This window comes from Halichoerus grypus, chromosome 2 (genome assembly GCF_964656455.1).
Source record: "Halichoerus grypus chromosome 2, mHalGry1.hap1.1, whole genome shotgun sequence".
Lineage (NCBI taxonomy): Eukaryota > Metazoa > Chordata > Mammalia > Carnivora > Phocidae > Halichoerus > Halichoerus grypus.
Window position 1 is genome coordinate 154,926,507 of NC_135713.1, and position 576,716 is coordinate 155,503,222.

The 576,716-nt window shown below is 46.3% G+C and overlaps 2 protein-coding genes across 5 annotated transcripts in view; both read left to right on the forward strand.

Moving 5' to 3' along the window:
* The first annotated feature begins 66,611 nt into the window (after positions 1-66,611).
* Positions 66,612-337,418, forward strand: SHISA6 (shisa family member 6). Of its 4 annotated transcripts, XM_036105274.2 has the most exons (6): positions 66,612-67,255; positions 89,272-89,432; positions 193,672-193,767; positions 331,593-331,649; positions 335,379-335,531; positions 336,856-337,418. In XM_036105274.2, exons 1-6 carry the CDS (start codon positions 66,612-66,614, stop codon positions 337,404-337,406), a joined length of 1,662 nt encoding a protein of 553 aa, XP_035961167.2. In that variant the 3' UTR covers positions 337,407-337,418. The 4 variants fall into 4 exon arrangements, with proteins under 4 accessions (XP_035961167.2, XP_077922562.1, XP_077922563.1 ...); XM_078066436.1 differs by lacking the exon at positions 331,593-331,649; XM_078066437.1 differs by lacking the exon at positions 193,672-193,767.
* Positions 337,419-364,463: 27,045 nt separating this feature from the next.
* The window catches only part of DNAH9 (dynein axonemal heavy chain 9), a 338,319-nt gene continuing 126,066 nt past the window's right edge, over positions 364,464-576,716 (forward strand). The window contains 45 exon segments of the mRNA XM_078066359.1: positions 364,464-364,910; positions 372,742-372,938; positions 374,640-374,795; positions 375,843-375,973; positions 380,348-380,559; positions 382,120-382,353; positions 388,095-388,262; positions 389,662-389,778; positions 395,689-395,839; positions 398,449-398,563; positions 403,335-403,403; positions 405,012-405,138; positions 408,933-409,188; positions 410,688-410,929; positions 416,042-416,177; positions 419,669-419,865; positions 419,964-420,391; positions 437,526-437,748; positions 438,345-438,511; positions 445,763-446,633; positions 449,468-449,598; positions 449,943-450,069; positions 453,672-453,824; positions 455,214-455,339; positions 457,639-457,878; positions 458,197-458,357; positions 472,677-472,833; positions 479,634-479,738; positions 489,133-489,290; positions 491,975-492,113; positions 493,868-494,155; positions 510,316-510,526; positions 514,870-514,997; positions 516,443-516,551; positions 517,736-517,883; positions 522,660-522,834; positions 527,294-527,467; positions 527,922-528,129; positions 541,443-541,608; positions 543,753-543,855; positions 544,412-544,651; positions 553,281-553,442; positions 556,480-556,676; positions 565,251-565,413; positions 567,211-567,334. Of these exon segments, the coding sequence (XP_077922485.1) occupies positions 364,491-364,910; positions 372,742-372,938; positions 374,640-374,795; positions 375,843-375,973; positions 380,348-380,559; positions 382,120-382,353; positions 388,095-388,262; positions 389,662-389,778; positions 395,689-395,839; positions 398,449-398,563; positions 403,335-403,403; positions 405,012-405,138; positions 408,933-409,188; positions 410,688-410,929; positions 416,042-416,177; positions 419,669-419,865; positions 419,964-420,391; positions 437,526-437,748; positions 438,345-438,511; positions 445,763-446,633; positions 449,468-449,598; positions 449,943-450,069; positions 453,672-453,824; positions 455,214-455,339; positions 457,639-457,878; positions 458,197-458,357; positions 472,677-472,833; positions 479,634-479,738; positions 489,133-489,290; positions 491,975-492,113; positions 493,868-494,155; positions 510,316-510,526; positions 514,870-514,997; positions 516,443-516,551; positions 517,736-517,883; positions 522,660-522,834; positions 527,294-527,467; positions 527,922-528,129; positions 541,443-541,608; positions 543,753-543,855; positions 544,412-544,651; positions 553,281-553,442; positions 556,480-556,676; positions 565,251-565,413; positions 567,211-567,334 (8,710 nt within the window). The 5' untranslated portion in view covers positions 364,464-364,490.

The following is a 576,716-nucleotide window of genomic DNA, read 5'->3' on the forward strand; positions in this document are numbered from 1 at the left end:
ATTGTGTAAGCTAGTTTGGTGGTTTCTCAATAAGTTAAACACAAAATTACCATAGGACACAATAATTCCGCTTGAGTCTATACCCAGGACAATTGAACATGGGTGTGCAAATAAAAACATGTACACAAATGTTTACAGCAGAACTGGTCACAGTAGCCCAAATGTCCATCAATTGATAAATGGATAAATAGAATGTGGTATATCCATACAATGGAATATTATTCAGCCATTAAAGGCCTGATGTATGCTAGAACATAGATAGACATCAAAAACATTATTCTTACTGAAAGAAATCAGACACAAAAAGTCACATATTGAATGATTCTATTTGTATGAAATGTCTAGAATAAGAAATTCCACACAAACAAAAAGCAGATTAATATTTGCCAGGGGTTGAGAGGATGAGGGAATGGAGAGGGATTGCTTAATGGGGACAGGGCTCCCTTTTGGGGTGATGAAAATATTCTGGAGCTAATGGTGATAGTTATGCAATATTGTGATTTAACCAAATGTCTCTACTGATCAATTGTATGGTTTTTTTTTTTTAAGATTTATTTATTTTAGAGAGAAAGAGCATGCGAGCGGAGGGAGGGACAGAGGGAGAGAATCTTCAAGTAGATTCACCACTAAGCATGGAGCCGGACGGGGGCTCGATCTCATGACCCTGAGATCATGACGTGAGCCAAAATCAAGAGTCAGACACGTAACCGACTGTGCCACCCAGGTGCCCCATGTTATTTTTATTTATTTATTTTTTTACTGTACACACACACACACACAAACTAATGGGATGTATGCATTTCAAGAAATTTGGAAAAAATAGGTTAAAAGCATAACAAGTTTAATCTTAACAAAGTAGAAGAAAGAAAAATAAATATAAAAACAAATTGTTGAAACGGAAACTAGTCTACAAAAGAGGATCAATAAAGCTATAAATCTGAGGCAGTCAGGAGGGAGACTAATAAAATTGATACATGCCTAGGAAGACTAATCAGGAGAAAAAGAAAGAAGGCACAAATATCCAGTGTGAGGGATGATGAAATAGGACACATGACTAAAGATCATGCAGACATGAGAAAGCAAGTAAGAGAAAAATTGAACATCCTTATGCCAACACATTTTATGTTTTAGATGAAATGGATCTGGAATCACTACATTTATCAAAAGTGACATAAGAGGAAACAGAAAACATGAATAGCTTAATAAGTCTTAAGGAAAATGGAACCACAATTTAAATCGTTCCCACAGATACAATTCCAGGAGCAAACAGTTTCAGTGGCAAATGACAATTCTGTACAAGGATTGAAACAGACACTACTTCCCAGTTTGTTTTATGAGGTCAGATACCTCAACACAAATACCTGACAGGGTCGATATGAGAAAATAGTCATTTGTGAACAGGGAAGCAAAAATCCCAAAGAAAATGTCAGCAAGTTGAATCCAGCAATATACACAAAGGATAATCTATTATGAGTAGGTTGAGCTTATTTCAGGAATGCATGGTTTAATTAAGCATTCGAAAATCAATGTAATATACCACAACAACAGAATAAAGGAGAAAAATAACAGATGCAGAAAAGTCATTGACAAATTTAAACATCTGTTCATTAAATTAAAAAAAAAAAGCCTTAGCAAGCTAGGAATGGGAAAAAGCTTGCTTAAGCTGATAAAGGGTGTGTACACACACACACACACACACACACCCCTACAGTAAATTTGATCCTTTTCTTTAAAAGATTTTATTTATTTATTTATTTGAGATAGAGCGAGAGAGAGCACAAGCACGAGCAGGGGTGGGAGAGGGAGAAGCAGGCTCCCTGCTGAGCAAGCAGTCCGATGTGGAGCTTGATCCCAGGACCCTGAGATCATGACCTGAGCCAAAGGCAGACACTTAACCAACTGAGCCACAAATTTGATCCTTAATGAATTATTGTGAGTTTCCCTATGAGATTAGACATGATAATAATACTTGGTGTAAAATGAAAAACATTAACATATGTACACCATACATTAACATCAAAAGTATGAAATATCAAATACCAAGGACTCAATCTAATAAAAGTTGTATAAGACTTCATTGTACAAAATGTAAATGGATAAATTAAAGAAGAACCAAAGAAATGAAGGAATGTGCCATGCAAATTTGACACTTTGTATTTATAAGATATCAATTCTCACTGGATTGATTGACAAAGTCAATAGGATCTCAGGTTTGTTTTGTGTTGTGTGGTTTTTGGTGGAAAATTGGGAACTGATCCTAAACTTTATCTGGAAAAGCAAATGACAAGGATAGTTCAGACACTCTTAGAGGTGAATGGTGGGAGGCTGACTCAACTTGATATTAAGAATTATTTTAGGGGTGCCTGGGTGGCTTAGTCAATTAGGTGTCTGACTCTTGGTTTCAGCTCAGGTCATGATCTCCCCTGGGTTGTGATCTCAGGGTCATGAGATAGAGCCCAGCTGTGGGCTCTGTGCTCAGCGAAGAGTCTGCTTAAGATTATTTCACTCTGCCCTTCCCCCAATTCCTGCACTCACTCTCTCTCTCTAAAATAAATAAATAAATCCTTAAAAAAAAAAAAGAATTATTATAAGGCTATGGGTGTCTAGGTGACTCAGTCAGTTAAAGGCCTGACTCTTGATTTCAGCTCAGGTCAGGATCTCAGGGTCATGAGATCAAGCCCTGCCTTGGCTCCCCACTGGGTGTAGAGCCTGCTTAAGATTCTCTCTTTCCCTCTTCTTCTGCCCCACACCCCCCACTTGCACTCTCTCTCTCTCTAAAAAGAAAAAAAAAATATTATACAGCTAGATTAGTGAAGACAAGGACAGACAGATAGACCAATGGAATAAAAAAGAGCCTACAAACAGAATCATGCATGTACAGAGAGATGGCAGCTGACAAATGTACCACAGAGAAGGAAGGAAGGGTGGGCTTTTCAGCAAAGTGTGCTAGAACGATTGACTGTTCAAAGCAAAAATAAAATAAAGGAAACTTTTGGCGCTTACCTCCCACACCATACTCAAGTCCATTCCAGCTGGATTTAGAAGATGTTGTGTTCAAAGTAAAACACTGAAATGTCTAAGAATAATATCTTCACGATCTTGGAGTAGGTGACTTTTAAACATCACACACACACACACACACACACACACACACACACACACTGCTAAGTGAAAGGAAAGGTTAGCTCTACTCTCTAAAAAATTAAGAACTTCTGGGCATCAAAAGTTGCCATTAAAAAAAATGAATGAAAAGGCAATGCAAAGTCTGGAAGAATATATTTATTGCATGTAAAGCCAAGAGGGCTTGCTTGCAAAGTATAAAGAACTGTTATAAGTCAATAAGAAAAGGCAAACAGTCTAACAGAAAAATGGGCAAGGGGCTTGAACAGGTACTTAGGTACAAAAGATAATGCCCAAATGGCCGAAGAACAAGAAAGGTGCTCAATCTCATCAGAAATCATAGAAACGTGAATTAAAATGACCATGCAAAGCTACTGTATCCCCATGAGAATGAGGGCGAACATTTGAAAGGCTGATTTACCAAGTAGGTGAGGACAGGGAGCACCTAGTTTATAAACTTATAAGGAACAAAAATTGGTAAAACCACTTTGGAAAACCATTTAACATTGTCTGCTGAAGTCGAAGATTTGCATTCCCTAGAGCTCTGGAGAATGATTCCCTTCAGAGGGAGGGGTCAGTAGTGACTGGGCTTTGGCATGAGTGGGGCTTCTAGGGGACTAATGATGTTCTATTTAATGACCTGGCTGTTGGGTACCATGGGGGTTGGGTATCTGCTTTGTGATAAATTTTTGAGCTGTACATCTTTTCCTTTTGCACATTTTTCCCTGTGTGCTATATTTCACAATGTCCAAAGGGTTTACAAGAACAATCATTTCAATACAAACAATAAAATGGTGAAGGGCTGGAGAGTTTCAGACTGACAATAAAAAAATTGTTTTTCTTATAGCAGTTTTAATAATAAAAGTATTTCCAGAGGCCCTGGGTGGTTCAGTCAGTTGAGCATCAGACTCTTGGTTTCAGCTCAGCTCATGATCTCAGGGTGGTGAGATCGAGCCCCATGTCCAGCTCCATGCTCTGCGTGGAGTCTGCTTGAGATTCTCTCCCTCTCCCTCTGACCCTCCCCGGGCTCATGCACATGTGCGCTCCCTCTCTCTCTCTCTCAAATAAAATATATAAATAAGATCTTTGAAAAAGCTAATAAAAGTACTTCCATAGTTAAAAACCTATTTTTATTGCAAACTAAAAAAATAAATTTGTGGATAAAAATGAACCAAACTTAGGAAATGCCTCTGAGTTTGCTTCTCAGTCCACACACTCAAGGTTCTCTCATGAGCTCTACTATTTTTGCCTTTGATCTTTGCAATTTTGCACACAGGACAATTCAACCCCCTTTTCCCAGGGGCTCGGAAGAGTGTGTGGCCTGCACTCCCAGGCTGAGTGCCCCCTCTTGAGGCAGGACTCACGAGCTCACTCCAACCACGAGGAGCTGCTCTCATGGGCTTACATTCTAGAAGGAAAACACGGAGAGCACATATGTGCAGAATGTCAGATAGTGATCAATGCTATTGAGGAGAAGGGAGTCCTAAAAGCTACCGAACAAGGCAGGGGGCTCTGCAGCTCCAGCAGACAGTGGGCACCCTGCTGGACAGAGCAGTAGCTCTCTTGGGGGGGGGGATCCCTGCTAGCCTGAGCACTAGTACTGGGACTTCTGTTCAAGCTGTCATGTGGGCACAGACATCAACCAGAAGCTCAGGGCAGAAGAATTTAAGAGGGCGATCTGTGATCACCCTGGGGCCCTGGGCACCAACAGTGCGGCTTTGGGGAAGGTCACAGGGAACACATAGAGAGCGGGACTCAGCAACATGGGGTATCCAAATCACACGGATGCAACCTCATTCAGAGCCACAGGTTGGGACGCCTGGGGACAGAAGCAAGGAATTGAAGACGCCCTGATGGTGATTCCTTTCAAGTTGTTACCAGACGATGCAAGCCAGGAAAACCAACCCGGCCCCAGTGCTTGAGATCTCCAGAGTTTCTGTTCCCTCCCACCCCTAGGACACCTTCCCAAGAGTGCCCCCTGTAAGAAAAACCAGGGTGCCTCACAGCCTGCTCTGGCCACTAATTCATTTGGAAAGAAGCTGCTTGTCTCTTCGATCTGAACTGCAGTGGGGCACCCCTGTTTGGAGGGCTTGAACATGGGGTGCTCCCACTGGATCACACTGACAGGACCATGGGATGCTAGGTGAGGGAGCACCTCCACATCCCTGTTAACCAGTTTGGGGCTAATGACAATAAAAGGAAAACAGCTCAGTTGGCTGCTGGACAGGTAGTTCCCTGCTCCCCAGTTTTTCTGGAAAAAAAGAGGTGCTGGGTACATGTTGTTGGACAAAGGACGTGACTATTGCTGCTAAAACCACCAGAGCAAAGATGGTCAGTTCTGGTGACATTCCTTTTAGCCTCCCAGACACCCTGCCACCAAGACTCACCCACCAAACACCTTCCCCGTGTAGTCCAAACACCCTCCGCCTTCCCCTGCATCTCTCAGGTAGACGGGACTTGCTGAGATACTGGATCTCTCTCTCTGAGTCAAGGAGCCAGCTGCTAGCCTACACTGTGTGTCCGGCACCTGCAGTCAACACAGCCCTGGTTTCTGTTCTGAGTCCAGCTATTCAGCAGATGAAAGCTCATGAACGACTTGTCCATTCTGAACTCCATGATGCGGTTGCTTTCCTGGCTAGGAATGCTCAACTTCTTCCCAACCCCTATTGCTTTAAAAACGTGATTGTAACAAGCACTGCAAGATACTAAAGGAAATAGAAACAGAAAAGAAAATTCACCCAGAATTGCACGTCCTTTGTCTTTGTTTTCCAGTTTCTTCTTTCCACCCCACCTCCATAAACATAGAGTGTACAGTCATTATCATGGCAGGGAGAGTTTTGTTCTGCCATTTTTCACTTGAGAGCTGATCTTTTCTTTTCAAGTTCTTACAGTTTTTTCGAATTATAATTTTTTTTTTTTTAGTAGGCTCCATGCCAAGTGCAGAACCCGATGCAGGGCTCAAAATCACAACCCTGAGATCAAGACCTGAGCTGAGATCAAGAGTCGGACACTTAACCAACGGAGCCACCCAGGCACCCCTAATTATAATTTTAATGACCATCTAGTGTGCCATGAAGCTGACATTCTAGAAACCACCTGACATCTCCTTAATGAAACTGAGTCATCCTTCCCAGGTGCATTGCCAGACCCACATCTTTGAAAAGCCTTACACGGGCAGCCCAGGCTCAGAGAGCGTGCCCTCCTCTGAACTCACAAGCATTTTCTCTCTGTTCCTCGGCCTCCTAGCATGGGCTCCCTTGTATTTTTTTTTTTTTTTTTAACATTTCTGTGTGTAGACGTGTTGTCCCTCTTTCTAGATTCGGATAGCCGTGAAAACTAAACTAAGTCTTCTACACCTCCATATCTCCCACACTTCGCAGAGTACCTGACATTTTCTGCTCTTCCATAAAAGCGCATAATTTTTTAACAGTTTTTTAGAATTTTATTTATTTGAGACAGAGTGCACAGGGGAGGAGAAGAGGGAGAAGCAGACTTCCCGCTGAGCAAGGAGCCCAATACAGGGCTCCACCCCAGGACCCTGGGATCATGACCTGAGCCAAAAGCAAATGCTTCACCGACTGAGCCACCCAGGCACCCCCCATGAAAGTGCATTATTAACCATAGCGACAATGCTGTTGGTGGTGTGGTTCACTGCAGGCCACAGATACAAACGAACTCAGGGTAAGTTTAGCAGAAAAGAAGCTTATTAATATTAAACATACACCTAACTTAGGACCCAGGAATTCCACTCCTAGGTATGTATGTATCCTTGAGAAATAAAAGCATATGTTCACACACACACACACACACACACACACACAGACACACACATACACACACACAAAACCTACCTGTATAAGAATGTTCATATCGGTCTCATTCAGAATAACCCCAAACTGGAAGATAAACCATATTTCTATTGACAAGAGAACGGAGAAATGATTTCTAGTGTGTTCATATACTACTACTCAGCAGTAGAAAGGAGCAAGCTGTGGATAGATGAAACAACTTAGATGAATCTCCAGGACGCTCTGCTAAGTGAAGGAAGGAGGACATAGCAGAGTCCAAGAACAGGCAAAACTAATGAACGGTGATAGAAATGTGCTACCGTGTGATCTGATGAGCAGGGGAAGACCCCACATAAGAGCTTGCAAGCATTGGAGTTTTTTAACTGGATTATGGCACTATTCCTCTGACCCTAGGGAAATGGGCCAGCCTATCAATTGAGAAGCCCTGCTTACCATGGGGGGCCATCCCAGTGAGATCTCGCCCAAAAAGTAACCATGATTCTAGGTCTCTCTGGTACCCTAGGCACCCAGGGAGCCAGAGCGGGGAATGAAGCAGCAGAGTCAGGACTCTGAGACTGAAGCAAGCAGCTTCCATTACCCTCTGGTCTCTATAATCCCTACTGGCTTCTCTCTTCTGTTCCCTTGCTGGGCATGGCAGGATGGGGAGCTCAGGCATGCAGCACAGAGTAGAGCGTGGGCCTGGGCACACGCGCCCATCAGGAGATGATCCCAGGGTTTTGAGAGCAGAGGAAGAAGGGGGACATGGCTTTCCTCTTGGCTGACTTAATTCCCCACCCTGGTCCTGCCCTTCTTCAGCAAATGTGTCCGGTTGCCAGGGTTGAGCCTGGCACCCAGAAACCCAGACACAGCAGCCTTTACCTGAGTGTGGGGGTGTCCACCAGCTGGGAATGAGCAGCAGGTCTCACTGCCTGAATTTAGATCACCTGGATGAAAAGGGGACTGATTTAGAGATTTTGCAGGACGTAAACTTTTCCAGTACCTGGAAGTGGGTAGAAATGGAGGTCGAACAATACCTTTCTCCTTCATGTCGCACATGTAGACCTACCATTTCCCCTCATGGAAACCCTTCTGTTTGATGAGCCCTGGATTTTAGAGACAAGCAAGATTATCTAACGAAGGACGTGGGAAACTCAGGTTTGCCTTGCAGTGAGCTCACCGAGACTGGGGGTTCCCCTTCTCTCCCCACAGGGGAGAATTTGCACACTATCCCAACTTCCAAGTGTTCAGGCACTAGCCAGCTGGCATTTCCCAGCACCTTCGTGAATAGCTGGCCCAGCTAAGCCCAGATTTGTTTCCCAAGTCTGCAATGTTTATTCGCTGCCCCCAAAATCACTCTCAAGCTTGCCCTGCAAAATGAAAGAGCAGAAAGGAGGTGAGGTCACTTTCCTAGTACCAGACCCCGTGGTGCATTGGGCAGGTCTTGTACTGGTCTCAGTCCTGTTCGGGACAATAGGAGAATGGACAACCTACGGAGCTTCTGGCACGTTCACCCTTGACTCTTAGAACGTACCTAGTGACGCTTGCTGTCGTTCACTGAAAGCCACCGCAAATAGTTCTCCCACCGCGAGCCCAAAGGAGTCTCTCAAACATAGAAAGAGATGCAGACAATGAGTAACCAAAGTGAAGGACAGTTATTCATTAAGTTTCTGATGATCAGAAGGATTTGGGGGAGGGTTCTTCAGACCGTTCTGGCCAGTATCCATGTTATTTGATCCAATTCAATTCAGTATAGCTGAGTCATTATTGAACAAGGGATTCAGAGTCAGAGATATTTGGATCTCAATCCCACATTTGCCACCCACTAGTTGTGGAATCTGAAAGAAAGTTACTTAATCTCCACGATCTTCAGTTTGCTTGTTTGTAAACTGGAAAAGATCGCATCTATTTCTAAGAGGTACAAGGCAATCTAAATGAAATCACCTACGCAAGCATGTAGCGCAGTAACTGAGAAATAGTTCTCAAGAAATCGCAGTAACCTTTGTTAATAATAATGTTAACATGAACAAAGGCAGGGATAAAAGAGGAAATAGTGAATGCACGATTCTGGCTTCTGAAGGACGTCCTCAAACTGGTCAGATATCTCCAAACAGCTTCCCTCTTGAGGTTGGTCCTGGCATCAGAGAGCTGTGATTTACTATTCTCAGCAGCCCCGCAGAATCTGGCTGCTCCCATCATGGCATTAGGACCGGAATAAATATGGTAGTAAAAAAAAAAAAAAATTCAGGGATGGAGACAAAACCCAAAACTTTATCTATGAAATGACAAGGTTTAGGTCTCAAACTCTGATCTCCACTAATGGTAGAAAAAGTAATCTTACTGATTCAAGGCAATTCATTCATGGCTGTTAAAATTTAATCTCCTTTAGGTAAGTGCTCAGTTATTTTTAGTGTTTTCCCTCATCTTTCCAGGGACTTCAGTGCCTGGGAGTGGGTGGAGTTGGGTCACGTACCCTCTGCATGAACAGAGGTCATAGCTGAGGTGCACATGCGTTCCCAGGTGATATCTGCTGCTTCCCCTCTAGGACTCGCTACTGTAGCTGCTGGGCGGTCATCACTCCATCCCATGGCTCCTTCCGGTGTGCAGACCTCTCCATGTCAAGCATGCTTTGAACCTCCTGCCTTCTCTCCCCAAGCCTCTAAAAGTCCTTACTCCTTTCAGAGCAGGACTTAGCTTTTCTTCAAATTCCTCTTTTTTTTTAATCTATTGTTTATGGGTAAACTTTGTCCTCTTTCTCCAGGCTTCACTTCGTCATCTTTTAACCGAGCTTTCTAGAATTCAAAACATCTACTTTTCGTTTAAGCACCTGGTTCTCAGAATAAAGACCTATGGCATTCAAGTTCCTATCTCTGCTATCAATTTACCCCCAAATTAATTAAAAGTTCAAAAGCCTTGAATTTGACTTTTTGGTTCACTCTTTGGTATACTTTGGTCCCACCCTGTTGGGAAGTGTATATGAAAAGCCACTTCTTCAGTGATGAAGGGAAAGGTAGAAGGTAAAATGAATCAAACACAAGCACACACATTAATATTAAAATATTACTTACTACAAATCAAATTACTTCTGCTCACACTTTCTACCTATAGCCCAGAACTGGTTCAAGGCATGGCCCAGAATCTATCCCTTTGGTATCCCCACATAACTTGTGGATGCTCCGCCTCCACCAGTCAGGGACCAGATGAAAGTCAGAGTTTCTCAGGTGGTACATTGACTCAGCATATTTTGGACTTAGCTTCCGTAATTGCATGAGTGATGATTATAATCTCTTATAACAAATCTCAGTAAGTGATTCCTTATTTTATATAGATAAATTTATATCTCTAGATATAGATAAATTATATTTGTATATATATCTATACCTATATGTACATAAAAAGAGAAATTATTTATTGATTTGTTATATCTATATATCCTGTTGATTTCGATTTTGTTTCTCTGGAGAAAATAGACTAACACAAAGCACTTTGTCTGCAGCAGACTCTTACATTCAAGAGAAGTTGGGTAGAGAAATTCAAATAAAGGACACTTCAGAGTCCAAGGAAACCCCTCACTTGATAATCTGTTTTGAGTCTGGCAGACTGTATCCCCCAAACTCTCACCAGACACAGAAGGGAATAGGTCTGCTTTTAGCCAAGCACAACAGAGTAGCCTTACAATTTTGGAATCTTTCCTATACCTTTGTTCATATCTCCTGATCCTACCTTGGTAATGGGGGCTTTTATATTCCCATCCTAAGTATCCCTAGTGCATCCTTCCAGCTCAGAAACAAACATGGTGGACACCTCCCCTACACCCTACACCTTCTCTACTCACGCACATTCCAGATGTCCCAGCTCAAAGGTATCAGGGAGGAGAATTCTCTCTTACTTGAAGGCAGGTCAGATTTTTTATTCTATTCAGACCTTCAACTGATTGGATGAGACCCACCCACTTCAGGGATAGCAATGTTTTACTCAGTCTACTGATTTAAGTGTTTCTCCCATCCAAAAATACACTCACAGAAACATCCAGAATAATATTTGGTCAAATATCTGGACACTCCAGGACCCAGTCAAGTTGCCACAGAAACTTCATCATCACAGGTCCTTTCTCCCCAACTATGTTGTCAGCCCCAACACCTGCAGCCCCCTCTTTGACTCATAACCTTTAGGCTGATGCTTTTTCTCTAAATCAGAGAAATGGCTGTGTGTGGAGCCATGGCGCCATTTTGTGCCTCTCTTTGTCAATTTCCCTGCAGATAGCAGCCTGTCCTACTCAGCCTCACACTTCTCTCCATCCCTCTTCCATGGCATAGTCTTCTGGAACCTAGTCCACAAACTGCCCAGTCTAACTGGGAAAGCTTTCAAGCTTTCAGGAAGGAGAAATCTCTGAGCCCAGATTTGAAGACCAAGGTCCCCACTCCAGGTGTGGTATCCTTTCAGCCACATCAGCCCATAACCTCCAAGAGTTGAATCTAGCACAGTTTCCCAGCCCCAAGAGCAACAGAGACGAAAGCCAGATGCTGGACCCTCAGCAGGAGGCCCAGCAGGAGCTGCACTCAAAGCCTTGTGACAAAAAACCGATAGTTATGTTGGGAGCAATTACCAGAGCTTGGAAACATTAGCTCGGATAAAATTAGATTTGAGCCGAGAGATTGTTCCAAACACCAACTGAACCGCCTTTGATGTCCTGAATCCCATCAAATTACACATAGTTCTCTCTTCCTGGCTTTAAAGTCACTCTCTTCATCAGAGAAATCAAAAAGACCTGTTTTTTGTTAAAATCTTTAAAGCTCTTTCCCTGGGGGTGTTGTAACAGGCTGGTGGATGTGGCATCTGCTAGTTGTAACGAGTACCACACAGTGCTTGAGGTTGGGTGATTAGCTGACTTCTTGCTTGAATGTTGAAACAATAGTTGCCCCTTAGAGATGAAGAGACAGAGGGCCAGAGAGGCCCCAAGACCTGCCCCAGAACCCTAAAGCTTTTGTTTTAGCATCCAGGAGGAGGGCAGAAAGGCAGTGAGCAGGAGTAAGAAGAAAGTTCCCTGAGACCAGGGACACATCTGTCCTGTTTACTGCCTCAGCCCCAGCAGCAGCTCTGTGTCTGGTGCACATTTGGGGGAAGAAAGATGAGAGGCAGGAAGGAAGGGGATCTGGCTTTGGGGTCATGGGTTTTAGTTTCATGATCACTTCCTTACGCTGAAATTGTTTTCCTTGAAATTCTGGTTTTTGAGGGTTGGGGGGTTTTGTGGACTTTTGTTTTCATTTTGGGGGCTTTTGTTTTGTTTTGTTGCATCCAGGTTAAAGAGGCTGGGGTTGCCAGAGGTCTAACTTCTGGTAGGTGAAGCATTGTGATTGTCATGGAGTAATTTTGATTGATTCCCCAAGCTCACATAATTATAGCTAGGGGCAGAACGGAGACAAAGAAGTGTTAACTCCGTCAAAGTATACAGAGTTCCATAATGCTCTTCCCTGCCTCCCTATTGCTTTCAAGGCTTCTTTCTGCCCTGAGGGAAATCTACCTGGGCTATAGATTATTCATTCCCTCTGGGTCCTGATTTTCTTTTTTTTTTTTTAAGATTTTATTTATTTGAGAGGAAGAGAGAGAGCAACAGAGAGATCACAAGTAGAGGGTGGAGCAGAGGGAGAGGGAGAAGCAGACTCTCCACTGAGCAGGGAACCTGATGCAGGGCTTAATCCCAGGACTCTGGGATCATGACCTGAGCCGAAGGCAGATGCTTAACCGACTGAGCCACCCAGGTGCCCAGGGTCCAGATTTTCAAGGAGCAAATCCGACTAAAAGACCCTAGCTTGGTATCGTTCATGCATTCATGCATGGACACATCCACTCAGTCTTTCAAATTTATTTGTGCCACATACTTTGCTAGGCAGTTTTAAAAGGAATGGGACTCAGTCCCTGACCTCCGGTACTCACCATGAAGACAGGAAATAAGCCTGCCTACAACTAGGGTAGAAACTAATTTTTCTGGGGGGTAGGAGAAGAAAGACTTCAAAGAGAAAAGGATATTAGAAGTCATTATTAAAATAGGAATAGGATTTCAGTAGCTTCTGTTTTGAAGATGAGGGGCCGGGTGAGGAGAAATCACTCCAGGTAGAGATTGAAACCTCATCAATTAAAATAAAATCTAAAGTTCTCAACATGACCTGTAATGTGATCATGAGCTGATGCCTGCCTACTTGGCTAATCCCAAGTAGGGGTTATCACCTTTACCCTTCTTCAGTATCTGTCAGACACGTGGGCCTTCCTTTGGTAGGAGAATCCCTTAAGCTTGTTTCTGGCACAGGACATTGGTACCTGCTGTTCCCTCTGGTTAAAATGTTCTCCTTTAAGTTCTTCACGTGGCTGGCTGCCTGTGAGCCATGAAGTCTCAACTCAAATGCCTCCCATGAGGGAGGTTCTCTTAGAATCCCCATTTTGCAAATCAGTAAGCACTCCGTAACCGTGAAGTGACTTATCGGAGATCACCCAACTAACAGGTGAAGCTGCCCAGTAATTGAACCTAAAGCAACCGTGGCTTAGAGAGCCAGCTTGAGTCCACCCACTGCACCACACCACCTCTCCCACGTCTGAACTGATCTCGCTTACACCTTGTACATGTTTCCCTCTCCTTGCGCTAGAATATATGGTGCATGAGAGCAGTGGACCCATCTGCCTGGGTCCTGACTATATCTCCAGCATCTCGCACAGAGCCAGGCATAGAGGATACACTCAGAAAATATTTTTTTGAGTGAAGAAATGAGCAAAAGCTTGGAAGAGAGGAAGTGTTCATAAAGAAAGAAGATTAGGGGACATAGTAAGAAAGCTTATTTCTTTGTGACCTCTGGGAACAATGTCCCTATTTTTATCTTCCCACTCAAAGTAGTGATAGTTGTTGGAAATATAGGACAGGTAGGAGCAGGTATGGTGACCCCAGAGGGTAAGGATTTGGGGGAGATCAAAAGCTCACAGGGGCAGGGAATCTGTGCAATACACCCCCAGCTATGACATATAAATGACCCCCTGCTTGCAACCAAGGAAGGTAATGGGTGTCACTTCATGGAGGTCTTTTCCATAAAGCAGTAATCACTAAACAACAGGAAAATCACTCCCTAAGAGGTCTCCATGGTGTCAGTAACTCAGGAGTCCTCTCCAGCTGACCAGGTCGAGATGGCCAGAGCAGATGGTGGTAATGAGTTTGCAATGACCCAAGCCATGTCTGCAGTCTGCTGCCTGCCAGAGGCTCCCTCTTGGCCACAGATCACTGATCTCTCCCCAGTGAAGTGCCTTGGTGCTCACCAGACTATGTCACCTTGTCGGGTAGGCTTTCCAAAATGGCAGTGGTTCCAGCACCAGGATCGCTGCTTCCGACCAGGGCTGCTCAGGCATAGCCCAGACTCACTATCCTACCCAAGGCAGGAGCCTGGACTTGCACTTTGAGATTCTGACTCATACAGCAGTCTTCCAACAGCTCCCCATACTCTTTCCCCAGCCTGGGAAAGGGAGTCACACGCCCTAAAGGTGGACAGTTCTCCTAGCTGCCCAACGAGCAGACCCTCACAGCTTTGACTGCACTGACTTGGGTTTAAAAAATTATAGTGTGCTTTCACTATCTGTAATTGTAACTACCATAGATGGATTGTTTTTTCTGTGCTAGACACTTTTTGCAGCCCCCCACAGACATCCCCTCAGTGAATTTCAAGACAACTTTTTGTTATAGAAGTGACATCCTCCCCATTGCACAAACGAAAAACCAGGGGATAGAGAAAACAGTAAACTATTCCAGCTCTTACAGACAGCAACTGGCCTAGCCTGTATCTATCTGCCAAATTTCAAAGTTGGAGTTACTATTATGCTGTTATTGACATATCCGTGAGTTTCAACCTCTCCAAATACATCCTAACCTGAGAATGAAGGCACATATCATCACTACCTGTCAACACACCTACTGTGTTTGGGGGAAGGTTTCAAAATTTGGTTTCTTCTTTTAAAAAAGTAATTATGTTTCCTGACATGGAGACCTCAGGACCTAAAACCACAGATACAAAGACATCAGTTGCTTCTAGCCCTGGCCAGAGATGATTTAGGAACTAAGTGTTGGAAACGTGATCAGGACGAGGCGTGGTCCGTTGTCCAGATAGAGCATCGTCAAGTTTTAAATACATTGAATTTATTAAATTCAACAAAGATGTATTTATCCAGGCCATTCTAAACACACAATTCTTTTGCATTAGGTGATGCAAGGGAATAAAGGAATAAAACCAGATGTGAGCATTTTACTCCTGGGATGAGTAGGGGGTGAAATTTAGATTGGTCCAACTCTGCCCTACTTTAAGAATATAGGGTTTTGCTTCTAAACAATATCATTCCATTTATTTGTCTATGCCACTATCATCTCCATCTCAAAGAGCTTCCAAAAGTCCTGGGTCATTCAAGCAGGAAAGTCTCGATCCATGGTATCTTGATCTGGTCTGGAAGTGGGAAGAACAGTTCTGCATATTCTTCTAAATCTATGGGTCTTATATCCTGAATCCTGGCTTTAGACATCCAAAAGTCAAAAATTTGGTTCTGTTGTTCTGTCTCTGCCTTGACAGCGCTCCTTAAGGTATAGGGCACCCCAGTTCTACTCATCTGGGCTGGACGGAAATGCTTCAGTGTGTGCCTGCAATGGTCTTCTTAATATTTCCCTTCCTAATTAGGTACACGTACTATGAGTTACGGGCACAGATGGTGAACTGCGGGCTTCCCCCATAGGGGGGCTGGCTCATAAGCTCAAAGAATGGAGAGGCAGAGGATGGGTCCTTTTGGCAGGCAGCCTGGTTCTAAAGGAGAAGAGAGAAGCCTGAGCTAAGCATGCTGGTTTTCTTCTTCCAGACTCACCATTCTGATAGTTATTCCTCTTCCTCTTGTGCCAAAGACTGAGAGTGGAGAACTGCTCTGTGGTCCTCCCATGCTGTCCATCCCCATGCAATGGAGTAGGAATTCGCTCCTCTACAAACACATCCATGAACAGTAGGAATAGGTACCACCTCTCCCTCCTCTTTGGCAATGGAGTCATAAGGGCAACATGGCAGAACCACCCCAAAGTAGACCAGATCTCCTATTTTCATTCCCTAGACCACCACCATCTCAAGTCCCCCTTGTTCCAAGTAAAGGAAAACAAAACAAAATAGGAATTTAACTAGACAGACTCTCATGCTGGGTGCCTCTTTCCAACAATGTTGAAGACGTTTCTGGAGTAGACTAATAAACAGGTGTACACTACCAGAGACCTCCTAATCAATTAATCAACTCGTCAATTAAAACACCCTTAATGAGCACCTACTATCTGTCAGGAGGGTGCTGTGTTTAAGTGCCTTTGGTTGTGCTGGAATCCAGAGATGAGTCCTTGGAAACGAAGATTAAAATTTGAAGAATGCGAAACAGTAAGCAGGAAAGATGGTCACCTGTATAGTGTGGTGCTATAATAAAATCACTGCATTTATCGAATACCTACTGTGAGTCAGACACTGCATTTCAAGCTCTAAATGCATCATCTCATTTAATCAGAGAATAAGAATTATTCTCAGTTAGCAAATGACACAACTGAAGTTGAAGAGATTAATAATTTTTTTTCAGGGGTAAATAGTAAGCAAGAGCAGAAACCACTCAAAACCAAATCTATTTTATTGTCCAAACCAAATTCTTATTTCTCCTATAGGATGGAGCTCCTTCTGCAGGGGAAGAGATTCTCCATTGGTCAGCCACCTTAGGCTAATGTGTCACCATTAAAAACATATTGTTTCAGACTCTTAGCAAAACTGATGGTCACCAGAGGGGAAGCGGATGGGGGGATGGGGATTAAGGCATGCACTTGTCGTGATGAACTCTGGCTGATGCATGGAAGTGTTCAATCACTACATTATACACCTGAAACTAATATAACACTGTATGCTAACGGGGATTAAAATAAAAACTTAGGGGGCACCTGGGTGGCTCAGTTGGTTAAGTGTCTGTCTTCGGCTCATGTCATGATCCCAGGGTCCTGGGATCGAGCCCCACATTGGGCTCTCTGCTCAGCAGGGAGCCTGCTTCTCCCTCTCCCCACTGCTAGTGCTCTCTCTCGTTATCTCTCTCTCTCTCTCTCAAATGAATAGATAAAAAAATCTTAAAAAAAAAAGTCTTTAAAAACTTAAGAAAAAAAGACACACTGCTTCAGGTTAAAGCAGTATTTTTCACACCCACATAATTTTTGGCCATATCATATGTTTGGTATTTTTATTTAAATCAGCTTACATATTTGGCTTAACCAAAGGAATGAATCTTTACTACTTTAAATGGAAAACAGTATCACATATAAAATGAACTAAAATGAAGAAAACTGTGCCTATATAAGATAATGTTATTAGACATCATCGAGATATTACTTACTGGTTCAGGCTGTTAGGCTGGGCCCGTTGTCTCTTTGTGAAAAACCAAATCAAACCAAACCAAAAACAGGTGGGAGTAGCAATCATTAGAAATACATTACAAACAGCCTGGCACAACACTGAAATGTTCTCTTTGGGGTCCTGAGAGGGTTGGAGTCGACATGAAAGCGTTCTAACTTTTTCACAAGGTGACTCAATGTAATACAGTGCTTTGTGTGTTTACCGCCTTAAATCATCTCCAGGAGACCGATGGTAACATAGGCTTTGGAAATACTGAGCTAGAACATCATGTCCCTGGAAAGTCTTGTTAAAACTCATGTATCCCCTGGCCCAAAAGGGAATAGAGGACAAAATTAAAAGTTGACTGAAGAGAAGGGATGTAGAGATGATGGGAAAGAATAGTTGAAGGAAGAGGATAAGGAAAGATGAAACAGATGAATGAGTGATCCTGAGACTCTAAGAATTTCACCCAAGAATCACGTGATCACTTTGCTGGTCGAGCCCAGGGTATAATAATAACTTTCATAACTGATATTTGTTGACATACATGATGTATAGTGCTTGCTACGTGCCAGGCACGCCACTGAGGACTTCCAGGTGTTAGCTCATCGAATCAAGAACTAGAATGATCTCCATTTTGGAAAAAGAAAACTAAAGCACAGAGTTCAGGCAACTAGCCCACGATCACATGCTGGTTTGTCATGGAGCTGGCATTTGAACCTGAGAGTTGACAGAGCCCCAATATTTTGTTTGGTCCTGAGCCATCTCTTAATTTTCCTGAGATGGTTCTCTCAAGGTAAGACAAGTCAATGCATGGGGTACTGTGTCCATTTTATCACATGGGCCGACCATGAATTTAGACCACACAGACGACCAGTAAATAAGTAGTTGCAAAGTCCTTCCTTGTGGCATGAACCATGCCCTATCTATCATTCGGTCTTCTAGATCCACCACAGACCCTGACAACCACAGTTGGTATACCATAATAATGGCGTACTGTTTTTGGTTGGTGACCAGGACAAGCTATATGGCAGAATATAAGAGTCAGTTGAATGAAGACTGGAAGACGGTTTCTTACCCCAACTAAAGCCCTGGATAACTCAACTACAATTGCTGGACCTCCTTTTCCTCGTCCGTAACCTCCTCCCATGTGACTTTTTTTTTTTTTAAGATTTTATTTATTTATATGACAGAGAGAGAGAGACGGCGAGAGAGGGAACACAAGCAGGGGGAGTGGGAGAGGGAGAAGCAGGCTTCCCGCCGAGCAGGGAGCCCGACGCGGGGCTCGATCCCAGGACCCTGGGATCATGACCTGAGCCGAAGGCAGACGCTTAATGACTGAGCCACCCAGGTGCCCCTCCTCCCATGTGACTTGATTGTTGTGAGTGTGGTTTAGGGAACCAGTATAAAGCCTTTCTAAAGGGCAAAGAACTAGGTAGATACTTTTGCCTAAAATATGGTTTCTAGGGCAGAAGATTTAAACTAACAGTTCATTAAAAGAATATCCAGTGGTCAAAAAAAAATCTTTTTAGGTTTCTTGATTTCATTAATTATGGGGGAAATGCAAATTAAAGCCACCCCGAGACACTACCCCACAGCTGTTAGAATTGCTACCATTAAAAAAAAAAGAAGAAGAAGAAGACAGCGGCGCCTGGGTGGCTCAGTCGGTTAAGTGTCCGACTCTTGATTTCATCTCAGGTCTTGATCTCAAGGTTGTGGGTTCAAGACCCATGTTGGGCTCTACACTGGGTGTGGAGCCTACTTAAAAAAAAAAAAAAAGGCAGAAAACACCAAATCTCAGTGAGGATGGGGAGCCGATGGGACTCTCCTACACTGTTAGTTGGCATAAAAAGTGGTACAACCACTTTGGAAAATTCTTTGGCATTATCTACATATGCATATCCTATGACTGAGCGATTCCACTCCTATGCATACATGTAGTAGCACTTTTCATAATAGCCCATAATTGGGTAGGTACCAAATGCCTAACAGTAACAGAATGGATAAACAGTGGTACCTTCCCACAATGGAATATCAGCAGTGACAGTAAACAGACTACAGTTAGATGCAACAATGTAGATGTATCTCACAAACTTAATGTTGAAGGAAAGCCAGATGAAAATAGGAAAGAATATACAACATACAATTTTATTTATATAAAATTCAAAAACAGATGTAGGGCCAAGGACAGGCTGCCCCCAAATGTGCCACTTTGGCGTATTGATTATTTTAAATAAAAGTTACTTAAGGGACGCCTGGGTGGCTCAGTTGGTTAAGCGGCTGCCTTTGGCTTAGGTCATGATCCCAGGGTCCTGGGATCAAGCCCTGTGTTAGGCTCTCTGCTCAGCAAGGAGTCTGTGTCTCCCTTTCCCTCTTCCTGCTGCTCTCCATGCTTTTGCTCTCTCTCTCTGTCAAATAAATAAATAAAATCTTTTTTAAAAAGTTACTTAAAACAGCCAGTGCAAGGACATTCAGACCGTCCTCTCTTCCCCCGAATGCAGGAAATAAACTTCCCACGTAGAAGGTGCCCTCCCTGTGCCAGGAGGTAAAGAGAGGTGGGAACTGTAAAACAGAGAAAGTTCTAGAAACAAACCTTGTTACTTTTTTTCTCCTCTACAACCTCAGCCCCAATTCTGCTCAGAATTCCTTACTAATTAAAGCCCCTAAGCATCTGTTTTCTTTACCTTGTAAATTCCTCACAAATGTAGTGTCTCTTTGTCTAAAAAGTATAAAAACTGCCTCATTTTTTTACGTCTCAATTTCAAGATTGGGACTCTGTGCGTGTGCATGTAATGAAACTTTGGTTTTTCCTCCTGTTAACCCATCTCATGTAAACTTAATTTTTAGTCCAACTGGAAGACCTTGAAAGGTAGAGGAAGAATTTGTTCTCCCTTATACAGGTAAAACTAATCTAAGGTGTTAGAAACCAGGACAGTAGGGCACCAGGCAGACCTCCTGGGTGTTATTATTTCTTGACTCAAATGCTGGTTATATTGCTGATCGTTGTTGCAAAATTTAATTGATTTAGACAGTTGTGCACTTTTATGAATATTTATTATACTTTAGTTAACAGTTCATGCGGACACCTGGCCACACAGGGACACACATGTATATTCAAGCTTCATTCTCTTTTCTTTCCAAAAACTAAATGCCTTTTGGGTACAGCCCCTGAACAATCTCTAACTTACTCACAGAAATGTACTAAGAAGGCAAGAAACAAAAAAAAACAAAAACAAAAACAAAAAAACCAAAACAAGAAAAACAAAAATTTGTGGTGCTCCAAATTTGATGATCAATCTTGTTGCCAACACTGGAGGGGATTTTCTCTGGGCCTCAGGATCTTGTCCAGGATTGTAAACAATCTTGGCAGAGCATCCATGAGATGACATGGGTGAGTCTGTCTACATGAAAATAGATAGCAACCTATTTCTTCCTTTTCCAGTATCTGTACTCTGGACATGAAACTTGAGGTTTGCATCTAAGGGAAAACTGAGCTCTGGTTCTTGCTCCAACATGGGGGACCAGGAGGGGATGAGGTCTTCCTCCTGGTCATCGCAAACCTTGTTACAATATAAAGGGAGCTTGAAAGTATTTCTTTATTCAGTTTGGTTCCTAAATTAGGAATCTAGTTCTTTTCTCTCTGTTCAGGTGGATCTTGGAGCCCATGGGGGAAATTTGGCTCTGCAGAGCTTTCTTTCAGCAAGTACATTTATTCTTGGAAATGTCTTTCTCCAGGAAATATGTTTTCTTGGGCTATATTGTCCACCTCACAATTTTTGACAAGTTTGCTGATCATTTAAAAAGATATCTAGTTTTGTTTTGTTATGCCATTTGCTAGTACCAGTTAAATTAGTTATACATTTGGCACATCGCACCAGAATGAATAAGTAAAAAATCTCTATTTTTCACTATCAAAAAAAAAAAATTCTCCATAAAGCAACATGCTGGTATTTTTATTGCTGAGTGGAAATGTTCTGTTTATTTAAAACTTATATTGTGGTTGATATCTGTAATGTATAAAGTACTCCACTCTAAGTAAGAAAATAAGAAACAGCCCAAGACACAATGGCAGAAGGGTAAGAACAGCAATATACAGAATAAGTGGAAATGACCATAAACACAAAAGGATACACAGCCTCATCAGTCATGAAATAAATGCAAATTAAATCCTTACATTCTTCGGTTATTCGATTTTCAAATATTAAAGGTACTGAAAATACCTAATATTGTCCAAACAGGCAATTTCATACATTGTTGGTGAGAGTGGGACTGGAGTATTGCCCTTGAAGGAAGCATATGTTAGGATGTAAAATGTACCTTTTTCAACATTTTAAAAATGTGAGCCTTTGGACCCTATGGTTCCCATAGAAATACTTATGTAAGTGTGAAAAGACATAGGTAAAAGAATATTCCTTGCAGGTTTGTATGTAATAGAAAAATGGAAAGACACATAAATACAAAGCAATTGGAGACATTTTTAAACAACAGTGTTGCCATGTCATGTCGTTAAATGCAAAAAGAAGATAGGAGAATATAGAGTATAATTCGACTTTGTAAAAGATGAATAAATATACACACATACATATAAATATATGTACATGCTGTATACAATATATATAGTTCTTAGATTTTTACAGTGTTTATAAAACTGCTCCAATCTAGGAAAAGCAAAAAAGATTTTTTTAATACTACAGGAATATATACCAAATGCTAAAAATGTTACGTCTAAGTAATGGGAATCTGGATGTTTTAAATTTTTCTTCATTATGTACTTTCCAAAATTGCAATGACTATCTACTCCTTTTCATATCAGAAAAAAATAGATGGAATTTTAAATAATAAGTATATACAATTTAAACTACAGCATCTGATCAAAATCACGTCTTAAATATGGACAGCATAAAGCTTCACAGGACATACACCTAAACGTTAATGGTGATTAAGTGGGTGGTAGGATTATAGGAGACTTTTCCTTCCTTCTGCTCATTTGCGACCAACAGCAGAGTGATGTGAAGATCAATGGTTGGAATGACAGTGAGTTTATCATTATTGTAATTGATGTGCTCATTAGTACCTGAGAGTTCTCTCCCCTGGTTTCCGACACGCTTGTTATTTCCACACAGCAATGTTAATTATGGTGATATAACACTAGAATGAATGGCTAGGAGGAGTTCCAATGGCACTATGGAGACACAAGCTAACAGAACAAAAAGGGGTCCTTAGAGTTCATTCTGTCCTGCCTCCCACCTTAAAACAAGTAGATTTCCGAGCCATTTGGCACATACGGTGATCGGTGCTTTTCCTAAAGATGCCCAAGGAAAGACACAATTTGCACACTGACATTCCAACAGCTGCCTACCAATAATTCAGTCTCACAATGGTCAAGGAACCCACCACCACATTGTGTTTTTCTTCTGTTTTTTAAACAAAACTGATCCATGGTGGGTCGGTACTGTCTAGAATAAAGTCGAAAATTTCAAAGTTTACCCTTGGAAGGAAATACCTAAGTGAGGAGGTGTGGCTGGTCAAGGGCCCCAGTGCCGAGGCCCCTCATCGTTCAAGTACCTCTGGTTCTCATTCCCACTGCCATGCTGAGCCCCAAGAGCACATGGGTCCTTTCATAATGGCCCAAGTGGAAATAAATGCCTTTGTTTTTATCCCTTTCATCAAATTTTCCAAAACTCTTTTCAAAATACTAATATAGCCATATAAGCAATGAAAAAAGCAAAGGCCACAAGGATACACCAAACTCCTAACAGTGGTTACATCTACAAAGTTGGACTATATGTTACTATTTCAACTAATTCTTTTTTTCCTAGGTTTTTAAGAATAAGCCACATACAATGTTACTGTGCAGTGAATCTTTCACGATGTCTACACAATCCCTCTCCTCTCGGGAAAATTTCCTTCTACTGTATTGTTGATTATTGATTTTAATTAAATGGTATCATTTTCCACTTGAAGAAGAATATCTGTATGCTGAGTTTCCATTCTCTGCTCTCATCTATTCTTTTTTTGCTAATTGGAATGTCTTCCCATTTTCCTCTATTTTCTTGGGGGAACTTTTCCAACTTGTTCTCTGTGTCACTTACATGATTTTTTTCCCCTGCAGGATCAGTTCTATATATTTTTTCAACTGCTATTAAAATACTAGCTTCGTTGCCATATTCTTCCACCTTTTTTTTCATCTTACCCTGCTGTCTCTTTAACTCATTCTCCCTTTAAGGATATTTTTATTATGTGTCAGGGAAATAGTACTTCTTGGATTCTATTGAAAACGCCAAATCACTTCCTAATAATTTGTGATTTATTCTAGAATACAGAATTTTCAGATAGAGGTTCTTCTTTGTCTTTGGCTTGATATTACCTCCCTCTTCTTTGGCGGTATTTTTCACAAACCAGTACCTAAATATTTCTCAGTGCCTCGGTGCTGCATTCTGTCTGCCTGGAGGATGATTAAGACCCCTGCTCGGATCTATGGCTACAGCACAAGTACATGAATACAAAAAGACAGCCCCTGATTCCCACCCTGACTTGGATGAAATGAGCCAGTGGGGAGCAGAGTCGGCAATTGGATGCTGACAGACTGCAGTGAGGAGAGCTCTGGACCCTGGGAGATGAGAAGTATCCAGAGGGTGAAATAGGAGTGCATTTGGTGCAAACTTGATCTTCTCTGCAAATTTAGCTCTGGGCTAGCATTAGCCTTTTCCCTTCCTTCAAGATATCAGTGTCTCCCATAAATGCATCACGGGAAAGACTTTGGTGAGCTGTGAATAAGGGTGAGGAGGAAAAGATGGGGCTTTTGTGGTCCAATGTATTTAGGAAAGAGGATTAAATAAAGTATTAAAAAGAACACCACAGGCCCCCAAATGGCATCACTTAGGTTAAGGCCCCAAGTCAGTAAAGCAAGACTTAATACCTACCCAACTCAGTTTCAATCCCCAGGAAATGTAGTCTTAACCAGTCAGTCAGGAATTTTCTGGTCAGCACCAATGAGATAATCTGTCACGTGAGCCCTCTTTATCCTCCAAAGGGAGATGAGCTAATCCACCTGCTAAAACCCTTTTTCCCCAATTGAAGATGAGCTCACCTGAAATAATCCTTTTTTTTCTCTCTATCCTGCTTTTATTTTTTTTTAAGATTTATTTATCTATTTTTGAGATGGGGAGGAGGGGTACGAGAGAATCTTCAAGCAGACTCCCCGCTGAGCATGGAACCTGACATAGGGCTCAATCTCACCACCCTGGGATCATGACCTGTGCGGAAATCAAGAAACGACCACTTAACTGACTGAGCCACCCAGGCACCCCTTCCTGCCTTTAAAAACCTTTCCTTATCTGTAGCCCTGTGGAGCTCCCCTCTGCTTGCTAGGTGGGATGCTGCCCCATTCATAAACCAATTAATAAAGCCAATTAGATCTTTAAAATGTACTCGGTTGAATTTTTGTTATTTCAGAAAAGTTTAAGAGGTCTGTTTATTGTGTCAATGTCCAGACACTCAAAAATACTGAGTGCCTTGTGGACTTCTAGGAAGTGACTCTATTAGGGCAACATTTCCCGGACTTCATGGGCAATAGTAAGCATTTTGATGGAGTCTCTTATTGGACCGACATTTCCTGGAAGACAGTATTTCTCAGGCTAGTTACAATAGGCCAACTCCACTGGGCTCCCTAGAAAAACCTGGAAGTGTCTGAGGGGTGGGTAAAACAGGGGCCAGCTCTGTGTGGCAAACGCCATGTGGGGCTTGAGTGTTCCCTGCCCTCCACAGCAGTGGATGAGAATTAAGGGAAGGAACGCATCCAAAGCAAAAAGTCAATAGCAAGAAGCTCAGCCACATGCAAGGGCCTGAGTCCGTCTTCTTTTCACACAAATCCAGCAACACAGCTAAGAAGCAAAGTGTATTTACTGTCATGCCTGAGGAAGTTAAAGCACAAAGATACACTCTTGATCTGACATGGCTCATAGCTTCTCACAAAACTCAGAGTATTAGACTAGAAAGGAATGTGGTGCTCATTGACTGCAACACCCTTGACCGACAAGTGGGGAAACAGACTGAGGGGCAAAGCAGGTAGTTCTGGGTGACCCAAAAGAGGAGTGCTGAGTCTAGGACTCTCATCTCCAATGTTCCTTCCATGAAACCACGGGGCCTAGCATATAACTAAAAAATAGGAGTGTGGAAATTTAAGGCCAAATAGCTAAATAAGAGTACTTTATCCTAAGTATTGTTCTCAACATTCCAAACAATCATAAAATTCAACCTCTTTTCATCTTCCAATTTGGGCAGATAAAAAAATAATTAGTTCATTCATGCACTCATGCATTTATTCATTCATTCAACAAATGTCTATGGCGCGCCTGGGTGGCTCAGTCATTAAGCGTCTGCCTTTGGCTCAGGTCATGATCCCAGGGTCCTGGGATCGAGCCCACGTCGGGCTCCCTGCTCAGTGGGAGGCCTGCTTCTCCCTCTCCCACTCCCTCTGCTTGTGTTCCTGCTCTCACTGTCCCTCTCTCTCTGTCAAATAAATAAATAAAATATTTAAAAAAAAAATGTCTACGGAGCATCCACTATCTACCAGGACATGTGTTGGAGTATAACCGGGAAAATATTTGACATCATCCCAGCTTAGGTTTTGATGGGGGAGACAGACATTATCAAAATGATTACAGAAACAAATACCGGGTTGATTCTGACCAGAATCATAGACACCTGAAGAGTAATAATGACCAGAATAAGCAAACTTAATCCTGAGCCATAAATACAAAGAGTCACGAGGTCTAAAAATAGGAATTTTTTATGACACCCCCCCTCAAATCCCATTTGCTGGAGAGGTAGAGGCAGAAATTAAAGCACTAACATCGCCATCCTCCTGTCTTTGAAAAGCACCCTGGGGTAGACCCAACCCACAACTATGGCTCCCCACTAGCCTCCTATTCGGTAAACCCTGGGGAATCTCTCTTCCTTTAGCAACACTGCTTTGTGGTGGAGGTTACCTCCCCATGGGCTGCTCCGCTTTGCACTGAGTGACACTGGTCGAGCCCTTCGACCATGTAGAGTCCCAGTGTTTTCCTTTTTAAAAGCCCCCACTTGCAAAATTAAATGAGATTGCCAAGTTTTAAGCTTAGCACATAGTAGGAGGTCAATAGATATTAGTCCCTCCTTCCCACCGCCTTCCGCTTCCTTAAGTTAGGCTCCTTCCTACCTCTGTTGCTAAATGCCAGCCCCTAATTTATCTGGGTCTCAGTGTCATCATCTATGAAATGAAAGAGCAGGACATGGGGTGACGGCCGGGGTTCCTCTTAATTCAAACATTTTCGGGTTCCAGCATTTTAACAGCTGCACCAGGCAGAGAAGGAGCAGCTGGCGCTGGGATGATCTCTGTGATTTTGGTCGGCGGGGGTGAGTTCCAGGAAGCTCCCCAGCAATGACCATGACCTACCCGAGGGCAAGCCAATGAAATGAGGAGGAAAAGGCCACCGTTGCAGGGCGCATGCCTGCAAACAATCCCCAGGCAGTCGGAGACCCTCCGCTGGAAATCAGCAGGTCCTCTGCAGCTCTGCTTGCAACAGAAAAGCTGCTATTTGCAATAATGTCAGTAACTGAGGGCTGGGATTCAGAGGCTCCTGGCGTGAGCCACCACCAAACAACCAATTTTCACTTTGCAAGGCAGGAGGACCGTGCTCCGGCGCCGGCGGGGAGGGAGGTGTGGGTGTCTGCTGGGACAAGTCTGGGCAGGGAGTCCACAAGGGTTTCAGATGGCTGTGTCTGGCCTGCAGTTCCTGCCACTTGCAAGCTCTTCACACCACAAACACACAGCTTTTTCTTGTTCTTGAAGCCCTCAGGAGCCCACCCATCGTTCCTAGAGTTGGAGGAGAGGAAGGTGGGCAAGGAAAAAAAGAAAAGCAGGGAGATGAGGCTGTTTGGAGCTGATACACACAGAGTATCAGGTGGCCCCAGGAGTCCCGGGTGTTCTGCTCAGATCCGTCGCAAGCCAAACAGAGGTGCGTCCCAGGTGCGAACCTGGCAGTCACTTCCTCTTCTGAGCGCAACCTGCGCAGGTGTCAAGGGTCAAGGTCAGACGAAGTGATCCGGGTCCCGCCAGGGAGGAGGTGGCGAGCAGGGCGGGGCATGAGGAAAGGTGATGCAAGTTGCCACAGTAAAGAGGGAAACAGTACGGATTTGCAGAAGAGTATCCCTCGCAGAGCTAGAAGTGATCTCAGCAGTGACTCTGATGATAATCATCTCCAAAACCACTGAAGCTCTAATGAACTTGTTCAAGGTCACCTCTGCAGATGAGTCAGGAAGGCTCCCCCCTCGGTGCCCCACTCTCCAGGACCCAGGAGACCCCCTCCGGTGTGAGTTCCAAGCTCTGGGGAGCCAAGGAGTTGCACAAGAAAGCACTGTGAATCTGGCCAACGGGCCCTGAGATGCCTAGGGCAGTGCAAGGGACCCCTGCCCATTGGGGCTGCCTGGAAGAGGTGGGTCCTGAGCATGGACGCCAGGGGCTCTGAGCATGCACCCCCAGACCGGCACCCCAGTCACTGTACCATTGAGGGACTAAGCCTGGAGGGCCATGGGCTAACGCCTTTGTAAGGGCCAAAGGCAGGTCACCCCAAGATGCACCATGAAAATTATTTTGACTTAAAAAGCAATCAAAACCCCGAAGATTCAGGAAGAGTTCTTTACCTCCTCCCCCACAACTGCCTAAAAGAATTTAGATAGAGGACGGGCTCCAGGAGGAGACTTATCACCATAGACAGCTACCTTATGATACGAACAAGGGAGACAGGGAGGAACATGGCAAGGCCTGTTGGATCCAAGTCCTCTTTGTCCCATTTTTTTCTGAGTGGCTCAGCACACATTTATTTACCAAACATTTAACTCTTTTTCATCTCCCGTGAATTGCATTCCTTCCCTTTGAAGTCCCAGACTCCTACCCACTTCTTCTTAGTTGAGAATGACCTACACACCTCATTTTGCCTGCCTTTGGAATGTACATGTCTGTCTGGATTCCACATATGCACACAGTAAAATGTGATTTTTCTCCTGTTAATCTGTCTTTGTGACTTCCCTTTCTCACCTGGCTTTGCTTTTAGCTCTCCTAACAATCACTGTTACTAGCTCTGCACCTGCCCCTCCTGGCCCCTAGGGTGTGCGCTGGTGTCTGATCCTCTATCCCCATCCCTTTGTCTTCAAAACTGACCTGGCCCGTCTTTTCCCTATCTCTGATCTTCAGAACTCTTCCTGTCTGAGTCCCCTGACAACCAGCTTCAGCAAAAGGACACCCTGTCCGCAGCAAACAGTCAAGAATCCACTCCAGGTCATCCCTTAAGGGCTCATCTGCTATATTCAGATTATGTTTACAAAATCGAGAATGGTGGGGGTGGAGGGGGAGATTAGGTAATTGTGAGGGAGGAAAAATAATTTTTCCTCTATTCCTCTAGGTTCTTGGCTGAGATTTCCCCCCCCCCCCAATTAATAAAAGACTAACAGGAGAAAACAAACAGAAGTTTAATAACATGTAAAGCTCCTATAGGCATGGGAAAGATCCAGAAAAACTGAGTAACTCTTGGAAATGGCCCAAGCCAATCTTTAAATGTCAGCTAAAGACAAAAAAATGTCAGATGGTGGGGAGCCAGATCTGGAAGGCGATCAGGAAAAGCCCGGTAAACAAGGGAAAGATTGTTATGCAGATTTACGTCTTTGCCTTCCCCATTGATAAGAGTTTCCGGAGACTTAGTCATCCTTCTATTCCTGGAACAGAGAGGGAGACACCTTTACAAATGGAAATTTCCCTTATAAATGTAAATGTCTCTTACAAAACGGTAAATTAGACTCAGTTTTCAGAGCTTTTCCTACTCCTCTGCTGTTTCTTAAAAGTGACAATATTTTTTTTAAAGGTTTTATTATTTTTAAGTAATCTCTATACCCGACCTGGGGCTTGAACACACGACCTGGAGATCAAGAGTCGATTGCTGTACTGACTGAGCTAGCCAGGCGCTCCCAGAAATTATCTTTGAATTGATTATGAAGAGGAGTAGAATTTGCTACCCCAAAATATGTCTCTTTGGCATTAGTAGTATTTTAAGTATTAAAAGTATTGTCACTGGGGTGCCTGTTTTTTATTATTTTATTTTATTTTATTTTATTTATTTGACAGAGAGAGAGCACAAGTGGGGGGAGCCACAGAGGGAGAAGGAGAAGCAGGCTCCGACTGAGCAGGGAGCCCTATGTGGGGCTCGATCCCAGGACCCTGATATCATGACCTGAGCCGAAGGCAGACCCTTAACCGACCGAGCCACCCAGGTAGGTGCCCCATGGAAGGATTTTTAAATCATCCCCAGTGATTACAGAAAGCACAAGTACACCCCAAGAAAGTCTATGATATTGGAAAAGGATTTACAGGAAATCCGTAATTTAGGACGAGGAGAAGACTAGCAATTGCATTAGTAAGAGCATAATATTTAGTTCAGGTTTTTTCATTCTGCAATTTCTCCAAGACTAGTTCAAAAATTTTATGTAAATACAGTCATTTTTAATCTTTATATAATTATTATATTAATCACTCATTATTATAGATTTGGGAGCCCCAGCATTTTGGCTTAGTCTATCTCTACGTTTTCCATACTTGGGGGGAGCGTGACAGTGAATGGGCTTGTGCACATAAATTCAATGGTGGCAGCTCTTACGAGACATCAACCAGTCTGTAAGTAGAATTCTTAGACAGTGGGGCTGTGGACCTGAGCATCAGAAGCATCTGAGATGCTTGTTAAAAATATGCATTCCCGGGACCCCCTCAAGGTGTTCCCACCTGGGACTGAAACCTGGATATCAGAATCGCTTGGAGCAAGACCCAAGAATCAGGTTTAGGGTAAGAATCTGTGGCAAACTGTCTTCCAAAGCAACGGCAACAGAATATCTACGATCTCACATCCTCTCTTGCAATATAATCTTGCCTCCATACCATCAAGAGGTGAGGTCTGTGTCCCCCACCACCTTCCTTCAACCTGGATGGGCTAATGGCTGCTGTGACCAATAAAATATGGTGCAGATAACAAGTGACTCTGAAACTAGGTCATATAAAGTGATGCAGTTTCCAGCTTGTTCTCTGGAGCACTCACATCTAGAGTCCTAAGCCACTGTTTAAGATCAACCGTGCTGAGGCCGCCATGCTGGTTGGAAGCCACACCACTCGAAGAGACCCACACAGGTGTTTCCACTCCTCAAGACCTTCCAGTTCAGATGGTGGGGTGAAGAGTAATCCAGACGATTCCTTCCTAGAAGATACACCTCCCAAATCCAACGCTTTCCAGAGGACAGATGATGAATACTTGCACGGTAACTGACATCAGAGCGAGCTTTAAGGTCAAGACTGATCACTGTTTATTTACTCATTCATTCCATAAAATAGTTATTGATTGCTCACCATTGCAGATTGTTCTAAAATCCAGAGAAAGCAGAGAGGTCAAGAAGAATCCCCCCAGTGTCATGGAACACGCATTCTAAGGGTGGTGAGGCAGGGTGTGGCTGGGGGAGGCGGGAGCAGGGAGAGATAAAACACATAAATACATTAACAAGATCCGGAGATGTTAAATGTTGTGAAGACAGTAAAGCAAGGTGATGTGACGGGGACACCCTATTTTAGATTCCGTGGGTATTGAAGGTCTCCGACAGAAGTTGATTGAGGTGAGACCTGTATTAGTTTGCTGAGGCTGCAGAAGTAAAGCACCCCCAACGGAAAGTGTCACAACAACAGAAATTTACTGCCTCATGTTTCAGGGGGTCAGAGGTCTGAGACCAAGAAGGGCCACGAGACAGAATCCATGCCTCTCTCCTTGCTTCTGGTGGTTTGCTGCCAGTTGAATCTGTGACAAGACCTGGAGGATGAGGATGCTCTTGTACAATAACGCAAGCTGAGCGTCCCAGGCAGAGAGGAATGCAGAAGCAGAAGCAGAAACAAGCTTGGCGTTCAAGAACCAGACTAGCAATCGATGGCTGGCATGTAGAAAAGCAGGGTTGGCATCACCATCATCTGGAACATTCCTTTGCACATCTGCATCCGCTTTGCCATCACCAGAAGCCTGAAGCGTCCAGCCACCACATGCCATCATCAGGAATCCTGGTCATTCCAAATGGGACACGCGGCTCCTAACCCGGCTGTTCTCGCCATCCCCACCAGCACGGTTTGCTGGGTATTTATCTCTCTCTCATGCTATTTCAGCTTTGTGGATGGATCTTCCTGCCTTTAGACTCTCTCTCTCCACCCTCCCATTCATCCTTTGCAATACCAACAGAATCATGTTCTAAAACAAATCTGATCCAATCTTATCCATTCTTAAAAAACAAACAAAAAAAACCCCAACTCCATTGTCTCTTCATTATTTGCAAGATGAAGAACAAAATCTCCAGCACAGTGCAGAAGGTTATACAAATCCAGCTCGGCTCCAGCTGACATTTCCAGCCTTTCTGTAAGCTGGACTCACCCCTCGTTCCCCAGACCCACAGTGCACGTTCAGGACTCTGTGTGTTCATGCTTTCCCCTACTCTTCTGGCCTTTTTCTTTCTTTCTTTCTTTCTTTTTTTTAAGATTTTATTTATTTATTTGACAGAGAGAGACACAGCGAGAGAGGGAACACAAGCAGGGGGAGTGGGAGAGGGAGAAGCAGGCTTCCCGCGGAGCAGGGAGCCCGATGCGGGGCTCGATCCCAGGATCCTGGGATCATGACCTGAGCCGAAGGCAGACACTTAACAACTGAGCCACCCAGGCGCCCCTTCTGGCTTTTTTTCTTGATGAACACCTTATCTTTCAGGAGCCAGCTCTGTACCCACCTCTACTAAAAAAAATAGCTACTCTTCTTCACTCTTTCCTGAAAACCTCCCTGCCGTCCTGTGTCTGAGGTAGGATTAAATGCTCCTTTACCTTTATCCCCATAACACCTTGCTCTGCATTTATCATCTTGGCTTATGTATATTGGTTTGCATATCGTTCATTTGCCTTCCTTGCTGAGCCATGAGTTCTGTGAGGTCATGACAGTGCCCGGTAGAGTAGCTGTTCAATAAATGGTTTGTCAGACTGAAGTTAACTGAATGCTAGTAACGGATGAGATGCAAGCACCACCTTCTTGGTCACCGACATCCCCGGACCAGGATCAGTACTGATACTAACACCCCTCTCAATGTCCACGTCACCATCCATATGGTCTAGGCATGAATTCAAGTCCTGACACGGTCACAAACCTTAGGAATTGTCTTGGTACCATCTTCAACTCTCTGGGCCTCAGTTTCTTTATCTGTAAAACCAGACATTGGGACCAGATAAAATATTAGCCCCATCTCTCATGCTAGAGTCAGAGTTCACATACAAATCGTATGGCTTTTAGCGTTAACATCTCTTCGCTTGGTTTCGGCGACACAGGTGTGGGAGATGCTTCACTGATGCTCTCGTTTATTGGTTTTGTCTTATAGTTTATTTATTTATTTGGGGGCAATAACTCTTTTGACACTGATGTTCTCTTTTGCATGTTTAAGGCTTGCATGTTAGGAGAAGTGTGTAGTTTTGTAGCGAAGGATGTAGGTTTCTACAATTTTGTTTCTGCTTGTTTTGGGGGTTTTTGTTGTTGTTCTTGTTCTTGTTTGTTTGTTTTTTGTTTTACTTATAAGCTCTGGGGCCATGGTACTTTAAGGCAGTTTTTCTGAAAATTGACCACACAGGAAGCTGGGCCGAACTTCCCCCAGACTCCCTCCGATTAATCCCCTCTAATTCTCATTAGCATGTTCCCACCGCAAGCAGGGAGACATTCTTTGCAGCTCATTTAACACCTGCAAGTTTTGAGAGTTGGTACCCATAAAATGATCACTTGCTTTCTCAGAGATGATAAATTTGAACCTTTTTGAAGGTTGGACTTTTGTTATGATTTCTATTTATGTTCTTACATCAAGTCATATGTTAATGAATGCTCTCATCTTTTCAAATGTAAAGAGAGGCAGGAAAAAAAAATTCTGAATGAAACCGTTTTGGTGTATGAATGGCCACAGTCAAGAAAGCTTCGTGGCATTTGGAGGCGGTGTGGCTTTTGTCCCGCGCAGCCCCCAGCCCTAGCTTGGCAGAGGTGGGCCCAACGGGCAGGGCGCCGATGGGGAGCTGGGTGGTTTGGAGGTTCACGGGCCAGAGAGGGAGGCTCTCTGGTGCACCCCAGTGCGTGAGCAGGAAGTGCGGCAAGAAGGGACGAGCAGGGAAGTCGTCAGAGCTTTGAAGCAGAGTGTCTGCAGGGATGGATACTCCTCCTTCTCATAGAGGCAGGGGCTTATTCCTTCCCCCTTCAAAAAAAACAAAACTAAAAAAAAGGCCAAGCGAGCAGTGGGGAAAGAGGGCTCCAAGGGCATCCCGAGGAGCGATCTCCAGTCCCTGCAGGAAGGAACTGGGAGCCACCTGGGATGGGGCAGGGCGTGTGCCATGATTCGTGGGAGCATCTGACCATGTCCTAGGGAGTGATATGAGCAGAGTGATCGATGCCCTGTTCTCTGGAGGTTTCTAAAGCAGGAAGCTTGCAGGTGAAGCTTTCAGCCGGTGGGCAGTGGGGAGCCTAACAGGGGAGGGAAGGGTTGCTCCCCGTACCTCTAAGGCCCTCCAAGAGCGAGAAGAGACACTTAGTCATCCCAGAGCATCACTGGAGGACCACCTAAGTTAGAAGAGTAGGCAGATGGTGAGACCGTGCCCAGGGCTTGGCCGAGCAACGGTGACCATACCTGGCAGCAGCAAGGATGAGGGTGTGGACGGCTAGCAGGTCCGAAGGGGGATAAGGAGGATGTCACTTATATGAGGGGATACCTCGAAGTTGCCCATTATCCCAGGAACACTGAGCTCCCCTCTACACAGGTACCACTGCATTTCTGGAGACCTACAGAAACAGGATGGAATGAAGTGGACCACGTGAGTCCAGGATGCTCCACCAAGCTGACAGTTAGGGAAGGTCACTTCCGGTGTCTCTCTCATTTCTCTGTGCCCTCCTGGAGGAATGAAATGTGGAAATGTGGGGAAAAGAGAGCCCAGACAGAGAACGTGGCTTCCCACTGCACTGCCGCAAGGCCCCAAGGCTGATTGAGAGGAAAGAATTTATAATGGGATATTTGGTTAAAGCCTTAAACCAGATTGGACTTTTAATAACCAAAAGCAACCCGAAAGTTATACAGTCGGCCCTAGTTATGGCTGAAGGGATGGGAAGCCAGGTCAACCGAGTGTGGTTGGAAGCGCCAATGGAAAACATAAACCTGATTGATGTTCAGAGCTCCCCACGTTCCGACCAGTAGGCAAGCTGGTTTTCAGGTCACAATGAGGAATAAATGCGATAATTATTAAAGATGCACATAGCACTCACACACTTAGCAGAAGCAAACTTTCTAAAAATTCCCCTTAGTCTGACTTTTCTTTTCCCGCAGTTTCCCACATGGGACAGTTTTGCAAAAATATGTCCCCTGCTTTCTACATGCGGTCCCTTTCCTGCTGGAGGGCCTCCCTTGAGCATCAGTGCTTCCCAGCCTTCTCGGCCTGACCCACACACACCCCCACGAGCCCTGGACAGTAAGCAAAATCCTCCTGCTATAGGCTGAATTTCCAGGAACAGCGTTATGGGAAATTCAGAGAATGTCACCGTCTTAGTCTGTGAGGGGCTGCTAGAACAAAAATACAGTACACTGGGTGGCTTACACAACAAACATTTTTTTTTCTCACAGTTCTGAAAGCTAGGAAGTCCAAAATCAAAGTGCTGGCAGATTCGGGGTCTGGTGAGAGCCTGCTTCCTGGTTCTTAGAGGGCCGGCTTCTCACTATGCATCCTGTGGTGGAAAATCAGGAGAGAGCCCTTTGGGGTCTCTTTTATAAGGACACTAATCCCATCATGAGGCTCTATTCTCACGACTTTATCATCTCCCAAAGGTGCCACCTCCTAATCCATCACATTAGGGGTGTTAGCATTGAATGTCTGAATTTGAGGCAAGGGGACACAAACGTTCAGACCATAATAGTCACCCTTTATCTGTTTTTTTTTCCTCCCTCCCTTTCTTTCTTTTGTGACTTGCCCATTCATGATATTTACTCATTTTTCTATTTCTATCCCATTTTAAAAATCATCTTTTAAAAGTGCTCTCCATCCTAAGAATATTAGTCCTTTGTCATGTGCGCTACAAATATATTTTTTAAAGATTTTATTTATTTATTTGACAGAGAGAGACACAGCGAGAGAGGGAACACAAGCAGGGGGAGGGGCAGAGGCAGAGGGAAAAGCAGACTCTCCGCTGAGCAGAGAGCCTGTTTCGGGGCTCAATCCCAGGACCCTGAGATCATGACCTGAGCAGAAGGCAGATGCTTAACCGACTGAGCCACCCAGGCATCCCAATACAAATATTTTTTTCTGTTTTGCTACTTACATGTCAACCTCATTTTTGTTGTTGTAACTTTTAAAAGATTAATCAATCTTTTCTTTATAGTTTCTGAAAACTCCAGTCAAAAATATTCTCTGTTAATGCCTTTCTTGTTTCTTCTACTTCTGAATCATCCTCAGCTGCCCTGGCTCAGTGTATTCCATGCTAACCTTCCCCTTGCAGTTACTCTTCATTTTGTGATAGGATTTTGGGAAGCATTCCCTTCGCATATAGGGAATGCGGGTAACACACTTACAGGGTCATTAAGCTTTTTTTTTTTTTTTTGGTCCTTGCATTTTATTGGTAGCTTAGCTAGGTATCGAATTCTGACTCAAAATAGTTTCTCCTTAGAAGTTTGAATATATTGCTCCTTTACCTAAAACCCAGTATTGCCGACCAGAAACAAATGTCAGTATGCTCACCTTTCCCTATCAGTGACCTCTTTTTTCCTCTCTAGATGCTTTAAGGCCGTTCACTTTATCCTTTGAATTAGGGCATGTCAGCAGGATAGGTCTCTATGTGGGTTGTTTTCTCAATTACCCTTCTTTATACTCAGCAGGTATTAAATCTTAAGGGTCATGTCTAGTCTTAGGGAACTTTATTATCTTTAGTGTCCTTAACTATGCTTTACCTTCTTATGCTTAGTCTTCCTTCCAGGTCTACTAGATTACTGTCAAGTCTCCTAGATTTGCATTTGTGTTTCTTAACTTTTCATTTGCCTTTTATTTATCTTCTGGCTCCAGATTCGGAGAGATTTCTGATTTTATTGCCAGATCAAAAACTTAATCTTCATCTCTGTCCAATTTATCATTCAACCTGTCTAGTGAAATCTTCACTCTTGCAGTAATATCTTAATTTTGAAATTTCTTTCTTGTTCTCTGATTGGTACCTTTTCAAAAGAGACTGCTCTTAATTGGTGGTTACAATATCTGCCCAAACCCACAGGTAGAAATCAGAATGTTTTTAAACAGCCCATCTTCTCCTTGAATTATCTCTTTCTCCCCACTCTGAGATTATTTATTTTGTGTTTACTGATCCTTTGCTTTCTCTTTCATGCTTTTGAAGTTTTTTTAATGCCTCACAATCTTTGTTTGCAAGTGCCTTTTTTTTTTAGTGAAGAGCTACTTTCACCTGTGCAGATAATTGGTGTGCATTTCATCTGCAGTTGTCTATGTCTCTTTCTTAAATAGAAGAACCAAATGTGAACTTTCAGTCAGCAAACATAATTATAGGCAGACTCCCCTGTAACTCTGGGGGACTAGGAAGAAGGAAACAAGCTAGAGACTCTAACAAGGTCCCATGAGATTAGAGCCCATGAGTGCTTCTGGTTTGTTCTGTTTCTTTTGTAGTCCCCAACACCATCACCAGGAGCTCTCCCAGGGTAGATTAAAAATGGATGCAAATCATTTGTTTATTTCTCCCATTGAAAGGTGGAGTTCGATCCCTCCTTCCTTGAGTCTGTAGGAATCTATGAACATAGCCAAAGTGACACTATCCATTCTGGTCCTGGGCCAGCTTTCACTTCGTCTTTCTTCCTTCCTTTCTTTCTTTCTTTCTTTTTTTAAGATTTTATTTATTTATTTGAGAAAGAGAGAGCGAGCACGAGTGGGGTGGGGGGCAGAGGGAGAGGGAGAAGCAAACTCCCTGCTGAGCAGCGAGCCTGACGTGGGGCTCAATCCCAGGACCCTGGGATCATGACCTGAGCCAAAGGCAGACATTTAACCCACTGAGCCATTCAGGCGCCCCTCACTTCATATTTCTTAAAACACTTGCTCTGTAAAAAGTCCAATGACTTTGAGACTGTCATGCTGTGAGGAACCAAAGCTAGCCATATGGAGAGGCTATATGGAGAGATAGGTGCCTGGCCAGATCCCAGATATCTGAGCCACTTGGATAGCTTGCACCCAGGCATCATGAATGAGGAAACCTTCAGATGATTCCACCAGCCCCTTTCCCCATCTGCCTGTACTGACATGAGAGAGAGAACCATCAAGTTGAGCCCAATCAACTTGCAGAAAGATGAGAGGTGATAATACAGAATTTTTTTTTAAGTAAACTCTGCTGCCAACATGGGGCTCAAACTCACAACCCCAAGATCAAGAGTCACATGCTCTACCAACTGAGCCAGCCAGGCGGCCCAATGCATAATCATTTTTCACCCTTAAGTTTTGGAGTGGTTTGTTACAAAGCAATAACAATACATCACCCATTTCTTGTAGCAACAGATCAACTCCTTTATCTACAAAGCAGTTCTCAAGCTTTGGTCTGAGGATAAAAGCTGTAGTTGCCAGGAAGTCTTTTTAGGAGAAAAGGACCACTGATATAGTCTTAAAATGCAGTGCTTCAGTAAAACCCTTGACAGTGACCTCTAGATCCTTACATTGGGGGACTCTCACTTGGATCTTCTTCAGGCTCCTCTGAGGGGACCAGTGCTTAGCTCTGGTGCCTTGGCCTGTGGTTTCTTCTACTTTTTCTCCGTCAGATAAAACTACACTATATCCTCTAGATAGTCCTCAAAATTTAAAGGTTACTAAAGGTATCTATTTCTTTTCCCCTGCTCTGTTCTGACATACATGTGTAATTTCAGTGTAAATTTGGGAGAATATGGAGGTTGCATCATGTGGTCATGTTGCCATCTTGAATCAGAAACCTATTAAGTTCCTAAACAGAACTCAATGGTAAGAGGGCTCACCTCATATTTCAAATAGTTTTAGGAGTACTGGGTAAGTGAAGAATGTGCCATCTGCTAACGTCCCCAGAAAATAATTATGGGGGAAATTCATGCAAAAATGCACTTAAATGAATATTCCTAAGGGACAATGGTACATTTGCCCATGTGATGGAAGGCTGGTCTCACCCTTCACACACAGCAGCATAAGAAGCAACAGCAGAAAGGGGAAAGGGGGGAAAATGACAGGATTTTATGGCCAGTGTGAGAGCTTTAGAGGTAAGTCCTCAATATTTCTATGAATTTGAAGAGTTCGTATTTCATTTTAATTTTTTTAAAGATTTATTTATTTATTTTAGAGAGAGAGAGAGAGAGAGAGAAAGAGAGAACAGGGGGAGGGGCAGAGTGAAAGGGAGAGAATCTCAAGCAGATCCCTTGCTGAGCTCGGAGCCTGATGCAGTGCTCCATCTCACAACCCTGAGATCATGACCTGAGCTGAAATCAAGACTCAGATGCTTAACCAACTGAACCACCTAGGCACCCCTATTTTATTTACTTTTTTAAAGGTTTTATTTTTAAGTAATTTCTACAACCCAATGTGGGGCTTGAACTCACAACCCCAAGCTCAAGAGTCGTATGCTCCACCAACTGAGCCAGCTAAAAGAAGAGTATTGTATTTTATTACAGGTGCTTTTGGTGGGGGGAGAGAGAGCATCAGAAAAGTAATTGACTTTTGCTTGAATAGGTAGAAGAGATGAGATAAATCTTTCAAAGTAGAAAGATATTATTAGGCAAGTGTTGTCTCTGGGTTGTATGTTGGGGTTTAAAGGCACTGGTGAGGAGAGAAAGGATGTATTAGGGAACAGCCTGAGAGGACTTTTCTATGCAAAGTGGGAAGACTTTTATGACCTCTGGAGGCTTGTCCTGCTTGTCAGGACTTTCTTCAGAGATGCAAATGTAGGGGCCAAGGGCAGGTGGCCCCAAAATGTTCCACTTTGGCATATTGATTACTTTATTTTTTTAAGATTTTATTTTTAAGGAATCTTTACATCGACGTGGGGCTCAAACTCACCACCCCAAGATCAAGAGTCGCATGCTCTATAGACTGAGCCAGCCAGGTACCCTGGCATATTGATTATTTTCAATAAAAGTTACTTAAGGACCAACCTGTGCAGGAAGGAATCTCAAGCCCTCCTCCATCCCCCTGAAAGCAGGAAATAAATCTCCCAGGGGAAAGGCTCCCTCCCTGTACCAGGAGGTAAAGAGACCTCTCCTCATCCCCAGAGGTGGGACATTCAGAGCCCACCAGTGTCTATAAACAACCCTTGTTACTTTTTACTCATTTACTCCCCCAGCCCAAATTCTGGTTAGAATTCCTCACTAATTGAAGCTCCCAAAGTTGAGTTTCCTCTGTCCTGTCAAGTCCTCACGGATTTACTGTCTCTGTCTAAAAAGTATAAAAACTGCCCACCTTGGTCATTTATTTAGGTCTCAGTTCAATATTGGGCCTCTATGTGTGCACATGTACTAAAACTTTGTTTTTTTCCTCCTGTTAATCCATTTCATGTAAATTTATTTTTTTGTGTGTAAATTTTTTTTCTATGCCCAACGTGGGGCTTGAACTCACAGCACTGAGATTAAGAGTCCAGTAGCAGGCTCTACAGACTGAGACAGCCAGGTGCCCCTCCCCCCCCATGTAAATTTAAGTCTTAGTCCAGCTGGAAGACCTTGAAGGGTTGAGGAAGAATTTTTCCTTCCCTACAGAAATTACTCTTATTTGAGATTTTAGGGTCTTACTTGGCTTCTATTTCTATTTTTAAGCCATGAACCCTGTGGTCTCTAAAGCCCATGGGCTGACTTCTGAGGGAAAGGGATTGGGACCTGGAAGAAAAATTCCCAAGAATGAAAATCAGAGAACTGGACAATTCTGACAGGCCACCCTGAAATGTATAGGTTTTCTGGAAAGGTTACAAATTCAGTGCCTCATAGAGCTGATAAAATTAGAGTATTTATTGGTCCATTTATCTCTAAGCACAACTGGTCACAAAGGTGATGAAGCAGTAATGGAAGACCACAGACACTGGGCCCTAGCTTGTTCTCTCATCCAGAGCATCCAGCTGTGGCCCAAACCTTGAACATTCCATGAAGCAAAACCAACAGCTTGCAGTTCACCATACCCAATCTCCTTAGAAGGCCATGGATCACCATCACCATGATCATCACCATCATCAGTGTGGTTATTTTTATTACTATTATTTGGACAAGCTTCTAGGATGTTTGCCCCCTTAGCAACTCATCAGAGCATTTCTTTCAACTCACATGCATGCCTCTTCCTAAGAGCATTCTGATAAAAACAACATAACACTCCACATTGTTTTATTTTCAGTAACATTTTTGTGGCACGATTGGGCTGGCATCCCATACAAATGTGCCCTTGGCCTGTCTCTTACTCTGGCTGTGTTCTAGTCGGACTTTCAGATGAGAAGAATCATAAGAGATGAGTCAGAGAAGGCTTAAGAAGGATCAGACATAGCTCCACCTAAAACCCAACGGAGCTCAGGAGATAACATTGCCAAAAACTTTTAAGACTCCTTCTGTCTGGAATGGCTCACCATGATTTCCCCCTAAACACCTCTGTTTCCTGTAGCATTTATTTACAAATTCTAATGGGTTTAAGAATCACCTTGTAAACCAACTGAAAACTCAGATAACCAGGAATTCTGATTCACTGGCTTCGGAGTAAGGCCCAGAAATATCAGTTCTAATAAGGACCTCACCCTGGTAAATTCTGATGCAGGTGGAGTATTGACTTCAAACCAAAAAATAACAGGCATACATTATACAAAATAAACCTTATATGACCTGGAATGCTGGAAGTATTTATTTAAGATGAAGATGGGATCAAAAAGAGAATTGTGTACCTACATCCTATTCCAAATGAGGTGCAGAGGCAAGAACCCCAAAGGTAGGAAGGAATGGTATTTCCAAAGATGAGGGCAAAATAACCAATCACCGGTGGTCACAGATACCAAAATGAGTGATTTGGGGACTACTGGTTATGCTTTAAAATATTCCTTAGAGAAAATGCTCCTGTAGGAGGCACCTGAGAGCCAGGAGCAGAGAATGAGCATTTCAGGAAGAAGATTCACGGATTCATCGGTTCAGCCTAGAGAATGAATGAGCCACCGAATGGATTGCATCCTTAGGAGCAACATCGCAGAAAACGAAAATGGGAAAGGATCAGGCTGAAATTTGTTGTATCAGGCAGGTTTTATCTCAATTTCCAAGTCTGATCAATTGGTAATGGCTACCTGGAGCACTTGGTCAAGAGAGACCGTGAAGTCATTTCTAGGCTTAGCAGAAAAATGAGCATGGATTGATTAGTGGTGTCTGCCACCAGCAAGGAAAAGGAGAATCGGATGCATCCTGGCAATTTCTGTTTCAGCTGCAACTGTAAAGTTATCCAAGTTCCACTCTAGTGGAAGGGCTCCGTCATTCCTCGTAAGTACCATCTCTTTCCTGCTATTTCTAATCAAGGAAAGGGTTGCCATGCGAGCAATAGTAGAAATACATTATGAGATTATGTTTATCCGGCTAAAGACGGTCGCTGTCCTAGAACATCTCAAACACTTACCTGGTGGACACCCAGACCCGTTGTCCTTGCCCGTTCACCAGCATAGATTACCTTATCCAGGTCTCCCATACTCCTTGCTTTGCCTAACCTTCTGAGAGAGAGGAAAAGCCAATAAGCAGTTCTCTCCTGTTCCATTCAAGGCCTTAATTGCCAAGCACTGCCCCTCCTACCCCAGTGAACTCAAGATTTCCAACACACAAAAATGAGCAGTACTTCACCAAATGGCTGGTGTCCCTGCCTTCAAAGAGCAAACTCTTTTTAAGTACCTACTTAAAAAAAAAAGTCGGTGTGCTTATATATAATTGAGAAGCTAATTGCCAATCAACCATATCTATTCATTCAACTAAGCGCCTGTCAACACTTTAACTAATTTGAGCTACTGCATGTATATGAAAGAAAACTGCAGGAAAAATATTTCAAAGGAAATTTAGATTGACAGTCTTCTAGAATTCAGATTTTTTTTCTCTAGCTCAGATCCACCTTCCTCGACTGTTGTCAACGCGTCTTGGTTGTTTTTTCTAACCCCCACCCCTCCCAGATGCTTCTTTTTTCCTAATGGCTCCGAAGTTTGGTTTGTTCTAGGGAAGCTGATTTCAATCGGGTTCTAGAGATAGAGCACATGACCAGTTAGGGCACTTGTCCTGTTTGGCCACAGTGATTGGCTCCGTGTGGACATGTGATCTTAGCCAATCCAATTGGAATGATACTTAGGACTTTTGCTGGGAATAAAGATGGTGTCTCTTTCTTGCTGGAGCTCTATAGCCCTTGAAATTTCCAAAATCCATCTTAGAATAAAGAAAAGAGCCAGCCTTAGGAGAAAATAACTTTAAAGAAAATACTGTCGAAAGGGGAAAAAAAAAAAAAACAAAACCCAAAAAACCCTTGAGCTACTCTCCTGTGGATTTTTCAGGCAAACGAATCAGGATATTTTCTATATTGTAAACCCACTTTTATTTTATTTTTTTTTAAGATTTTTTTTTTTTTTTTTTGACAGAGAGAGACACAGCGAGAGAGGGAACACAGGCTGGCGGAGTGGGAGAGGGAGAAGCAGGCTTCCCGCGGAGCAGGGAGCCTGATGTGGGGCTCGATCCCAGGACCCTGGGATCATGACCTGAGCCGAAGGCAGACGCTTAACGACTGAGCCACCCAGGCGCCCCTGTAAACCCACTTTTAATTAGATTCTTTCTCTGTCCCTGGTAACACTAGCTGGTATACCCAGTTAATCTGAATTGGGTCAATCCATTTCACCGGTATTATCTTTGTTTCCTATGACTCAACTTCTCCTTTTCTCATTTTTCTTTTATGAATAAGATTTGGGAAGCTGGGTAATAAACAGCTGATAATGATTGGGATGAAAATCTCAGTCATGTTCCAGGGGATGCTTTGGAAAAGAATATGCATCTTCTGAATCAATACGATTTACATGATGCTAAGAGGAAGGGAAGGGAGAAATAGGCTGGTTTTGTTGTAGATTAAAATGCCTGTGTACTATGGGGAGGAATTAATTATGCAAAATAGTGAAATATGTACAGACAAATGCTAATTCGTCAACCTGTAAACTGAGCTTCCTAAATCTTCGTTTGCAATAAATTGAGTAATTTTCAAATATACTAGGCAAATGAGCTAAACCCTAGCGTGTTGCATGTATTTAATCCTGATGCCCACATGCATACTATTTTGCATAGGGTGTGAATACCCTGACCTCCAGGGCCAGGTTGTATTACATCTTCTGTGAATGCATCTGTGAACATTGTAGCTTTTTGTTTCTGCTGCTATCACCACAGCTTAGCAGGTCAAAGAATAAATGAAGGTAATGAAATAGAAACACAGATTTATGGAGAGAAGAGTCTACCCAACCAGCTTTCCAGGCAACACCGGAAGAAGGTGTGGTGACCTTCGATCTAATGCATCCTTCGGAATTTCTCTTGCCCATCGGAGCAGAAAACGTAGCAGGCTCTCTGAAGACAATTCAGGAAGGAGGAACTACAGACAAGCTTCTCCTCGGCAAGTAGCTTCAGAGTCTTGCACAAAAAGAAGACAGTTAAGAGAAGAGCGGTTAGAGTGGGCAGCAGTAAGCTGTTGGCTTGGGTTGCCCTTGCTCACTTTAGTAATGCGGTTAGCCTTGACTTCATGCTGTGGTCCGGACTCCGATGCCCGGCGGGGGTTTGGACTGAAGCATCTTGCATCCAGCCACTGAAGAGCGACAGAGCTACACAGCCACCCCTTGAGTTGGGCTAGCCTTGCAGGAAGGACAAAGAAGCTCTGGAAGTTTTAAAAGTGCTCCACTTGGGGCTGCCCTGGTTGCTTAGATACCCATTGGAAAAGTAGAAATGAATAGGAAATGTCTCATAAGCCTTGTTGGAGGAGGTCAGCGTGAGGGTGAGACTGCTGGTGGACCCCACAGCTGGACCCTGTCAATCTGAGGCTCCTCATCCCATCCTCTGTCCTTGGAATGTACGTTCCACCCACCCAGGAGCCACTTGAAGGACAGACACATCCTTGAGAGAGTAGGATGTCATTGAGACCATCTGGACTGCGTAGCTGATCAAACCCTGTTAAGCCCTCTATAGAAACTCTCAAGGTTCCCCCAGCAGGTAGGTGCAGAAATCTGCAAGTCTACTAGTCTTGCAGCCACCCACTTACCAATCTGAAGGGGTCTACCGTTTCTTTGGTCTCTGTTCGCCCTCTGGGGCCAGCGTGGTTTCGGATTTCATCCCAGGGAACTCCTGAAAGTGCAAACCAACACATGCACTTAATGAAGTGATCTCAGGTAGGATTAATTTCAGCATTAAGACATAACAGGAGATTAAAAAAACAACAACGGTAAGGCAGGGCACTTAGCTCATTTTTGTTTCCTAGCCAACACCGTTCCGGGGCAGGTCTGGTGAGGGCAGCCGGTGTCACTGGACAGTAGGTGTCCTAATTGCATTGCTTTAGGTGAAAAGACCTTTCTGCTCTTCCAAATGCTGCACTCCGATGTCACCATCACCACCTATCACCAGATTATCAGGGAGATAATTGTATATCAGTATACAGTATGATTTGCAAAAACTTTTTTTATGGCTGAGTGGTATTCCATTATATGAATGTACCATTATTATTTTTTAACTACTCCCCAGTGGAAGGGCAGGTAGTTTCCATTATTTTGCTAGTCAAACAAGGGCTGCTATAAATAGCCTCGTCTGTGTATCATTTTGCACGTAGACAAATATTTAAGTAGAATAAATTCCTAGAACTATAATTGCTGAGTCAAAGGGAATGCACATCTGTAATTTTGAGAGACTTCTAAAAAAAAAAAAAAAGGCATGACAGTGCGGTTTTCATTTTCATTTCTATTATAATTGAGGTTTCTATTTTTTTGGGTATTTGAGGGGTATCTTATCCTTTCCTATGAACATTTTTCTACTGAGTTATTGGTCTTTTTCTTATCGAATTTGAGGAGTTCTTTACGAATTGGGGACATTAGCTAATCATCTGCGATCGAATTATAAATGTTTTCCCACGTCATTTGTCTTTGACTTTGCTGAATGAGTATTTCTCCCATGTGCCCCTTTTATTGTTATTGTTGTTATTAAGTTGAATTTATTAATACTTCTTTTGTGAAATTCAGGCATAAAGTTCTACCTTATGGCAGCATAATGACATACACCCTTCATCCCATTCTCCTCAATGGTGACATCCTGCAAAATTATGGGACAATATTACAAACAGGTGATTGACATTGCTGTAATCTATCAGGCTTATTCTAATTTTATACATTTTACATGTACTTGGTGTGTGAGTGTATGTGTGTACATGTGTGCATGCGTGTGTATTTAGTTCTTGCATTTTGATGACATGCATAGGTTTATGTATCCATCACCACGGACACAGAACATTTCCCTTTGCCACAAAGATCTCTCATATTGCCTTTTATAACCCCCACCTCTCTCCCACCTTTACTGCCACAAAGCCCTGGCAACCATTGCTCTGTTCTCCATCTCTATAATGTTATTTCAAGAGTGTTAAATCAGTGGAATAAGGCAGTGTGCAAACTTTTAGGGACTGGCCTTTTTTTTTTTTTTTTTTTTTTTACTCAGTGTAATTCCCTTGAGATGCATCCCTACCTCTTGCACATTAGTAATTAACTCCTTTTAAAAAAATTATTTTAGGGGCGCCTGGGTTGCTCAGTCGGTTAAGCGGCTGCCTTCAGCTCAGGTCATGATCCCAGAGTCCTGGGATCGAGCCCCACGTCGGGCTCCCTACTCAGTGGAGAGCCTGCTTCTCCCTCTCTCTCTGCCTGCCTCTCTGCCTACTTGTGCTCTCTCTCTCTCTGTCAAATAAATAAATAAAATAAAATAAAAATGTTTCTTTTAAAAAAATATTTTATTTATTTTAGAGGGAGAGAGAGCGTGAGTGAGAGGGGCTAAGAGAGAGGGAGAGAGCAGACTCCCCTCTGAGCACAGAGCCCAATGTGGGGCTCGATCCCGGGACCCTGAGATCATGACCTGAGCTGAAACCAAAAGTCGGACACCTAACCGACTGAGCCACCCCACTCCTCATTAGCTCCTCTTTATTGTTGTCAATATTTCATGATATGGATGTACCACCACTTTCCTATTTATCAATGAAGGGCATTTGATTTTTTCAAATTTGGGGCTGTGGCGAGTACAGCCACCATGAACATTCATGGGCAGGTGTTTGCGTGAACATATGTCCTTGTTTCTCTGGGATAAATGCCAAGGTGTGCATTTGCTGGGTCATTGGTAATCACATGTTTACTTTTGTAAGCAACTGCTCAACTTTTTCAGCTGGGCTGTACTATGTTACAGTCCCCCCAGCAGCATACGAGTGATCAGGGTTCCCTGCATCCTCACCAGCATTTGGTGAGGTCATGATTCCTTATTTCAACCATTCTGATGTGAGTTTAGTGATATCTCACTGTGGTTTTAATTGCTTCCCTAGTGGCTAATGGTGCTGAGCTTATATGCCTTCTGTATATCCTCTTCAGTGAAATGCCTGCTTATGGTTTTGCCCATTTTCTGGTTGGATGTTTTTGCTTTTTACTATCGACTTTTGAGTCTCTTTATAAATTCTAGATACCACTCCTTTGTCAGACATATGATTTGCAAATATTTTCTTCCAGTCTGTAGCTCATCATTTCATTCTCATAACAGTGACTCTCACAGAATAGAAGTTAATTTTAGTAAGACCCAATGGATCAGGTTTGTTTTTTTTTAACTCAGAAAAAAAAAATCAAGAAATGTGACATGCATACTCCCCAAGTGTGGTGGTTGAAAAATGTACACTCTTTTTAAAGATTATTTATTTAGGGGCACCTGGGTGGCTCAGATGGGCGCCTGGGTGGCTCTGATGCCTTCGGCTCAGGTCATGATCCCAGGGTCCTGGGATCGAGCCCCACATCGGGCTCCTGGCTCAGCAGGGAGTCTGCTTCTCCCTCTCCCTTTGCTTCTCCCACTGCTCATGCTCTCTCTCTATATATATCTCTGTGTCTCAAATGAATAAATAAAATCTTAAAAAAAAAAGATTATTTATTTATTTGAGAGAGAGAGAGAGCACCAGTGGGAGGAGCAGGGGGAGAGGGAGAGAGAACCCCAAGCAGACTCTGAGCCAAGCCTGGAGCCTAATGCAGGGCTCAATCTCACAACCATTAGATCACGACCTGAGCCAAAACCAAGAGTCAGACCCCTAACTGACTGTGTCACCCAGGCACCCTGAAAAGTATACACTCTTTTTTTTTTTTTAAAGATTTTATTTATTTATTTTGACAGAGAGACACAGCGAGAGCAGGAACACAAGCAGGGGGAGTGGGAGAGGGAGAAGCAGGCTTCCCGCTGAGCAGGGAGCCGGATGCGGGGCTCCATCCCAGGACCCTGGGATCATGACCGGAGCCGAAGGCAGACACTTAATGACTGAGCCACCCAGGCACCCAAAAGTGTACACTCTTAATGCATTTTGTAGGAGAACTGAGAGCTATGGATGTGAGGACTGGAATTTTCTTCCTGTTTTACAGATTAAGGATACTGTACTTTGCCTTGACTTTGGGCTCAAGAACCTTCCCACTACCCTACAGTGAATGGATTTCTGTGTGTATTTCAGCAGAATGACATAATCAGGCACAATGTAAGTCTTCTGGTCATTTTTACCACTTAGGAGACATGTGAGACCTTCCCAATTCCCCAAGCCAACGAGCTCCCTTTGAGCTCACACATCACTTTATTTACTTATTTATTTTTAAGATTTTATTTATGGGGACGTCTGGGTGGCTCAGCCGGTTGGGTGTCGGACTCTTGATTTCCGCTCAGGTCGTGGTCACAGGCCCGGCTCACAGCTTACTTTCAACCTGCTTTTCTTTGTAATAGCAATCAATATTTTCCCACTAAAATTATTGACGGTGTGACGTGATAAGTAAGTACGGACTGAAGGCTCCCAGCTGACCTATCCCAGCTCCAGCAGCTATGGATACAAGAAGGGACCCTGTGCTGAGATGCACAAACTGAGCATATGAAATTCTGAAAACTGAAATGAAAGGCCTTGCAGAGATAGTCACAAGAAATGGCACCCTACACTAACAGAAGGGCCTTTATTGAAGAGAAAACGTCCTGTGGCATCAGGATGGCCTTGGGTCATTCATGCTGACTAGGGTCCCCAGTCTGGGGGCTGAGCCTGCCCGCTGTTCCCCAGGACAAGTGGGAGCCTTCAATCTGAGTCAGTACCCGTGTTGTTCCTACACTGGCCTGTGTTGGTGTCCCTTCATCTCTGCGCCTAGCGGTCCAGAAAGGCTCCGGAGGGGGCCGCCCCTTAGAGTGGAGTTCTTCCTGCCATCGTGCCCCGTGATTATCAAGTTAGCTCAGGCAGAAGCGTCCTGCCTACTTGGCACGGCCTCAGAGGGAGGCTGGGAGGGCGGGGAGCCATCCTGGCTTGTTTCCACTCGGCTCTCAGGAGCAGCTCTGCGGGAGCCTTGTTCAGAGGCAGGGGTGGGCTCCCTCTTTCCTGGTCCTACAATGCCGGGGGAGACCTGGAGGGCCCAGGCTACTGGCAGAGCTGCCCTATAAAGCTGGGTCACCCCGCAACCAGAACCCTCCCCCTGGGGAAGAGGCCATAAAAGACTGAGCTGCTCAAAATGCCTGTCCCGGGGAAGATGCAGGAGGAAAACACTGGGAGAAAGAGCCAGAGGTACCTGCACCTGTTTCTGGAAGAAGACATCGGTGAGGGGCGAAGTGGGCGTGCCCAGCGCACCCTGCAAGGCTGCAATGATCTGTGGCCTGGAAAACACAAAAGAAGGTCAGTGATGACTCCCTGCCCCCTTTGGTGATAAAGGGTAGGATCCAGGCACGCGGAGGCGCTTGCATGGGCCCCAAGGAACCCATAGCACTTTCCCGAGCGTGAGCCCGTCACCAGATGTCCTATGGGTGTTTGCTGCCGGTGGCCGTGGCTGAAGCTCCGGGGTCTTTCCTCTCTTAGCTGGGTCAGGGCCCAGGGCCCATCACTGCTGCCTTGACCTCCTCTCTGCTTCTGTGGATGCTGCATTCCTCCCTGTGTCTTTGCTACATCCTCAGTCTGGTCGCCCTCCCAAGGCCACCCACCGCTCAGGCTCTGCTGTGTGGGCACCTGAACCTCCTTCCAGTGGGCCTCATGGCACCCAAGGCAGTTTCCATACACCGTGGAGTGTGAGGGCGACTTCGGGGACCGAGCCAGACCTGCCTGCAGCCCAGCCAGTGCCCCCACCTTCCTAGCCATGCAGGGTGGCTCCGTGTGTCTTGATTCTATATGTCATAACTGTATACAGAGAGAGACATTCTAGAAGGGGAAATAAGCTTACTTGTTTCATAGTCTGGTCTGTCCCCATTCTCTGTTTCCTTTAGATTTTATTTTATTTTTAAAGTTTATGTATTTATTTTTTTAATCACCTCTACCCTCAACGTGGGGCTCGAACTCACGACCCAGAGATCAAGAGTCACAGGCTCTTCCAACTGAGCCAGCCAGGTGCCCCCTCTCATCTCTCTATCTCTCTGCTTTCAGGGCAGAAAGAGGGAGTCAATTAGGGAGCAGGTCATAGATGTTGAAGGTTTACAAAAGAGACAAGCATATTCATGTGTAAAAAATCTTGTCCCTATTACACAGGAAAAGGAGAGCTCCCTTCCCCCAATACACACACACACACTCCTCCCTCCCTATTCCATCCTACTGAACCCTTTGGGATTCTTCGAAACCAGGACAAAAGAGCTTGAATAGGGGATGCCAAGGAAAACCTCAAGTTTTTTCAAGGGGGCAGGGAGGGGGGCTTCTGTGTTCCTGGCCATGTTCTGTTTCTCGATCTGGGTATTGTGTAATACAAAGTGTAAAAGGACATCCATGGTGGGAAGTCTTCGGTCAAACCAAACCTCTCCTTTGAGAACATACAGCCTCTTGCCTGTGGCCATGGTCTGCTCAAAAGTTGGCTTTGCCAGCATGTCTCTGCTTTGTTCCAGTCCCACCTGGGCCTGAGAACCATGGTCCTCCAGTCTCCATCCCAGCTTGGATCCTTTCCCTGGTTTTGCATTCTCTCCCCTACTGCTTCTCTTGGTGATATTTGTTCCCTGCTCATTTCACTGGTGGGTCTCCTTGACCCAGTCCGGCCTGAATTGAGTGATGAGGAAATCTGTATGCTTCCCCCAGTCCCAGCCTCTGTCTTCAATTCTGATTCTTCCATTTTGACAGGAACCATCTTGGCTCATCCACATTCTAAGCATTGCCTGGAGTTTTATCACCAACCCAGGCTAAGTGACAGGTGGGAAAGGATGGGAGGAGAGAGGAGAGATAAGGTGGTGATTGTCAGGTGTACCGTTTTGAATTAGACAGTCCTGAATTTGAACATCTTTTTAAAAAACATACTTTTTCTCTGGGAAGACAGACAATAAGTCCCAAACAGCATTTGCCTCAGGATTTGGGAAGGTGGAGGTATAGGTGGGTATATGTGGTATGTTTGTAAAAGGGACTTTTCACTTCATCTATAATGTTTTAATTTTTTTTAAAGATTTTATTTATTTATTTGGAGGGAGAGAGAGAGAGAGAGAGAGAGAGAGAGAGCATGAGTTGGGGGAGGGGCAGAGGGAGAGAAAGAAGCAGACTCCCTGCTGAGCTGGGAGCCCAACATGGGACTCGATCCCAGGACCCCAAGATCATGACCTGAGCTGAAGACAGATGCCTAACCGACTGAGCCACCCAGGCACCCCATGTAATGTTTTAATTTTTTACAAGTAGAATGCATTCACATGTTATTTGAGAAATCAAAAGGCAATAAATAATAAGTGTGTCTAAAAACCAAAGGTAATTAAATAAAAGATTGATAAAAGCCACAGAGTATATGTACATAACATAATCCATAAATGTTGGTCTAGACACTAAAGATAATGCATGGTCTGATATTATCTGCTTATAGTCTAATATTATCTTTGCACTGGACCACGAGCCTTCTCATGTTCCCCTTTATACCTCTTGCACAGACCGTGGACACTGGAGTGCATTTGGCCCCCGAGAACTCTTTTTAGCCAGTCTTAAAGGAAACCATCTGGCTTTCTTAGGGGTGGTGATTTGAAGCATAACGGGGCAAGGAAGGAAGGACTGAGCTGAAGAGGGGAGTGGATGCTCCCTGTGATCTCTGTTCTTTCTGGAAATGAACAGCAGGGTGTTGAGGGTACTCAGTCCCGCCCCACTCCTTTGCTCCCCATAAGCTGGCCCTATGTCTGACTGCAGGGAACTCAACAAGCAAGAATCTTCTTCAAAACCTCTCAGTGTCATGGAGAGTAGGAATTGTTGCCAGTCATGGAGGAAATGTGTTCCCGGAGCCTTCGGGTTCCAACTCGTAGACTTGCCACGTCCTGGAAGTCTGCATGTGAATTGTGTCTTGCTCCAAAGTGTACCCAGATTGGGGGTGGGGAGCTGTCACCCCTCCTTTTTAACTGCTGTTCCTCTCCATTTGCTGGCACAGATGCCAACACAATTCTTGTTGCATTAATTTGGCCAGGAGAGTGAGAAATGGCAGCGGCATTAATTAAAAATAATATGCCACCCAAGAGATAGCTTGAGTACACTTCTTCTCTTAGTGTTTCTCTGTAGTCCCTTCTTCCGAACTTACAGCTGACACTACACAGGTTCCAGGGAGGGGGAAGATGTGATGTTCAGTAGAAATATGAATGAAAAGTGAGAGGTATTCGAGAAAGGGCTCCAAATGTGATGAAAATCTCCAATCTTAGAGGCATCCCTGAGGCAGATTTTGAAGGCACTAAAGGTGGCTCAGTCGGTTAAGCTTCTGACTCTTCTTGACTTTGACTCAGGTCATGATCTCAAGGTCGTGAGATCGAGCCCTGCGTTGGGCCCCATGCTTAGCATGGAGTCTGCTGGAGAATCTCTCTCTCCCTTTCCCCCTGCCCCTTTATGTGCCCTCTCTCTCTCTTTCTCTCTGTCAAATAAATAAATAAACCTTAAAAAAAATCTGAAGGCACTAAAAAAAATTAGTAAAGAATCAGGGAAAAAGTACTGGATGGTAAGGTGATGGTGGCAATGGAGGGACTGGAAGAATGTGGTGTAAATGGGTGTTTTTCAAACAAAGAGAAATAATGCCATTCTTCCATAAAAGGAATAAGGACTCTTTTAGGGAAATGGCTGAGTCTAGGGGTGGGGCGGGGAATGTACATTAGCCCTGAGGTCTCATAGTGCTGAAGAATAAGGAAGTGCTGGAAAACGAGACAACACAGCAACAAATACCCAACGGATATATGCCAAGTGAACATAAGACCAAACTGAATGAGCTCCCAGTGGACAAACCATTTGAGCACAAAATTCATAATGTACTATCAGATTATAACTTAAAGTATAAGTATCTGTGAGTCCATAGTGATGTAAAGAAATGATTGAGGGGCGCCTGGGTGGCTCAGTGGGTTAAGCATCTGCCTTTGGCTCAGGTCATGATCCCAGGGTCCTGGGATGGAGTCTGATGTTGGGCTCTCTGCTCAGTGGGGAGTCTGATGCTCTCTCCTCCCTCTGCCCCTCCCCCTGCTCATGATCCCGCTCTCTCTCAAATAAGTAAATAAAATCTTAAAAAAAAAAAAAAGAAAGAATTGAACATATAGATAAGTGGAGAAGAGACAAGTCTCATATACAGAAGAATTCCATATAATTTATGTGTCTATGAGCCCTTCCTGGAAGTGGAGAGTGACAGAGTAACTCCCTACTCCTTACCTGTGACCTGCACAGAGGGACTTCCTTCCAAAGAGTATAGTATGAAGAAAGAGAAAAAAAACCCCAGCTTCATAGTGGAGGAATCCGACAACACTCCCTCAGCAGGGGTGATCCAAGTTAACATCATTATTGTTAAAACTTACTAATAGCACATATCTTTGATATGATGACAATGGCACTTTACCTCACTGGTCTTCTTCCCCTCCTAACTCCAGTCTAACCATGAGAACAATCATCAGACAAACCCAAGTCGAAGGACATTCTACAAAATACCTGACCAGTACTCCTCAAACCTGTCAAGGTCATTAAAAACAAGGAAAGTCTAAGAAAGTGTCACAGTCCAGAGAAGCCTAAGGAGACATGAGGAGTAAATGGAACATAGTGTGTTGAGTAGGATCTTGGAACAGAGAAAGGACACTAGGGGAAAACTGAAGAAAGTAGAATAAAGTATGGGCTTTCGTTAATTATAACGTATTAATAGTGTTGTTTGGAACCATAAATGTCAACTATAATATGGAACTGGGTCCAGCCTGGTAAAAAAAAATCCTTACATTTGCCATCAGAATCCAAAGCCTTGCGACCACCTTGTCAGACTAAAAAAATTATGGTGGCCGCAAGCTGTGTTTTTAAAATTTAATGCTGTTCCAAATGCCTATAATTTCAGGTAGTCTCCTTTGGAAATGCAAGCAATATTTTCAGCTATCCAATTTATTTGTTCTGGGCTTGTTGACAGAGTTGCATGTCTGAGCCGTAGAGGGAAAGGAGCAAATTTGGGGAAGAATCCATGAAGTTGACATACGCATTATTCAAAATCAAATAGTCCTCATAAGCCTGTGTCTTCCATGCTGCATCCAACGGAGGATGGTTTTTCTTTTTCATAAGACTAAGATTTTCCTCTTAATGTTGAATTAATTAAGTTATTTTCAGTTCATTATGTTTGCCTTTAAGGAGACTTTCTAATAAACTCAGTTGTTATCAGTTAGAAGCCTCCTTCTGTTTCATGTTTTTGTCTCCTGTGTGGCCCTTTGTTTTCTAATCAAAATCACAACTTCTAAATTAAGTGAGGAAAGCATTTTGTTCTCTCAAACCTATTTGGTGCGTGAGCAAATCAGAAGCAAGCTAAGGCTGCCACCTCTTTATTTGTTGTGTTACCCAATTAAAAAGTGTTACTCTCTTGGTAATAAAGTGTAACTTTGTCCCTCTGGGTCCTCCCTCTGGCTCCTTCCAGATCTTCCAGTCTGGCTCCTTATTTAATTTTCTAGCTGGGCTCACTCTGGTCTCAGATTCCAGAATCATCCAGGGCTCTGCCTGGGTCAAAGCCCTTCTCCACTGGAGGGAAGATATGGAATCATTCCATCATTTACTCCAAGCTCACTGTGCACAGGAGCCAATGACAGTCCATGTCTTGCAGAGCTGTGTCAGAAATCTCCTAGAACAATCATTCTCCAAGGGCAGCTGTCCATACAAGGGCTGTGCCCTCAGCAATTTTTATATACCAATAAGGAGAAAAAGGTTGAGATAGAAATGGTGAAACCAGAGTATGTAAACGTGTCTGTTCGAATATCCAGATAATTGCTTTAATAAACTGGATAGCAGCCATAATGTGCACTTTTGCACAGAGCAAATAAGAAATTCAGAGAGACTAAAATATCATAGAGGACATGTGTGGTCTCAGAAACATCACGTCCCTTGCTGCCAAGGCTGGTTTGGTTTGACTTTTGATCCAGCCCTTATGTTTTTTTGTGTAACTGAGAGATTTGGCAGAATAAGAGAAATGAACACTTTTGTTGAACTTCTGAGTGTCCAAAATACTTTACCATTCATGATCTCATTTGATCCTCGCACCCTGTGTTGTTTGAAAGGTCAGAATTACCTTCTCTTTTTGACAGCAAAGGAAACCGTCCCCCAGGAGGTCACACACTAGTTGCTGAACTAGTAAAAAGTAGCCTCAGGACTGGAATTCAGGTCTCCTGAATTTAAGTTTTTGGCTTTTCGTCCTATAGTAATGTTCTCATTTTATTCTTCTAGGGTCTGAATTCACCTGTCTGATGAAATGTCTCCTAAAAATAGCACGTGCGTGCGGCGCATGCGCGCGCGCGCGCGCGCACACACACACACACACACACACACACACACAGACAGACACACTTTTGCTATCATTTCAACTCCCCGTCATCCCCAGGTTGCAAACCACCCTCCCCCACTATGTCGTCTCTATAAAGGTGATAGAGCAAAAATAAGGAAACTCTGAAATAGGACAATAAGCAACTTGAAGATGAGCATTAAGATCAATTTCCTAAGTTCCTTTGCCAAATTTCCTCTCTTCTTCCAGAATACATGATCTCTCAGAGGGAATGGCATATCCTGAAATTAAATGTGTTAAAAAGATACCCCCCGGGGGGGGGGGGTGGATAAACGCAAAAATGGGAACGCGCTGATGGAAAATAAAAACCTGAGAGGATGGGGAACTGCAGGAACAGGAGGAGGGTAAAATAAAAGGGAAGAAAAAATAATGTCCAATGAGATATTTGCCATCATGACGATGTGCCACCAGCGTAGTGTGCATATTTATGAAATCTGTCAGGGGTGGGGGGGGGATGATGGTGACCAGAAGAGGAAGTTGTGATGTATGTGAGGATTGAGTGCCGTCAACAAGACAGGTGAATGGAAGCCAACTGGGCACAGACTCTCGTCACACTTGGCCTGGTGGGACTTCTTCCACACATCAGTTGGGTCTCCAGCTATGTCCTGCTGCCAGCCCTGGAGAGCCCATGCATTAGAATCGATATCTGTTCATGCCAAAGGCTTATAAGCCACTTCTTTGCCAGGTTCCCTGTCACTGTGAATGGACCCAGGGACGATGTCTTGCCCTGCCTGTCATTTCCTGTGGACGTCCTTCTTCCCAACCGCTGGACGGATGCTGAATCATCACCTTTCTTGCTTGGAGATCTCCCAGGTCTGCTGGATTTAATGCCCCACCCTGCCTTGACCTCCTTCTCCACTGCAACCCGTCTGGGCTGCCTGCCTGGTTCTCAACGGATCTTCTGCTTCATTCCCCACATGTGATTTCACTGAGTTGGTACCCATTGCAAATGGCCTGAGCACAATGTCAACGATGTGTGTCTCAGGATTTTCCTGGTCCCAGTTTTTCTCTTTGATTTGCGACTGTCCAGTTGCCACACCAACACCACAATGACATTGCCCTTCAGCCTCTGGTGACTCCTCCTGGAGAAGGGGTTGGAGGGGGTTCATCTCCTCCCTCCAAGCTTGCGATTCTAGGAGATGGAGTTGGGCCTGGGGGTTGGGGAATGAATAGGAAGGTGGAATGAACGGGCACACTAGGTGTCGAGCTAAGATTTGCAAAATAAAATAAAAACCAGACCATCATGCAGAGGTTGAATAAGTGGTTCTCAGGCTCTCTGGTCAACTAGCTCCAGAAATTCCTTTGCCAAACATCTCTGGACCAGCCTTTCCTCCTTTCATTGGTACCTGGCTCCAGCAGGCCCTACCTTAGCACAGGGTATGTCTGCAGATGGGGTTATTCAGTGTCTTCTTCAAGGCTCATGATGTCGGAATGGATGTCTGTCCACTGGAAAGTAATTCCAGGATCAAGTTAGTAATTTTGAAAATTGATGGGAGTTAACAATAACAAAATTGGTCCTTTTCAGCCCAGTTACCTCTGTTATTTCAATGATGGCATTTGTCTATTCAGTGATTCACCCTGAGCTTGGCACCCAACCAACAGATGGTCTGTCCAGATAGTGTCTACATCCTGATGCAGGATCAAGAATTGCTGTTTATTCATTTGGCTGTATTAATGACCAATTTGTGCTCAGTCAATTAGATTAGATCAGTGAGTTAGATCCAATTAGTTTATTCAATTTTTTTTCCTTTAAAGGAAAAAGAAAGGCCACACCAACCATTTTTTAGTGTTTTTTTTTTTTTTTTTAAATCATGTGTACCTATTCTACTGAAGATACTATTGACTATGGCCTGTTCAACTTCATGAAAGTTGGACACAGAATTCAAGGTGACCCAAGTGACAAAAGACACAAAAGACACCATCTAAAAGGTAGGACACAGAAGGATAAGAAAAGAGTTTACACTGATACAGAATGCAGGTCGGTATGAATCTTATGTCAAGAAAATATCACATCTATGTGTAATGTGTTCAGTTTTATAGGGAAACATATTTTAGTAGGTGAATTCGTGGTGGTTTTGAATAAAATGTCAAAAAATTCCAACCAAACAGAAAATGTAATAGTGATGCGCAGAATTTGCACATGAATATCTGGGAATGGCTTTGTGGTGATTATCCTTGGCATTCGTTGGGCGCACTCTTCATCTCACATTTCTCTGGAAGAACTAACCCCGGTGTGCATTTCCTCTAGCTGTTAATCAGCGACATCTTTCAGGAAAAAAACACATAATAACTGATGACGTTGGTGTCCCTCACGGTCTCACCCCCTTCCTTTCATAAATATTTCATTTCAGGGCAATAAAGCTTCATAATTGGAGCGGCATTCTGAAACCGTGTCTACATAAAGTGATAGAACTGTGCTTGAACCATTCTGTAGCTTCTCATGGAGCGGTTAGGCAAATAGGATTTATATCCTTGTACTCATTCCAACTCTAGTTAATCCCTGTTGGCTATGTGGAGCTTTGTGTGTTGAAGGGCTTTCTGAGGCTCTGACGGGTCTCAGCGGGAAAGGGTTCTGTAATTGATTAGTGATGTCTGCTGTGGGCAGGGGAGTACAGAGTTAAAGCATGGGGCGTTGTTATAGCCTGTACTAGCCACAAGGAGTGACTGAATGTAATGCTCTGCAGCTAAAAGTGTCCGTTTGGGGTGAAAAGTATAAAAGTGCATGCACATTCACCTATCATTGCTAATAAGGTTGCAATAAACATGGACCAAACCACATTCTATGGTTCTAGATCATCATAATGGAGAGCAGTCCCTTAAGGGGGGGGGGGGGGATATTTCTCAAGAAGCTGTTAAGATATTGAGCTCACAGTTGGTGCACACACTAGACTCTTCAATTATGTTTCCAGAATATCTCCTGAGGTGCTCGGAATCTGCTAAGGCTTCCTCCTGGCGGTGTAGCTCACAACCTAACTGTAAGAATCTGTGTCCTAGGGAGCTGCTGGACATTCAGCTGGTGGGGACGTCAATTCTGAAGTCCTCTCAGAGAGGTACTTTTTCCTCCCAACCTCTGATGTCTTAATTAGCTCCAGCGGCCATGACAGAATATCAACAATTGGATGTATTAGAGAATAGTCCATTTCTCATGGTTTTAGAAACTGAAAATGCAAGGGACGCCTGGGTGGCTCAGTCAGTTAAGCATCCGACTTTTGATTTTGGCTCAGGACATGATCTCAGGGTCCTGGGATTGAGCCCCATTATCCAGCTCTGTGCTGAGTGTGGAACCTGCTTGAGATTCTCTCTCCACCCCGCTCCTTCCCCACCCCACCCCCCATGAGCACGTGCTCTCTCTCTCTACATAAATAAATAAAATATTTAAAAAAAGAAGAAGAAGAAAATGAAAATACGAGATCAAGGTGCCAGCAGGGTTGGTGTCTGGTGAGAGATCACTCTTGGGTTACAGATGGCTGCCTTCTTGCTGTGTCCTCACATGTCCTCTTCTTTTTAAAAAATATTTTATTTATTTTAGAGAGAGAGAGAGAGAGCACGAGTGGGGGGAGGGGCAGAGGGAGAGAGTGAATCTCAAGCAGACTCCACACTCAGTGTGGAGCCCAACGTGGGGCTCAATCTCATGCCCCTGAGATCATGACCTGAGCCAAAATCAAGAATCAAATGCTTAAACAACTGAGCCACCCGGGCACCCCTCTTCCTCTTCTTATAAGTGAATTAACTCCATTGGCGGGGGGTGGGGGGTGGGGAGGCCCTCACAACCTCATCTAAACCTGATTACCTCCCAAAGACCCCACCTCCAAATACCATCATGTTGGGGCTTAAACTTCAATGTATAAATTTTGGAGGGACACAAACTGTCAGTAGATAACACCTGGTTTGTGGTAGAAGGAAGGTATTCTATGAGTCCCCAAGTAGGGCTCCAGATGGCAGGTCAGAAAACACAATTTATTTGTTCATATTTTGACTAGCACCTAGCAGGGCTCATTAAATATTCATTGAAAGACTGAGAGACAGAATGAATGATAAAAAATGAATAAATGAAAGCAAAGATGAGTTGATCCTAGGCCAGGCTAGCCATAGAGGTAATAGGAGGTCATTCCTGCCCTCACATGTCTGGCTGATCAGATATAGGCTGAGGACATAAATGCTTGTGCGCCCATCCAGTTCTAAAATGCCACAATTCTAGAGTTCTAATTAGGCATGACCTGTCCTGCTTCTCTCATCCCCAGCCCCCAGTCCTCACCTGCCATGTGTGAGGTTATTCAGAGGAGGCCAAAACCACTTCTTCCAACTTAAGACTCCAGTCATGTTGATCAACTATGAGGTTAGCTGTTATCAGTTAAAATGCTTCTAGCTGCAGACAGACAACCAGTGAAAAAGAGCTTAATTAAAGTAGGGATATATTGGCTCACGTAACATAAAAGTGCAGGTGTAGGCAGGCTTCAGATGAAGCTAGATTCAAGATTCAAATGGTGCCAATAAGGCTGTTTCTTTCCATCTCTTGGCTCAGTCCAGTATCCTGCTGGCTCCTTTCTCTGGCTTCCTGTGGGGACCTCAGCAGCTCTGGGTTCTCCCTTCCCAAGGCAAGATAGTTGTCATGGTGCCATGTTTGCCCCCTCCCAGAGGGAAGAGTGATGATCTTCCTCAGTCCTGCCCACACAAGTCCTGTGGTTCATCTGACTGGATGGGCTTCCTCCACTGGCTTACTTTCTCTGAGTCTGCAGAATAAGGAGTTAAGATGTGCCATTAGGCTTAAATCTGGGTCATGTGCAATCCTGTACAGACTCCATGTAATGAGAGTAGTGGAGTGTAAATCTCTGAATAAAGATTTGAGACCCTGGCTCAAAAAAAGGGGGAAAGAATGTTGGGAGAATTAACACATCAGATGACAAGTTCCCCAATTGCTCAAAAAGCTGGAGTCATGGGTGCAGCTCCATAAAATTAACTAAACTATGTATGAAGTATTCCACATGGATGCCAAAAGTCATCCTAACCAGTACAGGTGTGAAGAAGACTCTAGTCAACTCGAAGCTCAGTATGAACCAATAAATTGATTTGCCAATCAGCAAAAATAACAACATGCAATGTACTCTGATTTTCAACTATTAGAACTATCTCTCATTGGAATGGATGGCCTTAGGAGATAGTTTCTAACTTATCACTGGATGTCCTAAAGCAAAAGCCATATGGTCACTTACAGGGATGCCACTGAGGGAACTTGGGTCTCATAGACTCATTCATTCATTCAACACATATTTCCTGAATGCTGATGGTGTGATCTCAGATCTCTTGCAGCAGAGGCTGAGACAAATGTTGACAGGCTTTTTTTAGGGGGAGGAAGCAGGATTGTGCAGATTTAATAAATTTAATAATGGCCCAGCAAAGCCTTGGTCATAGGGAGAATGGGTCTTTGGAGAAAATATGGCCCATCCGAGTTCCTGCATTGGGCTAAAATAGCTAGGCCTTTGTATTTGCAATTTGATTAGTCATTGGATGTGGGCCACTTGGGGGAAGGAAGCCTGTGTTCCTGGAGGAGAAGCCTGTGTCCCTAGAGGAGCTGACAGCTGGAGATGTGTCCTTCTGTGCCCACCACAGCCTACTGTGTGCCAAGCCCTGTTCCAGACATTGAGAATACAGCAGTCAACAGAATAGCAGCAACGTTCAAGCAAGAGTGGGCATTCTAGTGGCAGGTGAGAGGCGAGCTTTTATTTTACTTTTAAAATTTTTAAAAAGTTTTCTTTAACTAATTGCTATACCTAATGTGGGGCTTGAACTCACCACCTCAAGATCAAGAGTTGCACGCTCTTCTGACTGAGCCAGCCAGGCACCCCGAGAACTTTTAAAAAATAGCTAAATGAATGTATAGCAATTAGTGACAAATGCCATGATGATGCATCATGGGAGGGAGAAGGTAGTCACGATGGGAGAAGAAACGGCGGGTAGCAGTGTGGTGGTTGTACTGTTTTCATCAGGAGGGTCAGGGGAACTTCTCTAAGTGATGCTTGAGCAGAAACGTAGGGAGGTTGGAGAAAAAAATCCTGCATACATTGGGGCCTGAAGGGGCTCCAGGCAGTGAGCAAGTGGAAAGGCTTTGAGGAAGAGCAAGGACACCATTGCAGTTGGAGGGAGTGAGTAAGGAGAGAAGAGGAGGACAGGAGCTTTAAAGAATAGCAGGGGACCAGACCATGCAGGGCCACGAGGCCATGCTTATACTTGGGGGCCACAGTAAAGACTCACAATGGGAAGATACAACGGAGGTGGCTTGTTAGAAACACTCCCTCCACTTAGCTCCCCACTTTATAGAGGAGAAAACCAAATTCTATGGAAGCGGTAGGATTTGCTCAAAGTTGCATAGCTAGTTAGAAACTCTAGAGAAAGTCAGAATGGAGATGAAGAATACATGATATATCCATTAGGATGCATTGGGCTGCATGTCAGCGAGAAACTCTGGATTCAAAGAGGCTTCAATAAAAGGGAATTTAATTATTTCACATTACTGGAAGACCAGAGTTGTGAGAACCCCGGGCATAGATCCAAGAGTGGCTCAATAATGTTCCTTCCATCCTTCCATCCGTCCTCTTCAGTGTATAAATCAGGATGGGCTAGGATATGCTGCAGTAACAGACCCAATTCCAGTGGCTTTAAGGGGAAAAAAAGTGTATTTTTACTCCACGTCCATGGCCAGGCACCATTTTTATTAACTAGGGGTCCGTCCCTACTGTGATCATTTATAGGCTGACAAAGCCACTCCCACATAGCACATTGCTGATCACATTCCAGAAGAAAATGGGAACTCTACAGTGTCTTGAAGTGGTGATTAAATGCTCTGGTTCAGAAATAACATACATCATTTCTGCCTACGATTTGTCGACCCTCCTACTCACAAATGGGCCAGGAATTGCCATTCTACTACATGCCTAGAAGGCAGAGAGAGGCAGTAAGCAGCATTAATGACGATCGAAGTCAATACCAGCTTCGACTAAGGACGGATTCCCCCCCGACAGATCCCTGTGAGGTCAGAACATTCACAGAAACAACATTTAAAAAAGTAGAGGCATGACCACTAATTTTCAGAGCAAGGAAAATTTCCCCAGACTCTCCCAACACTTCCCTCACTTTGTATTGGCCAGAAATGGATCATGTGCTCATTCTTAACCAATCACTGGACCCAGGGGAATGGGATTCTGACGGTCGCCTTAGCCCAATTAGGATTTACCCTCCAAGAGCCAGAGAGATTGGGTCATGTTCTCTCGAGCCTATGATGGACTCTGAAAAACAAACTGAGGGTTCTAGAGGGGAGGGGGTGGGAGAATGGGTTAGCCTGGTGATGGGTATTAAAGAGGGCACGTTCTGCATGGAGCACTGGGTGTTATGCACAAACAACGAATCATGGAACACTACATCAAAAACTAATGATGTAATGTATGGTGATTAACATAACAATAAAAAAATTAAAAAAAAAAAAAGATAACTCTTCTCTAAGCACTTTTCAATAAGTTCAATCCACAAAGGAAGGACAGTTTCATCCTGTCAACAATTCAGGTATTGAAACTAGAAGGAGAAAGGAGAAAAATAGATGTTGGTAGACAAATGGGTATTGGTTGGTTGCCAACCAACCTGGTCAATGACAAAGGGCAAACCAGGAGGGCTAGAAGTGTCAATAAGAAATAGAATGTGGGGACGCCTGGCTGGCTCAGTCAGATGAGCATGCGATTCTTGATCTCCCTGTGGTGAGTTCAAGCCCCACGTTGGGTGCAGAGATTACTAAAAAATAAATAAATAAAACTTAAAAAAATAAATATATAATGCACCGCAGTAAGGATTGGAATGAATAACCTTGAAGGTCCTGTCCAACTCTGAGATACCATTATTTTCTGTGGGTTTGCTGATGTTACCCTCTGTGAGTACAAGTGTTCAGAACACATTTGTCGGGGGGACCATCTGAGAATCCAAAGCAATTTCTCTTACCCAGTACCACTGATCAAGTCTTGTTAGAGTCCCACATGAGGAAGACATGTTTCTACCCCTTGCTAGGAAGCTCTCAGATACGGAATCAGCAATTCTGGAGTAAGGAAGGGGAGGTGAAAGTTCAGAGGAGAGACGGCAGGAAATGATTTAGAAATGCACAGAGTTGGGTGCCTGGGTGGCTCAGTGGGTTGATTTCAGCTCGGGTCATGATCTCAGGGTCGAGCTTGAGATTCTCTCCCTCTCCCACTGCCCCTCCCCCTGTTCACATGCATGCGCTTTCCCTCTCCCTCTCTAAAATAAATAAATAAAATCTTTACAAAAAATTGCACATAGTATAAAGCTCAAGAATATGTTTTTATGATTTCCAGAAGTATATGCCTTATGTTAGGATTCCCAAAAGGATATGCTTTTCTTGTCTGTGCTCCTGAGCTTGAAGCCCTTGTGCTGAATAGTTCCACTCCGGGCTCTTAAAGGCATTTCAGCATGCCCATTGCTAATGCCATCTTGAACCAGCTCTTTTGACCATGCTAATCATTCTCCACTATGGGCACCGACTACCAATACTCTACTTAGGCCCTTTGTCAACTTTTACCTGGATCATCAGAAGAGCTTCCAAATTGCTCTTCTCCCATGCCATGTTGCTTACTCCAGTTGACTTAGAGAGCCAGAGAATGTGTAAATCTGACAGAGGCTTCCCCTTGAGTAAAACCCACCAATAGCTCTCCGTCAACCGCAGAATCGATTCAAGTTCTTTGGCAGGAGATACAATGCCCTTCTGCCAGCTTTATTTGGAAGACTCCCTCGGAGTCTCTGCTCAACTGCTGCACCTCTTGCTCACCCCCCCTCGCCACTTCGCAACTTTCCGGTTTTGCTAATGATGTTCCCTCTGCTGCCAGTGTCCTTCCCCTCTGTTTGCTGTATTAATTCTTAATTATTCATTCAAGAATCTGCTCATTAACTCGTGGAGAAAGCTGCCTTTGACCCCGACCTTGCCCCTCCAGGGCTAGGCTAGGAGCCGGACATCTGTGCTCCCAGAGCATTCTGTGCCCACCTTTATATGGGACGTGACCATGGACATGGTAAACATTTGTTTAGCTGTCTCCGGAGTGCTCTGCAAGCTTCCCTCCATGAGGAAGGGGACTGGCTTACTCATCTTTTATCCCAGCACTTACCAGTGCCTGGTGGACAGTAGGCGCTACACAGGTGTCTATTGAACAGAAGCATGAAGAAGAGAGTGGCAGGTGAGATGCAGTCGAGAGAATGCAAGGAAGTGCAGAGGAAGAGGGAGGGAAGGCATCCCAGGATCTGCCTCTGGTGTCTTGGAATCTGGGCTCCAGCTCCAGGTTATCCATGATGGAATTCCAAGCAGAGGCTCTCTGCCTTTCTGGCATGGGGGATCCTCGGTTTGGATCAGGCACAAGTGGGACTTAATGGACAACCTTCCCACAATCTCTCCTGCCCACACTCTGACAACTGCCCCTGCCTGCAACCTGAACACACTGGCACTGGCACAAAAGGCCAGGACACGCAGGCAGAATTTTGGCGGTGGCCCCTGCTTCTTGTTCTCATTTCCCCCATCTCCTCCATGGACGCATGCCAAAGATGATGATTAGAACTCCCTCTTGGGGTGGCCTCAAGGCTTAGAGTTAGACCCGGGAGGACTCCATTCCACAGATCCGATGAGCAAGCACACAGGAACACCTCCCTCTCTGCACGCCCCCCCCCCTTCACCTACAGCAGAGGGATTTCAAAGCTGAGTCTTACAGGCTCGGGCAGCTTTTCTAACTCTGCCCCAATGCTCTGGAAAAAGCCCAGGGAAGAGGCAATAAAAGGTGCCACCCAGCGCTGGGGTTGCCTTGCGCCTGTGTCCGTGTTGTTGGCGGAGTGGAGAGGAGAGTGCCCGAGGGGAAGAGAGTGCAGGCCCAGCTCACTGGCAGCCCTATAACCTCAGACAAGCCGCTTGACCCCTGGTCTCAGTTTAGGAACCTGTAGCAATGGGTTTGGCCTCCTCCCTCCGCTGCGAGCGTCGCCACTAGGGAGAGGCAAAGGCTTGCAGATGCCCCAAGTCCCCGCTCAGGCGGCGCACCGTCCGGGGCTCGGGTAAGGTGGGACCCTCGCCGAGGGCCGGACGGAGCAAAGGCAGCGGAGGTCTGGCCCAGCCGCGGGCCGGCTCCAGAGGGGGCACTCCCGCCCCGCTCCCGGCCCCCTCTCCGCCGCCGGGTTCGCCGTTTTCAAGAAGCGGAGTCTTGGGCTCTGGTGACGCTGAGCTTCAAGTGCCGCCGCGAGGGGGGAGCAGCGAAGAGGAGCCCCCCTCCCCCGGGCGCCCGGGCGTGTAAACGTGGGCGGCGGTGAGCGGCTGCCCTCCCCTCCCCTCCGCTCCCCTCCCCTCGCCTCCTCCCCTCCCCGCGCGGCGCTCCCGCGTGTGCGGGTGTGTGAGTGCGTGTGTCTCCCTCGCTCCCTCCCGCACGCGCTCCGGCACTAGTGCAGGCGGCCGGCCGGCGGCTCCCGGCTCGCTCGCTCCGGCCGCTGCGCTCCCCCCCCCCGCCCCCCGCCGCCGCCGCCGCCGCCGCCACCGCCGCCACCGCCGCCGCCTCTGCAGTCGCAGCCGGGCATGGTGAGTGAGTGAGGGCCGGCCGCCGCGCGCCCCCCGCCGCAGCCCGCTCCGTCCTGGGGACTCAGCCCGCGGCGGGAGCGCGCTGCGGGGTCGGTGGCCCGTGCGCCCTCGGTGGGTAGCCGGCGCACAGCGCCGCCGGGCCCCGTCTCGCCGCGGGCTCCGCGCCCCTCCGGCCCCGAGCCCCGCTCCTCGAGGGCTGCGCGCTCCCTCCCCGCCCGCTCCCCGCCCCGCCCCGCCCCGTGACCGGCTCCCCGTCTTGTCCCGCAGGACCCGCCCGGACGGGACCACGCCGCCGCCGCCGCCGCCGCCCGGAGCCGCGCTTCGGGTCCCGCCTGAGCCGCGCCGCCGCCGGCGGGGGATGGGGCTGCCCGGGAGGCGCGCCGAGCCCGCAGGGGGAGCGCGGAGCCGGCGCGCAGCGTGAGCGCCCGAGCAGCCCGCGCCGGGCCGGTCCGTGCGCACCGCGCGCCGCCGCCGCCGCCGCCGCCGCCCGCGCCTCGATGGCGCCATCGCCCCGGCGCCGCTGACCGCCCGCGCCGCCAGCCCGGCCCGCGCCGCCGCCCTCGGAGCCCGGCGGCCGGGGAGCGGCCTGCGGCGGAAGCCTGCCCGCGCCCTCCCGCCCGGCCCCGCCATGGCGCTGCGGCGCCTCCTGCTGCTGCCGCTGCTGCTGCTCTCGCTGGAGTCCCTGCACCTGCTGCCCGGCGTCCGCGCCGCCCGCGGCCGCGCCGCCAACCGGACCCTGAGCGCCGGCGCCGCTGCCGTCGGGGGCCGGCGGCCGGGGGGCGCCCTGGCCCGGGGCGGCCGCGAGCTGAACGGCACCGCCGCCCGGGCGCCCGGCGGCGCGGAGGCGGGGAGCCGGCGGGGGCAGCCGGCGGCGGCGGTGGCGGCGGCCAGCGCGGCCGTCACCTACGAGACGTGCTGGGGCTACTACGACGTGAGCGGCCAGTACGACAAGGAGTTCGAGTGCAACAACAGCGAGAGCGGTTACCTGTACTGCTGCGGCACCTGCTACTACCGCTTCTGCTGCAAGAAGCGCCACGAGAAGCTGGACCAGCGCCAGTGCACCAACTACCAGAGCCCGGTGTGGGTGCAGACGCCCAGCACCAAGGTGGTGTCGCCGGGGCCCGAGAACAAGTACGACCCGGAGAAGGACAAGACCAACTTCACCGTCTACATCACCTGCGGGGTCATCGCCTTCGTCATCGTGGCCGGTGTTTTTGCCAAGGTCTCCTATGACAAGGCCCACCGCCCTCCGCGGGAGATGAACATCCACAGGTGAGAGCGCGTGCGCGCGCGCGGCCGCCCGGTGCCGGTCCCCGGGCCCCCGGGCCCCCGGGCCCCCAGCCTCCCGCCGAGCCTCGCCCCTCTTAACGTGCGTCCCGGGTCCTCAGCACCACATCGCTCTAACTCTCTGAGACCAGTTTCTCCCTGGCTTCCTTGACATGCACATAAATCACAGCTTTCTTATTTCCACCATTTCTTCAGAGTCCAGAACGCATGCTTTGGTGGTAGGGGGATTACGGGGCAAAGTAAGGATCAGTGGAGTCCATGAAGTTTGAGCCTAGGAATTTTACAAATTCTATAACCCTGGATGGGAGGGGGTGCGAGGGTGGGGGTGGGGTCCGGGGTTCAGTTTTCAGGGCAAGTGGGCACTCTGGGGGGTAGGCTCCTCTTGCCTTTGGTTTTCTGAGTCTAACCAGCACATCCTCTTCGGTCTAGGATATTGAACAATGTTGGAACCTTCCAGGAGGGAGTAGCAAGTGATTTAGTATAAGCTGCGTGTTCCCTGTGTGGGACTGGGGGCGGTATGGAAGGGATGCCTCCCGGGTAAGAAGGCGTAAAGATTTCTCCATTCCATGTTGACCAAGGGCAGATGGTGTCTCTACACTGCCTCTTGCCCAAGCGGGATGCTTATTTTCCTGCCGAGACTGGAGGACTTGGTCTTTCAAACCCTGTTGGCAGAACGCTCTGAGTTAACATTCTTGCTGTGTTAAGCCCAGTGGGCAGCTTTTACTGCTTACATTGGGGGTGGGTGGGTGGGTGGTGGTGGGGTAGCCTCCTCCCAAAACTTATGCCAAGAGCTCAAAATATGGCAGTGCTTGGCCCCACCCTGACCGCCTCCCACCCCACCCACCCTGGCTCCCAGGGAGTCCTTAGGGAAGGCAGAGCCCAGAGAACAGGAAACCAGACTCTTCACAAGGCAGGGACCGATGCACCCAGGGGAGGCAAAGTTAGCTCAGCTTCCAGTCCCCTCGTGATGATGAATGGCTGGACTTGGTTCAGCAGAGTCTTTCAGGGAACAAATCCTGCCCCAGGACATGCCTCCATTTTTGGCACATGGTGTGAGCACTGTCCCGGTAACCAGGACCCCCTCCCCCCTGACCAGTCCTGCTTCTGAGTGTCAAGCAGGCCCCCACCCCGAACCACACAGCTTAAGCTCATTTCTATTCTTTCGGCCTGAAAGCCTTCTTCCCTTGCTGCTGTGGACATTAATCAGCCGGACCCTGATGAAGAGAAAGGCAGATAGAAATTTCTGGGCATGATTTTTTTTTTTTTTCTTCCTTTGAAGGTGTTGAGAAAAGATGATACTCTTTGGCAGGTTTTATTGAGTCAAACGCAGGACGTGTGGGTATTTCAATAGTGACATACATAGTTGGGTGTTAGAACTGGTTGCTTCCACAAGCAGACCCGTGTATAATCCACACTCATCACCCTAAGGTGCCACCGTCCCCCAGTCCCCCCATCTTTTTTTTTTTTAAGATTTTATTTATTTATTTGACACACAGACACAGCAAGAGAGAGAGCACAAGCAGGGGGAGAGGGAGAAGCAGGCTCCCCTCTGAGCAGGGAGCCCGATGTGGGGCTCGATCCCAGGACCTGGGATCATGACCTGAGTGGAAGGCAGACGCTTAACGACCGAGCCACCCAGGCGCCCCCCCAGTCCCCCATCTTATCTTTTAGGTAGTGAGTCTGTGCCTGGCTGGTCCCTGGCACGAGTGGAGGAATTGTGAGAAATGGGGTGCGGTCAGTCCATGTCTCCTTTGGGTCTGGTCTGGTGAAGGGTTCTCGCTCTTGGCTCACCTTGGAAAGCAGAGAAGGCATAGCCTACGGGAAGGCACCTTCCAGAAGCAGATGTACCTGGTCCTTATCGTTCCTCTACCTACCTCCAGGCCCCAGAGCCTTGTTTCTCTTCACCTTCTCCTGGCCTCCTGGCCTCTTGTCCCACCTTCCCCTGCTGGTTGATTCCCACCAACCTTTCTCTTGGTTTCTTTCTTCTCTGAGCCGCCCCCTACCCTGCCCTTGCCACCACCCTACTGAATGTATTCATCATCACCTGGGAGGATACTGATGATGGTCTTTGGACGCTGGCGCTGGCCTCTGTTCTACTGGTTTGTGACCCTGGACATGTCACTGTCCCTCTGGGTGTTTTCTCCCCTCCCCATCACCTCGCGCCCCCCCCAACCCCAGACTAGGGTGACTCGTTTGTGTACAGGTGTGTGGCTCAGGGCTGGTGATGGCGTCGGAGCAGTTTCTCTGGGGTCAGGGAAGGAAGGTAACTGTGGAAGGGAGCTGAGTCCAGCCTCAGACCATGATGTCGACGTGGGATGTTTCTCCCTCAAATTCACCTCCTGATTTTATTCAGTTCACAGATGCTCTGCTGGCAGCTGCAGTCTCGCCTGCTGGGTGCTTTGGAAACCAACATACCGGTGCCTGTTTGGTGGGGGACAGTGCCTGTCTCTGTGTTTGGGGGAAGGGGACAGAGCATGAGCCATCCCTCGAGGACACTCCATGAGTGACCTTGGGCAGGGGGTGGGGGGGCAGAGGTGGAACTCAGCGTGCAGTTCTGGGTGCCTCAGGCACAACAGCACCCCACCTCGACCTCTCCCCTCCCCGGGGCGGGTCAGGCTGAGCGTGCACATGGCAGGGAGCTGCTCCCCGACTCCTGGGCGCGCGCCTTCCCACGACGCATCTCAATTCGCTCACACTTCACAGGTCACCGCTTGCCATTCCGGTGGGGGGGAGGGGTTCCGTGCAGAGGGTCTCTTTGGGGACCGGAGTAGGGAAAAGGGAAGAGAGAACTAGTCCCACCTCATGAGTTTTCCTTAGGGAGAGTGGGGAGGAGGAAAGGATGCACCCTCGCCAGGGGTCAGTGGAAGAAGTGGGCTGTGTGTGTGGCGCCATATGCCTTGAAATAGTTCAGCAGAGACATTTTCTTTCTGGAAAGGCGAAGGATTTATTCCAGCGAGTGATCCTGTCTCCGAAGATGGGAGCTGGGCAGGCAGGGGCTGGGTCCGAGGGAGGAGAACCGCCTCATCGGAAGGGATGTTTGTGGGAGGGTTAGGAAGGGGTAGAGGGGAGGCTTCCGCCCTGAGATCAGCCATCTGCCTCCTCCTGGTGTCCCCAGGCTAGCCAGCCCTCCGCTTGCCCGTGGCACACATTCCTTAGAGCCCAGCTTCCTTTCAGGGCTCCGGCCCCCGCAGGGGAGAACAGATTTAGTCTTTTCCAGAAGTGATTAGACCTTCTTGCCATCTTGTTTCTGTGTGAGAAGTCGGTGTCTGTCGGGGAAACTCTCAGCTCTCTGGTGACGTGAACAGAGGATCAGTCACACTCGGCTGGACCCCAGGGAGGAGGAAGAGATGGACGGCCCGAGGGACCAAAGGTTGAGCTGTGCTCTGGATCTGGGGAGCCACTGGACTTGGGGTGCCCACCTTTCCCCGCCGGGGCTCCGTTTCCCACCCGGATCGCTACCTCACCTTCCCCTATTCACCTTCCCCGGCCTGAAGCTCAAGCTGATAACCTGCAGGCATGCCCCGAGTTTAATGCTTCCTGAGCCTGAGCCGTTTCTGCATTGCTTCCTGGGGCTGTTTATTCGCCAAGGGGCTGCGATGTTCTCCCCGGGGGGCAGGGGCTTCGGCCCAGGAAATGGGGCCCTAGGAGCTGTCTCACATTCAAACCTGTTCCCTCCTCCTTACCTGGAGGTGATTCATTAGTGTCCTGGAGATGAGACTCTCCAAGTGAGAAACTCTGGCTTTTTTTTTTTAGTGGCTACTTAGCAGCCGGGGCAGAAAGCTGTTAGGGTGCTTTGGATGTAGTTGGTGGAGGCAGGGCTGCCTTGGGTCCCCCCACTCTACAGGGATGGAGGGGATGGAGGAATTTGGGGTGGGGGTTCGTGCTCAGGGTTGCGGGCAGAAGAACCTGAGCCAGATGCGGCCGGGAAAGGGGAGAGGTGTCAGGAAGCGACCTGACAGCCATCGGGGGGGTCCTTTGTCTTTGGACTCCTCAGCTTGTTTCTAGAGGAATCAAGAGAACACTCTGTTCCACCTTTTCTCCCTCTAGAAATCCATGGCAAACCCAAAGAGGCCTGTTATGGGCTGCCTGACCACATCGCTGCAATAGCAGGACCCCTTTGCTGGCTGATTTCGCGAATTCTCTTCCTGGATTCGCAGGCTGTGAATTGTCACCGCATCCCCAAACACTCCCATTTCTTGGAGCACTGCGAGCTCACTATAATGAATTGATCTAAACAGAGAGTCAACTTGTTTTTTACTTCAAATAGAGCAGTTGGAAGGACAGGGAAAAAAAAAAAATCTTGCCTTGGACTGAAGGTCTGAGGCTTGCTTGTTTTCTGTTGCTTTGGAGGGAAGAAAAATGCATGCAGGGAAAGCAGGGAAATTGTAGAAGAATTTAAGGAGGCTTATGGAAGAGGGGTTAGGGAAGGACACCAGGAAGACAGGAAGAGGCAAAAATGGCTAAAGGAGGGAGGCAATGGGGTGAGAAGCGGATGCGGTGCCCGGGTCCTGGGCTACACGCAAATGCCTTCGATTCCACAGAGGAGCCCCACTTACCTGCTGGGGGGCGAGATACGTCTCAAGCCATATAACGTAAGCCTCTAAGGTGGGGATTACCTTGGACACATAAGGCTGGCAGAGTTCATTCTTGATTGAGCAGGTCAGCTGTGCAAACTGCTTTTCCAGAATCTGGCACGTTGACAGTTCTGTCTGGTCTGTTGCTTTACTGTCTTCTTGTCCTCTTGCACCCCGCCCGAGCCCAGAAGGCACACACATGTGTCTTCCTTCCCCACCCACAGCCGCACCCCAGGCTCTGAGCGTGTTCCTCGGGAGGAATCTGCTGCTAAGATAACAAGAGTTCGCCCACAGTTGCTAGATTGCCAAGACCCAGGTGGAGGAAAAGTCCAATTCACTGTTTTCAACCTATTTTAATGAGAGATCAGATTGATTTGGCAGTTGATTTCGATCCAGGGGTTCGGACAGCTGAAGAAGTGAGCTGATGGAAAGAGGTTAATTCACCAGCCCCGGGCAGACATGCCCACGGAGGATCCAGAGTAGAAGGGAGCTATACCAAAGGAGGCTTCGTCCTTCCCCCTGCACTGCCCGATTTCTCCAGGGCCTGGCAGCATCGATTGCCCTTAGATCTTAACATTTCTGGCTGCCTTTCCATAGTGAGTAGGAATCCCCCACTCCAGGCTGGAAGGGGCAGCCAGCCACTGGCCGTGGGATGTCACCCCTCCGCCCTGTGCGATGTGCTGCATAATCTGTCTTTAGGATTATGGCAAACTCAGGTGCATCTTGTCTTACAATCTTGGTTTTATCCCTTGACGGCGTCCATCCTGTAGAACCACAAAATTGCCTTCCAGACTTGCGGGTGACATGTCTCAGATTGTCCATGGGGAAGGGACTCTATTAGAGCCTGGGTTAAATTTGTTTTTTAAATATCTTCTGATGAGATGTTTTTTTCTCCCCCTCTTTTCTCTGTTTTGGGAAACTCCAGCCCATTATTTTTCCCTGAGTCACATTTCTGACCTCATGTTTCTAGTAGGTACTGCGGATGGGGAAGAGGGCTTGGTGCAAGGGTTTACCCATAAACCCTCAGAGGGTCTCCGTCCCTTGGCTTTGAGCAGGCTTATTTCACACCTGTTCAGGATAGATTGCTCCCCCTGTCGTTCTTCCTCTTCTTTTATCTTTAGAAGTAAAACCAAATCGTCCTGAAAAGGTAGAGTAATATAGTTATCCTTGAACAGCACAGGTTTGAACTGCATGGGTCCACTTACACACAGATTTTTTTTTTCAGTTTTATTCTGCATTTTTTTTTTTTTAACGTAGGCTCCACGCCTGACGTGGGGCTCGAACTCACGACCCTGAGATCAAGAGTGACATGCTCTCCGCACTGAGCCAGCCAGGCACCCTCAGATTTTTTTTTTTTTCCCCAAAGATACAGTGCAGAACTGTAAACGGGTTTTCTCTTAGGATTTTCTTAACATTTTCTTCTCTCCGGCTTAGTTTATTGTAAGAATACAGTATATGCTACACCGTAAGGTACAAAATATGGGTTGGCTGCCGTGTTATTGGGAAGGCTTCTAGTCAATGGTAGGCTATTAGTAGTTAAGTTTTTGGGGAGTCAAAAATTATCCTTGGATTTTCAACTGAATGGGGGGGGCGTTGTTGCCTCTAACCCCTGCCTTGCTCAAGAGCCAACCATACGTTTTATTATTTTGTCATCATTATAGAATTGTAGAATTTTTATTGCAGGCCAGTCATGTAGCCTAACTTCCTGATTTTATAGGTGAGGCGATGCCCGGGGAGGCCAGATCACAATGTCAGGGGTCCCTAGCTGGTGGGTGGCGAGCTAGACCCGGAAGCTGGGGGCGGGGCCTGCGTCCTGGGCCCGCCCACTTTCCTGCTCAGGTGCAGCTCAGCAGTGAGCGCCCATGATGGCTTCACTTTATGCACCTGTTTCTCAATCGCCACCAGAGAACTTCCAGATGTTTAGAGGTGTGAGTGAGGGCCTTCTCCCCTCTGTCGCTTCCCTACATTGCTTTGGTCCTTCCTCATTCAGTTTGATCATCCCCTAAAATGATTTCTCTCCGTCTTCCGGGGCCCCCTTGCAGTTTTCTCCAGGTCCTTTTGCAGAGGGCGATAACCTGATCAAAGCACCATCCTTCAAATAAGATCTGAGGGATGCAGAGCACTGAAGAAGGGGAATGCAATGAAAGCCAGAAAGTTGTGAACCATGGTAAGGGGCCACCGAGTAAAACTGTGGGCTGACCTCTGTAATTCAGAATGTGGGCGCTGAATGCTTTCTCTCTCTCCCAGAGATGGGGTTGGGGGGAACGCTGAGACCTACCAGGTTCAATGAGTTTTAGTTTTGCCAGAGACCACCACAGACCTCCAGGCGCCCTGTGGCCCAGTGTGGGGAGGATTTCACCTTTGTCCTCCAGGATGGCTCCCCGCATATATGACAGCTCTCTTAGCCACAGAGGTACGTTCATTGGTACCAGCCCTTGCCCCTTCTCAGTGCTGGGGCATGACCCCACAGGGACAGGGTGTATACAAGGTGAGGGGTCCAGAGAAGCTTCTAGAAGGATGCCTAATGAAGCTGGAGATTTAGGTCCAGCCGTTCTGTGAAATTCATCTCGATGGCATGAGGTTTGGGGCCCGTGTCCTGCAATGTGCCTAATTGTAACTTTGAAAGAACCAGGACGTGTGTATCCTAATGTGTCCTCCTTCCAAGCAGTCACCCTGGGAGGCCCCATGCTGCCTCTTCTCCAGAAAATGTTGCCACAGTTCCTCTCCTGGAAGTGTTCTCGGAGCCCATGGCATGTCATCTTGAGTCTCTGTAACGGCACAGATTTTTATCCTCTTAGGGCAGATCTGATTCTTGTAAGCAGTGATGAGTCACGGGGCTGAGGCCGATGAATGGGGTAGGTGATCGGCCAGTTATTCGCAGACATAAAGAGTGCCTCCAGTAATGAGACCTGCTCTCCTGGGAGCCACGGCCGCTGTCCCCAGAGGCCGAGCCCAGAAGAGGCGTTCCAGTAATGAACACTGGCCCTGCAAAGCCGAGCCGGGCTCACCACGTTGGCCACTTTGCAGAGACCACTCTGCACGCATAAGGGTATCACCAGCCCTCAGACAATCAGCTTCATGTCCTACCAGCGTGTCAGGGGCAGACAGGGGAGGCACTGGGAAAAGAAAGGAGTCGAATTTGCAGGAAGGAGTTCAAATAACTGCCCAGAAAGGGAGAACCAAAAAAAAAAAAAAAAAAAAGAATGTCCCACATTTCTTCACGAGATAAGTAGACAGATAGCTCAATTTAGATTCCTAATTTGATTCTGAGGGTAGAGGGACCCAGTTTCTTGGGGATGCGTGGGGCTGGGCTTGGGGTCAGAGCTGGAGGGTCTCTGCGCCCTCCCTTCTGTCCGTGTGGATGCCATCACCTCTGCGATCTGGCGTTCACGTGAGGTCCCCATTGGGGCCAGACAGCCATCGATGAGGTAGAAATGTTTACATGCGCAGGGAGGTGGGGCTGCCAGTGAGCATGGCCCGTAGATTCCCAACGAGCGTTTACTGCGCTCTCCTACCCCCCCGCCCCCAGAGTGCATGCGTGGGCTGGGGCACAGCCTCTGGCCCCGAAGACCCCCTAACGGGCACTCTTGGACCCTGGGAGGAGTCAGCCCTTCTCTGTGGCTGGAGAGCCTCCTTCCTCTGCTCAAAGGTCAGGATGGGGGGAAGTCTGTTTCCCGGAAGCTTACACAGCTCCGTCAGTTGTGCACCTGCAAAAAGCTGGCCTTGAGGAGGGCCAGAGGCCTCAGTGAGGGGGGGGGGGGCTCAAGGTCACGTGGATGAAACAGGGAGGGTGGTAGGGAGAGGCTCTCGAGAGCTCTCAGTCTCCAAGGCTTCCTCTGGGCCTGGAACCGTGCTATGCACTGGCCACAAACTGTCTCACTGCATCCTTCCTTCACCCTCTGGGGATCCGTGCCCATTGAATGGCCGAGGAAATCAACTCAGAGAGGCTTAGTAACTTGCCCAAGGTCACACAGCTAGAACATCGCCAGTCTCCGTCTCCTAGGGGGGCCAGCCGGTTCTCACCTTCCCAGATGTAAACGGGTCAGTGATGCTCAGATGCCTTGAGAAAGCAAAGAACCCTCTGCCTTGTGCCCTGGCACGGGTTATCGTGCTGAGAAATGGGGGCACCACTGCCCTACAGATCAGGGTACAGCAGAGCCGGGCTGGTGGCCTCGCTTACGTTACCTACAGGGCACGAGGCCACCAGGGCGGAGCAAAGGCCTGTTTTCTTTTTCCTTTTTTTTTTTTTTAAAGATTTTATTTATTTGACAGAGAGAGAGCACTACAGGGGGGAGCATCAGGCAGAGGGAGAGGGAAAAGCAGGCTTGTTTTCAAGAATGGATCCTGTTGGCTGAGGATGGTGAAGGCAATACGAAGAAAACGTGAAAAAACAAAAGCGAAGCAAAACACCCCGATTCCAGTGGAGGAACAACAACAGTGAAAACAACAAACCTTTACCGTATTGGCAGAACCCCCGGGGCGATTCTGCAGGAGTCCCAGCTCCAGAGAGTGATAGAGGCGCTAGGGAGAGGAAGTGATTTGGGGCCGAGAGGATGTGGACCTCGGGCCATTCCCAGTTTTAATTACTGAGACCTACAGCTCACAAACAGCTCCATTTATCACCACCCCCCCTCCCTGCCCCATTTATGACTTGTGGCACAGTGCACACAAGAGAGTTTCGGCCGGCTCACTGCTGATCACTGCTCTGGTCCTGTGCTTTCCCTGTTTAGTTCTCCCAGCTGTGTCTCCTAATTCCTCATGCTTTCCAGGTGTTTCTCTGTTTCTTATGATCTCAAATCCCCTGTCCTGAAAGGCACGCTCGAAGGAAGGCATCCCGGGGAAACTTCAGCGCCCCGGGCTTTACTCCCAAACTTCTGTTGTCCCGGTCAGTGGTGGTGGTCATGGCCATGGTGGTGGTCGGTGGTGGGGCTTGCACTCCCTGGCCTGTGCCGCCCAGGGCAGAGTCCCTGATTGAGGGGGGCACTCACCTGATTGAGATGGGGGTGTGGGAACAATTTCCCTAGCTCTCCCCAGGGAGGGGGAGTTCCTGGGCACCATTTCCAGTCCCCACCCCGGCTCAGACCCATACGGGTCAGAGGAACAGGAGAATCCTTGTTCCTCCTTGCCCAGGGCCACTGTCCCCACCTCGAGACCATGGAGGCCGAGTTTCAACCAGGCCCTGGGTGGCTACAACCTTGGCCCCGCTCCTCGGGTGTTTGGGAGAGAGGAGTCGCTGCTTTCTGCAGCCTTCCCAAACACTCATTATTCCTTGCGTTTTTGGCATTTGGTCTTGTGTACTGTTCCCATTAGCTCCGGCATTAAAGTCTCATTACTTAGGACATCTGTCCTCTGGACATATTCGTGGCTCCCTTAGCCAAATGTCCTCTTCTGGGAAGGATGCTTTCTGCTGTGTCCCCTCTTGGATCTTCCTTTGGTCTTGCTGGCCCAGGGAGGAAGGATTTGAACCCAAGAGGGCTTGCAGGGGAGTGGCTGTTCATTTTAAGTGGCGCCTGAGAGTGGGTTCCAGAGCCCACCCATCCCCTCCCTTTGAAGGTCTTGGGAATGCAGACCCTTGCCCTCATCCTTAGGGGTTGGGCGGGAATGGGCACTGGTCCCCACCTCTCAGGCACCAAGGCTGCTCTGGGCCCCGTGGAAGAATCAGGATTCCAGCTACCCAGTTGGACTAGCAGCTGGCCCTCTGTGACTTTTTTGACTGCATCCCGAGAAGTTTGCTTGAACTTTCCCAGGGGATGACCCCCCCACACCCAGAGGTGTGTGTGTGGGGCACTCTTGATATGACGGGAAATCACACAGCTTTTCCGTTCTCAGATAATCAGCAGGCAGCGTCTTGCCCACCTCTGGGCCAGCATCTTCTCCCCCAGCCTCAAGCATTCACAAAGACAATTGGATCTTTTAGCAGAGGATCTGTCAGCTTCTCTCTCCCTCCCTCTTTCAAGTCCCATCATTAAAATGTTTCTTCTCCATCCTTTTGGTGTCTTTGTCCGCTGTTGCTTGTTTCTCCCATCTGTCCTGCTTTTTTGATCCCTCTTCACTTCCGTTGGGTTGTGTCCCTTTGCTCTCTCTCCCTCCGGCTCTCCTTGAACTTGTGCTGCTGTAACTTCATTAAACTGCATCGATTCAGACTCTGCTAATTCCGCATGTATCCAAATCGGACCTGGGTGAGGTTGTTTTTCTTTCCTCTGTCTGATAAAAATCTGTGATGAACAGATTAATGGCTCAGACAAGACTGCAAAGATTGTGCAGGACACACAGACCACGCGGAAGGACAGATTTTTCAAGCAGGCTCTTCATAGGTGCTGGCATGCTAATTACCAATCATTCTTATCTATTCAATGAAGTAGCTCTCCAAAGATCAATTTTTTTTTTTTTTCTAGCCTAGTTTGTAATCCTGCAATGGCCCGGGAAGCAGTAAAAATGCATTTCCTTTAGAGTGTTTTAGAATTTCCATGCCCATTTCATTGATTGGGATTAGCCTGGTCCCGTTTCTGGTGAATTGGTGATGCTTGACCGTAGGCTGCTTCGAATTCCCTTTTTAATTCCCTCTGGGGGCTCCTGCTAATTGCCTCTCTTGTTTCTTTTCTTTTGTATTGCCCTGAGTTTTTAGAATCCAGAAACTCTCTCTCTTTCGGCTTTGGGAACTCTGCTATGGGTTCTGCTGCAACTCGTTCCCTCTTGCCACAGGATGAGACCCTGGACACCAGGGGTTAGGAACCTGGGGTTTCCTGGGAGCTGAGATAAGAGGCAGGCTAATCCCACCTTGGGTCAGTTTCTGTCGCCATGCCCTTGGGTGAGGCCCTTGGCCCCGACTTTAGTCTGTTAGCCTGGCTGTGGGATGGGGGCTATCAAGTTGTGGAGGTGTGCTCGTCTCTGGCCGCATTCTGATCTCAGCATCCTTGGGAGGTTGAGGCAAGCAGAGTATACATCCGTACCGTCAAATCCAACTGCCCTGGGAGAAAATGCATTTTCCTTACACACTCCCGTCAGGTAAGAATGCTGTCTGCAAATGGCCTCCAGTGACTTGTTTTTAGCATCTTAAACTCATAGAATCTCTTGGGTGAAAGGGACTTAGGAGGTGTTTTAGTCCTCCCATACATGTGCATCGAGACCTGGGCTCTCTCCATTCCTGGAGCTGTCCATTAGGTTGTTAGGACATAATTCTCGTTAATTCTTACCGGGAGCCAACATTGACTTCTTGGCATGAGGCATACCGAGTGGGGCAACCCAGAGGAAATGTATCCTTTCTTCTGGAAGACAAGAAGACTTCTTTCTCTATGAAGATAGCAGGGCATGCCCCCTTCAATCTCCCTTTTTCTTGGATAAACTCATCCCTAGTTATGAGTCTGTTCCTCACAGGACACGCATTCAAGTGTTTGTGCCTGTGTGAAGGAGGGTCACATAGAAATGGGCTTATAAATCTCTAACAGAACCCCCAAGTGACATTTCCAAGAGCAACATGCAGGTCTCAGTCATTCAGGCACCTCGTAAACATCTGAAGGTTCCTTTTGGGAAATTGGTTGGTCTCCAGGGCTAGGCACTTGTCCGTCTCCCCGACCATGATGTTGGGATGACACGTGTGTTTGCTTGTCTTGTTCACACCTGTATTTTACGCCTAGAGTAGTGCCTGGCACAAGGTGGGTGCTCAGGTAATGTGGGTGAACGAATAGATGGCTTAAGTAATTAAAATGGGGAGGGTATCGGGTGGTCTTTATGTGTACCCCACTCTTCTGATGGTTGCGTTGATGCGAAGATACTTGAGCTTGGAAATGCCAGTCATGTTTATGCTCTTTTTTAAATTTTTTTATTTTTTTAAAGATTTTACTTATTTATTTGACAGAGACACAGCGAGAGAGGGAACACAAGCGGGGGGAGTGGGAGAGGGAGAAGCAGGCTTCCTGCGGAGCAGGGAGCCCTATGCGGGGCTCGATCCCAGGACTCTGGGATCATGACCTGAGCCAAAGGCAGACGCCTAATGACTGAGCCACCCGGGCGCCCCTATGCTTTTTTTTTTTAAAGAAGGAAGGAAGGAAGGAAAAAGAAGGAAAAGGGAAGTAGGAAGAATGAAGGGAAAAAAAGACAAAACTCCAGCTGAATCCTTTGCAGCAAACGTTGCCCTGGCCAGTGTGATGCGTTTGCTCTTTTATGCCCTGCTGGAATCCTGATTTGTTTTGCTCATGATGTGAGTCTCCTTGCTTTTCGGTGGTACTTCATCTTGGAGCTTCCTCGTGGTCTAGCAGAAGCACAGTTTGTGACGGCCTCGCAGAGAGGAACAGATTGGCTGTCTGTTTGCACTTGGCTGTAGGAGGCCAGGTTCAGGGTTCAGGGAAGACTGCTGTGTGACCAGAGGCATGCCTGTCCTGAGGCCTGAGCGGAAAAGACGGAACGTGGGTGGTCCCTTCCAGGACGACCTGTGGCCAGAGCGTGCCAAGTGGCTCCCTGTTCACACCCAGAGTTTTGCTCATCTGGCGCCGTGGAGTCAGTCCCCCGGGATGCCCCTCTTCCACCCATACTTCTGCTGTGGTCCTGTGGGCTGAGCCTGTTGCAGACACGAGGAGGTTGTCTCTGGATTTATTTATTAATCAAATATTTACATAGCGCTTCCTGGTTGCCAGGTCCTGTCCTAAGTGCTTTACGAATATTAACTCATTTAATCTTCGTAATAACTCTTAAGAGGTAGACATTCTTTTTGGCCTTATTATTTCAGCTTTATTTTTTCAATGAGGAAACAGAACCACCGGGCACTTACGTAACTAACTGGTGATCGCCAGTGTACTAAGTGGTCAGCGTTCCCACCCAGGGACTCTTGCTCCAGCATCCCCACGAGGCTACCCCACCTTCATTTTGCCTCAGCCGTGGATTTCGGTCTGTGCACCGATGCCAAGAAAACAAAAGAAAAAAACCAGTGGCAGGTACATCTGTTAACTCCTGTGTCACCCGACTGCCCACGTGGCTCTGCTGACAAATTGTGGGGAGCATTTTTGTTTTCCCCAGTTCGAAGTGGTGGTCGTCCTTGGCCCATCGAGGTCTTTGATTCATTCTCAGACAATCCAGGTATTTCTGGAAAGTCTAGACTTGGTGTTGACGCTACCCAGTTTCCCACTCCCGGGTAAATTTTCACATGATTCATGAGGCCAGGAATGCAGTGTGTGGAGGGGATGCTCTGACGGGCGGACGGGGGTGCCCCAGAGGAGGCACGTCTACATTCCGCCTGGCTCGTGGCTGGCCGTCACGTGACAGACCCCCAACAGGTGCCCGTCGGGATGGAGCAACGTGCCCTGCTTGCCTGGAAAACAAAGCAGGCGGGCCGAGCCTTCCCTCCCTGGGTCCCGCGGTGTTCATTGGCCACGATGAATTCCGATTGTGCCCGGGGACAACTCAGACCCCCAGAACAGCTCAGTGCAGATGCACAAACATTGTTACCACAACAAAGGAGATCTCCACACCCATTTGGAGCCTCTCTGTATGAGGAGAGTGGTCTTGTGCACACACAAAGCCAGCAGCTGTGTTTTTCAAGTGGACTGTGAGAGAACCAGGAATAAGAACTAAATGAAGCCGTTCTCCTTGGTCCGTGTTTATTAAAAATATATTCACTTCGATTGTCCGGAGTGCGTATTTTGGAGAATTAAAGGCATGCCGACTGCCCAGTAAACAGGTAGGAGGATGAGGTTACAGAGGACGCTAGCTCTTCCCAGCATCATGCAAAAGCTCCGTTCTCTGGAACTCAGATAACCAGAATATTTGATTTAACTAGAATAGAATGTCCACATTCTATTTCTAGGACAAATACAAAAGTAGCCATCAGAGATTTACTTAAGGAGGAAAAAATTAAAAAAAAAAAAAAAAAAACAACCTTTCATGGTTCATCCTGCAGTTTTTACACGAATAGCTCCATTTTCCTAGAACAGTCTGCATTTTGCTTAGTGTTCTCCAAAGAGAGCTAAAGATTAGGCTGGTGGCCCTCTCATGGAAGAAACTTGCACTCTTAAAAAAAAAAAAAATTAATTATATTCAGTATATTCTACTTAATTAGGCAGGAATGCGTTGAGAAAATTCTTCAAGATCAAGAGTGTTCTCATTAGTCCTCAGGAGTAAGAACATTAACCAGAATAGCTTATCCATGGAATAGTCGATCTGTTTGGCCTTTTATCATACCTATCCAACAGCAGAAATGTCTTCCTACTCTTCCCGGAAAGCGTAAGGGCACAGTTAGGGGTCGAAGCGAGTCAGCTTGCCTTGCCCTTGGCAGAGAAAAGCTTACTGGACAGTAGGTGAACTTACTTTTTCCCCATCTGTGGCATTTATGTGGCTCGGAACTCCCGAGACAGAAACTCCACGAAGCCCAGGCACAGTGGCTTCTCACTGGGGCCTCGTGCAGAACAAGGGTCTTAGTGAGTATGCTGGTGTTCTGCTCAGGACTTGGTGGGACAAAACAGTTGCCTGCTCAAAACAATGTAAAAACGTTCCAAGCGGCTGATGTTGATGACTCACGAAGGTTGCTAGAAATGGGTAGCTGAGCGGGAGCTGCTTCTCTTTGGGCCAATTTTTCCAGTAACGATTGAGCACTCTCTAGAACCTTGTGTTCAGAGATCATTAGAGGGATGCATTAGGTGGAGAAACAAATGTGACGGAGTGGATGAATGGATAATCTGGTGGTGTAAAGGCGGCCCTCTGTCTCTTAACCTACCCGTTGGTGGAATCTGGATTTACCACCTCCTAGTTGTGTGCCCTCGGGCAGATTATAGCTAACCTTGCAAAAATCTTAGTACTTTCAGCAGTTAATTGTGGCTACTGATAGCATCTACCAAATCATGTCATTTTGAGGATTAGAGGTTACGGTGCATGTGAGAGTTTAGCATTGGTGTCTGGCACATAGTAATTGCTCGATCAATGATAGCGGTCCATTTCCTAAGTCTTTGAGTTCCTGCTGAATTTCCCAAGCAGGCAAGGTCATGAAGCAAAGGTATGAAGGTTTTATTTCTCTCTTGTCAAGGGGAATCACGTGCCCTTTTTAGAAAGATTCCATGTCTCTTGAATGCAGGTGGCAGCACATCAAAATGTTGACCGGGCTTGGTCCCTGGTACCCAGATAAGTCAACACTTTGGGACGTTCAAACACATTTCCGTTTCCTTGGGATTGCTGGCACTATTAACCAAGGTTTTCAAGCAGGTAAATCAGGGGTCTTGATCCAAATTGCTCCTTTACTGATCGTTTCTCCGTGCCTAAATGTTAGCTGGCATTTGCTAAATTGGCCGACCCAGCTGGAGAGACCAGAAGGACTCACTGGCGCAAGTGGACCCAGCACGGGTCAGTGAGATGAACATAATAAGCAGCGGTCCCGTGAGCAAAAGGACACGCAGACTCGGGTCACGCGCCCCGGATTTAAATTTCTCTTCCATCACGTTCCAGTCCTAGAATCCGTCCGAGCCTCAGTTCCTGGTTAAATATCGGGGCGGTACCACCTGCCAGCGTCACGCAGGGTTCGAGTGGGTGTCACGGCGGATCAGGCAGGCGAGCGTGTGTAGAACCTGGTTAGTGCGGCGCAGAGGTGAGGGGGTGTCTCAGAGATGAAGATGGTGAAGACACAGATGGGGGCTCCTGAGAACCCCTGAAGTTTCCTGGCCTGAATGCTCACAAACGACTGTTTTCCCTGCTCCGATTTGCTGCCCAGTTAATTTACTCTCCCCTGCTCGCCACGCATCCACAAAAGCCAAGGAATCCATGTGCCAAAGGGAGCAGCGAACCAAGGCCGTGATCCAGGCAATTCAGGCAAAAAGCATGCTTTTGTTAGACATATCCTGATAGGGCAGCAAATGTGGTGCTGGGGCAGGGGAGGTTGGGAGGAGAAGGACGATCAACAAGATTCTTCAAGTTTTTTTTTTTTTAATTTTAATTTTAATTTTGATTTTATTTATTTATTATTTATTTATTTATTTATTTATTTTATTATATTAAGTAAACTTTATGCCCAACATACGACCCTGAGATCAAGAGTCACATGCTCCACCAGCTGAGTCAGCCAGGCGCCCCAATTCTTCAGGTTCTTAAATGAGACGCTTGTGGGGGGCCGAGGGTTTCGGGTGGGGTTGGTCATTGGCTCGGAAACCCCCTCTGTCCTCGCTTGCCTGGCTCTGTCCTGCCCCCTCTGCCCCTCCGCAGTCTGAGCCCTCCCCCTCCCGGCCTCACTTTCCCTTTTGTTCCCTCCACCTACTTGTCCCTGCCTGGTTCTGTCCCCTTGTCTGTGTCCCCTTCTCTCGTGTCCAGTCTCTGCCTCCCCCTCTGCCTCCCCCCTGCCTCTCTGTGGCTCTGAGTCCCTGCCTTACTCCCTCCACCTGCCTGCTCTCCTTCCTTCTGCCCCACTCTCGGACCTGGAAGTGGCTGCCCACTCTCCCCATCCCACAAGCCCCGCCTCCCTGTTCCTCAGTGACCGATTTTCTTTCCCGTGGTTGGAAAATAGCTCAGGCCCTAACCCATTTCCTGGGGCGCATCCAGATTAATTAGGTGAGACTGGGATGGCACGTTTCAGAATTAGAATAATATTTATCAAGCACCCTGGGGAGAAGGGGATGGAAGATGGAGAGGAGCAGAGGAACGGGAACAAGGAAGGGAGGTCACGAGCTGAGGGGCTGAGGGAACAGGGTGTGAGGGGGGCTGCCAGAGGGCACCGCTCCTAAGGACACCGCCTGGAAATTAGGGCCACCTCTCCCCTTGCCAGAAGGTGGGGGGACCGGGAGCGTGTCCCTGGATACCATGCTCTTTATTAGGACCACACAGGGCAGGGACCTACCCTTAGAGAGCCTGCCTCTTCGGGAACAGCTTCACTAGTTGCATCCCTCCCCTTTGGCCACGCTGCCCAGCTCAGCCCAGCCAAGCGGGCATCTGGAAAGGATACAGTGCAAGTCACTCTCTTCACGAGGAGACGGCCTGGCTGTACCCCAGGTAAAACTCCTTCTCCAGTCGCAAGCCAGACCCAAGCACACCGCTCTCCACCGAGCCTGATGGTCTTCAGAAAAGTATCTTTCCTCCACCCCTGAGTCCTCAGAGCCCGCGTCCTGCAGGGCTTCTCAGGGGCTGGGAGTCAAGAGCCCCCCCATCCTTCGAGAGGGGAGCTCCGTTCGAAAATCTCATCTCTGCTGCATCCTCCTTGGCTGATGAGCCCCGGGGCAAATCTCCTCGGAAATTGCCACGGACACTGTCAGTGTGGACCAAAGCGGGGGATAGGAGCTGAAAGCCCCACAAAGGTGGGGACATGGCTGACCTTCACTCCTTCCTATGTTTATGTAACGTGGCCAGGCACGATACAACAAAGGCCCCGACAGACAGGCCCACTGCTTGGGGACCTTCCTTTCGGCATCTCTGGCCCAGCCCCGTGTCTGATCCTAGTACGGGCTGCTCAGTAGATATCTGTGGAGCTGGATTGCATTGAGCCTTAATCAAAGACTGGCTTTCCCTCGTGCCACACAGAGGTAGCTCAGGATTTCTTAAGCTCGCCACTGTTGACATTTTGGGCCAGATCATTCTTTATTGTGGGGGCTGGCCTGTTTAGCAGCACCCTTGGCCTCTGCTCACCAGAAGCCAACAGCACTTCCCTCCCCAGGCGTGACTGCCAAAAATGTCTCTGGACGTTGCCAACTGCCGTCCCCCCTTGGGGGTGGGGCGCAGAATCACCATAGAGAAGCACCCATGGAGACTGTCTTGGCCTCCCCAAAGCAGTGGACTTAACCACAAGACCCCATCCCCCTTCACAGTCCTCAGAGGGGTAGGAGTCTCTATAAAAACTTGAGAGGCAAGAAACAGAAAGAAAATTAATATATACTTTTTTTTTTTTGTAGTAGCAGCTTTATTGAAATGTAATGCACCTGCCATAAAATTCATCCTTACATTTTCGAGTGTACAATTTGGTGCTTTCTCTACATTCCACGAGTTGTCTAGCTATCCTTTGAGAACATGTTCGTCTCCCCCAGAAAAAACCCCATACCTATTAGCATTCACTCCCCACTTTCCCCTCCCGCAGTCCCCAGTCAACGGAAATCTACTTTCCGTCTCTATGGATCTGCCTAATCTGGACATTTTCTGTAAATAGAATCCCATAACACATGGTCTTTGGTGACTGGCTTCTTTCACTTAGCATGATGTTTTCAAGGCATTTATTAGTATATCGTTGCTTTTTCAGGCTGAATAAGGGGCGCCTGGGTGGCTCAGTCTGTGAAGCATCTGCCTTTGGCTCAGGTCATGATCCCGGGGTCCTGGGATCGAGTCCTGCATTGGGTTCCCTGCTCAGTGGGGAGTCTGCTTCTCCCTCTCACCCCTATTCATGCTTGCGCTCTCTCTCTCTCAAATAAATAAATAAAATCTAAAAAAAAAAAAAGGGAGAGTAAATAACCCACTGTGTGAGTATTCCACATTTTGTTTATCCACTCATCAGTCGATGGACATCTGGGCTCTTCCCACCTTCTGGTGATTATTGGTGATGCTGCTAGGAACCTTCATAAACAGATGTTGTGTAGACATGAGTTTTTATTTCTCTTGGGTCTCTACTTAGGAGTAGAATTGCTGGTCTGTAGGGTGACTGTATGTTTAACCTTTTGAGGGACTGCCCAACTCTTTACCAAAAGGCCTGCACCATTTTACCTTCCTAGCAGTAGTGAATGAAGACTCCCATTTCTCCACAGGCTTGCCACCACTTGGTATTATCCGACTTCTTGGTGATAGCTCTTTGAGTAGGTGTGAACGGATGTCTCATCGTGGTTTTGATTTCCATTTCCACGATGACTAATGATGCTGAGCTGCTTTTCATGTGCACCTTCTTTGGAGAAATGTCTTTTCTATCCTTCGTCCATTTTTAGATTGGGTTGTTTGTTGTCATTTATTGTTGAGTTGTGAGGGTTCTTTATGTATTCTGAATATAAGTCGCCTCTCAGACACACGATTTACAAATATTTTCTCCCATTCTTGATGGTTGTGTTGCATTTTCTGGATGATATCCTGGGATGCAGACAAGTTTTTAATTTTGGCAGAGTCCAGGATTTCTACTTTTTTCTTTGCTTGCTCGTGATTTCGGTGTCATATACATGAAACCCTGTGAAACCTGAGGTCACAAAGATGTACTTCTATACTTTCTTCAAAGAGTTTACAGTTTCAGCTCTAATAATTAGCTCCGTGATGCACTTTGAGTTAATTTTTGCATCTGGTGTGAATGAAGGGTCCAACTTCATTCTTTTGCATGTGGCTATCCACTTGTCCCAGCACCATTTGTAGTGGAAACTGCTCTTTCCCCGTTGAGTGATCTTGGAACCCTTGTTGAAAATCAATTGACCATAGACGTATGAGTTTATTTCTGGGCTCTCAGTTCTATTCCATTGGCCTACATTTCTGTTATAACTTTCAAGCTCCCTGTTTCCTTACCATGGGAACATGGTAGGAAAGTGTCTTTGATAACCAGAGGAACGAAGGAAATCAAGATAGCTTGCGTGGATTTGTGGTGACAAATAAAGAAAATATTTATAACATTTTGGAATTAGAAGGGATCTAATTGGAAGGGTCATGTTTGTTTAAACCCTTTGTCTTGCTGATGGGGGAGAAAAGATCAGATTTCCATTTAAGAGGTTAGCAGAGCTGCCCAAAGTCGAACAGCTCATTTGGGATTAGGACCCAAATCTCTCAACCTTTCAGGGCGGTGCGTGCTTCTCATTCCCACACCCTGAATCTCAGGTCCCTTACCCGGACCCCGGGTCTGCCTGAACCTCCTTCGCCAACCTCAGGAGCTCCTGTGTTCTCCCTCACTGCTTGGTCCACCCCAGTGTCTGTTCCTCCCTTTTCAGCCGGAGAGACGAGAATGCCAGCCAGGGTAAAGCGTTTGGAACATCTGAAATTGCTATATAAATGCCAGTAAATGATAAGATTGCCAGGTTGATGCTCTTCTCCTCGGAAGGTTCAGCATGTCAGAGTCAGCGTAATGGAAGGCAACAATTCACTCTCAGACACGCTTTTAGACTGCGAGGAGGCAGGGTGCCGGGCGCTGGAGTCCCGGTGTGAATGAAGCGGGGGGGGGGGGGCCAGGCTGGTGGGGGGGCAGGGAGGCCTGGGGGCGTGGCACCTTGCCCACATCTTAGGGACGACCTGAGTAGACGGAAGAGTCCCTGCCTAGCTTGTACAAAACAGGGGTGCACTCAGAACTGGGGACCTGGCCCTAAGGTGGCCTTCCTTCTCTGGGTGGCGGGGTCTCTTGTAGCTTGTCCACACTCGCCTTCGCCACTTCCGACTATCCCTGCCTGTCTCTGTCCTTTCCACGAACAGTGGTCACACACCCACAGGTCACACAGCATCCCCCACCGAGTGAGTCCTGTTTGAAACCCTTGCTTCAATTTATTAACTCAGAAACCACATACTGATTTCGCCCAAATTGTGAGCCCTTAGGTGGTGGGAACTGTGTCCTGTTTACCTTTGGCTCTGCGGTGACGCATGCACGCTGGGTCCTCGGTAAATGCACGTTTGGTGGTTGAAGGGACGTGTTGAGTGAATACAAGTAGCTCAGAGTTGGGGTAGCTGGGTCTCTTGCAGGGGGGCGTGGCGCTCCAGCCGTGGCAGCATCTCCGTGCACCCCTGTTTCTTCCTGTCCATGTTTGTGTATTTTGTTGCCTCCTCTAAGCTCCAGCTGCAGTCACGGTCCACACCGTCCATGTGGTCAGGTGTTTACTTTGTTATCTGTATGTCCTGTCTTTGCAGTTACATCACACCTTTCATTCATTCTTTGTTTTTTTTTTTGGTTTATTTATTTATTTATTTGAGAGAGAGAGAGAGAGAGAGAGAGAGAGTGAGCACAAGGTGGGGGGAGGGACAGAAGCAGACTCCCCGCTGAGCAGGGAGCCCCATGCGGGGCTCGATCCCAGGACCCTGGGATCATGACCTGAGCCAAAGGCAGACGCTTCACCAACTGAGCTGCCCAGGCAGAGAGCTGGGTCCCCAGTATACAGTACGTGCCACCCGGTGGGTGTTTCTCAAAGGGGCAATTGTGCCCGTGTTATGAGTAACCTGCTGCTGGAATCGAGGCTACAGATGTCCTGCGGGGGTGTCCTGCTGGCTGGCTCTGCACGCATCTGCCAAGCATAGGGGGGTGTTTGGGTAGCCAGTATTTTGAAAGGGCTCAGGTGACATACATTGAAGGCAGAAACCATAATCACTGCCCTTTAATGCCTGTACCCCCAGGCATGGCATCCTCTACCCTGCATCCTCCCCCACCCCCCACCCCGGGACCAGTACCCAACGTAGCTGTGGCGCCTGAGAACAAAATACCGTGTGTGCGTCTCCTCCGTAGCTCTGTCCATCAAAGGGCCCACGGAAGTAAGCCAGCTCCCTCTGTGGTTGTGTCCACCTGCTCAGTGAATCTCACTGTGTGATCTCCTCCTTGTTTAGGGCTCTGGCCGACATCTTAAGACAACAGGGACCAATCCCCATAGCACACTGTGAAAGAGAAACTATCTCGGCTATCAATACCTCTCCCAAAGAGAACACACCGGTCAGATCGTCCTCCAAGAACCACTACACCCCCGTGCGCACGGCCAAGCCGACTCCAGGTAAGTGAGCGCTGATCGCCTTGCCTTGCGTCTTTGCTGGGGTGGGGGTGGGGGCGCTGATGTGAGGTGTTGGTGATGCTTCACTCCAGTGGGGCAGGTGGTGCTCCACGGTGCTGGGGGAAGACTCTACTGGGCAGGCCGGGGCGTGTGGATGAGCCTGGGGACCGTCTCCTGGGGAGGGCCATTGGCTGTCCTGGCTGGAGGATAGCGGACGATTCAGGGCACGCGTGATTGAGTCAGTGGTTGGTGTACTCTCTTACCTGATAGGAGGCTTGTGGTGGACGTGGTGGAGTGTGGTCCCCCACTTGCCCACTGGATGGGATGGTTTAGGTTGCCCAGAACGCCAGATACGTAATGAGAAATTGCCATAGTCAGTCCCAACTATTGGAATGTACTTCCTGAGAGTAGGGGTTATGTCTGTATTATAGGGTGACCTTGTCCTGTGTTCTGTAGATTCCCCCAAATATATAATGAGTTGCCATGTTCTAGCAGTCATCACGATAACCCCACAAAGGAAACGAAGCAGGGTGTATTTTTCTTGCCGTATGGATCAATAAATGAAGCTCAGTGAAATTTAGCGACTTGGGCAAGATCACTGAGATGTTAATGGTCATAAAAACATCAGCAATATGGTAATATAACTCCCATTTATTTGGGTCTTGCTCTGCGCCAAGTGATATGCTGAGCATTTTACATGTATTTCCTTACTTATCTTTCACAGCAATCTTAAAAGGACTTATATTGTCCCCATTTCATAAGAGGAACAGGAAAGTTCAGCAATTTTTCCCAAGGACACATGGGGAGGAAGAAAGCCAGGCTCCAGACCCAGACATAGAGGTTGCAACAGTCAGGACTCAAAAATCCTAACATCCTAAACCAGTTGGGGACATGAACCCCAAGGGTCTGAGTGGATAGTCTCCTTCCAAGTGCAACTTGGATCTGAAAGCTTGACATCCGTCACCCTAACGCCTTTTGGAGGATGGGGCTATAGGGGTCTGAACTTTACCTGCTGGAAGGACGCACAGTCAGTCGCTTGGTGCCAGGAGGTATGGCCCAAATTCAAAAGTGTAGTGAACACGCTGCCGAGATCAAATTTCTTTTCCATTCATTCTTGAACTTGCTTCAATTTATTAAATCAGAAACCATGTACTTGCCTTTCAGGTAATCTACTGAAACCTTTTGAGGATCTGATAGAAGGGAAGGACATTCATCTTCAAAAACATGCACCTGTACATAAACACGTGTATTCATCCAACATTTTTAATATGATATAAGGGGATTTGCGAACCCTTCCAGAGTTAGAAATCCCTGATTTAAAAGTAAAGACGAGAGATCTAAGATGCACTTTTAGCCTTACTATTATAGATGCTTAAGATGTAAGCAATGGAAGGAATCTTGGCAAAAACATCCAGACCGTGAGTCATCTATCTAGCTGCACATCAGGATCACCTAGGAGCTCTTGAAAATGCTGATGCCTAGGCCCTACACATTAACCCGAATTTCCAGGGATGCTACTGGCATCATTGCTTGTGAAAACCTTCCCAAGGTGATTCTAACCCTCAGACAAGGTGAAGAACCATTGGTCCAGATGGATTCCTCATTTTATGAGTAAAGACCCTACAAGGCTATGCCGGTGGTTCTCAAACTTGGCTGCACGTTGGAATCACCCCGGGGAGCTTTCAGAACGAGGGATACCTGAGTCCTGCACCCAGAGGGTGTGATTTAATGGATGCGGGAGTGTGGCGCGAGCATGAGGCGGGGAGGTGGGTGCTGAAATCTTCCCAGCTGATTCCATTGTGGAGCAAAGTTTGAGGATCGCCGGGTGGTGGAAAATGGCCTAAAGGTACCATTCTAACCAATCCTTATTTTCGTCGATGGCTGTTTAATCCAACCTTGGTGTTACCATTAAGGTTGAGGAGGGTATTTTTGTTTTCCTGAAGACTCACGGTTTGAAGTCAGGCTTCCCTGGAACCTCATCTGCGATCTTGGAACTTCAGGTCACCCTGGTGTCCAGTGTGCTTCTGGGAGTTTACCCCGACCCCACTCTGCTCTGATTTCCTGTGTCTCATTCACCAGCCTGCTTGCTCCCAGCTGCTGAATCTAGGCTGATTAAGTGGACAGTCCCAATTGGCTCTTAAACACATTTCTGGGCAGGAAGCTTTATCATTTATTCTGGTCTTGGTGTATATCCTCTCTTGGTAATCCGAGAAGGAAAACTTACAGTTCTGTGATTCACTTCCATGCTTGTTTGGAGAAATCCCACCCTGTATTTCTCCACCGGGGACTCTTCACTTTGTCTTTCGAGAGGGGCCTGGTTTCCCTGGTCCAGAGAGTGCTCTCAGTAGCGGTGACACTTAAATTTAAAAGCAATTTCATAACCCTCAGACTCCTACAGCCTCTCCTGGGCTCAACGGCTTTTCCATACAGCTGCTGATATCCTTTGCCACAAAATGTTGCAATTGGAGCAGAAGTTTCAACAGAACTTTCCTTAAGTGTCCAAAGGGGAGATTCATTGTGATTTTTGTCACCCCTCGAACCAACGAACCACTGGTCGGAAGGGTACGGTGGCAGAAATACCGGGAGGCGTCATAGAATGAGTCGTTCTGCTACTCAAAGTGAGGTCCGTGGACCGCCCACATCAGCATTCCCAGGGGGTTCGTGAGAGATGCCGTGTCTCAGGCTCCAGCTCACCCTGCTGAAGGAGAACCTGCATTTTTTAAAAAAGATTTTATTTATTTATTTGAGAGAGAGAAAGAGCACAGAGGGAGAGTGAGAGGGAGAAGCAGGCTCCCCGCGGAGCAGGGAGCCCGATAATGGGGCTCGATCCCAGGACCCTGGGACCATGACCTGAGCCCAAGGCAGACGCTTCACCGACTGAACCACACAGGCACCCGAGAACCTGCATTTTAGTGAAATCACTTAGCAAGGGAAGTTAGAGAGGCGTTGGAAAAGCCTGGGCTTTGAAGTACAATCCCCTGTCTGTTTTCTGGCCCTGTGACTTACTCCGTATATGACCTTGGCAGGCCGCTTGGTCTGAGTGTCCTTGTCTGCCCTTGAGGCTAATAGTATCTGCTTCCCTGAGTTGTTTTACGGATATATAATGAGTTAAACCGACTAGAAGACTTAAAACTGGTCCTGACGCATAGCACACGCTCCCTGTGAGCTGTGACCGGACTATAGAAGTATATCCACGGCTCACGGCAAGTTAGTTAAAAAAAAAAAAAAAAAGAGGGAAAACCAAAGGCACTGGTATTCTTAGACAAGGCAGGGTCGGTGGGGTTGTGTCCGAGATGAAAGCCCCTGGACCCAGGCGTTCCTGTGCTTGGCCCCCACCCACAGGGCATCTTCTGAGGGCGAAAGTGGTTTGTCGGGTTTTGTAGGGCTCCATCCAGTTTTTGGATGCCCAAAGCACATGCCTGGTTAGATTAGGAAATGGGGTAAGTGCTGCCTTAATAATAATAATACAGAGAGAACATGAGTAGCAAAAGTACCATTTGTTGAGCACCTACTATGCGCTGGGTCCTCTGTTAAACACTTTATTTAAATTTTTATTTTATTTTATTTTATTTTAAATATTTCATTTTTAAGTAATCTCTACACCCAGTGTGGGGCTCGAGCTTAAAACTCAGAGATCAAGACTCGCGTGCTCTACCGACCGAGCCAACCGGGCGCCCCTAGGGTTTGATTTTAATTCCGGGAGACACTTTATTGTACAGGTGGACCCTATAAGTTTTCTTAGGTATAGGAGCTCCTATCCCCATGTTAGAAAATTCCTCTTTCCTTCTGGAAGAGCCCTTTAGCTAACGCTTCCAGAAGTCCCTTCTCGACTTTAAAGGGAGATGCGTGATGGACAGTGTGGTCCATGCACCGGCTGTCACTGCATCCCCATGGGAATTGGTTAGCAATGCAGAACCTTGGGCCCTTTCCCAGAAGTACTGAGTCAGAATCTGCTCTTTAACATGATCTTCAGATGATGCATAAGCGCATTCAGGTGGAAGAAGCTCCCTTTAGCGTAGGGAGCCTCAGCCCTGGCTGCACAATGGACTCGTGTACACAGTTCTGAAACTACTCATGCTTGGCCCTCACCCCCAAAGATTCTGCATTAATTGGTCAGGAGTGGTACCTGGACATTGCTATTTTTCAAGAGCTTCCCATGTGGTTGGTTCTCATGTTCAGTAAACTTTGAGAACCGGAGCTGAGAGGGAGACTGGCAAGTGAGGGAAACATCTTGAGGGCTGTGGAGCATGGGTGCACCTCAAGACCCAGCAGCTCGAGCCCGGCTGGCCCAGGTTAGCGGGCTGCAGAGACACGTCCTCCCCATGGCAGGCGGGGCAGAAGGAGTGGAGGACGCAGGTGCGCCGAGGGGGAGGGACCAGTCTGCAGCTCTGATGGGGTCACTGTGCAGCAGTGGGGTTAAGCAGAAATACCAGAATGGATCGGAGAGTCGGGTAGAGCCAGGCATCGGGAAATGCACCAGGATCTGGAGCCGCAGTCCCTAGAGGCTTGTAGGGGGCGGAGGGGGGGGGCGGGCTTGCTTGGTCTTCAAGGGTGGGTAAGAATGGAGACTTAGCATCTGCCTGGCCTGACTCAGCCCTAAAGAGCCTGGCCGGGGGCCACTGGGGGACAGCGGGGTACCTGTCCCTCCCAGTAGCAGGTGACATCACGTGTTGGGGGTCCAAACTTTTGATACCCAACTCCCCCCGTTATCAAGAGTGGCCTCAGCTGGAGGAAATAAATATTTATGTCCCGGCCACACACTACTGTGAGTTGTATAAATGAGCAATCAGTCATCCTGCCTCTTGTCAAAGCTGTGTGTTATAATGGCAGACGAAGGGAGCCAAGGGACGTGACTGTTTAAGCTTTGTGGAGACTGGGAATGAAGCATGGGCAGCTGACAGAGGGGCGCTTTGTCACAGCTCCGCGTGGCCGGACCCCTCGCTGCTCCTGCCACCTTCCGTGTCTCTTGCTGGAATCCAGACCCTGTCCCTCCTCATGTCCAGTCCATGCCTACCTTGGGCTCTTTCCCTCTTTTGATTTTTGGCCGGAAACTTTCCGTCACCAGATCTCGGTGCTGCGAAATCCGATGCTCTGACGGCACCACCTTGCCTAACTCCTCGTCCGCACCGGTCCCCTGCCTTACTTTCTTCCGAGCACGTATGCCGTCTAACTCACATCGTGCACTTGTTGGCCCTTTGGTTCACTGTCTTTGCCGCTATCAGAATGTAAGCTCCACAAAGCAGGGGTTTTGTCTTTGTCTTCACTGTAGTGTCTCTGGACCAGGGGCGTTGCCTGGAAGATCACGGGTTCTCCGTGACTGTGCAGGGAGTGAATGAATGAATGATGACACGGCTCCTTCCTAGGATGGACGTAGGGGCCAGCACGCAGGTACTGGTTACGCAGCTGCGTGCTACAGAGCTCCCGTAAAGGCTGTGTGTCCCTTCTGTGGCCCTCAGTGTAACGTCAGTGGGCAGTCGGTCACTTGGACAGCCTGGCAGTCTGGTCATCCGGCGTTAGGCTGAGCTGGAGGCCCTGGTTCCCAGTGCCCAGGCTTTTCATCAGCCCCCCCACCCCCCACCCCTGGCTCTCTCCTCCTGTCTGGGACTGACCCAGCTCTCCACGGCAGTGTGGCCAGAGGCTGGAAGCTTCCCCTCCCTGCCTCCCTGCCTCCCTGGCTGGGCACAGAGAGGCCCTGACCCAGGGGGCCCCCCACCCTTCTGCCCACTGACCCAAGAAAGACTCCTATGCAGAGGTCTTGGAAGCTCAGGCAGATCAGAGTCCCCGTTTGCAAGGATCGGTTTGGGGCTGTGGGCCATACACCTGAACTCTGAGAAACTTCTGGTCAACCTCAGCCCCTCGAGGGAAGTGGGATTCTTCTTTGTCTCATCCCCAGGGAGCCAGGAATGTCTTGTTCTAGAAGGGGTTGACATGATGGCCACAGATGACGTTGGAGCTCTCGGGACGGTGAGATCAGCTGACCCAGGGTGTTGGAGTTGGAGCTGGGCAGACCTGGGTGTGACTCCTCCCTACCCACTCACAGGCTCTAGGACCCCGGCTTGCGTCCTGCGTCTGTGAAGTGGGGTAACGGGCACCCTCCTTAGAGCAGAGGGCCGTTGATGTGTTGAATGGAATAGTCTGTATATTTCAAGGGCACTGGCGTGGCTCTGACCTTATGCTCAGGGGCCACCTTCATTTCAATCATCATTGTGACTGTCCTCGCTGTCACCAGCCATACCTTCTCCGTGTTCCTCTGCCTCTTCTTTTCTCCTTCTCCCTGGTAACTAGGCTTTCCTCTGTCCCCGCTCCTTCTCATGGTTCCCCTGATTGCATTGATCCATCTCTCACCTCGTGGGTCTTCAGCAGTGACCGCGTCTCAGCGGTTCCGTTAACACAGGCACTAACTCAGCCCACCATGGGCCTGCCGTTTCCTTCCGAGGATCTCCCTGTCCATTCCCTGCCACTGGTCTCTGTACTGTGGTCTTCCCAAATAGTTTACACGGAGCTTATCACGTCCCCGATGTTGTCCTGGGTCCTGGGGGTCCATGAATGGAGCCCTGTCGGTTCCCCACAGTTGACAAGCATGGAGACGAGCATGGCGCCATCCTTACAAGGACAACAGGGTGTGGGTGTAGAGAGGGGAGCGGGAAACCCAGGATCCCACAGAGGCTGGCATGCTTGAGTGGGTCTTGCAGGATGCCTAGCAGTTCCACAGGCCAGAAAGAGTGGGCAGTGTGCTGTGCAAACTAGTGCAGCCCGTCTTCCAGAATCATCAAGGGTGGGAAATAAAATCTGCAAGGAACATTCTGTGAGAAGGATGCTCTCAGGGGCTTGGCCCCGTGTGGGTATGAGGCCCCTCCACGTTGGCAAAGCTCCGTGGGTTCTTAGGGTCAGCTTTTCATGCTTTGCTGTTTGTTGCTTCCCTTGGGTTCAGGCAGGCAGCGACTCCCTATGTTGACTTTGGCATATCCACCCCTCTTTCTTAGCCAAAGGCTTTCATCTGGACTGAGCACACAGACGGCCGAGCCCAGTAAGCTCGCGTGGCAAGGAAGAGTCACCTTTCTCTTTGGGGGGATCTGCGTCTTACTCAGTCTTTTACATCGGTTGTGGGGGTTCCAATATTTTCCTTTCTTGCTTTCCTCCGGTGTGTGGGCGACATTGCAGCTGAGTGATTTCTGGGCAACGAGACCTCTGCATAGTCTATCTCAGAGCCATTCCCCATTCGCATTCTTGTTTTCATTCCATTTCCCAGGACACTGGATCCTTTCTGCGAAATTCCACCACTTAAGTCATCCGTGACTTCAGACAAGGATTAAAGGCAATCGGGGTGGTGGTTAAAGGCACAGACTACGGAGCCAGACTGGGTGAATCTAGACTGCCTCAGTTTCCCCGTCTGTGAAACAGGGCTGGTGATAGCATCTCCTTCCTAGGACGGTTGTGGGATTAAAGCAGTTTGAATGGATAGCATTTGGAGCAGCATCAGATAGAGGGAAACACTGTTTTCAGTCCTCAGGGGCTCCTATGTTGGTCACTTGGCCACCCGTGACTGTTGAGTGCTCAGAATTGAAATTGAAATAGAAAAATGTTTCAGAGCCTCCCAAATTTCAAATGGTTTTTTTTCTGGCAAAGAGCCTAAAATATCTCTGTAATTTTTGATGTTGAGTGCATGTTGAAATGGTAGTATTTTGCATATATTGGATTAAGTAGAATCTATTATACAATTAATTTCACTTGTTTCTTTTAATTTATTTTTTTAACGTGGCTACCAGAAAATGGAAAAATCACACTAATCCAAATGTTAGTGGCATCGAGAGTCTACTTGAGTTCAAGTTTCATTCACGAACAAAACAAACTCTTTGTACAGCTTACACTGTATTGGCGGAGACAGGAAGTATACCATAAATAACTTCAGGGCATGATGCTCAGACAGGATCAGACAGGTGATGTGTTCAAGGAACACTGGGGAGAGGGAGTCACTTTTTTAGAAAGATTTTATTTATTTATTTGTTTATTTAGAGCACACACGAGCCAGGGCGAAGGGCAGAGGGAGAGAAAGAATCCCAAGCAGAATCCCCGCTGAGCAGAGAGCCCGACACGGGGCTTGAACTCATGGCCCTGAGATCATGACCTGAGCGGAAACCAAGAGTCAGGAGCTCAGCCAACTGAGCCACCAGGCGTCCCGGAGGGAATTACTTTTGATAGTGTGGTCCTAAGCTGGTGGCATTTGATCTGGTAGCTGACTGACGAGCAGGAGCCGGCCACGGAGAGATCTGGAGGAAGAACATTCCAGGTAGAGGGCATAGCAAGTGCAAAGGCCCTGAGGCAGGTGCAGACCTGGCGTGTTTAAGGCACAGAAATCAGACACGGGTTTCGAGTGTGGCAGGGGTAGACGTGGGCCGGCCACGCAGGGTGTTAGAGGCCGTGGTAAGGAGTGTGGATTTTTTGCAAGTGTGATCTGATTTCTGTTTTAATACGATGATGCTGGTTGCCGCATCGTGGGAATGGGCTCTGTTGAGAAGCAGGAAAACAATGAGCATTTTTAATAGTGAGATGAGTTGATGAGAGAACTTTCTCAGACTTTCTTCTCCACGGGAAGAGGTCTAAGGGAGCAGGGTGATGCAGGATGATGGCCCGTGGGTTTCCGAATCAGACAACTGAAGCTCCAGATCCCACCCAAGCTTGGACGAGCCCATAGACCTTTGTCCAGGGTTCTCCAAGAGGGGTTGGCCAACTTTTTCTGCAAAGGGCCAGATTGTAAGTGCTTTAGGCTCTGCAGCCGGAAAGCCTCTGTGGCATCTGTTCAGGTCCACCAGTGTGGCGTGGAAGTAGCCGTAGTAATATGTCAATGATGGGCTCGGCCGTGTGCCCATAAACCATTATTTACAATAACAGGTGGTGGGCAGGATTTGGCCTGGGGGCTGTCGTTTGTCAACACTCGCTCTCCACCTTGCTCTGAAAGCCACGTCCACCTTCCATGTGGCACGTGAACAGGGACGTGTCCGGCACCAGGAGCCTGTGGCCAGCCAGAGCCCTGAGCCCATTCAGGCTTCCCGTGCATGCTCCACTCTGTGCTCTGTCTGGAATATTCTCTCTTTGTCTGCTCTCCCCCAGCCTTACCTCCCCCCCCTTACCTCCCAGGTGTCAGCTGAGCTCCCACCAACACAGGGATGCCCTGTGTGCCTGATGCCCCCGCACCCCGGGCTCCCTGTCATTGCAGAGCGTTGGGACTGGGCGGAGTGTTGACTCCAGTTCAGAGCGGAGCTCTGCCTCCTCCCTGGCTATAGGGCCTTGACCGATTTACTGTTGACACTGTTCGGGGGTCAACAACCAGAGCAAATTGCTGGTCACTCTGGAAACAGCTGTTTTTAGGCTGCATTGCCTCGAATCTGGATCCAGGGTGGATCCAGAGACAGGCCTGTTCTTCCCGTGGCTCGTGTGGGGACACCTGCTGTCCCGTGTCCTGTTGGAGACACCCGTGCCCAGCCTGTGCCCGGAGAGTGACGCGGAGCTTTGTAAAATGCTTTCTGGGCACTGACTTATGTAAATCCTGCAGCAGCCTGACAAAGCAGTCACGATGATCATGCCCACCTTGTCGAGAAGGCTCAGGGGCTCCAGAATCCTGTTCAAGGTCACACGGCCTGGAGGGGGCTGGTCTGGGCTCTGAGTGCAGGCGGTCTGACCCCGGAGCCCAGGCCCTAATGTCAGACTGGCCATAGGTACAGACCAGAGGTACAGACGGACAAGGAGACACGGGGGGCCCCTTGCAGCTGCTTGAAACCTGTCCTGTGACCAGGGAGGTCGATGTCGGCTCCTGCTTTTCACTGTGCCCAGACTTGGGGTTTGTGGAAGATGCTAGAAGAGGCCGCTGGTTGCTCAGCCTAAGGGCGCCTGTTTTCATGATGTGAGCCCCTCAGCTTCAAGACAGAGGCCACCTGGCCAGTGCTGAGCCACTCAACCCAGGATGCACTTAAGTAGGGCTGGGGGAGCCTCTGGGCGTTTTTAGCTTCAGGAGAGGCTCGCCCAGCAACTTGTAAGGTTCTTCCTTTCTGAGAATATACTAGGAGCGGTTGCCAGCGTCTATGGAGGGCTGACTGGGCTCACAGCCTCCTCCCGTGGGTCCTGTCCCTTCACCCCTGCTGGGGGCTGCAGGGGCAGGGTGTGGACCTGGCTCACTCTGTCCTACCCGGAGCTCACTTAGCGGCTACAATGCTTTGTCTTTTTCTTGGGATTCTGTGACCCCTGGGGTCAGAGCTCAGGCGAGCTCAGCGACTGAATCACTGTCCCATTCATTCTCTGTGCAAGCCTTGTCACAGAGGGGAAGTTCATTCCCACTGCAGGATTTAATGCCATTCAGAAAGTGAGTCCCAAGCCCCTGAGGGTGTATTCTGATCCTGAGAGTGGTGGGGAATGGCTCTTCCCGGCCCAGGATTGCCTTAAGAAGGGGTGTGCCCGGGAGCAGAGCCTTCCAGAAGCCAGAGGAGCTGCCCTCATCTGGGCTAGGTGGGCTGTGCCCGAGGTGCCCTGCCCATTCCGAGGGCCCCATCTTGCGTGGGAACCGCAGGGGCTTGGCCACCTTGGCCAGAATGGACCCCCCACCCGCACCCTTGCTGCCAGGGAAGCAGCCAGAGTGGAGGGCGGACAGAGACTGCTCTCACCATATGGCTGGGGGAGAAGGGAGAGTCACTGAGCTGGCCCACTAATTACCTACCGCGCCCAGGAAGCAGAAGGATTTAGAATGTGTGCTGGCTGTTACCAAAATGAGGTGCAGGGGAGAGGGAGAGCCAAGGCGCTGTGGACAGGGTTAGAATTCACAATTACCTTGGTGAGTTGGCAAAACGGAGGGACCAGCCCAGCACGCATGGTTCAGCGAGGACAAGAGCAAGAGGGCGCCGGACAGGGAAGGCAAATTGCCGCAGGCCTCGGGAGGGTGGCCACAGGTCCTCGGCCCTCAAGTTGGGAAAGATGAGGGCTCCCAGGGTGAGGGGAGCCCAGCCTCCACCTGAGTGGGTGGTAGGGGTATTTTTCTGTAGGGGGCTCCACGCCCATCGCCTACTGAGTACAGGATAGTGGGGGGACCAGAGATGGAGGAGGGGACGTTGAGCCGTCTGCATCTAGATGTTAGGCACCCGTTATGCACTGAGCGCTCCGTTAGGTCCTATGGAGACGAGATGAGGAGTAAGACACAGTCCTGGCCTCAGGGACTTAAATCCAGGAGCAGAAAGACAAGACTGTACAGTAAAAAGATAATTCCGGTGCACCACCAGAATTACAAGCCACATGCTCAGGAGGTTCAGACGGAGGCTGCTCTGGTCAGGGAGAGCGTCACCTAGGGCCTTGAAGGGTGGGTAGATTAATGGGCGAGGAGGGTAGAGGGGTAGCTTTTGGCTGGTCAACTGGGGCCAGAGCCTACAGGGCAGGAATGCTTAAGGAACCAGTGGTCTGCAAAGGCGAGTGATGACCCGTTCCTTTGGAAAGATTGGTCGTGGCTTTTCTGTAAACAGAGTCATGATGAAAGAACCAGGGAAAAGGCCAGAAGGAACTAAAACTCTGTGTCCTATTGGAGAAGGCTGCTCTGAGCCGGGGACTTTTTTTTTTCCTTCTTTAAACATAAGGGCTGTGTCCCTGAGGGGCAGGAGCTGTGTGGGTAGGAGTGGGGTGCCTGGTGTGGAGGTACCATATGGCTCCCCCATTAGTTGGGCTAATGATGGGGGATAGGGTTGGGGCAAAGCTGGACCCTGCAAGGGGGCTTGGAGAGGAGGCTTTGAGGGTCTGTAAGGTGAGAAGTGCACAGAGGAGGAGGCGCGAGGACCACAGACCATGAGCAGCACCTTGAGAAAAAGGAGAAGGGGAGGTCAGAGTGGGACTCAGGAGACTCTGATCCCTTCGTTCATGTAGGAATGGTTTTGATCCTTTAGTGGGAACCAGGCGCCGAGGCTATGGGAGTGAACCAAAGAAAGTGCCTAGTCTCAGGGCACTTACATTCAGTTATAGGAGGCATGAAATAAACCCATAAACATGCAGCATAAAATTGGGTCGTGATAAGTGCTTCAAAGGGAAATAGAGCAGGGAAGTAGAAAGTGGTGGGAAGTGGTAGGAAAAAGCCTGATTTGAAGAAGGGACCTAGATGACTGGTCATTATACTGAAGCAGAGACCCAAATGGCTGAGAGAATGATCCACGTGTAACTGTGTGCAGAGGGGAGATTGTGCCAGGAGTGTTGGGGAACAAGGGGAGCAGAGTGGCTAGTGTGGAGAGAGCCAGGGTAGAGACACGGTAGTGGATGAAGTCAAAGAGGTGGGGCGTTGTGGGCCACGGTAGAGTCTTGGGCTTCATTCTGGGTGTGATGGGAGCCCTTGTGGGGGTCGCAGCAGCGGAGTGATAAGCTCTGACTCATGTCTGAACGTCATCCCTCTGACTGCTATGTTGAGAATAGACCCTGGAAGGGCAAACATGGAGGAAAGGAGATGCAGGAGGAGGGGATGAGACAGAGGCTTCGACTGGGATGGGATGATGGTGATGGAGGATGTGAGAAAGATTCACATTCAGTGTTCATTTATTCTTAACTTCTTGTTTGGAAGAGTTTTAAAAACCAATGGAAACTTTTGAAATGATTAAACGATACAGTGAATACCTATATGACCTTCACCAGCAGTTAACATTTGCCTCCCTCTGTCTCTCTTCTCCTCCTCTTCCTCTTCCTTCTGTCACCATCACCATCGTCACCATCATCATTGTCACTGTCATTATCACCATTCTCATTACTATCACCATATCTTCATCACCATCATCATCATTACTGTCATCACTACCATCATCGTCATCACCACCACCATCACCACCATCATCATCACCACCTCATCATCACCCATCATCACCACCATCATCATCACCCATCATCATCATCACCATCATCATCACCACCACCATCACCACCATCATCATCACCATCATCATCACCATCATCATCACCACCACCATCACCATCACCATCATCACCATCATCACCACCACCATCACCACCATTATCATCACCATCATCACCAGCACCATCACCACTATCATCATCACCATCATCATCACCATCATCATCACCATCATCATCACCACCACCATCACCATCACCATCATCATCACCATCATCACCACCACCATCACCACCATTATCATCACCATCATCACCAGCACCATCACCACTATCATCATCACCATCATCATCACCATCATTACCACCTCATCATCACCATCATCATCACCACCATCACTATCATCACCATCATCATCATCATCATTACTGTCAACACTACCATCATCATCATCACCACCATCACCATCATCATCACCATCACCACCATCACCACCATCACCACCATTATCATCACCATCATCACCAGCACCATCACCACTATCATCATCACCATCATCATCACCATCATCATCACCATCATCATCACCACCACCATCACCATCACCATCATCATCACCATCATCACCACCACCATCACCACCATTATCATCACCATCATCACCAGCACCATCACCACTATCATCATCACCATCATCATCACCATCATCATCACCATCATTACCACCTCATCATCACCATCATCATCACCACCATCACTATCATCACCATCATCATCATCATCATTACTGTCAACACTACCATCATCATCATCACCACCATCACCATCATCATCACCATCACCACCATCACCATCATCATCACCATCATCATCACCATCATCATCACCATGATTCTCACCACTTCATCATCACCATCATCATCACCACCATCACTATCATCACCATCATCATCATCATCATTACTGTCAACACTACCATCATCATCACCACCATCACCATCACCACTATCACCATCATCATCACCATCACTATCATCAACATCATCATCACCACCACCATCATCATCACCATCATGATCATCATTACCATCATCACCACCTCATCATCACCAGCATCACTATCAACATCATCGTTACTGTCATCGTTACGATCATCATCATCATCACCACCATCATCACCATCATCATCATCACCACCACCTTCTTCATCACCACCACCATCACTATCAACATCATCATTACTGTTGACATCATTTTCATCATCATCATCATTACTGTCACCACCACCATCATCATCATCATCACCATCACCATTACTGTCACCATCATCTTCATCATCACTATCACTACCATCTCCAGCATCATCACTATCACCATATCACCATCATCATTATAGTTACCATTATCATTATCACCATCATCATCATCACTATCACCATGACCATCAGCAGCATCACTATGATCATCATCAGAACCGAATCATGATATCATGATTCTTCACTGTTAAGTATTCCATCATGTATCTTCTAAATTCAAGGATGTTTTCTTACATAACCATGAAACAATTATGTGATGTAGGGAATTCATCTTTGTTACAATACTGATATCTAGAAGAGAGTGCAGGATTTATTTGAAGTAGAATGACAGCATTTGCTGATGGATTATATGGTGGATATGAAGAGAAGGTAGGAGTCAGTGATGACATCAAGATTTTGGACAGAGAAAATTGTTGCTGAGAATGGCCAGGCCAGTGCAAAGACCTGGAATGAATTGCTGAGGGCTCTTACCCAAAAGAAGATTAGGAAGAATCTGAGTGTTGGCAGATGAGCTGAGCTGGTGGGCTGTCCAGTTCTCCAGTGGATGTTGCCGTAGCACTTCTAAGGGAAGTCAGAGAATCTGGGCTCTCTCCTCCTTTCTCACTGTCTCTCTTTCTCTTTCTGTTTCTCTCTCTGTCTCCATCTCTATCTCTCTCTTTCACACACACACACCCTACATGTACATATACACACATATACAGACTTCCTTCTCCCAGTGATCTGGACCTGAATTTAGCCATAGTTATATCTCACCATAACTAAGCAGAACCAATAATGACCCATTAGACTGTAAGTGTCTTGAGGACAGGGACATGTCTGCTTTACTTACTGTGTTCAGAGTGTACATCTTTTGGCACTCAGGTATTCAAAAACTATTTCTTGAATAAATGAATGACAGAGTGAATGTTCTTATTTAATACATTAGGCAGGGTGTGGCGATCATGAATATATGTGCTTGCAAGTGGCAGAATACCTAAAATAACAATTGTTGACACAAAAGAGAAGTTTCTTTCTCTGTCTTGTATAAAAGAAGTCAGTCCAGGGATGGAATGGCGCTACAGTGTAAGGGAACTCCTTTTATCTGTTTGCTTTGGTTTCTAAACATGTGGCTTCCATGTCATGGCCCAAAGTAGCTGCCCAAGCACATGCCATCGTGCCTGGGAGGAAGAAAGGACCAAGATCATACCGCATTTCTTTAAGGACACTTGCTTGAAGTTGCCATACCACTCCTACTTCCATCACGTTAGCCAATGTAGTGACCGTGTGACCAGTTAAGATATGGGAGTTCTTTTACTAGAGAAAAATGGCTCTTGGGGGACATTTAGTGTCACAGTGTGGCCTGGCATGGGACCGGGGCTGTGTGGTGCTTTCTACTACCAACCATCAGTATAGAAAGCCAGCAGATCTGGTGGATCACTGTCGTCACCATCTGTACTTCTCACTGTAAGGACAATTAGTTGTGTCCTTAAGGGGCCTGTGCCCAGGAGGGTCAGGCCACTGGGACACCTCTGGAGAAACATCTGAAAGCTCTGAAGGAGTCTCTGAAACAGAGACCACAGAACATTCCCCCATTTTGGGAAGCCTCTAGAGAGGTTGAAGAGTTCCCGACTCTGTCCCCAGCTGTGAGGTCCCCGGAATCCGAGGCTGTGTCCTGTTCAGCTTTGGGTCCTCGTGCTCCCACTGCTGGGAGCTCAGGGCCTCTCCTGCACCCTGTGCCCTAGCCCGTGCCTGCTGAATGAAGAGAAGGCAATCGATGGAGATTATTCAGGAGTTTCACAAGATACAACAAGGCCAGTTTTTCCGAAATAGAACGTCTGCGGAGGCTTTGCCAGAACTATCTAGAAAGTCTGTCAATGTGGACCTTGCCTGTGCCCAGCCACCCACCCTTGCCAGGAGGCTGGAACAGTCCCTTCTGGATGAAGACCCTCGGGTGGGTGGGGAAGACAGACAGCCGTTCTGGAAGCCCACACCTGCCCCTCCCTGCTCCTTGATTCTGATCGGTATTCAAGCTTCATTGTTCCCTTTGTGTGTGTTTAGCTTGGGGATTTATCACTGCGGCTTAGATCTGTGATGGAATAGATAAGCTTGCACTTTAATAAATGTGGCATTTCTTTTCCCTTAAGAATGAGATGAAAGGAAATGGGCCTCAGAGGAGGCCGGCCAGGGTGGGCAGGTAGAGCTGGGGCACCAAGAAGACAGGGCCAACCAAACGGCTTTGGGATGGGAGCGCCGGAGTGCAGTTTGGGGTCATTTTAGAGGGAGGTGGTCGGCATCACTGCCCTGTGTTTTCCATGGAAAGGAGCTAAAGCGCTGAAGTTTCAGGCTTGCTGTTGAATCCTCCCTCGGGTGAGCAGTTTGGGTCCCTGACTCCTCCTCCTGGGGCACCTGGGAAGACCCTTCCCGCAGTCCTTCGGAAACGACGTGGCGTGAGCTCAGAGGCTGGGGGACGCTGTGAGGCCTCTGTTTGCTTTTTCCTCCATGAGAATACTAATACCTACTTGTAGGAATCCTTGCGGAGATAAGAGACAATAAGTATAAAGCGGCCGGCAGAATCCCCCGCACATGGTAAAAAATGACAGCATTGGTATTGTTAGAATGGAGTTTGGATCAGTGTTGTGTAATAAACAGACTTTTCTTTCCATGGCTTCAGAACAGGGAGCTCTGTGGTTTCCTTTGGTCCATGTGAACCCACTTTCCTAAGACGCAATTGGAAAGGAATCCTATGGAGCAGATCATAGGATCATCCTTACTGTCACCTGCAGATGACAGGCGTGAAGCGCAGAAAGGCTGGCTGACTTGCTCAAGGTCAGTGCCAGGAGTGGTTATAGGAGCTTGTAAAGACACAGGCTCCCTCAGCCCTCCTGGTTGAGCAGGGTTTCCAGTCTACTTATAATTTTTCATTCACAGTCATAATGTTGCAGAGACTGAGAGCAGAGAGAGAGAGAGAGAGAGAGAGAGAAGACCAGCGCAATGACCTGTATTTTCAGTTTTCATTAGCAAGCTCGCATTTCATTAACGTGGCTTCTTAGATTTTCCTATAAGAAAAGCTCCCGGTGACTTTCAGAGCCATAAAGGTTTAGCTGAGGCTGGCCAGCAACCTCCGGCCTATGGGCTTGCGTGAGTCAGAAGGACCAGGTGGGCATTCTGAGCCCCATCGTTCTCTGAGAAGGAGCAAGATGTTTTCCTATATAAACCGTCTTCAATAGGAGCCACTGAAGAAACAAGCCTCGATAGCGTTTCTGTTTATGTTCTTGCCACATAAAGGTTCGCTTAAGTACCTTGCAGGTCTTTTTTTGGAAATTTCCCCTGGGATGTATGATTGCTGTGATTGAAATTTACTCCAAGTAGATTGAGATTCATTAATCCCCTTATTCATCCATTACTGATTGAGAACTGATCCTGTTCTGTGATGGGATGCCATGCCCATGGAGGGCTTACAGTCTGAGTAAGTAAGATGTGTGCCCAGGAAGGCTTACAGAGCAGTAGAAGAGTTAAAAATCTGCACAGAATTATGATTCAAGAAATGTTCACTTGTCATCTGTAGGAATAAGGCCTGTGTAGAGACAGGTTGAAGTACAGCATATGAGCCAGATTGAATTGAGAGGTACACATGAGTTGTGTGGGGGCATTCCTGTCGGTAGGAGCATACTGCAAGTTTATTCATTCTCTGAGGGTTTGCTGAATGCCTGCTGCGTACCAGGCACAGTGCCAAAGACTGAAACGATCTAAGGAGGCAGCATGGCAGGTGGGAGATACTGAATATGACCTAGAACGCTAGATAAGACTTGGGTGGTCAGAAAGCTGGGGAGAGATTGGCTAAAGTAGGAATGGGGTGGATTAAAGAACGCCATCAGGATAAAAAGAGTGGTTTTCATAGGACAGAGAATAGACCTTTTCTGAAGTAGCATGCTAATGGTGGGATGGGGGCAAATAGTAGGAGAACAGGTTAGAGGAGGGGGTTGGAAACAGAACGTGAGGTCTTGAATGCTAGGATTTGTTCCAGGGGAATGCCTGAAGGGAACACCATAAAGATAGTGGTGTTTACGTTCACATTTATACTCATACACTAAAACAGCTGACTGTTGAAATTTTTGACTTTTTGTGGCTAGTATATAAAAATATGATTAATTTTGTATAATGACCTTGTATCCTGCAAACTTGCAAATTCCCCTATTAGTTTTAGTAGGTTTTTCATAGACTCTTTAGGATTTTCTACATAAACATTAATGTCATCTGTAATATTGTTTTACTTCCTTTCACATTGTATGCATTTTATTTCTTTTTCTTGACTTATTGCACTGGCTAGGGTCTCCTGTATAATACTGAATGAAAGTGGGGAAATATTGTTCCTGATCTTAAGGAGAAAGCATTCAGTCTTTTACATTGTAACATGTGTTATAGTTTTTGGAGATGCCCTTTATCCAGTTGAGAAAGTTTCCTTTTATTGCTAATTCGTGGTGAGGGTTTTTTTTTTTTTTTTTTTTTTTAAGATTTTATTTATTTATTTGACAGAGAGAGGGAGAAAGAGCAAGCACAAGCAGGGGGAGCTGCAGGCAGAGGGAGAGGGAGACGCAGACTCCCCGCTGAGCAGGGAACCTGATGCAGGGCTTGATCCCAGGGTCCTGGGATCATGACCTGAGCCAAAGCCAGATGCTTAACTGATTGAGTCATCCAGGCGTCCCATTATGGAGAGTTTGTATCAGGGATGGATCTTGGATCCTGTCTATTTTTCTGTCTTTTTCTGTATCTATTGATCATATGGCTTTCCTTTTAGTCTGTTAATATGGTAAATTACATTGCTTGGTTTTCAAATGTTACATTAACCTTACATCCCTGGAATAAACCTTTCTTGGTCATGATTTTGTAATCATTTTATAGATTATCGGATTTGATTTGCGAAAATTTTGTAAAGAAGTTTTTGTGTCTGTGTTCGTGAAGGATATTAGTCTGTAGTTCTGTTTTCTTATCATTTTGGTTTCAATGGTATCAGTGCGGTTATGACCTCATAGAATGTATTGGGAAGTTTTCCCTCCATGTCAGGTTTGCGGAAGAATTTCACTGGTGAGGCCATCTGAGCTTGGAGTTTTGTTTATTTTTATAGGAAGATTTTTAAACTAAATGCTCAATTTCTTTAATGGATGGAGAGCTCCTCAGATTATTTCTTTTTTGAAACAACCAAGTGTCACTAAAAAACACTAAAACTTTGCTAAAGTTTCTGGTTCCAGGACAGCTAGCTGTCTCGACATGGTGTTACATGTAAAGAAGCAACAAATACTCAAATATAATTAAAAAACAATACAAATCTTTACTTGGTCTCTTGGAAGAAAAAAAGAAAACAATGGGATCTATGAAACATTTGTGGTATATAACAAATTTTTAAATTTTTAATTTTAAACTTTTAAAATTTTTAAAAATTAGAAGAAATTTAAAAATTACTGTTAAAGCAATTAAAAATTCTTTTAAAAACTTTTCCTCATCTTCCTTCCTCTCAATGCCTTATGTATCCACAGACGCTCCTTCTTCATGCACTTTCTTTTCTCACAAAACTCCCCCAAACTCAGCTCACTGGCCTCTGCAGGTCTCCCCACTCTTTTATTATGTAAATCAGCTTGCCCTTCTAGCTCTTTAAAATTCTCTTGTTCACCTGTTACCCAGATTTCAAACATCAGGGTACAGTTCTAGAGGCGAGAACCTGGAAGGTGGGGAAGGGGCAAGAGGGCAAATCATTTGGACTAAACATGTTTTCGTTTATTTGCTGTCACACCAGGTATCTGCCATTGTGATCTAGAGACATACATGACTGGGCATCTCCCCACCGCCCCAACCCAAGGGGCGCCCATGAAGCAGCAGGTGCAAGAAGATGCCTCCTCACTCAGACCCTGAGTTTGTAAACTGGAATTCAGATGGATGCACCCGCTCTGATTTCCCCCAAAAGCCACATTCCACATTCCAGTTTGTAGAGTGCAGAGTTGAACAGAGGTTTGCATTAAGCAACAATCCTGCTGTTTGTAAATGATTGGCTCCAGGACAGTTTAATTGACCGAACAGAGTGCCCAAATCATTGAACTTGGAGCAGAACATCTGGGTTTCTTTTTTCCCCCAAACTTCAGGGTTACTGAACTCTGTAGAGTGTCCCTACAAAAATATTAACTGTTACTGTCCTTTTAGACAATATATGTAATAAAACTCATTGCATATATATATATATATGCAACATATATTGATCTACAAAAGCAAATATATCTGAATGTCAATCAGTTTATCATCACATCGGTCTGCTGAGGAAGAACAATTATTTTCATTTCATAGGCGATTCTCCGTGTAGATTCAGAAGGTTTAACTAATGTGTCCGTCATCACACAGCCTATAGGCGTTAAAACCCAAACTTGAATTCAGTCTTCTGGTCAGACTTCTCTATCCTCTCCCTGTTTATAGTTCAGCCACTCGTTTGCTACCAAATTGAAATCAAGTAGATTGGAAGCCTCATGCTGAATAGACCCATGCATGTGCTTATTTTTCTGTTCTTTTGAAGAGAGAGTTAAGGAGAATAAGCCGGTTACATTAAAATGGCATCAGCAGATACCGTACAAGGCATAGAACCCCAGTGCCATGCTCTGGGGACTCAGGAAATGTTTGGTCGAATGCAGAGATGCCGTACGATATTGCAGATGCTAAACACCCAGGTTCTGTTGGAATAGGGAAGGAACATATAATGGAAATAAGGTGGTTTTGAATTTCAAGAACATAAAACTTTAGTGGCCAATAAGGAAATTCCAATTTTGTCCTGTGCTATGGGGAAGCTTCTCTCCTATTTCTGCTGGTATTAGGGAGGCATGGTGGAAATATCTGTATAATTCTGTAGCTTGGGTTTTATGGGTGGTTGGCACTCCTGGCATGATGGCTTTTTTTTTTTTTTTTTTTTTTGGTGGTGGTGGATTGTTGTTCTCCAGTGCCGTTCTAGCTGTCCCAAGCTTTCCTCACTCAGAAATTTTACTTTGGCACTGAAAAACCTTCATTAGAAAACTTGGACTCCCATATCACCACCTCAGAACTCCCCCCACCTTACCTAGCAGAGAGTGGGAGAAGTCATTTGTGTCATTTGGGATTGTGCTCCACTTCGAGTAACAGAAAATTGACCAAACGAGGCTGAAACAAATACAAGCTGATTTTCCTACCTAGCCAGGAGTCCAAAGGGAGATCATTCCTGGAGTTGGTTCAGCCGCCCAGCACTGCCTTCAGAGAACCAGACTTTTCCCACCTTCTGTCTTCACCTTTCTTACTGCCTCATGTTTGCAAGACGGCTGCCTCAGCTCCAGGCTTTGTATCTACGTTCCAGGCACCAGGGATGGGGAAAGGCAGAGCCTGCAACCTTTATTTAGCTGGACATGTTGCTGCCCTAAAGAATGTGTGTTTTGTTAGCAAGGAAGGAGAGGGACAGGGTGACTATTGGGTGGATAGCTCACAGTGTCTATCTTTTGGGTATACTTTCTTCAGGCTCAAAAGGGACTTCCTCATTGAGGAGAGGCTTCTGGTTATGTGCTCACTTTAACAAATCTCTCTATCATAAACTAATTTGGATGCCCCCTGGAGTCCATTCTGTTTTTTATGACTCCGTTCATGCTGTATTCTACTTTCTCAACACTTGACATTTTCACTGACATGGTCCCATATAAACTCAACCACAGGCCGGAGATACAAATATTATCATCTCCATCATTCGAGGGAAGAAACTGAGAGCAAAGAATGTTACAGATGTGTTCAACCCAGGTCCTCCTCGTCCAGGGTTCCATGCTGCTCTTCCTCTGTTATTTCTAACTAGAGTGAGGGTGGCTGAGGAGGTGCTAATTTAGGATTAACTTGTGGCCTGCCACTGAGCTCAGGATATCCCGAACATGCTGCCATTTTGCAGTCACGGGGCATTTTGCTCACATGAAATCAACAAGGAATAAAAGCCCTGAGAAGTACTCACCGAGTTTCCAGTTTCATCCACACGCATGCTCACACGCACACGTGCATCTTAGATATAAATCTTCGCAGATAAGGCTCCGCACGTCTTGGGGCGTCTGCTGGTTCCAGTGTGATCGGAGGCACTTCAGAGGTGTTGTTAGAAGTCTGCACTTTGGATTGGATTTGCACATCCCGTTTGGCGTGTCAGACGGATGGGGACAGCGTCACACATCCCACTGCCCCTCTCTGCACCCTTGCAGTTGGGAAAGCGTGTGTCTGGGAAGGGAGGAAGGGGGATCATTTCTTTGTGAGAAATAATGATGTTGACCCCTTTTAAAAAAGTGAATCTTTTTTAAAAACGCTGGGGAAATGCATGCAGTTTGTACAACCTTTCTTTCGCAGAACAAGTGCAGCTCGTGTGTCTGCCCCTGATTGCAACGGGTCTGGGCTTACTCTAAGAAACAACTGTGGCCCACGTGAGCATTAGGGTGCTGGGAAGTGGCTCTTTGGCACTCTGTAGAAGCTGGTGGCTGCAGTGACAGCAGTCGGAATGAGAGGGAGGGTGGTACGTATCGCCTCGTCCAGGGAGGCCAGACCCCATGGAGGAATGCAGCCCTGAGCTTGAGCTGCACCCCTCACTGTGTGCCTCCAGCAAGGGAGGCCCAGTTCTCTGGTAGTCAGCTCCCACCATACCTCCCCCCTCAACCTGCCCACCCCACACCTCACCAGACGAGACCTTGCTACTGACCAGGGTACAAGGGCGCCTGTGTGCATCCCTCTCCACTGAGGATTCAGTAACAGGTGGAAAGGGCACATGCCCCTGCATCCTGAATGTCCACAATTCTGTGCCTTTGCTGTTGCTGTTCTCTGTGCTAGGAATTCCCTTCTCCCCCTTGACCACCTATAGAATCCTTATCGTCTCGTACAATTTACAGAAAATGCCACTTCCTCCAGGAAGCCCTCTAGGATACATCTCCTCCCTTCATCCACATTAGAATTACTGCCTCCTGTCTCTTGTGTAGCTTTTGGCTTGTACCTTTAGTTGGCATTCCTGACATCCTGCCCTTTGTCACAGTTCTGTGTCTGGATGTCGCTGGAACATACCCAAGGGAAAGCATGGCTGTCACTGGGAAAGAAACATTGCATGGAAATCGGGGGTAATGTCCGTTTCCTTGCAAAGGAACCAGAACCCAGTCCGGGGACAGGCTCTTCCATTAGGTGAAGTGTCTATTCGAACCCCGTAAGACCCCAGGACATGTTGTCCAGAATATCATAATTCATTTACTTATTTAAATGACATGAATTGGAAATCTCTCAGATGCAGAACGCTGCAGCCGAGCCTTGGAAGCAGGATTCAGGAGAAAGAATTTCCTAGTGTTTATTAGAATGATGGAAAAAAAGAGGTGCTAGCCCGAATGCCTGATGCAAGTATTTTGGCATGAGTTTATTGATGTGAGGAAGGAAGCGTCTCATCCAGCAGACATAACTATTCTGTGCTCTCGATGGATATGGCTTACTATTGAAATTTCCCTCCTCTGAGATTTTAGTAATTTTTATCACTCAAGTAAAACATTTTTCATTTATAGAGAAATGTAAAAGTTCAGCAAATTAATGAGAAAATAAACTACTCATAATCGGACTCAGATTCACTGGTTTGCATTTGGGTCTCTAATTGCATACATACCTGAATTTTTAGAATGAGATTCTACTTTACACAGTGTTTCAAAACCTTTTCACTTACCTGTATGTCATACATATCTGTACATATTACTAAGTACGCCTGTACAATGTCATTTTTAACATCCTCCCTTATTTTAATCTGGAAAATCTGAAACATATGTAAAAGTAGAATTGTATATATAATGAAGCCCCACGTAGCATCACCCAGCTCCAGAAACCATCAACCCGCAGCTAATCCTATTCATCTATAGCCTCCACCCCAACACACACACACACACACACACACACACACACACACAAGTCTTCTCCAGGTTATTATGAAACAAACTCCACGTACAACATCATTTCATCTGTGACTATTTAAGGTTGAGTCTCTAAAAGAAAAAGACTTTTAGGGGCGCCTGGGTGGCTCAGTTGTTAAGCGTCTGCCTTTGGCTCAGTTCATGATCCCGGGGTCTTGGGATCGAGCCCCGCATCAGGCTCCCTGCTCGGTGGGAAGCCTGCTTCTCCCTCTCCCACTCCCCCTGCTTGTGTTCCCTCTCTCGCTGTGTCTCTGTCAAATAAATAAATATATCTTTAAAAAAAAAAAAAGACTCTTAGAAGACCACACATCCACAATAGCATTAGCTGACTTAAAGAAATTAGCAGCACTGCCCTAATATCACCAAATACCCGGCCGGTGGCAATCTGTTTATAGCTGCATAGGACCTCCCCATGGAGCCGCAGTGTGACATCCTCCATTGGTCCCCCGGCGGTGGCCAGAGAAGATAACACTCTGGTTAATACTCTGGTTTTCCACCATTGCAAATAATGTTGCAGTGAGTAACTTTGACGAAACTGGTGGTAGACCTGGGTAATGATTTTCCCAGGATAAATTGCTGAAGGCAGCGATGCCGATTCAGAGGTTGTGTAGGTTTTTATTTATTTTTTTAGATTTATTTATTTATTTTTAGAGAGAGAGAGAGCGAGCAGGGGGAGGGGCAGAGGGAGAGAGAGAGAATCTCAAGCAGACTGAGCTGAGCGAGGAGCCTGAAGCAGGGCTCGATCTCATGACCCTGAGATCATGCACGACCTGAGCTGAAACCAAGAGTCTGGTACTCAACCGACCGAGCCACCCAGGAGCCCTGGTTGCGTAGGTTTTTAGAGACTTTTATTCTAAAATGTTAAATTTCCTTCCACTTGGTTATCCTCATTTATACAATCCATGAGCAATCCAGGAGACTGTCTAATTATCCTTGCAGTTTTATTTTTATTCTTCTGTATAAATGTTAGAATTATTTTGTCAAAATAAAAATACAATGGAGCTAGTTTTTATTTTTGACTACATTTTTATATAATAGATTATTTTTAGATGACTTTGTATTATAATACCGAGATTTCCTGTCCAAGAATGAGCATTTGATGTCCTCCAGTAAATACATTAAGTTTTACTCATGCGAGTTCCCCACACTTCCTTTAAAATACCATGTATTTTATATAATTTTTCATAATTGTGAATAGGAGTGCTTTTCTCTTCTCTCTCTTCTCTCTCTTTATCCCGCCCAGACTAATTACTGCTGGTATAAAAGATTAATTTTTGTCCATTTATTCTGTAATTGTCAACCTTACTGAAAATTCTTATTAGTTTCAGAGGTTTTTTTTTTTTTTTTTCCAATTGATTTTTTTGGATTGCCTAGATCTGTAATCACATGATCTGGTAATAATGATAATTTTGACTCTTTCTTTGAAATATTCCCTTTTTTTTAAGGATTTATTTTATTTCTTAGAGAGAGAGAGTGGGCACGAGGGGGTTGGCAGAGGGAGCAGGAGAGAATTTTAAGCAGACTCCCCACGAGCCTGGCACAGGGCTCCATCTTAGGACCCTGAGATCATGACCTGAGCTGAAATCAAGAGTCCAATGCTCAACTGACTGAGCCACCCAGGTGCCCCTCTTTGAAATATTCTTACTGGGGCGCCTGGGTGGTGCAGTGGGTTAGGCATCCGACTCTTGGTTTTGGCTCAGCATGATCTCAGGGTGGTGAGATCGAGCCCCGAGTGTGGGGCTCTGTGCTCAGCATAGAGTAGGCTTGAGGATTTCTCTCCCTCTCCCTTTGCCCCTTCCTATTCATGCTTTCCCTCTCCCTGAAATAAATAAATTCTTTATTTCTAGTTCTTGTTGAACTCCACGGGCAACCCCTCCAAATACGGCTAAATGATGATGAGGTAGTTGGCATCCTCGCTTCACTTCTAACTTGAGTGGAAATGGCCATGTTCATAGTCATTTTTGCCTAACAGTGACTACCGGTCTGTAATTGCTCTCAGCTGAGGAGTTAAAGAATCTTGTAAAACATTTAACACAGAACGTTTCTTTCTCTCTTTTTTTTAAGATCTTGTTTTTTTTTTTTTTTTAAAGTAATCTCTACACCCGAAGTGGGGCTCGAACTCACAACCTCGAGATCAAGGCTTGTGTGTTCTATTGACTGAGCCAGCCCAGTGCCCTTAACACAGAACCTTTCAAATTGTAAACATTTGACAGACTTTTTGTTAAGACATTTTTATCATTTAAAGAGGTATATTTTAATTTCCTTTTATTAAGATTGATTTTAAAATTAAGAATGGATATTGAATTTTATCTACTGCCTTTTTGGGCATTTATTTAATTCCATACTTATATTTTTCCCTAATTTGTTAATATGATGATGTATTAACTTTGACAAATCCTTCATTCTCGGAATATAAAACCAGTTCAGTCAAACGTGCGTTATCCACTTAAAATAATGCTGGATTCTGTTTTTCAGCATTTTATTTGGAGTATGTGCATCAAATTTCAGGAGTTAAACTGTCTTCTCCCATTTTTCAGAGGTATCTTTTTAAGGTTTGAGATCAAGTTTATGCTCGCTTTGCAAAAGAAATTGGAAGTTTTTCTTTTTTAAAAAAAATTATTTATTTATTTTTAGAGAGAGAGAAAGAGAGAGTGTGCACGTGCAGAAGGAGAGAGAGAGAGGGAGAGAGAGAATCTCAAGCAGACTCCCTGCTGAGTGTGCAGCCCGATACGGGGCTCGATCTCATGACCCTGAGATCGTGACCTGAGCCAAAATCAAGAGCCGGACACTTAACCGACTGAGCCACCCAGGCGTGCCTGGAAGTTTTTCTTTCTATCCTTCCTCTTCTCCTCCACCCCTGACCAATATATTCTGTGCTGGGAAACTTTGAAGGGGTATACCTGTGAAGTTGCCCTGGGCAAGAAACTTAAAATATATTTTTAAAAATATATTTTTATATAATATATAATAATACATACTATTATGTAAAAATATATATAAATACCAATTTTAATATAAATATAAAATACATAAATATCAATGTATAAAATATATATTTATATATGATATATACAATATAAATATATAAAAAATATATTTTTAAATATATATATTTTTAAACGACATTTCCTGTTTCTTCCATGATTATTGCAAGTCTCAGGTTTTCCATTTGTTCTTGAATTCATATTGGCGATTCATACTTTCAAAGAAAATCATTCTGATTTTGTTGAGTTCATTGGCAGAGAGCTGCAAGCAGCCTCTTATTATTTAAAAATAGCTCTTCTGGATCAGCAATTATATACCTTTTTTCTTTTATATCACTGGGTGTTTGTGCTCTCTTGCTTCTGACTGGGGTCGCCAGAGATTTAATTAGTTGTTTCAGAGATTCCGTTGGTGTGCATGTTGGAGTTGGTCTCCAGATTCTTTAAGTGTTATTGTTGCCTCTTTAATATAAGAGACCTCAAAGGTGTAAATTCTTCTCTAAGCGTAGCTATAACTGAACCTTTGTCTGTGTTTTCATAGGTAATGTTTTCATTACTGGTATGTTCTAAATACCTGCGGTTACTGATTTCAATGACATTTTTACCCAAACAGGACTTCTACCCGAAAAGTAATCTTCAAGACTTTGAAGATGAAGACTTTGCTAAAGAACTTTGTTTCTTACATTTCAGTTGGGTTGCCTTTGGGTGTGTTTATATTTTGTCACCAACATCTAATTTCGTTGCATTTCAGATAGGGTGACCAATACTGTCTCCAAATTTGGAAATTTTCAAGTTTTTTTTTTTTTTTGTATCTAGGAGGCATATAATAGGACCGAGTTTTGTTAACCGTTATGTGGGCATTTAAAGGAGTATCTGTTTATCATTCTTAATGAATGTATAATAATGAAAAAGCCTATTAGTCATGTTATTCAGATCTTTTCTATCCTTGTTTATTTTTTGTTCACGTGATCAGAGTTGATAGAGATGTGTTCATTTCTTCTGCAACTGTGTTTTATTTCTTCTTGCATCATGCACATAGGAAATAGCTGGTTTTATGGGTCAAGGCAACTAAATATTGGCAATTTCCCATGGTTTATGATATCTAAAAAATCTATGTATATTTTTAACATTTGTTGTGTGAGAGCTTCTTAGGCTTCTGTGCCCACAGCTGGTTAAACCCTCTGATCTCTGATACCGTTTGCCTTGATTGATAACATTAATCTTGCCAGCCCTGATTCTGCATTTTTGCATTTTCTCCTTGTTATTTTTTTTTTTTTAGGTAATTTTATTTTAGGGACATGTCTTTGACACAGCTTATCTTAACATTTTGTTTTGTGTCTCTATGTGAGAGGCTTTTCTTATAACGGAGGTGTTAAGCCTACATGTATTTATTTGACAACCGATACACTGGGTTCTTAATAATTTTTTTTATGTCCTTCGTTTCCCATCTATTTTTAAAAAAATCCTTCCTTTCCGTTTCCCTTCATCCCCCCACCCCATTTTTGCCTCTTTTATTCTCCAGTGACTTGGAAAAATATCTAGCTTATTTTTATTCTCCTGGTGCCTCCCCTTCATTTCCTCCCTTCCTCTTCTTTCTTCGGTTTTTATTTGGAATAAGCTGGAGTGTAGAGTCACGTACATATTCATTCATTCCAGCGGGTCCTTCCTTCCTAAGGGACTCCTTGCACCATAGCAAGCAGGTGAGTTAGTGGCGGTCCGATCCCTGCTGTTGCCGAGTTATAGTTTGATGAGGGGGAGAGATGGTAATTTCGCGAGCAGGGAAATGATCAGAGGGACACCACCTGGGCACGTGGTTAGAGTAGAGCCACGTGCTAGAATGTTTCTAGTAGCTTCTTTATACTGGGGCGGGGGGAAGGGACACAGGTCAGCCCCCAGCAGCCGGACTCAGGAGGTAATATTTTATTTTGAGACCACTGTGGACGTGTTCTCTTTGAGACGTTGGGTTAGAGTTGCCCTGTGTGCAGTATGGGTCAGCGTCTGGACGGCTCCGGAGCAGTCTGCCTTGGAATATAAATGCATGAGTCATCTGCACCCGGGGAGTCATGGAAGTGATGGGGTAATGTCTTGTCGGGAGAGAATACTGAACTCTCGAGAAGAGAGAAGAGGGCCGATGACCAAGTCGGGAGGCACCCAGACGCTTTGGGGTCGGTTAGAAAGAATCCTGGACAGAATCCCGTGAGGGAGGCAAGAAAGAAAACCCAGAGAGGATGGTGTTCTAGAAGCTAGAGAGGAGAGTGTGCGCATCCTGTCCAAAGCCATGCAATCGTCCAATGAGAGGGGAACAGAAAGATGCACCCACTTGGGTGGGGGCGTGAGGGTCATCAGCATCCTCAGAAAGAGCTGTGTCAGTGGGGTTAGTCTGGATTTTTTGGGGGGGGTCAAAAAGGTGGGTGAGGGGCAGGGGGAGCTGTAGAGATGCACGTGCAGGAAGTTTCGCTTAGAAGGTTGAAGGAACGGTGCTGAGAGGATGTGGAGTCAGGCATGGGTCTTGTACGGATGGAAGTTGCCAGAACACGTGTGTGTGCCTGAAATGCTCAGTCCAATAGAAGATAGGAGAGTGAAGGGAAAAGGGAGGGCAGGCAGATGAGTGATGTCCTAGAGAAGCTGGGCATATTGATTAGTGTAGGGGTGTGTATTGACCCGTTTGGCTCGGCGTGTTTGGGATACCTCGGATAACAGTAGCCTAAATAAGACAAAAGGTGATTCTGTCCTTTTCAAGTAATGCTCCAAGATCAGCTTTCTCCGTGCACATGCACTCAGCTCAAAATTTAAGTTCCTCTTGCCATCAAAGAAGGAAGGGGCAGCTGTCGGGAGTCTGTCCCCAGCACCGTCCAGAGAGTCCAGCATTTCCTGTCCCCGTGAAATGGGAATGGAACCCCTCTGTAAAGCGGAGGGATTGGCCTTCAGGAAGAGGGCACAGTTCCTTTGCGGCAGCAGGAAGAAAGAGAAAAGACGGTGTGGGTGCTGGAGGGCTTGTGCATCTGACCGCTGGAGGATGAGAAAGTTCCCGTCTTTCGAGGTGAGGTCCTCTGCTGACAGGAGGGAATGTCAGAGAGTTTTAGAGAGAGAAGAATAATCATGTGTATGATGCAGGGCTGAATCCTTATCAGCCTCTGCTCTAAAATCCCAATTCACGTATCCATGGACATAAGATTTGGAGAACCCATGAGATGCTGAAGCCCAGAGAGCTTTAGCTGCTCCACGAAGACCCCACAGCAGTTGTGTGGGATCGTGGGGACTTGACCTCAGGTGGCCTCAGCCCAGCACCCACCAGCCTAACCCCAGTGCATACGGCCTCCAGCCTGGAGCCAGAGGTGTGGGATGGTCTCCGCACCTTGAGAGGTGTTGCTTGGCAACACCATCGAGTGCCCAGCTGAGATGTGGGACCGTGAGTTGACGGTAGCGGAACCTAGAAGCCCAATTGCACCGTTGTCTCTGGAGAGGTTCATCTGGGGAGTACGGGTAGGGAGAAGGAGAGCGATGGATCGAACCAACTTAGACTGTTCCAGGTAGGTGTGGCAGGGAGGACCCAGCAAGAGCCCCGAGAGTGTTTGAGATGCAGATGTTATAATGACAGACTCTGAAATCCAGCCTGGGCCAGTGGGCACGGGGTGATGACAGGCGGGTGGTGGCCGGCGGGAAGGCCTGGGGTCCATCCTGGTGAGGCTAAGGAGTGTGGCAGGGAGGAACAAGAGCTGCTGGGCCTCCCCAAAGGTGGTGCAGTGGGGTGTTCGCGTGGGGATAGATTCTGGCTCTGAGATAGGAGCCCCGGGGGTGGGTGGAAGGTTGAGAGAAGGCTCCATGAGAACCAAGAACACTGACAAATTGTCGGTGGGGAAACCATGTGCCAAGTTCACTGTTGGCAGCCAGGTCAAGGAGATGGAGCTCGTTGCTGATGTGGAGGGAGAGAGGGGGGAGCCCAGCTTCTCCTCCTGTTTAAGGCAGCTCTCTGAGGGCAGGTTGTTATTGATGGTAGGTTTGTCCACGGACAGCAGAAAAACAGTCAGCTACCGAATGCACTTTGCTTTGGGACCCCGTGTCCTCCTGTGACCTAGAAGAGGGGAATCTTTTCTAGCTCCCACGTTCCCTTTTGTAAATAGGGGAGCTCCTTGGCAGTAATGAGCCAGGAACGGGCACATTTCCTTGTGTCATTGTGACCTCTAGTGCTCATATTCCCTTGTCTGGACTTTGATGTTCTCCTCGATAAAATAAAGCAGTTGGGCCAGAATAATCATAGCTAATGTTTATTGAGAATTGCTGAGCGCCAGATGCTCTGCTAAGTGCTTTACATATATTACATTACATTTAATTGTCCGGACAGCTCCGTCTGAGGTGGCCACTGTGTTTCCAAAGAGTGAGCTGAGACGCAGAGCATAACAGGCTGTATTAGCTTCCTCTTGCTGTTGGGACGAATGACTACAGACTCAGTAGCTAAAAACAACACACATGGATCCTCTTACAGTTCTAAAGGCCAGGAGTCCAAAATAAGTCCCACTTGGTTAAAGCCAAGACATTGGCAGAGCCGGTTCCTTCTGAAGGCTCTGGGGGAGAATCCACTTCTTTGCCTTTTGCACCTGCTAGAAACTGTCTCCATTCCTTGGCTCATGGGCCCTGCCTCCCATCTTCAAAGGGCATCACTCCAACCTCTGCTTCTGCCGTCCCGTCCCCTTTGCTCTCTGACTCTGACCCTCCCGCCTCCCTCTGATGAGGACCCCCGGATCACCGTGGTCCCACTGCCACACTCCAGGTGATCTTGCCATCTCAAGATCCTTTGCTTAATCCCATCTGCAAAGTTGCTTTTGCCCTGTAGAGTGACCTATTCACACGTTTCGGGATTAGGATGTGGACATCTTTGAGGGGGGCATCATTCTGTCTAGCGCGCAAGCCCAAGCTGCTGCGGAGTCAGGAAGGGCCACGTGGCATGTGACCCACTGCTTTTGCTCTTGTGCACCTGGAACATCCGCATCGACTCTCCCTCCGAATCCGAATGCATCTTCAGGATCCTTCTCAACACTGTGTTCCAGGCAGCACCATCGATTCATCTGGATTGCTCCACGCGACAAAGCCTCAGGGCCATTCTCAGTTTGGGTCTTTGACGTCCAGGACGTCTGTGATCCTGGCGAGAGTTAGAGGATTGCCTGCGGCAGCCCGCGTGCCCCTTTGGGGAGAGAAGATCTTTTTTTGCAAGTTCAAGGCCATTCGTTTTAAGCCACCAACTGTGGGCGTAAACATTAAGCGAAGAGAAGACGGTTGTGGGAATAAGCAGTCGTCTTATTCTGATTCCTTGGCATGCTGGCCAGGAATCACAGCTCTTCCTGAAATGTTAGTGGAGAATTTCAGAGTTTGGGCAGTGGGGGAGGGAGGTGGGGCCCACAAGGAGAGCACAGCTCCGCCCTCCCGCCCCATCTGCCCCGGCTTCGAGAACATGCTGTCATTGCTGAGCCCTGCATGAGGAGGAGAGAGAAAATTCACAACATGTTCACCCGGGAGAGAAAACAAACAGCCTTCAATATCAGGCAGGGGAAACACTTTTAAAGGGTATTTGCAAGGCCCGAAGCCAAAGGAAGTCCCCAGCAGAGCCTCCTGGCGTGGCATCCTCAGCCTCATCGTGGGCCTTCCTGTTTCTGGGTGTCAGAGGCTCCCCCGCGTGCTCTGGGTTCTCCTCCTGAGAGCCCCATGTCGGTGGGATCCTGCCCCGGGTGCAGCTGGGCTCCTCACTGGTCCTCTTCCCCCGCGGCCTATAACGTGCTGGGGGGTTGGGTTGGGAACCCCGGACTCTCAGATGGAAGCCGAGCTGTTTATCGCTGGGGTGCACGGGAACCTCTGGGACCATTAACCACACATTCCCCAAGCATCAGATCGCCCAGGTGGGTGGAAAATTCCATCTCAATAAGAGGGAACGGTACACTGACCTTGATTTGTCTTCCCAGCTTCCCACTTCTTCCCGGGGGCCTCCAGGCTTTGCCACGACCTACTGCGCTAGTCCGCATGATCGCTGCAGTTTGGGTCAATATCTCCCCTAATCCACTGCTTTGCAGGGGTGCCGGCCAGAGGCCTGCGGTTTGCGGCTTTCCACCCTCAGGTCACACCGTGCATGAATTATCCTTTCTCCTCTTATGAGCCTCCTCGGTTGCCATCTCCCTGCTGGTCCCTCCCTGCCTCCAACAGCGAAGGGGCAGCTTCTAGTAACGTCCATGTTTGCTAGTTTCACTGTGGGTCTGGGGGGGCCTCCTTGGAAATGACATCTCACTGAGGGGTGTGGTCCCAGCAATCTAGGTGCTGGAAGTCAGGTCCCCAAGTCGAGGTCATGCCCGTAGAAGGAATGGGAGTGCAGGTTTGGCACTTGGGAGGAGAGGCATCCCCTAAGGGAAAGCTCCGAGCTGTAGGGGCGCCCGTCCCTCTGCAGGCACTTGGCCTTAGGGTCCTAGAGCTGAGCCTCAGGCCTGTGGTTGGAGCCTTCTGACAGTATTTGCCAGGCTCACTGTCCTGCCAGCTGAATTTAAGAAGTTGCGGGGAGTGAAATAGATGATAGAATGTTATGCTAGGAGTCACGTCCTGAGTTCATCCAGTGTAAACCCCTAATTTTACAGATGAGGAATTTGCCCAAGGGCCACCAGCTAGTGAGTGGCAGATGCATGGCCAGAATCCAGGGCCGAGGACAGGCAGGTCCTCCTCACTCAGCTCCCTTTTGCACATGGGTACGCTGGGCACCTGTCTCCCTTTGTACGCGACAGTGCCCCAAACAGATGAACGCATGCTTTTGAAAGGTGGTGGGTGGAGGGGGGATGGGGAGGCAGCCAGGAGGGAAGAAGGTGCCCGAGGAGCTAGCCTGAGTGGATTGGTGCCTCTCGCACCTCTGGGCTGGTCCAAGCCCTCTTTTGCATCCAGCAGGAATGATAACGCTCAAGTCCTAGAGCATATATACATGTGGTCCCTAACCCAGCCATTTTATGGATAGGGCCCAGGAGGCGGCCCCCAAGGGTCTGAGCTCTGGAGCCCAGCAGCCATACCCAGGGGCTGGAGGTTGCTATAGCAGCAGTACGGGGGAGGGGAGGAAACAGAAGCCAAGATTAATCCAGGTGGCCTGGAGGGGGAGGTTTGACATTAGAACTTCTTGATGACAGCTGGGAACTTTCCACACGCTCTGCTGGAGTTCAGTCCGAGGCTGGGGGCTCTGTCATTTCCGGGCAAGATGTCCTGCAGCAGGGGAAGTCTTCATGGGTTCGGGGGCCTCCGGGGAAGGAGGAGTGTGATGACTCTCCATGGGGCCGAGCAAGGCCTCACCCGGGTACAGTGGTGTGGTGTGTCTGTGTGATCGTGAGCGTGTGTGATGTTGTCTCTGTTTACCCCACTGGAAGGCAGTCAGAAAACTCCATCTGTTGGAGACCCTCGCAGGAAAGGGCCTTACCGGAGGCTGAGCCTGGGGGAAATCATCTCCAGGACGTGGAGGACAAAGGGGACCCAATCCATGTTGACCTTACGTGCCTCCCTGAGTCCCCTCTCCTCTTGCCTCAGACACCTGCGGAGCCGAAGGGGGGACATAAAGCTCCCCGGTGGGGCTGGCTCCTCAGAGGAGCATGCTGAGCCGGCCCCCGGGGCTCCGGGATACAAGTGGGGACAGGGAGAAGGGTTGAAGATGACAGATTCTCTTCCTCTGTCTGTTCCGATCAGTCAGGGGTCAGGGAGAGTGAAGTGGACGCAGGGAGTGGAGGGCAGGACGCCCAGAATGTCAGGAAGCTGCCTGATGGACCGGCCTTCCGCGGGGCCTGGGAAGTGCTTGCACTAAGTGACCCAGTGAATGCATTCCCCGGACCTTCTTATTTCTAGAAAGGAGGATGGAGAATGGAAAGCCCCCTTGAGCATGGGAGCACTTCCCTGGGAGCCCCTCGGGTGGTTTGCATTTTTCCTGGGGAGCGATGGGGTCCAGACAGGGCAGCAAAACTCCCAGCTGGTGACAGACCACTTTGCTCTGGGTTTTGGCCTCATGCTGATTTTTCCCAGCCTGCCCTGCAGATGTTGCCCTTGCCCCCTGCTATCCAGAGAAGGGTGCCGGGGCCCCTGTTTGAGCCTCCAGCTTGGGGTCTGTGTGAGGCAGGCAGGGGCGGGGCAGGGGTGGGGCAGGGGTGGGGCAGGGGGGCCCTATTCCCGGGAGGCTCCAGGGGAGCCAGCAGCGAGAAGCAAGGGGTGTGCGTGTGCTGGGGTGGCATTTTGGGCTGATCGGAGAGGAAGTGAGGAGGGGGTGCTCGCGCACAGGGGCGGGGCAGGGCGGGGGTGTCAGAGGAGATGACTCAAGCCGGGAGCCGAGACACAGCCCACAGTCAGTTCTGCCCTTTAGGACTGTGCTTCCTTGACGAGGCACAGGACAGAGTGTCAGCGAGGCGGGGAGGAGGGGTGAGAAGAGCTCAGAACAACTCAGGGAACCTTCCGGGCTCACTTCAGGGCTGAACGCCGGGGAGCCCAGCCCTGGACCCTTGACAGCTGCTTCCGGCTGGGGCCACGCTGGTCTCCTGGCCCTTGGCCGCTAGCAAGATACCCCCTCCTCCCTACCTGGCTGCCGGCTGACCAGTCGGTTGAAGATCAAAGGGAACCAGGAACAGGTGCAGTGATGGTCAAGTTCTCAGACCATGCGTGTGTGGACAGCCGTGTTCTTCAGCTTCTACCTGCTCCAGAGAGGCCCAGGCCTGGATGTCACCTCGGCCTGCAGAGGTGGGGCCTTCGAAGTTTTTCCATGTATGTCACATCTCCTGTCTGGTCACACAAAGCACTTGCCAGTGTACTACCCCTGGGCAAGTTAGTAATAGCTTTCGTGGTTTCGTCATATGAAAAACAGGGCTCCTAAGACCAGCCTCATTAGGGGTATATTGTTTGCATGGCGTAAGCAACTCTTTATAAAGCACTTAGTACATTGTCAACATTCAGGAACATTCGCTATTTTATGGACCTCCGACCAGCCCCATTAACTGTGAATTCATGTTCATATACGTGCCGTGAGCTAACCGCTGGTGCCCCTGGACCCCCTTGAATTCATGTTTGCGTTCAACAGGTGAGGGAACCAAGATGCAGTTGAGTTTAAATAAATGTCCAAGATCAACTGGCAACGCACAGGAAAAGGAAGAACAGACCTAAATGAAACAAAACAGAAAAAAAACCCCACAAGAACAGGTTCCACTCAGAAAAGGGAAGAAGGGGAGACCAGAGCTAGTCCATAGCAGTGATGGGATTCTGCTGGGTGGGAATCATGAAGACCCTCTGCCTTGGGAGTAGGGCAGGTTTCCAATGGAGACCCTGGTTCTGCTCTCAGGGAAGAACTCCCTTATTCACAGCCACATGCGCTGGGATGACTGTATTTACCCCCAGATGTCCCTGCCCTGGGTGGGTCTTCTTATCCATTCTCCTCTGTGTCTGCTCCTGAGAGTGAATTGGGCAATGTGCCCCCTGGAGGACAGAGAGCTTTGCTGCTTGCTTTCTTGTCCACGGTCAGGGCCTTGGTGGTTGTTCTATGCATAAAACAGTCAGGCTTTTCCAACACAGGTCCAGTGTTTTTTGGCAATGCAATTTCCATGGAAGATTTAGTAGACCTCTGGTCTACCTCCTTGCAGTCAGTCCCATGTTCCAGAAACCACATTCAAGTTATCTTTCCTAGCTCTAGTTCTTAGGTCTGCTTTATGTCTTTGCTTCTTTGGACCTATGTTATGTCTTTCCACTCAGTGGTGGCTGTCTTAAGGGCATCTGAGATGGTAGAGCTTGGTGGGAAGGGGAGGCTGCATTCGTAAGTCGATCTTTGCCAGAAGAATGCTTTAGCTTGACTGAGAAGACTTTAATAGCTCTTTGAAAGCAACTTTGAATTGATCGGTCCCTCTCCTGATGTTCAGGGTTGTAGAAGCAGATGGCTTTTCCAACCCTCTGCATCCCGACCCCCATTTCTGGATAATTTTTTAATTCCCTCTCTCTCTGTTTGCAAAATAACCATTAGGACAGTGCCATACACTTAGCAGTTTATTTTCTGTATCAGTTAGAATCTAAGCTGCTTTAAGGAAGAGTCCATAAAATGCAGCGGCTCCAACAAGTTAATTGTTGCTCACGTTGCTAAGTTTCTGAGCCATATGAAGGTTTGGGGACCCGGACTCCTTTCCTTTTGTTTCTCTACCTTCATGAAGTCATGGAGTTTACTTTGACTTGAGGAGGTGAATAAATACTCCAATTCTTAATATAACTTCGCCTCGTGCTACACACGCGGTGGAAAAATATTGGGGGCTTGGGGATATGGAGCGGCCAGAACTGTTTCTGAGATGGGGTTAGATGACCCTTAGGAATGCTGGTCCACGCCCTCAATTTGCAGATGAGAATAATTTAAGGAAAATATACAATTTTTTCATGTCAACCAGCAAATGAAAGGAGCGTCCTTGAAAAAGGACAGTTTTGTTTTCTGGTGCCTTCGAATCATCCAGCAGATGGAGCCATCTTGAAAGTCCATCTTGGGGTGGGGCAAGGACGCAAGCACAATGGAGCTAGGTATGCAGGTTATTAGAGTTTTATCACGGAAGTGGGTTGGGGCCCCCCCAAAAAGCCTCGTCCAAGCTCTAGTTTTACAGTTGAGAAACCAGAGGGAGGAGTCATCGGCCCTGAATTTCACCCAGGGGTCTGGCTTTTTCACAATTCCCGTTCAGGAGGATGACGGGGCAGAGATGCCAGATGAGGAAGACACAGCTAGAGGGACTGGTCTGCCCGAATTCCATCACTGTGATCCCTGCTGCCTGGGGACACACGTCTGCCTGTGCCTGGGCCCCGCCCTCGCTCCCCACCCCCTACAAGCACACCCCAGTGCAGCCAAATGACTCTTCCAGAAAATGGCGGGAGCAGGATTTTCTCCTCTCCACACCCAAGGCCACCTTGGGCACCCTCTCATCCTCCTTGTCCCTAAGGCCAACCATCTCAGGCTTCCCAAGTCTAATTTCCAGAGCATTTCATTAAATAACTCACTAACCCCCCTCCCCCCAGATACTATGCTTGCCTGTGGTTGCTAAGCCCCCTCATTTCACAAGCTGATCCCAAAAGCAATCAAGTTTGTCCAGCGTGATTTGTTCTTTCATAAAGAAACTCTGTGATCTTACAGCTGATCTTTGCCCCGGGCTCAGGCTGCAGCCATCCCTCGAGTTCTGTTTGGTAAGTGGCCACGGGGGGTGGGGGATGGGGGTAACAGCTGGAGTGGGGACCGGAAGGCCCAGTGACAAATGAGCTCAGGAAACATGAAGGCTGTCACTTCCATTCCTTGACATGATACTAAAGCTTCCAAAGATTGGTCCCTGCCAGTGAAGCACAAAGCATCCACGTGAGCATTCTTGAAGCAAGTGTTTGTTAGGCAGAATAAGATGCTGGTCGGTTCCAATTGCAAATCAGTTTCTGCAGTAACTTGAATTGATTCATTGGATTGTTTCTCACCCTGGTCTTGTGTCTCTTCCGCCTGGAACCCATGTTATTCATGGTCTGTCCATTTAGTTTCTTCTTTGGAGGCAAGAAGACACCTGCATGCCTGGGTGGATTCATTCCCTAGCGTCTCTTGTTTTTTTTGTTGTTGTTGTTACTGTTTTTGTTTGACCCTCACTCTTTGCCACCTTGATGTGTTAACTTCCGATGTTGGGTTTTGTCTCCCTTGTGAGTGACTGTTGGACTCTGGGAAGTGACCATGCTCTAGAGCATCATCAATAATTTGCAGAGTGGTTTGTCGATAACTTCAGTTCTTCATTAAATCAGGGGGATAGATGCTCCCCGAGCATCTGCGAGCATCTGCTGCGCCCTGGATTTGCGGGATGACTTCCTTAATTTGCTTTACCAGCCCTGCTTCTTTCTGTTCTAAAATTCTTCCCCTGCAGAGAGATGCCCGTGGTCGATCTTGGTTTTGGAGTTCCCGTCCCCATTTCCAAATGCAGAATGGAAATGGCAGGAAGAGGGATTCATTCATTTGCTCGTTCACTCAGACCTGGCAAGGCATCGTCCTCCTCTGCATGGCCAAAGCTGGGCTCCAGAATTCTCCAGCTTATGGGGAGGGGAGCAGGAGGAGGGAGATCCACGATCTTTCTGGCGTCAGACCCGAAGTAGCATAGAGTCCTCTCGTCACCCTCCTCACCCACCCTACAGGCGCCCTGAGCACACCTAACAGCACGGGAGGCTGGGAAAAGGGAAATGCAGTTTCCCTCTGACCACCTGTGTGTTGGGCTGTGTTTCTCACATGGACTGCGGTTGACAGTTAATAGTCAACAGTCCCATGGCTGGCTGTGTGCAAGATGTCTGTGCTGTCCTGAAGTGTCCTTGACTTGAAGAGAAATAGATATTCACGTTCATAATGGAATTTCACAAAACGACTCTGTGTGCCGGGCACCGTTTTAGGGCCGGGACTTACCGGTCTGCAGCCTCATCACGGCACTGCCGTTGGTTCAAGACAATGAACAATACATAGATTAATCAGGTGCATAATACAACTTCACATAACGGCAAACCCTATGCAGGAAAATAGTGCAGATAGGGGGGATGTAGGATGGCCAAAATTGCCACTTAGGATGGTCAAGAACAGAGGCAGGGAATGCAAAACCGTAAGACTGCATCACAGTCGGGTTTGAGGGATATCAGGGGCCCCTGAATGGTTGGAGCAGGAAGAGCCTGGGGTGAGGGGAAGAAAATGTCCCAAGAGGCATGAGAGCCCTTCATGAAGGGCCTTGCAGGCCAGAGGAAAGCTCTGGAGTTCATCCTAAGTGACCTGGGAAGCTCTGGGAGGGTCAAGAGTGAGGCAAAGACATGATCTAATTAATGCTTTATTAGGATCACTTCTGGCTGCTATGCGGAGAGGAATCTAAAAAGTATTTTCTTTGGGATCTTTGCATTTATGGGCCTGGGGTTTGGTCTGAGGGTTTCTTTTTTTTTTTTTTAAGATTTTATTTATTTATTTGTCAGAGAGAGAGCCCAAGCAGGGGGAGCAGAAGGCGGAGAGAGAATCAGGCTCCCTGCTGAGCAGGGAGCCCGATGCAGGACTTGATCCCAGGACCCTGGCATTATGACCTGAGCCGAAGGCAGACTCAACCCACTGAGCCACCCAGGCATTCCCAGTATGAGGGTGTCTCGTTAGAATGTAGCAATGTCAGGTTTTAGAGTTGTGGCTATACTAATAAGATGCATTGTAATATTATGTTACAAATCCACTGTGAAACAGTACTAGTCAAATGAATTGGGATGCTTACCTCTTTTTTTTTTTTTTCCTATTATAAGGATACTTTAAATAGCAGAACTCTGACACATTCCTTGAAGTTTCAAAACTTCATGTTTAGGGGACAGATTTAGAAAATTCCTTCATAGTCAGTAGCCTCCCTGATGAAGCGTGCCAATTTTAATGGCATTTTTTTTTTCATAGAACTAGGTGTCTTATACTTTTCATATTTTCTAAATTCATAATTGCCACCTTTATCTATTAATGTGCCCCTCTTGATTTCCTTGAGAAATCCTGGTCTCCCGATTCAAGAGCTTAATGTATTATCATGCCTTTTTTGTTTAATAATGAAATTATATGAAGCTATGAGTTTCCTTCTTATTACAGCTTTTGCCATATTCCATAATTTTTGCTATGCATTATTTTCATTGTCACGATTTTTAAATAGTCTGTAATTACAATTTGATTCCCTCTTGAATCCAAAACTTTTTGAGATCTTTTTTTTTTTTTTTTCCCCTGAAAATAGCATCTGCTGCTGTCCTGGAAATGCATACAGCTTATAAGTGGATAAATTAAGAAGCAAAACCTGCCCCCACTCCTCTGTCAGTCCTGAGGAATAGATACTTCCAACAGTTTGGCACGCATCCAAATAGACCTCGCTCAAGCACATATAAAATGATATACTGCAAGCATATATGATTTGTTAAAAAGAGATAATATGCATGTCCCCCAGATCCTTTATTTATTCAACAATAAGCCGTGGCAGTATCTGTAGATCTATCTGTCTCGGTCTTTTAAAATGGCTGTATTATATTATGGAATGCATTTTTATCATTCCCCTACTCATGGGCATCTTAGGAGGACTAGACTGTCTATTTTTTAAATGTCCTTTTTCCTCATGCACTCATGCCATAATACTAGACCAAAATTATGCCCGTTTTTTCCTTTTTATACATAAAGGCATGAGTATGCTTCTATGATGGCTGTCAAACAAACAAACAGGAACAACCCTCTGATTTATAGCATTTGCTGATTTCCACCCCCCTCATCCAAGGGGAATATGTCCCAAGACCCCCAGTGGATGCCTGAAATGGGAAAGTACCGACCTCTATATAGGCCATATTTTTTCCGATACATGCATACCTATGATAAAGTTTAATTGGATCAGTTCAGCACAGTAAGAGATTAGCAGCAGTGAGTCATAATAAAATCGAACACTTGTAACATGGACTCTGAAGCTATGTGAATGTGGCCTCTCTCTCTCTCAGTATCTTGTTGTAGTGTACGCACTCTTCTTGTGAGGATGTGAGATGGTAAGATGCCTACATGACGAGTGGGAGGGAGGTGGATTGTGTTGTGGCGTTAGGCTCCTATGACCTCCCGACCGTACGTTGGAAACAAGGTGATCTGCTTCCTGACCGCGGTTGACTGCGAGCAACTGAAACCGTGGATAATTGGGGGATAACTGTACTCCCAGAATGGCCAACTTCAAGATAGGGATGGTTCTCAGAAAACCCCTGAATATTTAACTATGGTTTCTTGTGAGCTGGGATAAGCCAGTTCAGGCTGATTCTAGCATACCACTGGGAGAAGCCAAAATGCCTCCAAAATCATTACGCTCACTCAGTGTGTGATAATGCACTTCTCCCTATAACTTCGATAACCCTGAATATTAAGATTCATTCTTGGGGCGCCTGGGTGGCTCAGTCGGTTGAGCGTCTGCCTTCAGCTCAGGTCATGATCCCAGGGTCCTGGGATGGAGCCCCGCGTCGGGCTCCCTGCTCAGTGGGGAGCCTGCTTCTGCCGGCCGCTCCCCCTGCTTGTGTGCTCTCTACCTCTCTGTCAAATAAGTAAATAAAATCTAAAAAAAAAAAAAAGATTCATTTTTTTTTCCAATTTGATAGATTAAAAATTGTATTTCACTTCTATCTAGTTAGCATTTCATGTGCTTAATGCCGCTTTATGTCTTCTATGATTGCTTATTCATGTGATTCACTTTTTTTTTTTTTTTAAACATTCAGCGACATTTTAATTGAGCATCTTCTACATACTATCCATCCCTCTGGCTGCTGGGGATACGGCAGTGAACAGGACCAATTCTGTTCTCTGCACTGGTCAAGTTTATGTTCTACGGAACAAGACAGATAAAATTATCACAAGTTGAAAATAAACTATGAAATTAACAACCGCGCAGCTAAGCTGGAAAACGAGGAGTACATCCTTTTTGCTATGACATTTGGGGAAGGCCTCTCTGGGGAGGCAGGATCTTAGCTGAGACCTAAATGTGTGAAGGAGCCAGCCAGGCAGACAGCATGAGTTGGAGACCAGAGATTAGAGGTGGCATTCATAAGCTTTCCAAGTAGCAGCAATAGTGTGTGCAAAATCCCGAGAATTTGGGAGAGTCAGGGAGAAGATTCTCGAGGCCAGGGCATAGAGATGAAGGAGGAGAGAGAGAAGGACCAGGCCAGGCCCTGGAAGGGGACTGGATTTTATTCTGAGTGAGCACTCAACTGCTGCTTTAGGTGGAGAATGGATGTAATCCTATTGAAATAAAAATATAAAAAATCCCTTTTGTGGGTATGGATTACTTGGTGACAGTAATGTTCTGGACCAGAATCATCACATTGCACCACTCCAGGGGGCACTGTCCAAACTGCTCTACGATAACAGGCAGCCCCGTGGATGGAAATGACTCGTTGTTTTCCCCTCATTGATGTTTAGCTACCTTCTGGGTAGTAGATACCCTTGGGTTACTATATGTATTGCAAATATTTTTTTCACAGTTGGTTGTAACCTATTGCATGATGCAAAGTATCAAAGGTTTAAATTTTCATGAGGTCTGATTTGTCCATCCTTTTTCTTTTATTGCCTCTGAGCTTCCTTGTTGCATTTAGGGAGATATTCCCTTTTGCAAATTTATAAGACACGCTTTCATATTCTTTCCATGTTTAGACTGGGAAAAAATCATAGATTTTAATTTTTTTAAAAGCTTTTATTTATTTATTTGAGGGGGGGTGCACGAGAGAGCACAAGGTGGGTGGGGAGGGGCAAAGGGAGAGGGAGAAGCAGGATCCCAGGACCCTGAGATCATGACCTGAGCCAAAGGCACGCACTCAACTGACTGAGCCACCAGGGCACCCCCAAATCAATAGATTTTAAAAGGAATCTGGAAATGACTTTGGTATATAAATAAGGTAGGAAACTTCTTTGTGTGTATTTTTTTCTGTGTATCTTTATGTCATTCCATGCTGCTTTTTAAATTGGGGCTCTATACTACATTTTGCTACCATGGAGGTATAAATTTCCCATCATTGTGTTCTGTTACAGAATGTTAGTGGTGGTTCGTGTGCATTCACTTGCCTTTGATAACTTCTGTAATTAGCTTGTCACGTTCTATTTTTAAAGAATGAGATTAAAAAAAAAAAACGTGGATTTCATGTCTTAATTTTGGGGAGAACTGACATTTTAGGTGTTTTTAGTTTTCCTGTCCAGTAATATGGTATGTCATTCTGGTTTTCCAGACGCTTCCTTCTTTGACTTTCTTTGGCAAAGTTTTCATAGTTTTTATCCTGGAGTTCTGATACTTACCTTGTGTTTTATTACAAGGCATGTCACCATTTTGGTTATTAAGTAAATGGGTTTATTTCTCACTGGCTTTTGCCAGGATGTAGGAAAGCTATTTTGCTATGCTTTTCTTCTGTCTGCTCACTGTATTGGATTTTCTCACTAAGTTTTAATAGCGGTTCAGTTCATTGCCTTAGATTTTCTAAGTGATCATGTCATTTACAAATAATGATAGTTACTCTGTTTCATTTCAATATTTGTTTCTCTTACTTTTTTCCTTTGGTACATTGATGATAACTTCTTTTTAAAAAGATAAATAATTATAGTGGTAACAGGCACTCCTTACAGAAATGCCTTTTGGGATTTGTCATTAAGTTAAACCTTTTGTTTTCAGGGTACTGAGAAATGACTGAAAAAAAATGACTTTTTCTGCACTTAGGATGACAGTCATATGGTTTTTCTTTTTTATAACGTCATAAATGATATAACTTAGTTTGATTTTCCACTGTTGAGCTTCCCTGTATTTCTGGAATAAATTCATCTTGGCCTTGATGCTTTATTGTATTATTACGCTAGGTTTAGTTTGCTAATGTCTTATTTAGATTTTTTTTTTTTTTTTGCATTGAAATTTACAAATGAGATTGGTTTGGAACTTTCATTTTTCCTAGTATCTTTGCTTGGTTTTGGTATGAGAAGCCAAGCAGAATTTGACACTTCTCTTGTCCTTATTACATTTAGACTCAAAGAACGACTGAAAAAATTTTTGGTCTTTTTCTCTGTTCTGATGTGGCTTAAATAACAAAGAAGTTATGTATCATTTAAAAGTTTGATCCAACTGGGTCATAAAATAATCTGGGCATGGTGATTTTGGAGGCAAGTGTCTCTGTTCATTGTCTTCTATTTTACTGGTGGATTTGTTTTTGTCATATCCTGAGCTAATTGTGTCTATTTTCATCCAATTTTTAAAAAAGTATTGGTATAAAGTTGAACAGAGTATGTGTAAAAATTAATTGTAAAGTTTTCCCAGTAGCTCTTATTACCTTTGCTTTGGCATCCCTAATGTTGTTTGGGTTTCTGTGGGCTTACTCTCCAAGTGAGACCAGATTTTGCAACATTTTGTTTCTTGGGCTTTTCAATAAATTAGGTTTTGGTTAATCGGGTCTGCCTTTTTGTGTTTGACTAATTTCTCCCAGCATTTGTATTAATTTCATCCTTCTCTCTTCTTTAGAAAGGCTTAATTTTACTCATTCTTAAGGTTTTCTTATAAATACATTTAAGGATATAAGTTTTTCCTTGAGTAAGAGTTTGGCCATATCTAATAGATTTTGAAATATTGCAGTTTTAAGTTTTTTTTTCCCTAAAGAACATATAATTTTCTGAATTTCCTTTTCCACACACATAAATATTTAGAAGAGATTTTATGTTTGTATTTTAAAATATTCCAGATAGCTATTGTTTTGGCCATTGTTAAATTGTTAACTTATTAATATTTAATTTTGACTTGAGGATGAGCCTCTTTTAGGATTTCAACTTTGCGAGGTTTATCAAGATTTTCTTTGTGGCTTAGTGACTGAATTTCTAAATACTTTATGGATACTTGGGAAAAATGCATTTTATGTTTGGCTATCCATCCACGTTTATAAGTTTCATTATGTGCATAATGTATATATCCTATGTATTTCTTTCTGTCTCATAGTTATAAAACTCTAGTGAATTACTTATATTTTCACCATGATCATGGTTTATTCAAACTTTTATTTCTTTGAATTTTGCCTTCAGTATTTCTCCACTGTATTTCCTTTTGTTAAAAAAATATCAGGATTGCTGTTATTTCTTTGGTCTGTAGTTTTTACCAAAACAAAGTATCTTTTTTTGTCTCTTTTGCTGCCTTTTTTTTTTTTTTGCTCCATATTATGTTATCTGATAGAATATTTCCAGCTCTGATTCCTTATTAATAATAAGTGCATAGTTTGTCTTTGTTCGGTCCTTTGTCTTCTGCCCTTCTCTATCATTTTGTTTATTGAATATATCTGTGTGTGTATATGTATACGTATATAATTTGTTCATTTGTTTGTGTTTACATCTTAAAAGTCCTTGAAACAAATAATAGAACAAGTTTCACAGCCACAGTGTAATTATTTAGATTTCCTCTATTGTTTACTGGTTTCTTTGCTGGCCTGTCTGCCTGCCTTCCTTGTTTTTTGGGTGTATTTTTTTTTTTTTTTTTTGGTGGTGGGGGGTGGAGCAAAGGGTGGAGTCTCCCTTTCTTTTAAAAAACAGGTTGAGTATTTGGGTGGCAAGCCTATGAGTGTGTGTATTTCTGAAAAATGGCTTTATTTCACTATTCTAGATTTTAATTAAATTTGGTTTTTTATTATGGAAAATTTCAAACATACACAGATGCACAGACAAAGGTATGAGAAACCCTTTGTCCATATCTCCCAGCTGTTCCTGCTGCCCTGCCCCCCACTCCGGCCTTGCACTCCCACACTGGATTCTTTTGAAGCAAGTCCCAGAGATCATATAATTTCATCCCTAAATAGTAAATATTTTAGTTCAGTGTTTTCCTTCTGAAAGGTAATAAGATAAAGACACTCTTTGGGAAACAAGCACGATGCTGCTATTATACTGAACATTTGACACTGCTTCCTTAACACATTCAAATTAGACTCAAATTATTTGAACTTCAGCACTTTGAAGTTATTGCTCCATTGTTTTCTCACACCTAGTTTTGCAGGTGAGAAGCAGAATACCCAGTTCTCTTTGTAAATTAACTTGACTTTTTGGAAACTGGCAATATTTGATGTTTAGCCTTGGGATTCACATATTTCACGCCTCTCCTTATTTCCTGAGCTCTGGGCACACTGGCTTTCTTATAGTTTCCTAACGTGCCATGCCACAGGGCCTTTGCACAGGCGGTTCCCTCTTCTTGCAATGCTGTTCTCCAAATACTCTATCCTGCCACTCCCAGCTTACATAAACCTCAGTGTCCTTCAGATGTGAGCATAATGAGCATGCTGCCTGGGTGTCTTCCGAACACTGCTGCAGTATCATTCACTTGTACTTCATCCTCTCAGAACAACAATTGTATATCTAATCTGTCCTTTTTTGGGGGGGGGGGGAACGATGTCTGTTTTTCCTACTACACCACAAGATAAGCTCCCTAAGGGTAGGGACATATCTATATTGGTTCCTCATTGCCTTTACAGTACCTAGCATAGTGCTTTGCACATAGTAGGTGCTCAATAAACATCTGTTAAAGACGTGAGTGTTTGAATTACTTCAATGAATGAATAATGAATGTCTTCCCAGGGTACTCATTGTATCTTTATTACCCAAATACTTTATTTTTGGATTTTTTTTTCATTCCAGCTTACTATTTCTCTGCTCCTGGAATTCTCATTAGATGGATACCAGATTTTACCCAAAGCATCTACAATGGCCTTTCACTTTTCTGTCACAATTTAAATTTGTACCTCTTGTCTCTAGTGTTTACTAATTTGTGCTTCAGCCTTGCATTAACTTTCCTGGGACTGGTGTTGGCTCTTTGTGAGGTTTTTGTTGTTGTTGTTAGGTTTAATTTTCCAAGAAATTTACTTCTTTTTCATGACAGTGTATGCTTATTATTTATTTTATTTTATTTTACTTAATTTTTTTTAGATAGAGTGAGCATGTACACATGAGCCGTTGGGGGGGGCGGGCGCAGAGGGAGAGGGAGAGAGAGAATCCCAAGCAGGCTCCATGCCTGGTGTGGAGCCTGACACGGGGCTTGATTTCACGACCCTGAGATCACAGCCCGAGCTGAAATCAAGAGACGGACGCTTAACCGACTGAGCCACCTGGGCGCCCCCAATGTATGCTTATTTTATTTGTACGATGTGCTCTCAGATGTCTCTGAGGGAACTAATGTCATTTATTTCGAAGTTGTTTTCTGTTTCTGAAGTTAGCTCTGTTTTTATGAGTTTTTCGGTTTGTTGAGCCCAGCACTTCTTCCTGCTACTGTTTTCCTTGAAAGGTTAGGAATTAAGGATTGGCACCTCCCTTTTAAAAATCAACACTCTAATCAACTAAGTAAGTCATGTGTGACTTATTCCCTTTTACAAAGTGAAGGAAAATGAATGGCATGATGGCTCTACGTTTATTCAAATTATTCTGTTTCTCCGTGCTTGAGGATATAAGGATTATTCGAAATGTACTCATCAATTTGAAACGAATTCATCAATTCGTTCAAGTATTCTATTAACTGTATATGCTACATCTGTAGGTATTGGGACAGAACTCTGAGTACGTTTCTGCTCTTTCCCTTATCAGGTCAGCTAAGGAGGGGAGAAATACAGGTCAATAGATGGGATCCAGTGCAACTTTGTTAAAGCAGTCATGATAACGGATTGCCTAAAAGCACAAGAAAGGAAGAGCTTCGGGGAAGTTCTGAAGTATCAGGGAAGGAGAAGAAGTAATTTCCTCTTTTACATCCCTAGTGCTAGAACATAGTCAATACTCGATACTAAAAAATTTTCATGAATTTTTTTTCTTGACGTATATTGACACACTGTGTGTCAAGTGTACAACGGGTGATTCCACATTTATATACACTACAAAGTGATCGCCACGATAAATCCAGCTCCTGCCACCATACAAAGTTGTTACATGTATTAACTCTATTCCCCATTAACTATGGATCCCTCAGTCGCGTTTCTTTTATAACCAGAATTTTCTACTTTCTAATCCTACTGCCCCCTTTTGCCCATCCCCCTGCCTCTCTCACTCCTGGCAGCCACCAGATTGTCGTCTATAGGTGTGAGTCTGTTTCTGTTTTGTTCGGTTGGTTCATTTGTTTTGTTTTTTAGATTCCAGGTGTTAAGTGCAATCATATGATATTTGTCTTATTTCTGATTTATTTCACTTAGTGTAGTACCCTGTAGGTTCATCCATGTGGCTTCACATGGCAAGATCTCATTTACTTTTATGGCTCATTTTCCAGTGTATGTGTATACCACATCGCCTTTGTCCATTCATCTATCCATGAACACTTAGGTGGCTTCTTTATCTTGGCTCTTGTAAGTGATGCGGCAGTGAATATAGGGTTGCATAGATCCTTTTGTCTTAATGGTTTCATTTCTTCAGATAAATACCTAGAAGTGAAATTGCTGGATCATATGATAGTTCTATTTAAAAGGTTTATTTATTCATTTTAGAGAGAGAGAACGGGAGCGGGAGAGAGAGAGAGAATCTGAAGCTGACTCCATGCTGAGTGCAGAGCCGACACAGGGCTCGATCTCACAACCCTGAGATCACGACCTGAGCCAAAACCAAGAGTCGGGTGCTTAACCGACTGCACCACCCAGGCACGCCATGATAGTTCAATTTTTAATTTCTTGAGGAAGCTCCATACTGTTTTCCGCAGTGGCTGCACTGTTTTGCATTCCCACCAACAGTGCACGAGAGCCCCCTTTTCTCCACGTCCTCCCCAACGTTTATTTCATTGCATTTTTCATACAGGAATGCACATCCAGAGAATGGAGAGAATTAATGTAGGACCAGAACAGAAATATTCTTCTTCTTAAATTAGTATTTTCAGTTACTTGTCTGGACACAGTGGGGAAAACAGTCCCAAACATTAGTTATACCGTGACTCTCTTTAGGTAAATTGCAGGTATCCTTGATGTTTAACAAGTAAGTGACAAATAAGCTGTTTCGGGGAAGTGTAGAAATGGTAAGTCTCTGGTCTATAATTCCCCAGTGTTTGTGAGGGTGGGAGTGGTGGGAGAGAAGTGGGAGAAGAAACAGAGGGGCAGGAAGAGGAGGAGGAGGAAGAGGAGAAGTGGGAGGGGGAGGAGGAGAAAAACAGGCAGGCGTAGGTACATCCATGAAGAAGAGCCCATATTTATTTGCACTTTAGCAGAAGTGGCCCCACACCTACACTGTCCTCTTGGGTGACATGCCCTGCCTTTCCAGAAACAGAAAGATGCAGGAAAAGTGAAGAGAGACTTTCTCCACTTGCCCACATGCCATTTCTGCATTTGCAAGGTGCCGACTGTTGGCGCGTTCTTTCTCCCCAGTCTTGTTTGTGGTTCTCATGTGGGAATAAACATTTATTAGTGTGAGATACTTTGTTCTGAGAACCAAGATTTTGTGAAAATGTATTATCTGAATATGATACAGAGTGGGAAATCAGACAGCAAAGATCATAAACAGATGCAGATTCAAGACGCTTTTTGTTCATGTCTACATTAAACAAAATAAAATGCCTGACTAATATTGCAGAAACGAATTGTTTCTCACAAAATAAGAGGTGTGGGGTATTTACTAAACAGCTCAGTGGAATACTGTCATTTTCTTTGACTTTTCCTCATGTCACAAGATGGCTGCCATAGCACCAGCATCACGTTTTCATTCAAGGCAGGGACAATGGAGATAAAGGCTGATTTTTATCTCCACATATCCTGTGTATCAGGAAAGCTAATGCAGTCCCAGGAAGTTTCATATCTTGCAGCCCAGTGCTAGACAATATGGCCACTCTTGGCTGCAAGTGAGGCCAGGAAAGAGAATGATTAGCTTTCCCAGCTTCTTTGGGAAAGGCAGGCAAATGAGAAAGAGGATGAGAATAAGTTCCAGGTTGACAACCAATAATATTGATCAAAGATTTGATATTTGCATGATAGATCTTTCTCCATCCTTTAACTTTTTCAACCTATGATTTTATATTTAAAGGACATCCAGGATAAGCACCATAAGGTAGGTCTTGTTTTTTTAGCTAGTCTGACAATTTCTGCCTCTTAATTGCAGTATTTAACCAACATATATTTAATGTAATTATCATTCTTGAGTTTAAATCTATGATCTTGTTATTTGTTCTCTGTCTGGTCCCTCTGGTTTTGGTCTTTTGTTCCCCCCTTCCTGTCTGTTTTTAAGTTTTTTTAGGTTCAATCAAGTTCTGTGGTTGTTTTGTTCTTTGCTTGGGTTCTGTTTCTTCTGTAGGTTTTTCAGCTACACATCTTTAAAAAAATTTTTGTGTGTGACTGCTCTAAGGATTACAGTATGTCTCCTTAACTCCTCAATGTCTACCACTACCATGAGTTAATATTATATCCTTCATGTATAATGTAAGATCTCTACAATAATAAACTCCTTTATGCTTCTTTCATCCTTTGTCTCTTTGGTGACATGAATTTTACTTTTATGTATATTCTCAAGTCTATTCTACATTTATTTTTACTTCAGTCAATTAAAGAATATAACAGAAGAAAGAAAAAATCATCTTTTTGCATTTATCTATTTACCATTTCTGGGGACGGTTCTTTCTACCTAGAGATGGAAATTTCTACTTAGCACCATTTTACTTTAGTAGAAAGAAATTTCTCTACAGTTTCTTGTAGAGTGGATCCACTGGTAATCACTCCTCTCAGCTTGCATTGATCTGAAAACGTCATTTTTTTTTTTTTTGCCATAACTAAAAAAAAATTACCTAGATTATCATCTTTCTCCTAAAATAATTTTTAAAATTCGAGTATCTTTAGAGTTGGAGAATAGTTGTGGAGATGGTGCCAGGAGTTTCTATATAGCCAGTCATGAATTGCCGGCATTAGTGATACATTTGTTACAATTAACAGATAGATACATTGTAATACTGAAGTCCATGTTGTATCAGATTTCCTTAGTTTTTACCTAATGTCCTTTTCCTGCTCCGGGATCCCATGTAGTTGTCAGATCTCCTTAGGCTGTGACCACTTCTGCCTCTGGTCACTGCCCCTGGCCGTTTTGAGAAGGTGAGGTTAGGTATTTTGTATCATGTCGCTCAAATGATATTTGTCAGGTGTTTTTCTTAGGACTAGACTGGGGTTGTGTGTGTCCAAGGGGAAGGCCACAGAAGTCAAGTGTCGTTTTCATGCAGCAAATCAAGGGTATATGCTATTCCTATGACTCCTGCTGTCGATGTGAATCTTGATTACCTGGCATTGTAGGTAACGTCTGTGTGACTTCTCCACTGTCGAGTTATTTTTCTCCATCTCTCTCCACTTCCCCACTGTATTTTGTGCAAGGAAGTCAATCTGTGCAGCCCACATTTAATAAATGGAATTGATGGGGCTCCTGGCTGGCTTGATTGGTTCAGCACACGACTCTCGATCTTGGGGTCGTGAGTTTGAGCCCCACATGGGGTGTGGAGATGACTTAAAAGTAAAATCTTAAAAAAAAAAAAAAGAAAGAAAGGGAATTTATGCTCCCCCTTTTGGGTATTTTGGGAGTTGAATATCTCCATGAACTATTTCAGAATCTTCTGCATGGGAGATTTGCCTCTTCTCCATTTATATCAGTATAGACTTATGGATATTTATTTTATACTTTGCGTGATAATCCAGGACTACTTTATTTTCTTGGTCCAATTGTTCCACCTTTTTGGTGGTCATTTTTATTTATTTATTTTATAATTTTGTTTATTATGTTATGTTAGTCACCATACATTACATCATTAGTTTTTGATGTAGTGATCCATGATTCATTGTTTGCGTATAACACCCAGTGCTCCATGCAATAGGTGCCCTCCTTAATACCCATCACCGGGCTCACCCCCCCACCCCCTCCCCTCTAAAACCCTCAGTTTGTTTCCCGGAGTCCATAGTCTCTCATGGTTCGTCTCCCCCTCTGATTCCCCCTCCTTCATTTTTTCCCTCCTTCTCCTAATGTCCTCCATGATATTTCTTATGATCCACACATGAGTGAAACCATATGATAATTGTCTTTCTCTGCTTGACTGACTTCACTTAGCATAATCCCCTCCAGTTCCATCCATGTCAATGTAAATGGTGAGTATTCATTCTTTCTGATGGCTGAGTAATATTCCATTGTATATATAGACCACATCTTCTTTAACCATTCGTCTGTTGAAGGGCATCTCGGCTCCTTCCACAGTTTGGCTATTGTGGACATTGCTGCTATGAACATGGGGGTGTGGGTGCCCCTTCTTTTCACCACATCTGTGTCTTAGTAGTGCAATTGCTGGGTCATAGGGTAGCTCTGTTTTTAACATTTTTAAAAGGTATTTACTGTTTGTAGGATTCTAGGTTGGTGTTATTTTTAAGTTTGAGCACTTTATTTTTTTAAAAGGTTTATTCATTTTAGAGAGAGAGCATGCGTTTGCCTGTGTGTGCTCACGGGGGAGGAGGGACAGAGGGAGAGGGAGAGAGAGTCTCAAGCAGACTCCATGCTGAACGCAGAGCCCAACACAGGGCTTAATCCCATGACCCTGAGATCATGACCTGAGCCAGAGTCAGAGTCACTGACTGAGCCACCCAGGTGCCCCAACTTTGAGCACTTTAAAGATGTTATTCCGGGGCACCTGGGTGGCTCAGTCATTAAGCATCTGCCTTTGGCTCAGGTCATGATCCCAGGGTCCTGGAATCGAACCCCGCATTGGGCTCCCTGCTCAATGGGAAGCCTGCTTCTCCCTCTCCCACTCCCTCTGCTTGTGTTCCCTCTCTCGCTGTGTCTTTCTCTGTCAAATAAGTAAATAAAAAATCTTTAAAAAAAATAAAGTTCAGGATCTTGGTGGGTATTTCCGTGGCCAGTTTCAATGAACTGGTATTTTTTCCAACTAGGAAAAAGGACCTATGTTGGAAAGGACCAAACTTTCCTAGTTGGAAAAAATACCCCTTTCCTGATGCTTCTCCTGTCTGGTAATTTTTAATCTGTATATTAGACATTCTGGATACTATGCTGTTGAGAGTTTGGTTTTTGCCCTCTTCCTTTAGGGAGTGTTGAGTTTTATTCTTGCAGGCATTTAATTTGCTTGTTCCTTTGGGAGCTTGTTGTAAATTTTCGTTCAGCTAGGTCTAAGAGAGGACAGGACTCTAGGACCATTTCCTTGGCGGTGATGTTTTTAGCTCATGTGGTGCACCACGGACTCTCGACTGGCCTAGCTGGAGCTCGAAAACTTCCCAGTCCTGGACAGCTTTTGGAATACCTGTCTAGCACACAGCACCCACACAACTGCCCCTCTGCCAGGCTTCGTGGCTTCTCACCCAGCCCAGGTGCGTCTTGGCATCTGACCAAAGTCTTCAGGTCACCTCTGTGCAGATGTAGAAACCTCTCTTGCTCCCTGGACTGTGGTACCCTCCCCTGCAGTCACCCAGCCACTTCAGTAGTCCTGGACTCTGCTCTCTGCTTCCCGGGCTCGGTGAAACCACTGAGCTCTGCTGGGCTTCCCCGCCCTGCTGCAATCCGGAACATGCTTAAAAATAGAAAGCTGGGGGATCGTGGGCCCCATCTTGTGTATTTCCCCAGGTCTCAAACTGCGGCATCATATTTTGTCCACTTTTCTAGTTGTTTACAGCAGGAAGGCTGGGCCGGTACCTGGGCTGCATCATAGTCCTCACTTTTGTTTTATGAGGTTCAATTGTAGTTTAAAACTTTGATCTCATATGTGTTTTTAAGATTTTCTCTGCTTTTTTACTCTTCCCCACCCCACCATTTCCACTGTTTCTGGGCACAGGCTTAGATTACGTTTAGGTTTTGGGTTTTCTTTCTTTTTTTTTTTTTTTTTTAAGATTTTTCTTTATTTAGAGAGAGTGAGTGTGAGCAGGGGGAGGGACAGAGAGAGATAGAGAATCTCAAGCAGACTCCGTGCTGAGCGCAGAGCCTGATGTGGGGCTCAATCTCACGACCCTGAGAACATCACTGGCGCCGAAACCAAGAGTCAGATGCTCAACCACTGAGCCACTCCATAAGTTTTTGGGTTTTCTTATTTGTTTTTGTTGGTTTGTTTGTTTTTTACAGTTTCCGGATCTCTTCTGAAACTTGCCATCATATCACTCATTATATTCAGTTTGTTCTGAAGGTTCTCTAACGCATTTTCAAGCTTCTTTTTTTGTTATAACAAAATCCAAGTCATTTCTGGAATGGCTTCCATTAACGGACCTTTCTCTTAAACGTTGGTCAAATATTCTTTGCATGTATGGTAATTTTTTTTACTACATCCTGGATCTTGTGCGTGATGCATTGTAGAGACTCTGAATTTTGTTATCACCTTCTGAAGAGTGTTGTATCTTATTCCAGCAGCTGGTTACCTTCTGGTGGATCATGAACTTGTGGAGGCTTGGTTCTGCATTTTGTTGGGTGCGTCTCTGCTGGTTTTGACCTTAATCTGAGCCTCGGGTTATGTCAAAAAGTATGAGATGTTTACCAAGTTTCTCTGACTTGATGAGACTTACAGTATAAATTCAATGTACCCTGAGATGGGCAGCAGGTGCAACTTTCCTTCCTCTAACTTTTAGAGCTTTTGTTGCCCTGCCAACCTCTTGCAAGCTTGCCTGCCCGTAGGGGTCAGCCAAGGATTTTTTTTTTTTTTTTACATTTTATTCTATTTATTTTAGAGAGAGATAGAGAGAGTGTGGGGGGCGGGGAGGGTCAGAGGGAGAGGGAGAGAGAGAATCCCAAGCAGACTCTTCGCTGAGCATGGAGCCTGACTTGGTGCTCAATCCCAGGACCCTGAGATCATGACCTGAGCCGAAATCAAGAGTTGGATGCTTCACCCACTGAGCCACACAGGCACCCTGAGGGTCAGCCAAGGATTTGAAAGGAGTTTTAAGGGCAGATTTTGGGGGGTCCCACCTTCTGCGGCTCCCTCATTTCCAGGCTCTCCCCCCTTCAATTTTTGGCTGTTCTGGGAGTCCCAAAGTCTGTCCTCCAACTCAGGCCAACGATACTTTGGCTCCTTGCTTGAATTGGAAGCATATTGTACCATGTGGGCTGGAGAGTTCCGACAGGACAAATGCAGTGTAAACATAAGCCTTTCCAGGCATGCTTTTCTTTCTTCAAGGGTCAACCCCCCCAACTGGTTTCTGCCTGCTTTTCATCTTTCTCTGGCACCTTCAAATAATCGGGTTTCCACTTTGCCCAGAAATTATAATTAACACAAGCCATATTGGAAGTGGAGCTCAGGACTTGAGACGTTGGAATCTAATTCCTTTTTAGTTATGCTAGAATCAGAAAGCTAACTTTTATTAATCAGGGTGCCCTATATCATTCTCTTCTTGGGGATACCAGCCCAGTGCATTTGATCCACTCAGGGAGAATTCACTGTATTTATAAATGGGTTGATCCAAATGTAAAATGGCAGGTTTCTACTAGAATGCCTTCCTCAAATATCTACCTGAAGAGTTTCAGCCTCCTAGTTAAAATACGGAGTTCCATCCATTCTTTACAGGGCAAATTGGGCCTGAGGGTATCAGTCGGGTGCTTCTTTTAATTTCGAGGCATTTCTTTCAATTTGGGGGGTACTATTCAGAGGTTTGAGGGAGAATGGGAGAAGGAGTTAGACCAGGAGAAGAGAGAGGATGACTCAATGACGTTTTTGAGAAAACATTTCCAGGTCAGGTTAACCAGTCCTCCCCAATCCTGTGCCTGCAGGAGCCAATGTGCCATGAGTCCTTCATCAAGAAATTCACAGATTATCTTGGAATTCCGTTCTGTGCCTTAATCTGTCACTGAGAGCAGGGTGAGTTCCGTAAAACTCACACGGTTCTAATTTTATCCAAACTTCATTAGCTTGCCTTAAAATAATCCCCAAGCCAGAGAATAATAGAAAGCTGGCACTCATCACATCCCGCCACGTTTATTTTACTAATGAGGAATCCAAGACTCTAGAAGGGATTGCTCAAGGTCATAATACTCATTAGTGGCTGAGCCGGAACTTGAACCTGTAGTCTTTGCTCTCCCTGGCCAGGCTGTCCTGTGCTGCCACATACCAGACCTCTTTATCCTGGCTGTCCAGTCCTCCCCGCCCCTCCCCTCCCCTCCCTTCCTCTCCCCTCTCCTTCCCCTCCCCTCCCTTCTCTCCCCTTCCTTCCCCTTCCCTCCCCTCCCTTCCTCTCCCCTCTTCTTCCCCTCCCTTCCCTCCCCTTCCTTCCCCTTCTCTCCCCTCCCTTCCTCTGCCCTCTCCTTCCCCTCCCTTCCCTCCCTTTCCCTTCTCTCCCCTCCCCTTCCCCTCCCCTTCCCCTCCCCTTCCTTTTTTCCCCTCCCTTCTCCCCTTCCCTCCCTTCCCCTCTCTCCCCTCCTCTCCCCTCCCCTTTCCCTTCCCCTCCCTTCCCTTCCTTTCCCTTCTCTCCCCTCCCTTCTCCTCCCCTCCCCTTCCCCTCCCCTCCCCTTCCTTTCTTCCCCTCCCCTCTCCCCTCCCCTCCCTTCCCCTCCCTCTCCTCCTCTCCCCTCCCCCTTCCCTTCCCCTCCCTTCCCTTTCCTTCCTTTCCCTTCTCTCCCCTCCCCTTCCCTTCCCCTCCCTTCCCCCTTCCCTCCCCTCCCCTTCCTTTCTTCCTCTGCCTTCTCCCCTTCTCTCCCTTTGCCTTCTCTCCCCTTCCCTTCCCGTCCCCTTCCTTTCTTCCCCTCCCTTCTCCCCTCCCTTCCCCTCCCCTCCCAGAGCCCTGGCAGGGCTTTACTTTCCCCATCCACAGTCCAATCCACAGTCCCAGTGTTACCTGGGCTTCATGAACTTAGTCTTTTTCGACAGCTTTGTTGAGATATAATTTACATACTACACAACGCACCCATTTTTCAGTAACTCTTTCCTGCTGCCTGAAATCTGGATCCCAGATCCGAGAATGAACATCACATAGAGAAGGAAGGCTGTTCCGAGCAAGACAGTCAGGGCACCCCTGACCCCCCCCCCCCCCCGCCCCAGGGTGTTACCACCAGGAGTAGATGCACTTCTATTTCCTGGAAGCCCCCAGTCCAAGAAGACCCACATTTCTAAGTTTTTGGCCCCAGATCTCTTGGAAACCTGTTCCCACCCATCTGTAGCTCTTCTCAGCTTAGGTGCTGGGTTTTTCATCTCCTCTCCCAGCCATGCAAGCGTGTCAGACTGGTACACGTCGGCTGTCAAGTCGGATGCCCAGACGCAGAGAGAGACTTCCCAATCCATTTCCTGAGCTCCGACGCTGTCGCTGACATCCTTCCTCTCTCCCAGAACGCAGCCCTTAGAAGGAACATTTTCTGTGAGTCGTCTTTGGCGCAAAGGGGAAAAGAAGAAACGCACATTACTCTGTTCGCCCCGCGTCTAGTCCTTGAATGCCACCCCCGTGTTGGGGCCTGTGTTGGGCATAGGGGTTGTGCGGTGACTCAGAGCAGACAGAGAGGCTCTGCCCTGGGTGGTGAGTGGGGAGTACGGGCAGGAGGACGCAGTCAGACCCTGACTGGGAACATGGACAGTGGAGGCCCAGCTGGCCGTCATCCTCCTCTCCTCCCTGACTCCCCATCCCCCACACTCCCCAGCTCGGGAGCTTCCACGAGCCTCTCAGAGTCGAGCCTGGGGAATCTGGAACCAGACTCAGGACATATGGGAGGTATGACTTGTAGGTTTACTTTGAAATCTCAAATGATTATCCTCTACCCCCAGCCCCATTATAGTTAGGTCTTCTGCAGTTTACAGATAAGGAAGCTGAAACTCAAAGAAGTGACTGGAATCACCCAGAGTCACGTGGGTAATAGTGCCCAGGCCAGATCCCAGGTGCCCTCCCCCGACCCTGTGGCTTCTGCCCCCAGATCTCCCCATTAACACCGTTTCCGCTCCAGGCAGCCAAGCAAACTGGCCAACCCAGTCACAGACCCCAAGTCCCAACTCCTAGCTCCAGGTCCTCACCCAGCAGGGTCTGAATGTCCCCGAGAATTGTGCTGTCTTTCTCAAATGGCAGCCTTGCCATCTCAGGATGGACATCAGGTCTCGATCCTATCAGCCTCGATCCAGGCCAGGATCCCCTTTAGGGGATATGCAGACTTAGGGGGCACATCAAGGCAGGCCAGGGAGTCGGGGACCCCGGGGGCCTGGGGGTCAGCTGATCCAGCAGGAAGGGCAGGGCGGCTTTGTCAGGTTGAGCGGCACGAGAGAGCTGTGGAAACAGGGCAAGTGCCAATACTTTTCTAGGACTGCATCAGATAAACTGGGACATCTGCAATATTTCCTAAGCAAACTAGGTTACCCTCCCTGCTGCTGCGGCCACCCGAGGGCATTGGGCAGCTGGGTGACCCAGAAATGGTCATCTCCTTGTCCGGCTCCATCTGGAATCCCAGCCCCCGCCCCCCCAATTCCATGCACTGACAAGACAGGCATGCTCGGTGGAAGCAAGTGTTACAACACATGGAGTGGAGTCCATATTAATTGCAGGACGCTTACCCCAAACAATAAGCGGGGGGCAGAGGCTTTTTTGACCGTCTTAAAAAAAAAAGAATTAGGAAGTGAAATGACGATACATCTTCCCTGTCTACTTTTATGTTTTATAGTCTGGAGAAGCAAAATAATGGTAGGAAAGTGTGCCATGTGAGAGGAGGCAGGGAGAAAAGCTTGACGTCAAGTCACATTGATGTGAGTCGCTAAACTTGGAAGAATTACTTCCTCTCAGGGCCTGACTCTGTCAGGGGTATAATGACAGGGTTGGCTTAGAAAACCTCCAGGGGTCTTTCCTGCTCTGAAGGGCCGTGGCGGGACATGGTCTCTAGTTAATGCCAAGAAACAATAAGGAGGGTAGTCTCTGAGAAGTCACCTCTCCACCACCCCGAAAGGCTTGGAGACATAGTGAGAGGAGCAGATCTGCACCTGCTCCCCTTCACGCCTCCATGCAGGGCATTCAGAGTCCGGGGTGCATTCACTCGGGTGCAGTCTAGCACTGGGGGGTGCAAGTGAGGAGTGCCGGTGAGTCTCCCAGCTGGTCGCCAACAGGGCAGTGTCGGGGTTGGGACCAGGCTCATTTACTCATTCATTCATGGCATCGTCTTTGGCCAGTGTCCCAGCCTGCTGAATCCTAGGCTGTCTGCCTCTCTTTGTTTATCTGGTCCCAGAGGGCTGTGTGCTCGGAGGGCCTTCCAGCAAGATCATGCATCCTCAGCAGAGAATGCAGGCAGACCTGAGCGACCTTTTCCCCGGGGCCACACTTTGCTCCCAACAGTCCAGAGCAGGGGCCCTCCACACGAACAGGAAGCAGCCCCCCACCTTCTTCCCGTGTCCACGGCAAGGTGGGACCCGAGGAAACCGTCTCAGAAAACGGGACCCTGAAATAACAAGGTGAAGAGCCCAAAAGACATCGTCCCGTAAAAGTAACAACTTTACTCCCTATTTCGCACACCAAAATCTCCATCTCTAGCCTCAACGTCCAACTGTGTCCTCGCCTTAGAGCTCTGTGGACATTTTGCCCCCGAGCCCCCTTGGACAGGAACAAGAGGAGCCCCAGGGTTGGAATGCACCTAGGAAGTGTAAGGGCATCATCTGACGGGGGTGGACATTCGCATAAATGATGTCGAGGGCAGATGAGTCTAAAAACCATGCGCCTGGGTGGCTCGGTCTGTTAAGCATCGCCTTCAGCTCAGGTCATGATCCCAGGACCCTGGGATCGGCCCTTAAAAACCATGTGTTTAAAACCTGGGGTGCAGGGTCAGAGACCAGAGTAAGTATTTTTTTTAAGATTTTATTTATTTGAGAGCAAGAGAGTGAGAGAGAGAGAGAGCATGAACAGGGGGAGGGGCAGAGGGAGAAGCAGACTCCCTGCTGAGCATCCCAGGCACCCCTTGATCCCAGGACCCCCAGATCACTACCTGAAGCCAAACCAAGAGTCAGACGCCCAGCGGACTGAGGCACCCAGGTGCCCCTTGAGGCAGTTTAGATCCTATAAGCTATATTATATATTCTGTAGATCCCAGAGGACCGGTTTGCATGTGGTGAGGTGATCAAGAGCTCAGATCTGGAGTTAGATGTGCTGCAAGGGTTCAAGGCTGGGTTCTGACATTGACTAGTAGCATAATCGCAGACCACTTCATTAGCCTCTCCATGCCTTGGTTTCTCCATCAGAAAGTGGGGGTGGTCATGGTATACTCACCTTATAGGATTTTCTTGAGGATCAGGTGAGTTCGTATGGATAAAATGCTTAGAACGGTGCCTGGTACTCAGTAACAAACACTCCATAAATAGTGTGTGTGTGCGTGTGTGTTTTGTAGAGTATAAAGCAGTCAACAAGAGTAATGTGGCAGAAATTTCAACAAAAATGACAAGTCACCAAGCATTCTCTCCCGGAGCTCATATTCTCGAGGACTCGGATAAGTAAATACAGAGTGGGTCAGGTGGGGATGAGTATGACGGAGGGCTGAGGAAGGGGTGATGGGTGACGAGTAGGGGTGCCCGCTAGAGTGTCACCCCGAAGGAGGCATATTGATATTTATAATGAAGAGCGCACTGGAGTGAGTCTCGGGCCACCTGGGGCCCAGTGTTCCCAGCAGAGAGAACGGTGATGGTCAAATGTGAATCTGCTGCTAATACTAATAGTAACAATAACAGTAATAATGATTAGGGAAAAAAAAAACAAAAAACCACAACCGTGCCTTAATAATAGTGCTCTGTGGATGTTGAGGACATGATGCAGACACACAAGCTCATCCTTCTGCTCTCGGCTCCTCTAGTCGGCATGTGTTTTAAAATTGCAGTGGCCCGTGTTCAAAGAGGGAATAAGGAAAGGATGGTAGGGCTTCTAGCTTTTCAGGCTGTCTGGCCAGTAGCCCCTGGTGCTTCCCATCGCGAGGTCTGGAAGACACACGGGCCACTGAGCACAGAGACCGTGAGTCACCCTGCCCTCAGATTCTCGGAAGGGTTTCCACTGATGATAGCGTTGTTGGACCTGGATTACAAATGTAGACTCTGGTGTCCCATCTGTGGGATGAAAATAGGTAGGATTCGCAATCGCAAATTATTTCGGTGATGGCTCACTGATGGAGAAATCACAAGTTTCCCGACGGACTGGGCATCCATCTTCTCTCCAAGTGACAGGTTTTGGCTCTTCCGTTCCTGGCTCTTCCCTGCAGGGTCCAGAACACAGGGAAGGGGCAGAGAGATGAGCAGTGGTGCGCACTGCATGTTGGGAGGTATGGTCTCCCCCAGAGCAAGAGGCTTTGGGTAGGGGTGCAGTTAGAAGAGCCTCGGGAGCGAACGTGCTGGTTATCACAGATTTTCATGCACTGTTGCTGCTCAGGAAGTGGTTGTGAACCCGTCAGTGGGGGCAGAAGGAAATTCCACAGTGGTCTAGCAGAGCCAGCCGTCCTTGTCTGGATTCTTCACGCGGGTCGGGTCAAGAAAGCCAGCTGAAAGCAGAGGACGTGAGAGAGGAATGTATTGGCTCATCACATGTCATGTCTCAGGGCCTCCTGGCTCAAGGTGCTCGAGTGATGTTTTCAGGTCTCAGTTGCTCTGTCTCTCTTTCTGTCTCCCACAGTCTCTGTTTGCCTTTTCCTTCATTCTTGGCCAGACTGTTGCCTTGGGTGGATTATGACCCCTAGCAACTCCCAAATGCATAATCCTTACAACTTCACATCCTGGAGGAGAGTGAAGATGCTCCTCATGTTTCCAGCAAAGGCTCCAGGATTCTGGTTGAAATCCCGGTTGGCCTGTCTTGGATTGGCCCGTATCTAAACTAGTTTCAGGGGGACGGGGGCCTCTGATTGGTGAGATTGGTCAGATTGGTCAGGGGGCTGCCTCTCTGGCCAGAGAAACCACCTGGACCATGCAGAACTTCCGTGGAAGGAGGCTGGGGTGGCTCCCTAAGGTGGGGGTTCTAGGCACATGAAAGCCTCACACGAGTTCCATCTGTGCTGGACAATGACCAGCCCTGGGAGAGGAGAACCAGGATCAGGAAAAATCTGGTCAAACATGGATGAAGCTAGAGTGTATTATGCTAAGTGAAGTCAGTCAGAGAAAGACAAGTACCATACGATTTCATTCACACGTGGAATTTAAGAGACAAAGCAAACGAGCAAAGGGAAAAAAAAGTAAGAGCGAGCAACAGAGAGAGACAAACCAAGAAACATTCTCTTAACTACAGAGAACACACTGATGGTCACCAGAGGGGAGGCGGGTGGGGGGATGGGGGAAACAGGTGATGGGGATTCAGGAGCGCACGTATCGTGATGAGCACAGGGTGATGTACGGAAGTGTCGAATCACTCTATTGTACCCTTGAAAGTAACATAACGTTGTATATTAACTATACTGGAATTAAAAATGAATGAGTGAATGAACGAACGAATGAATGAGAATGATAAAGAGAAAAAGGAAAATCTGTCAGTAATGAGGATCGAGAAGTTTTCTGAAAATTCTGTGGGTAATGCTAGAGATCAGAGAGAGAGGGAGAGGGAGAAAGAGAGAAATTATAGATAGGAAAAAAAAAAAAAAAACCCAAACAACAAAACAGAGAAGAAGGAATTAGCACCGTTCCTACAGCAATTTCACGACAGTTTTGAGAAGTAGGAATCGCAGATGCAAATACATCACCCTCCCTGGGTTTCCTCCCGGGGTCTGGTGAACAGGATGCTTCTCATTACAGACAAAAACGAAAGGAAAAAAAATAAAACCGTGCCCAGAGCACCTTGCCAGATTTCGGGAGTGTACAAACAAGGTTTAAACATTCAGTAAGCATCTAGTCATTTAAGATAACTTAAAAATTATTACATATCTAAAATAATGCCATTTGGGCTGGCGTGGTCTTCTGCCTGGCACCAAGGGGAAGACGTGCCCCAGGGTCCTGAGTTTGTGAGCCAGGAACTTTGTACCCAGACAAAACATCTTTCTTCTGTAGAGACAACATAAAGTCATCCTTGGATAGACTCTGTCTTGGAAAAGAGGAAGTCTGAGGCTCTAGCGAACCAAGGGGATCATGGAAGGTAGGAGCACAAGTTGGAAATTCTGCTTATAAGAGCTGGCCGGTGGTGCTGACGGAGGGGGTGACACGCTCCTGTCCAGAGGTCTGGAGGACAGACACCTGCGCAGGAACCCTCACTTGGGCAGGACGGGGGCGTCGGGATGAAGCTTCAAAGCGAGGGGATTCCTAATCCATGATCACCCCTCTTTATGCGGCCGACCCTCTAATTGAATTATCAGAAATTCCTTTGGAAGAGCTTCTTCCTCAGAAGAGTCCGGGCCAAAAAAAGTCAGCGTACTCTACAGCGCCAACTGCACGCTGGACCCCAGTTTTGGGCCTTTTGCCAAAACGCTTAAGGTACATTATTTCAGGTCAATTTCACCCCCGAATTCAGAAGCCCAATTAAGTGGCGTTTACAACTAAGCTTTATAAACACAAATGCTGAGGCTGCTTCTTTTGTTCTTGAGAGGCAGGTCTACGGGCCATGTCCTCCTCAGGTTCTCTATGAATTCCCGTGTCTAGTGACCACGTATTACTTCTTAAATGAGAACGAACAGTATATACGGTTACGACAGATGGCGTGTGTTGAACCAGATGCACTGATCAGAGCCCGCACAGCCTTTGGGGGCACTTCCTGATGTCTGCCCTTGTCTCCTTCCAGTTGTTTCTCATGTACGCAGACCTGCAGTCTCTGGTCAGCCCTGCACCCCTCCCCCCTGCCCTCTGAGCTCTGCGAGCATGCACCCCTGCCCTCAGTGGCTGCCTGCCCCCATCTGGTCTCTTTCATTCACAGCCACGCTACCAGCCTGGCCTCAGCCACATTCCCCTCCCCACCAAACTTCTGTTGATCTCCCAGCGCCCATCCATCTTACTTGCCTCCCCCCTTTCTCCCCTCTCTCCCCCGCTCTCTCCCCACCTTTCTCTCCCGCACATACTCGCCTACACACTTAAAACCACAAGACTTACGGATTCAATTACCCAAGCACCACGGTCCTCCCCCTTCTCTTGAAAAGTGAAGACAAGTGAACATCCTAATTGGAACATGACCCGTCTCTTTGGCACCAAGAGACAGAAGAGCTGGGGCTGGAAAAAAAAAATGGGGAGACAATGACACGTTTCCCACCCCCCCACCCCCCAGCTCCACCCCCAGCTGGCTGAGTCCTCTCTGGGCTTCCCCAGGGTCTGACACCAGTTCTCTGCCATGCCGGGCACCAGAGACTGGGGACAACTTGCTCTTTGTCCGTCCCTTTGGATTGGAATAAACATGCACTGTAATCATCGCTTAGCTCGGATCTCTGGACACCGCCCCCCCACCCCGCCAAAACTTTTGAAAAGCCTCCTTTGTTCTTGATCAGTTAAACACTGAACCCAGATCTAGCCCCTCCTGGCTCCCGTGGTGTGGGTTGGACATGGGCCACGTGGGATGAAAGCAGGGGAGACACAGGCCCGTCCTCTGTGGCCTTTGGTATACTCCCTTTTGTGTCGACCGGGCGCCACGGAATCACGGAATCACGGAATTCTGCTGGGAGCCCCCTCCTCTAGGTTCGGAGCACTTTAAACTAAAGCCGATAATTATGTACGCTCAGGGCTACGTGGCGCTTTCAGATCGGTGGTCAGCACGCTTGGATTGCTTTAGAGACAAATCGGGAATGAGTGAGCGGAGGGATTCGATGGAATGGCTCAGCATGTGACCTTCCGTGGGAAGCCTGTCCAAACCCTGGCTCTCAGCGTGCCACGGTGTTTTGGTTTCATTGTCTCTCAGATGGTGGCTGCAGCCAAGGCAGGGCCCAGGAGCATTCCCTCTGGCAAGATGGCAATCAGCAGGAGCTTGAGTGAACTCAAAAGGGGACGGCATGATCAGGGGCTGCTGGGAGCGCATCAGTAATGGTGCCCTCGTGGTGCTGCTTGAGGACTGGGGACAGGTCCTGCACTGTAAGGATTATCCATCCCTGCCCCATGCCGCGATGTTCAAGATGGCGGGATGGAGGGGTTCCCCTGCTGCGCCCACCGAGGGGACCCGGGAGTGCCAGAGGGTTGCAGAGCGTGGCCTTCTAAGAGCTATGTGTTCGTTCCATCCCTGACCGGGAGTGGCTAAGACTTCTATTCCTGAATGTTAGAGATGATAGAACATCTTTCGTTTTAATGAGGTGACTCTTGGTGGCCCCCTATGGAGCTCAGGAGGGGAGCTGGGCACCAGAACGACCAAGCCTTGATTAGAAGCTTAGAACTTTTGCTTCCTAGCACCTCTCCAACTCCCATGGAGGGGAGAGGGGCTGGAGATTGAGTCCAATCACCAGTGACCAGTGATTTCATCCGTCACAATTCTGTGAGGAGATCTCCATCAAAACAACGGGATTCAGAGAGCTTCTGGCTTGGCGAACACATCGAGGTGCTGGAGGGGTCGTGCGCCCAGATAGGGCATGGAAGCTGTGCACATCTTCACCCTCCCATACCTTGACCTATACGTGTCTTCACTTCAGCTGCGCCTAAGTAGTAGCCTTTATGAGAATCCGTGAGCTGTTCCAGCACATGATCCAACCAAGAGGGGGGTCATGGGAACCCCAATTGCCAGCCCACTGTCAGGAATACGGGAGGCCCAGGGCTTGTGACGGCTGCATCTGAAGGGGGGCCGTCTGGGGGCACTGAGCCCTTAGCCCGTGGGATCTGGTGCCACCTCCAGGTAGATGCTGTCAGAATTGAAGTGACTTACAGGACACCCCGCTGGGGTCCACAGAGAAGGGGAGAATTGCTTCATGTGCAAAACCCACACACTTGGTGGTGGAAGTGTTGCGAGTGAAAACAGCACGTGGAGAGTGCGTGAGCCTCAGCCCCGGGACCTGAGAATCGTTGTCTGCATCAGACTCCCAGGGCGGTCGGTCATCTTCCCGGCACTGAGCCACATGGGGAGCAGGGTCCCCTAACCTATTGGTGGCAACAACACAGCTTGTGAAGAACACCCATCCTGTGTCGCGGGTCCTTCGGTTTCTACTCTAGAGCCTCGCAAAGTGCCGACGGCATGGGGATGCCGACACGCAGGTGTGGGGTGAACAGGTGAACAGATACGTGGATGGATGAGAATGGTCCTTCTTCCTGCTCGACGACGGGGACTTGTGGCAGGAGCAGAGCAGGGGGGAGCCTCGGTGCCAGCGCATCTCAGCAGGGGGCCGGGACCTCCGAAGCCGGGGCGAGAGGTAATGAGGCTCCAGGGGCAGAGAATTCACCATCCCTTCCCCCACCGCCCCAGACTCCCCAAGCAGCTCCGCAGCAGAGGTCCTTGTGCCTGAGACCTAGAGTCTCCACACACTTCCCGCCCAAGGAGATGGAATCTTCCCGACAAATGCTCAGGTGCCTGAGCTTCCAGTGAGCGTAGAGGGAGAGCGGCAGACTCGGGTGCCCTCTCTGGCACCAGCACTCATTGATGGGGTGGGTGACTTGCGTGTGTCTTGGAACCTCTCTGAGCTTCATTTTTCCTTACTGGTAGAATGGGGGGGGGGTCGTCAGGATGGTGTTTACAACATGGCATCCCTTGGAAGTTCAAATGAGGTTTGCAGACGGCACCTTATAAAACCAGTGAGTGTTAGGAAAGGTTAGCTCCTTCCTTGAGTTTCTCCATTTTATGGCTCTAGTCTTTATGTACCTTTTCTGCCTAAATAAGCTTGATGTGGATGTGGGGGAAGCGAGGGGGACTGGGGAGCTTAAAGGGCAGCACGGTGAGGAGTGTATACGCTTGTCAGCAACATGGCCCAGAGTGGACGCTCTGCTGAGACCCCAAAACTGAGCTCGTGGGGCCCATCCTGCAGCTCCTCACCTCCCAGCCCATGATGTCCACACTCACTCCAATGAGGCTTCTGCACGTCACGCACCTGGGGCCCGAGGAGGCTGATGAAGAGGGGACAGGGAGATGTCGTGATGCCCCCTTCTGCCCTCCATTCCATCAGGGGTGAGACAGGAAGTGAGCCCGGGGCACAACCCTTCCCTGCCCCTCTCCGAGGGGCCTCCTGCAATTAAAGGCCTGACATTTGCCATCTGTCCTGTCCTTCCCCGGTCGCCCAGGGCGCTGGGATTCGGAGCTGGCACATTGTGATACTCTACAGTGTTCGTGTCACCTCTGATTTCTTCCAGAAAGTCATTAAGCAGATCTGTGTGGGAGCTGCTTCAGCATCAGAAAGCTTCCTCCAGGGCAGGCAGCGCAGAGGTAGTGAGAACACGCTAGGATTCCTCAAGTTCAAGTGGGGCCTGAGTCTGTGGGAGCTCAGATGAGAGATGTGTGAATTTGGACCAGGACGAGCCAAACTTAAACCCCACACGGACTCATTTACTCATTCCCCTTGGGCTTCCTCAACCTGAGACGGAGCCCCAAATCTTCCTTAGGACCCCAGAATCACAGAGAGTATCGGACTGTGTCTTGCTTTGGGTTTTCCCCGAGGTGGAGTCTGACCCAAGGACTTGGCTGCAGGTGGTTTATCTGGGGGGGGGGGGGGGCTGGGGGCGGAAGCGAGGGCATGGGCAGGAGGGAAAGCCGGTCTCGGGATGCATGCACCAGCTGGTTATCTGTGGGCAATTGGGATTCAGTCCCGGGGGACCCTCTGCGGCACCACGTGGAACGTGCCTCCCCACTGGGAGGTGGGGGACTGGGACCTGCTCCTGGCACCCTGGTGCATCAGTTCCCTGTACTTCCAGGTTGCACCCTTTTGTGCAAAACCCTGGGGCAGGAAGGCAGAGAGACGCCTGGCACCCTTGAGATGGGAGGTGGGCAATTTGCAGAGAACCGCCCATCTCAGCTGCTGTGCCGAGACCACGGGGCCTGGGGATGCAGTTTGGTGGGTTGTTAGCATCAGCCACTGGGAGCCAGACCTCCTTCCAGGAATCTGGCTTCTCCATCGAGGCACAAAGAGGCAGGGACTGGACCACTTTTGTCCTTCCAACACACACCTTTTCCTTTGAGCATTGGCTCATAGGTTCTCAGCTCTGGGCTGGCTTTGGTTGGGTGCAGCGAGGCAACCCTGGACTCCTCCTCACCCCATTCCTACCTGGCCCACCTGGCACCTGTCTATACTGCTGGTTCACCCGTCTTTCCCATCGGGTGTGAGTCCCTACAGGACGAGGGGCCATACCTGCTTCATCTTTGTCCCCTCAGCCCCTGGTAAACTACCTAGCCTATAATCATGGTGGGTCAGCCGCTGCTTTCTTCATTTGTGCCTTGGACAGTGCCCGTTTACACACATTACCATCGCTGCTGATTGAGCGGGGGGCAGGGGGGGCACAGGTTCTGAGCTTTGGGAAGTCTTAGAGGAGGAGTGATGGCTGGTGCAGGTCCCATCAGGGACCATTGCAGTGGTCCAAGAAGTAGTGATCAGGGTCTGCATCAGGGTGCGCTTGTAGGAACAGCATAGAAAGATAGATTTTTGGGGAAGAGTCTTCTGGACTCCCATCTGGTTTGGATAAGGTCTTCAGCGGTGTGGGGAGCACACGAAAACACGGTGTTCGGCAGCCGTACACAGACTAGGTGAGGGCTCGGCATCCCTCTGCTGTGAGGATACTGGGGTACCACTCTCTCTCCCTGCTCCTCCCAGCTACATAACGATTTGGACCTCTGGCCCCAAAGTGATGGGTCAGGGAGCATCTACTAATGGAAGGCAACCCAGAATCCGTATCCTAGAGCCATGGGCTGCCAAGCAAGTCCCCTTGGTACCAGAAGGCTTCTAACAGGAGGCTTATCTGCCTCTTAATTGGCCATCTTGTGATTCGTGGTTCAAGGTGACTTTGAATTATAACAGACAATACCAGTCTTGCTCCCTCACTAATTAGTACTGAAACTGCAAAGATGCATGAAAAAGATGTGCTGACTAAATTACCAAAAAGCTGGGAATAATCTAAATGTACAACGATAGGGATTATTGAATTAATTGAATGAGTTACATAAAAGTACAAACATCCATGTGTGTTACCTAGAATGCTATTTAAAATACTAAAAAAAAAAAAGACAACAAAACACATATAGATACCCAGATGATCACAGATAATAACAGATAATCACAGAAAAACACAGATAATCTAGATACCCAGCAATAGGGGATTTGCGTAAAAAGAAAATGGACAGGTGTGTGTGGTTCATCCAGACGGTGGAAAGCAGTGGGGCATGAAATTGCCCCCAGGTCCCATTAAATATGTTGTCAACATGTATGTGTTGACATGAAGATCTGTTTCCTAATATACTGAATGAAATAAGCAAATTAAAAATTAGTATATGTGCCATGATCGCATTGTTTTCACCGTAATTATTTAAATGTGAGTAAAAGATCTGAAATAGACATCCCCAAATATTTACTATAGTTATCTCAAAGCGATAAGATTGTGAGTTTTTCACCCCCTTGTTGGGGGTCTGTGATTTCTAATTTTTCTACAAAACTTTTTCCATTCATACGTATCATAATAATAAAGTTTTTGAGGGATAACTGTGAAAATTAGCAGCGCTCTGGAAAGTTAAACAGAATGAAATAGGATTATTCTGCTCAGCCTAAAGCAGGATAAAAAAAAGCATAAGGGCTGCCTTCACATGCTCCATCTAGAAGGGTTTTCTGCATGACTCTAACCTCTCCTCTTCCCTCCCTATAGAGGTTAAGGGTTCAGGTGTGAGCAGAGGCTGAAAGATCCAGCCAGTGGGAGCCCAGCCCAGGGAAGGATTTCCTTTTTTGGTATTCATTGGCCATGGAGAGAGAATAGTTCTGACCTGGGGGTGTGGATTTGCAACCTGGGCTCAAAGTTTGTTTTTTTTTTTATTTGAGAGAGAGAGAGTGCACTCGTGCATGGGTGGGAGGGGAGAGGGAGAGGAAGAGAGAGGATCTCCAGCAGACTCTGGGCTGAGCATGGAGCCCGATGTGGAGCTCAGTCCCACAACCCAGAGATCATGACCTGAGCTGAAATCAAGAGTTGATGCTTCACCAACTGCGCCACCCAGGTGCCCTGGTTTTGCAGGTTAAGAAGGTGGAGAAAGACATTTCGCTTGGAGCTCGGGTAGAGTAAGGTAAGGACAGAAAAGTATGAGAAATACTTCAAAAGGAGGGCCGGCAGTGAGACCCAGGGGAGGAACAAAGGGACGACCTGTTGAAAGCCAATTACTGTTTTAATTGTGTCAAGCTAATTAGGTAATGAAACCGGGTACCTGTGGTTTACCTTCTTGCACATTGCCGCCTCCACCATTTTAAAAGTTGAGAGCACGCGAGTGCTCAGGGATTGAATGTGCGTGGTACCGTGGGAGCTTGGGCACAAATGAGCTGAGCCTGGGTGGTGGTGTGGGGATTTGTGAAGTGTATCCGTTATCCATCACTGCGTAACAAACGAGTCCAAGACTTAGTGAATTAAAGCAACACTGTATTATTTCTTGCAGTTCTGAGGGTTGGCTGGATGGTTCTCCTCTGCCGCGCTTGCCCAGAGCTCACTCCTGTGGTTGCATTCGGCTGGTGGGGCGGGTGGGGGCTGGCTCGTCGAGGCCCTGGCTCTGTGCTCAGAGCCATCAGCCTGCTTGAGCATTTGAGCTTCTTCTTTCTCCCCTGTTTTGTAATCCTAGTGCCCTTCCCCGTAGAATGCACTGGTGATCTCATTTACAACCGGGTAAATATTTGGTTGTTGATTGATTATACACAGCTTCTTTCTGAAAATGGATTCGGTGCATCCTCTGGGGGTGGTATTATTGGGTCCCTGTGCCAACTGAGTCTAGGGTAAGGGGAGATGGATTTGAGAGGCAGCATGCTGAACCCCACACCTCACCCCATCCGGAGGTGAGAACTGCCTCACATGGATACAGGTTTCCAAGGGAGACAGTGGATTCCTGCCTGAGGACCAGCCAGTGACTGCTTTTCGTCTGCTAGTGTGGTTTTAAGTGTGGTTGGCCCTGAAGCCGTGGGTGCGGGTTAGGGAACTTCCACGGTCCACCCATGCCCCAAGGAATGTGGAACCCCACAAGGTGCAGGGTTCCCAGAGGAAACTGGGCTGTGTGGCAGGCAGTGGGCACCATCAGAGGGGCTGCTGAGCTCCTTGGCCTAAGGATGGGGAAGAGATCTGAGAGTCCTGGGCCACCCTGGGTGATGGGGAAGAGGTGGGGCAGCCCAGAGCTGCGAGACTCCTGCAGCCCACCCACTCTGCACCTCTCCCATCCTCCCCAGCGCCTCCCAGAGGCTGGTGTGCATCAGGATATCCTGTCTCTCTGGCTTTTTTTTTTCCCTAGGGAGAGAGCACAAGCAGGGGGCAGGATGGGCAGAGGGAGAGGAAGAGAGAGAATCCCAAGCCTTTTCCTCGCCCAGCGCGGAGCCCCAGGTGGGGCTCGATCTCACGACCCTGAGATCATGACCTGAGCCGAAATCAGGTGTAGGACGCTCTATCGACTGAGCCACCCCGGGTGCCCCTTCATCAAGCCTCCTGCGTGATCTCCCTGTTGATGTTCCTGTTGAAGTGAAGCAGGGGTGGGGAGGGAGGAGCTTTTTCCTTGCTGACCCCAGAGCCTCCAAGAGGTTCTGCAGCCCCTCCAGGGCCCAGAGAAGCAGAGGTGTCTACCAGGAAAGCGAGATCTAGGGAGCTGCAGCCTTAAGCTACATAAATATTAAATCACCTAAGGGCCCAAATTCTCTGAGACAGGCAGTCTGGGAGGGGGGTGGAGGGAGAAGAGGGAAGAGACTGAGACCAAGGGGATGGGAGAGGGGGAGGACAGAGGGAGGGAGGAAAGAAAGGAAGGGAGGGAGGAGGGGTAGAAACCCAGGCAGGAGGTACAGAGAGAAAGAAAGGACTTGGAGCCACTGGTTGGTGCCCAGGGTAGTATAAGGGGTGGGGGGGCGGTGAGGGAGAAAAAAGATACTCCCAAGAGCACAGATGATTTTTCCAAAACCTCCTTTCCCATCAGCAGAGCAGTAATACCTTTCTAGTAGTGAGTACAGGTTATGGAGTTGCCCCCAAATAAACAGCCAACCCCCCCACCCCACCACCCAGGCTCTAAGTCAGACCTGTGATCCGATAGGAGTTTTAATTTTTTTTCCCCCATGGGAACATTCACACTCGCACAGATATTTATCCGAGGGCTGCTCTGGGCAGGAGTGGGCCGTGCATACTGGCTGTGAGCATCACAGGCAAGGTCCTGGTTCTGGAATGTTCTACGTGTTGGGGGTGGGGGGAAGGGAGAGCAAGCCTCTGTCTGATGTTGGGTTTGAGGATGCACGTCACCCGTCTGCTATGTATTTTTCACGCTGGGTGAACTGCGCGTCTCTCCAGAAACAGAACCAGGGACAGTCGGGCTGGGTGAGACGTTTGGGGGCTTCTAGTCCGAGCCTCTCGCTTTACAGACCAGACAGCTGGGTGCAGCCCAAGACAGAGAGCAGGTGAACTGACTCCAGGTGCTGCTGGTTTGTGAAGCAAGCAGAACCCAGGCTGACAGCCGGAGCTCCCCATGCTCGTCCTGATGCCCGTCTTCCTCCTGGATCTCGTATGTGATGGCAACAGGGGGACAAATTCATAACTTAGGCAGGCTAGGAACTGAAAGCCGTGCATCATCCCAATGCAGGCGTCTGGAAGAGGGAGCGGGGAGCTCCCAGCTCCTGTTCTCAAGCCAGGGTAAGCTTCCTACTCAATGTCCTTGATCCTCTCTAAGAGGCGGGAGACGGATGTGATTGGTCCGACGGCTGGGGCATTTCTAGCCCATACTTAGGAGATCAGTGGCTTCGCCCGGGTGCCCCAGAAGGCAGAGCCTGGAACAAGGCCACCTGTGGGGACGTCGGTTTTGTGGCGTGATCCCAAGGGTGGAGGATTGAGAAAGTAAACAAGGGAGGAGAGGAGGCTAATCCAGGGGTTATTGAGCTGGTTTTAACAGCAGATAACAGGAACTCCATTCTGCTGAGAACATGGGCCCTGAAATTGTCTGCCTGAGATGCTGAGCTGGGAGCATTTATCTCCTGGATCCTGTACCCAGAGGCGGTTAAATCCCCTCACTCTGAATTTGCACGTGATGGGATGGCTGAGCAGCAGTGCAAGGGCCCTGGGGCAGAAGGCAAGAGGTGGTGGGAAGCAGTGAGGGGCACTCTCCAGACACATCTGCGTGCAGCCAGCCTGCTGCCGCCCTGACTTCCAGCCGAGCAAAGACGAGGGACAAGAGAACATGAGATGGGGCCCAAGAAATGATCGGTAGACTCGTGCATAAAAATGAAAGCACTTTCTTTGCCTTCCTGTACCAGGGACCTGCCCGGGCTTCTGTGAGATCCTGACAGATCCGGGTCACCTAGGCTTTTGGCTATCATTGTGGTTCTCAAACTTGAGGAACCCCCCCAGAGGGCATGTGAAAACAGGTGGTACCAGACCCCATCCCAGAGTGTCTCATTCCTAGACTCTGGTGGGCCTGAGAATTTGCATTTCTCCCATGTTCCCAGGTAATACTGGTGCCACTGGTCTGGGAACCACAGTGGGGAACCACTGTTGGGGGTAAGCCATGGTCTCAGCCCCGCTTAGGAAAGTAAAATTCTAAAATGGGGTTTCTGGGATAAGCCCAGTTAATAAGGCAGGATCTTTCTCTGTGCACCGTTGCCCGTCATGAGCCTCACATGGAGAAGAAAGGGAGGTGGGAGGAGGTAGGATTTTAGCAGCCCTAGCCACCATACCATCAACTGGGACTGCCCCCTATAACATAAAAAATGGTGCCCTTCATTGCATCCATTTTGGAATGGGTGCTGGCTTTGACTTTGCAGAATTGATGGGACCGGTAGATAGGGTAGCCGATGTTTTTTTTTTAAACAGCTTTATCGGGATATAGAATACATACCATACAATTTACTAATTAAATACACAGTTCAGCGGTTTTTTAATAAATTCAGGGTGGTGCAGTATCCCCACAATCAATTTTAGAATATTGTCCTTACCCCCAAAAGAAACCCCGTTGCCATTAGCAGGTCTCTCCAGTGCCCACCTTCTCCTCCACCCACTGGCCCCTGGACTTCTGTCCTTATAGATTTGCCCATTTTGGACATTTTATAGGAATGCATTCAAACAATAATGTGGTCCTCTGACTGGCTTCTTTCAGTTAGCATAATGTGTTCAAAGTTCATCCTTTTCATGGCTGATTAGGATATATGGCACTTTGTCTACTCATCAGCTGATGGGCATTTGCAGTGTTTCTGCTTCTGGGCTATTATGAATGATGCTGTTATGAACAGTCATGCACGGGTTTTTGCATGAATGTACGTTTTCCAATTCTCTTGTTTGTGTAAGTAGGAGTGGAATTACTGGGTCACATGGTCACTCTATGTGTGACATTTTTAGGAGCAGCTAGATTGCTGTCCGATGCGGTTGCATCACCAGCAGTGAGTGAGAGTTCCAGTTTCCCCACATTCTCATCAATACCTGCTATTCATCTTTTTGATTATAGTATCCTAGTGGGTGTGAAGTGATATCTGGTTGGGCTTTCCTAATAAGTAATGACATTAAGCATTGCTTCCTGTGCTTATTGGCCACTTGCGAATGTTATTTGGAGACACATCTATTTAAATCCTGTCTATTTTTTAATTGGTTTGCTGTTTTATTTTTTTAATCGAAAGAGTTTTTATGTAACTCTTCTATGTAAATGCGAGTCCCTTATCAGATGGAGGATTTGCAAGTATTTTCTCCCAATCTGTGGGTTGTCTTTTAACTTTTTCGAGGCTGTCCTTTGAAATAAAAATTTCCTAAATACGATGAAATATGTTTTATCTACTTTTTCTTCTGTCGCTTGTGTTTTTGGTATTGTATCTTAGAAGCTGATGCCTAATCCAAGCTCACTAAGATTTGCTTCTGTATTTTCTTCTAAGAGTTTTATAGTTTTAGATCTTATACTCAGGTTTGTGAGCCAACGCCATTCTTTTGTATATGGATATCCCGCTCTGCCAGGGCTGTCTGTGGCAGTCTGTTTTGTCCCTCACCCAATTTTCTTGGCCTCCTTGTTGAAAATCAATTAACTATAAATGTAAGGGTTTATTTCTGGACTCTCTTTTCTAATTCATTGATCTATAGGTCTATCTTAGGCCAGTGTCCTACTGTCTCATTTACTCTCGCTCTGTAGTAAGTTTTGAAATCAGAAGTCTGAGTCCTCCAACTTTGTTCTTTTATTCAAGATTGGGCTATTCTGGTTCCTTGCGTTTCCGTATGCATCTTAAAGAATCAACCTGTCAATTTCTGTTAAAAGCTAGTTGGAATTTTGATAGGGATTACATTGAAGCTGTAAGCCGATTTGGGAAATGTTGCCATCCTAACAATATTAAATTTTCCAGTCCATGAACATGAGATGTCTTTCCATTTAGTCAAGTGTTCTTCAGTTTCTTTCTATAATGTTTATAGTTTTCAGGGTAAAGGTCTTGCATTTCTTTGTTCTATTTGTTATTTTTGATGTTACTATAAATAGAATGGATGCCTTTATTTTACTTTCTGATTGAGGATTTAGTGGCTCAGGAATGTTAAAGTAACTTGCCCAAAGGTCGAAGTTGCTAGTGTATAGAAATACAATTGATTTTTGTATGTTGATTTTATATCCTGCAGTCTTGCTGAACTCATTTATTCTAGTAGTTTTTTTTAGTGGATTTCATACATATATATATAAAAGATCATGTCCTCTGGAAAGAGAGAGAGTTTCATTTCTTCCTTTCCAGTCTTGAGTGCCTTTTACTTCTTTTTCTTACCTAATTGTCATGGCTAGAACCTCTAGCACAATAGAAGTTGTGAGTGATATTATTCTCTTGTTCCCAATCCTAGCAGGGAAGGATTCAGTCCTTCACCATTACATAAAACAATAGCTGTGAGTTTTTCATAGATGGTCTTTATCAGGTGAGGATATTTCCTCTTATCTGTAGTTTTGTAAAGAGTTTTTATTATGAAAGAGCGTTGGATTTTGTCCAGTGCTTTTTCTGCATCTGAGATGATTGTGTTTTGTTTTTGTATTTGGTCCTTTTCTATTGATATGATGTATTCCATTAATTGATTTTCAGATGTTAAACCAACCTTGCATTTCTGAGATATATTCCACTTGGTTATTATGTACAATCCTTTTTACATGTTGCTGGATTTTATTAAGGGTTTTTGCATCTATATTCATAAATATCCAAGAAGTTTTGCCTCTCTGAAGTTGTTTTAAGATCTAAAGAACCATTTTAAATGAGCTCTCAGAGATTGCAAAGTGATTGCGTGAAGAATTAGTTTTACGTTGAAAATTTGGGTCTGTTTCAGAGTATTCAAAATACTAAAGTAGTAAAATACATCTGAGATAAAAATCATCTGGGACAAAGTGGTAAATCAGTATTTCTAGAGCTAGCTGAAGGAGACTGAAAAGAATTTCCTCAAATAATATACCATTCTAAGCTTGTCTTTTGTAATGTAGAATATTCTTTTTGTTATGATGAAATAATTGTCACTTGTGCTCATATGAGTTTGTCATTTGATGCAATGAGCAGAAATGTTTGAGTCTCAATGATACATTCGATATACTTATGATATATTTGTGAAAGACAGGATATATATCATTTGATATAATGAATTGATATATTCATTTGGTACTCAACAGTGTATTTGTGGCATAATCAATAGACTAATGATATTCTCATGAATACTTAACATGATATATATCATTTGTTAAAATGAATTATTTTTGGAGGACAAATGGCCTCTTTCCATTCATAAGTTTATAGACCACTGTATTGCATGTTTGTGGAAGTGAATCTTAAATCACTTCAATCAGACATATTCCACATGTATTATCTTAATAATATTCACAATAACTTTGTGAGATAGACCCTATTACTTCCATTTCATAGATAAAGGAGCAGTAGCTCAGGAATCTTAAGGGACCTTCCCAAAGGTCAACACGAGAGTAATTTGCAAGCTGGAACTCAAACCCAATCTGACTGTAAAGGAGAAAGGAGGGGGCAGGTGGTGAAGGAAATCAAAGCAACATGGGCAGGCAAGGCGAGATCTAGAACCTATCGGCAAAGATGGAAGTGGATTGAGGGAAGGGGCAGCTGGGCCCAGAGGTAAAAGTGGACACCCTCTCCTCGAGAGCACTGATTGGGTGGCAGCAAATGACACTCAGTGCTGCATCTGGCCCCGTGCCCTCATTCCCCACCACCCCCGCACCCCCACCCCAGCACCCCCACCCCGGCACCCCCCACCCCAGCATCCCCACCACCCCTCATCCAGGCCGCAGGGGACACGCAGTGCTGCATCTGGCCCAGTGCTCCCGGGGTTTCATCCTCCACCACCCATTATGCTCTTCTTCCATGAACTGACTTGACCTAGAAAGATCCATGGGGACCTATAAAACCAAAACACAGAGCTCACTTCTGAGAGTAAGCAGGATTTTTTTTTTTTTCAGACTAATTGGTGATCCATAATAGGATGTAAAATTCTGTTTTGTTTGCAGAATGCAGTAGCTCTGTAAAACACAATAGCATCATAAGAAATGTGTCCTCCTTTCCTCCACGTGTCGGGAGTACATATAGTGAAACAGCATTTAATTGGGCCCCATCATTTTGACATTTGTGACGGTCTGGACAGGAGCTAGGCTGAAGCTTAGCTTTGCTCCATTTATGGGACCAGAAAGGAACTTGTAAGTTATTTGTTTATATGAACAAGCACAGGGGTGTGATATCTCCTTAAGAGCTAATAAACAATTCTCAAGAAATTAATATAACCATGTACCTACAAGATCATGGATATGATAACTATAAATAATTTCTTGCCTATTATTAAAGCAGGCCTCAAAGACCTTCTTGACAATTCTTGGTTAGTTAATGACACTTATGCTAAAGTGTCATTCATGCTAAGTGCTCGTCTGTGCTAAAAACGATTGAATACTTACTTAATACCGATATTTAATTAAATAAATCTATAATCATATAATTTCCCTTAGAATATTCTGTGATCCCGATGGGCCTCCGCACTGTTGGTCTGAATGGGTGAGGGAAGGTTTATTCCTTGGATTCTGTTCGTACTCAGCAATGTCTGACCCAGCTTTTTTTTTTTTTTTTTTTGGCTTTTTCTCCCCTTTTATCCCTTTCAAGAAACAATTCCTTCGGGGGCCTCTATTTGGCAGTCTACCCAGTCTGCGCATTTTGACACTCGAGATCCTAAGTAGTAAAATAGAATATCTATTTCATGTTTGTATCAAGGTTGCTCATTTCCAGACCTCATAGTTACCTTATGAGGAACTTATTCTTTACACTGATGAAAAGAGTTGAACAAACATAGGAACAAACATCAGAACTGAAATCATGAGCCTTGACCATCCTTTGGCTCCTCCCACTCATCTGGCTTGCCTTTCCCCAGGGGCAGGCAAGCACAGGTGCACTTCTCTCCAAAGTAGCACCTACAGACTTGGAGATGTCATCAAGAAAGGGGTGCTGTACCAGTGGTACCAGACAAGCTGAAGGCCATGTGTGGTCTGGGGTCCTTTGGTTTAATTTTACGCCACTGGGGAAACACCGTCAGCTAGATGCTTTTGTTGACACCTTGCAAGGAAGGAGAAAATTTTGGCTGGCCTTGATAATTTTGCTAGGGGTACCACCCCATCAGTTCACCACCCCATCCCCCTCGCCACGTCTCTCCATCCTGGGTCATCCATAGAACCATGCCTCACCTCGTCATCCACCATTTTTTGTGCATATTGTGGCTCTTGTTGGGGTGGAAGAAAACCATTCATCAGCTTGCAGCTTAGACCAGTAGCCTGTCAGGGTGATGCCTCTAGAGTCCTTGACTTCAGAGTAAAATCCTTGGTTCAGAGACAAATCCTTTCCTCCTTGGTTTTGGAGTCAATACACCAGTATAAGATTATCTGGCATTGTTTCCTCTGCTTGGTTGGCACACAGTCCTTTGAAGAGGGCTTTTGTCCCCCATCTACATGGTAACAATAGAAGTTATTTCTGGTATGGATTTTACGGGTCAACACTCTGGAAATTGTAAATGCCAGTGGCTGTGTCTCCCTGGGCTTGAGTCCTGGAGCTGAGCAGCCTGGGGGGATGTTTAGGTCTAGAGGCAACTGCTTTATTTACAAAGATCCAGTGCTTTCCAGATGCCTCCACGGGCCTTGGCAGTGTCCTACCTGCCAGTCAACTTCAACTCTCTGCTAAATTTGATTACTGATGGCAGGGAAGGAATGGGACGAGGTAAAAAGAGAGTAAGAGGGAGTGATTATTCACATGAAAGGTTTCAAGTCAGTAGATTTGAAGTAGGCAAAAATGAAGCATGGAGAGTTAAAACCGACAAGAACGCAAGACGGTGCATGAACCCAGAGATCAGTCCCCTGCACTGCTCCTTCTTTTCAAAGATATAAACGGAGTCCTGCAAGACCCAAGAGGAGCCAACAGAAGAATGCCGAAACGTATTTTGCTCTTCTAACTCTTTCTTTGGCGTTTCCTTTGTTCCCCAACATGGGAATGAGTGGCCTACTGAAAACCACGGAAAACCATGTCCTTCTTTGTTTGATGACCGACTCACTGGCAGCTGAAAAGCTCTGTGTGACTCTGGTTCCCCCATATCAAGAAGGGAAAACAGGGAAGCCAGGGGGTGGCACAGAGGTGGGGGCTGCCACGATGAGACAGGAACACCAAGTTGGTGCCCTCCAGTTCGGCAAGGCCAAGGTCAGGGCACAGTGTGCTCAGAATTGGGAGAACCAGGAGCCACGTGGATCGAGTGAATAGGAACCGTTCACTTCTCCAAATGCCAGTGTTTATCAAAAGAGGAAACCTAACATCACTAGCAGATAATGAGAAACCTATGGAATTTGTTGTCCATAAAAATGGCTGGGACTGGTATGGGGGCGAAGCTCAGTCAGCATCACTCTTTAAAAAAGAGGCGACTCTGTCTGCAAAAGGAGCGGCCACAGGAACCACTGATGTTACTTGTTGCTGTGGACCCTGCCCACGCTCGGCGTCCTGCACTCTCTGGAACAACCCCAGGCACACAGTTCTTGCTTTGCCTTCATCTTGGGAACCTCGGCGCACTGATCTCTTGCTCACTCGGTCTCCCCACCTGCTTCACTGCTAAAAACCTCAAACTGTAGATGTCTACAGTTGGTCCAAACCCCACGTTGTTCTCATCTTGGAGTCTCTCACATAACACAGTCACTAATGTGATATTTCCATTTCTGAAATCGCTCCACTTTTGAGCACCAGTGACTACCTAATTACCACATGACATGGCTTTTCTTCAGTCCTTAATGTATTTATTCTTCTGTATTTGAAGCTGTTAACCATCTTTGTGTGGTGAGTTGTGTCCTCTTGATTTCCCAGTGACCATAAAATGGTCTCCATTTTATGTCTACCCTTCCAACAGCTCTCTCTCCTTGGGCTTCCTCTTCTCTGTCCCGTCATTTAAAATGACATTTCCACAAAGGTTCTTTTCTTGAACATTTGCCTGTTCTTCCTTCTCTCCCTTATTAATCTTATTCTGTTCTGCTGGGACTCACTCTCACCTCCAGGCAGATCCTTCTCAAATCCACTGCTGGCCCCTGGTCTGTCCCTACATTTCCAACTTCCTGCTGAATAATATCTCCATATAAAGGTTCCACCAAAAACTTAGTCATTTTTCGCTTCAGATTTTTAAACCCCACAAATTATTTTTAAACTTATGTCTCTTTTTGTCTTATTCTCCTTCCGCACAACCCCCAGTGGTGGTGGCACCATTCCAGGTTCAAAGAACTATGGATCATTGTTGATTCCTTGTCCTATATAGATCTTCAGTGTGCCTTTGTTCTGAAACCACGTGACACTGACTTATTCCTCTTCCTAAAATGCTTTCTTCATTCAGCAAGTATCCCATGAGCTACTAATATTATTAGGTCCTGTGTCAAGGGATGGGGATACAAAGAATAAACATGGTTCTTGGCTTCATGGAGCTCAAGGTCTAATGGAAATAGAGACGTACAGACAAAACAACTAATAAAATTTGATCCCTGCTGTGAGGGAGACCTGATTTAAAAATGATACAAGAGACAGAATTCTATCTGGTGGGAAGATCAGAGTAGGTTTCTCAGAGGAGGTGATGCTTGAGTTGAAACTTGAAGAAGGAGTAGGATTTTACTCAGTAGGTACTTTGACAACCTAGTGTCCTAGGAAAAAGAAACAGCATGTAACAATATGTAGAGGTATCCAAGATCATTGTTTTCAGAGACCTACACATGACTTTGGTCTTTGGATATTCAAAGATAAGCATGACAAGATGAAGGCAGGGTATTTTGTGTTCTGCTAAGGAGTTGGGCATTGAGCCTTTACTCAGTAGCAAACCATTAAGGAATCTTGAGCAAGGAATGACATGGCCAGATTTATATGCCATTAATTCCCTGTATGATGGTTGAATAAGGATAGGGTAGACTTAAAAACAGAAAAAAAGTAGGCATAGTATTTTAATGGCCTAGTAAGAGATGATTGACAGAGGAAATAGGGAGGAGGGGATAGGTTTGAGATATAAGAAGGAAGAATCGGGGGGCACCTGGCTGGCTCAGTCAGTGGAGCATGTGACTCTTGATCTCGGGGTTTTAAGTTCGAGCCCCACGTTGGGTATGGAGATTACTTTAAAAATAAAATCTTAAAAAAAAAAAAAAAAGAGGAAGGAAGAATCAGTAAGACTTAATGACTGATTTAGGTATCCGGTGAAGACCTTGGGTTGGTTTCTCCAGAATATGACCCTGGAAAGGGTCTTCACCACCTGTGACAGAACATTGGCTTTGTAGGCTTAAACCATTGTTGGGTCACTCCAACTGACCAGGTAGGCAAGTGTGTGGACTTAGGTGATCCATACGCCGAGTTCAATGCCGTCTGCCTCCAGCTGAAGGGAGAAACACGCGACAGGTCTACCCCCAGCCACGGGGACCCACACACCGTCATGGTGTACGCAGAGGGTACCATGATGAACACAAGGGAAAAACAGATGATTTGAGGAATGGAGGAAAGATCATTTATCTGTTCATAATTTAGACTTTAATGTCGCTTTGAAATGCAGGATGTCATTCCTGCCTTCTGGGACTAAATGCTGGAAGGAGACATCTGTTTATAGAGTTGTCCTGGGCCTGTTATATAAATTTATGTTTAAGTCATAATTTCAGGTGAATTCTGAGGAAGACAGGGAAAGGGGTATAGACCCCTGTGAATTTTCCTTTCGTGAGAGAACTCCCTACCTCAGGGTTCCTCAACATTATTGACATTTTGGACTGGCTACTTTTTTTGTTGTCACGAGGCTACTCTTGTGCATTGTCAGAATATTTGTCAACCTCTCTGGCCTCTCCCCAGGGCATCCCCCCCGCAAGTTGTGATGACCAAAAATGTCCCCAGACATTGACAAACATCACCCGAGGGGGCAAAATCTCCCAGGATAGAACCATGGCGCTATACGAAAGCCTCTCAAATTTTAAGGTGCATAGGAATTGCCTGGGGGCCTTGTTCAACTGTGGATACTGAGTCAGTAGGGCTGGGGTGGAGATTCTGCATTTCTAGCAAACTCCCAGGGGATGCCCATGCTGCTGCCCCAAGGGCAGGGCTTTGGACAGCGAGGTCTTCACCCCTGCCCACCTTTGCTGTTTCTGCCCCTCCTACCATCACCCAGGTGGAGCCTGGGTGGCAGCAGAGGCCCTACCAGGGCCCCTCCCTGTCATCTCAGCGAAGACCTCCACCAAGCAGGACCCTCCCCTACTCCGTCCCGTGCTCCACGTTCTCGATTGGAAGGGCAGAGGGCAGGTGGGGGTGGGCTGAAGAGACCCATCTCAACCGTATTGCTCACGCCTCTGATGTCACACCGGAAGCCTGGGGCATGGGGGAGACGGCCGAGGCCCGGAGTTGCTCACACATCAGCCAAGGCAGCTGTGCCTCGGTCCACGGGGCACAGTTCAGAGGGCACACCAGCTAATGGGACCAGATGGTCTTGTTTGCGGGCACGTGCCTCCCCCATCCTCACACAGTGATTTCCTCCTTTGTTCCTGCCCTCCGGAAACAGAACAGCCATTTTTAAATGAACGGGGGCTGAAGGCCCTCTTTCTTCCCAGTCTGTGTACCATTGAGCCTTCAGATGTGAATGTGTTGAATCATGGAACTTTCTTTAAAAGCGCTGGCAACCGGCTTTCTTTGGAAGCCAAGCCAGGGTTGTGATTGGGAGCAAAATGAAAAGATAGCCAACCCCCACTTGCACCCCCTGCAAAGGGATCCCTGGTCAGGGCATTACCTTCCATCAAATGCAAGGAATTACAGGAGATGTTGTGTGTTCTCAGCCCTTAACTATTAACACATTAGGGCAAAGCCCTTGGCAAACCTCCCCAGAGAGAAGCAGCACTTTATTCTGGAATTCTGGAATTTCCTGCACCGCAAAGCTTAGGGAGAGGGCAGAGCCCAGGGGCTGTTGTCTGGCCCTTCTGTTCTCAAGTCCCAAAGGAAAGAGATGGGTTTCAGTTTCTTATCCTGCGAAGTGGGTCTTACCAAATTAAAAATCCTTCGAAGCTGTAAGACCAACTGTATTCCCAACTCTTACGCTTCTCTTGGCTGATGTCTGCTATTCAATTCCAAAACAGACCCGTTGTTTTCAGCACTGAAGATGAGGTTGGTCACGTGCCCCCACCTCACCCCGACCCATTCCCTTTTGGGCTTCCTAAGCCAAGGGGAGCCTCCCGGGGACTATGGTTTCCACCCGACTGCCTTGCCTCAGTCCTCAGTGGGCCACACTCCACACAGCCTCACAGGGACATGTCTGTCTAAGGCTCGTGAAGACAGCTTCAAACCTGCATTTTGGTCCTGCGTGGCCTTTGAATTCCTGCGGAAACTCATGACCTTGACCAACACCTGGATTACGTCGGGTAATGGACTTGAAGCATTCCATCGCTAGGTGACCTTGGGTGATGGGCGCAGCCTCTCTGAATCTGGTTTCTCCCTGGTCACCTGGGTACAGCAGTGTTGTTGAGAAAGTTAGGGAAGGGGTAAGGGTCAGAGGGCGGGCTTCCTGTTTGCTGAGCGCCCCTTTGCCAGGCCTGAGCTCTGTCCACCGGGATTTCAGTCTGGAGGATGAGGGGAGCTCAGTCGGCCTTAGTTGATACTCCTCCCCCACTCTCATCCTTCCCAATCCTGTTCTTTCCCTGAATTTTCTTCAGGCAGAACACCCCGCCATCGAAGCACATCAGCACCTCCGAGCAAGACGCAAGGCACTGGGTTCATTCCTGTTGACCAAAGCAGTTTGACAGAACTCCAGCCATTCTCGGCTAGGGTGGGAGATTTTAGAGGCTACCTCCCTTTCGGGGCCCGGGAAGGAGGAGGCTCAGCCCAGCGGGGTCCACACACATAGGACTGGCTTCATGAGCAGACCCGCACGGATTCCCCATCTCTCCTGTTGCCATGAACTTGGCCCTCTGGGCGCTCAGAGATGCACATGCCCAGTCCGGGCAGGACCCATCACACGGGTTGGAAGCAGGCTGCCCAAACCCCAGCTCCACTGGGCGGTGGGAAGGTAGCTGCTTGCAGCTAGCCTTCTCTGGGCTCGCTTCCTTGGTCTCTGTCTCAACTTGCGCGAAGCTGGCTCCCAGAGCTGCCGTTCTGGCGAGGCAAACATCCTCCACAATTATTCTCTTCCCAGTCACTGCAAAATAGCTTCCTCTCCCCACTTCAGCTGGAACATCTTATTTAAAGTTCACACCCGAAGAGACGAGGGTGTTGATGGCTAATTTCCCCTAAATGAGAACCAGGAGGCCTCTTCCCTTGGCTGACAGCTGTGGGGTCCGTGTCCATCTGTCTGGTCCCCTCCAGCCCCGACACTGCCTCTGGGTGGAGGGAGGACCGCCACGGGCGAGCTGCCAACAGCAGAGCATCCTCCTGTTCCTTCCAGGAGTCCAGCGCACCAGCTGCCGACTCCCCTACCCAAACCCCCACGGTGTCCCCTGAAAGTGGACCAGCGAGGTCCCTGCTGGGCGAGTGGGGGACAGATAGTTTTCCTTTCCTTAAATGCCGTGCAGGGGAAGCAGTCTGCATGGTAGGTAGGGAAAGAGGGTCCTCCTTTGCTTTCCCAGGCTTTGGGAGTGAGGGCTGGAGATTGAGGCCGGGCTGGTGCAGGGTTCGGCCCCCATCGCTGGGCCGTGCCTTCCAAAGGGCGGTAGCAAGAAATGGAGGCTGACAGGTGGAGGCCTGCAGTAGTGAGGGGAGACTGTGTGTGCATTCTGCATTCTGCCTTATGGTTGCTCAATTTCACCGTAACTCCCTGCCATCAAAATGCGCTGGTTTCAAATACAGAATATTCCTAATTATCAAGGAAATAGCTGCCCATTAAGGAAAGCTTGGAAAACACAGAAGAGTGTAGAAAATGATTCATCATCCCAACAGGTTCCTCAGGAGCAACTGAGGTATCTCTCTTCTGCCCCATGTCTCCCCCGCCTGTCCCCCCTCCCCACCATTTATTTAAACGAAGATGTAACATGTTATATATTAATTATAAATCTGTTGCTCACTTAATGTCATTTCATGAGCATTTTTCACGGCACTGAAATATTTTTTCAAAAAGCAGCAGAGGATGACTCCGTGGCATCCAGCCTTGGAAGTAACATAATTTATTCAGCCATTTCCCTGTTGATCACATTTAGCTTGATTCTAGTTTTACGCTATTATAAATAATACTGTGATGATAATCATTGCACATAAATCTCTGCTGTGTGTGTAATTACTTCCCTTGGATGGATTGCTATTAAGTGGAATTATTAAGTCACAAGGTGTGCATGTTTGAAGACTCTTATTTTATATCATTATATTGCCCTAAAGAGATACCGTTCCATTTTATTTCTTCTCTCCGAATTGCCCATTTATGTCCGCAGCCTGCTTTTTTTTTCCCCTAAGGAGGTTCATCTCTTCTTTGTCAGAGCTTTTTTATACATGCTAAAAATATTAACTGTTTATTTTATTTTTTTAAAGATTTTCTATTTATCCATTTGAGAGAGAGATGGAGGGAGAGAGAGAGCACGAGCAGGGGGGAGGAGCAGAGGGAGAGAGAGAAGCAGGCTCCCCGCTGAGCAAGGAGCCTGACACAGGGCTCCATCCCAGGACCCTGGGATCATGACTTGAGCCGAAGGCAGACGCTTAACTGACTGAACCACCCAGGCGCCCCTATTAACTGTTTAAAAAAAAATGTTTAATTACGGTAAAATACGCACAACATAAAATTTACCATTTTAGCCATTTTGGAGTGTACAGTTTGGTAGGGTTATGATGTTCATATTGTGCACCTGTCACTGACATCCAACTCCAGAACTTACCCATCTTACAAAACTGAAACACTGTATTCATTAAGCAGTAATGAAGCATTTTCTTTATCCCCTCGTTCCTGGCAGCCACCACCTTACTTTCTGTCTCTATGAATCCAGTTGCTCTTAGATACTTCATATAAGTGGAATCATACAGTATTTGCCCCCCTAGTGCCTGGCTTATTTCACTCAGCATAAATGTGCTCGCGGTTTATCCATGCTGTACCACGTGTCAGAATTTCCAGCCCTTTTAATGCTGAATAATGTCCCATTGTACGAATATGTTACATTTTGCTTCTCTGTTCATCCGTCAATGGGCACCTGGGGGACCTGGGTTGCCTTTAGCTTTTGGCTATTGTGAATAACACTGTTATGAACAGGGGTGTACATTAATGGTAATTTTTCACATACAGAACTCTAAAAATCTTATAAAATCTGACCCGTTATTCCTTCCTTTTGTTACTGGCTTTTCCTTTTTTGCTCTCATGTTTAGACGTGTCTCGCTCGGCCGGGGTTGGGAAGATATTCACAAATCTCTTCTTCCACCGTCTTATTTCTTCATGTTAAATTCTAGACTATCCCTAGAATGTGTTTTGACACATGGTGTATGTTCTACTTGGAATATGTTTGTTTATGAGAAACACAGATCAAAAAAACCTCAAACGAAAGGAAGCGTATTCAACCGCACAGGGGCGTCTCGTGGCTGGGAACTGGGCAGAGAGCTTCTCTCTTTGGGGGCTTCTCTCTCTGCCAGAGCCTTCCTCCCTCTGGACCAGGATTTTCTGCTCATATATAGTTTGAGAATGCACCGATTTATGGACTACGTGTGGCTTTGGGGTGTCTTGACCGGGACTCCAGCTCTCACTCTGTATGACTTTACACGTCTAAATACTTTGGAGCATTTCCAACTCTTAGTTTAAATATTCTTGAGAGCAAACACTGTTTTGTTTTGTTTTGTTTTGTTTTCTGGCCCTGTTAGCCCTGGCCAGGAAATGGGAGATGGTCATGTGATAGAATAGAAACAAGGCTTCCCAGGTGCACCCTTTATCAGGAAATTCATGTAGGGCTTCTGATGGGGTGTATGGGATGGGCAGACATCCTAGTATGTCTGTATGAGGAGATATAGACATCAGTCTTATTTTTTCCAAATAGATAATCAATACCCTTTCTTTTGTCCGCCGATTTGGATGCCCTCTTTCTCATAACCTCGATTCTTAATGTTCACAAAGATCTTCCTCTTGGGTTTTCCATTCTGTTCCATTTAACTATTCTTAGGTTTGTACTGTACTGTTTTAATGATTGTAGCTTTATCTATTATATGATATCTGGTACAAGTTCTCTTTCATTTCAAAATGTCTTGCCTCTTCTCTTGCATTAATGTTTCCCAGGTAGACTTCAGACTCAATGCATCAGCTTTTTATTTTTCTATTTTTTATTTTTTCAGTGTGTCAGCTTTTTAGTTCCCACATGCACGATTCACATTCGAATTGTTTTAAAACCACAGGTACATTAGTGTGAGGATAATTTCCATTTTCAAAACACCTCATGTATGCACTATTTCTACTTATTTTTATTTTTTTATTTTTTAAAGATTTTTTTAAAAGATTTTATTTCTTTATTTTGGAGAGAGAGAGAGTGAGTGGGGGGCGGTGGGGAGCAGAGGGAGAGGGAGAAGCAGAGTCCTCGCTGAGCCTGACATGGGGCTCCATCCCATAGCTCTGAGATCATGACCTGAGCCGAAATCAAGAGTTGGCTTAACTGACTGAGCCATCCAGGCGCACCTCTACTTATTTTTAAATAAAAATGAGTTTCACTTAACTTAGAGGCTTTTTTTGTGTTCAGCTATCATGGCACCTAAAAACTGGATCTACCCGGACAGAGATGGGAAGTTCAAAGTTAATCTCATCCGGCACCCTGTTGAGTGAGTGAATAAATGAATATGTGTTCAAGTCCATGAACACAGATTGGCTTTTGACGCCCAGGGAGTGAAAAGCTGGGGTGATCGTATGGATAACTTAGCGAGAGGCATCCAGGTGGAAGCCAAAGCAGTGGGGGAGGTTTTGCTCCTCCTCTGGTGGGGTCCTGTCCTTCGGAGGTCTCATGACGACTCAGCACTTCCCCAGGGCGCACGTAAAGCAGGAAGTCCCATGACTCAGAACTTGAGAGTATTAGACACACTGGTTTTGTTTGCTGATTAATTTGCTCATTGATAAATTCAACAGGCAATTAAGGGGCACCCGCCACGTGCCAGGCGCTGTGTTGGCTTCAGGGAGGTGGTGGGGGTGGAACTTGGTCCTTGATATAGGCATGCTCACCACTAATAGTAGTGAATACTGAAGGTGGGATGGGAGCCGTGCCGGACAGAGTGCATACTCAGATGTGGGATCGGGTCACAGCCAGCCAGATTCAGGGGGACTTTGCTCCTCTCCATTTTATGGAGGAGAACAGACCACAAGCCACATGTGAAATCACCTGGGGAGCCTGCCAGATAGTGGCTTGAGCCCGGACTTTTGAACACGATATAATATTTCCACTTCTCACTACTGAGCTCAAATCCTTGACGCCCATGTCCAAATTCCTTGGGTCCAGTTCTCTTAAACATGACCTCTACTCCCCTTCCCACAGATGCTTCTGCTCATTCCGCTTTCTTGCGATATAATCTATCTTTATTTCTCATAGCATCTTGGTGCTGCTGCACGACCGCAGGCTTTGGGGTAAAATAATGTTTCCTTCGAATCCTACGTATTTATGTGACTAGCCATGCAGTTTTTAAATTATTTAAAATGAGGCGGATTTTATTTTTCTTACGTGCCATACGGGAGTAATGAATGCACCCTTTGTGTGGTTGTTTCAAAGATTCCATTAAATGAGATCTTATGTTAAAGCATGCCGCCAAGTGCCACATCAGAGGTGGTGACCATCTTTATTAATAGCTGGCCTTCCCTTTGGATCAGAGGGCTCCTAAACCTAGAGATTTATCACACTTCTTCTGGGTTTGGCCTGACTTCACCTTTCAGCAAAAATTATTCTTTTTACTTACCTTGCCCCTTTCGAGGGGGTTGTGGGCCTTCAGGTTCTTGTCAACTGTCGCACTGAGTTTATTAGCAGAATAAGTGTCTTCGGGCCAGCCACTGAGATGAATCTGCTCAGCCTCCTTCCTGGCAAGCCTGGCAGCTTTCTCTCCCTCATTGCTCACCAGGCGGCCAAAGCAAGCTCAGATGCTACAACTTTATTAGAGGCAGAGCTTAAGCCTCTGCTTTTGACGCCTCTCCTCTCCACAGTCTTTACAGCGAACCCCTTCTCCATCCCTCCTGTGTCGCTCGGGGCGGGGGGGGGGCGTACATTTCCCTCTCTTTGAAGGAAGCCTGCTGGGCTGTTCATTATCGCGGGGTCAGCTCTCCCAGAGTTACATCCTAAATCTCTGCGAGTGCTCTCACTTGCAGAAGAACAGCGGGGACGGGCAGTGGCATGGAAAGGAAAGAACATTAACTAGACTTGGAGGTAGGAGATGGGGGGCATCAGACTCACCTGTAAAAGTGAGTTTTACAGCTCACTTTCTCTTCCCAGATCTGTTGGCTCATTCTTCGAATGAGGGGTCTCTGCGTTGCCTTGCAGCTTGGATGGTCTTTGGGTTGTAAACTTAATTAAATAGAGGCAGTTAGGGCAGTAGAATACTAAGAATAGTTGCCTCCTCTTGGTGTTAGTATAATTGGGGTACGAATGAGAATCCATTTAGTGCAAGGGTTAAACACATGGGTGTTTAAAATGGAGGTCTAATGGAAATCCTAAAATATGGCATGTGTACCGATCTTCAAGATAGAAGTCAATGATTTTTTAAAAAAGATTTGATTCATTTATTTGAGAGACAAAGAAAGCGAGAGAGATCACAGAGGGAGAGGGAGAAGCAGACCCACCACTAAGCTGGGAGCCTGATGCGGAACTCAATCCCAGGACCCTGGGATCATGACCTGAGCTGAAGGCAGACGCTTAACTGACTGAGCCACCCAGGCGCCCCAAGTCAATGATTTCTCATGTGATTATCTGCCATCTCTCTACCCGCCCATCTCTCCCTGCCTCCTTGTCCACATAAAAACAACATTTCCATCACCCCATAAAATTCCCTGTGCCCCTTCCCAGTCTATATTTAACCTCCAGAGGTAACCACTATTCTGACTGCTGTCATCATGAAATGGCTTTGTCTCCTCCTTGGGAGTCTTCGTCAAAAGAATTTGGTCTTGGTCTTCATATACGTGGACTCCTCCTGCATGTACTCTCTTATGTCTGCCTATCTGTGAGAGTCATCAGTGTTGTTACACTTGTCACTGGCTCCTGCCTTGTGTAGTAATGGTTTTGCGAATATTCCACAGTGTATTATTCAAGCTCCATTGTTGGGCATTCTGAATATTTGATTTTTTTTATCACTCTTTTTAAGTAAAGCTGCAGTAGACATTCTTGCCTGTCTCTGATGGTGGACATATATTCTCCTCCTCTTGGGTAAATACCTACGTATGCACCTGTTGGGGTGCAGGGCAGGAATATTTTACCTTCAGAGGAAACTACCACAAAGTTCTTCAAGGTGCTTTATCATTTTCCATCCCCAGCAGCAGTATGTGTGAATTTTAGTTGCCCCACGTCCTCAGCAACATTTGGTGTGGCCAGTCTTTTGAACTTAAGCCACTCTGGTGGGCGTGTTATTGTGGTCAAAAACATCCATTTTTTTTAAAGAACATAGAAAACCTGTATTTTGAGCCCTAGGTCATCCCCCAATGAGATAGGCGAATAGGAGAAAGATCCCTCAACGCTCTGAGATTCCGTTTCTTCCCCTACAAAATGGTGAGAAATGGGCAGTGATCGGCATGGGAGGCTTGGGGTCAAGCAAGAGTGTTGTGTATAGCGTTCGGAGGGTCTGGAGGAGTTGAAGTGTGAGTGAGCCTGTTGAGGGAGAGAAAGCGGTGGTTGAGAAGGAGGAGGTTGATTTCAGGAGCTAAGTCCTGAAGGAGATGGAGGGATACAGATGCTCACACATCATTTCACCCACTGTACTAGCAAGGAAGACAGAGAGAGGGGATGGCTATGATCTCCTGGCAACGAGACAGTTCCTCTCTTACCGCTCCGATTTCTCCCTGGAGTATGAGGTAAGGGCAAGTGGGAGGGTATGGAGAGCAGGTGTGGGAGGTTCCAGGAACCAGGAGAAACCCATGAAGGACGTCCAGGAAGTGGAAGGGTGAACATTGCGGAGAAGGAGAGCAGAATTGCCAAAGCGTTGAGTGCCATCTGAGGATTGGGGTCATTCATTCTAAGAGATACTAGTAATGATAATAGCAAACAGAACACTTACCATATTCCAGGGACTATTCTAGACTCTTTATGTAATACTCTAAGTCTTAATTAACTCGATTATCACAAAACCCTCTTTTAGTACTGTTATTTAGTCTCATTTTACAGATGGGGAAATGAGGGTTCAGAAAGGTCAAGTCATTTGCCTGAAGTCCCCCAGGGACAAAATGGCGGCTGGTCAGCTCTCTTCACTGGTGGCTTTGCTGGGTGAACACCGTGCATGAGGATGGAGGCCGGGGCGGTTATAAAGATGGACCACAACACCTGAACGGGCTAAGGAGGGAAGAAGGCCCAGGATGGTGATGGATGGCCTATCCGTTGGAGTCTGGCAGGGAACAGATGGCCCTCTTCAAAGGGGTAATTTGAGAACAGTTTAGCAAAAGCGTCATTAAAAGGAAGGAGGTAGGGTTTAAGGAACCCATAAGGAGGGGAGGAACTTCTGCAGCCCGTCCACGGAGGGACCCCAGTATCCTCTCACCCTCCTCCTGCTCTTCTCTCCTGCGGCTGCTTCCCCCCGCCGGGCCAACACTACCTGGAGGTCCCTTAATGCAATTCACAGAGGTCAGAGGGAGGCCCTGCCACCTCCAGCCTTGGGGACCCACACAGGAGGAGGAGGGCCTGTGGGGAAGGTACTTAGCCAGGCAGTCCTGAGGAGGGTCCTACTCTGCCTCACCACCTCGATGAAGACCAATGGAGAAGACCAAGTTCTGAGAGCAGAGGGCGGGGTAGGGGCCCTGGACCTGCTCCAGCTCCCGTCCCCCTCCAAAATCTGGCAAGAGAGGAGACTGGAGACTGATCAGAGTATAGCAAGCTCCCAGTGAAGCACCCCCCTTCCCCACCGTGCCCATAACAATCATGGCTCCCCTGGGTCTTTCCCTGGGATCCAGAGCAGGCAGTCTTGCTTTGCCCACAGAAGGAAACATCTGGGCAGAGTCGCACATGTCATTAATGCCAAAACTCTGAGGCTACTCTACGCCCTGCGCCTGAAGTTCACTATTTTGTTTCTCATCTCCTATTTTGCTGAGCTGCAGTATTCAACATGGCAGATCAGTGTGAAAAAGCCCCGGATTTAAATATGAACCTTCTCTCATTGATAACTTCTCAGAGATATGTCATAGTTCACAAATTAAATTACCTTCCCATTAGGAGTGAAAGCCCAACAAAAGATGACAGCCCTTAAAATTCTTCCTTCTCCCATTTTTTTTAAATTCAGCTGTCTTAGAAGGGTCTCTCTTGGGTTTTGGGGGAGAGGTAGGGCCCTTGGAACAGCAGCTAGAAGCATGGCTTTCCTAGAAGTATGATAGAATGAAAGGAACCCCCAGTCTGTGCAGTGACAGAGAATTTAGTAAATTCTAAATTCTAAATTCTAAAACCTAAATTCTAAATTCACAGGCCAGCGACTCTGTGATTTTGTATAATCAGCCTCTCTGAGGCTGTTTGTTCATCTGCAAAATGGAGATAATATTTTCCTCAAATATTTCCCTGTAGATAATAAAAGGCGTTCATTGCCAGTTCTCTGCGTAAAGGCACACGGTAAACTTACCTAAGATGGTAGAGGTTTTCAGCATTATTTCTCGTTCATCCCCCCAGTTTGGATGTATTCATAGGAGGCTCAGTGGTTTTGGTTTTGTTTGTTTGTTTTGTTTTGTTTGCAGAGGAGGAGAGGGCAAGAAACAGAGAGGAAAGGAGGTCTCAGGCGCCCCCCCCACCTCGGGCTACCCCACTCTTTGCAAGGTGATAACAAGAGGGGATTTCCTTAATTGACCCTTGCCCTAATGTCCTCAGACTCGGGGGCCAAGGAAAGTCTTCCCTCGCTGTGGTGAGCACCTCCATCCTTGCTTCCACTCAGATTCTCTTCAGGACTCTTGGCCAGGGTCCTGCTCTCAGGAATGAGCCAGAACTGAAATGGGGATCGCAGTCAGTGACGGGGATTTGGTTAGACTCTGGGCATCTTTCCAGGGGGATTACAGCCAGCGCATCCGAGGAGAAAATAAATGGCGCGCTGGGGTCCCCTGAAATAGAAACCAACCTCTGCACCATTTCCTGGGGCACGGGGGAGGCTGTGGGCTGCCTGGTGCATTAGGGAAGGCTCTGATGTGGGAAGATGCAGAGTGTGGTCACAGCCAGCAGCCGGTGACCTTGGGCTGTCTGGGTTCCCTCCCCAGCTCCAGTTTCCTCGTCTGCAAATATCGAGGCTAGAGAAGGTGCCCTTGAGAAGTCCTTCAGTTGGAACATTCCCTGATTCTATCTCAATGGCCAGGGGGAGGGGGAGGAGGAGGGTTTAGCCCTCCCCAAATCTCTGAAGATTAATGTCACCATCAAGTAATCCTCTCTCTGGTCCCCTTGGTAAATAATTAGGATGCACCAGAGGTGTGGTTTTCAGACTTTTATTTTTGAGCCATGTAATGCTTTCTGAAACAAGAAATCTTACCCCAAAGCCTGTGTGAGATACAGGAGACCACAGCAAGAGCTCCCCTCTTGCAGTGGATAAAGTTGACCTCGAGTTTGCCCTTGGGCACAGCTGGAGACCTTTACAGAGGACATCTTTATATTTTTGTTTGTTTCTTCGTTTTGCTTTCAAACACAAAGTACCAGTTTTCTTAAATCCAAACCAACAAAACTGATGGTTCAGGGACATTAATTTGAATTGAAAAGGGTTAGTTTAGGAATGACTTTCTGGAGGATTGCCCCCCCCCCAGTGGGGTGGTTATCAAGATGTATTCTGGGTTATGCTCCCCACCCTACCCTGCTTGTGATCCTGATCTGTCTGACCAGAGCCTCTGCTTTCCTCGAGCAGAATGATAGGATGAAGAGCGCCATCTTGAAAGTAAAGAGTTGAGGGTTCGGTATCCAAAACCATCAACCTGTGTGGCCTTGAGAATGCCTCTACTCACCCTCTCTGGGTTTGTATTTCCTTCTTTGTCACAGGAGAGTGTTGGCTCAGTGTGGGATTGCTGACCTTCACGGCTGGGGACACATGACCTCAACCATCCCCAGGTTTCCCAGCTACTGAGCCTGCAGAGGGGAGACTCCAGAGGGCAGATCTGTGGCATTGGCAGAGTATTTGTCAACAGCCCTGCTAACTCCACAGACTCTGGAGGAGACGGTCCCCATGCGCTTGTGTGAGCAAACACTAGAGTTGACACATAAAATAAAGCATCCCCAGTAGCTGCTCTCTCGAGAGTTTTAGACTAGTAAATAGTCATTGTCAGTGCAATCTGCAATTAGACCTGGCCTGCCTGTTTACCTTGGTGGAGTGAGCTCAGAGCAGCCTCGTTCACGTAGCAGAAAGTGACTACACGGAGGAACTCAGGCCCTCCCGGCTCCCAGCCCCCTCCCCTTTGTGGAGACATGGGTGTGAGCTCTTGGAAACCGGAAGGAGTTTTGGGGTTTCTCTGGGAAAGAGCCCTCAGGCAAGATAGCAAAGTCCAAGCTCTGTCCAGCTTCTTCTGCTCTTAGCTCTCTCTGGCCCGAGGTCAGCTTGGGGCAGACGCAGAGTAAGAGGACCCCACGGAGTTCCCTGCATGAGAAAGAGGAAAGACTGTAGTCTTGATGTGAATAGCAGCTCCCATTTGTTGAGGCTTACTGGTGTAGAGTATTAGGCAAAACGATCTATACCCGGGATCTCATCTAATCCTCGCCACCCTCCTGCCAGGTGGTTATTAGAATCCGTGTTTGATAAATGCCTTGTCATTTACACAAGGAGAAGTGGCCCCTCTCACTTCCTGGCCCTTGTACTGCTTTTGATAAAATGACATTTATTAGAGTTTTTTTTTCCCCCACATAAAGAAGTACAAAGACAAAAACAAAGAATGGCCCATGATCCCACTCCCTAATCCCAGATGAACTCTGTAAATAGTACAAAAATAAAAAATAACCCATAGATGTGTGTAGAAAGTTCAGACAGTAGAGAAAGTAATAAAACTCCAAGGTGAACACCTCACTTCCTTCCTCCCAGGACCTCTCCCCAAAGGAAAGGACCTTTTAGTAGTTTGTGGACATAATTATTTGCAGGAAAAAAATATTGTTCATAGCAACCATCCTACTCGCAACGGGTCTCTACGTATCCTCTCTGTATTGTTTTCATTCTAGTTTGTTCACTGAAACATTGCTCCACACCTTGCTTTTTTCTTTCTTTTTTTTTTTAATTTGGTCTTGGAGATCTTCCCACATCTGCACATACGGTCTGACCTCATCTTTGTAACGGCTGCATGATACTCCACGACATTCATGGATTCTGGTTTTCTTAGCTGCCCATTGCCAGAAACTACTGCAGTCAATGTCTGGCCTGATTCTTAGATTATGGGAAGACTGGAAGGCATGTATGTAGGGCAGATTCCTAGCAGGGAGATGCCAGGTGAAAAGCTCGTCCTTCAAATAAGCACCACTAATTTCTACTCTCTTCAGCCACAATGAGAGAGCCCATCCTCCTTGCGCTGGGTGTCATGGAAGGCTTAAGTTTTGCCAAATTGATTAGTTTTTTTTAAAGATTTACTTATTTGAGAGAGAGAGAGAGAGAGAGAGAGAGAGAGAGAGTGTGGGGAGGGGGAGGGGCAGTGGCAGAGGGAGAGAAAGAGAGAATCTCAAGCAGACTCCCTGAGCGGGGAGCCCGACATGGGGCTCGATCTCACCACCCTGAGATCATGACCTGAGCCGAAACCAAGAGTCAGGGACGCTTAACCGACTGAGCCACCCAAGCACCCCAAAATCGATTCATTTTTTAGAAAGGTCCTTTATATTTTGACCTGCATTTCCTTAATTGTGACTCAAGGTTAATCGTATTTTTTACATATCCAATGGTCTTCCAAAAAAACCTTCTTTTCTTTTTTTTCCCCCCCGGGGGATGTAATTACCTATTCATATATCCCCTGTGCACTTTTTTTAGGGTTTTATTATTATTGGTATGAATGAGCGTTGTGGAGGTAAACAAAGGGAAAGGTCCTTTCTCACGTGTATTGAAAATATTTTCCTAGGGTTTACCATGTGTTTTGATTTCTGTCTCTGTCACATTTTTCCACTGAGAAGTTCAGCTGGAGAGTGGCTGCATAGCAGGGCCCTAGAACCGTTTCGGCTTTTCAGAGACCAGCTCCCTGTCTGTTCTGAGTGCATGCTGTGCATTTCAAGCAGGCTCTAAAGATGGAGAGCTGCTCCTCTGACCACGGAAGCTACTTTTGGTTTTATTTCATCGCCATAATGTACTTTTATCACCCCGTTTGCGTACCAGATTTTCCAGGGCAAATCCAGTACCACTGAAGTTTCTTTCTGTCAATAAAGCCAATTGGTTAAATGTTACAAATGTGTAATCTGATTTACCGATCTTTTCTTTTTGAATTTTGGGATTTGGGTACTGCTTGAAGATTATAAATAAATACGTCTGTGATCTATAGGTTTACTTCTTGCTTGATGGATTTCATCATCGGCCACCTTGCCCCTCCCCCAAGAAGAACTCGAGGGTATTTTAGTCTCTGAGTTCTTAAAACTGGAGACTCTTTGTTTCCTTTATTGTTGAGGGACAATTTGGTGGTGAATAAAATATTTGGGTTACAGTTTCTTAACTAAAAACTATCTACCCATCCATCCATCCATCTCTCTGTATCTATCCATTCATCCATCCATCCATCCATCCATCCCATCTCTCCATCCATCCATCCACCCATCCATCCATCCATCCATCATCTGTGCATTCATCTATCATCTAATAAAGAATTATTTAACAATTAATGATGTCCCCAACTACCCAGCATAGGAAATAAAACACAGAAGCACCTCATCTATTCTTTTTTCCTCAATTACATTTCACTCCCTACCTCTAGAAGTATCTGTTCTGAAGTATTTATCATTTCCCCGAATCTCTTTGTACTTGTATTAACACTACATTTGCACATATCCTGAAACAATTTAGAGTGTTGTATTGCCTGTTTTATAACTCTCTCTAGATGATGGCATCCTGTTTTTCCTCACTTTGCTTAGTATACTCAGCATTATAACGGGCCGTCCTCCATGTTGCTACTTAGATCTCTGGTTCATTCCATTTGAACTGTAGTATAGGATTATATCATATGAGGATAGCACCATTTATCACTTGTTCTCTTGGTAGGAATATAGAGCCCCCTCCATTTGTCTTTATTACAGACAATACTCATATGAACATGCTCGTGCATATCTCCTTATGCATATGTGTGAAGATTTATCTACCTGAAGGGGGAATTGCTGTTTCTACCGTACATCCATCTTCAAATCTCCAAAGCGGTTTTACCATTTTACACTCCCAGCGGAAGCATGCAAGGGTTCTCATTCCTACTTACCCTTGTCCGAAGTGTCAGGCTTTTTCACTCTTCCCAGTCTGCTGGGTATGAAATGATATCTCATTATGGCTTTAATTTGAATTTCCCTGATTACTTGTGAGATTGAACACCACTTTATGTGAATCGGCCCTTTGGGTCTTCTCTGCTATGATTTGCCTGTTCATCTCTTTGGCCTGTGTTTTCTGTTGTGTTCTTTTATCTTCTCATTAATTTGAAGTTCTTTATGGGTCTTGGATGTGAATGTAAATATATGTTTTCTAGCCTTTGACTTGCAGCTTCGTGACTGATTTTGACGGTTTAAAAATGCTCTCATGGTTTAAAAATGCTCACTTGTTTCCTCTTTAGTCTGTGCTTTTTGCTCCTCGTCTTAAAATCTTTCCCTACTTTGAGATCATGAATGGACTGCCCACTATTCTTTTCTCGCAGGTTTAAGGTTTGGTTTTTCACACTTAGGTCTTTAGTCCCCTTTGAACTGATTTTCGTGTGTATCTTTTTTTTTCTTTTTTGTATTTCTGTATGTGTATTTTCCCCAGGTGTTCTACCTCCATTAAATGAAAAGTCTGATATTTTTCTCCACCTGTGGAACTTTTTTCCTCTTCTCCTTTCTTTTCATTATTTTCGATGAGTTTTGGAGGAATGGAATCAAAACATCTCTACTCAAAAATATTAGCAAGTTTCGCATTATTCTCAGTGCCTTATATAAGGTCTCAAAATTCTTTAAAAGGTTGCTTCGCTCCCCCCGCCCCCACTTTTTAAAGTGTTTTATGAAGATGGCATTTTCCTTTATTTTAAAATTTTATTTATTTATTTGTTTGTTTATTTATTTTATATTTTTAAAAGGCATTTCACCAGATATCTAGATTTTGGTCCCTTCTAAGGCATGTGTTGCTTGATCTTGCCTTTTGTCTTTGGATCTAAAGACTAAAGTCTTCCCATCTGCTCAGGGAAAAAAAAAAAAATCTATTAACTTTTAATCATTGCTTCTGAATTATCCCTTCTGTGTCTCTTCTGCAAATACTGTTGGAAATTGATGGAAATGCCTTGACTCGTCCTCTCTGTCTCTTCTCTCCCATCGTTGCTATCTCTTTGTCCTCTTCCCCCCTGAGTGCTCATTGCATCTCTCGTTGGGATTTACTGTGCTGATTTCCTTCAGGATGCACACTCTGTTGGCTGTGTTTGCAACCCAGGCAAACCATCCTGGTCAATCTCTTTCCCTCCCTTGGCTGTTGATCTAACTTCACAGAGGCAAACCGCTCTTACGTCTTACCTGAAACCACCATTCAGATATTACCTCCTTTCCTCCTGTTTCTTGCAGCAGATCTCTTTTACAGAGAAACTTGCCCTGTAGTCACTCAGAGTCGCTGCCTTGCCAGGGCCACCAGCCTCGCAGAGGCTCCAGGAACTCAGCCTCAGACCTCTCTTTAGCTTTCAGTGCCTCCTGCCGGTTGCGGCGGGGGGGGGGGGGCGCGTTGAACTTGAACCTCAGTGCTGGCCCTGTGACTTCAGGCTTCTGGATGCTGGTGTCGGTGAGAGAGCAGTGGCAGAATCAAGGGTAGAGAATCCACCCAGGTGCTTCTTTGCACAGTTGGGGTTCAGCAGGTGGCGGCAGGTGCCCTTTGCAGCCTCAAACCACCCTTGTTCCTGGCCGTGGCCATGCGTGTGTCTGTACCAGGACCTGGGCATGCTTATGCTACTCAGCAAGAGTGCTCACAGAGCTCTCGCTTACCTCTGCTGGGAGCTCTGCTGGACGTATGGCTCTTTCCCTGGAAATGCTCTTTCTCTTGGGCGGAGTACTGCTCGGCTTCCTGCCTCAATGGCAAGTGGAAGGGCATAGACTTAGGGTGGTGGCTGCCAGATGGAGAAGGGCATGGTTCTTTGTGTTATGTCTAAAGAATTCTGTGATACCCCTTCATATCACACATCTCTCCAACTGCCGGACTGCATGCATCACCGGGGCAGAGAGGGGACATTGACTCCCTCTGTTCACCCCACTCACCTGCTCAGGGCTTTGGTTTTACTGATCGTTCTTCTCATCATGCTGCCCTTGCTCATGCAAAACCCTTTCTCTGGAGGGTAGAGAGAATGTGGATCCTTCTGGACCTTGACCTCCTAGCATTGGCCCTGGATCCAGCTCAAGAGGGACCTGTTGGTCGTTCCAGCACAGTGGTTCATAAAGTGTGGTCCCTGAGCCTGTGGCCTTCAGCGGCATCACCTGGGAACTTGTCATACATGGAACTTACCTCTGACCTAGTACATCAAGAATCCCGGGGCTGGGGCTCAGCCATCCAGTGAGTGCTCAAGTGTGAGGACCTCAGCTCCAACAGAAGCTGAAGCTCTCACCCTGTCTTCTCCCACTCAATGTCACGGGCAGCTTTCCCAACACAAGTGTCCTAAGAGATGCCTTTGAAAATTGTCAGTTCTCCCTAGACAGGTGGGTGCTCATTGACAGATCCCTAGACTCGGTGTTCACGCTTCCTTTTCATGTCATGTAACTCAGTATTTTCCAAGCCGATTTGACCATAACATTCTTTATTCCCGCCACCTGCTCTTGGTCTTGACCCCTCAGCATATTTTACCTTTACTCAACTCAGAGCCTCAGTGTTGAAGCTTGACCCACCTGGGCTCCAGCTTCTATGAACTTACTCATCACCAGGCAGACCACTCCCCAAGGTAGCGTTTCCACTGGGTTCAAGCACCAGAGAAGAGTCACAACTGTGCTATTGTGACCATTCAGACCGTGAGGTGAGGTACAAAGATGGCGGGGCTTGGGGATTTACCGCTGACTAGCTCCGTGAACTTGGGGAATGTGACCTTTTCACAAGGCTCTTGTGGGGAGTACATGGAGCCAGGTGTTCATGATGGAAGGGACACGCAGTTTGGAGTGCGAGGAACTGGAAGCTACCATTGGCTCAGTCATCTTCCTCTGGCTTCCATTTTTCCATCGGTAAATGGGGGCATCATAATAGAATAGACAACATGCGTATGCAGTCGTGATTAAAATTTTAAGATAATAGTCCTTTTGAAAAATCTCTGTTAAACTGCATTATGCTACAAATTTGCTACTATGATGTAAAAAAAAACCAAAAAAACCAAAACCAACCCTTAGGCTGTATGTTCAGAGGCTCTGTCTCTCTGCCTGGCGCATAGTAGGTGATCAGAAAACTGGCATTGCTTGTTAGACAAAGCAGAGCCCCAAGACACTGGGGCAACGTTCAGTCCCGAGGGACCTTGTTCCAGCTGACAGATAAGAATGATTTGTAAGTAACACAGGCACTGTTTATGCTCCATCTTCCTCGGTATTGATTTGTTTATCAAAAATTTTATTTATAAAAGAGCACAGAAATAAACCAGCCCCAGTTCTGCAGGATGCATCGCAGGTTCTGAATTAATGAGGTCCAAATTTATGACAGTTCTGAATTGTGACTTCCTTCTCCTGCCCAGCCATTGCTGGGGGTGGGGTGGGGAGAAAATGACCATGTTACAGGATAGGGGTCCCTCTCTCCCTGCAGCACACCCCTCCACACGCCCCTTCCCCCCTGAACCCTTCATCCCTGATGAAGATGCATTGCTCCAGGTGCTAGAGACGGTTTCTGGAGCTCTGACATGGCTTGGGATCTGGGCAGACGTCTCTTAGCTCTAATAATTCTATTCTGTCGAATTCTGGGTCGTGGCCACAGTATTTCGTAGCCAGAGAGCTCCTCGTGGAAGGCTGTGCGCCCTGAAGAATGAGTATCTCTTCCAGAGTGGAGGGCATGACAGAAATGGTGGCAAAATTCTCTCAAGTTCCTTGTGCGCTAGGACAGTGGTTCTCAGAGTTTGGTCCCTAGACCCGACAGCAAGAGCTTCACTGGGTGACTTGATAGAAATGCAAAATCTTGAGCCCTGGTCCCAGATCTCCTGAATCAGAAACTCCGAGAGTGGGTCCAGCAGTCCGTTTTAACACGCCCTCCTGGTTTTTCTGATGCACACTCAGGTTTGAGGACTCTTGATATGGGAGAAGGAGGAAGGAACCGGGAGGGAAGGAAGAGAGGACTCTGGAACCCAAAACTAACTAGATCGTGGGTGGTGCCAAGCACCCCCGAGGGTCCAACAAGTGTTCTTTGAACCCACCTGAATAAACTGAACCTAGGTTATCTCTCCATTTACCCTAGGGCAATGGTTCTCTTTCCTGGTGGCACATTAGAATCAGCTAGAGACCTTCTTAAAAATGTCATTGCCTAAGCCCAGACCCCGATCAACGGAATCAGAATCCCCGGAGTTATGTCTGGACATTTGCATTTTTAGAAGCTTCTAGATGGTTCCAGTATGCACCTGTGTTTGAGATCTACCAAGGCGGAGGGCGCCCTGTTAAGAAAAGATGTGATTTGGGTTGTCTTTACATTTACCATACTTTTTTTTTCATTAGCAATTTATTTTACTTATTTATATTATAAAAAAGACATACTTACTAAAGGAAAAAAAAAGCTTGGAAAATATGGAAGCACTGAAAGGAGAGAAGTAAGACGCAAGTTCTAATTATCTGAAGGCAGTTGGCAGTGTTTTTACTGGCAGTTGGATGTGTTTTCTTTCAATCTTGTTTTTTTTTTTTTTAATGCTCTGGTTTGACTTCTTTACAGTATTGTGATCATATATAATATAGCATTTTCTGTCCACTTTTTTTTTTTTTTAGAGAGGAAAAGAGAGGGGGTGGAGGGGCAGAGGGGGAGAGAGAGAGAGAGAATCTCAAGCAGTTTCCACGCCCAGCGCAGAGCCTTATGCGGAGCTCGATCTCACAACCTTGAGAATCATGACCTGAGCTGAAACCAAGAGTCGGCTGCGCCACCCAGGTGCCCCATTTTCTGTCCACTTTTTAACCTAACCTTACATCCTGCATAATTCTGCACACTGTCTTACTTCTAAGTAGTTTTTAATGAGCTCTTGTAGCAACACAACAACAAGACGGCTTTTCTCCATGTTCCTAGGTCTATGCCTCAGGATGGCATTTACGGAGTCCTTTTTTCTTTACCCTACCTGTATTTCAAGAGCATTGTGAAATCCCATTTCGAACATCAGAAGCAGAGTGTTACTCACTTTCTCTTTGAGTTTCTTCTTCCAGGGTCCTCGCCCATACTCACCTTTCCCCAGACCAGTCCCACGCACGGGTAGATGGCTACATTAGGCTGACAAGGAATAAGATCTTATTGCGGAAAGTCGAGAGAGAAAAGCAGTAAATATTTTCCCAGTGTTTGACAACCACCATTCTGCCCGCCTTCGTCGGCTGACGCTGCATCTCTCCTAAGCCGCGAGGCTGTAGCCCCGTAGGATGTGGTGGGACTTACCAACAGGCACATAGAGAGAGCATCCCCGGCCAGACTTAGCCCAGCCTCCATGCTCTGGAAAGAAAGAAAACAAATGAGTAAGGCAAGCTGGAAGAAGCTGGGACAACAGGCAGGATGGTGGGGGCAAACACACCGATGTTCTGGTGCGCTCAGTCAGAAATGCCAAAATCAAGCCACATGTACCCCTTTCCCCTCTGCTTTCTGTGTATCGTTTCCAGAACTTTCGTCTTTGTTGTGCAACTACATATATATATATATGCACGTATATATACGCACACATACATGTATATATACCTGATATATATACTTTTTATATATGTGGTATATATATTTGTAATATATATCATATGTGTTTATAAAATAATACATATATTTTTTTTCTTGACGGATTCTCCCTCCTGCCTTAGCTGCCTGGTTTGCCACCGACTTCCTCACTCCGGCCGGGTGAGTGGCAGCTGCCTCGCTCGCCTTATTGTTGCTGCTATGAGTCTTCCAGATAACTCTGCCCCGTCTTCTTGCAGGACATTATGGGAAGGATGCTTACCGAAGTGGAGGACCCGATCTCCATAACTTCATCTCCTCTGGATTTGTCACGTTAGGAAGAGGACACACGAAGGGTACAGTGGAAACCATTTTTTACTAAAACACACAGGTTGCCTAGGGGAGCCCCGCTCTGAAACGCGAAGATGATGTGGAGGCCAGAGGCTTGTCCGGGACAGGGAGAAGCAAGGGGTGGTACCACGCAGCTGGTCCTGGTGACATACGTGGCTTTTGACAGGTCACAGGTGGGACGTTAGAGGGCCATAGACTTGCCAGAGACATCGCTCCCGCCCCCCGCCTTCCACCCCGGCGAGGAGCGGGACCCAGAGGCCAGGGACCCTGTGGGAAGGACCACAGGCAACCTGGTAGGAAACTGCCAGTGGGCGGGGCACCATTTGCAAAGTGTGTGTTCTCCTCTCGGCTCTTACCCCTTTTCCGTTTGAAAGCCACATTTTATAAACTGATGCCAACGTTCTATACCGTGGGTTTTGGAACCAGCGTGCATGTTCGAGAGTTTCAGTGTCCCTAAGTATGTCTGTATAAACTCTCTGCGGTGTGAACCCAGAGGTAGAGGTTACGCAGACCTTGAAGCCTCAAGACGAACGTTTACGTGGCATTTCTGCTGAGCTGCTTTTTGCCCTACTGACAGCTTGCAGAGCATCTGTGCAGGGGTGGGGGGGGATATGGAATCCTCCATTCTGTCTTTTGTTTAAACAGAGTCCTCCTAGTGTTGTGAGCATTCTGTCATATCAAGAGTAACTGGATCCCTGACTCCTGACTACCTTCCTAACACCTGTGTATTGTTATAGATCAACTGTGAATTCTGTTGTAGGGATGCTCTATCCCTGTCTGCCTCTGAAATATGTGTCTGTTTTAAGTGTGAGCGACCAAGGAACTTTGCAATTTTTTCTTACATTCCATGCAACTACTTTTTAAATTCCCTGTGTGATGTTTGTTCATCCTATAGAGAAAAATATATATATACATATATATATCTGTATCTGTGTATGTATTTTCTGTTGTGTCTCTTTGTGTCTAAATAAAGTTTATTGAGGACACAGGTGGCTACTCGAAGTTGCAGAATCAAATTGGGACCAGAAGGGGAGCTGGGCTGCACGGTGAACCAGCGAAAGACACAATCTTAGTCGTACCCGTCTCAGCTCAAAGCTAGGACGGCCAGCCCCCACCCCCACGTCATCTGCTCTGCAACAAATTACACAGATCTAAGATGTTGCATTTTAAAACAATACCGAACAAATGTATTATCTGGCATAGCTTTGGCGGGCCAGGAATTCGGGAGCAGCTGAGCTAAATGCTTCTGGGTTGGGGTCTCTCATGAGGTTCCAGTCAACATTGTAGCAGGGGCTCCATCATCTGAAGGCTTGACTGGGGCGGAGGACCGGCTTCCAAGATCGTTCACGCACATCGTGCTGGCTGTTGGCGGGAAGCCTTCGTTCCCCTCCCTACTCCCCACGACGTTCTCTCCATGGGCTACTTGCGTGTCCTCACAGCGTGGTGGCTGGGCTTCCCCAGAGGGGGTGATCCAAGGAAAAGAAAGAAAGAAGCTCGATGTCTCTTATGACCAAGCCTGTTGGTGACACACTGTCATTTGCTCAATATCTTATTGGTGACACAAGTCAGCTTTATTCCAGATGGGAAGGAATTACACAAGGGTGGTAATGTCAGGTGCCAGGGATCCCTGGGGGCCATCTTGGAGGTTGACTACCCCACTCCTACAATCCATGGGGCAGAGCCACAGATCTGAATTTCTCAAACAGAACATGGCAGCTCTTACCAAGCCTTCTCAACGGCAGTTGTTGGTTTCCCACCAACCACTTGTTTGGAACAAGTTCCCCCTACACCTTCTTGCAGCTGAAACACCAAATAGCTCAATCTAAAGAACTCCGTATGTATATTGTAAATGTTGCCGCTTTGGGTTCATACATTCATTCAACAAATATTTCACGAGGCCTGCTCGGTGCTGAGCAATATTCAGAAGTAAACAAAATAGAATCTGCTTGTGTGAAACACCTATTCCACTGGGGGAAGCAGACAAAATAAATTCTTGACGGCGCGGGCAAGGGGAAAACCCCAGGCAGGTGTGAGGCAGGGAATGCTGCGGCAGGGAGCCAGTCTTGGAGGGAAAGGCAGCTTGGATGAGACCGTGGTAATTGGGCAGAGACCCGCATCCCAGGCAGAGGCGACAGGAAGGCGGCCCTGAGGTAGAAGCTTTCTTGTGGCGCCGAGAAGTAGGAAGGGGGCTGGTGCGAATAAAGCAGGGTAGAAAGGACGAGAATAAGAGGACTTGGGACCCGAGCCAGAGGGGAGCCAGATCGTGCATTTATCGGGTGGTGGACACCAGGCTGCTCCCAAAGGAACTAGATAGACCTCCATCAGAGCAACATAGAGGTGATTCTCTATTCCTACCTGTCCTTTGGGTCACCGTCATTCCGGGAGGCTCTGTCCTGCCGTGGGTGTAGGGCTTTGCCGTGGCTGCTGCTGATTTCCCTGATATTAGCATGTCCGCGTCTCATGCAGCCCTCCTGTGTGTGCATGGCCCGACCGCCTCCACCAGTCATCACCCCCACCATATCCTCTTTATCATTCCCTTCCTCTCACAGCCTCTGAAACCTCCTCTCTCCTCCAGGAATGTACCTTGTGTGGCTTTTCCTATTGAGATAATAACTAAAGTTTCATGAGCCAGGAGACTGGGGCTGGGGGGGAGCTTTGGAAATGGGGATCTCCTTCTAATATCAGAATTCTTTCTCCCTGCACAGCCTGGATCTCTAGGAAGGGGCCCAGCTCCATCCTCCCTTCCGTCAGAGCAACCCAAGTTCAGCTCTGAGTGGTACCAAGTTCAGCAAAGCGGCCCCATCGAATTACGCCATGGGCAGGGAACCCCCCAGGGGTGTCGAACATGGGGCCATTGTTCATCACATGTGTTTTGTGCCCTTCCTTTTCTTCTTCTATTTATTTCTTTCTGCTTCACCTCTGCTGCCTGTCGGGTACCTCTTCCTTTATTCCCATTTTCTCTTCTTCCTACATTGGCGATAGGCCTTCTGGTGGCCACCATGTGGCCCCACCGTGACGCTCAGAACTGACGGGGTAGCAAACGCCTCCTTTAGAAGGTCATACCATTGCCCTTCCAGCCTGCATCACTGAATTTCACATGTATTTCTAGCAGACTCTGATTATCTGAGAATCGTGTGTTGTTGGTCCCTATTCTGAATGGCGCTGGGAACCTTCTTTGGATACTTGGATGCCGCCAGCCCTGTCTGCCATTTCAAAGGCCCCCTCAGGCATCATGGGGAGAGAAGTGCACCCACCCTGGCTTCAGTGGTGGCTCATCCAAATTCAGAGAGTTGGGGGTGAGGATGCTTTAGAATGAGATCCACAGGTACACAGGTAATTAAACCTTCTGAGACCAAGCCTAAACAAGGGGATGTTTTTTGGTTAATGGGATTGCAGAAGTGAGACATTGGAAGGTTCAAAGCCACCAAAGCTCCCTGATCTATCTCTGTCCTGTTAGGAGACCCCATATTTTAGCTTAGGAGGCCACATAACCATTAGTCAGCCTCCAGGAGTAAATGGAAGTCAAGGCCAAGGAAGATGCTGATCAGAGTGACGACGCGTTTGGAACAAGTTCCCCCTACACCATTTTCTCTGTTCATTGGACAGGATTACTCAGACCCCCCACATAGGACCCCAGAACAGTCTTGAGGGAACCAGAGCATCCCCCAGGCTGCCACAATGGAAACCCAATGATAAAGGCTCCTATTTGCTGAGCATTTACTATGTACCAGCATTTCCACACATGCCGTCTTATTTTCACCATTATGATGACCCCGTGGGAGAGCTCTTGTCATCCCCATTTGGTGGGGGAAAAACTCAAAGTAGAGCAGTTGAGTAATTTGCACAAGTGAATGTCAGGCAGTCAGTACCGTTTCATTCCAAATCCAGGCCTGTTTCCAAAGCTCATGCTCCCAACCACACACATCCTGCCGGGGATGGAGGGAGGAGGACAGGGCCGGGGCCTCAATGGGCAGTGGCTCCTCGGGACGCACGCATGGGAAGCACTCCAGAGCCAGTGGCTGTTCTTACTAGAGGCACACATTTTTGCAGGACAGGAAGTCACACGAAAAGAAGATGGACCGGGAGTAAGACACCACCCCCAGATGAGCAGGGGCTTTCCTTCCAGAAAGGAAGCTCAGTCTACCCAGATACATTTTCAGGGTCCATCTAAAGGAACACACTTACAGAGACCCTATTCGACTTCAGCATTTTGGTTAACGTTTCAGTCGGGCTGGCTGTTTTTGAGTCGGTCAAGAGAGCTGGGAAGATTCTTTCCAGAATCTTCCATATGTCAGTAACATTAATTCCAGGGAGCTCCACTCGTGTATCCCAGGCCAGGCCAGGGAGAGTCCTTACGGGCAGCGAGTGGTGGTGACAGCAAAGCTCACATGGTTACTGTGGCTGTCTTCTGCACTCGGGCATTTTGCATAGTGAATGTGATGAACTGGTCCTTGCTTGTCTCCCCGTTGCTATTTCTGTTTCCCGGGCCCTTTCCACCATGCCAGGAGCCAGATAGAGGGGGTGTGTATGTGTGAGGGAGAGAGCAAGCGAGTGAGTTTGGAACAGAGAGCAATCTCTGCAGCCTTTGCTAAAAGGCAGGAGCTCCAAAGCAAGGGTAGCAGACACTGCTACTCCCCTGGTCATTGACTCCTTCAGGGAAACGTGTATGATGAGCACCTGCTGTGCACCAGACACTGTTCTAGGCCCTGAGGATACAGCAGACACACTTACAGGCCGGTGAGAAGCAATAGAAAGAAGTAAAAATACGAAGCATGTCAGATAGGTTCAAAGCTATGGAACAAAACAGGACAGGGAAAGGGAGGGAGTTGCAATTCATAAAAGAACACCCACAAGGCTGCAGAGAAAAAGCGACCTTTGGGCACAGACCGAAGGGGGTAAAGGATCGAAACTGCCTGGATTTGGGGGAGGGGTCTTCCCGGCCAAGCTGGGAGGAAGGAGCAGAAGGAGCCAGATTGTGTGGGGTCAGACAAGGGCTGGGGCTTGAGCGCACAGGGCCAGTGGGCCATTTATTAAAGATCTGGTTGCCATTCTGGGCAAGATGGAAGACAAAATGGTCTTGGTCTGACGCATTAGGAGGCTGGAAATTTGCGGGAGGAACAGGGTTTAGGCAGAGCTTGGGGGTGATTAAGTTGTAGATGCTTATTAATCAAAGCATCCATGCGGAAATGTCAAGTTCAGGAGAGAAGTCCAGGCTGGGGATAGAAACATGGGAGTTTTTGGCGGGTGGGCCCTGGAGACCGCATGAAATCAGCTAGGGAGGGTGTCGCTCCCCAGGTGAGCAAGGCTCCAGGAGGGAGCCACCAGGCACCCAACATGGAGAGGTTGGGGCGATGGGGAGGGACCTGGAAGCAAGCCAACCGGGGCAGTGTGGGACCTTGGAAATCAAGTGGAAAACAAAACAGGTGTTTCCAAGAGGGACAGTGATCAACTGTTTAAGCCACAGAGAGGTCCAGTGAGTGGAATCCTGAGCAGTGACCACCAGGTATGAGCTGGTAACATGGAGGTCATCGGTGAGCATTGCCAGAGCAGTTGGGAGTGGGGGGCGGGAGGCACAGGTGTATCTGATGGAGGCAAGAGAGGATGGATGATGTCTGGGCTGTGCTTCTATGTGATTGGGGCAGACTGGGTGATGAGAAGAGCAAGCTTCATTACTCTAGCCTCTCTGTTTGGGGATGTGTTTGAAATGTTCCGTGATAAAAAGCTATAAAAGATCTTTAAAATAAGGGAATGGGAGAAGCGGACTAGACTATAGGTACAGACTACCCTCTAGAGTTTTAACATGAAGCGGAGTAGGAACGAAGGCAGGAGATAGAAGAGTGTGATGTAAAGAGAGTTTTGTTTTGCTCTGTTTTAAGAGGGGAGAAGTGCCAGTGTATTTGCTCGCTGGTAGGAATGGTCCAGTAGAGAAGGGGAAATTGATGACGTGGGGCGGGGGATGGGTGGTGTTTCAGAAGTTGTGTCCTTGGTAGGCGAGAGCAGATGGGATCCACCATGGAGATGCTGGATCTCCACCAGGAGCAAAATCCACCAGAGAAATCCTCCGCAGATGGAAGGCAGAGTATATGGCCCCAGGTGCATGCAGGTGGGCATATGCCATCGGTGCTCAGCGATTTGGAGAAGCAAGGTCATCAGCTTGAGTGAGGGGGAGGGTGGTCCACCAACCCAGTTTTCCCCAAATGTTCCAGTTTTAGCACAGAAAAACCTGTGTCCTGAGAAGCCTCTCAGTCCCAGGCAAACGGGGACACTTGGTCACCCTAATGAGGACATATGAGCAGGCCCAGTTCTTGTGGCTTCAGAGTATCTTCCACACCCATCTCTAGGGCCCAGAGACTCAGACTGAGGATGCTGCTGCCTGGAGCTGGCCTCTGCACAACCAACCCCCTGGTGCTCAGAGTCCTCAGGACTTCCCCTGAGATCAGCTGGGAGATTGAGACAAGGCCAGAATGTAGGAAGCTGCCGCCCTGTAGGACCATTCCAGACCCTGCAGAAAGATCCTGAGTGGATGGATCTCCTCATTCTGTCTGAATGGCGCTTCCTGGGGACCAGGCTAGCTCTGTGCCCAGCCAGACTCCCCATAGGGTCTTAGGCAGAAGCTAAGGCAGGAGGGTACACCCTACCTACAGAAGAGCTAGGGGCATCGGAGGAGGGTGCTGAGATCAGAGATGGAAGTGACCATCCTGATGCTAGTTCAGGAGTCTCAGCAATGAGGGGCAGGGGCAGCGGTGGCACCCCAGCTGCTCAGGCCCCCAAATCTAAGGACGAGAAGCAAGTGATCCAGAGGGATGGGTCTGGGCCAGTGGCACCTGTCCCTTGAGCAGGGGACGAAGCCAGGGATGGGTCCTAACATGCAGAAAGTCTACAGGTGTTAGCCAGTGACGAGTCTGGGTAAATGTTCTACCGGGAATAAGACGCCAGGGCAGGGGAATGCGAGGACCAGAGCTTTGGGGTCAGTGTGGTGGCTAAGATAGAGCGTAAGAGGTGGCAAAGCTTTGGGTCACGACAGGGTCCAAGGGATAACGTGGGAGTGGGTCTGAATAAAGCGGAGGGGCCAGTCAAAATGGAGGTGAGGGTCCTGCTTCCTCAGGCCCCACACGACTGTAGACAGCCCACCCTGGGTGCTGTCACAGCTGCCTGTGGTACCCAGGGTTCGAAAGGAGGTCTTCAATTCTAGAGAAGAAAGAAGGGGTGGGCAGGGCACCGCCCCCACACCTGGGTTTGATCAGGAGCCTTCAGACCATCCTGTGGATTGTGGCAAGGGGACCCCTTAACCATTATGGTGAAATAAATCCATCTTCATTATTTTCCCACTCTGGGAGCCAGGGGAGTGAGTGGGCTTTCCCTAAGCCAAGGTGTTCCAAGGCTGGACTCCAGATAAAGCACAGAACTCCGAAGGCATCTGGTCTCCATGGCGACGGAGAGCCAGGAAGTACAGCAAGAGAGAGGGAAGGCTGGGTCTGGCTTGCCTTAGATTGGCCTCTGAGAAGGCCACGTGGGGCCACGTGGGAACATTCTTTCCTGGACTTCTCCATAGGCCAAGGTGGGCGGGAAAAAGTGGGAGCAGAGCAGGGAGGAGCTCTTGGGTTCTGAGCTGAGGGCACCACAGATCCCAGCCATCTGCAGATCATTCTGCTCTGCATCGTGGGGCAGCTCCCTTTGTTTACTCTCTTCCCACTCTTCCCATTCCTCTTCACTCTTGATTAATGGCTAATACCAAGAACCAGGCTTTGACTCCGTGTGCTCAGTCTTATTCGGTGGTATTTCACGTGCTGCAGGCAGCCACACACAGGCTGAACCCAAGCCTCCCACTTAAGAAAATACGTGGCATCTGTGTGATTCCCTATTTTGATAGAATGGCGTCAACCTCGCCCAGTGGTTAATTGGCTCAAGTTGACTGCGTCAAAAGCAAAGATGGGTCTGCATGACCGGTGAATTCCATGCTCACCTGGTGAATCCATTGTTCAGCATCACTGCTGTTCAAACAAGAAGAAACAAGGCAGAACGAAACCCAGTACCATACCTCAGGGAGTTTGGCCATCTTCATTAAAGGCAACTGTTCCACAAAACCCCCTTTCCTATGTGGGTCCTGCTAACAGGAACACCAGTGACCCCTCCCCATCCTCAGGAAGCAGAAAGGGCACTATGACCCTCCTCAGTCTTACTGAGGACTCTGTCTTCAGCTAGATTCCTTTGGGTAGCAGTTAAACCTTGCAGATGGAGCTTGAGGAGCATGGTGCTCACCAGAGCCAACTTCTTGAGCCATCCAAGGGTCCACTTCTAAGGTAGAACCACCCTCTTTGCCATTGGGAGACCCACTTGGAGGCACTAAGGATGTCCATCCACAAGTTGACCGTCCTCTTAGGTTCTCCTTGTTCTAAGGGCAGTGGTTGGGTTGAAACAGCACACACTGACAGGTGATGGGGCATCTAAGCCATCATCCAGCTCATGCTACCTCCGTAAATCATGGTGTTGAGAAAAAAAGTCCCCATTAATGCTTGCCTGTGGGCCTGCTACCATTGGCCCACATGGGCAGTGGGGCCAGTCTGCTGGGACAGTCCGCTGGGTTGGTGTGAAGAGGGGAGAGGTGACACAGGGCCAAGGGGGGTTCAGGATGCACTGGGAAATTGCCTTGGGAAATTCCATCTCACCTGTAGGGTCCTTGGGTGTTCTGCTCAGAAGAGGAGGGATCTAGATAGAGATGGATGTGCCGTAGCCTTCAGCAGCGAGACAAGACAGAGATGTCTTGTTGGTACATTGAAATTACTGAAGCATCTCTCCTTAGCAAATGCTAGCCCAGACTCCTTTTCTGCTCAGGCAGGAGGAGAGGCCCAAAGGAAGCCCAGAGCACCCCGAATTTCAGTGGGCCCTTGAAGTCCCCATTGGGAGAGGATAGAGGATCAAGTTCTTGGGTTTTCCCAGAGACCAGCGTGCTCAGCCAGAGGTCTAGCAGCTCTGGGCCACATTCTGCTTGCTTTCTACTTGCTTGCTAGCGCCAGATTGAACTTTTCTCTTGCCATGACCCATGGCCTCCGTTGGCCCCAGGGACAAGTCTGTGGCCAGTGCATCCTTTTCCTGGCACTGGTCCTGACACTGCCTGGTCATCCAACTTGGGCATCTCTCCTTCTCAGGAGCCAGCGCTTGGCATCGGCTTTCCCTCAATCTCTGCTGCTCACTGCCAAGAGTCTCAGGAACCCTGACAGTGAAGCTACAGGGCTGTCAGGTCCGGGAAGGTGCTGGGAGTGCCATCATCCCTACGCCAGTGGGAGTCTGTGGCCAGGATTCCACTGTGGCCCCAAAGTGGGACAGAATACTGATGATCTCAGTTCTCGGGGGCACCGCCGGTCTCTGGAACATAACCATAGAATTCTGTGACTCAGCTTCTGTGCGGATTATGGATGTGGCAGAATAATGACACGGCAGCCCTTCCTGCCTGGAGTCAGGGGCTCTGTCTCAGTCTTACTGACCTCCAGGTGGTGATGCAAACTTCCCTCCTTAAATACTGGTGGAAGGAGGAGTGTGGTGAGAAGAAGAGGGTCACTGGTGTCAGACAGGCTCGTTCACTCCCAGCTCCCCCACCTGCCAGCCGTGTGACCTTGACCTCTGTGACATTCATCTGTAAGATAAGGTAATAGTGCCACCTGCCTCACAGGGCTACGTGCAGATCCTATGAGATGACAGGCGCCAGAGCACTAAGCGTTCAAGCAATGGGAGCTCTTCATATTATCAGTGGCTTAAAATGCTGAAGAACCTTACTCCTCAGGGGATAATGCTAGGGCTAGAGCATTGGCATCTCCTAGGAGCTAGCTAGAAATACAGACTCCTGGGCTGCACCCCGAACCTACTGAGTCTGCATGTCAGCAAGATCTCCAGGTGGTTCCCATGCACATAAAAGCCTGAGCAGCACTACCCTCGAGGGGTTTCGGGTTTAAGCTCTGTCCTCTTGATGGTCTTCAAGGTCACTTCCATTTCGGAGACTCGTTTGCCGTGAAGTCTCTGCATATGGGAAGCCAGGGTGTCCTGCAGGAGGGGAGGGAGATATTTCCTCCTTAAGGGGAATACCTGAGCTCTGAATGGTGATGCAAAGACACATCCTAAGACTTGAGCAACCTGTCCCAGATATCGGAATCGTGGGGCTTTGTCCATCTCAGCAAAACTTAATTATGGGTTGAGCAAAGATGAGTACAATGGTGCCTGGCTTCCAGAAGTACTGTCCCTGCCAAACAAAAGGGAAATGCCATAAAATAGATCCCAAGGGGGCGGGGGTGAGGCGCGGGGATTTAAAGGAGGGAAACCTTTTCTCTGAGTGGAGGAGTCCTAAATGGGCCTCCTACAGGAGATGGGAGTTGGGATGGTCCTTGCAGGGCAGGAAGCATGTGACAAGCCAAGAGTGGGGCAGGGTGGGCATTGCAGTTGGGGGTGCCCCTTGGAACAAAGGCACGGAGATGGAAATGCCAGGGTGACATTGGACCCCTTTCGCGGGGTACAGGGAAGTGATGGGGGCCCTGGGACACCAGTGGAAGGCAGCTGGAAATGACCCTGGAAAGGTGGGTTGGAGGCAGTGTCCTAAATCCTGCCAAGACCGAGGCAGGGCAAAACACAGGCTGAGGTCAGAATTCCAGCCGGTTATCACTGCCTGTCTTCTGCTCTGTTCTACTCTTCCGCCTTTAAGAATAACACTAAGCAAGGGGCGCCTGGGAGGCTCAGTCGGTTAAGCATCCGACTCTTGATTTCAGCTCAGGTCATGATCTCAGGGTCATGAGATCGAGCCCCATGTCAGGCTCTGCGCTCAGCATGGAGTCTGCTGGGGATTCTCTTCTTCTGCCACCCCCCCAAATAAATAAAATCTTAAAAAAAAAAAATAAAACTAAGCAAAACCAGCACATACTAAGCAGGCCCCTGTGTGAGGCTGACTCCCTGGGCAGAGATGGACACGGCAAACTTAGGGTCAACTCCCTGCCTCTATTTTCCCCCACCAAGAGCGTCCTCCCTGTACATCAATCATGATGTAGTAGACTACAGAGCTGAAAGAATCAGGTGGGCCCATGGAGCCAATGCTCCATGGAGACTCTGCTACCCTCACACCCATGGGTTTTCTGACTTACAGTCTGGAAAGTCTCCCCGTGTCAGGCCTGTTTCCTTGAGCAAGCCAGAATATGGAAGTTTTGTAAGTCCCCTTGTTCTCTGATACTCTGGGGTAATCCCAGGAAGAAACACCTCCTGATGTGAACTACAGCGTGGAGTCAGGCAGGCAGTTTCCTCCCACAGGAGACCTTTGACTTGGAACACCCCCAAGTGTTCCAGAGTGGCCTGATCCCCTGCCTATGCTCCATGATACCTGCAGGAAGATCTGCAGGAGACGTGCGTCATGCTAGAGGGAGGTGATTTTTTTTTCCCCGAGGTTAACAGCAGATCGTTCATGGTTCGTACCTGAAGGCCCTTCCTCCAGCAATGCGTAAATGTGCAATTGGGTTCACGGGGGCCAGAGCTTATAAAGGATTCATTCCTTGAAGAAGATGGATGTCAGACGCTTGCTCTCATCATCTGCTTTCCAATGAATCCTTTCGCTTGTGCCCTGGGAGAGTCATTCTGGGGGAGCATAATGGTTTTCTGGTTTTTCGATAAGAGCACTTGAACGCAGATGCCCAAGCCCCGCATCCATTCAACAGAAATATGGATGCCAGTTGTGCCCCGATTGAGTCATGGCAGATTTGACAAAAACCTAACATTTGTGCAGATGAAGGCGGGGGGCCCTCAGCCAGCAGCACCCCTGGCTCCTTGGGGGCTCAAGTAGAATCCTGCATGCTGTCCTTGGGATCTCTCCTGCCTCACCGCTCACATCCAAGTGCATTTCCATTCCATTCTGCTCTGGTCTCCTGACCTTGCTCGCTGCTTAATCCCTTCTCTCTCTCTCTCTCTTTTTTTAATTTTACTTATTTATTTTGAGAGAGAGAGAGAGAGAGAGCAAGCTGGGGGAGGGGCAGAGGGAGAGGGAAAATCTCAAGCAGACTCTGCATGGAGTGCAGAGCCCACGTGAGGCTCCATCCCACAACAGTGAGATCACGACCTGAGCTGAAATCAAGAGTTGGATGCTTCACCAACTGAACCACCCAGGTGCCCCTGCTCCCTCCCTTCTTAACCCAGCATCCCGGTCCATGACTCCCTCTCTTCCCATTTAGACAACTCTCAAAGACCTCCCAGATAGAGTTCCATGCTTGCCCCCCACGTCCTGTCCTCTGCTGAGCAGCCAGAGTGATCTTATTCTAACCTAATTTAACCTGATTTAATCCTAAATATACCTAACCTAACCTGAAGCTTAGACCTCTTGTCGCGCTTTGCTTTATGAAACCTCAAAGGCTCTCTACTGGAGCCAGAGTCTTAAATATTCACCCTAACGCGTCAGAATGGCACTTGTGCATCATAAAAATACCGAGTTCAGGGGCACCTGGGTGGCTCAGTCGGTTGAATGTCTGACTCTTGGTTTCGGCTCAGGTCGTGATCTCAGGGTTGTGGGATCAAGCCCTGCATCTGGCTCCTCGCTGGGCGTGGAGCCTGCTTGAGATTCTCTCTCTCCCTCTTCCTCTGCCCATCCCCACTCTCTCCCTCTCTCAAAAAAAAAAAAAAAAAAGAATACTGAGTTCAAAACTCTTAAATGGCAATGGGTGTATCCTCTTCCTTCCTTCCTCTGTCCCTCTGTTGACAGCATGACTCAGGAGGAAAGCAAACATGTGGGCATGCAAGGCCAGCACTGTTTGGTCCTTGAGTACTGCTCTTCACTGCACTCCAGTCAAAATTGGGCTCCTGCCTGTTCTTCCCTCTCTAGGGCCTTTGCACAGACTGTTCCTTCTGTCTGGGAAGTTCTTCCCCTGTGGTCCTTATCAGACCAATCTACTCATGGTTCAGGTCTCGGCTTGAATCTCCCTTCTGTACGTCAGTCTTCTTGGCCATCGCATGGAACACAGACCTTCCATTATATTTTCTGATTTCACCCTATATGTTTCCTTCCCCATACTCTTCAAATGGTTATTTTTAATTTGTATGATTCCTTGCCTGATACCTGTCTTTGCCACTAACCACAAGAGGAGGCACCATGGCTAGAGATGTAATGTGTTCCCCACGGTTCACACAGGTAGTTGGTGTTCAGTGGATATTGTGAATGGATGGATGGATGGATGGATGGATGGACGGAGGAAGGCAGGAAGAAATGAATAGAATGGGATGGATGGATGGATATTGTGAATGGATGGATGGATGGATGGATGGATGGATATTGTGAATGGGTGGGTGGATGGATGGATGGATGGATGGATGGATGGATGGATGAATTGAAACAACACTAAACTGGAGTCGAGAGACCTGAGTTGTTGCCAGTGAATGTGATCCTGGGAAAATTCTTTCACCTCTCTGCATCTTTCTATCTGTAAACTTTTCTACAAGTATACCTTCTAGTCCTGATGTTCTGGGACTCGTGTGTGTGGGCTGAAACATAAGGTTGGCAGTTTCCCATGACCTGAGTCCTCTCCAGAGCTGTTCTCTATCCCTTTATACCTCTGTGAGAATTGATATCTCTTCATTTCTTGTATCATGGTAGTCTTTACAACTGCAATCATATGCATTTTATTTTCTTTTAAGATTTTATTTATTTATTTGAGAGAGACTGAGAGTGAGAAAGAGCACAGAGGGAGAGGAAGAAGCAGACTCCCCAGAGAGCTCAATTTGGGGCTGGATCCCAGGACCCTGGGATCATGACCTGAGCCACCCAGGCGTCCCTCATATGCATTTTTTTTTTTTAAGATTTTATTTATTTTTTTGACAGAGACATAGCGAGAGCAGGAACACAAGCAGGGGGAGTGGGAGAGGGAGAAGCAGGCTTCCGCAGAGCAGGGAGCCCGATGTGGGACTCGATTCCAGGACCCTGGGATCATGACCTGAGCCGAAGGCAGACGCTTAACGACTGAGCCACCCAGGCGCCCCCTCATATGCATTTTAAATACACATATACAAAAAAAAAAAAGAATACTATAATATAGTCACCATTTTTCTGTCTTTTTTTAAAAAACTTAATGCAGCTTGGATATCATTCAATACCCACACATATAGATCTAAATCAGTCTTCCCCCCTACGCCCACCAATGGCTGCTTAATAATCCATCCTATTATACCATCATTTATATAATCAGTATTAGGCTCACTGATTACTTTCTTTTTGTTGACTTTTTATCTTTTAAAAGTTTTTATTTAGAAATAATTTTAGACTTACACAAAAGCTTCAAAAATAGTGTAGAAATTCTTGTATACCCTCCAAATTTTCCAAATTTTAACATTTATTACATTTGCTTTATCATTCTCTCCCTCTCTCTCTCTATATATATATATATATAACATAATGTGTATATATTTAACATTAACATCATATGACACAGATATATAGCATCACATATATATATTTATATATATATGTTTTTCTAAAAATACATATATATAGGGTTTTTACATTTTTTTAAAAGATTTTATTTATTTATTTGAGGGAGAGAGTAGAAGACGAGCAGGGGGGTGGAGGGGTAGAGGCAGAGGGAGAAGCAGACTCCCTGCAGAGCAAGGAGACCAGTGGAACTTGATCTCAGGACCCTGAGATCACGACCTGAGCTGAAGACAGATGCTTAACTGACTAAGCCACCCAGGTACCCCTATATAGGTTTTTTAAAATATTTGGGAGTAAGTTGAAGATATGATGTCCCTCTACCCCTAAATACTTAAGTATGTAATTCCTAAAATCAGAAACATTCTCTGACATATCCACCGTATGATTATCAAAACAGAAGATTAACATTGATGGAATACCATCACCTATTCTACACCTTTTATTTCAATGCACCACTAACGTCCTTTACAACAAAAGAAAAACGTTTTTCCTGGTCCAGAATCAGATGTTATTAGGTTTATTTCTAAGTATTTGAACACCTTGGTCGCTGTTTGTAACTGGGTTTTCTCTACCATCATGACCTCTGACTGGTTACATTTGTGTACATGAAGGCCATTGACTTCTGTGGTTAATTATATATTCCACTGCCTTAGTGATTTATTGTATTATTTATTTTTATCATTAGCATTCCAGATACATGATCCTATCATATGCAGACAGAGGTAATATTGCTTCTCCTTTACCCTTATGCCTCTAATTGATTTATCTTCTCTGACTCTATTGGCTTAATACCACTAGTACAGTGTTGAATATTAGTGGAGATAGAAGATATCCTTGCTTTGTTTCAGTGTTCAAGAAAATGCTCTAAAGCTTTCCCATTAAGATACTATCTTCAGGACCAAGGTAGCTAGGGAGAAGATGGATGGATGGATGGATAGATTATTGATTCAGATTAATTCATGTTAAAAGTATCCCTCAATTCCTGGGGCACCTGGGTGGCTTGGTTGGTTGAGCGTCTGACTCTTGGTTTCAGCTCAGGTCATGACCTCGGGGTCCTGGGATTGAGTCCTGAGTCAGCCTCTACACTCAGCAGAGAGTCTGCTTGAGGATTCTCTCCCTCTGCCCCTCCCCCACTCATGCTTTCTCTAAAATAAATAAATAAATCTTTTTAAAAAAGTATCCCTCAGGGCGCCTGGGTGCCTCAGTTGGTTAAGCATCTGCCTTCGGCTCAGGTCACGATCCTGGGATCCTGGGATCGAGTCCCACATCAGGCTCCCTGCTCAGCAGGGAGTCGGCTTCTCCCTCTGCCTCCCCTTCTGCTCATGCTTGCTCTCTCTCTCTCTGAATTAAATAAAATCTTTTAAAAAAAAAAGGTATCCCTCAATTCCTCTTTTCTTGGGTTTCTTTTTTAAATCAGGAGTGGGTATTGAATTTTGTCAAAGGCTTTTTCATCATTTATGGAGATATCATTATGGATAATCTAAGATTCTTCCCCTAGATGTATTAATATGGTATATAATATTAATGGATTTCCTAATATTGACTCAATCTTGCATTCCTAGAATAAATCCCACTTTGGTCATGTATTATTTTCTTAATACGGTAGTGGATTCTGTTTGTTAATGTTTCATTTAGTATTTTTATATCAATATTCTTGAATGATATTGGTTTGTACTTTTCTTTCTTGTACTATCTTTATGTATCTTTTTAGTATCAACATTACTAAAGCAAATATCACTGGCTTTATTCAAGGAATTGGGAATTTTCTTTCCCTCTCAATGCTCTGGAGCTATGTGTACAGCGTTAGGACTGTGTGGTCTTTGAAGATTTGAAGTAATTATCCTATAAAACCATCAGGGCCTAGTGATTTTGAGGATAGCTTATTAGTAACTTTTCCTACAACGTATGTATTTTTTCCTATTTAATTTATTTTTAAATTTTGGGTATTTGAGTTGATTATTATGTGGGATTCTTTTGGTTTTTGGTTGTTGCTAGTAATTACCTTTGTAACTACTGTTCAATGCTTCTTAGTCCTGTGTGTTTAAATGTAACCTTTTCATCTAGTTTAAAGTTTTTTATTGATATTCTTTAACTTACACCTTTTGCCTATGAACAATCAGTATATTTATTCTACTTTCTTCTCCCAATTTCTACTTTGCCCCACATAGCATTTGTACATTAGTTATGTACCCTCTTACCCAGCTGGGTTTTAACCTTTTAGACTGACAGAGGTCAGACTCTCTCTCTTTCTCCCTCCTCATTACCATTATATTTCCTCTGAAGTTTGCCCAGTCATCTCTTGGTTGGATGAAGTTCATCTTCCAGTAGATTGCCTAATCAGGGCTCATGAATACAAAATTCCCTAAGTTCTTATTCCTTGAAGCTTGTTCTGTAGCCTTGATGCTTGAAAAAAAGTTTGGTCGTAGAATTCTAGGTTCCCACTTTCTTTACTTGACTTTTTGAAAATGCTGTTCTGTTGTTGACTTTGTAGGCTATCGCAGACTATTTTTTGAGAACTCTAATGACAGTTTGATTCTTCTGACTTTGTAAGTTATTTGATGTTTTTGCTTGAGAGCCTTGAGCATTTTTCTCTTTATCTTTGAAGTCTGTTAGTTTTACCTCTGTACCAGAGATGATCATTCTGAGAACATTTCCCAGATGCTTTTGGCTCTTTCAGTAGGTACCATCAGATCTTCTTTTAATTTAAAGGAAATCTTGCTGAATTATGTCTTTATATATTAGTTTTCTTGCCCAGTTTTGTCTCTCTTCTTTAGGGACCCTAATTATAAGTGTGCTGTGTTTCCTTCCTGTCTTTCTAATTCTCATTGCTTTCATTAGTTCATTTCATTGTCATGGCTGCATTTTTGCCTTTCCTCAGTGCCTTTGCTAGGCACTGTTCTCTCTTAGGCATCTTGCACTTCAGTCAATTTGTCTTTTTCTTCCATCTCTTTCCAGATTTCAGTAAATTCTCTTTCATTTTTTTTCTGTTTATTTTCAATGTTTGAATTTCACTTTCAAGGTATTTTTTATAATTACAAGTGTGTATTTAAGGCTGCTTAATTCATTTCAGAATGTTGTGTTCAGTGTCTTCTTTATGGTTACTTTTGTGTAGAGTTGGAAGAAAATTATCATCGGTAGAGGTGTTTGGATTCTTCGTTTGGGCTTTTCAAGATTTGTATGTATTTATTCATATTCTTCTCCCCTTTTTTGATATGGGGCAGTGTAGAAGATTCCTATTTTAATGGTAGCCTTTTCTATTAATGTAGAAAGTACATTTTCTCTAATTGGCATTATTATTATTGAGAGTTTTATCCTCTTCTGTATTACTGGATCCCATTCCCCATCCCTGGGCTTCTTTTCCCCTTCACCAGCCAATCTCCAAAGAGCCTCTCTCTCTTCCTTTTGACCTCCTTCTTGTCCGGAAACAATGCTATAGAGGACTGCCATGTTGATTTGCATGTAGTTAGTACTCTGACCTACCAGGATGCTTTTCAGTGTTTTCATACCTAGAGTGAACTTTTTTATTCCAACAGTAGTTTTAGATTATTCTTAGACCTGCTGCAGTCTCCCTTCTTCTCTCTTCCACATATCTTATTCCAGACTGTTTTTGTTCACCACTGGGCTTATAGCAGGAGTGGAAAGACAACTTTCTCAGATTTCTTATATTTTTTTAATTAAAAGTCATTTAAAATCTGGGCTTTTTCTGTTTTCTGGCTATGCTGAGCATGCAGCTAGAAAGAACAGGGCTGGAATTAAAGCCAGGGCTGTGTGATTGTAAAGCTTTTACTTATGTTATACAACAGAGAGATAGACAGGGGTCATGAAATATACAGGTGCATGGAGAAAGCTACACACGTGAGCAGTGTCTTACTTGATCAGCCACAGTGCACAGCCTCCTGTGTAATGTGGTAGTCACTTCCTTCTTTTGCTGCTATGGGGAACCCTACCTGGTGATTATTAATTCTACTGATTGCATATAGGACTAAATATTATGTCATTGACAACTCTGGAATTATGTCTCACCCCCTTCCTCATTTTACTAGAGTGGCAGATGCCGGAGAACAGGAATCAGAACTTTTTTTTTAAGATTTCTTTATTTGAGAGAGAGCATGAGTGCGCATGCATGTGCACATGAGTGAAGGGGAGGGGCAGAGAGAGAGGAAGAGAGAATCTCAAGCAGACTCCGCACTGAGCACAGAGCCACACACGGGGCTTGATCCTAGGACCCTGAGATCATGACCTGAGCTGAAACCAAAAGTTGAACGCCCAACTGACTGAGCCACCCAGGCAGCCCTGAATCAGAACTTCTATGGCAGTGTTGGGCCACATGGAAGGTGAGAGATTTTGGCCCATGATGACACAACGTTCAGGCAAAGAACTAGCTTAAACTCCACTGGCAAAGGTCCCTGATACAAAATAAATCTCCAGATCTACAGACTTCTCTTAGTTTCCATTCCTCCTTTTTTGGCTTTTCTCCAGAATTTGATACTACGGACTTCCCACTCTTACTTGAAAATCATCTCTCATGACAGTAGACTACAGCTTCTTTTGAATGTGACTTCTTTGACTCCTTTTCTATGTATGGTTCCCTTTCCTCACCCCACAAACCTGCATATTTTCCAAGCTCGGGGATAACCCTTCATTCTTCTCCTTCTTAAAACTTTCCCTTAGAGGATGTACTTATATGCATGACTCCTGGCATCATTCCTAGCCAAATATCCCAAGCCCCTTCTCTTTTGCCTCTATTCCCTTTTGGCTGAACTTCACTGATGAAAGCCTTTTAGCAGAGATGTGGCCCTAGAAGTGGGGAAGGGAGAGACCTTCCTGCATTTTCTGCCATCTCCTCAAAGTCAGCACTTCCTAAGGTGAACCTGCATCTTTCCTCCAAAACCAACTTCTATTTTTGATGAAATTTCATGGATGTCACTTTCTTTTCGTTGCCCAAACTGGCAGCCTGAGCATCACTTTTATTTGATTCTTTTTTTTTTTTAATGATTCATTTATTTATTTTAGAGACACAGAGAGAGTGCGTGCATGCAAGAGCAAACACACGAGTTGGGGGAGGGGCAGAGGGAGAGAATCTTCAAGCAGACTCCCCACTGAGCATGGAGCCCGACACAGGGCTCAATCTCACAACCCATGAGACCATGATCTAATTGTCTTTCTACTCAGTTAAAACCTTATATGAGTAGGCTGCCTGGTATACTTAATCTTTCACTGAACGTACAGAATTTATTTTGCCTCAACAAAACCTAAAATATTTGTTTTCCCACCTTTTTACTTGTTTTAAAGCCTACTCATCCTTAATGACTTCACACAAGGCTTGCTTTCCTCCATGCACTTCAACCTCCAAGGGATTTCCCCATGTCCAAGTCCAGGTGGCTCTTCTTAATCCTCCTAGAGATCTATAAACTGAAAAGACTTGTTTCTCCCCATACAGACCGATGAGGTAGAATATGGACAGGGAATCCACAGCAAGCGCTCCGGTTCAGAAAGGGGAAGAAAGGGGGCACTTGGCAGGCACTGGTCCTTAGCAGTTTTGAAACCTGTCTGAGCAGACATTGTGAGGGGCCCCTGATTTGGGCTGGGGATGTGCAAGTCATGTGGATGTGCCAGGCACTGGGATGTGCCAAGCACTGGGATGGAAGGAGAGCCAGGTCAGTGAGTAGATAGTATGGAGTGTGTCACTTCTGGGTGGAACTCTCAGGTGCTGAGGTAGGTCTCAGTAAGGGAAACACGTGGTGTCGATGGGAAGGTGTAAGTTCTTCCCGTGGGTCAAGGTCACACAAGTATTTGGAGTGCTGGTAGCTGCACCCTGTGGAGAGAATCGTGGTGCTCTGTCTCACAGCCTCCTGTCCTTGACCTCGGAGCCCTGAAACAGCTCCCTTGTGGAGAGGAAGGGTTGCAAGAGAACTTACCCCATGTGGCTTGGGGTCCAGAGAGGGAGCGCCCAAGAGCCCATGCTTCTGGGTGGGCATGCTAATGCAACTAAGGCTTCATAAAACACTGTACCTAAAATTCACACTCACCGGAATGCCTCAGTTAGAGAACAATCACTCCGAAGAGTCAGGTTTCATTGGAGAAAGTTCAGGAGCCGTCAGGGAACAGGATCGAGTCTGTGCAGGTGTCTCTACCCTTTATCTCTTCCTATGGACACAGATGCTTCCCAGGAGCCACTAGGATGCATAAAGTGCCAAGAATCTGATTGGATTACTTTTCACACAACTGGCAGGTTTGGGGGCTCGTTCTAGAAGTTTTGTAGGCCAGCACAATGAAACTGCTGGCCTTGGTACTGACGAGATGGATTCTCGGGAGAGAGGTTGGAGACTCAGTGACCTCCTGTCCACACCAGGCGGATCTGGAAATGCCCAGGCAGAGTGGGCTTGCCTGAGTCGAGACTGCCGTTCTGGTGGGTGTGGGCATGGAGTGAATGAGACAGGTGCTGGGGCTTAGCCAGCCTCTTCTCCATTTGGACTAATTGGTTTCTTTTTTGTTTTATGGAACTTGACAGCACTGGTTGTGGCTTTTCATGGTTGACTACCCCCGTAGTACCTAATTACAGAGGAGATTTTTAAAAGCAACAATGAACACATTTTTCTAAATATGTTCTCAGTCCATTCCCTCCCTGGGTAATTGGACTCAGAGAGAAAGGAGGGCGGGGCGGTATTCCCAGAGGCCTCCTGTCAATCAGTCCCAGGCAGATTCCCCCTGGGACCACTCAGGAGCACATTTACCCAGAAACCCCAAGGCGGGATGGCAGGGAGGGTGCCCGAGGCCCCGAGGCCACACCCCAGGCACATGAGCCTCTCACATCTGCTTTCTTCTTGAGGGCTGAGGCACCCCTCGAGAGCTAGGTAGGAAATTATACACTTGAGCCAAAGAAGCTAGGTGTTCTGTCAAAAGAAAAATAAAAATATCGAGCGGCTTCTAGGCAGATCAAAGCCAGACTCAGTCAAAAGCTCTTGGCACAGGTGATTCTGAGACTCTTTTCTTTGCTCTTTTAAATGAGAAGGGTAGTTGCACTAGGAACAGCATACTTACTCATCTGCCCGTTTGTTCATGTATTCGTTCCATGCATTTGACCCTGTGCTAGATGGGGGAAGGGTCTATCACCCAGAACCTGCCTGGACAAGGAGAGGCACCAGGGGATCTGGAGCAGGGTCCTGATCTGGCCCCCTGAAAAGCGGAAGGAGGATAGAGACAGTCCAGAGACTTTGTGCCTGTCTCCCAGCGCCCCGCTGGTTCAGACACCACCGTCCTTCTAGCGGAGGAAGAGGAAAGAAGATGCCTATGGTTAACTCACCCAGCTATTTCCTTATGTCTGGCTGGCCACCTCCATCTGCCCTCTCCCTGCTTAGAAAGTCCTGGAACTCTCTACCAATTACAGGCTGCAGGCCAGACGCTGAAGGAGGTCAGTGTGAGGCATGAATCACAGGGACTTCTCAACTGGAGAGATGTTCTCATAACAGCCGAAGATGCTCAAGGACACACGGTAATGCCCTGTTGCACTGGGCGCGCGTGCACACACACACACACACACACACACACACACAGGAGCACAAGGAGATTTTAACTCTTTGCCCCTCTCCTATCCTTTCTGGAGACTCGCATGGAAGTTGTGAGTCATATCATATCACCAGAATGACCTCACCTTTGGGCTCATGTTTTATCTCCTTCTGTTCCTAAGGCAATTAGAAAGGGCTGTGCAGGTCTCCCACAAAATCCTTGTGTCACATAATGCTCCCTTTCTCAGTGTGGAACCCCGCTTCTGGGAGAAGGGGGAAGCATTTCCCTCCCTCCCCAGCTTTCTGCATAGAGCAGAGCAATATTGCCCAAATCCCTCTGTCATGGGCCCTCTATCCAACTTGACCTGCGTGATAGGACAGTGGTTTTTAAAACTCCAGCTGCTTGGGTTCATCAAAACTTAAAAAAAAAAAAAATGTATGCAGATTCAAGATGTCCTGTGTCCTAATCGATAGATATACAAATCTGTAATTCTGATAAACTTCCAAGGGGATTCTGATGCATAGCTCTGATTGGCACATCTCAAACTCTCAAGTGCATTTGAATCACCCGAGGATGTTGTTAAGATGAGGATTTTGATCCGATAGACCTAGGGTGGGCCCGTGACTCAGCATTTCTGACATGTCCCTAGGGTTGCTGCTGGCCCAGGGACAAACTTGAGGTAACAAAGTTATAGAGTTAGGGTTCTCAACATGGAGTGCATGTAAGACTCCTCTGGGGAGCTTTTAAATATCCTGTTGCCCAGGCTGAACCGTGACCAACTAATTCATAGTTTCTGGGACTGGGACCCATACATTGGTAATTTCTAAATCTTCCCAGGTGATGCATTTACGCAGCCCTGGTTGAGAACCCCTGGTCCAGGAGCTGTTTCCTAGCAGAGTGGGTCTGTGTTCAGCTGCTTAGCTCCCATCCCAACCATGGACCTGCTACCTACTCTCCAAAATCCATTTTCCAACCAGCTGGGCACTGCATATTTTTTCCGGACAGCTAGACAATACATATTATCATCACAGAAGAGCTCGTCAAAACATATCCCTTTCTACAGATAACCAATGGCAATATTAGCAAAGACCGTGCATCCAGTACATTCTCTTTGCCCAGAAAATTAATTCTCAGTTGTTGGCGAATGCTTTCTTGGCTTCTCTCCCTCTCCTGGAGAAGTCGACGTTGTACAGTTACACAACCCCATAGCCACGTGGTGCATAGACATGCCACACGCATGGGATTAACCTCTTACATAATCCCTCCGTTTTTGACTTCCGCATCATTTTCGACCCCTTGGTCCTTCCTTAAGAACCCTAAGGACTGAGGATCTTGCTTCCCTACATCTTCCACCTTCTTCGGTATCATGTGTGTTTCTGAACTTTTGTACCCAGCGCTGCTCATGAGGCCTTTGCCCACCTTGTTGGCCTGGCTGGCTCCTACCTGTCTTTCAGCTCTTTCTTTCTGGGCTTTGGGAGGACTGCATCTTCCCAGACCAAGATAGGCACTGCAATTCTAGGAACCTCTCTGCTCTCCCAACAGTCCATGGGCGTGTCTGTTATAATCCTCAATATATGGTCCAGTATTTGCTGATTTCCTAATCTGCTTCTCCCACTAGACATGAGCTTCTTGAGAGTGGGAGTGGCATACCCACCTCTCAATCCACACCATCTTGCACAATGCACAGAAAATAGCAGAGGCTCAAACAGCATTTATTGAATAAACCAATAGTTCCTCTCCTCTTTCATTTTTTTTCTGTTTTTTTTTTTTTTTTTCCCTACTGGGTTGTATAAAAATGTACAGAAACCGATCTGCTTTAGCATGATTCTGACTGGCATATTTGCTCAAGCCAGTCCATACCCAACGAGAGTATAATTGGAATACCAAGTCCTTCCAAAACCCTGCCAATCATTCTGCTGTATAAATAGGCACAGGTGATTGGTTCTAATCAAAGTCATTAGGGTGGTTCTGGAATGATCCTGCTGCCATATGTAGATAATTATGGCAGAAGTCTAAATTTTGGATGCTAGCCAATCCAAATAGCATTAGCATGAAGAATTTGCATAGAACAAAAGGAGAAGGATGGCACAGTATTTGGACATAAATAATAATGACTGGTATTTATATAGCATTTTCTATGTGGCAGGCATCCTCTAAGTGGTTTCCATATATTAGCTCATTTACTCAACAGAACAGCCCTATGAGAGAAGTACTCAGTTGTATAGGTGGGTAAACTAAGGCCCCAGGAGAGTCGGTAACCTGGCCAAGATTATACAGCTAGTAAATGGTGGGTCTCTGTTGGGACCTGGTAGATTAACTTCATGTCTGTGCTCTTCCCTGCTACACTGTGCTAGAGAGTGAGCTCCTTCTAGAAGAGAACATCAATCGCATGTCTCAGTGTGACTCTGTCAGCATTCCCCATAGTTCATGTGTTAGTGAGTAAGAGACCTAACTTGATCCTCGGAAGCAGAACAGACCATCTTATTAGAGTAGCAGTCCTCAAATCTTAGGTATACCAGTTGACTTTCTTTCTCTCTCAAATACACACACACACATACATACAGCCGTACTCATCTGTCAGGAAGGAGAGATTCAGGAATCTTCAATGGACAGCTTATCTATAAACTGCAAATTAAAATTTTTTTTCAGAATAAGAACAGTGCTGTTGTTTTCCTAGAATTTTATTTCCTTTGGATATAAGACGGGCATGCCAGAATAAGGAGTTTGGCTGGTGGTTCCTGAGTCTAAAAGACTCCTATTAATGATACCTCTGTCTGTCCTTACTTGATGGTTCTTTTGGGGTCAGCCAGGAGTCTAAGGCCCCTCATGTACCCTCTGGGCTGTGTCCAGTCCCCTTCCCCCATGAAGAAAATTAGAGTGACTTGTCACACAGTCAGGGACCTTCCTGTGAAATGAATTGGCCCTCATTCCTGGAGTTTTTCACTTTTGTAAGAACCGTTTCATTGGTGACATCACATTTGAAAAAATAGGACTTGGAGTCAGTATTTTTGCATGGCCTTTTCTTCCAAGATGTTGTCTCCCGATGTCTATAAACAAATATGATGTGACGTGCTCAGACCAGGTAGACACACCGCCTCTCTCTATCTCTGAGGTCAGTGGGAGAATTTGGGAGCTGATATTTTTAACAGAGTTCTCCACAACAGACTGTTCCATGAAAGAAACACACCCAGCAACGTAAGGACTTTACAATAGCTTCCGTCTTCTCTGTCCCTTTTATGCCACATGGGAAACCATTAGAACTTAATTTTTTAAAAAAGGAAAGTAGTATCAGTATCTTTAAAGCAGTGGTTCTCAAAGTGTGGCCCCCCCAGACAAGCAGCGTCTGCATTACCTGGAAACTTGGTAGAATGCACATTCTTGAGTTCTAGTCTAGACTTCCTGAGTCAGGGACTCTGGGGTGGGAATTCACAAGGTGTGTTCTAATAAGCCCTCCAGGGAGAACCGCTGTCATAAAGAACTAAGATATATAATTAGATCATGCTTCTTAAGATATGATGTCACCCAAGTAGATGGATGCAAAGGGTACATTATTTAAGTATCATGCCCTCAGGGGATATCCCAGCCAACATGTTAGCTAGGAATGGAGCTCTGTACCAAGCATAAAGTCAAATTGTAAGGAGCTCGACATAAGCCACCGGGAAATTGAAGCCATTCATTTATTAGACCCCAGAGAAACACTTCACCAGTGTACAAACCATTATTTGCCCATTGATCAAGGCAGGTGGGATGTGGTTGGAGGCTGATGATTAATTCAGGTGATTCTTACTTGGAGGAGCTCAGCTGTCTTCCTTGCTATGATATTAAAACGGAAGATTCTGAAAGTTAATTCAACCAAGGACTTTAATCACCCAGGGTGATAGGATGCACTGAGAGACTCTAAAGATTGGGGCCTCGGTCAAATTCGAATGTTATTGCTTTTAACTGGGGCCATTGCAAGACTCACAGAGCAAATGGAACACGCACAGTGTGATCTTTAAAATTAGTTAACAAAGATCAAAACATTTAAAAAAAAGCTGGAGTGATTTTTCTGAGCATAAAAATGTATCCTTTCGGAAAGAATTAATTTGATAAAATTACTCATTAGACCCGTGTATCCTTGTGTCATTATAGCTGCAGTGTCTAAAATAACTTCAACTTTTTGAAGAAGCTGGTACAAAATCTGTAAGTTACATACCTAATTAGGTCAGGCAGTAACTAACTTGCCTTTCCGATACTGGTCTTAGGAGAATATTAGTTATGGTTACCCTCTGTTGGTTTGAGAAAGTTAGCATTTCTTGGGGTATCATCCCAACCATGTATGGATAACGTCATAAAGAATCAGAGTTACGCGCGCCCCCGGATGACACCACCACAGTTGACCTGGATAGACCAATGGTCGTGACCTAATGTGTTGCTTTTAATACACATATCTTTGGTCATTTTCCTTTCTCTGAGTCCAGGGCCACCAAGATGAAAGGTTTATATAATGTTGGAGAGAAGGGTAAGAAATCATAGGCTCACAGAATTCTTTGTGTTGGTGGAAGAGTTCAGCTCTCCTCATCTCCTTCTGTTGGCATAGCCACAGCTGTGGGTTAAGACCCAGGAGCCTTTTAATCTTCCAGAGGTTAAAGAACTCTCCTTGATTCTTAGACCTTCCTTTAAACCAGCCTTGACTCCCTGAAATTGCAGTCCATAGGGGCAGGCTCTAGCAAGGAGGACTAACTTAAGTCTGCTCTGACCTCGCCTTTGCAGCACAAATCCCCCCAGTCAGCACCGTCACTGAGTAGACTGGATGAGTTTACCCAGTTCCCTGAAGCAATATCAATTCTTGAACATCGCTTTGTGCCTGCAGGTTCTTCACCTCAGTCTTTTTCAGACTCCTAACAACTCTACAAATGAGGTACAAATGAGGAAAAGGAAGCTCAGAGAGACCGAGCACCTTGCCCAACATTGCACAGTTCCTAAGGGGCAGAGCTAACATTTGAGCTCAGGTCCAGTTAGCATTGGGATTAGGATAAGGTCTAACTCTAAAGTCCAACATCTCCTCTGGCCCTCTTTATGGAAGTGGGTCACCCCAACACACTGCCCTCCAATAACCCACTGATCATGTGGAAATGTCATAGGTAGATGCAAATCAGTCTTCCCTGGTGCCTCTATTAGGTCTGGGATGCCCCAAGCATGCACCATGCCAGTCTGGTTGGTTCTAGGGATAGTTTAAGAGGTAGTGATTGTCAAAGTAGGACCCTTGGACCTACTGCATCAGCACTACCTATGAACAGGTTGGAAATGCACCTTATCAGACCCTACCTGAGACCTACTGGTCAGAAACTCTGGGGGTGGGGCCTGGGGATCTGGGTTTTCGGCAAGTCATCCAGATGGTTCTCCTGCATAGGCAAGGTCTGAGAACCACTGGTCTCCCGTCCCCATCTTGGGGGAACAGCGCCAGTTTCCTCTTCGACCCTGTCAGGTGATTAGGATTTTCTTCTGGATACCTGAGGTTTTATTCACCACACACATGCCCCTAGGATCCCAATGGGTATGTTCAAGTGTCTCCAGGCTTTCTGGGATACAGGGACTTAAAAAAAATAGGAAGAAGCAGAAAAACTCTGCCTCTCCCTTCCATTTTCTCTAATGAATGCCCACCACTTTATGATTTCCCCTTTGCAAAGGGAATGTGGTTTTCTTGTAATTTCCTTTCCCCCCACAAGGATATTTAGAGAAGATAAGAAAAAGGCTGTCTCTGAATATGTGAGGCTGTTGCTTATAAACAGCAAGTTGTAGTGGAAAGATGAGCTTTGGAGACCTATGGAACTGTGGTTAAATATCATTTCTACTTTACTGGCTTTGAGACTTTGGGAAATAACCTGTTCCAATCTCTGAACTCTTTTTTCCCCCCATTTTTGATGTGAAGAAGATAATACCACTTAGGGCTGTTGTGGGAATCGTATGATGTAGGAGGAACCTAGCACAGCGCCTGACATCTTATAAATAAATAACAACCATTCTTATTATCGAGACTGAAATGGTCTTATTTTCTCAGGAGTAGAGGTATGGAAGCCTCTGGATAACCATGGTGTATGTTCCTCAGGGATCAAATTTATTTCTTGGTAAGCAATAGAAATATGGTATATTAAAACCAAGATTCTGTTGAAGCTCTTCTGCATGTTTTTGAGTTTTGAAGGGAAAGCATGTTTTGAAGAAAATCTAGACTTCCGAAAACTGGCTTTATTGCTTTATAGCTCATCCTTTCTGGCAGCACCACCCCTTTGCCCTCACAGGAGCAAATGTGGCATACCTCACAGGAACAATGTGGAAAGCACTAGAAAGGAGGACTTTGACCAGTGGGTGAAAACAGCAAGTAGGCAGATTACGGTAGAGCTGGATGTCACTTTTTAACAATTAAGGTGAGGGGCTCTGTGGTAATGGGGAGCCTGCCGGAGATGTCCTAAGTGGGGTTTATTGGAGGTCACGGTGGGACTTCGTTACTCCCACATCCTTCCCAACCATGAGAGCCTTCGGAGTAGGGTTCCCATCCACTTGGCTCCTCCCCTAACAGGTCCGCAGATAACAGTGGTGCCTATTTAAATGAGTGAAAGAATGAATAAGTGAATGAATGAATGAGCGGGTGCCCTTTGATTCTCTACCCCCAGGCCACTGTACCATTCTACACCTGCCATCACTGAGCACCCTAACTCCACTGGACTTTCAGTAACACTCCCCCTTCCGGTTGGGACTCGGTTGAGCGTCAAGTAACAGAAAACCAGCCTTGAACTAAGAGGAGCTTATTTACCTGACGAAACAAGGAGTCTGTTCTTTCCCTCGTGGTTGCTTGATGGCTGCAAAGTTCCAGCTATCACATCATCCTGGCATTTGAGGGCAGAAGAGCAAGGACAGGGGGAGAGTGTCACTTCTCCGCTGCTCTTGGCAGACCATCCCAAACTGGGACATTAGCAACGACTATTTATTTAACGCATGTCTACGTGGGGAGGCAGCTGGGGCAGGCTCAGCTGGGCAGGGGTTTTCTTTGGGGGGGTGTCCTCATGGGTCAGCAGGGTGGGTCAGCCTCTGGAGGGGGCACCCGGCCGCGTGCCTGTCATCCTCCCAACAGGCTCCCCTGGGTTAGAGGTGCCCGGCCACCCAGCAGCGTTTCCAGGAGAGGGCACAAGCATGCTAGGCCTCAAGACCAGTCCATCACTTTGCCTCATCTGTGGGCCAAAGCAAGTCACAAGGCCAGTTTAACATCAAGAGCTGGAAAAACAGATGCCGCCTCCTGATAGGAATGAGTGCAAAGCACAAAGCACAGAGATGTGCTTACACGGAGGGCCCGGAAAAGGGAGGCCATTCATCTAGGGCAGACTCATTGGCCGGACTTGAAATTGGCCAAGTGCCTTCCATCCTGCCTCTCCCCTTCCCCTCCCCCTTCTCTTTCTTTTCTCATAAGTTTTACCAGACCCTATAATAATGACAAGCAAGGGAAAAAGGGCGCTGGGAAAGAGTGCTGGGATAAAGCACTTTGCAGTACCCACCGTATCATTGAACCCCCATCCTTGACTTTGCTAATAAAGTTCCTCTTGGACCAGCCTCCTTATTAGACTGTCAGAAACCTCAGCCCCAGTGAATTCCTACTGATACACCCCTAGAAGCATTCATTTGGGCCCAGGCAGCCCTCAAAACGGGTTCCTGTTGAGGTGTTAAGGAAGGGGGAGTGATACAGACAACATGCCTCTTTTCTTCCCCCCACCCCTCCCTGCCACCGAAATGTCAGTCAGCGCTAATTCTTGCAAAGTATCTGTGAGTAGAGAAGGGCCACCCCGCTTCCCTGCCATGTTCCTAGCTCTCCCTAGAAACATACTCTGTGATAAGGCATGAAAGGGGACCTTCAAAAACCTGCATATAATAATAGGTCTCCCTAAGGATTTTTACTTGAAAGCCAAATGATTTGTAAATGGCATGTAGGTAAATAATCAGTCTGGATGCAGAAACTTGCTGGCTACACTGACGTTTCAGGGACTATACACACACACACACACACACACACACACACACACACACGCTTACACACTCTGAAGATAAAGAAGGTTATTACTCACAAAGGAAAAAAACTAATCAGCTCATGATCAGAAGTTCATAAAATAATAGCGTTTCTTGTGTACTTATTATGTGACTGGTCAGGTGCTAAGCATTGGCATACTCTTTTTTTTTTTATTATTTCCATTTTATTTATTTATTTATTTTAATTTTATTTTATTATGTTATGTTAATCACCATACATTACATCATTAGTTTTTGATGTCGTGTTCCATGATTCATTGTTTGTGCATAACACCCAGTGCTCCATGCAGAACGTGCCCTCCTCAATACCCATCACCAGGCTAACCCATCCTCCCACCCCCCTCCCCTCTAGAACCCTCAGTTTGTTTCTCAGAGTCCATCGTCTCTCATGGTTCGTCTCCCCCTCTGATTTCCCCCCCTTCATTTTTAAAGATTTTATTTATTTATTTATTTGACACAGAGAGAACACAAGCAGGGGGAGTGGCAGACAGAGAGAGAGGGAGAAGCAGGCTCCCCACTAAGCAAGCAGCCCAATGTGGGGCTCGATCCCAGGACCCTGGGATCATGACCTGAACCGAAGGCAGACGCTTCACCGACTGAGCCACCCAGGCTCCCTGCATTGGCATAGTCTGATTTAATTTTCAAACTGTCTAACGAAGTAGGAAATATCCCCGTGTTTACATATGATGAGTCTGAGGCACAGGTCCGTCAGATATGTTTTCCAAGATCACGCCTGGGGAATCAGGATTCAGTTTCATCTCTGTCTGACCACAAGCCCTTACTCCTAACCATGAGAACACACCGTGTTCTATTTATTTATAATCCATGGTGCAAAAGTAATTAGAGTAAGCCTAGAAAAGAATTCATGCTTCCTAAGTATCAGCTGACAGTCTTGACTAATGGAGCCTCTGCCTGCGTGAGAGCCAAACACTCAAAATTCAAACAAATGGGTAAGTTGCTCAGGGCTCCAGTGACCAAGGTATTGTTCAGCGAAGGAGAATCTATTACTTAAGATGGATGATTATCAATGATTGTAAAAGGTGTAAACAAGATCTTTATTAATGAAGCAGTTCCTTAGCGATGTCGTCTTTGCCTATCAATCTACATTTATAGGTCGGGAGCTTGTGGTGGGTTTTGCTATTGTTTATTGTTTGTTTTTTGTCTCTGTGCTGTAGGGTTCGGGTGTCATCCAACAGATTAGTGTTTCCCGAACTGGTTACACGGAATATTACCTTTATGATGTGTTTGTAGGTGTCCCATGAACAAAAAGGGTCCCACGGTCGAATAAATTTGTAAAATGTAGGGTTTGTTAACACTTAGGGTTTGTTACTTTACTACATGACTTTTGGACATTGCAGTCTGCATCATGGCCCCGCGAGGTGGGAGTAGACTCCGCTTTGTTGGCCATACATACTGGATGACTGGAAATACTGTTTGACTGTGGGTCAGTCTGATCTCATTTTGGTTGGTCGGAGTTCATAAATGAGAGCAGACCCGTAGAGCTCTCCAATCCCACTCCTGCGTACCATGTCTCGTGTGTTTTTCTTTTCTTCCTGTCCTTCTAGAAATTCTTTTCAAATCATTTTTTTCCCATCCTTCTAAAAGTTCTTTTCCGTTTGAATGAAAGTTACTTTGCTTTTAGAGATTGAGGACTTCCAGGAGCAACTGGCTGGCTCATTTGGAAGAGCATGTGACTCTTGCTCTTGGGGGTGTGAGTCCGAGCCCAACAGAGGGTAAAGAGATTACTTACATAAACAGAGATTTAGGACTTCCCATGTTTGTTTACCTAAAGAAACATAATTCATGTGTTAGCTTTTAAAGACCAAAGAACATTCATTTGGCTCTTTGTGTGTATTGGTTATGTACAAAAGTGTGATATATCCTTGCTTGGATATCACTTCATGTTTCTCGTGCCATATTTGAGAAAGAAAAACAAACTGGGGGACGAAACTACCATTTCTGGAGGGATTGTCTTGTGTAAGTCCTTCTGATGTCTGATTTAACCCTTTCACAAGCCCTGGAGGTAGGTCTTTGTGTCTTCACTTTGCAACTGCAAAATCTGCATCTCAGAGATACCAAACTATTTAAGCTTACACAGATAATAAGCATAAGACTTAGGAGGTGAACCCAAATCTATCTGACCCTAAAATGTGTATTCCACTTCTTATGCAAAAAACAAGCCGAAAGAATGAAAGTAAAATGATAGGAAAGCTACCACTTGGAAACAGATTTGATTGACAAAGAGATAGTAATAATAGTAACAATCATTTTACTCCCGTGGGACTGAAGAGGCTAAAAGAGATGATAACCAATATCTGTTCAACCAGAAAGAGTAAGAAACTCATCTAGTCTGTTCGCTAGATTAGAAAATTAAGGACTGGTCCTTAAAGCTCGACTAGAATTATTTTCAGAAAGATCAAACTATTAATTAAGAAAATAGATAATAAGAGGCACCTGGATGGCTCAGTCGGTTAAGCATCTGCCTTCAGCTCAGGTCATGATCCCAAGAGCAGGGAGTCTGCTTCTCCCTATGCCCCTCTCCTCTCCAGTGCTCCTCACTCTCTCAAATAAATAAATAAATAAAATATTTTTAAAAAAGAAAATAGGTGATAAAATTCTTACCTGTATTGGCAGGAAGAGAGGGCTTATTCGAAAAACATGAAGTAGATGGAACAAGTAATTGGCTACAATGTTGAGTAATTAGTGTCTGGAATTTTTGATTGCAAGATTATGTAAGATGATGGTGCTCATCACAACATGCCCTTTGGTACCATCTGATGACCAAGTAGATAGTCTGTTCAGTGAAATTGCATTGCAGATTCACATTGGGATGTTGACAAAACAGCTGAGACAGATTTCTCCTTTTATAGACGGGGGGCCACTTCGGAGACATCACCTTCGCTCATGTTAGGATTTAGCTAAGATACTTCATATCCTCTTTTATCAAAGTCACTGCCAGCATTTTGGTCATGGTAGGAATAGAACTTCTAGAAGCTGAGCTAGAGAGTGGGCCTTTGTGGAAGCAAAATAAAAGATCAGTAGCCAGGATGTATGTTCCCATCTGAATAAATTCAGCATTTATTATTTGATCAGGGATGAGATCTAGGACTTAGCTTGGTCATTTTTAAGGGAAAGGTGACAAGGGGAAAGACTCAAGAAACAAGCGTCAGCATGCTCTCCCTATCTTGTGAGGAGGGGTACAGATGGACTATAAACCACATATTCCCTCCTTAACCCTCCAACTTGAAAACAAGCAAATGCCTTCCAAATGTAGGAAAAGGACTGAATATGTCACCGGTATCTCAAAAAAAAAAAAAAAAAAAAGTGAAATGTGTTATGGTTCTTTATGCTCTGTGACAGTGCTTTTTTTTTTTCTTTTAAATCATTATGATATTTTTTAAAAATCTATGAATGTGTTGGTGTCCAGGTGATGATGATGATACATCATTTGTACCCTCTCTACTTGGCTGGGCTCTGCTCCCTCAATGTCATATCATGGTGGATATTTTATTAGTAACATTCTTGGGGTACCTGGGTGGCTCAGTTGGTTGAGCATTTGACTCTTGGTTTCGGCTCAGGTCATGATTTCAGGGTCATGAGATTGAGCCCCAGCTCGGGTTCCATGCTCAGCAGGGAGTCTGCTTAAGATTCTCTCCCTCCTCTCTCCTCCTCCTCTCTCTCTCCCAAATAATATAAATAAATCTTTATTAGTATCATTCTTTAGTTCTATCTTATTGTATGAGAGACTTCTCTGTTACACATTTTCCCCCACATCCCTTTCTCAGCTATCCCTTCTTATTTCTTTGTCCCCCCATCCTGCCCTGCAATACACACACACACACACACACACACACACACACACTCTCTCTCTCTCTCTCTCTCTCTCTCTCTCTCTCTCTTTGGCTTGATTCCTGTGGCTCCACCACCTAACAGCTATGTGATGCTTGGCAAGTCTCTTAACATCTTGGAAGCTATTTCCTTATATATCAAAGAGAAGTAATAACTTCTCTGCCCACGTCACATTGCAAACTGTAATGTGCTATCTAAATATAAGTTTTATTTGTGATTATTACTGCCCCGTGCCTACCTTTCCCACTAGAGCATACACATGTCCCTGGTTGAGGCTGTCAGTCATTTTGGGTGTTGAAAAGTCTGATGGAGAAAGAAGTGCCTCTCTCTCCCACCCCACCCACCTACTATTGCCATCACATTCTAGAGTTTATGATGGATTTGTTCTTTTCCCTTTTAACTACTTGAGTGGTGTTTATCTGGTCAGTGGAGAGCATTTCATTTCTATTTCATTTTCATCTGCTCAGCAGTTGCTACTAATTGGGGGGCTGCCTGTCTTTCCATTTCTCTGCTCACCTAGCTTTTCTTTCACCTTCCCGGGAGATGGGAGGCTGCCGGGAATGTCAAGGAATGCGATTAAGCCGCAAGGTTTAAGAAGGAGAGAGGACAGGAAAGGCAGGAGCTAAGAAAGACATACTGTTAGGACAATTTGGAAGGTATTGGGATAATTTCAGAGCAGATTCTCCATTGCTATCATGAATTCACTTAATAGATGTGATTAGATCACTATTATAGTTAGAGGACCTTGAGTGAACCATTAGGGATTTGGGGCAAGGTGGAGACATTTCTGTGTGGCTGTTGAAAACATCAGGCACACATTTCTTGAATTCTTCGAACACCGCCCAAGAGATTTCTTACTCCTATGCCAAAACCACCTGTAAAAATGAGTATCAAAATAGTAACCTATAAATGTAATTAAACAAAAGCATTGCTTTGGAGGGAGGGGGTATAGAGGAATGGAAACGACACGGGGCTGGAATTCAGGTGCGCCTTTATCTGACATTTCTACTGCCTTCCCCCTGGGTGACTTTAAACAGCAATAACAATCATCCAGCCAGCTTCAGAGTAGAACACACCTTCATGGTCATCATCTTGTGGTTCCACTGGTGACTTAAAACAAACACATGGAATCCAACTGGGCCCAGGTCCTGCCCCGTCAGGACAGTTCCAAGCAAACCATCGACCTTGTGATCTTCATTTGTTCCCATACATGTAATAGTGTTAATGAGGCATGCGCATACGGTTATTCCGAGGGTGAAATATGACCACGTGGCTAGAAGTGCTTTGCAAAATCCAAAGGGTTACGTAGCAGTTTGTGGGATTTTAGAAACGAAGGAGCAGGTTTTGGACCTTCTACTTGTAGAGTTTGGGCTGAAGGCAATGGAGACTAAGTCTGTAAGTTAAGCAGAAAAGGAGAGTATTTGGAGTGATATCACGTAATTCACAGGCTGAATAGCAAAGCTGAAGATCTGGACTCAAAAATGATCCAGGAATCACTGGAAAGTGGGGGGCCAGAGCTGCAGCTGTAACACGCCCCACTGGGAGAACATGATTGGGCATAGTTCTTGTCACAGCTGGACCCGTAACCACTGCCGCCAGCCCCAGAGGGGGTTGATATGGCCACCACCCAAATCAATTCTACATGGTCACTGCCCTTATGGCATCATAGTAGGAGGAGGCAAGATTCTGTCTCTTACCTCTCTTGGGATTTCTCCCCACATAGGAGCAGTGTTCGGAAGTCCATTTGGGGCATGTTTTTGTTAAATAACCTACTCAGAATCTACAGATGATTGCTGGCAGGGCTAAATCCCTTGTCTCTGCATTCCTCATCTCCTAGACCTTTTCACCATTTTACGTTTCCTCATATCAATGTGTTCAGTCTTTTAATGAATATCGAATCTCTACCCTATACCAGGCATTGTGGGGGGATTCCTCGAGCTCTCCAATTTTAAGATTTTATGATTAAATGTTTCCATGCAACATTTTCCTGGGGATAAAGCACTATGTTAAGAACATTGTTTTCACAATGAAGTTCTAGAGAGCCTCCAATTTAAAATGAAGATTACTATCAGAAGTATCCTGCAGATTCAGCAGAGAGGCATGGCTGGAAAAGATAATTTTCTCAACAAAAAGAAGGAGGAAATAACAGCACCAGGGGGATTTCTCAGGCTCCATCTGTGTCCACTGTTAAACTTTATTGTATAAACCGAAGGAGGGGCTGTACAAGTCAAGGACTTAGAGCCCATAGCATGAATCTGGAAGTTGGCTTGCCTGGATCTTATACTGCAAACTATTTCCGCACACCCTCTCCATTTTGCCTATGCCCAGAACCAAGGTAAAATATGGTCATGGGGTAGAAAGAATGGGAGCTTGGAGAGACTGTTCAAGGCTGATATCTATACAAAAACAATGGAAGGAATGCACCTTGTTCTCAAAGAGGCTCTCTGCCTTCCCCCAATTGTTGCTGATTGGATACAGAGGGCCCACAGATTCCATAAGATGACAAGTAAGTATCTCAGTCTGAGTTCCCTAGACAATGGAGCTTAGGGCATGTTCTTAGGTGTTAACAGTATTTGGAGGAGTCCAACTCCAGCGACGGGGGGCAGGAGGGATAAATGGGAGTGTGGAAAAAAACAGGAGTGACTCTGGAAAGGCAGGAAAGCAAATTTAAGGGGTTACATCACAGCTTTTAGAACAAGCACAGTGGATTGCTTGGTCTCTCCAGATGTCTTTAGAGAGGCCGCCTGAAACCACTGCATGTTTTAATAGTCCATCTTGAAGGAGGAAGGGAGAGGAATTTTTATACTAGCTCTGGTCTCTCTTTGGTCCAAGTTGTCCCATGCGGCATCAACTCTCCTGCATTTGGGGGTTGACCTCCTAGGCCCTCCAGTAGCCCCCTAGGAAACCAGATCTCTGGCACCTAGTAAAGCAGTATCCATGGCACAAGCCGCAATACTCAGGCGGAACCTGTGATGGAAGCAAGCCATTGTCACTGCCCATCTCTTCACCTGCAGCCTCACTGGGGACCAGCTGGACAGGACATTGCATGTGTCAAAGAGCTCCATTGTGTCTCATGCCTTGGTAGCAACAGAAAAGACCAGGAATTAGAGGCAAGAGGTATACACATCAAGGCACAAGATATGCCTCTGAGTGATACGAGGGATCTAGAGCAATCAGTACAGAGACCACAGTCAGCTAAGCCAGTGGCACACCACGAAGGAGGGCACAGAGATGGACATTCCTTTTGCATCTACGAGAATGCATTTGGGCCAGGAGATCTTCACAGAGGCTCACAAGTACCATCAATGGAAAGACATGGCCAAGGGTATCCAGAGAGGTCAATACACTGGGTTAAGATAACCTTACACTAGCATACTGAAAATTTTTGGATGAAATACAAATAAATTAAAATGCATGGCTGGATTCAAAAGAAGGGGAAATCCTGCTTCCAGGAAAAAAGAGGAAATTAAAACCATATTGGTAAATGTATGGACTGGTTTTGCAGCTTACTCTTAGAAGTTGGAAAAGAGTGCTTTTCTTATGCCAGTAACCTATGGGATTTAATTTTTTCCCCCCACATGGAAAAAGGACACAAAACCTTAGGCTTGAGCAAAATAGGAAGCATAGACTTCAAAGGACTGCATCCATATTACACCTAATATATATATACATCATCATCATCATCATCACAGGGCAGTAGCAAGGAAGATTTTCTCTCACTGTCTGCATCTGGTTGGGCAAAAAAGTTTCTTCTGAAAAATCAAAACCAGGACTGCATTTCATAGAGGTCTGAAGTCTGATTTTATATTGCTGGACAGTTATAGGGAACCACCAAGGTGAAACTACATCATAAAACAGAAAAACTGGGGCACCTGGGTGGCTCAGTTAGTTAAGTGTTCGACTCTTGATTTTGGCTCAGGTCGTGATCTCAGGGTGGTGAGATTGAGCCCTGTGTCGGGCTCCACACTCAGTGGGGAATCTGCTTGAGATTCTCTCTTTCCCTCTCCCTTGGCTCCACCCCCTGTACTCTCTCCAAAATAAATAAATAAATCTTTTAAAAAATAAAAATAAAACAGAAAAACTGATCCTGAGACAGTGATACCACTAGAGTGTTCAGTATAAGCAAAAACAGAAATGTAGGGGAAAGGCAAATTGTGAGATTTCTGAAGGAAAAGGAACATACCACAAGATATCAACTCACCATAGAGCCAAACTATCTGATAATTTAGACTTCTAGAACCTGAACAGGGCAATCTGGAAACGTATGTAAAAAAAAGTCCTTAAAATTATTGAAAATGTTTAAAAAAAGGATTTATTCTACTAATAAAAGATTAAGATCTTAGAAAAAGAACAGTTAACTTTGAAAAAAGAACCAAGTACAAAATTTCTAGATGTGGAAAAAGTCGCAGCTGAAATTAAAAACCAAGTGGCGAGGTTAAATAATAGATCAAATACCACCAAAGAGAGAATTAGTAGATCGGAAATAATTTCAAGAAATTATACAGAATGCTGAGCGGAGAGAAAAGGACACAAAGGGAGAATTAGGCTAAATAGTTTAAAATCCGTAAATCCCACATATAACTAATATGTTATATGTTCCAGAAGGAAAAGATACAGAGAAAATATGGGAGAAACAGTATTTGAATGGATAATGATAAAATGTTTTCCAACACTGATGAATGACTTGAATCCATGGATTTGAAAAACACAGTGACCTTCAAGCAAGTGAAATAATCAAAACCCCAAATCTCAGGTCGCATTTTAAAGCAGATAGACATTAACGACAGGTCCCTTACACAGAACAAACTTGAACTGGCAGAAGACTTCTCAATATTTATAATTATGCCAGGCAACACTGTGATGAAACAGTATCACCATTGGTTTGAGAGTCTATAACCAGCTGAACTGTCATTCAGGAGGTAAGACAAAATAAATGCATTTTTGCACAAATAAAGACTAAGGAATCTACCTCCATCAACATTAATAAACCTTACAGCGTAATACTAAGTGAGAAAAGCAAGCTCCAACAGGATATGCAGAATATTATCGACATAAAATTATGAATCCCAACACTGAAGTATCTACTATTCTTGTAATTATTCTTGTATTTAGAATACAAAGCAATGTGGAGGAATAACAGCCACATTTGAGATAGTAGTTACTGCTAGGTGGGATAGAAGTGAAGCAGGAGGGATGGGAAAGGCAGTGACACTTCAGTTACAACTTGAGTATCTTACCTCTTTATCAATAACAGAAAAATCTGGAGGAAAGAAGGCAAAGTATTAACACTTTAAAAATCTACATGGGGCACATGGTGTCTGTCATTTTACTTTTTTATGCATACTCTGTATGCTTGAACTATTTCAAAATAAAACTTTTTAAGGAAAGGAATCTATATCAAAAGAAAAGAATCTACATCCACTAGGAGAGAGAAGGAAGGAAAGGAGAAGTGGAGGAGGAAGAAAGAGGTGGCTCACCTTGGTAAGCTCTTGACAGCGATTGGAAACATACTCACCCTTGTAGATAGTGGGAGTCCATTGCGATCTAAGTGGGAAGAAGTGATGGGGCACCTGGGTGGCTTAGTCAGTTAAGCATCCAACTCTTGATTTTGGCTCAGGTCATGATCTCAGGGTCGTGCGATCGATCCCTGTGTTGGGCTCCGCACTCAGTGGAGAGTCTGCTTGGGATTCTCTCTCTTCCTCTCCCTCTTCCCCTCCCCTACCACTCGTGAGCTCATAAACTTGCACTCTCTGTCTCTAAAAAAAGAATAATAAATAAGTGGGAAGAGGTGAAAAAGAGAACTGGATATCAAATCTGAGTCCTGCCCTTGCTTCTGCTACTGAGCAACTATGTGGACACATGCACAGACATCCCCGCTCTGACTCTGTTTCCTCATCTTTTAATCAATGGGGTTGGAGCTGTCAATCAACAAGATCCTTTCCATTTCCAGCATTCTTTTGTTCTGTTTCCTTTGACTTTTCAGGTGGCCACATTTTAGGGCATAAAAATGGCTTTCACTAATGCAGCTGTATTAGTGAGGATTCCTTTGTCTTCAAGTGACAGAGAATTCAGTCCAAACTGGCTTAGGGACAGTGAAAAATTATTGGTTTGTGTAAGATGAAAAACTCAGGGCTAGGTCTAGCTTGAGGCACAGCTAGATTGGGAGCTCAAAAATACTATCGTGTGCCCCAGGTTTGTTTTTTTCTTTTAATCTTCATTGGCTTTCGTTACATTGGCTTCCTTCTCAGGCATCACGTGGTAGACCAGATGGTGGTTGTAGCCAGATGGTGACCGCAGCTCCAGCCCTTAAATCCTCTAAGTTTTCTGTTCTGCAAGAAAAGCAAAATCTCCTTCCCTGAAGTCCCAGTGAAACACTCATTGTGTCTTATTAGCTCTGATAGAGTTCTAAGCCCAACATGGAGCCAGTCATTGTAGACAGGGTCGGGAGCTATGTGCTGATCTACTTGAGGTGAACAAGCTCCCACTCTGGAACATGCACAGCTTCACCTCAGCCACACAGATGGGGAGTGGGGGAGGATATCAGTCCCCAGACAGAAACCAGGATGCGATTACCAGGAGGAAGACTGGCTATCAGATGGCAAAACCAAATGTCCACCACAGCCCACAAAATGACAGGAGTGATTTCCCAGTAAAGAGGGTCTTAAGAACGTTAAGTCTCATTGCATACAGAATGACAAAGGGCCAGAGAGAAATCTTAAAAGTGTGGACCATTCGAAGCACAAAACGGGGCTATGTGAGGACAAACACATCTTGGCTTTCAGACTCCAGTATTCATGAAGTAGGCAGAAAGGCTTCTTTTGCCCGAAAGATGGAGTCAAATGAGTTCTAAGTAGAATGACAGAATTAGAATGGTATCATGGGAAATAATGGGCCAGGAGACATTCCCCGATGGTAAAAAAGGAAGGTTTAAGAGGAGGTTATATGGATTTGTGGAAGATAGAGTGTGACATCTTACCAAGAGATGACTGGGGAGCTGTGCACAGGTTCGGAGAATGGCACTATGTAAGACGGGTAACATCTCTGCCCATGGTGCCTCTGTCAGAAGAAGAACATGTGGGACACCTGGGTGGCTCAGTCGGTTAAGCATCTGCCTTTGGCTCAGGTCATGATCCTTCCGTCTTGGGATCAAGTCCCTCGTCAGCCTCCCTGCTCAGCGGGGATTCTGCTTCTCCCCCTGCCCCTCCCCCCTGCTCCTGCTCTCTCTCTCTTTCTTGCTCTTTCAAATAATTTTTTTTAAAAAAGAAGAACATGGGATTCTGTAAATCATTTATCTTCATAGCACTGCAAGAAAAATGTTATATTTATTCTTGAACCCCTCTCCAAACTTAAACCTAAAGTAGATCCATCTTAATAATTTGAAATAAAAATAGGTATGTTTACACATAATGGATGCGCAGAAAACATTTGCCAGCTGTGATTTCCATAGAGTCCAATAATCCTGGAAATGGGAGAGAGTAACATGTGGGGAGGTGGGGAGGATTGGGGAAGCATTTCCCTATCCCTCCATCCTTATCTGTTGATCTAGATATCCCAGATCCTCCACCTTCATCTTTTCACCGGCTCCAGCTTCCTCTCCCACATTCCTTGTGTCCAGAAAACAACCACAAAAACCGCATGGCAGTCTCTCCTGTGTCAACCCTGTGGCAGCTACAAAGATTTTACCAGAAGCAGCTTGGCACTCTGCGTTATAAATTAGGAATGTGCTCACGAGCCCTGTGCAAAAAAAAAAAAAAAAGCCTTCTCTAAGGCTTCTTCTGGTTGCCTGTTGGTCAAAACACCCAGAAGAACCCCTCTCTCATTCGCTTTCTTCTGCCCATTCCCAGGACACCCTCAAGGCTACATGGACATGTCCCGTCCCACCCTAGGCCTCGCTGTTCAGAGTGAAGCATCTTCAAGTTGGTTAGCTAATTAGTTAAGACATCAATCATTTATTCCCCAAATATTTCTGAGCAACCTGTCTTTCATGAGTTGCATTACTAACCTTGCTGACGGGAATTCTTCTTCGAAAGGACTCCCTTCACATCAGAGGTGGGCGGTCCAAGGGCCAACAGGAGGGGAAGAGAATAGAGAACTCCAGCCCGCCCTATAAGTGAAGCAAAATAAAACCCCCATATGCGTGTCCTGACATCTGTCCGTGGCACTCTGTCTTAGGAGGGTGAGAGGAGCAGCACATTCATTTGAGCTGAACTGGGGCCATTCCTGGCCTGCCTGTTCCTCAGTTTACTGCCTTAGTTTGAGCGTAATCGCAGAGACCAGAGAGAATAAGTATAGCTGCTCACCAGATACAAATACTCCACCTGTCAAGTGAGGCACGACATCTGTAATTAATGGTAGCTAACCTCGATGGAGTACGTACCCATCTCCCAGCCACTACGCTGTGCTCTGTACATGTAATATTTTACTTTACCTTCAGAAAACCCCGAGTGCTATTTTATCCTCCTTTTACTCTTAGGAAAACTGAAGCATAGGGAGTTCCCAAAGGCACACAGTTAATAAGCGGTGGGACTGAGCTTGACGCCAGGTGATCTGGCTCCAGAATGGGATTTTATCCACCCCAGCAGCATGCTGTCCCCTGATGAAAGAACTGTAATAGGGGTGGGAAATGCGGATGTGTTTGGTCCTTTGAAACAGCTGAGGCAGAGTTAATCAGCCCTGAGGAAGTCTGGGGTCAAGGAAGGAACAGGTGTATTGTAAAACAGCCCACTCTGAGCATAGCCAGGTGGGATTTAATGAGAGAACTGTCCCTGCTTAAAAGAGGGGAGGCCAAGTGTGGGGACTGGGTGGTGGCAGCAAGATGTCTCTAGAAGGAAGGGATATATTCTACCCATTCACGGCTTCTCTACCTAGCAGAATGCTAGGATTTGTATCCGCTATCCATGGCTGTGTAACAAATGATCCCCAAACTTGGTGGCTTGAAACAGCACACATCAACTACCCTACAGTTGCTGTGGGTCAGGAATCCATGTGTGGCTGTCCCGTGTGCCTCTAGGTAATGGTTTCCACAAGAATGAAATCACAGGGTAGGCCAAAGCTACAGTCAGCTTGAGGCTCAACAGGTGGACGACCCAATTCTAAGTTCACTCAGCATTTGTTGGCTGGATTTGGTTCCTTGGGGACTGTTGTCCGAATGCCACCCTCCAGTCCTTGCCACATGGGCCCCTCCCAACAGCAAGACAACTTGCTTCATCAGAGCAGTCAAGAGAGAGGGTGACAAAAGTGACACCCATCACTTTTGCAAGTCCCTGGGTCTGGCCCACATTCAAGGGGGAGTTTGATCCCACAAGGGGATTGATAAAGAATCATGGGAAACATGTCAGAGGGCTGTACCCCACAGAGGTCCAAGCCTATCTGTCAAAGTTGAACTTTGCCCATCAAAATGCAAATATCCCTCATAGGAATTGGGGGAAAAAAAATCAATAAAATTAAGTTGTTATCTACATTTGCCCTTTAGGGTAAAGGTGATTATTAAATCATGTCCTTCAAGATAAGTTACCCGTGTTTAGGGATTTGAATAGGAAAAGGAGGGAAGGGGGCTAATAGTTATTGGTGCCCTATTGAATGAATCTGAGGCTCACAGACTTCTAGAATTTGCTTAAGATCATGCAGCGAGGAAGGGATGGGGTTACAATTGCAATCGGTTCTTCCTGTCTCTACAAGCTCATCTTCCCATTCATTGTGGTCATTAGTGCTGTTTGTCAAGTGCCTCCCATTCTGTCCACTCTGGGCCCAGCAGATGACCATACTTTCTACTCTTCTTGTGATTGGGCTGGGCCAGGAGACCAATTCTGGTCCATGTGTTGTGAGTAGACGTGTCTTACTTCCAGGCCTGAGTGTTTGATTGTAAGACCCCTCAGTGGCCTCTGTGGCACCAACAAAGTTTGAGTCCCTGACTGACTGATGTGCAGTCTCGCTCATGCCAAACTTTCACCAACCCACAATGGCCACCAACCCACAATGGCCACCAACCCACAATGGCCAATAGCATGAACAAGAAGTAAACTCGTGTCATCAGGAGTCACTGAGCTTTGGAGGGGGAGCGATTCGAACTCTCCTGGCTAATGTATCTCTGAAGGGAAGACAAAAGAGCAGAGAGGAAGGGGGTGTGGAGGCTGCCCTAAGAGGAGCTCTGGTTCTGGCTAGCTGGTGTGAGGGCATGGCAGGCACTCACCTTCACCTCAGTTACCTGGGCCCCACGGTGCATGCCTCCTGGCGGCCTTCTATTTCTGAACATAACTGGCTGGAGTCAGGACCAGAGGGACCGATGGCATGACTCACAGGCAGGGTAAGAACCCCGCCACCTCATTTGCTCTGGATGCTCCTTGCTTTGGAACAGCAAAGAGCACGAACAGAGCTGGAGCAGTGTTATCCCTTCCCGAGCCTGATATGACACACACAGCTCAGCAAGAGGCTTTTGAAAGAGGCTTAAGTGGAACAGCGTCCACTGAGGAGCCTTGGTGGCTGGAGCGGGCATTTGCTAAGCTGGTTTCCCCTCAGCCAGGCTGGGGACTGGTACACACAGGGTCGGGCGTCAAGGTTTGGGACAATTTGGGGAGGGTCCCAAGCACAGATGAGTATGCATCACAAACATCATGCTCCCGTGCGTTCTTCCACTGGGAGGTGGGATTGGCTTATGCTGCCTGGGTCTCTTAACTCAGCAGCTGGTTCCTCCGCCTGCGGGCGCCTCTCCTCTGCCCTCCGTACCACCGAGGAGGACTTGCAGCATCCACTTGCTGCTGCTCACATGCACAAATCCTGGGTGGACGCGGGTCCCTTGGTAGGCTGCTGTGTCCACACAGGTGACAGCAGAGACACGCCCCCTTTGTAGCTCTGTCCCATTAGCACACACCTCCCCGCCCCTCACTACATAGGGTTGCGTCGCTGCATCAGACTTTGCTCAAAGGTCAGAGTATATCAAGTGAGTCAGAGAAATAGTGCGTTCGATTATATACTGAATCTCGTTTTCTCTTGGTCCAAGGGAAAAGCAACCTTCCCAAGGGAGGGACATTATGGACAGCATGGGTTCCTAATTCTGCCTCTTGGTTTTCAAGTCTAAGATTGTTTCTGGAGTGGTTTCTTCTCCAAGCTTCCACCCTGTGAATTTGTGTCCATCCTTCAGGAAACCCCACTGTCGGGGTTGATCTCACCCAAGAGCTATTCTCTCTTCCCCTCCATGCAGCCTCCGGTTTCCTTAAGCCTAATCTATTCGGTCTACAAACACACCAGGGCTTGGGGCTGGGACTCTAGCACCACCTTCCAAGATGGATTTAGGTACTTTAAGTAAAACAAACAAACAACCAGAGTAGATCGTCCTTGGCCTCATCTGTGCTGCCAGATTCCGCCTATGATCCATTTGAAGAATTGCTTCTGTTGCCAAATACAGTGGAAACATCACCGACGGGTCCAGCCACTCTTGCCCCTCATTTGATAGATAGAACAAACTGGTTTGACATGCCTTGACACCCAGGGTGCTCTTCAGGAACTCTGGGGTCCTAAAAGCAGATTTGCTTGTAAGAAAGAACAAAATGACGCAGGTCTAAGTTCTTCCACGAGGATGGACGTTGAAAGGTCAGAGATGAGAGGATAAATAAAGGCTCAGTGGTGGTGAGGGGATGGTTCATTGAGAAGACACTAAAAGAATGGGAAGCTATGCTAGATTCCCATGACTTCTGTAAGCAGTGCCCCTGGGACCAGAGGCAGGGTGGATGCCTGCTCAGAGTCAGTGCAAAGGGAACCCTTAGGTAGACGCCCCAACCATCCAGTTATCTGTAAGTTCTGGTTTGCTGCCCCAATGTTCACGCTCAGCCTACCTCTCTGAGAGTCCTGTACAAAAGGCTAAAGTTGAATGAATCACAGGGCTGGATGCCACCTGAACCCTAGGGCCACCACATCTGAAAAACATATTATCTATGGACATGTACAGAGAACATTGTGTCTGTTACAGTGGTTTAGCTTCAAGCAAGGAAAACCAACCCTGCCTAACCTAACTAGAGAAGGGATTTATTGGAAGGAAGTCTGGTAGGAGGCATAAAAACAGAAATGTCCATCCACTGATGGATGGATAAATTAAATATATATATCCATACAATGAATAGTATTCAGCCACTAAAGGAGTGAAGGGCTGACTCATGTTACAATAGCAACAGAACTTAAAAACATGATGCAAAGTGAAAGAAGCCAGTTGCAAAAGACCACATGTTGTATGATTCCATTCATAAGAAATGTCCAGAAGAGGCCAATCTTTAGAGACAGAAAGTAGGGTAGTGCATGTGTACGGCTGGAGGGCTGGGGAGAAATGGAGAGTGATTACTAATAGGCACAGAGTTTCTTTTTGCAATGATGAAAATGTTCTAAAATTGATTGTGGTGATGGTTGCAGAATTCTGTGAATATACTAAAAATCAGGGAGTTGTATATTGCAAATGGGTGAGTTATATAGTATGTGAATTATATCTCAATAAGGCTGTAATATATATTTTTAAAAGATGATATTCAGAAAAGCTTTAAAAAAATAGAAAAGAGGAGGATGGAGATCCTGGCTGAGAAATACTCAGGACCCAAGACCCTCTAGAGGGTGCCTCCCACGGACTGAATGACCTTCAGCCACTCTTTGTCCTTATGTTCGCTGACTCCACTCAAGACACAAAGGCCCAGGAGAGCATCTTATTCACTTGCTTGGGGTTTGTCATCCAAAGAAGACTACATCAAATGGATTACATTGAATGGCTGGAAAGGAAATCAAGAGGCTGTAACCACAGAGGGAAAAATGGATGTGAGGCCAGAAGCAGGTACACACTCCCCTCAAGCATGTCCAGAGCCCAGTTTTGTATATCGTGAGAGATGCCTTGTTTTGGAACTCTTTTGTCCAGTCACCTGGGTCCAGACTTAGCCCAGCGCACATCTTCTTCCTCCCTAGTTTCCCCACAAGTATTTGCAGCCGTGTCTAATGCTAACGCAGGCTGAACTTGGCCTGAGCCCCACAGCCATCTGACCACCCCTTCCGCCATTCCTTTCCAGGTTAACAAGCATGGCAGTCCCATGTTGCTTAGCATAAGGCAGGGGGTGTCATGAGACTCAGACAAATCCATCTTCACTTTCTTCCATTGTGCCTTGTGTCACGTCTAGAGTTTTCCATTATGTAAAAGGGAAACTTACACACGATATGATTTTTCTGTAATGTTTAACTGGTACCTGGCCCCCACTTTCTCCCACATTTAAATTTCTTTCCAATCTAATACGTCACTCTTGTCTCTACTTATCTAGTATACTCCAGTAGTCTTTAACCTGAAATGCGAAGAAAGATTCGAGACAGAGGAGAGGGAAGGGAGAACTTATCATCACGTTTCTAAACCTCTTTCACAGATTTTAAAGATTGAAACAGTTAAAGGCTGTTGAAAGAGGGACTGCTATGGACTGAATGTTCGTGTCCCCCCCACCCAAATCCATACGTTGAAGCCCTGACCTCCAATATGATGGTACTTTTTAGTGAGGCTTTGGGGAGATGTTTAGGGTTAGATGAGGTCATGAGGGTGGGACCTTTGTCTTTTAGGGTTAGCGCCCTTTTAAGACACCAGAGAGCTCACTCTCTCTCTTTCTTGTGTGCACCAAGAAGAGGTCACGTGAGCACACAGCAAGATGGCAGCCAGCCAAGTGAAGAGACCTTAGGATATGAAACCTACCTTGCCAGAACCTTGATCTTAGGCTTCCCCTTGTGAGAAATAAATCCTTGTTATTCAAGCCACCGACTAATGCAGGCACTGAATGACACCTATGTGTTTATATATTCACATGGTTTCCTACAAGCTGCACAACTATATCAGTCTCTAATAAATGTTAAATGATAATTATTTGTAGATGGCTGACTCTACCACCACCCTGTTCTTCATCAGATGCCTGCTAGTCACTTTCATGGCATCTCTGTGTTTCTTCTTGGTTGCACTTCTATCAAGTACTTCCATGTACTTCTACTTCACTGTTTGTTTGATGTCTGTTTATCCTGCTGGACTGCAGGCCCCATGAGGGTGGGGCCTCCATCAGCCCCGCACAGAGCTTGTCACAGTAGACACTGAGAAATAGTTGTTGATTGTGAACGGAATGGATCCCGAGGCAGCTGAACGATACTGATTAATACCATCTTGGCTTAGTCATTCTGGTAAAGGATTCCATTTTAGACTTTGGAAGAGCCTAATGGAGTTGTAAGATTTGATTTTCAACTTAGTGATACCATCATTGGAAATCTGGCCTTTCCAACCATAAGGTCAAAGTCACAGATGGCCGCTCACATAATGAGCGCCACCCAACTAAAGCTAATGGTGCTGGGAGAAAACTCATTAGCCTCCTATGTATAACACATGTGTGGCTGCATAGTGGCTATCTTAGTTTATTCCCCTGAAACCAGAGCCTGGGAGAGGGTCTTGGCTTCAGAGAGGTTATTCCAAAGAAGCCATAGTGAGGGGCAGGGAGACAAGAGAAGGAAAGAGAAAGCTAATCTAGGGTTGCAGCATCAGAGTTCCTGCTACAGATGGCAAGGGCTTGATTAAGGTGCAATCTCTGGAAAGAACCCAGAATTGTCAACCTAAAGGATTGGGATGCTGGGTGACCTATCCACTGGCTCCTGTCTCTTGTTGGCCGAAAATTGCCTAGAACCATATAGTTACCATCCTTCCAGGCTGCCTTTGGGTGAAAAACTAAGGATTCCCAGGGGTTTAGAGAAGGCTTACAAGGCAGAAAGGGGAGAGAGACGCAGTGCAGTGCCATCTTGACGTGGGGTATGGGTCACCATGAGTCTAAACTTGCAGAAAACTGTCCCCCATAACTGTGCCTGAAACCAGAGGTAGAATATCATGAGTACCTGCTCCCCTGGCCAGCATCAGCTTAGCTTTTTTCTTTTGTGGTAACACATTTCTTTGTTCTACATCTCAAGTTCAAGTTGATGATAGGTTTGTTCCCTAATCCATGAGCACCCTTGGCATGGTGGGATAGATCTCTTCGGTAGCCAAATAGGTGGATTCCCCAAATGAGTCATTTTCTCCTGGCCCAAGGTTCATTCCAGTCTGTGTGCTGGCCTGTTGTTTTTAATGCTGGTGGGCCATGTATGTCTCTCACTCATTTTCTGATTCTGCAAGTGTCCTTAAGCCTCCAGGTCCTTGGGAGCAGGTGTAGTGGTGGATGTGGATTGCAAAGCAACCAACACGGCCTTGACAGTGTTGGCCTTGGCTCTGGGATATTGGGGCTGATACTGCTGACAGTGGGGCTGGTGATGATAAGATTAGAAAGAGCAATGAATGACTCTTGTCATTTGTTATGTGATGTCAGTTGTTATGGTGACGTTTGAACCTTGGCAGGTTGGGCCAGGGTGGATGAGTATTCCTGCCATACCTACTTGCGACCTTTTCTACTCTCCGTAAGAGCATCCCTGAATTGCCCAATCTCCAAGCTTGGTACGTGGTCTTTGTTTATTAGCTATTTCATTACTTAGTGATATGTTTCAACCTAAGCATTATTTTCACCAACTGTTTTGTCCCTCATCATTCTCTAAACATCAGAGAATGTTTAAAAACCTAGGGTGGGGATGCCTGGGTGGCTCAGTTAGTTAAGCATCTGCCTTCGGCTCAGGTCATGATCCCAGGATCCTGGGATCAGGTCCCACAGGGAGCCTGCTTCTCCCTCTGCCTGCAGTTCCCCCTACTTGTGCTCTCTCCCTCCCTCCCTCCCTCTCTCTCTCCAACAAATAAATAAATAAAATCTTCAAAAAAAATTGAAAAATAAAAATAAAAACCTAGGGTGTGGTGGGGTGCCTGGGTGGTTCAGTTGGTTGAGTGCCTGACTCTTGGTTTCGGCTCAGGTCATGATCTCAGAGTGGCGAGATCTAGCCCCGTGTCGGGCTCCATGCTCAGCGGGGAGTCTTCTTGCGATTTTCCCTCTCCCTGTGCCCCTCCCCCTGCTCATGCATGCACATGCTCGTGTTCTTTCTCTCTCTCTAAAATAAATAAATAAGTCTTTTTTTAAAAATTAAAAAAAAAAACAACCCTAGGGTATGCCATTAGTAACTATATTAGTCTGCTTGGGCTGCCATAACAAAATAGCACACGCTGGTGGTTTAACCAGAAATTAATTTTCTTACGATTCTGGAGTCTGAAAAGCCAAGATCAAGGCACCAGCAGGATAGGATGGGTGTCTGATTAGAGTTCTCTTCCTGGCTGGCAGTCCACAGTCTTCTTGCCCCACCCCCACATGGCCTGTCCTCTGTGGGTGTGCCCAAAGAGAGAAAGTGCTCTGGTGTCTCTTCCTCCTCCTATAAGGACCCCAGTCCAATGGGGTGTGTGCCCTGCCCTATGACCTCATTTAACCTTTATTACCTGCTTACAAGTAAGGCCCCTTCTCCAGATACAGTCACATGGTGGGGGGGGCAGTGTTAGAGCTTCCATAGATGAATTTTGCAGTGACATTATTCAGTCCTTAATCATAAGCATATGTAACAAACTCATTCTATTTTAAAGATGCTATTAATCTTGTTGGGAAACAATGGGCTATATTTGACTCACCTTCAGGGACCAAGCCGGGAATTGTCAAGTTAAAGGACGGGGATGCTCTGTTCCCCAGAAGCTAACCCTGAGCTGAGGATTCATGTACAGGTGACTTATTTAAGAACCTCCAAGGGGAGTCTGGTAAGGGAATGAAGGAAGCAGATATGCAAATTTGAGCTGAGTCCCAAGGACTGGTCTCATGGGGTCCCTGGGGTGTTCATTACACCTAGCGTAGTGCTGGCCTGGGGGCTGGGCTTTGCTACTCCCAGACCTGTCAATTGTTGGCTAAGGGCTTGGCCGGGAGACATAAATTTCCAGATATTTCCAGTTCTCTGCACCCAAGAAGATCCTTCCAAGAAGAAAGGCAAGTGTGTCCATTGGAGGCAGAAGCACGTTTTGCCTAGGGGACAGGTGCACAGAAGGGGTGGAGGGGACCCAAGGGGTCTAGGCGGACCACCAGCAGTGCCCAGCACAGAGCTTGGAGAAGAGTAAAGAACATCTCAGGATGTTGGAGGAGGTGGAGGAGCTCTCAGCCAGCGTTCTGGGCAGCACTTGGCCATGCCTGTCAGCTGTGCCTCAGACTGAAGTCACGAGGTTGTTTGCTTGCCTTTCTTATTCCCAAAGAGAACATAGGCCACACTAGGATTGAGCAGCGGGGAGCCACAGACTTCATGAGTACAAACTTCCAAAAGTAGAGGCCTCTTAGACCCCAGAAAATTAAAGAAAACTGTGCATGCTGGAGTCCCGCATATCCAAGTTGGATCCTGGATCGACAGCTTGCTAATTGTGTGGCCTTAGGCAAGAGACGCTGTCCCTCGGGTTAAGTCACCAGGTCCAGCTAATCCTGAATGTCATCTATAAGTTGGCAGTATGACATAAATAAAGCTGCTGGGAAATTATCCTGCACCTAGGAGCACTCAACAAACCTTAGTTCCTCCTACACTCCTCTTCCCTCCCTTCTGAGCAGTCGTTTGCCTGCTTCTGGAAACATCTGAAGGCAACTCTGCCTCCTTCTGTCTCTCTTTTGGTCTCAAGTTTTTAGCACTCTGGGGAGAGAGGGTTTTATGGTCTGAAGACAGCTTTTCCTTCCTCGTATTCTGGATCTTTACGGAGAAGAGAGATTCACCCTCTTTTGTGATTCAGACATCCTTGTACTTTGCTGGAAAGACAGGCAATCAGCGAGGTGGGGGATAGTGGGCGGGCGTGCATCCCAACTGAACAAGAGGCATCTGGAGGGCCCTCAGGGTGCTGCAGGGTGAATTCACTCATTCATTCACTCACTCATTCATTCATTCATTCCATATTTATCAAGTATCTGCTTAGTGCTAAGCGGGAAACAAGAAAGACCAAGACTGGGGACCTGCCCTACAAATGGTTCTCTCATTGAGGAGCCGTGGAAAAGGGGAAAGAGGTGCAGAGCTACAAGATGACTGGTGGGAACTCCAAGCTATGATTTGCTGCGTCATCATTTGCACTAAACTCTGGCCAACAGCTACTCCTGTCCAGTGACTTCTGTGGGGTTCTCTGGAAGAAGAAGAGAGATGGAAGAAGAATACAATTTGGAGCAAGGGAACCCACCAACCCTTGGTCCCTGCAATGGGAGGGAGGAGGCCTGGAGAGACAGGGCCACTCAGCAGGGAGGGAGAGAAAGGAGGAGACTCAGTGAAGTCCAGAGGTGAGCAGCAAAAAATGGGGAGAGGAGGAGAGCCCACCACCATCTTCCCACTGAGTTTCTACCTCTTCTGATGAATGAAGCCACTCCTCTCTCCCTAAGACCCTCCCTGGGTCCTCCGCTGGCAGGAGCCCAGACCAAAGGTTCTCCCGGCGCCTCCCCCAGGCTGCCTTCCCTGAAATAGCCCACGCTACCCCCAAGGGGCAGGGCTCCAAAGAGATCACAGTGATGGAAGGTGTGAGGGTCTCTCCTGTGGAAAAGGGATCAGAAGTCCTAAAAAATGGGTCTGCCTGGAACCATTGGAGACAGGAACGTATCTTGGACTCTAGCCTATGGTGCGAGACTACCTAAGCTGAGCTCGGGTGAAACGGCCACCTCCACCAAGAGTCAGGTGCTCACCCGTGGATGGGCCAGAGCATGAGCCTACAGAGAAGCCAGTAGGGGTCTTAAGAGGCACTTCTGATTTGAGCCTGCAGGAGCAGTAAAAAACAAAAAAAACAAAACAAAACCCCCAAACACCTAAACTAAAGTTACTCTCCAAAATTCTCCAGAGTGGGTGTGTATATGGTGGAGCGGTGAGGTGAGCAAAGTGTCACCATGGATTTGAATTTCAAAACCCAAAATATATTCACACCCGCTGTGCGTCTCTGTGTTAGACATTTTCACCTACATTAAGCGGACGTATATCCAGCACCATGCCCCTTGTTCATGCTACTTCTTTTGGGTGGACCATGAGCTGTGTCTGGCCCCTGATGAATGCCACGGGCCCGGCGCTGGGGAGCCACTGGCTAGAAACTTCCAAGGGAGCCTTCTGGGAGCCACGAGCAGGCCTGAGGATGGCTCACCTCTGCTGACCCAGAGAACGCTGGAGGCCTTCTGTTCCTAACAAGGACGGTGCCCAGAGTGGACCAGGGGCAAAGCCAGGTAGCAAAAACTTCAGCGCTGCCTCGCTCCCTGGGGGGGGGGGGCTTCCTTCCTCTGTCACCCCCTTTTCTGGGCATCGAGTGCCGTCTTCAGCACCATCATCACCCTTACAACCTTGGTACCAGGCTTCAGGGCTGCTCACCAACATTCTGGCATTGGAAGTTCAGAACACTGATGTCTTCATATGGCTATCCCTATTTTATAGCTAAAGAAACAGAGCGTCAGACTCCCGGTCACTTGGATGGTGCATGACCACGGGGCACCCAGCAAGGAGTCATCCTGCCTGGGGGCAGCTGGGACCTGATCCATGTGGATCTGCCCTCCAGCAAAGCCTCTCATGTTTCTGGCCTTTTCCTTGCCCACATGTCCCCTTTTTCCATCTGGAAACCTAGCTGTCCCTTTCTGTGACTGCACAAAAGCCTTGTTCCTGAGAGACTAGCAGAGGGAACACCGCCATGAAGAGTAGAGTTTCTGCGTCTTGAGTCCCCGTACCAGCTCAGCCTTCACTAGCTGTGTGACCTTAGCAAAAGTACTTAACCTCTCTGAGCCTTGTTTTCCTCACCTGCAAATGGGGCCAATAACAGTACCACTCTCAGAAGGCTGTCTCGAGGATTAAATAAAAAGAGACATAAAATGGTTAGCCCAGTGCCTGCCACACATCTGGGTTGCTGGCGATATCCGTGCTAAAAGATTCCAGGAATGGGAGCTTGCCTTTGGACGGAACCCTGCAACAGACAGAGCTCCCACCCCCACCCCGGGCGTTCTGGGAGGGAGCCCCTGGGACAGGAGTCTGCAGGGTGCTGTGGGTCCCAGGCTGCGCAGCAGTGCTGGGCTCGGATGAACCGAGTGTCCAATCTAATGATGTGTCACTGTCACCTGCAGCCTTCCTTTTAGCCGAACCGTTGCTCATTAGCACTTTCACCCACACTCAGGCAAGGAAGGGGGGGGGTGGAGGTAGGGCTAAATCTTTTCCATCCTGGCACTTCTTAGGGGGAAAAGAAAGCCGAGAACCAGCTCAAAGTCAGCTTGAAGTTGAAGGACCCGCGATGACGCTGAGCTCTGCACGCTCCCTGCCCCCACAGTCTTGGGTATTTGAGTGGAGTCTGCATTTGACAGCTTTGAAACATGTGCTTGGCCCAGCCCGAGAAGCCAGGAGTCTCGAAGGACACCCCGGGATTCGAAGAAGAGTTTCCTTTCTCTTGTAGCTGCCTGAGCCCTCAGGCAAGGGCTGCGCACATCTGCTAAGGATGGGCCTGTGGAATACAAAGAAAATGGGGCACATCACTTTGTCTTCAAGACGCTCGTAGTCTAGGGTGATGCTCAGACATAACAATTGCAATGTAATATTATTTGTGCTGAAACAGAAGCAATAGTAGGATAAAATTGTTCTGAGAACAGAGAGAAGACCTAGCGAGGTGGGTGGGGGATGGGAAGGTCAGGAAAGGTCATGGGATCCGAAACACTTGAACTGGAGTGGGGGGGGCACATTTGCCTTCTGTAAAGGGTCTGTGACATCTTACCATAAATGACAAGTGAAAACTAAAGCCAGGGAAATAGAAGAGGGGTCAAAAAGTCAAGATCAAGAAAGGAAGGAGAAAGTTGAGTTTTGTGTCTCTCTTTTTCTGTTACCGTATTTCATGAAAATGGCCAACAGGTGATAGAGCGCATGCGGAATGCCTTTGTGAGAGGTTATGGAAGGAGGAAATCCCAAGGAGACTGATGCTCCTCCAGAGCAGTCCAAATAGAGGTCTTCTGGAGATCATTCATTACCTGGGAGCCAGGAGGGATGGGCGCTGTGGATGCAGATGCTCTGGACCAAAACAAAGCAAAAATAACAACAATGACAAAAAAAAAAAAAAAATCTGAGCTCCAAATCTAAAGTCACCCAAAGAGACGCTTCTAGCTTCAGGTGTAGATCTGGGTGGAGCTTCTCCTCAAACAGCAGCAAAGTTTTACTTAACGATAGTTTATATTTCTCAGGAGAAATAACAGGAAGTCAGAAAACAGTTAACATAATGAAGGAAAATCAGTAAATGAGAAGCAGACGTGACCCTGAGCTTCCTGGCAACCACGGCAAAGAGGAAAAGAGGATCACTTCTTTAGATACATCTGGTTATTAGGAAGATAGAGCCTTCCCAGTTCCACAGCGGAGACCATGATTTTCTTGGTGTCCAGTTCTAAGTAACTTCATTGCAGGGTGCAGCTAAGTTATTAGAAGGCAGGGAGTGATAGTTTTATAGAAAATGCAGGTGGAGAGAGGTGGTTTTAAAAAAACTTAAAAAAATTTTTTTATTGTTATGTTAATCACCACACATTATATCATTAGTTTTTGGTGTAGTGTTCCATGATTCATTGTTTGTGCACAACACCCAGTGCTCCATGCAGAACGTGCCCTCTTTAATACCCATCACCGGGCTAACCCATTGTCCCACCCCCCTCCCCTCTAGAACCCTCAGTTTGTTTTTCAGAGTCCATCGTCTCATGGTTCGTCTCCCCCTCCGATCAGAGAAAGACATGTATCATATGACCTCACTGATATGAGGAATTAAAACAACTTTTTAAAAATGGTCTTTAATAAAGCTAAAGGCATAATGCTTTAAAAAAACTCAATGGAAGTATTTAGGAGAGGTTCAGCATAGTACTAAACAGTCCTGAAGAAAGAGCTGTAACTGCATTACTATACATACTCACACACATACCTTTGCAAAAACTCTTATTAATTTGATAGTAATGTGTTTTAGCGATGCAAGTATACTGGCATTCATCCCATATATTACATCCTAATTACACGACGGTGTTGCTTGCATATGGTTTTGCCCTCGGCCATGGGACATTTATTCTTGATAAAATTCAGTTACACTCAGCAAACAGTGATTGAGCCCCTACTGTGTGCTAGGCACAAGGCTAAGTGCTGGTGGTGCAGATATATGAAAGGCACTGTCCTTGACCTCAAAGAGCTCAAGGGATTGGGGAGCTGGTAACGATAGACAGACAAGGAGAGCTGTAGCAAGGTAAGCAGTGGAAATCAACAAGATCTCCCATCCACAACTAGACAAGAGATCGGACCAAGCTTCTTAAAAGAGACGACCTATGGGCTGAGACTCGAAAGGTGGGCAGGCTTTGGTCAAACTGAGGAATAGCAAGGGAGGGAGGATGTTGCATGCAGAGGGAAGAGTGCAGGCCAAAGCAGTGTGCTTGGATGGAACCATGCCTCAGCTGACTGTGGTGCTGGTCACACAAATCCGGGTGTGATAAAAATGCATAGAAAAATGCACACAGGTGCACCCTTCATCTACGGTGGGACCATTTTCAAAGACAAAGACTCGCAGCCTCGGGAGGTATGGAGACCGAACAGCCCTCCGTCTTTGCTGCTCATAGCTGCCCCAATTGGAGCATGTTCATGTTAATTACTGTGGCTTTGACCTTTAGAATATAACATTCCTAATCCAATTCCCCAACACTCCTCCCCAGAAAGGCTGCTGTCAGCAAAACACTCTTAGACAAATATTGAATGAAAAGGAATTGCAGTAGACAGGTAAAGATAAAATCCACACGTGGGCAGAAGTATGGGAGGAGATGGAGTTCCCTGGTGGGTCCAGCCCAGGAGACAGGCCACTGTTCTCCTTCTGTCTGGATGTCTCTGACCAGCTGCCTGATCCAGCTTGTCCTGACCCAGCTTCCATGGTGTGGCACTCAGGAAAGTTTTCATCCTGTGTTTCGCTTTGTGGTCTTGTGCAAATCACTTAGGTTCTGAGCTGCAGGTTCCTTGTCTGAAAACAAGAGTAATGTGTGCCTGCTCATGTCGCATAGTTGGGGGAGAAGACAGTGAGATCTGGCTTCTGGAATCTTCTTACTTTTTCCAGTCTGACCATCTGAAGAAGCAGGTGCAGTCTTGACGATGTGATCTTGCTCCTATGTAGGCTCCAGGAGTCTCATCTGAGTCCATCTTCTCTCCGACCAGGCACCATCTTGCTTCTTCCAAAGGAAGCAGGGCCATTGCTTTTGCCTTGATAACAATGAACTGTTTTCAGATATAAATAAAACCACAGGCGTGTAAAACAAATAATATGCCTTTAAGCACAGACACAAAAAAGTGGTGTCAAGGTGACATTCAGAACCAGGGTAACCTACGGCATTTACAGCTTTCTGAGGAGGAAGGCTAAGAAAGAAGGAGAAGGGCCTCTCAGTTAAGGGCAAAATCCTCCGAAATTTAGGGCTGGGCTAATTCACCCAATGCGGTGCAATTGTCTCGTTCCCAAAATACTCCGGGGAAAAGGGTGTAATCTGTGGGAATAATTGGCAGTTGAATATTTTCGCTTAACTGTTGCTGACCTCCGAGAAGACCCCCTACAGCTCCCCTGAACAGGCTGAATCCAACCTGGGAATAAAGCCACCTTCCTTGAGTTAACACAAATCTCTTAATGCCAGACTCATTAACAGCCCGCCCCACTCCAGCCTCTGCAGGGTTGGTTTTGTGTGGGGTTTTTTTTCCCCTCCAACTAAACCTTTCCAGAGAGGAGGCAGGCATTTCATATTTCTCCATACAGAATGCCCTGGCTGGTTTGACAGATTCCTCCTTGGTCCTCTACGATGGATTCCCCAGAGCTGCTTTGGCATTATCTCCTCCATGAATTTTCCTTCTTCCCATTTTCTTGCACTCCAAATCCACAGTGTTTCATGGCTGTCACGTTCTGTGGCTGATGGAAGTACCCTGTGGGGTGCGAGGGGGCGTTTTGGGAAGTTGAAGAGCTGATGAACCCAGCAGAAGGCTTATCAGACCTAAGAACAGCAGTGGGCAGTGAGCTTGGGCAGCTCTGCGTTTATGGTGACTGTCACTTTCTAATGACACTTCATACGCTCTGATGGGACTGTCTATTGTGTGTCCCCCGGGAGCTGGTGTGCTAGGGCATACAATGAAGATCTAATAACCGCCTCGTTTATAAGCTCCCTCGGAGCAGAAGGGGGGAAAAAAGAGCAAAAGGGAGAACTCATATTTATGGCATCCCTCCTAAGCAACAGGGACTTTGCCTACATTATTTAGTTCATGAAAGTACTCTTTGATCGTCCTATTAAAAAGCTAAGGAAAAGGAGGCTCCCAACTTTGAGCCAGCGTGCGTATGTCTTCATCTAAACACACTCTGCACACATCATGCCTTAGCTTTTGTCTGACCGTCTTGAAATCTGTGACCTGAGTGTCTATTTGGTGTCCCACCAGGCTTACTGTTTTGGGGGACACCATGCAACTATAAAAACAAGATTCCTTCTACTAAGGAGTTGACAGTCTCTTTGGAAAGAGAAAGGATATACAGGGAGGGAAGGGAAAGGCTAATATTACTGCCTGCTTCTTGAATGTCAGGCGCTGTTCCTATATTATTTTGTTCAGATTACTCAATGATCCTTTCTGGTAGGCATCGGCATCCCTATTTTTTTTTTTTTTTTCCCGCGAGAAAACAGAGGCTCGGTGGGTTAAGTCACTTCCCGAATGTTATATCGCTGATGATGTTAGTTCTTCTTATTAGTTAAACTGTGATGCTCTAGGATGGCAGAATTAATTTAATCAATCGCTAAAGCCCCCTTAGGCCACGTTTTGTGAAGATCAGGAAGACAGGAAGACAATGGTTGAGATTTCTTGGAGGGGTGGGGTTTGAGACCTCCTTAGAGATTAGGTGTGGGGTAGACCAGAGGGAGAAATGAACTGGACATTTCACGTATCAGAAAGGCATGAGGGGGGCTGCCTGGCCAGCTCGTCGGTAGAGCACACGACTCTTGATCGTGGGGTTGCGAGTTCGAGCCCCACATTGGGTGGAGAGATTACTTAAAAATAAAATCTTAAAAAAAAAAAAAAGAAAAAAGGCATGAGTAAAGCCCACATGTGTCACACACTAATCACCTTATGTATTCAAGGTCTCTAAAAGGACTCACAGAACAGTTTTATTACAGGGCAAAGATATATCAGAGCAATAGCAAGAGGAGGATATGCATTCAAGGGGGCTTGGGGGTCTCAGGTGCAGGCTGACGCACAGGACCCCCACCGCCCCCAGGTCTTGAAGCACCACCAGCACACATGCAAAGCATCTAGGTGCCAGGAAGCCCCAAGTCTGTTCATAGTGGGGATCTCTCTATAGTGACCTGGTCATATAGGCACATTGTACTATGAGACCAGCCTTAACCACTGAAACCACTCATCTACCCCCAGCCTCCACTGAAACCAGTTACCAGTTATAAATTCAATTATTATTACTAAACAATGCAGACAGACTAATGGATCCTGACGGGCCCATTGGATAGAGAACATCACTTACTTTTAGTGAACACATCCCACGGTGTTGGCTGAGGGTCAGTAGCTCTGGAGATAAGCATGCATTCAATCCAGGGCGGTGAGATTAACCCATGCAATTCGAGGTGGAAATGCCCATGGGCAGTAGAGGGGACATCCAGGAGATGGGCCAGGTGCAGCGCTGAGGTTGGGCAACCTGAGGCTAGTCTGGGATGTGCTGATTGTCGCCAGCAAGACCGGAAGTCCCTGAGGAGCAACGAGCTGGGTGAAAGCTGAGTTTCTTTGGGCTCCTGGCCTCCAAGGGGAGGCGAGACTGGACCCAAGTATGCGTTAGTGGGCTACGATAGCAATAATCCAGTCATATGGTCTTGAGTTAAGGTGGTAAGAAGTGGAGTATCGAGAAAAGGTGACAAATGGAGAAGTTTCCCTTACGGGATAGAACAGAGTCATCAAAAAATTTAGATGTAGGTGAGGAAAAGCATGACAGTGGCAGAAAGTGGGGTGTTTGGAAACGGTTGGGTGGAGAGAAGGATTATTTTAGTTTGATACAATGCAAGTTGAGTCTGAAATGTATACAAGGTGCTGAGGTGGACGATCTGCAGGAAGTTGTGGGAAAAGTTAGGAACCAAATGGAGACTTGGAAGACTCATTACAGTGATCAGAGTGAAGATGGTAGGGGTCTTGTAGGACGAGGGGATGGGAAGACCATAGAAGGGCAAACAGAATGGAAAGAAAGAGCGTCTTAGTCTCCTTGGGCTGATGTAACAAAGTAGTACACACTGTGGCTTAAACAACAGATTTATTGTGTCACGGTTCTAGGATTCTCCAGACCTAGTCCCTCCTGAGGCTCTGAGGGAGAATCTGATCCATGCCTGTCTCTTGGTTTCTGGTGATGGCCAGCAGTCCCATCCTTCCTTGGCTTGCGGATGCACCACTTCCTTCTCTGCCTCCATCCTCCCGTGGCCTTCTCCCTGGCTGTGATGTCATGAGCACCCCATCTCCAGGGGTGTTCGAGCTTTAGGAAGGACGCCCATCAGTGAGGAAGACTGTAGAAGAAATTTCTGGATTCTGTGGCAAGTTGGAAGGGCCCTTTAGCTCCAGCCCACGATCCGCCATCAGCGTCCTGCCCGCCCAACTGGCCCAGCTGTGCCTGACATGTGCAGTGGGGCCCAGCAATGCTTGCCTCTGAGCAGGAAGCAGGATCACACTACGTGGAGGACAAATCCCACCTCGAGGGATGGTCGGGGCCCCTCAAGCAGAGCCAGGCATGGTAGGTTGAGGTCGGGCCAGCTTGTAAGAGAGAGGGCAGCTGATGAGGTCTCCTGACCCGGAGGGCAGTCCTGGGGAGAACGGTACGCACATTCCATCACTGCATCTGTCCCGGAAGGCTTTGCCCTCCATGTGAACATTACCTCTCCTCCCTCCCCCTCCGCTCCCTCCCCCCTCCTCCTCTCCTCCTCCCTCTCCTCCTCCTCTTCTGTCTCCTGCTCCTCCTCCTTCCCTCCTCCTCTGTCTCCCCCTCCTTGTTCCTCTCTTCCTCTTCCTCTCCTCTCCTCCCTCCTTCTTCCTCCTCCTCCCTCTCCTCCCCCTCCTCCCCCTCCTCCCTCTTCCCCTCCTTGCCCCTCTCCTCCTCTTCCTCCTCTCCCCCTCCTCTCCATCCTCCTCCTCCCCCTCCTCCCTCTCCCCCTCTTTGTCCCTCTCCTCCTCTCCTCTCCTCCCTCCCCCTCCCCTCCTCTCCCCTCCTCTCCATCCTCCTCCTCCCCCTCCTCCCTCTCCCCCTCCTTGTTCCTCTCCTCCTCCTCTCTCCTCCCTCCCCCCTTCCTCTCCCCCTCCTCTCCACCCTCCTCCTCCCTCTCCTCCCTCTCCCCCTCCCCCTCCTCCCTCTCCCCCTCCTTGTCCCTCTGCCCCTCCTTGTCCCTCTCCTCTCCTCCCTTCCCCTCCCCTCCCTCCTCCTCCTCCCTCACCCTCTCCCCCTCTTCTTCTCCGCTTCCTCCCCACCCTCAGTCTGGCTCCAGGTCTCTGGGAAACACTCTGAATTTTCTCAGGACCAGAATACAGACTGGCATCCACATTCATTTCCTCCCCAGCCCTTCTCTTCCCTTCCTCTTGAGATGACTCACTAATCTACGCTAATCATTTTGGCAAGGGCCCAGAGACGCTGAGAGCCAGCCCCGAACAGGGGGAGACCTGCCCCGGGGGCAGCAGAGGATCTGCTGTAGACGCTCAGAGGTCATTTGCCAGGCTGACTCCCAGGAAGTGGCGGCCACAGAGCAGACACTCGGTGATGGGGAGCTGGGGCTCCAAGTGGAGGCAGCAGCTTCAGGGAGGCGGGGCTCTCGACTGTCCCCACCCCTCACTCCCCCTCCCCCCGTCCCTCCCCTCCCACAGACCCTCAGAGGGACCCTGCTCCCTTGCTGCCCAGCGAATCTGCCTTCAAGCTTAAGTCCAAGCTACCAAACCAGAAGGCTCGGCCTTGAGCTGTAGCATCCTTTTTCCCTTCCGCTACCACCATCCTCCCCACCTCCGAAAGTAGTACAGCCATGCACAGAATTTTTCACTTCTGCCCCCTTGCTTTTCTTCCTTTCCTATTCCAAAACATGTGTCAAGTTTATTTTTAAATGTACATGCATTAAAAATTGGCTTTTGGTGGAAGTCTTGCTGGAAAAGTACTCCACGATAAAGAGGGAGGGACGAGCGAGTCACACCACAGCCAGGACGACTCTCAGAGGCATTCTGCGGAGGGACGGGAGCTGGGCTCCAAAGGTCCAGACTTAACGATTCCACTCACAGAACATTCTGGAAAAGGTCAAACTGCAGGGACAGAGAGCAGATCAGTAGCTGCCAGGGCTTGAGTATTCAGATGGTACCTCGGTGTGTTTAGGCTGATTCGCCCACTGAAGCATATTTAGGCTATGAGCTTTTGTTTGGACAGAAGTTTTTATCTCTCTTGGATAAATACCTAAGAATGAGATTTCTGGGTCATCTGGTATATTTCTGTTTAATTTCGTAAGTCAAAGCAGTAACTTATATTGGCTGGTATAAACTAATAAACCAACCTGTTTTCCCCAGTGGTGGCCATCCATTCAATGTTTAAAGCCAAAACCTAGAAATCCGGGTTTACTCTTTGTCACTCTCTTCCCGTAACTCCCCACACTCACTTTCTCTGTGAGTCTTCCACTCCAAACTGTAGCCTCGAAGGGCCCCTGTCTGTCCATCTTTGCTGCCACCCCCTTGACAGAAGTCATTGTTATGTCTTACAAAACTGCCCGCTCCTCTCCCACATCCTCTCTGCCCTGTCCCCCTACCACCCATTCCCCAAGGAGCGGCCAAAGTGACCCTTTTAAGACATTTATCTGATCAGGTGACTCCCCAGCTCAAGCCCCCCCATCAGTGGCCCATTGCACTTGGCCTTCAGAGGTGCTGGCGATCTGGCCCCCTGCTTACATCTCCGTCATCTTCCCACTACCCCATGCACTCCTCCCTCTGCGGTGCTCAGTTGGCCTTCCCAGAGTTCCAGATGAGCCGAGTGCTCGCCCACCTCAGGGCCTGTGGACGTGCTGCCCCTGTGTGCAGTGCTCTTCTCGGGGACCCTGTGTGTATCATCAGCTCCTTTGCACCCTAGTTGAAATGATACCTTCTCAGAGGGCCTTTGTGTCCATCGTGGCACTTATCCAACGAATTGGTTATTTTTATATTAATTATAAAAATATTTCTATTTTTAAAATTTATTTCTATAATTAATTCTCTTAATTATATAAATATTTCCACTAAAAAAATAGTTCACCCGTTTGTGATCTGTGTCTTCCCGACTAATACAGGAGCCCCTTTAAAGCGGGATCTCATCCGGGCTGTCGCTAGCCCCTGGGACAGTTCCTGGCACATAGTGTTTTAAGACTATTCAGGGAGCACATACACGAATAAATACAAGGATGACAGCCTATACCAGTGACTTCACTAAAAAGTGAGGACGGGGGAGCTTGTGGAGATTCAATATGGGATGACAGCGTTCATAGGATTAGAACCAAATGAGTCCATGCATATAAAACCCCCTCGGCAGTGCCTGGCGCACCGTGAACGTGCCAAAACTCTCAGCTTAAAAAGTGGTAATGAGATGAGCAAGCTGGTGAGAAAGGAGCTTCCACCTTCTTAAGGAGACCGAATGTCTTCATTCCTTGGGCAAACACGCACCGAGTCTGCACGAAAGGAAGTGCATGCTCCAGCATAAGCATCGTGCCAAATGGCATTCCTCACGGGGAACAGAACACAGACCCCTTACAGCTTGCTCCAAGAACAGCCCAGAAGTCCTCGCCCCCACCCTCCACGGAAACCACGGGAGAGGGCTCCCATTCTGTTTTTAAGGGTGTACCCCCATGGCAGGGCATGGGGTCCTGTGTGTGTGTCTCCAACATGTACCACTTAATGGACCCTTCTAGCCACCAGAAGGTTCTTAGGAGTTCCTCTGACCTTAACACAATAAACATCATTTGAAGATATTCTGCAGATCCTCTGTTTCTTAGAGCTAACCCCGTTGTCTCCTTCTGAGCACGCAGCATTGCCTTTTGACAGGGAGATCCAAGCACAGAAGGGCATGTTGTCTCAGAAGTGCCTTCCCCCCACCCCGCACCCTGCCACTCACCTCCTCCAGATGCCACAGACTCTCCCAGCCTCTTCCCCACGTGCTAGCAATTTCAAACTGCCTTGGTCCAAAAACCCTTTGTAAATTTAAACCTATCACTTCACCTTTCCGGTGGTATTCTTTTTTTTTTTAATTACTATTATTTTTTAAAGATTTTATTTATTTATTTGAGAGAGAGAGTGTGACCCGCGCGCACACAGTCAGGGAGGGGCAGAGGGAGAGGGAGAAGCAGGCTCCCTTCTGAGCAGGGCTCAATCCCAGGACCCTGAGATCATGACTGGAGCTGAAGACAGATGCTTAACTGACTGAGCCCCCCAGGTGCTCCCCCAGTGATAGTCTTTACTACACGAGTCAGGAAGGTGTCATTGTGCATGCAGGAGGTATTTACTCAATGCACATTTTTAAAAAGCGGATGAGTAGGAGACAGAACCCTGGAAGGAGGAAAGAGAATACGTAAATGGCATCGTGGACCTCACCAGAACCCCTCCCCGAGTGTCATCACTCAGGGTCGCCCACAGTGGGCACCTGCTCACTGAGGCTGGGACCACCCAGAGGAGTCCCCCTGTTTCTGATTCACCTACAGGCACCAAAGGAGCCGACCGTGGTCCCGTGAGCACCCTCCTTCACAGACAGTAATGAGCAGAACTCAGTCTCGGCCTGGATTCTGCCACGAACTCAGACAAGACTCTCGCTCGCCCTTCTCTGGCCCCTGGCGTCCACGTCCTTAAAATGATGAGTGGACGAGAGAGCTGGTTTTCGCACATTTTATTTCGTCGCCACAGAGCCGTGTCCTCTGACAGAATTGTTCTGAGAAGCCAGTAAGCGAAGCGAATCGCCTTGAGGATGTACTGTGGGAAGTGGGTAAGGGCTGGAACTTTTGGCCATGCCATGTCCCTCACTTGTGGTTCACGACAGGAGGGGTCGGGGTGTGTCTTTATTTATTTATTTATTTATTTATTTATTTATTTATTATTATTATGTTATGTTAATCACCACGGGGTGTGTCTTTAACATCCTCTTCGGCGCTCTGTCTCTGTGATTTTATAAGCACCTGCCAAGCAGGAGAGCAGACCATGGAGAGTCGCAGACAAATGGAAATAATAAGACCCATAATCCCACTGTGTGGCCTGGCCCTTGAGCTGAGCACCGCTGTCGGATCTTTCTAGCGGACCCTCAGCTCCTACCAGTTGTCAGTCACCCACTTCTCTGCATCGAAGCTTCTAGCTCTCGTCCAGTTCTCCGCTGTGGCATATGTCCCCTCGGTGTTGGGCGATTCTTAGAAGAAATCAGTCCCCCTGTCAGTCCCAGCTCCCTCAAGGGCCTCTCTGCAGATCTCTGCCTAATTGAATATTCATGGTGACCACCTGAGTACTTATTATGCCAAAAAAGCTCCATAGGGCCCTGTCTTCTCGCCCTGTCTGCATGCAGTCTTTGTAATGCATGCAGCCCTCCCTGAGCTGTGGCACCTGTCTCTTTCCCTCCTCCCCCAGTGCGGTCCCTCCCCAGCGCTGTCCCTGTCACTCATCTCTCGGCCACGCCCCCCGAACCCCACCCCACCCCCCACCCCTGTGCTGCTAATCCCACTCAGCAACCCTGCCTTAGCCCCCTGGGGGGGTCTTCCAGAGGAGCCTTTTCTGAATTACCCCCGCACCGGTGCAGACCACGGTTACTGCCCAGGTACTAAGACTTAACAAGAGCAACATCCTCAGCGAGACAGCAAGACATTCATTGAGCGCATAGCATGTGTGAAGAAGTGTCATCAATTCTTCGCAAGTCTTGGGTTAGACCAGTGAGTATCTCCCGGGTCATACCAGAACTTTCTCGGGCGTTCAGCTGTCTCGTCTGTAAGATGGAGAAAGTGCGTGCCCGTGGGGTTGGTCCACAGGTGCAATGGTGAGAGGGAGTTGGCTTTGCTAAGCCCAGTAGTGGTTCCCCGCCTCCCCATCGCAGGTTCTTCTCTCTCCCTCCTCTGTCCGGGTATGAACGGCCCAGGGGTGAGCTCTGAACCCCACAGAAACAGATGCTGGAGGAGGAGCTGTTATTTCTGTGGCCGTGTGCTAACGAGGATGGATGAGGCTGTGTGCTGGAGAGATCTGTGCTCCCGGAGGATGCCACGCTGGGGATGCAGACGGTCATGGCGGCCAGGACGAGGAGCCCCTCTGCCAACCCTCAGACTGGGCTAGGTCCCCTTGTTTAGTTAAAACCACGTTTGTATCTTTTCTTTTGTTTTTAAGATTTATTTTTTAGAAAGAGAGAGGGAGAGAGGGAATCCTTAAGCAGACTCCCTGCAAAGCGTGGAGCCTGACGCGGGGCTCGATCCCATGACCCTGAGATCATGACCTGAGCTGAAGTCCGGAGTCGGACACCCAAACTGGCGCCCCCACCATTGTGTCCTTGTACCAACTGGGCATCCCCTAGTGAAACCACCCTGCTCTCCTGAGAAGCAGGATGGCACAACGCCGCTCCTCGATTTAGCCAGGCTCCATGCGGACCTACCACTTACCCTCTGGGTAGCCTTCGATGAGCCCCCCAACTTCTCTGAGCCCCGACATTCCACTTGACAGATGGGCATCATCCTGCCCACCTCATTGGGTTGTTGTGGGAATTCAGCAGGGTCACGGTGTAAAAGACACTGTGAATACACGACGAATCCCAAATGTTCATCTGTCACGAAGCCTTCCCCTGCCCTCCTACACGGAATTAATCTTGGATTCCTCTGGACTGCCTCCCGAATATTAACAATGTGTCCTCTTGACTGCCTTTCTCCCAGCCTGCCTGGGATTATGAGGGGGTTATGGGGATGTATCTATTTGCCTTTTAGACATAATCTCAAAGGGGGTGGGCGGGCAGGATGTGGATCTTACTCACCTTCGCATTCACCCCTGTGGGCAGCACAGTGCCCGGTGCACAGTAGACGCTCAGTAAATGCTTATTGAATGATAACATGAAGGTCCTCTTGGCCTGGACTTAACCTGTGTGTTATCTTTTCTGTGCCACTCAGGATGTGGGGGTAAGAGAAGGGGATTTCTCGTAGGGTCCACACTCTCTACTGTGGGTGACAGGCCCCAGTTGCATGAGCTGGGGATGTGAGTGGGACATAATGGGAACAGCAGAGTCTGGGTATGAAGCACAGAGCCCAGCTCCTTCCCTCTGTTGTCTCCCTGCCTGCCTTCAGCCACAGAACGCTTCGAGGGAACTGGACGGAGTCTTCAAAGCAATTGTTTCTTGTCTCTGAAATTGCTTTCTTGTCTTCTGGGCCAGTCCCCGAAATGGCTGCAGAGAGCCCCAGCTGTTTAATATCCAGCCTGCTGATGGGAGCGATTGCTCATCAGACCCCAGAACCCGGACGAGTTCAAGAGGGACCGCGGCCAGCCCCGGCCGTGTGGGTCTCAGACAAACGGCTGCCCGGTGCATTGGCCAACATTAAGCAACAAACATGATTAAAGGCCAGAAAATAGGACCCGGGAGGAGAGGATGAGCCATCTGTTTGATATATTGCAGAGAGGAACAAATAACAATGTGCAAGTCTGTGGACATTTTCTGCAAGAAGGATGGTGATGCCCGGCTCAGTCAGGCCCGAACAGGAAGCCAAGGGCTCCAGCTGCCGCACAAGGGATTTTGCCCAGACATATTAAGGAAGAACTCTTCCACTGCCTGGCAGTCGGGGCCCTTACGCGCCGGGACCACCTCCCAGAAGCAGCTTCTGTAATCTGATTTTCTCGGTCAAAACGATGGACCCAAGTCTAGTGGAGAAAGCCAACAACTCTTGCATCTGGGGCTGAGAGAGAGAGGGATGAGCTTTTGCATGTCTCCCTTAGCAGTGGATCCAGGACGCCAAGGTGTGTGAGCAAGAGGGGCCAGAGAGATGCACCCCCCACCCCCCGGACATTTAGTCTTGCATGAGACCAAGCCCCCAACCTTGACATGGGTCCTGCCATGGCCCGCAGAGAGCTGACGAGCCCCTGACTGTCTCTAAATCAGCCGATGGCTGACAGCTGTAATTAATGGATTTTCACTGGCATAAGAAGAGTGCTTGCAACATAGAGGGACTTCTTTTTTCAGCCTAGAGTTTTATCAATTAATTCATGAGTGACTAACGGTTTCCGTCTTCATCAGGAACTGTTAGTATATCCAGAAAGTGTGTGTCAAATCTGTTAACAGTAGAAATACTTATGAGACAGGAAAATCATCTTTTGATATATAGTTCAGTAGAAAACGCTCGTTTTAGAATTTACTTAGGGTTTGTTTTGTAGGTAGGAATAGGTAGTAAGACGTGTAGATATGGAAATGTTTGTGGTGATGGAAGAAGTTTTTATACTCACAGGTGTTTAGAAGCAGAAGGTACAGCATGCCATTCGAGGCCATAAAGGAAGCACCAGAGTCCATCAGCAGGCAGGGGCAGTGGGGGCAGGGGGCATGGTTGAGAGTCTTTATCATAGTTTCAGCAGGAAAGGTAAGGCAGGGTAAGCAGATTGAGGTTTGGCTGGTTTGAATAATCCCAGTGGGCTCTGACTCTCAGTTGCCTGGTTTCTGATCCTTGAGCAATGAAGGCAGGTGGATCTTGGTCTGGAGTATAGAAGACCCAAAGAAGAGATGGGAGGAGAGGGGCTCTGGATTGGTTCATTTGCATATGAAAGGCTTGCAAGTCATTCTACCCTGGAGAGGGGCAGTACCTCCCCCATGGTCAGCCCAGCCACAGATACCAGAACATCAAGAATATGGAAGATAAGAAAGTTTAGTTAACACAACTCGACATCCAAAAGTGAAAATAAGGACACAGTTAACAGTGGTGTGGATGTTGGTGGACAATTGGAAATTAATGAGCCTTAGGAAGATGCAAAAATATTCCAGGCAAAGCCATACTAAGGAGAAAAAAAAGACCAGCAAGTTCAGAGAAAAGGGGCAATGGGACAGGGAACAGAGACCAAAGCTTGCGCATTCCTCCCCTCCCTCCTTTTTTCTTGTTCCGCCCTGGTGGGGAGGGCAGAGTCCTTGTGAATCTCTGCTCTGCAAAGCATGCCCTGGAGGCTGAATGGCTTATCCAGTTCGGAGGCATGCTAAGGATGCCACCAGTATGGGGCTTCTCCCCACGACGGCCCAAGAGGTCTGTGTTCCAGGATCACAAATTCCAGTTTTGACCCAGCTGCCTACCAAGTGTGTGTTGCCACTGGGAATGGATCAGGAAACCACCGAGCCACGCCCCTGCCCCCAGCTCTACCACTCCTGAACCCAGAATGGAGTGGCTGCCAGCGGCTGCCAGTGAGTGATGTGGCTACCACCATTATCAAGGCCAATGGTCAGACAGCCCTCGATGGGAGCTTCCATTGACTTCCCACCTTCCAGAGATAATGAATAGGTCTCCATAATGGTTTGTCAACTACAACACCCGGCATCAATTTAGGAGCCAGCTCATTCATTTGACAAATGTTTGTTGAACACGGGCTGGGGGTAGGTATTGTTCTACATGCTGCGGACACAGCAGTGCATGTGGGATACCTGGGTCATGCCCTTGTTCAGTAGCGATACAGGATAAGTCAACAGAATGATTAGTGAATTACACGTTGTGTAAATGTCGTGACAGAATGAACAGGGATGTGTGGAGGAGAATAAGGTGGACCTCTTTGGAGAGATCAAGGTTGGCCTTTTCAAGGGGAAAGGAGATTGGGAGCCTGAAGGAGGCCCAGGAAGGGCCGTCTGCACAGGTAGAACAAGAAGTACAAAGGCTCCAAGGAGGGAGAACATGATTCATTCTAGGAACTGAACTCCAAGAAAGGACCTTCATCAAGGAATTTGGATTTTATCCCGAGGGGCGGCGGGAGGGTTTGAATCGGGGGCATAAGGTGAATTAAAGTGATGTTTTTTGAAAGATCACTTTGGCAGCTCTATGGGGACTGAATTTCAGGGAGGCGAGACGGGGCGCAGAACAATCCATCAACTAGGAGGCAGCTGGATGGTGAAATTGAGATTGAGTAGGGTGCCTTGGGCAGCAGGTGGAATCACGGGGTACTTCGGAGTGCCAGGACCAGCAGTGGAGTAGGGCCATGGAGGAGGGGAATGGGGGAAACATCACTGCAAACCTTCAGGCTTCCAGGTTCGGACCTGGCTGGTCGTGCCATTTTTGAGATGGGGAAAGAAGATGCCAGAGGTCAGTTGTTTTGATATCGTCCTTAGACTCATCATTACGATCACTATGAAAAATGCTTGTCCCCAGGGGCACCTGGGTGGTTCAGTCAGTTAGGCGTCTGCCTTTGGCTCAGGTCGTGATCTCAGGGTGCTGGGATCGAGTCCCCTATAGAGCATGGAGTCTACTTCTCCCTCTCCCTCTGCTCCTCCCTGCTGCTCACTCTCTCTCCTCCTCTCTCTCTCTCAAATAAATAAATAAAATCTTTAAAAAAAAAAAAATGCTTGTCCCCAGCTTAGGTCTCCGAAAGGGTGCTGTTAACATCAACAACTCCATTTGGCCTCTACGTATCACGTTCTCTCTGCCTGGGCATCAGCGTCCTGACTCTTGACTCAAGAGTGGGGTTTCTCAACCTCGGCACTATGAACATTTTGGGAAGGGTTAACTCTTGGTCGGGGAGCCCTGTCCTGTGGGTTGTAGGAGGGTTAGCAGCATGCCTGGCCCTCACCCACTAGAGGCCGGTAGCATCCTCTCCCCCACTTATGACCATCATAAATATCTCCAGACACGGTAGATGTCCCCTCCGGGACAAAGTGGATCCTGCTTCAGGGCTCCTGCCAGAAGCCTAGGAGCTGAGAAGAGGAGGTAAGAGCTCATCTAGGAAGGACAGGCTACCTGCTGGGGCTTGGGGAGTTCTCAGACTGGCCTGACTCTCGAACTGTGGTGTGTTCCACGGCTCCGGGGCCAATGGCGATCTGGAGTTGGAAAAAAGCCTCACTCAGCAGCATAAACACACACACCGAAATAAATACAAAGCACCCATGCCAGGCGCTGCCCCAGGGTTCTCTCATTTAATCCCTGTGACTGTTGGTCCTACCTACAGGAAAGCAGAGGCTTATGCAGGTTGAGTCGCATGCCTATGACAGTGAGGTCACTAAGTGGTGGAGGCAGGGTTTGAACTCACGTCTTCGGTGCCAGATCCTGTACTCTTTCCTTGGTACTACACTTGCCTTTCCTGCAGTCTGAGGTGCAACCTGCAGCATCTGTGCCTGAGGATGTCCTGGCTTCAGAAAGGGGGAGGACAGGAGCCATGACCCTCAGGCCACCAGTGACTCCCATGCTTCCACTTGGATCCTCAAGCCCAGGCCTATGGGGGACTCCTCTCTGAGAGTCCTATGTCACCCACTGGAGACAGCCTCTGGGTGCTGCACCTCACTGCCCACCACCACCTCCCCAGCCCCCCAGGACCCCCTCCCCCCAGCAGCCTCGCCAGTGCTCTCTGCTTAGGTCTCCCCACAAAAGCACAGCCACACCATTATTGCAAGACACCAACCTCCCAGCTAAACAAAGCAGGCTTTCTTCAGACTCCTTAATAAGATCAGAGTGGAATCTCCTGCCCAGATACACAGGCTGCCACCTCCCTGGGCATCCCAGGTCCCAGTGTCAGAGGTCCTATGTGGAGGCCCCTGGGTTCCATCCCCTGAAGGGATGCGGTGGGATGAGTGGGCTTCCTCTACTGCATAACAGTGATCTTCAACCCATCCAGCCTAAGAGCTGTGTCACAGTGGCGAGGGCTAGTCTTGAGTTCCTTGAGAATTGTCTGATACTATTTTCTATTCTTCATTGTTCCCAACAGACTCCCCTGCATGCATTCCGTAAATGTTTGCTAAATTAGTGGATGGATGGAAAGATTGGAAGGAGGGATGAATGTATGGGTAGGTGGATGGATGGATAGGTGGATGGATGGATAGATACATAGATGGATAGATGAATGAATGGATGGATAGATGGATGGATGGATGGATGGGTGGATGGAAGGGAGGAAGGAAGCTAGGAACAAAGGGAGGGAGGGAGGAGTAAGAGATCTTCAACTTTAGGTCAAGTACTCCACTAAAGCTCACTTTCCCATTCAGAAAATCTCATGATAATTCATGCAACCAAGTTTTTGACTTTTGAGGAAACACCAGTGGGGCAGTATATAGAGTTTTTGTTTGTTTGTTTGTTTTAGAAATTTATTTAGTAATCAGCATATTATACACTCGAGGTAGGGTGAAGAGTAAAACAGAGTGAATTCAGATGTTGTTCTTATAGAGCTGGCCATCGCCATATATCGTCACACCATATACCCATTATTTGAAAATCTGCCCTATGAAAAACCTAAACACAGAACACAATCGTTCCCTTTTCTCCAGGGATTTTTCAGGAGCGGTGTCCCGGCCACAGCAACCCACATGCACCTAGGTGTATAGCAAGCGTATAGCGAACGCTCAAGAAATAATAGCTGTTATTCTTCACTCCACTAAATGACTCCTTTAAATAGTGCCAACCCTTCATGAACCTTTTAAAAGGGTTTTATTTTTTTAAAAAAACAGCAGAGCATAAAGAAAACAAAACTGCCTCAAATCCCACCATTTACAATGGTTCCAGAAAGTTAGCCTGGTGATGGGTATTAAGGAGGACATGTACTGCATGGAGCACTGGGTGTTATGCACAAACAATGAATCATGGAACACTACATCAAAAACTAATGATGTAATGTATGGTGATTAACATAACAATAAAAAAACAATGGTTACAGAAAGGAGTAGGAATGGCGGCCTCTTCTCCAAGCCCACCCTCCATGACTTATGTGCCATTCACAGAATCTTTTCCAGCATTTTGCTGTGCTTTATCACACAGCTACATGTGTATATACACACGTACCTTTCTTTTTTTTAAAAGTAGGCTCTGGGGGCGCCTGGGTGGCTCAGTCGTTAAGCGTCTGCCTTCGGCTCAGGTCATGATCCCAGGGTCCTGGGATCGAGCCCCGCATCAGGCACCCTGCTCTGCGGGAAGCCTGCTTCTCCCTCTCCCACTCCCCCTGCTTGTGTTCCCTCTCTGGCTGTGTCTCTCTGTCAAATAAATAAAAAATCTTTAAAAATAAATAAATAAATAAATAAATAAATAAAAGTAGGCTCCATGCCCAGCATGGAGCCCAACACAGGGCTTGAACTCACGACCCTGAGATCAAGACCTGAGCTGAGATCAAGAGTTGAATGCTAAACCGATGGAGCCACCCAGCCACCCCTACACACCTATCTTTTTGTACAAAAGCAGGACCATGCTTTCTGTACTGGTCTGAAACTTACTTCCCTTGATCCTATGTCATGGGGAATGTTCTAGGTCAGCTCACTCAGATCTGTCGTGTTCTTGTTTTAATAGTTTTAATACTTCACGATACAAATGTGCCATCATTTATTTGACCAGCCTCCTGTTGATGGACATTTAGGTTGTAGCCTCGTGTATTTCCAGCGTGATATAATGGGGAAAATCTTCTGCTTGTACGTTCTGTAAATATGTGTCAGGCTCCTATAAGGCATTTGGGGAAAAGTGATTGAATTTAAGATTGTGCAGAGGGTTTTGTTTAAATTTATAATACACTAGAAGCCACGTGATCTATAGATTTTATGGGGTTTTCCTCCTATTTGGAGGAACTTTCATCATTAATATCATGATTAACCCAACCCCCACCCCCACCTGGGCCCTAGCCCATCATTCGAGAGAACATGTTTCTCACAGATTTGGGGGCCAGAAGGCAGGAGACTCCATTTCCTGTCCTGCCAGAGTGATCTTCTAGTCTTGTCACTCAGGAAAAGTGTGGCACCTCCCTGGTCATAGCGTGTTCCCTGGGGAAGGGAGCCAGAAGCTTGGGGAAGGCCCCATCCTGCCCTCAGGCGAAGCCAACAAATCAAGCTCACAAGGACCCACCTTGCTTGTTGCTCAGGTTGTCTGTTGGAAGGAATCAAAAAGCCATGGCTTGATGTTTTCTGCTTTTCTCACATACTTCCAGTTGTCCCTGTTACTCCCCAAAAAGACTAAACCCGTCAGACCATCTCTCATAGTCTTCAACCCCGTGGCCTCCAACTGTTCTAGCTTCATCTCCCACAGGAGCTGGCCCAACGGTCCGTCCATTCCCCATCCTCCCAACACTGCGCCCTTCCCTGCTAAAGCTTCGGTCCCTCTCCCACTAGAGGCCGACTCCTACAGGCATTCAGGGCTTACTTAGCACAGGAAGCCTGTACCATTGTGTCTGTCTTTTAAATTATTTTAATATTCATTATGTCTCGCATTCAGCCTTGCATTGCTGCTGTTCGCATTTATATATACATATAGAGAGCATATGTCCTATATTAGATTATCGGGTCCTGGAGGACAGGGATCAGGCCCCATAAAGCATTTTTTACTATCTACTGTCTCCTGTAAATAATAAACACCTATGCATATTTAAAACATTGCACTAAGTTAAGGACCTGATTTACAGCCACATTGCTCACTTTTCGAGGAGTGTTTTTTGGTTTCCCCAAATCAGGATCTAGTTGGCGGGCCTTCTGAATTGTGTAGAGAAGATAAGGGCAGGCAGTCTTCTCAGCCTCCAGGACGGGCAGTGCTGGTGTAGGGGTGGGGGGAAGGGAGGGTACCATCCTCAGCTAAAGGGAGGGAAGGGGCATTTTGGGGGGAGCCAGGAAGTCGACATATGGGAGGAAGCAGAAACCCATCCCTTGGACCTGGCCAGCAATTTCCTCAGCTTCCCTATTGAGATGTCCCAGCTGCCTGCCCCCAGGGAAACTGGAAACTTCTCTATAATGCTGGAGTCACACCCACCCTGGCTTCTCCAACTTCAGCCCCACTGCCCAGGCACCCCCCCAGAGCCAGCATGCTCTCTCTTCTCTGCCCAAGTCCTGGGCCACTTCTCTGACACTGAGCTTCACAGAGCCATGACCTTCCGAAGGCATCCAATGTCTCTGTAGTTCCCACAATCACTCATGGGCCGAGATCCCATGCAAACGCGGCTTCCCCACCTTCCCCTCTGAGAAAGCTTCCAAATGGTCCTCCTGTTTTATCACTCTCAACTCAATTGAGATCAATCAATTGAGCAGATCAATGGAGATTGAGACTCAATCTGCCAACACCCCAAACCCAGTGCTCAAAAACTCACCCTGAAGAAGGTTCTCAGGAAACGGAGTTCTGGGGAGCATGAGTGTCATTGAGTCAAGGATGCTGATTAGACCCCACAAGTCCTTAGAATCCCCCAGCCAGAGAGGTCCCAGTCCGAAGAGGTGGTCAGGGAAGAAATCTAAGGGTGTCAAACAGGCCGTGCAGGGTCAGGGAGCTTGATGAAGGGGGGAAGAGCCTCCCCTGCAAGATGCCCTCTGTGTTGGAGGCAGCTCTGTCTATAAAGGTCATTTAGGAGAGGCGGGCAACCCACACCCACAGCCCCAGACCCACCTGCCCCGAAGTGACCCACTCAGATATAGGCATGCCCAACGTGAGGTCCCCAAGGGTCTGTCGCCAATGGGGAGAGGGAGCTGGATGGCCCTGTGGTCACAGATAATCACATGGGCTCTCCAGACCTGCTCACTCGCCTGAGCATTTCAGCAGGACGTTGCCTTCCGGTGGGAGGTCAGGCAGCCCCGCGCTGGGGCTCAGTCCTTGGCAAGGGCATGTCTCGGGCAAAGGACAAACGCTTGGAAATGAGCAGCCTGAGGTTCCAATGCCACCTCTGCTTTGTCCTCGAGCTTTGTGCTTGGACAAGTCATTTTCCTGGATGTCAGCGCCCGGTCAATAAAATGGCAGGACTGCATGTAGGTCCCACCCGAAGCTCTAGGATTTCAGGAACTGCCTTTCTACTGGACAGCCCAGTCATCAGACCTGCCGACTGGGGATCCTGGTGGGGGGGTGGCTGATGGAGAGGACAGGAGTTGTGTGTTGTGCAGGACAGTTCTCATGCCCCTCAGTCCTAGCTTTTTCAGGGGTCCCCAGGTAGAATTCTCCATTTTCATCAGAACCCTGCCATCGCCTGCCCGCCCGCCCGCCTTCTTGGAAGGGTTCGCTTTTCCTGGCTCTCTATGGGAAAGTGTGATGTGAGTTCCCTTTGGCCGCTGTAACGAATTACCACAAACTCAGTGGCTTAAAACACCACAAATTATTTAATCTTATGGTTCTGGTGGTCCCAAGTCCACAATAGGTCTCCCTGGGCTAAAATCAAAAGGATCTGACAAGGCAACGGTCCTCTAGAGAGCAGGACACAATTTCTTTTTTTTTTCAAGATTTTATTTATTTATTTGAGAGAGAGAGCACATGCACAAGTGGGGGGAGGGGCAGGGGAGAAGCAGACTCCCCGCTGTGCAGGGAGCCTGACAAAGGACTCCATCCTAGGACTCCGGGATCATGGCCTGAGCCGAAAGCAGACGCTTCACCAACTGAGCCACCCAGGCATCCCAGGAAACAGTTTCTAAATGGATGTCAGACATCATTGATCCTAGGAACTTCCTGACCACTGACGCCCTCCACGGGGGTGCACTCATGGCCCCCATCTCCCCTGGGCTGGCCTCCTAAGGCTTGGCTTGTCTCTCCTCCTTCCTGCTGACCCTTGACTCCTTTATGCCAATTAGGCATTCACCCATCTCTCTCTCCTAAGCCAAGGTCTTTTTCTTTTCCATATCCCAAAGGTCACTAAATGCCTAATAAACAAAGGACCGTGTTTCTGGGTCTTCCTTCTCACCAATTTGGGCAATCTGACGGGGGGACCACTGCCTAGATGTATTTGCAAGCCATTCAGAGTTAGTTCCTGTGGGTACAAATGTATTTCCCTCCTAATTCATTCATTCATTGATTCATTCAGTGTTTGTTGAGCATCTAATATGTCCAGGTGCTGGTCTTGGCCTCAGGGTTGTAATGAACAAGTTGGGGATGGTCTCTGCCCTCAGATGATTGCACACACACACACGCACATGCACACACACAGGTGTTTGACTTCAAGTACAGACTACCCCTCCCCCAATCTGTGGATTTTAAAGATCGCTTCTAATTTTCATCACCTTGACCGTAGTATGGCAATGGTTCTCAAAGACTTCTCAGTTCCCCCTGTTATATGTTAGGTGGCAGGTGACTTTGTCCTCGCATCAGTGAAAAGCAGCTAAAGGAAGGTGGGCAGGAGAGGCCCCCCCGTCCCGTCCCCATGGTTGTGGGACCCAAATGGGATGCAAGTCTGAGCTTCCTGTGGGACCAGCCTGTTTCTGAGCGGGGGTGAGGGAGAGCCTGGGTGCTGTGTCCTAACTGGTCCTCACTTCTTGGGGGAGTGGGGATATGCGAGGGGTTGGGGGCCTCTTCTTGTAGCTCCTGTTGTTGTAAGAGGGAAATAGCGTCTGTGTTTCGAGAGCTTAGTTAGGCAGAATAGAAACGGTGTAAGTGCCTGAAAGCAGGGCTTGCTTTGGATAAGCCTCTATTCAGATAGCGGAGAGCTGAGTATTCACTTTTCCCACTAGACCTTTCCATGTGTGCAGCAAACCTCCTTGTTCCCGTTAGATACAGCTTCTAAAACCTTTAAAGCTTTCAAAAGCTCCTTGCTATTAGTGGTTGGTTTATTCTTTTCCCCAGAAGCTTATGGAAGCATAAAATTTTAAAGCTGGAAGGGACCTTGGAGAACAGATGCGTTATTTAATTTATATCTTTAATTCTCCCAGTTCAGCAACTCGGGGGAGAGGAGTTTACAACTCCCCGGTCTGCTCCCATTCACAGCCCGCTCGCTCCCCAGGCCAGCTGTCTCCTCGAAAGCTGTTTGTTGGTGTTCTTGCTTTCCTTTTTTTTTTTTTTTTTAAAGATTTTATTTATTCATGATAGAGAGAGAGAGAGAAACAGAGGGAGAAGCAGGCTCCCAAAGAGCAGGAGCCCGATGCGGGACTCGATCCCAGGACCCTGGGATCACGACCTGAGCCGAAGGCAGACGCTTAACCATTTGAGCCACCCAGGCACCCGGTGTTCTTGCTTTCCTAAAACACGTCCACATGGGCACTGTGGGTTCTCTCTCCTGCCCGTGGTTGGGATGCAGGGGAGCCTCTGTTCCGGTACCTTAGCTGGCTTACAGAGGGACAGAATGTGCAGACAGGACCCACATAAGTCAGGGATCCAATCGACCGGGGTGCAAGGTGCATGCAAACACATGCAAGAGAGTGGGTTACTGTGCCTGATTCTGGTAAGATGGTGAGAGCTCAGGAGGGCTGCAGGCTTGTTCTCATCTTAGGAGAGGGGAGCCCTGTTACCCCAGGGTCCTTCCCAGAGGAATGCCAGGATAGTGCCTGGATTTATCAGGCCAGTCCAAGCCTGATCCTCAAAAGACGAAGCGGGAAGCCCATCATTCCTCTTACAAGGAGAAGGGGCAGTGTGATGCCGGAGCTGCAACCACAGACTCCCCATCCCCTCCTTCCCTGAGGCTCCTGCCTGGAATGCTGGTCAGTGTCATGGGAAGAAGGCAGGGCGCCCCTGTGCCGGCCATGAAGGACCTCACTGATGTGCCTGGGTCCACTAAGGTCCGAACTTACATGGCCCCCAGCAACCCCGGGATCCCATCCTGAGCCTGCTCGGGTTTTAGGGCTGAGAGTGCATTTGACATTGGGAGCCAACCTTCTGGAGTCAGGGGCCAGGACTGGGGCTGGATGTCTGCCACTGCCCACCGTCCCCCCAACCAAGCCTTGATTCACGCTCATCATGGCCAGTATGTCCTTCCTTTCCAAACCTCCCTGAGCAGGAAAGGCTGTTCCTGAGACCCCGGTGAGCACTCTCTCCCGATGTCGATGTTATGGCTTCTGCCATCACTCTCTGGGCCCCGGTGCCCTCCCAAGGACAGAAGAAAGCTTCTGGCACGGGCAGAATGAGCCCCCTGTGGTAGGCAGAATAACGGTCGGGGATGTCCACATCCTAACCCTTGAAACCTGTGCATATGGTATTTACATGGCAAGGGGGATTTAAGATTGGTAAATTATCCTGGATTCTCCAGGCGGGTCTAATGTGATCCCAAGGGTCCTTACAATCAGGAGGCAGGAGGGAGCATGTCAGAGAGAGAGATCGGGAGATGCTGCATGGCTGACTTCGAAGGTGTTAGACGGGGCCCGAGCCAAAAACAGAGGCGGTTTCTTAGGGCCGGGGGACAGACTCTCCCCTAGAGCTCCGGAAGGAACACGGCCCCATAATTCCTTGATTTTAGTCCAGAGAGACCCATTTTAGACTTCTGACCTCCTGAACTGTAACGTAGTAAGTTGATGTTGTTTGAAGCCCCTGAGCTGGTGCTCGTTTGTTACAGCAGTGGTGTGCCCCCCCCAAGAAGGAGGAGACCAGCTCAGGCATTGAGGGTGTCCCACCACCCTTGGGTAAAGCTCGCCTGATCAAAGGGGCCTCACGGGAGGCGTCCTCAGAATCTCCGGAGTTCTGCCCTCCTCCTGTGTCCCTGATGACCCCAGCAGAGCTTGGGCTCCAGACTGAGCTGTTGCTTCTCCCTGACCTCAGCACTGGCCCTTGGTGCTGGTGCCCTCCTCCTGGGACTGCCATGCGGCTGACTGTGGGCAACGCCTCTGTGCGCCCAGCTGGGCCACCTCAGAGCACCTCTCTGTTCTCTGCTCAGAGTTCTGTGTTCCAAGCGGCCGATGATGAGCACCCAGCGAGTAGGAGGCTGGGGCGTCTCTTGGGAGGGTTCCTTGCAGACCTCAGTCCCCAGAGGCTCAGATGCCTCTTCACCCTCCCCTTACTTGGAAGCATGTTGCCCACAAGGGGACCCAGAGGCCACCTCCCACCCCCTGGGTTCGGCTTCTCCCCCACAAGGATTAGGACAAGGGCTCCTTAGGATCCAGCCACGATCCAGCCTCCCAGAGGAGCGGGCATCCCCACCTCAAGTTTCCACCAACAGCAGGAGAAACGAGATGAAAATGAGTAACAAGGCAGACGTGGGGGAGACAGTGATCCAATTCAGTAAGCGCTAAAGTCACAACTTGGCATTTGAGGAATGGGGGGAGGGGGTGAGGCAGAGCACAGTCATCTGTTTTGACAAAATGTGCATGTTACTTTATGCTCCTGTCTCCCAGCAGGAAGCAAGCAACACTGGGCTCCCGAAGAAAGGGTGATCGTGGTTAGAGGAACTAACAAGGGACAGCGCAGTCAGGGGCACCTGGGGGGCTCAGTCGGTGGGGCGTCTGCCTTCGGCTCAGGTCCTGGGATCGAGCCCCGCATCGGGCTCCCTGCTCGGTGGGGAGCATGCTTCTCCCTCTGCCTCTATCCCTCCCCCCACTTTTGCTCTCTCTCTCAAATAAATAAGTAAAATCTTTTTTTTTTTTTAAAGGGAGGATAGCGCAGTCCCGGGGGGCTAGCACTGGTGGGGGGGTATTGCAATCCCTGACCGAGAGAAGTTACAGGAGCTGGAGCCCACCCGCAGTGACCCACGTGGGCATGAGCTGGGAGAACAGATACCCCCAACTGACTGCACTGCCCCCCACCCCGTCTCCTGTTGGTGATGCCTGCTGACTAAGCCCCACAGAAATCGGAGGAGCAGGGGATCTGGGGTGCACAGAAAGGAGCCGGCGAGAGTAAACCCGGAGAGCTAGCCGAAGACACCAGCCTGCTTATGTTCCAGCACGCTGGTCCGCTTTCTGTTCTTTCACAAGATGGCCTTCCTGTCACCTTTCATGGCTCCACTCTGGGTCATCTCCTCGAGGGGGGACGCCTTCCCCGACCTCTGGATCTAAAGGAACGGCAGCTTCTGCATCATCCTGTTGGTTGGCCGCCACGCGTCCCTAGACTGGGGACTGGTGACTGTGTTTGACCCACTGAAATGAAAGTCTGGCCAGGGGACCTTTTCGTTTCTCTCTCTCAATCATACCCATAGCAATTAGCACTAAGCCTGGCAGTATCCTCAAACACTTGTTGAATGGATCGGCAGACTAACATTTATCAAATGAATGAGTGGGAACTGGAAATAATGAATAGGAGTTGTCCCAGGTGATGTGTCGCCATATTAGGCATGTCGGGAGAAGCGGAACTTGGCCAGGTTCACCCCAGAGTCCCAAGGCGTGGTCTACCAGGCGGTCCCCTGACTCTGCGGAGCATTGTCCCCATGGCCGTGTTTTCTCTCAGTGTGCTCCCCAGACGGGTTCCAAGAAGGAGCCAGACGCCCCCACGCTATTACTGACAAGACAGAAAAAACTGAAGCTTTGCTGGAAAGAAATGACAGCATCAGGGTCCCGTGCTGGAGGGGTCTGTGCTGTCCCTTGTTAGTTCCTCTAACCACGGTGTGTGCCAACTTACACCAGCTGAGCAGCCAAGTGAGGGGTACAGCACCCGGGATAGAACAGAAAAAGGGGCAAAAGGGGCCCCCGAGGAGAGTCTAACGTCACTACGTATGGGGCTGTTCCAAATGAGGTGACCATCTCATTTAAAGACGTCAGCGAGGCGACAGCGGTGAAGTCTATTAAAAATATGGAGTACCTAGAAAGATAAATGTAGCATTCAAGAATCAGAGATAAGAAATGATTTTTAAAATATTCAGAAACATGTCAGTATGGCATTTATTTTCACTGACGTAGAAGACGCCATACACTTAATAAAATATGAGATAAAACAGGAGATAATAAGCGGACAAGCTGGAACATTTTTTTAAGGCCTTGATCGGTTAAGGAAAGGAGACAAGGAGTAAATATGGCTGTTGGAAATGTCAAGGAGCAATGGATTCCATGAGAAACAGTCATGGGAATGTGAGGGGCAAGCCAGAGATGCCGTCCAGATGCTGAAGCAAAAAGGAACCATGGACAGAAGTGGCTGGAAGCAGGTGTTTGGAGCCTGAGTTCAGAGAATAAAAATCCACCTGTATGTAAAGGGAGTTCTTGAAGGAGAAAAAAGGGGATTTGTTTTCTTTTTTTTTTATAAAGGAATTCAATCACTTACAAAGATAAAATAGGGCAAAGTAAAAAAAAAATTCTCTGAATTTAGAAAGACAGGAATGAGTAAATGGGATGGGACTCCCCTGGCAAAATTAACTGAAAGTAACCAACACACAGACAAATACTGATGATTTTTTTCCCTCTTAGTTTCAAGGATAAAGATAGAATTCGGCAAGTGTCCAGGTAGGGGGAAAAAAAAAACAACAAGAAAAAGAGCTATCTACGAAGGACCACAAGTTAGATTTGTCACAGAGATCTCCATGACGCAGATGATGTGAATTCCAGAAGAGAGTTGCTAAAAAGCCAGACAAAGACAGAGACAGGGAGAGATGAGACAGAGAGAGACAGGGAGAGAAAGAGACTGAGAGAAGAGAGAGAGAGAAGGAAAGAGACAGAGAGACAGGGAAAGAGACAAAGACAGAAAGAAAGAGACAGGAGATGGATAGAGACAGAGAGAGACAGACAGAGGGAAAGGTTGTGATCCAAGAACACACCAGCCAGCCAAGGCGTTGTTTACTTGTCAAGACAATACAGAAGCTTCCTCAGATATGTAAAGATGCCAAACGTCTACCTGACAACCAAAAAAAAAAAAAAAAAAAAAGAGTCAAAGAGTTCCCAAGAGAAGACACAGCACTGGAGGACCCTGGAGACTCATCGCACATAAAACGTGATTGTCACTGCAGTTACAAAACAATGCAAATGTGATTCTTGAAAGAAAAAAAAGGACACTGTAAGGATAGTCATTGGTCAATATTCATCAGGGGGCCAAATGTTTGAAAGCCTAACAGGTAAATCTGGGAGGGAGAGGAGGAAATGTCAATATTTGGTAACATTTTCCTCCCATAGTTGTATAAGTCATTAGGTATGGTTTCATTATGGATTTTGATAATATAAAAAACACAGGCTTGACAATATTTGTAAAGTTGAAAGTGATTACTGTAGGGCAAAAATTAACATTGTAGGGGGGAAAACCAAAACATGGTCCCATAAAACTAATGCTAGGAAATAATAAGTCAAGGAAGCATAAAAAACAAAAAGAACCCCAAACAATAAAAATATGCAGAAGTAAGAATGATCAAATCAAATCTGAGATAAAGATAAATGGATTTAACTACTTTGTTAAAATACAGGCTTTCAAGAAATAATGGTTCAAAAAACAAAGCTTTGCTTTATGTTACCTACAAGAAATACACCTACCGCATAATTACATGTAAAAAATTTTTAAGTTAAGAGCTAGACAGAACAATACTGACACAAATAACTACAAAAATAAAAATTTTTTAAGGCAGTAGGGTGTAGAATTCTAAATCATTTCTAGAGTGGAGTGTTTTTTTATTGATGAAGTAAATAATACACATGGAGGGCTAATGGATCTATCTCTTTGTGCACATATTAACATCACATCAGGGGCGCCTGGGTGGCTCAGTTGGTTAAGTGTCCGACTCTTGATTTTGGCTCCGGTCATGATCTCAGGGTCGTGAGATAGAGCCCCGCGTTGGGCTCCTCGCTCAGCAGGGAGTCTGCTTGAGATTCTCTCTTTCCCTCTCCCTCTGTCCCTCCCCAACTCGTGCGTGTGTGCACTCACGCACTCTCTCTCAAAATAAGTAAATAAATAAATAAATAATGATATCACATCAAAATATATAAAGCCAAAGTTGGAATTGAAGAGAAACATTGACAGAAATAAAAAGGGGGAACATTTCTCAAATAAAGCCATAGTGATCTACATAAACATTAATAGTTCAATATTGACATCATTAACCTACAAAGAAGTCAATATATTTTCCTTTCTTATGACTATGGGATATTTACAAAATCGGACCGTATCTTGGCCTCTAAAGAAAATGTCAGTGAGTTGACTGAACAAAAATGAATGAGAACAAGGGAATTACTTATTTGTATTGGGATGTAGAAAGATGCAATTAGATAAATCTTTGGAAATTATCAGGGCATAACTGATAAAGATAACAACAAAAAATAAATTCATAAATTAGAAAGCAGAGTCAATTAGCAGAATTGACTCTAGAATTGTGGCTTAACCAAAATACATATAAAATATATGAAGTGAATGTCCATGTTAATGAGAACTGGCTAGAGAGAAAGATACAAGCCCACAAAACTAGGGATGCCTGGGTGGCTCAGTTGGTTAAGCATCTGCCTTCCGCTCAGATCATGATTCCAGGGCCCTGGGATGGAGCCCCGCATGGGGTTCCCTGCTCAGTGGGGAGTCTGCTTCTCCTTCTCCCTCTGCCCCTCCTGCTTGCTCTCTCTCAAATAAATAAATAAAATCTTTTTAAAAAAAAAATCACAAATACAAAAAAGAAGGGTGTGAAATAGGGTTAAGAAGCCACAGATACAGAAAATAAAATTTCTTATATCCACAGAGAGAGTAGCTTTCTAGGCAATCAGGTATTACCAAAATTGACTTTTTGAGAGTATTTAAAAGCCAGAATTGGTGAAAAATCACGAAAGAAATTGAAAAATTTGCCAGTGAATTGCCCCCCTCAAAGAAACTGAGCAGAGAGAAATTTGCAGGCAACGTTGGTGAATCCATTATGCTGCTGCTTTTCCAATCGGAAAAAAAAAGAGTTTGCTATTTTACCATCATCATACTATCAGCCTCTTCTCCATCAGGTACCTTAAAATTAGCATAGCTTTGGTCTCCCTCAATCGAACAAAAAGGACGGACCCTTTTTCCTGCTGTCCTTCTGTAAGTACAAGCACATAATTATCTCCCCTTCTCCACATTTTAATTTTTTTTTAAGATTTTATTTATTTATTCAAGAGCGAGGGTGCAGAAAGGGAGAGGGAGAAGCAGACTCCCCGCTGAGCAGAGTGCCCGACGCAGGACGCAGGACTCGATCCCAGGATCCTGAGACCATGTCCTGAGCCAAAGGCAGACGCTTAACCCACTGAGCCACCCAGGTGCCCCTCCCCTTCCCTACATTTTTAAACCTGAGATAGTGTTTTTATTATCAGGATAGTTTGGGCGGAAGGGAAAGGTGCTTGGAGGAGACTTGTTTTCACAGAGAGGCAGAGGTAGGAGCGGGGGAAGCTGTGGCCCAAGAGGGGAAGGGGCCCAGGGCTGCCACATGGGGGGGCGCACCTGCTGGGGAATGGGGAGGGGAGGGGTTCTCTCTTTCAAGAAGCCCAGAGCCGTGACACTGGGGAACGCTCTGCGTGTTCACAGGTACTGGGCACTCAGCAGCCAGGCCCTCAGAGGGCAAGGCCTCTCTCTCGCTAATGACCCACCGGTGCTGTGTTTGTCAGGCCCACAGCACGGGGTCCTAGAAAATACTCAGAATCTGTAGAAACACTGGTGGCTCAGAGCTTGGGTCCAAGCATGCAGCCTTGTGCACTGGGCAAGTCTTCCTCTGCCAGATGAGAAACAAGGGGAGTTTTCAGGCAATTATTATAGTAATCGTAATCATGACCTACAAGAACAAGGGGAATCAGGTTGGCCCCAGTCCTAGGGGAAGACCCGAGAGACAGGAAGAGGGAGACAGGCGGGAGAGAGACTTCTCCAGGGAGCAGATGCTTTGCCAGCACTTTTTTCTAAAACGCTCCTTCTAAATGACTCTGGATTTGTGTTTTTCATTCAGACTGGATGTGCTAAGGCATTTTCATTTTGTTCCAGCCCCCTCCCACCCTACCTTCCCAGCAAATTCCGTCCCAGCGCTGTTGATTTCTGTCTTGCGACCATTATGGAAATCTGGCTTCATTTCTCCTCCTAATTTATGATCTTGTTAACATGCCCGCATGCCAGATGGTCCTGTTCTTCAGGTTGCGAGTTAATGAGATAAACAAAAACTGCTGTAAGAAGCAAACAGGGGGAGGTTTTTTTTTTCCTCTCCCTTGAATGGGCCTCTCTTCATTCCTCTAAATGTGCTTTGGAGGTCTCTGCCATAGCTCCCTGTGATTCTAAGCGGGTGACCGGCGCTTGATGGCACTCAAGTGGTCACGGAGAGGTGAGCCAGTCCTTCCCCGTGGTGCTCCGTGCTCTGGGATTCTGTCCCAGGAAGAGACAGTGCCTTGGTATTACGCACCTCCTGAGTCTGCCATAGTGCTTGATTGAGCCTACCTGTCCTTTCTTCTGCTTTCTTTGCTCACCCCCAGCACAGCACTTAACACATTGTCCTGTGTTTGTTGATTCTTCCTTCTGTCTACTCCATTGTAAGCTCCCTGGGGCCAGAGACCACGCCTTTTCCCCCTGAACCCGGAATAATGCCTAGCCCAAGTCCAGACACCTAGTTGGTGGATATTCAACAAATATTATGAAACATCTCCTCTGTAAATATGCAAAGTACTGCTAAAGAGAAGAACAAGGAGGTGAATGGGTAAATACACACTACAAAGTGGCGCAAGCAGCAGAATCAATAAGATTGGCTGTCAGACACCAGTCCTGGGTGGAAGCTGGGCCATGTGATCTTTAAGGACCCAGGAGAGACAGCACCCAAGATGAGACCATAATCAGACAAACAGAGGTAGAATTTTCCATCATTCTTCATCTACTCTTCACTCTGGCATCTGGGTCCTGGGAGGATTCTGGAGGGGCCATCTCTTATACCCTGCTTGTCTTTATCAGCTGTCCTCAAAGCATTCTGGGAAGATAGCTATCCAACCCCAGATACAGAAGGGATGCAGGAGAGAGAGGCAGACTGCCATCGCTAAGTTAACACTAATAAACCAAGGCACTCAGCGCAATTGGTGTATAGCTAAGGGGTCAGCAAACTCGGCCTGCCCACCACATCCAGTACCATCTGCTTTTATAAATAAAGTTTTATTAGAACACAACCCCACCATTTGTTAACATACTGTCTATGGTTGCGTTCGAATCACAATGGCGAAGTTGGATCTTTGCAACAGAGAACATACAGCCTACACAGCCTAAAATATTTACTCTCTAGCCTCTTGCAGAAAAAGATTTCTGAGCCCAAATCTAGGGAAAACACAGGAAGGCCCGTGCGCACACGTGGATGGGCTTGCATAAGCACAGGTGGACCATCGTCTTGTCTTCCATCTGGAGGCATCAAGAGCCATGGCAGTAGATGAATGAATGAGTGATGAATGGAGCTTCTGGCTATAACAGGTTCTTTCTTCCTCTCTCGGGCATCCAGAGGATATGACAATCACTGGGCTGAGGAAAGCCTGTAAATTAGGGCAGAAAGTATAGATGTCCACTATTGTTTTTCACTGTTTATAAAACATACTTTCTCACTGGCTTATCACGATCAACCATAATCGGTTGCATATGGTGGGATTTGGTCGGGAGGACAGGGGCCAAGGGGAGAGCCAGTTGCAGTCTTGTCCGAATCCCACCTACCCGGCCAGGTACCCAGGAAATATGATCACAGCATAGAGAGCAGGAATGAAAAGCAGCCCCTGCACTAATTCACTCCTGAAATTAGGCTCGAGCCAGAACGGGCTGATAGAATTCCAAATAATAGGATTAGCCTCAGGCAGAGTGCATTAGTGCCCCCTGACTCTTTCTGAGACTGGAAACATTTCAATTTAGCACTTTGTTAATGCCAGGACCCTTTTGTAAATACCCTGTCTGGCCTGCCAGTCTCTTTTGAACTCCAGCTTGCAATGAAATTAGCTTGCATTGCCCTCTCCCAAGACCCTGGAGTCTAGTCTTAGGGATGTGACCCTTCTTGGATGCAAGACACTGGTGAAAACTTACCTTCAGGCCAACTCCCTTAAGGGCCATAAAATGCCTCTCAGTGAACAGAAGAAGCCCAACCAAATGTTTGCCCAAGTTGCTTTAGATTCAGAAGTTGTTCAGATCTCATTCAGACAATAGGGCAAAAGTCTATCATCAGATCGGTTTTTTGTTTTGATCTGGGGCATTGGCACTGAAGACCCTTGTCTATTGTAGCTTTGGAAGGACAGGACTGTCTCCAGTGGAGAAAAACTTTCCTGACTTTGGTTTTGCCCTGTGAGCCCTCAGCTGTCTGGACAGATAACCAGGAGCCACACACACATAGCTGAACAGGGTCCAGTGACTGGCCTTGAAGAAGTCTTAATGCTATTTGCAGTCAAGAACTGTCAGCAATAGAGCGGTCTGAATCATCACATTTACTAGTGGGGAGGGTTCTTCAACACCACCTTGTTCAACACGTCCTCAGAGATGAGTAAAGCTCAGAGATGTGAGATGGGCACCTGGAGCCAAGATCAGAATTCCTGATTCCTAAGCCGACCTTTTTGCCAATTTACCACACTGCCTCGTTACATTACTGAGGACACTTGCATCTTCAGAAGCCCAACTCAAACTGAGAAAAAAAAAAAAAGTGAAGTGTATGAATGCATGGCCTCATTTTACTGAAAATGCCTGGGGTACTGGACTTCAGGCATGGCTGGATCCGGGTGTACAGATGGTGTTGTCAGTAATCTATCTCTGTCCATCTCTCCATTCTGCTTTGTTCCGTGCTGGCTTTGTTCTCAGACAGGTTCCTTTACATCCGTCCAAGCTAACACTTCTCGCAGAGAGAGAGAGAGAGAGAGCACCCTTTCTGGCAATGTATTCAGAAGTCCCAGGGCTGATGCTCATTGTCACTGATCAGCCTTGCTTGATTATGTGCCCGTCCCTGAGTCTTTTGCTGCAGTTGGGAGGCTGTGATATTCACGGCCATTCCTGAAGCCACATGGACAGAGAATGGGAAATGGGTCATTCCTCAAAGAAAAATCAGGGCTCATGATTTCCCTTCCAGAGGAAGAGACAGGAGGTGCTGGGAAGCAGAGTGAGCAGGGACTCATGCTGCACCCTACCGAGTCTGCTTCGGGAGCTGCTTTATATTCCTAATTTGGGTGTGTCGTCCTCCTGGTCTGGATCCTTCCCGCTCAGGGTTTTATTCCTTGTTCACTCTTGGCTAGCTGAGCCGTCACTAAATTCTTTCTGGGTCTCCCGCTCACCCCAGGGTAGCTGATTTTCCCTGTCAGCCCTGAGCTCTAGGTCCCTTCGTTGATTCCCTAAATCATTACCTCCATTTAGGGAGAAGTCTGCCCCAGACCGCTTGTTAGCCTCTTAGCTATCCCGACTTTTAGGGAAATTTTTCTATTCAGGCCTGTTGTCATGGTTTTTTTCTTTTCTTTCCTTTCTTTCTTTCTCCCACCCTGACTGCTGAGTCTCTTCCTCCATTTAAACGATTTTCCACAAATCTCCCAGTCTAATCAACTGAGCTTCTGGAGTGCCCTTATCCATCATCACTTAAAATGAAGTCTCCCTCGAGTATATAGGTTTAGTCCCATTTGCATATAATAATAACATAGTGGAGTCCTTAAATACGTTTTCCATAATGTGATGTGGTACTTTATAGTTTGTATCTCATTTGTTCTTCATGTTAATCCTGTAAAGGGGGAAATGGCTCCATTTGTCAAGTGAAAAAGAAAAAAAAAAAAGAAACTGAGAAAGCTTCCGTGTGCCAGAGGGTATGTTCTGGCAAGCAGGGTGGGAGGTGGGAAGTCGCAGACACAGAGCCCAGGGGGCTTCCGTTTCAACCACACAGATGCCTAAATGAGCAAAGCTTTGAGCATGGCTCTCCAGTTGGGACCATTTGGCTGCCCAGGGGACGTCTGGCAATGTCTGGAGACCTTTCTGATTGACCCATTTCGGGGGAAGGATGCCAGTTGACTGGCATCTATCAAGGAAAAACCAGAGATGCTGCTAAACATCCTACAGCACAAGGACAGTGCCCCCCGCCCAGCCACCCCCCTACGCAACAAAGAGCAATCGGGCCCCCATATGTCAATAGTGCCGATATCCAGAGAGAAGTGTCTCCATCCATAACCCCTAATGGTTTTCCCTTCTGTCCTCAGCCAGGTGCAAGCTAAATCAGTCACTGTGTTATTTCGTCTTCATCAGAAGGGGTGGGAAATACACAGGCCGGCGTGCTAGGAACCGGGGCCAGAGGACACCTCTTCCTGCCGTCCATTTCAGTTTCCCCGCGACCAGAGCATGCCCCGCGCCCCGGCTTTGGCCTGTGCTCATAGTTACAGAGCAGAGACACTGAGTAGACCTCTTGCTGTAGCGCTGTGGGGTCCCCGGATCTAGTGGAGGCAGAGGGTAGGTAGGGGGTAATCGTGACGCGGGGGGAGCAGACACAGAGAGGAGGAAGAGCTGATGAAGGAGGAAGGAGAACGGGAGAATGGGGAGGATATCTGGACTTGGCTGGCATGGGAAGAGCATCCCAGGTCATGGAGGAGGGAGGACGGGGCCTCCCCACTACCTCTGCAGGCTTCAGGGGAGCCTAATTAAGTCAGAAGCCGTTCCCATTATTCACACTCTGCTCCAGCGGTTTCTGAGCCCACACCCTCCACTACACTCTGGAGACGCTCCACCATTGGTAACTCTGGATCCGTCTTCGCTGCAGAAGGAAGGAAGGTGGGGGGGAGGGGGTGCAGCCTGGCTCCCGGCTACGGGCAGGCAGACCTGGGCTCAGAGGCCTTCCTTCCTGACCTTTCCCATCTTGCTTCCCCCAGACCCTGCGGGGTTGGTAGCGGGGTGCAGGAGGAGTGTCTGTTGATGAATTTGTGTGGGGCTGAGAAGCGGCAGGAGAATATTCATCCGCAGCAGTATTTCGGGTCTGATGACCTCCTCCATCCAGCTGGGGCCCAGTGAAGAGAAAGGGCCTTGCCCGTGGGCTTTGTGGCAGGTGCAGCAAACCGCGCCTGGGCCTCCCGGGAGACACAGGACAAGTGTAAATCCAGGACTCCAACTCAGGCCTCAGGCCGGATCCCAGGTTGTGAGCACAGAAGGAGGAAGGGAGAGCTTCCAGTACCCTGGTTCCTTGGGGGTCCCGTTAGCTCGGTATCCCTGTCTCACTGCTAGTGGAGAGTCTCCCCAGCACCACACCAGGAAAGAACTAAGCTAGGGGCTAAGGCAGTGAACCAGAAGCACTTCTGTGGGGTAATGGCCGTATGTGGGGATTTTGCCAGGAGTTGGGTGTGTCGAGGGAGAGACGTTTGACTAAATGGAGCCCAATGTCCCTTCTGATTGGGGCATAAAGGAGTGATGGGGGAAGGGCTGGGAGGGCCCCCCGTGCCTATGGGCTGGCACTTAAATGCCAACTTAAAGATCGGGGTCCCGTTTTGTGGGGCTCAAGGGGGAAACTATGGAAGGTTTTGAGAAGTGAGGTGTGATGTGATTGGAGTCCCGGATGGGAGAGGTGTTTGTTGGGGGTGGGTGGGGTTCCCACCTGGATCTTCATGTTCTTCTTGGGGCTTCCTAAGAATGCCCAATCAAAGAGCGGTGAGAAGGACAGGGAGCTGAAAGGTCACGGAAGGTTGAGAGTACACGCTCCAAAATGCTTAACTTCTTCTTCGATTGGGGTCCAATTGTACCAATAGCTACAAGAGCACCGGGTGAACGACCGTGACCTCGACTCATAAAAACCATGACGGCATTGATGGGCAAGTCGCCGAAGCCTTGGTGAGACCCTAGAAGGTGGTCTGGCTTAGGAATTGGAAAGACTTCAGGTTTAAGCCTCTCATAGGTGTATTTCAAAGCCACAGCCTGTCATCCTTAAAATGAGGTATTTGTAGGGGATAAACGTAGGCAAGCGTCTAGCACGGATCGTGGTGCGTGGTGGGGGCTCAGTAAACGCTCCTGTCTTCTCTCCACCCCTGTCCCTCTTAAAACAATACCACTCTGTGCATCAGGCCTTGGACCCTTCCCGGATCCCCCAAACACTGACATTTATTTAACTTTTCCATGAACACCGAATATGTTCAGAAAGCTTTGGCTAATGACCATTGTGAGTTCGGGGGACCCCCCCCCCCCCACACCAACTATACAGCAGGGTCGGCTCCTGCTCACTGTGGTTACTTGGCTGGCCAGCCAAATATGATTCCTGGAAGGAGATAAAGCACCTGCTACTTGCTTGACATCCCTCCCCTTCCCAGCACACATGCTTTCCACCTGCCCAAATTCCGGGAGCCTGCTTCTCCCCTGCCTGCCGTTCCCCCTGCTTGTGCTTGCTCTCTGTCTCTCTCATTCTCTCTGTGTCAAATAAATAAATAAATAAATAATCTTTAAAAAAAAAAAAAAAAGAAGAAGAAGCCCCAGCTCCTTCCCCTCCAACCCATCAGCGGGGCAGGGGCCAGGCACAGGGGTACCTATATGGAAAGGCACCAAAGCTGGAGGGGCAGGTTAGGGCTGGAGATGCCCAGGCTCACTGACCCCAAGACAAGCTCACAAGTGCAGGAGTCCCTCTGAAACCCTGGCCTTGGGGCGCTCCTGTGAGAACAGAAAAGGAAATAATGCTTCACGACACACAAAAAAAGTAATTTTAACATATTTCCTGTACTGAGTTATGTTCCTTTGCTTTTTTTTTCCTACTTGTTCTTTTTTCCGCATTTGAGTCTAATTTCTCATTTGAGTCAAAAATTATTTCATCAGAGAGGTGGTGATTAAATCTGATAATTAGGAAAAATACCAATTAAGTCAGGCTGAACAAGCATGAGGCAGTTCTCATTCACAGACTGGTTGGAGACCGGGGCTCAGCCAGGGGCTGTCTCGGTCCGACGGGGTCACAGCCCACGTGCCGAACAGGACTGGGGGCTCTATCCCCCTCAGAGACAAACAGGGGGGCAGGAGCAGAGGGTTTCTCTCCCTTCCCCCACCCCTTTTGCTCCCACATCCCACCCTCTTCCTATTTGTTAGAATCCACTGCTCGGGGCGCCTGGGTGGCTCAGTTGGTTAAGCGACTGCCTTCGGCTCAGGTCATGATCCTGGAGTCCCGGGATCGAGTCCCGCATCGGGCTCCCTGCTCGGCAGGGAGTCTGCTTCTCCCTCTGACCCTCCTCCCTCTCATGCTCTCTGTCTCTCATTCTCTCTCTCTCAAATAAATAAATAAAATCTTTAAAAAAAAAAAAAAAAAAGAATCCACTGCTCGGACCCCCAATCCTATTTCCTGCCTTGCTCTGTATGTTGCTTAGTGCTCTTGCCCAAATCCTCCACCACAGTGGAGCGCTGTCCAGACCTAACCCCAAATCACTGGTCACTTACCAGCTCTAGGTAGAAATGCACCACCCTTGCACACCCACCAGACTTCCAGAGAACAGGGAGCTTCAGAAGGTGACGGGGAAAATAGAGTTTTCTCCAAGTGTGGTCTATGGAACTCTTGCATTGGGATTCCCCAGGGGCAGTTGCTGAGAATGATGGGGAGCTAAGCTGGAATAAAGTGAACACATCAAAGAACCGAAGAAAGATAGGGCTAGAAAGTCAGGTTGGAGCCACTGGGGCAGCGGGGAGCTCTAGGATGCCAGACTGAGGGGTTTATACTTATTTTGGTAGGAAAGAGGGACTCGTAGGAGGGTAAGATTCTGACACCCAGTTCCGATGTGTAGGCTTTTTCTGCATTCCAGCTGGGTCTCCTACCGTTCAACTCCATTCTGACACTGTTTCCCTGGAGGGAGGGGGCAGAGCTTCCATGCCCTCCCTGAGTGCCCCACTCTCCCAGCACCCCCAAGTGCTCACCAACCCAGAAGCTCTCTGGAACTTGTCCTTTTGGGGTTTTACGGAGGCTTCATTACACATAGGCACGATTGACTAGCCACTCTGCCCCTCCCAGGAGGTCAGGGGATGGGACTGAAAGTTCCAACCCTCTAGTCCCATGGTCGGTTCTCCAGGCAACCAGCCCCTATGCTTAGTTGAGGTCCCAAAGTCACCTCATTAACATGACAACGGACACCTTGACCACTGTCAGGATCTAGGAAATTCCAAAGGTTTTAGGAGCTCTGTGCTAGAAACAGGAATGGAAATGAAATATATATTTCTTATTATACATCACCATATCACAGAAGGACATAGACGAAGCTGAGCATAACCAGCAATGGTGTCAGGCAGATTCCTAAGGCTAAGCCCGTGGCTCTCAAACATGGTTATGCATTAGAATCACCTGGGAAGCTTTTAGAACTCTTGGTTCTCAGGTTGAAGTCTGGATCAATTACATCAACATGTCTGGAGTTGGGAGCCAGTCATTAATATTGTTCAAAGCATCCAAAATACAGCCAAATGGCTGACGATGACCTACCTTCTGATTGCGTGAACAACCATTGTGAGTTTGCCCAGGAATGAAGGTTTCCCAGGACCATGGGGAATTCAGGACTAAAACCAGGAAAATCTGGGCAACATAGAATGACTGGATTGCCCTGCCTCTAGTAGACTTTACCGAGCTCTGTCTGGGAGAAATCCAACCCCAAGGTGAAAGCCTCTCATCCATTGTCAAGTCTATCAAGCGTATTAATCAAACAGCATGAATCTTGGAATCAGAGAAAGCCAGGTTCCATCACTCATTAGCTATGTGACCTTGGGCAGGCTGACCTCTCTACCAAGCACTTCAGTACCTTTTCTCTCTCCTTCCTTCCTATCTTCCCTGGGGGTCATAGATTGAGCTGCATTCTGCAGGCAGCTCCAGCTGCCCCTGGCACCAAATGGAACCAAGTTTCACAGAGGCCAAGAGAACTAGATAGATTGCCAGAGAAGGGTAGGGGCTGGGGGAGAGAGATAAGGTAGGCTTTCCCATGCCAGGGTTATGGCTGGCCTGGGTGTCTGCACAAAGCATGCATGTACTTCTTCCACCTCCTTTCAATGCCGATTGGCAGAATTTAGCACAGAGGGGCCTCGTATCCAGGATCTTCCCTCGAGGCTCCTCTCAAGGCAGCTGCCTACCTCTTCATCCCCTAGGTATGCCCCTGGCCTGGCCATGCTGTACGAAGACTGCAGACTGTCAGGACTCTGCCGTTGTCCACTGTTCCTGACATGGGCATAGCCACCGCACCATCCCTCCAAGAATTAAGTGAGCATGTTGGCTCATATGTTTTTGGTTTGCATTCTCCCCATCCCTTTCATTTTAAACCATCAGGGGGTTGATTCATCTATAAAATGTGTAACAGTTGTGTTCTTCTGGCTGCATGCCAGACTTTTAAATCACACAGTTAAAGCGGAGGGAAAGAAGTCTCAATTATTAAGGGAGGCTGCCTCTGGAGGATTCCCAGAGACCTTTCCTAGGACCCCTCTTTCTTGGCTGGCCTTGCCCCAACTATGCCAGAAGAAGGCCTGGCAGCTGCAACTGAAAGTCCACCCATTCATCTGTCCATCCTCCCATCTATCCTTCCATCCATCCTTCCATCCATCTACCCATTCATCCTCCCATTCATTCATCCATCCTTTCATTCTCCCTCCCATCTATCCATCATCCATCCATCCATCCATCCATCCACCTATCCACCCATTCATCCTTCCATCCACTAACCACAGATTCTAGCAGGGAGGAGACACAGGACCCCTGTCCTAGGCCAGGCCCCTTTAGATTCTCTCCTCAGGACTAACTCTGATAGGGGATTCCCTGAGGACTTGACCTGGAGAGAGGAGAAAAGAGGGGAGCATCATGGGCAGGGGAAATAGATGAAGGAAAAGGAGACTGCACTCGTGGGAGACCAGCCTGCCTCATGTTCTGGGATTGCTTCTAGAAATTCTTAATTTGCTTCTACCCTCCACCAAGTCATACGTTCCCCAGTCCCCGTCATCTGTCATCTGTCATGTCTCAGCTGTCATTTTCAAGTGCCTTGATTTTCATGAAGCCTGGCAAATGGTCTGATTTATGGGTTAAAATAATCACTCTGGCTGTTGTGAGGAGAAAGGCAGGCTGTGGACACATCCAAGTAAACAGGACAATTGTTGAATAGGCTACTGCAATGGTCCAAGCAAGAGCCAAACACTGTGGCTAAGGTGCAGCCCAGGATGCTGGATCACATGTGGACAAAGAAGGCTTTCCAGACACTTTGGGCTGCTGACCTTGAATATGGCAGTGAGTTAGTCAAATCACCAAGGAAATGCCCCTTTAGGAACCAATCATACTTTATCAAATATTTATCCAAAAGCTTTGCCTTGACGCTGAAGCTGGCCACAAATTGTCGCCAGCCATGTTCCCCACAACCTTGAGCTCTCCAGCTCATCAGACTTCTCGCTCATAAGATCTTCCCTGCAGCTACCTTATTTTCTATTTCTTTCTTTCCATGGGGCTTTCCTCCTCACCTTCTTCCCATGTCTGTTCCTCACTGCCAGGCTCAGACAGTTCCTCCCCTCCAGGCCCGTGCAGCACTACCTTTGAAGTGTTGTGTTAAAGACCATTTCTCTATTGGGCACACCTGCTCCTAGCCTGGATTTCAAGGAGCAGGTATTGGACTTTATTTCTTTCTATATTAATCCCCAGCTCTGAGGAAATGCTTAATAAACACAGCATTTGCAGAAGGAAGCAAAAGAGGGAACGGGGATGACGGGTAGGGGACTCTTACTGATTCTAGCCTAGCAGCCCACCACTCTCCTCTTCCCATTCCTCTCCTACACAAGTGGAATCCACAGGAGGGACACAGGGTGGGATGCTGGGGATGCTCTCACACTAAATAGAAAGTTGTCTTCTGTGATTAAGGCTCAGCCCAAAGGGTGCATCTTCCCATAGAGCCTTCCCTGTGCTGGCCCCCACCATCCTGTGCCTCAAACATCCTCGACACACCCATGTCTTATTCTTTCTCACCTTCAACTAGAATCAATTAGGGAAGAAGCAATGTAATCAGGGAAAGAAAAAGAAAAAAAGATGAAGGGGGAAGGGAGGAGGGAACGGGAGGAGCCTGGACTGTGGGGCCAGACAGACCTGGGTTGGAATTCCAGCTGAACCCCGGAATGACATGTGTGACCTTGTAAGAGTTGCTTTTCCTCTCTGTGCCTGTAACCTCACATTTATAAAAGATCTTTATAGGGGCACCTGGGTGGTGCAGTCGGTTAAGCATCCGACTCTTGGTTTTGGCTCATGTCATGATCTCAGGGTCATGAGATCCAGTCCCAAGCCGGGCTCCAGGCTCGGCATAGAGGCTACTTGAGGTTCTTTCTCCCTCTGCCCCTCCTGTTCATTCTCTCTCTCTCCAAAAAAAAAAAAATAAGTCTTAATAATCTTTATAAAAAGATGGTCAGTGAGGCGATGGATCTGAAGTGCTTAGCACATGCATGTTCATGATTTTCGCTTGAACGTCATGACTGTCATCAACGGGAGGAACGGAGGGAGGGGGCTGGATGCTGCAGCCCCACTGTCCCACTGTCACGGTCTGTCCCACGGGCCTCCAGGGGTTTGGCTGGCGGCAGCACATGGGCTGGCTTCCTCGGGATGCATAACTAACATGCAGCCAACGGAGGCTTCTCTTCTGGAAAAGGCAAGGTTACAAAGCCATGGGGTCCAGCCTGGGGCAGGGCTTCACAGACCCTAGAATTCACGGCATTGCTAAAGTAGGAGAGACAGTGCAGGATGCTGAGAGGAGGTGGTGCTGTTCCATCCTTGTGTGGGGCTGGCAATGCCAGCAAGGGGCCACCCAGGCAGTGGGCTATGGAGCACCACTGTCCCTGTTTTGGGAACACGTACCCCCCCATACACACACACATGCACACCTTTGCTTCTACCCTCCACCAAGTCATACGTGGCTCTGCCTTCTCTAGGCAGTGACAGGCTCTGCTTGGCAAAACAGTTCTTAGCTAGTTAGCACTTTAAAATGGGCTAATTTAGGCTAGAGTGTTAATGTCTACTAAGCCTACACGTATACTGATTCAGTGCTTTAATAAGGAGCAATGCCTTAAATTAGTCCCTATTAAATGGTGGCTATGAACATTTGCAATACGTCTGTGGGATCTGAGACCAAGGCAGAAAGACAGGCAGGTTATACTGGCATAGGGAAGCTGACCACGTGCCTTAGGCACACCCTCCCCACCTCCGGCTCCCCAGCCCTGTTCCCTGCGGAGATTCTCTTCTCAAGTGCAGATGCCCCTCCTGACTTACAGAAGGTATCAGAAGAGGCACTTTGGAAGATCAGCCTTGTCAAGACCCAGAATAGGTAGGGATGGAGGCAAGACTATAAGGTTGGACAACTCTGGGGGACACCCGTCATACCATAGTCTCTGTGAATGGTGCTGCCTGTCTGTGACAAGTGCTGGGAACAGCCCTTGTGCTCAGATACAGCAGCCCTGGATGGACACTGCTCAACTATCTGACTTTATAGGTGAGGGAACTGAGGCACAAAAGTGAACCAACCTGCCCAAGGTTCCATGGCAGTGTCACATGGAGACCCCCCCCAGCCCTGGACACATTTTATACCACACTTTCCCTGGTTTGTTCAAAAGGCCAACTCTTCCCTCATGCATGGCAAAGATGCACCCCTAGGTAGCCACTGGCCTGGATATGTCCATATGTATTTACATCCATATATCCATTAGATATATTCAATATGGTAGCCACAAAGCACGTGCGGCAATTTAAATTTAAACCAATTCACATGAAATAAAATTAACATGTCATTTCCTGAGCTGTGCCAGCCACATTTTGAGTATCTGGCTAGTGGCTACCACATTGGAGTTTCCATCCTCTCAAAAAGTTCTGCTGGGTGGACACTATCGGACTATAGATTATACTGAACACAGTAACACAAGCGACCACGATCCCGTAGCTCGTCAGTGCTGAGTCAGGACTCGGCTTGAGTTTGTTGGACTTCTGAAGCCAGGTACTTAATTACTGATCTCTACTGCTTCCAATGAGTGGCTAGAAAGGGTGTAGAGACTGAAGGATTGCTCTAGAGCCAAGCCAACAGATGCTATTTTCAAGATGGCAAAGACCATGAAAGGGCTCAGAACCGATGACAGGAATTAAGGGGGGCTTGAAGAGAAGACCAAGGGGTGATTTAATCCCGTCTCTGGAAATGGGAGACAGCCAGCTGCCGAGGGCCAGGGCAGAGAAAGGGCATGGGGCAGAGGGAACGCAGGTGGTCACAAAGTGGTGCTTCCTGAGCACTGAGCAATGGAGGAGGTGGGCAGCAAGGGGACAACTGCCACCTGGAGATATTCCGAGAAAAAGAGCCTCGTGTCACACACCCTTCATGGTCCCAGTGGTGCCCTGTGGACAGGCGACAAGAGCAGAAGGGATCTTGTTCCCAGTGCTCATGGTGGAAAGGGCGGGAAAGACAGATGTGGTGGAGGAATCGCCATTTCCCCTGGCCACTGCTCTGCTAGGAGTTGGACAGTTCCTTGATAGCAAATCGCTTTCGGTTTTCCCTACTTCCCACTTTGGTGTTTCTGAAGCCCCTCTACTTGAGCATCAGGAACCAAGGGAGAGAGGCCGAAGTGCTTGGAGCTCGAACCCTCCAGAAACTCAGTCCCACCGCTCTGACATAGAAGGTTGCGGGAGGTTGAGGTTGAAAGCATCCCTTCTTTGCCGGGTGCTCGGTTGCGGAGTTGGGGTTCACAAACTCCAGAGGCATCTCTCCCTTCTAGTTGGCTTCTAATGCTGAGAAGTCTGCCCTGAACAGAAGGTAGCCTTCTAGGACTTGGGGTTGGGCACAGAGCCAGGTCTCATGGTGTTTAATTGTGGGGTTTCAGGGTCTGGCCTTTGGGGGTGACTGTGGGGTCACAGGGGTAGATGGGTGGCAGGAAAGCTGGATTACCTCTGTTCAACCATTTTGTTTCTGTTTCATTGCTTCTTCAGAAAAATGTGCTATTAAAATGCACCTGAATTTCCCTCTGTAAGAGCCACAAGGGGTCTAGAGGTCAACTAGCCAGCGCCCCATATTACAGATGAAGAAACTGAGACCCAGAGAGGTTAAGTGACTTGTCCGAGAGCGCTCAGCTAGTTGATTGCAGAGCCAGGGCTGGAACCTGAGGCTGACAGCACGGAGGCTCTTATGGCAGTTCTCACCACGCAGGGGTGACGTCCTTTGCCTAGTATCCGGTGCCGGGAACATAGTCATCAGATATCACTTAAACAAAGCAAAAACAGGCTCCTGTTGATTCATTTTCAAAGCCTGGATTTTTCCAGCAGGGCTGGAGAGTGGAGGTGGGGCTGGGCCCAAGGGTCTGGACGGAGAAGGGCCTTTGATCTTGGTGTCACTGAGGTTCTTGACAAATGTGGCCCCATTGTCGTCCCCCTCCCCCCGCTACCCTCCCACCCACCCCCCACCGATTATTCCTGCTTCTCAGCCTGACAGGTTTCCTGGCCTCATTATCTTTGTGGTCACTGTCTGCTTCTTTCCTCCTCAGAGCCCGGCCTCTGAGACCATTCTACAAAACTCTTTGAGGTTCCCTAGACCTTTTGCCCTTGGAGATGTCATAAGGCTATGCATATTGTCTTGTCAAAAATGTAACACAAATGGCTGGATTTTAATTAATGGATGTTTATCAACTGACTCTTGCTCTCTGTATGCCTTGCTGTGTTCTGGGTAGGGATGCACACCCAATGTAGCCAGCACCCTGGGGCCCTTATCTGCATTCTGTGTGTATCCGTGTGCTCTGTCTGTCTCTCTATACCCCTTCTGTATGTACAAGTATGTTCATGTGTATGCTCCTGAAATCTGTCTCTGTGTGTATTTAACCTTGTACCAATGTTCACAATATAATAAAAACAGAACCAAACGAACACAACGCCTTCTGGCGATTTTTAAACCTCGGGGGAAATGCTTGCTTATCTGGGATGGATGCATGAGTTATTATTACCCAAAGGCAGTGGGTTGGAGAAAACTTCCCAATGACCTTGGAAGGTCTGTGAGCCTCTTGGAACCTTTGCCAAAGGTCGGCAGGTAAGAAGGGGCTCATGAAGAGGGGGCTGTCTGTCCCTCCTACCCTGCCCTCCCTTCCCTGATCATAGAAGCCCGGGGGACTCCATTCATTGAAGAGAGACTTGTCCCAAGGTTTTGATGTGGTCCTGCTGTTGAGGAGTGAAGCCAGCTTCCCTGGCCTTGGTCGGCTGGTGGTTAAGGCAGCCCCTATGGGCGTCCCTATGTCTACCCTGCCACTGCTCCCCAGTCATGTCCCCCATGGGTGGTGCTCACAGGTGGGTGCTACATACAAAATGGCGGACTGCATACATAAGAGGCTGTGCACCCTTGTGGCTTCCTTTTTATTCATCCAGCAAATATCTATTGAATTACCTGGTACGTACCAGGCACTCTTTCTAGGTAGTTGTGTATAAGCATGAACAGGATAAATACGGTCCCTTCCCTCAAAGGGCTTATCCTCTGGTGGGAGGGACAGCCAATGACCAAGCCCATAAATAACCCAGACGCAAGTTGTGACAAAGGCCCTAAGGCAACAGGAGACACATGGGTGACGTGTCACACACTCTAGATAGGGGGGTCAGAGAAACCCTCCTGAGGAAGGAAAATGAGTGTTTGGAGCTAGATGGCGGGAAGAATCAGCCTGGAGGATGCCAGGCAGAGGAACGCCATGGACACATGCTTCCAGGTGGGGATGAGCTGGCCGTGCTCGAAGAACAAAAATTGGGTGTGTTTGGCTGGAGACCGTGTGTGTGAGAGAGAAAGGAAGGAGCAGGGCTTGGAGTGGAACGCGACACCCCAGGAGATCGGATGTTGTAAGCCATGCTAAAGGGTGTGGGTGTTATTCTGAGCACAAGCAGGAACCATAGGAGGACGAGGATTCTCTGGAAATGGGCCCTTTACACTGATAGCCTACACTTTGAGAAATCGGAAGGGAGATGTGATGGGAGGCGAAGAATCTAGGATGACTCCATGCTTTTGGCTGAACCAACTGGATGAGAAATGGAATCCCTTGGGCTCATCCATCTTCTTTTCTCCCCAGTCCGGAGCATCCCCAACACACGGCCCATGGCCACTCCCTCCTTCCCATTGGTCCCTACCATCCTCTCCCCGCCCCTGTCTCCCCCAAAACGTGTGCTGTGAGCCTACAGCCCTTCCCTCCCATCTCCCCTGCAGTCTGCCCGGCTCCTTGCCTCTCTGAGGGAATCTCCTTTACAGGTGATCTGATCATATTAAGTCTCAGTGAAGCACTCATTTGTCTGAGTATCACATTAAAAGAGTCTAAATCAATCATTCTCATTTATAGGAATAACGAGCACTAGGGACAAGATTTTATACCTGAATGGGATAATAGCACTGTCTTAAAATCCTCCCAGGGAGGTCTAACTGCATAAAGCATTGACTGATTCTCAAAGGCGGGGCGGGCGGGGGCAGCGGGGGAGGGGGGTGTGGAATTCAGACTCCGTGTCTACACAAGCTCAATCTCTCAGGTAACCCCGATCAAAGTGGTGTGTGAAAGCCCAAAGCCTGGGCCTGGACAGAAGGTGCTCGGCCACTGTTAGGGGAGGCTTTTCCTCAGGCTTTACCCCCAAGCCCATTAGCAACCCTGGGTGGGAAAGGCAGTCTGATTTCACTCAAAAGGCGCACACCCATAGTCCACTACGGCATCACACATGGCCGTACCTGCACAGGGCTTCACCATCTCTAGAGCATTTCGGCCTCTGCCATCTGGTTGGAGGCTCCCCACAGCTACGCGAGGCAGACAGGATGGAGAGCTTTGGAAATGCCAGAGGCTGCCTCACTTCTTGGGGGTGTGAGCAGAACAAGCATCATTCTATGTCTGTGGGGAGCTGCTCACTGGCTCTGCAGAGATGTCCTCCCTCTCACCTTGGGTGCCGGCCACCTGGTCTGGAAACTCTGCCCCTTTAGGTCATCCAAGGCTGCCCTACGAGAGACCAGAGCAAGGGCATTAATGACTGGCCCACAGCAGTGAGAAGCACCAGGCTAGGCTTTCCCCAGAGGGAACGGTGGGGGGGTAGTTGGGGAGGGGGTGTCCCACTCGGGGGTAGAAGAGAGGAAGCCAGTGTGGCAGGAGGAAGAAGGCAGGATGAGGAGGGATGCTGTGTGTTTGATCATTTACGCCTTGAGGAACAGAAGCTCTGAAAGCAGGGGTCCGTGAAGGAAGTGGCTGACTTGGGGTAGGACATGGGAGAGGAGAGAAGGGAAATATGTGGGACATAAGCTGAGGAGGGAGACCACACTTCCTATCTGTAGCTTTCACAGAGCAGAGCCCTCGAGGGACACGCATGACCTGGGGAACCCCGTCCCTCAGCCACATCACACACTGCCCCGTTCTCCAAAGCTCTTGCTCTTCTGGTTCTTTCTTAATACCACAGATAAGACCTCACCTTCTCCAGGAAGCCTTCCCTTGATGCCTATCTCCCCTACAGGGTCCCAGTAGCATAACCTGTCCATCTACTAAACCGAGTGTCTGAGTGGTCAGTGAGTCCCAGGTGGGAGGAGAAGAAGCATCCGCTTCCATTCTAGCTTTAGGTAAAGGCTTTCCTAGGTTGGACAAGACTTTTCCCAAGCAGAATCAGCCACCTGATCGACCTTGCTGAGCGATGGGGTTGGCCCCCAGCCTGAGTGTGTGTAGGTAGTGCTTAAGCCACAAACCCTGGGATCCATCGGAGAGGTGAGTACAATCCTCACTCAGCCCGCCTGGTTCCTGTGCAGAGGTTCAGAATGTGTCCAAGGAGGGTGGGGGTGGGGGCTTCTGTTTTCCTGTACAGGACAGAGTAGAAACAGCACGGACATTTCGGAGACGTGGGTTTCAAACCAAGTATCATGGTTTACCAGCTATCTTGGATTGGGGCGAATAACTTCCGTCTGTCTCCCAATTGAATGCAGATAGCAGGATCTAACCAGTGTGCTAGAATTCACTAAGCACAGGGCCTGGGCCCTGAAAGCAGCTCCCCAAATAGCAGGCATGCGCATTCTTGTTATTGCTGGAGTTGGTGCGGTTGGTAGCTAAGGATCGGGTTCTAGAGCATTCTGCCTGAGTTTCTGCCCCAGTTCTGCCATCTTCTAAACATGGCATCTCACACAGGTTAATTCCCTGCCTCGTGCCTCAGTGTTCTCATCTGTTAAATGGAGGGAGGAAGAGCCCCCCACCTTCTTCTAGGGCTGTGACTGTGAAACGAGATGGTGTACGAACAGTGCTTAGAAACGAGCCTAGCGCCTAGCAGGGGGTTCAGTAAGTGTTCATTTAGTGCTGGCATGTCTGTTATTGAGCCCAGTGCTACCTAGACTTTCGAGGCTATGCAAAATTAGGTTATAAAACAGCAAAACGATCCTATTTGACACTCTTGTGCACGATCCCCTCATCGACTGTAAATCCATAAGCCCACCCCAGCACCTTCCGTGTGCAGAGCACCGTGCAGGTGGTGCGGGGCAGAGATGAGACTCCTGCCTTACAGATCCTGATCTAGAGGGTGTGTCAGACATGAACACTGTTGTCCGGCTGGTCACAGCCAGTCCTGTCCTGAATGCACAGATAAGCTAGAGGCATGAGCGATGGAGGCTTTGGGGGTGTGGTAAGAAGACCACTGCCCCAGGAATCAAGAATCAGTCAATTCTAGTTCCCCTTCTCCCACTCACCGAGCGAATTACTTCACCACTCTGACCCTCAGTTTCTTCGTCTGGAAAGGAGTGATCCCTGAGGTTACTTCTGTCCAATTTGAACACTCCGTGATTTCAAAGTACGTTTGAGTGTAACACCCTCTGTTTTTTAGAGAAAGTTCTAGTCCAAAATCATCTCCTTGAACAAGATTGTGACAATCTATGTAATAATGCATTATCTATCCAGTGGCCTCCATACGTAACACATCCTGTGTTAACTTCGTGCCTGGAGGAATGTACCCCTCAGATCAGTCTGTTTGCTTTCCTTTTCAGGCCAAATAAAAAACCACTTTGCCACTTTGGTTCCTCTTTGCCTTAGCTACCAGGACACTCACAGATAAATGCAGCACTGAGTTACAGTAACCAGAGCACAGTACCCACCAAGTAACAGCTCATTCTTCACTTGATCTTAGCCAAAAGGCCCAGAAGCGATTAGTAACAGCTCATTCTTGCAGTCCTTGTAGCAAATTTCTTAATCTTACATGTATAACTTTGTAACTGCATGTTCCCACCTCCAAAGTCAAATCAAGTCCCTTTGGAAACTGGAAAAAATTAAGTTACCTTAATTTTTCAAATATAAGTTAACTTTTTACTGTTGAAACAATGTAAGTAGATTATAGATAAATTAGAAACCATGACTTACTAAAAAAAAAAAAGCAAAAAAGGGGGGCACCTGGGTGGCTCAATAGGTTGAGCATCTGATTTCGGCTCAGGTCATGATTCCAGGGTCCTGGGATGGAGTCCTGTGTCAGTCTCCCTGCTCAGCTGAGAGTCTGCTTCTCCCTCTCCCTTTGACCCTCCCCCCCGCCCGTGCTCTCTCTCTTGCTCATTCTCTTTCAAATAAATAAATGAAGTCTTTTTAAAAAAATGCTAATAATCCTACCAAAGATAACCTTTTATTATATATCCTTCTGGACTGTTTACATGCAAATAATTCATATAACAAAAAGAGAGAATCATATTCTATTACATTGTTTCCAATCTGCTTTTTTTTTCACTTAGCATTTATAAATGTGTTATTTATCTATATTATGAGTTGTAAAGGCCAAATGGCATATCATCGCTCAGAGTTCTCTACTTTTTACTTAATCTACTATTATTGGACATTAAGGTTGTTTCCAAGTTTTTGCTATTATCAACAATTTTGCAGTGAGTTTGCTCAACTACTTTTTAAAGCTCCATTCCCATTCAGGAAATGGCCGGGCAAATTGGTCTTTGTATATTTTTTTCTGATTTTTGATGCATATTACCGGATTTATTTCCAGGAATTATGAGAGTACCTATTTCCTTTCTTTTCCCAAGAAGCATGTGCTATTTTATTGATGCTATATGTTTTTTTCTTTAAAAAAAAAAAGACTTTATTTATTTGAGAGAGAGAGCAGGGGATGGAGCAGAGGGAGAGGGACAAGCACACTCCACGCTGAGTGCAGAGCCCAACGCAGGACTCAGTCTCACAATCCTGAGATCATGCGCTTAGCTGAAATCAAGAGTCGGACACTTAACCAAATGAGCCACCCACGCACCCTATATGGTTTTTCCCTTAACTTGTTTAATCTAAGAAGGGGGAAATGGGATCTCATTGATGTTTTATTAGACATTTCTTTGATCGCTGAGTCTGGATATTTTTTTCATATGTTCATTGACCAATTATATTTTGTTTATTCAACAAATATTTATCAATCACCTTCAGTGTGCCAAGCGCGTTTCTGGTATTTCTTCCATGAAGTCCTATTAACAGAAAAACATCTAATTTTTTAAGTGAGCAGTAGCTTCTTAAATTCATTCTCAACCTAGACTGCATGTCTGGATAAGAGATCCCGTGAGCCGACTTAGGTGAATTTTCTCCCATCCTCCGTGGAGACCATATGCCTGCTCCCTTAGCCTGCTCTCCTCCTGCTCCTTCACACATAAGTACAGAAATTTGGTGGTCCCTGTGAGGATGCCCCCAGCTGACCACCTGGGCTCTCCCAGGTGGCGGTGAATTCACTCCCTTCTGGAATCAAGCATCTGTCTTCCTCATCCAGAAGCTCCATCCCGTTAATGCCCCAGAGCTGGTCCCCAGCAGGCTAAACTCACAGTGACTAGACTCACAAGAGACCTGAGCATATAAACCCAAGAGCCAACTTCTTTATGTGCCTAACTGCTAGGTAAACCCGACGACTGCTGGGCTCTCCAGCACAATTTCTCCCTCAGGCAAACTAGGGAAGTAGACCAAGCTCTCAGAAAGAGAGCTGGAAAGGAGAGTAGGCGACAGTTTGCTGGCTTCCGGCTCTGATGCACCTGTTTTCCCTCTTCCCTCTGGACAGCGCCTGGGTGGACACAGCCACTTTGGGCTCTGTGTTGGAGGCTGACATGACCCTGACTTCTCCACTCCACGGTCAGCTCTGTCCCACCCCAGCTGTGAGACAGCTTGCTGTCCTACCATTCCAATTGTTAGAGTGATCTGATCCATGCCTCACATCCCGATTGAAAGTTTCGTATCTTGTTTTCTTGCCCCTGTGTTCAGTACACAAATGTTGACAGTTTACCATGTTTCAGGCATCGGACATCAGGACATGGGCTTCTGGCGGTGTCTGAGATCACACAGTAGTGAGGCATGAAGGTACTAGTCTTAATGTTTGTAAGGGAAAGTGAGTAAACAGTTCTAATGATGTCCTCCTTTTTGGAATTGTTTTTAAGAAAAGCTTTGAAATGATGGAGTGGGTGCCTGGGGCAGACCTCTCTGCTACCTTGGCCCATCTCTGCCTTCAGCCCCAGCTGCTCAGCCTCAGCTCAGGGGACATTTGACCTCAGAATCCCTTACAAGGACAGCATCCATCCTCTGCACATCTTTGGGCTTAAAGGCTTTACGCGATGTGGCAGAAGCCCAGAAACACGAGGGAGTTAAACCCCTTGGGTTCACTGTAAGCCAGCATGGGATGAGAACCGGCCAGCACATGGGTGCCCTGGCAGTCCCTCCCTCTGTGGATGATGCCAGGAGACACCCCAAATTTTCTCGGGAGTGCTCTGCACATAGCACAGGTCCTTAAATACAAGGCTGGTTTCCCTTCCTTGCTCGATTCCAGGGGCTGTCCCCCAAATGAACAGCGTGCACCCACATCCTTGGATCTGCTTGTGCTTTTGAGTGGGTGTTTTAGAGGCCAAGGAGGGCTGGTCCTTTGGATAGCACTAGAGCTCTATGGACCTCCTTTAGAGACCACAGCAAGGGATGGTGTCTCTGCCGGGGATGGTGAAGTCTCAGCAGGAAGACCCAGAATTCCCCGAAATCCTTCTACTGGTGCTGCAAGGGGGGAAGTAGGAGTGACATTGCCAGGAAAACCCTTAAAAGATGTTCCAAATAGCCACTAAGACTTTGTGTATTTCTTGGACGTCAGAATGGAAGATTTTCCCACCTTAGGTTGGTTTCCTTAGAAGCTGAGGCTGGGGTGGGATTCTTGGGCACCAGTTTTATTGAGACTTTTCTCAAGGGAAGAGAGGTGAAGGAAGGAGGCTGAGGCAGGTCAAGAAAGCCAGGCAAGGATGTGGGCTCAGCTGAAGATGGGCTTCTGCCTGGCCCCATGGAGAACCTGAGAGCACAAAGGGCAGAGTGTTGATCATACCTTGAGACAAAAGGATGGGCCTTGTGTACCCCTTGTCAGGCAGACACTGGCTGAAGGCTGCCCCCACCCCACACCTCCCTAACATGGGGGTCCGACCAGGGAAATCATCCCAGGATCTGGGGTGGGGGGGTAGATGCACCAGCTCAGCAAAAGGGTCCCAGTTGATGGGACACTAGAAGCATCCATTGCATTGCCCATGATCTACGAAGAAGACCCTTTTTCCTTCAAATTCTTCATGATGCAGAGACTTCTGCTCTGCCTGGATGCTTTGAAACTCCCCTTGTCCAGAGCTCTCTTTTTAATCTTTAATCTCTCCAACTGAGAGAGCTCAGGAGAGTGCCAGGGATTCTCTCCAAATTACGGATTTGTTAAGTGTTATAACATCATCTCAGTCGTTAGCATGAAAATGCATGTAAGTCCCCATCATTCCCTCTAGGATTGTGCGCTGATAATTCGGAACCTTTTTATAAACTGGGCATTTCCTCAAGCATCGCAGTACCTCAGAAGTGAGGCCCCAACCTTTACTATAAGCATCTCTGACAGCAAACTCTGGAAGTATCCGCCCCGCTAGCCCAGGCGTGGGCAGCAGATGCCAAAAACTCCTTGCAGAGTACCTCAGGGTCTAATTCCATACCTCCTTCAGTTTAAGACTCTGAGCTCCAATTCTCGTTCTGCTACTCACCAGCCAAATGACCCTTCACAACAAAGTCAACCTCCTGTGAGCTCGTTCACAGGGACAAATAAGGATTAGGTTCCAAATGAATGAAACAGTGGCTTATCACAACCAGGCATACCAGTAGTGCCGGCCTGAGGTGCGGGGACAATTTGGAGAGGGAGCCCTGATTTATGCTGGCTGATTTCCATGGTGTAAATATTCCCACTCTGACTGATTTCCACCTACCCATGGTTTAAGAACCACCTTGCAAAATTCCTGAATGTTTGAAAATCTGCTCAAGGGAGCCGGTGGGAAGCCAGCATGCTACCGCTAAGCCCATCAAAATGGTGGCTCCTGGTACCTGCCCGTGCCTGTTGGATAAATGGCTTAGGAAAGGTGCTACTGGGATTATTCCCAGCCAAGGGATAGTCTCTGCAGAGATGTGTAAAAGGATCTTGGTCTGATGCTCATTCTAAGCCTTCATACATGTTGATAAAAATCTCCGGTGCTCTACTCCTGCTACATCCAAGACGAACCCAATTTCAACACCTTCTGGTGAAGGCATTGTACTCAAAAATAACGCTGAGGCTTCCCCAGCCTTTGAGTCTGGGGAACCTGCTACCACCAACAGGAGTCTAGAAGCCAGAAGGAGAAACTGGCATGGAGGATTGGGGAGGTAATTCTGCATTTAGTGAGCTTAATTGTGTTAAGTAGCCGTAAGACCATTGGAAATGTAGCCTGCAGCCCAGTGATATAAACCAGACACGACCACCTTCACCTTTAGTCTTCTTCTCACTCCTTCAGTCTTGCCGTAGACCGCAGCCCCTGGTCACCTGCCCCCAAAATGATCCACTAACACCAATGACCTTAGTAGCAGGCAGTGTCATATTCCATGGCGGCACGCAAAGTAGGGTTTCAGAGTCTGCCTCAGACATAGCTGTATGCCAACATTCCCCCGGCCCACACCAGCTCCCCCGGCCCCTCTCTGTACCCTTCTCCTCAAGTATGCTGAGAATTTCAGCTCAGGCGTGCATTCTGACTCACCCCTCTGGTCACCCATCCCACCCCCAGCAGCACCCGGATCCACCCTCCATTGACAGGCGTACCCATGCGCCTCATGGGGTCTCCTCCTCGTCTGAGGGTTTATCGAAGTATTTCCTCCAACCCTGTGAAGGCCCCCACCAACACACACACAACTGTGTTCTTGTGGATTCTGTTCTCTCTGTTTCATGCCCTGGGAAGGGCAGGGCTGGAGGTACACAGTTCACACGGGGCACGTAGAAGTGGTGTGATGCCGTCCATGGTCAAGGGCATGCACTCTAAGCCTAGATTTCCTGGTATGATTCCCCCCCCCCCGCCCCCCGCCCCATCATCACACATTAACTGTGTGAAGGTTGGCTGCCTGATTTTATCTTCGTGCCTCATTTACCTCTTCATAAAATGGAGATGTTGATATTGTGAGGACAGAAGGAATTAGTAGACAGAAGATGCTTAGCACAGTGTTTGACACATGATGACATTAGCTCTCACTCTGATTGGTAGAAGCCAACGATGAGAAATGGATGGGCTCTTAAGTAAGTACTTTTTAAAGGGGAAAAAGGCTGAAGGCAGAGGTTTGCTGGACTGTAATATGTTGAGTCAGCAAACACTCATGCACGCGCTCATGTGCGTGCACACACTGTAATCTGTACAAGCTCATTTCACTTGAAATTTATGGTCACAAATCTCAAACTGGGGTGCGACCATCCCAGCGATCCTATTATTTTTCTCTAACAAGCTTGCTTTGCCAGTCTGAGACAGTCATTCTCCACCCGGGTGGCACATTAGAATCATCTAGGGAGTTCAAACTGTAACTAACTACAAGGTTAGTTACACTAACTGTAAACTAAACTGTAGTTTAAAACGATGTCATTTTTAAACTAAACCAGACTTAAAACTATAGATGCCCAGGACCCACCCAGAGACCAAGGAGGTCACAACCACCGTGCGGGGGAGGGAGCAGGGCTACCTCTGCAATATTTTGCAAGTTCTGCAGGTGACTCTCATGGGCAGCCAGGATGGAGAAATGTTGCTTTAAGGTGATCATTTGCCACCTTCTCTCTCCTCTAAGTTTCCCACACCCTCTCGTCTTTCAGCTTTCAGCTGATAAACTTGCTTGATACTTCAGGGAGAAAATTAAAGCCATTTGAAGGAAGTCAAAACTGCTAAAGTGGCTGCATCCAGAGCCAAGTCTTCTGCCTTCTCTTCAACAGAGGAAGGTCTAGCCACGTCCAACAGCCCAAGGCCAGCTTCCCTGCTCATGTGTCATCACAGAGCCTGGTCACTTGCCCTCCTTTTTTTGTGTCCCTCTTTCTGCTCAGCATCGTCTCTGCTTCTCCCCCAGACTCACTGCCGGTGACAGCAGACATGCTCTGGCTTCTCTCAGTTCGGGAAACAACCATCACCACAACAAAACAAACCCTCTCTTGACCGCATGCCCCCCTCCAGCTCCCACCCCCGTGACTCCACTCAACAGGTAGTCTAGGCATCATGCGCGCCCGGCGCGATTCTTAACATCCCGTGGTGGACGAAACCCAAGTGTCTGTTGGGGGCAGACCACAAAGTGTGGTCTATACATAACACCGTAAGGAAGGCATGGATGAGCCTTGAGGACATTATGCTGAGGGAAATCAGCCAGTCACAAGAGGACCGATACTGTGTGACCCCACTCTAAAATTCATAGAGATGGAAAGTAGAAAGGTAGTTGCCTGGGGCCGGGGCAGAGGAAGGAATGGAGAGTTATTTACTTGGTACAGAATTCCATTTGGGGAACATGAAAAGAACTCTGGGGATGGATGGCGGGGACGGCGGCACAACACTGAAAAAAGGACATCACGCCGCTGAGCTGTGCACTTGAACGTGTTCAGATGGTATGTTGTATGTCATGCGTATTCGCCACAGTTAAAAATAATAATAGTAATAGTTGTAGACACCTGCTGTCCCCACTCTAACCTACCAGGTGTTCCTCCACTCACAACCACCAGGCTCTATTCCCTGACTCCACCAAACCTGCTCCGGCCAAGGTCACCTTGACATGCAGGATTACAGATGCAGCTCTCAGGGAGCGAGCTGCGTGCTTCAGCAAGGTGAAGCTTGCTCCCTGAGATGCCCTGCTTTCTCTGGTTTCCATGACACCACACTCTCCTGTTTTCTCCTCCTGACCGCCCCCTCATTTTTGGGCCCCGGGGTTCAGGGTGAAGGTTAAGGGTTCCTCAGTTCTTCCCTGGACCTTCTCTCTCCTCCCTGTGCATACACTCCTCTCTCCAGGGGACCTCGTCTCAGCTTTTCCTCTCAACTCCAGACTGGCCAACCCCACCGCCTGCTTGACATCACCCTTGCAGCATTCCGGGGGCACCTCGCACTTAATGTGTTCAAAATAGCACTCTCGACTGGGCATCTGCCATCCTTCCCCATCTCAGCAAAGGCTGAGCTGTTCGGATCTGAGTGGCATGCCTAATTTCTGTCACTTCCTCGTCTTCCATATCTTGTGCATCAGCAAATCCTCATCTTCCCTTCGAACTTACGTCTTGGATCGGTCCATGTCTCTCCATGCCCACTGCCTCTTTGGTAGCAGATTGTAGTAGTCTTCTTAGTGCTCCAGAGTCCTGACTGATTCTTCTCCAACTTCATCTCAAGCCTCTGTGCTCCTTGCCCTCAACCTCTGTGCTCTAGCTACACGAGTCATTTCAGCTTCTCAGCTGGGCTTGTGCTCAGCTTGGCTTAACTCTTTCCTACCCCAGGACCTTTGCACACACACACACTTATACATACATACACACATCTTTATGCTTTCCTCCTCCTCACCCCATGTCTGTTTCCATGGCTGGCCCTTTTCATCCTTAAGACCTCTGCATAAATATCACTTCTTCAGAGCGTGATCACGCCTTCCTTGATCATCCTAACTAAATAAACACCACCTTCTGTTGTCATCCATCCCTTATGTCTTATCTTCTTAGACTTTGTCACCATTAATAATTATGTTTGTTAACTCCTTCTCGTCTGTTGCTGTCAATAAATCCCAAGCCCCATGAGTACAGGCTCTACTTGATTCACCACTGTATCCTAGAGACCCTCTGGTAGGGTCCACCTGGGATGCACATGGTATACTCAATATATCCTTGGATGACAGATTGGGGTACCGGGTCCTCGTGGGACATGATGCCTTGTCTGTAATGCTTGGGTTTAGATTAAGACTCTTCTGCAAGTCTGCAATCCTGAATTTCCCCCAATTTTATTTCCTAACAAAAATGGAATTCTTTATTAATAGTCTGCAGATCTCATACAGTAGGAATGGGTGGATTATATTACTCTTCAAAGCCAAGTTTTTAAGGATCATAATGAAATATATATTTTGTGGGCTTAAAGCAAGATTTTTATAAAAACGAGTGCTGATTTGGTATCTTTGTTTTACAAATCCCTAACATCACCTTATCCCATTCTTAGTTTAGGCAAAAATCCTCTGGGGACTTGAGGCTCAAATCAGCCTGACTTCAAAAATATTTGCAGCTGATATTTGAATTACCGGCTACAAACTCTTAGCGATTCTTTCTTGCCTTTTAAAAAGTAGTTACGAAGAAAGGGGCTAGACTTTAGCTCTTCTCTCCTTCGTCTTTTGTCTCTTCGAAGAAACAGAAGAGGAGGAACGAAGAGTTAGAGGGAGACAGATGTAGCTTTTAGATTAAAAAAATAATAATAAAACCCAGGATCAGACCCGGCATCTGTCTCCTTAGTTGATGGCCTATTTCACATTATTCAGCCTGTGCTTTTGTTCTTCCGTTCCAGGGAAGTATTTACAACAAGAACTTCTGTATACTGAGCTGCAGGCCATAATGCTTTCCATATAGGCTTCCAGAAGCTTCTTTGCCTTACCAAGTTCCCGGACGTGCCTTGAGATCACAGATTGCCTCAAATTCCCTGTTTGCAGAGCCATTTTCCAAAACAAGTTGTATCCTTTGCTTGAACAGGATATTTTATTTATTTATTTTTTTAAGAGTATTCTTACCAACGTTTTAAATGCAGCCTCTCAGCAGCTATTTACACGGGTTTCTTCCCGGATACTGACACCGAGTGCTCTCTGAGCCTCTAAAAAAGTCAGATGGGTGAGTTTTCTGGGCACCACCAACGGAGCGTGTCAGTTAGCAAGCACAGACGCTGTGTATAGGCACGTTCTAGAGCCAAGTAGGGAAGTTTGCAAGATTAAAAAGAAAAAAGAAGGAGCCAGAAGGGAGAAAAGCATCCTGTTTGGTCCCCTTGGATTTGCCCTGCTGCACTCGAGCTGCGGCTTCGCCGTGTTCGTTTCCAGCAACTTATTCCTCCCGTTGTCTGTGGGAGGATTAGAGGGTGCAAAGGGAGTCTGGCAAAACACCGCAAGTCTAGCTGAATAAAAGATGCCTCTCGGGTGAGCCAGGGAGATAGGGGTGCCTGGGCCAGGGAAGGCCGGCCCCTGCTCAGAGCTAGAGCGAGAAGTCCGAGTTCGGCTTGGGGTTTGGCCACCAGCTAAGGGTCAGGCTGACTCTCACGAATTGCGCTAATTATGGCCATCTGATGTTGTGCATCTGCTTTGAAAGCGGAATGCTTGGATATTTAAAACAGCCTCAAGTGTATCGGCTTTGTTCTCCAATCAGTTATTTATCTGGGGGTGGGGGCGCAAGTAAACAGCTACAATCTTGAACTCTTTGAAAAGAATATGCAGACCTTTTAGCTTGAACCACATGACGGGGTCACACCTGTGCCATCTGGTTCCTGGGGCCCCAAAACCCCCGAGAAAGAGACTGGACCCCTATCCCTTCGGTTATCAAATGGCAACAGCTAAAATCATCAGACGGTGACTTGTGGCAAAGTGGGGCAGAGAAATAAGTATTCTAGAAAGACAAGTTGTTGGGGTTTTTTTTTTCCTTCTGCAGACTAATATGGTCCAGAATTATTAAAAAGAGTATCCTGGAGGAGGCGGGCGGGACCTATGGACAAGAGATGAGTGATGGGTTTTAAGAAACAAGATAACTCTCTGGGTAGTGGGCTTATTGATGGTTTTTTAAATTTTATTTTACCTTAATTTTTTCAATGTTCTGCAACATTACTTCTACAATCTGAATTTTTTTTTAAATCGCCCCTTTTGAAAGAAAAGCGGTTAGAGATGGTTTAGCTCTATTGCTTTTAAATCGCCATCTTGCAAAGTAACTCCTACACGTTCCAAAACCCTGGAATGAGGCGTGGAAGGTTCGCTCACATCTCACACGTGGAAGACCAGCAGGCTTGTGTTGTCTCTGTTTTCCTTTGATTTTTCTTGTCCGCATATTATTCACTTTGTCTCGAAGGAATTGGAGGAGTTTTGCAAAAGGAGAGAAGGGCTTGAAAGTCGGCGAAAGTAAGACAAAAGTAGGGGACAGAGTAAAGGCAGGAATGAAGCTAAACCATACAGCTCCGTTGTGTCCTCGCCTGTGTGTTTCATCTGGTCGTTTTAGCAGCCAGCCAGAGAAAGGGAATCTTCTGGGGTAGACAATTCATAACGTGTAAGAAGGAGGGTATGTGCAGGGTGCCTGGGGGGCTCAGTCGGTGAAGCATCTGCCTTCGGCTCGGGTCATGATCCCGGGATCCTGAGATCGAGCCCCGCGTCCGGCTCCCTGCTCAGCGGGGAGCCTGCTTCTTCCTCTCCTCCCCGCTTGTGCTCTCTCTTGCTATCTCTGTCTCAAATAAATAAAATCATAAAAAAAAAGAAGGAATTATGTCCATCAGCCAAGAGAGGTATGCTTATTGCTGTCAGGATCAAGCTACTTTCTCCCAGTGGTTTCCTCCAAGGGGATGTTGTGATGTAATGAACGAGGTTATCCTAAATGACGGGTTTCATGGGGCTGATTGACATAACCACCTTCTGTAGACTGAGGCTATCAGAGCCGAGTACATCAGTAAACATACGTGATGGCAGCATTACCCTGTGCCGAGAGCTTCCTGCCCTCTCCTGATTTGGTTGGCCCAGATATGCTAATCTCATTTGCACAACAGACCTGAGTCAAAGATGTGCCCACAGACTGTCCCCAGGGATATCACTGCTTTCCACCTACTCCGTGCAGGTACATAAGCATACACACTTGTATCCCACATAGCAGAGGGGCAAAAAATTTTAGCCTGCAAAGTTTTTGGAACACATTCAGCCACATCCCCGCCAGGCAAAGTCAAACTCTCAACACAGACTTTTTGGTTTGAACACAGCCATATCATGATGCTTTTCAGGGATAGACAATTTGGAAAATGAATAAGATCACTCATATGAGGGGCGCCTGGGTGGCAGTTGGTTGAGCATCCGACTCTTGATTTTGGCTCAGGTCATGATCTCAGGGTCATGAGATCAAGCTCCGCACTGGGCTCTGCACTCAGCAGGGTGTCTCCTGGAGATTCTAGCTCTCTGCTCTTCCCGCCCCCACCCCCCGCTCTCTCTCAAATAAATAAAATCTTAAAAAAAAAAAAAAAAGATAACTTGTATGCGCTTTTAGGTAAACTGGGTAAGAATTAAGGATGACCTACCAAAAATACTAACTAATAATAATGCCTACCAATAATAATAACAGGGGTTGGCAAACATTTTTTGTAAAGGGCCAAAGAGTTAATATTTAGGTTTTGCAGGCCATATGGTATCTCTCGAAACTACTCGTTTACCATTCCAGCATGGAAGAGTCATAGATAATATGTAACTATGTGAATGAGTAATGTAGCTGTATTCCAATAAAACTTTATTTCAGAAAGGGGTGGATGGTCAGATTTGGCCCACAGACCATCATTTGCCAACTCTGGATCTACGTCATTCTTTCCGGCAAAGTACCTATAAAAGACCAATTTTCTCATCAGGCAATTCCTAATTTAATAATCGAATAAAGTAAACAATGCAAAAAAGTCATTCAGTATAAAGAGAATGATCATCCTTCTCGTCCCTCTATGGGTATAAATGCCTGTGTACAAATCATCCAACTGTAGACCCAGAGTAGTAAGGAACAAGACAAAATTTAAACCAACTTAGCTGGAGATTTTCACCAACTCCTGTAGTAATACTTCAGTATGGTTTTTATATTTCCATCCAAATCAAGAATATGTGTGAAACTCCAAAGCTTCAGCCTTAACTGATTCCTGCCCATAAGCCCATCAAATCCCTATGGAGTCTATTAATTGTCTTTATGGATTTTCTCACAGAACAGGAAGACATATTCCAGAGGTCCTGATGGAGTGGCCAAGAGTAGCTTCCACCATTCTTCATATGAATCATTAGCTGGGGAAACCCAAATCTATGGGTGATCAAGCGAGAAGCTGGCTTATACTTTGGGTAAAATGCCCAGGAAAGGAATAGGTCTGGAACATGGGGTGGTAAAGAGCTGCCCTTTGGGAAGGTGGTATTCGCTTCCCGCCTGGTACAGGCAGGTGGGATCTCACCCGGAGTGCTCGTGAAGGTCATGGCTAGTGGGGAGCAGAGCCGATCATGCAGAAGGGTTCTCACACAGCCCTGGAAGCAAACACCTTTTCCGAATGAGCCAATTCTAGCTTGTTTGTAAAACTCAGCTGTACCATGAGGACTCATCAACAGACTCTAAAAAGGAGCCTGAGGTGAAACGTCAGGGCAGTTAACCTGCATCTAGAATGACAGGTGGGGGCCTGCTGTCACTCAAGATATAAGCGTCCCTGGGTTACTTATACCTTCGAATTGGACCACCTTGTCTGATCCAGGTGACAGATCTATCAGCAAGCCTCTAGGTTTATTTGATAACTATGTGTTTGCTGGTTCATTCATTTGTTTCGTTTTATTTTTAAGATGAAGAACTTTAAAATAAAATTGAAATATGATAAAGTCCCAGGGAGTTACTTCCACATTTTTTTTTTTTTTTGGTAAGTTATAACATTCCCTAAGTTGTTTTGGGCTACTTGATATTATTTACCAAACCAGGCACTTATAGCCACTGTAGTAAGGAAAAAAAAAATCATTGTAAATAGATGTTATTATATAAAAACGTACAAGATCTATATAAGGAAGGCAACAAGTATTTACTAAGGCACATAATAAAGGATTTAAATAAAGAAGTGGGGGAGATATAGACCATGTCCCTGAATGGGAAGATTTTCAATTATTCCCCCAGATTATTCTATAAATATAATAATGGAATTCTAAGCCCAAATCTAAATTTGCTCATTTCACAAAATAGTAGGAAAATAGCCCTGGAAGCATTAATGCATGAGACTTAATGTGTACAGACATACACACATGTGAAAATACGGACGGACATTTGCACTGCTAGATCTTTAGCTATTTAAAGGTAAAAGAAAAATGTAATGATTCAGACAGCGTGAGCGGTAGCAGAAAGACAGAATGAGCCGCGTGGATTCGCATGTGTGATGAATTGGGGTCGACAGGGAAAGCACTGAGACATAGACATTTGTCGGGGGAAAAAAACACTCCCTCCATAAAGAACACACTGTAGTTAGGTGCACAGGGCAGAGACCCGGTGCTTCCAGAAGCAACCGGCTGGGGTCCAGGTCTCCGACAGGAGATGCCCTGGGGCCACAGGTCCCAATGCCCGCAGCCTGAGGGAGGCCAGCTTCACCCTGATCCAGCTTAGCCATCCTTTTTCTTTCCTATTCAACTGTTGTTTAATATTTTATAGGATAGATTTCCAGTGAGAACCTTGATTTCCCCTATTTGCTCCTCTACTATCAAAATACTCTCGAAACCATGGAATCATTTCTGGCTTTGCGTTCACCCTGCAGACCTCTCCCAGGGCAACCCTCCCTTACTATCATTCATCTGAATAGTCTGTGCGCTGGCGGCTTTCTCCATGGGTAATTATTCAGGATAGGATTAAGACGGATTTGCATAAAAGTGAGGAAAGCCTGCATTGGACTTAATAGTGAACCACTTTAAAATAAATTAAATGCTTATCTCATGACATAACACAATATATTCCATGTATATTCAAGATGAAAATGCCAGAAGCAAAACCCTAAATAATATAACCCACAATATTTGTGCCCTCTGGGAATGGGGATGCTCTTTCTGAGCGTACCCCAGCACTAGCCCAGAGTCTCGGCTCAACAATTGCTTTCTGAATTTTAAGTTATTAAGTTGCCAGAGAGACAAAACATAGAGAAAAATACAGATAAGTTTGACTACATTAGAATTTAAGATAGGCGTGAGTTGAAAAAATTAAATGAAAAGACAAATGATTAAAAAAAATTGGGGGGGGGTTGGTGCCTGGCTGGTTCATTTGGTAGAGTATGTAACTCTTGATCTCAGGATTGAGTTCGAGGCCCCACGTTGGGTGTAGAGATGACTTGAAAAAAATACAATCTTAAAAAAAAAGAGGGAAAATGTGATGTGTGGTAGATGTGGGATTGATATCCTTTATAGGTGGAATTCTTAAAAATTTAATAAAAGGATAAAAATAAGTTAATCATCCCAATGGGGAAGAAATGAGCCAAGAAAAGTATCAAACATTTCCCCTGTTAGACATAGGGGAAATTAAAAAAAAAAGGGGGGGGGGATTAATCTCTCTAGTAATCAATGACATGTAACCTTTCAACTTGGCAAAAACCACTTCCGCCCAAAAGAAAAAGTCCTACCCAGTGCTACTCAGCAGGAGGGGATATAGACAATAGACACTACACTCTTCATTCAGAACTGAAAGAAGTTATCAATCAGCACAGTTTCCGAGAAGAAATTAAACCACAATTTTAAACGTTACATTCCCTCTCACCCAGGAATTCGGAGTCTAGAAATTTTCCCCTGGGAAAGCAATCAAGGACAGGCACAGAGTTCTGCCTGCAGAGATACAAAGTATCGTTCATACCATTGAAGTGGAATTCACTTCAATATCTGACCACAGGGAAGTGGTTAATGAAACAAAGTCACCACCAATGATAAGGACACATCCATATGGCTGAATGCTCAGCTCCCATTTACAATCATCACAGAAGCCTTCGTGATTGACTTTGACAAGGAGTCACAATATCTATCCTATCACTGCGAAATCACGACAGTTTATGCAGCGTTATCCCATTTTTCTGGGTGGAAAATACACATCTTTCTTTTGTTCATTTTTATTTTCTAGCCTTTCAACAATTGCATGCATTAGTTATATAGTTTAAAAAAAAAAAAAAAAATCAGAGGCAGTAACAACCGGAGCCGTTTTCAGAGTGGAGACGGAGATCCTTCCAGAGAGGTCAGGAGCTGTACGTGAGCCCACGAGTGCGGGGCTGCCTTCAGGCCCCCCTGCTTTATCACATTTGATGGGATGTCTCAGCATGCCGTGGTAGAAGTTCCAGCCCCATCCCTGGCGAGTGTGTTGTCAAGGCTAGTCATTTATTTAAGATGTTCTTGGCTGAAGGCTTCCCATACTCAGGAAGAAAGGAAGCGGTGTGTGAATTTCTCGCAAACAAAGCAAGGATACATTTCAGAGCAAGGGAGCTGAACTCCGATGCTGGCAGACGTTTCTCAACCTAACGAGGGAAGCTGCTTCGCGATGGAATTGCACGGCAAAGGGTGAATTTATTAATTGTCCTTTCTTCCCCACTGGGGATATCAGCTGGTGGCTGTTATTTTCCTGCACTATTCATACGGTCAGGATTCCCCCGAGACCAGTGAAGCCTTTTCAGATGTCTTAGTAACTGATGTGAGAAGCAAGTGCTGGTGACAAGATCAGCCGCGAAACATCGGGGAACAAGCAGCAACTCAGATCTGGTTAGTGAGGGTAAAGATGGTGGCAATTCAGCCAAAGGTGTGGGTTCCCCAGCCTCTGTCTTGGCCAAAAGCCAAGCTACTGCCCCGTGCCTTGGTGTTCTCATCTCTAAAATGGGGCTAATACGAGTTCTTACCTCTTACCTGCAGGCTTCCCAATTCTCAGCACACAGTGATTTCCAGGGTCTCTCCTGAGTATTATCAAAGGGTGATACTCCACGGGGCAAACAGTACCTGCAAATGGGTGTGTTGGTGCAGGTGAAGGTGGCCTTTCTGGAAGAAGCAGATGACAGGATGCAGCACGTGTCCTCCCCTGCCCTTCCTTGCTTGTGGTTTAGAGCCTCAGACACCCTCACAGGGGACTGAGAGACTGCGCCAGTGTGGACAGCACTTGGGGTTGTGGTTGTCATCCCAGGAGAGTTCTACCTTGTCTGTTTGAGGCAAGTGTTGAAACGAACTGCCAGGAGGAAGGAGTCCCCCAGTGAAGAAATGGGATCAAGTATTTATGACCGCCCCTCCTTACATCTTCTACCTGGCTCTTTGCTCATGAAACATGAGCACCATAGATTATGGACACCTCAGTCTGGAAGGAATCAGAGAGTTGATTCAGCCTCCCTGACTTCCCACCTGCATTTCCACAGTACTCTCTTGTCTTAGTCCCCCTGCTGTAACTAAGCGCCATCGACTGAGCGGCTTACAAACAACAGAGACTTGCTTCTCACGGTTCCGGAAGCTGGGAGTCCAAGACCAGGGATGGCATGGCTGGGTCCTGGGGTGAGCCCCCTTCCGGGGTGCAGAGGGCCAACTTCTTGTACCCTCACCTGGCAGGAAGGGGACTAGGGCCCTCTGGGATCTCTTTTGGTAAGTCACTAATCCCATTCATGAGGGCTCCACCCTCATGACCTAATCACCCTTCAAAGGTCCGTCCTCTTCATACCATCACACTGGGGGGTAGGGGGTCCAACAAGTGGATTTCGAGGGGATGCAAACATTTAGTACTGAACACGTCCAAACCCGTTTTCCTTCCTCCTACTAGTCTTTGCCCCTGATCAATCTTTAGGAAACAAGGCTTTTGTCTTATCACCCTCCTGTCTGGGAATCAACAGCCTTTCAGGATAAAGTCAGAGTCTTCCATCTGCCATTAAAAACTGCTGTGACCTAACCTCATTCCACCCACCTGTTTCGCTGCCGTCCCCAGCACTCACCCGCCACCCGATCCAAACCATCTGTTCTACCCTGACTCCTTGGCCTTGGCCCTCCTTTATAGGCAACGAGTGCTTTCCTCTGATTTCCAATCCCCCCCAGTCCAAAATCACATCTCTTTTATAGCCTTGTTCAAGATGTACCTTCTTTACGAAGCCTTCCCTAATTGTACTCGACGAAAATCTTCCAGATGGTTTGTGTACCCTCTGCAATCGTATATCCATGTATTTATTTCATGTGTTTAAACGTTCATTGGACACCTACTGTAGGCAACAAGATGGTGTCAGATCTGCCTTCATATCTCCCTAGGTGCCCAGCATAGTGGACTCATTTATTCATCCCATAGATGGTTATTGAGTGAAAGCACTGTTAGTCAGCTTGGGAAATACGAAGATGAATGGTCTATCACTCGCCATCACGAAGACCCAGTGTGTTAGAAGAGACAAGCCATGCACCTTATGTCATGGATAACACAGCATAGAAAATAGTAAATGCCCCCAAGAAACAGAGCATAAGAGAGTTCACAGCGCGGGCAGATCGCTGGCAGCTGAGGGGGTGGTGAAAACTGCAAGGGGAGGGGTCGTCTTTCAGCTGGTCCTTCCGGATGGATAAGACCTGAGCAGGTAAACAATGGAGAGAAGGAATCAGAGCTGAGGGAAGGGAGCAGATGCAGATGGAACTCAGTGGAAAGGCCAGCAAGAGGCTGTGTGCTGGGACTGTTCTAGGAAGGTCCTGGGCAGGACAGCAGGTATGAGAGAGCAGACGCCCCTCAGCATGTTCACTGTCCTCTAGAGGGCCATGACCCATTGCCTAGAATGCAGTGCTCTGCATGATGGTCCCCAGAAAGAGAGCACTGCCTGCCTGAATGCCCAGTCTGTGTCCCCAGCAGTGGGGCTGGCTTCTGCTGAGCTGCGTGCACTGATCGGATGGGGCTCTTTTGTGAATGACAGAGGGGCTGCAATGGGAAGCCAGAAGATCACCAGCAATGGGGAAAGGCAAGGGCGAGGAAGGGCTGCATTATTCTGGCCTGAGTCGGGGACAGCCTTCCAGGAGGCACATGGGGTGGTGTAAGAACAGGTCCTGTAGATCAGAAATTGCACGAGATTCTTCTCCCAAGTATCAGCCATTCACTACCAGTGTGTAAATCCAAAGAACCAAGATCCCCCTCTGATGTCGCGGAAGAATCCCTATTTGCCCATTCTAGCAAAAGGGCACTGTGTTTGGAGTCTTTACCTGTGAATTTGAATCCAGGTTCACCATTCACTTCCTGTGCGATCTTGGGCAACTGGGTATTATCTATACAATGTGAATGACCTCATGGAATTTTTGTGAGGCTTCAGTGCCATGATACTTGTAAATTACTTAGTATGTTAAGTATCTGACGCAAGAAATAATAGTTGATAAGAAAAAAGATGATTGCCTTTGCCTTAACACAGAAAAACTCCATTTGAGGGGCACCTGGGTGGCTCAGTCGGTTAAACATCTGCCTTCGACTCAGGTCATGGTCCCAGGGTCCTGGGATCAAGCCCCACGTTGGGCTCCCTGCTCAGTGGAGAGCCTGCTTCTCCCTCTCTCATCCCCCCTGCTTGTGCTCTCTCTCTCAGTCAAATAAATAAGTAAAAATCTAAAAAAAGAAGAAGAGGGGTGCCTGGGTGGCTCAGTTGTTGAACGTCTGCCTTCGGCTCAGGTCATAGTCCCAGGGTCCTGGGATCAAGCCCCGCATCGGGCTCCTTGCTCCGCAGGGAGTCTGCTTCTCCCTCTCCCACTCCCCCTGCTTGTGTTCCCTCTCTCTCTGTGCCTCTCTCTGTCAAATAAATAAAATCTTTAAAAAAAATTTTTTTTAAAAAGAAAAAGAAAAACTCCATTTGTGCTGGGATAGTAATGTGCGCGGTTTCTAGGGCCAGGCACCAGGCTTAGAGTGTCCTCCAACTGGTATTGTAATGTAAAGAACAAATGTGAAGGTTAAAAATGGACCCAGATCACACACACAAAATTTTCACTTCTTAAAGAAAAATATGATACTATGTCAGATACACTCATAGCTCATAGTAGTTACAGGATGGATGCAGATCCTCTGGTAAGCTACTTGTCACTTGGGATATTTTGGGGTTTCCCAAAAGACTGCATGCCCTCTAAATATCAATCATCCTTCCGTTCTCGTTATTTCAACTGGAGTCACCTTTTGCGATATTGAGCTACTTTGTGTCACCCGGTAGATGTGTTGGGTGCCTAGATCAAGCGCTATTGGAGGGCAATCGTTGGATGGGGTGACTGTGAGTGGGGGCGAGGAGAATCTGGGATTTGCCAGAAACTCTCACCACACTCCCCTTTCTGAGGGAATATCAGATGTCTGAAACCCTTTAAGGAGCCCGCCTGATGTGCTAGTTTGGCCCAGTGTCAGAGGCCAAGGCCATCCCACCATCTCCCAGATCCATCTCATCACATACCTGGCACTCACGCCCCATCCCACTCCCAGGTAGTTCCAGGGCATTCCAAGGTTGATTTTCCACGGGTAGGATTTCAATAGCACTCAGGGATTTGCTTGAGTCCTTATTGTCAGGAGTATGATCAGTCCCCTGGAACAGAAGGGGTGGAAAATCCTCCTTTTGTGGTGATTACAATAACCACTGGTAGACCAAACACAGCTCCAATGTCTCAGGGTTCATGGGGGCTGCATCTGTCCTGAAGAAGGGGATCACAGCAGGTGGCAGGCAGCTCTCCCAGGGAAACCTAGAGTTTTGTCTTTTTAAGTGAATCTGGCAGAAGACACGTTGTTTTCCTTTGTGGGCATGACAACCCAGGCAGACTGGAAAATTAAAATCCTTGCCTGAAGTGGGGAAGCAGGGCAGGCCCACTAGGGAGAGGCGCTCATACAAAGCCAGACTCCCAGGGGGAGGACCCAGGGGACCCTGAGTCAAAAAGCCTCTGAAGCAAGAGAAGACCAAGACCTAGAGAAGGAGGGGAAACCCACGGGAGCATGGGAATCGATGACCTCACAATGGCATTGTGCCAATGTCACTGGCAACCAACCAGTCATCTTGGGAGGAGCCCCACCTTCTGACACTCCGAACGAGTGTCCTTCGTTTTTTATGAGTTTTTAATGAGTTCTTCTGATGATTCTTCAGGACACTCCTTCGAAAAGCATGCTCCAAAGGCATCTAAGTGTTAACCTATTGGTAGTTTGCAATATTTGCAAGCTGATGGCAAGGGTGACATTAGCATTTAAGAAAGACTTATCCACAGGAACAGAGGCTGGAGGCTGGGAGGAAATCAGGAGATTATCATAGCAATTCCAGAGTGTAGTGATGGGTCCCACCTGCCTCCCTACATTGACCTCTTCATACCACCAAGATTTAAAAGATGGTCTTGCATTAGAAGGGTTACTGATCCTCAAGAAGACGTGAAAGCCTGGGCTGGATTTGAGGTGGGGAAGGAGAGGTGCCTGGCTCCTCCACACACACTTATACTCAGACACATCTAAAATATTGCAACCCACAAACCTGGCCACCGGCCCAGAAAATCTGCCACTCTGAGCGTGAAGGAGAGGGTAAAAAGAACAAGAACATAGAAAGTAGGACAGGCAATCAAGGATCATCACCATGGCCTCTCGCCCATTTTCTTCTGCCTCAAGACTTGATTCATTTACTCATCCATTCATCATTCAAAAACAAAACAAAAAAAACCCCAAAAAAACCTGCACAAGCGCCTCCAAGGAGCCCAGCCCAGGGAGTATTCTGTTAAGGTAAACAGGAAAGAGATGTGATTGATCTCCACCTCCAGAAACGTTCAGCATATTAATAGTTGGGGAGAAGCTCCTCCCACGCAGAAGTGTTTAATCGTCTTTGAAAGAGCAAATGGAAGAGAGAGAAGGAAAAAGGCAAAATTACCTGTGATTAAGCACCGAAAGCAAATGTTGGCAGTAATTTATCAGTTATCAGAAGGTCAAGGATATCACTGTGCATGGAAGGGCCTGAGGATGACTTGACGAAAGTGACACCAGAGTTCTAGCTTCAAGGATTGGAAGGGTTTGGGGGGAAGTAAGGAGAAGAAGAGCAGTCCACATGGGAAGAGGTTGCTGAGCAGAGCATGAGGCGGTGATGGGTGTTGCGGATCATAGAGAAGCCGCTGGTGTGCTCAGTGAGATGAAGAGGTCCTAGACCACGCATAGCTTAGAAAATGCAGTGATGTTGGACAGCATTTCTCAGAGTGTGGTCCAGATTCCAGCTGCAGAAGTATCACCTCAGATGCTTATGAAATGCTAATTCCTGGAGCCGGTCTCGGATCACCTAAACCATCATTCACGGGATGGGGGAAGGGCCCAGAAGTTTTTAATGAGGTCTTCTGATGATTCTTCAGGACACTCGTTCGAAAAGCATGCTCCAAAGGCATCTAAGTGTTAACCTATTGGTAGTTTGCAATATTTGCAAGCTGATGGCAAGGGTGACATTAGCATTTAAGAAAGACTTATCCACAGGAACAGAGGCTGGAGGCTGGGAGGAAATCAGGAGGTTATCATAGCAATTCCAGAGTGTGGTGGTGGGTCCCAAGACTTGAGACTCTAGAACCAATATGCATAGTATCTCTTTGTTTTGTCTCAAGATTCCCATTGATTGAGCCATCGTTTATGTCTTTGGGTATTATCTGTACCCAACAACCTTCCTGTGACTCACTGCAACAGAAACTGCTTTGGCTACATCTGCCACTGAATTGTCCCCAGGGATGTCCAACACCTTATCACCCTTCCTTTTCCCTGGCTCCCCTTCCAAAGACACAGAGGAGCAAACCCACAGGCACATGAGCGCATGCACACACACCCACACCCACAATTTACTGGCTCTGCAGAGAAAACTGGCCAACTCCCGTAACAGTTAAACCAGACCCCGGTGTGAGGATACTCGCTGTCAGCTCCAGCACCTTTGCAGCTGCAGAAGTGAGGGGGGACGATCTGAATCTAAGAGACCTGTTAACTGCTTGTGGTCCACATGTTCTTAGTGGGCGGAGGGCCCCGCCCTACTTCTCTGCTTCCTTCAAGCAGCCTTGGCACCCAGATGAATCTAGATTGTTTCATCACTTTATAGTCTTGTCAGCACATCGATCGATGAGTCCTGAGCGCTAATTAATTGTTATGTTATCCAGCTCAATCCATCAGGAGGCTGATGGCCCTGGCTCGGCACTGTGCCAAGGCCTAGGACTTCCTGAAGGGAGAGGGGGAGGGGGAGACAGGTGATTGAGGGAGTGGAGATGCGATGGGTTGATAAGTCCAGGGACAGACAGGGATGCCAAATCTAGCAGACCATATGCATTGCACGGTGGAGAGGAGCTCCAGGCAAAATCTTGGGATCATTAGCCTTCCTAGTCTTTGTACATCACAAATCTTGCCTTCCTCCCTTCTGCATCAACACCTACCTGCCCACACACCCCAAAACTCCACCCATTGCCTAGAACACCATCTGCCCAAACCCCCAAAGACCATCTTCAGAATTAACCACAATCGCATTTGTCAGAGTGTGTTAATAAGTCTGCGCCAGACAGTTTTTCTATTCGATCCTCCATATCGACTCCCTACCCTACTCAGCATCCTGGGTGCTAACCTTTATGGATTGCTTTGTGGGGCTACCTTGCTCAGTGGATGTTAGTTGGCTTTGGTAAATGGGGAGTCCTGGAAAGAGAAAGGAATGGAGGAGAGTGATGAGGGGGTACCTATTTCCTACCTTACCTCCCAGTCCATTCACGGGGCCCTGGCTGTAGCCCTCAACCAAAGCTCAGGGAGCCCAGTCCAAACAGCTCCCTCCTGCTTTGCGTTCCAGAAGCCACTTCCTTCTTTCACTACTCAGACCCAGTTTGAATAAAACCCCCCACTCTTACTTGCCCCAAGGCACTGTGCTATTCCTTATGGGTTCCCTACATTCTACTCACATCTTTGCAAATGGTCCCTTATTAAAGTCCCCCTAAAATACCCAACTGGATGTGTATCTGTTTCCTGTCAGCACCCTAATTGTGTTAGGTGAAAAAAAAATTCTCTAGGTCAAGTAACTAATAAGGTGGATGATTTAGGACTAGACTTCTCATCTCCCTTTAACACACCCGGTGAATATCCAAGAGGAAAGATGAGGTATGTAGACTCCAAAGCTTCTTTGATCCAGAACCACTCTTCATTCTCTCCCCACCCTCAGAATGCAGAGTATGTATTTCAGGGAAGCCAGATATACACTGACAGCCAAGTGCAGCTAGCAAAGAGGGGCAGAGCCACCAGTAAATGCACAGCTCCTGGGAACCTCTGCTGGAGAACACGAGAGACTTTTTAAATAACCCACAAGCTTTCAGATAATGATGGGTTGTGAAAAAAATACAACCTAAGACCTACCTTTTTCTTTGCCACCAATTTCGTGATGTTGGGCAGGTCACTTCACTTCTCTGGGCCTCTTTTTTTCACCTGCAAAATGAAGTAGCCAAACTTGACCAGTAGATTTTATACTTATAAACACTACAACTGTTTCTTCAAATGAAATCTTAGGTAGAAGACCAATATGGGAGACAGATGGAAACCAAGCTGCTCTGAGTGGGGCAAGGGTTGGGGGTAGAGGAGTGGAGGTGGGTGGGCAGGGCTAAAACACTGCCCACTAGACTCTATTTTTTTTTTTTTTTTAAGATTTTATTTATGTGAGAGAGAGTGTGAGAGAGAGCACAAGCAGGGGGAGGGGCAGAGGGAGAGGGAGAAGCAGACTCCCCACTGAGCAAGGAGTCCAATGCAGGGCTCAGTCCCAGGACCCTGGGATCATGACCCGAGCCGAAGGCAGACACATAACTGACTGAGCCACCCAGGTGCCCCTACACTCTATTCTTAAGTAGGAGCCCTTGAGGTACCTCCAAGGAATCCATAAGATTTCCTGGAGCCAGTTTCAGAAACACTGTTCTAGAGGTACTCCTGAGCGCCTGCTCTGATGTGAGCACAAGATGGTCTTCACATGGGATCATCATTGCCCCCTCCCCCACCCAGAGGAGGTGGAGAGCCATTGAACTTGCACTTAAGGCAAGGCTGGGGAAAAGCCCCTTGTGGAATCTTCCTCTTTATTTCTGAAAATATCTCCATTTATAGCAACAAGTAATTCCCTTTACCTCAGGGTAAAGGAACTTTGGAAACCATCAGGTGCTCCTAGGAAGTGTCTTCTGTACCAAATGACTTCTCCCAGCAAATAGTCTATTAAAGTGTGTGAATGTGTATGAGATCTGGACACAGGTCTCATTATCCCTGGATACATAATGTTTGGCCCAAAATGTACTGGGGATTTTACTGATACCGAAAGGCTTAAAAGCACCTTTAAGCTCCCCAGAGACTAAGGACCCAGTCCGACTCTCCTTTCTTCCTGATCTCTGCCCTGCGTCTCTTTGGCTGAGCACTGAGGTCTCCAGGCTACTTGGGAGACTCCACCAGCCTGGTTGAGAAACAGGGAGCTGGGGAGGGTGTGCCAAGCACCTGGGTGAAGCTGGCCGGGGCCCAGTGAGACCATGAGCAAATCCTGTCCCCATAAAGCAACTACAAATCTGGACAGAATTGATAAAAACAGCCACTTCAGTCCCCTGGACAATTAACCAAAAAGCTTACAACATCTGAGAAGCATTTATGCTTGAAAAACTGCTGAACTTAAGGTAGGAGTGGAGAGTTTATGACAGTCTTGGGGCTTCTCCCAGCTTCCCCCCAGATCAGTCAGCACAGAGGTTCTGCCAAGATGGGGCCAGCTGTGAGTACTGGCAGCTGTGCGAGTCAGAAGGGACTCACCGGATTTGGGATGTTAGGTGACACCCCTGCCCTCTCACCGCATATGGAAAAGAACCAATACAATTAACGGCTGACTTCTCATCTACAGTAAGGGAGGCCAGAGACAGATGGGAAGCCCCATTCGAAGTGCTGAAAATACCCATCAGCCAAGAATTCTGTAACAGCAAAATTAACCTTCAAAAGTGAAGGTGGAATGAAGACATTCTCAGGTAAACAAAGACTAAGAAAGTTCTCTGGTAGCAGACCTGACTGACAAGAAATATTAAAGAAACGTCACAGGCTGAAAACAAGTGTACACCTGACAGTAATTCACATTCACCGAAAGAAATGAGAAACACTGGAAATGATCACTGCATGGTTAATGTGAGAAACTCTGTACACACTTTTCTCATTTCCTCTCTTAACTTTTTGAAAAGACATAAAATTGTATATATCAATAATTTTAATACTGATCATTGGGTATAATATATGTATACATGTATAAAGAGGAATGTCAGAAACTCTCACTTTTCCTACCTGAAGTTTGGCAGTTCTTCAAGTACAGGTGCTTCTCAGATTATTGTATGCTTTTTGGTCAATATCCAGAGTATTGGATAGATAGATGATAGGTAGATAAATAGATAGATAGATGATAGATAGATACAATGACAGCATAAGGGAGGGAGGTTCGTTGGAGTAATATTGGAGCAAAGTTTCCATGTGCTACTGGGAGTAAGTTAGTCCTGAAGATTGTAATAAGTGAAGGTGCATATTGTAATCCCTACAGCAATCACTAAGAAAATAACTTTTAAGATATAGTAAAATTGTCAAAGGAATTTAAATGACACCATGTAATAGACAGGCATACCATGCTCATGGATTGAAAGACTCAAAAGAGTAAGCATATCAATTCTCCCAAAATAATATACAGCTTTAACAAAATTCCTATCAATGTCCTCACAAGAGTCTTTGTAGGTATAATCAATATTATTCTAAAATTTATATGGAGTGAAAAAGGAACTAGAGTAGATAAAATAATTGTTAAAAGGAGATATAAGCTGGGAGAGATCAGACTACTCAATTTCAAGAAATATATGGCTACGTTAATCAAGACTTTGTATTCATAGGGAATATAGTCAATGGTATTGTGATAGTGTTGTATGGTGCAGATGGGAGTTACACTTGTGGTGAGCACAGCATAACATATAGACTTGTCAAATCACTATGTTGTACACTGAAAACTAATGTACCATTGTGTGTCAACTATACTTCAATAAAAACAAAAGACTGTTCCTGAAAAACAAAAACAGAAAGATTATTTAGTATTGGCAGAGAAAGGACATGTAGATCAATGGAACAGAATAGAAAACCCAGAAATAGATTCAAACAAATATATCCAACTTTTTTTTAACAAATATGTAAAAGCAACTAGATGGAGGAAAGAGAGCCTTTTCAAGAAATGATGCTAAAGTAATTGGCCATCAGAAAGAAAGAAAGAAAGGAAGGGGGGAAAAAAGCTCTCAACTTAAACCTAAGTCTCATACTTTGTATAAAAATTAACTCAAAATGGGGCGCCTGGGTAGCTCAGTTGATTAAGCGTCAGACTCTTGATTTCAGCTCAGGTCATGATCTCAGGGTCATGAGATCAAGCCCCATGTCAGGCTCTGCTCTGGGCATGAAGCCTGCTTAGGATTCTCTCACTCCATCTCCCTCTGCCCCTCCCTGCCAATTCTCTCTTTAAAAAACAAAACAAACAAACAAACAAAACTTGAAATGGATCATGGACTTAAATGTAAAACATAAAATATCTAGGGAAAAAAAACAGGAGAAAATTAAAAATCTTCAGGACTTAGGGCTTAGAAAAAAGTTTTGGACTTGACACCAAAAGCACAGTCTATAAGATAAAAAATTGATAAATTGGACTTCATCAAAATTAAAACTTTTGTTCCACAAAAGGCTCTGTTAAAAGGATGACAAGACAGGCTACAGTCTGGGAGGAAATATTTACAAACCATATATTCTATAAGTAACTATTATCTAGGATATAAAAAGAACTCTCAACATTTAATAGGAAAAATGCAAACGATCTGATTACAAATGGGCAAAAGTAATTAAGAGACATTTCACTGAAAAAGATATACAGATGAAAAATAAGCCCATGAAAAGATGTTTAACATCATTAGCCATTAGGGAAATGCAAATTATAGCCACAATGAGATATCACTACACAGCTATCATAGCTAACTAAAAATGGCTAAAATAAAAAATAGTGACAACACCAATTGCTCACAAAGATGTGGAGAAACTGGACCACTCATTTGTTGCTAATGGGAATGTAAAACAGCACAGCCACTCTGGAGGACAGTTTGGCAGATTCTTTAAAAGATTAAACATAAACTACCACACAATCCAGCAGTTGTGTTCCTGGGCATTTATCCTAGAAAATTAAGACATGTTGACAAAAACCTGCACGTGAATGTTTATAGTAACTATTCATAATATAACAAAACTGAGAACCCAGATGTCCTTCAGAAGATGAATAGTTAAGCTGTGGTACACCCAGATCATAGAATATTCACTGCAATAAAAAGTAATGAGCTATTGATACACCAACAACCTGGTGGGTCTCCAGTGAATTATGCTTGATGAAAGAATCCAATCCCAAAAGTTACATGCTGTATGATTCTATTTATATAACATTCTTGAAATAACAACAGTGATAGAAATGATGGACAGGTTAATGGTGGCCAGGGTTTAATGAAGGGGTGGGTACAGGAAGGAAGTGGGTGTGGCTATACAAGGGCCACAGGAAGAATCCTCCTAGTAATGGAAATGTTCTGCACCCTGACTGACTCAATGTCAGTATTCTGGTTTTGATACAATCTATGGTTTTGTAAGATGTTACCACTGGGGAAGTTGGCTAAAGGGTATACAAGATATCTGTAGTCTTTCTTCTAGTTGCGTGTGAATCTATAATTATCTCAAAATAAAAATCTTCGTGGTAGAAAATGATACCATGGAGGCAACATTTCTTTTTCTTATAAATCTGTGATTGGGGCAGGGCTCAGTGGGTCTACTTGTTTCAGCTTGGGCAGCTGGAAGGCTGGGGGCTGGAGTCATGTGAAGTCTTCCTCACTCACACATCTGCCGGTTGATGTTGGTTGTGGACAGATATCTTAGCTGGAGCTTCCAGCCCTTACCTGTAGGCTTCGCATGTGGCATGGACTTCCTTACAGCATGGTGGCTGGGATCCAAGGTTGAGTGTGCCTCAAGAGAAACAGGTGAAACCCACATGACCTTTTGCAACCTCGCTGTGGAAGTCAACAGTATTACTTCTGTTGCACTATGCTCACTGTGGCAGTCACCAAAGCCCTACAGTTTCAAGGAGGTGGAGAGGATACTCCCTCTAATGTTGGAGTGGGAATGTTCTGGGAGAACATGTGGGACTAGAACTATAACTGTGGCTGTTTTTATAAAATATAATGTGCCACGGTCTCTAAAGGCTGACCTTCTCTCTTCCGAATCTACAGGACTGCCCCATAGCTACATAGTTTACATGTCGTGGGTCCAACCATGCAGAGAGACCAAACCTCTCTTATAATTCCTCATTTCTGGAAAAGGAGCTCTAACTGGCCCAGGCTGAGTGTGGTATTCACACCTTGTCAAATCAGCCATGACCTAGAGTTTGGCCTATATTAAGGGGAGCAGGGTCATGTCACATACAACTATAGCCACGAGGTGGGGGGCCACAATAGAAGGGAGGACAGTTTGGGGCACCTGGATGTCTCAGTCCATTAAGCGTCCGACTCTTCGTTTTGGCTCAGGTCATGATCTCAGGGTCCTGAGATCGAGCCCTGAGTCAGGCTCTGCACTCAGTGGGGGGTCTGTTTGAGGATTCTCTCTTTCCCTCTTCCTCTGCCCCTCCCCACCACTCGCTCTTGCCCTCTCTCTCTCTAAAATAAATACATAAATTTTTTTTTTTTTTTTTTTTAAAGAAGGGAGGACAGTTTCCTGAGCAGGAGGACTTGCTTCTAGCTATCAAGGCAATCCAGAAAGTGCCAAAGCACATAAGGTAGATTTTCTTTAAAAACTGTGTGCTCTGTCAAGAGACAAGCATAAAACAACATGACACAGAAAGGTTAGATGTAAAAGGATAGGCAAAGTTTATCAGGCAAATGCAAACAAAAGGAAAGCTGGGTTGGCAATATAAATATCAGATCAAGAGGACTTAAAGACAAGAAAAGGCATTAAGTAGGACAGAAAGGGTTATTTAATGTTGATAAAGAGGGCAGCCACAAAAAAGACATAAGTACCATGAGCCTTTTTGTGCTGAATGATGTTGCTAGGGAATACATAAAAGCAATTCCATGACAAATACCAAGAGAAAATGACAGGAACACATAGTGGGAGATCCTAATACACGTCCTTCCATCTCTGACAGAACAAGTAGGCAACGAATGAATTAGGATGGAGGAGAACTGAATGATGTATTTCATGTGTTTGATTGAATAAATATATGCCCATTATGTACCCTCCAAAAAGAAAATATACCTTTTCTCTAAGTACTCATGAAACATTTATAAAAATCGATTGTATAGTAGCCCATAAAGGAAATCTCAATAAATTCCCCAAAGACCATGATACAATGACACAGAAAATTAAGGGCCAAAGCTCAAACCAGCACACCCAAACACTTCAAAATGTAACAACACTCTACTAAAGAACTCTTGGGTCAGAGGGAAAACCAAGGCTGCAATTACAGATCATTTAGGACATTGCAACAATAAGAACATTGACGAGAAGGTGTCAGAGATGAAATCAGAGCTAAAAACCTTATATTATTAACAGAAAAGAGGAAAAGTAAATAGACCAAAGATTTGAGCCCAGAAATGAGAAAACAAAAGCAACCCAAACCAAGGAAAATTAGGAGGGCAGAAATGAACAAGTCCAAAAGCATAAAATAAGATTTGAAGACAAAACAAAGAATACATATGTATAAGGGGTAGTTCTTGGAAAAAGAATAATAAGACGAAAAAATTGCTGATCCAGAAAATTTTAACACAGAAAACTAAGAATAAGAAAAGATTTAGAATTTCATATAGAGAGGGCTTTTTTTTTTTTTTTTTTTTGAGGAATGTTATAGTTTTAAGCTAAAAAAGTTACAAAGTTCCAGTGGATATATTTAGGAAAAATAGAAACTACAAGTTGAATTTAGAGTTGGAAAACTGACTGGATTAATATGTAAAGAAAATGTTGCCAAGTGTGAGAAGCACTGCACATAATGGTTAAGGATGGGGCCTTTCATGCCAGCCTGCCTGGGTTTGCATCCCCAGCTTCACCTGTTGGGCCAATTACTGACCTCTCCAAACCTCAGTTTCCCTAGCTCTAAATTGGTGATTATAACAACATCCATCTCCCAAATTTTTTGTTGTGCAGTCAATGAAATACTAAGTCAGCCCCCTATACGGTACTAACAAAAACTCCCCAAAAGACACTAGACATTATTTATTATTGTATTCCTCCAAACTTCCGAAGAACAGGTATCTCATGTGCTATATTAATAGTTTCAGGGCACACAGAAAATTTGAATGCTATTCACCTAACTCAACAAAATCATTATCTTGATGCACAGGCTTGATATCTTAGCAAAAAAAAGACAAACTTTCTTTATGAATATATATGAATTAAATAAATATATGCAAAGGGTGCCTGGGTGGCACAGTCAGTTAGGTGTCAGACTCCTTGTTTTGGCTCAGGTGGTGATCTCAGGGTGGTGAGATCGAGCCCTGTGTTGGGCTCTGTGCTCAGCAGGGGGTAGTCTGCTTGAGATTCTCTCTCTGTCCCTCCCCCCACTCACTGTCTCACTCTCTCTAAAATAAATAAATAAATATTTTTAAAAATTTATAAATAAAATATATGCAAATAGAATCCAATGTTGTAATGAAATAATACGACACCAAAATCAAATTAAGGGAATTCCCAGGTAGAGATGAATGGCTTAAATTATATAATTTAATGCTTACATTATAGATGTGTACTATAGAGTATTCTATAGAAAGGACTATTGTGAACCCATATAAAATATTTCAAGGAATATTTCAAAATGTGAAAATACATTCAAGATACGTTGTCCATTAAGTATAAAGGAAACAGATTAAAAGTAGTATATTTGAGACGCTTGCATCTGTGGAATCTATGCATATTTATCTGTGCGTGTATATGTACATATGCCTATGAACATTTAGGTTCCTTCTTTTTTCCTTTTCTTTGCTACAAAATTTTATAAATTTTTATGAATTTTAGTTTATTATAGTTTTATAAAAACTATAAAAATGTTGCAATGAATAACCTCACACATTTGTTATTTTGCACAAATGTGAGGATCAAATCATCGTACTTATCTGTATTTTTCTGCATCTTAAGAGCTGAAAGCTGATTCGCACTTGTGCAAAATGACAAATGCAAAAGGTAATTCATTGTAATATTGTGTGTGTGTCTGAATGTAAACATACACATAGTAATTTCCAGGGGGAGAGAAAGAAAAGGAAATATAACAAAGTGTCATCGTGGTTATTTTAAGACAGTTTTAATTTTCTCCTTTATGCTTTAAATTTCTTCCCTTAATTAAATGTTAGCAAAACATTTGAAGTGTGATTCAAACAAAAGGAAAAGCATTGCACTTGTAAACAAGATATCTAAATGCAAGACATTTATCCTGCTTGCAAATGCATCTGTAAAGAAAAATGATAAGGACTACCTCAAAGAAGACATTTAAAGAGGTTTTTTTACAGTTTGGAAATGGGTAGGCCAATAACATATATACAAATCAAAATCGGTCTGAATATTCATTCTCAAAAATGTAGGTGGATGTGTTTAGCACAAAGCACAGAGCACAACTGGTGACCAGGAATTATTAACTGAACTGAATTGATGTCCCTTTCCTCGGTGGCACCTAGACTCTAATATGGAAGATTAAGAGTGTTTCTGTCTAACTGCCACTCACCATCCTTCCACTGGGCTCTTCCATTTTTTACAGCTGTCTCTAATGCTGCCATATTGCCTAAAAACAAATAAACCAAAAAATAACAACAACAGGAGCAATGAAACTGGTTTTCTCCTTGCCTCTGGAGGACAAACAAAAAGGGAAAAAAAAATTATCCTTTATCTCCCTTCCTGGATTCTCTCCTCTTGCTTAAATCCAGGTCCGGTGTAGCATTAATTCAACCTTTGGCAAATGGTTTTTTCCCTGGATATAACTTAATATTCGGTCTTGGGAGGGAAGAATACCATTATGTGAGAAATTCTAGCTTGCTGCCCAAACCCACATCCCCTTTGGATAATGTCCATGACTACTTAAAGAGTCTAGTCTGAACCAAAGGAACGATGTCATGATTCTGTTAGTAGGGGAGTTTTTGTCTAGTAGGAGTACCCAGGATGATTTGTCTTAGAAATGGCCAGGGTCTAGAGCTAAGAGGAATCTGAACAAAAAGATATATTATGGGCCTGGATTTTGGAGGTGGCTATAGGAACAGGATTTGGGGAGAATGAAGGGAGGGAAATGATGGACCATGACTGGGGCTTGCAAGCCCATAGAACATTAGTGCCACGGACAGACAGAAGCTTGACCATGGGACAATAAAATGATGAGAAGGCTCAGCTCACTTTGGGACACAGTGGTTTGGAATAAGGGCAGGAATTTCGAGGGCATGTCTGTAAGCTGTTTAGAATCGAACCCTACAGACCAGACCAGATGGACCTTCAACAAGAGGTGTATTTGAGAACTATCAGTTTGTGCAAGAAGATAGAGCCTTCATGAAGCATCAGTATGTCGGGAGTACAAGAGGTGAAGGGGTCTGGTGAGGAAGCTGAAGAGTGAGCAGCCAGAGGCTAGGATGCGAGGGGCAGAAAAGATGGTTTCAATAGCAAGATGAAAGGAAACAGAAGCAGATCTTCTAGCCCCAAGATGATGGCATGGCTGTAAACCATGGTTTAGAAAAACTAAAGCAAAGACTTCATGCCTCCTTCCCCCCTTGCTTTAGTTGAAATTAGAGGCAAAAATACAATGTTGAATTAAAGTAATAACATAGGGATGAAGTATTCTTTCGTGGCAAAAACCACAGCTGCATTCAGTTTCAGAAGCCCTTAGAATGCCTTGAACTCTGCGCTTTGGCAACTGGGACCCTATTAATTTTGTGACTTGTTCAATCCATGTGGACTTTGCCATTTATAATAAAAAGAAATGCTTTGGAAATGTTGGGCTGTGTCATGTAGAGGCAGGACAGAGCCTAGAACCCAGGACTCCTGATCCCAAGCAGTGGACAGTTCACGTCAGCTTGTCCCATCCGAGGATACACCCAGACACCTGTGTATAAAGAGTCAGGATGAATCAAAGCCCCGTAAAAGTATAAGCACCTTAAGTTAGGGAATCCTCTTCCTGGCTAGCCACACCCTAAAACACCCCTTCCCTCCCAAAAAGGATCTCCTTCCCCTGCCCGGTTCCCCACCCCATGTGTGTATACTTGCCAAATGGCCCTTAGTCTCCATCCATCCTTCTCCTCCACCCACCTCCACCCCAACAAACCTCTGTTGCCGGTCAGCCAGATCCACAGATGTGGGTGGGTCTCCATGGTGACAGCGGACGTCTTGGTGCAGAAGGAGAGAGACACAAACAGCAGAGGAAGGTTCTTTGCGCCTAACACACCGCCTTCTGCCCTCACTTTTCCAGGGCATCAGGCTTCAGAAGGGCATCCTTGGACTCAGAGAAGCACATTAGATGTCAAGAGAGGTGCTATTGTGCGGGAGAAAAAATGGAATGCCTGAACTCGTCTTTAAACATCTCTTTTCTATGATTTCCAGGTGATCATCAGTATAACCATCCGATTTTAAGCAGTGCTGCCCAGACCCCTACACATGGTGAGAGATGGCTGTGAGCGCTCCGTATTCCATCCCCATTCCGAGTGGTTCCATCCTGACTACTGATGCCCATCAGGCATCAGACATATGGTCATGACTCACTGATGCTCAGGAGGTGTAAGGAGCCCACGATGGCTCAGTCCGACCCTTACACCATTGACCCCCTCGTGTCCTGTCTCTGAAACTGGAGAGACCTTCCACCATGAAAGGGAAGGAGTGAGACCCTCTCTTAGCCCATTCTCATGTGCAATCTAGATCACTTCTTGCGGTCATCAATTCCATATGTCCACAGCAAGGAGTGAGCACTCTCCTTGGCCCCAGGCTGCTTGTGGTACCATTTACTAATGGCATGGGACTTGGCATATAAACCCTATCAATCCACCCCAAACCAAGTAAGATTTGCTAACACTCAAAACCAGACTGGGTGACCTGAGCATTAGCCCCTGGGCAGGGGAGGAAGATGAAGGTTGTAGAGCACAGGAGTATGCAGACAGCCCCAGAGGTTTACAAAACCAAGTTTCCTTTTTAACACTTCCTCCTGCCAGGTCGCAACATAACATCTGGAACGGCAGAGAAAAACTATTTTGGGCACCCGCTCAAAACTTGGTAGGACACAAGACAGACATGTAAATTATGAACTATCAGTCATTCCTCTGTCTTTGCTCTGAAGGAGTGAAAACATCATTAAATTTTAGTGAGAGAGAAACTCAAAACAAAGATAAAATCTGCAGCTCGCTTGGCAGAGAGACCTACCACCCTCCTGTGAGATTATGCTCTGCGTCAGCCCTGAGGCGTTGAGCATTATAATTAGGAGGCTAGAACTGGACTATTTTGATGTCCCCCTCTAGGGCTAGGCTCCTGGTGGAAATGCGTGATGAAAGCAATAGTTTAATAAGCTGTTTCAGGTTGTGGGGTCTAGGAAAAAACCAGAACTGGAAGACATTAGAGAGATCAGTTAAGAGCAAGTCCCAGGGGCGATGTGGACAGTGGGAAAAGACAGAAGGGTTCAGATAGGAAACACGATGGAGAAGGAATCGAGAAAACTTACTCACTGAATTTGGCTGACAAGAGTCAACTGTGAGTAAAACGGTGAGCTATGCTCAACTAGAAGAGTGGGGGTTTTTAGTAATGCAATCTGGAGAGGCAAGAAAGCAGCCTGTGTGTAGGGGAGATGAAGCTGTTGATGGCGAATTTGGATCTGGACATCTGAAGCTGGAGAGAACCATAGGATGGTCAAGAAAAATGATTCAGCAGGCAGCTAGAAATGCAGAGATGCAGTCTGCAGGCAGGTTACAGCTGAATATGTCAGTTATGCTTTGGAAGCAGGAACAGACGGCCTGGGAGTGGGGGCAGCCTGTGCAGAGAAGACTGAATGAGAAAAGCAGAAGGCAGAAGCAGAGAGCCTGGGGGATGCCCATGGTGATGACACAGCTGTAGGAAGAGGAGCCAGAAAAGGCAAGCGAGGAGTGCTCCACTCACTCCTGAACATTCTGGAAGGATAAGTAGGAACTGGTTTTCTCCAGAAGGAGCCAACACAAGCATAGCCTCCTGAGGACAGAAGGAGGAGCCATTCTTCCCTGCTCCTCTCCCGGTCTTTTCTTTTTCCACCTGGTAGAAGGGGGCAAGGGTAGGTAGATCTGGTCCTTGCCCTTGAGCAGCTCACAGCCTGGTGGGAGCAGGGTTTTCTCTGCATTTCTTCCTTGGAGGCTACACTTTCCCCCAGGAGCTGGCAGACTGGCTATCAAAGGGGAAGATGGCCTGTGTCAACTTGATTAACCAAAGAGCATTAGTTGGATCCTGATCTGGGGCCAAACACTATGAAGGCATCAAATTGGAAAGCAAGATTTCTGCTGTCAAGGACATTGCCATCTTTGGTGATCAACAAGACCAGCTCAAGTCAACTGATCAGAGATCACATAGACAACTAAACTGGGTGGGATTGCCTGGAAAAGCAATAGGGGCTTGAAGACCAGATATCACTGTGGGCTGAAAAGATGTGACATCGCCATAGCAAGGAGTCTTGAGCAAAGAGAGAATTTGGACAGAGGATGAGTAAGGAAGGGCATTGCAATAGGAAAGAGAGCATAAGCAAGGGGGCAGGGGTAATCATGGCGGAGACAGAAGACAAAGAAGAGCTGGCCTTAGCTCAGCAGCGTGAGTTGGAGAACAGCGGGGCTGATGGGAAGAGCATCCAGAAATGTTGCATTTGGAAGTGGATGAGCTGAGCTATGCCCTCAGTGGGAGTATGATGCCAAGAGGCAGAGGGAAGTTTATTCTTCTCCAGCATCACCGAAAGTGAAGAAAGGAGAGCTAGGGGACCAGTGGCTGTTACCCAGCTCTGGATAGCAGTGCTCCCAGCTTCCTGCCCACTCCACTTCCTGGCATCCATCCCGATCCATACCAGGGAGGCTCTTTCTGCACAGCACGTTCTGATCTCTCGGGGATGTAGAGCATCCCTCACCCCCTCACATATGTACTGAGCTGGCAAGAACACCAGCTCATTGGCTGGGCTCCCCTGGCTCCATCCCCAGTGTTTGGGGGGACCAGTGAAGCCAGGAAGAATAGAGAAGCTGGGAGTTCCCTGGAGTGAGGCTGCCCTTGGACCAAGCCTAGCAGGTGCTCCTCTTTGCCCCCCACTTCACAGAATTCCTGACTTCCATAGTTCGGCACTCTCTTTGCCAAGAGGCAGGGGGAAGCCAAAGCCTGGCCCTTCTTGGGGGTCCCAAACCATAGAGGATAGAGGGACAATGACAGAGCCACCTGCCTACCTCATTTTGGGGAATGGTACCACTGTTGACTTCCTGCTGAGGCACAGCAAGTCCGTCAAGCACCAAGGCATGCTTGCTTCCTTCCTTCACAACCACTCCCTCACCCATACCTGCATCTTCTCTCTCCCCCCAACCACAGAGCCCAGCTCAGCTCATTCACCTCATTAGTCATCCACCTCATCGCCTGCTCATCTTCTCTTCCATTCCTCCTCCCGTTCCCTGCCCCCTCTCCGGTCTAGCATTGAACACACTTCCTTCTGTCTCTTCAGAGTTTGGAATCTCAAGGCTCTGTCTCAAGGGAAGGAGGGAGGAAAGGGGAATGATGTGCTAAGCATTTTGCCTACATTCTTTCCTCCAATGGCTCAGAGATAGCCAAGGGGGCCTTAGGTGAGGTACTAGAGGAGGAGGAAATAGCTTTGTAGCTCACAGTGGCCTGTTGGGTGCAGGGCTTGGGGAGGCCCAAGGCAGAAGGGGTGATGTGAGGGATGGAATGACATCATGGACCGTGTGGGATAGAGTCTTGGTGGAGTTGGGGTCCTGGACCCAGTTCCATGGATATGTGGACAAGACCAGTCACTCCACCTCTTTCAAATTCAGATTTTTCTGAGCCTGAGAGCTATGAGGGAAAGGACAGAACTTTCACACCAAAGTAGACAATTTTATGACCCCCCCCCCAGCTCTATCAGGCTTATGTTTTCATCAGACATACATGGGGAGAAGGAGTTTGCCATTCAAGTAAGGGCAAGCCACCAGCATGGCCACTGACAGCTAAAGCAAAACCTGCCCCCAGGGTTGTAGACAACTGGAACTGGGCATGAGGGAAACTGAGTCACCAGCAACCCGTGTCCTAGCACAGGGGACCAGGAAAGCAGGATGAGGAGTGAGAGACAGAACCTGGACCCTCCCCTCCTCCCTGCCCTCTGTCCTCCCTAATGCCATGCACCCCTCCCTTCTTTTGCAGAGAAGCCACGGATGAACAACATCCTGACATCGGCCACCGAGCCCTATGACCTCTCCTTCTCCCGCTCCTTCCAGAACTTGGCCCACCTGCCCCCATCCTATGAGTCTGCAGTGAAGACCCACCCTAGCAAGTACTCATCCTTGAAGAGGCTAAGTAAGTGGGTTTTCTCGGGCTTGGGGTCTGCCCCTGCAACCTCTGTGACATCCTCCTGTGTTTGTCTCTCTTGCCCTACACCTGAGGGGACAGGTGTGGAGTTCCAAGAATAAAGAGTGAGGCCATGTGAGTCTAAGTCTGGACATGGGTGGGCTGAAGACCCATTAAGACCCTTTACAATGCCAAGAAGGTACACAGCAGGAGAGCTCTTCTTTCCTAGCTTCTGCCCCTTGGACCTTCTGCCTCCATGTCCCCATGGGGCTATTTTCATGACCACCCAACTGCGGGGCTGAGCCTTTGCTTGACACTACGGGGTAACCTACCCTGATGAAATTCATCCTGTGGGTCTACCTACATCAGCCACCTCCAAGGTAGAATGGTGAACTTCTATGGCTAGAAGTGGGGATCCCTAATGATCCGAGGAATCTGATGAATGGCGGGGAAGAGGGAGGAAGGATCTACCCATCCGGGACCCTCTGGGCAAACAGTGGAACAGTCAGCGTTCCCACATTCTGCAGAGATTTGGAAAACCCTAGGAAGCCTCATTCCTGAAATTTGGGGTAAAGCAGGCTTATGTGTGTCCTGCGTAAGTTCAAGGGTATAGCAGTCCCTGTGAGCACGGGAGGGCCTCCTGGATGGAGAGAAGGGTGGAGCATTGAATGAGGTGCACATAGAGGATGGTCCTGGCCTGCTCATGTTGTGAGCACAGTCGAAGTAGGTGTCGGCTTGATTCTGTGCACATGTGGGGCTGGAGGCCCGTGTGTTGGCTTCCTAGACGCTGGCTGTTACTCAGAGAAGGTGTTACTATGTTCCTAAGTTACCAGCTAAGCATGTTCACGAGTGCCTCCTGGTTGGAGCATCTTACTTCCCTATAGCAACCCAGCTTCCTTGGAGAGAGGCTCTGAACCTCATCAGAAGGCCACCAACTGCTTCCTTGAGTGTTTCAGCCAGAGCCGTCCTGTTTCCAGACCGTAGTGTGGTCGAAACAGCACCAGAGCAGGATCTCAGGGGCTTGGCCGTGCCAGCAACTCTGCCCCGAGCTCCCGGGGGACCTTCATGTACCCCTGGATACTCAGGGGGGTCCTGGACCAGGGGCATCAGCATTGCCTGGGAGCCAGTGAGAGAGACTCCCAGGTCCACCCTGGGCCAGGAGGTCTGAATCAGAATCTGCATTTCACAAGCCCCCCGACTGCGTTTGCACATTCAGTGGAGAAGCTCTCCTCCACCTGTCTGGGCTGTGGGGTCCTGGTTCAGCCCTGGCTGCCCTGTCAGTGTCACCCCAGCTGACTTCTCTCCCTCTCTCTCCCTCCCCCTCTCCCCCCAGCTGACAAAGAGGCTGACGAGTATTACATGAGGAGGCGGCACCTGCCGGACCTGGCTGCCCGCGGCACCCTCCCCCTCAACGTCATCCAGATGTCCCAACAGAAGCCCTTACCTCGAGAGCGACCCCGCCGGCCCATCCGGGCCATGTCCCAGGACAGGGTTCTGTCCCCGGAGCGGGGCCTGCCCGACGACTTCGGCTTGCCCTACGACCGCATCCTGTCCGACGAGCAGCTGCTGTCCACCGAGCGCCTGCACTCCCAGGACCCGCTGCTGTCCCCGGAGCGGACGGCCTTCCCTGAGCAGTCCCTGTCGCGGGCCATCTCGCACACGGACGTCTTTGTGTCCACGCCCGTGCTGGACCGGTACCGCATGACCAAGATGCACTCCCATCCCAGTGCCTCCAGTAACTCCTATGCCACTCTGGGCAAGAGCCAGACGGCCGCCAAGCGTCAGGCCTTCGCCACCCGCAGGCACAACACGGTGGAACAGCTGCACTATATCCCCGGTCACCACACCTGCTACACAGCCAGCAAGACGGAAGTGACCGTGTGACTGGCGGGGCGGGGCGGGGCCGCCAGGCGGGGCGGGGCGGGGCGGGGCGGGGCGCAGAGCCTGCCTCTGGCCCTGGGCGGCTCCCCTCCCTCGTCCCCCTTTTGGACGTGGGGGTGGGCCTCCTCTGCCCAGAAAGCCATACCCCCGGGGGGAGGGGGCGGGTGGGGGACACAGCCCGGTGGCCTGGCTCAGCACACTCAGACCTGGGATCTAGAGCGATCTCTCTCACTCTTCCAAGAAGCATCGAGGGGAGCGAGGAGAGGTGCTAGGCCCCAGTCCCACCCCACCCCTGCCCCCAACCCCCACCACCACTAACTCCCTTTCAGCCCCATGTCCCTCTCCCCCCTCCAGGGGGCTCAGCGTTGGGTTCTGTCGGCCAAGAGACCCTGGCCTGACCTTGGTTCGAAGCCGCCTGGCTTTGGACTGGCCAGCAGGTGCAGTCAATGGGCTGACCCAATAGGCTACTTGGTCTCGTTCATTTACCTACAACCGCGTCACAGAAATCTTCTAGTGCCTACAAACTGCCTGCTCGCTCTCTCGGAGCCAGGGAGCTGCTGTGTCCATAAGCACAATAACGTTCTCTTCTGCCTGCTGGAACGCTCTGGTCCCCACTGAGTGGCCCTTCCTTCGTTGACCCCCTCGGGGCACCCCCTGCCCTGTGCCCCTCCCCCAAGGCCCGGGAGATGGAGAGGGGTTTCCTTTCTTCAGCTGCCTCCCCAATGTTGGGAACCCCCCAGTTCTAGCTGGCTGCCCCCCCCCGCAGGCCCCCCAGGACCCCCTCCTCTAGCCTAGCTGTTTGACCCCTGAGCTCTCTGGGGCTTTGCTCCAGTCCTCCCAGAGGAGAGTCACAATGGGGTGAAGGGACTTTGGGGGTGCCTTCCCCAGCACCTATTTCCACACTTCCTCCAGGCCTCTAGGTCTGAACTATGACCCGACACTTAGGCCTGCTTTCCCCTCCTTTGCTCTGCTCCCCAGAGGCCTCTGCCCATGGCCAGAGAGTGGAGGGTGGGGGGGCACTGTGATGCCCTGGGCCTCAGGGGCTTGCCATTCCCATCACCCCAGGCTCTGCCTGTCTCCCACTGTGCAGGTCAGGCAGGCAGAGGCAGAGGCCTCTAGAGAGGGTGGCTCAGCCCCCAGCCAAGGAGGACCCCAGGTGGTGGTCCTGCGCCTTGCCCACCCCTCTCTCCCCACCACTGCCCACCTGCTTGGCCCCTTCTCTGTTCAGTGCTCACTCTCTCTGCCTCCTCCCCCTGTAGTTCCATTACCTAGACCAGTGCCTCCTCTGGATCAAAGCAACAGAGACCCATTAGCAAACACAGAAAATGGTACTCCAGGCTATGGGTCTGGGGGTTAACTGGGCAGCTCCCCACCGCTCCCCTGCAGGGGGGCACTCGGGCACCAGGCAGATCCAAGCCTTCAGCTCTGTTGGGGGACCACCCTTGCCAGCCCTACTCAGCCCCTTCTCTGCCTCCAACGTGGGCAGTAGGCAGGGTGTAACAGCCCCCTGGAGAGTGAACAGTGAACTAAGCAGCATCCACCTCCCCAAGACCAGAGCCTGGGGGGAGAAAAGGGGCTCCCCCATTCTCAGGGCCAGGGCATTTCCTTGGGCTGGGGCTAGGGGAATCAGCCCCAGACTGTTGGGTAAAGGTATGACACGAGAAAATGTGACTCTCACCACACTCCGACTCCAAAAGCAATGACCTTAAACTGGGAATTTAGGTTCTCCCAGTTCTGCATACAACATGTATGGTCCTTTAACAAGGGGACCAGGCAGAGGGAACGCCCCAGTGTCAGCCCTGGGAATTTTTAATCTCACCAAGTCTACAATCCATAGAAAACTCAGTCGACTGAGTCCTCTTACTTATCTCAAGAATTCCAAAGCTCTTGTCTCCCCCTCAAGGCTCATCACGAGGGTGTTAAGGCTGGGGGTGATGAACACAGCTCTCAGCTTCCACGTTGGGATGGCATCACTGGGACTGTGAAGCTGTGAGGACAGGGATCACTCTCTGCTTTCCTCCCCTACAAACACATAAACCTTCTCAAGGGCTGGTCCCCAAGGGTTTATGAGAGTTTGTTCCAGAAGGTAAGGCTAAGAGGGTTGGGGTGGAGGAAACCAATCTAAACAGAGCAGTTGACCACTCCCAGAAACAAAGGTGTGTCTCTCATAGCTGGTTCCCCTCCAAACCCACTGCCCTCTAATCCAGCCTCCCCTCAAAGGTTGCCTGCTGGTACAGAGGGGAAAGGGTGAAAATCCCCTCCCTGGGTGTCTGCACACACATACACCCCGAACCAGAAACCTGATCTCATCTCAGTCGGAAGCATCTTCTCGGCACCAAATTCTCCAGGCGTCAGGATGATGCTTCTCTCCTGCCCTGTCTGTCTGTCTGTCTGTCTCAGGGGTTGTCTGATAGGTTGATTCCAAAGCATTTCTCATTTCAGCCTTATTGTTGTCTGGTTTAAAACCTCTGGTGTCAGTCAGATCAGAAAATTCTACCTAAGGCTAAAATGCTGACTTCGGTTAAATGATTCTTCTGCTTCATCCTTGGGGAAGGAAAGAAGGAAGGAAGAAAGAAAGGAAGGAAGGAAAAAATTGAAGTCTACAGACTTGCTCTAATTCAGTCCTTCATTTCAAAATCCATAAAATTATCTTTCGACTGGGATACAGAAATATCTCATTTATTCCGTCGTCCCACCCACATTGGGAGAACAAGCAAAGCCACACAACCAGATGAGTTCACATAGCAGAGAAGAGAAGGCTCTGGGCAGGAACCCAGACATCATGACTCCCAGCCCCATCAGGCTGGTGGCCACTAGCACACATAGGAAGGCCATCCCATCCCCGCAATGAAAGCTCTCCTTTCCCTGAAAGGGCAGCCCAAAGCCCTGAACTTCCCTCTGCTTGTTTTGTTCTTTGTGGGTGTCTCCATTGCCCTGGTGGGAATGGACAGGGCTCTACACAGGTCCTCTCCTGCCCTGAAGGATCTCACGGGTCTCCTCGATTTTTGATGGCAGTGAAGCTCTCCCAATCCCTACAGCCCTCCCTTTCTCGCTTCTTCCAGTTAACTCTTGGCTCCATAAGTTCGTAAGTCACAAAGGCTTTCCCAAGAATTCCTTTATCCCCCTAACTGGCGTTCCACCCTCAGGGCTCCCCAGCATCTTGGGTGATGGGTCTGCCTTCTAGAAAGCTCCAGACATTCCCTTAACTCAAACTTCTCCTCCCCTCTTTCTACTCTCACACCCAGAAACTCCTATTTTAACCTTGGTCTTCTATGCCGCTCCAGTCTTTCCTTCCTCTCATCTCCCTTGCTCTGCCCTCTTCCCCCACGTACCTTCCTCCATCCCTAATTTGTAGTTAGTTCTAAAACTTAGAGCCCTCAGTGAAAACAGGCAAAGAAGATGTTCTTCAAGACTTCTGCTTGCCTCCTTGGTTTATCCTTGACTTCTCCTGTTCCTACAAGATGATGCTCCAGGCCATGCAGCCAAGAGCGCTACTCCTCTGATCTTTGGGAGGTTAGGGAGAGAACTGGCCTGTCAGAGACATCACGGTTGGAAGGTTGGCTTTGGTTCCTACAGCTGGCAAGTCCCCTGAAGCTCCTGCCCAGCCTGCCATGAACCCAAAGGCTCTTGCTCTGGCCAAAGATTCATATCCTTGGTGGCTCTCGGCCACTGTGCCACCTTGCTTACGCCCATCCTGCTCGTGTGTGTCACAGGTTCCCCCTTTGTCTCAAAAGATGGGAGAGCCTCATGACTCTCCAAGCATGGAGAAAGATCCATTCCAACCACCCTGCCGCCAAATGATGCATTTTTCTTCAGAGATACTTTGTCTGCCACCAGCCTTCCATCCTCAGATTCCATCCACAGGCAACCGTGGACTTGACCCAAGGTCATCTGAAGGGGCTGCTGGTGACCTGGACTCTAGGCAGCACTTAACTCTGAGAAGGGTTTGACATGTTACCTCCCACAGACATTCCTCCACCATCCTCCCCAAACCTGGGAAATTTTGCTCTGGAGTATTTTCAAAGGAGCTTGTTGTGTTCTAATGAAGTATTTTTCAGGGTTCAAATGTTATTTTTTATAAATGCAGCATTTTAATGACAGATGCAATAGGAAAGATATGTCTTCCTGGGCTCTATATTTAATTTCAGAAGGCAGCATACTACAGGAGGAAAAAGCACAGGGCTGAGGCTCTTGGAGGCATGGCTTTGGCCCTGGCTTTGTCTCCATCTTGCCGCATGACCAAGGACGAGTTACGGTCTCTCTCAGTGCCTCAGTTTCCCATCTGTAAAACGAGGGGCTTTGAGTAGATGAGCTCTGAAGCTTCATCCAGCTCTTACATTCTAGGGCCTTCATTCCCCATTGGCACCCTCTTCTTTTCTTCGCATTCCTCCCCACCTCAACCGAGCTGCACACATCCCATTACGCCTGCCCCATGGTGACATCTTCAGATGCCCTAGGCAGCCACCAGACTCCTCACTAAAGCCTGAGGTGGGCTCCATAGTCTCTCGGCCACCCAGGGATGCTCTCATCTGCAGGTGGAAGGGCCTACCCATTCAATAGATTACCAACAGTGTTCATGAACGCCCTCTCATATAGACACGTCTAAATCATCCTGGGTGTCTGTGTCGTTGGGGAATTCTGAATTGGAAGTGTTCATTTGGATGTGGTCCTTGAAGCTGGAGGGAGGCGGTTCTGATTTCAGAGAGAGGACACGCTGGAGGAGAAGGGTCCAGAGGATAGCCCACAGGGGTGTAAAGTTTGTATTTGAGGACAGCTTGCAAATGCATGTCAAGCCGTAGAGGAGAATACACGGCAAAAGCTTTGTGCTGAAATGGATGTTACTCTATCTCCCTCCAGAATCTGTGTCCTGAAGACCGAGTCTGGACACCAGGCTCCATTCCAACTGGAGGAGAGGGGGAGGCGTCACCCCCTGGGCTACTAGGAGGTGGGCACTCACCCCAGGCTAGTACCTTTCTAGTCCCTCCTCATGACACTACTGTCCTCCTGGTGAAGGCTTGAGAAGCGAGAACTGAGAGTACAAGTCCGCACCATCAGACCCATCTTGTAAATCGGCCAAACACATCAACTTCCCATCAGGGAGAGAAACGACGTTGTAGGTTTCCTTAAAACCCTCCCTCCAGAGGGAGAGGAAGACCCCTGCTCCACCTTGCCGCCCACTCCTTCTGCACCCCTGCAGTGCCACTCCATGGGAGGACTCATTCATTCGCTTCGTAGTAGCAAATAGTCCTCTAGTTCTGTAACTCAACTAGACATTTTGTAGTAAAGAATTCTTGAAATTCTCGAATAAAAAGCAATTCTTACTGTAATATTTTTAGTTTGGGGACACAATTTCCTAAGGGGGGGGATTAATGAACATTTATACGCATTAGCCCAATTTACGGATTCCGTGTTTATTATATGGTAGTACTGATGAAAAGTACCTTTCTATCTGTACCTTTGCACAGTTTCTCCGTTCCTCGTAAGGAAGCTTCATGATGAGCAGGGCTCTTGCACCTGCTGTTTCTGTACAGATCTCATCGTTCCACTTACTTGTCAAAGCACATTCTATATGTACTGTAAACAGGTATCACTTTAGTAAGATTTAGTCTTAAGGATTTTTCCACTTTTGTCAGTAACAGATATTTATGGATTAAAAAAAATAAAGCCGTTTCAACATAACCTGTGTCTCTTAAAGTAGCCACATGCTTACTTTTGTGAACATCGAGCCAAAAGGAAGGAATGTAGGCCATTGGAGATGGGGGTAGAAGCAGGGATTGGCTGCATATGAAGGAGCTGTATTAAGGTGATGTCCACAACTGTATAAATGTACTAAAAATCATCAAACTCTACATTTACAATGGGTGAATTGTATGATATTCAAATTGGACCTTAATAATGCTTTCTTTTAAAAATATTTTTTACTGGGCGCCTGGGTGGCTCAGTTGGTTAAGCGACTGCCTTCGGCTCAGGTCATGATCCCGGAGTCCCAGGATTGAGTCCCGCATCGGGCTCCCTGCTCAGTGGGGAGTCTGCTTCTCCCTCTCCCGCTCCCCCCTCTTGTGCCCTCTCTCTCTCTCTCTCAAATAAATAAATAAAATCTTTAAAATATATTTTTATTTATTTACTTGAGAGAGAGAGCAAGAGAACACAAGCAGGGGGAGCAACAGAGGGAGAGGGAGAAGCAGACTCCCCGCTGAGCAGGGAGCCCAACATGGGACTCGATCCCAGGACCCCGGGATCATGACCTGAGCCGAAGGCAGATGCTTAACTGCCTGAGTCACCCAGGTGCCCTCCAGTTAATTCTTGTAGTTAACGTAGGTGGTTAGAGTACTGGTGGTTAAATATCCATGCCATTAACCGGACAATCAAGTTGCACCATGAAAATTGATTTAGATTTCGAATCTTACTCAAGACCCTCTTTCTCTAGACTCGTCTGTTTGTATTATTTTGTTTGGCACATATTCGCTGTGGCTGCTAAGGTCAACTGTTGTTCTGAGTTTCTGAATTTCCACCATAACCTAGATACTGGTGGGCTCAGGTTCAGCAAACAAAGGGTTGCCAAACAGGGCATGGTCTTTGGCCAACTTCAGCACCTCCGTAGTTCCCAGAATCTACAGTGAGTCATAGTCTCTTACCAACTGCCTGACTCCTTTGCAATTAAAACGTATCTCATTGGATGTGTGAAGCTTATATTTAAAAATCCTGCTATTATCTCCTGCCAATGGCTTTCCTCACTTAAAACAAAGTTACAAGCCTGTTTGCTCTTCTAATACTTAATAACACATAACCATTCTGAGATGTCTTTTGCTCACTATAACAATCATTAATTACTACAGTGTATTGGTCCTAAGTCACCATGTCTCTATGATGACCATAGCAAATACACAAACACACGTATAGGAAACCTTCACTAACCTATACTGATTATCGAAAGGAAACCCAAGCAAAAACAAAATTCTGAGTTGGAGATTTTTTTGTTTAGAGAAGTGTAATTTAATTACAATGCTTCACATCCTTATAATGACTAAATTCAACTAACATCATGCTCCCTAATAGAACAATCTCAGGAGGGGTTTTTTTTTTTTTTTTTTTTGAACAGGTAAGAATAAGGTGTAATTAATAGAAAAATGGTCAAGAGGTATGGATCAGAGTTCTGAATATGCCTTAAATGGTATTTCTGAAATACTTGAAAAAATTCTTCTCTTAAATAGATTAAATATCCCTCTTTAAATATCATTAACTCTGATAATTTCTTCAATGGTTTCTCTTTGGTTCTCAAAGGTAAACCTCAACTTAAACGATCCCGGCTGTCATTAATTTCAAATTGGTGAGATCTGAATAAATAAGGTCTTACTATGCCATCATCAACAAGCCAAAGCTGGAGAGGACTCATGTTGGAATCCCTGGAACTCCAGGAGTCTCAGCTTCTCACCTCTAATGTCACTTTGGATACTGATCCCCTCTCTGGTTGAGCATGAGAAGGAAGCATGAAACCCCTAGGAAGGAGAAAGAAAGGTTTTCCTTCAAGATTCTAAGAAGAAAATTAAGGACACGCACTGGGCTGCAGTGTGTCAGGAGTGGACAAATCAGAAAGACCAGAGGTTGGGAATGAGTGATTTGAAAGTTCCAGAAGGAGGATCTGTAACTTGTTGTTACTCAGAGATAGTAGGAGAGACCTCTATCTGCAATGTCACCTTCCACCATGGCAGGAGAGAAAGAGAACTGGGGAGGGTCTGGTAGGGACAAGTAAATGTCAGCCCAGACGGGACACCTATCACTTCTGCTCAGATCTTCTTGGTCAGATCTGGTGACACAGTCCCACCATGCTGCCAGGGAGCTAGGAAGTGTGGTCTGATGATGTTTTAGGCAGATGGGGAGCAGGAAACATCTAGTGAGTGGCATCGATGACCCCCCCTAGTTTCCACGTGCCAAGAGCTAAAGACTGGGAAGTTACAGAGCCAAATGCCCCCTTCTCTATCACTGTAGCAAAACCATCAAAAACTTCTCATTTTTAAAACTGTTCTGTGGCTATTTTCTGTGAAGCCAGTGGTATGTCCATTTCCATTTCCAATTGGTTGGGAGACATAGTTCAGTCAGGAGTTATTTGGCTATAAGAAATAAAAACGCACTTAAATCAGTCGAGCCAAAAAAATGAAAATGCTATTATTATTAATTAGTATTACTATTATAGGAAAGCATCTTATAGGATCTAAGCATCGAAGGCCCGAATGTATAACCAGGCCTCTCCAAAGCTAAGAAGTTGAAGGTCATCCAAAAACATGCTAGTACCCCTTCCCTAGCTGGCATGGACTCTCATTTCCTTCTCTCTGCAAATAGACTCTCTATTCCTTCTGTAGGTGGTTCCTTTCACACATGGTCACACCTGACTGAAATGACATCCTCGGCAGTTAAGTCTGTCCAATCTCCCAAGCCCAACCCCCATGGCTAGCAGACACAACCTCTTTGTGCCCCAGTTCCAAAATACCTGGGCAAAAACCTGAAAGTCTATGATGACTCCCCTTGTGTATCAGTCATCTATGGTTGTGTGACAAAACATCCCAAATTTAATAGCATCAACAACAGCAATCATTTATTGTTGTAATCTCTCATGATGCTGAGGATGGACTAGGCTCAGCCAGACAGTCCTGGCTCAGGGTCCCTTCTGTGATCGCAGTCCGATGGCGGCTGGGCTGGAGCCAATCTTCAAGGCTTCCTTATTCACATATCCAGCTATTAATGCTGGTTCTTGGTTGGGACCCCAACAGGGGCTATCCACTGGAACAGTTACACATGTCCTCGTCACGTGGCCTGGGCTTCCTCATCACATGGTGCCTGGGTTCTAAGAGCAAGTATCTTGAGATAGGAGAAAGAGAGGGAGTGCGCAAAAGGGAAATATTGAGAGAGTGAGCCAGGTGAACGCTGTATGCGATGTAATCTCAGAAATCACATAGTGCATTCTCCAGGTCGGACAGTCACGATGTTCTGTCCAGGTTCAAGGGGAGGGGACACAGGCTCTACCATCTAAAGGGAGCATAGCAAGCTTAGATCATAGGAAAAGCATGTTGATGGAAGATACTGCTAATTGAAAATGCAATCTGTCACACTTTGGGCCAAATATCTATCCCTGGTTCCATAGTCATGGTCAGGGAAACTTGGATCACGTAATCTAAAATGGCTGCAATCATCCACCCCTGGAGTTGCAGGCAGTTTCCAGAAGATGAAATGTTGGATGAGCCTAGACATCGAGCAGCCTCTTTACGGTGGGACATCCCTGCAGTGTTGAGAAAGCATCCCACAAACAGAGCATCTACATTTTAGCTCCACCCTCGGGGCTCCAGAGAAGACAGTGAACAGGACACACTAACAGTGGATTCTGTGAAATCGCATTAAAATATTTCCCCACAGCAGGGTGATGATTTTAAACTGTGGTGGGTTCCCGCCTTTCCTTTTACCCTTTTCCTTTTACCTTCCCCATCAGATCATACATCAACAATAACCCTCCATCTACTCTGCCCCCAGGAGAAAGGTAGAGAGACCAGAGAAAGATATCTTTGTTCAATCTTGACTTTCAAAATTGACTTTTGTCAAGCTCACAGTAGCAAAAAAAGTCTTGTGTAATTGCAAGAGCAACATAGTGGAAAGAAAGTGTTTTTGTGGATATTGCAAGCTGACCTCTGAGTATCAATGATCCAAGCTTGATTAGGAACCACAGAATAGACTATACATGGAGGAATACTTCCTTACTATGCGGGACAGAGAGAAATACCTTCCTGCATGGGAGCAGAAACTCAGGGAGAACCAGAGAAGTGAGGATCGGGGAGCAGGCGGGTTTCTGCCCAGCTTCCTGCCTGGAACCCCAAGAGGAACATTTTTGATGAATGTTCTATGCCAACATATGTCTGGTCTGGTAGCATGGAAATGGTAGCAAGATAGGTCTACACAGAGTGAGCCCTTCTCCCACCTTGAACCCCAGGCCCCCAGCCCCTAAGTGATCCCCAGAAGACAATATGTGCCCTGGGTAGGAATTCGGAAGTTATCTCTGATGATTAGGTATCTCAGGGCTCACAACAGCAGATGGCCGCCATTACAGAGAAATGAAGTCAAGCAAAATCCTCATATCTAAGTTATGGCTATAAATTTTAAAGCAGGTACTTGAGATCCAGCATCTTTCAAGACACGTCTCAAGCCTTTAGTCTCAGGACCTTTTTACACTTTTAAAAATTATTGAGGACCCCAGAGAGATTTGCTTGGGTGGGAGACATATCTAGATACATTTTTTTATATTAGAAATTTAAATGGAGACCATTTAAAAATTTATCTATTTTTTTAAGATTATATTTATTTATTTGAGAGACACAGAACACAAGCAGGGGGAGAGGCAGATAGAGAAGTAGGCTCCCCACTGAGCAGGGAGCCCGATGTGGGGCTCTATCCCAGGACCCCGGGATCATGACCTGAACCAAAGGCAGACGCTTAACCAACTGAGCCACCCAGGTACCCCTAAAAATTTATCTATTAAGTCATTTAATAAACAAACAACCCATGATGTGTCCAGAAATAACATATTTTTATCAGAAATAACTGTATTTTCAAAACAATAGTAAGAAGAGTGGAATTATTTTCCTTTTTTTTTTTTTTTTTTGCTAATTTCTTTAACATCAGCAAGGTCACTAGATTTTTTTTTTTTTTTAAAGATTTTATTTATTTATTTGACAGAGAGAGAGCACAAGTAGGCAGAGTGACAGGCAGATGGAGAGGGAGAAACAGGCTCTCCGCTGAGCAGGGAGCCGGATGTGGGGCTCGATCCCAAGACCCCAGGATCATGACTTGAGCCGAAAGCAGCCGCTTAACGGACTGAGCCACCCAGGCACCCCAGCAAGGTCACTAGATCTTGATGCTTGCTTCAGCAGTTAGTCTGTTGCCATATCACACCGTGTATACCTCCCTGACCCAGAGGCAGCCTCAGAGACAGGGAAGGAGAAAGAGAAGCACCAAAAAAGGAAACGGGGACAACCCCCCCCCCCCCCCCCCCCCCCCCCGCCTTCTACTTCCACCAGCCAGCCCAAAGTCAGACTGAGCAGAGCCTAAAGCCAGGCTTTAGTTTCACACTTACTTGGAATTGTTATTATAATGGAGTGGGCATTTTATTAAAGTATTTTTTTTTTAAATAATCTCAACACCCAAGGTAGGGCTTGAATTTATAACCCTGAGGTCAAGAGTTGCATTCTCTACCAACTGAGCCAGCCAGGCGCCCCCGAAGTGGGCATATTACTAAGCTAAGAAGTTACCAAATGAATTCTCATTTTCTGAGAATAATCTGAAAAGCATATAGTCACTGATAGTGTTGTGTGGTGACAGGTGGAAGCTACGTTTGTGGTGAGCACAACATAACAAATAGTTGTCCAATCACTACATCGTGCACCCGACACTCGGGCAACATTGTGTGTCAACTATACTCAAATAATTAAAAAAAATAAAATAAAACAAGATAAGCACACCGTGCCTGGGACCTTTGCAAAATACTCCAGATTAAGGAAAAGGGAACGTTCACTCTAGAGCTCAAAAAAGGATCCTAAAATTGTAGGAAATGGAAAATTATGTGACGTCCTGGCTAGACTACAAGAAGACGAGGCTTTTATGTATCAGGAGCGGAAAAGCGTAAGGAAAGACAGGATGGAAATGGGGGAAGAATACTCTGAAAAGCAGAGAGTGGGAGGAAGGAATGAAGTTTGCTAATGAGATGGCAGCATTTACTCGCTTTACATCATTATTACGCAGCCATAAGAAAGGATGAGATCCAGCCATTTGCCACAACATGGATGGACATAGAGGGTTTTACCCTAAGTGAAATTAGTCAGACTGAAAAAGACAAATAACCGTACCCCTCCCCCCGCCAACACCTCTTGGTAACAGACTCCAACCACATACCATCACCGGTGTAGACACATGACTCGGACCAGACGAATTAAAGTCCTTTTCTTTAATTTCCAAACTGAAATTTAAAAAGAGAAAACTCCTTCCGTCTCAGGAAATGGACCTTAATGACATGCATCTGGGGGCTCCCGGTGACCTTGTCCCATGTACCATGGGGAGATAATGTAGGCAGTAGAAAGAATAGTGATGATAGTGAACAGTAATTGAAAGCTCACTATGCAGTTAACTCAAATGAGTTAACTCATTTAATCCTCACTCTTCCTGGCAGGGACTGCTGTATGCCCCTACCCTAAGGGCAAGGAGAAGCCATTGAGGCTCCCCCGCCCTGGGGAAGCAGCATGGGGGCAAAATCCAGGTTCTAAATAACTTTTTTTTTAAAGATTTTATTTATTTATTTGTCAGAGAGAGAGCACGAGCAGGGGGAGTGGCAGAGGGAGAAGCAGGCTCCCGGCTGAGCAGGGAGCCCGATGCAGGACTCAATCCCAGGACCCTGGGATCATGACCTGAGCCAAAGGTTGATGCTTAACCGACTGAACCACCTAGGCGACCCCAAGATCCAGGTTCTGCTTTAGAGCAATCTAGGACTCTACTATAGAGAATGCTTTGGAGAAACTCACGCTGAAGGCAAGGAGACCAGTGAGCAGCAAGTGTGTCTTGGGCCCGGAGAGCCACCATATCAGATTTTTGCCCCATCCTTAAAATTTCAGTTGCATACAGCAACTAACGTAGTGGCCACTTCAGGATTCTGAGCAATTCTCTGGTGATTAAAAAAATCCCATTGAATAATCCACATCATTATGTGTTTAAAAAAATATGTAGACTAATAAGCTATCTAGCAGTGGACAATATTTGCCTTCCTATTTGTCTTCCACGTGTGTATATACATATATATACACACATACATATACACACAATATGTGTTTGTGTGTGTACAGAAAAACGAGTGGAAGAAAGTCACCCCAAATTATTAACAACTGTGGTGGTGAGTCTAGGCAATTTTTCAATTTCCTTTTACTTTTATGCATTTTCCCAACTTTCTTTAATGAGCATGCATTACTTTTTTAATGGGAAAAATCATATTTATTGTTCTAATTTTAGGGCTGGAGGGCTCATTAAAAAAAAAAATTTTTTTTTAATTTAGGGCGCCTGGGTGGCACCTGACTCTTGGTTTCAGCTCAGGTCGTGATTTCAGGATCGTGAGATTGAGCCCCGTGTCCGGCTCTGCGCTCAGTGCAGAGTTTGCTTGAGATTCTCCCTCCCTCTCCCTCTGCCCCTCCCACTTGTGCTCTCTCTCTGTCAAATAAATAAATCGTTAAAAATGTTTTTAAATTAATTAATGCACTTAAAGTAGGCTCCACACCCAACGTGGGGCTTGAACTCATGACCGTGAGATCAAGAGTCACACATTCTACCAACTGAGCCAGCCAGGCCCCCCTTGAGGGCTTGTTTTAAACAAAGTTGCCACAGATTCCTGAAAACAAAGCAGCAAACACTGTAGTCATTCTCCAGCAGAGCCCCATCCATGAAGGAGCCCCAGTCATCATATAGAGGTTGGCTTAAATTGGGTAGACTCCCGTCACTCCCTACTGTACCCCTTATGAGACAACTACTCTTGCCTATGAGGAGACACAATTTCTAGGCTATCTTGCCTCTTAGCCTAACCTTATGTGTGTTCATTGCATTAGGACGTAGTGAGGGGTAGTGAGGACTAGGTCAAATCGGAGAGCGTAAGCCCCATCTAAAGGGGGCTACACCTCTCACGTGCAGCCAATCATTACGGTGTGGCAATGCTAGCCCAGAATGGCCCATCTTTTGTATTTTTAAGGGATAAAAATACACTGATATTAGAATGATGGCTATTGATTCATTTAAAAAGAAACCCTCTCTGGGCCAATGATTTCAGGCTACACACAATACGTCCAGGAGGTGTGGTCTGGTTGGTTGGCCAAAAATACATAACCTCCAGGTCAAAGGGTCAGAGCTAAGATTCCTTACTTTCCTCCATCTGTGACAGCTCTTAACCACTGGGGCTGCAGAGTAGGGATAGAACCTGCAATTCTGAAAAATAATCTTGGCACCGATGAGTGAGTAATAACCTTGAACCAGGGGGAATGACCAGAGCATTTCGAGAACCCACAAGATCATGGGCAAGAATGTCTCCCGTGGATATTGGAAACTGGGGAGGGAATCCCACGTCCTGGTAAGTGATAGGATATAGGTTTTTATAAGAAAAGATGCTGGCTACGTAAGGGGTTACTGAACAGCATAAGCAGAGCGTAATCTATATACACCTCTGACAAAGTCTGCTTTCCTGAGCTAGCCTTGAGAGTCATTGTGCTTATTTCCACGATGCCCTTCTTATAGGTCAGTAAAGCTCCCGAAGATTCTGAGCTGGACTGGTCTTTGTTCTCACTGTGCAGCTCGAAGACCCCTGGGAAGCTGTGTCACCAAGAGAAAGTCAGTGTAGCAGTAAATCGAAATCATGTCAAACTACAGCAGAAAGAGAAGGATGAAACACCAAATCCCAAACATCTAAATCTCTCCCTCAAACTGTCACTTCTCACCACAGGATCTTGGGCAGGAATATGTGCAATGAGAGCAGAGCAGAGAGGCGTTTATGATTGTCTAGGGCCACTCAGAGTTTTAGTGAACTCAGCTGGATCTCATGGAAGACTCCTTTTTCTCTAGTTAAGAGCTGGGGGAAGAATAACAGAGAGGGAGAGACTCTTTCTAAGTCTAGGGTTTAACTGCAGTGTCTTAGACCCAACCAATTCCAGTGCGAGGCCAGCTCAGCTTACATTGACCACAAGGGAGAAGATCTCAAAGGACAAAAAGGCCAAATGGAGAAAAAGATGGCCTGTTTTTCTTTTAGAAAAAAAAAAAGAAAATGCTCCATCCCTACCTTGCTTATCCAACTGTGTGAGCAAACATGCCTCAAGTGTGTGTGTTGGGCAGTGGTGGTGGAGGGAGGATGGGGGGAGCATGGGATAGACAGCCATGGTGACATTGAGCTGGTTGGCCCCTCTCTCCACTAAGAGAAATCCCTACCCTCTTGAATTCTCTGGGTGTGTGAAGAAAGGGTGTCCCCGGGGTTCACTCTGGACTAAATACTATGTTGGGAGTTTGATCAATCAAAATCAGAGGTCCTCCTCTTTGGATTTAGGGTGCGCAAGGAGGAAGACAGGCGGTCTGGGGAGTTTCTGTGAGCTCCCACTCCCTTGGAGACCAGACATTCTTCTGTCTTCCCTGTTATCTTAAGGGCTTAACTCAAGCCTATGGTCAACCAGTGAGCACTGGTATCTTTCCATGGGAGGAGAGCAATGGAAGGTCAGGGAAGCCCCTAAGTTCTCTCTGCTCCTTCCTGGGCTACCTTGCCCAATCTCTTCTGACCCCTCTGAGGCCCAGTGAAATAAGCAGCTCACCCTTCAAAGCCTTGTGATTGTCTCTTTGATCCTGTTCTCAGAGTCGGATGACACAGGTCAAGCTAAGACAGGGCAAATTAGGTTTGCCTCGAAGCCATACCAGGCTACTCATCATTCTCTTTTATTTCCCCACAGAAATTAAGCTTAGCTCCAGGTCCCCATAAGCTCATCAGATAGGGCTGCATGATCTGCACCAGAAAATGCACTTGGGGGAAATCTGTCCACAAAGGACAATAGGGAGCATAGGAGAGTGGTAAGGGCTTTGGCTCTGGGAGCCCGGCCACTACTATCTGAGACCTTCTATTTAAACTCTCCAGGGGAACCTGGGTGGCTCAGTTGGTTAAGCATCTGCCTTTGGCTCAGGTCATGATCTTGGGGTCCTGGGTGGAGTCCTGCATCAGTCTCCTTGCTCAGTGGGGAGCCTGCTTCTCTCTCTGCCTTTGCCTCTCCACCTGCTTGTGCTCTCTCTCTGTCAAATAAATAAAATCTTAAAAAAAAAAAAAAAACCTCTCTAGGCTGCAGACAACTCATCTGCAAAATGGGATTTCAGTTGTGCTTAAGTCATAGGGTTTTGTGAGGACGAGATAAGTTAATACGTGTAAAGCACATAAAACGGTGCTGAGTACAGAGTAAGCTCTCAGTAAATGTTAGAATAAGTTGTGACTTATTTTAATATACTGTGTGTGTGTGTGTGTGTGTGTGTGTGTGTGTGTGTGTGTGTGTGTAGGAGGAGGGATTAACTATATAAATTTCCTCCCGTCTCAGTGACTCTCTTGTTACAGCAAGCTCTGAATAAAGAGCCTCTGCTTTTTCTCACTTAGGTGGTCTTTATTTCCACGTGAGTCTCAGATTTGGGGTTGTTTCTCTGAGCAGAGAGCATTATTTACTTGGAAAAATACAGGTCCCAACCCACTGTGAGTCAGATGTCTGGAAGGTTCCCTTCATCCAGGGTAGAGGCCTGTGAAGAGGAAGCCAGGGAGCACGTCTCCATGAGCCTGGGTCTCAAACTTCAGCATGTGCTGGAATCATCTGGAAGTCCTCCAAAACACACTTGTTGAGACACACTCCCAGAGCTTCCCTTTGGGTGGAGCTGGGTCAGGGATGAAGAATTTGCATTTCTAACATGCTCCCAGGTGCTGCTGATGGCCTGGGTCACATTTTGAGAACCTCTGGCCCAACCCAGAGCAAACCAGGCCTCATCGTCCCACCCCAGGGCCCTATAGGGCTGGGATCATTTTGCTAGGTTTAAGTCCAAGTCAACTGTGGCCTGAGTATCTAAAGGGCCCCTCAAGGAGCAAGGGGCAGTGGTGGCCTCTTCTCTGAGAGTATGTCTATACCCCTCCAGACTGATGGAAATAAGCATGTCTGAAGGAACCAAGAGAGAAAGAGAAGTAGAAGCAGAGGAAAGATGAAGAGAGAGGAAGTCAAAAAGAAGGGGAGAGGGTGGGTTGGAAAAGAGACAGAGATCTAGAAACACAGAAGATTAAGAGTGCTGGTGGGGAGGGGGGAGTCAGCTCTCCCATGGCCTTGGCCCTGGAGAAGGAAGGGTTCCCCAGAACACAGCAGTTCTCGGCCCTGGCAACATCTTGGAATCACCTGGAGATATTTCAACATGTCCCAAGGCTGGGTCCTGGCCCCAGATACTGCTTCAGTGACCCCGGGCTGGGCCTGGGTTTGGGGACTTTTAAATATCCCCCGGTGATTGTCATGTGTGGTTGCAGTGGGGAAGCCTTGGAACAGAGGACAGAACACCGCAGGGACGTTCATCTCCAATCCCCCAGAAAGTCCTCTTGGTGGATGTTACCCGTTGACTCCTGGGAGTAAGCTGACCCATCTGGTTCTGCATCTCTGGTTAGGAAGCAGGGGTTGGAGCTCCAAGGAGAGGGAGAGAATGAAAAGGAACTGAGATCTCCTGCTTTCCTGAAGGCAAGCAGGAAGAACCTGGAACATTCTCTCTGACTCTCAGACACAATGGCCTTTTGGCAAAGGCATCCAGGATCTCTTCTCTTCTTCTCAGCCCCAGGGACCCTGAAGAACAGTGTCCATTCATCACGATCCTTTCTCTCCCTCCTCCCTGTCCCACACGCCCCACCTGACCAGTTCAGAGGGCAGCACAATTTTTCAGATGTTTGGTAAGACCTGCATTACTTCACCCACTCATGCAGTTGGGACGGAGTATGCATTTCACAATTTACAATCCTGTTCCCTTGGGAAAGGTCGGCTCCCTCAGGCCTCTCAGATGTGTGATTTCTTCCAAAATCAAGAGTATCACACCGAAGAACTAAAGTTCATTGCCAAGACCCAAGAACTCCTGCAACCACAAAAAGAGATTGCTGAGAAGGTGTGTTCCCCAAAGCTCTCTTGCTCTGCCTACCCCTATCCTGGACAGAAAATGTACACTCTTTAGATGATTATAATTAACTAGTATGTAGAATTTATTTAAAAAAATAACTTCATCAACTCTTCATAGCGTGTTTTTGTGGGACAAGTATGGGTGAGAAGCAAGCGAGGATTGCTATTGTTTAGCTCATTTAATTAAATAAGTATTTCTCTTATCCTTCTAGGAATTAAAGAGGGAATTGTGAACAAACACAAGGAAATGTGCCCATATTAATCTCTGGTGTATTGCCTTGATTTAAAAGCAGGGTGGAAATCAGGAGCTAAGTCTGCGATGTGGAGTCATTATGGGATAAACCAAGTGGTTGAAGGTTCACCCTTCACATCTCCTACAGACATCTTTCCAAGAAGTATCCCTTTTTATGCCTTTTCTCTCACTGTCTCCTTGAGGGATTCCTTCCCCTTGCCAATAAATATCTTCATTTCTCCTGTTTCTTGAGGAAATTTTTCCTTACTTGCCATTGGTATCAGTTGGGACTCTTCCTTAAGAGGGACAGAAATCACAACTCTGACTGACTTACTGGAGAGGAGACATCTTTGCTTATAAGAGTGAGAAGTCCGGTGTGTAGGCTACAGCTCAAACAATGTCATCTTTCTCCTCCCCACCTCTCAGCTCCACTTCTGTTGTCTTGGCTCCATTTTCAGATAGCCCTTCCCCTCATGGTGTCAAAGTGGCCACATCAGTGTTGCCCGAAATCCTTCTAGGTTTAAGTCCAAGAGAAAACAGACAGCGCTCATTGACCCCGACAGTCAAATCAAAGCCTTGGTTCTGGCTCTGCTTGTCTGATGGGATCACATGTCCATTGCCACACTGATGGCTGTGGAGAGGGGGACAGAAAAGTCTTGGTAGCTCAGTCATACACTTCAGTTTTAGAACTGGGAGCTGAGGGGCGCCTAGGTGGCTCAGTCATTAAGCGTCTGCCTTCGGCTCAGGTCATGATCCCAGGGTCCTGGTATCGAGCCCCACATCGGGCTCTCTGCTCGGCGGGAAGCCTGCTTCTCCCTCTCCCACTCCCCCTGTTGTGTTCCCTCTCTCACTGTCTCTCTGTCAAATAAATAAATAAAATCTTTAAAAAAAAAAAAAAAAAGAACTGGGAGCTCAGCCCTACCGGGGATGCCTGGACTGGGGTTAGGGTAGAAGGTGGTTCAGAGGTGGAGGTATGTTCCCAAAGAAAAAGCGGTAAATGGTTTCTAGAAGAAGGGTGAATGGATGGATGGATGCAAGGGTAAACACACACAAAACCGATGTCCATCAAACGACCTTTCTGCCGACTTTTGAATAACAGGCAAAGTGCAGTGTGGAAATTAACTAGACTCAGAATGTAGACAGCCTCCACGGCTTGTTCTCTCTGAAGACAAGACGATATCCCATCCATCACTGCATCCCCAAGGCGTGTAGAATAAATGACGGACAAATGCACTCCTGCTCTCAGAAGTGTGAGATGGCTACTTCCACAGCCCCCAGGAACAGGTTGGGTCAGGGAGAGAAAAGAATGCAGTCAGTACTATTAATAACCATTAATGAGAAAGCACATTACGTTGTTTAAAATTGTATCTAGCTAGGGACACTTAATGTAACCTCTCCCAACTTCTCACTAGAATAACTGAGAAAACACAGAAAAAAATAAGAATTCTCCTCACTTTCACAGCTGTGACTGAAGATTTGCCTGATTCCACAATCTGCAAAGACTGACCTTTTACCCTAAGGCATATGCAAACCACCAAACCCATTCTAAATTTGACTTCATGAGACCAAGACAACTTTATACCTTCTCCACATTGAGTTCTCGCCAACCAAAAGATTTGATAGTACCTAATCTAAACTAGAGGTTGGCCAACTTGTTCCTGTAAAGAGGTAAATATTTTAGGTTTTTGTGGGCCATTCTGTCTCTGTAGACTTGCAACGATTAAATTCCACCCTTGTAGTACAGGGGAAAAAAAAGCCATAGACTTTTCACGATTCATAATATAATTCATAAATGAATACATACATAAACGAATAGGTATGGCTGTATTCCAATAGAATTTAGTTTGCAAAAATAGGCGCTGGGTTAGATTTGGTCCACAGGCTATAGTTTACCATCCTGTGATGGTAACCATGTGAAGTGACCAATAATATTTTACCCCTTCATAGCATCCAGCTTAATCTTACCCCACACTCTCTATTCTCAACATCTTTCTACCATCAGAAACAGAAACTCTTATTCAAGAAATGGCCCTGGATGAGATTGGATTCTGGGAAGTGTGTACTAGAAGGCAGGAAATAGTCTTGAAAAGGGATAAAGTTACCTTCTCCATGGTCATGAAACTATGACAATTTCTCTGATCCTCCAGCTACAATCTTCCAGACCTTCCCCACTTCACTTTCCCGCTCTTCTCACAGTCATGGAAGGTCTGATTTCTATATGAAACTCCTTCTTTCTATAATACTTGGAGTGGCTCTGACCAAGCCCAGACTGATCCAACCTTATACCTAGTCAGCAGTAGAAAACAGTCTTGCCAGTTCAAGGTAATCCAATCACTTGATGTAGGTGTAAGGTATTCAGGATTCTTTCCTTTTACTCTCTTCTCTGGAGGGTTGGAAGTTCCTGGGGAGCTTATATATCTTCTGGCCACCAGGGGAGGGTCTACATCTGTCCTATGTCCTCACTGAGATAGAAACTATCTTGTAGAGTCGGTCCTTATAACCATGCACTGTCATCCACCAAGCCTCTAGGCGATACCAGTACCTAGATTGTGCCCTTCTCAGCCCTACCCCAAGCTGACCCTCCAAGCATTTCTGCTCTCCTCTTCCTAACCATCCTATAAAGATCTTGGGAAATATCCACCTCTGTCCCTGAATATGTGAAAGCAAGGCAGCACTGAAAGGGTGCTTTCTGCTTACTCTCCTTAGACCCTGCTCTCACTCATTGCTGCTCTCCTACCAGGGGCTTCCCTGGGAAGCCAGGCTCAAGTGTCCCCTTCTGTGCACCCCAGGATTTCTGTAGTCACTGTCACATCAGTCTCCTTCCTTGGACTCTCCTGAAAGGGTCAATAATTCTACAACATATCCAAGTTGTCCTCTACTTTACTTCCCCAGCCCTCCTCCCCATCTTCTCTCTCCTCTTTAGGAAATATGCTTATGCATCTATAGGTTAGCATATCCATTCGAGCCTCTCAGTCTCCAGACCATGTACCCTGTGTCCTCAAAGCCGAGCTCCTGCAATTAAAACAAACGAGCAATACAACAGAAACATTTTCTCCCCCTCAAATGCTTAGCTCTTACAATAAAAGAAAAGAAATAGCACGGCTTTCCCGACTATTGTCTCTGCTGTGTGTTTGAAAACTATTCAGAAATTCAATAGACTGAAGCCATATCCACACTCCCCTGAGGCATTAAATGTCACTAACTCACTGAGTGGAGAGCCATAGGACAACATCAAAGGATACAGGAATAAAAAAAAAAACCTCAATTAGTATTGCAAAATGTATCCCTTACTTGTAATTTTGAGCACACTCTATCAGTTTACATTACCAGAGAACCAGACCAGAAAGTGCAAGTAGAAAGTAGGTAATAATCAAAGATTCCATAGAACAATCTTTCCCGCTTCAAAGAAACCCATCATTATGAGAACCAAATGCGCTCTCATAATTTAGGCAAAAAAAAAAAATCAATTCAATGGGACTTTAGCTATAACCTAAAACATTTTTTTTTTTTAAATCACAAACCTAAAAAAGGGAGGAAAAAACTGCCTTAAACAATCACGTTGTTTCAAAATGTTACCTACAAGGGAACAAAAATCAGGCTGGCTTCAGACTTCTCTTCAACACTAAGTTTCAAAAAGGGATTTCTACAGAGGTTTGAAGGAAAACAGGTGTTGCCCTAAAATGATATACCTACTTAGTTCTGGGCTGGAGATAGAGATTTGGCAGCTATTTCCCCCATAATGGGAGGAATTGTCACTTGGGATAAAGAAGTTCATACAAGGAGAGATTTTAAGATTTTATTTATTTATTTTTGAGAGAGAGAGCACGTGTGCACACGAGTTGGGTGGGGCAGAGGGAGAAGCAGACTCCCCGCTGAGCAGGGAGCCCGATGCGGGGCTCGATCCCAGGACCCTGAGATCATGACCTAAGCCGAAGGCAGACACTTAACCCACTGAGCCACCCAGGTGCCCCAGGGAGAGATTTTAAAGTGAAAAGACCCTAGAAGGTCTGAGAGATGCCTAGCCAACATCGATATTGAAGGGACAGGTAAAAACAGAGTAGTGACAGAGAATCACAGCGTGTGGCCACGACGTAGGTGACTATCTCTGAAATCATCTAGAACATTCCCACACAGTGAATCTGGAAAATCCTGGGTTGAACAGAGCCAAGAAATTATTAAGAGAAGAGCTGAAGAACAGCTATTGAATTTGATGACCAGCAACAGACTTAATTATAAAATTTGGAAAATTTAACCAACTCAAATTAAAGATAAGTAATTTAACCAACTCAGATAAAGATATTTGATGTGGACTTTTACAAGTCTAATGGAGTATGGTGAGCATTTAAATGAATAATAATACATTTATTCCCAGTACCTGAAATGAATTGCCCCACAACATTCAGAGTACAAAAAAATGGCACATCCCTTTTTTATTTTTTTTTAAATTGTGAAGCATTTTATACGTACACAAGAAAGTATATGATACTTAAGTATGGTTTAAGAAGAATGAATGGTAAAATGAAAACCCATAAACCAGGTGAAAAAATAAACCATTACTAGGGACGTGAAAGGCCCCTCTGTGTCCCTCACCATCCCACACATCTCTTCCCCTCCACCTCTAAACAGTGATCAAAATCTGAATTTTATGATAATCATTCCCTGACTTTTCTCCAGATGACTTCATATGTATGTCTGCCTGTTTGGTCTGTTTGGTTTGGTTTGGTTTAAAACTGCTAATAAACATAATACTAAATGCATTTATCTGCAACTTGCCTTTTTTGTGTAGCGTTATGCTTCTCAGATCTGCATGTTAATGTATGCAGCTCCAGCCCATTCCTGTTCACTACTGTATAGTATTTTATTCTATGAATGGCATCCACCACAATTTATCTGTACATTCTATCATTGGTAAACAGTCTGTTTCCCCATGATTTCACTCTTATGAACAATTAATATTTTTCTACAGGCCTCTGGGATGGAGTTCCAGGTAACCTGGGTTCTCCTTTGGGACATGTATCCAATATATCTGCCAATTTGCATCAGACTTCTTCATTAGGTGGCATTGAAGATGGCTACAAGGAGAGACTATTCTACCAATGCATGCACGCTCTTTGATTTAAAGCTTCATCATGGGGTGCTTGGGTGGCTCAGTCAGTTAAGCATCTGACTCCTGATTTCGGCTCAGGTCATGATCTCTCAGGGTCCTGGGATCAAACCCTGCATCGGGTTCTGCACTCAGCACAGAGTCTGCTTGTCCCTCTCCCACTCTCTCTCTCTCTCAAATAAATAAATAAAATAAAACTTCATTATTTTGAATATTTCATAGGAAAAGGTTGATGTAGATTCAGTATCCATTAGCAGCATCATGAGAAATTTCAACATAATGTTTGTTGATGAAGAAAAGAACTGTTAGATTCTGTAAATATAATGCCAACTGTTAAATTTTGAGAGATTGTAAAGGCTTTAAATTTGGCATTATGCCTGTTTGTGTGAACAAATTCTTGCCAATGAGGACTATCTAGAATTTAAAGAGATGATTATTAAAAAGTGTTGAACAGGAATTGTGCAAAGTAAAAAATCTGATATCAAAAAAACTTATGCTCATAGGAGCAAGTTTAAGTTTCTAATTTAAAAAATGGAAATCAAAACACCTGGGTGGTGCAGTTGATTAAGCCTCTAACTCTTGGTTTCGGCTCAGGTCCTGATCTCAGGGTCGTGAGATCGAGCCCCGGGTCGGGCTCCGTGCATAGAGTCTGCTTAAGACTCTCTCTCCTCTCCCCTCCCTGCCAAATAAATCTTTTAAAAAAGGAAATCATTTCATCTGAATAATTACACAAATTCAATATCTTCCTTAACACTTTTTGTAGTAGCCAGCCTCTCAGATGATTCTTGTCCCCCCTTTATTCACATCCTGGTACACTTCCTTTTCACACTGAATAGGGTAAATCTGTGTATCGGGACTATTGCAGAAATGAGTGTGGGGCTTCCAAGGCTAGGTTGTGAGAGACGTTGTGGCTTCTGTCTGGCTCACTCTCTCTTAGATCATTTGGTCTAGGGGAAGCCAGCCATAGTGTTGTGAAGACATCAAGTACCCAACGGAGAGCTCCACATGCTCAGAAACTGAAGGCTCCTACCAGTAGCCTGCATTGACTCCCAGCCATGGGAGCAAGCCGTCTTGAAGCAGCTCCTTCAGACCCAGTCAAGCCTTTAGATGATGTGGCCCCTGATGACATCTTGTCTGACACCTTATGAGAGATCCCGAGCCAGAACCACCCCGATAAGCTACACCCAAATTCCCGAGCTGTCACAAACTATGTTACATAAGAAATGTTATTAAGCTACTAACTTGTCATGTCATTTGTTACGCAGTAATAGATAGCTAACACATTTGTTATTTTATTTTCCTTACTATAATTACACAATATAAACTGGATGGCAGTTGCTTTCAATAAATCCTATTTAACTGCCCCCCCCACCAAGCTTCTTCTAAAATGAAGATGAAGCTGTGTTTTTAGAGGAAAAAAGCAAAAGCTGGGCTTGCCAGTGTTTAGGAGCCTTCTCTCTCAGACACACATCTTCAAGTCATCTCCACAGGCTCCTGGGTTTCTATTTTTATGTATATTGGGCCAAAAGGACAATAAGGACGGAGGGCAAAATAGGCCATGGTTGGGGCGGTAGAAACTTTATTTGAAGGGTTTATAGGAAGTTAATGGCACTGAAGTCACTCTCTCTATAAAACCTGATCAGGATTCACACATTTGGAGGCCCTAAGCTTTTAAACAATATAATGCATTCCTCTGTGCAAAATAAAAACTCTACAGGGGCGCCTGGGTGGCTCAGTCGTTAAGCGTCTGCCTTCGGCTCAGGTCATGATCCCAGCGTCCTGGGATCGAGTCCCACATCGGGGTCCCTGCTCCGCGGGAAGCCTGCTTCTCCCTCTCCCACTCCCCCTGCTTGTGTTCCTGCTCTCACTATGTCTCTCTCTGTCAAATAAATAAATAAAATTAAAAAAAAAAAAACAACTCTACAGAACTATGTGTATGATATGTGTAAGAAGCCCCCAATACTTCTGTCTTTCCCTGATGCTTTTTTTGCAACGTCAATCATCAAATTCATCTTAAAATCATTCGAGTGTGGGGCGCCTGGGTGGCTCAGTCGGATGAGTGTCCAACTCTTGGTTTTGACTTGGGTCATGATCTCAGGGTCGTGGGATCCAGCTCCGTGTCAGGCTCTGTGCTCAGGGGGAGTCTGCTTGAGATTCTCTCTCTCCCTCTGCCCTCCCCCCCACTCAGGCATGTCCTCTCTCTCTCTCTCTCTCAAATAAATACATAAAATCTTTTTTTTTTTTTTTAAAGATTTTATTTATTTGACAGAGAGAGACAGCGAGAGCAGGAACACAAGCAGGGGGAGTGGGAGAGGGAGAAGCAGGCTTCCTGCCGAGCAGGGAGCCTGATGTGGGACTCGATCCCGGGACCCTGGGATCATGACCTGAGCCGAAGGCAGACGCTTAACGACTGAGCCACCCAGGCACCCCAATACATAAAATCTTTAAAATAAAAAAATAAGATAAAATCATTTCAGTGCCTCTGCTTTGTCCCTTTACTCCCAGTTGGTCTGCCTACTGCTTAATCTAGCAATGATAAAACACTCTTTCCAAACATCAAGATTTCTTTTCTATTGTGAACATTTTTCATCATAGCACCTCCTGTGCCCTGGTTATTATGAAATCAATCATTTTACTTTTTAGCTACCAACTTTTCCTGAAGGGCTCTTGTTAGCTTGAGTTGCCTTTGATAAGTGCTTATTCTGTTAATGTTCCTTTGAAGCCTGTTACAAACATTCTTTTCTACCAGAAATTCTGCAGTTTCTGGTTGGTGACTAAAATCGGGGTGGTAGGCAGAGGGGGAGCTCATTTCAGACCTGCAGGCCTCCTGCTGCCAGGCTGTCCCTGTCCTTGTCCCATTCTCCCCTCCCATGCAATGCAAAGGGCCAAGCTATTTATATCCCCGTAATGAAGAGGGATTCAGCAGGTGACAAATAATTTCTGAGGTCAGGAAACGTGCCTCACTTTATCCTTTTTTGAAGACAAGATCAGGTATATTGCAGACTCTGAACATCCTGTATATTTAAAAGCACTTGTGTGCACCTAAGAAGAACCCATTGGGGCCATACTGATGGAAATCAAGGTAATCTCAGAGTTCAAGTCCCCATTTGTCAGATTGAGCACCCACTTAAGGCAGGAACAAAACAGGACACTAAAAAAAACCTTTTATTTATTTATTTTTAATAATGGATACTGAAATTCTGAAACTGAGCTAAAATTAAATTATAATTTAATATTAAATCGTAAATTAAATTAAAAAATTCAGTTCTTCAGCCGCACCAGCATATTTCAAATTGCTCAGTAGGCACATAAACACCATTCTGAAGTATTTAAGTTATCACGGAGAAGAAATTAAAAACTTTACTGAAATCGCTTACGTCTCTTTTATGATTCGACACAGTTTTCGAGTTTGAATTACACATTTGGGGAGTAGGTGGGAGAACCATTATATTTTCAGTGTCTGGAGTCCTCTCAAGAATTTAATCTGAACTAAATAAAATCTTTTTAAAAAAGTGGGAGGCGCCTGGGTGGCTCAGTCGTTAAGTGTCTGCCTTCGGCTCAGGTCATGATCCCAGGGTCCTGGGATGGAGCCCCGCATCCGGCTCCCTGCTCAGCGGGAAGCCTGCTTCTCCCTCTCCCACTCCCCCTGCTTGTGTTCCCTCTCTCGCTGTGTCTCTCTCTGTCAAATAAATAAATAAAATCTAAAAAAAAAAAAAATTTAATCTGACCTTAGCCAGCAGAACCCTTCACAGCACTTCTATCCTTGCCCTCCGCTCCACGCAGCCCGTCAATAAACCATCGCTCTGGACGGTCACCCGCGAGCACCTGCAAGCCCAGAGACCTGGCCTTATATAGGAGCAGCGGCCGGTTTCCTAGCAACAGCGACGCGACCCCGCCCCTTGCCCTCGGCGTCCCTCTCCTACCCCGCGGGGCTGGGAGGGGCGGGGCCAGGAGTCTCGTGCCCAATAGGAGGGGAGCGGAGGCGGGAGTCCCGGCCGCGTCCGCGTCGCCAGGGAAACGGCTGCGGCGGGCGGCAGCGCGCGATGCCGGGCGCGGAGGAGCGGGCAGCGCAGGCTGCGGAGAACGCCGACCCGGAGCCCGGCGCCGCCGACCCGCGCCTGCGACTCCTGGGGGCCTACGTGGCCCGGAGCCTGCGGCCGGCCGTCGGCGCCTGGGAGCGCTGCGCGGGCACGGCCGAGGCGGAGCGGCTGCTGCACGCCTTCCTGGGCGGTGATGCTGCGGGGGGCCCGAGGCCGCTGCTGGTGGTGCGGCCCGGGCCCGGGGGCCTGGCGGTGCGACCCGGGCTGGACGCGGGGCCCGAGGCCGCCCCGCCTCGCGCCAAGGGGCTTTTCTTCCTGCGCACCGGGCCCGAGCCGCCGGGGCCCCGCAGCCTCCGCGGCGCCGTGCTGTGCGGGGACGTGCCCGCCGCCCCTCTGGAGCACCTGGCCGCGCTGTTCTCCGAGGTGAGGGTGGGCAGGTGGCCCGGAAGTCCTGCGCGGGCGGCCGCTGGGGAGGGAGAGGGGGAGGGGAGGACGGGGCGGAGAGGGGCGGGGCCGGAGGGGATGGGAACTAAGCCCAGAGCCCACCTGAGATGTGGGGGCGAGCTGGGACAAGCTGAGGAGGGGCCAGGTCACGGTGAGAAGCTTAAAGGGCTCTGACTGGCGTCCGCCCTGGTCTGGGGCCAAGCCAAAGTCAGGGGGAGGTTGAAGTCTGAAGAGTGCCTGGTGGGTCCTGACCATTCTGTAAGGCGCCCTATCTCTTAATCCCTCCGTAAACTGGCGCTGGGGAAGACAGGTAGTGGTGAACAAGGGGGCAACTCTCTGGGGTCAGCCAGGCAACGGAGGTGAAAGGCTATCCACAGTGCTTACCTCCGGAGGGGAGTTAAAGGGAGAGGTGGTTTGGTTTTGATTTCATCTCATTCATAAATCACAAAACCATGTACCCAGTGTCAGCCCCGTGCCAAGATAAGAAGTTGAGGCATCCGGTTGGAAATGTCCAACAGGCGTTTGGAGGAGTCTGCCCGGAGCTCAGGGAGGAAGATCTCCGGAGATGTGGATTATAGCGTACTTCTGGGACACTGCAGCCCAAGCTTGGAGAGTGCAGGAGGTTTCAGAGAGGGTGCCCTAGGCGAGATTCTTGGGACATTTAGACCTTTCTGGAATGGGAGTAAACTTCCCTGTAAGATGAGTGTGTGTGTTTCGGGAGGCTTGATGCACTGGATCCTGCAACTTATAAAACAAGTATTAATGGAGTACTGGTTATCTGACGTTTTGTGTGATAGAGGCTATCGGGAATACCAAAGAAATAGAAGACAAGATCCCACCCATGCAATTCTATGTATAAAATATTTAAAAGTCCTATGACTGGGGTGGAGGTAGAACTCACTTAAAGTTGGCCACAGCGCTGGAGCCAGGTCCTGGAGGTTCCCTGCTGGGCCAGATATTAGTCCTTTAGTTGCTTTATCAGAAAGCCCTGGGGAGGGGGGAATCCAGGGAAGGGCAGGTGGTAACAGAGTTGCCCTGGGTGGGGGGAGGAGAGCCCAGAGAAGCTAGGGTTCTCAGAAGACAGGGATGTATTTCAATCTTTTACCAACTGCAATGGTAAAAGTCACGCATTGTCTGAGCACCATCACTGCAGAGGTCCAAGCTTGGATCACATTCCCTCATGAATGATGATGATAGAAGGAAGTGGCATTGTGTTCGGAGGATAGAGACATGCGTGTAGTAGAAGGATTAGGGGACATACACATCAAGGTAACTCTCAAGGTCCTAGGAGCAGACTGAACAAAGGTTTGGACATAGAAATACACTTAGTATGTGTGGGGAATGGCAGCCCCATCTCAGAGTTGCGTCACCGCCCAAGGACATGTATCCAGCAAGCAAAAGTAATTTTAAAATAGTTCAAACCCTCAAGTGTTCCAGAATGTTCATTGGTGCATTAAAAGAGACTGGAAACAAACTGAATGTTTATCTGTAGGGGACTGGGTAAATGAATTAAGGTCCATCTATAATTAAAAGGAATGATTGCCATGGAACGGTCCTTAAGATAATTTGTATTTATTGTGGCAAAAAAACAAAACAAAACAAAACCCCACAGGAGATAAAATTCACTCTCCCAACCATTTCCAAGGGTCCAGTTGCCAACCACACACACTGTTGTGCAGCGAGTCCTCAGGAACCCCCACCATCCTGCATGACAGTCTATACCCACTAGACAACTCCCTAACTCCACCTTTCTTCAGGCCCCCGCACCCATCATTCTACTTCCTGTTCCTATGAACTTGACTGCTCTGGGTACCTCATATAAATGGAATCATGCAGTAGGTGTCTTTTTGTAACTGGCTTATTTCATTTCGCATCATGTCCTCAAGGTTCATCCAGGCTTGTACCATGTGAACAGAATTATTTTCCTTCTTAAGGCTCAGTACTATTCCATTGTATGTGTATACACCACATTTTGTTTATCCATTCATCCATGGATGGATGTGTAGGTTGCTTTCACCTCTTGGCTATTGTGAATAATGCTGCAATTTAAGATAATTTTTTTTAAAAGATGCAGAATCATAGTATAGTATGCTACCATTTCTGCTAAAAAGAGAAGGGAGGGAGGGGGGAAGGCAGGAAGGAGCATTCATTAACAGAGTAATCCACAGGCCCGAGAAATGAGGTAACTGAGGTACAGCGGTAGGTAGAACATTTATTTATTTATTTATTTAAGATTTATTTATTTATTTTAGAGACAGAGAGAGAAAGAATCTCAAGCTGTCTTCCCACTGAGCAGGGAGCCCGATGCGGGGCTCGATCCCAGGACCCTGGGATCGTGCCTCGAGCTGAAACCGAGACTTGAGATGCTCAACCAACTGAACCACCCAGGCGCCCACAAAATTATTTTTAGAATACCTTCAGGCCTTAGCATTTCTCAAAGCCTCTAACAGCATCTCCCATCTACTTCTTTTACACACCCTAAAGCTGATTGTGCTGCTTCAGCCCCCTGTTCCCCTCCTGTCCCCTCAGCCCCTCTTTCCCGTCCCAGTGCTCTGCCCACTCTCCTCTCTCTGTGGACCAGCTTGGCTCCCCTCCTCCTTCCACACCCCACTCAACAGCACTCAGCCAGAGGAGCCCACGTGACTGAGAAAAGTCCTCCCGTGTTTGGGGGTGTGTGTGTGATGTCAGTGAGGGGAAGAAGCTATAAATTTCAACATCATCTCGTTACACTAGTACAGGGTTTTAAAAAATGCATCCAAGAGATGTTTCCCAGAATTGACAAAACTTAGGAACTAGATCCCTCTTCTGCCTGTCTTCCTCCTCCCAGCCGCATCATTCGCTGCTGCCAGGTTATTTTCTTAGAGATCTGAGACTTGGATGCCGTTTCGAAGTTTTGTGTTTTTGGAGGGGGAGCATGGGATGTGGAAATTGGGCCTGAGTTCGCATCCTCGTTCTGTGAAATGCATCAGTGTCTTGTGATCTGTTAACGTCTAACTATCTTGCAGGATTGTCTTGAAATTTAGAAGGAATATATCAGGACACCTGCACATGCCTAGGTTGTAGGCATGCCCTAAGGGACAAGCATTATTGTCACTTACCCTACTTAAAAGCGTCCTCCCTTCTCTGGCTTATCCTCATCATCTTGCCCTAACCCATCCCTGCTCTCCCTGGAGGAGAGCTGTATTCCCCCACAGCCCTTCTGTCTCTGAGCCTGGAGCTGAGACGGGTGTCCTCGCTCCTCGATTCATGTTGGAAAACCTCAGTTTGGATCTTATGTCACCAGACAAAGCCACCCTCTCCCCTCATTGCTGTGTCATGTGCTGATGGCACTGTCCCCGGCTCACTGGGGCTCTTTCCAACATCACTCCTGCCTTAACACATGGCTACTTCATTAGACACATGAACGATCTTTCCGATAAGCTGGACTCTAGGATTCTTGAACCTTCCTCCTCCAGCGATCTTGTCCCCCTCCCTACCTTCCCATGGCCATTCCCAGACCTCGCACTACCAGACCACCCCCTCGTGATCCAATTTCACGCACCTCTTTCTCTGACCACGGCGCATGTCTTCCAGCTCACTTCCCCCAACGTCCCACTACCCCAAGCCTCTGATCCATCCATCCTGCCGCCTTCCCGCTGTCTGACTCTGAACCCATGTGCTCTCCCCCACCCAGCTTGGGTGCATCATCATCATTCCCTTGCCTATGCTCCTGACTCACCGGCCTCTGCTTGTTTTGTCGTATTCATTGGGCAAAACCATTATTCTGATGAGATTCAACCCTCTGTCTGTTCCACATCTGCACCCTTGAAATCAGTGGGGCTGAGAAAAACCAGCCGGCTCTGCTTTAAATTCATGACCCTGAACCTGTGATAGGCCTTTTGTTTCCCAGCTGACACCCCAAACTTCCCATTATTTTCTTGCTTTTCTAGACCACTATTACACACTTTTTTCCCCTCAAATGTCCGAAATGTCTATCAACCTCACTCTATGATGCTTTTGCTTCTTCCTTGGGTTTTAAAAATGGAAATAATGGAATAAAACTTCCACAAATGCTTACATCCGTCCCATCTGCCAATATCCATGCTCATCCTCCTCCACCATCCCTCCCATGGCTACAGGTGGACTGTCTGCTGTCATCTGGTGGCAACCCCAAGACTCAAAACTGCCACTTTTGCTCTGAATTCCACCTGTTCTCATCTCCTTAAAGAGATCACGCCAACAATTCTTTCCTCCCTCCTACATTCTTTTTTTTTTTTTCCTTCCCCACTAGGCTAATTCCCGTCAAACAAAATCCTCGTTCCTCCCGCCAACTATCATCCCACTTCTGTGGTCCCCGCTACAGCAAAACATCTAGAAGATGTACCTGTTCTTGCTCTGCCCCTTTCTTTTCCTGTTTCATCTGACAGTCACCCCCACATTGCATGGAAGAGAAAGTAAAAGACTTGTCAACATCGCCAGTGACCTCAGCTTGGCTAAATCGCATGACCCTTTATCAGTCCTCTTCCTGCTTGACCTGTGCGCGGCATTCAGCACAGCTCGTGATGACCCGCTCCTCCCAGAAGCCCCTTTCTTCACTTGGTTTCCAGGATGCCATTCTTCTGGGTTTCTACCTGTCAGTCACAATGGCCCCTCCTTTCCATTAATGGTACTCCCTCTTCCTCCCAGCTTCCTAACACTGGAGAGCCCTGGGGCTCACTCCTGGACACCCTGTCTTCTCTATAGAATCTCAGTTCCTTGGAAGCACTGGTTCACCTGCAGAGTTTCACAGACCATCTGGATTGGACTGCATTTATTATCTCTAGGCTTTGCTTCTCTGAATTCCCAACTACCTTAACCAACTAGCTACTCAATGTCCCCTTTTAGAAGTCTAACAGGTGTATCAGATTCTAAGGTGTCCGAAAACACATTCCCGGTCTTCCCTCAAGAATGGACTCTACCCTATTCTTCCCCACATCAGTTAATGGCAGCTCTGTTCTTCCTGCTCCCCAAGTCCCAAACCTTGGAGTCATCCTGACGCCTCTTTTTGGTCTCACAAGCCCACAACAAACCCATTAAGAAATCATATTGGCTGAGCCTTCAAAATGTATATAGAACCAAACCCTCTCTTGCTATCTCCTCCATTCCCCCAGGTGCCAAGCCATTGTCTTCTGTATTATAGCAATGACTTGCTAACCCATCCCCCCTTTTCACTTTTGGCCCCTCCAGTCTATTCTTAACACAGCAGCTGGAGTGATTCTACTAAAAAAAGATGGCAGACTATTTTACTCCCTTTGCTCAAAACCCTTCCATGATTTCCATTCCTCTGAGATTAAAAATCAAAGTCCCATAGGCAGGGCTACATGAGGTCCGTCCCCTTTTACTGACCACTACTGTTCTTGCTCACCCAGTTCTAGCTTCACAGACCTCCACAGTGCTCCTTGATCACACTAGGCATGCCCCCACCTCAGGGCATTTGCACTGGCCATTCCTTCTGTCTATAATATACTTCCCCCAAGGATCTGCACAGCACTCTCCCTATCTTCGCATCTTTGTTTAAATGTTACTTGTCAACGAAGCCTATACCAATCACTCCATTTATCATTATAATCTCTCCAGTACACACTCCCGATCCTCCTCACCTGCTTTATTTATTTATTTTTTGCAGAATGTTTTGTTTATTGACTGTCTCTCCCCTAAAATATAAACTTCATGAGATCAAGAATCCTTGTCTGACTTCTTTACTGATATACCTTCCCAGCATCTAGAGCAGGACTAGCACGTAGTAGATGCTCAATAAATATTCATTGAGTAAATGAATGAGTAGCTTTTCATTTCATAGCAAGTTCATATTCATTATTTTCCTATCACTCAAAGCCCTCAAAAATCCAACCCTGAGCCCACTTACCACTTTTTCTTCCTATATGCCAGACCCTACAGAGGACAGTGGGTATAAAAAGACCAGATAAGTGGTGGCTAGGTGGTGTAGTCAGTGGATGCATCCAACTCTTGGTTTCCGCTCAGGTCATGATCTCAGGGTCATGAGATCAAGCCCAGAGTCGGGCTCTGTGCTCAGCACAGTCTGCTTGAGATTCTCTCTCCTTCTCCCTTTGCCCCTCCTGCTTGTGTCCTCTCTCTCTCTCTCAAATAAGTAAATAAATATTTTTAAAAAGACCAGATAAGATAAGACCCCTGCCTTGAACGGGAATATTCCCGTTCAATCTTCTCTTTCCTGTTAGGCCTTCTGCCCTGGGTCCAAGAGCGTCCTTTCTTATCATGAATGAGTAGAGCTCAATTTGTAACATTTTCTCTGTTGGCACTCTCTACCCGCCTGTCCTTGTAAGTTCTCAGTTCAGCGATGGTTTCCAGATACACCAGGCAAGGGTCAGCCCCTTAGACTTCTCCTCCTGGTTCCAGGTACTCTGTTTCGTAGCCACATGGACTTTTTGATCATATATAGAATCCAACTAACCAAATGAGTCTTTATTTTTATTATTTACTGAATTATCACATTTCCTGATGATCTTGTTTTTTCCTTTCTAGTATTCTTTTCCCTTAGCTGTGAGATTTGACAGGCAGAGGTTCCTAGTAAGTTACATTAACTACAACTTTTTAAGTTGCAAGTCATCAAGACCTCCATTTAAAGTAGCTCAGAGGGCGCCTGGGTGGCTCAGTTGGTGAAATGTCTGCCTTCGGCTCAGGTCATGATCCCAGGGTCCTGGGATCGAGCCCCACATCAGGCTCCCTGCTCAGTGGGGAGCCTGCTTCTCCCTCTCCCACTCCCCCTGCTTGTGCTCGCATTCTCTCTCTCTGTCAAATAAATAAAATCTTTACAAAAAAAATAAAAAATAAAGTAGCTCAGAAAATTCAAGAGCAGCCTAATTCAGGAGCTCGAATGAGGTCATAGGACTTGGTCTCTCTCCATCTATGAATGGTCTCTTCCCTGTATTGACCCTATTCTGAGGCTCCATAGGGTAGCAGGATGGCCACAGTTGCTCCAGACTAGTAGAAAAGAGAATTTTCCCTTCATCAAAAAGTTCAGATGAGAGACTTTGGCCCCCCTCTCACTGGCTCACATCTGTTCACATCCCACTGCAGGATCTAGAAATGAGTACCAAAGAAAAAAAGAGGAACTATACGAGGTGGCCAAAACCTCAACCAGTGTTCACCCTACAGGTAGATTCAAGATCCTCAACTCGGTTTTCTTCTTTAAGATGCCCCGTCATACCACCTGCAGACAGATGGGCATCCTTACCTTCATTTGTCCTCTATTGTGCCTCCAGCCCCTGTGACAGTTTCAGTCACTTCTTATCCACCCCAATAATGAGGGAGGGGCTCCTGCCCAAGAGTTCTGGGGCTGGCCGAGCACACAACACTGGACTGATGAGACTGACAGCAGTTTATTAGTCACACATACTCCCAGCTCGGAGGAGGCTGCTGTGTCCCTCGGGGTGGCACTTGGGAACACAGGGAACAGCCGGAAGCTATGGGAGGCAAGCTTGGTGGGATCCTGAAGCTGGGATGCCCACTGGCTCCTGTGGGGGGATGGGATCGGCTTGTTGGAGGAAGCCCTCTACTCCGAAATAGCAGCACCCTCGCCTGTCCCCCTGATGAGGAGGGCTGTTTGGCTGATCCCCAGGGAAACTTGCCGGTGGGCTATCCACGACCCTCCCATTTTACCAGGTGTCCAGGCAGTACATGACCGTGGTTCTTAGTCGTCAGCCCTACAGCACAGGGACCTGCGAAAGGTTTCTGGGCCTTTCTCAGATAGTCCTTCTTTAGGGTCTCCAAAGAAGAATGCCCGCCTTTGCTGCCCCCTGCATGTCTGTTCCAGGTGGTTATCCCCGTCCTGGCCAATGAGAAGAACCACCTCGACTGGCCCCACGTGGTATGTCAGGACGTCCAGAGGCACGCCCACAGCCTCCAGGGTGACCTCCTGGTTCTCCTCGAGCAACTAAAGGGGAAAACCTTGCTGCCTCTTCCAGTGGGTGCAGAACAACTCGAGTTGGTGGCTTCTCAGAGTGAGACCGGGTAAGTAGCACCAGCCTGGCCATCTGAGCCTCTGCAACTCCACTCGGGAGGGGCTGCTTTACTGGCACGTGGTTCTTGACGACCTTTCTGTTCCCGACCCTGCGCATCTCCTCGTTCTGCACACAAGCCTGTTTGCCCAAGCATCCCCGGGCTGTGTGTTTTCTGCTGATTACCACCCTTGCCCCAGTCCCTCCACCTGAAGTGTCTGAAGGCCATCAGAATTATTTCAGGGCTGAGAGCAGCCACACCGATTTCAGGATTCTGCTTATCAGGGCAGTGGCTCATCATTGGCAGGGACCCAGGGCCGGCCTGGGGGGCAGCCGCGCCTCCTCCCAGCATTTACGTGGCACATAATGTCACAGAACTAACTCTGGTGGCCCTCGCTATGGTTCCATACCCCACTCCCCCCGCAGCTCAACACTTCTGTCCGGTCTTGGGGATTTTTTCTTTCTTTCTTTCTTTCTTTCTTTTTTCCGAACAGAAACAAATCTGGCTTCGTGGAGACTTGAAGCCCACGCCTCCCGCGCCTGGGTGGGCATTAAAACCCCTGCCTCTTCTCCTTCGGAGGGTGAGATCCTCCCTCAGTTCTGAGAAAGCTTTGTTTCTGTCCCCTGGGGATTTTTTCCCTTTTCTTTTAAGCCAGCCTGTGTATCTAAATGATATATTTTTTTTATCTTCTACCCAGCACTTCTGTGTCTGTGGCAACAGGCCACCTTCCTACGTGAGCGTGGTCTGCCATATTGCCAGGAGTTTGCAAATACATTGCCATCATCACTAGATACTCAGGGCCCATGATTTGATCTGGAGAGAAAGTAACGCACGGGATGCCAATGTACTTTTGTAATGACTTTTCGCTATTGGAAGTAATTGGCGACATATATAATTTGAAGCAATTTCCCAGTTAACTAGAAAACATAATGTGGTTTAATAAAAAATATTCAATTTCCTAAGTAAATAAATTCAAATTACCCTTTTCCCGTTCCTTTTATATTTTAACATAATAACATTCAGTGCGCATGTATGTAATCATCGCTGGGTTGGTCTCGCTTTGTTCAAATTTGATAATTTCCCAGAAGGTTCAGGGCGGTGCATATCTTCTCCTTTCAATACCTTCCATAATCACTTGTGCCATATCACCGCTCAGCAAATATGAATTAAATTAAGCGAAAGAGGGTGTCCGGCGGGACAATGCGGATGATAGATTCTTTCTCTGTATCGCTTGTGTCCTGGGCAGAACTGAGACCAAGTGAGGGAACCGGCAGAGAGGCAGATGTGGTTCAGGGTGGAGACCGACTTTCTCCCCGGACGAGCTGATCTACTAAGGATCGCTCCGCTTGGTCAAGGAGGGAGCTTGCCGACGTGGGTGGCGCTCAAGCAAGGGGTGGATGGTCATCCGAATGTTTTCTGGCTAGTGTATTCTAGCACTGACGGAAAGGCTCGGCGGGATTAGTCTTCAGGAGACTGGTGAACCCCCAAACCTTGAAATAATCTTGTACGTGTGCACACGTCGGCATTTTGTCTGAGGAGAGAGGAGCTGTATTTTTTCTTATTGACCCCATATCAGAGTCTGTCCTCCATCAAAAGCTAAGAATGCCTGGCCAAGGTGGAATTTCCCTCCTAAAAGACTTGGAATTCTGCTTGGGCGGGGGGACACCCAGAGTTATTTCCAGTATCCCGGGAGATTCGTTGTGTCTTTCACAGCTTGGACTGCGACAAGTCCATCATCTACGCCCTTGAGTCGGCCGTGATCCAGTGGAGCCGCCGAGTCCAGCTGGTGCTCAAGAGAGAGTCTTCCCAGTCACTCCAGCAAGGGGAGAGCCCCACCCCTAAGGCGGAGTTGGAGTTCTGGAAAAGCAGGTAGGCGCATGCTCCAGTCCTGGGGCGTAGATGTCTTCCAGAGGACAGTGGCCTGGCAGGGGGGGGGGGGGGTCAGTGGCAGTCCCTGAGTCTGGTCCCACCCCCAGCTGTTTCTCCTCACCCCTGGGGTGGGCAGGCAGCTCAGTGTTTCCTGTGCACTGGAACATACTCACTTTCCCAGAGTTTCAATAGCCGCCCCTCCTTTCTTGAGCTCCGGTCTGTCTTCAGACATTGCTTCAAAGGCTCTTTCAACCAAATGTAAAATTAATGAACTCTCTTTCCTATTTTTCTTCTGCTCGTCTACTCCCTCCTCCTTGGACAGTCCAAGTTCTATGTACACACTTTTTGTAAGGATCTAGAGAAAGAGAGAGGGGTTTTGGCAGTTGGCTGCCTGCAGAACGGCCTTTCCTAGGTCCCAGCCAATCATCAGTAGGGCTGGAGAGCCCATCCTCCACGGTGTCCCAGCCCCACGGGATTCCAGAAAGACCCAACTGTTGCTTCTGCTCCTTCCACCCCCCCTTGCCTCCCCCACTCCCTTGCTTCTCTTTATCACCGTGCTGCTTAATCCTTCACTCAAAAGGACACAGAAGGGTGTTTGAGGCAGATGTCCCTGTCCCGGCGTTGGACGGAGAGCGTGTCCGTGCCACATGACCGGACATGCCTGCGGGGCTCCGGCCCCGTTTGTGCCGCCGTGCTGAGATGCCCGGTCCTCTTGTCGCGTCTCTGACCATTCCTCTGACCTGCTGAGGAGCCCTTCTGCAGCAGCTCTCCTCTGACAACACCTCTCTCACCCCTGCCCCAAACCTGACGGCCGGAGCGAACAACCTCCAGCAGCCATGCTTCTGAGCCACCGGAGGGTCACAGCAGGGCTCCCTGCTGCTACCCCCCGGAGCTGCCCCTCTGAACCCTGTCCCCGGCTCCGGCGTTGGCCCTCGCCATTCCTCTGTGGAAGTAGCTGGAGGCAGGGCTCCTCTCTGTCTATCTGAGGGTGGGTCATCACGGTGTGACCCCGGTTCCCTGGACTCACCCTTCTCCACGGCGTTGTAGGTCTGAGGATCTGGACTACATTTATAATCAACTGAGAGCCATAAAGGTGAGGGGCACAGCGAGGCTCCTGGACAAGCTTCAAAGCAGCTACTTCCCAGCTTTCCAGGCCATGTTCAGAGACGTCCGAGCAGGTGAGGACCAGCCAGAATTTTCCTACATACGTCGGAGGCGAATTTCCTATTTAGCGCCGATTTATCTTCTCTCTCTGATTTCCGCAGCTTACCGTTCTTAAAACCCTCCAACCTGACACAATCTAGCTTGGCGGCAGGAACACCAAATCTGGAAGCAGGAAAGCAGCTCCCTTGGGCTCGGTTTGCACAGCCAGTGCTTTGTGACCTCGGCAAAGTCACCTAACCTCTCTGGGCTTTAGTGTGTAACCGTGGTTGTGGTGCACGCCCTTCCCGCACAGGCTTCCCTGGGCCACCGTGGGATGATCAGTGAAGTTCTGTTGACTGTGCGTGTTGGAGTTTCTCACCTCTGGAATTCAGCTCCCTCCGCCCCCAGCTCCTTGAGAAGTGTCTGTGCCGTTTCTAGCTCCATTCGCTTTTTCTGTTCCTGTTGTTGCATGGGACTGCGATCTCCTGGCCGCCGGGGCACCAGACAAGATCGGCCCTTGTCAAAATGGCCAAGCCAGCAAAGTCTATAATTAGAAGGAGGTCAATTTTTTTCAGGGCTCCTTCTCCCCCCGTCCGGGCCCTTTGCTTCTTTCCTTTCTCCTGTGAGACTTCCTCCAGCCTCCTCAGCACTCTAGGTCAGAATGGGCTTTTGAAGATGTTCGCAACGTCATGGGATTTAAGATTAATCCAAGCAGTGATTTTCAAACATTATTTTCTCTCTTGGAACTCTTTCTTCAAGCACAATCTTCTATGGAATCCAAAATATAAACCTAATCAAGGCACTTTGGGTCTGTTAAAGAGGGGCGTGTCCCGCGTCCAGAGCCCACTGTCGGCCCCCGCCCCACCGTCTCCTCCTCGTGGAGTGGGGTTTGGAAACCCCTCAGCTAAGGGAATAAAGGTGCCAGTGGGGGGGTTCCTAACGTGTGCTGAATATCAGGAGAAGCTGGTATAAGAGGCTTGTCTTCGAGGTCCTTTTGGGCCCCAAAATCTTACCACAGACATCGCTCTGCGGGCACATAAAGCTGGCTTGGAATGAGATCCCTCTTGGGGCCCCGTTTATTGCTTCACTGAGAGATTTTGTGTCCCAGGGGAAAATCAACTGCTGTCCCCAATTTATACTTCAGTTCAAATGGGACGGGGGTCCCCCGAAAGCGGGTGTGTGTCTTTCCTGCTGTGAGAGATGATCACGGGAGACGTATGGACAGACATATTTTAAAAATGTGTTAAAGGGTGACTGTTTTTGGCAACTGATACCCGCCTTCCATTTGTGGTAGTGATTTGAAGTCTTCATCTTATATGATTTTATTCAGGTTAAAATGTGAGCCGACTTAGAGAAAAGTGCTAGGCAGGTCATATTACAGATTGCATGCAGGCATGAAGGAGTCACGCAGATGGCTGAAATTTGAGGCTCTGAAATAAAGCTTCATGCAGTGAAACTATATTTACGAGTTGGTTATTTAGAGCCCCGAATATATTTTTCACATTAATAGATTAATAGACTATAATCATTCTCATTGATTGATAGTTCTAAAAGATTTGGTTTCCCGGGCGGGCTTCGGAAAGCTCTTTGCAGTAGAGTCTCTGTTGGAGATGACAGAAATGAGAAAAAACAATACCATCCTAATAGTAACAGATAAACACTACAATAAAATTAGAAATCCTCGAAATATATATAACTGAATTCTGATGATGCAAGGAAAGGAATTTTTCTTGAGAGAGAGTGAGAGCTAGCAGGCAGAGAGGGGCAGAGGGAGAGGGAGAGACAGAATCTCAAGCTGACTCCCTGCTGAGTGCGGAGCCTGTCGCGGGGCTCGATCTCACGACCCTGGGATCATGACCCGAGCCGAAATCAAGAGTCAGACGCTCAACTGACTGAGCCACCCAGGCGCCCCAAGGGGATTTTGACTAAGGGAGTTAGACAAAGGCATGGTCTGAAATTTTGATGGGGTCTTCTGAGAATAAAGAGATTTTAGAGAGACGCCCGGCCGGCTCGGTTGGTGGCACGTGAGACTCTTGATCTCAGGGTTGTGAGTTCAAGCCCCACATTGGGTGTAGAGATTCCTTGAAAAAACCACTTAAAATTGTTTTTAAGAAGATTTTAGAGGCTGGCAATTGATCTTCCCATTTCTAATTTAATTTCAGAGCATCTGTCTTGATCCTAGAAAGACCCACTGTGTGTGTTATTCATATTAGTCATGATTAATTCTTTGGCTCACTGATGGACTGAAGGGAGGGAGAGAAGAATATCCCTGGATCGGTGGGCACGAACTGGAAAACGGTGAAAAGGGAAGAAGGAGGTTAAAAGGGTGGAGGCGACAATGTGGGAACGAGATTGTCAGAAGTGGAACCGGCAATGAAGACCCTAGGGCCGCGGGAAGCCACAGGTCCTCGCCGGAGAGGTCCCATCTCTGGCCACCAGGGGGCAGGACGGGCACGGTACGGCCGGGCCGCCAGTCAGGCTACTTGCAGGTGGACGTGTGCAGGTCAGCGTCCCGCGGTGGGCTGGAGCCAGCTGGGACTGGCCTGCAGCGTCTTGTGAGAGCAGCTCTTTTCAAATCCCCCCTCCCGGCACTCAGAGAAGTCGAGCTGGTAGCTAGAAATCAGACATGGTGGGAAGGCCGGCAATATCTATACCCCAGAAACTGGCAAATGCTACGTGTAGTAAAGGCTTTTGTCCCCGAGGAGCCTGTTGTCAGGGCATCCCTCTGCAACTGGCTGTTTATATTTACAGTTTTTAAGAGGTGTGAACTTACCATTGTGCGTTTTTCTTCACCTGCCTTGCGAGCCAAGTTGTGATCGCAGCCTGGACTGGGCGAGCCAGCCCTCGATCCCGTGCCCTTAAACATCTGGGGAATGCCTACTTATAGGATTAAAGGATTAGAAGGTTTGCCTTTTTGTAAGGGTATCATGAAGAGAAGGCTCCCCTGGCCTGACGTCCTGGCCTCCCCTCTCACGGCAGGTGTGGAAGCTAGAGCACGTGCCCACCAGTTAGCATGGCTGCTAGAGCCGAGTACCCCCCGACCCCACACAGTGGCCACCACCCCCCATCAATTTACCGTGATACTGGACTTCCAAAAACTTGATTTGAATACGACTTCCTACTCGGGATATAAAGTACAAACGTACGCATCACAGCTTCTGGTGGAGTGAGCCCCAGAGCCATCAAGCCAGGGTTCAACCCTGAAAACTTGGGGTGATCTTGCTTTGGCTCAGCCGGGCAGGGCTGGCTGATTCATGGGGGGAAGACCCTAGGCAAGATACGTAGGTTTTGATTTCTTCGCTTGTTTTTTTTTTCCTAAGATTTATTTATTTATTTGAGAGAGAGAGCGTGAGTGGGAGAGGGAGAGGGAGAATCTCAAGCAGACTCCCCGCTGAGCAGCTGAGCCTGACATGGGGCTCAATCTCACGACCCTGAGATCATGACTTGAGCCGAAACCAAGAGTCGGATGCTTAACCGACTGAGCCACCCAGGCGCCTCTGATTTCTTCACCTGTAAAGTGGGAGTAATGATGCTACCGCATAAGGTTTGCAATGAGATGGTTTATGTCTAGTGAGGAGAACAATGCCTAGCACATTGAAACAAAATAGTGTATATTTTGAGCTTCCTTTACGATGAACGCAGAACTTCACCCACACAATATAACCTAAGACCATCTGGTCTCGTTCGACAGTGCCTGATTATCTGCCCAGGAAAGAACCAGCCTTTATAAATGCCCCCCCTTTCCAGATCAGTTTCATTCAATGGGCTTTTGCGTTTCCTCTCAGTTGATCTGCAGAGTTAGTCCCCAACACTACTGGGTTTCCTCCTTTCCCCTCTCAGTCCCCACAAGGTGATTAACGAAAGGCACCTCTCTTTCCTTGGCTGCGTTCAAAGGAAATGGTGGGAGGTTCTCCCAGCTTTGAAAACCTTACCATAATCAGTCTGTGCTCTTTCTCTATTCCCTGTGACTGCCCCTCGATATCGGCTCGCTGGGACACTTTATTAGCAAATATTTATCAGAGACATTACCTTTCATGAAACAACCTGCTCTGGTCCAGGGGCTGTGCTAACGGAGTATGGATTCTGTTTGTGCTGCATTCAGTCAGAACTTCCCATTTGAAGGCAGATCTTTCTGACTCTGAAGCTTGTCCTTCCTCATCTACTTTGGATGGCCTCGGACCTAGCAGGAGCAGAGTATCTTCTACATACAGGGCACTGGACGGGGGCAAACAGAGAAAGACAGAAGTCCAGATACGGGACTTTTGTCAGAGAGGCTCGTCAGACCATTATTTCAGCTGTCCAGAAATTCTAGACACTTTTCTGCAGATCCTTCGGTCCCAGGCACCTGGGCTCCACTGGGTGGGTATGAGCCCCAAGCAGGGAACGTGACCATCTTCAATTCCTTCCAGCTCTGACAGAGGCACGGGACATCCGAACGCACCTGATGCCACTCTCCCGCCACCTGGAGCTCCTCGAGAGCCTGGAGTTTCCCGAGGTGAAGCCACGGCTGCGTCCCCTGCTCCACGTGGTCTGTCTGATCTGGGCCACCTGCGCGTCCTATCGCTCCCCGGGGCGGCTCACCGTACTACTCCAGGAGATCTGCAACCTCCTCATCCAGCAGGTCAGCCATCCGGGATTCCCGACCACCTCCCCCAGGGGCTGGGGCTGGGGCGGGTGCACTGAGTCACAGGGAAGAGTAAAGGGTACGCTTTTTTCAGGGCAGGGAAATAATCATGGTCCAAAGGATTCTCATGCTTCAATTATTTTACTGTTACCGCCAGTAAGTCACAGACGTGTCCTCAGTAGTACTGGTTACGTGGGAGGACCAGTCTTCCTTCCCCCTCTGCCCACGACTCAGGGTCAGGCAAAGGGTGGGCGTGGTGAGTTTCAACCTCAACGCTCTGTGCCCACGGTCAGCGGCAAAGCCCAGCGGTTAAGAACGCTGCCTCCAGAGCCCGGCATCCTTGTACCAAATTCTGCATCACCACCTGTTCGCTGTGTGTGCCTGGGCAAATTACTCACCTGCTCTGTGCCTCAATTTCCCCACTGTGCAATGGCAAAAAGAAGAGGACCTGTCTGCATCCAGTGCTCCCATGCCATCCACGTGCTATGAGCTCAGTGCCTGTGAGCTATAGAGAGACAGCTTCTTGGACCACACACTCCACACTCCTCCTCCTTAGGGACTCCAGTGCAACACCACCCAGCACAGCATAAACCTCAGGCAGTCTATCTGTAAACAGAACTCGGGACCATAATGAGGCTTGGGTGATCTGCCTCCCAGATTGGCTTCTTCTACCTCTAAGGAGCTGTGACCCCAAGAACACAATGAACATATATAAAGAGTGATTGGTAACAACTAACATCTGCAGAGCACATTGCAGCCTGCCAGATGCTGTGACATTCGAGACCTTGCCATTTTCAGATGAACCCTGTGAGATGGGCAGGAAGAGCCTTATTAATTTGTTATTAATATTTAAAGATAAAGATTGAGGAAGTTAACTGAGTCACCAAAGATCGCCCAATCCAGGACCAGAAGCCAGTTGACTATGAGACCAGCATCCTTCCATCGCTGCCTGTTTGTCAGCCAGGACTCTTGTGGTTGGAAGGATAAGAAAACCCAACTAAAACTAGCATCGACAAGAAGATAATTTATTAGTTCATGTACCTCAAAAGCCCGAGGTAAGGCTGGCTCCAGCCCCAGCAGACAGGAAGGGCTCAGATGATGTCACCAGGATGGGGTTATTTCTGTCCGGCCCAGTGGTGGTGAAGGCGGCTGTCCTGCTTCAGCCTCCTAGCTTTCCAGGTCCAAGGCTCTTGGAAACAGGTTCTCATAGAATTCTTGCTTTTGAATTACTTGACTATAGAAAGCCAATTAGTCACAAGAGAATACCTGGGAAAGAACACCTCCCCCAGCCCCAGCCCCAGCTGGCCCAACCGAAGTTCACCGTGGTTCCTCTGCTTGGCACTGGCCCGTCCCTGAGCCAATCCCACACAGTCTGGCTCGAGCCCAGGTCCCAGTCCACCTGCGAAACTGAGGACGGGGTCAGAGGTCTCCTAGAGGATGCTTCTGAAAAGTACTCTTGCGCCAATTATTCCATTCAGAGTTGGGGGGATGGGCAAAAATTGTAGACTGCCCTGTGCCCGTGCATGCTCAGCGCCCCTTGATCTGTTTGCATCCCAGGCCTCTAATTATCTCCACCCGGAGGGCCTCCTGAGAAGTGAGGTGGAGGAAAGTCAGAGGAAACTGCACGTGGCCGTGGACACATTGAGCTTCTTCAAGCAGGGGTTTCAGGACAGACGGGAGCATCTCCGTGCTTACTTCAAAGAGAACCAGGAGGTCAGGCAGTGGGATTTCCAGTCTTCTTTGGTCTTTGAGCGACTGGATGGCTTCCTGGGGCGGCTGCTCATGGTGCAGGTGAGTGTTCTCGTTCACTGTCAGGCTCCTGGCTGCATACAGAAGGAATCAATAGCAGGAGAAGGCGGGCAGATGAATGGAGGGGATCCAGGGAAGGGCAGACACAGAACCAGGGAATGTCACTGGTATTAAACGCCACGATGAACGTGAAACTGGTGTGTTAACTGGGAGCAGGAAAGAGGGCTCCCTAACCCAGAGGGGCTCTGGGAAAGAGGGGAGCACGAGAGGAAATACATTTCGAAACTGGAGTAGGACTTCTCCAGAGAAAGAAGACGGGGAAGGGCAGAGAGACAGAGAAAGTGTCTAAGCGAGAAAGCCAGAAGCTAGATCTTACGCGAGGCACACCTTAAATCCTTCACCGGATCGTGGAAAGTACAAATAATTGGCATTTAGCTTTACCCTAAGTACCTCCTGCTTTTGTCTCTTCCTCTTGGGATCAACCCCTTCCCTGCTGCTTGGCCCAGGTGACGGACCTGCTCCAACCTGCCCAGCCTGGCGACCAGCACCCCTTGCAGGCTCTCCTCGCCCCCGGCAATGGAAGGGGAACCCTGCCTCGGGCCCTGTGCACGCGCTAATGGTGTGACTTTGCATACAGACCGCTATTCTAACATCGGGGCATCTAATCTGCTGGGTGTCTTCAGTAAACACAAGCAGCGACGGCCACCGGTCTCCCAGGAGTTACCCTCACCAGTGGCTCGCAGGCTGCCTCTCTCTCTGAATCAAGGGCACGGATGCATAAAAAGCAGTTGCCCCAGTTTAATTAGAGGATGGCTTGAATGCCACCACACTGTGTCTTCCTGCTTCTTCCCCCCCTTGAGTCTTCTGTTCTTCGCTCTGGCTTCCCTCTCCACTCTGAGGTCAGATCCCACCTCTTCTTTCCTCTTCCTGCCTGCCTGCCTTCCTTCCTTCCTTCCTTTCTTCCTTCCCTTCTGTTAGTTCTTCCTGTTTTGTTTTCCTTACCTTTTTGTTCACCCTGCATTTCTGTGATCTTCCTTTTCCCATGGCTGCCCCCACTCCCTGTGTTAGCATTTCCTCCCCTCTGCCAAGTTTCTTCTCCCTCATGTTCGCTCTGACTCATCCCCTTGCCCTCTGGCCCCCGCATCGCTTCCCTCCTCGGCTCAGCGCAGAGGACATGGGGCTATTGATCTTCTGGGAGCATATTTCATGTGGCCCCGTAGTTAACATTCTGTGTATCTCTGTGATCAATGCCCGTTTGAAACAGGATTAATCTGCTTCTTTCCAGCAAGAATTAACATGAACCTCACCTTCTTCATTTTGCTGTTCTAATATGTGGCCACCGAGACGTGGGTGGCAGGAATTAACAAATACACGAAGCCACGTTAATAAAATGACACCCGTACCTTTACCCTTCTGCATGCCCATGGCCGGGGTTATGTTGTAAAAAGGCTGGCTTTTCATCTCTGCAGTTCCCTTGGATTCTTCCCCTCTGATTTGTATTGCTTTTCTCCCTGCTCTTTGGCACAAGAAAGTTTTATTGTGCAGATGGCCTCTTCCCTCTGGGCACCTGCTAAAACAAAAGTGGGGGCTGGGCGAGGAGGGGGCTGGGGGAGCTGTAAGTTGCTGAGCAGAATCCGCAGGTCTGAGCGTGCAGAGGGATTGTGTTCTCAGGTTAACCTCCTCCTCCTCCTCCCCCTCCTCCTCCTCCTCCCCCTCCTCCTCCTCCTCCTCCTCCCCCCCACCCCAACCAGGATACAGCTGATCTCTGATAGAGCCAACCCTCGGGAGGGAAAGGAAGAATAGGAAAATCGAGCACCACCGTGTTTCAGGAGCCTATCCCCTGCTCTGGCAGGCAGCCGACATTCAGCCAGAGCTAGGCATCCGTGGCCTCACCAAGTGTGACTCATAAATTCACTTGCCCGTGGTCACGCAGCGCAGGGAGATTTGGCTGGCGTTTGCAGCCAGGGGCATGGTATCTTCCCAGCAAAGTTGTGAATCTCCCCGGGAGCTCCGAAGGTCCCTATCCCTGTGTCCTGCTGCCCTCCCTGCGTTGAGAGGGTTTCAAACTCATTTTGGGCTTTTCTTTTGCCCTCATATACTCGATTATGCCTTTTTGTACCCAGTTTCTACCACCTGATCCCTACCTCTTTTTTTCTAAATAAACCATTTGGGTCAAATTATAACCTACCCCCAGTCCATGAAAGGTCCTTAGTTCTTGGACTTTATGACTTCCTAAGGAAATCCCCAAAGTATATAAAATCTTTGCAATTGGAACAGTCAAAATTCAAAGGGGAAAAGAGGGGTTCCGCTGCCTCTTGATTCCCTCCCTCACTCGGCCTCCCAGTTTGGTGCTTCGGGACACACACACACACACACCCCACCCCCACCCCCCCCACACGGGGTTCATTTTTGTGCCCTGTCGTGGGGAGCCTGCAGACCCCCTGTTTCTGTTTCTGCCTGCAGCCTCTTCCCTACAAACAATGTCCTAAGCAGCTTGGAGAGAACCCTCATTTCTTTCATTATCAAATTGCTGTAAAGCTGTGATTCACTTGGAGACAAAATGATTTCCTGCTGAGGCTTTATGCGAGGTGATTAGCAAGGAGAGAGGTAATCAGCTGACCTAATATGCACCGAGTTTCTCGGCTCCTTCCACCATCTGCAGCCGTTCTGCTGCCTCCTTCATTCCGAGCCTAATTGGGGCGGCTTCCCTTTCAGCCTGGCCAGAGCATGTGGCCACGTAGGAGACCATTAGCTGCATAAGGTCGGCCTCTGTCGAAAGGTAAAGAAAACAGTCTTTTACCCAGCGACCTTTCGAGATTTTCATCTGTGAATGCCTGCTTTGTGCTCTCCCTTAATGAATTCTGAAGACATTTCTTTTAAGATGGGTGGCGTGACCTCTCCTTCGAGACCGGGCTTGTGTTTGTGGGGCTGGTCATTATCCCGGCTTTCGACTCCACGCCTCACGGGGCCACAGCACAAATGGAACCCTCCCCCCCATCACCCCTATTAAAGGTTGCTCAGCCGTTCCAAAGAATAGGGCCCAAGCAGGGCTGGGTGGACCCAAGGACTTTGGGCCCTTGATCCTCAGATATTTTCAAGTGTCAGTTAAGCCTCATATTGGCTTGAATTGCCTTTTATCGGTCTTGTGAGGACTTCTAAATAAACAACGGGGAGAACTGATGTTCAAATACGTTAAGAATCAAAGTTGTAGTCAACCATCGTTATGATGCATCTGTTTCCACAGTTGGGAGACAACTTCCCGCCTGATTCAGGAATCTTCTCTACAATGCCTCTGATGTCATACTTATCCTAAAATCCCTGCCGTGGTGGAGAGCTCACTACCTCTTTTATGCTCCGTTCTATAGTCGGGCATTTCTAGCCATGAGACGGTTCTGTTTTATTAAGTGGAACCACATGAAATTGCCATTTCGGGTAGGTCAACATGGTCAAGTACAAGACATGTTACAGACAGATGCAACCTGCAAGTTGAGGCCAAATCCACTTTTTTTCCTCTTCCCTCATTTGCCTAATTTCTGCCCTCCGAGTAGGACCATGCTAGGTTCTGCCTTGCACTTGACCGAGGCCCTTCAAACACTTAACGGCACAGTCCTACCATGCTATGTAATGTTCTTCTCTTGTCTAATTTTTCTTATTTTCTCCAGTTGCTCTGGAGTCCCTGGTTCCTAGGTTCTCTGTCGACCTGTTGCCTTCTCCTGGAGGTGCTGTAGCTAAGTGCGAGTTTACAGATCATATAGTTTTTCATTCAACAAATGTTTCCTTGGCGTCTAGGACTCCCAGGGGCTGAAGATACCGTGGTATTTCTGAGGCCCAAGACCATGCTTCAAGTATCCTTGAGACTAAAATAGTGCAACAAAATACCATCTAGTTTTCCGATGTCATCAAACCTATCGAGATGCATCTGTCTTTTAACGTGGTTAGAGAGTATTTTCCTAAAAATTGGAAAATGAAATATAAGTACCCAGGTGACATTCCATAGCACAAATACCTTTCTCCTATCACACTGATTACAACTAAGTACTTTTTGAATGATTTGATTTACTATTTAAGTCAATTTCATTTAAATCAAATTCATTTCTGTTTCCCTCCCTGTATGTAAAGTTGAACCGTGTTTTTAAATAAAGACTGCCCCATTTCCCACCATCAGAGGCAAGAGCCCCTGGTCCGGGCATATGTCTTCCTTCCCCCTGGCTGGTTCTCTCCTCTTCTCTCCTCCCCGCCTGGAGCTGCTTGCTGACATGCCTGAGCATAGCCGACTACAAAGGGTGTTAGATGGGCTGCCACAGGCTTCAAGGTGCCCTCCTGGCAACGTGGTCAAGTCAGCCCCATCTTAGCACTTCCTGGTGCCTGTGTCGCTATGGTGGGACTTGGTGTCCCAGCGAGAGAGAAAGGAGTTGGGCAGGCTTTCACTAGGGCTGACTGGTCTACCCACAGCGGGGGCCCTTGGCAGCAGGGATTTCCTGGAGTGGAACCAGGACCCGCTGGGTTTTCTGCCCTGTAACATAGTGTTCCCTCTACCTGTCCTTCAGATTCCCTCAGGGTAGAAGACCCCCTCACAGGGGTCTGCGCCAAATGCGTGCCAAAACTACCCTAAGGGCATTATTGTCTTCCTCTCTCCTGTCGAAGACGTGTCCGCCTACACTGGAAGTTGTAAGGGAGAGAGTCTTGGTCGGCAGGTTCTGTGATTTCAGACGGGTATTCGTGAGAGATAAATACAATCTGTCATGTTAGCGTGTTCTGGAGGCTCCTGTCGGACGAAGAGGCTCCTGGGGGCTTGGGAGGGGTTCCTCCCTGAGGCTCTGGGCTGTCCACCTGTCACTTAATTCTGAGCACGGCGGGGACACTGCCCTGTCAATGACCACAGTGACAGTAATACACACTTACTGCGTATTAAGTGTGTGCTGGGCACTGGCCGAAAGCCTAAGCCAGCACTGACTTACTTCACTCCCACTATTATTACCCTGTTACAGACGAAGAAGCCCATCACAGAGATGGCACGTAATTGCCCCTATCATCCAGCCGGCCACACGGGACCCACGGCTGCAGACGCTGGCAAGAGCACCCTGCACTTGACTTTTCTCGGCGGGAGTGGTGGTGTCTCCCTCTTTAGCTTGTGCTAGAGACTATTTGGAGGATCCGCTTTCCATCAGTATGCCCTAAGATAGCTGCCCTTCTAGAACTAGACGACACGCTCCCTTTGAAATGGATTTTTTTAAAAATCGGAAGTAAAGCTACCCATCACACAAATAATGTTGTTAGATTTTATTATTTATTCGAGAACACGGAAAGAGGCTGAGGCATAAATTTTATTTTTTTTTTGGTTTGTGTCAATTTTATTTATGTGTACTTTTTCTTTGCTTTGTTAGTGAGTTGCACCAAGAGTTATTTATACCAACCCAATCTGATAAGGTCCCGATACTAATCAGCCTTCATATTTTCCTAAGCAACCACCACCCCCCGTGATTTCTAGTCCTTCCCGATACTAATGTGAGTGTTATCTGCTGCTGCTACTGTTGTTATTATTTTATTTTATTTTTAACCATTTTATTTATTTATTTGAGAGAGAAACAGAGAGAGTACAAGAAGCGGGGGGGGGCGAAGGGAGAGGGAGAAGCAGGCTTCCCGCTGAGCAGGGAGCCTGATGCGGCACTTGATCCCAGGACCCTGGGATCATGACCTGAGCCGAAGGCAGACACTTCACCAACTGAGCCACCCGGGTTCCCCTGTTGTTACCATTTTAACTATTTTGTGAACTATCCCTGCAGGATCTCCTGAAGACAGCCCTGGATTTCCACCAACTGGGAAAGCTTGAATTTAGTGGCATCAGAGGGAATGCCCTGAGTCAGCAGGTCCAGCAAATGTACGACGGATTTCAAGAGATGTACAGGGTCTTCTCAGAGTCCTCCTATGACTGCTTGGACCCCCAGAGCATGGTGAGGCTTGGAAAGGCTAACTTGTAAGCTTTTTTCTTTCTCAGATGCCTCTGGGCGGGAAGGTCTGGGTGTTTACTTGCATTTTCCCTGTGTATTTCCTTTGGCCCTGGTTCCTGAGGGAGTCCTCAAGAGGAGGAAAGAGCCAGAGTTGCTGTGTCCAGGATCAAGGACACAGGAGCCCACATGTCACCTGTAGCTGAGGACATCTGAGACTTGTGGGTCCAAGCCTGCAGCAGGAAAAAAAGCAGCAAAAGTCAGTGCAGAGACAGGGAATGGAATGCTGAGGAAGGAGTGGCTGAATTATGGGAAAGGAATTGCAAGAGTATATGAGGGGACGAGGAGAAAGGAATTGAGCAGAAGTCTGCTCTGAGCACCTTCAGACAGTGGGGGGTTAGTTGGCCAAACCCAGAAGATACCACTTTCTAAAAATTCCATGAGTCTGAAGCAGGGAAAAAAAAAGGGCGGGGGCAGGTAACAAAGCAAGTTATATACCGTGTGTTTCCTACCAAATGATAAAATAACAACACACTAAATCCTACACACAGGGACATGTACTGAAAGGTTAGCGTGGTTGGGTTTGGGACGGAGAAAAATGCTATACTTTTCTATTTTTCTTTGTCTTTTTGTAAGACTATGCATCAGTGTTGTAACGCAATAATAACAGCTAATGATTGCTCAGATTAGAGATTTGAGTTAACCAAATTTCTCAGGAAATTGGTACGTTCTAAGAAAGAGAACACACTTTGGGCTGCCCAATAAAAGACAATAATTGAGACGTGCTTACACTCAAAATATATGTATGTATTCATTGTTGATCTGAAATTTAAATTGAACTGGGTGTCTTATAACTTTATTTGCTAAATTTGGCAACCGAAGGAACAATGGCTAGCTGCTGTCTCTAACCAATTAAAGTGTACTTCGAAGAAATCATGGGTATTCGTTTAATTGGCTTGCTTTTCTTCTAATGGCCAGATTAGTTTGTTTACACTCAAAAAAAAAACACAGGATTTTGAGTTGGGGGAGGAAGGAGTGTAGGTGGTAATGATAGACTAGCCTCATTGCTAGTGCTGTTACTGCCAGGGTGGACTTTGGGGTGGCATGAGCTGGCCTTGGGGCTTCGGGAGGTAGGAGAGGGGAGGGGCTCTAAGAGGGAGCAACACAGTGCCAGCCTCCCATCTGACTCACTTTACCCTTTTGCCTAGTGTCTAGGAAAACAATACTGCATGAATAGGGTAATTGTCTACATGAGCAAAAACTAAGCGATGCCAAGGTGAAGTTTAGAAAATTACAGTAAATCCTTGGCATAGCCGATTCAAGGACACAGGGTGTAGTAAAGAGCATAGTGGAAGTGGCCTTGAGGAAATCGTGTTTGTCTTCCGTCCATGTGACGTCTCTTCAGGAATTCGAAAATGATGTGTGTGAATTTAACCGAAGAGTAGAAGATCTTGACCGAAGACTGGGGGCTATCTTCAGTCAAGCCTTCGATGATGCCCCTGATTTGGAGCACGCCTTCAAGGTTTGTTCAGTAGGGTGGGGGGTGCTGCTGTGCTCCATTCGCCCCCCACCCTCAGCAAAGGAGGGCAAGGATCCTCTTCCCACTGTTTTGTTCCTTACAGAGAGCAATTATTCCTGTCAGTCCAGTAGAGAGGTATTGTGGGTGAACTAGCTAGGGAAAAAGACTGAGCAGAATCGGGCTTCTCAGGTTGATTATTAATGCTTTTCTAGAAACACAGCGATGTAAAAATACTTTTCAAAAGACTTATCCTGGAGGTGCCTAGCTGGCTTAGTCAGAAGAGCATGCAACTCTTTTTTTTTTTTTTACTTTAATTTCAGTTAATTTCAAGTTAGTTAACATATAGTGTATTATTTGTTTCAGGGGTAGAACTTAGTGATTCATCAATTGCATGTAACACCCAGTGCACATTACACCATGTGCCCTCCTTAACGCCGATCACCCAGTTACCCGATCCCTCCACCCCTCTCCCCTCCAGCAACCCTCAGTTTGTTTCCTGTAGTTAAGAGTCTCTTATTTTCCCTCCCTCTCTGTTTTTATCTTATTTTATTCTTCCTTCCCTTCCCCTTTGTTCATCTGTTTTGTTTCTTAAATTCTGCATATGAGTGAAATCATATGGTGTTTGTCTTTCTATGCCTGACTTATTTCACTTAGCATAATACCCTCTAGTTCTATCCATGTCATGGCAAGTGGTAAGCTTTCATCTTTTTGATGGCTGAATAATATTCCTGTGTGTGTGTGTGTGTGTGTGTGTACCACATCTTCTTATCCTTCATCTGTCAGTGGACATCTCAGCTCTTTCCACAGTTTAGCTATCGTGGACATTGCTGCTATAAAGATTGGGGTGCAGGTGCCCCTTCGGATCACTATGTTCATATCCTTTGGATAAATACCCAGTAGTGCAGTTGCTGGGTCATAGGGTAGCTCTATTTTCAACTTTCTGAGGAACCTCCATACTGTTTTCCAGAGTGGCTGCACCATCTTGCATTCCCACCAGCAGTGTAAGAGGGTTCCTCTTTCTCCTCATCCTCGCCAACATCGGTTGCTTCTTGACTTGTTAATTTTGGCCATTCTGACAGGTGTGAGGTGGTATCTCATTGTGGTTTTGATTTGCATTTTGCTGATGCCAAGTGATGTTGAGTATTTGTTCATGTTTCTGTTGTCCATTTGTATGTCTTCTTTGGAGAAATGTCGGTTCCTGTCTTCTGCCCATTTCTTGACTGGATTTTTTGGTTTTGGGGTGTTGTATTTGGTGAGTTCTTTATAGATTTTGGATGCTAGTCCTTTGTCTGATAAGACATTTGCAAATATCTTCTCCCATTCTGTAGGTTGCCTTTTAGTTTTGTTGATTGTTTCCTCTGTTGTGCAGATGCTTTTTATCTTGATGAAGTCCCAATAGTTCATTTTTGCTTTTGTTTCCCTTGCCTTTGGAGACATGTCTACCAAGAAGTTGCTACGGCTGAAGTCAAAGAGGTTGCTAGGTTCTCCTCTAGGATTTTAATGAATTCCTGTCTCACATTTAGGTCTTTCATCCATTTCGAGTTTATTTTTGTGTATGGTGTAAGCAGGTGGTCCAATTTTATTCTTCTGCATGTGGCTGTCCAATTTTCCCACCACTTGTTGAAGAGACACTTTTTTCCATTGGCTATTCTTTCCTGCCTTGTCAAAGATTAGTTGACCATAGAATTGAGGGTCCATTTCTGGGTTCTCTACTCTGTTCCATTGATCTATCTGTCTGTTTTTTGTGGCTAGAACCATACTGTCTTGATGATTACAGCTTTGTAATAGAGCTTGAAGCCTGGAATTGTGATGCCTCCAGCTTTGGTTTTCTTTTTCAACATTCCTTTGGCTATTCAGGGTCTTTTCTGGTTCCATGCAAATTTTAAAATTGTTTGTTCCAGCTCTGTGAAAAATGCTGGTGTTATTTTGATAGGGATTGCATTGAGTGTGTAGATGGCTTTGGGTAGTACAGACATTTTAACAATATTTGTTCTTCCAATCTATGAGCATGGAATGTTTTTCCATTTCTTTGTGTCTTCCTCAATTTCTTTCATAAGTGTTCTATAGTTTTCAGAGTACAGATGTTTTACTTCTTTGGTTAGGTTTATTCCTAGCTATCTTATGGTTTTGGTGCAATTGTAAATGGGATCGATTCCTTGATTTCTCTTTCTGATGCTTCATTGTTGGTGTATAGAAATGCAGCAGACTTCTGTGCATTGATTTTATATCCTGCAACTTTGCTGAATTCCTCTATCAATTCTAGCAATTTTTTGGTGGAGTCTTTCGGGTTTTCTACATAGAGTATCATATCGTCCCCGAAGAATGAAAGTTTGACTACTTCTTTGCCTATTAGGACGTCTTTTATTTCTTTCTGTTGTTTGTCTGATTGCTGAGGCTAGGACTTCTAGTACTATGTTGAACAGCAGTGGTGAGAGTGGACATCTCTGTCATGTTCCTGACCTTAGGGGAAAAGCTCTCAGTTTTTCTCCATTGAGAATGATATTCATGGTGGGTCTTTTTTATATGGCCTTCATGATGTTGAGGTATGTTCCCTCTATCCCTACTTTGTTGAGGGTTTTGATCAAGAAAGGATGCTCTATTTTGCCAAATGCTTTTTCTGCATCTATTGAGAGGATCATAGGGTTCTTGTCCTTTCTTTTATTAATGTGGTGTATCATGTTGATTGACTTGCAGATGTTGAACCACCCTTACAGCCCAGGAATAAATCCCACTTAGTCGTGGTGAATAATTCTTTTAATGTACTGATGGATCTGATTAACTAGTATCTTGTTGAGAATTTTGGCATCCATATTCATCAGGGATATTGGTCTGTAACTCTCCTTTTTGGTGAGGTCTTTGGTTTTAGAATCAAGGTAATGCTGGCTTCGTAGAATGAGTTTGGAAGTTTTCCTTCCATTTATATTTATGGGAACAGTTTCAGAAGAATAGGTATTAAATCTTTAAATGTTTGGTAGAATTCCCCTAGGAAGCCATCTGGCCCTGGACTCCCGTTTGTTTGGGACATTTTTGATTACTGATTCAATTTCTTTGCTGGTATGGGTCTGTTTAGATTTTCTATTTCTTCCTGTTTCAGTTTTGGTAGTTTATATGTTTCTAGGAATTTATCCATTTCTTCCAGACTGCCTAATTTGTTGGCATATAATTGCTCATAATATTCTCTTATAATTGTTTATATTTCTGCAGTGTTGGTGTGATCTCTCCTCTTTCATTCATGATCTTATTTATTTGGGTCCTTTCTCTTTTCTTTTTCATACATCTGGCTTGGGGTTTATCAATTTTGTTAATTCTTTCAAAGAACCAGCTCCTAGTTCCGTTGATCTGTTCTACTGTTCTTTTCATTTCTATAAAATTGATTTCTGCTCTAATCTTTATTATTTCCCTTCTCCTGCTGGACTTAGGCTTTATTTGCTGTTCTTTTTCCAGCTCCTTTAGGTGTAGGATTAGGTTGTATATTTGAGACGTTTTGCTTCTTGGGGAAGGCCTGTATTGCAAAGTACTTCTCTCTTAGGACAGCCTTTGCTGCATCCCAAAGGTTTTGGACTGTCATGTTTTCATTTTCATTTGCTCCCATGTATTTTTTAAATTCTTCTTTAATTTTCTGGTTGACCCATTCGTTCTTTAGTAGGATGGTCTTTAACCTCCATGTATTTATGGTCCTTCCAAATTTTTTCTTGTGGCTGGCTTCAAGTTTCATAGTGTTGTGGTCTGAAAATATGCATGGTATGATCTCAATATTTTTGTATCGTTGAGTCCCAATTTGTGACCCAGTATGTGATCTATTCTGGAGAATGTTCCATATGCACTCGAAAAGAATGTGTGGTCTGCTGCTTTAGGATGAAATGCTCTGAATATATCTGTGAAGTCTATATGGCCCAATGTGTCATTCAAAGCCCTGGTTTCCATGTTGATCTTCTGTATGGATGATCTGTCCATTGCTGTGAGGAGGTTGTTAAGGTTCCCTACTATTATTGTATTGTCATCAATGAGTTTCTTTAAGTTTGTTATTAATTGACTTATATATTTGGCTGCTCCCAAGTTAGGGGCATAAATATTTACAATTGTTAGATCTTCTTGTTGGATAGACCCATTTATTATGATATAGTGTCCTTCTTCATCTCTTATTACAGTCTTTGGTTTAAAATCTAGTTTGTCTGATATAAGTATGGTTACTCCGGCTTTCTTTCGATGTCCATCAGCATGATAAGTGGTTCTGCACCCCCTTACTTTCAATCTAGAGGTGTCTTTTGGGTCTAAAAGGAGCCTCTTGTAAGCAACATATCAATGGGTCTTGTTTTTTATCCATTCTGATACACTGTGTCTTTTGATTAGAGAATTGTAGGCCACTTACACTGAGAGTAATTATTGAAAGATACGAATTTAGTGCCATTTTATTACCTATAAAGTCACTATTCCTGTATATCGTCTCTGTTCCTTTCTAGTCTTTGTTACTTTTGGTCTCTCTTTCTCATGGAAAGAGCATGTGACTCTTGATCTCGGGGTCATGGGTTTGAGCCCCATGTTGGGTGTAGCGATTACTTAAATAAACTTTTTTTTTTAAAGGGTTTATTCTGGAATGCTCTCTTTGGGCCCTATCAGTAGGGTGGCCATTAAAAGTGGAGACATCTACTGTGGTCGCCACCCTGAATCCATGGCTCTGTTGCACCCTGCTGTTTAACCAGTGCTGCCAGGTTGATTCAAGCTGGAGCAAACCCCGAGTAACTGGTTATAGGAGTCAGCTACTAGCAACTAGAATAAGAAGACTGTACCCTTGCCCTTTATTGCAGGGCAGGAGTAATATGGAAGAAGAATAGGGAGGCGGCTTAGGATGATGAGTAGACAAATGGCTGCATAGTGAGTATTCTGAGTGAGACATGTCATGAGACATGACACTTTTGTAGCACATGATCAACCTTCTATAAACTACAAAAGAACTTACTCTGTAAAGGCTTAAGGATTAGAACCAGGATTGGTCAGTGGCATTTACCAGGAGGCAGATTTTGGCTATTTAAAAGGTGGAATGGACTTTCTTGAGAAGTGGATAAGTTTCCAGTCACTGGAAATGTCCTCAGGTAGCTTCAGTGACCAGTGGGACAATCACAGAAGAGGCTCAAACCTCAGATGGGTGAGTCCGCGCTATCCTAGGATAGCAGGTAACCCAGCGAGCCAGGCTTCATTAGCCATTGAGTATAGATACACACAACCTTTTATAAATAGTGTGGCTCCCTAAATAATATGGGAACACTAGTAGGGTTCCTCTCCAAGCATTTGAACTCATTCCAGAAGTTAGTTCCAGAATTAGTTCTTGCTCCCACCCTCAAATTTTAGCCTTCCACATTCTCCCCAATACCCAGCCCACCTAGCTTCTTCACCCTCCGCCTCTGTTTTAGGTCTTTTTTTTATGGAGAACTTCACCTCTCTGACATCTTTAGTTTTCTCTTTTTTGGCCCTTTACTCAGATTCTTTCAACACATCAGGGTTTGACAGGTAATTTAGCGGACAGAACTCCTTCCCCTTTAGAAGCAAAGGAGAGAGGGAGAGAGGGGTGCCTAGGTGGCTCAGTCAGTTAAGCATCTGACTTTGGCTCAGGTCATGATCTCAGGGTCCTGGCGTTGAGCTCTGCATTGGGCTCCCTGCTTCTCCCTCTCTCTCTGCCCCTCCCCCAACTTGGGCACGCACTCTCTCTGTCAAATAAATAAAATCTTAAAAAAAAAGTAAAGGAGAGGGGGCACACTATGAATATCCACCTATTCATAATTATTGATAGAGTCACAATAACAATTTTTGATCCTCTTCTGTTGGTGGACATATGAAAGAAAAGCCAGGACACAGGATGTGCGTAACCTTAGAAAGGGTGAATCTGTGACTTTTTCTTCTTCTCTGTGTCCTCTGCAGCTGCTGGATATAGCAGGGAAACTCCTGGAAAGACCGCTGGTAGCACAAGATGCATCTGAAAAATACTTGCTGCTCATCCAAATGTTCATCAAAGACCTGGATACAGTGAGGGCGATATACAGTCAGCGTGTCCAGGAGGAGGCAGAACTTGGTAGGTCTGTTGCCTGCAGATTTGGATGGGGGTAGTTGTGTTACCAGAAAGGGTGCAACTCGCTCCTTTTATATCTGTGAAATGGGCACGAGAGATCCATGATACTCTCCAAGAAAAGAAAGAGCAACCTTCTTGCTCGAAATTTCAGACCATCTTGGGTAATTGTAGAATTCACTGAACTGTGCATTTCCCTGTGTCTGGGGCTGAGATTGGCAGCCGACCCAGAGCAGTGAGGTCTTGCTTGCCTCTGGATGAGACCTTAGCATGATGTAGGAGTTGACCCTTGGTCAGTGTTGCCAACGCTGCTTCATCTCCGACATACCTCAGTTCCACGGTAGAGTTTTACATGCCCAAGAAAAGTTTCTGATCCCTTCCAAGGCCATAGCAGCCATGCTTCTGGAAAGAGGAACCAGCAGGAGCCTGACAAAGGGCGGCACCATGCCGAGGTGTGATTTCTCCATTTTTATGGCAATTCTTAGGTGCCCTGTCTTATCTGATTAGAAGTCAAACACAAGTCCAGTTCAGCTCTACAAACATTTCTTGAGTCCTTGCTAGGTGCAGGACACATTTGTGGGCACTGTAGGCAGAGGCAGTCCAGAGTAAGGGATAAATGAATTAATCCTGAAAGGAACACATCAGTATGAACGATATTAACAAGAACACGGAGAAGTAGTGTTCAACTTGCATCATAAAGAACCGTAATGGCGTAAGATGGCTTGTGGCTGGGAGATCTGAGGGAGCACATGTGGAGTTGATGGCCTTGAGCCAAGCCCTGCAAGGTGGGGGGATGGATGGCCAAGGAGAAGTGGCGAAGGCCTCTGAAGCAGAGGATGAAGGAGAGGATGTGAAAGGTGACTGGTCAGACCTGCCTATAGCCGAACAAGGTGTATGGAGGGAGATTAGGTGAGCCATGGAGTTTGGGGCTAGATTTAGGAATCTGGAATTCATTATTCAGGCACCAGGAACTTTTCCAAAGTTTTTAAGCAAGAGAGTAGCAGGACCACTATGTGGATAAGCAGGTTTCCTAGCGAGGTCATTATGAACCAATTCCAGGTAGGAGGTCATTCCCAGAAAATCTATTGACCTCAGCTTCATGTGGGGTCATCGTCATGCCTTCTTCTGGTTCGATACAGAATCTGAAAGTTCACATGCCTTCCGAGGCCTTACTAGTTTTCAACTGCTGCCCAACAAATTATTGTGATGTTTGTGGCTTAAAGAAAACAACACCCATCTTTTGGCTCACAGTTCTGTAGGTCAGAGCCCAGCGTGACGTGCCTTGTTCTCCACCCAGAGTGCCCCAGGGCTGAAATCAAAGTGTCAGCCAGGCCAAGCTCTCGTCAGGAGGATTTGGGGGGAAAATCCAGTTTCCAGTTCCTTTTATTGGGAGAATCCAGTTCCTTGTGACTGTCGGCCTGAGGTCTGCAATTCCTGGGGGGCAGGGGCACTTAGTGACTGGAAGCCAGTCTCCTTCCTTGCCATGTGGCCAGGCTATGTGGCCACCTCCATCCTTAAGCCGGTAGTGGTACCCTGACTCCTTCTCATGCTTCCAATCCCTGACTTCTCCTTCTGCTAGCAACCAGAGAAGACACTCTCCTTTTAGAGGACTCACCTGATTAAGTCAGGCCCACCTGGGATCACTTCCCTTTTGCTCTCTAACGTAACATCATCACAGGAGTGCTTTCTCATTGTAGCCAGTTTCCCAACACAGTAATGAGAAGAGGATTATGCAAGGGTGAGGGTCGTTAGTGTCATTGTAGAATTTTGCCGACCGTGGAGGCCAGGCAGAAAGGGATTGTATAGATCTGGGTTGAGTATAAGACATCAGGGAGTGGTGGGGTCTGTGGCAAAATAAAGGAAGAGACCACTATTCAGCTCCAGTCGCTAGTTAGAAGCAGTCACTGATTCTCACCAAATCTTCCAACTGAGATTTAAAAAAAAAAAAAAAATCTAATTCTTCTTCAATCATGACAACTAATTATGAGCAAAGAAGCCCACTGCACAGACTAAAGGCTATCCAGACTCTGCTAACTCTGGTCAATCCACGTGGCCCGTCTCATAAACTTAGTGAATTCTCATAGAAACCGTGGAAATTAAGCAGGGAAGATATTTTTCCCATTTTATAGATGAAAAAAACAGAGGCCCAACGATATTAAGTTGCCTGTTGAAGGCAGGGTTTTCAACCCTGAATGTAAAATTGAATTCCTCTCCAGAGCTTTTGAAAATACAGACGACCGGGCCCCACCCAGATCAATTAAATCAGAAAGGCGAAGGCCGGGTCCAAGCATCAGTAGTTTTAAAGAGCCCCCCAGGTGCGGATGATACTGCCAGGTGGAAAATCGCTGGTGTGGAGCCAGAAGACCAGCGAGCGGCAGAGCTGGGCTGGGAACCCCTGTCCTCTGCATTTAGTGTTCTCCCCAAGGTCACTCCTCCGTACCCGAGCTTGCACGGCGATCTCCCAGGAGCTCCCCCACCTCAGTGTGAGCCCAGGGTGACGTTAGCACGCAAAGGCACAGGACGCAAAACGCGGGGTAACTGGGGGGAGGTGTTCCTGGGCAGAGTGGGGGCTGGGGGCCAGGGCCTCACTCATTCTGCCTGTGCCGTGTCCCCAGGGTTCTCCTCGGTGCACAAGAACATGCCCACTGTGGCTGGGGGTCTCCGCTGGGCGCAGGAGCTGAGGCAGCGCATCCAGGGGCCCTTCGCCAACTTCAAGCGCATCACCCATCCGTGAGTAACTGGTTCCTGAAAGGCGGGTTCGGTTAGGCTTCAGCTCCTGCTCTGGAATTTTGAGTTTTGGAGAAACGCAACTCAGCTCAGGCATGAAAATTCATCTTCATTTCTTTGCATACTCAGCAATAGACCAGCATCTCAGTCCATTTGGGCTGTTACACAGAATACCATAGACCGGGTGGTCTACAAACACCAGAAACATTTCTCACAGCCCTGGAGGCTGGGAAGGTCCAAGGTCACGGTGCCGGCAGATGTGGTGTCCGGCGAGGGCCCACCCCGGCTCACAGACGGCTGCCTTCTTTTTTTTTTTTTAAGATTTTATTCATTTGACAGAGACACAGCGAGAGAGGGAACACAAGCAGGGGGAGTGGGAGAGGGAGAAGCAGGCTTCCCGCGGAGCAGGGAGCCCGATGTGGGGCTCGATCCCAGGACCCCGGGATCATGACCTGAGCTGAAGGCAGACGCTTAACGACTGAGCCACCCCGGCTCCCAGATGGCTGCCTTCTTATTGTGTCCTCCTAGGGCGGGAGGCGCGGGGGACCTCCGTGGAGCCTCTTCTTACTTGGGTGCTAGTCCCTTCATGAGGGCTCCCCCCCTCGTGGCCTAACCACCCCTCAAAGGCCCCGCCTCCTAATGCCATCCCATTGGGGGTTAGGATTTCAACATATGAATTTTGGGGTGAGGGGGTGCAAACATTCGGGAGTGAGATGGATACATTTGGACTGATTGGGGGCCCCTTGGTGTCAATTGAGGCTTAAAGGATGACCGGCTGCCTCTTCTTGCGCCATGAGATTGGTTCCTAGAAGTAAATGAGTCAGGCTTTTCAAGCTCTGTGGAGCTCTACCAACACATCTCCTCTGACCCCACGTCTCCCCTCTACTGAGGTTGCGGGGAAACAATGAAGCCTGAGTTTCCTAAAGCGTGGTGCAAGGACTTTGCCTATTAGTGTACCCTGGGCTGTTAAATGCAGATTCCTAGGCCTCACCTCCCACGCCAGAATCCGAATCTCGAAGCAGGGTGGGGTCTATGAATCCACGTCCTTAGCAAGCTCCCTGCTGCGATTCCGAAGGTTGACCAGGTTTGGAAACCGTTGGCCTGCCGCTCAGCCGAGCCTGGAAGCCAAGCGAGGTAGAGAGGTGCCTCAGCTGCTAGAAGCGAGAGAGAACTGCTTGCAGCATCGCATTCAGGATGCTCCGAGGAAGGGCAGTCTCTCTCTGAACCCCTCCTGCTAAAGAACCGTGTCGAGGGTACTCGAAGGGCAAACAAAACAGAAACAGAGGGATTGGCGGGGAGACTCTGGCCTCACAGTGTTCTGGCACCACGTAGGGCTTTAGGGACGATCTGGCCCAGGTGGTAAGACTGCACGCTTTCAGAGGCCCGAAGATGACGCAAGACAGCCAGGATGGGGGTCCAACGGGGGTCACCCCCGCCCCATCCGGTGCCACCCAGTGGAAAAGCAAGACTCAGTATGAGCCATCTGCTGACTCCGAGAGAAGCTGAAAATCGGGATGTGGATGTAAAGCGGCCAACTTTAGAATTAGCAAGTATCCCCCCCCTTTCCCCAAACTGCTCACAGATCAGATAAACAGGCCTGCGGGTCAGGTGGGCCCAGCAGGCAATCCATTTGCAACATCTTATGGGGCCTGAGCTAGCGGAGCTCTTTGTTTTGCAGAGGAAGAAACTGAGGGGAAACAGACAGGCCTACCCCAGGGAGAGCCCAGAAAGAACTGGAACAGTCTGGGGCTCAGGAGTCCCAGCCCAGAGCCCTTCCCAGGAGTCCCCAGCCCCAGGAACCTTGGCCCTGAGTGCTGCTGAGCCCTCATCTTCTCAGACCTGCCCGTGGATGTGGGCCGGCCCAGGGGAGGGGCATGACTTTGGGCGAGGGGCGGGGCTGCAGCTGTTCCCCGAGAGAGAGGCGGCTGCGCTGTATCAGCCGGCAGCATCGTGGCCCACGGCGATGGAAGGGTGGTTAAGAGTGCCCGGGCCTGGAGCGGGGATCTGAATGGCACCCTAAAGTGTCTTCTACAGTTCCCCTGAGAAGTCACGTTTGTTTAAAAATGAATTCACATTCGTACTGTACTCTATCACATACATCTGACTCTTGAACAATACGTTTTGACACGTTTTGAACTGCGCATGGATTCACTTACGCCCAGATTTTTTTCTTTTCTTTCTTTTTTTTTTTTTTTGCTACAAAGTCTTATTGTTTCCATTTGGTCCAGGGTTGGGCGAGGGCTCCAGGGTGTTTAAAAACCTGCCTAGCGGGGGCACCTGGGTGGCTCAGTCGTTAAGCGTCTGCCTTCGGCTCAGGTCATGATCCCAGGGTCCTGGGGTCGAGCCCCACATCGGGCTCCCTGCTTGGCGGGAAGCCTGCTTCTCCCTCTGCCACTCCCCCTGCTTGTGTTCCCTCTCTCGCTGTGTCTCTCTCTTCAAATAAATAAAATCTTTAAAAAAAAAAAAAGGAAAAAAAAATAAATAAAACCTGTCTAGCGGATGCAGGGAAAGATAAGATTCAGGCAGAAGCCCTGACACCAGGGGACACGAGAAGGGCCCCTCAAGGGCCACCAGGCTCCGGAAGTCCTCGGGGTGCTTGAGAGTGAGCCCTTCCAAGGGGAAGAGCCACCTGCCCAGCCCAGCCTGGGGGCGGCCAGCCTGCGGAGGTGCGGCAGGTGCTCATCGTCTTCTTGAGAAGTTTCACCTGCTCATCTAGGAAGTGGTTCTCCGGGATTCACAGAGGTGGGGGTCTGCGCAGGCAGAACCCAGGGCCGGCGGACCTGGAAGGACCTGGTTCGAGTTCTCGTCCAGCTCCTCGGCAGCTTCCATGGCATCGTAGGTTGTACTCCTCACATCTTGGGCCACATCATTGAAGTAGAAGCCTGGAGGGAGGGAGGTGTAGGTGGTCTGCAGGGGTAAGCTGACCAGGCAGCAAATGGCGGCCTCCACGTCGGTGGAGTAAATCTGATGAACCTGGGAGCTCGTGGTTGGTCAGCAAGAAGGAGCCAAGCTCAGGGGATGGCTGAGAAGATGGTTCCAAAGCTTGAGATTGGAAAAGAGGTCGGAGGGGAGTGGGAGGCTGGAAGAAGGGGTGACGCCAGGTCTGTCCCCTGCACACACCGCCGAAGCAGGAGACAGATCCGGGGGCTGCTGGGCGCGCTGCCTAGACAGAGTTTTTACGGTGCTGTAAATGTATTTTCTCTTCCTTATGATTTTCTTAACATTTTCCTCTGTCTAGTCTCCTTTATTGTAAGCATACGGTATATAATGCATGTAACGTGGGAAATATGTGTTCATTGGCTATTTATGTTACTGGGAAGGCTTCCGGCCAACAGTAGCTATTAGTAGTTAGGTTTTTAGGGAATCACAAGTTATGTGCAGATCTTTGACTGCATGGAGGTTGGCGTCCCTAACCCCCGTGCTGTTCAGGGGTCAACTGTATATGCAAATGGGTTCCTAAGAATGTTTTCCATTCCTCACCATGAAGGGAAGTAGAACCTACGGGGAGTGTGCATTTACTCCCGTGATTTATCAAACTTCCAGGCGCGTGGCACAGGCCCCGGTGTGGGAAACCGTTGTCCCCTCTGGTTGCCTTCTCCTCCAGAAACAAAACTGAGATCTGGGGTTGGGGAGCTTGCAGAAATCCCACAGCTCATGAGGGGAGGGCTGGCGGGGGAGCCGGCCCACCTGGTCTGAAGCCCTTTCCACGTCTCCTTGCTGCCTGGACAGACACATCTGCTCATTCACCAGGAAAGGGAACTAAGCGACTGGAAGGAAAAAAAAAAAAAAGCCTTCCAGGAAATCCAGTGCTTTCTGTGCAGGCATGAGGGTTTACACTGAAAGCTCAGGAGATCTGGTGAAGAAACCTTGTGTCGGTTTAAAGACCAAATAGGTTTTTTAAAAATCTTCGCAATAAGCTGCTTCATTCTGCCAGCAGAACAAACAAAAACAGACCCTCTGACACGGTTCATGTGAAGGTTCTGAAAAGTGCAGATACTTCACCCATTTCCCCAGAGGCTGGTCTCTTCATTTTGTGTTGCAAAGGAGCATCAAAACCAGGTAGTGGTGTGGGTAACTAACGGTGCCTCCAGCCAGACTCCGCTTCCGTTCCTCCGTGGCGCCCAGCATCCCTGTGGAAGCCTGTGTATGTGTGTGTCCGTGCATGCATGCACCAATGTGCATCGGTGTGCTCACATTTGGTGGCGTAAGAGGCGGAAGGGGAACCTTGTTTAGACACGTCCATGAGTAATGAGTCGAAGGGTTTGTCATCCCATGTTCTAGAAGGATTTCAGAGGAGAAATACACAGATGCATGTGGGTGTGTTATTATATATGTATATACACATATATAAAACATTGTTTAACCTTATATAGTTTTGTTACAATGTTATAATCATAATGTTATATAGTTTTTTTTTCCTTAAATACAGAAAACTGCACCTAGAATTTTCCTCTCGTGTCTCAATTTCCCTTTTATTCAGATTTTGGAAGGACTTCACTTACCGTGCGTGACTGGCTGGGCTAGGGGTGGGGGGTGGCCGTGTTCCACCGTCCCTGTCACCTGGGGGGCTGCCTGAATTTCAGGAAGTGCAGGTGCCCTCTAGTGGCCGGTGGGTGATGTTCCCAAGGAAGGCGGCGGGCTAATTGAGGGGCTTTTGGAAACCGGCCCAGGAAGCTGTTCAATCTGTTCTTTATAGGCTCCAGTTGGTTACTTAGATCATTCTTTTGACTTCTTCTGAATGGATGCCATTTCTTCTTCTCTTTTGTGGGGATAGTTGCATGGACTCTGCTGAAGGAAAGCGAATGACCCAGAAATATGAAGATACGCTCTCACTGCTGGAAAAGTAAGCAGCTTCTGGGATTGCATTGTTCGGCAAATGGCATAGCAGCCCCCCCGCCCCCCGCGATGCCTTTTGTGGTTCTGGGTTTGTGCAGATTCCCCCTGGGGGCGGGGGGGGGGCTGTGTCTTATGATGGAACCAGGATGTCTGTGAGTAGGGCACTTCTGGGTCACCGACACAGGGTCTCTGGGGAGGGCAGCTCCGTGCTCGGAACAGACACTTTCCAGGGTAGTTGTATTGGGAGCGTGAACTTGACAGAGCTAGAGGAAGTCGGGCGCTCCTCGTGGCACCTTGAGATCAGTGTCACGGAAAATCACAGCAGCTGCTCGCTAAGCAGAATGCAACAGTCTGTGCTGCAGAAAGAGAAAATGAGCTTTAGAAATAGTTCCTGGGTCCTTTCGGAGAAAACACGAGAATGACAATTTACATGGACTCCTAGTTGTCCCTGCTCTGAAGCCGAGGTAAGTCTTTTGTGGGCACAGTTTCAGCCGCCCACGCGGCCGTGCACTTAGCAAATCCCCAGTCCGATGATGTTGGCACATCCCCTGGCTGGGGGCCTTTCAGTGTCTCCCCGTGCCCCCCGACTCTTGTCTGTGTCGCATGAAGAGCCGTCCCTCTGGCCTTCACCTCCCTCTCCAGGCTTGGCCCTTGCCCCCTCTGGCCTCAGGTGTTCCCGGATCCCAGTCCACCCTTTCTCACCTCTGCTGAGAGGATTCATTTCCCTTTCACTGTCCTACCTCTGCTCGTCCTCTGAGACTCAGGCAGGCCTCACCACGGCCCCTCTTCCTTGAAGCCTTCCTGGTATTCTCATCACACACTCACCCCTGCCATTAGATGCCTAATGCCCTGTCCGTCTCTCCAGGATTGTGCTTCCGTATTTTCTGTTTACCCGTGCTCCACAGCATTAGCTGCCTTGACCATGGGGTGTTTATTCATCATGTTGTCCCTCAATCCCAGCACGTGGGAGGGGCTCAGTCAGTGTGTAACAACCGAGCGATGGACGTCTTCATCTGCATGAAGATTAGTGTGAGAGCAAATCTTTGCCAATAACTTCTTCCAGTGTTTAATGAGACTAATCACAAGTCCCCTTATGCCCTGCAAATATTGCACAGAGCCTTTCTTTCTACTCTCCTCTGATTGAAGCTGGGCCACCTTTTGAAATGAGGTGTTACCTGCAGGAGCTTACATGCCTGGCAGAGCCACTGACTCTAAGTTAAGAATGGATTCAGAGAGGGGCGCCTGGGTGGCTCAGTCGGTGAAGCGTCTGCCTTCGGCTCCGGTCGTGATCTCAGGGACCTGGGATCGAGTCCTGCGTCAGGCTCCCTGCTCAGTGGGGAGTCTGCTTCTCCCTCTCCTTCTGCCCTTCTTCCCCCCCTCCCCCGCTTGTGCTCTCTCTCTCGCTCGCTCTCTCAATAAGTAAATAGAAATCTTTAAAAAAAAATGGATTCAGGTATTTTACCAATAGTATCTTCAGTTCATGTGATACATGTGCACATGTGCATACGTAGCTATCTGGGTTATATTATATGTTAAGATATCTCTATCTTCAGTTGAGCATTGCCAGATGCCGGGAGGGTGAGTAAGAGGTGGCTGTTGTTTCTGGTTCTGGCAGGTATGAGACAAGACTTTATGAGGACTGGTGCCAGACAGTGTCAGAGAAGTCACAGTACAATCTTTCCCGGCCACTCCTGAAACGGGACTCAGACACGAAGCAGATCGCTGTCAACTTTAACCCCCAGGTAAGTCAGGCAGCAGGAACTTCCTTTTGGGTTCCTGAAGGGACTCCTTTAACTCTACTGATTTCCAAGGCAAAAAGGCTTTTTATAAAAATATGCAGAAGCTGCTGAGAAGAATTTCCACCCTGGATCTCCTATTGGGGATGAATCCTGTGGTGCGGTGTTTTCTCAAGTTGTCCAATGTCCACCTTTTTCTCCACGGTTGGCCAATAGATTTGCGTTGATTTTGCACAACAGAAGATACTGCAAAATAATTTTTTAAACTTTCCTATGTGTGTGATAACAGCTTTATGATGAACTTGACTTCAGACACAAAGTTAGAATGGCAGTTACACTCAAGATGAACTCATCTGAAAGTTTAAATATCATATTCTAGATAGACACTATCTAGAATTCCAGAAGGTATATTTATTTAAACAGGTAATAGATATTGCTCCCCATCTTTGGACAGATGGGGTAACAGCATTACCATATAGTACCAAACAGCTGACTCCACCTACCTTGAATGCATGCTCCACGTGAAGACTGTTGACTAGACACAGGAGGGCCAACCCAGTATAAGACCCCATTCCTGCCCTCAAGGAACCCACCAGCTAGTTGGGAACTAGAACCTCAACATGAAAAGTTGTATCTTTATTAGATCATATACATCACAGTGGAGTAGCTTTGGAAAGAAGACTGTAGATGACCGCTACTCAACTGAGGCGGTTTTGTCCCCCTGGAGATGCTTTGGATTGTCAAATATGGACTGGATGCCAATGGCGTAGGGTGGTGAGTAGATTCTAAGAATGTTGCTAAGCTTCCTAACAATGCACAGGACAGCACCCCACAACCAAGAGTTTTTGTCTGAAAATATCAGTAGTACTGAGGTTGAGAGAGTCTGCTCCATATGATCAGAAGAGCAGAAGACCCTTGTGCAGCATGGAAAACACAAGGCTGGAGAACATGAAAACCAAAAGCTAGTCCACATCTGGAAGTATATCAGAAAAAAAATTTTCAAAAGTATAGGCTGCCCTGAGCTAAAAGCAATTGCCTACTTCTATCTCAATGGCATGTTCCCCAGGAATGCGGCATAGAGAGAGCCGGAAACGGAGCTGATAGCATATGAGTGTCTTTTGAGAAAATTACAGTTTAAGTAGAACATCAATTCCGACTGGAATAAAAGTCAGCAAAGGGAGTTGGAGGGTCCACTTCTTCACTTTGGTACGACACGAGCCTGTCATTTAACTCACTTAACTCCTTGGCATAATTTTATCAGCGTTCACTGTGAGCAATGTTGAATGTTAAATGCCCAAAGTGAGGAGTTTCTGGATTACCAGCTAGGCCACAGTCTAGATGTTGTAATTGTAGGAATGCAGCCCTCAGGATGAGACCATATTGAGAATGGACCGCTCCTCCTCCGTATACTCCAGAGCAAGGACTCTCTCTGCCCCAATGCACAGCACGTAGTAGGTGCTTTATAGGTGTTCATAGCTGAGAGGAGGAAAGGAGGGGAGAGGAAAGGAGGGAAGAAAAGGGGAGAGGGAATTAATACCTGAATTATAAAGTGAGTCAAGGGGAGACAACCAAATGCACAAATCAAAGAAGAGCTGCAAACATCCCTTAGCTCCAGCTTCGAGCAGTGTGACAAGGGCTGTGCTAGTAAGAATGAATAGCAACGTACTCTAGAAGGACATGATCAGAATTTCCCCTTTGGGGCCAGGATAGCAATTATATGGGAAAAATATATATATATTTGTAAATTATTTCTTTAAACTATTTTAAATTCCCTATTGGCATTTAAATTATTTTCTAGTTTTATCAATCAGTATTTCATTGATCATAAGATGCACTTTTTTTTTTTTTTTTTTTTTACATCTTGGTGTCTCTGAAAATGACACGTGTTTGTAGCTTAACACGCCACATTTTTTTCTTTCTTCTTTAGTTGGACATGATAATGTCCAACTAAATAATAGTGAATCTTACCACTGAAGGCATCTTATGATGAAATAAAATACAGTATAAATAATGCTATAGGAAAGATCTTTAGTTATTGTTGCATCCATCCTCAGTGGTTCCTTTGGAATAAATGTCTGGAAATGGGATAAAGGATGTTCACATTGTGAGAATTCACATGTGTATTATCAATTTGGTCTTGGAAGATGGAACTCTGTTATTTTCCTGCCAGAAAGATATCATCCATTTCTTCAAATCACTTCCAGCCTCTTGAACTAAATATATATATAATATCTCAGCATTGTTTTAATTTGTATTTATTTGGCCACTAGTAAAGTAGAACTTTCTCATGTGTTCATTGGCCAGTTGTAGTTCTTCTATGAATCGCTTATTTATGTCTTCCTCCCACTTTGGAGTGGAAGTGCCCTCTTTTCCTCTGAATTTGTTAGAATATTTGGAAAATATTTGTCAGATATTAAGAAATTTGTTGCATATGCTTGTTTTTGTTTTTTACCAGTCGAGGTGTGCCATTTTATTATATGAATGATACTTTTATGCTTATAAATTTTATCTTTTATTTTCTGGTTGTATGTTTGGAAGGGCTTTCTCTGCCTCAGTATTATATAAGTAGCCTCCAGGCTTTAATTTTTTGTTTTCAGTTTTTACATTTAAATTTTTAGTATCTATCTTGAGCTTATTTCAAAATAAGCTAGGAGGCTGAGGTCCTTTCCCTGCCGAATGGTTAGCATTTGCCTTAACCCTGAGTAGGGTTGGCTGGGCAGCAGTGAAGCATTGGCCTAGAACCATTGCAGGGAGAGTAAGAGCCCAGGTGTCTCCATGCAGAGGTGGGGGGGAGGGGATCAGAAGGGGGATGGGGAGAATCTACGGCCTGGTATCTGTTCTGTCACCCATACCTATACACATCAGTCCTCATAGGTTCAGAGGTAAACAGGATAAATAAACAAAGGGTGTGGGGCACCAGGGTGGCTCAGTTGGTTGAGCGTCTTACTCTTGATTTCAGCTCAGGTCATGATCTCAGGGTTGTGGGATGGAGCCCCATGTTGGGTTCCGTGCTCAGTGCAGAGTCTGCTTATCCTTCTCCCTCTGCTCCTCCCTGACACTCTCTCTCAAATAAATAAATAAAATCTTAAAAAAAATAAAGGGTGAAGACCAGGATGCCTAAAAGCCCAGCCAAAGGCCTCTTTTTCCATTGGACCACATCTGCTTGGCCTCTCACTTGGGTGGTTCCACTAAACTTAGCACTCACAGAAGTTCAGAGAGGCCTGGGTGACTTCCATTTCCTAGTATATTAAAACCCAAAGACATGCCAACACAGGCTTCCAGAAATGAAGGGCTATTTCAAACGACTGTATCTAACAATTAAAGTTGTGCAATGGGCATCTCCTCTCAATTCTGTCAGTGTCTGTGACTGTGTGTGTGACCTGATTGCAGAGAATACCAAAAGTCTGAGTTTGAGGCTTCTCAGGCATGTGGCTAGCCTAGACCTGGTGATTCCCATCCCTCACACCATTGCCTCTCCATGGGAATTAACTGGCTCAGTCAGCCACACGCCCAAAAGCGTCAAGGCAGACCTCTCCTGTCACTCATGCCACCTTTCTTGAGTTTTTCTTTTGTTGCTCTTTGGGACTTACAGACGTGGTAAGACTTTCTGCCTCTGAGTCCTCTTCCTTCTGCCTAAAACTCAATTTCCTTTCTCTAGGTTTAAGGAACAGGTAGGAGTGAAAGTTGAGAAGGGACCCGGAAGGTCTTTGGGGCCCTGGGGTTTTCCAGTCCTTGACTGATAACTGCTGCTTTTCCCTGCCACGGAGCTACAGCCACTTAATGCTGATTCTCTCCTCCAGCTGCTTTCGGTGCTGAAGGAAATGAGTTATCTTGAGCCCAGGCAGATGCAGCGCATTCCTGAGACAGCGGCAGCCATGTTCTCCTCCAGGGAATTCTATCGGCAGCTCGTGGCTAAGTTGGAGCTGATGGCAAATTGGTACAACAAGGTGGTGAAGACTCTTGCAGAGGTGGAATTTCCCTTAGTGGAGGAAGAACTGAGGGATATCGATCTCCGCCTGAGAGCTGCAGAGGGGACTCTGAACTGGAAAACAGAAGGTAATGGGGCACTGCCTGGAATCTGGTGGGGAGGTTGGGGACCAAGCTCCTGATAAAGTTGGCAGAACCATGTATGATCCCCCCAGTAATCTGGTTTGTGTTTGAAACACAAGCATGCCCTCTCAGAACCTATCCAAGGCAGAGAAGGCAAGAAGGCTTAGTATTCCTTGTCTTCCTTCTCTTTGGATATGATTAGTAGATTTAGAAAATCTTGCCACCATGCCCTGGGGGAGGCTCAGAGGTTGCATGACACCTCCCTCAGTCTTCAGCATATATTGGGCATGTTAGCATTTACTGCATTATCACTGTTACTTAATTTTCTTCACTAGACTATAGACACCTTTTTTTTTTTTTTTAAGATTTATTCATTTGAGAGAGAGCACACGAGTGGGAGGAGGGGTAGAGGGAGATAGAGAGGGAGAGGAAGAGAATCTCAAGCAGACTCTCTGCTGAGCATGGAGCCCAGTGTGGGGCTCTGTCCCATGACCCATGAGGTCATGACCTGAGCCAAGATCAAGAGTCGGATGCTTAACCGACTGAGCCACCAGATGCTCCTAGACTGTAGACATCTTAAATGAGGGTACTGTGCATTTAATTCTCACGTATCCTCCAATTCAGTACTAATTTCATGGATGGATTAACATTTGCAGGGTACTATGTGAGGGATGGGGGGGTAATATGGGATATAAGGTGTATGGGACGTGGTTCCTACCCTCAAAGAGCTCACATTTAGTTGCAACAATGGACATATGTACAACTATAAATCATGCAAGAAAGGCTATGATAAAAAGCCATCACAGAGTTAAAAATAAAGCATGATGAATCACAGGGGAGGGAGATTAATTCTCCTTAGAGTCCTCAAAAGAGGTCAAGTTTCAAAAGAAAGTTACAGTCAACTTGGAAGTTTTGGAATGACATATTAAGCGAGTTTGAACTTTATTTTATACACAAGAGGGAACAATATTTTCAACATTTAATAAAGCAAAAGTGCTTTAAAAAATAAGGTCCATTAACCCAAATGAAATCCTCATGGTGCACTGGTATGTCCCAGCCACTGTGCCAACTTTTGTGTGCTTGGTTGGTAAGCATTACTTCTTTGTTTCTTTTTCTCCATAATCAGGGTTGTGGTAAGCTTTGGCTGTTCAACACAACTAAGAAGAAAAAAGGCTCTGGTGATAACAAAGTAACCTGTGCAAAAAAGCCTTTTAAAACCTACAAATATTAGGGACACCTGGGTGGCTCAGTCGGTTAAGCATCTGCCTTCAGCTCAGGTCATGATCCCAAGGTCCTGGGATCGAGTCCCGCATCGAGCTCCCCGCTCTGCAGGGAGTCTGCTTCTCCCTCTCCCTCTGCCCTCACTCATTCTCTCCCGCTCTCTCTCAAATGAATACATAAAATCTTAAAAAAAAAAAACAAAACCCTACAAATATTAAATCCCTTCCTTTTATAGCAACTAGGCCTTAGCTATTTCAATTAATTATGTTTCTTTGGGGGAACAGGCATTTGGGATTATGTCATTCAAATCACCAACAGCATTCATGATCTGGAACAAAGAATTCAGAAAGCTAAAGACAATGTGGAAGAGATTCAAAACATCATGAAAACATGGGTGTCTCCAATATTTAAAAGAAAAGATGGAAAAAAGGAATGCCTTCTTTCCATGGATGATCAGCATGACCGGATGGAAAAATATTACCATCTCATCAGAGAATCTGGACTTAAGATTCACGCCCTTGTTCAGGTAATAACTAGCCTCTCAGAAACACATACCTCTAGCCGAGGGAGAGCATCGGGAAGCGTGTTTGGGTGCAAGAAATGATTTGAAGATGAGAACAATCAACAGATGCTGTGTCTTCTGCATTCAGGGATGGAAGTTTATAATGATAGCAAGAGAACTAAAGCTAACAGGAAGAGAGGAAAGACAAATTCTGGTATCAGTGTGTCAAAATTAATACTTTCTTAATGGTAGTTAAGACATTGGCATGACTTAAGTCCCATGCCAAACCCCAGGGAGATAGAAGGACATGCCTGGTACAGAACCCTAAATTAGCTTCTGTGCTAACCAGCCCCGACTTGCCTGCACAGCCCTGACACGGACCCCCAGCAGCATCTCCAACACCCAGCTCTATAAGCCTGAGGATATGAAAGATGACCATGGTCTCCCTACCTGTCTTTGGTAAAGAGAAGAAACAGTGCAGGCTTCCACACTTCATGCAGTAAGGCTCTGCCCTGCCTTGTGATCAGGGCAACCTCGCGTCTGTTATCAAAGACTTAACTATGGATGGGAGCTCTGAGTGGCGACCGGCTTCAACCCTACCCCATCTGCCCTACACCGGCCAGTTCTAGCCGATCGATCTCATGCCCAAAGTTAGTAACAAATCACAGTTGCTCTCTGGGATTATCTGTGCTTCGAAGCAAGTAACATGTTGTACTTTAGACTTTGTTAATTTTATTTATCTGTTTTCTAGTTCATTAATTTCTGTTCTTTGTTCTTTATCCTTTCTTTTCTTAATTTAGGGTTACGATGCTCATCTTTTTTTTCCCCCTAGCCTCCAAGGGCAGAAACTTAGGGTATAGATTTTAAGCCTTTCTTCTTTTTGAATACAAGCATTTGACATAATTTTCCCCATTAGCTGTGTTCTAGTTCCATTCCACAAATTTCGTGTGCCTCATTTCCATTGTCATTCAGTCTTAATTTTTTTTTTTTGCTTGTGACTCATTCTTTAACTCAGTGGTCATTTAGAAGTGCATTGTTTCACTTCCCCATGTTCGGGGCTTCTCTGGATAGCTTCATGAAATTGAAATCCAGTTCAGTGCAATTGTGGTCAGAGAAAATACTCTAAGATAAAAATCATTTGGAATTCACTGAGACTTGTTCCATGACCTAGAAGACTGTCCACCTTATTGCATGTTCCTTACACACTTGACAATACGTTTATTCTTCCATTTTTGGGTATAGTATCCTATAAATATCAATTAGTTCAAAGTGGTTGATAGTATTGTGCAGATCTTCTGTATGGTTTCTGAGTTTTTTGTCTATTCGTTCTACCAATTATTGGAAGTAGAGTGTTAAAATCTCCACCTGTGACTCTGGATGATTGTCTAAGCCTTTAGTGCAGTCAGAGTTTTCATCAGTATTTGATGTTCTTTTTTAAAAGATTTATTTATTTTAGGGGGGAGGGGCGGGGGGTGGTCTTAAGCAGACTCCGCACTGAGCATGGAGCCTGATGTGGGGCTGGATCTCAAGACTCTGAGATCACAACCTGAGCTGAAGCCAAGAGTCGGATGCTTAACCGACCGCGCCACCTGGGTGTCCCTTGACGGTCTTTTACTACAAACACATTTATAATTATTATAACTTCCTGATGAATTGACCACTTTATTCTTATGAAATTCTCTTTTTATTTCTCAGAATATTCCCTTGCCCTGAGGTCGCTTTTTTCCTGTTAATACTCTACTCTTGCCTTCCAGATTCACCGTTCCTACTCTGCCCTGCCCATCTTCCTGCCCTTCTACATTCAACCTGTTTGTTTCCTTGGATTCAAATTTCTTCTCTTAAAGACAGTATAGTAGAGACTTACTTTCCTAACAACTCTGTTGATTAACTGGAATGTTTAGATTATTACATTGAACATAATTATTGGGATGATTGGATTTAGCTCACCATCTTGCCATTTCCTATTTCCTTCATCTCTGTTTTGTTTTTCTGTTCTTCCTTTCCTACCTTCTTATTAACTATTTTTTTTAATATTCTGATTTCTCAACAGGCATTCCATCTTGTTGCATGACATTTCCTGTGGTTGTTCTGGGTTTCGATGTGTCTCAAACTAGTCACAACTTAGAGTTTTCTTGTGAAATATAGGAACCTAGCCACAATATGGTTCAGTTCAACTCCAACTCTTGATTTCAGCTCAGGTCAGGATCTTAGGGTCCTGGGAGGGAGCCCTGCATCAGGCTCCATGTTCAACAGGGAGCCTGCTTTAGGATTCTCTCCCTCTCCCTCTGCCTCTACATCCCGGCTTCTCTCTCTTTCTCTAAAATAAATAAATAAGTAAATCTTTTAAAAAAAATAAAAACTCAAGAAAAAGTATTTATAGTATTTTATATTCACCCACATACTCACCATTTCCAGACTTGTTTTTTTTCTTTTTTGGAAAACGGACCTCCCACCTATGGTCATTTCTCTGCAGCCTGAAGAATGAAGAACTCCCTTTAGTTTTTCTTGCAGATCTAGTCTGCCAATGACACATTCTCTGTTTTTGTTTTTCTGACATGTCCTTATTTCACCTTTGTTTTTGAAGGATAGTTTCATTGGATATAGAATTCTGTGTAGACAGTTTTAATTGTCTTACAAAAATTATTTCCTTGTCTCCTCCCCTCCAATGTTTCTGAGGAGAAGTCAGCCGTAATTTGTGTCTTTGTTTCTCTATATGTAATGTATTGTTTCTCTCAGGCTGCTTTTAATAGATTCTTTTTTTGATCTTTGCTTTTTTGGGTTTTTTTTGTTTTTTTTCTGTCTCACGGTGATTTGCCCAAATAGGTTTGCTTTCTGTTCACCCAGCTCGGAGTTTGTGAGCTTCTCAAACTTGTTTTTCATCAACTTTGAGGAGTTTTTAAATCAAATTATGACACTCTTATCTGCTAATCCCAATATCTATTTTATTTTCTGAGTCTTCTTTTTTTTTTTTTTAATGTGACAGAAGTTTATTTTTCTCTCACATAAAATAAATCTGAGGAAGAGGCATTCCAGAATTGGTATGGCAATTATTTGCTGAGTCTGTTCTTGGTGATTATTTCCTCTCTCGGTTAAATGTCACGCTTTCATGCTGCTTTGCATGTCAGTAATTTGTTGTTGTTGTTGTTCAGTTCTAATCATATTGGATGCCACTTTAGAGTGTAGTTGTTATTTCCCTTAAAAGGTTTGCATTTTTGCTTTGGCAGGCAGTTAACCTACCGGTGGGTCAGTTTGATCCTGTCGAGCTTCGATGTTAAGCTTTGTGAGGATGGGTCTCAGGAAGCCTTACTCTAGGGCAACCCTAACCCCCAAAGCATGGTGTTTCTGGGGTCTCAGCAGAATTCCTGCATTATCTTCAAGGTCTTCTGTTATTTCTGATAGAACACAAACATTGTCCAGTACCATATGACCACACGATCTCCATGCAGCTTACGACAACTGTTCTCTGCCCAGCCTTACCGAGACTGGCCCTCAGGATGTGCAGCTTCATAGTCAAAGATTCAGGGAGACTCCACGATCTCCGTAGCCCCAAACCCTCATTGCTGTTTTTTTCTGCCCAGGGGAAGGATGTCTGTCATTACAGTCCACATCCCTGAGCCACGGTTTGGAAAGTGCCTCTAAGTAGAAAGTCAGGTGGTTGCGAAGCTCAGCTTAAGGATTTCCCTTCTTTGAAGGATCACATCCCTGTTCTCTAGTTGCCCCCAAAGAATTGTTTATTGGATCCAGTTCTGTAGTTACATGTAACAGAAGGGCAGGTCTGATCTCATTCCTCTGTCTTGGCTAGAATCAGAAACTCGAGCCATTTCTTTCTTAGTTCACAGAAATGCCAACATTTTTGCTCCCTAGACCATAGTAGAGCTCAGGTGAGAGTTTGAAATGTAGAGATAGCCATAGTGATGGTGTGACATTAGGGAGGAGATAGAACAACTATACAAAGCAGTCATAAAAACGAAATGTTTTAAAAAATAAAGAAGCAGACAGACACACACACTTAATAACATCTGAGAGCAACTTGATGTTGTCAGCGTCTTATGATTTGCGTGATGATGGCTTTAAGTCATTAAGAATATCTATTTTGGAAAGAAAGGGGTATATAATGCATTTTAGACACTTTAGAGTTTTGTCACATAAAGACAGGATCATGAGGGGTTTTTTTTAATCCAGGGGGGTTTATACATGGAACTGTTTGTAAAGGGGTGTGCGTTGCCTAAAAAATGTACTTTCTGCAAAGTAGTTAGCAGTTTGTTTGAAGATCTGGAATAAATGGAAAGTTGACGTCAGAAGGCTTGATAATGAAAATGGTGATGAGTAAGTGGGATGTGTGTGTCACGCCATCAGGTCAGGGAGGGAAGGAGGGAGAGGGTGGAAGGAGGGAACACACATGTGTTCCTTTATGTGTATGCATTTTCTTTTTTTTCTCTCTTTAGAGAGGGAGAGAAGAGGGGGAGGGGCAGAGGGAGAGGGAGAGAAAGAATCTTAAGCAGGCTCCATGCCTAGCACAGAGCCCAACACGGGGTTCGATCTCACCACCCTGAGATCGTGACCGGAGCTGAAATCAAGAGTTGGACGCTTAACCGACTGAGTCATCCAGGTGCCCCTATGTGTATGCATTTTCTTAGTCACTCAGCACGATGGCTTTTAATAGTAAATGCCCCAAACAAAGCACTCCAGCTCATTTCTAAGGACTAGCCAGGAAATGCTTTACTTGCTTGAACCCCAAATTTCTTACACGCCTTGAATCCTAAAGCCCCCTACCCAGAGAGTCCCTTCCTCTCTCTGCTTTAACTTCTGCCTTAATGTAGCTTCTTCCATAGCACATCCATCTGCACTTATAAATCACACCCTGTGTCCCATTTTTCCTGGGAAAGTGGCCTGACCCTCCTTTCTCCGGGACAGAATGAGACCCCATATTCCCTTCACGGATTAACTTCGTGTTCCTTTCACTCAGTGGTTATGCCCATGAGACAGAATGGACTCGATATAGATGTAATAGTAAACTTTTCACAAGAATGCTCCCCACCCCCCACCCCGGTGTTGTTCTTTTCCCATCAATGATAACTAGACCAGTACTTCCATATTATTAAACATGGTTTAAATCCATTCTTCTTTATTTTATAGGAAAACCTAGGTCTGTTTGCAGCAGACCCAACCTCTAATATCTGGAAGACTTACGTTAACTACGTTGATGAGATGTTGCTGGATGGATTTTTTCTTGCCATCGAATGCTCCCTCAAGTACCTCCTGGAGAACACTGGTATTTACTGGCTTATGGAGGCATGTTACTGCTGGAAAGATAACAGTAACACCTTTGATTAAAAGTGAAGCGCGATTGAGTGCTTTGTGCCTTTTCCCAAAATGTGTGGATGCTTTGTGAATGGTACATCATAAAATAGCCAAGGTATTGAGTTTCTACATTGTTCCCGGAGAAAAGATTTCTCGCTCTTGGAACTCAGGTGGTAAGCCAAGCTCTAAGATAGTGAAGCCCATAGCAAAAACAAAAACGTAAGGGCCAATTCAGTCTAAATAAAGCTTCGTAAAGAGGGTGAAGTTGAAGCGATAGGCAGCACAGTTAGTAATGGCGGCTCCCTCTGGACTTGGCTCATGGCAGTGGGAGGGGGACATTCTGTGCCTTCAAGCTTAATGTACTCTATCTCTGTAGCCTTTTGAGAACACAGGGAGGTTGTCGTAGCCAGGTTAAGTGGAAGAAACAGAAGTTTTTCTGTGTGACGAAGAGGCAAGCTGGGGATGAGGTAGCTTTCATGAGGAAAAGGAATGTTAAGAAGGTCATGGGCATTCTCTGAAGCTGTGAAAAAATAGCTTTGAATTTGTGATGGATAAACTGCGTTAAGGTACACAGGGCCAACCTTGGCTAGTAAGTGGTGGGATGGAAAGAGAGGAAGAGTGCAGGAAAACATTGAATTAAACCTTCACGTTCTGGTAGATTCTGAGGAGCTTGGTTAGGGTCCCATTGATGAATTCGTCAGAATGGAAAGGCTGAGGTGAATAGTTTGAAGCCAGAGGATGAAGGTGTTTAAGAGAGAGTTTAAGACGTCAAGTCCAACCCAAGGAAAGAAAGAAAATCCAGTGGTAAGATGGGTAGGTCAAGATCCGTGTCTAGATACCCAGCCCAAACAAGAGGGCATGAGAATGCTGGGCTGAGGATATAGAGGGAAGCAAGGCCCAGCACTGGGTGTAGCACAGATGGGCAAACCTCCCATGGTCTTGGTAGGTGGAGTGACTGAGGTCAGAGACATGCTCTTTCTTTGCAGGGTGCTCCAAATCAAGGAGATCAGGCAGCAGGAAACAGGTTCCAGGATAGTCGGCATGGTGGGGGCATCACCTTCTAGAGCCTGGGAGCAAGTAGCCAGTGGGGCACCGAGCACAGCCACTGAGACTGGAGAACTGGTTCCTAGGGACCAACAGTATTCACCTTTGTGGACCAACCAAACCTTGTCTAGTGTTGGAAGTTCATGGGGCCTCAGCCATCCTCTAGAAGATCCTAGAATTTGCCCCAGCACACGTGGCACAGGCACTGCATGGGAAATATTTCCTAAACATAGTGACTCCATGCTTGACCGATGCCTGTCCAGCTCTCCTGATCTGGGTTGTCTGGGGTGTCCCTTGTCCTCCTCCTGTGGGAGAGCGAGAGGGGGAGCAAGAGGATAGAGAGGACATGGTGGTGGTCCTTCAAGATTGCCATAGTGACCTTCTTTCCATGGAACAGGCAGGAAGGAGAAATGTGCTTTCTTCACGTTATAGAATGGGCAGGAGCTGGACTTCGCAGGTGCCTGAACCAAGGAGCTCTAGATGAAATTTTGAAGGCACTGGTTATCTAAAGGGGGAGGAGAAGGAACCTAAGAAGGGTAGCCTCTGAGAAGAAAAGCACAGTGACCCTTTGCAGTAGCCTAGCTGGACAGCGTTATTCTCCCAGCTCTCCTTCAGCATTTCCACCTTCCTGTGCTTGGTGAGGCCAACACCATTCCCACGGCTTGGGCTGGACTCCCTGTCACCTCTTAAAATGTAAACCCTGCCTAGGTTCGATGCTACCCACTCTATCCAGGAATGCTCTTCCCCTTCTTAACTCCTAAAGTGACTGACTTGTACCAAGGTGATGGAACCACCAAGATAGTCTGGTTTGTATGGTAATGATGCATTGCATCGAACCTAGGCATTAGGTTCCCACAGCAGCACACGGGACAGAAATCTCATGGGGTCAAAATGGTCTCATGAGTCTTACATCCTATAAACTGTATGTAACCGGATCTATTAAATTATCAGTATCTCATACATATAGTAATGCAGGATATATCATGAGTACATATGCAAATCATATTATAGGCATTTTAAAAAACTATTCCATGATAGTAGTGTAATTTCTGTGCATTCCTTTAAGTCAAATATGCATTTGATGGGACACTCCTGAATCCAGTAATGCAAATTTATCAGCCCCACAATTTTGAAGGCAAGGCGCTGGTCTTACATAGCTTTGAGGTTCCCACAGTTATTTCAGTTGGGGTGAATGACGAAGCTATGGTAACCAAAACTCCCATCAATAATGTGGCTTACAGGACAAAGAGGTCTAGCCCCAAGTTCTAGACTGAGGGGAGTGCTTCCGGTTCGTGGGCAGGTTCCCGCTATGCTGTGGTTCCACCATGTTCTAGGGCCTTGCTTTCACTTCTGTGGTTGAGCTGGGTCACCGCCACATCCTGGCTCTTGTCCATGAGCGGGGAAAAGAGCGAGTGTAGGAATGGCTTCCCTGCTGCCTCCAGGGCGACAGCCCAGAAGTGGCAGCCATCACCCTTCTCCACGCCCCACCGGTGAGCCAGCCCTGTTGCCAACCTAACCGCGAGCAGGGCTGGGAAAGGCAGCACGTGCCCACTCTTATCTCTGCTTCTGGGGAGGAAGGGGGTAATGGGTTCCGAGGGGCTTCCACCACCCACAGCAGCCAGCACATCACGTCTCCCAAATATTTCCACAGTCAAGGAGACCTATGAATATAAGCGGTTATTAATAAAAGTTTAAGCACTAATCTTGTACTTGCAACATCTTGCTGTTATATTTTGATTTAAATTTAGCAAGGCAAGTTAGTCTAGCAAGTAATCAGGGACCTGTTAATTATTTATGCTGTTTTTAAATTTTTTATCACTCTAGGACTACAGAATTAAAAGAAGTTCTGTTTTCGTGGAAAAAGATCAGAACGGGCCGGGTGGTAACCTTGTTTTTCCTGCCAACCCAACTGCTGACAAGCGCGCCACAGCGCACCTAGTGGCTACCGGTGGGATTGCATGGGTTGTGCCTAGGGAGAAATAAGCTGCTTCTGAGAAATGAGCTTTGCAAAATCAACCTGTTCTCACAACCAGAGGCCATTCGGCCCACCTCGCTCCCCCGACCCAGGCATTTGGGAATGTGGAAGGGGAATGGCTTGGGTTGTTCAGTCACTGGGATGTGCCCTCCGAGGACAGGAGGGTAAATGTCCTGCAATGCCCAGCACAGCCCAGCGCAAGAACTGACCTATTCAAAATGTCAGTGGTTCCCCTGTTGGTAAACACGGCAAGACTGTTACCTTCACCTTTTCGGGGGGCGGGGGGGGCGGTTAGCAAATTTTACATTTCCGTTTTCCTCTACCCAAACAGCTGATAGCAAGGAAAGAAATGTTCTGAGAGCCTTAAAAAAATGGCTACTGCCCTTCGCCCATTTTAACCATTCTTCTTTGTTTGGTGCATACGTGCTTTCCTTGTTTTTCAGAGTGTAAGGCAGGCCTCACCCCGATATTTGAAGCCCAGCTGAGCTTAGCCATACCAGAATTGGTTTTCTCTCCGCCCCTGGAGTATGGAGTGAAGGGTGGTTTCTATGATGCTGTTGAGGGTCTGGTCACCAGCATTTTTGGGATATCATCTCTGGTGCCACGGCTTTCCCCCCAGAACGGCTCTCCCCACTACCAGGTACTGAATCAGCAACCACCCTGCCTTCCAGCCCAATCTGCAAACTTCTTGCAGAGCGTGGCCATAACCGGCCTGCTGTCGCCTTGGCCCTCCTCCAGGTGGACGTGGAGGGCATGGCCCCTTTGGCAAGCATGAGGAGCACGCTCCTGGACAGGGTTCAGAGCATGATGGCCCTCTGCTGTGGCTATCGGAGTGCCTTCAGCCAGTATTCCTACCTCTACGTGGAGGACCGGAGGGAGATCCTGAGCCAGTTTCTGTTGTACGGGCGTGTCCTCACCCCCGAGGAGATGGAAGCCCACACAGAAGATGGCATTCCAGAGAATCATCCTCCCCTTCTCCATCAGTTTAAAGCGCAGATTGACTCCTACGAAAGGCTCTATGAAGAAGTGTGTAGGCTGGAGCCCATCAAGGTGTTCGACGGCTGGATGAAAATTGACCTCCGACCCCTGAAAGCGTCTCTGCTGAATCTAATTAAGAGGTGGAGCCTCACGTTCAAACAGCATCTCGTTGACTATGTCACCAACAGGTAATACCGTTGTTCTAGTTTCTTCCAGCCTCCCAGGCCGTTGGGGACTCCATGTTTGTCATCTTTTTCATATTTTTCCCCGATGATGGGTTCATTGGTTCAATTCAAAATGAAAACAGCTGGTTAAGGTTCCAGGCCCTTGGACACCGGTGATAACTTTAGTTCTGCCCTTCCCTCGGTTCACCAGACGGGGTCTCTTTTTGTTTTATTTTCCATTTGGTGCCCCGTGTGTGAAAAGCACTCAGTAAGTGGTAAATAATGTTCTCTGCGATAATAGCAGATCCGAGCTCCCTTTGCCACTCTGACTGTGAAATCTCTTTAAGCCTGGGAAGCGGAGGGGGTCTAATGGGCCTCTTACATCTTATTTCTACCACTTACTCCTTGTCTCAGATTATCCAGCTGTGCCATGTGCAAGTCACTAAATCCCCACACGCCCGATGCCCGTCTGTGCCATCCTAGCCGTGGGACAGCCTGGATCTGCAATGGTCTGTTCCCCTGTGCACCTCGACTATCCAGCGCCAGGCTCTCCCGGCCAGAGCATCGGCCTCTGGGTAAATGGGTTGGTGCACGGTCCCCCAGTCACGTCACCTTTGCCTCGCCCCACAGATCTGCCACCGTCAGAATCTCAACCACCGCCCCACCTGGAAGCCTGCGGGGGAGGGGGGGTCGTGGTCCCTCTGTGCAGCCCTTGGCCTTTGGGTGTCAGCTGTGTCCAGGAGAGCCAATTCGACCCCTTCCTTGAGTTTGGGGGTGGTCTTGCTTAATGCTACCACTACCCTGCTCACTGATCTAGCCCTGGGAGCAGAGAGCAAATGGCCCCCCCATCAAGGATGCATCAATTTGCCAATGAATTCAAGAGCCTTTGCGAGGATGATGATCCTCCTGCTTTAGGAAACTCCAGGAGAGCACTGTGGGATGTTTTAAGTGGATTTTCCAGGTGTTCTTTACGAAGGGGCCAGTTTTCCACATTCACAAGAACTTTGGCTCACTGAGGAACTGAGAGGCAAGAAAGGGAAGCACTAGGAGGAGGTGGGGCAGAAGGAGAGATGTTTCTGAACGTAGCTGCTCCGTGGTCCACCTCCGCTGGTAGGTCTGGCCATCCGAGGACACGCGGGCATGTTTCAAAATGTCAGTCTTACTATTATTCACATGTGGCAGGGCCAACCGAGACTCAGTGGAAAATGACTGCCATTGGAAAAGTAGTTGGTTATACTCATAGATTCTAAGACGACAAGACACACCATGTCCCATGGGGCCACACAGGGAGGCACTAGGGTCAATCAGGCAGAGGGAACAAAGGGAAAACGTGGGCAGGAGCCTTTATTGTGGTTTCCATGGAACAGAATTGTCAAGACAGGGTCAGCGGGATGAGGATGGACTCTTTTGAATGATTTCAGCAGGCTCTGGGGCCAGAGGGACTGTCTCTAGTTTTTTGGTTCCTGACCCTGGAGTGATTAGAGGAGGTGGATAGTGGTCTGGAGTGTGAGAGCCAGATGGAGGAGGTGGTTAGAGACATGGACTCTGGTTTGATTAGTTTGCATAGGAAAGGCATGCTCAAAGGCAAGTCCCTTAGCACCTCTAGGAACAGGTCAGCCAGCCCTGGGAGAGGCTGGTTGGGGGACTGCCCCGTCTCCAGGGTGGGTAAGATCCCAGAGGCCAGCATCAGAGTACGTGGCTGATACAAGATATAGTGATGGCAGTGGCCAGGTGCCTCTACCAGGTACGGCTTCCTAGGATCTACTGGTCAGCATAATAGGATAAACGCAGAGTTCTTGTCCTTTGACCCCTATTTCCTTATCCCTGAATGGAGACAATGATGGGATTCCTCTGAGGCGTCTTCCAGTGTTGTCAGTGTAGTGGTATCTCATTGTGGTCAGTATTTGGCATTCCTCTGATCATGAATAAAGTGGCTCATCTTTTTATGTTCCTGATGGGTTTCTGTGTTTCCCCTTCTTTGCCCGTACAGAGCTCTTGCCCACTTTTTAGCAGACTTTATTTTTTCCTTTCTGATATTTAGAATCTTATCTTTTTGATATTTGATATATCCTGGGTCTAATCCTGTGCTAGTTGTATATATTGCAAATACAGTCTCCCATTGTGTGGCCTGACTTCCCACCCATTTACAGTATGTTTGCATCATCCAGTAGCCCAATGTGTTCATCTTTTTTGTCGCATTCTTTTGTCTTGTTAAATAAATCCCTTTCCACCCTGAGAGCCTAATGATGCTCTCCTATGCCCTCTCCTAAAAGATTTGTGGTTTTATCTTTTGCATTCAGTAGCCCCTTGTCTGCTGTTGCATTGTATGAAAAAGTCCTAATTACTCTAGTTTTGTCCTAATTCTCGATATCTGACAGGGCAAGTCCCCGCCTTGTTCATTGTCATTAAGACTGTCTCCAGGATTCTTGGCTCTTACTATTTTACATAAATTTAAAAATCCATTTGTAGGAGAAGAAATGTGTTGGGATTTTGGTTATATTTGCAGTGACTATAGTTCAATTTGAGGACAATGGGTCATCGTTATACACTGAGTGTTCCTGCCCAAGAACACTTCATCTTTCCATTTCTGTATGCCTTTAATGTCTTTCAGTGACATTTTGTAATCCTTACCTTTAAAATAAGTCTCATGTCTTTAAGATTCATTCCTAGGCATTTTAATTTCGGGCTCCTAGTATAAACGATATTTTAAAATCGTATTTTCTGTGGAAATGGAATTGATTTCTGTTTATTGATTTTGTATCAAGTATCTCTGCTAAATTAACTTATTAATTGCAAGAATTCAGCTGTGCACTCTTTTGGATTTGCTGTTACATAGTCATCATCTACAAATTTATAATAGTTTTATTTATTCCTTCTCAGTGTTGTTGTTTTTTAAATGCATTTTATCACTATTTTTTTCTTGCCACACTGGCTAGAAATTGAGGTTTGATGTTGAATAAAGTAATGACAGGTACCCTTATCTTGTCTGATCTTAAAGGGGAATGCTACAACATTTCACCACTAAGCATAATATTTGCTGTGAGGTTTTATTTTTTTTTTAAGATTTTATATATTTATTTGAGAGAGAGAGCAGGGGGAGGAGCAGAAGGAGAGGGATAAGCAGACTCCATACTGAGCACGGAGCCCAATGTGGGGCTCGACCCCAGGACACTGAGATCATGACCTGAACCAAAATCAAGAGTCGGATGCTTAACTGACTGAGCCACCAGGTGACCCTTGCTATGAGTTTTTGTGGATTCTATTTATGGAATTAAAGAATTTCCCTTCTTTTTTTTTTTTAAGTTTATTTATTTATTTTTAGTAATCTCTACACCAATGTGGGCCTCAAACTCATGACCCCTGAGATCAAGAGTCACATGTTCTTCCAACCAGGGGCCCCTAAAGAAATTCCCTTCTATTCCTAATTTCTTAAGGGGATTTAACATAAACGGAGATAACATTTTATGAAGTGCTTTTTCTAACTCCGTTAAGATAATTCTGTTTTTTTCCATCAAAATGTTAAAGTGGTGAATATACTGGTTTCTAATATTAAGCCAACTGAGTGTTACTGAGAAAAGCCCAAAAGCCCAACACAAAGTGTTATCTTTTCCAGTATATCCACTGATTGATTTTGTTTTCAAATATGTTTATTGTTGACGTGTCTCTGTTTGAGACTGAGATTGGCCTTCACTTTTCCTTTCTCGTACTTTCTCTGATCTTGCTCTGTGGTTTTGCTAGTTTCATAAAATGAGTTAGGAAGTAATCCTTCCTGTTTATTCTCTGGAAGATTTAGTGTAAGATTGGAATTCTCTGATCCTTGAAGATTTGATTTAAATCTCCTGTTGAACATCTGGGCTTGGTGTTTTCTTTCTGATGAGATTTTTACTTATAATTTCTCTGACAGTTATAGGGATATTAAGGTTTTCTATTCTGATTAAGTCATAGTTGTCTAGGAATATATCCACTTCATGTAAATCTTTAAATTATTGTCATAAAATTTATATTATTATCTTATCTGTTTACTCTCCTCAGAATCTATGATTATGTCCCTCTTCTCATTTCTATTCATGCTTTCTGACTACTTTGATTAATCTTGCCAGAGATTTACAAAGAACCATCTTATAAACTCATTGATCCTCTTTATTATAATTTAATTTCTATTTCAGTAATTTCTTTTATGTTTATTATGTCCATCTGTTCCCTTGGATTTATTTTTTTCTTCTTGGAAAAGTTAAGATTGATACTTTGCTTCTTCACTTTGAGCTGTCTTTGTTAATGTAACAATTAAATTTACGAATTCCCTTCTCAGTACAATTTACCTACGTCTCACAGTTCTTAGTATGTAATATTTCCATTATTATTTAGTTCTAAATATTTTTAATATCCATGATGATGTGTTATATATATTTAATATTTCCAAACATAGGGTTCTTCTAGTGATATTTTTTTAAGGTTTTAATTTTAATTCCAGTTTAGTTAACATACAGTGTTTTATTAGTTTCAGGTGTACAATAGAGTGATTGAACAATTCTCTACATTAGTGCTCATCACAACAAGTGTGCTCTTTAATCCCCATTGCCTATTTCACCCATCCCCCCACCTGCTTCTCCTCTGGTGACGATCAGTTCTCTCTAGTTAAGTGTCAGGTTCTTGGTTTGCCTCTTTGTTCTCCTTTGTTTGTTTTGTTTCTTAAATTCTGCATATAAGTGAAATCATATGGTATTTGTCTTTCTCTGACTGACCTATTTTGCTTAGCATTATACTACCCAGCTCCATCCATGTTGTTGCAAATGGCAAGATTTCATTCTTTTTTATGGCTGAGTAATATTCCATTGTGTATATAGACCAAATCTTTTTTATCTGTTCATCTATTGATGGACACTTGGGTTGCCTCCATAGTTTGGCTACTGTAAATAATGCTGCCATAAATGTAGGGGTGCATATATCCTTTCAAATTAGTATTTCATATTTTGGGGGTAAATACCCAGTAATGTGATTACTGGATCACAGGGTAGTTCTATTTTTAAGTTTTTGAGGAACCTCCATACTGTTTTCCACAGTGGCTGCACCAGTTTGCATTCCCACCAACAATGTAAGAGGGTTCCCCTTTCTCCACATCCTCACCAACACCTGTTGTTTCTTGTGTTGTTGATTTTAGCCATTATGACAAGTGTGAGGTGATGTCTCATTGTAGTTTTGATTTATATTTCCCTGAGGATGAGTGATGCCTAGCATCTTTTCATGTGTCTGTTGGCCATCTGTATGTCTTCTCTGGAGAAATGTCTGTTCATGTCTTCTGTCCATTTTTAATTGGATTATTTGTTGTGAGGGTATTGAGTTGTGCAAGTTCTTTGCATATTTTAGATACTAACCCTTTATCGGATGTGTCCTTTGCAAATGTCTTTTCCCATTCAGTACTTTGTCTTTTAGTTTTGTTGATTGTTTTGTTCACTGTGCAGAAGCTTTTTATTTTGATGTAGTCCCAATAGTTTATTTTTGCCTTTGTTTTCCTTGCCTCAGGAGACATATCTAGTAAGATGTTGCTACGGCCCATGTCAGAGAAATTACTGCCTGTGTTCTCTTCTAGGATTTTTATGGTTTCAGGTCTCACATTTAGGTCATTAATCCATTTTGAGTTTATTTTTGTGCATGGTATAAGAAAGTGGTGCAGTTTCATTCTTTTGCATGGAGCAGTCCAGTTTTCCCAACACCATTTGTTGAAGAGACTTTTTCCCATTGCATATTCTTGCCTCTTTTGTCGAAGATTAATTGACCATATAATCTTGGGTTTGTTTCTGGGCTTTCTATCCTGTTCCATTGATCTATGTGTTTATTTTAGTGCCAGTACCATATTGTTTTGATTACTGTAGCTTTGTAGTATATCTTAAAATCTGGGATTGTGATACCTCCAGCTTTGTTTTTCTTTTTCAAGATTGTTTTGACTATTGGGGGGCTTTTGTGGTTCCATACAAATTTTAGGATTATTTGTTCCAGTTCTGTGGAAAATGCGGTTGGTATTTTTATAGGGATTGCATTAAGTCTGTAGATTGCTTTGGGTAGTATGGGCATTTTAACAGTGTTCTTCCAATTCATGACCATGTCATATCTTTCCATTTGTTTGTGTCATCTTCAATTTATTTCATTAATGTTTTATAGTTTACAGAGTACAGGTTGTTCACTTCCTTGGTTAAGTTTATTCCTAGGTATTTTATTATTTTTGATGCAATTGTAAATGGGATTGCTTTCTTAATTTCTCTTTGTTGCTTCATTATTATTGTTTAGAAATGCAGTGGATTTCTGTACATTGATTTTGTATCCTGCAACCTTATTTAATTCATTTATCAGTTCTAGCATTTTTTTGGTGGTGAGTTTATGGTTTTCTCTAACTAGTATCATGTCAGATGCAAATAGTGAAAGTTTTACTTCTTCCTTACCAATTTGGATGCCTTTTATTTATTTTTCTCATCTGATTGTTGTGGCTAGGACTTCCAGTACTATGGTGAATAAAAGTGGTGAGAGTGGACATCCTTGTCTTGTTCCTGACTTTAGGGGAAAAGCTCTCAGTGTTTCCCCATTGAGTATGAGGTTTGCTGTGGGTTTTTCATATATGGTCTTTATTGTGTTAAATTTTTATTTTTTTTATTGTGTTTATATTCCCTTTAAACCTATTTTGTTGAATGTTTTTATCATGAATGGATGTTGTACTTTGCCAAATGCTTTCTCTTCATCTGTTGAAATGATCATAGGGTTCTTAGCTTTCATCTTTTTTAAAAGATATTTATTTATTCATTCATTCATTCATTCATTCATTCATTCTTTCATTCATTTATGAGACAGAGTGAGAGAGAGAGAGATAGTGCAGGGGCAGGAGGGAGAGGGAGAATCTCAAGCAGACTCCCCGATGAGTGCAGAGCCCGATACAAGGCTCTGTCTCAGGACCCTGAGATCACAACCTGAGCTGAAACCAAGAGTCAGATGCTTAACCAGCTGTGCTGCTCAGGTGTCCCTTATCTTTTCTCTTACTAATGTGATGTATCACATTGATTGATTTGCAATTAATGAACTACCCTTGCATCCCAGGAATAAATCCCACTTGATCGTGGTGAATGATTTTTTTTTTAATGTATTGTTGGATTCGGTTTAAAAGCATTTTGTTGAGGATTTTTGCATCTATGTTCATCAGAAATATTGGCCTTTAGTTCTCTTTTTTTTGTGGTGTCTCTGTCTGGTGTTGGTATCAGGGTAATGCAGAGCTCATACAATGAATTTGGAAGTTTTCCTTCTCCTATTTTTTGGAATAGTTTGAGAAGAAAAGGTATTCATGCTTCTTCAAATGTTTGGTGGAATTCACCTGTGAAGCCATCTGGTCCTGGACTTCTGTTTGTTGCAAGTTTTTTGATTACTGATTCAATTTCATTGTTGGTAATTGGTCTGTTCAAATTTTCTGTTCCTGTTTCAGTTTTGGTAGGTTATATGTTTCTAGCAATTTCTTCTAGGTTGTGCAATTTGTTGGCTATAGTTTTTCATCATATTCTCTTATAATTGTTCATATTTCTGTAGCGTCAGTTATTTCTCCTCTTTCATTTCTGATTTTGCTTGAGTTCTCTCTCTCTCTTTCTCTCTCTCTCTCTTTGATGAGTGACTAAAGGTTTATCCATTTTGTTGATCTTTTCAAAAAATTAGGTCCTGGTTTTATTGATCTGTTCTGTTTTGTTGTTGTTTTTTAGTTTCCATTTATTTCTTCTCTAATCTTTACTATTTCCTTCCTTCTACTGGTTTTGGGTTTTGTTTGTTCTTTTTCTAACCCCTTTAGGTGTAAGGTTGTTTGAGTTTTTCCTTTCTTCTTGAGGTAGGCCGATATTGCTATAAAATTCCCTCTTAGAACAGCTTTTGCTGTATCCCAAAGATTGTGGACCATTGTGTTTTCATTTTCATTTATCTTCATGGATTTTTAGACTTCCTCTTTGATTTCTTGGTTGACCCATTCATTGTTTAGTAGCATGTTATTTAACCTCCATGTATTTCTGCCCTTTCCAGACTTTTTTCTTGTGGTTGATTTCTAATTTCATCGCGTTGTAGTCGGAAAAGATGCATGAAATGACTTTGATCTTGTGTTTACTTAGACTTGTTTTGTTCCCTAATATGTGATCTATTCTGGAGAATGTTCCATGTGCACTTGAAAAGAATGTGTATTCTGTTTTAGGATGAAATGTTCTGACTATGTCTGTTAAATCTACCTGATCCAATGTGTCATTCAAAGCCACTGTTTCTTTGTTGATGTTGTTCGGATAATCTATTGATGGAAGTGGGATGTTAAAGGTCCGTACTATTATTGTATTACTATCAATTATTTCCTCTCTGTTTGTTGTAAACTGCTTTAAGTATTTGGGTGCTCCCATGTTGGGTGCATAAGTATTTATAATTATTATGTCTTCTTGTTGGATTGTCTCCTGAATGATTATCTAATGTCCTTCTTTGTCTTTTTTTACAGTCTTTGTTTTAAAGTCTATTTTGTCCAATATAAGTATTGCTACTTCAGCTTTCTTTTCATATCTATTTGCATGATAAATGCTTCTCCATCCCTTCACTTTCAACGTGCATGTGTCTTTAGGTCTGAAACGAGTCTGTTGGAGGCAGCATATAGATGGGTCTTGTTTTTTTATCCTTTCTGTCACCCTATGCCTTTTGATTGGAGCATTTAGCCCATTGACATTGAAAGTAATTATTGATAGTTATGTACTTATCACCATTTTGTTACTTATTTTATGGCTGTTTTTGTAGTTCTTTGTTTCTTTTCTTGTTCTCTTCTCTATTGATAAGTGGGCTTTCTTTAATGATATACTTGGATTCCTTTCTCTTCATTTTTTGCATATCTGTTACTGGTTTTTGATTTGTGGTTACCGTTAGGTTTGTATATAACATGGTTTGTATATAGCAGTCTATATTAAGTTGGTGGTCACTTAATTTTGAATCCAATCTTTACTCCTCTCTCCTCCACATTTTAGGTATATGGGGTCATACTTCACATCCTTTTATTTTGTGAGTCCCTTGACTGATTTTTACAGATACACTTACTTTTACTGTGTTTGTGCTTCCTACTTTCCTTAGTCTTTCTAATGGTCTTTCCTTTCCACTCAGAGTCCCCTTTAACATTTCTTGTAGGGTCTGTTTAGTGGTCATGAATTCCTTTAAAGCTTGTTTGTTTGAGAAACTGTTTATCTTTCCTTCTATTCTGAATGGCAGCCTTGCTGGATAGAGTATTCTTGCCTGTAGATTTTTTTCCTTTCAGCACTTTGAGGGTATCATTCTACTCTCTTCTGGCCTGCAGAGTTTTTGCTGAAAATCCACTCATAGCCTTATGAGGGTTCCCCTGTATGTAACTGCTTTCTTTTCTCTTGCTGCTTTTAAAATTCTCTCTTTATCACTACTTTTTGCTGTCTTAATTGCTATGTGCCCTGGTGTGAACTTCCTTGGGTTGATTTTGTTGGCAGATCTCTGTGCCTCCTGGATCTGGATTTCTGTTTCCTTCCCCAGATTGGAGTGGTCCTGGCCACTGTATGGGCTGCTTGCACACTGTCAGGCCTGTGGCATCACCTTGTATCGGCCCTGGCCAAGAGCATATTACAGAGGGTAGTAGCCAAAGCACAGCATGGTGGGGGCAGTGCGTTGGGGCAGCCGTGCTAGCAAGTTTTGCACCCTGCCATTCTTCTGTGGGAGGGACTCTGCAGTGCCCAGCCTGAGGAAGGCTGTCCAGAGGGACAGATTGTATGTAGCAGAGCATGGGGGTGGAGTAGTCGTGCTAGCAAGTTAGGTAGCAAGTCCTGCGGGTGCCTATGTGTTTATGCTGGGGGGCAGGAGAGGGAAGTGGCACCTGCCAGTTCCTTTGTTCCTGGAGGAGTTCCCCAGCAATTTCTGTCCCTCTAGAACATGCTCTGAGATTAGTAAATAACTCTCCCTCCTGTATGCCCCAGGCACCTTTCAAAAGGCTGCTTCTCTGCTGTGTCTCCATGGGCTTTATGCTGTGCTGTCTCTTTAAGGGCAGGGGCTCAGTTTCCTCTTGCCCCCCCCCCCCCCGCCCCGCTCTCTCAGAGCCAAGCCCACTGATTTTTTAAAATTCCAGTTTTTTTTTTTTTAAGATTTTATTTATTTATTTGAGAGAGAGAATGAGAGAGAGAGAGAGCATGAGAGGGGGGAGGGTCAGAGCTCAGAGAAGCAGACTCCCCGTCGCGCAGGGAGCCAGACTTGGGACTCGATCCCGGGACTCCAGGATTGTGACCTGAGCTGAAGGCAGTCGTTTAACCAACTGAGCCACCCAGGCGCCCTAAAATTCCAGGTTTTGAGTCCCACTGGTTGTAAGAACTTAGAACATTCTGCCCCTCTTGTTTTCAAAGCCAAATGTTATGGGAATTCGTTTTCCCTGTGTGGGCTCCCTCGTGTAGGGGGTCTGTTTCTCTCCCTTCTCTGTGCCCTCGGTTGTTTCCCTCCCATGGCTGGTTGGGCAAGTTCATTTAGTTCTGACCTTGTCTCCACCCTTCCTGCCCTCTTTGATGTGGCCTCTTCTCTACGTTTAGTTGTGGGGTTTATTCTGCTAGCCTTCAGGTGGTTTCTGATGTGAGTGTTACCTAGTTGTATCCATGGGATGAGGTGAGACTAGGGCCCTCCTACTCCACCATCTTCCTGGGAAGTCCTTCCAGTTATATTTTGTTATGAATTTTTAACAATTGCATTGTGGTCAGAGAAGGTGATGTATATAATAGGCTTCTGAAATTTATTGAAGTTTGCTTTACACTGCACAGTATGGTCAATTTTTATAAATGTTCTGTGCACATTTGAAGAGAATGTGTATTCTATAACTGCTGGGGGTTGGAATGTTCTGTGCAGGACTATTTGATCAAACTTGTTGTTTTATTCAAATCCACTGTATCCTCACTGCCTTTTTTTTGTCTGCTTAGTTTATTAATTATTGAAATAGTTGTACTAAAAATCTTCCACTTTGGGGCACCTCAGTGGCTCAGTTAGTTAAGTGTCCAACTCTTGATCTCAGCTCAGGTCTTGATCTCAGGGTCATGAGTTCAAGCCCTGTGTTGGGCTCCATGCTGGGCGTGGAGCCTACTTAAAACAAAAAGCTTAAATAAAACCTTGCACTTTGATGGTAGATTGTCAATTTCACCTTGTAATTCTGTCCCTTTTTGCTTCATATATTTTAAGGTTATGTTAAATGAACATACAGAGTTTGACTTTTTATATCTTCCTGGCAAATTAGAACTTTCAGCCACATATAAAAATCTTCTTTATTACTAGCTATATTTCTTATATTAAAGTCTGTTTTGTCTTATATTAATATAATGAAACCAATTTCCTTTGTATGATATTAGCTTGGTGTCTCTCATTTTATCCTTTGGCTTTTAATCTTTCTGTGCCTTTATATTAGGAGAGTTTTTTTTTAATAATCGGCATAGAACTGAATGTTTTATTCACCTTAATATGTGTCTTTTTTTTATAACAGGTTTTTTTATTATTATGTTAATCACCATACATTACATCATTAGTTTTTGTTGTAGTGTTCCATGATTCATTGTTTGCGCATAGCACCCAGTGCTCCATGCAGAACGTGACCTCTTTAATACCCATCACCAGGCTAACACATCCCCCCACCCCCCTCCCCTTTAGAACCCTCAGATTGTTTCTTAGAGTCCATCGTCTCTCATGGTTCATCTCTCCCTCCAATTTCCCCCCCTTCATTCTTCCCTTCCTGCTATCTTCTTCTTTTTTTTTTTTAACATAAAATATATTATTTGTTTCAGAGGTACAGGTCTGTGATTCAACAGTCTTACACAATTCACAGCACTTACCATAGCACATACCCTCCCCAGTGTCTATCACCCAGCCACCCCATCCCTCCCACCCCCCACCACTCCAGCAATCCTCAGTTTGTTTCCTGAGATTAAGAATTCCTCATATCAGTGAGGTCATATGATACATGTCTTTCTCTGATTGACTTATTTCGCTCAGCATAATACCCGCCAGTTCCATCCACGTCATTGCAAATGGCAATATGTGTCTTTTAACTTGGGGATTTTGTTCATTAATATCTATTCTGCTACCGTTTTATTATATACTTTCTATTCTTTTTTTTCTTCCTTTCCTTGCCTCCTTTTGGGTTGAATTTGGGGTTTTTTTATTCCATTTTCTTCCCTTCTGCTAATTTAGATGTTATATGATCCATGTCTACTGTTCTAATGGTTACCATAGCTATTTTAATAAGCATCCTTAAAAGGAATAAATTTGTCAGTTTTGTTACTCTCCTCACAATCAATACAAAGACTTTAGAATAGTTTGATCTCAACTGTTCATTCATCAAATGATATTCTCTTTCCCAGTGATTTCAGTTGTTCTCTTATTTATTTATAAACACCACAAATTCCACTTCATTTTATACACTCAATGTTTATTTATTTAAATTCAATTAAATTTACTAACATTTTTGCTATTGCCTCTTTCTACATTACAGACCAGCTCCCTGAGTTATGTTCATTAGAAGTTCCATTATTTTAAGAGTCTATTGGTGAAACTCTCATTCTTTCTTTGTCTGAAAAGGCAGGTGTTTTCCCCTTGTACTTGAAAAAAAATGGTTTTGTAGAAGGGAGAGTTCTAGGATAACAGCTGTTTTCTGTGAGTTTATTGAAGGCATTATTCCTCTGTGTCTTGGCTGCCATTTTGGCTTCTGAGCAGTCAGCCATCAGTCTGGGTTTTGGGGGGATTTTTGTTTTTTGTTTGGTTTGGTCGAAATCTGCCTTTGCTCTGAAGCTAATCAGCTAATTTTAAGATTTTTTATTTTTGGTGAAGTTATCAGTATGAAGTACCTTAAGGGTTTCTTTTTTTTTAAGATTTTATTTATTTGAGGGAGGGAGAGAGAGAGAGACAAAAAAGTGCACGAACAGAGTGGAGGGGCAGAGGGAGAAGGAGAAGCAGACTCCCCGCTGAGCAGGGAGTCCGACATGGGGCTCCATCCTAGGACCCTGAGATCCTGATCTGAGCCAAAGGCAGATGCTTCACGGACTGAGCCACCCAGGCGCCCCCCCCCCCCCCCCCCGCTTTAAGGGTTTGTTTATATTAATTCCACCTGGAATTTGTTGGGTTTTCTTGAACTCACATTGTCTTTCAGCAGCTCAAGAAAATTCTCAGCCAGGATCTCGGAGATTGCTTCTTGCCCATCCTCTCTACTGGTTTCTTCTGACCTCTTAGGAAACTTAACGTGAGATTTTTTTCACCATTGTCCACATATTTTAACAGTTTCAGAGTTTACATCTGTCTGTCTGCACTGCAGTTTGGATAACTTTTCCAATTTTATCACCCAGCTGTCTGATTCGCTCAGCTTTGTTTAAGTCTCCTGGTTAATCCATTTATTGAGCTTTAAATTTTAATGAATACATTCTAGTTTTAGGCTTTCTATTTGGTTATTTTATTTTATTTATTTTTAAAAAAGATTTTATTTATTTATTTATTAGAGAGTGAAAGAGCACAGGCAGGGGGAGCAACTGAGGCAGAGGGAGAAGCAGACTCCCCGCCAAGCTGGGAGGCCAACGTGGGACTTGATCCCAGGACTCTGAAATCACGACCCAAGCCAAAGGCAGATGCTTAACCAACTAAGCCACCCAGGCGCCCTATTTGGTTATTTTATAATTTTGCTTGTTCATTTTTGTATTCTCTTGTTCTTTGCTCAAATATTGAGGCCTCTCCTTTATTTACTCATTTTTTAAGTCTTAGAGTATGTTCATTAGAGGATGATCTTAAGACAACTTGTGATTTGTCAATTTAAAAATGTTTTGTTTCTCCATGCCATAGATTAAAGTTAACATAAAGACCTACCAAAAATTATTAGCTTCTTTCTCCTGGAATTGCCCATCAGTATAGCACAGTATGATCATTTTTGAATTGCTAAAACACATTTATTAAAGGCTTTTGCTGTGCTTCTCTTCACAGAGTAATGCCATCACAGCCCATAGTTTTCAGTAAGTTTTGTCGCTTCTCAGAATCCACCTGCTCAGAAAGCAAAGGTCCATGCAGGATCACAGATTCTGAGTATATTTGGAGAGCCTCTGAAATTGCCTCTATTCCTGACTCAGGCAATGCTGAATTTATATTTGAACCTACAGTTGGGTCAGGGACAGTGCCTGTGACCTACTGAGACTGTGAGAGCCTATTTAGGTTTCTGAAGGGTGATTCCTAAAGAGAGCATTTCTGTCTAAACTGGTATATTGTGCTCAGAAGGTTGAAGTTATTTTTCTTAATCAGTCTTGAATTGGTGTCTGAAGGCACTTCTTCCTGCCACATGGGTCACAAACAATTAAGCAAGGCACTTAAACAGGAACTCGTTTTTAAAAATACATGAAATATTGCTATTTTATATTCTGAATTCCAACATTTGAAATCTTTGCAGGTTTCATTTCACTGCTTCTGCGGGCTCCTACTCATGGTGCCTTTTTTCCTTGTGTATTTTATGACTTTGGAGGGTAAATATCACGTTCCTTGGAATTTGTGAATATCTGTGGGAATCCTTTGGGGATTGGAGTCTAGTCTGCATCCCTCCATCTGTTTCTGCCTGTCATCGAGGGACTCTTCCAACCCCAGACCACTTGCATTTCAACATGCAGTGTTCCACCTAGTGCCCAGGCTAAGGCAGGACGTTTCCATACTTGCCCTTTCTGTGTAGTGGATTTGTTTCTTGTTCACCCTTATGGTGTCTCAACTCTACGTGCAGCTTCCTGCCAGCCTCCTCACCTTGTATGGGCCCCAGGCTGCATCACTGGTTCCCCATCCCCACATCCCACGAGGCAATCAAAATAGCAGCTTACTCTGGGGTTCAGTAGAAACCATCACAGAAAGACCACTTTGACCCTTGCTTAGTGCTTGGTTCAGCCTCCCGAAGTTCCTTCATTTTGTGCCACTTTAGCAATGCATTTTTAAATGATGTTGAAATATATGTTTAAGCATTTTCATGGGTTCAGTGGAAGGGTTATTTATCCATATTATTGTGTGTGTCATACAGCTAGACACAGAAGTCTCCAGCTTCTTCTCTGGCTTCCTCCGCAGTTAGGCTTTTCCCAGACCACTCCACCAAAACCACTCTCATCGAGATCACCAGTGATGGTCGCATGGCTGAATCCTGTGGTGACGATCATCTTCGTCTTACTCGTACCCCTCAGCAGGATTTGGCATGGCTGATTATTCCATCTTTCCCAAACAGCTTCTCCCCGTGGCTTTCAGGATACCTCACCTTTGTGGTTTTGCTTCTGACTCACTGGACCCATCTTTTTGGTCTCTGGTCTCTTTGGCTGGGCTCATCTCTTCTAGATATTAGCATTCCTGAAAACTCAATTCTGAACTTGCTATCTACAGTCCTATTCCAGGTGATATATAACCCAACATTTTAATGCATCTGTGTGCCCATAACTACCCAGTTGATGTTTTCAGTCTCCTCTCTCCAGAACTCGACACTTCCATTCAGCTGACTGATAGGTACCTCCCCTAGGTGTCTGGTGTCTGTCAGCCATCTCACACATAATATATTTTAAACTTATTCCTCTTCCACCTTCTCCCTCCAAAAAACCCGGTCTTCCCCAGTTCTTCCCCGTATCTTTACATGGCATTGTCACTGACCCCATTGCCAGGAGTTAATGATTTCTCTCATCCCCTCACGTCTCTCCCCCAATCCATCAATGGTTCTTATAGTGTCTCCCTGTGAAATTATCTGGAACCTGACCACTCCTCATGTCCACCTTCCAGGCCAAAGTCACCATCATCATCTTCTGTCACCTGGACAACCATTAGGGTCCCTAAATGCCCTCCTGGTTTCCATTCTTGTCTCCCCACCTCCAATGCCACCACCGTCATCATCATCTCCCCCAGCTACAGATCTTTGGAAAATATGTCAAATCATGCCATTCTCCTATTCAGAATGCTCATGCTTAGAATAAAATCTGGACTCCTTACCCTGGTGAGCAAGACCCTGTGGTGTCTGGCCCCTGTTGATTCTCTCACCTCTCCTCTCTCTCTGCTTCCTCCTATTCCTCTTACGCTTCTGCCCCCTTTCCCTGAAACATGTTAGACTGAATCCAGGCTCAGTGACTTTACTCACGCTGTTCCCTGTACCTCAAAATCTCTTCTCCCCTTTCTTTCTGTGGCTCACTCCATCCCATAATTTCCATTTCTGCTCAGATATCACCTCAGTAGAAAGACCTTCACTGACCACTCCATAGAAAATAGAACTATCCATAGTCTCTATCCCCTTATAGCATTCAACACCATGTGAAACCATACAATTTATTTCATCGATTTGTTTCCTATTTATTTTTCCCATTAGAATTTATACTTCATAAGGGCAGAGCCTTTGTTTCATTTATCATTCTCTCCTCAGAACCTGGAAGCATGGTTGGGCTCAAATATATATTGATATATCTCGTTTTATGTAATAGATGCTCAATAAATATTTTTGAAATAAAGACTGAATGTCACTTCACTCCCACAATAACCCGTGAGACAGAAATGATTTTCCCAATCATATAGGTGAGGAGACTGAGACTCAGAGGTGTTAAGTGTTAAATGAGTTGGCCGTGGTTACACCTCTAGTAAGTGTCCAAATTAAACCCAAGTGTGGTATCACTTTAGAGGCCATAATATTTTATTTTCAATTTTTTGTAATTTTTTTCTGAAGTTCACTTTGAAATAATGTCAGACTTGCCAAAAGAAGTTGCAAAAATAGTACAGAGTTCCCTTGTACCTTCACAGAGCTTTCTCAAATGATACCATCTTGTATAACCATAATGCAGTTATCAAAACCAGAAAGCTAATATGGGTGGAGAGCTAGTGGCTGATGAACAGACCTTATTCACATTTCGCCAGTTGTCCCACTAATGTGTCCTATCTCCTGAGTCTCGTCCAGCATGGAGGTCTCTGTCTTTCACCCCTGTGACTGTTCCAAAGAGGACCATATTCTCACTGTCAGGGTCGAATCTATGCAGAGTGCTGGACACTATGGAAGTTTTCCATAGTAATAGCTGTTATTGTTGGGGAAATAAATAAATAAATAAATAAATAAACCTTCCTTTTGAGGAGTGGAAGGGGAAATGTTTCTTCACATTCTGTTTGTTTTGCTTAGCTTGGCCGACCTTGAAGTGTTTATAAAAAATAGTGAGAGCGGCATGCTCAAGAAAGTTGAAAAAGGAGACTCCGAAGGATTGGTCGAGGTCATGGGACACCTTATGGCTGTGAAAGAACGACAGAGCAGCACCGATGAGATGTTTGAGCCCTTAAAGCAGACGATTGAATTGCTGAAGACCTATGAACAGGAATTGCCCGAAATGGTGTTTAAGCAGCTGGAGGTCAGTACAAAGTTTGTTTTCCGAATAAAAGAAATAGAGGGAAAGTTTCTGACCTTCAGAGTGGGGTGAGGTGGGTTGAGGTAAACGAGAAATGGGGCTTGGTGAGGACCCAAGGCTCGTGTTTTGGAACTGTGTGATGGATGTGTGCTCTCTAGCACATTCTGGAAACTCCATAAATATGAAGCAGCGCAATGCTGGAGATAGATGGGAGAATTGACGTGGATGAAGTATTTTTGGGTTTTTTTTGGGGGGGTGGTTGGTGAGCCAAGTTTTTGATTCAGAGAAAAAAAGCAAGCCTGAAAAACGTTAAGATGGACTAAGGCGATGTGAGGCATAAAAGAAAATAATCAAGCACTCTGAGAAAATACAGAAAAGGGCATGGGTTACCCGGTTAGAGGTGGATGGCGGGAAGGAGGCCGTAGCCAGGCAAGCAGGCGACTGGGAGCGACGGGTCAGGGGAAGGGAGAGCATGATGTCATGGCGTCACACCATAGCCTTGTAGTGGACCCGGAGACATCTGGGTGCCATCCAGCGTCAGGTCTGCGGGCGAGGGGGAGCACAGTGTGGGTCTGACCACATGGAGGTCATCTTCGCAGGAGCTGCCTGAGAAGTGGAACAACGTGAAAAAGATGGCTGTCACCGTGAGGCAGCAGGTAGCGCCACTGCAGGTGAATGAAGTGGCCGTCCTCCGCCAGAGGTGCTCAGCCTTTGACCTTGAACAACAGCAGTTCCGGGAGCAGTTCCGCAGGGAAGCCCCCTTCAGGTATGTACCACTCCTCTCTTCTCAACATGGTAATCTTTGGGTAACCGAGGGTCTTTCGGTTGAGTTATTGAATTCTTTTAGCAGATGAAGACTAGTTAAGTCTTCCTTCCCACTTGGGTCTATTGGTTCGAACCTGGTGCTAACATGGGCAGGGTCCCATCATGGCCTGGACGAGACGACCAAAGATTGCACAAACACCGTGCCTTAAAAACAAAAGTCTAGAAACTCTGTGTCTTCAGGTTTGTCAAGGGACTGTATGTGATCAAATCACAAGGTTTTTGACAAAGCTGTTTGTATTCTAAATTCTCACAGACTCGTGTTCTTTTGGTTTAAAAAAGTGGCTGGTAGAATTTGAAAATAGTTCTGGAAGGCACTTTGGAAGCCTAAGGGAAGGATTTGAGGTGATGGATTTCTCTCTCTCTCTGCTTAGTACTGCTCAGACCCATCCCCACTTGTGATAAGGGGTCTTTACTTAAGACAATGATGGGACCAGGTAGCATCATTCAGATGAGTCCACATTGCATGTCCGCGCACGTGCGCATGCACACACGCACATGAGTTTAGCGCGAATCCTTCGTTGGTGGAGAAGTAAGTGTACCAGCGGTCTGCACTTGGTCCACTGCTCAGTGTCAGGGGCTCCAAGCAGAACAAGCTGGTTCTCAGTGTCCTGTGTCTGCTGATGTGTCAGCTGAGATGGGCCTCTCCCTCACTCCAGCTCCATGACTTGCTTTCGGCTTCCCTAGCTGACCTTCCTACTGGCTCTCCACTACAGTTTAGGACAGACAAGTTTGGAAGGCTCCAAACTGGAAAACGCCCTATGTAAGAAGTGACAGACCTTTTAATTGCCAGGGTTACTTACCCATAGAAAACAATATTACATGGGGAGACAATGCATTAAAGCCACAAACGAAGCCAAAAACTAACTCTGTGCTTTAGTTCTCTCATCTGTAAAATGGGGTTAATCGTAGGATCCACCTCATAAGGTTGTTGATAGAATGAAAGAAGTAATTTTTGCAAGTGTGTACCATAGTATCTGGCACGAGGATGACCAACCATCCCGGTTTTCACTTGGTGGCTCTGGTTTTAGCACTGAAAGTCACCCTTCCAGGGAAGCCCCTCTGTTTCAGACAAACTGGAACAGTTGGTCACCCAACATGGCAGACAGGAAGGACCTACCTGTTCTTGTTATTCACTCACCAAACATTTATTAAGCAGCTCCTGTTTCCCAATTACTGTACTTGGGGCCGGAGAGAACAACAGGAGTGCGTTGAGAGGCAGGGCAGGACAGATGGGTAAACTCTGCATAAGATGGACATGTGTATGACATGAGGCTCTAAGGCAGTGCACTGCCATGTTGGCTGCAAACTACAATCACCTGGGGAGCTTCTAGGATTTCCAGTGTCCGGTCTGCCTTGCAGACCAACTAAATCAGATTCTCTGGGGACAAGACCTGGCATCAGTGGTTTGTAAAGCTCCTCAGGTGATTCCAGTGTGCAGCCAAGTTTGAGACTTGCTGCCCTAGGGGGAAGTCACTGGTTCCCTTTTAAACAATCATGCCAGGGTATGTAATTCCAAGTGAGTCTGTATCCCTCTAGAAAAATCGCCTTCAGAGCTATGCCCTTGTTCCAAGGAAATATCTGTTGCTCTAAACATTGGCGAAACTCCTTCTGGGACTGTTCTTTCAGAGTCTGAGACATATTCTCTGGACTCTCCTTCGGACATGCAATTGAGTTTTTGAAACTCAGCATCAATCATGCAGGGCCAAAGCTGGTGAGGGAGGTGGGTTATCGAGCTGAGTAATACTGCTTAGTGGCAACAGTCCCACCAACAGCAACAGCCATGAAAGCAATGACATGAATATCTTTACATCAACTGTCCCTTAAAATTTTTTTCAAAAAAGGAACTCCAGAGATATTTGGGGAAATATTTTCCCAAAAGGTCTTCTGATAACTGCTTGAAAGCAAACAACACCCATTTGCTGGTGTGATTTTGTGTGTCCGTTGGAAACATGGTATCCCTCCTTCATAGTTATATCCTGTATGTGTATTGATCAGCTGGTGGTGTTTTTTTAATGTGATAGCTGCGTTGTTTTTTCTTTCTTAGCACTTGTATCTGCTGGCTGGGAGGATATTGCTTCTCTTAGCTGGGTTTTCCAAATTTGCATCTGTTAATTTGACATGCAGATGAATCTTTGCAAGAGAATACTTTGAAAAGAACTGCTCACAGCAGCGTGGAAAGGCAAACATTACTTCAATTGTGATGTGTTTCTCTTCTTGTCAAGAAAACATCAGGACTAGAGCAGAATTGTGGATTTAGTGCTGAAGGGAGTCTTAGTGGGAATCAACTCATGCCTCGTTTTGTTTCTTAGTTTGGTGTATGTGAATGTGTGTGCTTGACATTTTAAGGCACTGTGTGGCAAAGGATTTTAATTCTGGTTCCTTCCCTTTAAGATCATTTATGAATTTCTAAAATGCAGACCCTGGCACATTCCTCTGTGAGTGCAAGTTTCTGTTCCTGATTAGATTGCAGGTGAAGCTCACGTTGATCTTGTCTTTGAGGAGGAAGAAGAAAGTGAGTGTCTCATTAGGCTCTTGCCGCCTGTCAGATGCTGGGTGATGTCTGGTTGCTTGGGTAGAGGTTCTTCATGTTCAAGTGTGGCTTCCTTCTGTAGTTCTTAACTCTGAGCTGTATTAGCATATTCCTAGCTGAGCTCCCTCACTTTACAGTAATTGGCTAAATCATCACACTCAAAATCAAGGGCTTTCCACAAGTTGGAGATGAATTTCCCCCTTTGAGTGAAAGGAACGTTCCACACTTCTAGTGGCATTCTCTGGTTCAGTGTTCCTGACCTTGAGTGTGGTCTTCTTGACCTTAAGGAATGATGCCATGACATCCAGTCATCTTACCCACATCAAGACCAAGGTTACCCAGGGCTTTCTTAGCCAAAGCACTTGATCTCAAGGAGCCCCAGCTCAATGGACACCATTAGTGATTTCAGTTGACTGGCTACCAGATTCTGTGAACGGTTGAGAGAGCTTTCTTGAAGACACCCTCGCTTTGGGTACTATCCTACATGACAACTAGAGAAAGCAAGGCTCTCCAGATAGCCCAGTACAGTAGACAGGAGGAAAGAAGGGCCTCTGTCTTGCTTGCATAGTGTCTGTTGTCTCTTCAGTAGCTGGAGTAAAGGGCAGGATTAGTCACCAAATCTCCCGTGGACATATCGGTGCCCTAAGACATGTCATTAGTTCAGCTTGACCCTGTTCTTCCAGTTAATCTGACTCATTCACCTGATTCGGGTTTTCATAGAGAAGAAGAGATTGTGGTCTCAACAATGGAGTCAGCAAAAAACAATGTAAGTGTTGGGATTTTAAGATAATACATATTCCCCCACCTCAGGGACGATTTCAGACATGAGTACTCAGACATGTTCATTGGGTGGCCAACTGGAGCCTCCCCTGAGGAGGCCGTTCACATCCCCTGTAGAAGATGGTGCTTGAGCCAATGGGAAAATGCAGATTAGTCATTTGGAAAAAGACGAGTGGGAGGGGAGGGTATTCCGGGCAAAGGCACAGAAGGGTGAGAATGTAAGAAACAGTAAGAAAATGCAGGGCATGGGAGTGAGAATGGAGTCATCCACACAACCAGGTTTTGGCCACGATCAACCACTGAGGAGTCTAAGCATGAGGATGACGCAGTGTAAACACCAGTATCCCGTGGCTACAGAGAACGGGATGGAGCAAGACTGACTCAAGGTCAAGTGCTCCATGGAAGAGTGATGGCCGCAGCCAGGGTGAGAAGCAACAGCCCTGGATTGAGGCAGTGGCTGTGATAATGGAGAGAGAATGGATCTGGGAGAGATTTAGGAGGGGAATCAGCAGGATCGATTGAGTACGGAAGATGAGCAGGAAGACTGGCACAGTTCTCTGTCTTCCATCCTGGACCAGTAAGTGGAAGGCAGTGTTCCACTACTCACTGACACGAGGGCCACTGAATGGAAAAAACTGGAAGATCCCGGGTTCAGATGGGAGGAGGGGAGTTTTAGGATGCAGGGGTGTGTCATCACTGGGCGCACAGACATGGTTCTGAGGTCAATATGTACCACCTGCTGGCTTCCCAATAATTAATTCAGTTCACTCATTCCTCTCTGTCTCTCTCCATACCTATGTCTAGGTCAAGCCTAAGTCAATCATTTTTCTGCGATCATACGCATGAGCACCAAATTTCCATTTCTCTCAATTCTATTCATCCCGACTTGCTAGGCATTTCTCTTTCAGATTAAAATACTTTTGCATTATTATTTCAATTTTAAAGACTTACTACACCCCCTTCCCTCCTATTGCTTTCTTGTTCTTATACTGTATTGTTCCCCTAGGGTTTGGAGAACTACTTTCAGTTTATTAGGCACATTAATCAGCTCTGTGAATATCCTGACAATGTGCAGTAGAGTTTTGAAATGGGAAGAGGGTTACCTGCCCTCACGTCTAGGGATTCTTTTCACTACTTAGGCCAAATTAACTTTTATGTGTGCTCAGCTACAGGAAATGACCGTGCACAAATTTAAACTATAAACAAAAATTATGCCACGAGGTAGATGAAGTTTGTAATAGGTTTGACAAAGGATCACTTCTTCCAGATATTTGAGGAGCTGGTATTGATTTAAGGGTGTTCACATGTGCTAAGGAAAGAATGGTTGGAAAAACCATTTATTTTCTCTTGTGTATACCCTCAAACACTCTAGGAGCTCACATCTTACCTAATAAGTTATTCCTGAATTATACCCCATTAATAAACAGAATGTGGGCTTTTAGAGTTTGTCTGGTAGATCTTGTACAGCAAGAGGCGAAATTCGCTTTGCAAGTCACTCCAGTCAAGATAAAAAGTAGAACCTACGCAACCCCGACAATTAGTCTTTGGAAATGAAGAATAAGCAGGATTGCTCATGCATGGTGAGCTTTCCTGGTGGACCACTTGCCATGAGGATATTACATTGCTTTCCTTCTGGTTCTTTTCCCACTGGTCTCCTGGGGGAGAAAGCGCCTTGCTTATATAGATGAAGGACCCTCTTCAGCTCTGAGGACTTCAACCTCCTGTTCTGTTCTGAAACTCTTGGGAGCTGGAGAACAGCGAAGATGTGTCATGATGTTCAGTCTCATTCTCTTAAGATGTAAATGCACAACCGTAGCACACGAGCCAAAAACTGTTTAGATGGAACAAACAGAATCACACATAGCAAGCATCAAAGTTAATCTGACACTAATTTAATGGTATGCATAACTGTTATTGTGTTGCATGGTAATTAGTCTTAAGTGACGAGCAGTTCAGGTAAATGACTTCAATTAGGATTACTTTCCATCCGTCAAGTCAAATATTTCCAAAGACAACTGAGAGAAGAGGCAGTTCAAGAATAGGACTTTGTGTGTCCTCCTCCCCTCCGTACCCCACTACCCACCCAACATACACATATGTACAAATACACACATATGTGTGCACACATGAGCGCTAGACTGGAGGACATGACCAACTCTCCAGTCACTCATTTCCTCTCAACTTTCCCCTTAATGATGAACCCCATGATGCCCTATTTGAATTTTTTTAAATATTTATTTATTTGAGAGAGAGAGAAATAGAGCATGAGCAGGAGGGGCAGAAGGAGAGGGAGAGAGAGAATCTCAAGCAGACTCCATGCCGAGTGTGGAGCCTGACGTGGGGCTCGATCTCATGACTCAGGTCACAACCTGAGCGGAAACCAAGAGTTGGTTGCTTAACGGACTGCGCCACCCAGGCACCCCTGCCCTATTCTGATTTTAGAGGAACACAGTATTCACCCTGAAGTCGGGGTGCCCCAATATCTAGCCCTCCAAGCACACAGAAAGAAGAAACCTAAGATCAGTGATGGGGAGAAAGTAGATTAAGGAAGGAAAAGAAGAGGCTCCTTGAACACCTCGATTCTGCATGCTTCTCATCAAAGAAATGTTATCTGCCCACGTGGGTTCCTTTGCATGTAGGGTTCTTTATTTTGTTTTTAATTTTTAAGTAATCTCTATACCCAGCATGGGGCTCAAGCTCATGTCCCCCAAGATCAAGAGTCGCATGCTCCACCAACTAAGCCAGCCAGGCGCCCCTGAGTGTTGGGCCCTTGTGTTGGAGGAGAGGTATGCCAGGAACGCAGGTCTAGAGGGGTAGCACTGTAAAGCGGGTAAGGGTCTGGGGCAGTGGGGCATGCCCTGAGCACTGGAGAGAAGAGGGTGAGGAAATGTGAACTACAACTCTAAAGCTAGATACAGTGTCTATAGCAGTTGGCTCCAGAAGCACAGGCTACCCAGGATGTAGGAGGGTGCAGGCCAGAATGGGGGAAAGGGAGATCAAGGACAACTTGGAGGAGGGACTTAAGAAGATGAGGAGCCTGACTCGAGGGACATAGTGAAGGAACGGGACAGTGACTGTACAAGGCCTTTGTGAGGGCTTTGTGCTTGGTCTTCAAGGACCCCTACCCATGGTTCCCAAACTTGGAGGTCCTATCGCCTGAAGAGGGTGCAGGCCACCAGTGTGAGCTTCACCAGGGTCAAGGAGACCAACCTGCCCACTGGAACCACCCGGAGAGCTTGAAAACAAAATGCCTTTGCCCAGATCTCACCCCCAAAGAGTCTGATTTAATTGGACTGGGGAGCCGCCTGGGCATGGAGATTGTTCAGAGCTTCCAGAAGATTCTAACATGCCACCCAGACTGAGAACCAGTGCCCCAGAGGGCGTGATGCCAGGTTTGGTCTAGGGTTGGGCTTCTAAGCGCCAGCTCGCTCACTTATAGAGCACCTATGACTTGTAGCTCCAGGCCAGAGCTTCGGCTTTATAGCATCAACAGTAACAGGACAGTGCCCTCTTACGTCAGGTGCTCCAGAAGCCAACAAGTGCAGGCAGAGTCTAAAGGGAGCTTGAACAAAGGGGTGGTCCCCTCTACACCTGGATGGGGGAGCGGGGGCTGGTGGAAAGGGAGAGGAGTCATTTTACCTTCTCAGATGTGAAGAGAAGATCCAAGCATGGTGTTCCCCTTGCATGGCCTTTTCTCCAGCTGGCCGTGCTTACCCCACCCCCACCTACCAGAGTGCCTTTTCTTCCCAGGCCTTGGTGACAATTAGTGCTCTGTGCTAAAATACTAAGCACTTAAAGATTTGAACCGGTGTCACTTGGGTGATTCCACGAGATGAGCCGCTGGGTGCTATTCTCACAAAGGGAACGCATTGTGTTTTGTAGGTTTGATAGCACTGACCCTCACCGAGTTCTGGATGCCAGGCACGCGGAGATACAGCGGATGGAATCTACCATGGCCTCCATTTCCGAGGCTGCTGGCTTGTTTGAAGTCAATGTTCCTGATTATAAGCAGCTGAAGCAAAGCAGAAAGGAGGTGTGCCAGCTGAAGGAGCTCTGGGACACCATTGGGATGGTGACCTCCAGCATCCATGCCTGGGAGACCACCCGGTGGAAGGAGGTCAACGTGGAGGCTCTGGACTGGGAGTGTAAACGGTTTGCCAGGCACATCCGGAACCTCGACAAGGAGGTCAGGGCCTGGGATGCATTCACAGGCCTGGAGAACATGGTGTTGAACACCCTGACTTCCCTGAGGGCGGTGGCCGAGCTGCAGAACCCAGCTATCCGGGAGCGGCACTGGAGACAGCTGACGCAGGCCACGGGTGCGAGCTTCACCATGGACGAGGACGCCACCCTGACCCATCTCCTACAGCTCCAGCTGCACCATTTTGAGGACGAGGTCCGGGGCATTGTGGACAAAGCCGTGAAAGAGATGGCCATGGAGAAGACCTTGAAGGAGCTGCAGACCACCTGGGCCAGCAGGGAATTCCAGTATGAGCCCCACCCGCGGACCAACGTCCCCCAGCTGCAGTCAGACGAGGACCTCATCGAGGTTCTGGAGGACAACCAAGTCCAGCTGCAGAACCTGATGATGTCCAAGTACATCGCCTTCTTCCTGGAGGACGTGTCTGGCTGGCAGAAGAAGCTGTCCATGGCTGATGCTGTTATCTCCGCCTGGTTCCACGTGCAGCGCACGTGGTCTCACCTGGAAAGCATATTCATTGGCTCAGAGGATATCCGGGCTCAGCTGCCCCAGGTACCTGCCGAGGAAATCCTGCTCTCTCTGTTCTCTTACTCGAGTGAAGGGAGGAGCCCCCAGTTCCCGCATCTCTAGACCTTTCCTTCTTGGCCTGCCTTGGCTTCACTCAGAGGCACCTCCCACACACATGGGCCTCCCAAGCCACCAAGAGGCGGGCAGAGGGAAAGAGAGAAGGAGAAATGCACACCAATTAGTTTGTCCCTGGATGGGTGGGATAAACGAAGGAGAACCTGGTGTGGTTTTTTTGTTGGTTTTTTTTTGGGGGGGGAGTTCTGGGGGTTTTTTTGTTGGTTTTTTTTGGGGGGGTTCTGGGTTTTTTGTTGTTGTTGTTTTAACATATATACAAGAAAGGAGCGGAAACCATTTGCTACCGCAGTTTGGGATGAGCTAGTCCTGAGTTGCTCCGCAGACGATTACAATGCAGCTAGCCACTGGAAGGGAGCCTTGTTTCCAGGCAAATGCAAGTTCCTTCTCAGCAGGGACCCACTCTGTGACACCTCTGGCCTGAGCCACGCGCTTAACACCAGCCTTCCGCTCCATCCTAAGCAATGAATTTCCAGAAAATCTGCATTCTTCTCATTACTACCTTCCCTGTGGTTGATTGTCCCTTCTAATCTGTCCTAATTAACATGCCATTAGCTTACCCACCTCTCGGTGGACTCGAATTCGTTAAAAAAAATTTTTTTTAATTTTTTGTTTTGCAGACGTTCTCTTGTCTCCCTTTGGTACAGCAAGTTCTCGGCTTCCAAATTAGTTTGCTTCCAAAACGTCACGTGTCGTTCAGGCCCCACTTAAAAAGTTAAAGCTCATTCCGTCAAAACGTTGTGTTTTTCCAGCTCATCCCACAAAAGTGTATTTCACGCCCTAACGCCAATTACAGGTTGTACATCCGGAATGAAAAAGAGCCAGAAACCGTTCTGAGAGCGATGTTGTCATTAGGCCAAGTTGAATAAGCCAGATTTTCTCTCCAGCACAAGGGATTGAAGAAGAGCAGGTTTAATTAGGAAGTAAGGGCAGAAGTGGAGACTTTTGTAGAGACTCTAAAGGAGGATTTTGAGAACTTTGAACCACACATCAGAAAGAATTAGTACCATTAGCTCCTCCACAGAGGCATAGGTCCGTGTGTGAAAAAGGGGGTACATTTATTTTCTTTGTATTAAATCAGTACAATCACAGAGACAATTTAAAAACATAATAAAATCGGTCGTAATCGTACACCCTAACTAGTAACTATTTTCATTCATTATGAATGTCTCCCAATTTGGCTTCATGTATATACACGTTTTTTACATAACTGCTCACTGTGTAATTACGATTTTCTTTCCGGCTCTTTTCATTGGAGCATTTATGTTCCATATTTCCGATACATCTATAACCTTGATACTTTGTCATCTTTCACGGGAACAAAATACCTCATGGATCAGTCATAATTTACCCTGCCATCCTATTTTTAAATCTTCTTGGGAGAGGGGCTAGCTTTCCCACTTGTAGCTGTGGGATCTCGGGCAAATTACTTACCGTCTCTGTGCTCTTGTTTCCTCCTGTAAACTGGGACAAATACCAGTCCCCACTTCAGGGATGTAATTAAAGAGTGCACACAGCACCCATTGTTATGATTGTTGTCACATAATAATAATACCACAGGCTCTGACCAGGTGCCAGATATTGGGCTAAAGCCTGCATGTTATTGTCCCGGGCATTTCAACTACCCTCTTGAGCAGTTGTATGTTTGAGGGAAACGATGATAATTAATTTGACATCACATTTGCTGAAGAACATCTTTCTTTGGTTACATCAACTTTTGCACAGACCCAGGAGAGATACTGGATCTGCTGTCCACCCGATGCAGGAAGTATGTGTTTTACCCCAACGGTTCTCAAGGCATGGTCCCAGGACTTTGACCTTCATAGGGGATCCTCAAGGTCAAGACTGTCTTAGTAATAATGCTAAGATGTTATTTGCCTTTTTGTTCACTCTCATTTTTCCGTGCACACACAGGGGAGTTTTCCAGAGGCTACTGGACATGTGAAGTCACAACAGATTGAATGCAGAGCAGGAAAGAAAATCTGGTCATGTCCTAAGTCAGACATTAAATTTGGGGTAAAAAAAAGTGAAACAAGGCTACCTTCTAAGTTATTTTGTTGTGGAAAATACAATTATTTTAGATAAAAGCATGTTATGTTACCATTGTGGGTTTAATATTGTTACTTTTTAAATGAATTAACAGGGGCGCCTGGGTGGGTCAGTAGGTTAAGCATTTGACTCTTGATTTCGGCTCAGATTATGTTATCAGGGTCGTGGGATCGAATCCCATGTCAGGCTCCCTGCTCAGCGGGGCGTCTGCTTCTCCCTCTGCCCCTTCCCCCGCTCGTGATCTCTCACTCTCATTAGAATAAATAAAATCTTAAAAAAAAAAAAATAGTAATAGGATCATCTATTGATGACCCTCACTCAGCAGTGAGTCTGCTCCCTCTGCTCCTCCCGCCCCCTCCCACACTCTCTCTCTAAAAATAAATAAATTTTTTAAAAAAATAAAATAAATGAATTAACAAATACTTTTTAAAATTTCTCAACTTGAGCTTCCAAGAGAGGAGACGCGTTGATGGATAGATTACCCACATACACAAAAGCTCTTTGCACTCCTCAATGATTTTTCAAAACAGAAAGGTTTACAACCAAAATGTTCAGGAACAACTCTTTCAAGCTAAGGATATTTCCTTCTCTGAGTTTTAGAACATCCCCAGAACTGGTTTCTGCTTCTCACTTGCTACACGAGGGATCTTCAAGTCCAAGAAAGCGATAGTTCATTTTTCCCCACGTGTTTATTTCAGGATTCTAAAAGATTTGAAGGCATTGACATTGACTTTAAAGAGCTAGCTTATGCCGCCCAGAAGACTCCCAATGTAGTGGAAGCCACCAACAAACCAGGTCTTTACGAAAAACTGGAAGATCTTCAGAGCAGGTGACGGTCTGCTTGCTGCCTCCCCTTTTAGTCCCGAGGAGGGCAGTGTTTCCTTTTTCCGATTCTGTCTCCGAGATCCTTACTTCCTTTAACTGTCCAAGCGAGCATGTGTCTGTGTGTGTGCTTTGATTTGCCTGTATGTCAGGTAATGGGAGGTATTACTAGAGCCATTTATTTGGGTGGAAATGCACCAGTGTGTATATTTGCAAGTACCCATAAGTGTTTCTTGCACCGATTCTGCATGTATTCCGTATGCTGCGTCTGTCTGCATTTTGGCCGAGTCTATGCATGCACCTGTGGGTCTAAGCAAACTTAATCAGGAAATTCTGCGTCTGTGCCCTCAGGTTATACCTGTGTGAGAAGGCCCTGGCCGAGTACCTGGATACCAAAAGGCTTGCCTTCCCTCGGTTTTACTTTCTGTCCTCTTCTGACCTGTTAGACGCGCTTTCCAATGGCACAGCACCGCAACAGGTAAGCTGAAGGAGAGCTCGTGGAAATGTCCGGAAGGACGGAGGGGGCTCCCGGTGGGGAGGGTTTCAGGTTCCCCATTATGCCTCCTCTCTCTGGCAGTGTGCGTATTTCAGACCTGTGCTCCCACCAGCATCTTTGATGCCCACCATTGTGCTTCTCAGGGTGGCCCCTGCCCATCGGTGGCCACTGCCCCCTAAAGGGGGAAGCTTTGAGGATGGGGAATGTGGAGGGGGTGCCAAGCCTTTACAGGGAACGCCTTTGATCTGATTCTGAAGAGAGATCCAGGACACCGCTGTCCAAAGTTATAGCTAAAATTTCCACGGGAGAGAAGACTGGAGGTTGTATTAACTTGACATTTTGTGATTTTGTGGAAGGAGTGTGTATGAGTAGCTCAAAACTGGGGGCTCTAGCCACTCATTGGCCCCCATGTAGTCTTGGGTGTCCCTTCTCTTTGACAAACTTCCTCATCTGTAAAATAGCCCCTTTGCTACAAGGTTGGTTTTTTATTTTTTATTTTTCCTTAATATTAGAGTAACTAATTGGAGCACTGTTGGTATTTGGAGCTGTGGACAGTGGTTCTCAAACTTGAGAGTCACCGGGTGGCTCAGGTGTATCAGAATCACCTGAAAGGCTTGCGAAAAGGCAGATTTCTGAGCTCTACCCCCAGAGCTTCACATGTTCTGTAGGTCTGGGTGGGGCTGGAGAATTTGCATTTCTAAGGGTTTCCCACATGATGCTGCTGGTCTGGGGACCACACTTTGCAAGTGACTGTCCTAGACCAAAGGTCTGAGTCTCCCAAGTGACCGACAGGAGGGAGGGATGATGTCTCCATGCATGTTCCCGTAGCTCTCCTCACTTCTCACCCTAACAAGACTTCAGGATTCCTTTCTAATTCTCCACTTTTCCTGTGAGGATAGCCAGTCAAAACACCCTGTTCAGAAGTGACTTGGATGAGTTCTTTTCCCCCTTCCATGTGATTTCATTATTCATTTGAAGTATAGTCAAGTTCATTTATTTCTCTTTACCTTGAGTTTTGGAGGTTCGTCCCCATCCTCATCGACTGGATTGTTTGAATGTGTAGCATTCTAAAGTCAAACTATGCAAAAAGGTATGTGGGCAACGCTACTCCTGTTCCTCCCCTCCACTCCCTGTAGGTCACCAGTCCCATGCATTTCTGGTCTATCTTTGCAAACATGAGCAGATGTGCATTTACATTTGCACACGTACGTTTTCTTATTTACCCTCCTTTCTCACACAAAAGGTAGCGTCCTATATATACTTGAACACCGTTTTTTTCTGTAGTGATGGGTCCTGGAAATCACTCCCTATCAATTTAAATATATCCCCCTCATTTTTTTTTTAATATACCTGCATCACACCCCATGGGACTATACCATAGTTTGGCCAGAGGTTGTTTATACTATTTTGCAATTCCAAATAATGTGGCATTGAATAATTTGGAGTATTGTATTGTTGGAGGTCTGCCTTCCAGGTACATTCCTAGAAGTGGGATTTCTGGGTCAAAGGGTAAATGCTATGTGGTCGGGTTTGATATTGCCCCATTTCCCTCCATAGAAGTTCTAGCTTTTTGCATCGCCAGCGATAGATGTGAGCTGCTCCAACAGAGCCAAAAGATGGCACCCACGCATTAGTTTTCTGTCTCCAAGTTACTGAACTGATGTTTTGGGTTTGTGGGTAAGAAGCAAGTACTAAAGAGAATTTATCCCTAGAGTTAAAGCCCTCCCCTCCTTTTTTTTTTTACTATAGATGGGCATCATTGCAGAGTAGCCCAGGTATGGTGGCAGTGAAATATTTATCACACTAACATTCTGTTTTGTAACTGTATGTTCATTAATTCCACGCATAGGAAAAGTCCGAGATCATTGCCAGACCCTTTATACATGATGTACTCCTTCTTAAATATATTTTATTTATTTCTCACTTGGTTTGAGTAAATCCTTAAGTAGCTCCCCCCTCCTCACCATCCTGAGAGATGAAGCATGAGAGGCTAACCCCCAATTCTTTCTATATCTGTGACTCTCAGCTGTTTTTACAGGCGAGTGATTGAATGGTTGAGTTTGGAATTCATGGGTCACAGCAATTTCTCCTCAAATCCCCTCAAACATAGCTCTGAGACATCATCTGAGATGTCATCTGAGGTCTCCCTGCCTTTGTTCTCCCAAAACCTTTCTAGGTAGCCTAAGTTCTTTCTATTTGGATCTCTGTAGAGATCAAAATTTTAAGTTAAATTTTAATTCTAGAAAATTTGTATACGTTTATATACTTTGTTCATTTTTCCAACACATGATGAGGTTTTTTTCCAATCTGAAAACTAGGGCTTTCATTATCTTGAAAAAGCTTTCTTTCTGTATGCTTTAAAATAATATTTCTATTCCATTTATCTGGACTTTTTCCCCTTCATATTTCCAAAAGTTGAGATTCTATCTTCTCTGTGCTATATATATTACCTTCACATATTCATATGTATTTGCATATATTCATACAGATTTTCATCTCTTATCCCTCTTCCTTGGAATTCTTCCATAGGTTCTCAAGCTCATCCACCATATTGAATTTGTTTTGATTTGGTCCTTTACTATTTGTTGTTTCCTTACATTATTCCCTACCACTACCAATTCGTCTTCACCTCATATTTTGTAGGGTTCATATTTCTTTCATTTAATTGAAAACAAGGTGGCATTTTTCATAATTACTTTTGTTTCCTTTATTAAAGCTTCTCCTTCCCTCTCCCTCTCCTTTCTCTGTCTGTCTTTCTCTCTCAGATAAAGAAGGCTCCATCCCATCAAGATATTCATCCCAAGTCACTGTGGGTGGGATCTCCTCAAGTACCTCACAGTTTACTTCAACACATGTAGAATTTCTCCTCTCATAAGCTGGAGAGCTGGTTGTTGTAGATTTAGGGTTACAATTCAGGGTACCAGAAGCCTGAAGGCCCTGTATCTCAAAAGGCTCTACCAAAGAGCAGCTTTCTGTTTATTTTTCCTCTCCAACCTGCCATCTCCCTCACCTCACGATCATGGTGTGGCCCTCCGGCAACCGTCCCAGAACATTCCCCTGGGGCGTTACTGTAAAGGGCTTCTGTATCATGAGACGACCCACAAGGGAGAAGTCCTGGCATGGCTAGGCTTTCTGATTGGGGTGAGCATGGATCCTCCTGCTTTGGATCCTCCTGCTGCACCGAAATGGTTCCAACATCTGGGCAACTTCTTCTACAGGTCACTGTCACCACTGCCCTTCTGCAGACTATCCTCTGCCTGTCTCCTGAGGAAGAGGGTTTACAAACTAACCATCACTTTTTTTCTCCAGTCTGTTCCCATTTAGATCAAGCAGACATGAATCAAACTTTTGTGGCTTCATTGGGTGGTGGCTAGTCCACAATTCCCACCAATTTTATATTCTTTTGGCCACTCTTACCCAATTCAGTTGGTTCTGACCTCATACCACCATCGTTCCCACACGCTTCCCTCTAAATGTTTGATATCCAGCCTTTAATGGCTGTCACACAGTAGACCTCTGAACAGTACTAATGAGCATCTTCCTGGACACATCCTCCAATCCTTTGGCACGATTTTCCTTTGTAGGTCCAACGCCATCTTTCCAAACTCTTCGACAATATGGTGAAGATGCAGTTCCAACCGGATGCCGGTGAGCCACCAACCAAGATAAGTCTCGGCATGTACAGCAAGGAAGGAGAGTATGTGGCCTTCAGCGAGCCCTGTGACTGCAGCGGTCGGGTAGAGTAAAAGTCCCTTTCCCTCCCTTCTCATCCCTTTCCCTCTCAAGTGTCTGCATTCAAATGCAGGCAGCCTCAACCTTCAAGATGGCCATCTTGACCTTGGGCCAGAACTGCTATCTGTGTCCTGGGACTGCCAGCTTCGCTTGACTTGAACTGACATCGGAAAAGTTCCTAGTCCCTGTTCTCCTTTCTCCAGGAAGGACACCTGTCAATATCTATCTGTTTTTCTTTTTTTTTAAAAAAAAATATTTTATTTATTTATTTGAGAGAGAGAATGAGAGACAGAGAGCATGAGAGGGAGGAGGGTCAGAGGGAGAAGCAGACTCCCCGCCGAGCGGGGAGCCCGATGCGGGACTCGATCGCAGGACTCCAGGATCATGACCTGAGCTGAAGGCAGTCGCTTAACCAACTGAGCCACCCAGGTGCCCCATCTGTTTTTCTTAACCAAAGACCTGTGTGGAGAGGAATAAAATGCACATAAACAACTACCCCAGTCAACAAGAAAAGGATTTTAAAATGATTAGCAGCACAGGGAGGCTTTAACATGACAAAGCCCGGGGCACCCCACAGGGGAATCTGGCACGCTGACATCTTACCCTGGAGAAAATGCTCTTTGAAATCAGCCATTCTCCTGAGATGTCATTTCTCTGTACAAATACAGCTCAGAGTCACTTCCTCCCACAGCCCTAGCCCTGGGAAAGCCAGATCCCATGCCACTCCAGGAACTACCACCTCTAAGTCTGCCGTGTACAGTTCAAGAAGCACAAAACATGGGATGGTTCCCTCCTTAGACTTCCTTCCTATCCTTTCCCATCACCGCTAAAGTATAAGCCCTTCTTTGTTTATTATCCTAAGTGATCCAACAAAGCATTGTCCCTGGGGCTTCTAATCAAGTCCAAAATCATACCTGGAGAAAAAATCTTTTACAGAGGTCTACCTTCATCCATATGTTTCTGGGAAAGCAATTCTAATTCCAGGAAATGATCAGACATTCTTAGTTTTATGAGAAGGAACCCTGGGGTTTGATTCGGGATGTATCCATTGGTAGACCAGAAAGCATTTAGTTGGAAAATATAATTCTGGCTGACATCGCCATCCTCAGTGTGGACAAGCTCATGAGAACCCACTGACTTACTGACCTTGCTCAACCCAGATTAAGACTTCCTTGAAGGAAGCTTCCCTTAACCTGCTGCTTTGTCCTGTATGTTCCAAATGGGCCTGTTTTTAACTGAGCCTCGTTCTCACCAATCACTGTCCTGGGTCCAGAAACAAAATGGCTCCCTGTGCCTTCTGGCAGCCATTGGGGTTGTACATTTTCTTCACTCCCTCAAGGTGAGTGATCATGCATTCCTCAGAACCCAGCATCTCACTCAGAGTTCTTTTTCAGGTGGAAATATGGTTGAACCGTGTGCTTGCTCATATGAGGGCCACAGTGAGGCACGGGATGACAGAAGGTGTAGTTGCCTACGAAGAAAAGCCAAGGGAACAGTGGCTCTTTGACTATCCAGCTCAGGTATTCTAACCAGGACCTTTGTGGGCCCCCGTCCTTCACTAAGTCCTCTCCCTTGGGGGCCTCCTGCAGCCTTCAGGGCACACCAGACCCCAAACTCACTATGTGCTTCCCAGTTAGAAGAGGCTGGTCTGTGAGGGGGTTAGCAAGAGGGAACAGGGGAATTGTCAGCCATGACCCACTCCAACCATTACCTTGGAGAATCAAGTGTTGGCCATTTTTACCCTCACTGACTACTGTAGGGAGAAAATGTAAACCATTCAACTCATTGAGCCAGCCTGCTCGGGATGTGCCAGGATCTTCGCTGAACACAGGAGACCCCCAACAGGGAACGAGACATCATAACCCTGCCCTGCCGAAGTTTACAGACTGATGTGAAAGTCAGTCACTTACCAATGAGACCTGGTACTCTGGGAGCACAGAGCTAGCTAGTAGGGTCCGGGGACCACCCCCCTGAGGATACAACATAGAAGCTGAGATTTGAAGTAGGAGCAAACAAGTGAAGGATGGAGGGAAAGAGCCACCAAGCATGGGGAAGACCATGAGCAAAGGCTCAGAAGCAAGGAAGAGCATCCTGTGGTTGAGGAACTGAGTGTGGTTGCAGCAAGAGGAAGGGGAGGAGGAAGTGAGAGGCAGCAGGTGGGTCCTGCAGAAGAAACTCAAAGCCGGTTCTTATGGACCACCTGAGGGAGTCTGACTTGCTTCTGAGATGTATCTGAATCCTTTCCAGGCTTCTCAGGAGGGCGATGAGGGAAAGGTGTGAACTAATGAGAATTGTTTAGATGACTCTGGCTGCAACATCCCCTCCTGCCTTCCCTGTTAGGGGCACAGTGCTGGTGCTGGTACGTTTGGGGGTTGCAGATGTCTACTGGTAATTGAAGCCATAGGAGTAGAGAGGATGGCCTTGGAAAACACGTAGATGGAGATGAGGATGTTGAACAAACCCTTGAGCATCATGCAAAGATGGGGTCAGCAAGGAAGAGCTGGTAGAGCAGAATGAGAAACGGTGCCTTTTTAGATAGAAGGAAAACCAGGGAATGGTCATAATGGAACCAAAAACGAAACTGTTGGTAGTGGGTGAGAGGTCAGTCATGCCATGCACTTGGAAGAGATCAAGCAAAATAAAGAGGCTGAGAGGCATCCCTGAACTTGGTGTGGCCATTTCAGTGGAGTGCCAGGTGGTGCCATGTTGCCGGGGGGCAGAGACGGGAGACGAAGGTTCGAAAATGTTGGCAGCGAGTGTAGACCTGGCAGCAAGTGTAGACAAACAGAAGAAATGAGAAGGAAGTCAGTACTGCTGAAGGGAAGAAGTCTTTTAACTGTGTAGTTGGCATGTCACATTCAAACCATCCCAACAAGATCACAGCGCAGGCAGAACCGTATGTCTAAACCCAGCGGCAAAATCAGACAAATGAGAGAATGGTACATTTATATGATGGGTTTCTCTTTTTCACAAAGAGAATCATTCCTGTCAGGATTCCTTGTTTACCTGAATCAGAATTTTGAGGCAAGAAAATAGCCTTCTGCTATTGTGACGGACCTCTAGAGCAGGGTCTCCCAAATCAAACAATACAACAGATGATCAGTGTATCTAAATTCTCCACCATGAATAATCAGAATTATGCCTTTTCCACATTAAGTTTCTCAGCAAACAGAAGAAATGTTCATTCGAATCCCTTTTTCCATGTATCTCTTTCAAACCTCTGAAAAACACAAATCCTGTTGACTCCATTGAATTTTGCTGTAATTCACCTTGATCTTCAAGAGTGGGCTTTTCAAGGTGATAGGTTTTAAAAACTAAAAAATATATGTAGCGTAAGTGTTATGGACAAGCAAAAACGTGCCACAAATGATCATCGGTGGCTCACTAAGCTAGAATGCTCAGACCACAAGAAGTTCAAGAAGAACAGAACAAAGTCTAAGTGCTATTGAGATGTTCAGTCAGCATATTGTTAACCTCCCAAGCACAGGAAAGATGTTTTGCCTGGGGGGAAAAACGGAAAGATCAGTGTAGCAATTTCTAAAAGCCACTGACATTGACCAGAGTGATTCTTTGGTTGTTTTCAACCAAACAATACATTTTTTTCAAGAGCAGAAAGCGCTTTCCCCACTTGGAACCACTTCCCATCTCCAAGGAGATGGAGACAAGTGGCTCGCTTAATCAAGGCTGTTGGAAGAGGGAGGGAAGGGGCTTACGTCACCCAGGTGATTCCATTCTGGTTCTTGCTGGGTGATGGATGAGTGGGCTGGTTTGGGAGATAGTCCTGGTGATGGCTTTACTAAGTGGCTCCTCGTTCCACAGGTGGCCCTGACCTGCACTCAGATCTGGTGGACCACAGAGGTGGGCATTGCATTTGCCAGGCTGGAGGAAGGCTACGAGAATGCCATGAAGGACTATTACAAGAAGCAAGTGGCCCAGCTCAAAACCCTCATCACCATGCTAATCGGCCATCTCTCCAAAGGGGACCGGCAGAAGATCATGACCATATGCACCATTGATGTGCATGCCCGGGATGTGGTGGCCAAGATGATTGCTCAGAAGGTGAGTCCCAGACATTTCAGGAGGGTCCCTCTTGGTGGGACCTCACATACACCATGAATGGTGGGATAAGGGAGAAGCTCACATACAGCTCAAACATGGAGGTCCCAGACTCTGTGCTGGCCAGAGAGCCGGGATAGGGTCATGGTGGCTGCTCCCAGCAAATGAGTATCATCAGAACAGCTCATGCTTTCTGTGCTACGGGGGGCCCAGCACATACTCTTGACTGGTAGACAACACCCAGCTCATCCAGAGCCCTGTGTGTCCTGTGGCCTGCAGGCCCCATGCTCCCTGCTGGACAGCGATTCACCCTCTCTTTAGGTGGACAGTGCTCAGGCCTTCCTCTGGCTGTCCCAGCTGCGGCATCGTTGGGATGATGAGGCCAAACACTGCTTCGCCAACATCTGTGATGCCCAGTTTCTCTATTCCTACGAGTACCTGGGAAACACGCCTCGCCTGGTGATCACGCCTCTGACGGACAGGTGAGCACTGGCGTCAGCCCCTCACAGAGAACCAGACCGCAGTCTGCCTCAGGCCAGTCAGGGTCAAGGCCACGTCACTTGCTACTTGTCCACAGAGCTGTAGGGGCTTGGGCCTGACCACACAACACACATAAAAATAAAACTGGAAGGATGTAGGGCAGGGCCCTTCTCAGAATGAACCCCAGAGCAAATTAGTGAGCTGTGATTTTTTTTTGAGGAATTACTAGGGAGTCCTACACACCTGGATTCTCACACCAGCTCTAACACGTACCGGCTAATTGACCTTGAAAAACTTGACCTAATTCTTGTTCTTGGTTTTCTCATCTATGAAATGGAGGTAGTAACTCAAACCTCACATGAGGTTTGTAAGGACAAAGGACAATAATGCTCATAAGGAGTTTCAGAGTATAGTAAGTGCTCAGTAGATGATCCTATTACTATTTTCTTTTTTTTTTTTTTTAAGATTTTATTTATTCAAATGAGAGTGAGAGAGTACGAGCGGGGGAAGGGGCAGAGGGAGAGGGAGAAGCAGACTCCCCGCTGAGCAGGGAGCCTGACACAGGACTCGATCCCAGGACCCTGAGATCATGACCTGAGCCGAAGGCGGATGCTTAACTGACTGAGCCACCCAGGTGCCCCCTATTACTATTTTCTTACCAATCGATTGGCACATTTCTTGAGCACCTCTTACTCTGGGAATCAGATCAAAGCCAGGTAGTCCGTGCCATGAAGGAGCTTAAAATTTTTGGAGAACCATAGTCTCTGTCATTCATATTAATTTATGAATGAATTCACACCAGTCCCCGAAGTAGTCACTGGGCATACAAAGGTGACTAAAACATTTCCTGCCCTTAGACTCCAGTTCCAGTGAGGGAAATAAGACATATGTAGATAAAAATTTAAATAGCACAAGGGGAAAGCATGCAGGGCCATAGTATAAAATAGGGCTCACAGTCATTTGCCACAAATTTCCAAGCAAGTGACTTAGCCGTAAGCTCTCCGAGCATGGGGATCCCGCCCACCATAGGAAGAAGACCGGGAATGCACCAGGCAATGGGTGGTATCCGATCTGGACTTGGAAGGAAGTGTAGAATTCCAACAGCTTTTCAGTAGGTTAGAATGACTGCCAGGCTGTCCATGAAATTGTAAAGAAATCTGTGCGCACATTACTGTTTCTGGTAAGAGGATCTACGGCATCCGTTACTTGTTAAAGTGGTCTAGGATCCCCAGAAGCTAAAGAACTACTGATAAGCATTCTGGAAAAATGGAATTTTGTGTGCAAAGACATGGAAATGGGAGAATCCAAGACCTGTTCCTAGAAGAGGGGGTAGACTCTTGACTTGAGGGGATATGGTTGGTCATAAGCCTGGCAAGGTGGGCAGAGTCCAACCATAAAGTGTGCAGTATACTTTCTTTATCCAGTAAGTATCAATAAACTATTGGAAATTTTTCATCAGAGGAGTAAAACTATGAAAACTCTATTTTATGAAAACGTATCTGACAGCACAGTTTGGGCAAAGGAGAGTGAGGATAGGCTATTTTAATTCTGTTGAGATTTCTGTAAAGTCTACTCCAAGTGTGCACCCTTTTCCTTATAATTCCGTCGAGCCTAAATCCTTTCTTCTCCAGACTGAGTTGCGTACCTGAATGGCTGGCTCACTCTAAATAAGTGACTTGTAGATGGCAAAGACATAATCATAAATTGTGAAGGTCAGAATGGCCACATAGAATCAATGCTATCTTTTATTTAATTTTCTCTCACCTGTTTTTAAGTGTTGCCACCTGCAACCTTCTGGTCAAATCTTCAGATGTATTTCCAAGGAACTCTGAGTAGAACTGTAATCATGGTGCTCATGGGATGAAATGGGATGTGGGGGAAAATCCCAACGTTATCCATAGAACAAGAGCTCATGGTTCATCTCTCCCCCCTGCCCCCATGGTGTTCATTTTTTTAATTCATTTTCCTGCCCAGTCGGATCTTCCACCCACAGTTCCCCTCAAACCTTTCCATGTTTACTCTTGTATATCTTTTTTGGGGGGTAGAGGGGGGAGCCTGCAGAGGCCGCGTCACTGTCTCTGGTCACTCCGCACTGCACTTAGACTAAAATCTGAATTCCCCCTGGGACCTAGCAGTTCCTGCCCATCACCTGATACCTCAGTCCCTGCACCCCAGCCCCACTGGCCTCCTTTCTGTTCCTTGATCCCCTTAAATGAGAGCCTTCTATACACACGGGTTTCCCTCTGCCTGGAATGCCTTTCTCATGCTCCCTGTTCCATAGTCACCTTCTCATCCTTTCGTTCTGTCCTCAGATCTGAGGACACCTTCCATGACCTCTCATACTAAAATCCAGCCTCACCCACCACACACACACACACACACACACACAGCAATAACCCGGATGGTTCCCTCTGTTTACCTTCTTCCTAACATCTCCCACATTCTGCAAAGATTTGCTTGCTTCCTTGCTTATTGGCTGCATTCCCCTTTGGAATGGAAGCTCTTTGCAGTCAAGGAGCCTTGTCTTGTTCATTGCTATGTCACCAGCACCTAGTAGACCTTGAAATTAGCATCTGTCGAATGAATGAATAGTGGTTGAATATTGAAGACCCAGATGGTAGGAATAGAGAGAATCAAAGAGGAGGTTGACTCAGGAGAGGGATCCACACAGGACTCTGTGCCTTGGCTCCCAAAGAAGGAAGAACAGCTTCTCTGTCTTCTGCTCTAGGCTGGGGACCAACACTCCTCCCTGCCCCAGCTTAGGACAAAAGGCAGATAACTTCCGTTCCGAGAGAGATGCGAGTTTCTCTGTGGCTGGGGCAGTGTTGGCAATAGCAAGTCTCGGGGGGTTTGGGCATCTTAGTTAGGGTTGTATTTGGCCTTCAGTTGAGATCAGTCCATTAGAGGCCCTCATTTGGTGTGGGCCAAAGGAAAAGTTTTCCCACCTCAGACTTCATTCAGAGTGGACCCTCTCATGTGTCTTTGTCTTTATAGTGATTCTTAGTAAGACACCAGCCCTAAACAGGAAGGAAATCTGGTCCAGGATTCTCGTTGGCAGTGAGTTTTTCCGCCAGTCTTGGAATATAAGCTAATAGTTCGGGAATTTACATCACTTGCAACAGAATAATGAAGCTATTATATATTTGAGCCATTCGATTAATGTCTGTCTCTTGCCCTAGACTGTATGTTCCATGGTAACATTGACTTTGATCTGCTCACTGCTCTACCCCGTGGGGACCCAACACCACGTTGGGCACATGATAGGCATTCAAGAAATTCATTCCTTGAGCAAATTCAGTGAAACAATTTTTGAGCCTTGAGTATGTGTCCCAGCTTCCCTATACCTATCAGAATATGTCTCCTTCCTTTCTGCGGACATATCGGATGCTATCATTCCAAGTGATAAAGTTGCTGGAGTGGAGGGGGGTGGGAGGGATGGGGTGGCTGGGTGATGGACATTGGGGAGGGTATGTGCTATGGTGAGCACTGTGAATTGTGTGAGACTGATGAATCACGGACCTGTACCTCTGAAACAAATAATACATTATATGTTAATAAAAAAAAGTGCAAGACTTTTCTGTTTCCCTGAGCCTTCACGCTCGCCCAAGGGTTGAAGAAGATAATTGCCTCATTTGGATTTAGAAGCCTCTAGTACGCTAATGTTGAATGCCTTCTAGAGAGGGAGAGGGTAAAGCTTTGACGAGGAATTCTCTCTAAAACAGAAATTTATCACCCCTTCTATGGAACAATGCAAATAAGAACTAGAAAGGAAGATTTTACTGCAAATAATGATGAATACTATATAGACCTTGACCTTGTTTTGCACTTTAGATGCTTTTCTGACAAAGTGGTATGTAGTGAATATTTATATGTAAAATTCCATTTTCTCATTGACTTCCATTATTATCTCAAGAAATGTTTTGCCCGGAAAAAAAAAAAAAATTGGCCTTAGCACAGAAAATCACATTTTAAAGAGCATTCAGCCTTTGCTGGTGTGTAGCCTAAGTAAATTTAATTCTCTCCTGCCAGAGGAATTAATCAAATGGACAATTGATCCATACAACCTTTGCACATTCATTAAAAGCATCCCCACATGACAGTACGTCCGACTGATTATGCCTATTTCTTTGGAATTTCCCACTGCCTGGTTGGGACCTGAATATATAAGTGGGTACAATGACTCCACCACTCTCAGGACTTTGGCCATAGCACTAAGCTGAAGAACTACATGGAAATGCTTTTTCAGGCTGAACAAAAGCAATTTGTGTAAGTTGTTTCTCAACCTTTGGATGACCTCCTTCTCCCATCACTCCCCTTCCCTCACCTTCACACCCAGCCGCCCCTTTTCCCGCCCTGTGCTGTGCTAAGTACGGTTTTAATCAACTGCTTATCAAGTCTGAGTCCCTCCTAATTTCTCAGGAACTACTGCAAGCAGGTGAGATGTAATTGACCCCAGAGTCTTTGCAGGTGATTTGCCGGGTAAGGACACAGCTAGCAGAAGTCCTATGCTTTCTAAGTTTTTATCTGCAGTTTTTATCAGAAAACTTAGTACTCTGTGAACAAAGAGATAACCATTGTTAATATCTCATCTGTTTCCTTCTGCCTGTAGATTTTTGACAAAATGCAATTGCCATCATGTGCTTTATGTAAAATACAATAGATTGCTTTTTTATAAAAACCATAACATTATATCACGTGAGTATCCTCAAAACATTCTTCTGAAACACTCTGAGAGCTGACTTACCTTCCCTTTGTAAGTATCCCATCATTTATGTAACGTACCCATATCACAGAATATTTAAGTCACACCTAAGCCTTTACTATTAAAAATGAATCTGCTATGAACTTGCTTATACATAATTTTTTACTGTATTGCTCATTATTTCCCCAGGAGAGATTCCAGGAGGCAAGATAATGAGATGACACATACTTTAAAATTATTCTTGAAACAAATATTGTTCCCAGTCTCGCTAGCAGTTTATGAGAATGTTCACCTCGCAACGTCCTCACCAGCATTCAGTATTATTGTTAAAAATATTAATTTTGTATGTCAATATGGTATCTCACTTGGATTTGGATGTCCTTAACTACTCAAAGGCTTGGGCATTTTTCTGTGTTTATTGGCTATTAGACTTTCCTCTCTTGTAAATTATAACTGTCATTGCCCATTTTATTACTTTTATGTTTAGAAAGTCCCCACCATTTCAAGATCAGCTTAATATTCACCTATATTTTATTGCAGTTTATTTTGTTTTATTTTTCCATTTAACGTTTTAAATTTCTTTGGTAAACGTTTTGACTGTTGAGTCAGGTGAGTGTTTTTACCAAAACACTTTTGGTTACAAGTGATAGAAGCCAAACCCAAACTAACATAAACAGAAGGAGGACCTGTTTGAGTCTAGCTCGCTCAGTGTAGCAGCTCCAGGGCCCGGACAAGGGAGACATCGGCAATGGGATGCTCTCCTGTCATGGCTTTGTTTCCTTCTGAGTGTTGACTTCTTTCTTGCATAGGGGTTTTCTTTGGATGGTTGCAAGGGTGGTCTCCATGCCCATGACTTTGTGACTCCTGGTCCAGGAGGAAGAGAGACCCCCTCCCCTCTTTCTCAGCACCAGAGGTCCGATTCCTTTAAGGGACACTGGTGAGTCCTGTTTGGATCCCACCCTCTGAGTGCATTACTGCAAGCCAGTGAGCTTGATTATTTTGCCCAACCCGAGCCTTGTGCCCACGGCTGGGAAGGTGGGAGATACTTTGATTGACAGCCGTGTAGACAGAGGGCTTGCCGTAAGTGTGCAGTCCTGAGCAAGGAACACTCACAGAAACTATGGCAGGGAACATTTGATTTGTTTCTAAGTAACTGGTGGGCGCAACATTTTTTAGTGAGTAATGCACCATTTCCCTCACCGGTTTGTGATGTTTGCTCTACCACATTCAAAATTCTGAGTTACCAAACTACCTCAAAGTGTCTATTCTGTCTCTTCTTTATGCCCATCACTATGCCATATTATTTAAGGATTATAGCTACGTCCTGAGTTCTATTTATATAGTTAAGGTACACATCATCTTTTATATATATATAAATATAAATATATATACGTACATAAATACATATATATATAAATATGTACATACATAAATATATAAATATATATACGTAAATATGTATATATTTTTAGCTCTTCTGTTTCTTTTCAAATGAACTTGAATCATTTTTCAAGTTCCAAAATATAAATGATTAGGGTTTTGGTCGGCAAGCCTTAATATCTTCAAGTTAATTTGGAAAGAAGAGCCATTTTTTGCAAATTGTGATATTTTTGTGTTTATCCCTATCTTCAATTATGTTTGAATATCTTGCAGTTACATCAGAAAAGTGTCTAAGTATCGTTACATGGGTTTTGAGTATTTCTTATTATCACTAAGTGTTTTTAAAAATTTTGTTGCTATTTTTTTTTACCATGTTCCCCTTTTCCCCTTGTCAGAATGATAAGTAGATAGTGAAGGTCACCAGCTTGTGTCCTTAAGTAAGGATGACACGAGCCCTTGTTAATCTGGGAAATGGACATGAGTTATAAGTCAGGAAATAAACCTTTGTGTTTTTTTTTAAGAAAAAAAAATTTTTGTTGCTATATAAGGTGGTTTTTTCATAATATATATGTTTTTAAACAACCTGATCGAGGTTTCTTTCATGTATCAAAAAAGTTTTACACGGGGCGCCTGGGTGGCTCAGTTGTTAAGCGTCTGCCTTCAGCTCAGGTCATGATCCCAGGGTCCTGGAATCGAGCCCCGCATCGGGCTCCCTGCTCCGCGAGAAGCCTGCTTCTCCCTCTCCCACTCCCCCTGCTTGTGTTCCCTCTCTCACTGTGTCTTTCTCTGTCAAATAAATAAAATCTTTAAAAAAAAAAAAAAAGTTTTACCCATTCCAAGTATACCACTTAATGATTTTAAGTAACTTTACCAAGTGGTGTAACCATCACCATAAATCAATTTTACAACATTTTAATCCTCCTCAATAAGATCCCTCATGCACATTTATATGCCCATTCCTGCCCCCAGCCCCAGGCAACCACTAACCCACTTTCTGTCTCTATAAATTTGGCTTATTCCAGACATTTCTTAGAAATGGAGCCATACAACTTGTGGTCCCTCGTGTCTAGCTTCTTTCATTTTACACCCAATTTTGGGGCTTCGTCCGTGATAGAGCATGTGTCCGTAATCTGTTCCTTTTTATTTCTGAATAATATCCCATTTTATTTTATTTTATTTTATTTTATTTTATTTTAAAGATTTTATTTATTTATTTGAGAGAGAGAATGAGATAGAGAGAGCATGAGGGGGGAGGATCAGAGGGAGAAGCAGACTCCCTGCTGACAGCAGGGAGCCCGATGCGGGACTCGATCCTGGGACTCCAGGATCATGACCTGAGCCGAAGGCAGTCGCTTAACCAACTGAGCCACCCAGGCGCCCAGTATCCCATTTTATAGATAGGACACGTTTTGTCTATCCAGGCACCCATTGATGGACACTTAGGTTATTTCCAGTTTCGGGCTATTCTAAATCATGCTGCTGTGAACAAGTCTTTGTGTTGATGTAAGTTTTCATTTCTCTTGGGCACATACCCAGGAGGGGAATTTCTGGGTGGTACCACAGTTTTATGTTTAACTTTTTGGGAAACCGCCACGGTATTTTCCGAAGTGGCTGATTCATTTCACGCCCCCACTAATAGCGGAGTCTGAGGTTCTCATTTCTCCATAGCCCCGACAACTTTGTTATTGTCTGTCTTGTTTTTTATAACCATTGAGTGGGTGTGAAGTAGTATCTCATCTGAGTTTTAATTGACATTTCCCTAATAATCATGTCGAGCATCTTTTTTAACGTGCTCATTAGCCATTTGCAGATCTTCTTTGGCATAATCCTGTTCAAATGTTTTGCCGACTGTTTAATTGAGATCTTTGTTCTCTCGCTGAGTTGTAAGAATTCTTTGTATCTTCTGGTTATATTGCACACGTTTGTAAGTATTGTATCCTGGTCTCCTGCTTACCTCTTCTCTTTCTTGATGGTGTCTTTTGAAGTACAGAAGTTTTAAATTTTGATGCGGTCCAGTCTGTCCGTCTTTTATGTACCATGCTTTAGGTGTTGTAGCTAAGAAATCTTTGCATAATTTCATCATATCTTCTTTTACCCCTCTTTTCACTCACATATAGGAGAACATTGATTTTTATAAATTTATCTCTTATTCTGCCTGTCTACTACCCTCTGTTAAAAATTCTAAGAATTTTAGTCCTGATTCTCTTTAGTTTTCTAAGTCGCTTCTAGAATGTGCGATCATATTTGAGATATACACACAACGTGAAGCATAATTATACCTACTCAGGTTTCATAACTAGGTGTGCTGTTATTTTTTTAAGATTTATTTACTTATTTTAGGGGGGTGGGGCCGAGGGAGAGAGAATCCTCAAGCAGACTTCCCACAGAGTTACAGCCCTATGCGGGGCTCAGTCTCATGACCCATGGGGTCATGACTTGAGCTGCAATCAAGAGTTGGATGCTTAACCAACTGAGCCACCCACGTGACCCAGTGTACTGTTATTTTGCTAAAGAGATCACATGTCAGCCGTTTCTCTCAGTTCTTTCTGTCATGTTTTGAGAGCGACATTTACCAGTGTGGGCAGAGAGAAAGATGAGCACTAGGTGAGGAAGGATCTCAGAACCAAATGGCATAAGGAACAGATCTTAGAATCGGGGGCATTTATGCTGAGGATAGCATTCAAAATTTAAATATTACAGTGCTATAAGAGGGACAAATTTGTTTTAGGCTGATGTTGAGGACAGTCTTTTTCTATTGGTGTTATTTCTCATTTTGAGCCTGGGACCTCTTAAAAGCCCTGGATCATTTTTCTGTGAATTACTGTCTAACCACCCCTCCCCTCCATCCCATTCTGTATATGTGCAAGCTCTCGGAAGAGTAATTTATATTTATCCTTCCTAAATTTCATGGTGTTGGGTCAACCCCATCATTTTCAATTGTTGGGTCAACCCCATCATTTTCAATTGTTTCAGTCTTGTATATAATCAATTATTTCTTCATTCAAGTTATCGATAGAGATAACGAACATCAGGGACCTGAGTCCTGCTGATGTTACTAGACACCCCCCACCAGGGAGATATTGTTGGCATCCATGTTCATTCCACAGTTATGATTACTGGACCATGTGGTAGGTAGAATTCCAAGAATGTGATCCCCAGTGACCTTTTTCCTTGTACGAGGTCCTCCCCTTTGAGTACGGGTGAAAACTATAAATCTCATGGTATCATTCCCATGATAATGTTTTGCTTTATGGCAAGAGGGAACTTATTCAGGTGGACCCAAGGTAATTCTATGAGACCTTGAAAACAGAGCTTTCTCCTGGCTGAAGACAGAAGGGGAGATCAGAGAGATTTGAAGCATGAGAAAAATTTGGCATGCCATTGTTGATTTTAAAGGCGGAGGGAGCCATATGCAAAGATGGGAGAATGGCCTCTAGGAGCCGAGCCATCCCCTGGCCAACAGCAACCAACAAGGACCTCAGTCCTGCAACTGATAGAAACTTAATTCTGCCAAGAACTCAAGTGAGCTAGGAGGCAGATTCTTCCCCAGAGTGTCCAGATAAGAGTCCAGCCAACTAATAATGTTGATTTTGGTCTTGTGAAACCCTCTTTGGAGGAGCCACCTGGACTTCTGACCTAAAAGAGGGAGGTAATACAGGAGTGTATTTTAAGCCACTTAGTTTACGGTGATTTCTTATACAGCAGTAGAAAATGAATACAAACCAACTATGATTTCGCCAGCTCTAAGATTAGTCAGACCAGATTTCTGGGATAGCAACAGGCTATTTATAGCTGAAATCAAGATGCATTGGCTTTGATGTTTTCTTTAAGCTGCCAATTGAATAACTGTATCAAAAAAGAAAAGCTACATTGCATGTATTTGTTACCTTAAAAAATAATACTTCACACTTGGATTGGCCTTCTCTTTTCAAGGCCCATTCCTATCTCTTGTTCTCATCTTATCCTCACAAAAGCTTGCGGGGGGAGATAAGAGTAAGACTTATAGAAGTCGTTTGCCCAAAGAGAACAAGACTGACTTCTGCTTGATACTAGGAAAGCCTCTTTTTTTTTTTTTTTTTTTTTTAAAGATTTTATTTATTTATTTGACAGAGAAAGAGAGAGCACAAGTAGGCAGAGTGGCAGGCAGAGGGAGAGGGAGAGGCAGGCTCTCTGCTGAGCAGGGAGCCAGACGTGGGGCTTGATCCCAGGACCCCAGGATCATGACCTGAGCTGAAGGCAGCCGCTTAACCAACTGAGCCACCCAGGCGCCCCTAGGAAAGCCTCTCAAACAATTATGCCTGGCCCACTGTGGAAGGGGCCGCCTTCTAGAATCATAAACCCTGCCCCGCTGGAGGAAAAGGCTACGTGGTCCTCTTGGGAGGATTTGATGGGGGAGAGCCTGGCTTGGTGAAGAGGCCAGAACCCCTGAGGTCTGTGCCGACACAAAAGGGTCTGTGTGCCCAGGAACAAGCAGACAGAATCGATTCATAGCTACATTGAGGCCAGTTGGCCGGGCAAGAGCGCCTCCTACAGGAGTCCTTACCACCTTGCCCAAGGTAACGGCCCACTGCCCCGCCTTCATTATTTAGATCTAACCTTAGCCCACTTCCCCTTCTTGAACCTTAGGCTTCCCGTCTGTAAAATAAGGCTTTTGGATTAGCTGAGCTCAGAAATCCTGTCTAGCTCTAGAGTTCTGCTATTTTGGGAAGAAAAATGTTTTTTGTGTTTTGGGGTTTTTTGGTACTCCCCCTCCTGCCCCCAAGTGCTTCTTCTGGAGATAATTGGAAATTCATAGAAGCTCAAAAAGAGATTGACACCCAGTTCCAAGGATTTCTTTCCAGAGATTCTAGAGTTTTCTGGGCTAACTCTATTTCTGTGAAACCTTGCGCTTCTGGACTCCCAGATTCCTTGAGAGCCTTGCACCTGCAGAGAGAAGAGGTCTGGGAGTGCCCTCCAGCCAGCAGAGGAGGACAGAGAGGGGGTGGGGGGGGCAGTGGGGAGGAGAGCTGGCAGGAGGCCAGGATTCTGCCAGTCCTCCTGCCTTTCCTTCTGGGAGGTACAGGGCTGCAGCCGGCCCTGGAGAGTCCTGGAAGAAGCCTGAGGCTGGGAGGCGTGGAAGGCACTGGGGCCAGTCTGGAGCCAGAACCCAGCCCACGAGGGCAGCTATGGTTAAAGCTGTGCGCCGCCTCCATGATGATCTAGCTAGGAATGTTAGAGGAGAGAAGCATTTCCAAACGGTAACAGTGCCTGAGTTTTTGCCCTTCGCCCTGACTCACCCTGCTTTGTGGTCCATTCCGCAGGTCAGCAACTTGAACGTGAGCTTAATCCACAGGGGAAAAGTGAGGCTCCAAGGGGAGCCCAGTTCATCAGCCCCTAAATGCTGCCATAGCAACTCTGTACACCTCTCCTCTCCTCCTGGGAAACCTGCCTTCCTGGGCTTCATATACAAAGACGAAACTACATACAGGAATTTTGCACTCAATTAAAGGAGAATTCAGGGACTCCCTGCAAGTCTTTTCAAACCCAGTTTGGTTCTAGTGGAGACACAATCACCATCTGGCATGAAGGGCATTAGTCTGGGGTTTCAGGTGAACTCTAGACATCAGATTTAGAAACAATTCACTTCGGAGGCCCCCTTGGATGGCCCCTCCTGGTCCAGGCTGCAGGTGGAGTTCCTGTGTTTTAATTTGCTAGGTATTAAAAAGTTAGGCCAATGGCACCTTTTTAGTGGCTTTCTTGAGGTATAATTTACATGCCTTACAGTTCACCCATCACAAGTGTGCAATTCAGGGATGCCTGGCTGGTTCCGTCGGTGAAGTGTGCAACCCTTGATCTCGGGATTGTAAGTTCGAGCCCCACATTGGGTGTAGAGATAACTTAAAATCTTAAAAGAAGTGTATGATTCAATGACTTTTAGTAATTTGTGGAGTTGTACAACCATTACCACCATCCAGTTTCAAACTTGGCCATCACCCTTTTTGTGGTCGATCCCATGTCCTCTACCCAGGCAGCCCCAGATCCACCGTCTTTCTCTGTTTTCCAGACATTGCATCAGTGAAATGATACACTATGCAATATTTTGATTCTGATCTCTTTGACTTAGCATAATGCTTCTAAGGTTCCCTCTTCTTGTAACACTTATCTATACGTACTTCATTCCTTTATATTGTTAAATAGTATTCCACTGCATGGATACATCTCATAATTATTTACCCATTCACCATTGGTGGACATTTGGAATATTTCCAGTTTCTTGGCATTAAGAATATTGCTGCTAGGAACATTCCTGTGTAAGTCTTTGTCTGTACATAAATGCTCAGTTTCCTTGGGTAAAGTCCTAGAAGGGGAATTAGTGAATCACATGGTAAGCTTTACGTTTTTGTATTGTTTTGTTTTTGTTTTTTAAGATTCCTTTTTATTTATTTGAGAGAGAGAGAGTATGAGCGGGGGTAAGGGCAGAGGGGGAAAATCCCAAGCGGACTCCCTGCTGCCTAGGGAGCCTGACTCGGGGCCCAGCCCCGTGACCCTGAGATCAGGACCTAAGCAGAAATCGAGTCAGACACCCAAGCAGCTGAGCCACCCAGGTGCCCCAGTAAGCTTTACTTTTTAAGAAACTGCCAAACTGTCTTCCAAAGTAGCTGTACCATTTTCCATCCCCACCAGCTGTGTAGAGGTTCCTAGTTTTTTCACATCCTTGCCAACACTTATTCTAGTCTGTCCTTTTTACTATAGCCATCCTCATGGGTATATCATGGTATCTCATTGTGGATTAGATTCACATTTCCCTAATGACCAGTGGTTTTCAACATCTTTTTATGTGTTTATTACCCAAAGGCAGTTATTACCCTTTTTAAAAGGTACCAGAAACAAGGGGGGCCTGGATGGCGCAGTTGATTGAGCATCTGACTCTTGGTTTTGGCTCAGGTCCTAATCTCAGGGTCGTGGGATTGAGCCCTGTGTCGGGCTCCACGCTCAGCGAGGAGTCTGCTTGAGTTTCTCTCCCCCTCTGTCCCCTCCTCTCCCTCTCTAAAAAAAAATAAATAAACCTAAAAAATAAAAAGCACTAGAAAGAAGCTTAAAGCTGATTTTATTTTATTGTCATTAGGAAAGATAGTCACAGGAGGGTTAAACAGATGGAGTGATTGATCCCTTCACTCATGAATTTGTTTCATAAATAATGATTAAGGGCCTAATGTGGCTGGAGCTGTGCTAGTTTCTGGAGATGAAACAATAAGACATGGCCCCACCTTCATGTGTCTTATGAAGATCTATATGAACAATGTGTGTGGTATATATTGTTGGAAGCTGGAGTGGAATAGTGGAGGAGGAGCTCAGCCAAGGGGCATCTGCTCACTCCCCCCAGTGTCGAGGGGTCCAGGAATACTCCTAAGTGGGGAAAATAATGTCAGATATGAGCCCCAAGAAGTGAGTAGCCACCAGCTAGGCTATGGACTGCCATGTTGAAGAAGGACATGAGTCAGGTGGACCGGAAGGGCTAGGGCTGGATGGGGGAAAGAGAGAGGGACAAGCGCAGTCTGGGTCTCCTCGTCCATTTAAGCTGCTATAATAAAATACCACAGACTGGGTAGCTTATAAACAATGGAAATTTGTTTCTCACAGTTCTGGAAGTTGGGGAGTCCAAGATCAAGGCACCAGCATGGTCAGGTTCTTATATGAGCTGCTATCTTCTTGCTGTGTGCTCGCATGGTGGAAGGGCGAAGGGGTCCCTTCGGAGCCTCCTTTATAAGAGCACTAATCCCATTTGTGAGGCTCCACCTTCATGAGCTAATCACCTCCCAAAGGCCCTGCCTCCCAATACCATAGTCTCTGGGGGTTAGGATTTCAACACATGAACTGGGAGCTGGAGCGCACAGACATTCAGAATGTAGCATGGACACGTGAGAATAGCTCTCCATGGAGGCATCTTAGGGCGTTTGGGCTGGAGGGGTGGGAGAGATGGGCAGTGAACAGGAGCAAGATCAGAAGGAGCCTGGCAGCAAGCCAGTGATGCCCTTGAGGGAGGGAAAATCAGGATCAGATGACCCTTCAGAGAGTTCTCCCCACAGCGCCGTGGGGTACAGATGGGAGTGGGGGCTCTGGATTGCCTTTACAGAGAAGCTGTTGGGTCTCCTATGGCCTGGAACCCGAGCTCTATCTCCCTAGGACCCAGCAGGGCCAGAGCCATTGGTCGGGCCACCCGGGGCCCTGGCAATGACCTACGTGCTCCTGTGTTTGACAGATGCTACATCACCCTCACCCAGTCTCTGCACCTGACCATGAGTGGAGCCCCAGCAGGACCTGCGGGCACAGGCAAGACAGAGACCACCAAGGACCTGGGCCGAGCACTGGGCATCATGGTGTATGTGTTCAACTGCTCAGAGCAGATGGACTACAAGGTACGCCTCACCTGGAGTTGGGGGGGGGGACTAGGAACTGGGTGGCAGCCTACATTGGGGTCCAGATTCATTCACACCCACCTGGCCCAGCTCAGAGGTCCAGACACGGAGGTGTCTGCTGGCTCCATCCCAGGAGACCTGAGGATCTCTGATCCCTGGAGCTTGTTTACCTCCCTGTAAGCCGATGAGCTTCATTTTGAGATCTTTTGTCACCTGTATAAAGGAGAGGCTGAGCATCTATCCAAAGGCTTACATTCACTGTTTGACCTAGAACCACAGAAAGTCTCACAAGTGGCTCCCATGAAAGCCTCACATAAAGGTCAAATTTGTGCTTCTCTGGAAAAGTGGGCATTTCCTCAGTATTTCTACAAGGGCAAAATATTTTACAAGGGCAGGTGTGACTTCTGAAGGCAGACTAGATTAACTTCCACTCCTAACAAGTGATGCCCACGAAGGTCAAGTGCAAGGCCAATGTTCTTCACTCAGGTGCTCATCATTTTTGGTTTTTAAATGTATTCCAGGTTCTGTGACATAGAGAAAAGCCAAGAGAAACAAGAGGCCCATAGGTCACTTCTTAGTTAGTATATTCTGCTAGATGTCATATAGATTTTTTTTTTTAAGTGTAATGAAATTGTCTTACTTTCTCATTTTAATTTTGTTTTATTGTATTATTTTGGTAAACTATCTTAAGTTCTTTTTTTTTTTTTTGGATAATATTTATTTTTTTTTAAGATTTTATTTATTTATTTGAGAGAGAGAGAGAATGAGAGACAGATAGCAAGAGAGGGAAGAGGGTCAGAGGGAGAAGCAGACCCCCCGCTGAGCAGGGAGCCCGATGTGGGACTCGATCCCGGGACTCCAGGATCATGACCTGAGCCGAAGGCAGTCGCTTAACCAACCAACTGAGCCACCCAGGCGCCCTATCTTAAGTTCTTTTTGAAACAGGATGGCATGTAAATAAATTTAGAGTGGGGGAAAAAATAAAACCATAGCATTAAGTAGATTAAATATTTATATGTATAAATCATGATATATGGGGTACAAAATAAATTTAATTTAAAAATAATTTTAGAGACTGTGAGCTAACATATAGAACTCTAAATGAGATTCATCTGCTGTAAGTTTAAAATTTCTCTTGTACAGAAAATTTTGCTGTGCAAAGAGTTGCAGAAACCTAAAGCATCATGTTTGCTCATAGCAAGCAAACAAAATGAGGATTCAGATGCCAAACAGCTGTCCTCCTCATATTCTACACAGTCTAAATTTTATCATGGTTGCTTTTATTGATGAGCACATTAAAGTACTATTTCTCTAAGAAAAAAAAAAATAGGGCACCTGGGTGGCTCAGTCAGTTAGGCATCTGACTCTTGATTTCAGCTCCGGTCGTGATCTCAGGGTCGTGGGATCAAGCCATGAGTCGGGCTCCATGGTGGGTGTGGAGACTGCTTAAGATTCTCTCTCCCTCTCCCTCTGCCCCCCCGCCCCCCATGGAGCATGTGCGCGTACGTGTGTGCTCTCTCTAAAAAAAAATTTTTTTAAGTAGTATTTCTCTTTAAGTCAGGCTAAAAGAAGGATGTGTTTTTTTCCTATAAACTCAACTTTTAAGGATTAGGTTTCTAGATTTTCCTATAATTGAGCAAAAGGCAGCATTGCTGAATAAGTATATTCTCCCCAGAGGGACATTCCAGAGGACACACTCATTTAGATGTAGAAAACCTGGTGTATTGATTGAAGAAAATCAGCAGGATTTCTTCAAGTTTATGCTTGGCATGCCAAACAGGAATAAATGAGTTGGCCCCGTGGTGAGGAGGTCACCAAGGCTATCTTCTCCAATTCTTTCAAAACTTCCTACTGAACCCTGATATGCCACCAATTCATCTGAGGGTACAGGATGAGAAGAGGGGTCTGTCCGTAGTTTGTCTGGACTGTGCGAAGCTTTGGTCGAGTCTATGAAGACACAGATCAGAGCAAGAATTATAGGGATAACTATAGGAAAACGCACCAAAAGGATGGTGGTCTCTTCCGAGGCACCAAATATCCTGTGTAAACAACATCCTCACTGAGCTGTTTGCAAACCTCCTCTTCCCTTTGCTGTCCAGCTGTTTAGAATTATTTTCATCACAAAACACTCTCCAGCAATCAAGTTAATTTATTTAGTATCACCATTGCTCAGCATGTGTGTGCATCATGAAAGGATGGATGAATGGTTGGGTGGGTGGGTGGATGGATGGATGGATATATGGTACAGATAAATACACATAGGTTGATGGATAGATGACAAAGAGATGAGAGAGAGAGAGATGATAGGATGATAGATAAATGATGGATAGATACAGAGACAGACAGACAAAGTATAACCCAGTCTATCTGGATAGACGAGAGACATATGAAATAATTAGGGGAGATACCAAATAGCATGTAGAATGTGTGTTCTACAGATTCTAATCCCTGGAATACTTCAGAGATGGGAAGAGCACAGAGTACACTGGTCATGAACATCCTGGAGGATGTGAGACCCAAGGCTGTGTAAGGTTTGGGTGAGTGCCAAACAGGGCGTGTGCCATTTTAACACTGCCTAACCCCTTAAAACGTCAGCTTCAAAGACATGACCAAGTTCCCTGTGCATCATCATCCTTTCCCTACTCCTCACTCTGACTTCTCCCTTGAGCTATCCTCATAGGGATTGGCTGGGGTGAGGAAAGGACGGAGTGAGGGTCAGGAAGAGCTGTCCCACACTTCACCAGGCATCATTCTGATGAGTCATTCACGACACTCACAACAACTTGTTTCTGTATCCCCAGAGAACAAGCTAGCAATAAATATGGAGCCGTGGCCGAGTGCATGAGAGCAGACTAGGGGACAGATTATAGGAGATAGGGGTTCCACAAGGAGGGGAGGGACACAAAGCCATGAAGAGAACATGCCCCAGAAGTGGTGGCCATTCACGAAGATCCTGTGGGCTTCAGGACTCAAGTGGGAGCATGACGAAAATGGGTGGCCTCTGAGGAAGACTCCTTGGGTAGCCAGACGAATGGAGGCAGGAAGGGACTGGAAGGAGGGCAAATTTTTGCCAAGAACGTTGCAGTTATTCAAACAGGAGGGGGTGAGCCACCAGACACTGGGGTAGTATAAATGGAAAAGAAAACATGAGAGACTTTAACAAACGGAATGATACCTGGTGAATGTGGGGAGGGCTGGGTGGTGAAACTGGGGGAGGGTAAAGAGGAGAGATGGGCTGTAGTCAGGGACCCTCACAATGCCTTCTGCCTCCGTGATCCCACAAGAGGCATCGGGTATTGGGGCGGACACAGAACAATGTGGAGACTTGGGGAAAAGGCAAAGTTATGGCTCCCCTCTGTTAATTCTGGTTGGAAAACCCATAAGCCTAGTCAATTCCTCTGGAAACCATTGCAGTTTTGGTGCTAAGGTGTTCTTTATGTCACAGCAACAGTACTGTCCCCCTTGACCTCAATTCAGAGATGCTATTGCTGAAGTAGCAAATGGTTTTGAACCTGAAAGACCTGGGATTCTTTTGGACCTCTCTGCAGCACCAACGTTATAGAACACGCATTCCTTCCTGAGGAACCCTACTCTCTCGGTCCCTGAAACATTATATTCCACAATAACTCTCTGATCCTGCCATCTGGGTCTCCTTCTCAGATCCTCTTTTATAACTTCACATTTTATCTGGGTCCTGATGACTCCAGAATCTACCTTCCAGCCTCACCCAAGAACTAAGTCTTCCCAACTAGAAGGAAGGGCATTTGTTTGGTTAACACTCTCTTCTTAGACATTTCCTGCTGACCCCCCCGCCCCGCATCTTCCCCCGGCCAGTTTCCCCATGCCATGCATGCTAAGGTTCTCATTTTCCCCTGTGGCCCAGGGTGGAAATCTTAGACATCCTGATTTTTTACGTCTTTCCTTCCATAGTTGCAATCAGTCACTAGTGTTGATTCATCCTTCAGCAGGTCTTTCAAAGCTCCCAGACCATTGGCCCTATTCTTACTGCCCTCATCCTAGCCCAGAAATTTGGTGTCTTGTGCTAGGTGACACCACGATCAGGCTAATAGTACCTTCATACTATTGTGGTGGCATCAAAAAATATGGTGATGTGGGGTTCTGGGCTGTGCTCAGGCCCTTGGGGTAAAGTGTGGGGGTGACCAGTATCCACCTATGGAAACCTTATCCCCCCCCTTTTTTTTTGTCTTCTCTATTGGATTTCCACTTGATGAAAGGGATCCACAGCTTTAAAAGCTTTCAGAACCACTGTTCATCTGCAAAAGCATGGACTTTTGATTCCCAAACTGCCACATAAGTAATTGTAAGATTTGATAGGTTGTTAAATATAGTAATATATAGAATGTATATTACTATATATGCATATCAGGTGTTATACATATAGATGTACATACTCATGAATACATTAATAGTAATATCCACCTATAGGACGCAATGCCTGGGATTTATGTCACCACGTCCATAGAGAGACCATCTATGGCTACTCAATCCAAAATAGCCACATCATTTTAGGACTCCCATGAGACCTGTCATTATCTGACCTTTTCTTCTTTTGTGTCATTGTCTGTTTTCTCCCCTAGAATGTACGCCCCATGAAGATTGTGGCTTTGTCTTCCTGTTCACAGCTGATTCCTCATGACCTAGGACAGTCCCTGACCCATAGTACATGCTCAGAAAGTATTTTTGCATGAATAGAGGAATCCATTAATTCAGGGAGCTTAATGAAAGGTGGGGCTTATCCTTCCGTCCTTTTCACAGGCTAGCTTATGGGATATTAGATTAGTTCTCCTAAAATGTTGCTTTAATCTTGCTTTCCTCTGCTCCAAACCTCCATGGACCTCCACGGTCCCTTCAGATAATTCAAGGCTTTTCATAAGCATGACCTCCTTTTGTGATTGAACTTTCCAGCCCAAACGACACCTTTATTTTTCCCTAGACATACTGTGATTTTGCTCATCCTGTGCCCATAATATTTACTGCTCTCAGAAAGCCCTTACCCGTTTCCCTATCCCCTTCCACTCTGCCTACACACATACTAATCAGCCAGCATTCCCACGGTGTGTTCTGAAGAGAGCATACAGTTCTGTGAGATACCAGCACCCCAGATCTTCTGACTTCCCTTCCTGTGTTCTGTCCACTACGCGAAAGTTCGCCAGCGTGCATCCTGAGAAAACCAGGAGCCCCATGAGGGAAGCAAAAAATCCTGGCCCTAAAACATTGACTGAATTTCATGGGCAGGACTTTTCAGTCCTCCCCTTAAAATTCTTTTTTTTTTTTTTTTTTTTAAAGATTTTATTTATTTGACAGAGAGAGACACAGCGAGAGAGGGAACACAAGCAGGGGGAGTGGGAGAGGGAGAAGCAGGCTTCCTGCTGAGCAGGGAGCCTGATGCGGGGCTCGATCCCAGGACTCTGGGATCATGACCTGAGCCGAAGGCAGACGCTTAACGACTGAGCCACCCAGGTGCCCTAAAATTCTAATATATGTCATAAATTAGCAAAAGAGGGTCCTAGAATGTGGTGTTTCCTAAACTCGATTGACCCAAACGCCTTCTCTTCAAGGAGCATCTCCTGGATTTGGCATCCCATGAAATAAACTGGGAAATGCTGTCCAGTACTGTCTGAAGTTCAGCTCTTTGGCAACACTGATCACTGGCGAGCGCTTCGATTCACCCCTCTCTCAATGCCATGACAGCTGCCTTTTACTGTATCCGTTGGACCCACTGCTCCTGTGGCGATTTACCTGTCCTGTCCATATGCCTTCTCTCCACAGCCTAACTAGAAGCTCTTAGAGGGACCAAGCCCTTCTGTGTCTAGAGCATGAGCTGTGCACAGAGCTGATGGTCAGCAAACACTCATTACAGAAGCAAATGAGACTTTTCCACTTTCCCAGCGCTTTAGCAAAGTCACCCAGCCAATGGCCTTGAGACTGTCCCCCCATAACCTCCCCCTTTGTATGACTCCATGGTTTACTGATTCACACTGAATGCCCAGACAGTTATTTTTAGGACAGATATGCCATCTTCTCTTTGAAATTCTTTTCTTGCTCTCCTTTGAAAATATTTACCTGTCGTTCACTTTCTACGGATCTTATCACTTTCCCCATCCATCTCCAGCTTCCTAGCACTCTGGGAGGGCTGGGTGTTTGGGCCCGAATCTAAAGACACAGACATAAACTTGTTTATCAGCCCATGCCAAAGGCTGAGTGGATGGCTTTTTTTTTTTTTTTTTTTGTCTGTATAGTGCAAAAAAACCCCAAAAAAACCAAAAAACAAAATTTTATTCATTTCCTGGGATTTTGAAAGCTACAGAATCAACAGTAATGCAAGCCCGATGACATTTTTTTTTTTAAAGATTTTATTTATTTATTTGAGAGAGAGAGAATGAGATAAAGCATGAGAGGGGGGAGGGTCAGAGGGAGAAGCAGACTCCCCGCTGAGCAGGGAGCCCGATGTGGGACTCGATCCCGGGACTCCAGGATCATGACCTGAGCCGAAGGCAGTCGCTTAACCAACTGAGCCACCCAGGCGCCCAAGCCCGATGACATTTTAAAGGGATTTTGGTCCAAGTGTCTTGAAAAGGTTCTGTTTGACCCCGTGACTTACGTTGGCACCCATGGCCATCCAAAATGTAATTGCCCTTGAAATTTTAATAGGAGTTTTTCGAACCAGCGGTCTTTAAGGGACTGGAAATATCTCTCACAAACGGGATGGGAACTGACTTAGATGCGTGATGATGAGCCCGGCACTGAGAGTAATTTAATCTTTGTACGTTTCATTGCAGTCTTGCGGCAACATCTACAAAGGCCTCGCTCAGACCGGTGCCTGGGGCTGTTTTGATGAGTTTAACCGAATCTCGGTAGAGGTCTTGTCGGTGGTGGCCGTGCAGGTATGGGGGCCGGAATTTGGTGGGGGCCTCGTGGTCTTCTTGCCAAGCACTGTGGAAGGCTATGTATCCTCTTGCTGTCAACCTCTGCTCATCCACTTCCGTGTCCCCTTCCCCACTTGGACTCCACGCCCCTCCCTCTGCCCTCTAAACTTGGCCCCGGTGCAGGATATGGGCATCCTGTGGGTCCCCACCAAGGTGAATCCATTTACTGGCCATGGGACCCCCATTTCCTCCTCTGTGACAGGTCCCACATGCTTCCTGGGGGCAAGGAGAGAATCAAACCTGATGGGAGAGCCCAGCTCCTTGGAAAGGCCACGGACTTTGGAAATGTCTTCCTTGTTGTAACTGAATCTGGGAAAGTTGTCTACCTCCCTTGGTCCAGTTCACCTCATTGTATATAAAGCGAGGCTCACAGGGTGAATGTTGCCGAAGGAAGGAAGTCACGTTTGGGTCACATCTACGTGGCCACTGTGTCTCAGCCCATCCAGAAAGCGTCTCCTCCATGAAGCACCCACAGCACAGTGAGTGCTATGCTCAGAACTAGGGGGAAGCGTCCCCACTTGAATAGGACATGATCCCTAACTTCACAAAACAACGTTCGTTCTCGAGACGGGCGTGAGCACCCTTCAGTGCTCTAGAAGCGACTTGATTCCTGACTCACGGGATGGGACACCACTGCCGTGATGTGTTGTGCCTTCTTCAGGGGCAGCAGGAGGCCTCTGGAATTTGCTGCAGGGAAATGGCCCTCTGCTTGGCAGTGGTTTTAAGGAGGGGCTGAGCGGCGGGAAAATCAGTGGCCGCAGTGAAGTCACTGGTCTCTCGTGAGGGTCCGGATTGGAGCCGCAGCCTCAGCGGGAGCCCCCCAGCCTCCCCTCAAGGCCCCCCAGTCACCCCAGCAAAGCGCAGCCTTTGCCAGCCCCTGCTCTGTCCTCCGTCCAATAAACTGGGTGCCCCTCTTTCCCACTGGGACCTTGTGGTTTCAGGGCCCCCCAGTGCTACCAGCTCAACAAGGCAGCATAAGGGTCTACGCAGTGAAGGAAGCCATGTGGTGATGGCGCTTGGGACACTGGCATCACTGGCCTCCCAGTTTGTGCCTGGGCTCCATGCGGCCCAACCATATAATGTTCCTCCTGCCCTTTGTCTTTATTTCCAGAGCAACATGTATACAGGACAAAAAAAGAAAAACAGAGCTAGGAAGGACTCTTTGGTCCCCCTAGGCCTTGGTTTAATTCCTTCAGGCCCAAACAAAGAGTCAAGGCAAAAGCTTAGCTTGACTGACATGTTTCTGGGCAAGGGCAGTGGGAGGGGAGGTGGGGGTTGTGCAGACAAAGGGTGGTCCGTGGTGGGGAAGCTGGCAGAAGCAGCATCCTCCTCCCCCTCCCGCTGGCCTGTGCGTCCTGACAGGACCCCCCCGCCTCCAGCATGCTGTCCCCATGCCACACACTGTCCCCGTCCACACAGGCTGGAACAGGAGCGGAGCTCACACCATCCGCTGATTCCATGGCTCACCTTCATCTCCAACTGGGAGCCGTAAGTGGTCGGGGGGTTCTGTGGGGTCCCTGCTCTTCACCCTCCCCCGCAAGGTAGTCAGGCTTTCCATCTCTTGCACTGGCCAGCCAGTTGGTGCTGCCATTCAGGGATTCTTGCCCGGACTGTCTCTTGGTGAAGCTCTTGCAAGTTGCAAAACTGTGCAGCTCTTCTCTCATTCCCAGCGGTGATATATGGTTTTCCCTTTTCTTCGGATTGATTCAGTAGGAGTTGGTGGCAGCAGTAAGTCAAATAGCTGGCCAGAACACTCTCTTAGACTGAAAACCCTCAACTAGCTTGGTTCATGAGTGCTGACTCTCTGCATGTCATTGCTGTTCACATTGGTGGCTCGAAATCAGCTGTGATGGGAGTATTTTTCACAATGGAAACTGGCAAATCCTACAAATCAGGGGCATTTTGTTTTCCTGACGAGCTGGGTCTTAAACATTTACCAGCACGCCTCTGCCTTGCCAGAATATATGTCAGTGTTGCCAGATTTTTTAAATTTTAAAGTGAAGCTGGAAGTCCAGATTTTTATTTAAAAAAAAAAAAAATCTCCAGGTTTCTGAAAGTTGGCAACTCATTCAATTAAAAAAAAAAAAAACTGAGTTAGACCAAAACACAGGGTGCTAGTTGCATTCACCTCTGTGTGGTCACTTCAGAACTTAGAAGAACCAGGATTAACACCCCCTTTCAGCTCTGTGTCAATTTGGGGATAGAGGATGTGGAGTAACACGAATAAAATAGAGCTTTCTCGGAGCACTAATTCTGGGCCTACAAGGGTTCTGAGAGTCGGGAGAGAAGCTTAAGCTCTTCACGGCCATGAATGTCTGGATTGATAACCATAATTATACAGTGTACCTGGGATTTTTCTCCTTCCTCCACTGCAGACACCTGGCAGCTCATGGAACACCCATCTTTTTTACTCCCTTGCCCATCATCCTCTGTTAGTTCTACCTACTGTAATGTCCACCTTTTTCATCTCTCCTGGTAGGAGTTTCTGCATCCCCTCTTCTGGCTGCTGGCCCCAGATCGCAGAGGGCCTTTCTCGTCCTCACCAGCCAGGTTGCGCTGCTGTGACTGTCCTCCCTGATATCCAGGACCACTTAGCCTGAATAGTTACCCCCCTCCATGGTGCCCCAGTGCAATGGGGTTGCCAAAGGGCCATCTCATGGTGTCCCTCCAAGGAGCCCTGGGGAAGAGCCAACAGGAAGCAGTGAGAGCCAGACCAGAGTCAGTGTAGAGCTCATCTTGGGCTCCAGATTTTGGGAGCAATCCTACATGCAGTTGGGATCTTAAACAGGTTCTTGTAGGGTGGGGTAAACCAGGCAAGGAGGTGGGGAAGCGCTTATGTGTATAGGTCATGTCTGAAACCACACAGCCAGTGCTCAACTCTGGTTCTGCCACCTTCCAGCTGGGTGACTTTGAGCAAGTCCACGTCTCAAGTCCCACATCCGTAAAGAGGGTTAATAATAGTACCTACTAGATGCAGTTGTAATAATTATTAAATGAGTTAATATGTGTAAAGCATTTAAAGCCCTACAGATAGTAGGCATGCGATAAATATTAGTCTCTGTGATACTGCTGATGGGGGTAATAGTGTTGATGATGGTGATGACCATGATGATGGTGATGGTAGTGATGGTGTTGATGATGCTGATGACCATGATGATGGTGGTGGTGATGATGGTGTTGATGATGGTGATGGCCATGATGATGGTGATGGTGGTGATGGTGTTGATGATGGTGATGGCCATGATGATGGTGATGGTGGTGATATTAGTAGTGATGATGGTCATGATGATGGTTGTGATGATGGTGATGACCATGATGATGGTGGTGGTGATGGTGGTGGTTGTGATCATGGTGATGATGGTCGTGGTAGTTATGATGATGATAGTGTGGAAATATGGTGATAAGATGAGGGTGATGGTGGTGGCCATGACGATGATGGTGACCATAATGATGGTGGTCATGATGATGATGGTGGTGTGGAAATAGCGGTAATGATGGTGGTGGTGGTGGTGACAGTGATGACTATGACTATGATGATGATGATGGCGGTGGTGATTACTATCATTATTACCTGAGGACTGCAGGCCAGTAGGAGGCCGGGAGACATGGGGCATGGAATGAGGGTCAACACCCTGGACTCACCAGCCTCTTCAACACCCTTCACTCCTTCTCAGCTGGCCCAACCTCAGACTGTCTTCCCAAACTTCGTGTCCTAAATGATGAGGCAATATTCACCAGCCATTGTCCCTGGCAATTAATAGATAAACACGGTGAATTCACCTTATTTTGAAACTGCCCAACAGGATGTCCTAGTAGGTTCTCCAAGGGCAGTTCCTTTTTGCTTCTGGAATTAAATGAAATAAATTCCACCCAGAATTCCCCAATGCTTTCACACTCCAGTCTCAGAACACACCTGCAGGAGAGACATTCTCAAGAAACTGGTCTGACAACAGCCTGGGCAGAATCTGAGCCCGTCCCATTTAAAATCCTATACCCGTCCAAGGAGAAAATTGCACTTAATTATTCCCGCAGCAATCCGGGCTGGCATATTGGTTCAGAAGCCACACCAGCTGTGACAGCTCTCTCCCATCCTTCCCTCCCCCCTTCTCTGTCCCCTCCTCTCGGCTCCTTGCCTGCCTGCACTCTTCTTCCCAGTAACTTCTCCAAAAGTCCGTGTGTTCCAGTGCTCTTGGAGGTGGGTATTTTCATGTCTCTGTCAGATTGGCAAGCCGAATTGCATATACGATTGGGAAAAAGTATGGCAATTGCAAGAGCGATTACTCTGCTATTTTAAAAAAGTATAAAATACTACTTCCTCTTTTCTTCCCCCAGAATTTTGCCAATACCATTGCAATCAGCTTGCTAGGCCTTGGGTCCAGAAATACATGTCAACAGGACATAGTCCAGCCCCCTCTCCCTCCAGCCCCCTGTCTTCCTCCATGCTCCCTGGCCAGGCATTTCTGCCATGTCTCTTCCTTCCCCATGGCACAAGTGTGCTGGGGCCAAGGCAGGAAGCAGCGAGAAGCAGCAGATCAACTAGCAAGGTCTTGAGAGGTCACCACAGCAGTGTTCCAAGGACTCAGGGTGACGAAAACATGCTAGAGTCTCAGAAACAAGGGAGCTTCCCACGTAACACCCTTTATGGAGGAGCTTAAGGTATAAGGTGAAAACATGGAAATTTTTTTTTTAATGTACAAAGTGGTGAGTGGGTTGCACTTCCTGCAAACTCCAATCTGCTTTTGCAGAGAGAAGCATGAAGTGAGCCAGGCAGGATTTTAGTAACACATGGCATTTGGGGGCAAGGTCTGGACCCCAGAGTGGGCCACTTCCCTAGAATGGAAGGGGCAAGGTAGAGGGGCTCGGAGGAAAAAGCTGAGAGGATTCAGGCAGCTCTGAGCTAGCAGGTGACCTCCTTAACCCCTGTCACCTGCAGGAAAGATGGTATGACCGTTAGCCTTCATGAGTGTGTCTGATACAAGGTTCCAGCCTGGGTGGGAGGATGCAGGGGCAGAACCCTCCATGATCCCCACCAGCTTCCAGTCTTGGAAGGGAAAGACCTCATTCTTGTTTTTTTTTTAATTTATTTTTTATTATTGTTATGTTAATCACCGTACATTACATCATTAGTTTTTGATGTAGTGTTCCATGATTCAAGTCCAACGCCTTAACCACTCGGCCATCGCTGCCACAGTGTTCCATGATTCATTGTTTGTGTGTAACACCCAGTGCTCCATGCAGAACGTGCCCTCTTTAATACCCATCACCAGGCTAACCCATCCTCCCCTCTAGAACCCTCAGTTTGTTTTTCAGAGTCCATAGTCTCTCATGGTTCGTCTCCCACTCCGATTTCCCCCCTTCATTCTTCCCCTCCTGCTATCTTTTTCTTCTTTTTTTTTTTAACATATAATGTATTATTTGTTTCAGAGGTACAGGTCTGTGATCCATCAGTCTTACGCAATTTACAGCGCTCACCATAATACATACCCTCCCCAATGTCTATCACCCAGCCCCCCATCCCTCCCACCCCCCACCACTCCAGGAAGCCTCAGTTTGTTTCCTGAGATTAAGAATTCCTCATATCAGGGAGGTCATATGATACATGTCTTTCTCTGATTGACTTATTTCGCTCAGCATAACACCCTCCAGTTCCATCCATGTCGTTGCAAATGGCAAGATCTCATTCCTTTTGATGGCTGCATAATATTCCATTGTATATGTATACCACATCTTCTTTATCCATTCATCTGGAAAGACTTAATTCTTAAGAGATCCCATCAGGCCTGCCCCCATGGTCGGACATGCACACGAGGCTTGTCCAGGATCCAGGACCGATCACCTGCAATCAGGACCAGCCCGCAATAGAGGTCAGACCTATGCATGCATCTAAAGCAGAAGGCAGAAAGCAAGCTCCACGAGAGAGGGATGACGAAAGGCTGTGGAGGCTGGAAGAGAAAGTGAGCCCATCTGGTTGAGGGCCAGTGGAGGGTCCTGTAATTGGTAGGGGGCAGCTGGGTCCAATGGCAAGGACACTTCACTGGCCAGCAGCATCGGCTTCCCCTGGGAGCTTATTAGAAATGCAGACCCAGACCCACCACAGCCTGGCTGTGACACAGTCCGCATTTCCAAACAATCCCGAGGGATTCGTACACTAAATTTAGAGACCTGCTGCTTCTCCTCAGTCTCCTCGCCCCTGGCTGCAGAGACACATCCTCCCCATGGCAGGCGGGGCAGAAGGAGTGGAGGACGCAGGTGCGCCAAGGGGGAGGGACCAGTCTGCAGCTCTGACGGGGTCACTGTGCAGGGGTGGGGATGAGCAGAAATACCAGAATTAACTTATATCTTCTTGCCTTCAATTTCCTTATTGGTAAAATGTTCAATTTTGAGGATCATGGTTTTCCCAACTTTTGGCATTTTCGATGTCTTGCGTCTGATAATTTCAGAAATGTCCCCCCCTACTTGGGACAACAAAAATGTCTCCAGCCATGGCTGGAGATGTCCCCTGGGGAGGGCAGGTGCAAAATCACCCCCGGTCGAGAACACTGGTTTCTACGTAGCTCTGTGTGTGTGTGTGTGTGTGTGTGTGTGTGTTTAATGAGTGGCAAATGAGCCTTTTCTTACCTCGTGGAAACACATCTCTCTAAATTATGATTATTTTCAGAGCAAAACAAAATTCCCCTGAAAGGTGCATGTTTGATGAAGCAGCGTCCGTGGCTGGCATGGTGTCCTTCTGGCAAAAGGTGGTTTGGGGAAGCGGCTAATAAGAGCATGTGCTCTGGGACCAGATTGCCTGGTTGGTAACTCAGGTTGCCCGCGTACCAACTGTTAGAGAGCTGGCAAGTTTCTTTTTTTTTCTTGTAACTTTTTATTTTTAACTGATTTTAGACTTATAGAAGAGTTACAGAAATAGCGTCAGGTCCCCGCATACCCCTCGCCTTGCCTCCCTAAACTCAGCATCTCGCACAACTGTGGCACAGCTTTTTCACTGCCTTTGGCTCAGCTTCCCTATCTTTAAAATAAGGATCTGCCCATCTCGTCCAGCTATTGAAGGGACTTAACGGGATAACTCACACGAAATACTCAGAGAAGCGCCTGGTACATACCAAGTGCTCGGTAAATGTCAGTTCTTCTTTTGTTGTTATGCCCCATGGCTTTAAAATCTTTCAAAGCGATGAGTTTTTAACAGAGAAATAGACCCCCGTGAGTGAGGAGTGTCCCTGGCCCTTTTGGTATCGGTTTACGCCTACCTGTGTTTGAGACTCCATCTGCCTGGGCTTGCGGTGTAACCCATACGATCCCAGCCCACCTGCTTCTCGCTCACTCCTCCCCGACATCCCGAAGGACCTCTGGACTTTATCGGGGCCTCCTGGACCCCGTCCACTGAATTGCAGGGGCTCGACCCGTGGACCTTGGTTGCTGCTAAGGGAATGAGGTGCCCAGCAGACGGTCTCCCATCCTGTCCTGCGTGAGCCCTGCTAACAGAGCCTGCTACTAGAACTGATGCTCCAGCTTTGAGTCTACTCCATGCTCTCCCTCAAGAGCCCCCCGCCACTGCAGAATTTTACATGAAAGGATAGATGTTACTAATCCTACAGTGCGTCATGAACTCTCACTGAGCGAGCATGAGGTTCCTGGGCCTCAGTGTTGCAGGAGGGAAGGCGGAGTCACAGCGGGCAGCCAAAAGGGTCCTGGGCTCCAGCCTTCGCCCAAGGCTATCAGGGCAATCGGTAAATGGCAATTAAACTCACTTCCCCGCCCCACACGATGGTGAGTGTTCAGCGTATTTGATAGATGGGAGGACTGGGGCCACCGGAGAGAGCCCATTCTTTACCACCTGCAGAAGCAGCGGGGTGATGGGGAGGGAGGCAGGAGGTGCTGTGCAGGACTGTGCCGTGAGCCCCACGTGTGCGGGGCACTGAAGACCACCTGTCCCACAAGGGTATTGCCAATCTGTACACAGAAGAGAAGTCTCAGTCTCAAGCTGATTGCCATGAGCTCAAATGCTTTGGTCTTGAGAGCTTCACTTGGGGAAAGGAGCGGAATCCTAATTGTAGACCTGTCCCACGTTCCAGTGAATTCTGCCCAGCCTGGCACTGGAGAGAGCCTTGCTCCATGGTAGGTGGGCTAGCTGCTTCATGTCTTTCTCTTTCACTTCCTGCTGTCGGTCTGTTCATCTGTCTGTCTCTCTTTCTCTTTCATAAATGCTCCAGCTCTGGCCATGTCCTTCTCTCTTTGTGTCTGTCCTCTCTCTCCCAGACCTACCCATGCACCTGCAGCCCAATCTCCCCAGAACCCTTGGCTATTCTAAACACCCTGACCATGGCCAATGTGACTGGAGCTCATTCAAAACCTCGCACTGGCCCCCCCCCCCCGCTTTCAGGCTTTGCTTTCAGGAACCCCAAGAAGCTTGAGATAACTCAGAGATATTCTGGGGCCTGGCCGAACAAGTGTGCCCCTCTTGTCTGCCCTCCTTCTGTCGCTGATCATTTTTGCATACGCTTTTCCAAAGCGCCGCGTGTGAAAATGGTGATTTCGTTTCTGTCTCTCCGCCTGCTGCTGTAGGGGTGATCTAGAATGACCAGGTCAAGCTTCAGCTTCAGTCCCTACATTTAAGAAAAAGTCTGATCTTTTTAGAAAGGCACTCCTAGTCCTCGGGGATGGGGTTCCAGCCTTGCTTTGCCATCTGCAGGGCACTCGATCCCTAAAGAGGTAAGCTGTGTTCACGCTGTCTGTTCTAGAGACGTAACCTGAGGAGCCAGGCTGAGGATCACGTTAACGATTTCCATGTCAGCTGCTGTTCTTAAGCATTTTCTGTATGCTAAGCTCTTTACAGGCTTGATTTCATTTAATCCTCAGAACAACCCCAGGGGGGTGGGTCCTGGTGTTCCCTCCATCATGCAGGGGCCAAGAGCCCAGGCTCCAGAATCCACTTGCCCGGATTCAAGTCCAGAACACGACCACTTACTAGGTGTGCAAAGACAGGCGAACTACCCCACTGCCTAGTGCTTCTGGTTCATTATAGAGAAAGGGGTTCGAAGGATCTTTGTGGAGAGAAAATGAATTAGTACGTAAGAAGCCCTCGGAACAGTGCCTGGTGAGTGGCCCGTGGGGCTAGACCCCTGTTCGCTGTTCACTCCCAACCCCTTAGCTGCTGTGCCATCACGGATGTGGGCGACCAGATTTCTTTTGGACGGGCACCGTCAGTAGAGGGTCCAGGGTGCAGTCACTGTGCCTGTCCTTCAATGAAAGGGGCCACAGAGCAGGTGTCCACACTGGGCGTAACCACGCTTCCCAGCCTTAGCTACCACTCCACCCCCGGAACACGGTGCAGACCTTTTCCTTACTTGTTCACCAGGTCAAAAGCATTCAAGATGCAATCCGAGACAAGAAGCAGCGGTTCAACTTCCTTGGGGAGGAGATTAGCCTGGATCCTTCTGTGGGAATCTTCATCACCATGAACCCGGGCTACGCCGGCCGCACGGAACTTCCGGAGAACCTCAAGGCTCTCTTCAGGTGAGCGTCAGCCCTGCCCCGCGCAAGGGCCCAAGAGCGAAGCTGCTTCTACTTTTTTCCACTGAAAATGTATGGCATATATATCAGAAGAAATTTGGAACACATGAAAAAGTAGAGTTTATGAAACCACCTTTGATACTATCACTGGTAAAATTATGTCTTGCTTAATTCTATTCTGTTCTCCTTTATATGGGGTATTTTAAAGTCCTACATTTGTGGTCGACAACAGTTTCATATTGTTTTGGTTTTTTCCACTTCATACTCTATCATAAATCATCTCTTCTATTAGATATTCTTAAGAAATCTAATTTCACGGCCACATTTTATCCTACCAAGCACATGGTCCACGGTGTAATTAAGTAGTCCCCCATATTTAAATATTAAGATGGTTTCTAATATTTAAAAGAAATGTATACATAATGCTGTAATGTGCATCTTTGTATATAAGTCCTTTTCTCTATATGCGTGATTATTTTCTTTCGCTAACTTCCCAGCAGCGGAATCACTGAGTTAAGAGGGAGGCGCGTTTTTAAGGCTCTTGACACACACCAACAAATTGCTTTCTAAACAAGAGCAGTACTGAATCATACTCCTAGTAACGAGGCACGAGAACACCTCTTATATTTCACCTTGGGCCACCAGTGGACATTGCCATGCTTTTAAATCCTCTTTATTGTGTTAAGAAACCACAAACGCATTTTCTAGAAGGGGCTGCAGTCTCCGTTCTTTGTCTCAGGAAAGAGAAGTCAGCCCAGCAACAAAAGATGCCTCACGGCTTCCGATTTTCTGCCTACTGGACCATTACCTAAGACAGAGAGGCCGTGGGAGCCGTGACACAGAGATCGGCTTCATCTGGGGACCCAGAGTCCCTGCTCTGTGGGGACGTGGAGCCCAGGAGACCGCTGAAGAGCTTCCCTGTGCACTCCGTCCCTCAGTCTGGTCCCCGTGAGCTCCAGCGGTGGCAGATCCCTATGTCACAGGTGCGGCGTAGGCATCCCGGCCCCAGCCCCAGGCCAGTGCCCAGTAACCCAGAGCTTGTTGGTTACCCAAAGTCGTGGCTCTTTGTTTGCACGAAGTATTTCTTAAGTGAGCCTCATGTTTACAAGCAATAACAGAGGTGGGTTATCACCCTGATCTACTCTTTATATCCCCCCTCCGAATTTAAAGGGAACATTTATATCAGAAAATTGGATTGTGGGGGGAGAAAAATATATGTAAAAACAATAAATACAAACGTCTACTTTTATACTTCATTTTCACAAAAGCCCTATCTATGAGGTGGGTACCACTAGTATCCCCCTTGTACAGGGAGAAAACAGGGTCAGCAAATTGCCCAGGGGAGGAACCCCAGTTACTATGGTTAGCTAGGAGCCCAAGTAGCAAGCCACAGAACTTGGGTTCGAACCCAAACAGTCTGACTCCAGAACACTTGCTCTCCCCGTCTAAATACTATCATCCAGAGATAGTTAAAACCCTTTGGCGTCCTCCCTTCCAATATCCGGTGGGCAGAGTATTTCTTTTTTCAACCTTGGGATAAGAACCTACGTAAGTGAGGATCCTGCCTTTGTTAACTATTTTCCTGTGCCACTAAATAGTTTTCCTCCTATAGCATTCTTTTCCTTACTGCAATCTGTTGTATGGATGCATACTTAACCTTATTTCAGGCTGCAAAATAATTTTGAGAATCTAAGTGTTTGGTTGCGCCTTTGAATACAATGTAAAATAATTTAAAGGAAAAATGTTCTTGAATGATATGTTTTTGAAAATTTTATATCGGTGTAGGGAAAATGCAGTTAAGGAAATGTGAACAACCTTAGGCTCCTGTTATATACTTAATAAATCAATTTTAAAAATAAGTAATTTTAAAATCAAATGTTTCTAGAGCTAGAGGGGGAAAAAAAACCACAGCAAATCCTTATAGAGAGAAAAAAATTCCCCTCTGTATTCTCATGTATGACTTTTTTAAAAAGATTTTATTTATTTATTTTAGAGAACATGCGAGCAGGGGGAGGGGCGGGGGAGAGGGAGAGAGAATCCCAAGCAGACTCCGTGCTGAGCATGGAGCCTGATGCAGGGCTCCATCTCAGATGCTGAGATCATGACCTGAACTGAAATCAAGAGTCAGTCACTTAACCAACTGAGCCACTCAGGCGCCCCTCATATATGCATTTTGTGGCAAGATGGGGTTAATGGGTATTTACTTTAGACCTCAGCATTAGATATTTACATTTGTATGCATGTAAGCACAGAATAAGCCCCAAGTGTCTAGGTTTGGAGGAGAGATATGGTTTTGAAAATGAGGAATAGATTGTAGACCCCAGGAGAGACCCAATTCCTCAAACTTAGCCCGTAATCTGTTATAGAAGTAACTAATAAATTATGAATTACTAAAGCTTTACTAACCTGTGCCTGTGTAAGGTACACTGGCCCCAAGTTACAAGATGAGCTATAGCCCCAACTCTGCCCCTGCCTGCTACCATCATCCATCACCTTGGACAAGAGTGTTCATGTCTTTTATCCTTGGTCAACTCATTGGGAGTCTTAGATGAAACTCTTGCTAAGGGCTAAGTGTTTATACTCACAGATCCCTCTGTCCGTGATCTCAGCCAATGTTGCTCGTCTTCCAAGCCCCCCTTCAACTGTGGCTGGGAAACCATCTTGGCCCTCTGTCTCCCTGTTCACAGGCCTTGTGCAATGGTGGTTCCAGACTTTGAGCTGATCTGCGAGATCATGCTGGTGGCAGAAGGATTCATTGAAGCGCGGTCATTAGCCAGAAAGTTCATCACCCTTTACCAATTGTGCAAAGAGCTGCTGTCTAAACAGGTACTCTCCCTAGTTTGGCTGGACCACCAGTCCCATGTGATTGCCCAGCTCTGGGCCAATGTAGTAGAGCATTCTCACAGAGAATCCAGTGTGTCCGTAAGAATAGCAAAAGCTCTGACCACTTCTACAACAAAGATTCGTGTTCATTTTTCTTAGCCTAGCATTAAAAAAAAAAAAAAAAACCTTGTTTGGCCCCCAAACTTTTTTTTCTTTTTTTTTCTTTTTTAAGATTTTATTTATTTATTTGACACAGAGAGAGCGCACAAGTAGGCAGAGAGGCAGGCAGAGGGAGAGGGAGAAGCAGGCTCTCCACTGAGCAGGGACCCCGACGTGGGGCTCGATCCCAGGACTCTGGGATCATGACCTGAGCCAAAAGCAGCTGCTTAACTGACTGAGCCACCCAGGCACCCCTAAACTTTTTTTTCATGGACTACTTAGCAACACCTCATAGATCCAGTGTCCCATGAGAAACACCTCTGTGGCCAACAAAATTCCCTTGAAGGGAATTGTCTCTACCTGAAGGGCCATGGGATGGGGAAAGGGTTGGGAAGAGATAGTTAGGCATTCTAAGGAGTCCCACAGATGTCACTGTTGCTTGTCCTTAAATGTGGCTTCTGCCTGGGGCAGGTCCCCACACAGGAACAAGAACCTCCAAGGTTCATGCCTTGGGTGGAGAATTTCTTGGTGGCAGGGACAGCCAGTCAGGCTTCCTTGGGCTGTTCCCACTGAGTTTCTCCTCCCCCCAGGCCTCTCTTACTTACTCCTCTCTTACTAGAACTATCTTTGCTGCCACAGCATGGGCGCATTCAGCCCTGTGAAATCTGTCCCAGGTGGATTTCCTTAAAAACCTCTTCTGTTTCTCCATGCTTTCCTGGGCCCCTTGCTCACTGCATCAGCTGCCGGGTCCCCACCACCACTGACTTGCAGGCCAGCAGCTGACAGCCACAAATCCACCCCGAACCTCTCTTTTGAGCTCTAAACCTGTATGTTCAGTGGTCTATACCTCAGCTCTCCTGAGTGGGAGAAAACTCCTCTCGCGCAGCATCTAAAGCCGATCTTCCTGCCGGTCCCCAACCCAACCTACTTCTCTTGCATTCCGTGCTTCAGAACGCAAAACCCTCCCTCCCTCACTGGCTAATTCTGGAATGCTGGGAGTCATCCTTGGCGTTTTTCTTTTCCAGGCATTTTTCTTTTCTATCTAATCGTGGATGAATGGTTGTGCATTCCACCCTCTGGATCTCTCTCAAATCCATCTCATTTTCTTCGTACCACTTTATATCCAAGCACCCCTGCCTCTTGATTTAAGCTCTTGCCTCTGCCTTTCTATGAGTTGCTACTGGTAATTTTTCTTCACTGCTTTTCTCAGAGCGTTTGAAGGCCTCCCTGGTGTAGAGCATGTGAGCTTAACCTCGACCATAAGAGCTAACGTGGCTTCCTCCTGGATGCCCTTCTGCTCTCGGAATGTGCAAGGAGTAGCCAGATAGGTCGGGAGGTGGTTCTTTTTGCTTTCCCTGGCCCCCAACCCTCTGTATGCTCTGGGTCTGCTTCGTTGTCATCACAGCTAGAAAAGTAGCATTAGCCAGACCGGGAGCTTGGGATCTGTGACCACCACGATATTCCGTGTCATTGGTCCTTTCCTGAGCCTCCGCCTTGGCCTCAGAAGTGACCTGCCTATAATTTTATAGATACTAGCACGGGCATAGGGCATTCTGCATCCCAGCAGGCCCTGCCTGACCTGTGCCTCCTTCCCTCAGGATCACTATGACTGGGGCCTGCGGGCCATCAAGTCTGTGCTGGTGGTGGCCGGATCCCTGAAGCGAGAGGACCCTGACCGCCCCGAGGACCAAGTCCTGATGCGCTCCTTGCGAGATTTCAACATCCCCAAGATCGTGACCGACGACATACCAGTGTTCATGGGCCTGATCGGGGACCTCTTTCCTGCCCTGGATGTCCCCCGGAGGAGAGATCTCAACTTCGAAGCGTTGGTTCGGAAGGCAATAGTGGATCTGAAGCTCCAGGCTGAGGACAACTTTGTGCTCAAGGTACACTGGGGTTTCCCTCCTGAGATCTTTTTTTTTGGTCTCTTACTGCTTTTCTTGGATGATGGGTCATCCTTAATCCAAAGGGTTGCTTTAGATGTACAAATAGGTATCTACCTAGGAATAATTCATTTCAAGAGCTCTTTACTGAGGAGCCCACGCTGTGGAATGTGTGGTGCGGAACGCAAGGGAAAGATGGCACCCCTATCATCAGAAAGCTCACAATCCAGCAGAGGACTAAGCCCCAGCCCGTTCTGCTCTCGCACATGTTCTTTTCCTGTGAATTACTTCAGACCGGATTAGAGAGGACCTGATAGTAGTAGAATATGGGAGCTGTGTTTGTTCTTAGGCAAGTTTCTGAGCTTGTAAGCATTTTGAAGTGATCAAGGACAAGCTTTCTCACAATTAAAATAACTTGAGGGTGGTAGGCAGACTAACGCCGCCCCCCTCCCCTCACCCCAAGATGTCCGCATCCCCATCCGCAGAATCTATGTTATGTGACATGGCAATGGGAGATTAGGGTCGCTGATAGAATTAAGGTTGCTAATCAGCTGACCTTGAGATGGGGAGATGGTCACCTGGGCGGCCCTATATAATCACAATGGTCTTTATAAGTAGGAGAAACCTCCACCAGCCTTTGCTGGTGTTGAAGGTGGAGAAAGGGACCAGTGCCAGGGAACGCAGGCAGCCTCTAGACTCGGGAAAAGGCAAGAAAACAGATTCTCTCATAGAGCTTCCAGAAGGGACTGGCCCTGTCAGTACCTTGATTTCAGACTTCCGAGCACCTAAACGGTAAGAGAATGGCTCGGTGTTGTTTCAGGCCACCACAGCAGCAGTCATTTGTTAGAGCAGCTACAGAAAATGAAGATGTTTAGCAGTAGGTATAGACTTTCAGGAAAAACCTTGAAACTTCAGGGAAAGTATGACAGGTTCCATGGCCTTGGGAGCCATGAAGGTTTCTACTGCTTTCTGGGGAGGCTCAGGGCAGGCGAAGACATTTCTGCTTGCATTAAAACGGTGCATGAAGAAGGCTCCGTCTAGAACAGATCTTTAACCGGGATTAAAAGGGTCTTGATTAGAAGTGAGTATAGCCATGGCCTACCTCTTGGAAAAGGAAGCACTGGTCCCCCGATTGGCACACCTGGCTGGCTCAGTCAGTGGAGTGTGCGATTCTTTGATCTCAGGGATGTAAGTTCGAGCCCCACATTGGGCATTGAGATGACTTTTAAAAAATCTTATAAAAAAAAATAGAGGTGCCTGGGTGGCTCAGTTGGAGGGGCATGTGACTCTTGATCTTGAGGTTGTGAATTTGAGCCTCATGTTGGGTGTAGAGATGACTAAAAAAAGTAAATAAACTTAGGAAGGAAGGAAGGAAGGTTGGTTGGAAAAGCAAGCTACAAAGGATTGGCCAACATGAGGCCAGGTGCAAACGCTCTCATGATTTAACTGTGCTAGCTAGAGTTTTTATTGGGATTAGGATGCATTATCAAATATCTCAGGCTTTGCATACAAAGTTCTGTACTTTCTGAGTGGTCTGCCCTCATCCCATTTTCTGGAAGTCCGTTATTTTTACGGAGCAACTTTGCAGATGCTAATGTTCCAGAATGCGTAAATGTTGCCACAGTGTAAGTGCGTGCATATGAGTAACCGTACCTTGGAGCATGATGTGACAAGTGCCACAAAAGACAATCCTGGGGTACAGGAACATGGATAGATTTTTTTTTCCTGTGCAGTAATACCTTTGGGAACCCCATGAACACCACCGTAGAGTTCACAAGTGCCTTTATATGACATATCCCACCTGACCTCCCACAACCCCTGAGGCCAACGGAGCAGTTGAGGCACTTTACAGACAAGGACACTGGGCTGCCATTACTTCTCCAGGATACCCTGCTGAGGGTTTCATGAGAGAGAATGTGCTCTGCCTTGAGGAGGTTACTGGCTTGGGGGGTTGGGGAGGGGGGCACGTTCCTTCTACGCCACACCAGGAGGCATTTCAAGCATGTAATACCATTGGTAGAGATTAAGCCCTGGATCTATGTAAATAGAATTGGCGTCTGCCTCCATCTCTCCATCTCTGAGCTTCCATTTCACCAAAGAAAACAAAACATGACCTGGTCCTTCCCAGCTGTAGTTGGTTTTGCCTGTCCACCATCCCCACACGCAACCTCCCTCTTCCCAAGTGCAGTGGATAGACTTTGTCAAGGTAGAGATGGGCCTGAGGGCCTTCCTGGTGGAGGCAAAGGGTTGGCGGAAGGATGGGTGGAGAAGCACTGAGATCGTACGCCCAGCAACAGGAAACAGAAAGGCATGGGGGCAGAGAGGGAGCAGTAGGACTTGAAGGGTAAGACCATGATACAGGAGGCCTTGAATGCCAGACAGAGCGAGGGCTTTCCTCTTAAGGGCTCTGATCCTAAGAGGTGCCCCTTCCCTGGAGGGGAGTTAGATCCAACGAGGCTCCTGATACACCGGGCACGGGGGCTGATGTCCTGCGACCAGAACAGTCCACAGACACTCTGGGAGTCTGCTGAGGCAACATGACCCGACCTCCCCATTTACTGCATTTTTGCCTACTCAGAATCTTACTTTTCCTATTTATTGGTCGGTTGGCCCACATTCTGTGTCCTTCTTTCTCTCTCCTCCTTCTTCATGATTGCTTTCTACCCCGCTGATAAGACAGATGCTCTCCATTAAAGACTCTTGGTACAGCTGGCATTTTCTACCCACTTCTTGTTCGTGCCATCCACCTGACCACCCTCAAAAGTCCATTCATCAAAAATGCCTAGCGAGGCTCTGCTTTGAGACGGGGTCCTGAGATCCCTAACAGTGATCATATAATTTTGTTTTTTTGAGACAGAGGACTTAGAAGTGTAGAACCTAGAAGGGGATAGTTCGATCAGTTCCTGGAAAGAGGATGTAAGCAGGTTGACAGATCCCGCAGGGCAGGAGGGCTGCAGGCCAGAATCCACTTAGAAGGGCTGTAGGAGAGGAGGGCTCTGGAGTCAGCCCGTCTGCCCAGCCAAACCCTGGGGAGGCCCCAGGCTTGGAGTTGCTAGCAAAGGAGGACAGGAGTGAGAAAGAGAATTGGAAACAGCCGAGGGGGGATCATGAAGTCAGTCTACCCTATAATTTTTCCATCTGGCTCCCTACACTCTTCTCCCAGCTCCCCCTTCTAGTCTCAAATTCCTGAGAAGGGAGACCACATACAGCCAGGCATTTAATCCGCAGCCAGAAAGAAAAGTCTAAGGTAACCTAATAAGCTCTTTGGGGGGAAACTCTACCTGCCCTTGGCATATTGGTGCCTCCGTGTATGGTCAGTCTGTTCTCTCTGGGGCCCCTCAGCCTGGAGGCCAGTCGCCTGCTGACTCGCCCACAAGTGAAAGGACAAAGGCTGAGGTCTAACCACCGGCACGAGCTCTCATTCTGAGAAGGCATCCCTGAGCATATCCACCCATCCTTGCCTTCTAGAAAACACAGTGCAGCTCTTCATCTACCCTTGAGGCTCACCAGATCCTGGAGAAAGCCAACCCCGCAAGAGACAAAGGCAGACTGACAACACGCCCCACACACACACAAACCCACGCATTCGCACATGGCAGCTGACGCCAGTGTGAATAAGGAAGAGAGCGTTTTGAAGGTTCTAATTAGTATCCTTTAAGAAAATTAAGAAAGCGATGCCCATAAAAAGGGAATGAGATGCTATAAAAAAAATAAAAAGAACTATCAGAGAATTGTAAAGAGCTCTTTGAAATGTAGAAATGTAGAATTGTGTCACTGATAATTCAGTGAAATGATTGGAAGGTAAAGTCAAGGAACTCTCCCAGGACAAAATTATGTATGTATGTATGTGTATAATTTAAAAAATGTATATTTTATATATATTTGTTTTTATTCAATGTATATTATTTGTTTTTTTTAAAGATTTTATTAGAGAGTAAGAGAGAGCATGAGAGGGGAGAGGGTCAGAGGGAGAAGCAGACTCCCCACTGAGTGGGGAGCCCGATGTGGGACTAGATCCTGGGACTCCAGGATCATGACCTGAGCTGAAGGCAGTCACTTAACCAACTGAGCCACCCAGGCGCCCTGTATATTATTTGTTTTATGAGGATAGGGATACTTACGTCTATATGTAGATATAAAATGTGTATATAACAAAATATATATGATACACAAAAAGACAAAGTGCAAGAGTCAAGATGACATGGAGAGGATTGATCTCTGTGCAACATGTTGCCAGTGAGAATTTTAGAAAGAACTTTCTAGAACTGGAGAAACATGAGATTGGAGGGGCTCAGTCAGTACTGAACAGAGTGGATTCGAATCAACTTTTACAAAGACACATCATAATGGAATTTCAGAAGTCAGGGGTCAAGAGCAAATGGTAAGTTTCCTGGTTGCGTGATGGGCTAAGGAGATAGGCACAGGGAACCCAAGGTAGAAGTGAGGTTCAGGACAACATGGGAGCCTCTCATCAGCAATACTGGGTACTAGAAGACCAGGAGACCATTCCTTCAGAGTTCTGATGGAAAAGGTTTCAAAACCAATTGTGTACCAACCAAGTTGTCATTCAAGGTATTATCAAAGAGTCCTAAATTTTATTTCTTATGTACCCCCTTTTTTTAAAAAAATTTTTTATTGTTATGTTAATCCCCATACATTACATCATTAGTTTTAGATATAGTGTTCCATGATTCATTGTTTGTGCATAACACCCAGTGCTCCATGCAGAACATGCCCTCCTCAATACCCATCACCAGGCTAACCCATCCTCCCATCCCCCTCCCCTCTAGAACCCTCAGTTTGTTTTTCAGAGTCCATCATCTCTCATGATTCTTCTCCCCCTCCGATTCCCCCCCTTCATTCTTCCCCTCCTGCTACATTCTTCTTCTTCTTTTTTTCTTTCTTAACATATATTGCATTATTTGTTTCAGAGTTATGTACCCCCTTTTTAGTGTTTTATTTATTTTACTTTTTTTGGCTTTTTTGGTGTTTTATTTGAATTCCAGTTGACATACAGTGTGATATTCATTTCAGGTATACAATATTGTGATTCAGCACTTCCATATATCACCCGGTGCTCATCACAAGTGCGCTCCTTAATCCCCATCACCTACGTCACCCATCCCCCACCCACCTCCCCTCTGGTGACCATCAGTGTGTTGTCTATAGCTGAGAGTCTGTTTCTTGGTTTATTTCTCTTTTTTTCACCTTTGCTCATTTGTTTTGCTTGTTAAATTCCACATATGAGTGAAATCATACGGTATTTGTCTATCTCTGACTTATTTCACTTAGCATTGTGCTCTCTAGCTCCATCCTTGTCGTTGCAAATGGTAAGATTTCATTCTTTTTATGGCTGAGTAATATTCCATTGTATCTATAAACCACTTCTTTTTCATTCACCTATCAATGGACACTTGGGCTGCTTCCACAATTTGGCTATTGTAAATAATGCTGCAATAAACATCAGGGTTATGCACCCTTTTGAGTAAGTTACTTGAGGACATACTATGGAAAAATGAGGATGAAAAATAAAAATGCCATGGGTTTCAAAAAATCAAGAATCAGGAAAAAAAAAAAAAAAAGTCCTAGCATCTTAGCTGTCAGCAGACCTAGAAAGAAGTTAATCCAAATTAGGGCAGGAAGTCCATGGTCTCCAACAAAAAGACCTCAAAAATGGATACATTCAAAGCAAGAATAGATCAACAAGATGAAAGTTCTTTTGTGTTTTATTAAACTTCTCAGTTATGGAACCTGAGGCATACGTCTTTTCTTTTAACAAAGAAAAAGGAATGCAATTAAGAACACCAAGAGAAAAAAGTCATGGTCCAAATATTTTTTTAAGTAAACATAACCTGGTATTGATCAACATATGGAGTGTTAAGAAAAGAGTATCCATTTGACCTTGGGTTGATGCTGAGAACATCCTCTGTCAAGTCATGACACTAGGCCCATAGAGAACGCAATGTAAACCAGGCAACAACTTTCTTCTGTAGTGAAAAATCTCAATAGCTGTAAGAACCTAAGCCACGATCAGTCTTCAACCCTTACGATCACAGAAAATAGAGAAGGTCTAAATACAAGGCCAGAACAGGATATAAATATTATCAAACATAGCAATATAAAAGTATAACATGCCTGGAAGAAGACAGGAGAAAGAAAGATAAAGGGAAGGATGGGGATACTTATATATTTACCTTGCAAAAGATACTGTCAAAAGTTGATGGATTCATAATCAGCAGAGAATAGAAATAACTCATTCATCAGTTGATAAATGGATAAACAACTTGTGATCTACCTACACAGTGGACTTTTATTCAGCTATAAGGAGGACCAATGTACGGATACATGCTACAGTGCAGATGAGCCTTGAAACAGTATGAGTGAAAGAGACCATTCACAAAATGCCACATACTTTTATAGATCTATTTATATGAAATGTCCAGGAGAGTCTAATTTAATAGAGGCATTGCACAGGGCTGAGGTAGGAGTCGGGGGATGGGGAGTGACTACTCATGGTATGGTTTTTCCTTCTGGAGTTGAAGAAAATGTTTTAATAGTGGTAATGATTGGATGGTCCTGTGAATAGGCTCAAAGTCATTGGATCGGACACTTTTCAAAAGGTGACTTTTATGGTACTTGAATTCTATCTCAATAATGCTATTGAAATGAATGAAAAGAAGTTGGTGGAACTAGAAAGTGATTTTAAGGCTTTCGGGATCAGGGAAGGAGTCAGTAGTTGTTCATGGGGGAAAAAAATCTAAGAATACAACGAAGTCTCTGTTCAATAACAAGAGCACTGCCTCCATTTCCCTCCCAACCCCCTCCATTTTTTTAAATGCAATGCCCTCAGGCTAGTTTCATGCTAAAAATCCTCCAGTGCTTCCTTCCTGTTGTACTTAGAATAAAATTCCAAGTACCCGTTCCTACATAGCTGACCCCCCTGCTTACCTCTCTCATCTCATCTTATACTCGCTCCCCCACCCCCACCTTTCTTTGCTGTTCTTTGAGCCCTCCAAGCTTGCAGCCAGAATCTGAGGATTTTTTTTTTTTTTTTAGATTTTATTTGTTCACTTGAGAGAGAGAGAAAGCATGAGCAGAGGGGAGAGGCAGAGGGAGAGGGAGAAGCAGACTCCCCACTGAGCAGGGAGCCTGATGCGGGACTCGATTCCTGGACCCTGAGATCATGACCTGACTAAGCCACCCAGGCACCCCAGAACCTGATGATTTTGTACTCACTATTACTCCACCTGGCGTGTCTCCCATGGATCTTCATGTGGCTCTTTTTCATTCATATATTAGCTTAGATATCAGCTCCCCACAGACCCTTCCTGACGCTTCCCTCATCCTTATCTGGGAAGACCCTCCGTTAAGTTCCTGAAGGACAAAAACAAGAGCCAGGACTGAGAATCTGCTTTGGGTGCTCTTGGGCTCTGAACCAGAGGAACCTGCAATAGCTTCAGACGAAGAAGAGGAAAATATTGATGCTGTGGAAAACACAACCCAGTATCTCAGTTATCCTGCCACAGTGGAAACAAGTCATCTCATTCCCCAAACAGAAATTCATCTGCTTCCTTTATACTGAGCCTAGCAGTAATGCTCTCCTCCTGATCCCCGGGTTGTACAGTTCTAGATATTTCATTTTAACACCTGTACCACTTAATTTTTTAAAAAACAGAGAAGTTGAGGGGGGCGGAGCAAGATGGCGGAGGAGTAGGAGACCTGGATTTCGTCTCCTCTCAGGAATTCAGCTGGATAGGGATCAAACCATTCTGAACACCTACAAACTCAACAGGAGATCGAAGAAAAGAATAGCAACAACTCTCTGAACAGAAAAGCGACCACTTTCTGGAAGGTAGGACGTGCGGAGAAGTGAATCCGAGGCGATATTCGGGAGGATAGACGGCGGGGGAGGGGCCTCCGTCGGCCGCTTCTGGCAAGTGATAGAGCCACGGAGCACAAAGTCGGAACTTTTAGAAGTCTGCTCCGCTGAGGGACGTCACTCTGGTGGCGAAGTGGGGGGTGGAACCCTCGCGGGACAGTGTGGTCTCAGGACCCTCGGGGTCACAGAAAGACCGGGGGTGCCTGAGTGCGGCAGAGCTCCCAGGTATCGGAGCAGGGAAGCCGGCTGCAGAGATGGAGCCCAGGCGCGGACTCTCAGCTCGGGGTTGCCATAAACCGTGATCCGAGGCACAGTCGGGCCACTGCTCCTCCAGCAGGGACCCAACAAGCGGCAGATCCGGGGAGACTCACCTTCTTCCCCCGGGAGGAGAGGTGCGGGAGCGCACCGCGGGGATCTGCTGGGTTTGGAGACTCCACCCGGGGTCGGGTGCCAGATAGAAAGGCGCGGTCACAGGCCGGGTGAGCATGGAGTGCGGCCGGAGACCAGGGAGACGGGAGTGACTGATGGCTTTTCTCTGGGGGCTCGCTGAGGAGCGGGACCCCGAGTTCTCAGCTCCGCCGGGGCGGAGACTGGGAGGCCGCCATTTTCACTCTCCGCCTCCAAAGCTGTACGGAAAGCTTGCAGGGAACAAAAGCTCCGGAGAGCAAACCCGAGCAGATTACTTAGCCCGGACCGGCAAGAGCGGGGCAATTTTGCCTCCGGCAAAGACATTCGGGAACCACGGCAACAGGCCCCTCCCCCAGAAGATCAGCGAGAACAGCCAGCCAAGACCAAGTTTACCGATCAATGAGAACGGCAGAACTCCAGCGCTAGGGGAATACAGCACAGAATTCATTGCTTTTTTCCCCATGATTCTTTAGTCTTTCAAAGTTAATTATTTTTTTTAACTGTTTTTTTTTCTTTTTTCCTTTTTTCTTTTTTTTTGAATTTTTCTTTTTCCCTTTTTCAACCAACATCTTATCAATCCCTTTTTTTAAAAAAAAAACATTTTTATTTTTCATTTTTAAAGTCATATTCTATCCCTTCATAGTACTTACCCATATTTTTGGCATATATATATAAGTTGTTCTCTCTTTAAAATCTTGAGATAGTTTCTTCTAACAGATCAAAATATACTCTAAATCTCTAGTGTATGGTTTTTTCCTACTCCCCTGCCTGATCACATTCTCTCCCTTTTTTCTTTCTTTCTTTTTTTTTTAATCCTCTTCTTTCTTTTTTCAAACAACTTATCAAATCCTTTTTTAAAATTTTTTATAATTTCCATCTTTACAGTCATATTCTATCCCTTCATCATATCAACCTTATTTTTGTACATATATAAGTTTTTCTTTCTTTAAAATTTGGGAGGGACTTTCTTTTAACAGACCAAAATACACCCAAAATCTAGTGTGTGGCACTGATCTATAATCCAGCCTGATCATATTTGATCACATTCTGTTTTTGTTTTGTTTTGTTTTGTTCTGCTTTTGTTTGTTTTTATCTTTATCTTTTTCTTTTTTCTTTTTTTCTTTCCTTTTCTTTTTTCTCTCTTTCCCTTTCTTTTCCCACTGCTTCAGGTCTTTTCTGATTTGTTTAGAGTATATTTTCTGGGGATGTTGTTACCCTGCTAGCATTTTGTTCTCTCATTAATCTGTTCTCCTCTGCATAAAATGACAAGACGGAAAAAATCACCTCAACAAAAAGAACAAGAGGTAGTACCGACTGCCAGGGACCTACTCAATACGGACATTAGTACGATGTCAGATCTAGAGTTCAGAATCATCACTTTAAAGATACTAGCTGGGCTTGAAAAAAACATGGAAGTTATTAGAGAAACCCTTTCTGGAGAAGTAAAAGAACTAAAATCTAACCAAGTAGAAATCAAAAAGGCTATCAATGAGGTGCAATCAAATATGGGGGCGCTAACTGCTAGGATAAATGAGGCAGAAGAAAGAATCAGTGAGATAGAAGACCAAATGATGGAAAATCAAGAAGCTGAGAAAAAGAGAGATAAACAACTACTGGATCACGAGGGCAGAATTCGAGAGATAAACGATACCATAAGACGAAACAACATTAGAATAATTGGGATCCCAGAAGAAGAAGAAAGAGAGAGAGGGGCAGAAGGTATAATGGAGCAAATTATAGCAGAGAACTTCCCTAATTTGGGGAAGGAAACAGGCATCAAAATCCAGGAAGCACAGAGAACCCCTCTCAAAATCAATAAAAATAGGTCAACACCCCGACATCTAATAGTAAAACTTACGAGTCTCAGAGACAAAGAGAAAATCCTGAAAGCAGCTCGGGAAAAGAGATATGTAACCTACAATGGTAGAAACATTAGATTGGCAACAGACTTATCCACAGAGACCTGGCAGGCCAGAAAGGACTGGCAGGACATATTCAGAGCACTAAATGAGAAAAATATGCAGCCAAGAATACTATATCCAGCTAGGCTGTCATTGAAAATTGAAGGAGAGATAAAAAGCTTCCAGGACAAACAAAAACTAAAGGAATTTGCAAACACGAAACCAGCCCTACAAGAAATATTGAAAGGGGTCCTCTAAGCAAAGAGAGAGCCTAAAAGCAACATAGACCAGAAAGGAACACAAACAATATACAGTAACAGTCACTTTACAGGCAATACAATGGCACTGAATTCCTATCTTTCAATAGTTACCCTGAATGTAAATGGGCTAAATGCCCCAATCAAAAGACACAGGCTATCAGATTGGATTAAAAAACAAGACCCATCCATATGCTGTCTGCAAGAGACTCATTTTAGACCCAAAGACACCCCCAGATTGAAAGTGAGGGGGTGGAAAACCATTTACCATGCTAATGGACACCAAAAGAAAGCTGGGGTGGCAATCCTTATATCAGACAAATTAGATTTTAAACCAAAGACTGTAGTAAGAGATGAGGAAGGACACTATATCCTACTTAAAGGGTCTATCCAACAAGAAGATCTAACAATTGTAAATATCTATGCCCCTAACATGGGAGCAGCCAATTATATAAGGCAATTAATAACAAAAGCAAAGAAACACATCAACAACAATACAATAATAGTGGGGGACTTTAACACCCCCCTCACTGAAATGGACAGATCGTCTAAGCAAAAGATCAACAAGGAAATAAAGACTTTAAATGACACACTGGACCAAATGGACTTCACAGACATATTCAGAACATTCCATCCCAAAGCAACAGAATACACATTCTTCTCTAGTGCCCATGGAACATTCTCCAGAATAGATCACATCCTAGGTCATAAATCAGGTCTCAACCGGTACCAGAAGATTGGGATCATCCCCTGCCTATTTTCAGACCACAATGCTTTGAAACTAGAACTCAATCACAAGAGGAAAGTCGGAAAGAACTCAAATACATGGAGGCTAAAGAGCATCCTACTGAAGAATGAATGGGTCAACCAGGAAATTAAAGAAGAATTAAAAAAATTCATGGAAACCAATGAAAATGAAAACACAACTATTCAAAATCTTTGGGATACAGCAAAGGCAGTCCTAAGAGGAAAGTATATAGCAATACAAGCCTTTCTCAAGAAGCAAGAAAGGTCTCAAGTACACAACCTAACCCTACACCTAAAGGAGCTGGAGAAAGAACAGCAAATAAAGCCTAAACCCAGCAGGAGAAGAGAAATCATAAAGATCAGAGCAGAAATCAATGAAATAGAAACCAAAAGAACAGTAGAACAGATCAACGAAACTAGGAGCTGGTTCTTTGAAAGAATTAACAAGATTGATAAGCCCCTGGCCAGACTTATCAAAAAGAAAAGAGAAATGACCCAAATCAACAAAATCATGAATGAAAGAGGAGAAATCACAACCAACACCAAAGAAATACAAACAATTATAAGAACATATTATGAGCAACTCTATGCCAGCAAATTAGATAACCTGGAAGAAATGGATGCATTCCTAGAGATGTATCAACTACCAAAACTGAACCAGGAAGAAATAGAAAACCTGAACAGACCTATAACCACTAAGGAAATAGAAGCAGTCATCAAAAATCTCCCAAAACACAAAAGCCCAGGGCCAGATGGCTTCCCAGGGGAATTCTACCAAACATTTCAAGAAGAATTAATACCTATTCTTCTGAAACTGTTCCAAAAAATAGAAATGGAAGGAAAACTTCCACACTCATTTTATGAGGCCACCATTACCTTGATCCCAAAACCAGACAAAGACCCCATCAAAAAGGAGAATTACAGACCAATATCCCTGATGAACATGGATGCAAAAATTCTCACCAAAATACTAGCCAATAGGATCCAACAGTACATTAAAAGGATTATTCACCACGACCAAGTCGGATTTATCCCTGGGCTGCAAGGTTGGTTCAACATCCGCAAATCAATCAACGTGATACAATACATTAACAAAAGAAAGAACAAGAATCATATGATCCTCTCAATAGATGCAGAAAAAGCATTTGACAAAGTACAGCATCCTTTCTTGATCAAAACTCTTCAGAGTATAGGGATAGAGGGTACATACCTCAATATCATAAAAGCCATCTATGAAAAACCTACAGCGAATATCATTCTCAATGGGGAAAAACTGAGAGCTTTCCCCCTAAGGTCAGGAACGTGGCAGGGATGTCCACTATCACCACTGCTATTCAACATAGTATTGGAAGTCCTAGCCACAGCAATCAGACAACAAAAAGAAATCAAAGGCATCCAAATTGGCAAAGAAGAAGTCAAACTCTCACTCTTTGCAGATGATATGATACTTTATGTGGAAAATCCCAAAGACTCCACCCCAAAACTGCTAGAACTCATACAGGAATTCAGTCAAGTGGCAGGATATAAAATCAATGCACAGAAGTCAGTGGCATTCCTATACACCAACAACAAGTCAGAAGAAAGAGAAATTAAGGCGTCGATCCCATTTACAATTGCACCCAAAACCATAAGATACCTAGGAATAAATCTAACCAAAGAGGCAAAGGATTTGTACTCAGAAAACTATAAAATACTCATGAAAGAAATTGAGGAAGACACAAAGAAATGGAAAAACGTTCCATGCTCATGGATTGGAAGAACAAATATTGTGAAGATGTCAATCCTACCTAGAGCAATCTACACATTCAATGCAATCCCCATCAAAATACCATCCACTTTCTTCAAAGAAATGGAACAAATAATCCTAAAATTTGTATGGAACCAGAAAAGACCCCGCATAGCCAGAGGAATGTTGAAAAAGAAAAGCAAAGCTGGTGGCATCACAATTCCAGACTTCCAGCTCTACTACAAAGCTGTCATCATCAAGACAGTATGGTACTGGCACAAAAACAGACACATAGATCAATGGAACAGAATAGAGAGCCCAGAAATGGACCCTCAAATATATGGTCAACTAATCTTTGACAAAGCAGGAAAGAATGTCCAATGGAAAAAAGACAGTCTCTTCAACAAGTGGTGTTGGGAAAATTGGACAGCCACATGCAGAAGAATGAAACTGGACCATTTCCTTACACCACACACACAAATAGACTCCAAATGGTTGAAAGACCTCAATGTGAGACAGGAGTCCATCAAAATCCTAAAGGAGAACACAGGCAGCAACCTCTTCGACCTCAGCCGCAGCAACTTCTTCCTAGAAACATCGCCAAAGGCAAGGGAAGCAAGGGCAAAAATGAACTATTGGGACTTCATCAAGATAAAAAGCTTTTGCAAAGCAAAGGAAACAGTCAACAAAACCAAAAGACAACTGACAGAATGGGAGAAGATATTTGCAAATGACATATCAGATAAAGGGCTAGTATCCAAAATCTATAAAGAACTCACCAAACTCAACAGCCAAAGAACAAAGAATCCAATCAAGAAATGGGCAGAAGACATGAACAGATATTTTTCCAAAGAAGACATCCAAATGGCCAACAGACACATGAAAAAGTGTTCAATATCGCTCGGCATCAGGGAAATCCAAATCAAAACCTCAATGAGATACCACCTCACACCAGTCAGAATGGCTAAAATTAACAAGTCAGGAAATGACAGATGTTGGCGGGGATGCGGAGAAAGGGGAACCCTCCTACACTGTTGGTGGGAATGCAAGCTGGTGCAGCCACTCTGGAAAACAGTATGGAGGTTCCTCAAAAAGTTGAAAATAGAGCTACCATATGATCCAGCAATTGCACTACTGGGTATTTACCCCAAAGATACAAAAGTAGGGACCCGAAAGGGTACGTGCACCCCGATGTTTATAGCAGCAATGTCCACAATAGCCAAACTGTGGAAAGAGCCAAGATGTCCATCAACAGATGAATGGATAAAGAAGAGGTGGTATATATATACAATGGAATATTATGCAGCCATCAAAAGGAATGAGATCTTGCCATTTGCAACGACGTGGATGGAACTGGAGGGTATTATGCTGAGCGAAATAAGTCAAACAGAGAAAGACATGTATCATATGACCTCACTGATATGAGGAATTCTTAATCTCAGGAAACAAACTGAGGGTTGCTGGAGTGGGGGGTGGGGTGGGAGGGATGGGGTGACTGGGTGATGGACACTGGGGAGGGTATGTGTTCTGGTAAGCGCTGTGAATTGTGCAAGACTGTTGAATCTCAGATCTGTACCTCTGAAACAATGCAATATATGTTAAGAAAGAAAAAAAGAAGAAGAAGAATGTAGCAGGAGGGGAAGAATGAAGGGGGGGAAATCGGAGGGGGAGAAGAACCATGAGAGATGATGGACTCTGAAAAACAAACTGAGGGTTCTAGAGGGGAGGGGGGTGGGAGGATGGGTTAGCCTGGTGATGGGTATTGAGGAGGGCACGTTCTGCATGGAGCACTGGGTGTTATGCACAAACAATGAATCATGGAACACTATATCTAAAACTAATGATGTAATGTATGGGGATTAACATAACAATAAAAAATTAAAAAAAAAAAGAAGTAAAAAAAAAAACAGAGAAGTTATTTTTTATCATGTTTTAAAATGTAGAATAAATAGGATGTATGGGGGGAAATCTTTGTATTGTCCCACCACACTGTGCATATTCTAGTACCTTACCTCACCCATTCGTGTTCCTCAGCCATTAAGGGTATTATAGTGCAAAATGTACTTGATCTACATTAAAGTTCAGTGTCTTAGCCCATGGTATATAAGACCCTTCATGATAGGGGCCACCCAGCTTTTCCAGCCATCCTTCATGTTTTCAGCAAATAATCTGTTCAACATTTGTATGTGCCAGATTCTCTGCTAGACACTGGGAATAAAAAGATAAGAAACCCAGTCCTGCCTGCCTTCACAGAGCTGATAATCTAATAGGGAGAAGAGTAACCATGGCAATGTTGAGTACTAGGATGTAGGTATGGGACACCTACTGCAGACTAAGGGATGATGTAGGTCTGATGGGAAAAAGGCGGGAGAAAGGATAACTTCTGAACAGAAGGCACCATATCTTGAAAGATGTAGACTCAGGAAAGAACATTATTAAGGAACCCCAGCTGTCTACCTGGAATGTGCATGCTGGGGAAGGAGAGAGAGAAGCTGGTTTGGGCCAGTCTGCACAAGGGCCTCGTAAGCCAGTCTCAGGATTTGGGATGTCATCACCAAAGCTATGGAGAACCACTGAAAGGACAGAGTGACGGCAATGACACGATCAGATTTTCATTACAGTAAATGTGCTCCTACAACAGTGTGGAAAGGCAAGCCTGGAGACAAGCCAGGGTAAGAGGGATAAGACCTTCAGTGCTTATCAAGGAACTCCTTGACTCCGGGCTCATCAAACCATCTGGTCAACCACATCAGGCTCTGTCACACCACAAGCCTTTGTGCTGTTATACCTCTGCTTGCAAATCCCCCATTCATCTTGACAAACTCACCCCTGAAGCCCCAGTTCAAATGCCCCCACTTCTTTGAAGCCTTTCTTATTCCCTTTATCTGTACAAAATCAATTGTTTCTTCCTATCTGTTCACATAGCACTTTATAAATAACTTGATTATAGTAATCATTATGCTTCCCCTTTAGCCTGTAAGATCACGGAGCGGGGAGAGTCCTCTCTGCATCTCCCTCACCTGGTACTCTCCAGCACTTAGTTGGTGACTAATAATTACATGGCCAAATGATGAATAAGAATGCAGCTCCCACAGTTAGGACCCCTCACCACATCTGGAGGTGAAAAACCCTTCCTCTGTTGACAACAGGTCTCCCCTCAGATACCAGCCTGGGGCACAGAAGAGCAGTTGGGATGTCAGTGAGTGACAAGTTGGTCCCTCTGGCTGAATTGTGTGTCTCCCCAGGTGGTCCAGCTGGAGGAGCTCCTGGCCGTGCGACACTCCGTGTTCGTGGTGGGCAGTGCGGGCACCGGCAAGTCTCAGGTGCTGAAATCCTTGCACAAGACCTATCAGATCATGAAACGCCGCCCTGTCTGGGCCGACCTCAACCCCAAAGCAGTCACAAACGATGAACTCTTCGGCATCATCAATCCGGCCACCAGAGAATGGAAGGATGGTAAGAGCAGGATACCCCTGGGACAAAATTCCCACTATTCTGAGCCCTGGGGGGCAGGCTTGAATCTACATCCAAGGGTGAACTTCAGAGGGAAGAACTCTGGCCTGATCGGTTTGGAGTGGGAGAAGGAGGTGAAAAGAAAGGAAGACCCCAATTTTGATTTGGAGGGGAACCTCAGCCGTTGGGAGATTCTCTCTCCTTGGAGACCCTTCTAGCTGCTCCTTGAGAGAGGGCATTGAAAGAGGAGAGAGCAGGGCAGGCATTCTCAATTGTGGTTCTGTGATTGTGCAGCACAAGTCAGAGTCCCTACATTGCCTGGCAGTGGATTTAAGACACGGGTGGGGTAGGGAAGCCCACAGCTCATTCCCAAAGGGGCGGCACAGCATGCTCTGGCTTCCCACAGTGGGCACATGTTCCTGTCAGCCCCCAGAAGTGATGGGGAGACATCACTACAGACAACGGGGCCTCAGGGCCTGGCTGAAGACATCATTCATTACCATTCATCACAGACCATGATCCCTTCTACAGCGATTCAGAGGGTCCCAAACTCCTGTTCACTTAGTGCTAACTCCAGTGTCACGTTTCTAGATTTAGAAATCACTGCTAGATGCTGGAAAGGGGCACTGTGACTGGGAGAGAGCTGAAAAGAAAACTCTGAGCTGATAGGACCTCTTTCTAAAACCCATGCGGCTTCTGGGATGAGGGCCTCTCAGCTCCCTCCTCCCATCTCGGTGTCTGACTACACAGGGTCCAACTGCCTGGATTCTAATTTAGGACCTTCAGTCAGAGGCCTAGAACAAAGGGACTTAATGGGCAGCCTCTCTAATTTTTATTTCACTCACCATTAATGAGGCTTAGCATCTTTTCCTCCTTATTGGCTTTAGTAATTGGCTCTTTTGTGATTTTATTTCCCTGTAATATTTTCTTATTCATTTGTAACAATTCTTTATATATCAGAGATAGTAATCCTTTGTTCTATGCATCGCTAATGGTTTTTCCTGTCTACCATTTGTCTACAGGCACTTTGTGGCATAATTACCATGCACTTTTTTTTTAATTTTTAAAAGATTTATCCATTTATTTTAGAAAGGGCGAGAGAGAGAGAGAGAAAGAGAGAGCGAGCAGCAGGTAGGGACAAAGGGAGAGGGAGAGAGAGTCCCAATCAGATTCCATGCTGAGCAAGGAGCCCAATGCCGGGCTTGATCTCACGACCCTGAGATCACAACCTGAGCTGAAACCAAGAGTCAGTTGCTTAACCAACCGAGTCACCCTGGCACCCCAACCATGCACTTTTTAAAAGAGGAAATTATGTCTGTCCATTCTGTTGGCATCTGGGATTCCTATTTAGTTTATCACCCTTTCTCATTTTCAGTTATAGATACAGTATTATAAATTTGGTCCTGAAGATACTTTTTACATGAACATCTCTTTAATCCATCTGGGATTTATTTGGGGGCTTAGTATGAGCTAAGGTAGAGAATCAACTTCATATTTGCTTCCAAATGGATAATTGAATGTGCCAAGATCATTTATTAAGCAATCCTTTCCCTCTGAATGTAAGCACCAGCCTGTCACATATACCAAGATCTGATTCTGGGTTTTCTGTTCTGTCCCATTCATTATTTAATCCTATACGAATGTCATTCTACTCTGTTCACAATCATAACATTTTAATGTCTGATGGCATAAGTTCCTCCCCAATATTCTTTTATAAGTTTCTTGGCTAGTCTCAAGCACTTATTATTCCATATTAAATCTAAGCTCATATAATTCAAACTTTAAGCTGTGTTATAATTTTAATTAAAGTTTTATTAAATATACAGTATTCATCAAATATGGAGACATTGACAAAGATTTATAATCATAAATCTGTATTCACAAAGAGAACTATAAGTAGATGGAAGACAACTTTTTAAAAATTTTTCGGGAACTTGAGAAAAATAGAAATGTGGATATTACTGCTATACTTTTTTTCAAAATTGGACAGATCCGATAGAAAAAAATAAGCATAGTCATAGAGAAATTGAGAAATACATCATCAAACTCAATAGAACACATCGTTTAAGAACTTTGCATCTTAGAAGTAGAAAATATCCCTTTCTTGGTACATTCATAGAACATTTACACAAATTTGAAGTTTAGTTGGGCACCAGAAGAAACTGTAATGAATTCAAAAATATCGATTTACAGGCCACATTGTCTGATAATCAATAGATGTAGAAATGGACAGTAAGAAAATGACCAAAAATAATTGTACTGCTTACAAATCAAGAGATGCTCACAGGACAGCTGGGTGGCTCAGTCAGGGGTGTGACTCTTGATCTCAGCTCAGGTCTCGATCTCAGGGTCTTGAGTTCGAGCTCTGCATTGGGCTCCAGGCTGGGTGTGGAGCCTACTTAAAACATTAATTAATTAAAAAAAAAGAGAGAGATTCTTACTTAACCCCCTGGGTGAAAGAAAAAAAAATACATTGCATGCAAAAACCAAGGGAGCATGCCTAAGACCAATAAAGAAGAACTCTAAACTCTTCTTATTTTTGAAGATGGGCTAGAAATGAAGGAAGTCAGTATCCATCCTAAGAAATTACTCAGAGTGGTAAACTGAACCTGAAGAAAATCAGGAAGAAGAAACTTAATAAGGATACAGTCTGAAATTAATGGGAAGGAACCAAAAAAAATCATAGGAAGGATAAATAAAACATAAATATGGGTTCTTTGTAAAGATCAGTAAGTCCATTGTGAGCAAGATTGATGGGGGAAGAAGAGTAAAAGTAGATCCAATTAAGAATTAAAAGCTGTAACAGCAAATAAAGATTAAGATGGAAGAGATCACTTAATTATATGATACATGTTTGGAAAACTAGGAGAAATAAAAACAATACTTTAGCAAAATATAATATTAGCAAAATTTACTCAATAAGAAGCAGAAAATGAATAAACTATTGAAAAGGACAGTTTAAAACAGTAGCAAAAAAAAATGGTTCCAAAATGGTAAAAAAAAAAAAAAAAAAAACAAAGACACCTCTCAATTCATTTTATAAAACCAGAATAATCTTGATATCAACCTTTATGTAGAACCAAAAAAGAGCCCAATTTCACTTAATAACATAGATTCAGAAATCCTGAATAACATCACCAAGTAGATCCCATCTCTATATTAATAAAAATAAGAATACACTTTGATTAAGTAGAATCTACTCTAAGAATGCAAGGATAGATTGAATATTTTTTTTTAAGTTTTCATGTAAAGCTTTGAAAAATTAAAGGAGGAAATCATGTGCTCAACAGTAGGTGCTAAAACCTCAGGAGCTATTCCTAACGTAAAAATTCTAAGTAAGATAGGAATAGATAGAAATACCTTAAATATAATAAATCTAAATCTTTATAAATAAATCTTTATCTAAAGCCCAAAGGAAGGGGGGCATTCTGAATGATGAGAAACTAAAGCCATTTCTATTAAAATCAGTAATAAGGGGGAGCCATTACCAACATTATTATTCAGTACTGCTTGGTGTGGGATTCTAGAAAATGCAGTAAGATAAGAAAACGGAATATGTGGTATAAGTTAGAGGAAAGAAAAAAATTCTTATTTTGCTGCTTATACAACTTTATACTTAGAAAATTCAGGAGGCATTTTGAAAAAAAAACACTAAAATTAATATGAAAATTTACTACTGGTAAGTAAGCATAAAATAAATACACAGAATTTGATACCTTTTCTTTCTATAGCCAGCTAAAAAAAGGAAATACAGAAAAAAATCCGATTTGCAAAAGCAACAAAACTATGAAATGTTTAGGAATACTTTTAGCCAGATATAGATTGAAAACACTGTAAACGTTTATTAAGGAACATAAAGTAACATTTGAATAAATGAAAAGACATACCATATTATCGATTGGGAAAGCTTAATATAAAAATCAATTCTATCCAAATTAAGATCTAAATCTCACATAGTGCCAATTAGAATCACATTGGGAACTTCTCTCAAAGCCTGGGCTGCCATCACAAAGGATGAAATCTTACCTAAAAAGGTTCTCTGTAAATCCATCACATCCCAGTTGCCTGTTGAAATGATTCTCCGGGTCCCTCGTCACCTAAGCCAGTGCCATCAGATTTTGTTAACATTTTGCTGATGATGTTCTTAAAAGAGTCAGAGGGAGACTCAGAGACGGCACCTGAGCACTCGCTGTCAGATTCCAATAGATTAAAATACACATCCAGTTCTGACCTGGCTTTTCCATTTACACCTTCTCCTGGGTGTCGTAGCTAAGAGGGAAAGGCTGTCTGACGAGAAAGAGCATTGATGATGAGATGGTTGGTGAGCAATTCGTGGTTCCTTTTAGGACTGTTCTCTTCCATCATGCGGGAGCTAGCCAACATCACCCATGATGGACCCAAGTGGATCTTACTGGATGGCGACATAGATCCAATGTGGATTGAGTCTCTGAACACTGTCATGGATGATAACAAGGTATCAAGGGGGGAAGGGAAATGCCCAGGCCATCCCTCCTCATCTAGGAAACCAGTTTCCCAGGTGCATCTGGAAATCTCGATCCCACACAAGGGCTGGCCCCAAGTAAGGAGTTGCTGGAAGACTAGTGTCTTTATTTTTTTCCCAGCTTCATTGAGATATAATTAACATATAACATTGTGTAGGTTTAAGGTGTGTGATGTGCTGATTTGAAATATGTGTATCTTGTAAAATGACCACAATAAGGCTACTTAACAACCTCATATAATTGCGTGTGCACAATCACTGCATTTTTAGCATTGTCTGAATTTAATATTCAGAACTGGAAAGAATCTTAAGTCATTTATTCAAATCTTTTTCCTTAAGTTTTTCCTTCCTTATAAATAAGGACACCGAGGGTCAGAAACATTCTAAGCCTGTCAGCCATCCTCAATGGTGACAAACCATTATCCACGGAGAGTCTATTTTATTTGTTGTAAACAGTGAAAATCGACACCAATAAAGTGGCCGCTAAGCTGGTGGCTGCTCCTGAATTTATTCAGAAAACACATCTGGATTTGAAGGTTTAGGATGGTTTCAACATTGACAGAATCATTGAACTAAATGTGTGCCCTCCCAGAGGGGCTGCTTTACTTATTTCTTATGGAAGTGCAGTGGACACGCAATGTTACGTGAGTTTCCGATGCACAGCATAGTGATTGGACAACCCTCTATGTTAGGTGGTGCTCATCACGGCGGGGGGGGGGGGTACCATCTACCACCATGCAGCGCTATTACAAAACCACTGACCATATTCCCTACATTGTGCCTTTCGTCGCCATGACTTACTCATTCTATAACGGCGAGCCCGGTACCTCCCTCTCCCCTTCACCCATTTTGACCACCCTCCCACCTCCTTCCCCAGAGGGACTACTTTATTTTTTTTAAGATTTTATTTATTCCAGAGAGAGGGTGCAGGGGGGAGGAGCAGAGGGAGAGGGACAAGCAGACTCCGCGCCAAGCCCAGAGCCTGATGTGGGGCCTGATCCCAGGACCCCAAGATCATAACCTGAGCCAAAACCAAGAGTCAGACGCCCAACCAACTGAGCCACACAGGCTCCCCCAGAGGAACTACTTTAAAAGAAACAGTAATATGAAACCTATACTCTTTTTAAAAATAATCTTGTTATCCCAATATGGTCTAGCACATTCAAATCACCTCCATTTACACTTTTTAGAGAACTTACTTTTTGATTCATTGCACACACAGGGATGGAGGTAGAGGGGCTACAGGAAGAGAGGTAGAAGATTCTTGTAGAATATTTAGAAAATAACTTGTAATCATAATGAAGAAAATAGTCATCCTTAATCTCCGCCAGGAGTAATCAGCCAAATCCAGGCCCCCACCCCGCGCCGGCCGTGTGTCCTCCCTCCTTCCTACCTGGCGTGTCCCTCCCTGTGTCCAGGTGCTGACCCTGGCGAGCAATGAGAGGATCCCCCTGAATCCCACGATGAGGCTGCTCTTCGAGATCAGCCACCTGCGGACGGCCACACCAGCAACTGTCTCCAGAGCAGGTATGACCCAAGGAAGGAGAAAACCCACCAGGCCGCTCACTTGGAGACAGGGGCCCCTGGCGTCACGCACGGTGCGGCTAGCTCTAAAGGAAGCTCCAAACAGGAGCCAGACATTGATCACGCGGACCTCTGGCCTGCCTCTCTGCCCCGGTCGGGTCCATGAGGGTGAGCAGGTACTCTAAGGCCAGGGCCATGGGATTTTCTAAATTCAGAGATGGGAAGGGAAAGGCCTCTGAGCTGGGCAATGGTCCTCTGCACAGAAGTGCCTCGGCTGAGGCTGCTTTTATTTAGGCCAGTTCCCGCTTCCCACGTCAGTGGAGATGACCAAGGACTGCTCTTCTCACTTCATCCTGGTGAGAGATGACAACTGTATGCCTTAACTTACCTCTGACTCCACCTGCCAAATCGATCGGCACAGCCTAGAGCATAAGGAGAGTGAGTTTGCTCTCCACCGTAACATCAGATTCCCTTTCGAGGATCCAGCGGAGGCTGGGAACATGGGGTCCAGAGAATTCTGTATTCATTCTCTAGGGCTGCCATAACAGGTCACCACAAACCCGATGGCTTTGAAGACAACAGACAAGTATTCGCCCACAATTCTGGAAGTCAGACATCCAACATCAAGCCGTCAGCCCTCTAGGGGACAGTCCTGCCTTGCACCTTCTGGCTTAGGCTGCTGGCCCCATGACTCCAACCTCCACCTCCTTAGTCACGTGGCCTTCTACTCCGTGTGCGTCTTGCCTCTTCTGTCTCTCACAGGGACACCTGTAAAGTCCCACCCAGATAATCCAAGACAATCTCATCGCGAGATCCTTAATCACATCTGCAAGGGAAGGGCTTTTTTGCCAAATAAGGTCACGATCACAGGCTCCCAGGATTAGGACATGGACATATCCTTTTAGGAGCCACCATGACAAGGATGGGTAATCACAGTTGTCTTTCCTCCTGAGCCTAGACTTGGCCATACAGCCCTTCTCAACCCTGCTCCCCATCAACTGTTATCGGTCAGTTGGAGCTGGTCCCGATAGCAAACCCACTTACCCTCTCAAACCGAGGCCAGCTCTCTGTTTCTTCAGAGTCCAGTCTCCTGTACATTTTCTACCCAGAGAAAGTAACTCCCTGGGGGTGAGGAATCTACTGTCCTCTGTGGAGGCATCAGTGACCAGAATTCTCTGTGTCCCCAGGAATCCTGTACATCAACCCGGCAGACCTGGGGTGGAACCCTCCAGTGAGCAGCTGGATTGACAAGAGGGAAATGCAGACAGAGAGAGCCAACCTCACCATTCTGTTTGACAAGTACCTCCCAACCTGCTTGGACACACTCAGAACCAGGTAGGCCAGGGAGTAAAGGAAGGTAACAATTCAAAGCTGCAGTAAAGAGCCTGTCAGCTCACACCTGCTGTCCCGCTGATGTTCTGTCCTGTCCCTGAAGCCAGATGTCCCCGGAGCCTTCCCCTCTGGGCCTGGCAGGTGGCAGAGGGCAGCACACATTACGATGGCCACGGGATGCCTCTTGTCTGCTCAGGCAAGAAGTATGGTGAGTGAGGAGGAGAAAGATGCAAAGTGACCGTCGTGAGTGCATAATGGGTGTATCCAGAGCTTGTGGGTTGTGCTACGAGGGGACAATCCTGAGATCCTTCACGTTGCAGGGCACAGAGCTGGCCCTCTTATAAACGATACACATGCCAAATCAACAGACCTAGAGGTGACGATGACACATGTCAGTGATAAACGGGGCCCACTTCCTGTTGTTGGCTGGGTGTGCCCACCGCCCAGATAATGCAGGACCCGATATAATGTGTCATCCCACCAGTCCTGCCCCTGTGGACACTGAAAATTCACTTTTCCTCTTACAGGTTTGCAAAAGTAAAAGCAGTAAGCACTGACCACTTACCCCGTAAACAAGAGTAAGGGCTCTTACCGGGGAGGATACTTACTACAGCAAGGATATTGCAGGTGCCTGCAGAGGGAGGCTCGAGGTCTGGAACCTGCTTTTATTTTATCCCTTCTTGCCAGTGGATGTGCCCTTCCTTGAGTCAGGCAGCCAGCCTCGTGGTTCAGCCAAGTCCAACCATCAGAGGTCGGTGCTGGGGAGGCGGTGTGACTCAGGGATCCGTAGTTCCCGAACCTTCACCAAGGTAGGGTCAGGACGATGTTTCTGGGAAATGAAGGCCGCCGCTCGGAACGACCCCTGACTCTGTGTTCACTGGTCTGTCATGCATGGGACCAGCTCACAAGCATGGAGGTGGGCGTAGAAGGGGATCTGTGGGCTCCAGGAAGCCTGAGCACTGTCCTGACCAGGAATTACTTTCCCGATCTTCCGTATTTTCCAAAACCCTTGAAAAGTCTCCAGCCTCTGTGGTCTGTGGGCTCTTTATGGCCTTGGAATCTAAGGAGATAAAGAAGCCCGGACAGCAGACGAGGTCGGGAAGTGGGCACGAGTGGTCAGTGGCGTGGGTGGGCCAGGGCAGCTGAGTTAAAAATGCCACGGGAAGGGAAGGTTTTCAGAAAATATCGAGCATACCCCTGTCCTTTATCATTTGCTGAGACACTCATCTGATAGAGCCTCTCACTAAAAGGCCATTTCCCACTCTGGGCACTTAGGACAAGAGATGCCAAACTCTTACCTATGTGAGTATTTGTGTGTGTGTGTGTGTGTGTGTGTGTGTGTGCACCAGCCTCTGCACCAGGCTCTGGAGATGCTGACTTTACGCAGCCTATCCAGAGACGGCCCCCCGGCCCCATGTCTGAACTCTGTGGCCGTCAAGGACGAAACACGTCCGTGCTTTATGGTGGCCACGCGGGGTGGCGTTGAATGCTCACAAAATTCCTAAGAGGGCAAAGCATCCGTGGACAGGGGGCAGAGCTTCCGGGCTGTGCCCTGGGGACCACAACTTTCAGTAACAAGATGCTGGCTTCAAAGTCGGACTTCCCTCATAAGGCCAGCTTTCTGGGGCCCTGGTACTATAGAGCTGTGGGATGTCCGCATGGAATAATTTTTTTTAAATTTTTTATTGTTATGTTAATCCCCATACATTACATCATTAGTTTTTGATGTAGTGTTCCATGATTCATTGTTTGTGCATAACACCCAGTGCTCCATGCAGAACGTGCCCTCCTCAATACCCATCACCAGGCTAACCCATCCTCCCACCCCCTCCCCTCTAGAACCCTCAGTCTGTTTTTCAGAGTCCATCGTCTCTCATGGTTCATCCCCCCCTCCAATTCCCTCTGCTTCATTCTTCCCCTCCTGCTATCTTCTTCTTTTTCGCACGGAATAATTTTTATATTGAACAAGCCAGCCTCATAAGGGGGGGTTATAAAGCAACTTGATTTTGTCTCCCACTGCTCCCTCAAAAACCATTTTATGTGGCTGGTCATCCTCCTGCCCCTAGATGAAATCTAGGTCACCATTTATGACTTTTCTGGTCATTCTGCTGTAATACAGAGGTACGTGATCACTTCTGGTCACACACATGCGAAAACTTGGAAAAGCAAACTGCATTTACAGGAAAGCCTCTGCCCTGCCCCAGCTCAGGCCTGCCTCCTGCTCTCCACCTACAGTGGGAAAGGAGTCTTTGACATCTTTTCTCCTTACTCTTCTGCACACCCCCCCACCCGCTGTAGCTTCTGCGCCCTTGGGGTCGAAGGGGGACAGAGAGAAGAGCAAGGGCAGGAAAGATCTTAATGGCTGGAACCAGCATGGTCCCAAGTTACCCTAAGTGTGGCAGATGTCAAATCAGACTCTTTCTCAGAGATTCTGAGTTCTTTGGCCCCTCCGCCATCACTGGAGACCTCCCAGATGCCTTTCCTTGAAGTAAGAAATGCTTCTCCACCAGCCAGTCCCGTACAGCTCCTCCGACAAAGCCCCCCAGCGGCCCTGAGCTCACGGGCCGCACCTGGATTCCAGGAAATGCTCACCCGTCTTTGCTTTGATGAACTGGGGTGCAGGCTGCACCAGCCAGCCACCTCTCCACACTCCGCTGTGAGATAAGCAGGTGTCCTTGGGTTTCCCAGGCACCTGTCCTTTGCCACCTCAGAGCTGCCGTGCAGCCCCTTCCCCAGCTCTGTGCCAGGTCAGCACCTGCCTTCCCTGTGAGTTCTCTTCCAAGCCCCAAATGCTAATTTCTCTCCCCTGCAGGGTCTCCCACTTTGATCGTCTCTACCCCTGAGAAGACGAGAGGCCCCCGTAGTTGTCCGGGACCTGTTGGGAATGGTCAGTGTAGCCGGCCCCTCTTGCCTTGGTGCCTCATGCAGAACCAGGCCTGAGACAGCTGGACGTGAACCTTCCCCTCACAGAAATGAAGGAAAGCCTGTCAAGTCTTTAATTTCTCCCTCATGGAAGTAACGCCCAGACTGCAGGACTGCCTCCTAGTAGTCCTGCTGTAAGGATTGCCACCAGATAGAGTCGAGCAAACACGAGCCGCTGCAGAGGATGGAGCGCGTGCGTGTGTGTGTATCCACGGGGGGATGAGAGCGTGTGTTTGCACGTGCGTGTATGTGTACTCGGGGTGAGAGCGTGTGGGTGCACGTGCGTGTGTGTGTACTCGGGGGGTGAGAGCATGTGGGTGCACACGCGTGTGTGTGTACTCGGGGGGGTGAGAGCGTGTGTGTGCATGTGCGTGTGTGTGTACTCGTGGGATGAGAGCGTGTGTGTGCATGTGTGTGTGTGTGTACTCGGGGGTGAGAGCATGTGTGTGCATGTGTGTGTGTGTACTCGGGGGGTGAGAGCGTGTGGGTGCACTTGCGTGTGCGTGTACTCGGGGGTGAGAGCGTGTGCATGTGTGTGTGTGTACTCGGGGGGTGAGAGCGTGTGGGTGCACGTGCGTGTGTGTGTACTCGGGGGTGAGAGCGTGTGTGTGCATGTGCGTGTGTGTGTACTCGTGGGGGGGGTGAGAGCGTGTGTGTGCACATGCGTGTGTGTGTACTTGGGGGGATGAGAGCATGTGGGTGCACGTGCGTGTGTACTCGGGGGTGAAAGCGTGTGTGTGCATGTGTGTGTGTACTCGGGGGGGATGAGAGCGTGTGTGTGCACGTGCGTGTGTGTGTACTTGGGGTGAGAGCGTGTGTGTGCACATGCGTGTGTGTGTGTATCCACGGGGGGGTGAGAGTGTGTGTGTGCATGTGCGTGTGTGTGTACTCGGGGGTGAGAGTGTATGTGTGCATGTGCGTGTGTGTGTACTCGGGGGTGAGAGCGTGTGTGTGCATGTGCGTGTGTGTGTATCCACAGGGGGATGAGAGTGTGTGTGTGCGTGTGTGTGTACTCGGGGGGATGAGAGCGTGTGTGTGCATGTGCATGTGTGTGTACTCGGGGTGAGAGCATGTCTGTGCATGTGCGTGTGTGTGTACTCGGGGGGTGAGAGCGTGTGTGTGCATGTGTGTGTGTGTACTTGTGGGGGCGTGACAGCATGTGTGTGCATGTGCATGTGTGTGTACTCATGGGGGGATGAGAGTACCTGTGTGTGCGCACACCCATGCACACACTCCTACCCCCTCGGGCATAGATGCACCTCTGCGCATCTCTTGCTACCTGCCTTTTCGGTCCAGACCTCCAAATCCAATATGAAAAGTACACACACCAGGCCAGGGCAAAGTGAGGTGTATTTTCAGAAGGCGAACTCCATCAAGTAAATCATGAGTGTGTAAAATGAGCATCTGTCGGGGCCCACTCTGCCCTCCCCCCCAATAAGACTCTGGTTCCAGAGAACATGTCTTCCGCGTGTTTGTCCTGAGGGACTGGAGTGGAAGGACCTGCCTCAGCCCTGCACCCAGCTTGACTCTTGAGGAAATTGTGAGGGAGTGACACTGAGATTTTACCCCGTTGTGTCACAGTAGCCCCCGCCCCCTGAGGACTGAGAGGGACAGTCAGTGTTCAGAGAAGGGAGGAGCAGATGGGGAGGGTACCAGAGGGAAGGGCGACGAGAAAACTTTCTCAGAGCACTCTGGGCCCTTCTTGGTGAGGAGCCGATGAGAGTAAAGGCTTACGTAGCCCCACGCAATCCCAAAGAACCTGACGGGTCACAGGTCCGCCAAAACCAAGTAGGTTCCAACAGGCTTCCAGGATAGAAAATCCGGTGTCATACAGCGTATCTGGGTCTCTCTTTGCAGATTTAAGAAGATAATTCCGATCCCAGAGCAGAGCATGGTCCAGATGCTGTGCCACCTTCTCGAATGTCTCCTGGCCGAGGAGGACATCCCTGCGGACTGCCCCAAGGAAACCTACGAGCTGTATTTTGTGTTTGCTGCCATCTGGGCTTTCGGCGGAGCCATGGTCCAGGATCAGGTAAGAGGACGTGCCGTGGTTAACACGTGCAAGCCCACAGTGGCAAAAACCGATCTTCCAGCAAAGATTTGGAAAAAGAGGACAGCTAAATGTCAGAATTAACATGAAGGCATCAAACTATTTTGTTATCCATCCGTCACTCAGCTAAAGACGTCAGCCCCCCGAGAAGGGCCTCTTGGAGCGAGACAGATGAGCCCTGGCTATATTTTGAGCTACTGCTTTAGGAGTTGGTAATATATCCTGATTTCTTGGAGAGTTGCAGCTTTTCGGAACAAACGGTGATATAGGTCCACTACTTTGCAAGGTGATGTGTGTTTGATAGAATGACGCTGTGTTATAGAAGCTTTAGAGGGAGGAATCCCTTTAGCATTCCATAACAAGCACAGACGCCTCTGTACCAGGCCGGAGATAACCAGCTCTTCTCCATTCCCCGAAACACCGAGCTGCCCACAGAAGCGTGGACCAAAGGTTAATTGACATCCAGGGGTAAGAAACCAGATCAGTGTTTATATCACGGTTTTGGCTGCTGTAGCCTCAGGTATGGGGGTAGGGATGTTGGCTTGGAATATCTTGGCACCCTATTCCCTAACCCTTCCAATATCCCCAGGCTTTTTCTTTTCTTTAAAAGATTTTATGAATTTATTTGAGTGAGAGAGAGTGAGCACGAATGGGAGCAGGGGGCAAGCAAGGGGCTTAACCGACGGAGCCACCCAGGCGCCCCTCCCCAGACTTTTTCTTGGCTTAGTTTCCTCCAAATTAAAAGTTCTTTGTCTGGAAACATCATATTCAAGGTTAGGCAAGCCAGCCTTGGACAGCCGACTCCAGCTATCAGGCAGTCCCATAGGGGCTGAAGGCACGGACTCTGGATTCGAATCGTAACTTTGCCACTTAGTATCTGGGGGATGTTGGGCAAACTGCTTCATCTCTCTCCACCTTACCGCCCACCTGTGTACGAAGGCAATGAGGGTGCTGACAGCAGTGTCCTGTTTCTAAGGCCATTGTAAGGACTACAGGAAGGGATACTGTTCTGATCATCCGTGAAAGATACGTGCAAAGCTCTTAAAATTGTGCTGGTGCACATACATCCTTATTAGTAGTCATCTCGTGCCAGAAATACTCAGTTTCATAGCAAGTACCTGGCACCCCCCTCATCGCAAGGGATCAATCCAAGCTGCGGTGCATGGAGAGTTAGGATTTACTCTTTCTGGTCTGGGTTGATTGAAGGCTCTTTCGAGGAGAGAGGTAGAAAGTTTCAGCCTCCCAGGGCAAAGCCATGTTCTAGAATCCAAAATGGCGGTGAGCCGGGAGAATGAATTTAGAATGAACAATTAATTTCTTGTCCGTTTTCACAGGCCTTGGGTGTTAGCATCCATCCTACCTCCCTTCCCTCCCTGACATGCTCTTTGGTGCTCCACACTCAGAAAGCAGCTCTCACAAGTTCCTGGGACGTGTACCTCTCCCCGTCTCCAGAGCCAGAGCCAGACGCTGGGCGGGTGGGGGGGGCGGGGGATGCCCAAACTGGGAGTGAGGCATCTGAGAATTTCACACTGCCTCTTGCAGTCTATGCAGCTTCTCCATGGACTGTTTCTTTGACAGCTTTCCATTTCCCCTTTGAGGCAAGGAGTCCAGCAGGATGGACGAGGCCTCACTGAAATACCGAGATCCAGAAGGCATAGATTATTGCCTTCCATCAAATGCATGCCCTGACCTTTCAGTGGCTCACATGTCAGATAGCAACCGCTGCTGGGCTTCTCCCCCATGTTGGTGCTTAGCAGGTAGTGGGGGATCAGGACGAAGACACTTGGTCAATTTTTCTATTGCAGTATACATTTAAATCCACTCAACTCTTTTTAAAAGCCCGGCAGAAAGCATCCCTCCAGGTGTCCTGGGCTCTGGAGCACTTGGAGCCATAGGCCGCCATGCTAGCACATGGGGAGAGGACAAGGGAGAAAGCTTTTAGCAGCAGGGAAGGCCCAAGACCCCAACACAAGCTGCATTCAAGCCAAGCCCCAGAAAGAGTGCCATAAGTAGGAAAACAGGAGGCCGGCCAAAAGATTCACATCAGGAACAGCGGTGGTGCTGGTGTTTGTGAGGCTGTCATTAAAGCAAAGGAGAAATTCAATACGCAACCCATACCCGAGTAGAAGCTCCAAAAGAAAAAGGAGGTTCTACTAAATACTTTGCTGGGATCCCGGGAAATGGTCTCTCAGAAGCAAGTGATGTCTCAGAGAGCACCAGCTTGGGGGACCAAACACCTGAGTCCAACTCGCAGCACCTCCGTGTGCTTCTGGAGGCCATCCTTTTCAGTTTTTGTCTTTTCATGTATCAAATAGGAGCAGTTTGTACTAGCCAGGGTAACTTGGAGCATCAGGTGAGGCGATTTTTTTTTTTTTAAAGATTTTATTTATTTATCTGAGAGAGAGAATGGGAGACAGAGAGCATGAGAGGGGAAGGGTCAGAGGGAGAAGCAGACCCCCAGCTGAGCAGGGAGCCCGATGTGGGACTCGATCCCAGGACTCCAGAATCATGACCTGAGTCAAAGGCAGTTGCTTAACCAACTGAGCCACCCAGGTGCCCCAGGTGAGGTGATTTTACAGCCCAAACTCTTCTGCAGCCTACAGATGCACCTCAGTGTCGTCAAGTTCAAAGGGCAGGAACGGGGGCCACAGGACTGTCCAAATCCAAAGGCGATGGGGGTGTCCGAAGGGGCCTCTTCATGAAGGTCACTGCTGAAGAGACACCTAAGGAACTGAACCAAGAAAGTGCTGCTGGTTGACTCAGCAGAGGTGACCTTGTCTTTGGTGTCCAGTTACAGTGGAGGTGAGGTCAAGTGCCGGATACTGGGGAGGAGCCGATGCTGGTGCAGCCTGGCCGGTGGCGTGGCTGGTTCTCTGACTGAGGGGCTCAAGGTGGAATTGGAGGTGGGGAAAGGAGAAGATCCACAAAACCTCCTTTGTTCTAGAGGTGGCCTCTGCCTCGGATTTTCCATAGGAATCTAGAACCAGGTTTTTTCTAGGAAGTTAAAAGTCTTGAAGGATTTTATCCATGAACTAAAAATGGGGGGTTTTCCAAGGCTTCTGATTGCAGAGCCCAATATTGAGAAGATCGAGCACCCCCCTCATCTGAAGTCAGATCAGAAGAAGAACAGCAAACAAATCTGTCCTTCTATTAGGGCTTGTTTCTGTTCTCATTCGAAAGCAAAAGAATTTTAAAAAAAAAAAAAAAAAGCACTCAAAAAAACTAAAAAATAATAAAGCAAAAGAATTCAATCCTACTTATCCAGTAGGCAACAGAACGAGGAGTTCCATTTCCTACAAGTCCAGATTCACTGCCACACATCCAGCTTCCCCATCTGTCCAGCCTTCAAATTCTATCTTTGTCCTGCCCTTCAGGAACATTTCCTAAAGTGCCCAATCCAGGGGCCCCTGGGTGGCTCAGTCGGTTAAGCGTCTGCCTTCGGCTTAGGTCATGATCCCAGAGTCCCAGAATTGAGCCCCGAGTCAGGCTCCCTGCTCGGTGGGGAGTCTGCTTCTCCCTCTCCCTTTGCGCCTCCCTCCACTCGTGCTCGCTCTCTCTCTAATAAATAAATAAAATCTTAAAAAATAAAATGCCCAATCTGGGTCTCTTTTTAGGTTTTCCTTTTGGGGATTTTTCCTAGGTCTGTCTGTTCAAAGAATGGGCTTATTGCCAGTAGTAAGCAGGTGTGTTATGGGGGACGTATGTGTGTGCACGCATGTGCATACATGTTGTGTGTTTCAGCTTGGACACAATGAGATCATTTGAGTCCGCTGGATGCCCAGCCCTATCCTGAGGGGCTCATGATCTAATACATATGCATGTAAATTGTATGTCTCTACCTATTCCTTCCATCAGCAAGACCAGTATAGCTTTATCTCTGCTGCTCCTACATTTTAGAAATTTTAGCTCTCGAAGGGACCTTAGAAGTCCTCTTTCTAGGATGCTCATTTTACAGATGAGGGGACTGAGGCTCTTCTCACCCTACCACCCGTGCCCCCAGATGTCAACAGCCACCATGTTATTCATTCCGTCCCTGACTGCCACCCTGGAATTGCTGAGTCTTGGCAGTCTGGGAGGATGGGGGTCCATCTGTCTCTTCGGGAGCTCTTGGCCACGTTTGCCCATCTTGTGGTCACGCCCCCCCCAGTGTTCTTACACCCCCCTCCCCGCACCCCTCGAGGACTCTCGGATGCACAGTGCCGGGGCAGCTAAGCCACGTGGTCAAGCGGTGGCACATGCACCCGCTCAGGGCTGGCCCCTGTGCCACTGGGCCTTGTCAGGGCTGATCCTCGGGGAAGCAGCATCCTTCCCGGAGAAGCTGCTCCTTTAGGCAAAGCATTTCATGTTCCCCACCCTGACCTTCTGCCTGAAGCCAGGGCGGCCTGTCCAGGCTTTGGAAGCTCTGGAGAGCCTCGCCCCCTGACCCGCTTTGTGTTGGCAGCTCGTGGACTACCGGGCGGAGTTCAGCAAGTGGTGGCTGACGGAGTTCAAGACGGTCAAGTTCCCCTCCCAGGGAACTATCTTTGACTACTACATAGACCCAGCGACCAAGAAATTTGAGCCTTGGTCCAAGCTCATCCCCCAGTTTGAATTTGACCCCGAGATACCTCTGCAGGTGAGTGTGGCCGAGTGACCGAGGACGTACAATTGCGCCAAGGACATTTCGTGGCGGCCCCTATCAGTGTCCCAGCATTTTAGCCTTGCAGGAACCGGTCATCCCCAGCTGCATGTCTTTCAAGAGGAAATCCTAGGTGCAAGGAAGCCACAGATCCCCACAAAGACTAAGTAACTTGATTGCCAGACTCCACCGGCATCCTGGGGGGCAGAGCAGGGAGACGGCAGGGCAGAAGGTTCCCAAGCCCAATAGGGAGGCCGCAGGGAGGAGAGGGGGGCTGCTCTCCCCCGGAGAATGAGGTTATGGAATGGTCTTACCGTGCATATGAAGGAAGACACTCCTGCCCAAGGTAGCGAGCCGGCACCACCCTGCCTCTGAAATGGTCCAGAACGTTTTTGCCAGGAACCTGTTTCTCCCGTGGGCCCCTGGCCTGCTAACCGGCTTCTCACTGCAGGCTTGTTTGGTGCACACGAGCGAGACCATCCGAGTGTGCTACTTCCTGGAGCGGCTCATGGAGCGGCGGCGGCCGGTCATGCTGGTGGGGACCGCGGGCACAGGCAAGTCGGTGCTGGTGGGGACCAAGCTGGCCAGCCTGGACGCTGAGGAGTACCTGGTGAAGAACGTGCCGTTCAACTACTACACCACGTCGGCGATGCTGCAAGGTGAGGGCCTGGAGCGCCTGGAGGGGAGGGGCGGTGGGGGTGTCTGAGAGGCCACGTGCCCTGACGTGGAAATGGAACAAAGCATCGGGCACCTGTTCAGCCTGACATCCCCTGCGCCCGCACTCCGCTCTTGCCTCTCCTTTCTTCCTTTCTCCTCCGCAGCACCTCTGTTCCACTCCTCCAGCACCGTACTTTTCCTCATCCTGTCTCCTGGCTTCCTCCCTGGCCTCTCAAATCCCTCCCAGGCCAGGAGTTCAACCCAGAACGGTGTTCAGTACCTTGATGCCAAAGAGAGCTGACACCCGGTGAAGGATTGCCGCAGGCTTGTAGAAGCGTCCTACAGGTCTTTGCCTTCACCCTTCCTGTCTCATAGACAGGGAAACTGAGGGTCGGGTAACAGTATGCGATCGCCCAAGGTCACCATCAAGCAGCAGGGCCGGTGGGGCGCATCCAGTCTTCTGAGCACATGGGGCGTGCTTTTCACTGGGAGCTGATGTGCTGGGCTCCCGAGTGGACTCGGGTCCTCCAGGTGCGGCATCAGGGTCAGAGGCTCCCTGAAAAAGGAGTTTTCCTCTTGCCAGAGTCACTTTCTCCTTGACCCTCACTACCTGTGGGGTCTCCTTGTGTGTAGAAACACTCATCACATGAACCCTAGAAGCAGCTTCCTTTTCAAGAGGTGCCCAAGCCAAGCTCCTGGCGACAGGAGAGCAATGGCAGGGCCGGGGGGAACCCTGCTCTTACTCCTCACCCTGCAACTTGGCCGTGCTTCCCACATGAGGCTACAGTGCATGTCCACACCTGCATTGCAAAACCACGGACAGTCAGGAATTCCGGGCACCGGAATTTGCACACTGGGAAATTAGAAGCCATAGCTTAGTACATGGGAAGTGAGCCCGGCACTTTGCCTGCCCGACATCCAGGCCAGCAGACTTGCAAAACAGGTTTCACTTCAACTTCCTCTTGCTCAGCTTGGACCGGTGTCACTTACCCCATCCTTCCACGGCCCCTCCCAGCAAGAACCCGAGTCACTCAGCTTGGTATTGGCAGCATTCCGCATCCCCAACTCCCACAGAGAGAAGAGCTCGCTTCCTTCCATCCTCCTGACTATCCTGCTAGTTCTTCCAGGGTCAGGGGCCCAGCCAGCTCTGGGTGCTGCTGGGGGCCCCACTGTCTGCTCCCTGCCTCTCAGAGCAGTCAGGCACCCGGAGCCCCTTGGCGACAGAGAGACTCTCCACCTCTCCGTCAAGTGAGCCTCTGGGCTGCATCCCCTGTCATGCTCCTAAATGTTCCATACCGTCCATCGCAATCCAGCAAGCGCCTGTAGTTCGCACATGAATATTAACAAGTAAGACAACTCGAAATGCTGGAGGCTCATGTCAGGATTTCACTTGTTTGTCAGTGACATGAGCGTCTTCGGTTTGAATAACCAAAGAATATGCCATTTTTAAAAAAAAAATTTTTTTATTATTTGAGAGAAAGAGCACAAGCAGGGGAAGGGGCAGAAGGAGAGGGAGAAGCAGACTCCCCACCGAGCAGGGAGCCCGATGTGGGGGCTCGATCCAGGGATCGACCCTGGGACCCAGGGATCCAGGGATCATGACCTGAGCCGAAGGCAGACGAAGAATATGCCATTTTTTGTGCTCTTCATAATGTAAACAGCTACAGGTCTGAGGCACTTAACGTGTTTTGTCCACCATTATCTGAAATCTATGTGATCAGCAAAGTCTATCCCAATTTCTGTAGCTTAAATACTGCCCCCGTGACCCATTTCCAGCTGCCGACCAGCAGCCGGTGGCGGTGGGCGTGAGCAGACGTCACATGCCTGGCTGGCTCACGTCTGAACACTGTTTGGTCTACCCACCAGAGTTTCTTGTTCACGGGAAGAGAGGCCTCTGCGCTCATTTGTAAGCCTAGAGTCCAATGACCAGTCAGATGATCAGCCCTCCCCGTTCACTGCAATTCTCACGTTACTTATAACCCTGCTGATAACAACTGGCAGCTATCAAACACCAAGCATGTGTCAGGTACCAACCTGAGATTGGAATTTTACACATTTTTAAATCCTTTAATCCCGTCCAGCCCCATGAAGTAAGTCCTTGTATCATCCCCATGTTATAGATAAGAACATGAAGGCACAGAGAAGTTAAATAAGCTACCCTAGGCCAAACACAGTAAGTGACGGAGCCTGGGTTTGAACCCAGACAGTCCGACTTCAAAGCCTGTGCTCTTAACCCTGAGGTTAATACTGCCTCCCTGGCAAGAAAATACTTTGAAAACGGCAATAAATGTTTGCTATTAGTGCTATTATCACTAGTGGGACCATTCAAGGATTCTGGAGGAGTTGTTTTCTGGAATCCTATTATCAGGATTCTTACTGTAAAAAAAATACTTTAAGTGGAGAATAAGAACTTATAATCAATGAAAAGGAGATGAGCTGCCTGCACTGCCCAGACCTCTCTCTCTTATTCTGGGCCCCTAACCTGGAGGATTTTCCTCTCCTCTCCTGTTGGAACACAGAGAATTATCCAGAAGCATCAGACTGCTGTCAAATAGACCCAGGATCATGCTGGCTCCTCGCTGAAGCTGGACACAACATTTCTGTGTCCTGTGAACTCCCCAGTGGCCTCTTGGTCCCATTCACCTTCCACACTAGGGATGGATGAAGCAGGGATCTCTAACCTCACCCATGCAGAAGCAACTAGGAACTAGGGAGTCACCCAGAGCCGCAGAGGAGCCACCATAAATGCCAGAGTCCACACAGCAGAGCTCATACCCTTGATTCTGAAAAAAATGCTGAATTCCCTTACTGGGAACCCCCTGCCTCTTTCTTTGGTCACAATCCAAACAACTTTGTTTCTTTGGCTTCTTAGCCTAAAACATTTTGGAGGCAACAAACTGGCAAGAGAAAGGGTGCCCGTGACCCTTAGAAAAGGGGGGAGCCAGAAAGCTGGTATCCAAGAGGAAATAGAAAATTTCAAAAAGGAGATGCAAGAACTCCAAGGGTAGCTGCTCTGACCTGGACAAGAGGCAGATTCCCCCACTCACATCCTGACCCCAACCCTCTTTTTGCAGCTGAGTATTTTCATTGCTGGTCGTACTTAAGACCCTGTGTAATTACAGAAAGATAGAATGTGTTTTGTGAAGCAGTCTGCTTCAGAGGGCAGGTAGTACACCCAGACAGATGTGCAAAATGTGCATTTATAACGGGTCTGTAGTGGCAAACGGTGGGAAGGAGCCTAATTATCCATGTGACAGAATGCTAAGCATTATTACAAAGAATGAGGACATTCTGTATGAACAGAGTTGGAACTTTGTCCACAGCTTTGTTGCACGAGAAAAGCAAGACACAGAGTGTATGGTATGCTCCAAAATGTGTCGTGTTTAAAAAGAGAAAGATAAGGAGCACGGGGCTCCTGGGTGGCTCAGTCGGTTGAGTGTCCGACTCTTGATCTTGGCTCTGGTCTTGATTTCATGGTCGTGAGTTCGAGCCCCGCCTTGGGCTCTGCCCTGAGGCTGGAGCCTACTTTTTTTTTTTTTTTTTTTTTTTAAAGAACAAACTGAGGGTTGGTGGAGGAAGGTGGGTGTGGGATGGGCTAGATGGGTGGTGGGTATTAAGGCAGGCACTTGTGATGAGCCCTGGAGGTTGTGTGTAAGTGATGAATCACTGAATTCCACTCCTGAAACCATCATTGCACTATGCTAATTAGAACTTAAATAAAAATTCGAAGAAAAAACAAACAAAAAAGAGATAAAAATATTTTGTTGGTTATATTGATTATATATGTATACACACACACACACACACACACACACACACACACACACACATTCATGTATCTATGCTTATATATACTTAGAATAGCTCCAGAAGGACATACAATAAACTGATAATAGCAGGTGCCCCTGGCAGGGGGAACTAGACGCTAAGAGGGAGCTGGAGAATTCCTTAAATTTTTTAAAAATTATGAAATATTTCAAGCATGCAGAAAAGTCCAAAAAATAATATAACAGATGCCCATGTACCCACCACCCAGATTTCACAGATGTGAACATTTTATCATTTTGCAGTGAATCTTAGCTTTGCAAATACAGCCAGCACACCACCCCCATCCTCCTTCCTGCCCCTCTTCGCCTGAGTACTAAAGCTGATGTGTATCATTCCAAACTTAAACCTTTTTTTAAGTTTTTAAATTCCATTTAACACATGGTGTAATACTAGTTTCAGGTGTACAGTAGAGTGATTCACCACTTCCGTACACCCCCCCCGGGTGCTCATCACAAGTGCATGCCTTACTCCGCATCACCTGGTTCACCCATCCCCACTTCCTACCACCCCTCTGGTGACCATCAGTTTGTTTTCTGTAGTTAAGAGTCTGTTTCTTGATTTCTTTCTCTTCCCCCCCGCCCTTTGCTTGTTTGTTTTGTTTCTTAAATTCCACATATGAATGACATCATATGGTCTTTTCTTTCTCTGACTTATTTCACTTAGCCTTATGCTCTCTAGCTCCATCCATGTCTTTGCAAATGGCAAGATTTCATTCTTTTTTATGGCCGAGTAATATTCCATTGTATATACATCACATCTTTATCCATTCATCAGTTGATGGACACTTGGGCTGTTTCCATAGTTTGGCTATTGTAGATAATGACGCTAAAAACATTGGGGTGCATGTATCCCTTTGAATCAGTATTTTTGTATCCTTTGGGTAAATACCTAGTAATGCAATTGCTGAATCTTGAGTAGTTCTATTTTTGAGGAACCTCCATGTTCTTTTCCACAGTGGTTGCACCAGTTTGCATTCCCACCAACAGTGGATTCTTTTTTCTCCACATCCTCACCAACACCTGTTGTTTCTTGTGTTGTTGATTTTAGCCATGCTGACAGGTGTGAAGTGATAGCTCATTGTGGTTTTGATTTGTATTTCCCTGATGATCAGTGATGCTGAGCAAAATGGATGAAAGACCCAAATGCGAGACCTGAAACCATAAGAATCCTAGACGAGAACGTAGATAGTAACCTCTTTGACATCAGCCAAAGCAACTTCTTTCTAGATATGTCTCCTAAGGCAAGGAAGACAAAAGCAAAAATAAACTACTGGGACTACATCAAAATAAAAAGCTTCTGCACAGAGAAGGAAATAATCAACAAAACTAAAAGGCAACCTATGGAATGAGAGAAGATATTTGCAAATGATATATCTGATAAAGGGATAGTATCCAAAATATATAAAGAACTTATACAACTCAACACCCAAAAAACAAATAATCCAATTAAAAAGTAAGCAGAAGATATGACTAGACATTTTTCCAAAGACATCCAGATGGCAAACAGACACATGAAAAGATGCAAATTTACACTTGTAGTACATATATGTACCCACAAAAATGCACAATGTTGTGTCATAGTTACATTTTAAATATATATCACACTAACTTCCTTTAGCAACTTTTTAAATCATTGTCTATTTTGATACATGTTGATCTATCTCATTGGTTTTCACTGCTGCACAGGATTGCATTGTGTGAATAAATCACAACCTATTTATCCATTTTCCGACTAAAGGTAGCAAATTTTTTTTACATTTTCCCTTTAAAAAAAAATCATTGAGTTATAATTGACATACAACACATGGCACATATTAAATTATACAATTTGATAAGTTTTGAAATATTTACACACCCATGATACCATCACTACAGTTGAAATAATGAGCGTATCCGTCACCTCTGAAAGTTCCTTCGCCCCCTTACCCTTCCACCCTGCCCATGCCTAGGCAACCACTGATCTATTTCTGTCACAGTAGGTTAGTTTGCATTTTCTAGAATTGTCTATAATGGAATTACAATATGCACTCCTTTTTTTTTTTTTTTAAGATTTTATTTATTTGACAGAGAGAGACACAACGAGAGAAGAACACAAGCAGAGGGAGAGGGAGAAGCAGGCCTCCCGCGAAGCAGGGAGCCCGATGTGGGGCTCGATCCCAGGACCCTGGGATCATGACCTGAGCCGAAGGGAGACACCCAACGACTGAGCCACCCAGGCGCCCCAATATGCACTCCTTTTTGTCTGGCTTTTTTCACTCAGCATGATTTTGAGGTTTGCCCATGTTGTTGAGCAGATCAACAGTTCATTCTTTTTGTTCTCAAATAGCAAGATAAAGTATGTAAAAGACTCAGAATGGGCCCTAACGTGCAATAAGGGCTTAGTAAATGGAATCTATTATTATAATAATATCAAATCCGGGTGCCTGGGTGGCTCATTCGTTAAATGTCTGCCTTCGGCTCAGGTCATGATCCCAGGGTCCTGGGATTGAGCCCTGCATCGGGCTCCCTGCTCCATGGGAAGCCTGCTTCTCCCTCTCCCACTCCCCCTGCTTGTGTTCCCTCTCTCACTGTGTCTCTCTCTGTCAAATAAATAAAATCTTTAAAAATAATAATAATATGAAATCCTTCTTGAATTTAAGGGTCTATAAATACTATGTAATAATTTCGAAGCCCTACTGCCAAAACAAAAGGAACCCAAGCAAAAGAGGTCGTTTGGGGGGCTTAACTTCAACTATACTAAAGGACATAAAGGACATGCTTTATGTAATGTTTATACTGTGCCAAACCTTGGGCTGAGGGTCTTACCCCTTTGGTTCATTTAACCCTCCCTATCCAATGAGACAGTGTCACTAACGCCTTTGCCTGCATGCAGCAGAAAATCTGACAGTAATAACATGAACAGATATTTTTTCATGCAACAAGAAATCTTGAGGTAGGCAGTTGCTAATGCTAAATCAATGGCTCAATGATATCCATGTTATAATATCTATTCTCTTAGCCGCTCCCCCAGGGTGGCAGAATGGCTGCAGCTCCAGCCATCACATCTGCATTCCAAATGGAAAAAAGAAAAAGATGAAGGGGAGAGTTAGTGCCCATATCAAGAAATAACAGCTCTCCAGGATCCCCAATGATTTGGAACACGGCCACCCCAGCTGGAAAGTGACTAAAGAGAAGGAACTTGGAAATGGTATCCATCACAGATCCAATAGTCTCCGTTTTTGCGAGATGAGAAAAATGAGGCTTACAGGTGTTAAGTGACTTCCCTGAAAGTCACACAATGAGTTAATAGTCAAGCTGTCTTTTATTTCATCGAGCTATAGCTGACTTCTGCTTTGATAAGACTGTAAGTCATGCTTCTCGCTTTCCATAATAGAATGCCAACTTTGCTCCCATTCATCTGATATCTAGAGCACATGGATATCTTTCCCTTTGATAGTAAATAAAATAGGCCCTTCAGGTAGTCACTAAAACGTCAGATTTCTATTGACTTCTCTCCAACAGCTGCCCAAAGCACTGATTTAGAATGCTGACACCTCACGCTGAGGGAGGCAGGGACCCACACACATCCCCATTCCCCCAGCTCCTGCAACCCCCGCAAACCCATTGCATTGCTTTCATTCCCTTTTCTGTGTTACAATGTAATGATCCACCCTTGGGCTTTGTTGAGGGTTAGGATGATAAAAGATCATTTTAAATTACTTTTATATCTCCTGTTGAAGATCATGCCCATTCTGAAACCTAATATTCCTTTTGTAAGTATCCTTAATACATGCCCTTTAGAATTTAGCTCCTGGAAAATTTTTGTTCATACAAAGTGAGGGGCGGATTTGTTCCAGTAATCCAGGATGACGTGGTTGCTGTAATTAAACACAGATTTAGTTCTGAGATTTCAGGTAGGCAGTTCATAAAGGACAGCGTGCAGTACATTTTTATCTGGTTACAATAAGGGTGTCATCCTAGATGATGGGTCCAAATACGTTTCTTTTCCTGTATTATTTTGGAATCCCTGTTTAGTCTCTTAATTGGTCTGTTTTATGTCTGTTCGAATACTTGAAGCCTCTTCTCATTCTTTTAGAAAATATAAGTAATTTTTAAAACTAAAGGAATTTGCAGTGACCCATAGACAGGATGGTCTAGAAAGAGAAAAAGGAGAAGCAAAGAAATGGACTGAGTCATCGATGGGCTTGTATTTGCAGCATAACGAGAGGAGGCTAAAGATGATGCTCTTCACAATTCGGAATTCTCTTACCATCCACCTGTGATTTAAATTATTAGTTAAACAAATATTTGAGTGCTTAACTGCACTAATTAGATAGGAATTCAGGCATCGAATCTTCGTGTAATATGACTCTCCATAACCTATTCAGTAGAAGTTTGAGGTTGGACAGGACCAGAAAAGATCTGATCAGACTCTCGACCTCAAAGGAGCCTCATCACACTTCTATCATTACAGGTAGTCAGCTCTTGTCCACCTGCCTTGCTGTCTTTCCAAAAGGAGATGACATGAAATGAAATCATGAAAGATATGTCACCTCATGGGTAGGACACTCCGCTCAGGATGAGCAAAGGTAGTTTCAGAGTATAAAAAAATGGAATACAACATATGTTTCAGACAACAGAGAAACCATCCCATAAATTTTGGTACCTCCAAATTATGGAACACAGTGCAGCAATTAAAATCATGTTTTAGGAGAATATGTTATATAATGTTTACAATACGTGGATTGCATATGTGTGTGTGTGTGTGTGTGTGTGCACGTGCATGCACAGACAGAATGTGCGGTATAATTCTGATTTTGTAAAGGAAAAATTGAACAGAGTGAATAGACTGGGATAAAATGCACCAAAATATTGAAACTAATGGCTCCTGAGAGGTGATCAAATCCCAGATAATTGTTACTTTCGTCATTATGATTTTCTGTGTTTTAATCTTTATATCATGAATATGTATTCTTTTTACAATCATGCAGAGCATGTTACATTTGGAAAGAATAAACTGCAAAGCCCTTCCAATAATAACGGAAATGTCTTAACACATGAAAAAATTAGATGATGTGGAAAGAAAAGAGTTTCAAGAAAAGGAAAATCGGTACGAAGTCAGACCTCATTAACTGCTAATGATCTCTGTCAAAAATGTGGTCAGGCAGTGAGTTCACCAGACTGGGGCATTGTCAAGGGCAGAAGCCATGTCTTGAGAGTATTCAAATGGTTCATGGTACTGACTACGCCAGGTGACCCGGGTTAGAGTCCTGGCTTGGCCACTTAGCAGCTATAGGACCTGGGATAGAGCCCCTGATTTTCTCTAAGCCTCAGTTTTCTTGTTTGTTCAAAGATTTTTAATATGTGGTAGGGCTGCTCTGAGGAGTCCGTGATAACATGCCTGCCAGGGACCCCATACAGAGCCACGTCTTTAGTGATGCATCACGGATGAATGGACACCCAGCTCTGAGTTCAGAGACCAGAGGAATCTATGGGGCAGGAATGGCCAGGGCAGCCCTAGACAGGGACTGGGTGTGAGGGCTTCCAAGGGCTCTCTCCCTGAGTGATGTATGAAAGAGGCATTAGGATCAGTATCTACAGACCTGGATCCTAATTCCAGCAAGGCATGCAACCTGCCTTAGCCCTTGTTTTCTGTTTTGTTTTGTTTTATTTTGGTTTTTTTTGCTTAGTCTTTTTATTTTATTTTATTATGTTACGTTAGTCACTATACAATACATCATTAGTTTTTGATGTAGCGTTCCGTGTTTCATTGGTTTTGTATAACACCCAGTGCTCCATGCAGTACGTGCCCTCCTTAATACCCGTCACCAGGCTAACCCATCCCCCTACGCCCCCTCCCCTCTAACGCCCTCAGTTTGTTTCTCAGAGTCCATAGTCTCTCATGGTTCAACTCTCCCTCCGATTTCCCCCCCTTCATTTTTCCCCTCTCCTAAAGTCCTCCATGCTATTCCTTATGTTCCACAAATAAGTGAAACCATATTATAATTGTCTTTCTCTGCTTCACTTATTTCACTTAGCATAATCTCCTCCAGTCCCATCCATGTTGATGTAAAAGTTGGGTATTCATCCTTACTGATGGCTGAGTAATATTCCATTCCATATATACGGACCACATCTTTATCCATTCATCTGTTGAAGGGCATCTCAGCTCTCTCCACAGTTTGGCTATTGCGGACAATTCTGCTATGAACATTGGGGTGCCTATGGCCCTTCTTTTCACTACATCTGTGTCTTTGGGGTAAATACCCAGTAGTGCAATTGCTGGGTCATAGGGTAGCTCTATTTTTAATTTTTTGAGGAACCTCCACACTGTTTTCCAAAGTGGCTGTACCAACTTGCATTCCCACCAACAGTGTAAGAGGGTTCCCCTTTCTCCACAATCTCTCCAACATTTGTTGTTTCTTGCCTTGTCAATTTTTGCCATTCTGACTGGTGTAAGGTGGTATCTCCATGTGGTTTTGATTTGAATTTCCCTGATGGCTAATGATGATGAACATTTTTTCAGGTGTGTGTTAGCCATGGGTATGTCTTCTTTGGAGAAGTGTCTGTTCATGTCTTCTGCTCTGTTTTCTTAGTTAGAAAATGGTGATGATGTATCTTTCTTTGCCATTCATGGGGTTTGTCATAAAATTCATTCGTTCATTTCTTAAATGTCTTTTGAACACTCTACTGTGTGCTAGATAATGTTCTAGGTGCTGGGGTTAGGACAGTGAGAAAGAGAATGATTCCTGTTCTTGCGGAGTTTATAGTGTGGAGGGGGTAATATAATACATAAGATAAATATGTAGAATATAGAGCATTTTAAGTGAAATTTTAAGAACAATGAAGCAGGCACAGGGAATTGGGGGTGAGGGGTTAACTTTGGCCCTTGTGCAGGGCAGGGCTCACTGAGAAATGGCATTTGAGCAGATAAATGCCTGATGGAAATGAGGGCACAAGCTGGGCTGGCCTTTGGGAAGAAAGGATTGCAGGCAGGGGCATCAGCCAGAGCAAAGGCCCTGTGGCAGCGAGAATAGCAGAGCAGGACGGCTGGAGCAGAGAGAGTGGACAGGGGAACATCAGAGAGAAAAACATAGACACAGGTTTGTGGACGTACCCAGACTGGCTTTTGCCCCAGGAAAGATGGGATGCCCTGGGTGAGTTTTAAGCAGGAGACTGGCATGATCTGATTCACATCTTGCAAGGGGACTCCTGTCTGCTATTTTGAGCAGGGAGGCCATTTGGGAGGATGTCGTAGCTAGCAGGTGAGAGCCGATGGGCAAAGGGTGGTCACGGTGGAGACAGTGAAATGAGAACAGATGGGAACCCACTTTGAAACTGAAATTGCTCCTCGAATGCACGATGGTGTTGAAATATTGCAGAAGGGACCATGTGAATAAAAGCAGAGGGCAGCTAATGTAGGACATGGCTACCAGCTGAACGGGAGGCCGGTCCATGTGGAGAAGTTGGGTAAGATGGAGCAGATGGGGGTGCCCAGGTGGCTCAGTCAGTTAAGCGTCCAGCCCTTGATCTCAGGGTTGTGAGATCAAGCCCTGCATCAGGCTCTGTGCTCAGTGGGGAGTCTGCTTGAGATTCTGTCTCTCCCTCCCTGTCTCTCCCCCCAACCCCAACTTGTGCTTGCTCGTGCGCTCACACTCTCTGAATCAATCAATCAGTCAATCAATCTTAAAAAAAAGATGGAGCAGATGAACTCCAGGCCCAGGTATGGGCTTGACTGTCAGGACTTGTTTACAACAAGGCAGAACCCAGAGGTATGAGGGGAGGATCACAGTTCTTTATACTTCTCGCATGTTGAGCGCCTTCACCACCAACCTGTTTGCTAACACTGAGATCCACCTCTGTTTCTCCAGTTCTGCCTGGAAACAATCACTTAACTCCCATGCCATCCGAGATGTGACTTGGAGCAGAGCTTGGTCACAGAGGGATCAAAAATGTGTATGCCTTTCCTGAGGGAGTCCTCCCTCCCTGGAGGATTCAACATCATCCTTTTGGGATGACCCAGTGCCTTCCAAGCCCACTTCTTGCTAACTGACATGCTTTTCTCCTCAACAATCCTTTAGAAGCATAAAGAGTTTAATCAACCCAAATTAGAGGGGTCTGCCTCATTCCAGGGGTTGTTTTAAATATCACTGCTCTGGGGAGAGCAGAAACAGGTCTTCCCAAGAGGAGAATTTCCTACTAGAAGGACTGTTCTCAAAAACATGTCCTTGGCAGCCCATTAATTATATTTCATTTTGACAGATCTCGAATATAGTTGTTATATCTTTAGGGGGAAAAAGGTGTTGGGTGATTAATTGGTTGATAGGGTATGTTAATTGGATGCTAATTAAATTTAAATCCAATTCATATTTGAAACACTTAATTTAACTCAGGACCAGAAAATTAGAATATTCAGGCTTCTTGAAGGAACTTGTCTTCCTATCTGTCACCTCCAAATGTCTATTGACACTTTCTCCTTGTTTACAAACTTGTTTTTCAAAAGAAGGAATCAGATGGTTCTTAGAGCTTCCAGCTGTAATAAGTGTCAGTTCTCCCAATACATATTTAATTGCTTTATTGAAAAAAAAAAGTACATAGATCTCCACTCCATTACTTAAAGTTGTTCTCAACAAGTCCCATCAGGCTGGGCAGTGGTGTTGTGTGAAGGGACGATTCCAGAAGAGAGTCTGTAGCTAAGTCTCCAGAAAGGCACAGAGTTGCTCTGCAAGGAGCCTGATGATAATCTGAAGGCAGCGGAAGAGCCCTTCACGGTGCTGGAAGCTTCTGGGAAATTCTCTGAGGGCTGTTGTTCTTATTCCCCCTCGGGGAAAACCCCAGGAGGTGAACTCTCTGAGACCTCTGCTGACAAACTACCCAGTAGCTCCTGTCGTATCCCCCAGGTGTGGAAGGGGCCCCCACCCACCCCGATGTGGGAGCCCCAGCCTCCGTGCTCCTGTACTGTTTGACCTAGAGGCAGGTCTACCCAGGATCCAGTTATTTGTAGATTTCCTTGAGGGTAGAGTCCCAGGCCTCGAGACCATGAAGGTTTCTTCTGTTTCTACTCCATAAGCCAAGAAAACTGGGGACCACAAGTATGGTAGACGGAGCCTGGGCTCTGAAATTTAACTGCTCCAGATCTGTATCCTGGCTTCACCCTAGAAAAGTGCCTTTGTTCTTCTGAGCCTCAGTGTCCTCATCTGTAAAATGGGAATGATAATACTAATCTTGCACTGGTGTTGCACAGATTCAATGAGGTCATATGCATTTGTAAGGACCTGACACGGCACGTTGTAAGGTGTTGAACGCCTGGTCGATGCAGTCACCCTCACTACCAGCTGGTTCCCGGCATCACCGCTGGTCCTGTAGAATGTCCTGGATCTGGTAGTAACTGCTGCTGTTTGTAGGCAGGTGCACGCTGCACCATTGTTTGTCCTTGACACCTGTTCTTTCTCAGTGCTGGCATCTGAGGTTTGGACCTCCCTCCCTCACTAACTGGCTCATCTCTTCAGCTGTCCTGGAAAAGCCTCTAGAAAAGAAGGCTGGCAGAAATTATGGCCCCCCAGGCAATAAGAAGCTTATCTATTTCATCGATGACATGAACATGCCCGAGGTGGACGCTTACGGGACTGTGCAGCCCCACACCATCATCCGGCAGCATCTGGACTATGGCCACTGGTAAGAGCATGCATGCAAAGGGCCTGGGGCCCATGGGACGGTGGGGGGGGGCGGGCTGAAGGCAGGGCTGAGGGCTGTTCCATTGGAGCCACAAACCACAGTTGAGTGCTGGTGCCAGATGAGAATCCCCACAGCAAATCACATTCCTCACGGGATTCTGTTTCCTGGGGAGTTCTTCAGACAGGGGCATTAATGCCTACGTGGGAAGTCTCATCTAAGGGGAAAAAAAACCCCTACTTTCTTCTTCAATATTCATCTCAAAAGTTGCCTTCTCCAAACCCCCAGAGCAGAATTAACCACTCTTGTCCCTCACTGTGGTCCCGTAGCCCCGAGCAGGTACTGGAGTGAGAACAGCTCACACGCTGCAGGCCTTAACAGCCTTTGTCTCTTTCGGAACAACTCACAGCATCTGACACTGTCTCTTGAAACAGCATGATTGTTCATGGCAAAAAGTCTGAACTTGTCAGGAAAAAAAAAAAAATCTGTGATTGGAGACCACTTTGGCTCACCTTCCTGCCCCACATTGAATGAGTTGCTGAGAAAGTGGTCAGTGTGAAGAGGGAGCTCAGAGAGAATGATGGTTGTGATGGTGACCTGAGTTGCCTTTCAGTCATTCCTCACGTCTTTGTGGGATGCCTGCCAGACACCACCATCCGCAGTGTGCGCACCAGCACCTGGACTGTACTGGAACCCTTCAGTCCTGCACACAAGTGTTACGTCAGACTCATGGTCTGATGGACTTAGGTGGGCAGTAGAAGCTCTCTAGAAATCCTGCCCTGTTACTTTGACATGTTTGCATTTCCACTCTCAGCAATGGCTATTTCATACCTTCTGTCTGTCCGCGAGCTTCCCACCCCACTTCCGCTGGTGACCACGGGCGCCATCTTTGTTTCTTGCTTCCATATCTGTACAACTTACTTGCTTCCCCCTGCGTCCCTTTCTCCCTGGTCCTGACACACCTTCCCTGAAGCTGAACCATCACCAGCTTCTTGCTTCCGCTCTCTCCCACCTCCTGCGTTAACTGCCCCTCAAGTCCTGAATAGTTCCTTCTCCTCAATATTGAGACTCACCTAGATTTCCTCTATTGTGTTCAGAAACATCATTTTCTAATTATTGGCCTGTTCTCTCTCCATACAAAGCCAAATTGCTCTGTTTCCACTTCACCACCTTCCCCACCACTGCTCACCCCACCACCTGGTTTCTTTTTCTTCCACTTTACCAAACTATTGTTCTTGCTCACCCCCTAACTCTATTTTTATGTAAGATCTAACAGACCCATTGGGTTGGATCGCTGTCTTTCTTCTTCTCTCTACAGCACTGGACATGGTTGACTGCTCTCTCCTTTTGGAAATACTGACTACTTTGCCTTCTGGGGTGCCGTACACCCTGGATTTCTACCCTACCCCTTAGTCCATCTTTATGGTTTCTTTCTCCTACGCTGTTCCCATAGATGTTGGACCCCTCAGGATTTGGGCCTAAGCTCTTGTCCTTTTTCAGTCTCTACCAATGGATCTGGACTTTTTTTTTAAATAAAGATTTTATTTATTGATTTAACTGACAGAGAACTAGAGAAAGAACACAAGCAGGGGGAGTGGGAGAGGGAGAAGCAGGCTTCCCCCTGAGCAGGGAGCCGGATGTGGGGCTCGATCCCAGGACCTTGGGATCGTGACCTGAGCCAAAGGCAGCCGCTTAACCGACTGAGCCACCCAGGTGCCCCAAGAACACAGGCTTTCTAGCCAGACTTCCCCATATCAGACCCCAGCCCTGGTACTAGCTGATCACACATCCTTGGGTGAGCTATCTGGCATCTCTAGCTTCAGTCTGTCCATTTTTTTTATTTTTTAAGATTTTATTTATTTGACAGACACAGCGAGAGAGGGAACACAAGCAGGGGGAATGGGAGAGGGAGAAGCAGGCTTCCCGCTGAGCAGGGAGCCGGATGCGGGGCTCGATCCCAGGACCTTGGGATCGTGACCTGAGCCGAAGGCAGCCGCTTAACTGACTGAGCCACCCAGGCACCCCTCTGGACTTTTTTTTAACCACCCACACACATGAATGATAGGACACATCCCAACTCACCTTGAAAAGGCACTTACCTGCCTGGACCCTCACCCATCTGTCACTGTGGTTTCTGCCTGTTCCAGGTATGATCAGAGCAAGCTGTCCCTGAAGGAGATCAGGAATGTCCAGTATGTTTCCTGTATGAACCCCACCGCAGGCAGCTTCACCATCAACCCACGGCTTCAGGTATGGGAGAGCTGAGGTCCTGAATCCTGAATAAATTCTATCTTACCAGAATGGATATCACTCAATGACAAGTAATCATTGGCCCTCCCCCCGTTCAGCCTCTGAGAGTGACAAATCATACAGGATGCTGATTTGCATGTCTAGGGGGACAAAGATACTCCTAGACCCAGAACCATGAAGCTTTTTGAGCTGGAAGGGGTCATGGAGTCCATCTGATTTTGCTCATTCTTCAGAGTAGGGAAACTTCAGAGAGATGAAATGACTCTCCGAAGGTCATGTGGATCTTCAGTATCAGATACTTGTTGGGACTCAGATGCTCTGAGTTCAAGTTCTGTTGTCTTCCTACTACTTGCTGACATCTTCGACTAAAGGCCCCAAGCCTGTTACTCCTCCAAACATTTAGATTCAACCCAAGTTTAGGTTCAGTGTGAAAAATGTGACCAGATTATAGAATCCAAAGCCCTTCTAAGAATTCCTCATTATTTTACCCAAATCCCCAGAAGGCGATTTTGACTCTAACTCATGCTCTAACTCACATGCCTGTTCCCCTGGGCAGCGTCATTTCAGCGTGTTCGTCCTCTCCTTCCCGGGAGCAGACGCCCTGGCCTCCATCTATGGCACCATCTTGACTCAGCACCTAACATTCGGACACTTCCCAGCGGCCCTGCAGAAATCCAGCCCCCAGCTCATCAATCTGGCCCTGACCTTCCACCAGAAAATTGCCACCACGTTCCTACCCACAGCGATCAAATTCCACTACGTTTTCAACCTCAGAGACTTTGCCAACATTTTTCAGGTGAGTCCATCTGCTCAGAGATGCCCCAGAAGGCTTAGTGATGGTCTGGTCCCTTCCACTCTTAGTAAAACAGTAGTTAATGCCAAACTCTTAGGCAAAGGCACAGTTCATATGGAGTCATGAGCATAATAAACAGGTAAACAGGGTGCCACGGGATCCACGAGGAAGGACGTCAACCAAATAGAGTTATGTTTGCCAATGACAAACGCGTCATTTCCCAGGACGCATTTCTGAGTTGATTCCTTTGGGTTGGAGAAGGCTCGGCATCTTGAAGAAAATGTTATGTAATGATTCCAGCATGCCTTGGAAGGAATGCAGAGAAAACTATTTTGCAGGCCCTGTTGATATACCCATTGTTCTTGGGATCAAAAAGAATGTCCCTGAGTCATGCAGGATAGATCTGCTTCCTGAAGAAAGCCATGTCATAATATTCTTGAGATACCATCTGCCAGCCCCTGGGAGGACTCTGTTTCAAAATTTCAGGTTCCTTTCCAGGCCACAGCCATTTGAGATTCTTCCACCTGCTCCTCTGAATGGTGATGCCCTGTCTCTGCCCGTTGCTTTCTGTTGCTTGACCCTTCATGGCCACAACGTCCAGAGGGCAATGCAGCAAAGCCCAGCCCCCTCTTCCTCTTGGTCATACACACCATCCTCACAGGGTGGAATCCACACCTTTCCCCTCCTGGACAGGAATCTGCAGAAACTGCTTTTCAGAGAGACTCCTCCCCCAGAGGGCCCTGGGCAAGGATAGAGGGAAGGATGCCTTTTACACCAAGCAGAGGCCACACCTGTTGGGGAATGTCAGTCGGCATGATCAGGGAGTGAGGTGGACCCGCCACAGTGAGCACGTGTATTTGGATTTCATTACCCAGGGCACATTACCTGTGCAGGTAGAATTCCGGGGAACCTCAGACTAGCAAAGGTCCAGACTGTGAGGATACAGGGCCTGCAGGGTCCAGCCAAGACTTTTGGTTGTAAAGAGCAGAAATCCCCCAAACATTAGTTCAGAGACCTAACAACTGTGTTCTGGAACGGCTGAACCTAACGGTGGAGACACCAAGCCCCACGTGAGGGCAGGTCTTTGAGAACCCACCTAAGCTGGCTCAGGACAGCCCTCCTGGGTCATGCACCTCCTAAACATTAACTCTGCTAAAGATGAGGAGAAACAGAGACCCCCAGGGATTCTATAGATTTTCCTGAGAGCACACAGCCAGCTGGTGAAGGAACTGGAGCAAGAATCCGGGTCTTTGGTTTCCTGGCCAGGCCCTCCATCCTCCACACCATTCTGTCAGCAAGAAAGACTCCACTCGAAGCCTGTGAAGCCTGAAGATTGTAGCCTTGAGGCCAGGACGATAGCAAAGTTTGTGCGTGCCCACTCTCATCTCTCATCTTGAGTATCAACGGAGAAAGATCTCTGTTATCACACACCCCCTCTCTGAAATCTCAATGCAGCTTGATGGGGGGAGGTCACCTTCTGCATTTCCCAAATGCAAAAAGGGAGTTAACGTCAGTGGAGCAAATGCACATTGCTCATAGGGCAGAGCTGAAGGGAGGAGGGCATTAAGTTTCCTCTACCAGAAGCATCCAGCTCTTGCCCGGACAGACGCTTTGTCACGCGCATATCCTGAAATGTACACTCATGACAACCCTTTGGGTTGCACATTATTATCCCAATTTAAGAGAGGCTCGGGGAAGTTACCAGCTAGGTGACAGCATGAATGGTCACGAAGGCCCGTGTCTTTGCCTGACTCAGGCAGGCTGAGTGGCAGTCCCCTGGGCTCTCTGCAGCCGGCCAGCTGTCAGCCACCTGCCACAAGGGTGGGTGGGGAAAATGCATCCCTCCCTGGAGCGCCTGCCTCCCTGCAACCACACAGCCCCCTCCCCTCCTCCTCCAGAGGGCAGTTTCAGGCTCAGAGCTTGACCACAGCTTCCCCTGCCTGCCTCCCCGCCTCCTTGTCTGAAGGCCTGATGGAAGCATGAGTGGGTGGTTAAATGCCTGCCGGAAGACAAGCGTTGCCTAAACACGCTGCTTTTCTCCATCCAGCTTGACCCAAGGCTCAGTAATTCAGACCTTCTCTGCACTCCCCTCACTGTCCTGATCAGGACATGATCTGATAGAGCTCCGAGTAGCAGAAATCATTAACCGCTCCCATCTCAATGTGACTCGTAACTAAAGTGGTACAGAGTCTGTGCTTGGTGTGCTCACATTGACTCAGCCCTTAACTGCCAGGCATCCTGAGCATTTGGCTTTCCCGGGGTTATAAGCTCCAAGTGATAGTGCACCTCACTGTGAAGGATAGTCCAAGAAGTTGGGGTTCCTGGTCGGTGCTTCTTCCTGCCCTCTGCATCTGGTTCCTGCCTGATACCTAGGAGAGCCGAGGAGGAGGGAGGCGGAGACATGGGTATGGGTGGGTCCAAAGGGACCTAATGGAATTTCTTTCTTTTGCAAAAATAAACGTTTATCAGAGTATAACATACATGTAGGAAAGGACACGAGTCATAAGCTCACAGCTTGGTTAATTACCACAAAGTCATCACACCTACGTACCCACGAGAAAGATTTTAGATCTTCAGATCGAGAAACAGAACATTCCCACATCCCTAAAGCTCTTCCCTTTTTCTCCCTTCCACTTGGTTTTTCTTTCCCTCCCAGAGGTAAATACTGTCTGGACTTCTAACACCCTAAGCTCTTTTGGCCTATTTTTGAATGTTATCAAAATAGAATCCTATGATAAATATTATTTTGTAGCTTTGTTTAAAATTATGTTTATACATACATATACAATCATGTTATTGGTAAAAAATACTAGTGATAGTAATTTCTTTCTTTCCAATCCTTTAATCTTATAATTTCTTTTTCTTGTCTTATTGTGCTGGCTACAACTGCCAGTACGAGGTTGAAGAGAAGTTGTATGAGTGGCCTCTTGATGCATTCCTAATTTTAGAGGGAAGGGCTTGTAATAGTTGACCATTAAGTGTGTTGCTTACTATAGGTTTGGGGGGATGCTTTTTGACAGATTAAGAAAATTTCTTCCTGTTTATAGTCTCCTAAGAGTTTTAACCATGAATGTATGTTGAAACTTAACAAATGATTTTTCTGTTGCTCTTGAAATAATTATATCGAATTTTTTCTCATTGTTTCTAGAAATGTGATAAATTACATTGATTAGTTTTGAGTCTTAGATCACCCTTGCATTCCTATAATCAACCCAACTTAATTGCTACATGTTGAGCCTTTTATATTTTGCTGGATTCCATTTTCTATTTTTTAATATACTTCTTGCAACTCTATTAATAAGATGGCCCTATAATTTTCCTTTCCTCATAAAATGCATTGGGAATGGTCCCTCTTTTTCTACTCTCTGGAAGCTTTTGTAAAACATTGTAGTGAGCCTTCCTTAAATGTCAGAAGAATTTACTGCTGAAACAATCTGGAGTTTTTTGTAGAAGATCTTAAGTTATGAGTTCAATTTCTTTGTACACATTAGCCAACTCAGATTTTCTGTTTCTTCATGTGTCAGTTGTGGTACGATATTGATATTCTCAATTTCTAATTTATTGGCATATAATCATTTATAATAACCTGTGGTTATCTTTTAGATACCTGTTGTATCTGAGATTATGTCTTCTTTCTTATACTGGATATTGATTATTTGTGTCTTTTCTGGTTTTCTCTTTTTCTCTTTTATCAGCCTTACTAAGGAGTTATCAGTTGTGCTAATCTTTTCAAAGAAACTGAAAAATATACTAATATTATAGGCTTTTTTTGCTTTATTTGCTATCTCTATTTGATAACTGCTTTTACATTATTAATAATTGCTCTTTTCTTTATAATCACTTTCTTCACACTTTTAGGTTTGAGGTTCTCCTTTTTCTAACTTCCATGACATGGCTACTTGTGTCATCAATCATCAGCCTTTTGGCTCTTCTAAAACATTCATTTTAAGGCTATGAATTTATCACTAATTATGCCATACCCTTATCATGCAAACTTTCCTATGTTGTATTTTTATTATCATTCACTTCATAGTATTTCTTAATTTCCCCTATGGTTTCTCCTTTAACCCATGGGATATTTGGAAGTATTGCTTTATTTTTTAAAATTGAGAGATTTTCTAGCTATCCTTCTCTTACTGATGCTCAGCTTACATCCACTGTTGTCAGAAAATATACTCAATTATTTTATTCATTTGAAATTTGTTGAGATCTGCTTTATGTCCCAAGATTTGACCGATGTGCACTTCTTAAATAGTGCATTCTTCAGGTGCTGAGTGTAGTTGAATCAATATGCCAATTAGGTCAAGCTTGTAAATCATGTCATTGAAATATTTTATATCCTTACTGATTTTTTTGACGACTTGTTCTGCCAGTTCTGTCAGTTTCTTAAAAAGGTGTGATTGTGCGATTGTGGACATGTCCATTTCTCATTTTGTTGATGTCATATTTGTGTTATGTGTTTTGAAACTATGTTATTAGGTGCACACACATTTAAAATTAGTATATCTTCCTAGTGGACTGACCTTTTTCTTATTATTAAATACACTGCTTTATTTTTAAAAATGGCTCTTGCCTTAAAGTCAATTTTGTAGAGTAGTGTGGCTATTCCACATTATTTTAGTCAGTATCTTCATGCTATATTGTTTCCAATTCCTTCATGCTGTATTGTTTTCCAATTTCTTATTTCAGCCTCTTTTTTCTTATGTTTAAGGTATATCTCCTATAGGCAACATCTATTTGGATTTTTTAAATCTAGTCTAATAATCATAGTTTTTTACTTAAAATATTTAGTTCATTTATATTTGATGTTATTTTATATAATATATATTAGGATTAAATCTACTTTATACTGTTTGTTTTCAGTGTGTTCTACCTATTCTATGTTTCCTTTCCTCTCATTTTTTGTATTCTAATTACTTTTTATTTTCTCCCTCTTTTAGCCTACATCTTTTTACGTTCATCTAATGGTTACCAAATGCATCATTTCATCTCTTTTTCTTTTATAAATTAGTACTTTATCAATTGCCATATAATGCAAAGGTCTTATAACAATTTACATCCCTCCAATTTTAGTCTATTTTTTAATTCAATGTATATTGAAAACCTATAATACACTAATATTTTTGTCTTAGTCAACATTTATTTTTAAGATTTTATTTATTTGAGAGAGAGAGAGTGAGCAGGAGGGAGAGTGAGCAGGGGGGAGGAGCAGAGGGAGAGGGAGAAGCAGGCTCCATGCTGAGCATGGAGTCTGATGTAGGCCTTGATCCCAGGACCCTGGGATTATGCCCTGAGCCGAAGGCAGACACTTAACTGCCTGAGCCACCCAGGCACCCCAAGTCAACATTTATTTAGATTTACTCGCATATTACTCTTCCCATTGCTCATATTCCTGTTGTATTTCTGATTCTTCCATTTGGAATCATTTTCATTCTGCCTGAAGAACTCCTTTAGTATTTAGTGTAGTTTCTATCGGCTAGAAAATAATCTCTCAGTTTTTATTTAACTGAAAATGTATTTCTTATTTTTTAAAAGAGTTTTGGGAGGGGTATTAGAATTCTAGGTTGGCAGCTATTTCAGCATTTTGAAGGTATCCTTCTACTGTCCCCTGGCTTCCATTGTTTCTGTTGATAAATTATCCTCAATTCTTACTGTCCCTTTGACAGTACATGTATTTTTTTTTACTTGCCAGCTTTTAAGATTTTCTGTTTGTCTTTGATTTTCAAAAATGTCACTATTATGCCCAAGATGTCTAAGTGCTATTTTTTTTATTTATTCTGCTTAGTGTTTATAGCACTTCAGAGTCTGGTTTGATGTCTTATCTTTTCAGTTGTATTTTTTTTTTCCAGTTTTAGAGAAGTCCCAGTCAATATCTTTTCAAATGTTGCTTCCGCTTCTCTCTCTTCCTCTTCTAGTATTTTAATACATGTGTATGAGAACTTTTCACTGTGTCTCATGTGTCCCTTATGCTCTTTCTTTTTTTCTGTTTGTGATTCAATCTGAATATTTTGTGCTACTCTCTCTTCCTATAAACTAATTCTATTTTCAGCTCTGTCTATTCTGCTATTAACCCCGTTGATAAGTTCCTAATGTCAGTAACTGTAATTTGGGGTAATTTTTAATTTGATAATTTCCATTTGATTCATTTTTGAAGACTCCCAATTCTTCGATGAAATTCTTTATATGATGTCCTGTAATGTCTTGGTCATATTAATGATAGTTTTGTTAAAGTTTGTGTCTGATAATTCCAATACCTAGATCTTCTATGGGTCAGTTTTTTCTTGATTTGGTGGTATCTCCTGGTATTCCCAGTAATTTTTGTTTTATTTCCAGACATTAGGAGTTTTAAAATGTGCAGATAATTTGAGGGTTTAGATGATGCTATTTTCCTTCAGAGATTACATATTTCTGCTTCTGCTTCTGCCAAGCAGTTACCGGGGATTGAGGAGATTGAAGTTGGGCTCCAGTTTCCATGAGGACAAAATGATTTGTGATTCATTCATACTCCTAGTGTATAACCATTTGAGGGGTTCCCATGAGGTTTTCACCATGACCCCCTTCTTGGTAATCCCTGAACTTCAATTTTCATCCTTCCTACCCTTGAGATAAGTTTGCTCACATCAGGGCGCCTGGGTGGCTCAGTCATTAAGAGTCTGCCTTCGGCTCAGGTCATGATCCCAGGGTCCTGGGATCAAGCCCCACATTGGGCTCCCTGCTCAGCAGGGAACCTGCTTCTCCCTTTCCCACCCCACCCCCCACCCCTGCTTGTGTTCCCTCTCTCGCTGTCTCTCTCTCTCTCTGTCAAAATAAATAAATAAAATCTTTTTAAAAAAAAATTTGCTCAGCATCTTAACCTGTCAGTTGTCTCTCTGTCTTTTCAGTTTCTGAACCTATAAGCCATTACTTGTGAATTGGCAAATGTCCAAAGGAAAAAGAAATAGTGCTAGATTTGGGGTTCATTTTCTTCCTTTTCTTCTCTCTAGTAATTTAGCCCTTTGAGTCCTTGCTGCCTTGGTAACTCCGTAATGCCTCTAGAAAGATGAAGCTTTAAAGATAATTTTCCTGGGGAGCCTGAATGGCTGTGAGTTAAGCGTCTGCCTTCAGCTCAGGTCATGATCCCATGGTCCTGGGATTGAGTCCTGCATTGGGCGAGTCTGCTTCTCCCTCTCCCTCTGCTGCTCCCCCTGCTTGGTCTCTCTCTCTCCGCCCCTCCTCCCCCGTCAAATAAATAAATGAAATCTTTTAAAAAATAAAGATAATTTTCCTATCTTTTGTAGTTGACTTCAGTGGATTGGTTTGTAATCCAGTATTCTGCCACTACCAAAAGCAGAAATCTTGATGGAGGTTCTTGCTATGTTATAGTAATTGAAGGATTCAGTATTAGTCCATTCATTCTTTCAGTGAGCACTCATTGAGAATCTAGTTTATGTCAGGCACCATGCTAGATGCCAATAATACAATGATAAAAATAAACCACACCCAAAATGAAGCCTGTCAATTTCCCTGCCTTTGAGACACTCATCATGAACTGGAAGAAACAAACCTGTACAAAGAAGAACGATTTTAGAAACAAATAGATGTATATATAAAGCGTTAAATGGGGGCACATCAGAGGGTATGCTGTTGGGCAGAGAGGGAGGTGCCATGGAAGACTTCAAGAAAGAGATAACACTTGAATTGGATCTTGAAATATGAGCATAGCAAGAAAAGCAAAAGGCATGAAGGCACAGAAAATATGCAGCATCATAAAATAATTTTAATTTGGTGAAACTGAAATCTAGATTTTATGGGAAGTGGTGATAAGAGTGATCATGAGGAACTAGACTGGTAGTCCTATTACAACCAGAACTTTATGCCATGCTTATGAGTCAAAGCATTATTCCATTGGTGATGAGGAATAATTAAATGGCCCCTTTCCCTCTATGATAAAAAAGAAAGCAATGGGGAAAACACAGGTTTAGAGGAGTTTGAAGTTATACGACCTGTTGAGGTCATTGAGAGACTCTAATCTTGGTGGTCTCCATTTTTCAATGAAAAAGAAGGCTAAGACATTGACTAATAGTAACAGAGAGAGGTGAGGTGACAGAAAAAATTTAAAAGAATAGTAAATATTTGGAATAATCCCTATGGTGTATGGAAGGAGAACCTACTAGAAATAAATAAATGGATTGCTGACCTGCAAAAGTTGGCTATAGTCATTCCAACCCTTTGTCATCATTCTGATTTTACATAAACAATTGTCCCCTAGACTGGTTTTCAAGTTGGCACTTAGGGAATTGAAATATAGCAGAGAAGCTACCTCTCTCCTCACTGTGGTTATTTGGAATGCAATGGTCAAAATTTCAGGCTCTAAGGTCAGGCAGACCTAGTTTCAAAACCTTGTGGTTTTGTCCTAAGACCGCATACTATATATATGACATTAGGCATAATTCCTGTCTTTCTGAATCCCAATGTCCACGCTGTACAAAATGGATACAGTAAAAATTATTTTGTAGGATCATCATGGTGGTTAAATGAGTTTTATCTGACAAAGCTTCTAGCCCAGTACCAGTCACATAACTGGTTCAATAAATTACAGCTGTTGTAGTTGTAAATTGTTGTTCACATGATATTTTCTCTGTTCTCTTTAAAGGGCATTCTCTTCTCCTCAGTAGAATGTGTAAAATCCACACAGGACCTAGTAAAGCTCTATCTGCATGAATCAAATCGGGTTTATCGGGATAAGATGGTGGAAGAAAAGGACTTTGATCTTTTTGATAAAATCCAGACAGAAGTGGTCAAGAAAATTTTTGACGTGAGTATTGCCTTGCAAAAAATTCTTTTACATTTGAAAAATAATAATTATGCAGATTAATCACCCAAATGATAAAATCTAGCTCAGAAATTGGGGGAAAAATCAGAGATTAGATAGGGAAAGAAATCTATCATTATTTTGCTGAGGTGAAAAATGCTAGGGCAACAAAAGGCACAAATTAATCATAGAATGTCAGTGTTGAAAAGGTCTATGGGGATCATCTGATCCAATTCCTCATCATATACTGATTCCTCTCAGTAGCATTTCCCAGATTGGTCATCCCAGTGGATGCTCCAACATTCTTGAAAATGGCCAGTCTCATCTTTCCAAAGGGTGCCATTTTGGAGCTGCTAATGACTGGGAATTTGGAACAATTTTGAAATTTGGAGCCTTTAGAACAATTTTAAAGGCTGGAACTTTTTTCTAATAATGATCTAAAATTTATTTCCCTGTCCATGAATTTTAGGTCTACATGAAAAACTTTCAAATATTTTAAGATCATTTGTCTTGTCCTTACTGAGTCTTCTCTCCTCCAGACCAAATAGCCTGTGTTCTTTTAGCCACTTCTGACATGGCTTGTTTTCAAACCCAGAGAAATTTGCCATCATCTTGATTACTTTTCCGTCAGGTCCCCCCTACTGAGATTTAGTACCCTCACATCTTAGGTGCCCCTCTGAGCACTGTAGCATTTGCCAACTCATGTATTCATTGTTAGCTCTGCAAACAAGCCTTGACTCTCTTTTCCCATTGATCTGAGCTGGCACTTCAGACCCCCCTCATCATGGTGTCTGACTTTCATCACACAACCCAACTGAGGTCTGGCCAAAAGCAAGATCATCATTCCCTCTTATACACTATAATTTTGTTACTCCACTAACTAGTTGCACTACAATACACCTTTGGAAAGAAGATATCCATGATAAATTGAGAAATACTTCATATTCTTTCCCTCTCTTGGAAATTCACAGTGCTTTTAGCACATTAAAGCCCTAAAATTCTTAAATAACCCTGATTCATTTATCATTTCCCAAATGTATGAGACCCTAAAACTCTTTTCCTTTCATAAAATCTGTTAATAATTTGCAGAATGAATACTGCATAGAATATGCCTTGGGAAGCACACATTAACACAGCCTACGATCATACTACACTTCTAGTGTCAAAATTACCCCACAACTGACACTGAGCCTTCTAAAAGTTGACCAGATCTGCATATTTTCCACACATACTGCTTGTCCTCTCTTGAACTTAGAAATAATCAAAACTTGTATTTAAATGTACCATGTTGTCCCTAAGCTCACCTGGTTAGGTCTGGCACCAGATTTTTTCCTGATACCATCCTGGATCTACCTCTGAAGATACTTACAGTCCATCCCAACCTACATGAGAGGACAGCATTTTTTCTTAAAGATTTATTTATTTATTTCAGAGACAGAGAGAGAGAGCACAAGCGGGAGGGGCAGAGGGGGAGAGAGAGAGAGAGAATCCCAAGCAGACTCTGCACTGAGCACAGAGCCCCATGTGGGGGCTCGATCTCACAACCTCGAGATCATGACCTGGGCCGAAACCAAGAGCCAGACGCCCAACCGACTGCGCCACCCAGCCACCCCTTAGACAGCATTTTTAAGTAACTTATCTCAGTTGGCTTTTTACTAGTATGAACACCCTGAAATTCCCCCACTTATCATTTTTCTATGTCCCAATATTCAGTACCCTCACATCTTAGGTGCCCCTCTGAGCACTGTAGCATTTGCCAACTCATGTATTCATTGTTAGCTCTGCAAACAAGCCTTGACTCTCTTTTCCCATTGATCTGAGCTGGCACTTCAGAGTACCAACATTCAGCCTTTGAAATAGAGGTTCCCATGTAGGTCTGTATCCTAAGAACACATTCTTTAGATCATAGACCGAGATATAATTAATACTGCCATCATCCTTCCCCAACAACATTTGAAATGCCAGCCGGAAGTACCTTTGGCTGCATCAGATCTTGACAGCGGTATTAAAGAAAAGTTGCCACGTTTCCACCAAGGAAGTGATACAGTTCTGTTTCTACCAGTGAAATCTTAAAGTTCTCCGAGAAATGGCCCTTGTGCGATGTGGTGTCACTATTAAGAAATCTTTGAATCACCAGGCGAGTTGATTTTCTCTCTCCCTCCGGAATAGCCTGACTCTGATCATAACATCGGAGACACATTGTTTTGCTCATCAAAGAGTCTTTGTAGACCAGCCTTTTCAGAACTGTACTTCAGTCATTCCTCTGCTAGATCATTAGTGTAAATTGACTTCCAGCAGGACCAATTCCCAGTATATTAGCCATTTTCAAACTGGGTAAATGGGTTCCCACATCACTTCCCCACGTGCCTTCTGCAGCGAGCAAGAATGGCTCTCTTGCCTTGCATTAAACATTTACTGTTCATGTGTGGCAAAGCCAGAATAGTTTAAAGGCTTTCCATGGCCCTGAAATCACCTTCAAAGTATAATAACTCTTTGATATTTAACTCTTTCCATTTCATTCTTATAAACCAGGCAGCAGTCCTGGTTTCTCTGTAGATGAGACTATCATCCTCACTTCCCCTCCATTAGATTTGATGACTCTTATCCCTTGGGCTTACAAAGCTAACCCTACAGTAGTGACTCATTCCCGGGGTAACGTCCCTGCTGATAAAGAGCATGCAGGTTTCCTCTTTCCCAGGTGCTTCTCCCAGTCAGAACTTCCCCTGATTAGGGAAATCTATCTCCTCTGCCCAGACATGGACTCTTACTGTGCATATGGGACGGGTACCTTCCACCTTCCATTTCCCATCCTCAGCCCACAGGGAATAATAAACATCACCCATGACTTCATGGAGCTGGTAAATGAATGTTAAACTTCTACTTCATAAGAGCTGCTCAGGAGAAAGGAAGTGGTGGAAGCAGCACTGATACTTAATTTGCAGGAAGTGTCCAGAGAGAAAAAGCAAATGAGGGGTCTCTACTCTGTGGAACCAGAACTGAGTCGGTAAAGGGGGTCCTTATGCTTATGTTCCACCACCAGGATATTGATGAGACTGTGGAGCAGACCCAAAGCCTGAACATGTATTGCCATTTTGCCAGTGGTATCGGTGAGCCCAAGTACATGCCCGTCCTGTCGTGGGAACTTCTGACCCAGACTCTGGTGGAAGCCCTGGAGAACCACAATGAAGTCAACACAGTGATGGACCTGGTTCTCTTTGAGGACGCCATGCGCCATGTGTAAGTGTGCTGCTGTTCCTGCCTTTCCTCAATTGTCTCTTCTTCCCAATGTCAGACGTCTCTTTTGGGCATTTGAGGACACCTTGATCAAACCAGGAAAGCAGCTATGCTTCTGTCATGGAGGTCAAGAGTGGCTGGTAGAGCAGTGGCCGCGGCATCCTCCACCGGCCCTAGGAGGCAGCAGGATGCTGAACTCGGGCAGAACTGGATTTATTTCCTCGTCTGTCATTTATGATCCCTAGGCAGGACCACAGTGACACCAAGGGAAAATTTGAGATCATAAAAGAGGCACCAGAACAGCTCAGGACCCATGTTCCCACCCCATACGAGTCTGAGGGCCAACTTTAAAATAATGAGATGGAAGATTTTTCTTTAAATGCTCACATATTTCAAAAATTAAATACCCTCTTAAGTGTTGTTGCTGTCAACGGAATCAGTGAGAGTAGTCACCAAGCCTCCTGGATGATGTATACTTACACCAAATTCTGTCCCTCTGATGGCTCTTTACATTCCCCAACTGAGTCACATCCCACCTTCCAAAATCTTTCCACCCTGTCCCCTGGTACCTGTGGACCTCAGCAGCAAAACCCACTTCATCTTCAACTTCTTGGAACTTCCCCTCATTGATGATTCTAAGTGAAACCTCACTGACCCCTGAGGTGAGGAAAGCTCGTTTTTCCTCCCCCATTCTATGTACCCCAGGCCCTAGAGAGAGCTAAGGACCCTCCTTCTCTCCCACCTCATTTCAGTGGCCCATTTAAACCATTTCTCCCTTTATCCTTCACAAACCCCAGTTCCTCAAAAGCACAAGTAACTAGACTTTCATACTTATTACCTCGCCTTCTTACTGCCATCTGCTGACATCCAGTCCCTCCCCAACACTTACCAATGACCTGGGTACTTGGGCCAACTTCCCTCCTTGACCACATCGTTCTTTCCGGCTGGCATCTATGTATCACCTAGTCTTTCTGCTCCTTGGCCTCGTTAGCTCCAGTCCCCCCTCAGCCACTCGCTCCCGTGTTCCTACCCCAGAACTTCCGTCATCAGCGATGAATCTGTCTCCACAATCTCCATTTCAAACAGCCTACTCTCTGAACTGTACCTCCTACCCTTCCACTCACCTGCTGTGGTTTTTATTCCAGGGAATTCCTTCTTGACCCAGTCTTACTGAGATATAATTGGCATCTAACATTGCATTAGTTTAAGGTGTACAACATCGTGGTCTGACATATGTGTAGAATACAAAACGATTACCCCAATAAGATTAACAGTCATTCACAAGTTACAATTTTGTTTCCTCTTGATGAGGACTTTTAAGATCTGTTTTCTTGGCAACTTGCATATGTACGACATGGCATTGTTAACTCTAATCATCGTGTTATACTTTACCTCCCCGGAACTCATTTATCTTATGCCTGGGATTTTGTACCTTTTGATCACCTTCCCCTAATTCCTCACCCCCATCCCACCACCTCTGGCAACCACAAATCTGATCTCTGTTTCTATATGTCTGTTTTGTTGTGTGGGTTTTTGTTTTGTTTTGTTTTTTTGTTTTGGATTCCACATATAAGTAGGATCCTATGGTATTTGTCTTTCTCTGTCTGACTTCTCTCACTTCAAGATCCTTCCACGTGCCCCAAATAAAAATAGTCCAGTTATTCTTCAGCTTCATCAAGACTTCATTTCATGGAGCCAACCACTTTCTCAGACTCCTTCACCCCTCTGCCTACCATGTCTTTACTGTCCTCAACCACCATAAGCTCCATTATCCTGGTGCAAGCTCCCTAACTTTCCTGGCATTATGTCCATGTGAAAAAACCCCATCCTAGGTAAACCCCACTGTCTCATTCCACACCTGCTCCCGAGCATCTGAAGATTGTTGTGAAAAAACCACCACCATTTAGGCTTGGTGTGTTTCAGATTTTCAGCCATACATATCACATGGGCCCTTGACCTTGCTGGAAACACACCTCCCCTACCCTGGGCAGTTTGCTCTCTTGCCCTGCCTGTGATGATTGCATCCCACATTTTCCTTCTCTTCTCAAGATCCTAGCATCCCTCCCCTCTCTCTGTTCCCAGTTAATGAGCACATCTCTTCCTTCACTGAGATAATGAAAGCAGCCAGAAGAGAATTCTCTCATTTCCCCGCCATCAAATCTAATAGTCCACCTGCATCCCACCCACAAATTGTGCCTTCTCTACTATTTCAGTAAATGAACCATCCCCATTCCTATCGAAGGCCAATCCTTCCATGTGCATCCGGGATCCCATTTCTTAGCACCTTCTTAGTGACTTGACTCCTTCCTAAAATTAAATTATTCCTTCTCCTTCCCTCCTCCTCCTCCTCCTCACTTTTCCCCTCTTGTGCCATCATCATTAATTCAGTAATTTCTGGGTCATGTGCATCTACATACAAACATGCCACATTATCATTATAAAAAATAATAAACTATTCCTTCACTCTTACATCTCCTTCCATCTCCACCATTTTTTTTTTTTTTTTGCTCCTGTTCACAACAAAACTCATCAAAATGGTCGTCTATACTTGTTACACTTTCTCACTTCTCATTCTCTTCTGGATCCATTTCTTACCAATTGAACAAAGAAGCTCTTATCCAGTCACCACAGAGCCCCCTCTTGCTGAAGTCATTTGTCGCTGCTGGGTCCTCACCTTACATAACTTGACTGCCCTGCTGCATTTGTCATGATTAATCTATTTGTTTACATCCATCCATCTATCCATCCACCCACCCATCCATCTATCCATCCATCTATCCACCCACCCATCTATCCATCTATCCATCTATCCACCCACCCATCTATCCATCTATCCATCTATCCACCCACCCATCTATCCATCCATCCACCCACCCATCTATCCATCTATCCATCTATCCACCCACCCATCTATCCATCCATCCACCCACCCATCTATCCATCCATCCACCCACCCATCTATCCATCCATCTATCCATCCATCCACCCACCCATCTATCCATCCACCCACCCATCTATCCATCCATCCACCCACCTACCCACCCACCCACCCACCCATCCATCCATCCACCCACCCATCCATCCATCCACCCACCCATCCACCCATCTATCTATCCACCCACCCATCCACCCATCCATCTATCCACCCATCCATCCATCCAACACGTATCCATGGATTAGGCATACTATGAGTGCAAGGATCTTTTTTTTATTCACTGCTAGATCTCTAATACCTAGGACAGTGTCTGGAACATGGCAGGTACTCAACAAAAATTCTTAGCATCTCATTTAGGGTAAATGACGTAGAGGAAAAACAGAGAAGGAAAGGGGATACAGAGTGCTAGTGGAGGGTGGGGAGGGTGTTGATTGCAATTTTAAATAAGGTGGTCAGGAAGACCTCTCTGGAAAGGCAGCATTTGACGTGATACGTAGGAGCTACCCTGAACACAGAACTCACCATGGACCTGGTGCGTAGAGCTTTGCATACATCACTTCATTTAGTCTTCACAAAAACCCTGAAGAGAGTAAGGTCTGCTCTTATCCCTGTATATTACACATGAGGAGGCTACCACCCAGAGAAATGGGAGAAGCTGCCTAGCGCCCCGCACCCCAGAAACTGAGAAGCCAAAGCTTACACTAACGCACTGTGACTCCAGCGCGTTTGCTCTTGGCCATCACACTGTGGTGCTTCCTCATCTGCATTTCTGTCTCTCCTGATCCAGTGCGAGCTCCTTGTGCGCAGACTCGGTCTTGCCCACTGCTGAATCCCCAAAACCTTGGACGGTGTCTCGTGCATAGTCAGTGGCCAGGACCAGGTTTTGGGACATCCATTCCCGAACCTTGGGAAAGCTCAGTGAGCATTCCCCCCTCTTTAACAGCTATCAGAGCCTGTGTCATAGTCTTGGAATTGAGACAAATCTCTGTCCTTTCAAGGTAAATTTAATTTGGGAGAAGAGCAAGTGATTCAGTCAGTGCGGTTTCCAACATGGGTGATCAAACTGACTAATACTGGTTTTTAGAAAAAAATAAGGCTATGAAAACTGGCTTTTCTCTTGAGGCTCCTTAAGAGGCTCTGAAGATGGTTTCCAGAGAGAAGCCTGAGCTGCATTAGCAATGGCAAAATAACTGGAATAATGAACTACCTCAAGGGAGGCAGTTCTCAAGATTAAAGTATATTTGGACGTATAATTTCATGTACATTTGTTTAAAAACATCAATGTCCCATGACATGGTCTTTGTACTGCCCTCCGCTCCCCGGAGCTCCTCCGACCTCTGCCAGCTCTACCAGCCACAGAGAGCAGAAGCACCCCACCTTGTGCCGGAGAGTGGAATGACAACCAACCGTGAGAAACACAGATAACCTAAGAGAGAAGATTCCCGGCCGGGAATGCAGTGCCCGAGGCAGAGGGGTTTGGGCTCTCTCCAGGAAGGTCCCGACTTCTGATACCCAAGGTGGGAGCAGGGTGAGGCTGAGCGGGGTGGAGGCTCTAGCACTCCCCAGGAACACGCAGAGCTGGTCGAGGGGTGACGGTAAGGGCGTCTGTTCATAGGTGCGGTGAGGCTTATGCGCATTTTGATGTTATCATCTGGCTCATTGTTCTTACTACTTGAGCTCTTACCCGTCTCTCCGGTCCGATTCCCCGACACCTTCCCAAGCTCTGCTGCTAATTCTTACTGCCCTTTTATGTTGAACCTGACCACGGAGAGCCACGTAGTGAGTTACGGGCACAGGTTCTAGAGACAGAGCCAGATCCACTGAATCCTGGTTCTAGGGATTCTCTAATTAGCTGCGGTGTTCAGCAAAGGACGCTGAACTTCCGTGAGCTTCAATTTCCTCCTCTGGGAAGTGAGGGTAGTGAGAATGTCTGTGTCGTAGGGTTATTGCTACTGGTGTGTCCAGTGCTTTGTGCTTAACAAGCAGTCCGGAGATGCTAGGCTTTTTCTTTGTGCTGTTTTGTCCTTAGTGTTACCAATGTGCCCTCCTGCTGACTATCTTCACCGTTTCAGCAGATTCTTGGTCTGCATTTCCTTAAAGCTTCACACCAAGTCTTTTCCACTGCTTTTGGCATAATCTTTATTTTTTTCTGGGTTTATTGGCTCCCACAGAGATTGTTCTGCCTCTTTTTCTTTCTCTTAGCATCACTTAACGAAAAAGATGTACTTCTCTCGTGCCCCTTCCTTTGTGTATCTTATCCATTCTCTAGGACGTCTAGGGTGTGCGTGCGTGCACGTGTGTGTGCACGCACGTGTGCATATGCGTGTGCATGCGTGTGTGTGCATGTAGCCTCCAATAAGCCCGCTTCCTCCAGCTGTGGTACATCTTCAGCTTTTGTTTTTAATCTCGCAGAAATTCAGTAATGAGCTTAACTTAGACTGCACTGGTTTTCTCGCCCAGGAGCCTTTCAGAATATTGATCTTCTTTTTTAAATGTTGTAATTTGAATGCAGAGTCCTTTGCCCTCATCAGAGGTTGTTAATGAATCCCCAGCTGGAGTCTAATGCTGACAGCTGCGGTCTGAACCATTCTTCTCGGGAAACTTCAGAACTAATGATGCATTTCCCATTTAGATATTGAATAGCAGGGACCATGCTAAGCTAAATTCAGGCCTTCCAGAATAGAGGGAGTGTGGGGCGGCCCAGAGAACCCAGGTGGACTTCTCCTCCAAAGAGAGGGCCTGGATATCTTAGCACCTCGGTTTCTCTTTTATCCTTGGAGTCCAGCACCCTCTAATACAGACACGAAGCAGATGCGTCCTTGCCCCTCGCATAATGTATGATTGCGTACATCCCTCCAGATGTGACACTGACGTAAGGTATGTGTTCTGCTTCAGTTTAACCAAAATTTACCGAATACCCTCAATGTGCGAGGACTGTAGAGGATACAAGATGAGTACACACTCTTCCAATGCCTCAAAACTAGGATTTAATAAGGGGGCCAGAGAATTGTAAATCTATCTGATACAAGACAGAGTAGAAACATCCCAATTAATTATAAAGGGGAAAAGCAAAATCGCAAAAGAACTAAGTGTAGGTCAATAAATAACTCCTAAACACTTGGGGGAATTAATTTTCACTACAAAAAGTTAATGACTTAACAATTTTAAATCCAGAAAGCTAAAATTTTCTGCACATCCAAAAGCATATTAAAATGAAAAGGTAAAAGTGACAAATTGGAGGGATGTTTCAGAGCATACCTAAAGGGGTCTTACAAATCTAGAACTCTTCAATTAAGAAGCGGGCACTCGGGGCACCGGGCTGGCTCGGTCAGAGGAGCGTGCAACTCTTGATCTCGGGGTCGTGAGTTCAAGCCCCACGTTGAGTATAGTGATTACTTAAATAAATAAAACTTTAAAAAAAGAAGTGGGCCATGGACATGAAAAGGAAATTCACAAAACAAAAAATATATAATGATTAATAAGAAAAATGTTTAATTCCGTAGATATCAAAGGAATAAAAATTTAAATCATAGTGTCAACCATTCAATTGGCAAAGATTTAAAAATATATGTATAAGACCCAGTGTCAACAAGAGTGGGGGCCAGACTCTTCCTACCTGCTGGTAGGTGGGCCTTGTTGGCTTACCTGCCCTCCTGCTGGGGCTTCCTTCTCAGTAGCAAACACGTCCCACAGGAGAGAGGAGGCAATGAGGACCCACAAACATCTAGTTTATTGATGTTGATTATGACCCAATCATCAGTATATGCCAGAAATGTGCAATAGTAAAAAAACTCAAGCCACAGAAGGTCAACAGGAGCCCTGTAACCTCATACATGCTCATGCTTTCTTGATATATAAGTCCCACTCATCAAAACTCTCCTGGCCACCCCCCACTCCCTCCAAATTGGGATTAGCTGGACCTAAGTTGCCCCACCCCTGATGACCCTTACTTAATGTGAATATGATATTTGTCATTGTAATATCATTAACACAAGATAAAGACACAGGATTGTAGCCTACGCCGTTCAATCTCAGATGTATGCTGTGCTCTGAAGTCAGACTCCCCCTGAATTCTTGTTCTGCACACTCGTCCAGGTCCAAGTTCACCAACACCTGTCGTCTCGTCCTCCTTTTATCCATTTCCCAAGTTTTCTGACGTAACACACTCTAATGAAACTCACATAATCTAACATATTCTCACCCTTCAAAATAATAGATCCACCTTTTGATCAATTCTACCCAAGAAGACGACAAATTGGTGCCACCATGCTGGGAGGCAGCTTTTCAGTATGTATCAAAAGCCAAAAAAAATTTCTTACTGTTTGACTCAGTGATTTTCTTTTAGGAATCTATCCTGAGGACATGATGAAAGATAGAAACAAAAAATATTTACGTAGCATTATTTATGACTGGAAAATGTTGGAAACAACCTAAATATCCAGTAGTAGGCTATTGCAGATAAGGTATTTATTCTATTGTTCCACCATTAAAAGCATGACTTAGCAATTACTCAGTGGTGTAGGAAAATATTCACAGAATATGGCTAAATGGAAAAGTGGTTTCAAAGCGCTGTTTAGTATACAGCGTGAACCCGATTTGACAATAGGGTAGATATATATTGAGCTTTCAGATGTAATAAGTGTATATACCCATAAATATATGCTTATAAACACACAGACTCTAGGAAAAAGTCCAGAAGGGCATATAATTAATGTCAGTGGTGTTTATTGCTATCTAGTATAGAATTGTAGTTTTTCTGTATTTTATGCATTTTGTACAATGAATAGTTATTGTTTTTAAGATGGGGAAAGAAAGGGAATAGGAGTTTTTTAAATAAAGAATGTAGGTACCTTATGTAAGGTATATACATAGCGCTAAGGGGAAAGAAGAATGTGGAGGAGGGTCTATGGACAGGTGGATGGAAGGGCGGCATTTGAGGAAGGCCTGGTGAGTCAGGGAGAGGTGGGTCCTCTGCAGGATGTAGTCTAAGCCCAGGGCCTGGGGATCTTTCATCATTGCTGGGTGGGAATATGGGTCCTGAGAGAGGTGAGTAGAGCTAAAAGGGGAAGAATCCAGAAGCCAAACAAGTGGGTGTCTTGTAGGTTGACACCAAGAATCCACATTCATTACAAAGGCATCAACAAGGCTCCCTGTTACTCTGCTGACTTTAATTTTACTTCTTCTCTCTTTAGTGGAACAAACAGTTCTGTTCCTGCTTGTCCTTTAGCCTCCCCTGGATTTTTTTTTTTCCTACTCTTCTCTTTTTCTTGCCCCCTCCTCTTGCCTGAAAGCACAAGTAGGTGAGGCCGAGGGCTATGGGAGGTGTGGCAGAGTCAGGCTCAGCTGGGGAGGGGAGGGAGGTGAGCCCGGGTCCCCTCCAGTCCTTTCTGGCTGCCATGAGCAGAGTCTTCCTCCACCAGAGTTCACCAGAGGTTTTAGCTTAAAGCAAAAAGCAGGAATGACTTCCATCCATTTGGGCAAGAAGGTGAGGCCAGGTTTGGGGACAATGTAACTCATGTTTCCTGTAGCTCAGCCCATGATGGGCCTCCGAAGGGGGTTCCAGTGCTCACTTGGACCATGGTGCAGACTCCTCACGGAGGAAAGTCTGATCCAGGCCATGTGCCTCTGCTCCTTCCCCTCAGCTGCCACATCAACCGCATCTTGGAGTCCCCCCGGGGAAATGCGCTGTTGGTCGGCGTGGGTGGGAGCGGCAAGCAGAGTCTGACAAGGCTTGCGGCATTCATCAGCTCCATGGATGTATTCCAGATCACGCTGCGGAAAGGCTACCAGATCCTGGACTTCAAGGTAAGAGCCAGCCCCCTTCCAACCGCCCACAACTCCCTGCACCCTTCCTTAGCTCTTCACTCACCTTGCTCAGAACCTCCCCATAAGTGACTGGCCATTCCCTTCCTCGCTTCTGGGCTGGTGACACCTGGGGCTCTTTACTTATTAGACTCAGTTCTACATTTGTAAAACCGCAGCTGCTTCAGCTCCATCTGGGTAACCTTGGCTCTCACCGGATCCGAGGCACCTCTCCGTCAAATTTAGCACACAGCTCTCCAGCAATTCTGGTAGACTTCAAAGGAATTCTGACAGTCTGCCCAAGCTCTGTAAGAAATTCGTATTTTGAAAGACTGTTCCAGTACCCACCAGGTACTGGGAGCTTCAGTGACATTTCCTGGTCCCAGACATTGAGGCCTTAGCAGCCATGCTGCATGCTCTGGAACGTGGGGAAAGGCATTTATACAACCTTCAGAGGTCACTTTGCCCTTCTCCTTTGTGCCTGGTTACAACAGAGGCAGGGTCGGGAGTCCTGATGTAATTTCCACCAGGATGCTGCCCTTGCTGTCCTTGGGAGAATTCCAGCCAGCCTAGAGCCAGGCCTGCCCACCTGCCTTCATAATCTCTCAGCCAGTGGTGCTCCCTGCGGTTCTGAAAGCACAGCTCAGCCTCTCCACGACTGGCCGGATCTAAGGTCATACACCAGGTCTTCAGTGGTTCCAAAAAAGAGGAAACAAGTTAGTGCATATGAGAAATACACATTTACAGAATGATCTAAGACCGTGGTTCTCAACCTTGGTTATATACTGGAATCCCCTTCAAATACTGTTGATGCCTACATCCCACCCTCCAGAAATTCTGGCTTAACTAGTCTGGAGAATGGCCTGGGCATCAAGACTTTTCAAAGCATCCCTCCAGATGGTTCCAATGAGAGTTGAGAAACATTGTCTTAACTAATTCTGTAAGTGCATAAGGTTGAGAACAGTTGATATTAAAGGAAGTTCATGAACTCTAAAGGGGAATGATATATAGGACATGAAAGAAGCTTTGCTGTAAGGAAATGCATGAGGCTCTTAGAAAATGAGCTTTGAGTGGTGCGAGTGAGAAGAGCAAGATCAGGGACTGACAGCTGAGCTTTGTGAGAGGGATGCAGAGATTGAACCAAGATTGACTAAGCTGGAAAAATTCAGGGCTTGGCATCCTAGCCCAAAACTTCATCCACCTGCAGTTTTGAATGGATATAATTTTCTACCAGATGATTGTGTGTGTGTGTGTGTGTGTGTGTGTATGTTCCCTCGTATATTTTATTCCAACACAAGGCTTTTGCTGGAGCAAGTCATGAGAACACAAAACAGTGCTAGCATAAGATACATTCATCACCCAGGTCGGTAGCCCCAAGTACATGACTCTTCTGTCAAGACCAAGAGCAATTGCTTGCCTTCTGGGGCAGGTCATTCACTTGTATGATGATATAAGTAACACAGATGAACAGGGACTATCTCTGTCCCTTTGGAAAGCTGTTACCTCTTTGCACAAAGGAGGAGCTCCAGAAGCTAGTATAGGATCCGCAGTGATTGTATTAATTAAAGATCATCACTGTTTAATTTTACTTGTCCACCTCTACTGCGATTGGGGCCTGGGAATGAGGCCCATTTCCCTACTTGTCAGTACGAGATAGCACTCCTTCCTACTTCCCATTGCTGTTTCGCTTTATTTCTCATTAAAGTAGATAAGGAAATGATCCCATTCCTGAAGAGCTGGTTGGGGATCTCTTTCAATAAGGCCATCTTCCCTAAGATCTTTTACTGATTATTTCCACAGATGGACCTGGCCGGTTTGTGCCTGAAAGCCGGAGTGAAGAATCTCAGCACGGTGTTTCTCATGACCGATGCCCAAGTGGCTGATGAGAAGTTCCTTGTGCTAATCAATGATCTCTTGGCATCTGGTAAGAAACTCTTTGCTCTTGAGTGTGAATTCCCCCTAGAGTCAGAGTCATCCCAAGGTGCTCCAAGGTCCGGAGAGCGAGGTCATAGAAATGAGAGAGAAAACTGATAGAGTAGAGGACTGGTTCATTAAGATCCTTTTAGGGTTAGCACTGTGCCTTATCCTGGCTCCTTTCATTGCAAAACATATAGTAATCTTGGGGCTGTCTGACTGGAACTAGATCTGATTACTGGAAGAAGAACATGTTAAGGGTCTGCTGATCTGCTGAGCCCAGAGAGAAGGTGCTATTCCCTCCCCATATTCAAGACAGAGAAAAACCAGAATGTGTGCAGTATTTCAGGTAGATTAGACATTGGCAAGAAGATACACAGAGAATTTGCACACACAAAATTTACACAATAGGGCAAGATTAGGCAGCTAATTTAATGAAGGATTCAGAACCTGATGCAAGCAAAGAAGCAACAAGCGATGTAGAATATCTCAAATGGTTTTCCTTGGTTTCCAAAAAACTTGACAGAGGCTGTCCACCATCCCGTGACACTGTCCATGCAAGATAGGACTTCATTGGAAAGTTCAGTTGTGATACTTTACTATCCTTATTTATTTAGGAATTCAGGAATTATGTCAACCATTCTGGGTAAAAAAGAAAAATTATACACACACACATGCATATATATAAACATAACCCAAGATATATATAAATGTATATACCCAAGAATACAGGACAATAGAGTACTTAAATTATGCATTTACAGAAGGAGGTGTATATTTTTGCATCTGTAGTCATTAAACATAGAATATGCTTTCCTGGCTCTTAAACCAAATTCGACATCTGCAAAACTACCTCTTCATCTGGGTTAAGGAAAGAGAGTCAGTTCATGGATGTTCCAGAACAGAATTTCTGCCTCCAGCTTTTCAGCATTTTAGAAAGCCCTGGTATCCACAGTCCATCCCCTGGCTATCTGGCTGAATACTCTTGAGTTTATGCAATCCAGAACCATGATCACAGTATATTTCTCCGTAGTCTATCTCATGTCATATGTAATATATTCCAGGGTGGTTTCTGCCATGCAATCCTTAGGAATGTCACTCTTCTGAATCATTGTCTGCTTCAAATTTTTGCTCACTTGTACCCCACGTCATTTTGCCATCACCCAAGAAGAGCCACTGGTCCCTGGTCCTGATCATGTACCAACAGGCTCTGTGTGCAACCTTTGGGTTGCTTCTGATGAGGACCAGAGTCCCAGGTTCTTTACTGTGCTGTCTCTAAGCCTCACACTGATTTCTACCATAAAATTACCTTATATACAGAAGTTGACCTTCCTAGCTCTTATTCCTTTTCTCCTCCAATCCAATCCATTTTCCCCATTCTAAATACTGTCTTAACATCCCACCACCTTCTTCAACAGTATTTTACCTACAGTGTTGCCTCACCTTTTATTATTTTACTAAATAATGAGAGTGGGGCCAACAGCACTCCCACCCTGTACCCTAAAATCTAATTTCTGAAACAATCCAAAAAGGTAAAAATGTGCTTCCAAAAACTAACAGCTTTGGAGATACTAGGCATGTTGCCAACCTCACCCTGTATTTCGGTTGGCTCCAATCCAGCCAGGTCACCTTCTCCTAAAATAATGTCTGAGACACAGAAGTTGATATACTTTTATGAATTTGAAATTTTATTTCTCAATTAAGTATTTTTAATTTTTCATTTAGAAGACAACTTTTTCAAGTGTAAATGAACTTCTGAAGCCCTGCCCAGTGAAAACATAATGCAATCAGCTTGCTCCAAGGTCGTGAAGCTTCAAGTTCACATTTCTCTTTTAAGGCTTCTATATAAAAATAAGATTTACATACACCTGTTAAAATGGAGATGCAATTAAAAGTAATACTTCTCTGATATTCCTCCCTTTGTTCTTAACCACTTTGACAGGGAGAACTAGAGCACATCTTAGTTCTAATTTTCCCTGTCAAATAAATAATTTGCTAGAAATTAATTGGCTGCCAGTCCAGAGAGGGCTTCAGGAATTCCTCAGGACCTCCCCACCCCCTTCATTTTTCAATTTTGTGGGGTTGTACAATCACTCCACTCTTGGATAACACAGCACAGACTATAACACTATGTCAGGCTATCTTGCCATGAACTCATTCCTCTCTAGTTATCTACAAGTCTTATTAGTTTAGAGATAAAGGTACAGTGAGTGTATTCCGCTGATTCAACTCTACCCCCAAAACATCCTCCTCAATGTCCTCCTAATCTCATAGGCTCTCCAGTTTCTTCCCACAGTTCTTTAGCTCATTGTTTGATCCCTTGATTTCCTGACACCATTTCCAAAGTCAAACCATAATGGTAATTCATTGTTTCAATGGTAAATGCTTGAGTCCCACTTCTGACACCAAGCAAACATTTCAGAACCTGTCATTATGCCAGTTGCATCGCAGTTGGGTTACAGATAAACGGGAAGAAATCCTACACGCAAAGTTTAAAAATTAAATAGAGTTCCTAGCTTAATTAGCAAAAGGTAGGTAATAGCATAAGAAGCAGGTTGGCCATACAGATCAGAAACAAAGGAAGCATATCTTTGGGTCCCTTCTCTTGGCTGCCAGAGCCCTTCCTTGGCATCATGTAGCTGCTGGTGAAACTGCATGAAACATTGGTCCTTGCTGAATCTGAAAAGTCCAAATTTTGCTATGTCCTTACTGCCCTGTTATAATAATTCCTGAAGAAGGCACACTGGCCATCAAACCCAGGTAATTAAGAAATTCTTACAAAGTGTGTCTCCTCTTAGCTCTTGAATAAAACTCAGAACCAGCAAGTCCCCATCCTAACCTAGAGAGAGGAAATAGAATCATTCCCTAGCTTTCTGGAACAGCACAACTGCCTCCAACTTTAACACATTCCAAAAAGTCCATTTTACTGCAGTCCATGCTAAGAGAACCTTGTCTGTTTCAGGGGTGGTGTCTCTTCCTTTCCAAACTCTGCCAGATTTCATACTTTATTTTATGTTGGGATTTTCCTTCTGCTTTTCAAAAGGCTTAATTGTTCACTCCAAAGTTAACATTTCTCTTCCCCAGCCCAGACTAGATCACTCTCCATTTATTCATATATTCAGATCCACTTATTAAGCTTCCATGTTCCAGTTGGTAGGTGCTATGCTCAAACATGAATATCATACACTCTATGGCATACTGGAATAGTTTATAATACTTGGGTCCCCCTTGTTATAAAGTCCTATGCCTCTCTATCTCTGAACCAAACTGTCCTTTTATATCTGGGCCAAATCTCCTGTTGGTATATAAAACATGGACAGACCACCTCATCATCAAGGATCTTAAAATGATTAGATCCAGAATTGATATATTAGTGGTCTCCATCCATCACATGAAAATCTGGAGTCTGAGGGGCACATGGGTGGCTCAGTTGGTTGAGCAGCCAACTCCCAATTTCAGCTCAGGTCATGATCTCAGGGTTGTGAGATCAAGCCCCACATTGGGCTTTGCACTGAGCATGGAGCCTGCTTGGGATTCTCTCCCTCCCTCTCCCTCTGCCCCTCCCCCCACTCATGTGTGCACACACTCTCTCTCTCTAAAAAAAAAGAAAAGGGGGTGCCTGGATAGCTCAGTCAGTTAAGTGTCTGCCTTCAGCTCCGGTCATGATCCCGGGGTCCTGGGATCGAGCCCTATGTCCAGCTCTCTGCTCAACAGGGAGCTTGCTTCTCCCTCTCTCTCTGCCTGCTGTTCCACCTGCTTGTGTGCTCGCTCTCTCTCCCCCACCCCCATCAAATAATAAATAATATTTTTAAAAAATACTAAAAATAAAATTAAATTTTAAACAGAAAAGAAAATCTGGAGTCTGGAAATAGTCATAACAACTTGGAATTGGATTGTTATTCTCCCATGAGACCCAGAACTAGATTTCCTGATGGGCCATCTCTGTTTTACATATGTGGAGATCTGGCCCAATTTCCCTGGAATGAGAAAAGACAAAGTGTGGGGCAAAAGAGAAGCCAGCCAGCATGCACCCGATCTCCTGAGCATACTTGTGGTCTCCACCAGATGTGTCCTCAAACCACAGATGTGGAAATTTAAACCAGAACCTGGTTGGCTCTCCAGCTACCAAACAGAAATGCCAAAGGGTTTGAGTAGTCAGACTTTCCTTTCCTTCACATGGTGCTGAATTTCCACACAAGTTATTGAGACTATGTCCCTGTGCATTCTCCTATATTTCTAACCTCTCCCTCATCACCTCTACCCAAGAGATAATCAAATGCCACAAATTTTATCCCCTAACCATTTCTGATTCCAAATCATAGCTATCATAGCTACCATTGGTCTTTTCATCTGTTTTTTCAACAAATGTAGACATTTTCTTTAAGATCTATTTATTTATTTGAGAGAGAGGGAGAACACAAGTTGGGGGCGGAGAGGCAGAGGGACAGGGAGAGAAATCCTCAAGCAGACTCCCCACTGAGCACAGAGCCTGATGTGGGGCTCGATCCCACAATCCTGAGATCATTACTTGAGTCAAAATCAAGAGTCAAATGCTCAACCAACTGAGCCACCCAGATGCCCCAACAAATGTAGGCACTTCTTATCTCATCCCCCATCTCCTAGGCAATACCTCCTCTGATCCACTCTCCTCACTGCTTCCAAAGGGTCTTTCTAAAATATAGTTTCTCCATTGGTTTCTAACTGAATGCAGGAGAAAATCCAAGAAAACACCCTGCCTTTGACCTACTCTGTGATCTAGTAATTCCTAACTCCCTGAGATAATCCACTCTACTTGACTTCCTTGACATCCTTAAATGATTCCTTTTGAACTTCATGCCCTTCTCCTCCTTTGTCTGGATTAACTTCTACCCATATTATGAGACTTATCTTGAGCATTCTCTCTCTAGGAAATCTTCACTGATCCACTGTCACCCCTAAGAGTGAGAAACATCCCTCCACATTTCTAGACCACTCTGTGGCTGCACACACCATTGTACTGAAAGAGCATTGTAAATTTATGAAAGGCAGACACTATGTTGTCGTCGGTGAATTTTTTTGTTACTAAATAATGTAGGGATACAAGAGGAAGAGGATTAAGTACCTACTGCCCAGTTTAGGAGACAAAACAATGCTGATGGAATTATAACCCTCCCTCATTCATATTATCAGCAGTTAACACATCTCTGGTCCCATAACGAGTATTCGGGAGGAATTTGTTGAACTAAGGTGCATGATACCATGAGAGTGATGTGCTGTTTTACGTATTAGATCTCACTGTTGCACACATGTTTTGAGATGGCTTTCGAGCATGCAGAGAGAGGGGCACAGGTACCGAGACAGCCACCACACTCCCCTCCTTTTTCTCCCTTGAGACCAGAGAAATGTTCTGGAAAAATTGTAGGCCTAGATGGAGCCAGAGCCCTAAGCCAGTGTGGCATTAACCGGTTCATAGAGGACCCGACCCTTAGCTTCGTCTGTTTTATCATCAAGCTCCAACTAACAGAACCATCTGAAACCATCAGGACCTCCTCCCCCAGAGGAAGGACCTCCTCCTCCAGAGGCCTCTGAAAGTCCCATAGGAGCACAGAGAAGACGATGATTAGTCTGACTTGCAAAGTATTAGGACACGGTAATGCTGGCACAAATTGGAGGCAGAAACAGCATTTCCTGAATTTTGGCCTCAGGAGGAAACTTTGCAAATATTTAAACAGCCTCTGCCTCTATTCACATCACCCAGTTCCCTCCGGCACTTCGGTCCCCTGCTTTCAGTGTGACTACCTATATCACACAGTAAGTGACAGGGATATTGTCAGGAGAAATTGAAGGAACAAACCTGAAGATGCAGACTTTGCTCCCAAATCAGAGGCACTCTGTTCCACCTGGGGACCTTCTTCTTAAGGGCTCTTGGGACCTAGTGGCAGACAGCAGCATCCTAAGAACACAGAGAAAGTCTCCAAATGGCCTGGTGTTTTCAGCATCGGCACTCAGGGTATCACATAAACCAGGTAGGCATACTTTTTTTTCTATCAAGGGTCAGAAAGTGAATATTTTCAGTTTTTTAGACCAGACAGTCTCTGTCATAACTACTCAACTCTGTCGTCATACTGGGAAAACAGCCATAGACAATACATAAATGAATGATTACAGTGGTGACCAATAAAACTTTGTTTATAGACAATAAAACTTGAATGTCCTGTAATTTTCATGAGTCACTAAGTATTATTTTAATTTTTTTCAACCATTAAAAATTATAAGAACCACTCTTAGCTTGCAGGCCATGCACACTGAGGCAGTAGGCCAGATTAGCCTATAGACCATAGTTGGGCTCCTCCATCTCAAGCATGTTATACATAAAACACCAAAAGAACCGGGGCACCTGGGTGGCTCAGTAGGTTAAGCGTCTGCCTTTGGCTCAGGTCATGATCTCAGGGACCTAGGATCGAGCCCCGTGTTGGGCTCCCTGCTCAGTGAGGAGTCTGTTTTGCCCTCTGTCCTTCCCCCTGCTCGTTCTGTCTCTCTCATTCTCTCTCTCTCTCAAGTAAATAAAGTCTTAAAAAAAAAAAAAAAAGAACCTAAGTCCCCCGTATTTCAAATAATAGACGAAGAATGCAGACTGTGTTATTACAAATGTTCTAAGACCAAAGGGAATGCAAGTCTTCATGGGAGGGCTCTAACATGGTAATAGAGAAGGGAACACAGATTATCAGAGATGTTAGGAAGAAAGAAATACAGACCAACATAGGCAGTCAGCTCCTGAAGCCGGATGAGTATGGGTCACGTCAATTCCATCTGAGTGTTGCTCTTTTTAAAACTTCCCTGAACTCCTTAATTCCCAACACATGCTAAATACCATTTCAGGGGCACCTGGGTGGCTCAGTCGGTTAAGCGTCTGCCTTCGGCTCAGGTCATGATCCCAGAGTCCTGAGATCGAGCCCCACATCAGGCTCCCTGCTCAGCGGGAATCCTGCTTCTCTGAGACTCTCCTACTCCCCCTGCTTGTGTTCCCTCTCTCGCTGTCTCTCTATGTCAAATAAATAAATAAAATCTTTAAAATAAATAAATACATACATACATACATACCATTTCATTTTCTTAGAGGAGTTTCCTCTGACTTCTGTTTTTATCAAATGAGGCAGAACAGGATTGTTCCATTACTAAGACCTTGGTTTTGACAAGTTATAGCTCAGGGTGTTTTATATGCATGCTCCGAAATATCTTAATGAACAGGAGTTAAATCAAGTTTGTCCAATTAAGGGAAGAAAGTAAATGATCGCTTTCATGATCATCCATTTTTTTCATTTTGACCTTTGAAACGATTAAGCCTAATTAGTATAAAATCCTCACTGAACTCCTGGCTGGGTTAGTGTGGTCAGACTATGAAGGCCAGAGATTTGTTGGAAGTTGGCATGACTTTCCTGCAGATAAAGTACGTCAAGGAAGCACAGCAGCGTCACTGATGGATAAAATCAGAATTCCCATCACTCTGATTAGTTACAGATCATTTGCCAAACCACCCACTTTTGGGGACCTCATCTGAGTCCACAAGGAGGTAATATGGGTAGGGTGGCCCCAGTGGCATCTTCGACCTCCAGCGTTTCTATGATGCTCACATTTCTGTGTTGGTTATGGAGGAAGAAAGAAGCATGTGGGTGTTGGAGAACTTTAAAGGGGAACTTGTATATGATTTCAGGTCCAGATAGCCTCAGGACTCACCTAAAGCCTTGTTCTGGAAATGGGGAAGAGCTTTCCTGAGGCCCGTACAATATCCAAGAGTGCACCCCACTCACCTTTACATCATATCCAGTGTTTTCAGGATTTTAGCTCTACTAGCGCTTCCTTTATTCTTTACCTCCCTCAATGTCTCCTCTCTCTCTCTCTCTTTCTCTCTCTCTCTCTCGTGGAGAAGACCTGGTTGTTTAGTATGATCCTCACAACTATCCTTATACCCCATAGCCCATCTCCATGTCTTTATAAGTTTTTCCTCTTCCTCCAAGATGACCATCCTTCCTCCCCAAGACCAACTTCTCCATCTGAGGCAGGAGACCACCTCCTGGTCCCTGATTCAGAACTCTGCTCTGTTTTCTTTTCCCAATTTCTGACTCTCCTTCATAGTTTTCATGCTCTCACCACCCTCACTTATTTTCTTCCCTTGACATTTTTCTGTATTTCTTCACAAACTCTCCTGGACATGCAGAAAGTAATAAAACTCCCATGCTGTTATGCATGATGTTGCAAAGTAGAAACTTCCAGTATGCATGTGCAGAATTTCTTTATGATAGGTGCCCAAGATTGCTCTTCTGTCTGGTACCTGCATTTCAACTTTATAAAAAGTGTCAAGCTGCTCTCCAGACTAGTTGTATATATTTTCTCTCTGACCAATAGGGCATGGATGCCTGTTTCCTCCTAACCTCACCAGCACCCAGTTTCCCTGACATACTGGTTTTTGCCAGTGGGTGTGAAATGAAATCTCATTGTTTTCTTTCCCTTTTTACTTGTGACCTTGAGCATCTTTTCGAGGGTTTACTGGCTATGCCTCTTCTGTGAGTTGCCTCTTTATGTAGTTTGCCCTTTTGCTCTGGGGTTTTTGGTCTTTTTCTTATGGATTTGTAAGAGATCCTTTTATATTCTGGATACTAACCCTCTGTTCATTATATGGATTGTATGTACCCTTTGAAGTCTGCATCTGACTTGTGTCATGCTGATTTAGTTTAAATGCTGTAAAACTTAACAGTTCTTTTTAATGCTCTGTGCTGTTTCAGAAATTTTGTTCTATTCAATATGATAAAAATTATCTCCTGCATTTTGTTTTTAAATTATTACTATTTGGGGGCACCTGGGTGGCTCAGTGGGTTGGGTGTCTGTCTCTTGGTTTCCACTCGGGTCATGATCTCATGGGTCATGGGATCAAGCCCCATGTCAGGCTCTGTGCTCAGTGGGGAGTCTGTTTGGGATTCTCTCCCTCTACCCCTCCCTCCAACTCTCTCTAATAGATGGATAAATCTTTAAAAAATAATTACTGTTTGACTTTTCATATTTATGTATTTAATCCACCTAAAATTTATTTTTTAAAGATTTATTTATTTGAGACAGGGGGGGGGGTTGGGGGAGGGGCAGAGGGTGAGGGAGAAAGAGAATCTCAATCAGACTCCGCGCTGAGCACAGAGCCCAGCGTGGGGCTCGATCTCATGCCCCTGAGATCATGACCTGAGCCAAAATCAAGAGTCTGACGCTTAACCAACTGAGCCACCCAGGTGCCCCTAAAATTTATTTTTATATAGAGTTCTAATTTTAATTATTAATCTTAATACTGAATTGTCCTAACATTACTTATTGATTAATCAGTCTCAAGGCTGCAACCGATTTTTAATATCAATTTCCTGTTTATAATTGGG

Excerpts from the sequence above, each read along its gene's own strand:
- SHISA6 (XM_036105274.2), top strand. The coding sequence starts at position 66,612 with ATGGCGCTGCGGCGCCTCCTGCTGCTGCCGCTGCTGCTGCTCTCGCTG. Across the intron at positions 67,256-89,271 it reads CGGGAGATGAACATCCACAG|GGCTCTGGCCGACATCTTAA; the intron begins GTGAGAGCGCGT and ends CTCCTTGTTTAG. Across the intron at positions 89,433-193,671 it reads CACGGCCAAGCCGACTCCAG|GACATTATGGGAAGGATGCT; the intron begins GTAAGTGAGCGC and ends GTCTTCTTGCAG.